Below are 576,716 nucleotides of genomic sequence, written 5' to 3' on the forward strand. Positions count from 1 at the left end.
GTAACAAAAACCAAAAAATTACAATGATCAACTGACGATTTTTATAGGATTCATTGTTTTGTACTTCAAGAAGCACTTTGTACTAAATTTCCAAGCATGAGCACATGATGAAATTAGTGGTACAAATAGTAAATTGTCATAAGTCAAATGAATTATTATACTTGTCAGTTTCAATAGTTTTTTATGGAATTGGATGACGAGATTAGAGACATTATACAGGGTATTACGAAAAGGTACGGCCAAACTTTCAGGAAACATTCCTCACACACAAAGAAAGAAAATATGTTATGTGGACATGTGTTCGGAAACGCTTACTTTCCATGTTAGAGCTCATTTTATTACTTCTCTTCAAATCACATTAATCATGGAATGGAAACACACAGCAACAGAACGTACCAGCGTGACTTCAAACACTTTGTTACAGGAAATGTTCAAAATGTCCTCCGTTAGCGAGGATACATGCATCCACCCTCCGTCGCATGGAATCCCTGATGCGCTGATGCAGCCCTGAAGAATGGCGTATTGTATCACAGCCGTCCACGAGCACGAAGAGTCTCTACATTTGATACCAGGGTTGCATAGACAAGAGCTTTCAAATGCCACCACAAATTAAAGTCAAGAGGGTTGAGGTCAGGAGAGTATGGAGGCCATGGAATCGGTCCGCCTCTACCAATCCATCGGTCACCGAATCTGTTGTTGAGAAGCGTACGAACACTTCGACTGAAATGTGCAGGAGCTCCATCGTGCATGAACCATATGTTGTGTCGTACTTGTAAAGGCACATGTTCTAGCAGCACAGGTAGAGTATCCCATATGAAATCATGATAACATGCTCTATTGAGCATAGGTGGAAGAACATGGGGCCCAATCAAGACATCACTAACAATGCCTGCCCAAATGTTCACAGAAAATCTGTGATGATGACGTGATTGCACAATTGCGTGCGGATTCTCATCAGCCCACACATGTTGATTGTGAAAATTTACAATTTGATCACGTTTGAATGAAGCCTCATCCGTAAAGAGAACATTTGCATTGAAATGAGGATTGACACATTGTTGGATGAACCATTCGCTGAAGTGTACCCGTGGAGGCCTATCAGCTGCTGATAGTGCCTGCACACTCTGTACATGGTACGGAAACAACTGGTTCTCCCATAGCACTCTCCATACAGTGACTTGGTCAACATTATCTGGTACTGTAGCAACTTCTCTGACGCTGACATTAGGGTTATTGTCAACTGCACGAAGAATTGCCTCGTCCATTGCAGGTGTCCTCGTCGTTCTAGGTCTTCCCCAGTAGTGAATCATAGGCTGGAATGTTCATTGCTCCCTAAGACGTCGATCAATTGCTTCGAACGTGTCCTCCTCGTTCTAGGTCTTCCCCAGTCGTAAGTCATAGGCTGGAATGTTCCGTGCTCCCTAAGATGCCGATCAATTGCTTCGATCATGATGCACAAATTTGAACTCTAAAAGATTTCTGTGCTGCAACACATGTTAAATATAGTTATCAACTTTTTAGGAAAGCTGATCCAGTTGCTGTAGAGACCTTTGTGAACCTTATCAAGGAACAAGACTGGCAAGATGTTTATAGTGCTGATACAGTAGACGATAAATATAATGCTTTCCTCAAGACTTTTCTCGTGCTCTTTGAAAGTTGCTTTTTGTTAGAACGTTCAAAACAGGGTACTAGCACAAACAGGCAGTCTGGGTGGCTGACTAGAGGGATAAGAATATCCTGTAGAACAAAGTATCAGAACGTTAGAAACAGTCAAAATCTAAATGCAGTGGCCCACTACAAACAGTATTGTAAGGTGCTTAAAAAAGTTATTAGGAAGGCAAAAAGTATGTGGTATGCAGATATAATAGCTAAGTCTCAGGATAACATTAAAACCATATGGTCAGTCGTAAAGGAAGTGGCTGGTCTGCAGAGACAGGTCGAGGATATAGAATCAGTGCGCAGTGGGAATGTCTGTGTTACTGATAAGTTGCATATATGTACAGTAGAAACCTAGTCCCAACAGGGAATCATATAGCGCTCTTAGAAAAAAGTTTTCCGAGACTGTTACCTGAAATGCTCCTCCATGATACTGACAAGAGGGAGATTGAGTTAATAATTAAATCACTAAAGACCAAGAACTCTCATGGATATGACGGGGTATCTAGCAGAATACTGAAGTATTGTTCTATGTATGTTAGCCCAGTACTTAGCCATATCTGTAACTTTTCCTTTAGGAGTGGTCGGTTTCCTGACCAATTAAAGTACTCGTTAGTGAAGCCACTTTATAAACAGGGAGACAGGGATAATGTTGACAATTATAGACCTATTTCTATGACATCGGTGTTTGCTAAAGTTATTGAGAGGGTTGTATATACAAGGTTACTGGAGCATTTAAATTCACATATTTTGCTGTTAAATGTACAGTTTGGTTTTAGAAATGTTTTAACAACTGAAAATGCTATATTCTCTTTTCTCTGTGAGGTTTTGGACAGATTAAATAAAATGTTGCGAATGCTAGGTGTTTTCTTTGATTTAACAAAGGCTTTTGACTGTGGTGACCACAAAATATTACTGCAGAAGTTGGACCATTATGGAGTAAGGGGAGTAGCTTACAATTGGTTCGCCTCTTACTTTAAGAACAGAAAGCAGAAGGTGATTCTCCGCAATGTTGAGAGTGGTAGTGATGTTCAGTCCCAATGGGGCACTGTTAAGTGGGGCGTTCCCCAAGGGTCGGTGCTGGGGCCACTGCTGTTTCTTATTTATATAAATGATATGCCTTCTAGTATTACAGGTGATTCAAAAATATTTCTGTTTGCTGATGACACTAGCTTGGTAGTGAAGGATCTTGTGTGTAATATTGAAACAGTATCAAATAATGTAGTTCACGAAATAAGTTCATGGCTTGTGGAAAATAATTTGATGCTAAATCACAGTAAGACTCAGTTTTCACAGTTTCTAACTCACACTTCAACAAGAACTGATATTTTGATCAGACAGAATGGGTATATTATAAGCAAGACGGAACAGTTTAAGTTCCTAGGTGTTCAAATAGATAGTAAGCTGTTGTGGAAAGCCCATGTTCAGGATCTTGTTCAGAAACCAAATGCTGCTTTATTTACCATTAGAACAGTATCTGAAATAAGTGACAGTTCAACACGAAAAGCAGTCTACTTCGCATATTTTCATACGCTTATGTCATATGGTATTATTTTTTGGGGTAATTCTTCTGATTCAAAAAGGGTATTTTTGGCTCAAAAACGGGCTGTTCGAGCTACGTGTGGTGTAAGTTCGAGAACCTCTTGTCGACCCCTATTCAATAGTCTGGGAATTCTGACATTGCCCTCACAGTATGTATTTTCTTTAATGTCATTTGTTGTTAGCAATATTAGCTTATTCCCAAGAGTTAGCAGCTTTCACTCAGTTAATACTAGGCAGAAATCAAATCTGCATGTGGAATGCACTTCCTTGACTCTTGTGCAGAAAGGAGTGCAGTATTCTGCTGCATCCATTTTCAATAAGCTACCACAAGAACTCAAAAATCTCAGCAGTAGCCCAAACACTTTTAAGTCCAAACTGAAGAGATTCCTCATGGCTCACTCCTTCTATTCTGTCGAGGAACTCCTGGAAGAGCTGAAAAATTAAGCAAATTCAAGTGTTGCATTGTTGATTTTCTTTATTTAAACTTATGAATTGTCGCCTGAATATGTTACTTATATTTCATTTTATCTGTTTCTACTATCGTGTTATAATTTCATGTATTGACTCTTTCCATGACCATGGAGACTTCTCCTTAATTTGTTCCCACGGAACAATAAATAAATAAATGTCTTCCTGTCGGGACACCTTCATTCTGGTAATCTGTCTAGATACAAACGTACCGCGCCGCGGCTATTGCCCCGTGCTAATCCATACATCAAAAGGGCATCTGCCAATTCCGCATTTGTAAACATTGCACTGACTGCAAAAACACATTCGTGATGAACACTAACCTGTTGATTCTATGTACTGATGTGCTTGATGCTAGTACTGTAGAGCAATGAGTCACATGTCAACACAAGCACCGAAGTCAACATTACCTTCCTTCAATTGGGCCAACTGGCGGTGAATCGAGGAAGTACAGTACATACTGACGAAACTAAAATGAGCTCTAACATGGAAATTAAGTGTTTTCGGACACATGTCCACATAACATCTTTTCTTTATTTGTGTGTGAGGAATGTTTCCTGAAAGTTTGGCCGTACCTTTTTGTAACACCCTGTATATTAGAGTGAAATTCATTGCAATGCCATCAATTGATGGGATGTGAAAGTTTCTGGAGACTGTCGATCAGTCAATTTGATGGGTTATGATTTTTCCCAATTTTAAATATGAAATCGCATATATTGATGGGTTTGACTGGTCTTCATTGTGTTGCAGGAGACATGTAGTCCCTAAAACAGCCATAAAAATGGCTGACATCATAAGAAATAGTAAGTTTAAGTGGCCGGCATTCTAAATGTTAAGACAGGGTTCATACCTGCAGCAGTTTTTCAGTCTAAGGCCCACTATCATTTAATTTCTGATGGAAATGGGAAAGCACGGACCAGAATTACAAAATCCAGACTTTACTGCAGACCTCACATTTTTAATTGAATTGACTTCTCACTTGAACATCCAAGTAGTGCATTGAAAGATGAGGAGCAATGTATTTCTCATTTTAGGGGTAAGTGGAAACAATTAAAAAGAAAATCTGACTTTGGAAGGGACAATTTCCCTAGGTTCTCTTCTTTAAAGGAAATGCAAATTTTGAAGAATTCATTGCAGCACACAGAAAGCATAATATGAACAGTTTTCGAAATGTTTTCAGAAGACTGCCAATCTTTCATCCATTTTTGAGTAGTTTTCAAGACTGTTTATCTTTTCAGTTGAAAGTTGCACTGTGCAGGTGCATATGGAACTGATCAATATGCAGTGTATTTCCAGTTTAAAAGACAGATTTTCTTATGTTAATACTGTCCATTAGTTCCATGAAGTTTTTCTTTGGAAGAGATTCTGTATCTCTATAATGAGACTGCAAAAGTTATATCAGTTTGTCAGTCAATATATGAATGTTATAGGCTAAAAAAACTGAACAACGGCCAAGCGGTTCTAGGCACTTCAGTCTGGAACCACGCAACTGCTACAGTCACAGGTTCAAATCCTGCCACGGGCATGGATGTGTGTGATGTCCTTAGGTTAGTTAGGTTTAAATACTTCTAGGGGACTGATGACCTCAGATGTTAAGTCCCATAGTGCTCAGAGCCATTTTTTGAACTAAACAACAAACTTACGTGGCAGCCTGAGGAAAATCTGTGAAACAGTCTGTGTTTGTCTTTGTGTCAACCATTCATGTGTCATAAAAATTTTATTTTGTGTTCAGCAAACCAAAAAAATAAATAATAGTGAAAATTTGTTTTGTTTGTGATCTCTGTTACTGAGAAATGGTGCCATTATAATGTCAGTAGAGTAGTTCCAGATAGTAAAATCTGTCTGTAACTACACGTAAAAGAAACAGTTGCTCCAACTTTTCCTTCGTGCTAGAGAGACTAGTTGTTTCTGACTCTCTTTCTATATTAAAGAAAGCTTAATTGTTTTAAGAGTCTACAGGGAACAATGTGCCACACACAATATTGCTGGTGTATTGTAGTTGCAGATACAGCTTTAAAAAAATAAAGAAAGAAAATGAATATACAGTATTCTCTTGCACCAACAGTCAGTTACAATATAATTTTGCTTTTCATTGGCAGTGGGGAGAGTGTGCGGTCAGATGGAAGAACCACATGCATGAAAGAGGTCCGCGCGTGTGCAAGAGCTCCATATGCTTACAGAAATGTTGACTATCCCTTCGGTAGACAAGTCAATGTTTTTTTCAAGTGACCTTAATGTCACAACTCTTACTGCATTATTTTGAGCTTATATATCTGTGTGTGCCTTTATGGCCATTGTAGTTTAGGTTAAAACTTGTTAGGTTATCATACTGCATCATTTTCTGTTTTTTTTTTTTTTTTTCTCAAGATTTCTGTGCCATTGGAGGATCCATTCACCAGGAGTATTCTTCAGCCCCCTCAGATTTGATGATAAGCTTTGACAGTAAACCAATGTTTGTGAATATTCCCAATCTGGAAATTTTAGAACTTTTGAGAAGTCACTGGTGTCAGATGTATGTGGCATGATTCAACTCTACCTTCAGATCAGTTATTTTTTAGGAAGTTTTTTTTGCTGCAACACATCATCCTATATCCTCACTTATTGTGGAATTTTTTATGTAACATTCTGAGCTACAAATTATGGATAAAACAGTCATATAGAAAAGGGTATCACACACTTTTCACAACACAGTAACTGATGCAAAACTATTTGCCTACAACACAAGCTGTGGTGATAGCCATAAAAACAACGAAACATAGTTCCACACAAGCAGAAGACGTCATTGGACATCAATTTCTGGTCAACCACTGTCCCCTCTTCCCAACTCCCTCCCTCCAAATACCCCAACAGCCCCTCCAGCAATGAGCAATAAACAAAAATTCTGTGTCAAGCTAGTATAAGAGAATTTATTTTTAAGTATCAGTTTTCTGTACGCATAAACACCTGAAATTATGTTAAACATAAAACATATAAACATGACTGATAGCAAAAAATACAAATAAATAGTTATTCCACAAAGTCACAATTCTCAGACATAGCCAGTATGGCCACAATTAATTAATGGATAAAGCTGCTCTGTAATTGTACAGTTGTTTGTGATACATGGGTATGTTTGTTAGCATATGTTCACGTAGGGAGGCAAACTGTATATGTTGTTGTTGTCTTCAGTCTGAAGATTGGTTTCATGCAATTCTCCATGCAACTACATACTGTAGAAGCCTCATTATCTCCAAATAATTACTGCAACCTACATCCTTCTAATTCTGCTTACTGTCCTCATATCCCTCTATGATGTTAAACCCCCACACTTCCCTCTAATACTACATTGTTGATACCTTGATGTCTCAGAATGTGTCCTATGAGCTGATCACTTCTTTTAATCAAGTTGTAGCATAAATTTTGTTGTCTCCCCAATTCTGTTCAGTGCTTCCTCATTAGTTACCATCTAATCCCCAGCATTCTACAGTAGTACCACATTTGAAAGGCTTCTATTCTCTTCTTGTCTAAACTGTTTATCATCCATGTTTCACATCCATCTTGGCTACACCCTGGACAAATACCTTCAGAAAAGACTTCATAACACTTCATCTATATTCGATGTTAACAGAGTTCTCTTCTTCAGAAATGTTTTTCTTGCAGTTGCCAGGCTACATTTTATATCCTCTCTCCTTCAACCACTGTTTATTTTGCTTCCTAAATAGCAAAACTCATTTTCTTCTTTTAGTGCCTCATTTCCTAATCAGTATATAATTCAATTTATTTCGGAACAGCATCCGGATATCTCAATATTTCCTTAACACTGAAGAAGGAGTTTACAGAGAGCTTGCAATTCAGATATGTTATGGTGTATAGCAACCCCCAATGATGTTCCAAAGTGTCAACAGTAGAGAAAATCAATGTGTACTGGCTGATTCCTCAATGCTCCATCACATGATCATCCATTTCCAAAGCAGTCAGTACTGTACATGTTGACTGAGGTGGCAAGGAACTGTAGGCACAGCAGTCAGCAATGTGAAAGAATTTATATATAATGGGTACAATGTCAAGACTAGAAAAAAAGAAATGAATGACTGGAAAGTTGTTACCATGAGGAGAATAAGTGGGGTGCTTTTCCTTTACTTAAAAATGTGACCAACCCCATAGGGAACATCCTCTGGAAAAATGGACTGACACATATTTCAACTGAAATAAAATAAAGAATTTTATAGCCAATAAATAGATTCAGAGAATGATCTGCAGACATCATGTGTCTATGCAGATGCCATAGTGTATGTGAACATGCACAGAATGAGCAGCTGTAGAATGAGTTAAAAGTCATGGAAGAACAGGGGATGCTGAAACAGGCTCTATTCAAGGCAGCGGAAGAAACACATGGAAGGACATCAACAAAAGTTAGACACAACAAAAATCCATGATAAAGTGATGGTATTTCAGAAACTGTCAAGAAGAATAAGAAGCATAATGCATGGAGAGAATGGTTAAAAAACAGAATGGAATATAATAGAGACAAATGGAAATGACTAAGCAGAGCTGCTAGGAAAATGATAGTGCTGGGAAAAATTTAAAAAAAAAAGGATGAGAATTTTTAGGATGACAAAGAGATATACCACATATTAGGTAACAGAAAGAATTAAAAAGAAAATACTTCAAAAGTCTTAAAGAAGGAAAACCTATGTGGGAGAAAGAAGTAATTTTGAAAGTAAGGAAAAAGTACTTCCAGAAACTGAGAAGAAAAGGTCTGAAACAAATACACATCATGAGACTGAGGGAGAATAAAGAAATATCACCATCATAGAGGAAGTCGAAAGAGAAGATCTGCAGATGGAGGACGTAGAGAAAGCTGTGTTTGATGCTTATGACACCGTTAGAAGGGAAGAGATATGGCAAGATCTGAATAGGCTGGAATTGTCAAAAGAAATAAAAGAGAGAATCAGAAACATATATATAAATACCAGAACTGTGTTATAATAGATGGCAAAAAATCAGAATGATTTACAATGGACAGAGGGGTTCAGCAAGGAAGCAGGCTCCCACCAGTGCTTTTTAATATAGTCTCAGACAACATTGTAAGGAAAGTTCACCAAGAATGAACAGCAGATGATATGAAAATCATAGCATATGCAGATGGTGTGATGACTTGGGAAGAAAATTAGCAGAAATTGGAAGAACCAGTAAATACCTGGCAGAGAGTAATTGGAGAAGCAGACATGGAAATAAGCTTAACAAAAAGTGAAGTAATGAAAATCAGCAGGAAAAATGAATGATGTAAGTTGCAATGGAAAAATTATTAAACGAATAGATGCTTTTTAAGTACTAGGAAGCAAATTAACCATAAAAGTAAATATCAAGCCAGGAATTTCGGAGAGAATAGAAAATTGTTTGAAATTGTATTATTGTATACTGGTCATAATTGGAAATTGGACGGTACCTCCCAAAGCAAAGATCATGATATACAAGTCATATTATCTGTCAGTTTTGATGTATAGATCAAAATTTTGGGCTTGGACAAAGAAAGATGTGAGCAGAGTACAAGCAACAGAAATGCACTTTCTACTAGTGATCCTGGGTTAGGATGAGAACAGATAGGATAAGGAATAAAACAATTTCCAAAACACCCTGCACATATAGCCCCTAAAAGAAACTATGGAGGGTAATAGGCTTAAATTGTTTGGCCCCAATAAAAGAATGGGACCAGAAAGACTTCCGGGAAGAGCTGTAGAATGGACAAAATCTTGACAAACACCAATTGGAAGACTATGAACAAGATGGAGGGATCGGGTAAAGGATGATGTGAACTAAAGGGGACAGCAATTGGAGGAGATGCTAAATGACAGACTGTGGAAGAAAAGAGAGGCTTGGAAGAGGCTCTGTGAACAACCTGCATAAGCAGAAATGATTCAGGAAGAAGAAGTAGAATAATAATCTGTAACTGAATCTCACCTAGGACTAGTGAGGCATCCTAGGCTGTTCCAAAGATAGTAGTCAAAAAACAACAGGGAAGACTGTTTCATATTCCCAGGGGTGCGAATTCCACCCCTTGATATAACAAAAATAACTCACCAATGTGTGTCATGCAAAAGCGTAGAAACTAGAGAAACATGTGGCATCAGTCAGACAGTCGGGAGCTAAGGAACACTAGACAACAAACTTGTTTGTGTCCGTAGTTACCAACACGGACACATCAAAGCAAATCAAACAGTGAGCCACTGAATCAGTAACAGCTGTCATTACTGAAAACTGCTTTCTAAGTAAATTGTGGAAAGTTCACACACTGTGGAAAGTATAGTGAAGTGAAGATCACTGAAGAAAGAGCCTTGTGGAACAGGAACAAAATATTGTGAGAGAAGGTGAAGATTAAATTTTACAATAATGCAGTAACTTTTGACCTTAACGTTTTGGGCTCATTTGAGATCCATTTTCAGTTATGTCTAAACTAAACAATGGAGAGCACATGAAGGAGCAACAACAATTTCCAAAGGATAGATTGCTACTCACCACATAGATGAGGCACTGAGTTAGAGACAGGCACAGTGAAAAAGTATGCTTGAACTGTTCAGCTATCAGACTATGTCCTTCATCAGAAAGAGAAAACAAATACACATTCTCACAAGCATCCTCACACACATGACCTCAGTCGCCTCTAGGCACTGGGTGGGTGGGTGTAGTGGGGCAGGGAGGAGGAGGAGGAGGAGGAGGAGGTGGTGGAGGTGGTGGTTCTCTTTCTGATGAAGGACATAGTCTGAAAGCTGAACCATTCTAGTGTACTTTTCCATTGTGCCTATTTGTAACGCAGAGCGTCCTCTATATGGTGAGTAGCAATCTGTCTTACCCATATTGTTGTTGTGTCCAAAACAGATAATTATTCAGTGTTCTCAGGAATGTATCCTCATTCGTCAGATGATACAGCATATAATGGAAAACATTTATTATATTAGTGTCCTTTCCATTCAGTCTTCTGCTTATGCTGTAGAAAGAGAACCACTACACAGAATGATGTCAGATTTGAACAGCATATTATAGATACAGGGGAAATGTCATGGAACAAAAAGAAAATTTGACCAATAGATGGTACTGTAAGCATCAGAATATGCACACCAACAGATGTGTGGCACATGGCTGTTCCTCTGTTTGCATCCAAGATGCCCAACTTAACTACCTCCATGAAGAATTGCTTGCTGGTGGTAAAGCTGTTTCACAAGAACAGTGATTGTACGCCAGCAGTCCTGCAGAACTTCTCGATACTCAAGGATATGAAAAAAAGGCATTGGTCTGATGTCTGCTAAGGGTCTAGAGAAAATGATTACAAAAGTAGAAAAGACAGGTTCTGCATATGTGTGTGTGTGTGTTTTTTCTACTTTAGAATACACCTTTTGGCTGAAAGCTCAAGTGCATAGTCATGTTTTTGTTGTGGCTATAAGCATCTCAGCTTCTCTTCTATATGGTGAATAAACACTCTATCCTTTTCATAATATTGTCATTATTCTATCCTGGATTGTCCATTGTTTGAAAATGATAACAGAGCATGTTGTCGTGTTTACGTGTGCCGTAACAGAGTTTGTGGGATCACGCATTGGTTTCTCTGTTGAGAAGCCTTTATGGATGCGAAACTGCACACACCTACATTTAATCCCAAACGCTTCAATATCTACACTTCACCCCAAACACGCCAGTCATGATGTCCTCTCCAGGATTGGGACTTTGTCAAAACTTTTATGTACCAGCACAGTGCCTCATGCAGTCACAGAACTATGAATTCTGCCTTCCAATTGGCATGTTGCACAACAGTGTGACAAACTGGAGACACAATGATTACCCTGGTACAATCCTAGGCTGCTAAAAGTTATTTCTACCAGCCAATTTGAGAATGGTTTTGGGATGATTCCTACATTCATCTAGTCATTTATTGGCCCTAGGTTACACTTTACATAATCAACCCAAATAATGTACCTTTCAAAACATATTCTGTTTAGCTACGTCTGTTATGATGTAAAGTCAAGCAGTGGCATGCTAGTCGGGAATGATAGAGAAGAGATGGCTGTGAGAAGACGACAAGCAATAGTACGCTGACCGACCCCTCTCCAGAACGACAACACAACAGCAGCGGCTTCAAGATTAGGCACATGGATAGAGTGTCAACACTCATTACTTCACTTGTACAGACTTGGAATTGTTTATACTGAACCGGATTCATTATTTCATATGTCACCCTTTGCTTGTGACACTTCTGTTTAATTGTCAAAGTATTGTCAGTTACTTTTTTGTAATAAAACTCTTCAATATGATGTGTTTGAATGTTGTCTGGTGATCTGAGAAAGCAGGTTTCCTAGACACCCCATATTTGATGACGAACATGAAGACATAATAACGTCAGTTGACAGTAAAAGATATAAATCAATAAAATAACACAATAAATCCATTAAAATGAACAGATGTGGAGTTTTATAAGGAAACTGTACTATAGAAGGTATCAAAGTTGAAGAAGCCTTATTTTAAATCTTATTCCCTGTTTCTCCACTTGGAGGGATATTAATGCAGCATTTTTATTGGTATCCAGCAGTATTTTCTACTTGTTCTGACTCTCGTCCATATTTCAGATTTTTAATTTTTGGTTTAACCTAATAATATGTGAGTATGAATAAATTATTTTCAAAAATGTTTTCAAGCTTTATTTTGTAAATCCTTGGACAGCCTGGATTTAACTGTATGAGGCTGAAATTTCAGGTCATTATATAAAGAATGTGACATCCATGTCCTTAGGTTAGTTAGGTTTAAGTAGTTCTAAGTTCTAGGGGACTGATGACCTCAGATGTTAAGTCCCATAGTGCTCAGAGCCATCTATATTAATAACACAAAGATATGTACTTTGCATGTATTATAGAAATACAAATATGTTTAATGTTTAGGTACCAAAGTAATCATGTTCAAAATACCAAGATAGCTATTAATATTTTGAGATACAGTAAGTTTTGTGTGCCACTCACCAGATTTAGTTTATGGGGCACTCACACTTTCAAACTTGCCTATCAGTTATATCAAAATGCAACTTTTGACACTTGCTCCCTCTTAGAAAAAATTCTGCTGACACCCATGGACATACACACACCAGAGCGTCTCCCACTCGATGAAGTTTGCTGAACTGTATACATCCCATTAACTACAACTCATGTACAAACCAGTAGAATTACTGAAGAGTGTAGTAAAGTTTCAAAACAATTCCTATGATGTGTAAGGAAACAACACTTACACATTTCAGACATTCTTGGAACAGAGGAGATGGTGATTTGATTTTCGTGAAACAGAAGCACTGTTCCAGTTATCAACACACGTCACTCCACTCACAGTCCCCTATATATCCAGCTCGTGGCTCAAAGATCCAAAAGCTTCTCACCAGATAACAGCATATGATAGATATGGAACATTAATGCCCTAATTCTCATTACTGCATATTACTTTAGAGCGTCATATGTGTTCCCTCAACAACGAACGGGTTAAATGGCTCTGTGTGTGGTAAACAGTCTAATATTGTGTTTGTGGGCCATATGGGAGTGATACACAGAAGGCAACAAAATATTTCCAGATTTTACTTAGGGTTGGGTCTTGAGCTCTGTAAAATACTTTTGTGACATAGTTGAGATCAATGTTCAAGTGCAGTTTTTTCACCATTTTTGTGACACAGTCATGGGTCAAACAGTTCTGTCATAGTCCATACCACTTTTCTTTGTATCTGTTTAATATTCACTGTTAGACCTATTTGGTATGGATCCCACACACTCAAGCAGTACTCTAAGATGGGTTGCACAAGAAGTTTGCAAGCAGTCTCCTGATATTCTGCCAACAAACCTGTCTGAAACTTGCATTATCTATGGCTTTCCAAATATTTGTTTAACTTGACATTCCAATAACAACCTACTGATGATGTAATCATAGGTCACTGTGTTTTTGTGTTTCGTGTTGTGCACATTTTTACATTTCAGAACATTTAAAGAAGTTGGCAATCTGAGTACCACTTTGAAACCATATCATGATCTCCCTGAATATATGTGAGGCTTTTTTTCAATACTACTTAATTACTGATAACAGCATCACCTGCAAAGAGTCTGAGGCTACTATTAATATTGATTACCAGGTTATCAGCATACAACATGAGTAGTACGGGCACCAACTCACATCATTACAGCACTACTTAAGTTATCTCTACATCTGTTGATGACTCTCCATTCAAAATAACACAGTTTTCTCCCCACCAAGAAATTCTCAATCTAGTCACAAATTTTGTTTGATTCCCCATATGACCATACTTCTGTTAGTAAGTATTAGTTTGGCAATCAGTCGAAAACTGTTTGGAAGCCAATAAATACTGCATCTACTGACTGCTTTGATCTGTGGCTTTCAGGATGTCTTGTGAGAAAAGTACAACTTGTATTTACATGACTGATGTTTACAGAATCCATTCTGGTTGGCATGGAGGAGGTCATTCTGTCCGAGATACCTCATTGTGCTTAAGCTCAGAATATTTCAATAAAGGAAAGTTTGTGCTGTTAGTGTATTCTTACCCGCTATCCATTTGATTCTCTAGTAAGTAGCTGAAGTGGGAAGTTCCAAAATAAGTGAAAAGTTGGTATAGTGTAGACTCAGTTCTGTGTTTACTTTTTATTTCATCACGCAAAAAATACTGGTTAAATCGTTTTTGTTTCTCCAGAACTTTTGAATTATCATCCAAACTTTAGGCCTAAACTTTCTAAGAAATTTAATATGTTAATTGAGTAGTCTAGGAAGTTATTCTTGTTTTAATTTACACTAAAGCTAAAATTTGTTTGCCATGAGTGAGGAGTGTATAACTTGCTGTAGGATTGTTAGTTCTGGGGTGTGGAGTGAGAGTTGTTGCAGCTCCTTTCATGTGGGTGACTGTAGTGGCATGGGGATTGGCGAAGTAACCAAGGCTCACTGGTTGTGTAGGATTTGATGTAGAGATAGGAAGATAGTGGAACAGGAGGAGAGATTGCTGCCCTTCAGGTGGAACTAGATAAAGCAAAACAAGGTTAAGGAGAAGGGACAAGAGAGGTGGGAAGTGACAACAGGTCGTAGAAGAAATGGGAATATGACTTTCTCAGACAGTTTTGTTGTCAATATGGAAAACAGGTTTGATCTGTTGTCACAGTTGGAAACTGATGAGTCACAAGTAGATTTAGGAGTAGACAGGGGACAACAAACTTTCAAAAAGTGTTTGAAAAGTAAAAAGTCAGAAAAAGAAGGAAGTTTTGTTGTTAGGTTGTTCACATGGTAAAGGTTTTGGCCAACTGTTGAAGGATGAACTACAATCAGGTTACCAGGTCACAAGTTTTTTTGAACCTAGTGCGAGTCAGGGTCAGGTGATAGAGGATGTAGGTTCACTTTGCAAAGACTACACAAAAGAAGACAGTATGGTAATAGTGGGTGGGGTGGGCAACAACATAGATAGGAGCCCTAATTATTCAACTGAGATTGACCTGGTAAAGATAGTTTCAGCAACAATACATACTGGTGGTGGGATTGTGTCTGTTCTGAGGCACCATGACCGGCCTCATTTAAACTCTTCTGTTAGGAGAGTTAATTTAGAGGTGGAACATCTGCTTGGATCAGGTATGGGGTCGCCGGTGTAGTTCCTGCTGACTCTATCAGCAGGTGGGACTATACTATGCATGGCCTTCACCTCAACAGGAAAGGGAATGGAAAACTGTTTGGGCTAATAGCAGATAACTTGGGGGGGAGGGGAGCGGGGAACACTGTCACAAGTGGTAAAGTACCAGTGGTTACAAGTGAAAGAACAGCAGGTTTTTTTATGGTAGGGAGGGTCGAAACAAAAGATTTTCAGAGACAAGCTAAAAATGATATTCACATTGATAAAACAGGCAGCCCAGCCAGAAAGCAAATTTTAATGTACACAATTCATGCAGACAGCCTCTGATTGAAACAAGAGACACTCAAAAACTGACAAGAAAATTAGGTTCATCCAGTTGTAATTCAGCCAGTGCACAAAATCAGTGATCCTTACTGCATCAGAATATCTGAGGACAAAGGTGTAAGCTTAATTAGTTGCTTATTTGTGTTGAAGAATTAAAGTTGAGCAAACTAGTTAATATAATCTGTTACTCTGAACATCATGTGATCACTGGTATAGATATGTTAAATGTTGCAGGATTCGTGTTTGCTTCTTAGTTCTGTAGAGAAAATATGAAGAAAAGAGGAGATGCTACATTTGTCAGAAACTTTTGATTTCAAGAATATTGATATTAATAAATTTTCCTCAGAGCAGCACTTAGAAGCTTGTGCAACAGAAGTAGTATTTCATGATAAGTCCTTTATAATAGTAAATATATACAGATCACCTTCAAGCAATTTTAATCTCTTCATAAAAAATCTGGAAGCTCTTTTGTCCCATCTCACAGTAAAAAACAAGGAAATAGTACTTGCTGGTGATTTTAAAGGGGATTTATTGAAAAGTGCTGTCAGTGAAAAGGTAACTCAAACCACACTGAAGTCAAAAAATAAATCATGGATTACACAAGGAATTAAGACATCATGTGGGACAAAAAGGAGACTGTATCTACTATCTAGGAACAGCTCTGTGTTAGCACTGTAATGCATTACAAAGAATACTGCAAAATATTGAAGCAAGTAATCCAGAAGTCAAAGCAGCTTTATTTGAGAAAAAGATAATTACATTGGGTAACAAAATAAAAACAGTATGGGATGTAGTAAACTCAGGGACAGGTGAGGCTAAAAAGGAAGAGGAACAGATAGCTCTAAAAATAAATGAGTGCATCTAGTGTTGTAAACCTCTTAAACAAATTCTTCATTTTTGTTACTGACAGCTTGGGGTTACCAGGTTCAGCGCATAGGGCAATGGAGTTTCTGAGGCCAGTCTCTAAAAATAACTTCAGTAAAATGGAAATGACTCACAAATCTCCCAAAATCAGTAGCTTCCATCATAAAAATCCTTAAAATCTTAAATTATTCTAGTGGGTATGATGACATATATGAATGAAGTTAATCAAAGAGTGCTTATGTGAGTTTTCTATATTAAGTCTCTAATCAGTGGAATATTTCCAGACTGGCTAAAATATGCTGAAGTTAAGTCTCTTAACAAGAAGGGGGATAAAGAGATACTATCGAACTATTGACCAATTTCACTTTTGCCAACTTTCTCAAAAATATTTGAAAAGGTTTTGTTCAAGCATCTGCTTAAGCATCTGACTGCAAATAATAAATTGCCCGAGGCACAGTTTGAATTTCTTAAGGGTTCTGATATAGAGAAAGCTATTAACACTTACAGTGAGAATGTACTTAATTAATTAGATAATAAATTAGAGGCTACTGGCATTTTCTCTGCCCTGTCAAAAGCCTCTGACTGTGTGAACCACACCATTCTCTTAAGTAAACTAGAATATTGCAGTGGCACTGTCAGTTCTGCGACATGGTTTTAATCTTATCTAACTAACAGTAAACAAAGGGCATTGTTGCGAAATACCTGTGCAGTAAGCAGTCAGACTTCATATGTTTTGGAATTAATTACATGCAGTGTTCCCCAAGGTTCCATCTTGGGTCCATTGCTTTTACTTGTGTACATTAATGACCTCTCATCTTTACATTGCCAGATGCTGAGTTTGTTTTGTTTGCAGATGATACAAACATTGTAATAAGTAGCGAATCAAGTACAGATTTAGAAATAGCTACTAATCAAATTTTCACTGGCATTAATTAATGGTTTAAAGCTAATTCATTGTCATTAGACTTTGAAAAGGCCCACTATATGCAGTGCAGAACCTGTAAGAGATTTCCTTCCACCATGTGTATAACATATGAAGACATGCAGATCAAAGAGGTTGACAGTGTTAAATTTCTTGTATTACAAGTTGTTAATAAATTCAGTTGGGAAGGACATACCACAGAATTGCTTAAGCACCTAAACATGTCTGTATTTGCAGTAAGAATGATGTCAGATGTACAAGATATAAATAGATAAGGACTTGTATATTTTGCTTACTTTCATTCTATTGTGTCACACGAGATCATATTCTGGGTAAATCATCAAACCGAGCAAAAGTTTTTAGCGTGCAAAAGCATTTAATAAGAATTATTTGTGGTGTAAATTTGAGAACATCATGTAGAAACATGTCCAAGGAACTTTGTATTCTATCCACTGCCTCTCAGTATATTTATTACTTAATGAAATTTTTTGTAAGTAATACATCTCTATTTTCAACCAATAGCTCAATACATAGTATCAATACTAGGAATAAGAATAATCTGTGTAAAGACCTAAAATCACTTACCTTGCTCCAAAAAGGGGTCAGTATTTAGGAACACATATTTTCAATAAATTGCCAGCAACCATTAAAAACTTGGTTTCAGATGGAGCACAGTTTAAACAGAGTTTGAAAGGCTTTTTGATAGGCAACTCCTTCCACTCTATAGATGAATATTTTAACAGAGACTGGTAGGCCAGCTTAAGTAACAATGTCTGCTAGATTTCAGTTTTGACAGCACTTTGTCACAACACTCAAGATCAGGTATTTTGTGTATGGTAAATTTATTAATACTGCATAACAATGTTTCATTTTGACAGCATATTAATTCTCTAAATATTTGCTGTTCCAGTTTACTATATTGTATTCACCTAGTTTGACAATTCCTGACAAATGATCAGAGTTGTACGTATTATATTCAAATGTTTTATGTTATACTTTCTGACATGTTCCACACCCACAAGAATCATATATTTTTTTTGGGTCTGGGTCTGTGGAATGAAAACTGAATCTAATCTTATCTATGTTCTGGATTTCAGTGGTACTGGATGATAGTTATGTGGATCACTTCTGCTACACTTCTTGTAAAGAGATGTTACCTGTGCTTTCTTTCAACTACTGGGCATAGCTTTTTATTTCATTGATCTATGGTATATTACAGTTAACAGAGGGGTTACCTCAGTCACAAATTTTGTGTGGAATCTGATGAGGATTTAACCGGGCCCTGAGGCCGTTTGAGTTTCACAGATTTCAGGCATTTCTCAGCACTGCTGATACTAGTATCTGTATCACTCATTCAGCCATGATGTGAGAATTAAACTGGAACAGTACTCCTGTATCTTTCACTGTAACTGAGAATGTGTAAACAGAGTTACTCACTTTAGCCTTTGATTTACTACCCTCAATTTCAGTTCCTTTGTAATGCAAGAGTTTCTGGACACTAATTTTGATGCCACTGACAGCCTTTACATATGACCAGAATTTCATTACAGTTAGTAAGAGATGTTTTGATATAGTTTTGCTAAGATAGTCACTGAAGGGTTCATGTATCACAATTCTGTCTCTATTGCCCTATGGTTTGTTTTACACCTACTGTTCAGTAGTTACTATTTCTTGAATTTATTTGTTGTGATCACAACATAAAGAAGCTGCCACATAACTGTTTTTAGTTGTGGAACAATCATCTTTAGATCTACCAAAAATAGAGGTAATAAGTTAATCATAGCTAACACTTGGTTCAAGAATCATAAAAGAAGGCTGTATACATGGAAGAAGCCTGGAGATACTGACAGATTTCAGATAGATTATATAATGGTAAGACAGAGATTTAGGAACCAGGTTTTAAACTGTAAGACATTTCCAGGGGCTGATGTGGTCTCTGACCACAATCTATTGGCTATGAACTGTTGATTAAAACTGAAGAAACTGCAAAAAGGTGGGAATTTAATGAGATGGGACCTGGATAAACTGACTAAACCAGAGGTTGTACAGAGTTTCAGGGAGAGCGTAAGGGAACAAATGGCAGGAATGGGGGAAAGAAATACAGTAGAAGAAGAATGGGTAGCTTTGAGGGATGAAGTAGTGAAGGCAGCAGAGGATCAAGTAGGTAAAAAGACGAGGGCTAGTAGAAATCCTTGGGTAACAGCAGAAATATTGAATTTAATTGATGAAAGGAGAAAATATAAAAATGCAGTAAATGAAGCAGGCAAAAAGGAATACCAATGTCTCAAAAATGAGATCAACAGGAAGTGCAAAATGGCTAAGTAGGGATGGCTAGAGGATAAATGTAAGGATGTAGAGGTTTATCTCACTAGGGGTAAGATAGATACTGCCTACAGGAAAATTAAAGAGACCTTTGGAGAAAGGAGAACCACTTGTATGAATATCAAGAGCTCAGATGGAAACCCAGTTCTAAGCAAAGAAGGGAAAGCAGAAAGATGGAAAGAGTATATAGAGGGTCTATACAAGGGCGATGTACTTGAGGACAATATTATGCAAATGGAAGAGGATGTAGATGAAGATGAAATGGGAGATATGATACTGCGTGAAGAGTTTGACAGAGCACTGAAAGACCTGAGTCGAAACAAGGCCCCGGGAGTAGACAACATTCCATTAGAACTACTGACGGCCTTGGGAGAGCCAGTCCTGACAAAACTCTACCATCTGGTGAGCAAGAAGTATGAGACAGGCGAAATACCCTCAGACTTCAAGAAGAATATAATAATTCCAATCCCAAAGAAGGCAGGTGTTGACAGATGTGAAAATTACCGAACTATCAGTTTAATAAGTCACGGCTGCAAAATACTAACATGAATTCTTTACAGACGAATGGAAAAACTAGTAGAAGCTGACCTTGGGGAAGATCAGTTTGGATTCTGTAGAAATGTTGGAACACGTGAGACAATACTGACCCTATGACTTATCTTAGAAGCTAGATTAAGGAAAGGCAACCCTACATTTCTAGCATTTGTACACTTAGAGAAAGCTTTTGACAATGTTGACTGGAATACTCTCTTTCAAATTCTGAAGGTGGCAGGGGTAAAATATAGGGAGTGAAAGGCTATTTACAATTTGTATAGAAACCAAATGGCAGTTATAAGAGTTGAGGGGCATGAAAGGGAAGCAGTGGTTGGGAAGGGAGTGAGACAGGGTTGTAGCCTCTCCCCAATGTTATTCAATCTGTATATTGAGCAAGCAGTGAAGAAAACAAAAGAAAAATTCAGAGTAGGTGTTAAAATTCATGGAGAAGAAATAAAAACTTTGAGGTTCGCCGATGACATTGTAATTCTGTCAGAGACAGCAAAGGACTTGGAAGAGCAGTTGAATGGAATGGATAGTGTCTTGAAAGGAGGATATAAGATGAACATCAACAAAAGCAAAACGAGGATAATGGAATGTAGTTGAATTAAGTCGGGTGATGCTGAGAGAATTAGATTAGGAAATGAGACACTTAAAGTAGTAAATGAGTTTTGCTATTTGGGGAGCAAAATAACAGATGATGGTCGAAGTAGAAAGGATACAAAATGTAGACTGGCAATGGGAAGGAAAGCGTTTCTGAAGAAGAGAAATTTGTTAACATTGAGTATAGATTTAAGTGTCAGGAAGTTGTTTCTGAAAGTATTTGTATGGAGTGTAGCCATGTATGGAAGTGAAACATGGACGACAAATAGTTTAGACAAGAAGAGAATAGAAGCTTTCGAAATGTGGTGCTACAGAAGAATGCTGAAGATTAGATGGGCAGATCACAAGAGATAAATACACCAAGCAGATTCAGAAGGATGTAGGTTGCAGTAGGTACTGGGAGATGAAGAAGCTTGCACAGGATAGAGTAGGATGGAGAGCTGCATCAAACCTGTCTCAGGACTGAAGACCACAACAACAACAACAACAACAACAAGTTATCTGTCAATTGGCGAAAGTTCAAGATATACCTTTTTTAATATATTTAAAAATTATTGCTGGATTATGTACCATAGGTCAAAATGCAACAATGCAGGTGCACTGCAAGCAGCACCTTGTCAAAGTTCTCAAAATGTGTCCAGTGCACTATCAACATGATAGCACCACAATATTATCTGTTGTGCACCACCAACAAGAATTTTCAAATTGAGGAAAAAGGGGGTGAGCGGGGGAGGGGGGGGGGGGCAGAGAGTCACGCAGTTACAATATAAGTACAGTAGGAAGAAGTATCGTTAGCTCTCCAATTAAAAGATATAGAAAAAAATAGATATAACAGAAGCTAGCAGTTTTAAAATCTTAACAATATTGGAAGGTTGCATGAAAAGTCAATCTCATAACAATGTTGTTTGAATCTCATAGCAATTCTGTAAGAAAATAAGCAAAAAGAAATATTATACAGGAGAAAGTAAAATGAAATTATAGATGCTCTGCACTTGAGGGAGTAAAAATATACAGTGACAGACACTGCTATGTATTCAAACTGACTACAGGTACCCATGTTTGCAAAGTGCATAAAGTAATCACAGTTTTATTATAATGTAAGTAATGGGGAAAATTTGAAGAGAGGAAATAAAACAAGAAAACATAAATACTCTGTAGGATAAAGCGTAAGAGTATGTAAGCAGAAGCTTTTAAAATTCAAATTTAAATTCTCCTCTGCTGCCAGAGCATCAGTTCTTCACTTCATGCAGCCAGGTTCCGCTGAGATGCAGTCACATACAGAAATTTGTGGCAATTTGGAAACTAGTGCTGATGAGTTATCCATAGTTTGCAGAATTTACAACCAAATCTTGAAGTTTAGTCTAGATAAGATTATAGTTTGTTCAGGAATTGCTCTTCCTTATAATAAATATTTTAATTTCTTCAAATTCATTGAATAAATTCCCTTTAGCTGCAGTGTGCAAAAAATTTTTTGTTGTTATATAATATACATTGAGCTTTCAACAGTGTGATTTCTCTCTTTTTTGCAGATATGAAAGTGATGGTGCAACAACTGAATCCACTTACCTACCCACTTTTTACATAAGAACACACACACACACAAACACACACACACACACGTGCATGCTCTTTCAGGCCAGGGGGGATATTAGTTGTCTAGAAAATGTCTGGTAAAAACAGACTGCATTATGAATGAAACATGCACAACACTGGTGTAATATTCTACAATATCTATTATTTGTTACATGAACCAGTTTTCGGCTGTTACACCATCATCAGACACAAAGATAAGTATGTGGTGCAGTGAAATTTTGTCAGATCAAATATTTTAAACTAGTGTATCTACAGAGTACCTCCAATTCCAGAGACAAAAATGTTAATGTTCCAAAACAAGAGGGATCATTTCAGTGTAGATGTGATGAAAGATTATTTAACTAAGACACAATATCCAACATTAACAAATGAGCTATAGACAAATTACAACAGTTGTACATAGAAGAAGATAATTGAACATTAAACTTTGGTAACATATTCCAAAGATGTGGCTGGAAAAAATGATCTTGTCTTTAATAGGTCCTAAATTCCAAGCAGATGATAAGTTATGATAGTGATATTAAGCAAGTGTGTGAAGCAGCTATGATTATAAAAAGTAATTTTTTTAACACAATGAGAGAAGTTATAGTAACTGAAATAAAGGTAAAAGGGCATGTGAGTAAGAGGGGTAATTTACAACATGGCCTGGATGTGACTGTGAGTAATATCTGGAGTTAGAAGTGGGGAGTAAGGGAACTGTGCCTGGTCATCGAGTACTAACCTAGGTGTTCATTAACTTGTTCACATTTTTAACTTCCATTATTTCAAGGTAGTTCATATTCTTTCCTTTATGGATGTGATGTAATATTAACATTTCACCTTGTAACTATGGCCTTCTTTAAGCAGGTGATCAGCAAAAGAACAGTCTTCTTTTCTAAGTTTCTAACTTCTGTGGTGGCCCTCGAAACATTTACATATTGTTCTCCCAGACTCACCTGTATACACACATAAAAAAAAAAAAAGTTTGGGATCACCTCGGTTCCAAGAGTGTTGGAACCTGCACAGAAAATTGGAATAGAGATCAACATAAACATCATTTCCGCCCTTTTTATTGCTCATGAAAACCACACATTGCATGTTGTACCACCACACAGCGAGACTTTCAGAGGTGATGGTTCAGACTGCTGATGGTACCTCTAATACCCAGTAGCATGTCCTCTTGCAATGATGCATGCCTGTATTCATTGTGGCATACTGTTCACAGGTTCATCAAGATACTGTTGGTCCAGATTGTCCCACTCCTCAATGGCGATTTGGCATAGATCCCTCAGAGTGATTGGTGAGTCACGTCATCCATAAACAGCCAGTTTCAATCCATCCCAGGCATATTAGATAGGATTCATGTCTGGAGAACATGCTGGCCACTCTAGTCAAGAGATGTCATTATCCTGAACGAAGTCATTCAAAAGATGTGCATGATGGGGGCGTGGATTGTTGTCCATGAAGACGAATGCCTCACCAATATGATGCCGATACGGTTGCACTATCAGTCAGAGGATTGCGTTCACGCATTGTACAGTTATTACAGCACCTACCATGAATACCAGTGGCATACATCGTCCCCACATAATGCCACTCCAAAACATCAGGGAACCTCCACCTCGCTGCACTCGCTGGACAGTGTGTCTAAGGTGTTCAACTTGACCAGGTTGCCTCCAAACACATCTCCGAAGTTTGTCTGGTTGAAGTTTGTCTGAGTGGTCCACTCAGCATGTTACTGGGTCCATCTGTACCACGCTGCATGGTGTTGTGGTTGCAAAGATGGACCTCGACATGGACGTCGGGAGTGAAGTTGCGCATCATGCAGCCTATTGTGGACAGTTTGAGTCATAACATGACAGCCTGTGGCTGCACAAAAAACATTGTTCAACATGGTGGCATTGCTGTCAGGGTTCCTCCGAGCCATAATCTGTATGTAGCAGTCATCCACTGCAGTAGTAGCCCTTGGGCAGCCTGAGCGAGCATGTCATTGACAGTTACTGTCTTTCTTTATCTCCTCCGTGTCCGATCAACATTGCTTCGGTTCACTCCGAGACGCCTGGACACTTCCCCTTGACAGCCCTTCCTGGCACAAAGTAACAATGCGGATGTGATCAAACTGAGGTACTGATCGTCTAGGCATGGTTGAACTACAGGCAACATGAGCCATGTACTTCCTTCCTGATGGAATGACTGGAACTGATCAGCTGTTGGATCCCCTCGGTCTAATAGGCATTTCTGATGCACCGTTGTTTACATCTTTGGGTGGGTTTAGTAACATCTCTGAACAGTCAAAGGGACTGTATCTGTGATACAACATCCACAGTCAACATCCATTTTCAGGAAACTAGGAACCGGGATGATGCAAAATTTTTTTGATGTGTGTAGAATTTGCCACAATTACAAATAATTTTATATATTCCACTCTTTTCCAAAGCCAGAATGCTGTCTTTACCATTGGGCAAAAAGTGTCCAACAGATGTTGTGCATATAGAATGATGTTTTTACATTCCTAGAGTTAGGCTTTCTGCTATTTACATTGAAACTTTTCCTAAGTATGGACTGTGCACCATTTATTGTATTTTTGAGTTTGGCAGTCAACTTATCTTTGTACCTTATGATGACATAACAGCCAAAAACCAGTTCGTGTAACAAATAATAAATATTGTAGAATATTACACTAGGGTCGTGTGTGTTCCATTCATAATGTATAAAATATTAAACCAAGAACTGACAGAATAGTCAATCAATGCAATGAACTACTTTGCTGAGGCCCTGTATCTTCCAATTAAGCTGGTATCCATCAATATTGTATTCATTTCAATGAGTGATGTGCATTACTCCAGAGTTCAAGGTGTTGTGATTGAAGCCACCAATTCCAAATTATCGCCTTCCCAATGAACTATTTATGAACAAGTGATCCCAGTAGGAGATTATTCAGCAGATGAACATTAACACACACTTAACATGACACCTGTACAAAATACGCTGCCACACAAGACTTCATATACGAAATCCCAAGATATTTAAGATACTGCTAGGTGCCATAAATAATAAGATTATCCACTACTCTTATGTATCACCCACTACATGACACCTGTACAAAATACGCTGCCACACAAGACTTCATATACGAAATCCCAAGATATTTAAGATACTGCTAGGTGCCATAAACAATAAGATTATCCACTACTCTTATGTATCACCCACTCAGTCATGACCATAAAGCCACCCATGATTATCTATCACATCACTGAGAATATGCACAGCAACGTACTGATCGTAGCCTTACTTACCAGTGCCATTCTGAGGCATGTCACAGTAATATCATCTAAGCTGAAGTCATCTGATCTAACCATGTCTGAGTCTATGGTTATTGTCACCATTCAAAATAAAACTTTTGTGGACCACTTCATATGCAGTTGTACATTGTTTTACTTTGCAACATCAGATGAACTACCAATAAAGCTTACTGTAATGCTGAGATCGAACCACCTCCAGCTACAAGTTAACTTTCAGCCAACCCCATCGCAATCTGCTCACACAAGGCATCCTGTATTGAAACTTTTCACTTGCTGTGACACCATATACGTCACTTTTTGTAACATCCATGATTAGACTACTTTTATTATTGCCTATCACTGGTAGACTATATCTTTCCTCCCACCCTACAGGGGTCTCCCTCTCTTCCCTCAAACTGTGTCTTACTTTTTTGTTTCAATGGAAGTATTCCTACAATACTCTAAAATATTTGAGACATCTCTTTCTCACCCTCTCGGACATGGCTTCCACCAGCCTGTTATAGACTCACATGGCATGCTGCTATTTCTCATCACCTTGAGTAACAATGGCCAAGCATGGCTGCTGCAAAGCTCCCTGAATTCTGCTGCTCTGATTCATTAAAAATTATATAACACACAAACCAATGCTGCATTTAGATGTGGGTTATATAAAAAAATTCAAAATTCTAGCTACATATTGTATGATGTATTCTAAAGACGTTTTGCTTTTCCTCAACTTAATGTATCACATAAAATCCTTTTTGGAAATGAGCGTGGGCAGGGAAAGAAGATGTCAATGCCACATTTTGCAGCTTCCCTATTGATTATGAAACACAGAATAAATTACAAAACCAATGTTTAATTATGAGTTGCATGTAAAAGCCTGAGATGATGATACTGTTAGTGCTACTGCTAGTGCTAGTGATAATGACAGCAAAAATAAACAGCAGTGAATGCACGGTCAAACAACATTTGAGAGTGATCAACCAGAAATATCTAAATCACATATGGTGGATCTTCACTAGTCTGCTGGATTATATCCTGCATGAAATGTTACTTTTCACAGTGCAATTTACAATACATACTCCAGTCAAAATTGCTTCATCCTACTTTGGTAGACTTATTTTTGGACATGAATTGACAGCTTCAATATATATTTAAAGAGTGACATTGTCTCCACAAGGTTGTTATTTTAAATTAGTACTTTATATTGCACTAATAGACAGTTTCAGGAGTATGCTCATTCTTAAGCGTGCAATAGATGTGAACACATCAACTTTGTGCGTGACCTCAGAGTAGGCATCCACAAACAATGCATATTAGCCACTCATGGTTAAAGTGCAACAAGCTACGTATGTCTGGTGCATGGAAACTATTCTGATGTCAAGTACAAGGATGATGTATCCACATCTACTGTCCATTCCCAGATTTTACTTTTGTCCACCATTTACATTATTTTCAGGAGATAACTGTTGTAAGCTCTGTTTTCTCAATTAATTGTTTTTCTGTCTTTGTATATGGATCAATCAAGGAAAATAAGCACAATTATAAAAGAAAATACACTCAGAGACAAAAATTCCTGTCTACAATGGTGCACTAACCGACAGCATTAAGTTTATTTATTTATTCCTTCGTGAGATATGTCATTGGTTTACACACACACACAAAGCATCCAACATTGGCTGTTGTTCTTGTAGTTGTAGAAGCTGAGAAAGTGTACCTGCCGAACACTGTTTTCACTCTTTTCAGAAATAAAACAAAAACACACTCAGATCAAATGGAGCACAGCAGCAATTACTGCTTGGTAACTACAACAGAATGTTCGTGATTTGCAATACTGCCGCCAGGGAGCAGTGATGGTAGGTAAGTGGTATAACAGAGTACAACTGAGCTGAACTTTTTGTGACATGACAAAAGTTACATCTCTCAAGTTGCACTACAAAAAACTGGGAGTTCACACATGCAACTGCATTATACCACTAGCTGTGATGACACTTTGGTTGCATGTGTGAGCCTGGGTTTATAGTCCCATGGTGCTGAAAAAGCACACACAACCTACAAAGCACATCTTTAACTACTTTGGAATATACCAACTAGATATAATGACACCCAATCAAAATGGAATGTTTGTCAGGTTGTATAAGATTCAATAAAATTAATGGAACCACCAATCTCCCTTTCTTTATTTTTCAATGTATTTTTCAGCATTGCAAATAATGACCTTTTCATCAAAGCACTTTTAACAGAGATATTTGAGTTTGAGTCACTCTTTTCTGGTAATATTTCATCACCTTAAATTTCACTGTTAAAAAAATCATTCATGTAGGAAGATCATACAGGCATACCCCTGTTTGACGACTGAATAGAATCCCTTGTAGAGAATATAGAGACAGGCATCCTACATATTGAGAAGTACCTGAAAGAGTTGAAAACAAGTAAGTAAAAACAGGTCCAGATAGAATCCCAGTTTGGTTCTACAGAGAGAACTAGGCATTGGCCCATTACCTATCTCGTATTCACCATGAATCTCTCAACTTAGTACAGAGTACCAAGCAACTAGAAAGAAGTGCAGGTGACTTCTGTATACAGGGTGTTAATTTCAACTGAGGACACTCAAATATCATGAAAACTACACATCAGATCAAAAAAAGTTATGATTCCAATTTGTTTGTCTCAGAGGGGGTCATCTAATGATACCACACTTGACACACTATTGTACCCCATGCATGAGTGGCGGGAGAAAACTTTGAAATCTTCAATGGCAATCCCCATTTTTTTATTGCAGATTATGTTTTCTTCATTTCACTGCAGATGGCACTGTACTCAGAGGAATAGAAATGGGTATACAACCATATTTTACATGCTATTGAACGGCCATTGAATATCCAATGGCATGTGGGACCCCATCTCCATGCTACGAGGTTAAGACAGGTCAGTATTTCATAAGTTCTAATTGAAAACTCCATTCACATTTTTGTATTCCTCCAGCATACCAGACAGGGGACTACCAAATGCACCTCTGTGGCTGTGGCTTAATGTGACTGCTGCTGTACTTTTCCAATTAGAATAAGCGTTCAAACATAATACTACCAACTTCAATACCCTTGGTGATCCACTTTTCAAATGATCGTACACAGGGCAGAAGCATATCTGCAGGAATGTCAGCACAGTCAACATTGTCTTCACGACCTGTTGGCACTTGCTGATACACCCTAACTTTTAAATATCCCCAAAGAAAGCAATCCAGTGATGTCAAATCTGGTGACCTAGTGGGCCAAGTAATAGGGTGACCTCTGCTGATCCACCGACCAGTGTAAACATGGTCTAGTACCTCCGTACTTCAACTGCGTAAAGTGCTGGGTAACTATCATACTGAAACCACTTATGTTGTTGACTTTCCTGCAGTAATACCAGTAGTTCATGTTCCAAAAATGTTCGATATTTGCAGCCATTCAAGGTGCCATCAATAAAATACAGACCAATGAGTTTGTTCCCCATGATGCCACACCGTTCATTAACTGACCAAGAATGTTGATGGTTGACTTGCCATAACTAGTGGGGATTGTCTACATCTAGTAATCCATGTTATGCTGTTTAACACTACCATGGTTTGTGAATGTAGACTCATCAGAAAATAGTACTTCCCCAAAGAATGTGGGGGTAATTGCATTTGTTGATGTGCCCATTCACGAAACACTGCCCAATCATGGAAATTGGTGCCATGAAGTTCTTGATGCAGTGACATGTGTTATGGATTATACTTTTGATTATGCAATATTATAACAATACTACCTACAGACATACTGGAATTGTGGTGTAATTGCCATGCACTTATCCATGGGTTGTGGTGCACTGCCACTAGTACAGTTATTTCATTAGCTTCTCCTGTAACAAGTGTGCGTTGTTTCCTTTTGCCAATCTGTACACTGCATCAGACATGAAGGTGTTCACAACCTTGTAAAAGAACGAATGAGATGAGCTTTCCTGGGAAATGCTTGGCATACGAGGCAACAGCATCCTCATTTCTCCTACTTTCAGCATAAATCAGGATCATTTCAATTTTTGCTTCTGAAGTTTCAACATTCACTGTCCACTTGCACACATGCTCTCCATATAATAGCTAGGTGTAGTAACACTGTTCACGTTTACGTAGCACTCCACTTAGCATAGATCGGGACTGTGTCCTAGGCATGCCCAATGTTGACTGACTGGGCACGGCCCGTGCTGCCTGAGTTGTTGTTGTTGTTACGCCGGCAGAGGTCGCATCTGAATTCTCGCGTGGCCTCTGGTGGACAGGACTCTACTTGCGGCAACTACCGTCCGTGATGCGCCGTGCCAATGTGTGCCTCCCGTGATCTTTCTGGTGGCTACTGCACTCCTCCTCCTTTGGGGGCTGAAGCCACTGTGATCCACGGTGTCGAAAGGTGGAGCGTCGGGCAGGAGCGATGACCTCCACATCCATTGGAAGGCCAGAGTCAAGGGGATCTGCCAGCCCTTGAGCCGGAACCTTAGAATACGGCTGGAAGTGACCCACACGAAGAGGCCCCCGTCATCCCACCACCGGAGCCCAGGACAGAACGGGCGACAAGCTGTCGAACTCCGGATCCTGTTCCACCTCGGGAGGGGCAAGACCCAGTGGCGGGGACAATGGGGAAGGGATGCCCACGGGTGAACCAGCCTCCTGAGAAACCGGACCTGCGAGGGGGGCCAGCTCTCGCTGGGGCATCTCGAACGATGGCGATGTCGGTGCTGGAGCTACTGGAGGCTGCCAAGGCTGAGAACCATCGCAGTGCAGCAGAGTCGCAGCGGGGAGAGGCGGTAACGTCCCCTGAGAAACCAACACGGGTGCCGGCAATGGGGAAGCCGGTGTCCGAGAGGTTGGAGGGTGGGTGCCCCAACGTGGTCGTAGCTGATTTTGGTGACGACGTACAACCCGGTCCCCCGCCTGCAAGGTATAGAGCCGGCGGCCATTTCGGCGCAGGACCACCACCGGTATTCAACATGGATTGCGACCAAACCCACGGGCCCAGACCGACATACCCAGTGGAAAGCCAGGTACTCCGTTTTGCGAAGACTGGCAAGGACCAGGCCGGAGGAGGTGCAGCCCATGGAGGAGCTCTGAGGGGCTGCGTTCTCCCATTGGTGTGGTCCGGTATGCCGTCAGGAAAAACGTCATTGCTTCCTCCACAGGAAATTCGTGCACATACTTTTTCATCTGCATCTTAAATGTGCACACCATGCGCTCGGCTTCCCCATTCGATTGTGGATGGAAGGGAGGAGAGCAAACGTGCCGAATACCGAAGTGCCTACAAAAATCCTGGAAGGTCTGCGAAATAAACTGCGGTCCATTGTCCGAGACCAGGGTGATTGGTAGACCTTCCACAGAAAAGATTTTTGCGAGTGCCTGGATTGCAACTTCTGAAGTGGTTGAGGAGCAGTGAATCGGGAATAAGCATCAATGACAATGAGCCAAAAGCCATTGAGAAATGGGCCCACAAAATCGATGTGAACACGTTCCCATGCTTGGGTTGCCGGCGGCCATGAAGAGAACGCTGCCCTGGGAGATGCCTGTTGGCTCGCACACTGGGAACAGGCGGCCACCAAGTGCTCAATTTCTCTGTCAATACCGGGCCAGTACACATGTCTGCGAGCCAAGGTTTTAGTACGGGAAACATCCCAGTGCCCCGCATGTAGTAACGTGACGACCTCCCTTTGTAAACTTGCAGGAACAACCACGTGAGGAGCTGTATCATCGGTAGCCAGAAGGAAAACTCCTTCCAAGACCGAGAGGCGGTCTCGTAGAATAAAATAATTACGAAGAGGGTCCGAGGCCCGGCCTGGAGGGCGGGATGACCACCCCTGCTGAATGAGGTGAACTACTTGCCGGAGAACCGGGTTAGCTGCCGTTTCCCTGGCGACTCGAGAACTAGTGATCGGGAAGCTATCAACTGCTTGGCAGGACACCACATCCAAATGAAAACACATAATCTCCTCTCAATCGAACGTAGGATCCAGGCCCACCGGAAGACGGGAAAGAGCGTCGGCATTGGCATGCTGTCCGGTAGGGTGAAAATGAATGTCATAATGGTACTTAGAGGGGAACAAGGCCCAGAGCTGTAGTCTGTGGGCCGCCCTATCCAGAATCTGAGAGGCGGGGCCAAATAACGATATTAACGGCTTATGGTCAGTGATTAACTGAAACTTCGTGCCATACAAGAAAGGGTGAAACTTGGTAACAGCGTAGACAATGGCCAAAGCCTCTTTTTCCACCTGGGAGTAATGGGCCTGCGCGGGACTAATAGTTTTAGACGCAAACGCCAGTGGTTGCTCAGAACCATCTGCGTTGCGATGGGCCAGGACTGCCCCCACCCCATACTGCGAAGCATCTGTAGCCAGGACCAACGGCTTATGGGGGTCAAAAGTAGCCAAACACAGCGCTGACATGAGGAGGCCCTTCAATGAGGTGAACGCTCGCTTGCATGCAGGCAACCAATCAAAAGGAACACCCTTGCACAGAAGGCAGTACAGGGGGCGGGCTATGGTGGAAGCTCTGGGAATGAACCGGTGGTAATAGGCTATCTTGCCTAAAAAAGCTTGTAACTCTTTCAGCGAAGCGGGCTGAGGAAGGTCGACGATACCTTGGACCAAACTTCCTAGTGGCTGGATGCCGTGCCGAGAGATGGTGTAGCCCACATACTCAATGGACGGTTGGAAGAAGTTTGACTTATGCAGGTTGCAACGCAAGCCCACAGACCTGAATTTGAGAAAGAGGGTGTGAAGGTTGTGCAAGTGTTCCTTCGTGTTGCAGCCTGTGACAATTATGTCATCCAGGTAATTAATACAATGAGGGATTGTCGACGTGACATGCTCAAGATAACGCTGGAATATCGCCGGGGCACTGGATATTCCGAAGGCCAACCGCTGGTATCGGTAAAGGCCAAACGGGGTGTTGACGACTGCCAGCCGTTTGGAGTCCTCATCAAGTGGTATCTGATTATAAGCCTCTGAAAGATCGATTTTCGAAAAATATTGGCCTCCCGCCACGGCAGAGAACAATTCATCAGCACGAGGCAAAGGATAGGTGTCCACCACCAATTGGGAATTAATGGTGGCCTTGAAATCGCCACAAAGACGTAAGTTCCCCAAGGGCTTCCTTACAATAACGAGGGGCGAAGCCCACTCGCTAGAAGAAATGGGAAGAACGACCCCTAGGGCTGTCAGCTGGTCTAGCTCTTCCTTTACCTGAGGGCGGAGAGCCAAGGGGATCTGCCTCGCGCGTAGAAAACGTGGGTGAGCTGACGCCTTCAATGTTAAGTGAGCTTCAAAATCTGAAACATGCCCCAGGCCCTCCTCAAAGATATCTGGAAAGTCTAAGATCAAAGATTCCAATGATTGATAGGAAACGTCATCGGAGACCAACTGTATGGTGTCAGCGATAGAAAAACTGAAAGCTTGAAAGGCATCCAGGCCAAAAAGGTTAGCGAAGCTCGCATCACTGACAACGATAAAAGTAATAGGCCGAGTGACTGATTTGTAAGTCACGTCGGTAGTGAATTGACCCAGTAGGGGAATGAACTGTTTATCATGACCGCATAGATGCCGGTAAACTGGCGCAAATGGGAGCGATCCAAGGTCGGAATAAGTTTGTGCATTCAACAACGAAACTGCCGCGCCCGTATCTACTTGCAGTTGTAACCGGCGCAACCAAACCGACACCTCGATAAAGAGTTTGCGTGCCGATGCATCAGGAGCCTGGCCCAATGAAACTTCCTGAATGTCAACGGCCATGTCCTCTGTACCTGCTTCCTTCGATCCTTTTGAGGCTGAACGGCAAACTTTAGCAATGTGACCTTTTTTATTACATTTACGACAAACGGCCCAACGCTGGGGGCACTCTGACTGATCATGATGTATATAGCATGACACACAGGACAGCAACAGGGGCCGGCAGCCGGAATTCTGTTTACGCGCCATGCGGGAACAGCCATAACGGCCGGATTGTACCACTCGCACGTCGTCCACCCCGGACACAGTGGATGCGGACGCACCGCCCTGAACCGCTACAACGTCACACCACGCTTCCAGCTGTTGACCTGCGGTGTGAGAGACTTCATACGATTGAGCAATGGACAGGACTTCCTCAAGGGAAGGGTCTTCTAACTGCAGGGCCTGTTGCTGGACCTCCCTATCAGGGGCCGAACGAACAATGACGTCGCATACCATAACGTGGGCATACGACTCTCGCGACTGCTCCGTGACAAAATGACACTTGCGACTAAGACCGTGCAGGGTAGCGGCCCATGCCCAGTAAGACTGATGGGGCTGTTTCTTGCATTGATAGAACTCGACCCTAGCTGCCACAACATGCGTGCGGCGGCGATAATATGAAGACCGGAATGAACACAATGCGTCAAAAGACAAGGACGAGGGTTCCTGCAACGGTGCTAGCTGCCACAAAACTTGATACAGCGAGGGAGATATCCAAGACAAAAAGAGAGCACGACATACCTCCACATCGGCAACATGAAATGCCTGGAAATGCTGCCGAAGGCGATGTTCATATGCATCCCAATCCTCCGCCGTCTCGTCATATGGGGGAAAGGGAGGAGGGAACGACGCTGGAGCAGACTGCGTGGAGAGCAACGCCGGAAGCACTTGTTTCATGGTGGCCATGAGCTCCGTCTGCTGCTCAACCAAAACCCGCACTAAATCCTCCATGCCGTGGAGAAGCTGCGAAAACGGAACAATGACGCAACACGCGAAAGAATGATCCATCCTCGTCGCCAATTGTGTAGTAACACTGTTCACGTTTACGTAGCACTTCACTTAGCATAGACCGGGACTGTGTCCTAGGAATGCCCGATGTTGACTGACTGGGCACGGCCTGTGCTGCCTGGGTTGTTGATGTTGTTACGCCGGCAGAGGTCGTGTCCGAATTCCCGCGTGCCCTCTGGTGGACAGGACCCTACTTTCGGCAACTACCGTCTGTGACGCGCCGTGCCAATGTGCGCCTTCCGCAATCTTTCTGGTGACTACTGCACTAGGTGTGCAGGCAATAAGAACTGTGCAAGTATTTTAATGTTTAGAGCCACTATCTGTTTTATGTCTGGGTGACACATGAGCTTCAGTTGCAGTGGAATGCCTGTTATGATATGTCATAGTTTGTTATATGGCCATGGTGGCATGACAACTAGTCCCCTGCTCAATATGTTGGAGGAATACAACATTGTGAATGTGGTTTCCAATTAGAAGTTATGAAGTACTAGCCTATCCTACCCTCACAACGTGGAGGTCTGGTCCCATGTGCCATTGGATATTCAAGGACCATTGAGTAGCATGTCATGAATTATGACTGTGTATCCATTTTGATTCCTCCAAGTACAGCACCATCTGTGGTGAGATGAAGAAAATGCTTCAGAGAAAATGTATGTAGATTATGCCTAGAACTGTAATCTGCAATACAAAATAGCAGTTTCCATTGAGGATTTCAAAGGAGCCCCCCACCAACCGTGTGCAGGATGGGGTGGAGGGACAAGTGTGGTATCATTGGATGTCCCCCTCTGAGACAAACAAATTAGCACTAAAACCATTTTTGATCTGATATGTAGTTCAGAAACTACAATGAAGAAAGACTACCGTGAGTGGACACAATGTTGTATACAGCTTCAATGCAGTAAGGTTGGTCGGCACTTGCATGCACCTATTGGAAACTTTCCTGAAACCACCACCTGTTTTACACACGTACATGTCGACATCATGGGACTGTTACCACCTTCAAATGGCCATTGATTTTTGCTGACAATGATCTACCAATTCATGCGTTGGCCAGAAGTGGCCCCACTGGACAATGTCTTGGCAGAAACCTTGGCATATGCTTCAAATTAAACTGGGTGTTACAATTTGGCTGTCCTTCGCACATCACCACAGATCATGGTAAACAATTTGATCTGATTTGTTTGCAAACCTAACAGTGTTCTGTGTGATGAGCCACCAAAACACAACCAGCTACCATCCGACCAGTAACAGCATGTAGAGCATTGGCACTGCACTTTGAAAGCAGCCCTGATGTGCCATGATGCCGGGTGGACGGGAGCTCTCCCAATGGGCCTGCTTGGCTTATGAAACTCTTAAAAGCCAGATCTAGACAGTTCCTCTGTACAACTAGTGTATGGAGAGTCATTACAACTGCCTGGCGAGTTTGTAGACATGACTCCACAGCCTGATATAGACCCGTCTACCTTCATCAGTCACCTTCGTAATCTTGTCAGGGAAATCCGACCTCTACAACTGTCTAGGCACAGAACTGTTGCCACCTTAGTAAACAAAGACATCAGGACACGGACTCACGTTATGTTACAAACTCATGGCGTCAAACTGTCCTCCAGGCACCGTACACCAGGCCACATCGAATCCTCAGTAGGGGAGGAGCACCCTGGATATTCTTGTGAATGGAAAATGAGCCTCTGTTACAATTGACAGGATCAAACCAGCCTACATCTTCAACAAGCCACCCCCCACTGAGACTCGGTGAACACAGCTTCACTCAGAACTTGGTCTGGCAACAGCAGCTCCGGCACCACCACCGAGCAGGATGTCAACTCCGGTGGACCAGTGCACCACCAGGTCAGGTCAGCGCATGCACTTCCTGGTGTGCTACCTGGATGGCACTCCACTCCTGCCGAGGGGGCTGTTGTAGCGACCACAATTAGCAGTGCAGTTCAGTTCACAAGTGCATCACCCTTGTGTCACACTGCAAGTATTTTATTTTGCACTGATAAATTACTTCTGTGCCATCCACCAGGAGTGCAGTGCTGTGTCCGTTACTCTGTGCTGTTTATTCTTAGTATATGAATCAGGTTTTTTTAAAGGGGTGTAACTCATCATTTCACCAATTTTTAGTTTTTTGTTGTTTCAGAAACCCAATAGATATGCCTATCGATTAGTTCTAAAAGGGCGTTTCTAATGTCTCACATTGAGTGAGAATTGCAGACCAAAGACCATAGTTTTTTTTTTTTTTTTAAATGGGCATATGTCACTGACTTCCACCTCTTAAAAAAAAATCTGTTGGCAGCATTGTAAATAGCTGTTTCAGTTTGCCACTTATTTTCGAACCTGTGATATACAGCCTTCGTTCCATTGCTGTTCAGTTGACAATTAGTTCACATCAAATGATAAAATGAGTGACATTGATAGCGTGTGTAGTGGTGATTATGTTGACAAATCATGCAAAAGGAAATGTGGTGCAAATCTGTCATTACATAAGGTAAACAAAGTAAAAGCAGCCCAACTCAAGGGTGAAGGTCATGTTAACCACAGAGGCAACATTGTTGAGGCTAAAAAACTGAGTTTTCATGCAGGTAAGCCACTTTGCTTCCGTTATTTTGCTCCGTTTTTGTGTTAATGATTTAGATATACATTATTGTTTCAAAGCTATACTTTGTGTTTATAATTAAAGCAATTAATAACAATATTACTGACAGGTAAACAAAGTTGTTTTAAATGGTAGCCTCCATCTTCTTCATAACGACCGTGTACTAGTTGTGTTTACTGCAACAATTACTCATTTGTTTCTTTCTTTTTCTTTCTTCTGTTAGAGGTACAAGAAAGTTTTTGGACAATCTGGGGAAAGACAACTGTTTGGATGTGTTTTCAAAATTTTACAGTATTCTTAGTAAGAATGCCCAGAATTTGTGTCTACAAGGCTTGATTGATGTAGGTGAAGTTAAACAGAGAAGACCAGAGGGCAGAACTAATCCGAAGGTAGTGAAAAGTGCTACTTTCTCTTACCACATTCTTGTAGGAAGTGATCAAACGAAGGTGTGCATGAAAGTTTTTCTTTCAATTTTTTCTGTGAGTGAAAAGTGAGTCAGAAGAATCAGAGATTTAAAAATGGCTGGATGTACTCCAGAAGATAAAAGAGGTAGCACCTGAAATGCATGAGGCAATTCATGAGCATATTAGATCTTTCCCATTATATGAATCACATTATTCTCAGGACAAAATATGCTACCTGAGCCCTCAGCTATCAATAAAAACAATTTTAAACTGTTCAGAATGAAATATCCTGAATTCAGAACTGTCTCATACTACACATACTGGTATTATTTTAACAAGAACTTTGGCTACAGATTTCGTAGGCCTCAAGTAGATGTATGTTGTACCAGTGAAGAACTTAACCAGAAAATTAAAGCCCCTCATCTTAATGAGGTTGCTAAAAGGACAGCTACAGCCGAACTACTAATACATAAACACAGGAGTAGGAAGTTTTATTCTGCTCTAAAGCATGAATTATCTGTAGAGGGGCAAAAAGAAAGTCATGTTTTGTCCATCGCAATTGACTACATGCAGAATACAAGCCTACCAAAGATTCCAGTTCAGGAGCTTTTCTATTTAAGACACCTTACTGTTAGTATATTTTGCATCAGTAACATTAAACAAAAGAAGAATACATTGTATGTTTACCATGAAGGGAATGGCAGAAAATTGCCAGATAAGATCTGTTCTTTTTTATCAGCTTTTATAAAAGAGGTGCCTCAAATTAAAACAGAGCTCCATTTATTTTCAGATAACTGTGCAGGCCAAAACAAAAATCAGACACTTTCTCAATATCTTCTCTCACTCACAGACACAGATCGATTTAAGAAACTACAACCATTTTTCCCTGTGAGAGGTCACACTTTTTTACCTAGTGACTGTGATTTTGGAATCATCGCAAAACATCTCAAAAAAATTGATAGAATCTATTCAGCGCACGTGGTTGCTCATCATATTATAGAGAGTTCTGTAGCTTGCGGTGAAAGAAGTGGCAACCACAGAAATTCTGGATTTCAAAAGCTGGTGGCCATTGCACTACAAAAAGTATGCTATCTCTGAAGAGACTAAAAGTAAACCCAGAAATGAAAGAATTAAGTTTTCAATTAGTACACTTTATCACTTTGTCTATTCCCATGAAAGAAAGGGTTACATTAAGGGGTTTCAACAATAAATGGTCTGGTCAGACACACTTTCTTCATAGCTCTCAGTTCAATGACACCTGCTCCACCATCATCACCATCGCACTCTTCTGGAAAACTTCCCATCAGATAATCAAAGACTGAAGACCTGAAGAAAATCGAACTCTACATTCCTCAAGAGCACAAGTATTTCTAAACAGAACTATTTTCTTGGCCAATTGAACCTGAAAATGCCACAGAATAAGAAGAATGCATTTTATGTAATCTAGCTGATGACAGTACTAGTGTTATATTTTTTTTAATAATTATTGTGATTTGTATCATAAACCATTGCTCTTAATAGTACTTTGTATACCTCTGAAAACTAATTAAACAAAATTTTAAAAAGGCAAAGCAAAGTTTGCTTAATTCTGACATGGTTTTTTTAATTTAGGATGTATTTTTTTTAAAAGGGTGTAAATCATTTAAGTTTATAGTTCAATTACACATAGCATAATTACTTAAGGTGAAAATCTTTCTCACTTAAACTCAGACATTACTTTACTAATCACATAAAATGACCAAAAAGCATCTGTTTCATAGTTTGGAGTTGACACAGTTTGTTGTGTGTCCTGAAAAATTTACTCAACAACAGATATACCCTTTTAAAAAAACTCGATTCATATAGTTTTTTACATGTTTTTGTTTTCTCCACATTAATTCTTAAGTATCTTCTTTATACTTAGTTCTTGAGGAACCAATCAACAAGTCACTCATTCATTTTCACGTGTGTCTTCCACTGACCTACACTGCATCTAAAAGACATCTTGTATTAACTGCCGAACGAACAAATAAAGATCTTGTCATCTCAGCATAGGAGATATCATTGTGCATTATTTATCACAAACTAGCAGGCTAACCAGTCAGATGGGCCAGTATCCAGCCCTACTGCCAAAGTATCACTAAAAGTATATTTGAAGGGACAATAGAAGAGAAAAATGCAAAAGACAGACCGAGACTAGAATACATCAACAAGATCATGGAGATTACCAGCTGCAGCACTGCTCTCAAGAAGGTGGCTGAAGACAGAAATTAATAGTGAACTGCTGCTAACCAATGTGATGGCTGAAGACCTAAGAAGAAGAAAAGAAATTTATCTTTACTAGGAGCAGGTGGCATGGTGGTGATGAGTACTTCACTGATAACTGCATCTTGATCCTGATATGTGCTCCATAATCATGTTGTAGCTGAATTTGGCACTGTGTGCATTATCATTGGACATAATATAAGAGTGCCTAGCACATATTTTTACAAGAGTATCATTCTTGATTATTCATGTCTAAGGAAGGTTAGTTTGTAGTGTTCTGTCAACATTAGGGTCAGTAGAGATGAATATTAGCAACGTTGAAGAAGGATGGAGCACTATCAAAAGAAACACCACTGAAAAAAAACCACAAAAGATGCAGAGAAGCCACTGGGTATTTAGCAGGTCATAAAAAAAGACCATGATGTTAAGCACCCACAAACATTCTTGCATAAGCATCTAGGATCCTTGTTCATAATCCAGTGACCACATTTTGTATTCAGCAATGTCTTGATTTGAGCTTATTAGCAGTGTCATTATATGAAGCACTGATCTAATCAGCAATTTCAACATGCTGAATATGACTGAAATCATGTACTTTGAATAACTGATTAAGATGTGCTCTTTCTTGGCAACAAGGCTGTGACAATATTGTTCCAGTACGCATTCAGGAATCTTGGGCCTCACTATACTATATTTGGCATCTCTGCAGAAGGCAGTCCATGCAGAGACAGAGAGAGAGAGAAAGAGAGAGAGAGAGAGAGAGAGAGAGAGAGTGGAGAGCATTCTGAAGTACTGTTTGAGTGGAGTGGTTGTAAAGAATGCTTGAAAACTGGGCTACTTGTTGACATGTCACCGATTACAGCAAAGATAACTAATTATATGCACTAAACTTATTACTGCTCCAAAAAGAAATATGTGCGTTATTGAATAACAGTCATTACCACTATATCATCAAATGGTTTCTTTTGGTAAATATATTTATCAGTTCTTACTACCACCAAATAACAACAAAATTCTGTAAGCAATAATACAAAAACAGCATTGTTATATTAACTGGATGACTCAGGGTAGGAAATTACAGCTAGAAAGACTAAAACAGGAACAGTGATGTGTGTGAACCGATTCACGAAGTTAGTTATTTATACCTGTACCACAATACAGCACTGGCAGACCAAGTATTGAGGCATATTCAAATCTAATCTCCATTTGAGTCCCTTACATTACTTAATGAAATACTAAGCTGTCATATGACAAAGAATTACAAACATTCCAAAAGTAAAAATTGTTATACGGACTGCAGAACATTTTAGAACAAAACTATATCCATACAGTGTCTGTACTATTGTATTACAAAGTTTACATGTCCTTGGCACAGTTGACAGTTTCTGAAAGTAAGCACCATCAGAAACTTGACGGGTATGGAGGGAGGGAACTTAAGAGTACCATAAGTCGTCGTTCTCAAATTTCATCTTCTTCGTCTGCCACCTGCTCGTCCTCGCCCTCCGGAACCTCCGTGCGGGCAGCAATCAGCTCCTCTGCAGCCATCAGCTCTTCCTCCTCCACAGCCAGCTTGTCTATCCTCTTCAGACGAGGCAGCTCGGACAACAATGACACACGGTACTCCTCCTCTGCAGCCTCGACCATCGGGTTCTCCGAGATCACAAGTGTCTCCAGCACGGGCAGGCATGCCAGCTTCTTCAGCTCACTCATATCTTCAATCTTACAGCCGCGCAGGTTGAGGTATGTCAGATGAGCCATTTTGTTACTGAAGCCCATCAGCAACCTGAGAGGATTCTGCCGCAAGTGGAGGACACGCAGACTGGTGAGCGATTGCAGGTCCTCGAGTAGTTGGATAGAGTTCTGTGCCAGGTAGAGGTTCTCAAGTGTAGGTAACTGGATGCCTGCAGTGGAGGTGAGCGCATTGGCTCGGAGGTCTAGGGTGCGCAGCCTTTTGAGGATGTCAGGCTCCAGGCTGCAGATGTCACGGATCTGGTTGTGACTAAGTTCTAGGCACTCCAGCAGAGGATGCTCGATGCCATGAGTGTGTGTGATGCGATTGCCATTGAGGATGAGCAGCTGCAAGTAGGGCATTGCTGGCATGGCAGCCGACTCCAGCAGGTTGTTCTCTGCCTTGATCATCACCAGGAATGGGATGGCCGCCAGCACATCCAGGCTTCCATCACGCAACCTGCACCATTTGAAACGCCGTACATGTACATTTCAAGCATTCCATTTCCACATCTATATGTACACTCCAAAAAACTACTACAGTATACAAACCAATATTACTGAGTTTTTGTCCTATTCCATTCATGTATTGTATAGATGAAAAATGACTATCTATGTGACTCAGTGTACACAGGAAGTAATAAAAGTGGAAGTTGAGGAAAGACAAGTCCACATTAATTCAACTGGTATGTTCCTTCAGAGAGAGGACATGGCCCACCCCTTTCCTGAATCTTTTCCAAAGAGCTAGAGTATAGGCAGTAATAATTTTGAAGCTGATGAGACTAATAAGTCTAACCACTCTTTATTAAGAGAAAGGTGCATTCTTTGTTGAATTGAAACCTCAAATTTTAGACAGAAATCTAACATGTGATCAGGATAGACAGTGTATGACAACAGTCAGTTCTTGACACAATGACAAGTTTCTGATGATGCACATAGATCTGAAACCTTTGTTCATGTAGGTAAATATTAATTGCTACTGTCTCCTGGTAGTTTCTGTTTACACCTTGCAAAGAACAATATCTGTAAACCTCTAAACATAACTGCATTAAAAGATAAAGCTTTAAATCTCTGAATTGATCATGTTTCTTAAGATAAAATACTATGCAGCCAGAACTGCTGCAATATCTCAACATTTGTTTGCTGAGCAGGGGATGTCTGGAAAATTTCCAACCACATTTAGTACACATATGACTTATTAACTAGGGAGAAAAATACTGAGTGTGGATAGTAATAAGATAGCATGTAAAAATAACCAAAAAGAACTGGCTGTGTCATATCCACAATATTCGCGATCAATAGGCTGACTAGTGACAGTTACAATGACAGCTGTCCCACATGGTTTTCAAAGCTGGTACACTTACTATCTAGAAAACTAGTTTTGAATAATATTGCTTTGTAACTCTAGCTGTCGCGATGGGAATGGAAAGACGATGACATTGGAAAATGATCAAAAATGACCAAGTGTATTCGAGTAATAAGCTAGCAATATAAAAAATAAATAAAGGAGCTATGTACAACATTAACATAGGGGCATGAAAAATCCATAGACAGAAAGCAATGTCAAGAAATTTCCTTATTCTAGCAATTTACAATGATCCGTAATCCCTCACAATACAAGCCGATCGAAGGTTTCTACCTGCAGTATGGCAGACACTGAAAATAACAGGAATCTGTAGGCACATGGAACTTTTTTATTTATCTTATTTTTTAATTATTTATTTATAAACCACCCATTTCAGCATATCATTGACATAGGACATGGCTTATTTTAACATAAACACACAATTATGAATATATGGTACATTACAGTAAAAATAATTCAGTACTATTCAATACCATAAATGATGTAATAAAGTACAGTAAAACAGAGAAATAGAATACATTACGGTAACAATACAACCTGATATACAATACACTAAATAACAAAAACAATTTTAGATACATAGAAAGAAAGAGAAAACAATTTAATTTTATGCTACCAGATATTCACTTATAGTATAATAGCACCTTTCTTGCAAATGAGCTTTTACAATCATTCTGAAATATGTGTTTCTTTTGTTGTCTTGATATAGTCATGTAGTTTACTGTAAAGCTTTTTCCCAGTTTGCAAGTGTACACTTTGTCTGAGAGTTGTGTTTGCATACTCATTGTGAAGATCCAATTTTTGTCTGGTATCATATGTATTGAGAGCTTGATCTGTAAATACTAAATTGTTTTCAGCCTCTGAAATTATCTTTATGCAGATAGCCCCTCAATAATGCACAGGGATTGCATTAGTAGTATCTGGAGTGTTTTAAATATTGTTTTGCAAGAGTTTCTGGATGCTGCATTTTCGACTGTTGTTACAATCCTCCTTTGTCCTATGAAGGAGCTTTTGCAAAAATTATCTCATACAACAGCAGTGACTCTGCTTGGACATAATGTACATTCTTCAATATCTCCTTTACTGTACATCTAGCAAGTATTTTTACTCCATATGGTATTGTGATTAGTTTATTGAGGTAGTTGATATGTGTGTGTCCCAATTCATGTTCTCCTGAACCAATATTCATAGAAATTTTGTGGAGTTTACCATTCCTAATTGTTTAATAAGGTGATTTATAGTGAGGGTTGTTCTATTTGGTCTGAAGGACCAGTGTGACAGTTTTCTCTATGCAAATGATTGTTTATAGTGAAGGTCCATTAGAGTTTCATGAAGACATATTATAAATAGTTGGACGGAACAACACATCGAGTGTTGGAATTGAATACCTTCTAAGTGACATGATTCCACACTCCATATGAGAGTATCTGATGGGTTGCTCATTTTCCTGCTATTTCCCAGTAGCTACATGCATTCCATCAGATGTGGGGGAAATATTGCTACTGAAGTGGCAGTAATTGGAAAGTTTGTAATTTCTCCTCATTAGAATACATAATTGGTACAGTTGGAGATAATGTCCCACTGATACCACTCATTATAAGATGCAGATACAGCGGAGACATTACCTACAACAGTTTCAGACATGAAGTTTGCAACCGAGGCAGTACAATTTTGCTGTTTCTCTGCATATAACAAACTGAATGGTTGGCATAGAATTGTGTCCAGTTATGAAATTCGAAAGTGGTTGGTGTTCCACTGTGACTAAAATGGTGTGGTGAATGTTGTAAAGTAGTTCTTCCATAATCATGAAGGCATAAACTGAATCCATAACAAATGGATGTAAATAGTAAAGAGGTCAAAGGTGCTAACTGAGAGACAGGAAAATACTATGATGCACACAGTGTGAAAAAATAAAATAATTACTGAAAAATCACTTCTAATTACACTCAATCAAATCAGAGTCATGTTGATTAATGTTATTGTTATTTCTCATGGTATACAGGGTGAATCATCTAAAACTTGCCCCACAAATATTGCAGAAATGGAAAGTGCTGTTGATGTGCAGTTTTCACGCAATGGATTGGTAGTCAGGGGCTGATATTGTTAGCCAATCAACAGATTTTAATAATATTTAGAAAGTGTATTTTCTATGAAAAAAACTAGAATGTCAAGGGTGTTTATTGCAGGATTCTAGTGTAAGTCCTTTATGAGAGATCATATTTTGAAAAGTTTCCACACTGACAGTTGTTTGTAGCATTCAAATTGCGTAGTTGCTAGGTACGATGTTGTTATTCCTTGACAGCACTGCAACTTACTAGTCAGTTCATGTATGACAGTCCAAGCAGTAGATTGTGAGTGGACAATGGGATTTATCAATACAGAAAAAGCTGACATGCTCATGGTGTATGGAGAGCGTAGGAAGAATGTAGTTTGTTCTCATATGGTGTATATGGCAAGATACCCCAATAGACGTCAACCATCTCAGCAATCATTTATCAGCCAGTTGCATGAAAGCGATAGTTTAACACCTAGATAATATAACAGGATCATAACATAAGAGAGGGGAATTCATGTTCTTGCTGCCATTACAGCTGATCCACACGTTAGCTTACACGCAATTGCACAAGGAAGTGGCATGAGCCAGACAAGCGTCCTATGCATTCTCCATCGACATAGGTTCTGTCCCTATCAAATCTCTCTCCATCAAGAGCGGCATAGAAACAATTATAGGAATTGCATTAACTTCTGTACATGAGCATTAAAACAAGATACTCCAGATGCATCATGTATCTTGTTTAGTGAGGAAGCCATATTTACTAACCATAGCCAGATAAACCACCAAAACATGCACTACTGGTCTGTTGACAATCCATGTTGACTTCATCATATGGAATGTCAGCATCCATGAAGTGTAAATGTGTAGTATGGAATAGTGAATCAGCAGCTCACAGATAGAACACTAAACATGCACAAGTATCCCAGCCTCAGTATCCCAGCCTCCTAATAGACCATCTTTCACAGATGCTAGAAGACATTTCTCTGCAGACTAGGAGGAATCTGTAGTATCAATATGATGGCTGTCCAACATATAATACACAAAGTATTACAGCATGTCTTCAGGAATTGTTTCCAAATTGTTGAACTGGACACAGAGAACCTGTACCTTGGCCAGCCCGTTCCCCGGATTTGATGCCTGTAGACTTTTTTCTGTGGAGAAAACTGAAAGATGGTGTCTACAAGGGTGTACCATGATACACAATGATGTATTACTGCAGCCTGCTTGGACATCTCTGCTGCAATTCTAGCACATGTGCAGTAGTAGTTCCATATTGGATTGGAAGCATGTATTGCCACTACAGGCGGTCATTTTGACACAACTTGCAATGGCCAGTTGTCTTGTTACTGTTCATAATCCACATTACTAGCATATGTACTTCTGTTGTTCTTTGGTGTGTGCTACCACAGGTGTTGTTAAGTGTTGGTGTGGGAACTTTTCAAAATATGACATCTCATAAACAACTCACACATATAATCTGCAACAAACACAACTGACATTCTAATTTAATTGGTTAATGTCAATATGCATTGTTCCACTTGAAAAGGTATATGTTTGCACATAAAATAAAATATCTAAGTATTATTACAATCTGTTGATTGTCTAACAATATGAACCTCTGACTGCCAATCCATTCTGTGAAAACTGCAGATCAATAGCACTTTCCATTTCCACAATATTTGTGGTGCAAATTGTGGGTGATTCAATCTGTACATGCTGATGTGCAAAACTTAAGGACAAAAGTAACTTTCACATGATGTGTCACTGCCAAGTACCACAGCTCAATGAAACTTGGATCATTTATAGAAAGAACTGCTACAGTATGGCACAGAAGGTAATAGTAAGAAACAAGCAACGAGACAAACAGAAATGACACTTTTATTCAAAGACAATAATTACGCTGAAGTCATTATGGTTTATGATGGCCATGAACAGTATAAACCATGGGAAACGGTTCTTAATAGACAAGTCTAATCACCACACATGGTAACTGCCATGCTGCCACTGTCCACCTAAAGGGTTTGGAAACTCCTCAGACAATGAAGCATCACAGGTTTGCGCATGTACAATGCATTGCCTCCCTGGACTGTACCGATCACAAGAAGGACAACAAATGGCAGGACAAGCACCACCAAAGGTCCTCTGTGTCAGGGATCTACATCCTCCACCATGTCATGTGCGGAACTGGATCAGCACGAATTCCTCCACACCCCATCTACGTAGGATGGCACAAACCAACATGTCGAAAGTTCACTCCACTGGCACTTTCAGCCAATTCATGCACTGGTTCTTAGCAGCCCATTCAGTCAGAGCATGGTAGGAAGCCACCACAGTGGGACCTATGACTGTACAGTAATATCCTAAGACATACCTGTGGGCCAACCATGCCGAAAGCTCAACCTACATCATTAGGGTTTATCAATGGAATAGTCTTTATGTCCGTTGACGTTTATTCACTGTGTGTTCCAGGCATATGCCTGTTACTGTCTGAGGAACTGTATTATTTTTTGCTAAGATGATATTTCCTTCATTGTTAAATATTTCCATTGTGGTTGCAATAAACCCTTGTTCTTTTTTCCTGGGTCTTGTTATTTATAATCAGGCATCTCTCTGAGGGAGATACAGCAGTAATGCATACTCTCCAACATGTTCCCATGCTGCCCACGAGGTTGTTAAGGAGTTCTTGTGGTAGGGCATTCCATTCCTCCACCAGTGTGGTTGGCACCTGCTGGCTGGTTGTTGGTCCACGTGGATGTGCTGCAATATGTCTCCCCAATGCATCCGATACATGCTTGATGGGATTTAAGAATAAAGTTGGGGAAACGAGCATTCACTGAATATCCCCTTGTTCCAAGAGCTCCTTAACCTGTGCACTTTGATGTGGTTGTTCACTGCCATCCATAAAAATGTAATCAGAGCCGAATGCACTCCTGAAAAGACACATATGGGGATGAAGTATAGTGTCACGATTAATAATGATTGGTGAGTGTACCATGTTTGAAGATTTGGAGACCAGTATGGCCATGCAACATCATGACTCCCTGCTCCATAGCACCTGGACCATCAAAACAATCATGTTTGACAATAATTGTGAGTGCACTACACACCTTCATATGGCGGGAGATGGGAACACTTAACTTTTTAAGCAGATACTTGATAACAGTTAAAGAGTTTGTACATTTGATTAGTCAGGACATGCTACAGATAAAAATTTCTCAAAGACCATCTCAAAAAAAGGGGGGAGGGTGATTCAGGGTTGTCTTACTGTCTGGTAAACACAATAAATGAATTGAAATATTGTGTGAATGGGAAGAAAGACTGATCATTATTTGAATATATTACTGACAATAACACACTGGAAACAGAAACAACTATAAAATACATGTGAGAAAGATCTAATGTGGAAAACCATGTAAAGAAACTTTTAGTGAAATAACAGACAATACTGATCACTCATGAGGAAATGTAATTCACACATAATAGACAGAGCTTAAAAAACCCTTATTAAACAGATTATTCAGTATCTCTCATCAGTTGGTGATTCTTATTACATTATCTGATCAAAAGTATCTGGATTCCCTTTGTAATGTGGAATTGATTACTAGATATGAGAGACAGACTCACCACTATAAAAGAAAACAAGGAGTATTATGTTGATAGTAGCAAAGGAGTAACAGCAGAATATGTTAATCAGGAGAGCTCAGTTACTTCCAATGTGGACTAGTCAATGGATGACACCAGAGTAACAAATCCATTAAGGATATTTCGACTCTTCTAAAGCTGCCCAAGTCAATTGTTGGTACTGCAACTGTGTGGTGGAAATGAAAAAGAACAGCTGCAGCTTAACCTAGACCAGACAGACATCATATACTGATAGAGAGTTTTGATGGAAGGAAGTAAGATTAAAGTTTAAGGTCCCATCAACAGTGAGGGCATTAGAGACAGAGCGCAAGCTCATATTACAAAGGGATGGGGTAGGAAATTAGCTATGCCCTTTTCAAGGGAACCATCTCAGCATTTGCCTGGAGTAATTTAGGGAAATCACAGAAAACCTAAATCAGCATGGACAGATGCAGATTTTAATTGTCATCCTTCCAAATGCGCATACAGTATGCTAATCACATGCCACCACACTCGGTAGGGAGTGTAGAGAATTGTGGAGGCTAGCTGTAAAAAATCAGGTGAAATCTGCAGAAGTAACTTGTGAGTTCCATAGTGCTACTGGTAGACCAGCTAGCTCGACAGCTATGTGTGGGGATTAAAAACAGTTGGGTACAATGGTCGAGCAGCTTCTCGCAAGCCACAAATTTATGTAGACAGTTTTATCTGACACTTAAGGTGGCGTAGAGGGCAACGCCAGTGAATGTGAGAAAATAGGTGATTTGGAGTGATGACTCATGCTAACCTCATGACATTCTGATGTAAGCGTTTTTTGACAAATGTCTGGAGAATATTACCTGTCATCGCATGTAGTGCCAACAGTGAAGCATGGAGGAGGAGGTTTTTTTTTGTGGTTAGGGCATGGTCCCCTTACTGCACCTAAGAAAACATTAAATGTGGAAGGATATGAACATATTTTACAGCATTACATACTGAATGAAGTAGAGGAACCATTCGCAGACTATGATTGTATCAGCATGACAATGCACACTGCTGTAAAGCAGCATCTGTCAGGCAATTATTTGTGGACAATAACATTCCTGAAATGTACTGGTCTGCCCAGGGTCCTGATCTGAACCCAGAGGAATACCTTTGGGATGAGTTAAAACATCAGCTTCACTCCAGATCCCAGTGTCCAACATCCAGGAATGGCCGGTCATTCCTCTACGGACATTCAGACACCTCACTGAAAGTGTCCTCAGTAGAGTTAAAGCTGTCATAAAGGAAAAGGGTGAATACACCAGATATTAATGTCCACCCAAAGGTTTACGGATACTATTGATTAGATAGTGAAAATATAAGTAAAAAAGTAGGTACACAGGATATAAACAAGAGTGACAAAGTCTGTCATGGATTATTTAGCAAGAATGAGAGTTATACATAGATGTTCACCAAACTACGGTGGAAGATGTTACATGAGAGGTGGTATGTTTCAGAGTTTTACTATTGAAATTCTGTGAAGTAATATACTACTTCTTCCCTTGTACATCTTGTGACATAATCTGGCACAAAAATCAAGGAAATCAGAGCTCATACCATGGTTCAGCAAAGTCATTCTTCCCAAAATGTACCACTGCAATTGGAACAGGAAAGGAAGGAAATGGTAGTGATACCCAGAAGTGTCTTCCACTAAATATTACAAGATGGTGTGCAGAATGCAGATGTACAGGGTGTAATGAACTGATGTCAACAGACTTTGAGGGTCTGTAGAGGGTGTCATGAAGAGCATGTTGAGAATAGGAATCCGTGTCAGAAACATCATCCGAAGACAGGCACTTCAACATTTTGAAGTTATAGAAGCAAACACCTGCAGCTAGGTCACCTAGTTCGGCATCAAATGTAAGTTTGAACTGTGATGGATCATAAGTGGAGCTCCTAACAACATACCTGCATTCATTATATTATATGGTGTCAAATATGGCCATGCCTGTAACATCTCCATAGAGCATACAAACTCACTTTTACTGCCAAAGGACTGGCCCTGCTGCAATTGTTGGCCTCTTATCTTCAATACTTTCTACAATACCTGGATGAAGCTTTTGGACATAAGCAGCTATCCTCAATACGCTCCTCATGACCCATCCTACAATCCCTAGAAGTTTCTTTGTATGATTTCATTACAACCAATCTGCAGATGTAGAAAACTGTGGTGCCTTGTGAACTGGATGACAAATACCTTCAAGTGACTGCTGTTTTATACTGACACAAATTTCTATAAAATAGTGATAAATTTTGTTAAGAGATGTGACTGTCAGTAAGGGTGATTCAGAAGAATTTTGCACAAAGTTTCAGGTTGGCATAACTAACAACTGTTTTGTGGAAGCTATTTTAAGTGATTGGTATCAGACTTTTGTCAAAATGAATGAAGATCACTATCATGCAATCGCCAACATTTGTAAAAGTGTCCGTGTCTCATACAAAAATTAAGTTGAATAAGTTCATGTCAACTGTGCCAAAGCTGATCAGTTTTGAATTAAAATGATTAAAGAAGCGCATCTCAAGGTCAAAAGATAGTCAGACTAATACAGCAACTCTAAACTTCATTTACTAATGCCACCAGTTGTGATTTTTCTAGATGCACCTTGTACAATCACAACAAATGAGCAATTCACTACAGATGTGTTCTTGATCTCTGCCAGGATGCCAAAGCGGTGAGCCCCTACGCAGCCTCATGGAAATTGGTATGGAGAAATATTCTGAGCAGGTGAAGGAAGTAATGCAGATTTGTGTAGATCCAAATGATCAATACATTGAAAGTGATAGCAATTGACTCAACAGATCCTATAAGAATGAGTTTTTCCTTTTTTTATATTTTTTTATAGGTGATGAAGAACAGAAACTGTTTATTGTTGTTTGCAGACAAAGAAGAAGTCTTTAATAGTGTATCTCTAACCATTCCATAGAAAAGCTTAAACATCAAGATGAATAAATCCAAAAATAATAAAAGTAATTCAAACATTATTCAACAGTAAAAATTGGCAAAATGTTGTAAACAGCATTTCGAGGAACTATGCAAGGAATATTGTGTTTCATTTACAATATATTAAATATATACAATAACTCAAAAATGTAAGAAAGTCAGTAAATGAAAATAAAGCGCCATCATTAAAATTCACAAATGGCTACCTGGTTTTCACCTAAGAATATTAGGACATAGAGAATATGAATAAAAATAGATATAATTCTGCATCATTCATAAAGTTTTATTTCATCCACTATGTGTTTCGATGGTATCTATTGTTATCAGGTGGAAGGTGTCTTTTACAAGGCTGCTCTTGTTTTAAGCACTGGAAGTATCAACGCAGCAGCATATGATGTGGCCAACAACTGCAGGATGTCTTGCTATAGTTTGTTGGAATAGCACAACATGCTATACATGCAATAGAAATCCAACAGTTGGGCACCAACAAGCTAGTAGACAACAATCCTCAATTGACTGCATCAGCTTGTTTTAAAAAAACTGTTAATGATGCCATCAATGTTAAAGCTAAGTGCGAGTGAACTTTGTGCACTACTGAACAATGCTTTAAGCAATATGCAAGCACTGATGGCATTACAAGTAGATGTGCCTTCACAAGAGCAAGACATAATTAACACCACTGCTCCTTATTAAAAGGGCTGAGCAGTCTATAACAAGAGTTTAAAAACAGTGATTTCTAACAGCTTCCTGACATTTTAAGAAAGGTGCACTTTTCTATGCTGCATGTCATATAATCAGTCTTGAGCACTGCACAAGTACTACACATTCAAACAAACCACATGACACAGCCGACTATTAATTCATAGAAAAGGTGCAATCTGCTCAGAAACAAAACACCATGTATCGGTACTAGTGGGTTCCTGTATAAGCAGTTTAATGTTGTCTGTTGAATGTTTAGTTTTGCTGAAATTAACTGACACCTTGTCTGAACATACATAAGGAGTGTTGAAATGACAAGGTACAAAGTGTTGTAATAGCCAAACTACAAGAACTTTGCATATGCTCCTTTGGGTAACATAGTGAGACATCTAGGTAAGTGAATGTAGTGTTGTCCCCTTCACCCAAAAAGATTCAAAGCTATGCCCTCAGAAGACAAGGTGATGCTGACCAACTTCTGTGGTCTGATACTCATTGAATCTCTAGAGCACAGACAAACCATTAACAGTGATGGGTATAGTGAGACACTCCATAGCCTACACAGGTCCGTCAAGAGCAAACAGCCTGGACTGCTCAGGAGGGGATGGTTCTGCTCCAAGATATTGAGCATTTGCATGTCTTCACAGTCACACAAAGTGTAACAGCCAAGTTCATGTTGGTGCTGCTTGAGCATCTGTCCTACAACCTGGACATGCTGCTCTGTGATTCCATGCAACTGGTCGACTTAAACACATCTCAATGTGAAGCGCTTCAACTCACACGACAAAGTGAAGGACACAGTGGAGCTCTGCTCCTGTCACAGCCACAGGAATTCTGGGAACAAGGAATACTTTGGCTCGTGGAACAGTGGGAAGTGGTGCTCAAGCCTCTAGTGATTCTGAATGAAGACTTCAGTTACAGCCATGGTGGTGTTTCACACCATAATTGATCCCGGTATGTGGTACTTGCAAAGTGTACAATTAACTGATCCAGAGTTTTGGTTACCTGGAAAGATTGATGTATTGCTAGGAGCAGAATCTTGTCTGCCCATTCAAAGGTCAAGAATTATCTCCATAGGAGATGATCATCCCATGCTTCAAGAGACAGAAGTAGATGGAATCATATCAGGTAGAGTACACAAATCTGTCACTGCGGCTGGTCATCTTGTGCTTTGTACAAAGTGACATGATTGCTCAAACACATTCAGTTTTGGGAGGCAGAAGAATTACAAGTTACAACGACAAAAGAACAGGACAGTATGAAGCACATTTCACTGAACACATGATGAGAGATTCCACAGGCAGATTTGTTGTCTGCCTTCCATTTCGCCAAGAGCAAGATAATTTAGGTGATTCTGTCCTCACTGCAGCAAACACTTCTCTCAGACTGAACAGAATCAAGAGAGAGAACTGAAGCTTAAGGGAAGCTACACTGACTCCATGAAGCGATACGATGACATCTGTAGGGAATCGTTTGTTAGAGATACAAGAAATCATATTAGCTGCAGTATGGAACCATATACCTACTACGGAGAATCCATTTCATCTTATATCATGAGGAGCATCTCCTGCAAATCTCCAAGAAAACAGCCTTTGCTGGGAGGAACCAGCCTGGCTTAAAGAAGACACCACTTCACAGCCTGTAACTTCTGTAACTTACCTTTAACGATTTTGCATCTCAAGAGTTGCCACAAGAAAAGGCTAAAGTCCTCTATCACATCAGTGGAGCAATCGGAGATGGTCTCATCTTTCAGTTCTCGAAATTATCATGATTGCAACGGGTAACGGCATACTGTCTCCGGTTTATTAATAATTGCAAGACTGCAGAGGAAACAACAATAATTGCTGAATGGTATCACAATGAACTGCAGGACGTCTTGCTACGATTTGTCAGAATAACACAACAAGCTTTACATGCAATGGAAATCCAACAGTCAGAGACCAACAGGCTAGTAGACAGTACCGGTAATAGAAAGCTCAAATCACTGTATTGTATCCTTAGTGACGTAAGTTACTACAGGTTGGAGGCAGGCTACGAAATCCTTGTCTGTCATGTGATGAGAAGCATCAACTCATACTGCCACTTCACCATCATCTCACGAGACTAATAGTGGAAGATGAACATCGTTGCCAGGCGGGATTAGCTGAGCGGTCTAAGGCGCTGCAGTCGTGGACTGTGCGGCTGGTCCCAGCTGAGGTTCGAGTCCTCCCTCAGGCATGGGTGTGAGTGTTTATCCTTAGGATAATTTAGGTTAAGTAATGTGTAAGCTTAGGGACTGATGACCTTAGCAGTTAAGTCCCATAAGATTTCACACACATTTGAACATTTTTTTTTAGCATCGTCATCTTTTCCGCGCTAAGCGTCAACTGTTCCCTACACATCTCAGGAAGCAACAGTGGGCACCTAACAGGCGAAGTCCAGCATAGCATGTTCTGTGTCAGTGCTTGACTTTTCTGCGATTACTGGTAAAGCCTGCACAACAGCTCATGGGAAACTTGCCACACCCTTGTGTAGAAGCTGTGAGGCCTCTGTTCCATTATGAGATTAATTACACAGGACCGTACTAAGTGAAAACTGGCTCATGGTGATCCAAATTAAAGGAAAAAAGTGCTATGTTGCCCCTATTTGTGTGCTTGGCAACATAGGTGGTGCATTTGCAGGTACCGGTAGTTGGCAATATGACTGTTGCATTCCTGTCAGCCCCTAGAAGATTTGTTATCACCACAGGTTAGGTGCCAAAACCTGTACAGTGACAACGGGGCAAACATTATCAGGGCTTGTAAGGAACTTTCAGAGTTACAAGCTACTATGAGCAGTCATTATGAGCATACACAGGTGTAGCAGGATGCAAACCTACTTCTTATGACACAATAACCATGTGCCTCTAACCGTACTACCACAACGTTCGCATACAACACTCAGGATTTGTATCGTTAATCTTAGGCTCTCCTAAAAGCTTTTTTCTACTGGCATGTTGTTAACTGACATTTAATTGTAATAAATTGTACCAAGATTGACGCTTGTGGTAAATCTTTAACACACCATTGTCTTGAAATGGCATACTGTCATAACACACAGGTTATAGCATTACGGTATGCAGACAGTATATCATAGCAATCAACTGCGACCGTAAACAAAAGAGAACTTGAACTGTCCCTGGGGTGAAGAGCTGTGCAAGGGAATGAGCCCCACCTCTATTTTGAAGAGCTGCCATCCTACGTCTGCGTTCTGTACTTCCACAAAAGCGGAACTGACGTAAAGATCATAGGGATCACTGACTTGTTATGTTGTGGTGAGAGCCGCAATCGAATCCCTTTATGCACCAGAATTAGTCTCTTCACTCATTACAAAGTAAGAAAAAGAAAACAACAATCCACAACACAAAGTAAATTTAAATACACAAAGCTAGTGACTACAGGACAATTGTTAGCTGCAATTGGCTGTGGTAGTTCAGGCCCGCTCTCTATCGGCAACCATAATTCAAAACATTTCGCACCTAAAACTGCCACAATATAGTGTCGGCATAATACAGAAGCAACATAATATGGATCAAATCTTATCTGGAGACGTCAAAGTAGCAAGCGAGGGCCCTCACATGACGTGAAAATGTTATTGGTTATTCTTGTTTCAGCTGAGCTGTCCCTAAAGATAACTGTTGTCACTTATATTTGACAGCATAGATCACTAGATGGCTTCCCTGCTCGTAAGTTGTCCTGCTCATATGTATGCCTTTATTTATCAACCTGAACTATCCAAAAGCAGCATAGAAAATAGTTAAAGCAGAAACAGGGCTAATTGCAGAAAATTTACCTGTTCCTCTAAGTGCAGTTGAACTAAATAATAGTTTCATAAATTCTGGAGAATTAGCTGTGACAGATGAAAGTGATTTAGATGATAGTGAGGACAGACATTGCAGGAAACAGAGTTGACAGGAGACTTGCCAAAATTTGAATGGAGAACCATTTATCCTCTGGATGTACTTGATGTAGTCAGATTACTAAGCAACTCCAGAACTGAGGACATCCATGGTTTTTCTAATTTTACCATAAAGAAAATAATAGACACTATATGCATTCCACTGTCTTACTTAATCAATAGGATGTTTACAGAGGGAACATTTCCAGACTGCCTTAAACTGACAATTGTATTGCCCATATACAAAAAGGGAGACAGAAATTCACCCCAAAATTACAGACCTATAGCAATAGTACCAATATTATCTAAAATTATTGAAAAATTAATGAAAGACCAATTAAACGATTTTTTTGAGCATGACAACCTTCTCAATAAGGCTCAGTATGGATTCCGAACTGGGCTATCAACAATAAAAGCAGTTCAGGAAGTTGTCTTATCAATTTTACAAGGTTTTGAAAAAAGGGGACATACCTATACAACTTTAGTTGATTTAACCAAGGCATTTGACACTGTCTCACATAGCATTTTAATTAAGAAACTAGAAAAATATGGAATAACTGAAACAGAACTATTACTGCTGAAATCATATTTGACAAACAGAAACCAAATGATCTATATAAATTGAAACAACAAATCTGACCTTCTCAAGGTAAAATATGGAGTCCCACAAGGATCTGTACTGGGACCTTCCTTATTCATTGTGTATGTGAATGACCTGCCCAACACATTACCATATAAATCTGTAATGTATGCTCATGACACAACTTTTATCTCGTCACTTAATGATATGAATGTTGTCAAACAAATTAACAAATCCATGATGGAAAAGGCAGCTCACTGGTTCCATGAAAATAGGCTGTCATTAAATAAAAATAAAACTGAACACATCCTCTTTTCCCTTAGAGATATTAATGATGGACCTAATGAACTCAGACATTCAGTAAAATTGCTAGGCTTTTATCTTGATACCAAATTGTGCTGGAATACCCACACAGAAAAGCTGTGCAGTAAGTTGGCAAGAGTTCTATATCTCCTTAAACTGAAGGATTGTGTCAGTAAGGACTGCATACTTATGGCACACCATGCCTATTTTCATACTCATCTGCATTATGGAATACTTCTTTGGGGAAACTCTGCTGGGACAAAAGATGTTTTCCTCTGGCAGAAGAAAGCCATTAGATGTATTTTTGGTGTGAGCAATTTAACTTCTTGCAGACAGTACTTCATTGAGCACAAAATTCTTACAGTTCCCAGTCTACACATACTTAAAGCACTTATGCATGCCAAAGAGAATGCCCACATGTATGAAAGCAGGTCAGATGTGCACTCATATGAAACCAGCAATAGGAACTTATTAGACATTCCTTGGACATGTTTGAGTAAAATCCAAAATAATTTTTTAAATGCTGGCAAAACATTTTATAACAATACATCACATGGAAAGAGGGAATTGCATGAGAATAGATTTAAAATGGTGGTAGAGATATGGTTGAAAGAGAAAGCATTCTATAGCATAAGTGAATTCCTACATAATGAAAAAAATATGGTTCTCTATTATCATAAATGTGATTGTGATCAAAGAAACTGTAATTTATATCATACAACCATACTGACCTTTTGTATAATCTTATACCATTTGTTAACTTTTGTGTAATCATTTGTACCACTATCTGTATAACTATGTAACTACTGACCTTATGTATAATCATTTGTATAACAATCTGATGATGCCTATACAACACAACAGCTGTCTACAGGTAAATAAATAAAATAAAGAAATAAATAAATAAATGATACTGGAGTTTCTTGCAAGTACAATGAACAGCAAATTAGCAAATGTCATTATTGCTTTAATGGATTATACCATTCTAAAAAGGAAGAAATAAGCTAAAAATCTCTCGAACCTTCATACTTGGTCAAGGGACCCAATCATCTTTGGCAAACATAAAAAGAATGTAATTTGTAAATATCATCAGCCTCTCATCCACTTTTTCTTATCTTCAACTCTCTTCACTTCCTTATGAAGCATAGTACTAAGGTTTGGATATGCTGTTTTATGTCAGCTGAAGCTTCCCTATTAGATGAACTTCTCATAAACTAAGTAGTGTGTCTGATTATTATTTGTATTTGTATTGTCCTTGTTTGTAATTTGCTAGAAATACAAAAACAATCTATTCAATTAAATTAATCTATTTATAATTTCTAAAGAAATCTTCACTGAAGTAATAAAATGCCACACACCTCATGATTTATCTGTACCAGACAAACAGCACAATTTTCTCGTTTTGTCTCAAAGTGCTACGACTCGGTCAACATCACACATATCTGGTGATTTTGGTGCATATTCGTGTTGTTACAATTCGACTGATGTCTCGTCCATGAAATTTCTCGATTAAACTACACATTAGCAAACACATATGTCTAACCCGCTGTTGCAAATAGCGCCAGACATTTTCGACCGTATTAAGATCAGGTGATTTAGTGGTCCAGTTGAGGTGCAATAGTGCATCTGAGTGTTCATCAAATGAAGAACATTTACATGCAATACCGTGAAATGGTTGTTGTCATCTTGGAAGATCAGAGTGCCCACAGCATGCTCATGGTGAAGATGTAGGAGAAAGGGCTGAACTTGGTAGCCTATTATGTATAAATAAACATCCTGGTTTATACTCACCTCGAATGTGGGCCCAAGTCATGACACGAAAAAGATCCTCAAAACACCACAAACTATCTCCAGGAGCCATCGGCATACTCAGTGTCTTGCATCCTTTGAAAATAGGAAAAATTGCAACTTGTTGGATCCAATTTGCGTGCTGTTTGGCATATTGAAAACATGCAGCTTTATGTGCCACTGTGAGAAATGGCCATTTTTGAGGTACTCGACTCCAGATGTCTATTGCATCCAGTTTCCTTCCTAATGTTCACTCGGGAACTGGTTGACATTGACTGGCATTCAGCGGCAGTGGAAATTCCTGTCTGGTTTGAATCCAATTGTCACTGAAAAGGAGGATGTAGCCACGAGAGGTACACTATTCCTTGTAGATGTGCAGTCCACATTGATACACCAACAGATCGAGCAACTTCATGCACAATGGGGTCGTGGATACGTCCAAACTCAATAGCTCCTCTCTGCCATTATGTCACGTCTCCAGGTCAATCTATCTTACAGTACTGATCCTGAGTGGCACATATACCAGATGGTGATGAAAAAATGATGAAGACAACAGAACACCCAGTCCCTGCATGGAGAAAATCCCTGACACAGCTGGGAATCGAACCTGGGCCCCTTAGAATGGCAGTCCGTCACACTACCCATTCAGCTATCGGGGCGTACACGGGGTGCAGTGAATACACAGAAATGCCATATTTAGGGTACTGTTCCTACACGTGTTGTGCATTAAGAGCCACTACACTGGCTGTATGTGACTGTATGGTGTAGATTCTCAAACACATTTATTCTCGGTCTGCTCTTCTTTGAAGAGAATATATCCAGAGGGCCTGTTGGGTGTACAGTGACATCCTCATGTCAGTGTGATGATGATGATGTTTGGTTTGTGGGGCGCTCAACTGCGTGGTTATCAGCACCCGTACAATTACCCAATCTTTGCTCAGTCCAATTTCGCCACTTTCCTGGATGATGATGAAATGATGAGGACAACACAAACACCCAGTCATCTCGAGGCAGGTGAAAATCCCTGACCCCGCCGGGAATCGAACCCGGGACCCCGTACTCGGGAAGCGAGAACGCTACCGCGAGACCACGAGCGGCGGACCCTCATGTCAGTGAAACCTCCTTGTACAGCATGTGATTCCTTCTTTCGAAGAGCACAAGTGAGTGGAAACCACTGTTTTCATGCAAAATATGGTAACACCTCACATCGCTCGTCGAGTGTAAGATCTGCTTAATGCAAGCTTCCACGAACGTGTTATGTCCAGAGGTTTTCCAGATACATGGCCTGCAAAATCCCCTGATCTGAATCCATGTGGCTTTTGGCCTTGGGGATATTTAACACAAAGCATTTACAAGGGACATGTTCGATCTCTACCTGATCTGAGGGCCAGCATATAGGAAGACATTGCTCAGATTCCACTGGAACTGCTTTGAGCAACTGCTGATCACGTAATTTTATGTAAGCAGCACCTCGGCGACATCCCCAGTCCTCATATTGAACAAACTGTGTAACTGGTGGTCAATAAAAAAATCAACATTATGCCTTACTCACTTGTATGACCTGCTCTGCCTATGTCCCATTCCTAATCCATCACATATGGAAACATTTCCACATGTTTTTTTTTGCATTCACCATGCCTCATTTGCACCTGGTGGCCAAATCTGGAACTAATTTTTTTCCAGCATAAATTGATTCCGGATTAATGCATTAGAATATCTGTCAAGTTACGCTGCCATACGAGAATTACAGCCCACACTAGACCAATTTTAACCACCTGGTCTACCATTTCACTGCCACGGCGTCAGCTGTGGAGGGTCATATGAACGCCTAGTACCACTTCTACACTAACTACAGCTCTCCAAATAACCCAGTGTCTTCTTTTAAAAAAGTGATTTTTTTTTCTAGTGTGATTATTCATCTGCCAACAGTGCGTTCAAAAGTGGAAGATACATACCACCTACAAGAATGTTAAAGAGACCTTCGCAGAAAAGAGAACCAACTGTATGAATATTAAGAACTCATATGGCAAAGAACGAACAGCTGCTAGATGGAAGTAGTATACAGAAGGGCTCTATGAGGCAAGTAAACTTGAAGACAAATGAGGCCCCTGAAACAGATGACGATGCCTCAGAATTATTGAGATCCTTGAAAGAGCCACCTATCACAAAAACATTCCACATTATATGCATGAAGTATGGGACAAGGGAAATGCCCTCTGACTTCAAGAATAATATAATAATTCCAACCCCAAAGAAAACAGGTGGTGACAGGTGTGAATATTAAAAAACTGACATTTGAATAAGTCATGCTTGCAAAATATTAACACAAATTATTAACAGAACAATGGGAAAAAAGGTAGAAGCCTATCTTGGAGAAGATCAGCTTGGATTCCAGAGAAATGGAAGAACATCCATGACAAACTGACCCTATGAATTACACTATGTGATAAAAAGTATCTGGACACCTGGCTGAAAATGACTTACAAGTTCGTGGCACCCTCCATCGGTAATGCTGGAATTCAGTGTGGTGCTGGCCCATCCTTAGCCTTGATGACAGCTTCTACTCTTGCAGGCATATGTTCAATCAGGTGCTGGAAGGTTTTTTGGGAAATGGGAGCCCGTTCTTCATGGAGTGCTGCACTGTGGAGAGGTATCGATGTCGGTCAGTGAGGCCTGGCACGAAGTCAGCGTTCCAAAACGTCCCAAAGGTGAAAGGTGTTATATAGGATTCAGGTCAGGACTCTGTGCAGGCCAGTCCATTACACGGATGTTATTGTCAAGTAACCACTCCGCCACAGGGCGTGCATTATGAACAGGTGCTCGATCGTGATGAAAGATGCAACAGCCATCCCCGAAGTGCTCTTCAACAGAGGGAAGCAAGAAGGTGCTTAAAACATCAATGTAGGCTTGTGCTGTGATAGTGCCATGCAAAACAACAAGGGGTGCAAGCCCCCTCCATGAAAAACACGAACACACCATAATACCACCGCCTCCAAATTTTACTGTTGGCACTACACACGCTGGCAGATGACATTCACCAGACATTCACCAGGCATTCGCCACAAGCATACCCTACCATCCAAAAGCCACATTGTGTACTGTGATTTGCCACTCCACACACCGTTTTTCCACTGTTCAATCGTCCAATGTTTACACTCCTTACACCAAGCGAGGCATCGTTTGGCATTTACCGGTGTGATGTGTGGCTTATGAGCAGCCGCTCGACCATGAAATCCAAGTTTTCTCACTTCCCGCCTAACTGTCATAGTACTTGCAGTGGATCCTGATGCAGTTTGGAATTCCTGTGTGATGGTCTGGATAGATGTCTGTCTATTACACATTATGACCCTTGCAACTGTCGACAGTCTCTGTCAATCAACAGATGAGATCTGCCTGTACACTTCTGTGCTGTAAGTGTCCCTTCACATTTCCACTTCACTATCACATTGGAAACAGTGGACCTAGGGATGTTTAGGAGTATGGAAATCTCGTGTACAGATGTATGACACAAGTGACACACAATCACCTGACCACATTCGAAATCCGTGAGTTCCGCTGAGCACTCCATTCTGCTCTCTCACGATGTCTAATGTCTACTGAGGTCGCTGATATGGAGTACCTGGCAGTAGGTGGCAGCATGATGCACCTAATATGAAAAACGTATGTTTTTGGGTGTGTCCTGATACATTTGATCACATATTGTATCTTATATGACAGGTTAAAGAAAGGCAAATCTATGCTTATAGCATTTGTAGACTTAGAGAAAACTTTTATCAATGTTGACTGGAATACACTCTTTGAAAATCTGAATGTAGGAGGGAGGAAAAGATTATATACAGCTCGTGCGGAAACTAGACTGGAGTTATAAGAGTCGAAGGACATGGAAGGAAACTTGTAGTTGAGAAGGGAGTGAGACGGGGTTGCAGCTTATCCTTGATGTTTTTAATCTGTATATTGAGCAACCAGTACAGGAAATAACAAAAAAATTGAGAATGGATTTAAGTTTCAGGAGGAAAAATAAAATGCATGAGGCTTGCCTGTGACATTGTATTTCTGTCGGAGATGGAAAAAGACATGAAAAAGCAGTTGAACATAATGGATAATGTCTTGGTAAAAGGTTGTAAGATGAGCATCAGTAGAAGTTAAAGAAGGGTAATGGAATGTAGTCAAATTAAATCAGCTGATGCTGAGAGAATTTGATTAGAAAATGAGATACTTAAAGTAGAAGATAAGTTTTGCTATTTGGGCATCAAAATAACCAATGATGGTTGAAGTAGAGAGGAAAGAAAATGCAGACAGACTAATAGCAAGGAAAGCATTTCTGCAAATGTGGAATTTTTTAACATCACATGTGAATTTAAGTGTTAGGAAGTCTTTTTCATAGGTATTTGTCAAGATTGTAGCCTTTTACAGAAGTGAACCATGGATAATAAGCAGTTTAGATAGGCAAAGAATAGAAGCTTTTCAAATGTGTAGATAAAGAAGAATGATGAAGATTAGATTGGTAGATCATGTAAGTAATGAAGAGGAACTGAGTCAAACAGGGGAGAAAAGAAATTTGTGACAGAAATTGAAAAGAAGATTAGAGTTTAACACCCTGCCAACAGCGTAGATATGACAGAGGGAGCATAGGCTCGGATTACAGAAGGATGGGGAAGGAAATTGACCATGTCCTTTTCAAATGAACCGTTCTGGCATTTGCCTAGAGTGATTTAGCCAAATCATGGAAAACCTAAATCTGGATAGCTGGACAGGAATTTGAGCTGTAGTCCTCCCAAATGAGAGTTCATAGTGCTAACCACTGCACTAGCTCACTCAGTAGCACAAACTAATTAAAAGAAGGGATCAGTTGATAGGATGCATCCTGAGGCATAAAAAGAATAGTCAGTTTGGTAGTGGAGAGAAGTGTGTGTGGGGGAGGGGGAGAGTAAAAATTGTACAGGGAAACCACGGCTTGAATACAGTAAGCAGGTTCAAAAGTATGTAGGCTGCAGTAATTGTGCAGGGATGAAGAGGCTTGCACAGGATGGACTAGCGTGAAGAGTTGAATCATATCAGTCTTTGGCTGGGAACTATAACAGTGATTTCACTAATTAAAAATTGGTCATACTGACTAATAAATGGCATCATGTACAGGGCTATTACAAATGATTGAAGCGATTTCATAAATTCACTGTAGCTCCATTCATTGACATATGGTCACGACACACTACAGATACGTAGAAAAACTCATAAAGTTTTGTTCGGCTGAAGCCGCACTTCAGGTTTCTACCGTCAGAGCACTCGAGACAAAATGGCGACTGGAGCCAAGAAAGTGTATGTCGTGCTTGAAATGCACCAATCAGTCAGTCATAACAGTGCAACGACACTTCAGGACGAACTTCAACAAAGATCCACCAACTGCTAACTCCATTCGGTGATGTATGCGCAGTTTAAAGCTTGTGGATGCCTCTGTAAGGGGAAATCAACGGGTCGGCCTACAGTGAGCGAAGAAACGGTTGAACACGTGTGGGCAAGTTTCACGCGTAGCCCGCGGAAGTCGACGAATAAAGCAAGCAGGGAGCTAAACGTACCACAGGCGACGGTTTGGAAAATCTTATGGAAAAGGCTAAAGCAGAAGCCTTACCGTTTTCAATTGCTACAAGCCCTGACATCTGATGACAAAGTCAAATGCTTTGAATTTTCGGCGCGGTTGCAACTGCTCATGGAAGAGGATGCCTTCAGTGCGAAACTTGTTTTCAGTGATGAAGCAACATTTTTTCTTAATGGTGAAGTGAACAGACACAATGTGCAAATCTGGGCGGTAGAGAAGCTTCAAGCATTCGTGCAGCAAATTCGCAATTCACCAAAAGTTAACGTGTTTTGTGCAATCTCACGGTTTAAAGTTTACAGCCCCTTTTTCTTCTGCGAAAAAAACGTTACAGGACATGTGTATCTGGACATGCTGGAAAATTGGCTCATGCCAAAACTGGAGACCGACAGCGCCAACTTCATCTTTCAACAGGATGGTGCTCCACCGCACTTCCATCATGATGTTCGGCATTTCTTAAACAGGAGATTGGAAAACCGATGGATCGGTCGTGATGGAGATCATGATCAGCAATTCATGTCATGGCCTCCACGCTCTCCCGACTTAACCCCATGCGATTTCTTTCTGTGGGGTTATGTGAAAGATTCACTGTTTAAACCTCCTCTACCAAGAAACGTGCCAGAACTGCGAGCTCGCATCAACGATGCTTTCGAATTCATTGATGGGGACATGCTGCGCCGAGTGTGGGAGGAACTTGATTATCGGCTTGATGTCTGTCAAATCACTAAAGGGGCACATATCGAACATTTGTGAATGCCTAAAAATACTTTTTGAGTTTTTGTATGTGTGTGCAAAGCATTGTGAAAATATCTCAAATAATAAAGTTATTGTAGAGCTGTGAAATCGCTTCAATCATTTGTAATAACCCTGTATAAGCCGCTAATGCCAGAGGAAGATGGTCACCTGTTGTTGGACACGTCGATCAAGAGAATGTTCTGAAAGGCGGCTGCAGCGGAGATGTCGCAGAGGCGGCAGCCGGGCAGCCGCATTGCCAGGTAGGCATAGCGTAGCCCGTCGGCTGCCTTGCCCAGGTGGCTGAGCGCCGCACTTGCCTGCTCACGTGTCAGCACCTCCTCTGGTTCCTCCTCAGGCACTGGCTCACCAGCTCCCACCTCTGTTGGAGTCCTGCACAGGCAAGACCAGTGAAACAGAATACCGTAGAGGGGCAATGCTGCGATGACAGCTAGGCAAACTGAACAACCCTATGCCATGTTTTATGTGATCAAAACCAAAATGGACGTGCTATAGGATAGTGGTAGATAATGTTTCAAGTAACTAAGGGATAACATCCAATAGTTGCAGTGAGAAACGAAATTACTCCTGATTATAGCGGGCGAATGGTGGACAAAAATTTGAAAACTCCAAAAACACAACACGCCACCATAACTAATACAATGTAGGAAAACCGTTGGCATTCAAAACAGTCGTTAGCTGTCTTGGAATGGATAAATCGAGATGTCGTATGGTTTTCAAAGGATTCTTATAGCATTCTTCCTGCAAAACTGAGGCAATTTCAGGTAACGGTGAGGGAGGAGGATAGCAAGCACACACCCTTCTCTCCAAAGTAAGCTATAAAGGATCAATAATATTGAGATCTAGTGACTGCATTCAGCAGGTGAGATGTGACAGTTCATCCTTGTGCTCGCAAAACCATTCCTGGACGATGCGAGTTCTGCGAAGAGAGGCCATGTCATCTCGGAACACAGCATCACCATTGGGAAACAAAATATTGTAGCATGGCATGGATCTGATCAGATAAAATGATCACATAATCCTTGGTAGGAATGCGACCTCACAGAGTAACCATGGGGCCCATGGACCTCCACAACATGGCTGCCCAAATCATCATTGAATACAGCCCATATTTCAAAATTGGGATGTAAACTCTGCCAGAAGTTGTAAACAGTGTGAAGGAAGACTTGTTTGACCATATCACTTTCTTCCATTGCTCGGTACCTCAAGTTTTATGATTTTGGCACCAAAGTTTTCCTGTTAGGGGCATTTGCATCACTGACGAGTGGTATTAGAATTTCAGTTCACCCCGCTATTCCCTACTTATGGAGCTCCTTTCATGTTCTTAAGGCATTGACAGGTTTCGCGAATGGGACATCCAATTTTGTACTGCCTTTTGTAGTGTCGTCTTATAATTTTTCGTCATAATCCTCTTCAGTGACTGTCTGTCATGAAAATTCAACACACACTTTTATGGTTGCCATATACTCCGGTTTTTCCAGATTTATCAGTTTTTTTTTTTTTAAATTTTGATACTCCAGTTTTTCTTTCTCCTAAGTTCGTAACTAGTCTTTTTTAAAGTTCATGTTCATGCAAAAACCTTCCTGAATTTCAGAAGAATTTTAAACACTATGGAACCATAAGTAGTAGAGTAAAGCTGGCATCAGACCATTTTGTTAGTGTGGGATGCCTACATCATGGGCCAGCAAACATTCAGAGGCAAACCTATTGTTCTCTTTTGAGTGTCAGGTCCTTAACCTGTTGTTCTGCTAAATGGATTATGAGTGGCTGGGAATAATCCATCCTTCCAAGAAAGCCCCCATCCATCCCCCTCCCATCCCCCTCCCACACCTCTCTGGGAACTCCCTTCGCCAATACAAGTACACTTCCTGGCCTGAATTATTCGAATAGCCACTCCCAATCTATCAGTTTGATTGACTAATTAATTAAATTGATCAATTAATTAACCCCACCTCTGTGGAAAATCCCCCAGCCCTCCCCCAATCTGGAAACTGGCAAGAAAAGGACTCTATCTGTGCTGAAGATGAAGGATATCATGACAGGAAATTCAAATCAGTGTCAATTACATAGCAAAGGATATAGTGTTTATTTATAAAATTCAGTTTGCAGAGGTTGGATCTCTCTTTTATTTCATGGGAAAAACTCACATCCAGCAACTAAATGTCCTAATTAAGTAATTACACTGCTGCAGATTGAGATCTTGTCTTGTTGGAAAAAATTTTCGTTGTGTGCTCACCATGACATGCAGTGATCGACTGAGCTAGTGCACAGTGTCACCACCAGAGGACGTTGCACATCCTTACCCCTTGCTCCCTCCCTCCCCACGTATCCCAGAAAAAAATTTGCAGGAAAAAGACTCACTCTGTGCTGCAGACAAAGGATCTCAAGCCACGTAATTCAAATCAGAGTCAGTAATATATTGATATATATTCTTTATTTAATCAGTTTGCAGGAGACAGTGCTACCCCTCTTGGGTAGAATTCACAACTGACCCCCACCACCACCACTCCCCATGACGTAGTAACTGTAATCACCTAGGAATGGAATGAATTACGGTATAGTAGTCACTGTTTGACGTGTCCCACATGTGTGTATATCGTCAAGGCGCTGCCACAAAGGTCAAAACGGCCCAATGTCCTAATTACAGATCATGTTACTAAATACCACCAAATACAGACCAGATATCATCCTCCCTTGATCCCACAGTCCCCAAACAAAGCATCAAGTGGCAGCATTCTGTTGATCGGCAAATACCAGACACGCTTCTTGTCTCTGTCTCTCTCAAGGGGTCACAACCTGTTTGTCTTTCTGAACCAACATTTCCAAACATACAGACAGAGGTTTTCATCTTTCCTCAGAACACCATATTCCTATTGGCTAATGCTGGATACAAAGGGAGAGCTGATGCAATTTCGTTATCAGAAATAGAGTGAAATAATCCTTTTGCATTATCCTATCAAATTAATTGTTTAACAGTTTACAGGAGTCAAATAGATAGCTTAAAACACTCACCACCACCTTACAGTGATCTTCTTCATAAGAAAACATATTTTCATCACATGTAAACATTAAGCAAATCAAGCAGTGAAATCTCCATCACAAATAGATCATAGCTCCAAATGTATCTGAGGTCTTCCATGCACATAAATTTGAGAACACAAATGCACTCCTCCACCACAACGTTTCCATCTAAGCATACCTGGTGAAAAAAAAAACCTATCAATCACACAAATTCGTGATCGAGAAATGTGCACCATCTGCCAAGTGCAGGGTAGTCCCATCCATGCCAGCTGCAAAGGAGGCCCAGAACAGCAACAGCTATGCCAGGAGCTGCATGCCTATCTCCTGGCATCCACACCCCTGTCATACCAAATGCTCAGAGGTTAGAGCAACTGTCACCAAGCAGTCAACCAATCAATTTACATTGGGGGGGGGGGGGGGGGGCTATAATCATCACCGCGAACATCTGTCATGTTGAATCTTCTCTTATACAACACACACGTCTGTTTCTGCCACTGGTCACCCGCTGCACTGGTCCCTTCACCAGCCCCAGCTGCCCTGGGCAAGACCACACAGGTCGGCACGTTCTTTGTAACTAACAGCCTGTCACACACTGATCTAATCCGTTACTTCTGGTTGCCGAAGCCTTTTGACCACACCTGCCACTACTCCCTGTACCCTCCAAAACAAACAGCTGCATTTGGATGTATACAGTAGCTCTAACCAATTCCACCCCAACATAGACCCCCAGTCTAAAATACATTTTACCAAATCCGAGAGAACCATGTTGTTGGTCATTCACCTCGAATTTCTCATGTGAAATATAGATTTCTCCCTTTTATACAAGTTATTTACAAGGACAAGAAATTGATGCATACACATGCTTTCACATCACTAAAGTATCGTTACTTGTTGTGAAAACTCTGTAACAGTATGGCATGGGCTATATTTCCTCTAAGTATTTTCTCATCAGTTAGAAATATATTTTCTAATCAGCTTGACATCTGTTACAGCCTGCATCACAGGACTATAATATTAAACTCATTTATGGTTCATGACAGGGTGCTAAGATCTATCTCTTCCATAGGATGCCCCCTTATTTTTGAACACCCCTTAAAACAACCAAATGCCTCATCACGTACAAAGTCTCTTAAGGTAATAGGACAGAGAAGCTGTAAATATCGGGTTTATACTACATATCACTTTATAAATTCGGCAATACATCTGATTTTATTACAATAACATTTCTCCCTGTGTAGGTGGAAGATTGAAATTTGCGTTGAAAGATATCGCCACAATGAAAAAAAATGCCTGATTACCACTCCAAGTGCCGGCCGGGGTGGCCGAGCAGTTCTAGGCGCTACAGTCTGGAACTGCACGACTGCTACGGTCGCAGGTTCTAATCCTGCCACGGGCATGGATGTGTTTGATGTTCTCAGTTTAGTCAGGTTTAAGTAGTTCTAAGTTCTAGGGGACTGATGACCTTAGCAGTTAAGTGCCATAGTGCTCAGAGCCATTTTTGAACCACTCCAAGTCAATAATCAAATTGATAGGCCAATTAATTAAACTGATCATGAGAGTCACTTCCAGTTGCAGTGCTTTTGCTCTGTTTTCAGTATGTGTGTATCTGTGTGTGTGTCACGGAAGGTTCCCATGACCCAGAATAGACCCAAGCTAGTGTTCGAGTGTGGATCAAAATGTACAAATGTGTGTGAATTCCAAAGGGACCAAACTGCTGAGGTCATCAGTCCCTAGTCTTACACACTATTTAAACTAAATATATGAAGACAGTAACTGTTCTCGAAAGAACAGAATACTGTTGATGACCGTGCAGCTTTTCCCTGGAATAAATGATGAGTAACTGAAACCCTCAGCTGCCGACAGGTGTTGTTGATATACCTCGATGTGGACAGCTGAAAATGTGTGCTATTCATCTGTGTCCTCGGTGGCTCAGATGGATAGAGCGTCTGCCATGTAAGCAGGAGATCCCTGTCGGCAGCTGAGGGTTTCAGTTATTCATCATTTATTCCACGGAAAAGCTGCACGCTCATCAACAGTATTCTGTTCTTTTGATAACAGTTACTGTCTTCATATATATAGTTAAAAGCTACCCAGCCATTGACCTTCGTCTGTGCGAATGCGCACAGGTTGCCCAAACTCTTACGGGAGTCGCCAAAGCGTGCGCGAGTAATGAGTGAATGGGCAAATGTCTATAAGGCACATTACATATGTAGAATTGTGGACAGTTGGGAATGTGAGTCTCACAGGAAGCGTGCAAGGGATAAGTCCCTGCAGTCATGCTATTCATCTGTGTCCTCGGTGGCTCAGAGGGATAGAGCGTCTGCCATGTAAGCAGGAGATCCCAGATTCGAGTCCCGGTCGGGGCACACATTTTCAGCTGTCCACATCGAGGTATATCAACAACACCTGTCGGCAGCTGAGGGTCTCAGTTACTCATCATTTAAACTAACTTAAACTAACTTATGCTAAGAGCAACACATACCCCCAATCCCCGAGGGAGGACTCGTACCTCCAGTGGAAGGGGAGTGTGGATCCACCACACATTATATCCGGAGTAATATTCAGATACAGATCCACAGTATGATATGTCTGAGGTAGGGTTTGTAGATGGATCCACCATGCATTATATCCGGAGCGATGTTGAGAGGCAGATCCACCATACGCCATGTCTGGGACAGGGCTCGAAGGTTAGTCCACCATGAGTTACATCCGGAGATGTATTCTGTGTCTGCAGGAGGAATGGGTCAGGGGAGCCATCAGCAACATGCACAGACATAGATATACCAAAAACGGAGCAAACTCAGTGTAGCTGTAGAATATTTGGGTGGAGGTGACTGGATGTATTTGAGCACAGTGCTATACTACACCATCCGACCAGGCAAATAATGCATTTGCACTAGGTGTTGACAACTGTATTACATTTACAATCAATTTTAGACTACATGGCGAGAAGTGATGTCATGATCGCTTGAGCTGAAGTGACACAAAATCGATAAAATTACGAAAAATAACCGAAAAAAAGTAAAAATTGAGGGGAAATACGCCAAATTGTGGGGAAAATTTAGGGGAAATGAGGAAGTACTTGCACGTTGCAGTAAAATTCTTGTACACGGGGACGAGTACGTGACAGCAAGTGAAATACGAGAAAAAGTTGACATGGAAGCACCAGGAACCAGGGAAATAGTCGTTTTCCGTCGACAGCGATAAGAGCGTTGAAATAGAATGTATAACGTGGATGACCACCAAATGTAGATATTTAAATTTTTGTATGTTGGATCAAGTGCTCAGGTGTGACCCCAAAGTTATCCTCAACATCTTATAAGTTTTTATAAAGTGTCCTTAGCTTAAAAAAAAAAAAAAAAAAAAAAAAAAAAAGCGTTGCATTGCCAGGTGGGATGATTGTACAGAATGGATCGCGTGTTTGACTCTGTGCAAGACTGTTTAGGAGTTTCAAACCCAATCAGTTTTCACCATTTGCTTCTCTGTACTCTCCACCAATCACAACCATATGGTGTCAGCAGCTAGCAAATACCTTACAGAACAGCTGCTGTATAGTTTTTTAACAACATTCTACTGTATGTCTATTGAGGTCATAATGATACATGCAAGTTGACTGTTGTCTTTGATGCTTTCTTGGAAAAGAGAACCATCTGTATTAAAGGATCTGCTTTAAAGGATATTAGAAAGTATATGCAGTGGTCGATTGAGAGGGGTTGTAACTAGATATGATTTAATGGAAGATTGATGATGCATTCTAGAGAAATAGACATGTTACTGCAGGTCATTTATCACGCATTTAACCATTTTTTCCGTCGTTCTCTCAGGGTGCATCAACTGTGTGGTATAACTTGCGTTCGACTTGTATACAATTGCGTTTTCTGTGTGTAATTTAGATTGCTATCTACCTGCAATCGTTAACAGCAAACGTCTCCACACCACTGTCAGCAGAGGGCTTCCAATGCATGTATGATGAATCATATTCATCGATGGGAAACCTATTTCAGCATCCTTCTGTAGACGAACGAAGCTGTATGCAAAGTACTTCATTTTTCTGTCACATCTTGGGCATAAATCGAGTCCTCAGCTTCATATTGGTACAAAGCGACTGTTACTATACTTTTCACGTTCACCCTACCCAAAATGCATGCACGTGGGTCATCATGGAGAGGGCAAGTCAGAGGATTTTTTAGTAGGTTCGTGTATAAGATATGCAAATATTTTCGTAGAAAATCAAACAGCACATGGGCATGTCAGCAATATGACCATGTACGTATTGAAAACCGTGGGAAAAATACGAGAAATGACATAAAATCGGTAAAATTCGAGGATACCTGGCATAATCACCAAAAATTGATGTGAAATACGTAAAAATGAGGGAAATATGGCGAAATGTGTAAAATCGCGAAAACATACTAAAATTGCTGAAACTGACTGAGAATACATAAAATTAGAGAACCAGCAAAAGTCTCTTCAAGTTGTTTTCACCATATAGATGCACATGACACATATCACAACTGATGTTCTCTGAACTACATAAAGACGGGAAATGTGCGGAAGCAGACACCGGACAATTTACACGGAAGGGAGAAACTGTCCAGCACATACACACGCCTATATTGAATCTTCTCAAATTTCCAGCAGTTTAGCAGGTTTCACACCAAAAAATTCAAGCTTTCCTTGACAGTAGCAGAGCTGTGTAATTGAGGAAGTGTTTTTGGCGATAGTTTCCACATTTCATGATCTGTAGACCAATATGCAGCGTTTAACAGTGAGTACAGTATGACTGCCATATTTTTTTTTTCGATCTGTACAAAATAGTTTTGCCGCTGAAATTCTCGTAATTTGTCTTACTGCAGAAAATGGCTGACAGTGCTCAGACACTGGAAGCAGCGGCTATTTGGGCAGGTAAATTCAGTAAGAGCCGATCAGAATGCTCAATTCACAAAATATCCTTTGTCAGGTCACAGAAGCCTCTACAGACTGGTTTGAACAAGACAGGGGAAAGGTATCTATAGAGAGTTCTATGACATCTGAAAGTTACGTAATGTTTTCTTTATTTCGAGTATTAAGAGGCACGTCCAAGCAGAGCATCCATCTCTGGTGGGATGCTGTCCTTCATCCACCATTATGTCTTTAGGGCATCTCCAAACCAGCAGTTAAACGACACTGAGAATTCCAAACATTTTTCTCGTCTGTAGGAGGGTGCTTCGAATCTTTCTGATTTTACCATCTACCGTATAGTTTGACACCACTGTGTGCTTCAAGATGCGACGAAAATAACGTCCCTGACTTCAGCAGCAGCAAATCTAAACTAAGCCCACTCACCATTTCAGTAAAGCGCGCAGCAGCTGTAGGACTCGGTAATTTTTCTCTCTCTGGCAGTGTCTTCAAACAAGCAGCTAAAACTCGAAAGTGGTGATAGACCTGTTTAGAGTTACAGAGATATTTATTTCAGCTTCCAAATATCATCGTTTTTGCGTGTAAAATCAGATATTGTGGCTGATATCTGTTTTTGGATCTGTTTCCCACAAACGCGCATGAAGAGTCTCAGGGAGGTTTCAAAGAGTGCCACGAAATTTCTAGACTCAGTGTGATGTGTGGCGGTATGCACTGGAAAAACTGAGTCAAACTACTGCGCAGCGATCGTTTTTGAAAGTGTACTTAGAGACACATTCATTTGGATTTAGTAACTCCTGAAGCAGATTATGCTCAAAAATAGGGGTATTTTTCACAAAATCATGCGAAGTGTCTATGGGATGATATCACAAGTTTGCCATGATCTTTCTAGAGTCTGTGTTCAAGTGTGGTGGTGGTATTCCTTGGAATAAAATGTGTCATTGTCTAAATATTTTCATGTCATCTACAAAGCGCTCTCTCTCTCTCTCTCTCTCTCTCTCTCTCTCTCTGTACAGTAGTACATGAAGTTTCTGTGACATCTTCAAATTATGTAAGTGACAATATTCCGCAACACCAGATATAATAACTCCCAAAGCAATTCATGTTCAACGACAAAGGGTATCCGTGCACCGGGGATGACGAGGGCTGCATGTATTTCCAACATGACAGGAAGTATGTGGCCTCTCCTGTGGCTACCGTGTGGCCATGTTGTAAGCCAGCATGTGGCCTCTGGGTGCAGGGACCACGTGCCCCAGAATAAACATCCTGCCTCTTGCGCCTCAGAAGAGTGACTGGACTTATTGCTGTCGACACAGTCCTCAGACGCATGATCACAGATAAGATACCCATTAAACTCCTCCTTCTCCAGCACAGACTTCTCATCCGTTGAACACAGTAAACAATTATGTCCATTAAAAATACCAAATATGCACCAACCAGTTGCAAAATCATGTTTTATTTATTCACTTTTGCAAATCGATTTCAACTGATTAACAGCCATCATCGGTGCTTTCAACCAATATGTGCCCTGAGTAGTAGTACTGTCTTAGGCAGAGGTTAAACATAAAGTTTGTGATGGATACTCTGAAACTGTATTAATATATTCACATTTTATATGTTTTTTTTAATTACGGTATATTTAAAATTGTTTTTATCCTTCTCAAGGACTACCACCTTAACATCGGTGGGGAGGTTTGTGTGTATCAGTGATCCACTGAGCTATGTTCCCCGTAGGGTCACCCATGCCAGACAGCTCAGTTGGTAAGATTTCAGACAGAGAGTAGTCCCCCCAGGGGGCTCCTGTCTTGGGAATATGTGGATGGCAACGACATGGACCCTTGGCTAAGTCTGAAATTACTTCCACTTACTTGTGTCAGGCTTCTTATGTTTTCTTTCCTATCGGCCTCCCTTGGTCAACTCTTACTCTTTTGACCACAAGTGTATTAGGTTGCGAGGCCAGAGGGTGTCTTTCATTTCTCTTTTCTATTCTCCAACAATCAAAGGTTGGCAAAGGACCCGGAGTCTGCTCAGATTGTTTACAGAAACAAAACCCTGGGAAATGTCCACTGAAATTTGAGAAATCAATCAGACGTCAAGGATTTCAATGCAGCTCTGCCAAAATCGTGAAACTCCTAGACAAAGTATTACACACAGTGGATACAAGCTACAAAGCCAATGGGAGAGGATGAAAGGCGAACTTATTTCTGACGCTTTTAAGTAATCAGAATATATTGGCTAAGGGAAATAGCCCAAAAAGAAAATCCAGGTCCTCCTAGAAGGGGGCTGAGCAGATAGCTGGTAACAAACTCTCAGAAAACACAGACTACTCCCAGTACCCAAACAAGCTTCGGAAACAGGACGATCTCAAAGGAAAATGACAAGGGGCTATGAAAAAGGACGAACGAAAATGGATAAATGGACACATTAAAGTAGCAACCTGGAATGTGAGAGGAATTTCCCAAAAGGAGGTAGAACTAGTAAATATACTAAACGACATGAAAATCCCATGCTGTAGCACTCACAGACACTAAAAAGAAATTAAGATCAAATAAATATGTAGGGGATTACACTACATTCTATAGTGGTGTTGAACAGCATAAAAGAGCAAGCAAAGGTGTAGCACTACTCCGGCATAAAAATGGGAAAAAGACATTAAGGATTGAACATAAGTAACTGAAAGAATACATACAGTCAGGTTGAAACCGATAATACGTAACGCCACCTTTATAGGCTTATATGCACTTGAAGAAGGGAAAAAAGATAAGTCTGAGAGCTTCTATGAAGAACTACAGAAGACTCTGACTAAATACAATGCTACTGATTGATTTGATTGGGTGATTTCAATACCAGAATAGGAAATATCCCAGTAACAAACGTTGCAGGTCCGTTTGGAGAACCAATATGTAATGAAAATGGAAAATTACTAAGAGGTTTTACCATGTACAACAATTTAAAAATCATAAAGTCACTTTTTAAGAAAAAGGGTATACGCAAGTATAATTGGGCCAGCAGACGTCTTAGATCAGTAATTGACTACATCTTAGTAAATGATATATTAGCGAGCCAAGTAAGGGATACAAGAGTTTATAGAGGACAAGATATAGGATCAGATCATTTCTTACTAATCTCCAGAACAGATCTTTTTACAGAATGGAAGAAAATACCTAAACACTAACGAACCCAAAAGATCAAAGCGTTTATAAGGTATACTTGCTCGAAGAGGACTGTATCAGACACCCATACCAAAGGAGATTAAATGAAGAACTGGCAAACTTACGAACTAAAGACAATATAGAAGAAGAATGGCAAACTCTGAAGAATACTGTATGCAGAGTAGCAGAAGAAGCTCTTGTAAAAATAAAATAATACAGAAAAGAAGAGACCTAAAAATTTGGAATGAAGATATAATGAAAGCTGTCAAAGAAAAACAGGATGCAACCCCACTATTGAGAACAAACAATACTACAAGAAGAAAAGAAATAATGCTAAATCCGTAGTAAGGAAAGCATATCAGGAACACTAGGATAATTTTATTTCTAATATCGAACATGATATCCACAAAAAAACGACAAATGGCATATAAGGTTTAGAAATGTTAAACACAACAGAAAAAGAGAAAATTTGTATGGTATTGAGGAAGAACTGTGGATAAATCATTACAGCGAATTGTGGTATGATCATACAGCACAAGAAACTGAATTTGAACAACTAGAAGAGATAGGATTAGATGAAATACACTCTGACAAATTAACATCTGCACTAACATCACTTGAACAGAAAAGCAACAGGAATAGATAGCATTAATGCAGTGAATTATTAAAATATGGAGGAATGATGCTACACCAACGACTGCTACATCTCTTCAATGAATATTGGAAGAAGAAGAGTGTCCCCAAAGACTTGAAAACAGCTAGAGGGATATCAATTTTTTTTAAAAAAGGAAATAAAAGCCTATACAGTAACTACAGACGAATAACTTTACTGAACTTCTACAAACTGTAAGCTAAGACTTTAAATAAAAGACTTAAAAACGTAGCAAAAGCAGTACTGCATGAGGAATAAATGGATTTTACAAAAGGACACTCCTCAATAGATGCAGTTTTTATTCTAGAGCAAATACTGGTAATAGAAAAATCAAGAGAGAATAATAAAGAAACACACACTGTTTTTATTGACTTTAAAAAAGCTTTTGACAACGTCAATAGACAGAAACTTTGGGAAATCATGACGAATTGTGGATATACAAAGCATCTAGTAAGTGCGATAAAAAATTTATATCAAGACACAAATATCACTCTAGATCTCAAAGTTAAACAACTAATGAGATACCAACTAACAAAGGGGTACGAAAAGGCTGCTGCATCTCTCCAACTTTGTTCAACATCTACACTAATGAAATAACACATATATGGAACTCAGAATTTCAGAATGGCATGTACCTAGACAGGAACATTATTTTAAATAATTTACTGTATGCTGATGATGCAGTGATCCTAGCAGATAAGGAAGATGACGTTCAGAAAGAAATCTACTTGCTAAAACAATTAAGTGCAAAATTTAACATGGAAATTCCAAAAGAAGAAACTAAGACAATGGCCTTCATGGGGAAAGAACCAATCACAACCAAAATAGTGATAGATCAGAAGATTTTAGAGCAAGTAAACCATTTCAAGTACCTCAGATGGGAAATGACATATGGTTACAGCAGACATATTGAAATTAAGCTTAGTAAATTCAGCTGGGCATGTTGAACAATTAACAGAAACCTAAAAATCAAAACCAGGAAAGACACTCAAATTAAATTTTACAAAACTGTTGCAGTTCCCACACTGCTCTATGGAAGAGAGACCTGGGTGATTACTAAAAAGCAAGAAAGCCGGATTCAGGCACAAGAAATGAAATTCCTTAGAGGTGTTAAAGGTTACACAAGAGAAGACATGCTAAGAAGAAGAACCGCAAACCTTTAGCCTCAATGATAAAATTCGAGTTTACAGAAGAAAAAAATGGTTCAAATGGTTCTAAGCACTATGGGACTTAACGTCTGAGGTCATCAGTCCCCTAGACTTAGAACTACTGGGTGATCAAAAAGTCAGTATAAATTTGAAAACTTAATAAACCACGCAATAATGTAGATTCAGAGGTAAAAACTGACACACATGCTTGGAATGACATGGGGTTTTACTAGAAACCAAAAAACAAAGAAAAAAAATATTGCTAGACGCGTGAAAGATCTCTTGTGCGCATCGTTTGGTCATGATCGTATGCTCAGCCACCACTTTCGTCCTGCTTGGCCTCCCAGGTCCCCAGACCTCAGTCCGTGCGATTATTGGCTTTGGGGTTACCTGAAGTCACAAGTGTATCGTGATCGACCGACATCTCTAGGGATGCTGAAAGACAACATCTGACACCAATGCCTCACAACTCCAGACATGCTTTACAGTGCTGTTCACAACATTATTCCTCAACTACAGCTATTGTTGAGGAATGATAGTGGACTTACTGAGCATTTCCTGTAAAGAACATCATCTTTGCTTTGTCTTACTTTGTCATGCTAATTATTGCTATTCTGATTAGATGAAGCGCCATCTGTCGGATATTTTTGAACTTTAGTATTTTTTTGGTTGTAATAAAACCCCATGTCATTCCAAGCATATGTGTCAATTTGTACCTCTCTATCTACATTATTCTGTGATTTATTTTTTTTCAAATTTATACTGACTTTTTGATCACCCAGTACTTAAACCTAACTACTCTAAAGACATCACACACAGCCATGCCCGAGGCAGAATTCGAACCTGCGACCGCAGCAGCAGCACGGTTGCGGACTGAAGCGCCTAGGACCGTTCGGCCACATCGGCCAGCACAGAAGAAAATGGAACGAACATCTACAAAGAAAGAAGAATGAGAAACTTCCCTTAAAGGCAAGAAATTATAAGTGCCATGGGAGGAGAGACAGAGGAAGATCCCAAGAGATGGGTACCGTAACAGGCAATTCCTACCCACTAGCTGAAGAGAAGATGATGATGATGATTGTTCTTATTCGGATTTTATCATTTGATATTATTTTCTTTTTAACGATTTCGAGTGATCGTAACAGATCATATGTTCAAGAAAGAGAAAGACAAAGTGGGCACAAAACATTAGGCCACCTGTTTTGTGTTATTACTATTTTTGTTGTTCAGGTCCATCCAAGTCGTGAGTCTGTGCTATGTTTGCATATGTGAAAGTCTGAACAATGCAGTGTATCAAATAGTTTCTGTTGCAAGATACACACACACACACACACACACACACACACACACACACATATATATATATATATATATATATATATATATATATATATATATATATATATATATATATATATATAGAGTATAATAAAAGGGATTTTTAACGTTGAATGTCCTAAAAAATTACTTACATGTATGAAATGTTGGTGAAGTAGAGTATAAATACGATCAGAAATTTATGGATGAAAGAATATGTCTAAGCTTGAAGCAAATAATGATAGATTTTTATCTTATTATTCACGCAGTTCCATAGGTTTTACATTACTGACAGGTTTGTATACATAAATTACGAGACAATAACTGACAACGAATGGATAGCTTTCTTTTTGCATACATTTTTATTAGTTATTTTTAACAGGGCTTAACCCCATACCGTAAATGTAATACTACCACAACAGAAAACGACGTTAACAAATTGCTCAAAGATGGTAAACCTCACAAGTTAGTATGGATTTTGCATATTTTGGTTTCAGTCGAACTGAAGTTAACCACCACGATTACACGAGTTAGAAGGAAACATACGACTCAGTTAAATATAAAACACTAATTCCTGGAACATCAGCTGCTCATCATCCAAAAGCTGAAACTTGTGACTATTCTGTTACATAGTCGAAGAGGTTTCCTGAAGCTAGGAGATACTATGTTATAAAAATGAGAGCAGAAAACGAACTTGATCCTGAGATCAGTAAAAGCTATGGAGGAGGACGCAATTTAGATAAAAGTTGTTTTCGGAAGGATTTAAAGAACTGGACAAAAGTTAAAACATCATGGCTAGCCTATAGTAAGAGTAAAATGCTTTGTATTGTATAACCCACACATTATTTTCTCAATTCAAGTTCTGAGTCAAAATCATTCATAGCTGAACAGGAAGGGATGGTTTATTCCAAAGCACTTAGTGAAAAATTAGCTGGTCATGAAATTCGCCGAACCATAAACCTTGGTTTTGCTTGTGGAAGTCAGTGGTGTCTGCTTTTGGAAATGGGGCAACTAATAGAGAGCTACAAGACCAGATAAAATAACAGGAATCTCGTTGGAGATTCCATTAAGAAGAATAACAGAAGTTGATGATTGTGGTGAGAGTGGAAAATTTCTAGATACCACTGATCTCATATCACACTATAGGGCCCCCTTTTGTCAGTATATTGAAAGCCAAAAGAAAGGGCAAATTAGTTATTTTTTCAAAAATATACAAGAGGAGTTCTTTGACATAATTGCCAACAAAATAAGACAATATATAATTAATGATATTCTACATACTAAATATTTTTCATTGATGTTTGACTGCACTCCAGAAAGGTCACAAGTAGCAGATGACTCAGGTAGTTCACTATCTTAAGTCAGATGACTCAGAAGTTGTGAAAAGTTTTGTGATTTTTTTTATAACTGGAGACGTAACAGGAGGTCTTAATCAAGAGAGGTTGTAAAAAATAAAAGAATGTGGACTGAACATGAAATACTGCAGAGGGCAGTCTGATGACAATGGGGCGAACTTGGCTAGATAGTAGAAAGGGACCAGTCAAAAACGCTTGAGAAGAATAAACTGACCTATTCCTCACTCTTTAATTTAGTAAAAACACATGCAGCCAACACATCTGCCGAAGCCCAACTATCTATCGTTTATATCTATTCCTTATGGCTTCAGCTTCAAGATGGGAAATCTTACAAAACTATGTCCCCACAAAATTAAAATCCCAAGGCAAGGATAGATGATCCGCAAGGGTAGAGGCTGTGAAAGCTGTTTACAAGCATTTTGATAAATCTGTAAACGCTCTCGAAGATTTTGCTGCTTATAACTTGTCGACTCTAGAAACAAAAACGGATGCAACATCTATTTTTAAAAATATGAGAAAACTGAAATTCATTGCTTTAACTTGTTCCTGGATGCAGTATTTAAAAAAATAGATCATATCAATCAGTTTCTGCAAAGCGAAGATCTTACCAATGATACAGGTGCTCGAAATATTCAAGGCCTTTTGAGCTTTCTTAAACTTCTCCGAAGCTATTAATAAGGCCACCGTATTAGCAGAAGTCAATGAGATATCAGTGGGATTCTAAGAGCAAGGATTAGAGGAAAGAAAAAAATGGTATATGATCTTTGTGAGGATGAATTATCCGAACATTCACAGAAAAATCTTTTGAGAATGTCCCTGTCAAAGATAATTTACAGAGTGATAATTGAGCTGAGTACCACGTTTAAGATACTGGAAAAAATCAGTGTAAAATTTAGTTTTTTGTGTGATGCCCAAATTCAAGAATTATTAGTGGAGAACTTAAAGGCCATAGCAGTGGAACTGGTAGATACCTAAAGAAGATATTAACAAGAAAGGATTTATTTTTGAAATTAAAAATTTCAAACAACTTGCACCTGTCAATATAGAGAGGCTTTGATGATGCCACTGCATTGTCCACATTAACTTTAATTTTAAGAAAATAAATTGGTAGAGGGGATCCAAATCTTGCTACATCTTAAAAATAATTCTTAGCATCCCAGTTTCTGTTTTCTCTGGAGAAACGAGCTTCAGCAAGCAGAAACTAATTATAAATTATTTGAGGAGCATGATTACTCAACAAGTTCCCAGCGATTTGTTGAAAAGTACTTCGAAAGCGAAATTTTAATTTTGTTGCTTGTACAAGGAGTAATCACGTTTTATTTTTTAAATTAATTTTTATCCGTTTTCATTTTTACCTTAATTCAGCCAAGTTAATGTTATGAGATGGTGATATTTATTTCCCAATGTGTTACCTGAATTGCTGTTATAAAACTGATGATCTTTACGGGGCGGGGGGGGGGGGGGGGGGTGGAGGATGAAAGAAGGAGGGGCAAATTTAAGCTTACCCAATAATCCTAGTTCTGGCCCTTTACGGGGCACATAAGGGATGCTCGAAAGATTGTCTGATAAATAGACAACACAGACAGCATTTGCTTATCATCATATTAAAATGGATAATAAAAGTGTCATATGGAAGCGTGCATATCTACATGCACATTCATGTCTGTGTCTGAATAATAAAACCACAATATAGTCATGACATAAAACACAAAACAGAAAGAGATTTAACTGAGAAAAGTGATAAAGCTTTTTCCCTAGTACATGGCGGCTGCCCGATCAGTAATAAAAGAAAAAACAGGGAAAGAGCCAGCCAGTATGAGAACAAGCCAAAGTTGATTAACTGTTCTACATATGCTTGAATAAAAACCTGTTCTCAGTAACAGATGTACAGGATAGGCTAAATAATGTGAACCGTGGAGTAGTAATGGGATGGCTGTGTTTGACGGTCAACAACACAGGTAAGGCACCTGTCACGCTGGACTGTCTGTGTTCAGTCCGGACTATGCATCAGTGGAGGTTGTTTACGAGTAGTCCATATTTGGTGTTTGCATTCAGAGGCCGAGGACGACGTGCAAGGGAAGACCTAATAGAGTTCCAAAGAGGGCAGATTGTGGGGGCCACATTAGTGGGAGCATCAGTAACCTGGGCAGCCAACTTATTGAATGTTTCAAGAGCAGCTGTTTCAACAATCATAACAGCCTACACAAAACATGGAAAGACATCATCGTGTAAACGCAATAGTGGGCGCAAATCATTATTAAATGACAGAGATCGTTGTACGCCAACACGGATTGTTTCAAAACGACACAAAACTGCGCCGGCTAAAGTGAGCTCAATAGCCATCTTCGAGACCCCTTATCTATGGACACTGTCCTCCGAGAACTCCATAAAGCGAATATTCATGGGCGAGCTGCTATACCTAAACCATTATTGACGACAACCAACGCAAAGAAGCGTAAAACATGGCGTCAGCAGCTTATCTCCTGGACGGTTAATCAATGGAAACACGTCATATGTTCCGACGAGTCAACGTTTCCGTTATTTCCAACATCTGGTCGGGTTTACGTCTGGAGAACGCCAAAAGGAGCCTATAATACTGAGTGCTTGATTCCAACGATTGGTTCTTTTCCAAAACGATTGCCTGTCGAAGTCGCTGGGTCGAAACGATACATATCGAACGTGCGATCGTAAATCGATCATGCGACCCCAGTGGCGGGCGTTGTGTTCAATTACTTATGATCGTCATTTTTATCTGTTTTCCGTCGTTCCCTTCTTGCTCTAAATTACATACCGCCGCGAATTATTTGTGAGTTGCTAGGGAAACCCAGGCGATTTATGTCGTTAGTGAGTGGGATGTCTGGTATAAGCATGGAGTTGGAAGTGTGATGGTGTGGGTAGCCATATCATGGTATTCTGCTGGTCCCATCATTGCTCTCAAAGGGCGAGTTACAGTCAACGGTTACGTGAACATTTTAGGTGATCAGGTGCACCCCATGATTCAAATGCTGTTCCTCAACAATGATGCCATATTTGAGCACGATAATGCACCCATTTGCACAACCAGGACAGCAAAATCGTGGTATGACTAGCATGCATCTCAACTGCAGCATCTTCCCTGGCCAGCACAGTCCCCAGACTTCAGCATTATCGAACCCTTGTTGGTTGTGTTGGAGCGCAGACTCCGGGGCAGATTTCTGCCTCGCTCGTCACTACAGGAGTTAGAAGGGGTTCTGATCGAAGAGTGGCATTACATTCCGCTGGAGACTATACAACAATCATAATATGCCAGTATTCCAAGAAGAATCGCAGTTGTATAAAGGGCAAATGAGGGTCCAACCCTTTATAAATAAACCATTCCCAAGTAAGTACAGCTGTTCACATTATTTTGCCTATCTCCTCTATATCAATAGAACAATTCCTTTGATTTTCAGACAACTTCCCATTGTTTGTCTATGCACACATGCGATTTACCTTAACAGTTTACACCATTCCCATGTACCGGCCTGTCCTATAGACCACACTAGTGCTTTGTACCTGTACCCTCAAAACCCGAGTAGCTATTTCGAATACATCGTGTTTTCTCCGCATGCCTGCTTGGGTAATCACGCCTGTGCAGATTCTCCACCCCACACTTTTTAATTTGACTGCACAGGAGTGCGCGTGCAGAAGCCCGTTAGGTCTACCTGAGCGTGCGTGGCGGCTTGTAGATATACAGTTGCACCTTTTTACAGCATTTATCGCAAACAGCTCTACCCTCTGCAATTACCCGTCATCCGGTTCAAAGGATTATCTTGGAGGGTCCATAATTCAAAATATAAAGTTTACTGTTTGATAAACGTACAAAATAATCACTTAGAGATAAAAATTAAGTGCGCAAGAGTGCGTAATCTTCCTTTAGAACAAGTATCTTTCTAAAGGGTAAGTTTTTTTCCGTTCTTAGTTTGTCGAACTACTGTCGCTTCTCGTAAGATAATAAGAGGTGTGTTTTTTAAGTAAGTACCGTTTTGAAATTAAAAAAAGACCTGCTAAGATATCTCAATAATTTTATTTTTACATGAAAGCCTGTACCTTAATTTACTTTTCAACATAATTTCCGTCAATATTGAGGCACTTGTCATAACGTTGTACCAGATTTTGAATACCCTACTCATAGAAATCTGCCGCCTGACTGCATCACCACTGTTTTGAGTTCGTCATCGTCTTGAAGACGCTAACCGCCCAGGTGTTTCTTCAAGTGCAGGAGCAGATGGTAGTCACTAGGCGCAAGGTCGGGGCTGTGCGGAGGATGATCTAGAGTTTCCCATCGAAAAGATGTGATGAGATCTTTGGTCTGATTCACCACATGCGGACGGGCATTGTCTTGCAGCAAAACGATGCCCTTGCTCAACTTCCATGGACTGTTGCTTTGATTCTGGTGTGACGTAGGCCACCCATGTTTCATCACCCGTAACAATTTGGCTTAAGAAATCATCACCGTCGTTGTGGTACCGCTCAAGGAAAGTCAATACACTGTCTAAACGTTTGGTTTTGTGCACATCTGTCGACATTTTCGGTACCCAACGTGCGCACAATTTTCGGTAATTCAAGTGCTCGGTCACAGTGCCATACAAAACATTACGAGAAACATTAGGAAAGTCATCCCGCAAGAGGAAATCGTAAAGCGTCTGTTTTCTCTCACCTTATTGTCCACTTCCTGCACCAAACTTTCATTAACGACCGTAGAACGCCCACTCCCGTTATTCATCATGCACATTGTGCGGCCATCTTTAAATGCTCTCACCCACTTTCTTACCATTCCATCACTCATAATGTTTTCTCCGTAAACTGCACAGATCTCACGATGGATATCGATCGCTTTTAGACCTTTAGCGCTGAGAAATCTTATAACAGCCCCTACTTCACAGTCGGCGGGACTCACGATTATCGGAGGCATCTTAAACACTCAGTACACAAAGTAAACAAGGAAGAATCAGACTGTAATGGTGTCAGTGCGTAGATTAAGGTACAGGCTTGCAAGTAAAAATAAAATTATTGAGATATCTTAGCATGCCTTTTTTTAATTTCAAAACGGTACTTACTTAAAAAACCCGCCTCGTACACTCTTTGACATAAAAATCGACCGGCGGCCGGCCGCTTCAGAGGCTAAGTCCGCGCCGATCGCGACATGGGACAAAGAAACTGGCCAACTCGCTAATTCTCTAAGTCCGGTTATCTGCACAATCTGGCAACACTGTAGACTGCAGCACTTCCTGGAGGAAAACTTGTCCCAAGATAGAGAGACTCTAGGCTGATTGCGCCTGTGGTCTAGCGGTAGCGTGCGTTGTTTCTGTTCATAATGTCAGTGGATCGAGAGCAGCTGGCATAAAATATTTTTATAGCCTCTTCTGTCTGAATGCTGAAGACGTGAATGTAATGCTAGCGCAGATTCAATCTATTTCGCTTTGTGACACACCGATATCAAAATTTTATCTAGTAACGATTTTGCGGCAGATTTCCTGCAGACTGTCCTCCTCTGGACGCCGTATGCGGCAAAGCTCCGGGATCCATTTGCTGGCTACTGGCAGCGGCCGTGGCAACAGCAGCGGCGCTGCACTCCCCCGTTCTCTATCGAAAGCGCCTGCTACCGCTCATCGCTTTTGATGATTTAAAACGCTTTATTATTAAATGTTGCTCCACAGAAAATTTCTACAATTTCCATTCACGCTCAAAAGGAACGGAGACAGACGCCCTTATTAGTAGGCGGGTAATCGGCAAGAGCTGAGTATGGCCCGAAATTAATTTTATAGACTGGGACGAAATTAAACCACATCACTACATTCGATGAATTTATAAATGCTTCATACCTCGTTTCTTTTCCTTTCAAACTTAATTATTTGTGCAACTTTTGGTCATATGTTTGGATGTTTTCGTCAAGCAAGAGTGAGCGTCTGTGGTGTAAAGTGTATTACAGTTCTTGTTTCATTCCTTATGGTAAGTCTATGCGATAAACTGTGTGAATACCTTGCAATGCATGCTCTGTAGCAGTGCAGGCACACTGCACATTTGGAGTTCAATGTATGGGTTCATGAAGTATTTATTGTTGATCGGAAGTGATAGTTAAGGTCATCAGATTTAAACCAGAAAAATTTGTCGTCTTGAAGGTTTCAGAGAACGGAAAGGAATTGCTAACGCCGGTGTTAGAAAACGTCTACAGTTAAATGCTATTGCAAAAATTTAGAAGATGGGAACTATATTAATGAACATATGCACTTCATAAACAACCTTCTGACATGTTAGACCTATATGACGAACAAAGCTCAAATTTATATCGTTGACAGTCGGTTTGAATCTTTTCAGGACCTATTTTACAGTGAAGCACCTTCGAATTGGCAAAGCAGAAATCCATGATATTAACTTAATTTACTAAGTCGAAATCGGACGAAGATTGATGTTTAAAGGCATTCTTCAGATTTCGCATAAGAAATTTTTACCAGCAGTTTGCAACTCCATTAAGTAAAATGGAAAATATAAGGTTGTAGTCAGCGGCTTCTACCGTGATTCGAACTTATAGTACAAGCACTGCAACGCACAAGGGAACCACTGAGCTAACGACACACTGGCGGCCAGAGGCGGACTATAGTCACTGCGATGTTGCCTGAGCCTCAAAACGCAACCTTAAACACACAAACAGAGGAGGTGGAGATTACTGTTTTAACGTCCCGTCGACAACGATGTCATTAGAGACGGAGCACAAGCTCAGATTAGGGAAGGATGGGGAAGGAAATCGGCCGTGCGCTTCCTAAGGAACCATCCCGGCATTTGCTTGAAGCGATTTAGGGAAATCATTGAAAACCTAAATCAGGATGGCCGGGCGCGGGATTGCACCGTCGTCCTCCCGAATGCACACACAAACAGGGTTTACTTATGTGAAGAACGCCGTTCTTGGAGTCCAGAAATTAAATATACTTTCTAATTGTGTCATCTTGCAGTGGATTATATCGTACGAGTCTTCGATATGGAAAACGAATGTCACGTGAATTTAGCGAGGTAACGCCGACCTACACCCGGAAGTAAATGCACTATCAGAGAGTTGACAAATACTTGCTACGACGCTGCCATTTCTCGGCTCTCTGACGAGGCAGCTCTTCAGCGAAATGCTTGCCGTGATTCTCCGATAGGATTCTTCAGAGTGGAGACGCGCGCGCACGTTTGGTTTTTATGCGGCGTTCTCCCCTGATGGTTTCTGACGTCGCCTTGTGGGCTATGTATACATATGAGACATTCAATTATCATTAATCCAGAATGATACAAGTTACAGCTTCCGGCGTGGAAGAAGGCTGTTGACGCCGACATTATATCATTTCAACGTAGGGAAAGCAAAACGGATCATTCAATGTTTCTCATTCAACATAAAGCATGTGAGATAAATTAACGTAACGTTCATAATCATCTAAAAATACAAACGAAGTAAAAATACACCGGAAGCTTATTCGAATTGAATATAATGTAAGATACCAAACGCTTTGCACCTCGATGTCGAATTTGTCCACTTGCAATCGTTTGCAGCATGCACATAGAATGTCATGATTACCACGAGAATGAAGAAATATGTTGGTAAGGATGGAAGCAAGAAGAGACACAGTCAACAAATATTCTATTCCTCATGGCATTCATTTCATTTGACACGTAAGAAGAGGTAAAGCGGGAATTTACTTTCGTTAACACGAAAGATATGCCGCACATATTGATAACGAGGAAGTCTGCGTCTTCATACGTTTCCTTCTTGAAATCTGTATGCTCTATTATATACTAAGTAGCCCGATCATTGTTTCAGTAATGTTACCCTCTTGTTTGACCCCGTAACGATGAACAGATTCCAAATGCATGTCTCTGCGTGAAAGTAGCTGTTCGAACCCTTCCTGGGTTGTTTTTTGTGTTTTATTGCTTGGAATTCCTGAAGCAGACCACTATGCCTTCCCCCCTCGTGGGTTAGGTCTCAAAACTAAACCGCTTTGTATCCAATGGCATAATTTATTCATACAGCATCAGAATAAGACTCTTGCGAGTGAGATAATGACAATAACAATCGTAACAAGAACAAGCAAATAATGAATGATGTTTATTCCAACGCAGAACGAGAATGGCTTTAAATATAAAAATCTATATCTATATCCATATCTATTGATCTTTGAGTTGGCACAATGCAAATATATTCTTAGCATTTAGTTACTGAATTTAGTTCTGGTTGTTTGCAGAGAAAAGGAAAAGTCGGTACTTCTCGCTAGTGTAATATAATGTGAACCAGCAACTACCCTTTCCTTAGAACACGACTCAAGCAGGTCCTCAAGTAGGCACTGCTGCATTCTGTTCCCTGACATTGCTCTGATGACGGTTAATGCAGATAGTTCCGATTATGAAATACAAAACGTATTGCAGGTTAGTTCCTAGGATAGTAACATTAAATTTGCGTTGTAGACGGCACATGAACGTGACGACTATCCATATTACTCATCAATATAAAAAGACAATATTTTGGGAATTTAGCAGGATTACTCAAAATGAATTCTGAAATTGGGTGACTGACCGCACAGGTGCTAAACGTCGTCAAGAGTATACGATGTCCTAATCGCATTAGGAATATGAAGATCGTCTTCGACAGCTCGCAACTTTCACATTGCTATCTCCACCCTACTCCAGACAGCTCTCGGTGGAGTTGCACTACGTTGCCGATGTTATGGAAGGCCTTCAAACCGACAACAGACCACATATTGAAAAATACAAGCGAATTCTCTTGCAGCGTAAGGTTATTGTAACTAATCTAAAAATTATTGGAGAGGAACATCGTCCTATTAAAAAAAAGTGAAATGTTACACACTGTTGACGTCAAACGGACATTATCTATGTCCTGTCTTGTGTCCTACTCATCTATAATATCAAGTGTACTATGAAAATGATTATATATAATGGATTATAAGGTAATGCATTGATACCAGATGGTGGGGGCCGGCCCTTGTGGCCGTGCGGTTCTAGGCGCTTCAGTCTGGAACCGCGTGACCGCTACGGTCGCAGGTTCGAATCCTGCCTCGGGCATGGATGTGTGTGATGTCCTTAGGTTAGTTAGGTTTAAGTAGTTCTAAGTTCTAGGGGACTGATGACCTTAGAAGTTAAGTCCCATAGTGGTCAGAGCCATTTGAACCATTTGAACTATTTAACACAAAATGACATTAAAAATTTAAGTTATTCACGAGCAGCTAGTTGAGAATATGTATGAACATTAAATGACACGACGAACCGTCTTGTTCTGCATATGGATTCAAACCCAGCTCATGCAGACTAAGCAAAGATTTCGTGACTGACGGAAACTAACAGTCATTCCTGATTAGGCATACAGAGAGTTGATATACCTCGATTTTAGACAGTATCAGTTAGCAAATATCAACTTTAAATTGCATAACGCAAACATTTTTAACAGACGCGAATTCCTACCCAGCATCTATTGTCCCTGTTAACGAACTACCTGAGATGTTGAATATTGCTTCTTCACAAGTAACTTACTTGAAATGCCGTGAGGTAAAGCTGTGTGTTGGACTCGGATTCGAACCCGGAACCTAATCGGATTGCTATCGAAGCACAGTCAAATGTGACATATCGGAATTTCGCGGCAGTAACTAGATGTTTTAACTGAAATGACGAGACGAAACATTAATTTTTTCCTTCCCAGGACTCCAACCCGGCACCTATCGCTGTTATATTCTCGAGAAAACTAACGTTAAATATGGGTTTGTTGCACCAGCAGTGACATGTGAGCATGTTTGAACTGAAATAGTATGACGAAGAGTTCAGCGCTCACTGGGAATAGAGCCCCACACATATCGTTGTTGACTACACACAAAGAGACGTCAGCTACCGAATTTTTCTCCACCAGCTGCTCAGAATAGCATCTTGAACTTACAGTCATCTCGCAAATAGTTCTGTGTCTCACTGGGAGTTAAAAACGTCGGATATCGTTAGTGTTGACAGCGAATGAAAATACATTAAAAATAAAAATTATTATCCACCAGCAGATAGGTGTTCTCATGCTAGAGCTTGATAATACATAATTAAATCTTTAGTGCCGGGCCAGGATTCGATCCCATTCACGCATAATATGTGAAGGTGTTGAGGAATCTGCAGTTTTGAACAAACAACAAATTGTAGCCGAGCTGTATTGCCACGAAGGGATCAAATTCCGCGTTAAGGGCGGTCTGAGTTGCATTTCCAGTTCAGAACCAATTTTATCGACATACAGAAGCTCAAATAAAAGATGGAATAAGTGTCCTGTGACCATACATAGCGTTTGTGTCGTCACTTGAAATAAATAACTAGTATAAGAAAGGTTACTGGTGATAGAGTTTCTACATGTCGCCACTCCAGACTTTATTGTGGTTCAACCTACGGTCTACTTGGTAAAGAAGGAATATCATCTTTAATGTGAATTTTCAGACCACGCAGCCATTATATCTCCTTCACTTGGTGTAGCCAGGAGAGAATGGAATCTGTCTCTCGCTATCTAAAATCATTGACAGAAGTGGGAATCGAACCCAGACCATAGGTATAACAACCTACCATCCGTCCAACAGACCACGAAATCCTCTTCTCTGCGAGTCATTTTTCTATCGTAACGCAGTTGCGCCACACTGGATGAGAATTCTGACACACAGGCTCCCTGTAGTAATTTGCAGCATGTTCAGTAAATTCATTTACTTGGTTGACCGAATGCCTCGGCTACCCAGTGCATACATTCGACTATTTTGTAATCACAGAAATAAAATCACGTTACTGCCACCTACACACAACTGCCAACATGGTAGGATGCAGAAGTTTAAATAGAAAGTGGTTCAAATGGCTCTGAGCACTATGGGGCTCAACATCTTAGGTCATAAGTCCCCTAGAACTTAGAACTACTTAAACCTAACTAACCTAAGGACCTCACACACACCCATGCCCGAGGCAGGATTCGAACCTGCGACCGTAGCAGTCCCGCAATAGGAAGTGTTCCTTTCCACTTGAGCTATTCTATTGCGCTATCTGTTACTAGAAACGTCGTTCAGTCCAAAAGAAAAGCTGTAACTGTCAAGACCTGGCCATATGCCTAATCTCACAGTGCTGTGGAATCCAAAAGTTCTGGAGGAATAGTTGCCGAGCTCTGGAGCTGTTGTAGCTACGTGTCAGCTTGTAGCATAGATAAGATGTCGCGAGTTCGAATACATTCAGTGCTACATTTTCTAAAACGCAATTCTGCTCTCTGCTGAAGTTATCAATCTAATGGAACTTTGAACATAATTCGCTTCACTTCTCAACCCAAGGTAGTCGCATGTGGAAAAAGGACTAACTACTGTGACATTTTGTTCTATTCAGGTTTAATAGACAGCAGGCAGCAGATGCATCTCGAAGATGTGAAGGGAGAGCGCATCGTGCCATAATATGTCAGAAAAGTATTTTCTACATTAGCTGTCGTGTGGTAGTGATATTTTATTCTTCTTCAAACTTTGATTGACAGCTTTAACTCAGAACAAATTCTCTATATGCATGTAATCAATAAACTGCATGTGCATTGTCAGACTGTCATAGGTAACATCAGAGAATTCGCATATATCGTTGATGATTAATTTCTCTCTCATGTTTACTATTGTTTTAACAACACTAAAGGAAACATTACGAAAATTGTGCACTGTATTATAAGAAATGAAATAAAACTAACCATGATAACCTTACGACGAAAGTATCTGTACACAAGCATGCCTCTATCGACACGAATTAGTAAAATACTACTAACTTAGATTTTGATTGGGTCTGTGTTTAATTGGTATGCTGTGTCATACTCAAGAGGTATGCAAATGTGGCATTTCATAAATATAGTTACGTATTCCTAGAAACCCAAAATTCGCTTGTCAGCAGCGGAAAGAGGCGTTACCTGTTGTGCAGCATTGTAAGTTTTTCAACATTGCACTATGAGCTGAAAGCATTTTCTTGCGATTTCCTTATTGATGTTTGATCTGACTGCTTGTAGCTCTTTCACAGAAGGGATAAAAACGTTTCAGTCAGTGAGACCGGAACTGCGAACCGTAACAGACGCTCTTTCACAGTTCTCAGCTTCCTATTACGACGGCAATAGTAACTAGAACTCGTAAACCGCTATTTAAAGGTCGAGATTAGTTGCGATTTCCACCTGTAACGACTTTCCTGGGCTGAAAACCGTAAATTTTCAATCTTTTGTTACCCTTCAAGCTATAATAACTCAGATTATTCAATGGAAATGACAGGTAAAATCAAGTGAACTTTGAGGCTTAATTCCGTGCACACCAGGAAGTAACTCGTCGATCACAGAGTTGCCAAACATACGTTGCCTTGTTGCCAAATCTCAGTCACAGTACCAGCAGGAAGAAGACGAACCGATGTGATCCTACAGCGGTCTGGGAAGTGACCATAGCTGGTGTCTCCAAGTCGCGGCTGCTACGGCCTGGAATACGTAATGCGTCTGATTCGCTTTCTGTAACTAGGTTTAGGGACTGGAGCATAGTTACTAATAATACTCAGAACTGACTGCAAACTGAGCATTATAAATCAGTAACTCTCATTGTTGTTTTTATATTTCTTTCGTAAGTGCACTCAAAACTAAGAAATTCATTCACAGGCGTTTACGTGCCTCGCCGATAGTCGAGCACAACATACAAATAAAAATAAAAAAGAATGTGTGTGTGTGTGTGTGTGTGTGTGAGAGAGAGAGAGAGAGAGAGAGAGAAATAAAAAGCAATGAGAGAGAGTGTAAAAAATTGTTGTAAAGAAATTGAATCATGGTATTTAAAGAAATCTTTCATTAAAATGACACGTTCCACATCATTACGAAATGTCGTCTTCATGATCTATGGAACAAGAGTTAATCTAATCTAATCTAATCACATCATATTGATGATTAGCCATGAAGAGTCATGAATTACCGAAAGTTTTGCCAATACCAGTAACCAAATCTAAACTTGAAAATAAAAGACAACAATTTTTGTAATAAACCGTGACTCCTATCAAGACCCTTTCATCCCTGTTATCTAACCACGAAAGATGTCTGATATACCTCCATTCTGAAATAACAAAGTGTGCATGCATTTGAAGATGAAGTGCATGATGTGAAGTTCTGTGACGGAGATACGAACCCAACACGTAATCCGATTGTTAACTAAGAAAAATCAAATGTTACGTATCGGTTTTTCTTACGAGCCGCTAGGTGTCTGAATCTAAAATAAGGATACAAACTTTTGTGCCTAAGCGACAATCGAACTGCACACCTACCGTGCATCCACGAATATAGCGGAAGTCATGGTAAAAAGAAATACAGTTGCCAGTAAGCTTACTTACATTAGAAAATTTTATTTTATTTGATGAACCGATAGCCATTTAAAGGGACAGGGCTCTTATTTTACTTGTACTTGATTGAACTAGAGACGTTTAAAAATTTGGTGCTGGACTGTGATTCGAATTCGTATCTCCTCTTTCGAGGATCTGAATCTCTCGGAACAGTATAGTTCAGTCATTTCGTTCCTTTTCCCAAGACTGCAATCTTCTCTAGGTCTCCTCCAAAGGTAAGTATGTGGGTCTGAAACCTGATCCAGTACAAAAATATTCATAATTTCATTTCTAGCTTTATCAAGTGCACACCCACCTGCTAGCGAAAATTAACGCGCAATTTCAATGTCTGTTCATGTGTTGCCAACAATCGCAACAGGTGTCGTTATTTCTGGTCAAACACGCACACATCTTACTGTTCATGAGTAAGCAACTGATACTTAAGCTATATTCGTGGATGCACGGTAGGTGTGCAGTTCGATTGTCGCTTAGGCACAAAAGTTTGTATCCTTATTTTAGATTCAGACACCTAGCGGCTCGTAAGAAAAACCGATACGTAACATTTGATTTTTCTTAGTTAACAATCGGATTACGTGTTGGGTTCGTATCTCCGTCACAGAACTTCACATCATGCACTTCATCTTCAAATGCATGCACACTTTGTTATTTCAGAATGGAGGTATATCAGACATCTTTCGTGGTTAGATAACAGGGATGAAAGGGTCTTGATAGGAGTCACGGTTTATTACAAAAATTGTCGTCTTTTATTTTCAAGTTTAGATTTGGTTACTGGTATTGGCAAAACTTTCGGTAATTCATGACTCTTCATGGCTAATCATCAATATGATGTGATTAGATTAGATTAGATTAACTCTTGTTCCATAGATCATGAAGACGACATTTCGTAATGATGTGGAACGTGTCATTTTAATGAAAGATTTCTTTAAATACCATGATTCAATTTCTTTACAACAATTTTTTACACTCTCTCTCATTGCTTTTTATTTCTCTCTCTCTCTCTCTCTCTCTCACACACACACACACACACACACACACATTCTTTTTTATTTTTATTTGTATGTTGTGCTCGACTATCGGCGAGGCACGTAAACGCCTGTGAATGAATTTCTTAGTTTTGAGTGCACTTACGAAAGAAATATAAAAACAACAATGAGAGTTACTGATTTATAATGCTCAGTTTGCAGTCAGTTCTGAGTATTATTAGTAACTATGCTCCAGTCCCTAAACCTAGTTACAGAAAGCGAATCAGACGCATTACGTATTCCAGGCCGTAGCAGCCGCGACTTGGAGACACCAGCTATGGTCACTTCCCAGACCGCTGTAGGATCACATCGGTTCGTCTTCTTCCTGCTGGTACTGTAACTGAGATTTGGCAACAAGGCAACGTATGTTTGGCAACTCTGTGATCGACGAGTTACTTCCTGGTGTGCACGGAATTAAGCCTCAAAGTTCACTTGATTTTACCTGTCATTTCCATTGAATAATCTGAGTTGTTATAGCTTGAAGGGTAACAAAAGATTGAAAATTTACGGTTTTCAGCCCAGGAAAGTCGTTACAGGTGGAAATCGCAACTAATCTCGACCTTTAAATAGCGGTTTACGAGTTCTAGTTACTATTGCCGTCGTAATAGGAAGCTGAGAACTGTGAAAGAGCGTCTGTTACGGTTCGCAGTTCCGGTCTCACTGACTGAAACGTTTTTATCCCTTCTGTGAAAGAGCTACAAGCAGTCAGATCAAACATCAATAAGGAAATCGCAAGAAAATGCTTTCAGCTCATAGTGCAATGTTGAAAAACTTACAATGCTGCACAACAGGTAACGCCTCTTTCCGCTGCTGACAAGCGAATTTTGGGTTTCTAGGAATACGTAACTATATTTATGAAATGCCACATTTGCATACCTCTTGAGTATGACACAGCATACCAATTAAACACAGACCCAATCAAAATCTAAGTTAGTAGTATTTTACTAATTCGTGTCGATAGAGGCATGCTTGTGTACAGATACTTTCGTCGTAAGGTTATCATGGTTAGTTTTATTTCATTTCTTATAATACAGTGCACAATTTTCGTAATGTTTCCTTTAGTGTTGTTAAAACAATAGTAAACATGAGAGAGAAATTAATCATCAACGATATATGCGAATTCTCTGATGTTACCTATGACAGTCTGACAATGCACATGCAGTTTATTGATTACATGCATATAGAGAATTTGTTCTGAGTTAAAGCTGTCAATCAAAGTTTGAAGAAGAATAAAATATCACTACCACACGACAGCTAATGTAGAAAATACTTTTCTGACATATTATGGCACGATGCGCTCTCCCTTCACATCTTCGAGATGCATCTGCTGCCTGCTGTCTATTAAACCTGAATAGAACAAAATGTCACAGTAGTTAGTCCTTTTTCCACATGCGACTACCTTGGGTTGAGAAGTGAAGCGAATTATGTTCAAAGTTCCATTAGATTGATAACTTCAGCAGAGAGCAGAATTGCGTTTTAGAAAATGTAGCACTGAATGTATTCGAACTCGCGACATCTTATCTATGCTACAAGCTGACACGTAGCTACAACAGCTCCAGAGCTCGGCAACTATTCCTCCAGAACTTTTGGATTCCACAGCACTGTGAGATTAGGCATATGGCCAGGTCTTGACAGTTACAGCTTTTCTTTTGGACTGAACGACGTTTCTAGTAACAGATAGCGCAATAGAATAGCTCAAGTGGAAAGGAACACTTCCTATTGCGGGACTGCTACGGTCGCAGGTTCGAATCCTGCCTCGGGCATGGGTGTGTGTGAGGTCCTTAGGTTAGTTAGGTTTAAGTAGTTCTAAGTTCTAGGGGACTTATGACCTAAGATGTTGAGCCCCATAGTGCTCAGAGCCATTTGAACCACTTTCTATTTAAACTTCTGCATCCTACCATGTTGGCAGTTGTGTGTAGGTGGCAGTAACGTGATTTTATTTCTGTGATTACAAAATAGTCGAATGTATGCACTGGGTAGCCGAGGCATTCGGTCAACCAAGTAAATGAATTTACTGAACATGCTGCAAATTACTACAGGGAGCCTGTGTGTCAGAATTCTCATCCAGTGTGGCGCAACTGCGTTACGATAGAAAAATGACTCGCAGAGAAGAGGATTTCGTGGTCTGTTGGACGGATGGTAGGTTGTTATACCTATGGTCTGGGTTCGATTCCCACTTCTGTCAATGATTTTAGATAGCGAGAGACAGATTCCATTCTCTCCTGGCTACACCAAGTGAAGGAGATATAATGGCTGCGTGGTCTGAAAATTCACATTAAAGATGATATTCCTTCTTTACCAAGTAGACCGTAGGTTGAACCACAATAAAGTCTGGAGTGGCGACATGTAGAAACTCTATCACCAGTAACCTTTCTTATACTAGTTATTTATTTCAAGTGACGACACAAACGCTATGTATGGTCACAGGACACTTATTCCATCTTTTATTTGAGCTTCTGTATGTCGATAAAATTGGTTCTGAACTGGAAATGCAACTCAGACCGCCCTTAACGCGGAATTTGATCCCTTCGTGGCAATACAGCTCGGCTACAATTTGTTGTTTGTTCAAAACTGCAGATTCCTCAACACCTTCACATATTATGCGTGAATGGGATCGAATCCTGGCCCGGCACTAAAGATTTAATTATGTATTATCAAGCTCTAGCATGAGAACACCTATCTGCTGGTGGATAATAATTTTTATTTTTAATGTATTTTCATTCGCTGTCAACACTAACGATATCCGACGTTTTTAACTCCCAGTGAGACACAGAACTATTTGCGAGATGACTGTAAGTTCAAGATGCTATTCTGAGCAGCTGGTGGAGAAAAATTCGGTAGCTGACGTCTCTTTGTGTGTAGTCAACAACGATATGTGTGGGGCTCTATTCCCAGTGAGCGCTGAACTCTTCGTCATACTATTTCAGTTCAAACATGCTCACATGTCACTGCTGGTGCAACAAACCCATATTTAACGTTAGTTTTCTCGAGAATATAACAGCGATAGGTGCCGGGTTGGAGTCCTGGGAAGGAAAAAATTAATGTTTCGTCTCGTCATTTCAGTTAAAACATCTAGTTACTGCCGCGAAATTCCGATATGTCACATTTGACTGTGCTTCGATAGCAATCCGATTAGGTTCCGGGTTCGAATCCGAGTCCAACACACAGCTTTACCTCACGGCATTTCAAGTAAGTTACTTGTGAAGAAGCAATATTCAACATCTCAGGTAGTTCGTTAACAGGGACAATAGATGCTGGGTAGGAATTCGCGTCTGTTAAAAATGTTTGCGTTATGCAATTTAAAGTTGATATTTGCTAACTGATACTGTCTAAAATCGAGGTATATCAACTCTCTGTATGCCTAATCAGGAATGACTGTTAGTTTCCGTCAGTCACGAAATCTTTGCTTAGTCTGCATGAGCTGGGTTTGAATCCATATGCAGAAAAAGACGGTTCGTCGTGTCATTTAATGTTCATACATATTCTCAACTAGCTGCTCGTGAATAACTTAAATTTTTAATGTCATTTTGTGTTAAATAGTTCAAATGGTTCAAATGGCTCTGACCACTATGGGACTTAACTTCTAAGGTCATCAGTCCCCTAGAACTTAGAACTACTTAAACCTAACTAACCTAAGGACATCACACACATCCATGCCCGAGGCAGGATTCGAACCTGCGACCGTAGCGGTCACGCGGTTCCAGACTGAAGCGCCTAGAACCGCACGGCCACATAGGCCGGACCCCACCATCTGGTATCAATGCATTACCTTATAATCCATTATATATAATCATTTTCATAGTACACTTGATATTATAGATGAGTAGGACACAAGACAGGACATACACTCCTGGAAATGGAAAAAAGAACACATTGACACCGGTGTGTCAGACCCACCATACTTGCTCCGGACACTGCGAGAGGACTGTACAAGCAATGATCACACGCACGGCACAGCGGACACACCAGGAACCGCGGTGTTGGCCGTCGAATGGCGCTAGCTGCGCAGCATTTGTGCACCGCCGCCGTCAGTGTCAGCCAGTTTGCCGTGGCATACGGAGCTCCATCGCAGTCTTTAACACTGGTAGCGTGCCGCGACAGCGTGGACGTGAACCGTATGTGCAGTTGACGGACTTTGAGCGAGGGCGTATAGTGGGCATGCGGGAGGCCGGGTGGACGTACCGCCGAATTGCTCAACACGTGGGGCGTGAGGTCTCCACAGTACATCGATGTTGTCGCCAGTGGTCGGCCGAAGGTGCACGTGCCCGTCGACCTGGGACCGGACCGCAGCGACGCACGGATGCACGCCAAGACCGTAGGATCCTACGCAGTGCCGTAGTGGACCGCACCGCCACTTCCCAGCAAATTAGGGACACTGTTGCTCCTGGGGTATCGGCGAGGACCATTCGCAACCGTCTCCATGAAGCTGGGCTACGGTCCCGCACACCGTTAGGCTGTCTTCCGCTCACGCCCCAACATCGTGCAGCCCGCCTCCAGTGGTGTCGCGACAGGCGTGAATGGAGGGACGAATGGAGACGTGTCGTCTTCAGCGATGAGAGTCACTTCTGCCTTGGTGCCAATGATGGTCGTATGCGTGTTTGGCGCCGTGCAGGTGAGCGCCACAATCAGGACTGCATACGACCGAGGCACACAGGGCCAACACCCGGCATCATGGTGTGGGGAGCGATCTCCTACACTGGCCGTACACCACTGGTGATCGTCGAGGGGACACTGAATAGTGCACGGTACATCCAAACCGTCATCGAACCCATCGTTCTACCATTCCTAGACCACCAAGGGAACTTGCTGTTCCAACAGGACAATGCACGTCCGCATGTATCCCGTGCCACCCAACGTGCTCTAGAAGGTGTAAGTCAACTACCCTGGCCAGCAAGATCTCCGGATCTGTCCCCCATTGAGCATGTTTGGGACTGGATGAAGCGTCGTCTCACGCGGTCTGCACTTCCAGCACGAACGCTGGTCCAACTGAGGCGCCAGGTGGAAATGGCATGGCAAGCCGTTCCACAGGACTACATCCAGCATCTCTACGATCGTCTCCATGGGAGAATACCAGCCTGCATTGCTGCGAAAGGTGGATATACATTGTACTAGTGCCGACATTGTGCATGCTCTGTTGCCTGTGTCTATGTGCCTGTGGTTCTGTCAGTGTGATCATGTGATGTATCTGACCCCAGGAATGTATCAATAAAGTTTCCCCTTCCTGGGACAATGAATTCACGGTGTTCTTATTTCAATTTCCAGGAGTGAAGATAATGTCCGTTTGACGTCAACAGTGTGTAACATTTTACTTTTTTTGAATAGGACAATGTTCCTTCCAATAATTTTTAGATTAGTTACAATAACCTTACGCTGCAAGAGAATTCGCTTGTATTTTTCAATATGTGGTCTGTTGTCGGTTTGAAGGCCTTCCATAACATCGGCAACGTAGTGCAACTCCACCGAGAGCTGTCTGGAGTAGGGTGGAGATAGCAATGTGAAAGTTGCGAGCTGTCGAAGACGATCTTCATATTCCTAATGCGATTAGGACATCGTATACTCTTGACGACGTTTAGCACCTGTGCGGTCAGTCACCCAATTTCAGAATTCATTTTGAGTAATCCTGCTAAATTCCCAAAATATTGTCTTTTTATATTGATGAGTAATATGGATAGTCGTCACGTTCATGTGCCGTCTACAACGCAAATTTAATGTTACTATCCTAGGAACTAACCTGCAATACGTTTTGTATTTCATAATCGGAACTATCTGCATCAACCGTCATCAGAGCAATGTCAGGGAACAGAATGCAGCAGTGCCTACTTGAGGACCTGCTTGAGTCGTGTTCTAAGGAAAGGGTAGTTGCTGGTTCACATTATATTACACTAGCGAGAAGTACCGACTTTTCCTTTTCTCTGCAAACAACCAGAACTAAATTCAGTAACTAAATGCTAAGAATATATTTGCATTGTGCCAACTCAAAGATCAATAGATATGGATGTAGATATAGATTTTTATATTTAAAGCCATTCTCGTTCTGCGTTGGAATAAACATCATTCATTATTTGCTTGTTCTTGTTACGATTGTTATTGTCATTATCTCACTCGCAAAAGTCTTATGCTGATGCTGTATGAATAAATTATGCCATTGGATACAAAGCGGTTTAGTTTTGAGACCTAACCCACGAGGGGGGAAGGCACAGTGGTCTGCTTCAGGAATTCCAAACAATAAAACACAAAAAACAACCCAGGAAGGGTTCGAACAGCTACTTTCACGCAGAGACATGCATTTGGAATCTGTTCATCGTTATGGGGTCAAACAAGAGGGTAACATTACTGAAACAATGATCGGGCTACTTAGTATATAATAGAGCATACAGATTTCAAGAAGGAAACGTATGAAGACGCAGACTTCCTCGTTATCAATATGTGCGGCATATCTTTCGTGTTAACGAAAGTAAATTCCCGCTTTACCTCTTCTTACGTGTCAAATGAAATGAATGCCATGAGGAATAGAATATTTGTTGACTGCGTCTCTTCTTGCTTCCATCCTTACCAACATATTTCTTCATTCTCGTGGTAATCATGACATTCTATGTGCATGCTGCAAACGATTGCAAGTGGACAAATTCGACATCGAGGTGCAAAGCGTTTGGTATCTTACATTATATTCAATTCGAATAAGCTTCCGGTGTATTTTTACTTCGTTTGTATTTTTAGGTGATTATGAACGTTACGGAAATTTATCTCACATGCTTTATGTTGAATGAGAAACATTGAATGATCCGTTTTGCTTTCCCTACGTTGAAATGATATAATGTCGGCGTCAACAGCCTTCTTCCACGCCGGAAGCTGTAACTTGTATCATTCTGGATTAATGATAATTGAATGTCTCATATGTATACATAGCCCACAAGGCGACGTCAGAAACCATCAGGGGAGAACGCCGCATAAAAACCAAACGTGCGCGCGCGTCTCCACTCTGAAGAATCCTATCGGAGAATCACGGCAAGCATTTCGCTGAAGAGCTGCCTCGTCAGAGAGCCGAGAAATGGCAGCGTCGTAGCAAGTATTTGTCAACTCTCTGATAGTGCATTTACTTCCGGGTGTAGGTCGGCGTTACCTCGCTAAATTCACGTGACATTCGTTTTCCATATCGAAGACTCGTACGATATAATCCACTGCAAGATGACACAATTAGAAAGTATATTTAATTTCTGGACTCCAAGAACGGCGTTCTTCACATAAGTAACACCTGTTTGTGTGTGCATTCGGGAGGACGACGGTGCAATCCCGCGCCCGGCCATCCTGGTTTAGGTTTTCAATGATTTCCCTAATTCGCTTCAGGCAAATGCCGGGATGGTTCCTTAGGAAGGGCACGGCCGAATTCCTTCCCCATCCTTCCCTAATCCGAGCTTGTGCTCTGTCTCTAATGACATCGTTGTCGACGGGACGTTAAAACAGTAATCTCCACCTCCTCTGTTTGTGTGTTTAAGGTTGCGTTTTGAGGCTCAGGCAACATCGCAGTGACTATAGTCCGCCTCTGGCCGCCAGTGTGTCGTTAGCTCATAGGTTCCCTTGTGCGTTGCAGTGCTTGTACTATATGTTCGAATCACGGTAGAAGCCGCTGACTACAACCTTATATTTTCCATTTTAATTAATGGAGTTGCAAACTGCTAGTAAAAATTTCTTATGCGAAATCTGAAGAATGCCTTTAAACATCAATCTTCGTCCGATTTCGACTTAGTAAATTAAGTTAATATCATGGATTTCTGCTTTGCAAATTCGAAGGTGCTTCACTGTAAAATAGGTCCTGAAAAGATTCAAACCGACTGTCAACGATATAAATTTGAGCTTTATTCGTCATATAGGTCTAACATGTCAGAAGGTTGTTTATGAAGTGCACATGTTCATTAATATAGTTCCCATCTTCTAAATTTTTGCAATAGCATTTAACTGTAGACGTTTTCTAACACCGGCGTTAGCAATTCCTTTCCGTTCTCTGAAACCTTCAAAACGACAAATTTTTCTGGTTTAAATCTGATGACCTTAACTATCACTTCCGATCAACAATAAATACTTCATGAACCCATACATGGAACTCCAAATGTGCAGTGTGCCTGCACTACTACAGAGCATGCATTGCAAGGTATTCACACAGTTTATCGCATAGACTTACCATAAGGAATGAAACAAGAACTGTAATACACTTTACACCACAGACGCTCACTCTGGCTTGACGAAAACATCCAAACATTGACCAAAAGTTGCACAAATAATTAAGTTTGAAAGGAAAAGAAACGAGGTATGAAGCATTTATAAATTCATCGAATGTAGTGAGGTGGTTTAATTTCGTCCCAGTCTATAAAATTAATTTCGGGCCATACTCAGCTCTTGCCGATTACCCGCCTACTAATAAGGGCGTCTGTCTCCGTTCCTTTTGAGCGTGAATGGAAATTGTAGAAATTTTCTGTGGAGCAACATTTAATAATAAAGCGTTTTAAATCATCAAAAGCGATGAGCGGTAGCAGGCGCTTTCGATAAAGAACGGGGGAGTGCAGCGCCGCTGCTGTCGCCACGGCCGCTGCCAGTAGCCAGCAAATGGATCCCGGAGCTTTGCCGCATACGGCGTCCAGAGGAGGACAGTCTGCAGGAAATCTGCCGCAAAATCGTTACTAGATAAAATTTTGATATCGGTGTGTCATAAAGCGAAATAGATTGAATCTGCGCTAGCATTACATTCACGTCTTCAGCATTCAGACAGAAGAGGCTATAAAAATATTTTATGCCAGCTGCTCTCGATCCACTGACATTATGAACAGAAACAACGCACGCTACCGCTAGACCACAGGCGCAATCAGCCTAGAGTCTCTCTATCTTGGGACAAGTTTTCCTCCAGGAAGTGCTGCAGTCTACAGTGTTGCCAGATTGTGCAGATAACCGGACTTAGAGAATTAGCGAGTTGGCCAGTTTCTTTGTCCCATGTCGCGATCGGCGCGGAATTAGCCTCTGAAGCGGCCGGCCGCCGGTCGAGTTTTATGTCAAAGAGTGTACATAAAATTTATCATTCACACTGCTGTCAAACATTTAAACTTTACACGTACGCTTGCTGCATTTTAATTTTCGTATTTTGAGTATTACTTGAAAGCAAAATTGCTGTTTTAGCGCAGATGACACTACCTACCACAACACGTTTCCAATGAAAAAGCGACGGAATGCGAACACAATGGTATAACTCGTTAGGAAGCTTCGCATAACACTTTGATTAGTCCGATCTTTAGTAGACAAGTTATAAATCGATTGCTTTAAAAGACTGGTTCAAATGCTATTATGATAAACAACAAATAATTTCTGTTACACAAGTAAAATTTTCTAGAAAACTGCATATGTCAATTTTATAGCGGCGAGAGTTACTCTTGTCACATAATCCTAAGAAAATGATTTACCAACCGTTTCTCCTGTTCTTCAGCAACTTCCTCGTCTTCACCCTCTTCCTCCTCCTCTTCATCTATTTCGTCTTCGTTTTCAGACATGGCGATTCACTTTCTAAAACTCAGTTAATAAACTGGCGATAGAACACTTATTTGTCCTTGGTGTACAACTTTTTCCTCAAAATAGCAGACTCTACAGTGAACCAATTACTAAAGAAATAGTAAACAGAGCCGATCTTTGGTTTGCTGCTGAAACTACACCAGAGGGTTTATTCTTAGTTGCTAGAGCATGATCATCGATGATTTCAACCACAGTCTATCTACCGTTTCATCCATTGAGTAGGAATATCTATGGAACGATGGTGGAATAGTGGATGGAGGTATAATTATACCTCCACGGGGTAATGCCAACACCACCTATTGGTACTGCTTCCTTTTTTTTGTATTCTCCATTTGCTTCCATATTCCGCAAGCTGCCGTACGGTTCGTGGCGGAGGGTATGTTGTACCACATTCTGTTCCGCTCGCAAATGAAGCGAGGGAAAAACGACTGTCTGTACGCCTCCGTATGAGCCTAATTGCCCTTTACTTATTGTCGTGGTTCTTTCGCGAAATGTATGTTGACGTCAGCAGGATCGTTCTACAGTCAGCAGCAAATGCCGGTTCTCTAATTTTTTTTCGATAGCGTTCCTCGAAAAGAGCGTCGCTTCCCTTCAGGAATTTCCATTTGAGTTCCCGAAGCATCTCCGTAATACTTGCGCGTTGATCGAGCTTTCCTGCCACAAAAGCGATACGCCTCTGAACTGCTTCGACGTCTTTCTTTAATCCGACCTGGTGGGGATCCCTAACACTCCAACAGTGCTCAGAATGGGTCGCACTAGCGTTCTAAATGCGGTCTCCTTTATAGATGAATCACACGTTTTTAATACTCTCCCAATAAACTGAAATCGACCATCCGCCTTTCTCCACCACAATTCTTACTTTTTCGTTCCATTTCATATCGCTTTGCGACGTTACGGTTAGATAATATTTATTCGTTCTGACCATGTCAAGTAGCACACTGCTAATGCGGTATTCACCAGGAACTGTTTTCCCCACTCATCTGCAGTAACTTTCATTTTTCTACATTTAGAGCTAGCTGTCACTCATCATATCAACTGTAACTTTGTTCCAAGTCGTCTTGTAATCTACTACAGTCACTCAACGACGACAAGGGCGCCTATATGATAATTTGTACGGCGAGGCCAAAGCGTGGGGAGAGGGGTGGTGGTATGGAGTACGTCTCTCGGTATGTACAGGTTAATCTCAAAACTACTGTAGGGATTTTGATAGGGTTTTCTGTAATCCAACGAGCAGCGGAAACGAGGCCATAGCCACCTGTGAAACTCCTCGGAAGTACAGCTCTATGAAGCGCCACGTAGCCCTCTCGAAACTGCCAAAGAGTGTGCGGCGACGAACACTTTCTGCCTGTTGCCGGTACATTAAAGGAAGCCGAGCGTTGGCACACATTCACTCAATGTGGAGGTGCCCTAACATATTCAGATATTTTCTTTTGGGACAGTTTGAAATTACACGTAAGAGTGTATTCGTGAATTTCCTCAAGAAGGAAAAACACATCATCCTGGCACCTTAAAAATGGATATGGAATGGGATCCAGAAATCCTGCTGATAACTACAACGATTTTAGAAGACTTCTTCATTGTCGTTGGGGACACATTTCTACAAAAAGATGACAATTATGGTCTGCCAGTTTCTCCTTCCCTCAGATCATCGCAGTTCACGTATAATTTTCATTGCAAATTCTTCGAGCAACGGACAGTGCATTACGTAACTTCGAAATACTGTAATCATCAAATTGCGATGTGGGTCAATAAGATGCGGACGAAAAAAAATATTTTTACCGAATACTTCCCCGCCATCGTTTGAGAATAATTCCATAGCGAAAAACTGTGCGAATCGAAAATCCATATTTCTTCATTTTTTATGCAAAATGTAAAACTTTTCAAAAAAAAAAAAAAAACCTTCAGCAGGGAACGCAGCTTCGCTTCGCTCACACACAGAAGGTTATTCCAGCAGTGCAGCACACGATTATTTGCGCGGCAGGGTGAAAAAGGTCTGCCAGAAAGAGTCCACGACAAATAGTTGGGGATTAGTCCCCCTTTTTAGTTGGGTGGTAAAATGCTTACCTCCCGTACAGCGGGCCCGGGTTCGATTCTCGGTAGGGTTGGAGATTTTCTCCGCTCGTGGACTGGGTGTTGTGTTGTCCTCATCATCGGCGCGCAAGTCGCTCAATGTGACGTCATCTGCAATAAGGCTTACACTTGGCCGCCGAACTTCCCCGGGTGGGGCTCCCATCCAACAATGCCATACGCGCATTTACTCATTTGCGGAACAGAGTCTGAACAATGAATCATTGTTTACTAAGCTTTGAAACTGGACTGCTGTCACGGGTTACACGTCTACGTTAGGTGCATATTTTTCTGTTTCAGCTTTATTTGTAGCCTTCAGAAATGATCCATTCAGCCATCCTCCGATATATGATACGCTACAAATTAAAAGTCCGCCCCTGGTAGCTGAGTGGTCAGCGCGACGGAATGTCATACCTAACGGCCCGGGTTCGATTCCCGACTGTGTCGGAGATTTTCTCCGCTCAGGGACTGGGTGTTGTGTTTTCCTTATCATCATTATTTCATCCCCATCGACACGCAAGTCGCCAAAGTTGCGTCAACTCGAAAGACTTGCACCAGGCGAACGGTCCACCTGACGGGAGACCCTAGCTACATGGCATTTCCATTACAAATTAAAAGACATATTCAATCACGCACACACATATACATCCATTAATCGCAAAAAAATATTTAATTGGCCCATAAACAAATTTACCGTCACACCCGACGAGTCGTCCGGTGTACATTCTACTTACAATTAGTGGCCGGTTGCGGTGGCCGAGCGGTTCTAGGCGCTTCAGTCCGGAACCGCGCGACCGCTACGGTCGTAAGTTCGAATCCTGCCTCGGGCATGGATGTGTGTGATGTTCTTAGGTTAGTTAGGATTGAGTAGTTCTAAGTTCTAGGGGACTGATGACCTCCGATGTTAAGTCCCATAGTGCTCAGAGCCATTTGAACCGTTTTACAATTAGTGCTGACTTTGCAAAGCCGGAGCGGGTTGCTAGTTTTTAATATTTTTGAAGACGAAGGGCTACTTTAATGTAGCCTTAAAAAAGTTCCACTTCCGTCCCTCTTAAAAACTTTGTCAGCATACGAAGCCACAGCACTCATACTTATAAGAAGCAATACGTTATTTTAACTATTTTATTGAAACAGTGGATGTTTTGCTACACAAATTGAGGAGAAAAGCCCTTGTACTTTAACATAGCAAGCAAACTAACAATGCACACCTCAGAAGTTTTTTCATCAGAATTGAAATAAAAAGCATAGATTACTTTATGGATTTGACACTAATATTTATCCGAAAAAGCGAACTATAAATTTCTTATCTTTTTGCCGAGCAATTCAGTCACTTTGTCCTCGAAACCATGGTTTTTCAGTCTTTTGCTGTGGACACTAAGGAGACACAAACCTAACAGACAGTCCACTCCAGTTGTACTTCCAAGCTACGCCTTCAGTCTACATAGTGTGCTGAAGTAACGTACTACGGTGCAAGCTATGCAGGGTGTAGTTTGGGAGAATATACGCAGTCTCCTTACTGCTGGTTAAAACAGTTTCTGCAAGTATACCATGGAGCATTGTTTTCTTCGAAACACTCTTTTTTGATTGAGGCTTCGTAACATAATTCTACTTCGAAGTTGTCGATTTGATAAAACGTCTGCAAACTTTTTATGTCTCTCATGAAATCTTCTTTCTTCTCCTTTTTCATTAAATGTGGATGAAGAATTCCACCTTTGAAAGGTACCGTTATGCCTTTACCTTTTTCATATCTTGCGATGAGTGACGTGATTATAGAGTCCATGTAGAGATTGTAAATTGCCACTTTGAAAGAGTCTTCGGGCATTGAGAACTTGACATTCACATTGTATCTGTGGGTCTGCCTTTCAGTCGATCTTGGGATTTTTATATCTGTATCAAATTGCTTAAAGTTTCTTTCTCGAAAATATTTTTGAATTCGTCATTGCTTTCTCTCTGCTCTTGATGCATATGTAGACTGAGTGGAAATCAGTATTACGAGTGTTGACTGAAAAGTAATGCCTCCACCTTCGTAACTCTTCAACAGTTGGCAGGATTGATATGCGGCAGGTACTGGCTTGTTCCGTAGCTTCTTTTCTAGAGAAGCTTTACGCTGTTGCTACATGGACCGTGCTGTCGAACGTCAACGTTAACGTGCTGAGTTCGACATGCTGCTGAACGCTCAGGAACGATGCGACTTGTGCATACGGTATATGGGCCCAGACGTGCTATACGCGATCACAATGCACTCCAGCGGCAATTGCGGGATGTTTCTACCTCGTAAATCACATTGTTTACGAAAGGGACCGGCGTATAATTCCTAAGTTAGCTCTATTAAAACGCACATTTCCTCCATTGTCCACACGCTAGTCACGTTGTTCTATTTATAATATACACAAATAGAAACTTCAATATCCACGTACATGTTTGAAGACGAAAAGGAAAATACCATGTCCAATAAGTAAGGACACAGACTTATAAAAGTTCTATTACAAACAGTGTGATGCAAATTCGATCACAACCCTGTCTTTCTAGAGGTCAGCATAGAAGAATGGCTCTCTACCCAAAAGTGCACTGTGATGTTCAAACATATAAATAGGGAACAATTCAGCAACATAATAGCTGCAGAAATCGCCCATTCCCCACCTCCAACAGCAGTGACTGCAGATCAGGCACTGACCAACCTCACAAGGGCAATCATACAAGCTGCTGAAGGAGCCACACTGCCTCCAGTGGGAGGGCCCTGCTCTACGCAACTCCCTCCGCTCTTGCTTGCACAAATACAGCAGAAAAAAAGGATGGCCAAAGATTGGAAGGTCACCAAAAACAAAGACACAAGGAGGTTACTCAACAAACTACAGAGGGAATCAAAAGCAGACTGTAATGAATACCGCAACCAGCAATGGTCTGCAAGGCCATCAACTCCCAAAGTATAAGATAAGTGCCTGTGGCGAGCTACAAAGCAGTTCATAAAAAGACGCGCGAAAATTCCACTTCTGCATGGTGAACATGGACTGCAGTTCAGAGCTATAGATAAAGCTAACACACTAGTAGACATGTTTGAAAAGTAATTCAAACCAGAGGCACAGGGCCAAGAACACTTTGCAACTGTCGGCCAACAACTGGTTGCCCTCCTCAAGGTGGAAGATGAAGATGACAACATGCCATTCTTCAGCCCTGAAGATGTGAGGCACAGCATCATGTCTCTGCAAGTTACTGAAACACCTCCCACCACTGGCTATCACCCATCTGGCAAACTCGTATGATCACAAAAATTCCCTTCTCAGTGGAAACACACAGAAGTAATAGTGATTGCAAAACCAGGAAAAGACCTGGTGTTCCTGCAACAGTATAGGCCAATTAGTCTACTGCCCACCCTCAGTAAACTATATGAGTGCCTACTACTGACGCCTATACAGGATTATATTAGACAGGTTGGTGTTGATGATGATGATGGATGATGATGATGATATTCGGTTTGTGGGGTACTCAACTGAATGGTTACCAGCACCCTTATAAATTCCCAATCTTTGTCACTTTACTGAATGACGACGAAATGAATAGGACAATACAAACACTCAGTCCCTGGGTGAAGAAAATCCCCAACCCGCCCGAGAATCAAACCCAGGACCCTGCAATCCAGAGGCAGCAATGCTTGCCACTGGACCACGAGTTGCAGACTTATATTAGATGAGTGCAAATATTGCCAAAATTTCAGTTAGGCTTTCAGCAAAAGCATTCTGTTGCCCAACAAATTATGGGCATCACTGAAGCAGTCACAGAAAGCTTCAGCTGAAAGGCCTATTGCGGGGTTGTCTTACTAGATGTAGCAAAAGCCTTCAACTCCGTCTGGTACACTGAGTTACCACACAAAATGTGCAACCTAGGCTTCCCCAGAAAGATTGTCAAAATAGTGACAAACTATCTCTCTGGTGGCACTTTTGCAGTTAAGATCAATAGATCCTTGTCAACCAGGAGAAGAATCAGTTCAGGCGGGCCCCAAGGTTCAGTCCTGGGGTTGTCCTGTACAATGTGTGCACTGCTGACATTCCAATGACACAGCATGTATACACTGTGCAATACACAGATGACACTGCATTCTTCTCCTGTCCAACAAATAGGAACCTGGTTACAAGAAGTATGCAAATTGCTCTAAACAAGATGAAAAACTGGGCAAAGCAATGGCACATCACCCTCAGCTCTGAGACGACACAAGCCTTGCTGCTCACCAGACATCATGGCAAATACCATCCTCCAAGAAGACCCTATCAACTGCTAAAACTGCATGGCCAAATTCTCCCTTGGAGAAACTCTGCAAGGCATTTCGGTATCACACTTGAGAAACGCCTGACTTGGAAGTGCCACATTGAGGAGCTTCACAGAATTGCTTTCACCAGGATGCACATAATGTACTCAGCCCTGAACTCCAGCAGTTCTCTCGATCCCAGCACATGGTGGTGGCGGTTAGTGTTTAACGTCCCGTCGACAACGAGGTCATTAGAGACGGAGCGCAAGCTCGGGTTAGGGAAGGATTGGGAAGGAAATCGGCCGTGCCCTTTCAAAGGAACCATCCTGGCATTTGCCTGAAACGATTTAGGGAAATCACGGGAAACCTAAATCAGGATGGCCGGAGACGGGATTGAACCGTCGTCCTCCCGAATCCCAGCACAGGTGTAGTGGTCTATCAAAGCCTAATTAGGCTGATACTAGAATATATATGCCCTGTATGGGGCTTCATAGCCAGACTGATGGTAGACCAATTACAGAAAGTACAAAACAGAGCTCTAAGGAGAGCTCTGCATGTGCCAATGCTCTTCCCCAGAGCAGCCCTACACAAAGCTGCAGGCATAGAACTATTAACCACATTTTTCTTCTCCCTGGCACAAATGTCACAAAACGAGTTAATAAACAGCTTTGGGCAATGTGACCAAACACATGACACATACAAAATACCAAAATCACTACTTGAATATCAGAATAGGCAACAAAGGAAAAACTTCTCGCCAAAATAAGAAATAATGCCAGAACAGGCAAATAACACAACACAATGTCCTAGAGAAGGAAATGTCAACCAGAGACAACAACGTTCACAAAAACAGACTCTTAGGAAAGAGGACAAAAAGGAAGTGAACACATGGTCGGCCTATTATGTAACCTGTATTAGGCTATTTACTGTTGTCCAGTCATTGTGTACAGTGTGAAACACAACTCTTACTTCATTGTATCTTAAGTGTTGCTCTGTAAAGTACTATGTTCAATAAATTGTGTTTTTCTTGCTATAGCAGATACATTTTAAGATGTGATTATTTTTTTCTATTTTACATAATTCCAGAGCATTTTAGAGTTGGTAGAAGGCATCTCTGTTTCTAGTGTTCTGTAGCTAGACTGCTTTTGCTTCATCTATTATCATTGACATGTATGCTTCTTCTTGCTCTTGTAAGCTTCATCACTGGCCTGTCCTTTATCTTCTTGTTAATTTTCATATAATTCTCTCAGTTACTTTCTAACTTTTTTTAATACCCATGAAGATCCATTTCTTGTTTGATGTACCACTAACAGTCTAACATACAGATACCTTTGGGAAGGTACGTATATGTTTTGTACCCTTGATTCTCTGCAACTGACACAAAACCCAGCAAATATCAGCTGCATAGAATTTGTTTTTGAAATTTTTCTGAGAGAGACTGGTATCATGTTTCATGCCCATGTTCAGTGGCATACTGTAGTGTTTCTTGATATCTTGTAATTTGTCATCTGACAGGTGAAAACTGCACCATTTACGTTGTATGGAAGCAGGAAAAATGTTTTTTTACGCTCAGTTCTCTGCAGCTTACACAAAATTCACCTTTCATGACTAAAATATTAACTTCAGCTGCACAGAATTTGTTTATAATTTTTTTGTGGTGGACTGGTATCTACATTTATGTTGTGGCCCAATATACAAGGTGAAACTTGCATCACAAATATTGTGGAAATGGAAAGTGCTATTGATGTATAGTTTTCGCAGAATGAACTGTCAGTCAGGAGCTTGTATTGTCAACCAGTCAACAAATTGTAACAACACTCGGAACTAGTATTTTTTGTGCAAACACACACGTTTTTTAATGGAACATTGCCTATTGACATTAATGAACTAAAAATAGGTTAAATTAGAATATCAGTGGTGTTTGTTTCAGGGTTCTGTGTGTGCGTTGTTTAAGAGATAACATATTTTGTGAAGTCCCCACACCAACACTTAATAATATATGTGGTAGCACACAATAAAAAACAACACTAGTGCAGACACTAGTTATGTGGATTCTGACGAGTCACAAGACATACCAAAGGTTGTGTTTGAAATGACCAGAGCACCAGCAGTGGCAATACACGCTTCCAGTCCAGTATTTGAACAACTGCTGCACATGTGCTAGCATTTCAGGGAGACGCCCGAGTAGGCTGCAGTAATACATCACTGCATACCAATGGGCATAGTTGGTATGTCCTTGTAGACAATGCCTTTCAGCTTTCTCCACAGAAAAAAGACTAGAGGCATCAAATCCAGGGAATGGGTTGGCCAAGGTACAGGTCCTCTGCATTCAGTCCAACGATTTGGAAACAATTCATGAAGATATGCTGTAGTACTTCATGCACTACGGCCTGGACAGCCATCATGTTGGCACCACAGGTTCCTTCTAGTCTGCAGAGGAATCTCTCCTAGCACCCATGGAAGAGGGTCTGTTATCAGGGTGTGCACGTTCAGGGTTCTTTCTATGAAAAATGGACCTATGAGTTGATGGTTCACTATTACACACTACACATTTACACTTCATGGACGCTGACATTCCACTTCACAAAGACAATGGGCGTTGTCAACAGATCAATAATGCGCATTTTGGCAGATTACCTTTCCATGATTGGTAAATGTGGCTTCATCGCTAAACAAAATACATGATACCTCTGGAGTATCTTGTCTTAATGCAGATGTACAGAAGTTAACATGATTCTCATAATCATTTCCATGCTGCTCTTGATTGTTTCCATGCAGCTCTTGATGGAGAGAGATGGAGAATTCTCAATGGAGAATGCGTAGGTCACTTGCCTTACTCATGCCACTTCCTAGTGCGATTGTGTGGGAGGTAACATGTAGATCAACTGCAACAGCAACAGGAACATTAATTTTCCCTCTTCTGTCATCACTTGTTTCCTTCTGTTATGTTGTCTAGGTGTTACTCTATCTCTTTGACATAAATGGCTGAAGAGTTGGTAAATAATTGCTGATATGGCTGACATCTGTTGGGATATCTTAGCACATATACAGTACAAGAACAAACAGGATTCTTCCTACTCTCTCCATACACCACGAGCATGCTGGCTTTCTCTGCCTTGGAAAATCCCATTATCCACTCACAACCTACTGTTTGGACTGTCACACATTAACTAACAAGCACACTGCAATGCACTTGAGGAACACACAAGCACACTGTAAGCAAACATAACCAACAGTGTACATGGAAACTACACAGGTTGAATGGCACAAACAAGTGTCAGTGTGGAAACTTCTCAAAATATGATATTTCATAAATGACTACACTAGAATCCTGCAACAAACATCACTGACATTCTAATTTACCCTGCTTTTAGTGTATTAATGTCAATAGGCACTGCTCCATTTAAAAAGTGTATGTTTGCACAAAAAATACAATTTCTGTGTATTATAACAATCTGTCAATTGGCTAACAATATGAACCCCTGACTATCAATCCATTCTGTGAACACTGCACATCAGTAGCATTTTCCATTTTCACAGTATCTGCAGTGCAAGTCTTAAGTGATTTTCCTGCTGTCTTCTCAGCTGTTCTCTACATTACCTGTTGCGTGTAACTGTCTCATGAACTTGTACTGAGACTATTATGCACTAGTTGTCAAACATGTGATATTGTTACCACAATGTTTTTTGGGACTATGTCACCGCTTATCGAGTGCTTAAAACTTCTGTGTCATTAGGAACCATCAAAAGTAAAAACCAGCAGCAAACATGCATTGTCAAACGTATAGCTGTTTCTAGAACATCTCATGTTGTTCTGTTACACTCTCAAGACTCAGTTTTTACTTTTGATGGTGTCTAATGCCACAGAAGTTTTAAGCATTTGATAATGGAAAAATATAGTCCTGAAATGTTGTGGTAACAATATTACGCATTTGACAACTGGTGTGTAACATTCTCAGTAAAGTGTCCTCCACATAATTACCACCTTTTCTATTTTTCACAAGAATGATAGCCTGCTTAAATACCCTAGTTTATACAAACTAAATTCAACTATGTTGTCTTCATTCTACACTTCATCTCCCAGTTCAATTGTTTGCCATAAATGGTCTAAGATAACAATGTACACATCCTGATTTTTTTGTCTGTCAGTGGGTGCATTTGAAGGAACATACTCTATTAATGAGCTCGATGTGTCTGCAAACCTTATCAATTTCTAGTTTGAACTTTAATGTGTATGTTGTCAAAGTTTGCAGGGTATTTGGAGTTGCAAATATTCCATCTTCTGGCAGTGGGTATGTGCAATTTTTTGAAATTGTACTTGTTGAGATGTCCTGGTTACATGTGATTCTTGTAATATCACCAGCCACAGGGAGGCCTAAAATCTATTACTTAAGGACACTGGGTTTGTGTAAAGTGTATTCAATCTGTGTGTATTTTTATTTATTTTTTATTTATAATATAGATAGCTTTATAAACTTACAAAATGTTCAGAAAAACACTGCACGATAATTCCTTGTATTTTTTGTGGCTGTAATATCCTTTTTACAATGCTTTAAGTTTTTCACAAGTGTACTTCAGTTCAGTTCAGTTCAGAACAGTGTGAGCAGTGTAAATTATAATACATAGATTCTGCGTATGAATTATTGAAACCAGTTAATAATTTATATATTTGGGAAGGAAAATGTGGTGAATTTGTAGTATATGCAGCAATTCAAGAAGGATCCCAGGGAAAAAGAAGTCACTACAGTATGAATTTCAATGACAAATATACCACCAGAGTCAAATTTGATTTGCACTTGTAGGCACACCAGTACATGTCAGTCTAAATCAGTCAATGTACATTTAACTGGAAAACTGACACCCCCACAGATACATTGGCTCCACGCCCTTACAGACATCAGTCTGCTGGACCAAAGAAGACAACAGGCTGCAATTAAAAAATGTCACAAGTTTCATGCTACCATAGTTCCACAAGTACTTCTGATCCACATTATGGTGGATAACAATCCACACTCCCACCTGAAGTCCCACAAACCTGTGTGGGAAGATGATGTCCTGTTGCAATGTAATCCTTTATCCTGGAGAAAGCTTGGAAAGAGAGATGGAAGATTTCTGTTCCAACATCTACGAGGACCTTACTATACATGTACGTATATTCTCTGCATGACACCATGCAGTGCAAGGCAGAAGGTACCCTATACCATTACTGGTCATTCCCTTTCGTATTCTATTCATAAAGGGAGTGAGAGAAAAATAACTGCCTGTGTGTCTCCATATGAGCCCTAATTTATCTTGGCTTTGTAGTCGTTATGCGAGATCCACATGGCAGTAGAATCATTCTGCAGTCAGAGTCAAATGCTAGTTCCCTAAAACTTTCTCAATAGTGATTCAGAAAAAGACTGTCATCTTCCCTCCATGGATTCTCATTTGAGTTTATGGAGCACTTCTGTAATACTCATATTTTGGTCAAACCTACTGGTAACAATCTAGCAGCGCACCTCTAATTTCTTCCTTCAACCTGACCTGTTGGGGATCCTAAACACTCAAGCAGCATTCAGTCATGGGTCACACAAATGTTATATACACAATCTCCTTTATAGATGAGCTGCACTTTCCTAGAACTGTCCCAATAAACTAAACTCTACCATTCACCTTCCCTACTACTGACTTTACATGCCCATTTTGTTTCAAATTCCTTTGTGTCATTACCATTAGGTATGTAACTGACATGAGTGTGTCAAAAAGTATATCACTAATACTATATTTGAAGATCAGAGGATTATTTTTCCTACTCATTTGCATCAACTTACATTTTTTTGCATTTAGAGGAAGCTGCCATTCATCACACCAAATAGTGTGTGTGTTTGTGGTTTATGGTTGCTCAACACCCAAGCCAAATGGAAATTCTGTCTAAGTTTTACTGAACCTTCTCATAGTCGCTCAGTACTGACACTTTCTCACACACTACAGTGTCATCAACAAACAGTCACAACTGCTGCCCACCCTATCCATCAGATCTTGCAGTTCTATCACACTTCACAGTGACACTCCCAGTGTTATCCTTATCTCTGATCAACACTTGCTGTCTACGATTTGAAAAATCGTGAAGCCACTCCCCTATCTGAAAGCCTGATGTGTATGCTCTGGCCTTTGTTAACAGTCTGCAGCAGAGCACTGTGTCACTGCAATGCAACACTCATGCCTGAAACCAAACTACCCAAGTGCAAATGTCCTGCTAAATTAGCTTCAGCATTAAACGGAGGTTAACACCTGCCAAAGGCAGAAGTCTGGTAGAGCTCCTATGTGGGCATCTTCACAGGATGTTTCTGGATCTCCTGTTTACACCCCAGAACAAGAAGCAGATGCAGCTACACTATGTGGATGTGCACTGGTGTGGGCATTCAAATTTAGATGGAGTCCCACGTAGATTCAGCGTTCCACGGCACAAAAGCAGGAATGCCAGGTGTTGTTGGGCAGCTGTGCTGATATCAAAATCTACTCTGGTTGTGGCTCACTGGACAGCAGCCTCCCTCATCAGGGGGTCTGCCACTGCAACCACACTGTAACTCTCTCTTTTCCAAGATAACAGAGGATGGTGCCCTGCCCCCCCCCCCCCCCCCCCCCCTCTTGCCGCCCTCCATTCCCGTGAGCTGATGGGCACACCCATGGACATTGATCTAGCTTCACTGATGGTTGAATCACCAGACCTACCATGTCCCACAGGGATATGTATTCTCCCAGAAATCTCTAGGCCTACGCAAGACACTTTGGATCCAACACCACTGTTGGCAGTGGCCCTGGACATCTTTGAGTAGCCCAGAGCATGGCCACTTCCACAAAATTGTCCTCCCCCTCACTGGACAGCCAGTTACAGTCTCTACATGCCAGTTCAAGGAAGGAAGGATTTATTAACCTCACCAGACATGCAAATGGAAGATATGGACACTTTAATATGTATAACTATGCCAACATCCAACACGTGCACCTGCTGATATTGCAGGGTTGTCACATAACTTCTGTTGCATATGAATTTGAGACCATCTGGTTGCAGATACTCTCTCAGTTGGTATTATTTGACTTATTTGCCTCTACATGTGAACTACAACCTCCACTGCTGTTAACCTGGACTGATTTTGACTTCTTGCATATAGTGCTTGGACTGGTGAGTATATGGCTTCTGCCAGCACCTGGCTTAATGTAACTTCAATTAATATTATAACTACTATTATGTCTGCATTGTGAAGTAGTAGTGCTCGGACATACATCAGTTTCAGTTTTACATATTAACTTGGAGCTACGGCTTATATTAATTCCCGTCCAAATTTGTTATTGTTTGGTTTTGTGAACTTAATAAACAGTTTTAATCTGTTGTTACATATGTTTATTTGTGTCCCATAAATGCTGTTAGCTTTGAAGTCAAGGTTACAACAAGAGTCTTATGACACATTGGCTAATGATCCTGAGAGGTAGGTTCAGCTGCCTTATCAGTAGGCACAATGCCTCTTTTCTCACATTGTACGACAGTTCACTTAAGTTTATCCATCAAGTGCAGGTGAATGTAATGGATGTGTTTCAGTGTAGTCACATTTGTGTTGTGATGATGATGATGAAAGAAGGGAGATGTCTAGCCCAGGTGCCACCATATAGCCTACTGCTCTCAAATAATGCTGAGGTTTCCAATGAGTTTAAGCAACTGTGTTGCATGCCCTCATTCCATGAAACACTGCAGAGAGATTTGGAATTTAACCCAGAACAGTGGCACGATATTTGGTGATCAGAAACTTTATGCCACCACCTCTGCAAATGCTCCCACACATGTAAAGGTGCTCAAAATTTCTTCAATCACATGGGACTCAAACTGACTATCTTCAAGTCAAGCCCCATGAGTATCACTTCTATCAGGACCAAAAGGCAAGATTTTAATCTACCAGGGAGTTTCATAACAGTGCACACTCTGCTGCAGAGTGAATATCTCATTCTGGAAGATTAAACTATTTGCAGCATGCAGAGAGTCACTGAAATCCTGCCCACCTTCCATGCAAAAACCCTAGTAAGTGGTACAACAGGAAACACCCTTTGTCATGCCCGTAGCAGTGTTTTGCAGAGTGTCGATGTGGAAAATAAAGGAACCGCTGTGTGCACAACATTTTTCCAGTAACAATGAGGTAGCAAAAAACTTTTTCTGAGTCACACTCAGGACTGCTACAATCATGGCATAAAGCAAGTTGTACATCATTAGCTAAAAATGTGTAAATTTGTGGGGACCTTAAGTAGAGAAAAATTAATAAATCTTCAAAGTTGAGATTTCTATCCACCCAAAGGTACAAATCTTATGTGACTTGGCCATCCCTTTATGTATGTCACACATTCAGTGGTGGCTCACCAATGTCAGCACACATGCTGGTTGGTAAAGTGCTTCCTATTTATTCATTTTAATTAAAACAGAAACATTTGACACCACATCTGTTTTTTATTTTGACCTCTGAACAGGCATAAGCCTCAATATTAAATAAAGTGAAGGGGAAAAAGAACAAAATTGTAATTCAGTAACAGCATTTAATATTTCAAAAAAAGTTATATCTGGCCATGACTGTAAACAATGAATGAAATAAATAATAACATGCTACTACGCAACATGGTGATTGTGCATACAGTTGCACAGCAAGAAATGAATTATCTACATAGACTGTACACGAAAGATTTACATATTTGACACAAACAATACACACATACACACATGCTCATATATGTATATATAACTATATTAAGTATAAATAATCTTACTTGACTAGTACTGAAGGATGATCACATTAATTACGCCTATTCACAATCTCTTCACACACATTTTCCACATTTTGTCACATTAAATCACATCTTCTCACAAGAGAACATTTCTCAAATAAATGTGGAGAAAAAATGATAGGCATTAAGAGAAGCAAAAAATTAGGAACAATGTCAAGTGATAAATGGAAGAATAATTCAGCCACCAAGTTTTGTACAAAAGAACAAAGCAGATTAAACAAGACGTAAAAAGCATCGCATTAAACACTTTTGAGTAAACTAGAATTGTTTTTAGACTGCTGATATTAGGTTTCCCTGAAAATAACCATTTGTCACACAATCATATTGCTCTGTGATTTACAAATAAACACACAAATCTTGAACAAGAATAACAACCAATGATGCAAGTAACTGTTTGAAATTTTCACATCACTTCTTTGTTTAAGCTGTAAGTTTGTAAATACTATGTCCATTCCTGCTGCTTATGAAACAGTTCTGTCAGTCTAAGACCAATATACCTGTACTTCCCCTAGGTGATTACAACACAATATTCTTGATCATACACACAGCTTGTTTTATGAAAATATCAATTTCAGAGCCTTTGAATTATAATGCGGCTTACCAGTCTAAATACTTATGAACACAAACAGCACGTCCTCAAGATAATTTTTTAAAATATTAAATTTTTGAAAATTAGACTAACTTTAAATGAATTGTCAAAAGCATACTACAAAGTTTTGCTTTCCTCTATCTGTACAACAGTAAGTGGATAATAGTGATTCTAAAAGGAAAATTTCTTTCATGTCCTAAAAGTATAAAATCAAAGACATATGTATAAATAAAATAAAAATGACAGAATGACACCACACATACCCTACAGTATATACTGAACTAGCCACATACATTTATAACAGTAACAACAACAACAATAATATTGTGAGACTGTATAATTCTTAGCATGTTGAAAAATGCTTAAAAATTCACAGTGCTGCATGCAGTTTCAGTGCATGTAATCATATAATGGACATCAAAAATGTGCTGTTATATTTTCAAAGCCTCTTTAGAGGACATAGCAACTAGTGTGTGAGTGCAGTAATACTGAAGTACATACAGCCTCAGAATTTTGCCAGGTTTGTTGAAATCATATGTTCTGACACAGAGATTCAAGTTTCAAGAATGGTTAGGTGAATAATATGGTACAATTGTATGTAGCCATAAAGATAATTTCAAAACCTCCATTCTCTAACCATAATGAAACAGAAATGTCTAACCTCTGTATGGCAAAAAGAAGTTTATTTCTACAGTTGCCAGGTGAGCTAGGAGTAAAAATAATAAAAGAACAACAAGGAGCAGCATTCAATGTAGTATCATCAAATAAAGAAACAAATAAACGTATTTATGATAAATTTATAAGATAAATATTATATTGCTTGAATACAATATTTTGCTTTGAAGCAATCATAATGTGCTGTATGAGAGTGTAATTGACTAGGAATTATAGCTGATTTAGTACTACATGCAAATACTACTGTATTTAAATTTTGAGCAATCCCAATAAAGACACTTAGAAGTGCAGCTACTAATGAATTTAGCTGCACCAAAGAAATTGGTATATTATTATATTTGTTGGAACATGATAATCTTCAGGCACAAATAATTTGTGTTATTTAATATTGTGAATTACTGCATAAACAAACAAACCTAACAAAATTCTGAAAGCATACAATATGTAAAAGATGTATTGCAAGCTTGTAAAGAGACAAACTCAGTATGTCTACATTTTGTATAAAGCTCAAGAAATTCAATAACTACAAAACTGGAATGACAAGAATTTATTGTAGTTTCTTTTAATACTAAAAACGAGTAGCATATAAAGCAGAAATCAAATGAGGTTGAAAGTAAAAATAATACCAGTTAATTCAAAAATATTTGTTTCAGATGATATTAATTACAAGTAAACATGTATTAGCATATGTGCAAAAGCTGTAACTTGAAAGAAACATGCAAAGTATTCCATCTCAAATTTGTCAAGATTGTTGGCCCCTTGTTGATGCACCTCTCTTATTTGAAATGAATACTTAAAGCTGTTCCATTTAGAAATCTGTGCTGAATAAAATATGTGGACGCAACATAAATTTAGTTTTCTAAACACTTTAATGTCATTTATTTGTTTAATTTTTAAATATATATTCAAGGCAAGCACTGGTTGGCCGGAATGCGTAGCAAAATGTCTTGCTGATTCAGCAAAGGTGACAGAGATAGCTTCAATTCTTGAGCTGTTAACATCTCTCGTCAACAACTGCAAAATTTCAGTGTACAACAAACATTGTTTGAAAGTCTCTATGTGACATATTCATTTTATATTAAATTACTCAGCACTTATGCAGTAAATCTTTATATGAAAATTCTGTGATAATGCAATCAACTACATGAAGCATTATCTAAGGAGACTAAAAAATCTGCAGTCAACTAATTTAGGTATCCTGATAAAGTTTTGTAGTTGTGTTTCTGTCTCACAGTTTCATACCACTGCTTACAGCATAAATCTTTAAATTGAGAAACATCTCAGTCTATGTTTAATATGGATATAAAAATAACTGCCGCATTATTACACTGTTTGCAGCAAAGTATTTAAATTTTTATGCTATGACAATGCAGAGAGCTGGATATTCATAATTAAAGTACTCACAACAAGAGAGAAGTATTCATTTATATGAAAGAAATGTTTAATATGAACATTTGCAATTTCTTTGCTGATCAAAAATCAATACATATAAATTTTTTGTGTGCATGCTTATAGTAAAATAGCAAGCTTTGTCCGAAACTTTGGGACCTGAGAATTGATGGGGAAGCAAGCTAATATATTTCTTATTTTTCACATTTCAAACAGAGGAAAAATTTACAATACAAAATAAATTTCTCTTGTAAAATATCTTAATGATTTTCATGTACACATTACATGGAACAGATCACTGACCATGCTGTATTTCATTTGCCACATTTCACTGGCAAAAGATTAACTATAGCCCTTGGCTAAAATCTCCCATACAAAAAGCAAAGTACCAGTCAATGCACAAGTGAATTGTAACAGGCAAGATACTTGTTTCATTTTACACAAATATTAATTATGTTGATAAAATATCACTATTAAGTCTTTTAACCTCTTCCAGCTTTGGTAACTAGCTGTAACATCGTATATCTGACCTGTAACTGTAAGTGATATAACAGGCGATTCTACAGAAAAATAAAATACTAAATGCCACAAAACTCATAAAGGGAACTCTTCCTAAACTGCACATCTTAAATTACACACAAAGATGCAAAACTCAATAGCTAATGCAGCTGATTCAATATGCCTGAGAATTTAGTTAACCATGTGACACTGTTGAATATGCTGTTTCCAGCATAACAAAACAGACTTCACAACTCATCACACATGCTGTCCTGATGAGTAGCCCTCATACGGCAGCTTTCTTTGGTCACAATTTGCTGTATTTCTATCAATGTGCTACTTTATAACATTTTGGCATTTCATTCTATACCAAATGTGTTTGTCTCTTCAACTGCCAGAAGTAACTTCTCATAAAGCACTTCTGGTGTAGGGTATGGTGGCAGGTCCAGACGGTTAAAACATGTGTGAGCCCTAAAACATAAAACAAATCTTTTATGTACAAAAGAAAATACATACAGAAAATTATTTTACAAATAATTACAGTTTCTGAAAGTGAATAAGAAGGAAGAAAGATGCTTAATAAGAGACTTGTGGCAACAGTAACCTTATACTAGAACCTCTGCCATCCCCACTATTTTTAAGTTCACTAAAATAACACTGCAGAGTTCATGGCATTTTATTGATATCATTAGTTACAGTTACAACTCCTATAATGATGGCAGGAAAAAAAGAGCTGCAATGAAACCACATTACTAGATAATGACAAATTTTATGAGCAACACAGAACACGGACTTGATAATAATGTATATTCAAATATGTATTCTTGAATAATCAACTCACACATTGCCATTTCAACATTAAATGATCACACCAGTAAGGAATATGAAGAAGATTCAAAGGCAAAGTGATAACAAAGTAGAGAAGTGACACCAACAGAACTTTCTGAGCTGTGAAGCAAAGAAATGGATGGTGAAACAGGAGTCCTACCAACAATTGACTATTACAGAATGTACAAAAAAGAGTCTCCTTATGCATCAGTCATGTAGTTCTGTTCTCCAAACACCTTTTACAGCAAACAGAGAAAAACCTTTTTGTTCTAGATCTTATGTATAACTCAGTATTTCTGCTGGCTGACTCAAACTTCAGTATGCTGAGGGTCTTGCCCCAAGGCCTTCACAGACAGCCGCTATCCCCTAGACCTGGTCCACTAACAAATCTCATGTGTCATTTCCCCTAACACCCCAAATCCTCCCACCACCCCCAAGTATCAGCCATAAAGGAATACCCTCTTTGTCACCCACTACCAACCCAGACCAAAACAACCAAACCACATCCTTTGCCAGGGTTTTGATTATCTATCATCATGCCCTAAGGGACACCCTACCCAAGATCCTTCCAAATCCTCCTAGAGTGGTGTACATAATCCACCCATCCTCCACAAAATCCTAATCCATCCCTATGCCACTCCCAATCCTAACCTCTTGCCACAAGGATCTTATCCCTGTGGAAGACCCAGATGCAAGACATGCCCAGTACACCCACCCAGCACTTCCTATTACATTCTTGTCATGGGTTTGTCTTATCCCATCAGGGACTGGGCCATCTTTGACAGCAGCAATGTCATTTACCAGCTCTGCTGCAATCATTGCACAGTTTTTTATATTGGTGTGACTACCAACCAGCTGTCCACCAGGATGAATGGCCACTGCCAAACTGTGGCCAAGAGCAAAGTAAACCACCTGGTGGCAGAACATTCAGCTGAACGTAACATGCTTCATTTCAATGGCTGCTTTGCTACCCGAGCCTCCTGGGTCCTGCGCTCCACGGGCCTTTGTGAACAGATGGAAGTTATCCTTACAATATGTTCTCCACTCTTGTAATTATCCCAGCCTCGACCTAGGTAAGATTCTGTCCCCACACCCTCCACCCGACAGTTTCCATCCCCCTCTGTCCTATCACATCCCACCCTTTTGATTGCTGCCCTTTGCCACTGCACCTGCCCATCTTTCCCCACTCCTAATTTTCCCCACAACCTCCTGATGCCTTGCCTGTTGGCATTCCAGTCCCTGCATACTCCCCCTTACCTGTACACTGCTATCAATTCCCCTCTCCTATCCCCTCCAGATTGCTGCTTCAATCCCACAAGATAGTTGCATTCTAGTCCAAACTGCCATAGTTGGGTATGTGTGCGTGAGGTGTGATTGCTTGTGTGAATGAATGGTGTGTGTGTGTCTTTTTCTGGCGAAGGCTGTGGCTGAAAGATTATTTGTATGTGTTTTAATTATGCCTGTCTGCAACTTTTATTGTACTTTTTTAAATATTGTAATAAAAGAGGAAGTAAATGAAAATAAGGTGGAAGAAGATTATTTGTATGTGTTTTAATTATGCCTGTCTGCAACTTAATGTGCCATCTTTATGGTAAGTAGCAATCTATCTTTTCCTATATAGTTGATATTCCTACCTGCAGTTTCCATTGTTTGATTCATATGTGGTGATATGACTTATGCAATGTCAAAGCCTGTGTCTCTGAAAGTTCTAGGAAGGAATATGGGAATATATTATAATTCTAAAGTGACATCTTGGTGAATTAAACAATGATTTATTGTGTAATCACTTTAAGGGAAAAATATGGATACGCTGCTCGCCAGTCTACAATGCAGACTGTGTTTTGCATCATAGTGTGACACTCTTATAACTGAATGTATCACAGGGACGCAAATTAAAATGACAACATGATGTAACCTTGGTATATGAAAATTATGACAGCTGCTTGTCTCGATCTCATGCTCTGAGATTTATAGCCAAATAGGTCTCAGCTGAGACTGTTGAGAGCATGCTTCTACTAAGGTTTACTCCGTTCATGTATCTTGCCAAAATCTTCAAGCCCTGTCAGGCTAGGATAAAGTTGCTGGTGTTGCCATGTGAAAGTTCCTGGAAATTCAGTAGTTTGACTCAGGTGAAAGACTATTGGCAGTGATGGACTGAGGATAATCAAGCTGTGGCTTCAGACCATGGGGTTTGCCCAGCTGCTTTTGCATCCAGTTTTGCTAAACAGACAATAACGTGGACCTTAGAAACCCAGCTACATCTACTACGTTTTATTTATGGACAATGACTTGCAGATAGTGTAGTGATGTTGGAGGAAAATCTTGAAAAATAAAATGATGCATAGTAGAATTGTCAGAAATTTGGGTGTATTACTCAAGAAGAACACAACACAGAGTATATTCAGGTGTAGCCTTTATTGTAGACAAGAAAATTAAAATGAATAGTACAACTGAAAGAATTTTGAACAGAATACAAAGGTTTGTCCTAAAAATAAACAAATGTTATTCCGTGGAAATCAAACCTATGCAAAAATGTTCTTGCATTAAGATAAGGAGGTAAATTTCTATGATGAATTAGAGAAATATAAACAACAGCAAATATCACTACAAGAGGATAATGAGAGATTTTAATTTGAAAAAAAGACATAAATTAAATAAAAATTCTTCTGTGGGAAACTCTGGATATGCAATCAGAAATGATAGAGATCACACATTACTAGAATTTGGAAAGAAAAATGTCATTGCCTTTACCAGTTCTTCCAGAAAAAAACCAATAGCACTACAAATGAACCCGACTATTCAGGATGTTACAGTACTAAACCACTTTTAAATTGCAAGTAATCACAAATTAGAATGAAGACAAGAAAATATAAAACTATAGGTGAGAAAAAAGGCCTCATTAGGGATGAAGAAAAAATGTAGATTATGGAAATTTATTTAAGAACAGGGTATTATATCAGACTAAATATTATGCTCATACTATATCTGTTTAACAAATGTATTTTGGATAATAACAGATGATGCTTGCGTGAAGATAGTGATAAAAAAGGAACGTCAAATGAAACAAGGCATTTAGTAAAGCAATAAAAACTATAATATGAACACAGTAGAGTAAAACCTATTCAGTGATGTATTTGAGACGGTGTGAAAAGATATAATGAAAACTTGATAAGTGAAGAAACAGAAAAAAATAAGACCATGGAAAAAAACAGAAACTTTTGTTGGGTAGACATCAAATTTCATCAGTTAACATGACTAATGGCACAGTAGGTCTAATTAGCAATAGAGACAAAGCTGTAGGAGAATTTCAAGACTTCTTTAAATGTTTGCATAATTCAAGAGATGGTTTACAAACACAGACAGTTAACAATGAAAATAGTGGCATCCAGAAGTACGGCTACATATTTTGTATACAGTCATTTGAGATATGAAAATAGGAACGACACAATAACATCATGATATTTAAATAGAAATGATTAAAGCTGCAGGAAAAAATACAAAAGGATTTTACAACATAATTTAAGAATATCTGAGGGCAAGAAAATTCACTAAAAGTGGAATAACATTGTAACAGTTTGACTTTAAAAGCAAGGAGAAGACAAGATATATAATACAGATTTCTTGGCCTCATCTCTAATGTACATGGTACTCATCAAATTATCAAAATCTTTAAGGAGAAAACATTGATTTACATCAGGCACAGGGAAGAGCAAGCGTCACAGGTGGATGTAGCACAAAGGAATACTTGCAAGTTTTGGACAATATCATAGAATAGGGTAATGAGTATGAATCACCACTTTGACTAGGATTCTCTATACATTTCAACAACATTTGTGCAAACAGCCCTTGAGAAAGTATGCATCAGATCAACCTATGTCAGTACACTGAAGAATATATATGTGTCAAAGCTGCAGCTTCCATTAGACATTGACAGGGTAATGAGATACTCATAATTGAAAGAGGCGTTAGAAAAGGAGATTCCACATTGGTAAAGTTTTTCTCAGCAACTCAAGAGAAAGTTCCAAACTGGGAAAACAGAGAAGGAATGTGAGTTAATTGAACTTTTTTTTTTCACTGAAGACATTATACTTATTGCCACTAACACAGATAACATTCAATAATGAGTGGAGAGACTTCATAGAGCTAGTTTGAAAGTAAGGTTGAAAATCAGTTACATAAAACTAAAACAGTGTACACAGTCAAGTCACATTAACATGACTACCACCTATGTGTGACAACAACTTGCAATAACCACTCACAAATGGCAGATGGCAGCACTAGCAGTGGAAGGTACGTAAAGTGTGTCGGGGGACACAGAAACAGAGCAGATGTTGTCTTAATGTAGCAACAGAGTGATTTATCTGACATCCAAAAGGATATGATCATTAGCTTTCAGACCAAGGGTGGAAGTATTCCTGAACCGGGTAAGTTTGTAAACTGTTCACGTGTTGCCATGGTTAAAATATACTGTGCATAGCTAAATGGCACTATCCCAAACAGACATCAAGGCAACTGTGCTGCACCAGGGGCCACAGATGACGGGGTGAACGACGGCTGCGGAGATGTGCATGAATGAATAAACATGCAATTGTTGAGCAGCTGACTGTCCAGATGAATTGAGGGGCTATCAACAGTGTCTTCTCAATGACCATTCGTTGTCCATATGGGCCTCTGCAACAGGCATCTGGTTCATGCATGCATGCATGCTATTCATCAGAGATGAATGCAATGGGCATCCACTGAGTGGCAACAAGTAGCCTTCTCAGATGAATTGTATATTATGATATATATCAGACATATGGCTGTTGGCACATACGGCTTGAAGCATCTGAAAATGAACACCCTGCAACAATCGCTGGAAGGGTTCAGGTCAGAGGAGGGAGTGTTATGGTCTGGGGAATGTTTTTGTGGCATTCCCTGAGTGATCTCATCACTCTGGAAGGCACAATTGATCAACAAAAGTATGCATGTATCCTTGAGGCCACGGCTACCGCTACATGTAGTTTGTTTTTCTTCAGCACAATGGCATCTACCAGCAGGACATGTAATGTGTCACACAGCTCACAGTGTATGTTCATGGTTGAAAGAGCACTAGGATGAGTTTAGCATATTACCCTGGCCACCAAACTCCCCGGATTTAAACTCAATTGAGAATCTGTGGGACCACCTGGATCAGGCTGTTTCTGCCATGCTTCCTCAGCCAAGAAATCTAACACAGCTGGCCATGGTACTGGAGTTTTCATGGCTCCATATCCCTGTCAGTACCTCCGAGAGACTCAATGACACTTTTCCTGCACATCTCGCAGCAGTTCACTTTGCAAACGGTGGTTATTCAGGCTTCTGACAAGTGGTCACATTAATGTGACTTGACAGTGTATAACCAACACACTATGCAGAAAATGGTACAAATTAACAATTAAGTCAGTAACCCAGTTGATAAGATTAGGTGAAGTGAAGTCAATGATTGAACTGACAGCAAATGAAGTAAAATCAGAAGAATAAAATGGAATGAAGTGCTTGTTGTAAGCTAAAAAGGGCCTTCAAAAACATGTTTTCCATGTGTCTGAAAGGCAATGTGCATGCTACTAGTTTTAACTTAAAAGCAGTGAAATAGGGACTTTTAATGGCAGGAGACATTCAAAACCTAAGGCATCCTTGGTAAACAATGGAGTGATGGATGTTGAGGATGGCTAGACAAGACAGAGGACAGGCTGAATTCAAAAACATAACATCAACCATAATGGAAATGAAACAGGTAAATGACACATGTAGTTTGGTGAATGGATAGTAGATGGAGAAAGATACTACTTTGCTGGATTCGAAGATGTGATATAAGACCAAGAAAATGGCCTAATGAAAGGTGAGTGGATGGCATTAGAAAACATGCAGAAGTGACATTGATGCATAAATGTAAAAGTCTGCAGAAGGCCTTTGTCCAACAGGGGATATCAAATGCCTCACTATGACGATAATGATGATGATGCAGATCAACAAAGAGTATTATTTTCAAGAATACTGACTGTCCTATTTTAGAAATATCCATTTACTAAGAACAAAATTTTATGTTTATCTAACAGCCACATGAATATCATTACTTGCTTTAAAACTATCATTAATACCAGAAAACTTCATATAACCTGTATTAACACAAAGGTGAGTGTTAAAGACTAATTGCCTCTTTTCTTTTTCTGTTAGTTATGCTTTAATTGCCTCTTTTTCTGTTATTTATGCTTTGTAGTTTGAATCTGTATCCTCATGGCTCAGTAAGCCTCCATAGCTGCAGTAATGTGAGTGAATGAGACAGACAACAAACAATAAGAGTGAACAAAGAACAACACGATTTTACAAAATGAAGAGTTTATCGTTATATTAATGGGTTCTAAGTCATGCCTGTCTGTGTACCACTGAATAAATGTGATTTTCATTTTGTGGGAAGCATTAATTTGTTGTGGCATCTTCAGTAACCAGAAATGAGAACTTGCAGTTTGAAAGCCGTAGACAAGTTGATATAAGAAGACCCCTGCCAGCAGCACTGTTGCCATCTTCCAGCTGCATAGCACTAGTAACAATGAAACATTGCCACAGAAATGTATACAAAATCGTATTTCATGATTGGTAGAGGTACACAAGTGAAGCTGTTGCACCCAGCCCATTGCAACAGTCAATGATCCTCTTTTCTGATTTGAATATAGGAATAATTTTCTCTGCTTTTAGTATGTTAATCAGTTGTCCTGGAATTTCGCTTATTGAAGGTATGCAGTGGCCACTCATTCTGTCTCTGTGTAACTTTGATGCTTGAGTTGTTTCACTTAGAATATCTACTGTAATAAAACCTAGTTTTAAAGTAAATTAACTAGATTACTGTCAGTAATCTGTGCATAAAACCTCCAGGTCAAAGGAAGAGAGAATGCAATGGCCTGGCATGGTTTAAATGATGGCGACTCAAAGAAATGGAAAATGATATCATTTCAGCCATCACTCTTCCGACAACTACTGATGTAAGGAACAACTTGGGATGTCCGAAAGAATGTGTCATAGCAAAAACTTGTGAAAAATTAAGCACTGCAAAACCTGGAGAATGTAAAAGCAGTTGCCATCATGGCTATATACTGCAGAGGTCAAGAAAGCCATGCATGTTAAAAAGCAGCTATATCAGAAGCTCCTTACTTCTGAGACAGAGCAAAATTGTAATGATTATCATGAAGCTAGGAATACATCAAAGACAGCAGTTGTGGCAGCAAAATCAGTCCTCTCCAGTCAAATCAGTGTTAAACTTGAAACACCAATTGTAGAGCAAGAAATCTATCAACTTTTAAAGCAGCATCATAGACAAAGAGTGGATATAGAAAAATTCTGTGGAATCAGTACTGAAGAAGATAAACATGTCACCAGAAGGAAGCAAGGAGCAGAGCAATGGTGGCCATATTTTAAGAAAAGTTGCAATGAGGTGTTTCCACATGTTCCAATTCCAGTGTTAACACTTGTACAGGGACCTATTGCGCCAACCACTAAGAATGATGTAGTTGGTGCATTGCATAAAATGAAAAATGGAAAGGCAATGGGACCAGGGAACATACCTGCAGATCTTTGGAAATCAAAGCACTGTTTTTCAGCTGAATGGTTAACAGATTTCTTCAACAAAATTATTGAAGGATCCCACCTTATTGTACATGTAGCACAAAAGTTCCATTTTAGAAGTAGAGCAGTAGCCGAGCTGAATGTAGCAACTGTTGCCCAATATGTCTTCTACTACACACAATCAAGGTCTTGGAACGCCTCACTGTTAAAAGTTATCAATCTCACCACCAATCGATGTGGACTCGTGAAGGGCAGTGGGATGATAGATGAGATCCATGCTGGCTGAAAAGCACTATAACATGTCAAAGCACCTACACCTTGCATTCCTCGACCTTGAAATGGCATTTCACTGAGTGCCACATGAGTAGCAAGGTGTGTCAGATTGCTCTACCATGACTCAAAGAGCCAGGTACAATCTGGCAATTTTTCTGTTTCTGTAGAAGTTCATCAGGGATCTGCTCTCTTGCCTCTCCTCTACATCACAGTCAAGGATACAGTCACAGGAAATCTTCAGAAAACCACAACCTGGACATCACTGTATGCTAATGTTGTGCTACTGGCCTCTGAAGATAAGACTGATCTGCAGTCTCAAGTCCAAACCTGGAAGAGCAACCTTGCAGAAGTCGGTCTACAACTAAACCTAAAGAAAACAACAGTATCTCACCACAAATCTAAATGACCCAGATACCATCAGAATCAATGGTATTGATTTCCCAACAACAAGGGCTTTTAAGTACCTACACTCAGCAGTTGCTGAAGATGGAAATCTCGGTGCAGAAATCTCTAACAGCCTGAACAGCACATGGCTCAAATGGCGCTCTGTGACTGGTGTACTTTGTGAGTGTAGGAGACCAAATAGGGTCAGGTTGAAAGTATGCTGGTCTGTAATCTGTTCAGTTGCACTGTACGATCCTGAACGCTGGCCTTCAACAAAAGAAGTGGAACAAGGATGCTCAGGTGGACATCTGGATTAACACTGCATGCTCACATCACAAATGATAAAGTTTATAAGTTATACAGGGTAGCATCATTAGCAGACAAGATTAAAGACAGTTATGATGGTATGGGCACATTCATAGAGCAGACACAACAACATTTGTTAAGATTGATTTTAGTTTGAGAGTAAATGGTACACAGCCTTTAAGATGACCTAGGCATTGATGGTTTGACACACTGCACAATGATCTCAAGATCTCAGGCCTGCAGCTCAATCAAGCACAAGAGTGGATAAAATGATGACAGAGAGCCAAAACAACATACCCTGCCAGAGTGTGGGACAAATGTTAAGGAGGAAGAAGAAGAGTTTCAGTAAAGATAAAGTATACTAGCTTATTCTACATATAATGTAAATCATTACCTTGGAAGTGAGTTTGGCTTTCCCCACTTCTCAATGCAAAATTTCCGTGGCCCAGTACTGCCCCTCAGTGCAGCAAATCCCTCATAGGGGATGCTAGATGTTCCTGTCACAAACTGCAATAATCTCAACCTCTGTTCATTTGTAAACCTCTCTATTGCTGCCCAGAACCACTGCATAACTGGATGGTTATCATGATATCCTGAAACATAGTGGGAAACATCATTTTAAAATCTAGTATTATTCGTGTGACACTGAAACACTTTGTAAAATATGTAAAAGAGTAATTCACAAAATATTGACTCAAGTATGAGAATATGATAAATACTCTCTGCATTTACAACTAACTTTTGTTGTATTGTTGTATACTCTTGAATGCGCAAAGGGTGAAACAAGTACAGAAAGAGCAACAGGAAGCCACTGATTTGAATGGAATCACTGCTCCCTTCATGACTCAGAAGTGCATTGTAAATCAGACATTCTTCAAGCAGACTGTTCGTGCTCAAACTTCACTTTATGAATTGTTCTGGCAACAGTTATATGAGTGACACTGTACTTGTGACTTTGTATAACACTTGTCTTTAAGGCCAGTCCAGACACTAGTGTTTGTCTGCTTACATCACACCTGCACAGACATATCACAGCATGTGGACTGGGCTTAACATCTCAATCCTCATGGTGTCTGAGTGGCCTGCACTTGCTTTTTCATCTTCCACAACCTAGCCTTCTTTCACCCTCCCCCTAACCCCCTCTGGAGGAAGGAACTAGTAGTTTCAAAAGCTAGGATAATGTTGTCACTATTATATGTGTCTCAGGGCAGTATTGAATATTTTGTCTCCTAAGGTTAAGCACTGACCAGCGATTATGTCTCAGTTTATTAGCTACATAATAAGAGCACCATAAAGAAATTCTAGAGAGTATGACACAGTAAACAGTGTTTATGTGAGCAGTCATTTACAACAACTCATTATGGCTATAAATTCAAGATACTCTCTTGACATCAAATTCCTGACAGAATAACTATTAAAATTAACAAACATACAATAATAATTTAATTAAAACTGCAGACATTTATCCACATTATTTTGGAGAATAATTCTTGAGATTTGCTGACCTGATCTGTATTCTGTGTTTTTCCTCCAGTCAACAAGATCAATTTCTGCAGTTCCAGCAATAACTAATTCCAACTCACGGGCATCAAAAACGGACACAAGGCGAGGGTCTACAACTTCGTAGAAACCTCTGACTAGTGATTCTGTTTGTTCAGCTACTCCTCTCTCCAGTCTCCAACGCACGATACGTTCGAGATATTCCTTTTAAAAGAGAAACAGGATAGTCTTTAATTTAAAAGTGCAATAAATTTGAGAATCTGTTTTAAAATTTATTGTTGTTATGACTGTTATTGGTTTTCATCTGCAATGAAACAGGTCATCAAACTGTGTGGAGATGCCGTGACAGGATCACACATGGACTGAGCCATTCAGACAAAGTCTGAGTATTTCATTTCATGGATGGTAACAGAAAAGTAAGATACAAAATTTGCTACTGAAAATGATGGATATCATTTCTAATTTTGGGAAGCTTAAGATATAGTACAGGTTGAAAATCGAGAACCTTGCTTTTACACTGTTTTGCCCCCCCCCCCCCTTTGTTTTCTGGTTACAATAATTCTATCAACAACACATATGTAGTTTTACTGTTTACCACTAAAGAAATATGAAAAACAAAAAATTCCCAAAAATTGTTTAGAAAATAGAAAATCCAGGATGAAATAATGATAATATTATCAAAATGATAGATTGCTACTCACCATATAGAAGAGGCATGGTGTGTAACTTGCACTTACGTGAATATGTGCATGTGTGTGTGTGGTGACTCAGCAATCTATCCTACTCAGACTACTCGAAGCAGGAGGACCTTATTTACAAATGTTATGGGAAAGAGAAACCAAAAATAAGAGTGTATAAATGTGACTGACATTCTGAAGGGAAGTAGGTTGCACAAATGTAGGGTTCAGAGGAAGCCAAAGGAACAGCACATAAATTGAACAGAGAAGAGTAAAAGAGTTGAGTGAGCAATGAAAGGTCCTTGTATTGGGTGGTTATAAATAAACTACAGCTTCTTACAGAGATCCAGTATTGGCCGAAATTATCATATGGCAGAGAAACTTGGCAGATATTCTAATGTGTAAATGCAGAACCAATTTACGCCAGAAAAAAAAAAGTTCTAATTTTGGTAACCAGATGCAAATTTGGCACTGCGAATGCAAGAAAGATGTATAGAAATGTTTCCATATGTAACAGATTAGGAATGGGATGTTGGCAGAAGAGGACAAACACATGATAAATGCAATTTTGTTATTAACTACCCCTTACACATTTTGTTCAACATGAGCCTCAGAGATGTCGACAAGATACTTTACAGCGCCAGATCTGCATCTGGTGGACAAAACTGGAACTATTTTTTTTCCAGTGTAAATTGGTTCAACATTAGCACATTAGCATATCTACCAAGTTTTGTTCCCATATGATACCTACAGCCCACACTGGACCTTGGTGAGTAACTGCACTTTAATTATAACCACCCGAAATGTCAAACAACAATGAACAAAGAATTTAAAGATGAGGAACAGAAACTGTTCTGAATACTTGGTTGGTAATATTTATTATAACAATCATCCGAAGTTAACAGGGAACATTCAAGCAGCAAGGTACTGTGTTATGCATCAACACATTTGCAAATATTTTTATCATATTACATTTACCATCACATAATTCTGGCTCAAACAAATTTTTGCCTTGTAGCTTGAACAGGCAATGGCCTGGAGTTTGGTCTTGAGCAGCTAATGGGAATAGTTCCTGTAGTCCACTAGCATCAAAGATTTGAATAATGGCAAGTTATACTTTTTTTACAGCAAAATAAGTGAATCAGAAATATCATCTGTCTGTCACTCAACTCAATATCTCCAATGTTTCTGAACAAGGAGGTGCTATAACTATTAAATGTTCTAAATTTTTTTCAAAGCAGAATGCAAGAATGAAGATTTTTTTAAGAGACCATAGCGTTTAATGGGCACAAAACAACTTAATGCCATGTGCTAAACTGTGAAATAAAAGGATTTTGCCAACTGTGAGTAAGGTCAAGTATCTCACAAGAAACATTCATGTTCACTTTAGCATAATTGATTCATTTAATAGGTAGCAAATTTAAAAATTACTTAAATGTTAGAATGTACAGTGGGAAGTGTTGGTCCATAGTTGCTGATGGCTTTGAGTAACAATAAACCCACACCAACACACCCAGTGTTAAAGCAGGAAGAAAGATTAGAGTTCAATGTTTTATTGATGTTGAGATCATTAGAAATGAAATATGAGTTCAGCTGCACAAATTTGATGAAGAAAAATGGCTACTGTCTTATTGAATGAATAATAGAAAATCCAGGACAGAATGTGCCAATATTATGAAAAGGTGGTTGCTGCTCACCATATATTGGAGGTGCTAAGTCACAGATAAGCACAACAACAAGGCTGTCACAAAGTCAGCTTTTGGCCAACAAGGCCTTCATTGGAAATACATAAAACACACACACACACACACACACACACACACACGCTAATGCAACTCATACACATAGACCACAGTCCCTAGCTGCTGAGCCATACTCAGCAGCCAGAGACTGTGGTCGTGTGTGTGTGAGTTGCATTTGCAAGAGTGAGTGTGCATGTGTATTGTATATTTTTACTGAAGACCTTGTTGGCTGAAGCTCACTTTCTGACCGTCTTTTTGTTGTGCCTATCTGTGACTTGGCATCTCTGCTATATGCTGAGTAACAACCATCCTTTTCATAATACTCAATTAATAATAGCTATATTCTTATGAATTGATGTTACAAATCCTTGTCAGAATCACTGGAACGTGAGTTGAACTTTGTTCCTCTCAAATGCCATATCAGGATGTTAACCACTGTGTAATTTCCTTCAAAAATGGCAGCCAGATTTAAGCTTTTATGGTTTTAAGAAGGAATTCCCATTTTTGTGTGTCTCATATATTATGATAGTCATTCTACAGTTTTTATGTACCAGTTGGTTTAAAAAAGAAAATCAGAGCCGTCTTAAAATTTTCATTGACAAAAGTTGTGATGTCAGAAACACGGCAAAATACCTTTTTTTTTTTATAGCTGCTCTTTATAACTAAAGGTGGTCATCCTCAAGATAGAAACTATTCTACGAAGAGTATAAAACATCAAATATTATTGTACCTTCTTGTTTTTTTCGGTTACAATAATATTTCGGCCACCAGGCTTTAGCTCGCGTTCTACTACTTGACCAAAAACCTCCTCTGTAACAGCAAAAGTAAGATCCAGAAAATCACCAGTGATATCATTTTCCTTGATCCACAGAAGACTCTGATGGAATTCTGCATCCAGTGATTCAAGATCACTCAAGGATACTGGCCTGCAAACACAAAGGCTTGTCTTTAATAAATTAGGGAATACAGCTTTTTGTAAATAACAAAATTGAATGTTGCCATTGTTTAGTTACTACTGTCTTAAATTCTCTCCATAGTTTTGTTATACAATGACACATATAATTTATTATTGCACAACAAGCAGTGGCCTGTTTCATGCACACAGTACTTACAGTCTCAAGAGAGCCTTGTAAAATGGCCGGGTAAAGAATGCATCCAAGAGGTACTGATGCACCAAAGCCAGCCCTAACACTCGACCACTGAAACGGAACCTGTAAAGATACAAATTTACAGTAAAATGACTTTTAACCCTATGTCGTGCAAAACCTACAATGTTTCAGTCAACATGCACATGACTGCTATATGTGCCACAAATATATGCCAAAAACATACAAAACAGTGTAACTAACACAAATACATAGTGACATGCAGAAATGAGACATAAGGCACAGAAACATGCCTTAGTCCATGGCCTAATGTTCATAATATTGATATCACCAAGAGTGATACATTTAAAGTTTGTTGCCAATGATTAACACATGTACACAAACATATAACTTAATAAATTAAAAGGAGCTGCATTCATACAAGGTTAAGTGCAGGGGATGAATCTGCCCTAAGCTGCACACAGTAATACACATGTTTTCACTAGTGTTTGATGTTTAATTTACAACATTTCAGTAAGCAAAATTACATAGTCCTTGTATAAAGAATAGAGCATATCCTGAAAATAGCACATAATTCCATGTTTCTGACTATTGCACATTCTCCAATTGTGTCTAGTGCAGCTGTAGGTGTGAACTAGTCAGAGACTGACTGGAGGAAACAGAAGACGCAGTCCTCTGACTAGAGTGTAGAACTGGCCAGCAGCCAGCAATAGTGCACTTCAAATGGTTAATTGTGATACTATCATAGGAAGCTATGGGAAAACAGAGTATGTGATCTTTTAACAAAAAAGGGCAAACAGACTTTTACATTGTGTGTTGTGGCATACTTTACACACCACATAGAGAAGCATAGAGAGTCTCGGTCCAGCACGCAGTTTTAATCTGCCAGGAAGTTTCATGTCAGGGCACACTCCGCTGCAGAGTGAAAATCTCATTATATCTTTAGTTATGTTTATATTGTGAAGCTAGGTGGCTCAGTAATAAGTGCCAAGCTATAAATTCAGAGGCCTGGGGTCCACCAATTGTTTTTCTGTTACTTATTGTGAGTCCTTCACTTCTAGAAACAATTCTGGGCTGAAGACAGCTTTACTTCTTTATGTCAAAATACAATTAAACATCAATCAATCTCAGTGAAATAGTTTCTTTTAATGTAATTAGCCAGACCAGACCCAATAAATTTTTTGTTACATAGAAAAACATGTACTTCATTAATCTTAACTTATTTTTTCTGATCTGCTAGTAGTTTCATCTTTGTAGAAAACAAAATCAATTATGTAGTGCTGATTCTGTATTCATTATTCAGAATTTGAATATTTTACTGCCATGTGCTCAAAAGAGATTTTTTTTCTTTACTGCCTTTCTAATCCTTCTGAGGTGCACATAAACAATCGTGACAATTCATGAAGATTTTTGTGTCCAAAAACATCACAACCTTCTGAGGAAAACGAAAGCTAATCAGCCACCTATTTGAATTTAGCATCCTTTCCCATTCACCTGGAGGAAGTCATAGAGTCCAACTGAAATGGCAGAATAATTCCCACTCCAAAAAATGTGCTCCTTAATGGTCAAGATTCGCCTAAAATTTTTAAAAAGAACCATGGAAAATCATCAGAATGAAGGGATTATCATTTTGAGTGCAAGCCTATCTGTTTCTATTATACTTACAGCTGACAATAACAGCTTAGTGTATACAGAAATGTATTTGTATTTATTCCTTTGACAAACAGGTGCACATCTTTTCTTTCAATTATATTGGGGACTTCACTGACAAGTTTACATTTTAAGTACAAGGAACAGTCAACAGTTTTTCATTTGAGGACATTGCTGAAGCATATATGCAACCCAGTGCAACTCTGATGTGGGGATATAAACACTCACTTACAGCCTAGGCATTAGAGGGGACTTTGAACAGAAACTTTTTGATCACCTCTTAAACATTTGTACTAACTGAAACTGTATACATACATTTCAATAGCAGCTAGGTTTCACCTATGTCACTTCTCACTATTAATTATGTTACATCCTGTATATTTTTATGTAAACTCTAATACTCATTTGCACATAATCCTTGGTTTTAAAATAAGCAGCAGCATTAATAAGGAATATTTCAACATATAGCATATTCAAAAGCACAGGTCACACCTGTCCACAAAAAAGATAGAAGAACTGATCCACAAAACTACCATCCAGTATGCCTGACATCAACTTGTGGTAGGATCTAGAACATATTCTGAGCTCAAACATAATGAGGTATCTTGAACAGAATGATCCCCTCAGTGCCAACCAGCATAGACTTCCGAAACACCAATTATGTGAAATCAAATTTGCACTTTTCTCATATGAAATACTGAAAGCTTTGGATCCAGACTATCAGGTGGATGCAGTATTTCCTGATTTCTGAAAAGCATTTGACTTAGTACCACTCCTCAAAAGTACGATTTCAAGTGAAATTTGTGACTGGATAGTAGGAAGGACACAGCATATTATCTTGGATGGAGAGTCATTGTCAGATGTAGAAGCAACTTCAGCTGTGCCCCAGGGAAGTGTGTTGGGACCTTTGCTGTTCATGTTGTATATTAATAGTAACATGAGGCTTTTTGCAGATGATGCATTTATCTATAATGAAGTACTATTTGAAAGAAGCTGCATAAATATTCAGTCAGATCTTGATAAGAATTCAAAGTAGTGCAAAAATTGGCAACAAGCTTCAAATGTTCAGAAATGTAAAGTTGTGCACTTCACAAAGTGTAAAATTTAGTATCTTATGACTAGAACATCAAAGAGTCATTGCTGGAAATGGTCAGTTCATACATATACCTGGGTGTAACACTTTGTAGGGATATGACATGGAATGACCACATACGTTCAACTGCAGCTAAAGCAGATGGCAGACTTCTGTTTATTTGTAGAATACTGGGGAAGTGCAATCAGTCTACAAAGGAGATTGCTTGCAAACCACTCATGCAACTGGTTCTAGATATTGCTCAAGTGTGAGGGATCTGTACTATATAGGAAACAGAGAAAGGGTGTGGGAGAATGTCACAGGTATACTGAAGGAACTGAACTGGAAGACTCTTGAAGATAGATGTAAACTATTCTGAGAAAGTCTATTAACAAAGTTTCAAGAAGCAGCTTTAAATGATAATTAAAAATAAACTACAATCCCTTATGTATTGCTCATGTAGGGATCATGAGGATAAGATTAGAATAATTACTGCATGCACAGAAGCATTCAAAACAATCATTATTCCTACACTCCATACATGAGTGGAACAGGAAGAAGCCATAATAACTGTTGCAATGGAACATACTCTCTGCCATGCACCTCACGGTGGTTTGCACAGTGTAGATGTAGATAACACACAATACCTTCTGATTCAGTGTGAGGATCATTTATCCATCAACCTTTTATGTACTGTGAGCAAAGGGAAGTTTGTTTTCTGTCTGAATTATGTTCAGCCTCTGCAATATTCTTTAATTTTGTGTGGTGATCATAAGATAATGATCTTTGGCAAGGTGGGCCAAGGGAGTGCTATCTCCTATCACTTAATTTATTAATATCTCATAGGCTATCACATCCAACAGAGTTGGAAGATGACACGATCTACGTTTCACAGAATATTATTGCAAACTCTGAAAAACAAAAGAGCTTCAAAGCACATAGCAGACATTGGGAATTGAACTCTGCTATAAATAGTGGTATGGGAGCAACCGTAGTTCAAAAATCTGGTTGGAGTCCAGGCAGCCAAGTACACATAATAGGAAAACTCATGGCACCAGAAGAAGATGGCTAGTTCAGGCACTGACATATTGTGCAGATAACTGAAACAAAACTCGGTAGAATGCCCAGAAGAACACTTTTAATCAATCACACTGAGAAAACCTGAGAGATCACTTCCATCTACTGGCCTCTGTCAAATGACCACCTCATCTGTTTCATCACTTCTTACAACAGCATTAGCTAGAAACTCTGATTTACTCGCCAGTTAACTGGACCACTAACTAACAACATTCCAGCTATATTACTGCCCCATCTGTCAGCTCCAACTGCACACTGATTGCTTGTTGGCTGCTATAGTAGCTCTGGATATGACTGGAGTGAGAACACTACTCAAAGTCTCAACTTATTCACCAGTTAACCCTTGATCTGCTGACCAGCTCTAATAGCATCTATTCATGGCATCAAGTAGAGTGCAAATAGGCTTTCATCCCATACAGGGATTAATAATCCTGCCAAACATTCAAAAGATAGATTATAAATGTTTTATTTGAAGCATATAACACATCGTCATTTGTCACCAACATGTGTCAGCTCCCTTGGGTGCTATCAATACTTTCACTATTTTGAAACAGTTATATACCAGTAAATAAACTATACTTCACAAATGTTGTGTTTATTCTACATCTACAAAAAACTATTCTGTATATATTTTTAAAACTCTCAAATTCACTTACCACTCATGGTGATTGTCAACAAATGCTGACATGGGTGATACTTGCACAGTGTATGTATCATTTGCAGAATATTCAAACAACCCATAATAGGGATTGAATAATTCTCGTGAAAGTAAGAAGAAGAACTCTCTTGATGGGCCCCCATAATCTAGTCCTTCCTCCCGATCAAATGTAACATATAACTTGCACTTTTGCAAATCTTTCTTGGAGGCAGCCATTATTTTGTTAAATGCGTCTTCAAGTAGATGCTCACGACGAATGTGTAGCCTATGAAAAATAAAGTTCACATTACAAATGTACAACAACCAGTTCCAACATCATACAAAGCAAATCTAAAAAAAATTAAAATATAAAGAAAACATTACAAATGGTGTCACTACTATCAGTTACAATATTGTAAAAAAGAGAAGGCATCATACAAAACGAATCTAAAAAAAAAAAAAAAATATAAAGAAAATATTACAAACTGTGTCAGTACTATCAGTTACAGTATTGTAACAAAGGGAAGGAAAAACACATAGAATTTAATCCCTTGCAATTTTTGTTTTATGGGCTTTAGGCCATAGTCCAAGGCCCACTTCAGTGCATATTTTGTCTCCTAATGCTGGAGCCATCATCAGAGGTCATAAAATCTTATAGAGCAGTTTACAACTTAAACACACTCAGCAAATGAAATTGTTTCTAAGTACTGAAACTGTTTCTAAGTATTTGCACAACAACTGAGTCATGACGTTATCATACCTTTGCTTAAGATTGCAGAGTCACACCTACATTTGTTTGGAGCTTGTAATGAGGTAGAGTAGGCACTGTATGCTTTATTTAGCACTCTGTCACACACTTGTACAATTTCAACCCTCCTCCTTTTCTATTAAAGTTGTTTCTGTGCTTTTGAATACCTATGGCCTCTGTGTACTAGGTTGTAGTCCACGGCATATTTGTGTGCTTTAACATTTAGCCCTGTGCGGCTGATCCCGGCAGAAGTTCGAGTCCTCCCTCGGGCATGGGTGTGTGTGTTTGTCCTTAGGATAATTTAGGTTAAGTAGTGTGTAAGCTTAGGGACTGCTGACCTTAGCAGTTAAGTCCTTTAAGATTTCACACACATTTGAACGGTTTTTTGAACATTTAGTCTCTTAATGCTGGAGATATCATCAGAGGAATCACATGACACAAAGTATACAGAAATTATTGCATGTGGTCTGGTCACTTATTGGATTAGATATTGAGAAATAGAGGATTCAGAGTCTAATCTTCAGTTGGTCAGAGCCCCCCTCCCCTACCTCTGTGATCTCCCTGCCTTTTACCTTTAATAGTATTCTGGTTGTAATACAAATATATGGAGGTAGTATAGGTAACCACTCAACAGGCACATAAAAACATCATTCAGTCTCATTTTATGTGGCTTTCAACTGTAGGGTCACCAACTTTTTACTGGGAAACAAGGGATCAAGAAGGAAGCCTACAAAATAAGCTTTTCAAATGCATACATGTTTTATTTTACAATATTTCTTGTACTTATCAACAGTCTTTGCTTCTTTTTGCAAAGATTCATTTGATTTTACATATGTAAAGCATTATTATGAACAGCTAAAATTAAAATTCACTGCAGCTTGTACTTCTGCTTTTATAAGCTTGGGGATACATTTGTTCCAGAATTTGGTCTATTTATGGTTCATTAGGGGAAAAATACTTTTTGCCTCAGCATTTGAACTAGGAATAATTCTTAATACAAACCCATCTACTTTTAGCAAATTCGTAACCTGAACATTTTCGGCTCTCAAGATACAGAAAGCACTGAGCCACCTTCTGTTTGCAATCACTTCCTTGCACAAGCCTTGTTTCAAAATATCTTCTGCATTACAATGTTCAGAATACAAACAACCTTCAACTACATCATCTAACCAAAATGAATCAGTTACCTCTTGAAAATGCTTAAATTTTAGCTTGGACCACAGACAAAGGAGCATCCAAGAGTGTACTGCCTTTGGCAAATGATCTTCAAATATGAAATACTTGACTAAATAGGTTTTCAGTTAAGCTAAAAAGCCCATAAAATTATCTTCGAGGTGTTTTCTGAAACAGTTAACTTATTAAAAACTTTATTTACTCCACTACCAAAATATTTCATTCTTTGCTCAGTTTTACTAAACAGAGACTTGGTCACATGGAAAATTTCCATTATACTAACATCAGAGTGTTCTAAAAAGTTAGAACATTCTAAAACAACTGCACCAGCATGGAAAAAATGTGGTTTAAATGTCTGAGGTTAACTGTCTTTCAGTGTCATCAGAACCATTTAAAAATAACTTCAAAGCTTTGGGACAACCATCACTACTTCTCAAGTAACTTTTAATGGGTTCCCAACTTGTAATGATTCTGACAACTGCTCATGTTAAAGAAAGCCATCTTCAGAGAATTTAACTTCATTCTACACCTAAAAATTCAGAAAAGGACATTAAAACTTCCCTTCACTTTGCAGAGGCGGGGAAGTGACCATACAGTTTTAGGGACTGTTTACTTGTTCACCACAGGGGTAGAAATATGGAAAGCTGTGGCACATCCCGGGAGGGATAATTGGTAACCCTATTCAACAGTTCAATGCCTCAACTATACAGTGAGCAGTTGCCTTTGCTCCCTGCCTTATCAACATTCTTCGCAAGTGAGAAACGTCGAGCTCAACCATGGTTTGGATTTCATGTTATGCTGTAGGTCTCTCATAATTGTCACAGTGATGTGCATGAAATTCAGAGGTATGGACGAATATCACCTCCAATAACAAATGCATAATGTTCAACTGGCCTTCCAATTAGTGAAACCACATACACAAAATATAGTTACTCATTGCATACCTTTACTTGGTCACTCGTGATTGGTGGAAGTCAGCTGACTTCATGCTGCTTTGGAATGTTTACATTCATGGCCAACATTGGCTATGCAACAGTATCATGCACCATAACAATAAGTAGCCATTGTGAATATAGTGCTGATCCTGTTGTGCATAGTGATTGTTGATATTATTTACAAAAATAAGTGAAGGGGCTGTACCTGGTCTTTCTACTGACATGCCATAAACTTTTGTGTCACTTCTGTGACACTTTTATCCTACGGGCCATTCACAAGCTTCCACTCCTAGCGCCCTTTGCTCAGGAGCCGGTATGATAAGTCTTTATTCGAGAGTGTGTACTTGTTAATTTTAGATGCATAGCAGAAACTTTGTCCAATTCATGATGCAGAGGACATCAAAATATTCTTCACTTATGACATTATTGTTGTGCACAAGAAATTTGTTTCAAGATTCAGCTGCAGCAAATAATATAAATATACAACAAAGCATTCTGCCCACCCGCCATTTTTCATTTGTTTACATAAAGCATATAGGCTTTTAAAACAAGGATTTGTATTAATGAAAAAGTTAAAACTGAACTTTTACTGTAAGCTGTATAGTGAAGAAAAAAAAGCTAAAACATGAAAGCACATCAGTTTGTGTCTCACAAGATCATGCAAGACAATAACTTGATAGCTCCAAAAAATAGCGTACTTGAGTTTTCCTGGTCCTTGCCCATATCCTTTGGACTCCAGTTTACGATAGAAATTACGCAGCTTCGCTTCAAAATCCCGGCGGTAAGGTGCTGGGGCACGTGCATTGGCTCTGGAAAGGCCTGGTGAGGCCTGTGGTGACAGCTGAGGAGAGCCTCGAGGTGATCTGGTTGATGCAGGCACAGCTGGGACATAGCTCATAATCTCCTGCTCGAACAGGCTGAAAAATAAAATATATCCATTTGTCAAAAGAGAGAGGCATTTGTTAGAATTACTGAAAATTTTTTAACACAAACAAGTTTCTGGGTCCTTTTTATAAGGTACCTGCCGATATAAGACATTTTCACTGTTTTCAGCTGTTTTTCTATTTGTACACTAAGAAGTCAAAAATACTAACTGCCTTGGTGTAGCTCCATATCTACATACAGAAGTCCTGAATTTTCATTTATCATGCCAAGACAAGAGTCAATGTGTTGTTGGGCCTCTGTTCTGCAGCTGTGTATGATTTTACATGCAAGAGTGTGGAAAACTGCACAAGAACCACAGTCAACCTAACAAGAACGGATCTTTATATCTTGTGGGTACAAGAGGGCTCTGACAGCCATTGGGTTTAACTGCAGTCTGTAAAGCAGTCAACTAAGCCTTTCTTTGTTAGATATCTTGTTAACTTGCAGTCATCATCGCTAATTTGTGAACAAAACAGTTAATGGAGACAAGTTTACGAATGAAATCTAAACTGCCCAGCCAACTGTTAAATGTAGTTTAAAGAACGTATGCAGGAAGATGAGATCAAGAAGATGCAAGAGTAGTAAAAACAACATATGTGGCAATTTCTTTAGCAGGGGAGTATTCGGTGGATAAGTAAACGTCCACAGACGTCAACTTCAAATTGTCCATATAGCTCAAGTAAAAGCTAAAGTGATACAGTAATCCATAAAATTCTGAACATACCAGTATACTCCAACTGTGTGCACACTGTAATTAATTTCATATTGTCTTCATGATCCCCATGAGAGTGTTACTTAGAGGGTTGTAGTACATATCTAGATTCATCATTTGATGCCGGTTCTTGAAACCTGGTAAGTAGGCTTTCTCAGTAGTTTCTATCTATTTTCGGATATCTGCTAGTTCAGTTTCTTCAGCATCTTTGTGACACTCTGGCACAAGTCAAACAAATCTGTGACCATTCATGCTGCCCTTCTCTGTAAACATTCAATATTCCTTGTAAGCCCTATATAATACAGGTCCCATACACCTGAAAAATGTTCCAGGATGGAACTTATGAGTGATTTATAGACTGATTGCATTTGTCCAATATTCTATCAATGAAATGAAGTTTGCCTCCTGCTTTACCAACAACTGAGCCTATGTGATTGTTCCACTTCATATCCCTACAAACTGTTACATCCAGATATTTGCATGAGTTGACTGATTTCAATTGTGACTCATTGATAGTGTAGTCACATAATACTATGTTTTTTGTTTTGTGAAGTGCACAATTTTACATTTCTGAATTACTAAATTCTAATTATGAGATGTGTTTATATAATGGCTGGGTACTGGAGGAAGGAACTTGCTGAGTGTGGGAAACAACACCCAAGTTGATAAGCAGCCAGTGTCCAGTCTCCACTAAATTCATGAGCAGATATGTCATGGTGTGTAATTTAAGTGTAATTCTCTGAAAAAATTGTGTGGCATGTGTAACCATGCATTAAAAGCTCCTTTAAACCCCTGGGATGATTTTGGCCAAACTTGGTACACACAGGCCTACTACTTGGTACTTACTATCTGGAAAGAAATGCTGTGGGGGTAAGAATCACAACCTTCTGTTGGGGTAGAGGTGATAACATGGAAAGAGAAGGGACTAGGAGGAGATGAACAGATTGAGAGGGGCAGGGAGGAAATGGACACAGGTAGGGGTGGAGGAGATGGACAGAAAGAGGGGGAAGGAGAAATGGAAAGAAAGCGAAGGAGGACAGAGAGAGGGGAGGTAAGGAGATGGAGAAATAGAGAAAGGAAAGAGAGGGAGGTGGAAGAGATAGGCAGAGAGGAGGGGAGGAGGAGACAGGCAGGAAAGAGGCGAGGAGGAGATGGACAGGCAGAGAGGGAAGGAGGAGATTGACAGGGGGTGGAGGAACAAATTGACAGAGGGAGAGGAGCAGATGGACAAAGAGATGGGGGAGAAGGAGATGGATAGAAGGGGGAGAGGAGGAGAAGAACAAGAGTGAGGGTGAGGAGGAGATGGACCGATAGAAGACTGAAGTAAATACATACCCACACAATGCCAGGTACTCAGCTAGCATTATATATAGCCATACATATGTCTTTCCAGAATGTATACCCTAACGGTCATCCTATTGTCCTTGTTTGGTGCAAACTGAATGTCACTGATTCTCACATTTGGCCAAGAACAACTAAGAGAGATGTGTGTCAAGTACAGTGTGTTTCTAGAGTGAAAAACACATATCATATCTGTGAACTGTCTCATGAAGACCCACAGTGCTCAATGTCATATTGCCATCTTGTATCTGGCCAACTACAGAAAACATCAATGGTGGCAACAATATTAGCATGAACCCCACAGAGCAATGATAAATGATGAGCCCTTTGGTCAGACATCTAATACGATATCCTGCCACTGTGTCAATATGGAGACTGGCAATGGTATTGTTTTTGGGGGGCATAGTTCCACTTTTGGCTGCCACTCAGCAAATACGTCACATGAGAAATGGCCGTTGACCCTCTGCACAGGAAATAAATGCTGACCTGACATGTAATTGGCCCTTCCAATCTTGTTACAGAATTGTCCGTACACCGATTCTCAAAAACAGCTGCACTCTGACTCGAATATTTTGTGATTGTGGGTTGCAGTTTAAGATTATGTCTTTGTTCATCAGCAATGACTTTAGCATACATTATTCATAGCTCTAACATTTCCTCTACTGCTTTTTAGCCACCAATTTTGCATTGATCTCTGTTTCCACATGCTACATGGTTTGCAGCAGTGACCTACCTAGTTTATCTAAGGCAACAACACAAAAAGATATGTAAAGTAAAAAAAAAAAAAAAAAACGCTTGTTCTGAGCATATGACGATGTGTGGTTACCCACTCAAAATTTGTTATGCATTGTAAAGAAACATGAAAGTCACAGGTTGTGGTAATTGTACTATTACCAGAAAGAACCAGTATCATATATTAAGACACCTGTCTCTTACTGTCATTTGCTTGTATGTCCAAATAGAGGAACAGATAAAGCATCGATATTTTTTGATATCGGGTACCTTCATCTTAATATCAATACCTTTTTCACTCAACACAATTCAAGTGATACTTTGACTCATTTCAATGCTTTTATTCTTGTAACAATTTATTTCATTTTTTTTTATTCAGCCAAAATTTTAGAAGCATGACAGATCCAAGACCTTCAACAATAGAGTGCACAAGTAGCAACAGGTCTACGATTGAATGAGTGGTGTATGTACGACTGACAGAGCAAGTGTATGAAAACACATGCGATCCTTTGCCAAGCTTCGTAACATTTCATTTTCAAGTTTGTTCACAGGGATTCCTCTTGCTTTTACTATTTGTTTTGTATTGTTATTTGCTACAGTTTACACTGAGGTGATGAAAGTCATTGGATACATCCCAATATTGTGTTGGATCTCCTTTAGCCCAGTGTAGTGCAGCAATTTGATGTGTCATTGACTCAACAAGTTGTTGGAAGTCCTTTGCAGAAATATTGAGCCATGCCGTCTCTATAGCCACCCATAATTGCAAAAGTGTTGCCAGTGCAGGATGTTGTGCATGAACTGACCTCTCAGTTATGTCCCATAAATGTTGAATGGGATTCATTTTGGGCTATCTAGGTGGCCAAATCATTTGCTCGAATTGTGCTGAATGTTCTTCAAACTAACTGCAAACAATTGTAGCCTAGTGAAATGACATTGTTGTTCGGTAACATGAAGTCCATAAATGGCTGCAAATGGTCTCCAAGTGGTTGAACGTAACCATTTAGAGTCAATGATCGATTCAGATGCACCAGAGTACCCAGTCCATTCCATGCAAACACAGCCTGCACCATTATGGAGCCACAACCAGCTTGCACAGTGCCTTGTTGACATCTTGGGGCCATGGCTTTGTGAGGTTTGTGCCACACTCAAAACACACTATCAGCTCTCACCAACTGAAATCAGGACTCATCTGATCAGGCCACGCTTTACCATTCATCTAGGGTCCAACCGATATGGTCACGAGCCCATGAGAGGCGCTGCAGGCAATGTCGTACTCGGCACTCGCGTCGGTAGTCGGCTACCGTATCCCATATCCCATAAGTACTGTCAAATCAGTAAGTTTGAAAGAGGGTGCATTATTGGCAAGAGAGAGTGCGATGCATCCATCTGTGAAATTGTTGCTCGTGTAGGGCGAAGTGTTTCGGCAGTGCAATGGGTTTGTGCTGAATGGTTCACGGAAGGTCGTAGAACACCATGAGATCGATCAAGTCGCACCACCCAGACCACACCCCGAGAAGATCGGACACATCATCCGAATGGCACTGCAGGCCAGATCTGCGTCCTCCTCGGCTCTGGCGCAACAGTGGAACACATCACAAACTATTAGGGTGACAGTCCGTCGCCGTTTACTACAAGAGTTGCGTGAGCATCGGCCACTTCTCTGCATACCTTTAACGAATGTGCAGTAATATGCTAGATAGCATTGGTGTACGGAACGACGTCGCTGTGGACAGGCGTGGCATCAGATAACGTTTTTGGATGAATCCAGGTTCTGTTTATTTCAAAATGATAGCCGATTTTGGTTTGCCACATACAGGGAGAGCGGCAACACAGTGACTGCATCTGCAGAAGACATACATCACCAGTTCAAGGACTTATGGTGTGGAGTGCTATTGGGTACAACCACAATCACAGCTGGTGCATGTCCAGGGCAGTGTGACCTACGTGAATGACATCCTGTGACCCATAGCTGTACCCTTTCTGCACAGCACCCCAGACGCCATTTTTCAGCAAGGCATAGCACAACCACATGTTGCTGCACGAGCACATACCTTTTCGGTATCACAGGATGTCAGCCTTTTGTCCTAACCCGCCAGGTCACCAGATTTGTCGCCAGTCGAAAATTTGTGGAATATGGTGAAACGACAGGTGCAGTGCTGTGATCCAATGCCAACCACCACAGATGAACTTTGGAATCAGGTGAATGCAGCTTGGATGGCTATACCACAGGACGCCATTCGTGTCTTGCACGTGGCAATGCCATAATGCATGAAACAAGTTATCTGGACCTGTGGCAGATCTGTGCTTACTAGGCAACAGGACACATGCTGAACCGAGGTGATTGATGAGCTAATCATTCCTGCAGAACATAGCAATTTAAATGTCCTGTGAATATGAATCCTCCTCAGGGGATACCACCTTAACATAGCACTGTTCGTGATGGCGAGGAGGTTTGCGTGCTCTGGATCCGGAGGACTATACCAGCGGTAGCATATCTACCAGCAGGGTCACCCAAGTCGGACAGGCCAAAGGGGAGGAGCCACACAAAGTGTGTCCCACAGCGACCTATCGCTCCCCTTTCCTATCCCAAATCTGTCCTCACCATTTCCTTTTTCCTGTCATTACCTGGTATGTGTACAAAAGGACAAAAAGAACTCTATACGCATGGAGAAGCCAATCTTTCTACAGGGGAAAACCCCGAATGAAAAATCCTGGTCCTCCAGGTTGAGGCTTGGCGACAGGCTACCAACCTGTCCTGGAGAAAATAATCACCGGTACGAGCATCACGGAAGAGTTTCAGATAGGACTGATCTCTGTCAAATGAACCAAGCAGGACAAGGATTACGAAAGGAAATATAACTAGGGACCTGGAACGTCAGAAGCCTATACCATCCTGGGCAGCAAAATACTTAGTAAAGGAAGCAGATAAGTATCAAATAGATCTACTGGCTCTGCAAGAGACAAGGTGGACAGAAACCAGAGCTACAGAAATGGAAAACTATGTCATATTCCATGGAGCCTCAGGAGCAGACCACTCACTAGGAACTGGTTTTGTAGTGAAGAAATCACTCTGTACCACTCTTATAGATTTTAAATCAATCACCGCCAGAATCTCACATATACCAATTGTCATGCCCCAACCGAAGAAAACGATGACATCAAAAAAGATATTTTCTACGAGGGATTAGAAATGCTTTTAGACAATGTACCAAATATTCCTTGGAGATTCTAATGCGAAAATATGGAAAGAAGCAGCCTTCACAGGGACCATCGGTAAGCACAGTTTACATGATGTGAGCAGTGATAACGGCACTAGGCTGGTTAGCTTTGCGACTGCAAAAGGCTTGTTTATAAGTGGTACTGATTTCAACATGAAGAGAATATATAAAGGAACCTGGGTGTCTCTGAATGGGAAGACAATGAACCACATTGACCACCTAATTGTAGAGACGAGAATAAAGAAGTGGATACAAAATGTCAAAATGGCAACAGGTGCAGAATGTGGATCAGACCAAGCTTCCAAGTTGTAACAGGATTACGCCAAGGAGATGGACTAACACCTGTCCTGTTCAATCTGGCACTTGAGAAGGTAATGCGGGATTTCAACAAAGAAAACTTCCAGGGCATTCAAACAGGCAGTGAACACATTACATATCTGACCTAGGCAGACGTTATTGCACTATTAGTATACACACAAGAAGATCTGAAAAGAAATATTCAGATCTTGGAGTTCAAATGGTTCTGAGCACTATGGGACTTAACTTCTGAGGTCATCAGTCCCCTAGAACTTAGAACTACTTAAACCTAACTAACCTAAGGACATCACACACATCCATGCCCGAGGCAGGATTCGAACCTGCGACCGTAGCGGATCTTGGAGTTATTGGCAGCAAGGATCGGTCTACAAATTAGCTCTGAAAAGACTGCATATATGACAATAGGAAGAAAGATCCAAAACTCTCAATATTTAATTGTGAACCACACCAGGTATAAACATGTGAAAGAGTTCAAATATCTTGGATCAATTTTTACAAAAGTAACATCAACTGAATCAGGGATGAAAGCACGACTGCAGGCGGGAAATAGATGCTATCACTTTCTAGACTCTATATTAAAATGTAGAATTGTCTCTCAACAACTAAAGCTACGATTGTATAATATATTAATAATGCCAGTAGTACTTCATGGTTCCCAAACCTGGAGCACTCAAAAACAAGATCTTAACCGTCTGCTTACATTTGAAAGGAAGGTCCTCAGGAAAATATTTGGACCAGTCCGAGATCAGAATACAGGAGAATGGAGAAGACGCTATAACACAGAATTAGAAGAGCTGTACAAGGAGCCTAACATCTTGGGAGTGATGAGAAGGAAAAGACTGCAATGGGCTGGACATGTACTTAGAATGGAGGCAACAAGGCGGCCCAAAATTGCAATGGACTGAATCCCTTCAGGCAGCAGACCAGTGGGAAGACCTAGAAAGAGGTGGATCGATGGAATGAGAGAAGTCTTGTTGCAGCTGGGAGTCACGAAAACTGGAGACAGACAGCAGAAGACAGAGACAGATGGAGAGCTCTAACTGCGGTGCCGTGCGGTCCACTGGGCCTGACCGCGTGAATGAATGAACACGAATATGAATGTCCTATTTCTAGTCGTCCAAGATGTTCTGTTTTTTTCTGAATATAAGTTTACTTTAACCGTTGCATACAAAGAAGCTTTATAACTGAACAATAAATTCCACGAATATGAAGTCTCAGGCACAGGTATAAATAAACAGCCGGGCAACATAGAGTTTCTCAGCTAGCACAATAATAATATAATTTTTTTTTTCTAAAATCATAAACATCTGTGGCCTGTTAAAAGTGAGGGGGACGGCAAATTATATTTGGGGGAGGTGGCAGTTACAAACTGTGATCCCACTCCCATCCCTCCCAAGCACCGAACCCTAGATTTGTGCTTGGGGAAGGGCAGAGTACGATTGAGATGATATGATATGATATGCGATACGACACGTTGTAGTAAAGGTCGCGCAACGTGATGCTAGTCTGTGCGACACACGTGTTCCCACTGGGATGGTACAACGTGCGGTGTGATACTCGATGTCATTCACCGTACGACAAGCAACACGGCAGAATGAATCATGTTTTTGTTTCAGTCGCAATCATGAGCTCTTCTGAAGAGAACGTTATTGTGGTGTATCATTATTTACAGCTCAAAAAAACTGTTCTCAGCTGACTGGGAGTACTGGGTGCAACCGTACAATGCAACAAATGTCAAACGTAGTTCAGCTGTAGTTTCTCGTGGAGTTTCTCATCACTAAAAAAAAAAAATTAACCGGCCGGGGTGGCCGAGCGGTTCTAGGCGCTACAGTCTGGAACCGCGCGACCGCTACGGTCGCAGGTTCAAATCCTGCCTCCGGCATGGATGTGTGTGATGTCCTTAGGTTAGTTAGGTTTAAGTAGTTCTACGTTCTAGGGGACTGATGACCTCAGATGTTAAGTCCCATAGTGCTCAGAGCCATTTTCGAACTAAAAATTACTGTAATTCTACAGATTGAGTACAGATAGTTTCCACGTTTTGAAGCAACTAGGACTAAAAATGGCTCAAATGGCTCTGAGCACTATAGGACTTAACACATGAGGTCATCTGTCCCCTGGAACTTAGAACTACTTAAACCTAACTAACCTAAGGACATCACACACATCCATGCCCGAGGCAGGATTCGAACCTGCGACCGTAGCGGTCGCGCGGTTCCAGACCGAAGCGCCTAGAACCGCTCAGTTACAGCGGCCGGCTAACTAATACTAGCTACTATGGCGAAGCAGGACACAAACTTTCAACTTCATGTTTCTCCCTGTGAGGAATTACTCATTAAAATAAGGTAAGTTGATGAAAGTGTGGATAACGTTAAAAATGCCAGCATGAAAAGTTTATTTTTTGTGGGACCATGTGGTATGGTACTTTATTCAGTGCGATACAATTATGAATAATGGTTGGATAGTATTTCCACAACTGTTCAACTTCGCATAGTAGTCTATGATTCAGCTTGAGGAGTAGCTGGATTTGAAGAAAAATCAGTCATCAATAGTGGTGTAACAACTCTGAACTCTGGGTAGCGGTAGTCAGTGTATCTGAAGAAATGGAAGAGGCCCATGACCATGAGAAAAATTACGACGTGTGCTTCTCGTCTTCGTCCAGCTGCTCATTCAGAGGTAACGGCAAATTAGCTATCAGATCTCTTTTATGCCTGTTACAAAGTTTTCATAAACCAGGGAGTACAGATTGAAAAAACATCCAGTCAGCGTGGTCAGCTGGTGACTCCCGGTGTCTTTTCATTTCAAAAAAAATTTACATTTCCTGTTTTACCTTGTGCCGATCGCATACGAAAAAGACAAATACGAAATAAAATGGTTTAAATGGCTCTGAGCACTATGGGACTAAAAAACATCAGTCCCCTAGAACTTAGAACTACTTAAACCTAACTAACCTAAGGACATCACACACATCCATGCCCGAGGCAGGATTCGAACCTGCGACCGTAGCAGTCACGCGGTTCCGGACTGAGCGCCTAGAACCGGTAGACCACCGCGGCCGGCCAATACGAAATAGCTCTGCACTCCACATAGCAGGCCGTTGGAGACGGCAATAACCTCGCGTGTGGCACCTAGCTGCCAACCTTATCGTGGAAAACATTCAACATATCTCACGTACTTTCTCGAGAATGGAAAGAATTACAGCTCTCCTTCCATCGTTAAGAACAATTTCGTTACGTTAGCTATGTTTCGTACGCGGCACTCTACAACCTAAAACCCATCAAACGTGTAACTGACCAGCGACTACATTCGTCACTGCAAACTTTCTTAAATATGTCTAATGGTTTACTTATTTGCAATGTATCACAATAACTGTCGACAATAACGCAAAGAAAACCTGTTCATTATCAAGCAGTGTCAGACTATAAGATGTGGAGAAATCAGGTTTTCATTTATTTTTTCTTGCCAAATAGTTTCCTCATAATCGAAACAAAAAGACCGCTTATCGAAGAACGCCCGCGAAACCCCGAACAGTGGTTTTCAATTTTTCACGCGTAAAGTAAAAATTTTACTGTGAGAATTAACTACAAAGTCAGATGTAGCTTTGCCTTAACTACATCAAAGGTTTTTTTTTAGTTACATCAGATGACTTGAAATTTCCCTCACCGTTTACCATACGACACGCGTGGAGCGACCAGCACTCCCGTATCGCACCGGACGATACGAAAGAGACAACGTCGTACCGCTGTCGTACCAGTGTGAACCAATTACGTCGCTTCGACTACATGTCTGTGCGCTCCGCCGATGCGGGTTGCTTTTTCGAGTCGCGACTCACAAAACTGAGGATCTGATAGATGACAATCAGTTTGGATTTAGGAAAGGGAGAGCCACCAGAAAGGCAGTTCTGACGTTGCCGTTGATAAGACTGAAGAAAAATTAAGACTCTTTGTGGACCTGAAAAAAAGCGTTCGACTGTGTAAAATGGCGCAAGATGTTCGACATTCTGAGAAAAGTAAGGGTAAACTATATGGAAAGACCGGTGCTATGCAGTATGTACGAGAACCAAGAGGGAGCAATAAGAGTGGAAGACCAAGATTGTGTTCGGATTAAAACGGATGTAAGACAGGGATGTAGTCTTTCATCCCTGCTGTTCAATCTGTATACCGAAGAAGCAATGATGGAAATAAAAGAAGGGTCCAAGAGCGGGATTAAAATTCAAGGTGAAAGGATATCAACGTTCAGGTTCGCTGATAACATTGCTGTTTTCAGTGAAAGTGGAGAAGAATTGCAGGACCTGCTGAGTGGAATCGACAATGTAATGAGTACAGAATGTGGACTGAGAGTGAACCGAAGAAAGACAAAAGTAATGAGAGGTATCAAAGATGAGAACAGAGAGAAACTTAGCCCGCATCTCGTGGTCGTGCGGTAGCGTTCTCGCTTCCCACGCCCGGGTTCCCGGGTTCGATTCCCGGCGGGGTCAGGGATTTTCTCTGCCTCGTGATGGCTGGGTGTTGTGTGCTGTCCTTAGGTTAGTTAGGTTTAAGTAGTTCTAAGTTCTAGGGGACTGATGACCATAGATGTTAAGTCCCATAGTGCTCAGAGCCATTAGAGAGAAACTTAACATCAGAATTGGGGTTCAGGAAGCAGTTAAAGTTCAGGAATTCTGCTACCTAGGCAGCAAAGTAACACATTGACGTTCGGAGCAAGGAGGATATAAAAAGCAGAGTAGCATAGGCAAAAGTGGCATTCCTGGCCAAAGGAAGTCTACTAGTATCAAACACAGGGCTTAATTTGAAGAAGAAATTATAGATAATGTAGGCTTGGAGCACAGCATTGTATAGTAGTGAAACATTGCCCTGTGGGAAAACCTGAATAGAAGAGAGTCGAAGCATTTGGGATGTGGTGTACTAAAAGAATTTTGAAAATTAGGTGGACTGATAAGGTAAGGAATGAGGAGGTTCAAAGCAGGATCGGCGAGGAAAGGAATATATGGAATAAAACTGAAGACAGGATCATAGGACATATGTTAAGACATTTGGGAACAACTTCCACGGTACTAGGGGGAGCTGTAATGGATGAAAACTATAGAGAAAGACAGATTAGGATACATCCAGCAAATAACTGAGTACGTAGGTTGCAAGATGAAAAGTTTGGCACAGGAGAGAAATTCGTGGCGGGTTGCATAAAACCAGTGAGAATACTGATGACTGAAAAAAAAAAAAATGTACCACATTAGTGTGGACCTCGCCAATGGTTGCCGCTTGGCGCTTACAGAGACGTGAGCGTCCCAAAGGAAGGTGCATAGCGCAGCCGGCGTCGTTATCTTCCGGTCGAGAGCAGAGCCCATGACCTCTGGCGCGGAGAAAGCGTTCCGGGCGGGAGGCAGTAGGTGCTGCGAATCCAGCGTACCGCACCTTAGGTTGCAAGTGTTCGTCCTATAAATAACTGGTTGTGCGAACACAAGCACAGAAGACTCGTGACGCAGCGGCAACAGTACGGGCACGTAGCTACAGAAATAGATACAGACGAACCTCGATAATTTCAAGTTCAAGGAATATCTGAAAAAGTTCGAATAATCGAGAGTTCGACTGATCAGGTAGAAACAAGAAAAAGTCTAAGAATAGCCGTACACTTCGAATTGTAAATATTAACATACAGTGCGTGGCAGAGGTTGCTTAGCACGGTACCACATGACTTTTTTGCCCTTCCAATGGCGCATGGAGCGCGGGAAGACTGACTACTTAAATGTCACCGTGCGTTCTGTTATTAGGCTAATCACTAATCGGTCCCTACGTGAGTGATGCACAGGAGGTTGAAAAATATCTCTAAATTCTTCACTTAATACTGGCAACGGCCTTGCCACAGTAGAAACAACGGTTCCCGTCAGATCACCGAAGTTAAGCTCTGTCGGGCGTGGCCGGCACTTGGATGGGTGACCAAACGGGCCGCCATGCGCAATTTTTCGGGGTCAACTCAGTCTCGTGATGCCAATTGAGGAGCTACTCGACCGAGTAGTAGCGGCACCGGTCACAGAAAACCACCATAACGACCGGGAGAGCGGTGTGCTGACCACATGCCCCTACTATCCGCATCCTCGGGTGAGGATGACACGGCGATCGGATGGTCCCGATGGGCCACTTGTGGCCTGAAGACGGAGTGCTTGTTTGCTTTTCACGTAATAATGTTCCTGAAATGCTGTAACTAGGCTTTCGCGGCGTAATTTTCGATTTTCTCCAGGAGTCTGCCAATTCAGGTTTCTCCAGCGTTTGCGCGACGCCTCCCGTGATTCAAACATGTCGACATTCAGCTGGTCTTCTTTGCATACCTTCAATATTCTCTGTTAGACTTATCTGATATAGGTCCCATATACTCGGGCAATATTCTAAGACGCGACGTGCAAGTCTCTTGGGAGGAAAATGGTTCAAATGGCTCTGAGCACTACTAACTAACCTAAGGACATCACACACATCCATGCCCGAGGCAGGATTCGAATCTGCGACCGTAGCGGTCGCGCGGTTCCAGTTTGAAGCGCCTAGAACCGCTCGGCCACACCGGCCGGTTCTTGGGAGGAATCCTCGTTCGTAGACTGACTGCATTTTACCAGTATCCTGCCAAATACACCGAAGTCTGCTACCTACGCCCGAGCCGCGCTGATCGTTCCGGATATGTTCGGTGAGGGTAGAAAGGACATTGTTTCTGTGGTAGTGTTGCTGCCAAGAAACTACCTGTCTCAAGAAAGATTGTGCGATAGTGCCCCATCATTACCTTGGAGGGGGGGGGGGCGGTGGAAGAAGCTTTTAGGGAACGTAGCGTTATGGTTTATGAGGTAATTCAAATGGTTCTGAGCACTATGGGACTCAATTTCTGAGGTCATTAGTCCCCTAGAACTTAGAACTAGTTAATATGAGGTAATGTTGATACTGAAATTTCGTCGGATGTGAACTGAAAGATATCGCCGAAATATAAAAGATCGTGCACGCATGAGACGCAATTTTAGTTATGCTAGAACGTGGGAATTGGCTAAGACAATTGCTAAAATAAGTTTCGAACACTGAAACGACTCTCTTCTCCGTAAACTTTTCTCGGGCAGTTTCAGTAATTTGTTTCCAAATTTCGCAACTTTTGCTCATCTCATGACACTAATTTCATTCCAAAGCTGCTCCCCTAGTTCCACCATGTTTGGCCAAATCTGTACTGCCGTCTCGCTACGTCCTATTTGACACGAAGGACGGGAGAAGCGTGCTGTTATTAGTCAAGCAAGCTTTTGCCTTTGTGAGCTTTGGGTTTGGCTCAAATGGTTCAAATGGCTCTGAGCACTATGGGACTTAACATCAGCCCCCTAGAACTTAGAACTACTTAAACCTAACTAACCTAAGGGCATCACACACATCCACGCCCGAGGCAGGATTCTAACCTGCGACCGTAGCGGTCGCGCGGTTCGAGACTGAAGCGCCTAGAACCGCTCGGCCACTCCGGCCGGCCTTGTGTTTGGCATCACGACATGGGAACGCTTATTGCCTTACTGCTTATCGAGGCGAGGAATCGTTTGTGACGATTGGATTCGGGCAAATTTCTCTCCTTACTCGTATGCCTGAACGTAACGGCCATTCCACTGCACTATACTAGTGAATCATTATAGGATGGCACAGTGGCACTCCAAGGTAGGAAGTCAAGATGGAGAACAACGTTGCCTCAAAGCAGTAATGCAGCTGAGAGAGACACATTGAACAAAGGCGTAAACACAATAAAGGTTAAGCAACGTAGCACTTCAGCCGTCAGCGTAGCCATTAATAAGATATTGCGCAGTCAGAAAAGTGTTTGTCGGCACTTCCGTCACTTTGTATATTGTTTTTTTTATATCTATCAGCAAAACAGCAACTACAAATAATAAACTGTGTATTGGAATGAATATTTTTGTTGTTATACAAAGTCGGTATTGTATATCGGAGGGAGTTAAATAATATTTGATATCAAGAGAAACAAATGCGAATTACAGGGATTAATAAAAAAGAAATTCCTTACTGATCCAACACCCTCTGCCGCAATTCGTCGGTCTTAATCACCACTACACAAAGCGTCAGTTCAATGACGGCAACAGTAAGGGCACGTAGCTACAGAAATAGATACAAGGATTTGTGGAACAACTCTTGTACAGTGAAACGACACGAGTTAAAATTCGTCAGGTGAGCGGTGCCATTTTTTTTTATGAAACAGCAGATGTTCAACGCTCATTGATGGCTTGGAAGGATAACACACGTAAAGTGGAACTACGATTGAACGCTTTCATAATATGCTGTACAAAAACAAACGCAACATGCAAATAGAGTGGCACAGGTTGTCAAGGTCTCCGTCTGAGAGTGAACGTCAATCATCTGAATAGGCGAACCTTCACGTCTTCTTCTGAAGGATAGCAAATAGGACAAATTTTTGTCTGCTGTTTAATCTCCTTTCCATAAGCAGTAATTATATCAACATTGTGCTAATTTACGCGAACAGATGGCAGCTGAAAGGTGCGAGTTCGAATTCATCGTGGGCTTCTGTGTTGTTATATTCTGTCTGGCCGTCGTCCAGGTTTAGTGCTGTCGTAATGTTGACGGCTGTGGACCACTCTGATCAGATGGCCGTACATGACTTTCATTGCGTGGCTTTGTTTACACGCCGTGGTGCCAACAAAGCTAATATTGATAAGCTTCAGTTAAGACGTTGCCGGTAATAGGACGACTGAGATGGTGCTGACACGGATTATTGTTATTATTATTATTATTATTATTACTAGTGATCCACGTATTCCGCTTTTAGTTAAGTTTTGGCGCACTTTTCAGTGAATGTTGAGAGTTTTTTCTTCTTCAAATAGACATTTAAGTATATAATTAAGAAAGCGAGTTACACCGAGCGTATGTCATATTATTAGGAGAGACAGTCTATAAACAGTTTACTTTCTGTACTGAGTAGGCTATGCTAACGCTGGCATTAAGAAGCACCGTAAAACTGGGATGAGGGAATTCGCTACCAGTGAGGAGAGTTTAATGTTAGAAAATGGAGAAGAAGGACAGGAAGTTACGGATTTGACATGTCTATGAACTTTCTTATAGGGTACAATGTATTCTCACTTGTGGGATCTGTTTAGTTCATCTTTCTGTTATTTACCGAGCACAACGAAGCAAAAGGGATGTTATTGCGGGGCGTTAGTACCTAACCAATGATCATAGCATATTAAGACACACGGGTAAGTGATATTACTAGGTTTTCTTCATGTTCACTGTAATGACGACATACATATTACGTAATCACTCAACCCAAGTGGCACATCTTCTCGCCAAGGGTCTAATTATTATGTACTAAGTTTGCAGGACCAGTCGACTACGAATCAAGAAAAGCAATACCCTGATATTCCGATCACCGTCGTATTAGATGTTGCAAGATCGTGTTTTAATTTCTTACAAACGACAATTAAATGTTGCTACTGAGCTGCGACATCACTACATATTATAAATTAAAGTCTCCCACCGCGTCTTTATATGTGTATGTGAAGGCTAATCTCAAGAACTGCTGTAGGAGTTGTGGTACGGTTTTCACTAATAAATTCACGAGGAAGATTTGTGTGCATAATTTATAAACAGTCGTGCAAAACTGACTGAACTATGATGTTCGTCGATTAAGCCGTGCATCTTGAGAACTTTCCTGGCGTACGCTGCTTAAATCGTTTTAAGTTACACCAGAATTAGGTGCTAATTTTCAGTGGCCTGTAAACAAAATTACCGCTCCGCCGCCCGCAAATACTTAATGCTGCCAGTACGAAGCGGGGCGGCTCGCTAGTAGCTGTTATTCTAAAATTTTGTCATTACCACAATGCCAGTTGTCATACAAAACGTCAGAGGATTATTTGACGGGCAAAAACATCAAATTGATATCTCATTGCCCTTGGGCATCTGATGTACCGCCAAACGACTTCTTTCTGTTCACTTACATCAGATAAAAATGACTGAACAGCAAATTTGATCACTTCAAGAAGCTGTTGTATGCTTTCAACACCATGTTTCTGAGACAGTAACAACAGGGCGAAAAATGTGTTTCTAAACTGTTACGAAAGGACAGTAGTGTATAAATCCCACATACGAATATTTTGAGAAACAAGAAAACGATCTGTACAGAAAAAAGTTTTTCCTCTATTGTTGTTGTAAACACGTTACAGGTGGCGGCAGTATTGTTGGGTTATATGCTGATACACGGCACGAGGTGGCACATGGGTTAAAATAACTGCAGCAACGCTTGCGAGGAACCTGGTTGAGACCCCCCACCCGACGAAGTTTTTCGAGATTTCCCCAAATACATTTAGGCGAATATTGGAGTGTTTCCTTAGTAGAGTCCTGATCTTCTTTTCTACCTTGATCCTGATGAGCAAGTGCTCCGTCTCCATTGGTCTCGACATGGACACGTATCACGTCTTATGGAAAATTTGTACGCTGAAACTACAGTTTACCTTTCGAAATGCACAAACTGGTTGAGCATAGGTGCAAACGTTGTCCTTGACACGTTAGGTACAAACGCTGTCCTTGAATTAAAACATAGGGATGCAGGCCTTAGGGTACAGTATATTCACATCTATGTTTTTGAGAATTACTGTGAAGTACTTTTTATTGCACCACATACTACGGATTCTTCGTGTTCCATTCACGAGAGAAGCGTGGGAAGAATCTGCGAACGAACCGCTGTTCCCAAATTTTATTTTCAAGATCTCTACGGGATGGATAAGGGGCCAAAGGACAGTTACCCCCGAAATACAGTTCACGAGATGTGAGGCGTCTTTCTTCGAGTGTCTGCGAGGTAACGTTTTTCACCATTTCTCGCCAATCAAACAAGCCTGCGACCATGCACACAGCTGTTCCCTGTATGTGATCAATGTCATGGGTCCCATGCATTAGAGCAATATGCAGTACACGTGTTTTGTATCGACCTGATGTAGTTCGCATACAGTATTCTAGTATTGGTCGTGTAAGTCTTTCGTACGAACTCTCTTTTGAAGATAAATTGCAGTTTCCTAGCGTGGCTTGCCATTTGATTTTTCTACAGCTGAGCATCAATGGGAGTTCCACATCATATTTGTAGACATAGTTACTTCCCATTATTTGTATGACAAGATTGACTTAAGTTGTAACTCTTTAATGCTGTAGTCGAAGCTCATACTACAGCCGGCTGGGGTGGCCGAGCGGTTCTAGGCGCTGCAATCTGGAACCGGGCGACAGCTACGGTCGCAGGCTCGAATCCTGCCTCGGGCATGGGTGTGTGTGATGTCCTTAGGTTAGTTAGGTTTAAGTAGTGTTAAGTTCTAGGGGACTGATGACCTCAGAAGTTTAGTCCCATAGTGCTCACAGCCATTTGAACCATTTTTTGAACATACTACTCTTCCTCACTGACACACACAATTTTTTCAGTTTCGTGTGGAACAATGTTTAGCTCCAATCCCGCAGTTCCGACCGAGGTTCTCGGAACCTGTAATACCTTTCCTTTTATTTCCAATTTGGAACCCCAGAAATAGTTCGCCTAGTAATTGGCTGAACAGAATCATATCTCTATAATGGATCGATTTCAAACAACCCGCTCTACACCTTGGAGGGAAAAAAAAACGTAGTAAAAGCATAGCATGCTTTTACTTTGAAACGCACAACTTCACTGTAGGAGATTCATCTCCAGGCTTAGCCAATTTGTGCATTTCGAAAGGTAAACTGTGGTTTCAGCGTACAAATTTTCCATAAGACGAGGCACGTGTCCACTAGAAACCGCGATTGCATGTTTGAAAAATTAAACAAGAAAGTAAAATCGTGTAACAGTTCAATAATAACGAGACACTGGTCCAGTTGTTTCAAGAACACTAGGAAAAATGACATATCGGAAGTCGGAACCAGGCGTTCCTGAATACGCCTCTGGCGTTTCACAGCTGATTTCGTATCGTTTGAAGAATTAAACAAGAAAGTAAAATAGTGTAACGTTTCAAGAATAACGAGACACTGGTCCAGTTGTTTCAAGAACACTAGGAAAAATCACACATCAGAAGTCGGAACCAGGCGTTTCTGAATACGACTCTGGCATCTCACAGCTGATTACGTATCGTTTGAAGAATTAAACAAGAAAGTAAAATAGTGTAACAGTTCAATAATAACGAGACACTGGCCCAGTTGTTTCTAGAACACTAGGAAAAATCACACATCGGAAGTGGGAACCAGGCGTTCCTGAATACGGCTCTGGCGTCTCACAGCTGATTACGTATCGTTTGAAGAATTAAACAAGAAAGTAAAATGGTGTAACAGTTCAATAATAACGAGACACTGGTCCAGTTGGTTCAAATGGCTCTGAGCACTATGGGACTCAACTGCTGTGGTCATAAGTCCCCTAGAACTTAGAACTACTTAAACCTAACTAACCTAAGGACATCACACACATCCATGCCCGAGGCAGGATTTGAACCTGCGACCGTAGCGGTCGTGCGGTTCCAGACTGTAGCGCCTTTAACCGCTCGGCCACATGGTCCAGTTGTTTCTAGAACACTAGGAAAAATCACACATCGGATGTCGGAGCCAGGTGTTCCTGAATACGGCTCTGGCGTCTCACAGCTGATTACGTATCGTTTGAAAAATTAAACAAGAAAGTAAAATGGTGTAACAGTTCAATAATAACGAGACACTGGTCCAGTTGTTTCAGGAACACTAGGAAAAATCACACATCGGAAGTTGGAACCAGGCGTTCCTGAATACGACTCTGGCGCTTCACAGCTGATTACATATCGATTGGATGATGTACGTACAGTTTCTAACCGCGAGAGTCAACACACCCACGATATAACCTAAAGAACGTAGAAGCACACACATGCAAACAAGCAACACTGTGCAAACACATTCGCCTCTGGATGTAACGAGTATCACGATTTTTTTCCCCCACACAGAAGCATCAAGTAGCAGGTGTGAACCGACCAGCCTTCTAGGGGCAAGATTTCTTGACACACGGGAGAGGGCAGGGTGGCACTGATTTGCGTCGCACACGCGTAACCGGGCAAGCGGTCGCAGGCGCACGTGTCCGCCGGCTACTCACAGGCTGAAGAGCACGCCAAGAGCCTTGGTGAACAGCCCCATGGTGGCTGCGGCACTGAGCCGTCTGCTAGGGCGCTCCGTGGGGCGGCGGAGGTGGCCGACCGCTGGAGGGGCGCCGGACAGGGAGGGGGGGGGGGGGTGGAGGGGCGGCGCAACCCACAACACAACACGGCCCAGCACGCTGGCACCAGCGCCGCCGCCGCCGCCGACGGTATTAATACGCGACAAAATACGACCAAAAAAAGCGGACCGCTGCTTCCCATTCACTCTCGGCAGCGCTCACATGTGTGCCTCGCTGTCACCGCTACGGATACAGAACATCCGGCAGACCGTAACTACTCGAGTGCCACATGATGGCTACGAGAGCTCACAGGATTTGATGCCCTCCAGGCATAGTGATGCACATGTTTTTGTTATTGTTGTGCTCTTCAGCCCGAAGACGGGTTTAATACGGCTCTCCTTCAACTGTGGTCCTACGAGAAAGGAAATAGGAGTAACCCATTGAATTACAGCAGGGCTTCCCAACCTTTCCAGCTGGTGGACCCCTTCTGCAGTCGAAAATCCATGGCGGGCTCCTAGTCAGTCAAGAGCACAGTAACTTTAAATTTCAGAGCGAAACCCATGGGAACTGAAAGCTTCTTAATGCAAGTTTCATTTTTCGAATTCCCCCCCCCCCCCCCTCTCGCCGCCCCACCCCCCACCCCCTCCCGAAGTATCAATAGTCTTTGGTTTAAAGATGAATGAAAACAACTTGAAGGACAAAAATCGACTTATGAAATTGGTAGTGCACTGACAAAGCAAGTTTAACATTTAATGATGCCTGGGGCCGCATACGTTCCAGCGAGCCCTGTGATTGGTCGACAAAGCTCGTTCCGCGCATGCGTAAAAGGTTTCAGCGCATCTACCGCCGTGAGCCGGCGCACAAACGACCCCCGTATTGTTGCGAAACAGTCGATCAGAGAAGCCGCATGCTCCGGCACTAAACTGTGTATACGTCCTCACTTAGGACCCGCAAAGGCTCCTTGCGAAAACGACCTGAAGTAAAAGTACACGTTTATCACACGAAAAAAATAGTGATGAATTTGATTTTAACATTTTTATTCAATAATTTTACTCATTATTTTACAAGATTTGGTGAAGGGTAGCCGCGGACCCCCTAGAAAGAGCCGGCGGACCCCTAAGGGGCCCGCGGACCACTCGTTGGGAAGCCCTGAATTACAGAACCATATCACTGACCCGAATTTGCAGTAAGATTTTGGAGCAGAAAGCAAGTGTTGACAGATGTGAAAATTACCGAACTATCAGTTTAATAAGTCACAGCTGCGAAATACTAACGCGAATTCTTTACAGACGAATGGAAAAACTGGTAGAAGCCGACCTCGGGGAAGATCAGTTTGGATTCCGTAGAGATGTTGAAACACGTGAGGCAATAATGACCCTACGACTTATCTTAGAAGAAAGAGTAAGGAAAGGCAAACCTACGTTTCTAGCATTTGTAGACTTTGAGAAAGCTTTTGACAATGTTGACTGGAATGCTCTCTTTCAGATTCTGATGGTGGCAGGGGTAAAATACAGGGAGCGAAAGACTATTTACAATTTGTATAGAAACCAAATGGCAGTTATAAGAGTCGAGGGGGGCACGAAAGGGAAGCAGTGGTTGGGAAGGGAGTGAGACAGGGTTGTAGCCTCTCCCCAAAGTTATTCAATCTGTATGTTGAGCAAGCAGTAAAGGAAACAAAAGAAAAATTCAGAGTAGGTATTAAAATCCATGGAGAAGAAATAAAAACTTTGAGGTTCGCCAATGACATTGTAATTCTGTCAGAGACAGCAAAGGACTTGAAAGAGCAGTTGAACGGAATGGACAGTGTCTTGAAAGGAGGGTATAAGATGAACATGACCAAAAGCAAAACGAGGATAATGGAATGTAGTCGAATTAAGTCGGGTGATGCTGAGAGAATTAGATTAGGAAATGAGACACTTAAAGTGGTAAAGGAATTTTGCTATTTGGCAAGCAAAATAACTGATGATGGTCGAAGTAGAGAGGATATAAAACGTAGACTGGCAATAGCAAGGAATGCATTTCTGAGGAAGAGAAATTTGTTAACGTCGAGTATAGATTTAAGTGTCAGGAAGTCGTTTCTGAAAGTATTTGTATGAAGTGTAGCCATGTATGGAAGTGAAACGTGGACGATAAATAGTTTAGACAAGAAAAGAATAGAAGCTTTCGAAATGTGGTGCTACAGAAGAATGATGAAGATTAGATGGGTAGATCACATAACTAATGAGGAGGTATTGAAACGAATTGGGGAGAAGAGGAGTTTGTGGCACAACTTGACCAGAAGAAGAGATCGGTTGGTAGGACATGTTCTGAGGCATCAAGGGATCACCAATTTAGTATTGGAGGGCAGCGTGGAGGGTAAAAATCTTAGAAGGAGACCAAGAGATGAATAGACTAAGCAGTTTCAGAAGGATGTAGGTTGCAGTAGGTACTGGGAGATGAAGAAGTTTGCACAGGATAGAGTAGCATGGAGAGCTGCATCAAACCAGTCTCAGGACTGACGACCACAACAACAACATACTGTACTCGAACATTATGAATCACCTTGAAGAAACAATTTCAGTCTCCACTACTTCTAAACCTAAAACTTCCACGATTACCACTTCAAAGCTGACTATTCCAAAGCCAACCCGGACAAATCTTTTGCAACAAAATATCACTTGTTCCTTCTATTGATAAACCACGAATTGTAAGAGGATAACGGCAACTGCATGCAAATGGCTAAAGTCAGCTGAAAATAATGTAACTGCCAAGAAAAAGAGGGATGAGAAAAGAAAGGAAACAGAAATAAGGCACAAAAAGATCATCAAAGGCAAATGCTAGTGAAGAGAAAAACAGACTGAAGTAGCTAAAAAGGATGAATACTGCAACTAGCTCACCGTGTTCATATGATGTATACAATGTAGAAGATTACGAAAATAACTTTGATGAATGGGATGAAAATGTATGTGTTGGGTGTTTTGAAATCTATTACTAAACTAATAGAAATGATTATTGGATGCAACGAGTTTCCCATTCACAGTGGTCACATGAATGTTGTTCAACATTTGGTAACAATTGTAACTGGTACGGTGAGAGAAAGATACGCTAATGCTTGAAAAAAAAAACTACTCATTAGAAAAGCCAATGTTCAACTTTATAATAAACTGATAACACTGTTTTAGATTAAAATATTTAATAGTATTATTCTTGATCATATTGTTTTGAATTAAAATATTTAATAGTATAATTCTGTATTCGGTTCAACATATCCCACGTAAAAATATAGAATTTTAACTGTCCCTTTTCATCACGTAAAGCCATTTTCATGAGGTCTGTCTCTCTCAGTACAATGGTCCATCTCACCCATACACATGCGTGTGAGATGGACCCCTCATGTATATTTTCATTTTATCATATCTCTTGTATTTTGAGTGGCAGTGCATCAATAATACGTTATAGTTAACTTAATATGAGGTCTACATCAACAAGCTGCTAGATCTCAAAAATGTTGAAAAACATACAGATCTTATGCTGAAGAAGAAACGAGGTACAACTCTCCCGGATTTACCGTATCCCTGAAATTACCATTACATCAGTCGATCTTATTCTTATTAGGTTCAAATGGCTCTGAGCACTATGGGGCTTAACATCTATGGCCAACAGTCCCCTTACAACTCCGTAAACCTAGCTAACACACATCCATGCCCGAGGCAGGATTCGAACCTCCGACTGTAGCAGCAGCGCAGTTCCAGACTGAAGCGCCTAGAACCGCTCGGCCACAGCGGCCGACTTCTTATTAGGAATGTCTTGCTAACTACACTCCTGGAAATGGAAAAAAGAACACATTGACACCGGTGTGTCAGACCCACCATACTTGCTCCGGACACTGCGAGAGGGCTGTACAAGCAATGATCACACGCACGGCACAGCGGACACACCAGGAACCGCGGTGTTGGCCGTCGAATGGCGCTAGCTGCGCAGCATTTGTGCACCGCCGCCGTCAGTGTCAGCCAGTTTGCCGTGGCATACGGAGCTCCATCGCAGTCTTTAACACTGGTAGCATGCCGCGACAGCGTGGACGTGAACCGTATGTGCAGTTGACGGACTTTGAGCGAGGGCGTATAGTGGGCATGCGGGAGGCCGGGTGGACGTACCGCCGAATTGCTCAACACGTGGGGCGTGAGGTCTCCACAGTACATCGATGTTGTCGCCAGTGGTCGGCGGAAGGTGCACGTGCCCGTCGACCTGGGACAGGACCGCAGCGACGCACGGATGCACGCCAAGACCGTAGGATCCTACGCAGTGCCGTAGGGGACCGCACCGCCACTTCCCAGCAAATTAGGGACACTGTTGCTCCTGGGGTATCGGCGAGGACCATTCGCAACCGTCTCCATGAAGCTGGGCTACGGTCCCGCACACCGTTAGGCCGTCTTCCGCTCACGCCCCAACATCGTGCAGCCCGCCTCCAGTGGTGTCGCGACAGGCGTGAATGGAGGGACGAATGGAGACGTGTCGTCTTCAGCGATGAGAGTCGCTTCTGCCTTGGTGCCAATGATGGTCGTATGCGTGTTTGGCGCCGTGCAGGTGAGCGCCACAATCAGGACTGCATACGACCGAGGCACACAGGGCCAACACCCGGCATCATGGTGTGGGGAGCGATCTCCTACACTGGCCGTACACCACTGGTGATCGTCGAGGGGACACTGAATAGTGCACGGTACATCCAAACCGTCATCGAACCCATCGTTCTACCATTCCTAGACCGGCAAAGGAACTTGCTGTTCCAACAGGACAATGCACGTCCGCATGTATCCCGTGCCACCCAACGTGCTCTAGAAGGTGTAAGTCAACTACCCTGGCCAGCAAGATCTCCGGATCTGTCCCCTATTGAGCATGTTTGGGACTGGATGAAGCGTCGTCTCACGCGGTCTGCACGTCCAGCACGAACGCTGGTCCAACTGAGGCGCCAGGTGGAAATGGCATGGCAAGCCGTTCCACAGGACTACATCCAGCATCTCTACGATCGTCTCCATGGGAGAATAGCAGCCTGCATTGCTGCGAAAGGTGGATATACACTGTACACTGTACACTGTACACTGTACTAGTGCCTGTGGTTCTGTCAGTGTGATCATGTGATGTATCTGACCCCAGGAATGTGTCAATAAAGTTTCCCCTTCCTGGGACAATGAATTCACGGTGTTCTTATTTCAATTTCCAGGAGTGTATATGTGCAAGAAAGTTTTGAGTCCAGTCACAAATTTCGTCCGACAATCAGGATCCTGGCTAGAACGCCGAAAAGAGGTGGCGCAGCCCTACGACGTTGTTGCTATTCTCCTACGCGTCGCCAGTAGCCGCAGTAGCGTGCGTTGTCCTCGAGTTCCCGGAACGGCCCTATCTGCGGGCCACGAGTACGACGGAGGCGTACGCGGCGCGGCTCGCGTTTCGGCATAGGTGCGCATCTTCGGGGGCGTGGCGCGCCGAAGCTTCCGGTCGCGCCAGCGCCTGCCGTCGGCGCGCGATACGGGGAAAGCGGGCACGCGATACCAGTGGGAAGCGCAGCCCGCACCACCGGGCGACCTCGGTACTCGTCTGGTCTTCCGTGGGCGCCGACCACAACCGATCGCCCACCAGCGCTATTCTCGTCTATCGCTTTAAACGATACTCTAAGGCCCCCATCAAAAGCATTACGCACTATCTACCAGATGTTAATTAAGTGCACGGAAGTGCCAAAGAAACTGGTGTAGCCATGCAAATACAGAGATACGTAACCGAGCAGAATACGGCGCTGCGGCTGGCAACGCCTGTATACACTACTGGCCATTAAAATTGCTACACCAAGAAGAAATGCAGACGATAAACAGGTATTCATTGGACAAATATATTATACTAGAACTGACATGTGATTACATTTTCACGCAATTGGGGTGCATAGATCCTGAGAAATCATTACCCAGAACAACCACCTCTGGCCGTAATAACGGCCTTGATACGCCTGGGCATTGAGTCAAACAGAGCTTGGATGGCGTGTACAGGTACAGCTGCCCATGCAGCTTCAACACGATACCACAATGCATCAAGAGTAGTGACTGACGTATTGTGACGAGCCAGTTGCTCGGCCACCATTGACTAGACGTTTTCAGGTGGTGAGAGATCTGGAGAATGTGCTGGCCAGAGCAGCAGTCGAACATTTTCTGTATCCAGAAAGGCCCGTACAGGACTTGCAACGTGCGGTCGTGCATTATGCTGCTGAAATGTAGGGTTTCGCGGGGATCGAATAGAGGGTAGAGCCACGGGTGCTAACACATCTGAAATGTAACGTCCACTGTTCAAAGTGCCGTCAATGCGAGCAAGAGGTGACGGAGACTTGTAACCAATGGCACCTCATACCATCACGCCGTGTGATACGCCAGTTTGGCGATGACGAATACACGCTTCCAATGCGTGTTCACCGCGATGTCGCCAAACACGGATGCGACCATCATGATGTTGTAAACAGAACCTGGATTCATCCGAGAAAATGACGTTTTGCCATTCGTGCACCCAGGTTCGTCGTTGAGTACACCATCACAGCCGCTCCTGCCTGTGATGCAACGTCAAGGGTAACCGCAGCCATGGTCTCTGATCTGATAGTCCATGCTGTTGCAAACGTCGTCAAACTGTTCGTGCAGATGATTGTTGTCTTGCAAACGCCCCCATCTCTTGACTCAGGGATCGAGACGTGGCTGTGCGATCCGTTACAGCCATGTGGATAAGACGCCTGTCATCTCGACTGCTACTGATACGAGGCCGTTGGGATGCAGCACGGCGTTCCGTATTACCCTCCTGAACCCACCGATTCCGTATTCTGCTAACAGTCATTGGATCTCGACCAACGCGAGCAGCAACGTCGCGATACGATAAACCGCAATCGTGATAGGCTACAATCCGACCTTTATCAAAGTCGGAAACGTGATGGCACGCATTTCTCCTCCTTGCACGAGGCATCACAACAACGTTTCAACAGGCATCGCCGGTCAACTGCTGTTTGTGTATGAGAAATCGGTTGGAAACTTTCGTCGTGTCAGCACGTTGTAGGTGTCGCCACCGTTGCCAACCTTGTGTGAATGCTCTGAAAAGCTAATAATTTGCATATCACAGCATCTTCTTCCTGTCGGTTAAATTTCGCGTCTGTAGCACGTCATCTTCGTGGTGTAGCAATTTTAATGGCCAGTAGTGTAAGACAAGTGTCTGGCGCAGTTGTTAGATCGGCTATGGCTGCTACAACGACAGGTTATCAAGACTTAAGTGAGTTTGATCGTAATGTTGTAGTCGCCACACGAGCGATGGGAAACAGCATCTCCGAAGTCGCGATGAAGTGGGGATTTTCCCGTGCGACCATTCCACGAGTGTACTGCGAATATTAGGAATCCGGTAAAACATCAAATCTCCGACATCTCTGCGGCCGGGAAAAGATCCTGCAAGAACGGGACCAACGACGACTCGGGAGAATCGTTCAACGTGACAGAAGTGCAACCCTTCCCCAAATTGCTGCAGATTTCAATGCTGGGCCATCGACAAGTGTCAATGTGCGAGCCATTCAACGAAACGTCATCGATATGGGCTTTCGGAGCCGAAGGCCCACTCGTGTATCCTTGATGACTGCACGACACAAAGCTTCACGCCTCGCCTGAGCCCGTCAACAACGACATTGGACTGTTGATGACTGGAAGCATGTTGCCTGGTCGGACGAGTCTCGTTTCAAATTGTATCGAGCGGATGGACGCGTACCGGTATGGATACAACCTCATGAGTCCATGGACAGTGCATGTCAGCAGGGGACTGTTCAAGCTGGTGGAGGCACTTTAAATGTGGGGCGTGTGCAGCTGGAGTGATATGGGACTCCTGATACGTCTAGATACGACTCTGATAGGCGACACGTACGTAAGCATCCTGTCTGATCACCTGCATCCATTCATGTCCATTGTGCATTCCGACGGACTCGGGCAGTTCCAGGAGGACAATCCGATGCCCCTCACATCCAGAACTGCTACAGACTGGCTCCAGGAACACTCTTCTGAGTTTAAACACTTCCGCTGGCTACCAGACTCTCCAGAGATGAACATTATTGAGCGTATCTGGGATGCCTTGCAAGGTGCTGTTCAGAAGAGATCTTCACCCCCTCTTAATCTTGCGGATTTATAGGCAACCCTGCAAGATTCATGGTGTCAATTCCCTCCAGCATTACTTCAGACGTTAGTCGAGTCCATGCCACGTCGTGTTGTGGCACTTCCGCGTGCTCGCGGACGTCCTACACGCTATTAGGCAGGTGCGCCAGTTTCTCTGGCTCTTTAGTGTATACAGGACCTTCTACCAGTAAATGCATAAGAAGGCACTCACTGAGATTACGGTGATGTGAAGCTACCTTGCCGCTCGAATGAAGTACAAGGTGACTGTAAGTTTTCCACTGCTGAAGGACGACGCAGCATAAAAAGACAGCTGTATTTCTGGCTCCTCATCACTGGCAGTTAAGGAAGGAGTTTTTTCCTTGCTTCCCACAGAACGTAGCATTTATCTTGACCACCCCATAAACCTTTTTCCAGAAGCAAAATAAAAGAAAGAATATGAATCAAACGCGTGTTGTTTCCTAGGAGGCAAACATTAAGCAGTGTGACTGCCTATCCTTTAACGTTATACATTACGAATGTATGAACAGCAGTACGTCTTTTTAAAATATTTTTTTGGTAAGTGGATACTCTCTCTGCAATTCTGAAGGTTGTTGTTGTTGTGGTCTTCAGTCCTGAGACTGGTTTGATGCAGCTCTCCATGCTACTCTATCCTGTGCAAGTTTCTTCATCTCCCAGTACCTACTGCAACCTACATCCTTCTGAATCTGCTTCATCTCTTGGTCTCCCCCTATGATTTTTACCCTCCACGCTGCCCTCCAATACCAAATTGGTGATCCCTTGATGCCTCAGAACATGTCCTACCAACCGATCCCTTCTTCTGGTCAAGTTGTGCCACAAACTTCTCTTCTCCCCAATCCTATTCAATACTTCCTCATTAGTTATATGATCTACCCATCTAATCTTCAGCATTCTTCTGTAGCACCACATTTCGAAAGCTTCTATTCTCTTCTTGTCCAAACTATGTACCGTCCATGTTTCACTTCCATACAAGGCTACACTCCATACAAATACTTTCAGAAATGACTTCCTGACACTTAAATCTATACTCGATGTTAACAAATTTCTCTTCTTCAGAAACGCTTTCCTTGCCATTGCCAGTCTACATTTTATATCCTCTCTACTTCGACCATCATCAGTTATTTTGCTCCACAAATAGCAAAACTCCTTTACTACTTTAAGTGTCTCATTTCCTAATCTAATACCCTCAACATCACCCGACTTAATTCAACTACATTCCATTACCCTCGTTTTGCTTTTGTTGATGTTCATCTTATATTCTCCCTTCAAGACACCATCCATTCCGTTCAACTGCTCTTCCAAGTCCTTTGCTGTCTCTGACAGAATTACAATGTCATCGGCGAACCTCAAAGTTTTTATTTCTTCTCCATGGATTTTAATACCTTCTCCAAATTTTTCTTTTGTTTCCTTTACTGCTTGCTCAATATACAGATTGAATAACATCGGGGAGAGGCTACAACCCTGTCTCACTCATTCTGAAGGTAGCGGGTGTAAAATATAGGGAGCGAAAGGCTATTCACAACTTGTACAGAAACCTGACGGCAGTAATAAGGGCCCAGGGGCATGAAAGCGAAGGGAGTGAGACAGGGTTATAGCCGATGTTATTCAATCTATTCAATGAACAAGTAGTAAAGCAAAACAAAGAAAAAACTGGAGTAGGAATTAAAATTCAGGGAGAACAAATAAAAACTTTGAGGTTTGCCAATGGCACTGTAATTCGGTCAGAGACAGCAAAGGACTGGAAGAGCCGTTGAGATGAATGGACAGTGTTTCGAAAAGAGGATATAAGAATGAACATCAACTAAAGCAAAACAAGGATAATGGAATGTAGTCGAATTAAATCAGGTGATGTTAAGGGAATCAGGTTAGGAAACGAGACAAAGTATCTACTGACTTTTGCTATTTTTCGGAGATGAAGAGGCTCGTACAGGATAGAGCACCAGCATGGAGAGATGCATCAAACCAGTCTTCGGAATGAAGACAACAACCACAACAACAACAACAATCCGTTTACTCTCCTCAACATCTGCTCGTAAACGTAACATATTGTGCCAGTCACGTAAACTTTCCTGTAATAACTGAAAGTGCAGGTATCGGAGGTAACTTACCCATTTGCTGGAATTTACAGTAAACAAATGGAAATAGAAGGAAAATGCACACCAGCCATTCTGTCAGTCACATATCCCTGTGTAATTATTTTAGCTATCCTCTTATATTACTGGTGTTTTAATTGACAGTTTTAGAGCATTTGAGGGATGTGAGGCAGTGTGATTGTGCGCGTGACCTTGAATGAAACTGGTAGGGAGTCAACGCAATTTTATGTGAGATTGGCTCTTATTTGTCTCATAACATGCTAAACTGTTTAAACATATTCATTTATACTAATTTTCGTAAGGGCGCAGATAAACTCAACGCTGAGTGCCTATAAACACACACACACACACACACACACACACACACAACACATACACACACGCGCGCGCGCGCGCACGCACATACTCACACACGCGTGTGAGCGCACTTATATATGTGGTATAAATATTCAACCGTCTTCAGTTGAATGCCTGTGTGACTGCAACACATACACACACGCGCGCGCGCACGCACATACTCACACACGCGTGTGAGCGCACTTATATATGTGGTATAAATATTCAACCGTCTTCAGTTGAATGCCTGTGTGACTGCAATATATACAGGGTGTTTCAAAAATGACCGGTATATTTGAAACGGCAATAAAAACTAAACGAGCAGCGATAGAAATACACCGTTTGTTGCAATATGCTTGGGACAACAGTACATTTTCAGGCAGACAAACTTTCGAAATTACAGTAGTTACAATTTTCAACAACAGATGGCGCTGCAAGTGATGTGAAAGATATAGAAGACAACGCAGTCTGTGGGTGCGCCATTCTGTACGTCGTCTTTCTGCTGTAAGCGTGTGCTGTTCACAACGTGCAAGTGTGCTGTAGACAACATGGTTTATTCCTTAGAACAGAGGATTTTTCTGGTGTTGGAATTCCACCGCCTAGAACACAGTGTTGTTGCAACAAGTCGAAGTTTTCAACGGAGGTTTAATGTAACCAAAGGACCGAAAAGCGATACAATAAAGTATCTGTTTGAAAAATTTCAACAGACTGGGAACGTGACGGATGAACGTGCTGGAAAGGTAGGGCGACCGCGTCCGGCAACCACAGAGGGCAACGCGCAGCTAGTGCAGCAGGTGATCCAACAGCGGCCTCGGGTTTCCGTTCGCCGTGTTGCAGCTGCGGTCCAAATGACGCCAACGTCCACGTATCGTCTCATGCGCCAGAGTTTACACCTCTATCCATACAAAATTCAAACGCGGCAACCCCTCAGCGCCGCTACCATTGCTGCACGAGAGACATTCGCTAACGATATAGTGCACAGGATTGATGACGGCGATATGCATGTGGGCAGCATTTGGTTTACTGACGAAGCTTATTTTTACCTGGACGGCTTTGTCAATAAACAGAACTGGCGCATATGGGGAACCGAAAAGCCCCATGTTGCAGTCCCATCGTCCCTGCATCCTCAAAAAGTACTGGTCTGGGCCGCCATTTCTTCCAAAGGAATCATTGGCCCATTTTTCAGATCCGAAACGATTACTGCATCACGCTATCTGGACATTCTTCGTGAATTTGTGGCGGTACAAACTGCCTTAGACGACACTGCGAACACCTCGTGGTTTATGCAAGATGGTGCCCGGCCACATCGCACGGCCGACGTCTTTAATTTCCTGAATGAATATTTCGATGATCGTGTGATTGGTTTGGGCTATCCGAAACATACAGGAGGCGGCGTGGATTGGCCTCCCTATTCGCCAGACATGAACCCCTGTGACTTCTTTCTGTGGGGACACTTGAAAGACCAGGTGTACCGCCAGAATCCAGAAACAATTGAACAGCTGAAGCAGTACATCTCATCTGCATGAGAAGCCATTCCGCAAGACACGTTGTAAAAGGTTTCGGGTAATTTCATTCAGAGACTACGCCATATTATTGCTACGCATGGTGGATATGTGGAAAATATCGTACTATAGAGTTTCCCAGACCGCAGCGCCATCTGTTGTTGAAAATTGTAACTACTGTAATTTCGAAAGTTTGTCTGCCTGAAAATGTACTGTTGTCCCAAGCATATTGCAACAAACGGTGTATTTCTATCGCTGCTCGTTTAGTTTTTATTGCCGTTTCAAATATACCGGTCATTTTTGAAACACCCTGTACCAACGAAGAAAAGATAGAGATGCTAATACTGAATGAAGCCGAAGAACATTTACTTGATACATTTTCTATTTTGTTTATGGACAAAGCGTTATTTGGGATGCCCAAGACTAAACGGGATACATTCTTTCCTTCAGTCTCTCATGTCACACGAAAGGTATCATTACCTGTTTCGGTTTATTTGGATCTTCTGTTTGAAAAGAAACAAAAACAATGGCAATAAAATTCTAGGAGATTAATTTACAAACCAAACTTCTACACAAATGTACGTTCATGAGTACGTTACCTCGTCAACCGAAGAGGCCCGGAAAGAAAAAAATGTTAACATTGTTGGAACCGAAGACTACAGTTGCGATTTAAGAGTTATATGTGTTTACTTTGAGAACGCTTCTAGGAGCCTCTTCGGCTGACGAGTTTATGTAACGTATTCATCTACATTCTTTGCAACAAGTCTGCTAACTCTTTCTTACACCCAGTCAGCTGCTCCGTGAAAATCGATCGTTCCGATTAGTCAGCAAAATTGCAGCCTCACTGTTTACAACCTTCGTAATGATTTTAACAGAGAGTGCTCAGTTTCTTTATGGACATCAGAGATCAGATTATTCAGAAAGAGATTTTTAAAAATCTCGTCATACAAAAATTCATCCGTGCGCAATTATTTTATTACACCCATCAAGGTCAAGCACGTTGTGGAAAAAACTGCACCTATTCGTAAAATATTGTATTCCTAAATTCTGGAGACTTGGAACGGCTAGCAAACTTTCGGAAATTTTTGGCAAGGTTCTATGGGACCAAACTGCTAAGGTCATCGGTCCCTACTCTTTACACACTACTTAATCTAGCTTACACTACTTTCCGCTAAGGATAACACACACACCCATGTCCGAGAGAGGACTCGAACCTCCGACGGGGCAGCCGCGCGAACCGTGACAAGGCGCCCCATACCGCGCGACTACCCCGCGCGGCACCAAACTTTTAAATGAAGGAAGAGACATTACCGTTCATGTGCAAGAAATCAGCGAATATTTTGTCCTCAGAAACTCACTGTATGCTTTTCCGTAGCTGTTCCCATCTAATAAATATAAACCATGCTTTTTTCAATTAAATAAAAGGAAATAAACAACAAATGAACATCAACAAAAGCAAAACGAGGATAATGGAATGTAGTCGAATTAAGTCGGGTATAGCTGAGTGAATTAGATTAGGAAATGAGACACTTAAAGAAGTAAAGGAGTTCTGCTATTTGGGGAGCAAAATAACTGATGATGGTCGAAGTAGAGAGGATATAAAATGTACACTGGCAATGGCAAGGAAATCATTTCTGAAGAGAAATTTGTTAACATCCAGTATAGATTTAAGTGTCAGGAAGTCGTTTCTGAAAGTGTTTGTATGGAGTGTAGCCATGTATGGAAGTGAAACATGGACGATAAATAGTTTGGACAAGAAGAGATTAGAAGCTTTCGAAATGTGGTGCTACAGAAGAATGCTGAAGATTAGATGGGTAGATCACATAACTAATGAGGAAGTGTTGAATAGGATTCGGGAGAAGAGAAGTTTGTGGCACAACTTGACTAGAAGAAGGGATCGGTTGGTAGGACATGTTCTGAGGCATCAAGGAATCACCGTTTCAGTACCGCAGGGCAGCGCGGAGGGTAAAAATCTTAGAGGGAGACCAAGAGATGAATACACTAAGCAGATTCAGAAGGATGTAGGTTGCAGTAGGTACTGGGAGATGAAGAAGCTTGCGCAGGATAGAATAGCATGGAGAGCTGCATCAAACCAGTCTCAGGACTGAAGACCACAACAACAACAACAACAAACAACTTCCTAGTCAGTTCAGTACTTTTTCTTTTCCTTTAGTCAACATTAAATCGTTTCGTCACATTAAAGACAGTTTTTTAAAGAAGCAAACAGCAACCCCACGAAACACTATTCCAATGTGGTTGAGCCTTTACGTGGGATCGTGTATCGACAGTGAGAGCAGAAACCCGGCAGCCGAAACATAATTTCTAGGATCGCTAGAAGAATGTTTACAAGTCCAACCAGAGGCGGTTTCGGGACGTCGATTGACTGAAAACGGACTTGGAAGCCAATGTAATCGCACTAAACAGTAAATTCCCACACCCGATTGTTTAAAGAATCGAACTCTCATCTCTTAAAATGATGTCTCCCAAAATAATGTCGCTCAGTGATACAAATTTATAGGTACATTCAATGGTATGTGCAGATACTGTCTTTAAACGCGTTGTGAATAGAGTTAGTAGCAAAGAAGTTATAAGTCCGAACGTCATGCCTGATACCATAGTGTTATTGCATGAACAGCGAAAAAGTAGTAAGCGATAAACTTCTTTCCTTTCATCATTCCGTGGGAGTGGCAACGAGAAAAAAATTTAGTAAATGTTTGAAATTACGCATTAAGTTTGTAGGAAGTCGCTAAGTGCTCTCACTGTCAAATACTGGATGAATATAGTCTGGGTAATTCGTGTGCCTCAAGACATGTAAAGTCAAACTGTAATAGTTAACTTACTGTGTTAGCCGCGCGGGATTAGCCGACCAGTCTCGGGCGCTGCAGACATGGACTGTGCGGCTGGTCCCGGCGGAGGTTCGAGTCCTCCATCGGGCATGGGTGTGTGTGTATGTCCTTAGGACAATTCAGGTTAAGTAGTGTGTAAGCTTAGGGACTGATGACCTTAGCAGTTAAGTCCCATATGATTTCACACACCTTTGAACATTTTGAACTTATTGTGTTACAACTTTAAAATCAAATTATGGCTCTTAACGAGTAATTGAATAATATATGACAGCATGTCTATTTTTTAAATTCGGTCAAAAACTGTATGAAATATCGAAAATCAAAGTTTTTTTGTCCCTGGAAGCCATTAGATACGCATTCTACAACTGGGACGTCCCCCCAGGTTAGCGCATTTAGTACTACAGACAGTGATTTCAGTAGGCACGGCGGAATTGCGGCGGCGTGAGACGGGCACGTGGCGGTCAACAGGTGGGAGGCGCTTATGCGCATGCGCGGGTGGGGCAGGCGCCGTGGGCGGAAGTCGGACGGAAACAGTGACGCAGCGGGAGGGCACGATGGGGCGGGGGCATGGGAGGGGAACGAGCTTTGATTTATGTTTACGTCTGCACGCGACCACACAGCAACAGCAAGCAGGTCAAGCGCACGTCTAAACACCGGCGGCGGTAGTCTCTCAGATACACTGCGACAGACAAGCCACCCTGCGTACGAAACATGATCATACACGGAATCTGCTTTTGTGTGTGTGGGGGGGGGGGGGGGGGGGCGGGGGGAGGCGGGGTCGTACGTCTATTTACGTAGGAAAATGCTGTTTTCGACGCTCTCCCTCGGCGGCCGCCGAAATAGGTATCAAATTTCGTTCCGACTACTCCATTCACAGACATCGTCTCAAAGAGGTGCAAATCTAATACACGTGCGATTGTAACGGATAACGGTAGATACCGTGTACACTCGAAGGATATAAATAGCGAAGGATCATTTTACGGCTTTTTAAACTCTTATGCCCGTGTTTTCGTAATAATAAGGTGCTTTTGTCAAGCAAAACATAGTGTTATTGTTTTTCACTTAACAAAAAAATGGCTATGAGCATTGTGGGACTTAACTTCTGAGGTCATCAGTCCCCTAGAACTTAGAACTACTTGAACCTAACTAACCTAAGGAAATCACACACATCCATGCCCAAGGCAGGATTCGAACCTGCGACCGTTGCGGTCGCGCGGTTCCAGACTGAAGCCCCCAGAACCACTCAGTCACAGCGGCCGGCTCGTCCATATTGGGGCGGGGCTCTTCACAGGTATTTTTCAGCGACAAAGTAAAAATTGCCGTTTTTCGACTTGCGTCTTTTTTCTTGTCGGTTTGCGACATGTTTCTGTAGCATCAAAAATGTAAAACAGTCCGACGACAGAACGTCGAAGTTCCTGTGCGTTTTCTCTTTGTCAACTGGAGATGAGCTCGTTCGCTTTTATCCGCTCGAATGTAAATAGTGATATATGTGAGTAAAATTGCAGCCCAAAGGTTTACAATGACGGATCAGACCATTGCGACAACTGCCAACGCTATACCTTATGCTGCCTGCATAAGGAAGCGTGTAAGTCCATTCTGGCGATTATACGGGCCACATATCGAGAAAACTTGCGGCTCTGCGCCTGGGAACGAGCATCTCGCAACGGCAAACTGGCTCGTCGGTTGTTCGCGCGCTACTGTAGTGGGCATCTATGGAGTGCGACTGTAGGACGATAAGGCGATAAGGTGTTGGACGTCCATACGTCGTCACAAGGCGGAAGTCGGGGGCTTGCCCGCTCTGTGAAGAAGGAGAGCGAGCGATCTGTAGCAAATCTGGCGACAGAGTAGGATCCTGGTGCAGTCAGAAGTGTTTCGTAGCACACCGTTTAGAGCTCGCTGAAACATGGGGTTCCAAGGCAGGCGATCCTTGTGGTCTGTCATGTTGACTAGAGTGCTGCATGACCGAGTAAGCGAGCACAAAATACGAGGTGGGGCGAGCACACCCTGACTGGATAGGCTACCCGCACTAGTTCTTGTGACCGAGCATAGAAGCCGTGACCGAATACGTAGCACATAACTTCGAACACATTACACGTGTCATTATCCGTGTGACACTGCAGCCAGTACGGGCTTCTCATTTGTGGTGTGTCTCTCTCTGTAATCATGCAGCGCGAGGAAGCCAGTGTAGTAAGACGTAAGATTGAAACCAATGTTTACACATTAAAGAAACGGGAAGGTCTAAAAAGCCAAGTATGGAGTACATTTCTGTTGGTTGTAGATGAAAACAGTGCGTCTACTGGGTACGTATCGTGCATAAATTACTCCACTTTATTGTTTTCCCAGTCGGGAACCGCTCATTTAAAGAAACACAGTTGCAAGAAAACTGACAAAAATCGTTTCTCTGGCCGTCCTTCCGTGATCTTAATATGCTTGAAATACGTGAAAAGGAGGAAATTCTTAGCAATGTGCGACAAATGTGTGCTACGTACGCAGGTACAACATGCAATCATTAACATAATCGTTTTTGCATAGTTAGTGGAAAGTGTATAATAGAGAAACGGGAATGTTGTGACTCGTATAATATTTCATTAACGTAAAACACCTCGTTTTTATGGGAACGGGGGTCGGGTTGTTTGGGGGGAGAGACCAAACAGCGAGGTCATCGGTCTCTTACGGGAACGTTTCGATGATCTCGATATCAGTTCTGTATTACTTGTCTCTTTTGTTTATTATCATACATCCTTCAAGTACTATGTCATCACCACCCACAAAGAGAGATCGTTTCAAGGAATGGAGGAACAACAGATCATCCGCAGCAGATGAAGTAGATCTGTACATTTTAATGCACCCCGGAGATGATGATGATGATGATGATGACATCTTAAAGTGGTGGAGCAGACATGAAACAGATCTGCCAGGTTTGGCTGCAGTAGCAAGACGTATTTTATGCATCCCAGCAACAAGCGCACCTAGTGAAAGCTGCTTTAGTAAAGCCGGAATGTTACTAACAAATTGCCGCAGCCAATTAAATCCGGAACGCGTTAGTGATTTACTGCTGATCAACAATAACTATAATTCTGTTTATGTTGCAAACAATTGTAAAGTACGACAAGCTACGTCTGTGAATGTTAAATGTTCTTTGTATACTTTCTTTATGAAGATGGTTGTCTTCTAGATTACAGGGAAAGCACTTATTTAATGCTTCCTATAAATGAAAGGAAAAATATATCATTTGTTTGGAAATGAGACTCGTCTTCTATCCGCGATTGTATTGAAATATCATTTTACTTTCCAGGTGCTTCATGAATTTAGCTGTGTCACGTACCCGTTCTTGGAAACGTTACTTTTTTATTAAAAGAGAGAGAGAGAGAGAGAGAGAGAGAAAGAAATACACTGTGTGTGTGAGAGAGAGAGAGAGAGAGGCGTTGGATTTGTACAGTACAGTGGAGTGCAGTGCAGCGAGACGGGGCGAGGCGAGGTGAGACGTCAGCGGTGACCGGCCGTGCTCGGTTATCCGCGTGTCCGGAATCCGGACAACAGACATGGGGCGAGTACGTGAGCGAGTCGAGTCGTGTGGGGCCGGACACGAGCGGCTCGGTCCCCCCGTCAGCGGGCGAGCTGTGACCGGTCAAACACTGGGGGTTGCAGCACTCTAATGTTGACCCAATGACATCGTCACTAATGATTGCAGTGCCCACTGGTTCATCACGTTTGACCGTCGAGCCATGGAGATGTGTTGTTTCACCGGATGAATCAAGTTTCTTGTTACACCGGGTCGTGTCAATATACGTCGACACCCACGTGAACGGAAGCTTGAAAGGTGTAGCGTGTAAAGGACGTAAGACGTTGGGGGGGAGGGGAGGCAGTATTAGGCTATCTGAAGGGGGAGGGAGGCTTCAATGGAGCCTACGGTAGTAATCTTAGGCATAACGACAGCTGTGGATTACGACAACATTATTGCTGACCACCTAGATCCCTTCATGCTTGATGTCTTCCCCCGCCATGGTGGAATCTTCCAGCAAGCTAGCTGTCCTTGTCACCAGCCCATAATTGTACTAAAGTTATTTGAGGAACACGACAGTGAATGCAGATTTATGTCTTGGCCAGAAAATTCGCCTCACCTGAACCCGATGGTTGCCAGCGCCGCGCCCACAAGAGAGAAGGGAAGAGAGGGAGAGAGGGGTTACGGAGGACATGCAAATGAAACACTGGTCGCAGCTAGCAGGGCCAAGTTCTCACACTTCGAAGTCCGTACTTACACAAAGTTTTATCTGCGCTGGCAACTATTAAAGGGTACACGCACATATGGATTGTTGCAGTCATAATTTCTTATGGTAAGTGTGGCATCGCCTGAAGATCACACCCAAAGTCAGCAACGCACGTCGATACCACAGATATTAGTGATGTCTTTCTGCAGTTCGCAACGACGAATAGAAGAGGCTAAAGAAGACATGGCCTCTCTTTTAGCATAGTAGTGCCTTCACATGGAGGTCAATATAGAGCCAAGCATATTCGAGGACGTCTTTCACAAAGTTCTTGTGGAAATACTGCACTGAGTTGGCACTTTACGTAGGTATAACATGCAACTGTTCGTTTTTTGATTAACTAGTTTTCGCGAAACTGTGGGCTCCTGAGATGGAGGTGTTACAGTAATAACTTTTTCTGGACCATGTGCAGACGGAAATAATGAAAATTTTGGCATAAGTTAAGAAAATGTTCACGAAAAAAAAATATCGCTAGGTTTCAGGATTATTACATTTCATTGCCTCGTGGTATCGATAAGGAATTCGTTCCGATGCTGTACCACGATCTTTTGTTTCGATCACATTTCTTCAGCTTATTTTCGTACGCACTACGACTCCAGCGTCTACCTGCACTTGGTCCAGAAAGTATTGTTCTTGTAACATCTCCACCTGAGGAGGAGCCTGCAGTGGCTCGAAAACTACTTAATGGTCCAAAAATTTACCAAAATCAAACAGCGAATAGTTGCATATTATATCTACATGATCCGCTAATTTAAACCACAGTTGCAGTTCGTCATCCACGAAGGATATAATGGAAATATACAGTTACTGCGTAAATCGTCAACTGTACCTCTCTTCGCTCGGTGGGTACGTGCGAGATTACAAACGCAAAGGACCTGCTTTCGACCCCCGTCAGTCCTAATATTTTTTTCTGTTACTTATCGCTTGGTTCACCTGTCGTTAATGTGAAAAATGCCAAGCGGTACCGAGGCTGGAGTCCACGATCAACTGTAGTCTCCCCTTATAAGTGGCTGGCTAGCTCAGTTGGGGGACAACAGTGGCATACCTGCTCCAATAGGATCATGGTTAGCAAACGACCATGGTGTTCACGCTATTTTTGAGATCGACGACAGGTTCACCTTTTTTCAACATGTCCATCTGTGCATTTTTCGTCTGCAAAAAGAAAATACTTAAATTAAAAGTTTATCCTTCATCTTCTTCCCGTCACCTTCGCAGGTCTTCTTTCCTTTCCATAATCCTGGCCTACTGCAACACCCTCTGACAACTGACTGCTATAGTTTACCCCAACCTGAAATCCTCCTCTTCCCATCCCTCTCATTACAAACAGAGTGCCATGGTTAAGAGGATCTGGACGTGAACACGGCAGTAAATTACTTTTGATCTGTAATACTGAGGATGATGCGGTTTTATTTCAACACAGCATAACATTACGTGAAGCAATATTAGATATTATTTTTATTTTTCTTAGGTAATTTGAATATTACATCAATTTTTCTACGTGATAAATTTTGAATGAATTTTAGTTATCGCCACCTTATCTCGGGCATCATGAGTGTAATATCAGTCAAAATATAGCAGGCTTCTTTCATCATTCATAGAAACACACTGTCTGATAAAAAAAGTGTACCACCGAAAAGGGGAGGGGGAAACGAAATGAAACTTCACGGATTGACAGTGTATGTGACGTTGTTTCAGTGATTACAATATCGAGACAGATTTACAAGGAAGTTGGCAGTACGGGGCCATTTGTCAGTATGACGTTGCACCCGTTATGGCCTGAATGCATGTACCAATTCATTTGGAAAGGGTGTCATAAAGTCGTCGTATCCTCTCCAGGGGAAAGTTGGCCCACAACTTTTGTAACTGGTTCTTGATATCGTGTATATTGGCACTGGCACTCAGTCTTCGTACCTGCTGGTCCCCCACATGTTCTATTGGGAACAGATCTGGAGATCTTGCTGGCCACGGGAAAACCTTAACATAACTCAAACAGTTCATACAGACAAGGGCCATGCGTGGATAAGCATTGTTCTGTTGAAAAATGGTACCATGGTTCTGTCGCATGTGAACTAGCACATGAGGACGCAGCATGTCCGTGAAGCACCCGTTGTAGCGTCAGAGCTTCTTCGCTCACTACCACCCGCGACCGGAAATAATACCTGATGGCTCCCTACACCATGACGTCAGGACCAACAAGAGTAACGTCGCTGTGCCTCTCCAAAACATTAGAAAACTGGGGCCCTCTCCCCTGCTCGCCGCCATAACCGCAAACGATAATCACCCGCTCTGATGTACAACCGCGATTAATCTCTGAACACAAAACGTAAGCATTCGTCACCATTACATGGTTCCCTGTCACGGCATCAGTCCCAACGCAGCCGTTTGTGTCATGGTGCTTACAGCAGCGAAGGCCGGCCGGTGTGGCCGAGCGGTTCTAGGCGCTTCAGTCTGGAACCGCGCGGTGGCAGGTTCGAATCCTGCCTCGGGCATGGATGTGTGTGATGTCCTTAGGTTAGTTATGCTTAAGGGGCTCCGGAAAGGCTCAAAATCATGAAAAGTTCAATTTTTACTTTTTTGCGTTTTCTGAATCTGCAGACTATTACCTTTTAATAGATATATAATTTATTCAATTCCGAAGACTACAACTATTTTTAAATTTTTTTTGAAATGTGTTCTACATGGGCGTGTCCCACTGTGGCGCTGTTAAACTGCTGTCAAATGGTGTTATTATTAACGTCCGTGTTCATAAGGTACATTTTAGTGATGTGAGATAAAGTATGTGTTGTGGCTAACCTATTTTCAGAGACTTAGCAGCACCTGAACTGTTGAAAAAGTGTATTCACGGAAAAACTCAAAACCCCAATGAAAGTGTAAATAGTGTTATATGGTCGAGAATCCCCAAGACTGTATTTGTTGGAATAGAAACACTGCACTTTGGTGTGTATGATGCTGTTGCGACTTTCAATGATGGCAACATTGTAAGGTGCAAGGTATTTAGAAATATGGGAATGAAGATAGGTTCTAACATGGTACGAGCGATGCTTGCTTTAGACAAGGAATGCCTTCGGGCTGCAGACAGGGCTGTAAAGAGTCTAGAAACACAAGCAAGAGTAAACAGGAGGAGGAACAAGAGGAAGCTGGAGGAGGAGTTTGCAGAGGATGAAGATAATCCATCCTATGGACCTGGAATGCACTAAAAAGTTAATCCAATCTTCGTCACTCGATTCGCAAAACTTTTATTTTCTCATACTATTACATGTTTTCTAAGGATCTTCCAAACATATTTGTTTCAAACTTTCAGTGAATGTTACACAGTACCTTCTGCATAATTTAACACAGCCTTTTTCCAAAAAACTGTATATTTTTGAATATATAAATAAAAAATTGCAAAAAAAATGTTGTGAATTTTCATTACAATTGAAAAAAAATCATCTTTAATAACTGAACTAAAATTTTATAAAATCCCTGTGTTAAGTTGTAGCCCATATTCCAATAAATAATCTGTAAAAAGTTCAACTTCCTACCTCAAATACTTTGTGAGGAAAGATGTAATTTATAAGCGTTATTTTAACATTGCAAGTATAGGGCGTTCCGGAGCCCCTTAAGTAGTTCTAAGTTCTAGGGGACTGGTGACCTCAGCAGTTAAGTCCCATAGTGCTCAGAGCCAGGCCTTTGAGCCTCCCGTCTCTAGTGACCACGTCGTCGACGGGACGTTAAATCTTCGTCCCTCCCTGCCTTCCTCCCGACGCGAGCCACGCCCTCTGTAGTTGCTCAGAGTGCACTGCGGCTTGTCCGGTGCGCTACCGCGCTCTCTGTAAACATCGCGTGGCGGCGCTCTAGATGCGCCCGCCAGATAGCGGCGCCGCCGCGGACGAGACACGAGATGAGATTCGGCGCCTCCGAGGCCCGCGAGGCGTCTCGCCGACTGCATCGGCCGGCGCGGCCTGTCTAGACGGCCACCTGAGCGGAGCAGGTCACACGGCAGTCGCGCCGCCACAAAAAACTCCTCTCACTTGCTGAAGACCGCTCCGTACTCAGCTCCCCCCCTCGTCAGACCTGCCGTCTCGCAGCGCCTGTTTAAGTCACTGTCCACTACCAGGTGTGGAACCGAGACACTCATTTCATCTGATAAGATTCACGGTGCGAGTGACACAGTTCTGCCGCTGCGCTACGTAACGGAAGGCAGACTGAAGAAAAATAAGGCTACTTCGGACCTAGATAAGGCCTTCACACATTGAAGGGTCCAATCAGATTTTTTAAAACAAGTTGTATGTCAATTTTTATTATTCAGTAGACGATTACGATTTCGGTACGTAAGCGACTGTCAGGTGTTTAAGACAGTATAAAGATGTAAACTTTCACTGCCGGATTTGTAACAATTGATAAAATACTCCGGGCTACCATGCATGACTACAGCAAAATTCCGCTTCCGCACAGTGGCGTGACGTCACATGTTTTGAATACGCAAGCGTAACTCGCCGTTGTCGACTGTCGTCATTCGCTGTTATTCTCATCCCACGGTGCAAGACTGGTACACATCTTCTTCAGCCTCAGAATCCGAATTTCATTCAGTTTCACGCCCTCCTCCCTCCTATTAAAACTCCTTGGTTATTTCACAAACGCCGGCCTGGGTGGCCGAGCGGTTCTAGGGGTTACAGTCTGCAACCGCACTGCTGCTACGGTCGCAGGTTCGAATCCTGCCTCGGGCATGGATGTGTGTGATGTCCTTAGGTTAGTTAGGTTTAAGTAGTTCTAAGTTCTAGGGGACAGATGAAAAATGGTTCAAACGGCTCTGAGCACTATGGGCCTTCACATCTGAGGTCATCAGTCCCCTAGAACTTGTTGTTGTTGTTGTTGTTGTTGTCGTCTTCAGTCCTGAGACTGGTTTGATGCAGCTCTCCATGCTACTCTATCCTGTGCAAGCTTTTCCATCTCCCAATACTTACTGCAACCTACATCCTTCTGAATCTGCTTAGTATATTCATCTCTTGGTCTCCCTCCACGATTTTTACCCTCTACGCTGCCCTCCATACTAAATTTGTGATCCCTTGATGCCTCAAAACATGTCCTACCAAGCGGTCCCTTCTTTTTGTCAAGTTGTGCCACAAACTCCTCTTCTCCACAATTCTATTCAATACCTCCTCATTAGTTATGTGATCTACCCATCTAATCTTCAGCATTCTTCTGTAGCACCACATTTCGAAAGCTTCTATTCTCTTCTTGTCCAAACTATTTATCGTCCATGTTTCACTTCCATACACGGCTACACTCCATACAAATGTTTTCAGAAACGACTTCAAATGGCTCTGAGCACTATGCGACTTAACTTCTGAGGTCATCAGTCGCCTAGAACTTAGAACTAATTAAACCTAACTAACCTAAGGACATCACACACATCCATGCCCGAGGCAGGATTCGAACCTGCGACCGTAGCGGTCACGCGGTTCCAGACTGAAGCGCCTTTAACCGCACGACCACACCGGCCGGCCAGAAACGACTTCCTGACACTTAAGTCTATACTCGATGTTAACAAATTTCTCTTCTTCAGAAACGCTTCCCTATAACTTAGAACTACTTAAACCTAACTAACCTAAGGACATCACACACATCCATGCCCGAGGCAGGATTCGAACCTGCGACCGTAGTGGTCGCGCGTTTCCAGACTGAAGGGCCTAGAACCGCTCGGCCACACCGACCGGCGGGACTGATGACCTCAGAAGTTAAGTCCCATAGTGCTCAGAGCCATTTTTTGAACAACATGCAGTCGTGTACTAAAAATAAAAGAGCTGCAATGGATTGGAAATAACAGGGAATTAATTGCAAAATACAGGTTTGTTAAACCTTGACCATGGTTTCGATAGTTTTGAAACTGTCTTCTTCAGTAGGTATCGTACGTAGAGTCACGTATTATCTATATCAAATCTGGGAGTCGTTGACTGTGTCTATCACATGTGCGTCTCATTTACCTAATCACCATTTAAAATACATGATTTAAAAGCCTTAGGTCTCTACTGTAGAGCTTTGTCTTAAAACTTTAGCAAATACCACACATTTGACAATGGATCCAACGACGTATAGAGTGCCATTTGAAAGATCTGTATTTATATGTATGACATTTATACATAAAAAGTGGCATCGGGTCCTACAGATCGTATGTATGCCACGTACAGAGCCAGTCGGCGCATTTACTCTGCATTTGAGGTATTGCCATAGATTTCTTTTGTTTTAAACATTTTCTGATAGTAAGAATATCTTCCTGAACTAAGTGTCACAGGCACAAGGTTAACTTCAGTAAAAAGAGCCGAGTAATTAAAACCACAAATGTAGTAAAGTATTATGGTGTGGGTTTAAAATTTTGTCGCGGCTGGAGCAGCAATCGTAGGATGAAATCTTCTTTGTGGAAATAACAAGCAGCCAGTCATCTGCAAAATGGGAAGTTTATTTAAACCCCTTTACTATAATTTCAATGTTTATAAAAAAGTGTCTACTTCAAAAGAAAACAGTGACAGCCTAAACAGGTTACCATTGAAAACATGTTAAGATGTATAGTGAACAAACATATTGAGAAATAGGCTGTCACTGTTTCGCTATTAACCTGTTTAGGCTGTAGCTGTTTCCTGTTGAAGAAGAGGTCTTTCGTAAACATTGAAACCATATTAAAGGGTTTAAATAAACCTTAATGAAGATAAGTGTAAATGTCGTGTGACTAGGGCCTCCCGTAGGGTAGACCGTTCGCCGAGTGCAAGTCTTTCGATTCGACGCCACTTCGGCGACTTGCGCGTCGGTGGGGATGAAATGTGATGGCTAGGACAACACAACACCCAGTCTCTGAGCGGAAAAAATCTCCGACCCAGCCGGGAATTCAACCCGGGCCCTTGGTACAAGACGATATTATGATGGGATTGCTTTAAACTAAAAGACTTTCTTTCTAATATAAAACTGGTTATCTGTAAAGAAAAACCACACTGGACGCCACACAGGTCGTAAAGGTTCATTTGAATGCGGTCGTACGACACTGGTGCTTATCAAAGCTTCGTGTCGCACCAGTATGTCACATGTAACTGCTGCCACAAGCAATAATGAAAAATAAACATAGCCCTACAATTACCCGGCTACGTAAATCATGGAACTATCGGACAGTCGCTGTTTGTCCAAGTTTGGTTCAAATGGCTCTAAGCACTATGGGACTTAACATCTGAGGTCATCAGTCCCTTAGACTTAGAACTACTTAAAGCTAACTAATTAAGGACATCACACATGTCCATGCCCGAGGCAGGATTCGAACCTGCGACCGTAACAGCAGCGCGGTTCTGGACTGAAGCGCCTAGAAACGCTCGGCCACAGCGGCCGCCTTGCCCAAGTTTGCTAAGGGCAATTCTATCAGATTACGAGACAAACGGTCGCATCTAAAGAGAAGGCCTGGCTTCCACACGGCACACCTCCAGATCTTCTATCGAAAGCTCTGGATAAAGGAGTGCGCTACGCGTGTGATCTGCTGTAGGCGTTTGTAGCGCGTGGCGTCAGGCGGCACCCACCAGGGTCGTTGGGGTGAGACAGTGAAAGGAAACTAGGAAATTCCTCAAGGTGTAAGATAGCGTACAGTTTTATTTCTTCAAGGTTTCCATCAGAGTCCGCAACAAACAAAACAAAATTATCGAACTAACGCTATTGCTCTCAACGCTCTTTTACGTGGGGCACCTCTCACCTCCTGCCTGCAAAGTTCATTGGCGTAATAAAGTGACTGACCATGTCGAACATACGTAGCTGGCCAGCAAATAATGCACTTCGTCAAACAAAAAAAATGGCTCTGAGCACTATGGGACTTAACATCTATGGTCATCAGTCCCCTAGAACTTAGAACTACTTAAACCTAACTAACCTAAGGACAGCACACAACACCCAGCCATCACGAGGCAGAGAAAATCCCTGACCCCGCCGGGAAACGAACCCGGGAACCCGGGCGTGGGAAGCGAGAACGCTACCGCACGACCACGAGATGCGTGCACTTCGTCAAACACTTGTATTTAATATATATACATACACAGAGAGATAATAAAAGTCCAGCGATCCCTCGTAATGTCGTGTCCGATCTCCTTTTGTAGTGCAGCAACTCGACTTGGCACGGACTCAACAAGTCGTTGGTAGCCCCCTGCAGAAATGTTGAGCCATGCTGCCTCTATAGCCGTCCTTAATAGTAAAAGTGCTGCCGGTACAGGATTTTGTCAGCGCGCTGGTTTCTCGATTATGTCCCATAAATATTCGATGACATTCATGTCGACCTATGTGGATGGCCAAATCATCGCTCGAATTGTCCAGAATGTTCTTCAAACCAATCGCGAAGAGTTGTGGGCCAGTGACATGGCACGTTGTCATCCTTGAAACTTCCATCGTTGTTTGGGAACATAGTGTCCATGAATGGCTGCAAATGGTCTCAGTTTGCTTCAGTTGGACCAGAGGACCCAATCCATTCCAGGTAAACACAGTCCACACCATTGTGAAGCCACCACCAGGTTGCACAGTGCCTTGTTGACAACCTAGGTCCATAGCTTCGTTGGGTCTACGCCACACTCGAACCCAACCAACAGGTCTTGGCAGCTGATATCTGGGCTCATCTGACCAGGCCACGATTTTCCAGTCATCTAGGATCCAAACAATACGGTCACGATCCCAGGAGAGTTGTTGCAGGCAATATCGTGTTGTTAACAAAGCCACTCGGGTCGGTCGGCTGCTGCCATAGCCCATTAATGACAAATTTCACAGCACCGTGCTAACTGATACGTTCGTCGTACTTCCTACATCGATTTCTGTGGTTATTTCATGCAGTGCTGCCTGTCTGTAAGCACTGCAACTCTAGGCAAATGCCGCTACTCACGGTTGTTTTTTAAGTGAAGGCCGTCGGCCACTGCGTTGTCCTTCATGAGAGGTAATGCCAGAAAATTTTGTATTCTCAGCACACTCTTGACACGATGCATCTCAGTATATTAAATTTCCGAAATGGAATATCCCATGCATCTAGCTCCAACCACCATTCCGTTCTACGACTGTCAATTTGAGATTCATTGGGAGAGTCCTTAGAAAATGTAGTCCATCAACAAAGGAGGTGGCTTACAAAACACTCGTTCGACCTATACTTGAGTATTGCGCATCAGTGTGGGATCCGTACCAGATTGGGTTGACGGAGGAGATAGAGAAGATCCAAAGAAGAGCGGCGCGTTTCGTCACAGGGTTATTTGGTAACCGTGATAGCGTTACGGAGATGTTTAGCAAACTCAAGTGGCAGACTCTGCAAGAGAGGCGCTCTGCATCGCGGTGTAGCTTGCTCGCCAGGTTTCGAGAGGGTGCGTTTCTGGATGAGGTATCGAATATATTGCTTCCCCCTACTTATACCTCCCGAGGAGATCACGAATGTAAAATTAGAGAGATTAGAGCGCGCACGGAGGCTTTCAGACAGTCGTTCTTCCCGCGAACCATATGCGACTGGAACAGGAAAGGGGGGTAATGACAATGGCACGTAAAGTGCCCTCCGCCACACACCGTTGGGCGGCTTGCGGAGTATAAATGTAGATGTAGATGTAGAATTCCCGCCATGCGGAAGACTTTTCACATGAAGCACCTGAGTACTAATGACAGCTCAGCCAGTGCACTGCCGTTTTATACTTTGTGTACGCGGTACTACCACTATCCCATGATTTTTTTACAGCTCAGTGTAAAGATTGTACAAACTTTCTGCACAGCCTTTGCATCAGAAAGGTATAACTGGCGTAAGTATGTAAATTCAATTTTAGAGTCTTTGCTGACAGTGAGTTATTAACCACTGTGTTCTTCAAGCGGTTACAATGGTATGCACTTCGAGTTCATAATATCTGCTAACGAAGAACTATCACGATCGTAGACAGCTGTGAAAACAAGGACCTTTCAATTCAGGGCAGCTGTGCATTAATATCTAAAAACGATTGCTACAGATTACATCCTTCGCCAGGGTCAATATTTGTTGACGGCTACCAACTGTTTTGTGATTAACAAGTCAACATCATCGTAACCATCATCAGGCATTTGAGGCTTCCCCTAGACTTTTTCAGTGATTTCAGTCTTCAGCAATTTAAGTCCATGATGGTTCGGCAGATTTTCTAATAACTTCTAACCATGTTCCAATAGGTCTCTCGATCTTTTCTTATCACTTGGAGTCCGACAAATAAGTTGCTTCGTCCCTCTATCCTCCGTCATAGCCGGCCGCGGTGGCCGAGCGGTTCTAGGCGCTTCAGTCTGGAACCGAGCGACCGCTACGGTCACAGGTTCGACTCCTGCCTCGGGCGTGGATGTGTGTCATGTTCTTAGGTTGGTTAGGTTTAAGTAGTTCTAAGTTCTAGGGGACTGATGACCTCAGATGTTAAGTCCCATAGTGCTCAGAGCCATTTGAACAATTTTTGAACCTCCGTCACAATTACGTCACCCACCTCACTCGGTTCCGTAATCCATTGGTTTGTTTTCTTGTGTTTCCCACGATTGCTTCCTGAGCTCCATGTCAGCAAGTTTCAGATTAAATATTAATGTATTATACAGTGTGACTGATTGTCCTTGCATGACCGATAGGTACGGCTACAAAAATTTCCAAACCCCTATGAAAATAGTCTATTTCCGTTTCTCATTTATGTAACTTAATAAAGAGTGATAAAAACCTTATTGACATTGAACCAAGTCTCTCAACGTTGGAGCTCCTTCACGCCGCGCTTCAGCTGTCATCAAATTTTCTCTCACCTACGTGTGTGACGTTCTTCCCGAGAGGACGATATGGTTTCTCAGTAGGAATAGTTGCTTGGCTGCAACATGCTCTGGTGGCTGTCATTTCCTTGACGATATGTCGCTTCAGGAGAGCCCAAAAGAACGCATTACTACAGGGCAGTGTTTTAGCTCCTCTGGTGTTTAATATTTCCACCAGCCTCTGCGTAATAACACACGAAGTTTCACGTATGCTGATGACCTCGCCCTCTCTTCCCCAAGTGAGATCTTTGAACAGGTGGAACTATATGTTAACGCTGCTTTCGAGGATTTAGACAAACACTGCTGTAAGAACCGGTTAAAACCAAATCGCAGCAAAACCCAAGTGTGAGCGTTGCTTCTGAGGAACAGACAGGCTCCCAGGAAACTTCGAGCGATTTGGAGTTGCAATACAGTTCCCAGCTCAGATATCTTGAGTGTCATTCTTCACTGTACAGTGACTTTCAAGCACGATTGCCAGAATGTATAAAAATTAAGAAGTAACATATTGCGCAAAATTACAAAAAATCAACAGCAGCAAAAAATTAAAAGCACAACTTTATGTTATGTAGCAGGTGCATATGCTAGTCCGGTTTGGTACAATTCTGCCCATGCTAAACAAGTGAACATCGTTCTTAACGAGTCCTGCAGACTCATTATTGTATGTCTGAAACCGATATTGCAGGGTAAATTCCACTGTTTAGCTGGAATTACCTCTCCATACATCAGGCATGAAGTAGCTGCTTGCAGAGAAATGTATAAGATGTCTACCTGCGATGAACACCCATTATATGGCCACCATACTTCTCCTTCAAGACTTTCCTGCAGGAAAACAAGTTTCATGAAGGCAATAGGTAACATTCGCCAACAGATGGGTTCACGTTTATGTATGTGGGAGATGAGGTCTCAACGTAATTCGGTGACACCATCGGAAAACTTAACTGCTGGTTTCACTGAAAACTGGCCCTTGTGGAAAACTCTGAACAGGCTGAGAACAGAGGTTGCATTTTCAAAAGACAATTTATAGAAGTGGGGTTATTCAATTTGAAGAAATGGGGTTATTCCACATCATTAACTCTTTGTGTCTCTGGAGTTCAACAAAAATGGTTCAAATGGCTCTGAGCACTATGGGACTTAACATCTGTGGTCATCAGTCCCCTAGAACTGAGAACTACTTAGAGCTAACTAACCTAAGGACATCACACACATCCATGCCCGAGGCAGGATTCGAACCTGCGACCGCAGCGGTCACGCGGTTCCAGACTGAAGCACCTAGAACCGCACGACCAGGAGTTCAACAGAAGTGGAGTTATTGCGCACCATAAACTTTTTGTGCCTGTGGAGTTCAACAAACTACAGAAACTTATATCCATGTACACTATGCCCTGCAAGATGCACCACTGATGACCTGGTGTTCACAAGCTCCGAAACAGTAATGATTGCCAAATACTGGGCTAAAGTTGCTTAGATTGACATCTTTGTCTTTATTTCTTTTGTTTCAGAATTCTTCAGATGCAAATTAGCATTACTTCCTAAGTGACTGTGGAGTTTAAAAAAATATACCAATGTAGACTATGTACTGCAAGAAGTAAAATTGTCCTCGGATTTTAAAGTAGCACTTAGTTTATAAGTGCTGTTATGTATATATACGTAGGTTTCGTGTATGCTGAAGCTAGATACTTTTGACACGAATAAATAAATAAAAAATAGTTTCAGCGCGTCGCTGTCCCGACTGCGCTCAACATCTAACTCAGTAGCATGGGACCTCAATAAATATGGAGTACCACATAAGTTCAAGGCCACATCTGTCCGCTGCAAAGAAGCACGGGTCGATACTCATTGTAGTCATACAAGTCAGCTTATGCATGTCTATTGTATTCTGATTCTGTGCACGACGAATAACTTTGGATAGTACAGTGTGAAATTGGTGGAGTTAGTCTTTCCGACGCCAGTGTTTAGGTCACGGGCGTTACGTTTGGTAAGAGCAGAAGGTCGCTGGGAACGAAGAACATGGGTGCATACGAGAGCTTGCGCCGTGGCCTTGCCTGTGTGGAGACTTCTCGGTACCTGGCCGGCACAACTATGTGGACACCTCGTGTTCCGGCCGATCTCGAGCATCTCTGGACTCCAGAATGACCACCACAGGTATAGCACCTACCCGTGTCGAGTGTAACTGACATGATTTCATTTAAAAAAAAGTAACTTTATTCAAAAATTTCGCTACCAGATCCAGTATTTCACGAACAACAGTCGGACAGCATGTCTCTTCCCACCTTTTTCATACAGAAGCTTCGAAATTGCTTAGTTTTTCGTTTTGTGACACTAAAAGCGGGAATGTTTCGCGTTGATTTTTGATCCTGGACACGTGTTAAAGTACTGTCTGTGAAAAATGATCGTGTAAGAAAAAGCTTCGGTATATCGGTTAAGATAATGGAAAAAAATATAAGTTGTTACAACGCCGTCGGTGACAAACGACTGTACACAATTCAGATTTCCTAAATGCTTCGCTTTCGAATAGGGTTTTTTTTCTGCTCGTCTTCGTCTTATCTTCGTGTTGTCAAGCAATGTCAGTCTTTGCACTGGTACGGTACATCATCCACTATATCTAACACAATATCGTTCTCCTTCCTTCGTTTTTTTTTTTTTTTTTTTTTTTCAGCTTTAATTCTATATCCTTAAATGCACACCGGGATGTTCGAGTTCTGACCGATTGCACACTCCGAGACTTTGCAGCTAAATACCATTTGATCTGGCGCAGGTAGTGGGGCTTAGGGAGTCCCAATTGGGACTATTTGGGAGTTTCCAGTTCTGTATTTGCCGTGCAACGAAAGAAAACCTCTTGAATACCATTACCGAGCGACGTGGCACAGCTTCTAAGTAGGCTGTTTAAGTTTTTATGTTGGTAACGCCATGTAGCGCTCTATATGAAATCACTGACTGTGCTGTGTGCAGTCTGTGGCTGGTTTGCATTGTTGGAATTTGGCCGGCCGAAGTGCCCGTGCGGTTAAAGGCGCTGCAGTCTGGAACCGCAAGACCGCAGGTTCGAATCCTGCCTCGGGCATGGATGTTTGTGATGTCCTTAGGTTAGTTAGGTTTAACTAGTTCTAAGTTCTAGGGGACTAATGACCTCAGCAGTTGAGTCCCATAGTGCTCAGAGCCATTTCCATTGTTGGAATTTGCTATTGTAGTGTTGGGCAGTTGACTGTTAACAGCGTGTAGCGTTGCGCACTTGGAGGTGAGCCGCCAGCAGTGGTGGATGTGGGGAGAGAGATGGCGGAGTTTTGAGAGCGGATGATCTGAACGTGTGTCCATCAGAGACAGTAAATTTGTAAGACTGGATGTCATGGACTGATATATATATTATGACTTTTGAACACTATTAAGGTAAATACATTGTTTGTTCTCTATCAAAATCTTTCATTTGCTAACTATGTCTATCAGTAGTTAGTGCCTTCAGTAGTTTGAATCTTTTATTTAGCTGGCACTAGTGGCGCTCGCTGTATTGCAGTAGTTCGAGTAACGAAGATTTTTGTGAGGTAAGTGATTTGTGAAAGGTATAGGTTAATGTTAGTCAGGGCCATTCTTTTGTAGCGATTATTGAAAGTCAGATTACGATGCGCTAAAAATATGTCAGTTTAGTGTTGATCAGAATAAGTCAAGAGAGAAATGTCTGTGCACGTTCGGTTCTGCTCAGCTGTTTGAAAATCAAATAACGTAAGAGGTTTATCAGCACAGTAATTCATTAATTTTTCTAAGGGGACGTTTCAAGCTGTTGACACAGTGGAGACCTTCCGGAGGACGACGGTTCAAATCCACGTCCGGTCATCATGATTTGGTTTCCCGCGATTTCTCTAGATCGCTCCAGGCAAGTACGCCCGATTTCTAACCCTTAATAAAATTCGAGCTTGTGCTCCTCCTCTAATGACATCGATATCGAGGGGACGTTAAAACCTAATCTCTAATCTCCCTTTTTCTTCAAAAACCTTGGTCAGTAAGGGGACATTGCGACTGTTTTTACTTACATTCTCAGACAAGGTCACAGACAAAAAATATGAAATCCTATTGTATGAAAAAATGTATTTGTTACTGTGTGTACAAAGTCGATGACTTGACGTTTTTGGAGAACGAAAACCTCCTCCTATAAAGATTATCTTGGGTTCCGCTAACAGGGATCCTGCGAAACGCAGCTCCACCATGAGATTCATAGGACTGTAGACAACGGCGCTCGGGTTGCTGCCGTGTTCCTTGATTCCAGGAAGGCATTTGACACCGTCCCGCACTCCTGTTTAGTGAGAAAAATACGAGCTTATCAAGTATCGGACCAGATTTGCGACTGGATTGAAGACTTCCTTGCAGACAGAACTCAACACGTCGCCCTTAATGGGACAAAATCGACAAGTTCAAAGGTAATTTCCGAAATGCCGCAAGGAAGTGTGGTACGACCATTACTGTTTACAGTGTATACACGAGGGTGAGTCAAATGATAACCTTAAATTTGTAATAACAAATCGAAATTTCGCGCCGTTATCCTGTAAGATGGTAAGCGTGCTACAAACAGCGTGCAGAATGACCTGTATGTGGCAGCACAGTGCAGATGCACACATACCGTCACAGTATCAGTATAAAGATGGCCGCCCCACTTGCGACTTGCACCAGGGAAGAATAGCGTTCTGTTATTCGGTTTTTGCGTAGTGAAGGTGTGAAACCTATTGAAATTCATCGACGAATGAAGGTTCAGTACCGTGATGCATGTTTGACAGAACATGAAGTCTACAAATGGAGTAGGAAGTTCGCAAGTGGTCTGACTTCAGTGGAAGATGCTCCTCGTCCAGGTTAGGCACAACGAGTTGTGACTCCACAGAACATTGCAGCAGTTGAAGCCATAGTGAAGGAAAACGGGCGAGTGACACTGAATGACATTGCAGCATGTTTACAGATTAGTCATGAGTCAGCACACCACATTGTGGACGATGTGCTCCAGTGTCACAAAGTGTCTGCAAGATGAGTGCCACGGCAGCTGACTCCTGAAATGAGAGAACGACGTGTTGATGCTTGTGAAGGTGATGGCTTCCTTGCAAGAATCGTTACTGGGACGAAACCTGCGTTCACTTCCACCAACCGGAAACGAAGAGAGCGAGCAAGGAATGGCGCCATTCCTCATCACCAAAAGCAAAAAAGTTTCGAACCATCAGCAGGGGAGGTTATGCTGAATCTCTTTTGGGACGAAAAAGGCGTCATTTTGGAGCATTACATGCGTAGGGGGACCACTGTCACCATTGCATCATACACAGATCTCCTAAAAAATCATCTGTGACTGCAATCAAATCAAAGTGACATGGATTGCTGTCAGCAGGTGTTCTTTTGCAACATGACAATGCGAGGCCCCACACTGCCCGTACAACCAGTTGCAACAATCACAGACCTGCATTTTGAGTGTCTTCCTCATCCACAATACTCACCAGACCTTGCCCCAAGTGATTTCCATATATTTGGAACACTCAAAGAGGAAATGGGAGGAAGGAAGTTCCTATCTGATGAAGAAGTACGCCACGCGGCGCATGAGTGGTTGTGCGGACTACCAAAAGAATTTTTTTCTAAAGGAATTTATGCACTTTGTTAGCGCTGGAGGACTTGCATTGAGGGTGGAGGAGATTATGTTGAAAAGAGATACAGCTTTGTACCACTTCTACACAATAAATAATGTTTAAAAAAATATTTAATGTTTTCATTTGACTCACCCTCGTAAATGATGCACTATAAAGCATTGGAAGCTTTTTACGACTGTTCGCAAATGGTCCGGTTGTCTACAAGAAAGTAGCAACGCCAGGAGACAGTATCGATTCGCAGAACGGCCTGCACAGGATTGATGAATGGTGCAGGCTCTGAAAATTGACTCTGGACGTGGATAAATGTAACTTATTGTTCATACGTCTGAAGTGAAATACACTACTTTGCAACTACAGTATTTAAGAAAAATTGCTGGAAACAGTATGTATTGTAAACTGTCTAGAGGTAACTATCCAGAGCGATTTTAAGTGGGACGAATAGTAGAAAAACCAGATGAGAGACAGAGATTCATAGTAAGAAAAAGGAAATGCCATTAATCCACGAAAGATGTGGCTTATAAGGCGCTTGTTGAACCGATTCTTGAGTATTGTCCATCGATCTGGGTACCAGGTAGTAGTAGACGCAACGGAGAGCGCCGCGTTTCGTCACAGGATCGTTTAGTAGGTGCGAGAGCGTTACAGAGATGCTCAACGAACTCCAGTGGCAGAGGCTACAAGAGAGGCGTTGAGAATGACGGTAAGAGCCGGAAAGCGTATTAACACATACGCATATCACGAAATGAACACGATGAGCAAATTCGAGAAATTAGAGCTAATACAGAGGATTACCGCCAGTCATTCGTCCCAAGTGTCATTTGCGACTGGAACAGGGAAAGGGGGAGGGGGGAAGGGGGAGAATTAGGTTAGTGATACCCGAAGTACCCTCTGCCACACATCGTCAGGTCGGTTGCGGAATATGACGTAGATGCCATGCATGTGCAGTGTGCCTACAGAATGCCGTACAACGTTCATCCTTCATCGCTTCTCAGTTTACATTGTTAACACCTATGAGGACGAAAAGGGTGTTGCCACTTGCTGTCCGTGAATGCTCTGGAATTCGCGGGCGTGCTGTCGTGTTTTCTACGCGCATGTCTGAGGCAGAAACGGAGTAACAGTCAAGGCTCACACGTACTGGCGCAGAAACGTGCCTCGTCAGACTACTGCGCCAACGCTCAGAGGCCGTGCGCCACCCTGTGACAAATAAGGTTGCAGTTATAACCGCCGCTACTGACGACGTTCGGAAAGCAAGCTTCTCGTAAGTGTAGCCAAGTGCCACTGAGGAAACGTGCAGCATTTGTATATAAGGGCCGTCAAAGCCTGATTGAGAACATTAAATGTATTCGCAACTGCGAATAAGGACAACCAACAGCTATAGAATGGACGATGACAATGAAAATTTGTGCCGGACCGGGACTCAAACCCGGATTTCCCGCTTTTCGCGAGCGGTCGCCTTACCATTTGGCTATCCGTGCACGACTTACTGCCAGACCAAAACCCTGTCATAAGCATTGTGAGTCAATGTTTTATGGACAATAACATTCCTCAAATGCGATGTTACATCAGCATGACAATGCCGCCAGTCAGAAAGAAGCGACTACAATGCAGCCTCTCATAAAACAGCGTCTATAAGGTTCAAATGGCTCAAATGGCTCTGAGCACTATGGGACTTAACATCTGAGGTCATCAGTACCCTAGAACTTAGAACTACATCAACCTAACTAACCTAAGGACATCACACACAACCATGCACGAGGCAGGATTCGAACGTGTGACCGTAGCGGTCGCGCGGTTCCAGACTGAAGCGCCTACAACCGCTCGGCCACTCCGGCCGGCCGACTATATGGCAATGGCCTGTGGACGACACTCTTGGACAATATCAACACGTTTGGTATGTGTTAGAATTCCCACTTCGTTCCAGACCTCAGCATTTAGCACGACTACCAACAGGCAGATCTACATGAGTGCAATTCACACTTTAAGTGACTGGCAGCGCTTTCTTCAGACTATTTCTCAACTGTTCAACTAGTAGCGCGTGGGAAAAGATTTTAATCTTCCTGGATGAGCCCTGATTTCTGTTATTTTATTATGATGATCATTCCTCCCTATTTAGACTGGCGACAGTAAAATATTTTCACAATCCGAGGGGAAAGTTGGTGGTTGAAATGCCGTGAAAAGATCTCGGCGCAACGAAAAACGCCTTTGTTTTAATGATTGGTATCCCTGTCATAACCGTGACACTCTGTCCCCATATTTTGTAATACAAAACGAGCTTTCCTTCTCCGAACTTTTTCGATGTCCTCCGTCATTCCCATCTGGTAAGGATCCTTCTCCGGTTTCGGCTCTTGAGGAATTGGCATTCCTTGAAGATTAGACACCGCATTGAAAGTGTCGCCAGCAGAGTGCAAGCTGTCATACAGGCGAAGGTCCATTAATACGTTTCCAAATACTTATCATCAGAGTGATGACACGAAGAAAGTTTTGTGAATGTGTGGTGTAAGGCCGGTATTACACTATCAAATTTCTTTGTCAAACATTTGATCAAAGATGTGATCAAATATTCCGTCAAATATATTTGACAAAGATGTTTGACGTAGCGCTAGAAGGGGTATTACACTGTCATCATATTTTTCGTCAGAGTTCAAGATGGCTGACAACAACTTGTTATTAACTGCAGCAGTTGCATGTACCACAGTTGCACTGTGTGCACATGCGGAAGAGAAGCGGGGGGGGGGGGGGGGGGAGGGGGGGCGAAGGAAACATACCTGGGTGAAGCCGATCAAATATTCCGTCAAATATGTTTGACAAAGATGTTTGACGTAGCGCTAGAAGGGGTATTACACTGTCATCATATTTTTAGTCAGAGTTCAATATGGCTGACAACAACTTGTTATTAACTGCAGCAGTTGCATGGCATGTACCACAATTGCACTGTGTGCACATGCGGAAAAGAGAAGCGGGGGGGGCGGGGGGGGGGGGGGGGCGAAGGAAACATACCTGGGTGAAGCCGTGGGTTTCACGACGACATGATAAAAGCATTCAACAAAACTTGTTACGTGAGCTTATAGTGGAGGACGTCAAATCGTATATCAATTACTTAAGAATGGATGAGCATACATTTCTGTATGTGCTCAATGAAGTGTATCCTCATATCACAAAGCACAATATTCACTTAATAACTGCTACATCTGCAGAAGACAGGCTCACCCCGATTCCTTGTTACAGGAGAGGGTTAGGTTAGGTTAGGTTAGGTCAGGTCAGGTCAGGTCTCCAATCTTCTTAATCAATTTTTGTATTCAGCGTGCCTCACGTTGTAAAGCGCCTCATCGGCTTCATACATCTCTATTAATTTTGTAGTTGTCGGCACACATTAATTGTATTTACCGGCAATGTTTATAAAAACACTAGACGACAGAATGCTGCAGCGATGCTAGCGCTCCATGTGGTAATTAGAGATGGGTAGTTCGCGAACGAACGGGTGCAAAGGAACGGCTCACCAAGATGAACGAAAGGACCGAGGAATGAATTCCAAGGAACGATCGGTTCATAGTTCACTTCGGTCGCCGCGGTCTACTTATAGTTCCCGGGAACGAGGAACGATCGGTTCGTAGTTCACTAGTTCACTTCGGACGCGGCGGTCACTTCGGCAGTTCTCGTTCCAGCCTCGGTCGCGTGCTCGTCTCAGTCTCGGTCTCCCTCGGCCGCACTCGTCGTTCTTCGCATGACCACCTGTCTCAGTTCCACTGCCGATTGCTCCTAGTTAGTTTAGTGTCCAGTTGTTCGTTTCGTTCACTGCGCTCGCCTAGTTTACATGTGTTCAAACTGTTCTTGCACGTGGTTCTGGCTATTCAGCGTCCACGACCGGCAATCAAAAAGTATTTTATAATTACGTAAATTACATAAAAATTACGTTGTATGTCTTTTCAGGTAACAAAAGGGCATATCAGCTCACTTCATTATATCGATTGACAGCAGAAGACATACTTATAACAAGGCAAGTCTTTTTTTTGTTATTCATATATTTTTTGGTTTCATCGACTTGATTTAGCAGCTAATTTTCAATAGTTTGCTTAATTTTTAGTGTAAGAAAATTCATATAAAACGATTTTTGTGTATCTTTCACATATGAAACATCACATTTAGGAAGGCTCTACTTATTTTTAAGTTTGGTTGTTTCCAATTTGCATTACCTGCTAGTTTGGTTTCTTTGAAAAAAAAAAGTGGGTTGTGGGTCATTTTGGCTCAGTAGGAAAAGCGGTGCGTCTCCATTTGTAAAGACATAGATTGCCAAAAATCGTATTTACTTATTATCTCAAAAACATTTGTTCAGAAGGAGCTTTCAAACCAAAAACTTCATTACTGCGAACTTAATAATTATTATTATTGCTAACTTAACCTTAATAATGCAATATAAAAACCTAATTTTTACTAAGCGTGTGACGCAAGTATGAGAAAACCACAATTTATTTTATGATTCCATAAAGTCTCTACTTCGCCTATGAACTCAGACAACGTGAAGTATATACAGGGTGTAAACGATTATTGTTTACAACGTAGCATAGCTATGTAGTGGAAGTCGAAACGAAGAATTTTATGCAAGACACTTGTGGTCTATTAAGTTGGGAAACAGCCACCAACAGGTTTACAAGACTACATGAGCTATAGCCCATGCGCGTCGCGTGAGATTTTCATGTTCTCTTCTCCAGCTCTCTACACATCGTCATCGATTGTTTCGCAATTGTTGCTTGTTGGTTCTTCACTGCCTAATTATTACATGTTTGTCTGTTTGTTGCATCTGCTCGTAACGGGCAACACATCGTCCGTAATTGGCGAGCAGTCTGTACTCGGGGCCGGTTTTCCGTGCGCCACCCTATATTATTTCCCTGCGATCAACACACAAGGCTACGGTTGTCTAAACGAGAGGTTCTGTAGAATCACAGGAATTACTTCTAAAAGTGTATAAGAATTCTGTAATGAATAAAAACTCTATACTCCTGGGGGGAGGCAAGTGCCCCCTCTTTGTGCCCTCCATCCTTCAGTCACCTACACTACTAGTTTTCAGTTTTTCATAAGAACCATATACCAAGCACAAATGAACGGTGAACGAGTAAAAATGAACGGTTCCCAAAAAAGAACGATCAGTAGTGAACTTGTTCCTAAGGATGAACGAGTTTGCCCGACTTCAGTGGTAATATGTCACATTGCAATGAACAGAAGACAAACGACTTCTTTGATCAAATCTGCAGCGAGGCCCTAGATTTGATCAAATATTGGACGACATTTGACAAAGTTCCCTATTACACCATCAAATATCTTTGACAAAGATATTGGACAAAGATATTTGACAAAGAAATTTGATAGTGTAATACCTGCCCAAGCAAAGGTGGCTGCTGTGTCATAAGTGAGCTAGCTGTACGATTGTCAAATCGATGCTAGGCCCCAGGCTTGTATGGGCGACGGCCAGCCGACCTGTGTCAGTGTCAGCTGCCGCGTCGCTCGGCTCCGGCCCGCCTTCCCCAATTCTATTTAGGTTGGCCCGCGAGGCTCACACCGTGGGAGAGGTGGCGGCGCAGCGCGGCGCGCCTGGGGACCAAACACGCGAAAAGAGTTGGAGCGGGCCGGCCTAGGCTGGGCTGTGCTGTGCTGGGACGCGTAGGCGGTGGCGGTGGCGCGGCATTGAGAAGCGGTGGTAACCCCATAGCGCGGTCGCAAGCGCGCATTGACAGTCCGCGAGGCGAGACGGGCAACACGAGGCGCGCCATTGTCAGCGGCCGCAGCAGGTGCAGCCGGCGAGCCGCGCAAACAACCCGACACTTTCCCAGGCACGGCTCCAGCTGGCCTGCCCACGGCGCTGCCCGCCTACCCTTCAGCGCCGTCGGCCACAGTCTGGGCTACCAGTCAAAATCCTCCAGCGACCAGCTGGACTGGCTACCAGCTGCGGAATTCAAATGGTTCAAATGGCTCTGAGCACTATGGGACTTAACTACTGAGGTCATCAGTCCCCTAGAACTACTCAAACCTAACTAACCAAAGGACGTCACACACATCCATGCCCGAGGCATGATTCGAACCTGTGACCGTAGCGGTCGCGTGGTTCTAGACTGTAGCGCCTAGAACCGTTCGGCCACAGCGGGGTCTCTGCAGCCAAACACTGGACTCATCTTCTTAGAGACGATCCCGTGAAGGCTTGCAGATTCTACGCTCATGCTCATAAATCAAGGATAATTGCAGAATCTGGTGCCTCACAACGTGGCACTACACAAAACTGGCGCTAATAGCATAGGCACGAAGGGAACACATACACGTCACAGATCTGTAATTCCGTGCTACTGGTGATAAGTTGAGAAAACCGACGCGAAACACATGTGCTACAAAATTCCATTGTTTCCTGCGCATGTACCCCGACATCAGTATGGGTATTGTTGTGGTGTCACCGCAAGACACCACACTTGCTAGGTGTTAGCCTTTAAATCGGCCGCGGTCCGTTAGTATACGTCGGACCCGCGTGTCGCCACTATCAGTCATTGCAGACCGAGCGCCGCCACACGGCAGGTCTAGTCTAGAGAGACTCCCTAGCACTCGCCCCAGTTGTACAGCCGACTTTGCTAGCGATGATTCACTGACTACATACGCTCTCATTTGCAGAGACGACAGTTTAGCATAGCCTTCACCTACGACATTTGCTACGACCTAGCAAGGCGCCATATTCAGTTACTACGAATGTATTCTGAACAGATAATATTGTGAATCATGTACCGTCAAGAGCGTCGTTCATCATTAATGGATTAAAGTTAAGTATCAAACTAATTACGTCCGCTTTCTGAATTCTAATTCCTTGTCATGTTCGAGACCTCACGTCAGTATAGTCCTTCCCTCCTCACGCCAGCCTGCGTGAGCTAAAACGCGTGCATTTCGGCCTCCACTAGTAACACGGTGTTGGCTCTTCTGCCAACACAACAATTATCACCATGCACACGTACACAGGCCGCACGACGGGTTGGCATACTCTGGATCAGGTGGTCGAGCGGCTGCTGGGGTATAGCCTCCCATTCTTCTACCAGTGCCTGTCGGAGCTCCTGAAGTGTCCTAGGGGTCTGAAGACGTGCAGCGATAAATCGACCATCCCAGACCTGCTCGATGAGGTTAAGGTCTGGAGAACAGACAGGCCACTCCATTCAAGGTACTCCTCCACGATCGCAGCTCGGTGGGGACGTGCGTTATCATCCATCAGAAGGAAGGTGGGACCCACTGCACCCCTGAAGAGGTGGACATACTGGTGCGAAATGATGTCCCGATACACCTGACCTGTTACAGTTTCTCTGTCAAAGACATGCAGGGGTGTACGTGCACCACTTATAATCCTACCCCACACCATCAAACCACGACCTCCATACAGGTCCCTTTCAAGGACATTCAGGGGGTTGGTATCTGGTTCCTGGTTCACGCCAAATGAAAACCCGGCGAGAATCACTGTTCAGACTATACCTGGACTCATCTGTGAACATAACCTGGGACCACTGTTCCAATGACCATGTACCGTGCTCTTGACACCAGGCTTTACGGGGCCAATGGAATGCACCTTGCAGGTCTCCGGGTGAATAAACCATGTCTGTTCAGTCGTCTGTCGACTGTGTGTCTGGAGACAACTGTTCCAGTGACTGCGGTAAGGTCCCGAGCAAGGCTACCTGCAGTTCTCCGTCTGCGGGCACTGATGGTGACATATCGGTCTTCTTGTGGTGTTGTACACTGTGGACGTCCCGTACTGTAGCGCCTGGACACGTTTCCTGTCTGCTGGAAGCGTTGCCATAATCTTGAGATCACACTTTGTGGCACACAGGCGGCTCGTGCTACGACCTGCTGTGTTTGATCAGCCTCCAGTCGCCCTAGTATTCTACCCCTCATAACGTCATCAGTATGTGTTCTTTGAGCCATTTTCAACACACGGTCAACAATAGTACGTCTGAAAACATCTGCACACTTACTCGCTGCACCCATACTCTGACATGCACCAACACACCTCTGCGTATGTGGACTGCTGCCAGTGCCACCGTGCGACGTCCTTGTGGCGAACATCTGCTATCTCATGTCTAGTTCGGTTAGATGTTGGCACCTGAGGTTGTAGCGGCTGCGTCAGCTGACATGCCTCCAAGCAGCCGTGAACTCTTTTGCCATTATCTGACGAAAAGCATCTGGACACCCATTAGTATACATCAAATGGGACGTGTCTCCCCAACGCCTTTATGATGGCTTGAACTCTGCTGGGGATAATTTCAACGATTTGTGCGATTATCTGTGGAGGAACGACAACCCATTCTTTCTCAAGGGCCCAAACCGGAGAAGGTATGGACGCTACCGTCTGGAGCGAAGTCGGCTTTCTAACTCATTCCAAAGATGTTACAAGGGATTCAGGTCAGGACTCTGGGCAACCATTGCCTCACAGATACTGCTTTATGACTGTGTGTATTATCATGTTGATAGAAACAATCATCATCTCCGAACCGTATGCAGTGCAGTCCTTCTGTATTTAGTGTTTTCTCAAGTCCAATAAGGGGACCACACCCAAACCACGAGCGGTTCTAGACGCTACAGTCTGGAACCGCGCGACCGCTACAGTCGCAGGTTCGAATCCTGCCTCGGGCATGGATGTGTGTGATGTCCTTAGGTTAGTTAGGTTTAAGTAGTTCTAAGTTCTAGGGGACTGATGGCCTCAGAAGTTAAGTCCCATAGTGCTCAGAGCCATTTCAACCAAACCACAAAAAACACCCCCATATCGCAACACCACATCCTCTGTATTTCACTGTTGACACTACGCATGTAGGCAGGTTACGATATCCAGGCACTCGTCAAACCCAAACCCTTCCATGGTATTTCCACAGGGTACAGAATGATGCATCACTCCAAATAATTCTTTTCCATTCATCCACTGTCCAGCTGGCATTGCTCTTTACACCACCTCAAGCATCGCTTAGGATTGACTACAGAAACGTACGGCTTATGAGGAGCTGCTCGACCATTCTATCCCATTCTTTCCGACCCCCTACGCAGTCAGCGTGCTAGCTAGCTGCTGATAGCGCTATGGAACTCGCGAGGATTGCTTCCGCTGATTTCATGCGATCTTTTACAACCATCCACCGCAATGCTCAAAGGTCCCTGTCAATCACTACTTCAGGACCGCTTGGTCTCGGTTTAGATGAGATTCGTGTTCCCACCTCATTTTTATATCACCAACAGTCGACTTAGAGAACTTTCGAAGGTCTGAAATGTCCCTGATGAATTTGTTACCCAGACGACACGCAATAACTAGCCCACGTTTGATTTCACTGAGCGCTCTTCACAGACCGATTCTGCAGTTACTGCTTCTTTAGAGATAACACAATACTCTTCTCCTCCAACTGTATTTTTATAACGCCCCTTGTGACATCTAGCAACCAATTCCGCATTACATAGGGATTTCCGGATACTTCAGACAGTGTATTAGCATCAACTGTATCACATTCGTGGTAGTGTGCGCCATTACGCGATCTATATTTATCTTTCCCACTCAGGATATTGGTGTCCTCTGGGGCGCTTGATCTGCTGATTCTTAGAGAGCCCAGAGAGTGCGTCTGCTAGATGACAGACAGTCAAAAATACGCCAGAAGCTCAGTTGGAAAATTTCTTGGATTTCACTGTAAATGTCGGGAAACATCATGGTGGCGCTCTCAGCCAATACCTGTTCAACATTGTTATGTTTTATCCGTGTAGCTCAGTGATGTCTGGAGAGCGTGGTTGCCAGGCTGTTGGACCGTTCCTTCCAATCCACCGTTCCGGACATTACTCCCCTATCCAGACATTACGCCCCTTGCCTTGTTTTTCTGGGGCTATATCAAGGACAGAGTCTTCGTCACTCCAGTTGCTGACATCGATGAACTGAAGGCTAGAAAGACAAGCTGCTGTGGGTACTGTGACAGAACACATGTTACGACACCTGGCGGAACTGGAATACCGCCTCGATATTCTCCGAGCTACCAAGGGAGCACACGTTCAGGTTTACTAACGTAAGTGGTCTTAAAAAAAAAAAAAAAAAAAAAAAAAAAAAAAAAAAAAAAAAAAAAAAAAAACCTAATCTATGTGACGGCATCAAATGTAACTTAATATGTCAAATTGTTATTCTGTTATAAATAGCCGGCCGCGGTGGCCGTGCGGTTCTGGCGCTGCAGTCCGGAACCGCGGGGCTGCTACGGTCGCAGGTTCGAATCCTGCCTCGGGCATGGGTGTGTGTGATGTCCTCAGGTTAGTTAGGTTTAAGTAGTTCTAAGTTCTAGGGGACTTATGACCTAAGATGTTGAGTCCCATAGTGCTCAGAGCCATTTGAACCATTTTTTTGTTATAAATGTTTACAATCAGGGAAAGACTTTGTGCTCACCTTGTATATAGATGGCATACAGCAACCAGCCACAAATTCGTTTTAAGTTACTTTATTCAAAAACTACCCTAACCAGTTCCGATTTTAAACAATTGATAAATCATGCATTCGTCAAACATTGGTTTACTGGTGAGATGCCCTAGCATAAACAATAATTCAGTTACAACGTGTAACAAAAATGGTTGCGCTACAGATTTGTCTTAGAAATCAACGTACGTCAAATGTCCGTCTGGTGAATTTGTTTCTGTAATTTTCTTCCAACGTAATATATTCGCAATGGTGTTCGCATTTTCATCATCACATTCGTTGGTTCGCATTACAAAACACGAAACTGAAGAGAAAGGAGAAGTCGAGGTGTTCGTTACAGAACTGGAGAATATCTTTGAAAATATATTTAGCTGGAAGAAAACTACAAAAACAAATGCACCAGACGGATATTTCTCCTAAGTTGTATTCTAACACAAATCTATAGCGCAAGCATTTTTGTTACACATTTGTAACTGTGAATTAGTGTTTATCCTAGGGCAATTCATCAGTAAATCAATGTATCATTTGGTCTGACTAAATCATGAAAGCTGTCTGATGATGAACTGTATAAAATAGAAACTACTAACAGTACTTTCTGAATAAAGTAACCTAAAACTAATTTCGGTCTGGTTGCTCTAAACCAGCAACAATTTATAAGAGCCACGGCCTCTAATCATATTTTTATTTGACAAAACTGCAATAAGAACTATCTTCTGTCATTTATCCTTTTTCTACGTTTGGCAATGATTTGTTGATGTGAAAATTTGGCAACGTGTACAGTGTTTCGAAGTGCACGTTAATCTGTTGGTTGCTCTCTGTAACTAGCTGTTCAAAGATCGATGGAAGATCTCCAGTAGCGTCATGTCCAGTAAATCATATACCCTGGAAGCTTTTGTATGCTAATGGCGAGGTACTGACATTCGAAAACGAGGAGCAAGTTGCAGTAGTAGGGAGCAGCAATACAGAGTGCTACTATGTGTATCAATAGCATTAAAATGGAGCTATCTAAATAATAATTCTTTCCCTGCTTGACTCATTTTTATTTCCTTTGGATTACTTTTGTAATTTTAGCTATACAGACCTTTTCAGGTTAAGCATTTTTATCCTATGGTCATTAGTCACGTTGCATACCATAGCGAATATTAAAAATATCACATGCAACCTAGGCTGTGTCATACTGGGGTGCTTTGAGTCATTAGACCCAACATACCGAAGTATCTAGGATCAGTGATATCACACAAAAGAGCAACAGAATCAGTCGACTGGATAACGACATCTTATAGTAAATGATGCATACTCAATCGAATCTTGACTGTTCGAACCAATGGCAACGTATAAAAAATAGCCATTAGACCTTCAACGAATTTTTGGCAGAGGAGTATATGGCTGCACTCAGCATCGATTCGCACGTCACGGTGATCATGTAGAGTGACCATTGAGGATGGGGTCTGTGATCACTATGTACCAGCCTGCACCACAGTATCCAGACTGTGTGGGCACGTCTTGCGCAAAGAACATGACTATGTCGCAATGAAATGCCTTACCATCGCTACATGTAAGAGATGTACGCCTTTGACCAACACATGCCTGACAACTGTCCAAAAGGACTTTAAGAAATTGGGACTAGTCTTACAGGGTGCATGCTGACGAAGCAAATGGAGCATCAAGTTCAGGAAACTCGATCCCATCTGGCGTGGCTGTACGAAGATGAAGCAGAAGGAGAAGTCGATATGTTCCTTAGAAGGGTACATAGAGAACAGTCTTTGTTGTGAATCAGTTATCGAAGATTCATAAGTAAGATGGCAAGCTCTGAATAACAGGTTTGGGGCGAAGTGAGGAAGACCCAATGTCTCCTACGTAGTTCAAAATGGTTCAAATGGTTCTGATCACTATTGGACTTAACATCTGAGGTCATCAGTCCTCTAGAACTTACAACTTCTTAAACCTAACCAACCTAACACATCACACACATCCATGCCCGAGACAGGATTCGAACCTGCGACCGTAGTGGTCGCGCGGTTCCAGACAGGAGCACCTAGAACCGCTTCCCCACAGCGGCCGGCTCTCCTACATGTAACATATCAAATGGACCATCTTATCTACAACTCTATATCTGCATCCATCGATATGCACCTCTTCGTACCACTGAAGAATGAATTGCACCGTCAGTCATTTCATAAAGAATGCGGACCTATGGCACTGGTTAAGCTAAATAAAGTAGGACCATTTAAAATTTGACGTAGAATATTAAGTTGGTGTTATCCGAATACAAAGAAGAGGAAGGTTGTTTTGCAGAGCCATGTAAGCGGAAATGTGCTGGACAGTGTAACGTGAAGTGTTCCTCACGGCTGCATATTAGGGCCGCTGTTTTCCTGATTGGGGATAAACTGTAGTATCTAACGTTACAGCTCACATCGTTTGACTGACACAAAATTCTAGGCACGACATTATATGTCGTCCTGAGTGATTGACGCACGAAGGAGGGACGGGAGCCAAATCTAACACAGACACCACACTATCTACCGCACACAGAAGCTTTGGGGCAACTACTGGGCGTCTGGGCAAAGTCAAATCATCTGCGAGCGCAGTGCCAAACACTCCAACCTTTGAATAGAGAGGAGAAAAAAACTCCACCTGAATAGGCCATGAAGGCCTAACGGTACCGACCGGCCGCCATGTCATCCTCAGACCACAGGCGTCACCGGATGCGCATACGGAGGGGCATGTAACCAGCACACTGCTCTCCCGGCCGTACAGAGGAATGTAGGCTAAAAACGAAGAAGAATATGTGAGTGGCGAAAGAGTCCATGCACGTCGGCACTCTTTTTTTGAAAAACATCGATGGTAAACGATGATATTGAATATTCTGACAAGGCACACGAAAGAATGTATGGAAATAATTCCAAGCGAAGGTTGCCAAGCAGTGTTTGCACTCGATGGAAGTTCTTATGAACATCTTGTCATCTCACGGTGGTACTTCTCAGAAGAATGCGGACGTCATCCTCTGCACGATGGCAAATTTTAAACACATTGTAAATCACACACTGGACAAAGTGGGTTACGGACGGAAAAGAGCCACCGTGGTTTAACAGTGCAATTCGGAGAATGCTCAGGAAACAAAGACAGTTGCACTCGCGGTACAAGAAAGATCGTGAGAATGAGGTGTTGTCGTTGAGTGACTGTAGGAGGATACAAGATGACTTGGACAGGATTTGTGATTGGTGTAAAGAATGGCAGTTAACTCTAAATATAGATAAATGTAAATTAATGCAGATGAATAGGAAAAATAATCCCGTAGTGTTTGAATACTCCATTAGTAGTGTAGCGCTTGACGCAGTCACGTCGATCAAATATTTGGGCGTAACATTGCAGAGCGATATGAAGTGGGACAAGCATGTAATGGCAGTTGTAGGGAAGGCGGATAGTCGTCTTCGGTTCATTGGTAGAATTTTGGGAAGATGTGATTCATCTGTAAAGGAGACCGCTTATAAAACACTAATATGACCTATTCTTGAGTACTGCTCGAGCGTTTGGGATCCCTATCAGGTCAGATTGAGGGAGGACATAGAAGCAATTCAGAGGCGGGCTGCTAGATTTGTTACTGGTAGGTTTGATCATCACGCGAGTGTTACGGAAATGCTTCAGGAACTCGGGTGGGAGTCTGGAGGAAAGGAGGCGTTCTTTTCGTGAATCGCTACTGAGGAAATTTAGAGAACCAGCATTTGAGGCTGACTGCAGTACAATTTTACTGCCGCCAACTTATATTTCGCGGAAAGACCACAAAGATAAGATAAGAGAGATTAGGGCTCGTACAGAGGCATATAGGCAATCATTTTTCCCTGTTCTGTTTGGGAGTGGAACAGGGAGAGAAGATGCTAGTTGTGGTACGAGGTACCCTCCGCCACGCACCGTATGGTGGATTGCGGAGTATGTATGCATGTAGATGTAGATGTAGACGATCCGACTCTAAATCATTAACATGTCGGAAATAGTAGGAGGGATTGGCACAGCGGCCTCTACGTGTTGAGGTCTTTTAACGAATGTATGAAACAGTAAATGTATGCCCTCAATATGACAGGGGCTTGGTGACCAATGTTCGGCGTAGGCTCTCTTGTCTACGAAGTATCGATCAAATTTCTTTGGCCAAATCCGACCTCTTGGGACGGATGGGTGTATGTTGTCTATGAGAACGTAAAGGTGTTCGGTAATTGCTGAAGCTGAACAGCCAAATGCATGTAACTTGTCGGTAGTTGCCGCTTGTGAGGCAGATACACGTTTGATCTCAGGTACAGATTCTTCATAATGGGACAAGAGCGCCAAAATGAGTTGCATCCAGCTGCCTGGAGCGTTATCGGGTGTACTTTTGTCCATTTGCTCTCTGCCGCCTCTCGAATCAACTGACTGTGACCCCTGCTGCACAGACACTATTGATGGAAGTTGACTCTGGCGGCGATCTTATCCGGCTCTTATTACTCACAGCTTGTCATTGACACAATGGCCCGTAAAACCTCTGCTACGTGGACAACTTTCACAGATGATTTGACTGGTCCCGGTGGCTTGACAGCTATCATACGCACCGAAATTTCGTGTTGTGTGCGTATAGTGACAATTATCGGTTAGAGGAGTTCTGTCGGAGTCACTTATGCAACACGACACCTGTTTCATTCGGTCGGGTGGCAGCGCCGCACCTCTCCCCAGGGTATTTAAAAACGCGTACTGCTGTTCAGATCTTTATAATGAAGTTATGAGGAAGGTAATCATGCTGGTTAATGTGCGACTGGCAGCTAAACAATATTTGCTTGATAATTTTTTTTTTTTTTTCTGGGCAGAAAGTTGTTAGAGGTGGTCAAGATCAATATGTATCTGCCAGTATAGACGTACAGCTAAGCAATGGCAGTCATGTTTATGACATTCCGGCCGTGAATGGCCTGGGAATGGGAGCTAGAGCGCGCGGTGTGAAGAAGACGTGAAGGGTGCACGTGTGGGGGTGCGGGGGATGGGCGCCTCCCACGCAGAGCGCAGGCACCCCCGGCAGAGGGCAACGCTCGTGGGACTCGCGCCGCACAATGGGCCGGCAGCGATGACCTTCCGCCGACAATGCGACCCGCTCAGGAGGACGAAGACGAGGCTCTGCGTCGTTTCCCCAGGCCGGGCTGTAAATCGCGCCCAGCGCCACTTCGGCCAGGGTTGCACAAACTCCAAACTTGCGCGCTCTTCCATGCAAGGAGAACCCCAGTTCGAGTACAAGTTAGATACTATGATTGTCTTTGTGACCTTGTAGGTTTGAAGATCCACTGAATTATTTTCCTGGCTTACGTCTCAGGTAGAGGATATCGAAATAAGAGGATATACAGGGTGAAACTTCCTGGCAGATTAAAACTGTGTGCCGGACCGAGACTCGAACTCGGGACCGTTGCCTTTCGCGGGCAAGTGCTCTACCATCTGAGCTACCCAAGCACGACTCACGCCCCGTCCTCACAGCTTTACTTCTGCCAGTACCTTCCAAACTTTACAGAAGCTCTCCTGTGAACCTTGCAGAACTAGCACTCCTGAAAGAAAGGATATTGTCGAGACATGGCTTAGCTACAGCCTGGGGGATGTTTCCAGAATGAGGTTATCACTCTGCAGCAGAGTGTGTGCTGATATGAAACTTCCTGGCAGGAAGTTTCATATCAGCACACACTCCGCTGCAGAGTGAAAATCTCATTCAGGATATACAGGGTGTTCGACTGTTGCAGGTACAAACGAGAGGGGCGAATAAAGGACAATGAAACAAGAAAATAATCCTGATACACACTGGTTCGAAAACCAAAGGTTTCCCCAGTACGACATGACAAGTGCAGTCATTCCAGTATTACAACACTGCTGATACCTAAAGCTAAGTTTGTTTTGAAACACCGCAAGTAAATTACTAAGTACCCTCATTTGATATACTATAATGTTTTCCCCTACGAATCGTCATACGCATTTTCACTGGTGTTTCAGCTGATACTTGAAACTTCGTTTCTGCACAGTGTAGCTGCAGTCAGTCCAAACAAATAGTGCCCTTCATCTCTTTCATGCGACGTCCAGCGACGGCGGGAAGCGTCGGTTTGAAACTTCCTGGCAGATTAAAACGTGTGCTGGACCGAGACTCGAAATCGGGACCTTTGCTTTTCACGGGCAACTGCTTTACCATCTCAGCTACCCAAGCACGACTCACGACCCGCCCTCACAGCCTCAATTCTACCAGTACTTCGTCTCCTACCTTCCAAACTTGACAGAAGCTCTTCTGCGAACCTTACAGAACAAGCACTCCTGGAAGAAAGGATTGCTTGGGTAGCTCAGATGGTAGAGCACTTGCCCGCGAAAGGCAAAGGTTCTGAGTTCTAGTCTCGGTCCGGCACACTGTTGTAATCTGCCAGGAAGTTTCATATCAGCGCACACTCCGCTACAGAGTGGAAATCTCATTCTGGAAGCGTCGGTTTGTTTATCGGTGCGAAAAAAATTATTTTTAAACCGAAATTCGACGTTTCCTTTCGAAAGAGCGCTCCCAAATTTGTGTAGCGCGATATTTGTTTTAAGGAAGAACAACCAGTACTCCAGCAGCAATAGCACTGCCCTGGCCCACACGAAGCATCACCGCTTAACAGAAATTGACTGATGGCCTTTGTTTCAACACTGAGATAGCTTTTAACGCATCCAGAAGTGATCCTGTTATGATTAGTCTCACTATCGGATCTCCTTTCCAGTTCTAGCCCCTTCATAACGGAAGAAACTCTTCTGTCCGGTTGGAACATTTTCGTAGCTAATGCGCCCTTTAGGGTGAAATAACCCCCATTTTCGCAGCAGCTATTCTCTATCCTGGCTGGTTTTAAAAGACAACGCTTTCTTCTCCGAAAAACATTCGAGATGGCACCAGAGATAGATCGTGTTCCGAGTTGTAAGCTTTCATTACAAGCTGATTGCAGGTGTCAAAATGGATACAGAAGCTACCGCGCTGTATGATGATGAAATGTCTTACGTCATCACATGTGTTTTGCTTCTTATCTCATAATCGGAGAATGGCGAGAAGAGAGTACTAAACAACACAGCAACTTTAGCAACAGAGAAGCTGCACTAGAATACTTGTACTAGGATTTCAAATACGAGGTAAGTTGCTCCTACTAGGCTGAAAGCCAATATCCCAGTCCCATATACGAAGATACGATCATGTGTTGTACTTAGTGTATTAGTTTAAGTTAAATTAAGTAGTGTGTAAGCTTAGGGACCGATGACCTCAGCAGTTTGGTCCCGTAGGACTTACAACAAATTTCCATTTTTACACCCGGTGTATGAAGATTTGCCATTAACGAGCATATAGGGCGAGATGAAACGCACAATCTCGGTCACTGATTCCGGGTGAGCACTGAAACACTACGGGAAACGAAACGAGAGAGAGGGGCGCAGGTGCGTTTGCTCGCCGAGGGAAAGGGACAGAAGGGAGTAGTGCGTGTCCTAGGGTGCGCCCGTGCGTGCCGCGCCTGCGTGACGTCCACTCTGTGTGGCCAGCATTAACCGCGCTCGGTTCCGCTTACGTCACGTTGACACGTGGACGGCGCTCCCATCTCCCTGCGAGCAAAAACTTTACGCTGCGATCATCATCTCGGCACTTCACGTGCGAGAGAATCCGTGCGCTTTATTTTCTCGCTACTGCCATGCTGTAGCAGAGGGACAACAAGAAAATGAGGGAAAAACAGTGTGGATATGAAGAACAGTAGCTTCACGTCGCTGCTCTTAACTGCAGCACATACACTGCGTTATTAGTTGGCAGATAACGTCAGTATAATTTTACTTTACTAGCTGACAAACTCGGCACTGCCCGAGTATTCTTTTTGCCAATTTTCTATCAGAAACGAATACAAAAAATTCTGTGTATATAGTGTAATATCGAAAAAATTTCGTTTCCATGTATTCGTGGAAACACCTTTGACATTATGAAACAGTCGCACAAAGAAACATGCATAATGTACAAGTAAGTATCCCAGACAGTTTCCGTACGCTGGGGGCAGCTTCTTCACGAGTCTGCAACGCCCTTTTGTAAACGTCTCCATGGCAACGACTCTTCATATCTCTACAGTCGGCTATAGGTTTCGCCTAAGCCGTCTGCATTTCACAGCTGAAAGCTGTCAAAAGCGTTGCCTGGTGGCAGGGATTTCCTTAACTTGACTCGGCTGTAGGGGTGTCTCTGTAGTAAAGAATAGATGTACACTCCTGGAAATGGAAAAAAGAACACATTGACACCGGTGTGTCAGACCCACCATACTTGCTCCGGACACTGCGAGAGGGCTGTACAAGCAATGATCACACGCACGGCACAGCGGACACACCAGGAACCGCGGTGTTGGCCGTCGAATGGCGCTAGCTGCGCAGCATTTGTGCACCGCCGCCGTCAGTGTCAGCCAGTTTGCCGTGGCATACGGAGCTCCATCGCAGTCTTTAACACTGGTAGCATGCCGCGACAGCGTGGACGTGAACCGTATGTGCAGTTGACGGACTTTGAGCGAGGGCGTATAGTGGGCATGCGGGAGGCCGGGTGGACGTACCGCCGAATTGCTCAACACGTGGGGCGTGAGGTCTCCACAGTACATCGATGTTGTCGCCAGTGGTCGGCGGAAGGTGCACGTGCCCGTCGACCTGGGACCGGACCGCAGCGACGCACGGATGCACGCCAAGACCGTAGGATCCTACGCAGTGCCGTAGGGGACCGCACCGCCACTTCCCAGCAAATTAGGGACAATGTTGCTCCTGGGGTATCGGCGAGGACCATTCGCAACCGTCTCCATGAAGCTGGGCTACGGTCCCGCACACCGTTAGGCCGTCTTCCGCTCACGCCCCAACATCGTGCAGCCCGCCTCCAGTGGTGTCGCGACAGGCGTGAATGGAGGGACGAATGGAGACGTGTCGTCTTCAGCGATGAGAGTCGCTTCTGCCTTGGTGCCAATGATGGTCGTATGCGTGTTTGGCGCCGTGCAGGTGAGCGCCACAATCAGGACTGCATACGACCGAGGCACACAGGGCCAACACCCGGCATCATGCTGTGGGGAGCGATCTCCTACACTGGCCGTACACCACTGGTGATCGTCGAGGGGACACTGAATAGTGCACGGTACATCCAAACCGTCATCGAACCCATCGTTCTACCATTCCTAGACCGGCAAGGGAACTTGCTGTTCCAACAGGACAATGCACGTCCGCATGTATCCCGTGCCACCCAACGTGCTCTAGAAGGTGTAAGTCAACTACCCTGGCCAGCAAGATCTCCGGATCTGTCCCCCATTGAGCATGTTTGGGACTGGATGAAGCGTCGTCTCACGCGGTCTGCACGTCCAGCACGAACGCTGGTCCAACTGAGGCGCCAGGTGGAAATGGCATGGCAAGCCGTTCCACAGGACTACATCCAGCATCTCTACGATCGTCTCCATGGGAGAATAGCAGCCTGCATTGCTGCGAAAGGTGGATATACACTGTATGAGTGCCGACATTGTGCATGCTCTGTTGCCTGTGTCTATGTGCCTGTGGTTCTGTCAGTGTGATGTATCTGACCCCAGGAATGTGTCAATAAAGTTTCCCCTTCCTGGGACAATGAATTCACGGTGTTCTTATTTCAATTTCCAGGAGTGTATTATAACTGCATGCATGATGCAGCATTTTTTTCACGCATCTCAGTGTTTGACACCATAAATCTCTTCAACTATGTGTAGGTACATTCAACAGCATACGTGGATGTGGTCTGCGAAATATCTTGCAAATACAGTTAGTAGCAAAGAAGTGACAAATTTAAACGTCATGCATGATGCGGTAATTTCTCACGCCATCTCAGTGTTTATGACGTCTATCTCCTGAACTATGGTTTGTATCAAGATATAATTTTGTAGTTGCATTTTGACAATCTGGTCAACAAACAACATGAATACACTGATTAATTATTCGCCATGTAAATGCATTGCAGGCATTTGAAGATGAATAAAATGTTCGAAACTTGTAATGGCAAGGAACAATAAATTATTTTAAAAATATATAATTTATTTAGTGTTTGGTTGCTTTTATAAAACGTATTTGAGTACAGTTTTTTTATCTTTCAGTTGACCATGTAGGAGCACGTAACAACTTCAACTCCCCTTCTTTCTTTATTGTACCCTATTTTTCCAAAAGACCATCTTCTTCCTACGCTGTCTTCTCCTTTCTGCTGTGCATGTCGCACCCGATTTCTTATGTCTTCTGTCTTAAGAGATAACTAAATTTAGTATTTTGTTCTTAAACAAAAAGTTTTCTTCAGTGATTTCTCCTTATTTGTTGTTGTTTCTTTATAATTCTTTTCTTATTCCTGTAATCCCTGCTGTTGTTGATTTCTTTTTTCCAGAAATGCATGGGTATTTAAGAATTTTTAACATCGTGCAGCCCCGTCAGCAACTGCGATTAGTTCCGTCGCAGCTCTCGCGTCCTACCGACCTCGTCCGTGCAGTGGGGCCTACTGTTTCCCTTCAGCTAAGTAATGTAGATTTATGACTGGGTACTACGGTGTTATAGTTTTATACATGACATGGCCAAACTTCGGCATGCAGTAGTTCAGTGTCAATAGCTTCTGAAGAAGGCCAAATTATTTTGGCTGAAACCTAGGTGAAGATTGGTTTTCTATTTGCAACTGAGGCTCATTCTGATTTATTCAGTAGAGGTGTCCATAGAAAATTAACATTCGCTTCGTCATTATTTCTGATATTTTCTTTATATTTTGGTAGTCTCTTTAAAACTTCTATTTTCCAACAATTTGTAATTTGTAACGCACCCTTCATTCAACTATTAATCCGCCTTGCCTTTCACGTATCTCTATCGTCTCCATCTTATAGTTTATCGTCATTTATTCACATGCATATAAATGTTCTGGTCTTAATGTGGTAAACTGGTTTAGTTCTGTATTTCTAGATAAATCAACGGCTGTACCGAGGTGGATGCAACAGTTCCTGTCAGGTCGTCGATGTAAAGCACCGCCGAGCGTGGCTAGTACTTGGATGGGTGACCTCCGGGTACGCCGCGCGCTGTTGACCCTTCTATCTTTGCCTTTACGGCACAAGGCGCAGGAGTGCCAGTGGCGTAAGGTTCATAATCACCATCCTGGATTACATTCCAAACCTCTCCGCAGTGTCTCATGGAGTATGGAGACGCGACACTGTAAATGAACCGTCCGTCGGATGGGGACACTGCACTACACGCACAGCCATTTCGGTCACCCACACTTTTAACAGATACTCTTAAGCACGTGCACAGCTCTTATACTTCGCGAAGGAAAGATGCCTCGAAGGATAAGGACAAATTTTCCAGTTAGGCGATTGAAGTTGCCATTCGGGATCTCCAACCATTCATGCCACACGACTTTACTTTCTATTCCCAGATATGAGCTTCTTCTTGCTGAAAGACCACTGAAGCTTGTTCTACGAATGGAAGATGTAACCCCCCCTCCCCCAAATCAGCGCTGTTGTAAAAACCAACGGATACATGCAGAAGTAGAGGGAGACCGCGTAACACCTGGAGACGGACTTTTGCAAAGGATCTTCAAAGCATGGACTCTGGGAGGAAGCTGAAAAACCTGACAGCTGGTCCGAGGTTTTGGGCAAGAAATGCGCTGGACCTTCTGGGAGATGCCAAACGGCGGGAGTGGTCGAGTCTCAGATAAAAAGAGGTCCGCGAGTTTCCAGAATGGCGGCACGCGGTGGTTGCCTAGCCAGGAGGTGGAACGGAGGCTGCAATGAAATCTGAGGCTGTGCAGCGGGAAAGCCGGTGAGTTTTGCCTGCCTAACGGAACCCGGGGAGAGCACAATACGCGATCCCAGCGGGCGGGGTGGCCGGGACTGCCCGATACAGCGTGTCTGATGGCTGCTCTCATGCGCAGGCGCCGACAGCGGCGACTGGCGACCGTGTCAGGCTGTAACATTATCAGCGGCACATTTCCTATGAGGTTCTGTGTACATTACAAAGAAATACTGCTACAGCTACATCTGTACTCTGAGAATCGCTGAGAAGCGTGCGGCAGAGGACAGTCTTCGTTATAGCGTAAATTATGGGCTCTTTTCGTTCCATTGACGAATGGAGCGTGAGAAAGAACGACTCCTTGTATTGTAAGTAATAAGCTTCTTGAAATTTTCTAAGTCGGTTCTCACGAGATGAGCGACATCTTCATCCGAGTGTCTGCCAGTTACGGATGTTTAACATTTCTACTGTACAGATAAGCATAAAGTATTTCTCTTATTACAAAAATTTATTTCTAAGGAACTATTCGAGATACAGCCATGCGCTTTGTTACGAAAGATAAATTAACTCATAATGATTGCATGAATACAATTCCACATGTCTATACCTTTGGTCGCTTGACTCATGCATTTTTGATGGATACACTTCTGGATGTACTCTGACAGCATCTGATTTCTTCCTTCTCGCTCTCTCGTTACAGGTAGCGTAATTTAGGAGATCTGCTGTCACAATGGAAGCGCAGTGTCTTTCGTGGTTCCATAAACACGGTCGCCGATTACAATTCAGCGACAGTTCCGAAGTGCCCATGTTCGATATCCGCCAGATGTGAAGAGCATCGACGGATGTTATGAAAGGTTTAAATAGACTGGCAGTGTGGCGACAAGGCAAGAAGCAGTGGGCCTGGGTTGAGCGACGATTCTGCTGCATACAGCATTTCAGTGCCGTACGGGGAACATCGACGCATAGTGTTTCTAGACAAACGAGAATACCATAAAGCACTGTAACATTGCTGGTAGAGCAGCGGTCTACTAAACCTACGGTTTTGGTACAGCACATAAATGACGTAGTAAATCGTAGGATTACCAGTATCGTTGGTAGCATTGGTAGGGAAAGAAACATAAATGAATGTGTGTGTGCCGCGCGGGATTAGCCGAGCGGTCTGGGGCGCTGCAGTCATGGGCTGTGCGGCTGGTCCTGGCGGAGGTTCGAGTCCTCCCTAGGGCATGGGTGTGTGTGTTTGTCCTTAGGATAATTTAGGTTAAGTAGTGTGTAAGCTTAGGGACTGATGACCTTAGTTGTTAAGTCCCATAAGATTTCACACATATTTTAACATTTTTTGAATGTGTGTGAGTGAAAAACTGGGAGCCGACGACTTCCTCTTGTTTTTTGTCTGTGTATTTGTTTTGCACACAATTAGAACTGCACTTCGCTGTGCATTCATATCCTTAAAACATATAAATTGGATTTTATAGATTATAAAAATTAGTGATTTTATCTGACCAAAGCAATTACTTTTGATGCAAATACAGTTTACACGAACAAACACAAAAATCTATATTATTTTTGCCGTTTTTTGAACTCAATAGAAAGTTCTTCATAATGAACAAAGGCAAGTGTTTCCCGTTATTTTTGTTAAGTATGAAAGTTGTTTTTGAATAACAGAAACATTGTTTCTATTGGGTCGACGAAGTACTGAGCCCATGTTTCATATATTTTAGTTTTGCGTTTTTTTGTTTTATTTTACCTTTTTGTTGAGGAAATGACGTTGTGTTTCGCTATATGATAAATCTGTATTGTTTTTATTTCTACTACAACATCCCTCCGTTTTACGTAACAATTTTCGAATACAAACTGAATTAAATATTGACAGTTTCAATTTTACTATAAATACTGTTTATATTTAAGCAACAGAAAGGAGGATAACTATATACGATAAAAATGTTCCGCAAGTTACACGGCCCTTTCTATACCCTCACTCACTTTCTAGACAGTTCACCGTTCCGATTTCTAGCGGAATCTAATAAGACACCGATCGCATACGCAAACAAAGGGATCGAAATGAGGTAGCACCTGATCAGTATGCAACACACCTAGCTTACAGGTAACGCGGTTACGTTCTTAACTGACCAAAGTCACCGTAGTCTAGCTTACTTGTGACAGTCTACGGTAGTTTTACAACTCTGATGGTCAAAATCGTTATACTCCACAAAATTATCTCTTCTAACTCCGACCATTGTTATTGTATCGACGGGAATAATGACAAAATCTGTTAAATTTGACGACTATTATACACTAGAATGTGACCTAATATGTGATCAAATAGTACAGGGTTATTCAGAAGTACCCTCAGATTTTCAGAAGATGATTGAGCGAAAACTACAAGCCGTACAGAAAAGTGACACATATCAGCAAATAGAGCATCTCTTCAAGTCTTGTTCGTCATACACAGCGTGGTGTAGTTGCGCTTTGGGGGATTCTTGTCCGAACATGTGCACAAATCATCGGTTCCATATTGCTGCATCGAAAGGCAACCCAATGAATAGATTTCCAAAGTTGGTTGCTGTCGCGCCTTCCCGAGCAATCGCACCAACGACTTCAGTCAATTCACATCCATATTGATGTTTGCCGCGTCTACTTCCTAGATATCTAGCAGTTTTCGCGCACTCGTCTTCACAAAATCTGGGGGTACTTATGAATCACACAGCATACAGCATGTCTCAAACCTTTTGGGTCAAATTGAAGCAGGCGATGTGAGTCCACAACCGATTATATTGCAATAGGGTACCAATGGTCGGAAATGCATATTTATTGTGTTATGGACACATGCAGCGCGGTCTGCATAACAACGACGTAGCTGTCAGTAATTGTTCCAAGTGACGACCGCCAGTCTCAATGCATGCACAGCAACGGCACATGAAGTTCTGCCGCATTCGCACAAAGATCCGTGATGTCTATTGTACTAGGAACCAAGCAGCTTCGAACGTAGCAAGCAGGTACTCATCCATTTCTACCGGGATTTCATACGCCAATGTCTTGATGTAATCCCGCAGGAAAAAGTCCACGGAGATGTGAGATTTGGCGATCGCGCTGGCCATGGATTAGGACTCCCCTTCAATCTGCCGATCAGAATATGTGTTGTTCAGGTGCTCGCTGGCGTTAACATCGAAGTAGGACGGTGCACTAAAACCACATCCTATCGCGGACAACAAGCGTTACAGTCTCCAAGAACTGTGGCAGCACATCTACATCTACATCTACATCCATACTCCGCAAGCCACCTGACGGTGTGTGGCGGAGGGTACCTTGAGTACCTCTATCGGTTCTCCCTTCTATTCCAGTCTCGTATTGTTCGTGGAAAGAAGGATTGTCGGTATGCCTCTGTGTGGGCTCTAATCTCTCTGATTTTTTCCTCATGGTCTCTTCGCGAGATATACGTAGGAGGGAGCAATATACTGCTTGACTCTTCGGTGAAGGTATGTTGTCGAAACTTTGACAAAAGCCCGTACCGAGCTACTGAGCGTCTCTCCTGCAGAGTCTTCCACTGGAGTTTATCTACCATCTCTGTAACGCTTTCGCGATTACTAAATGAACCTGTAACGAAGCGCGCTGCTCTCCGTTGGATCTTCTCTATCTCTTCTATCAACGCTTGCAGCAACATCTTGCAGCAACACCACATAACGTGGACCGGTCAAATGGGGAGGCAGCAAATGAGGTCCTATTCGGTGATCTTCGACAATGTCCGCCCATACGTTGACAGATAATCGTTGTTGATGTCCACCGACGTGGGTGGCGTGGGGATTGTCCTCACTCCAGGCATTGCTGATGCGACTGTTGAAAACAACATCACTGGTAAATGAGGCCTCACCCCTGAACAATACAAACTGGTGAGGGGTGTTTATCGCCAGCTGCCTGTTCCAGCGTATAACAGGCGCCCGGCATATTTGCGAAATTGCGGCAGAACTGCACTGAGACCTGGCGTTCGTCGCACTGAACAGTTGCTATGAGCGACATACGCTGTATGTGGCCATAACACAATAAACATGCATTTCCACCATTTGTTCCCTATCTTACGCTCATGCTCATAAGTTAAGGAAAATGCTGATACATGGTGAAACAACGCTCTGGTGGGCGGTTTGCGGGTTTAAATAACCTCGGGGTATGACCATGCGGTGCATTTGACCTGCGGTCGTCGCACGGTGGCGCTGGCAGCAGTTCACATACGCAGAGGTGTGTTGGTGCATGTCAGAGTACGGTGCAGCGAGTAAGTGTGCAGACGTTTTCAGACGTGCTAATGGTGACAGTGTGTTGAAAATGGCTCAAAGAACACATACTGATGACGTTATGACGGGTAGAATACTAGGGCGACTGGAGGCTGGTCAAACACAGCAGGTCGTAGCATGGGCGCTACGTGTGCCACCAAGTGTGATCTCAAGATTATGGCAACGCTTCCAGCAGACAGGAAACGTGTCCAGGCTCTACAGTACGGGACGTTCACAGTGTAAAACACCACAAGAAGACCGAAATCTCACCATCAGTGCCCGCAGACGGCCACGGAGTACTGCAGGTAGCCTTGGTCGGAACCTTACCGCAGCCACTGGAACAGTTGTCTCCAGACACACAGTCGACATACGACTGAACAGACATGGTTTATTCGCCCGGAGACCTGCAAAGGTGCATTCCACTGACCCCTCGTCAAAGGAGAGCCCATAAAGCCTGGTGTCAAGAACACAGTACATGGTCATTGGAATAGTGGTCCCAGGTTATGTTCATGTACGAGCCCAGGTATAGTCAGAACAGTGATTCTCGCCGGGTTTTCATCTGGGGTGAACCAGGAACCAGATACCAACCCCGTAATATCCTTGAAAGGGACCTGTATGGAGGTCGTGGTTTGATGGTGTGAGATGGGATTACTGTGGTGTGCGTACCGTAAGACCTTCGGTACACACACCATCAGATTATTTGACTTGTCAGACGATAGAAATGGCACTTGCACGCTTAGACTAGCAGATTGACGGTGACCAACTTAAAGAGAACTTGATTAATTTTCATACACATTTATTAAAATAATAACAAGCATAAACCTTACTTAACTTGATTCTGGATGCTATTTACAATTGACAGTCTGAAGTTCCTTTGGTCTTGGTACGTTAATCTTATTCTCACATATCTCTGATACTTGGCAAAGTGTCTGTTCATTTATCTTCATGGCTATTTACAGGAATATGGTAATCTTATTAGGCGCAGACTGAAACCTGACTATAGACTGGTACAGACAAATGTAGACTGGTACAGACTGGTGCAGATAAATGCAGACCGACTAATCGGAGGTCTGTACACTCGTTATAATACCTCGCGTGTTCATGTATCACTGCACGAGCGTGATCCGCGAGGAGAAAAGGTTCTACGTTAGCAGCAATCTCATTGGCTGCGTTATATATTAATACGCGGATCGGCCGAAGCAGAATTTGGTCCGTCTCTATGGCAGCGCCATCTCGTAGTGTGGAGATGGACGAGCGCTGTGCCTGCGCTGTTGTGCTTAGCGGGGCGCGCTCTAGTGGGAAAGTTGTGTACGCGCTGACTACGCCGAACTATGTACACAACAATTACGGTTGGTGCACATATACCCCTGCATGTCTTTGACAGAGGAACTGTAACAGGTCAGGTGTATCGGGGCGTCATTTTGCACCAGTACGCCTTTTCAGGGGTGCAGTGGGTCCCGCCTTCCTCCTGATAACGCACGGCCCCACCGAGCTGCCATCGTGGAGGAATACCTTGAAACAGACGATATCAAGCGAATGGAGTGGCCTGCCTGTTCTCCAGACCTAAACCCCATACATCACGTCTGGGATGCTCTCATTCGACGTATGGCTGCACGTCTTCAAACACCTGCGACACTTCAGGAGCTCCGACAGGCACTTGTGCAAGAATGGGAGGCTATACCCCAGCAGCTGCTCGACCACCTGATCTCGAGTATGCCAGCCCGTTGTGCGGCCTGTGTACATGTGCATGGTCACCATATCCCATACTGATGTCAGGGTACATGCGCAGGAAACAGTGGCGTTTTTAGCACATGTGTTTCGGGGCGGTTTTCTCAACTTATCACCAGTACCGTCGACTTACAGATCTGTATCGTGTGTGTTACCTACGTGCCTATGCTATTTGCGCCAGTTTTGTGTAGTGCCACGTTGTGTGGCACCAGATTCTGCAATTATCCTTAATTTATGAGCACGAGTGTAGTACAATCGATCACTTGTTTGAATTTGACCCAAAAGGTTTGGGACACACTATATAACAATTGCTACTTTGATGTAGCTTCTCAAACCGTGTCTTGTTATAGTTCGTAGATGACTGCGCGCAATCTGGTAAAAACACGGCGACCGCATGAGGCTTGGCCACGCTCTCTGTCTATACAGGAAAGTGTTGGGGCTCTCAGAGTGGGGGATCTGTGGCGTCATCCGCGCAGCTAACGGCCCGCAGCGCGACAAGAAGGCGGTGGCCCGCTGGGCAGGCGCTATTGGCAGCTCGGCTCAGCTCATTCTGCCGGCCCGTTCGGCATTCACGGCCTCCGCCGAGGCGAGGCGATTCGTCAGGCGGCGTGTGCAGAGCAAGCGGATCTTCTCGCGCCGAGCTACCGGGGAGGCAACGAACCCGCGGGGCGGCGTCCACCGCGGAGCGACCGCGGCGAATGCGAACGGGGGCACAGTGGCCTGGGTTTTCTGCTCCTGCGCGCCTCGTCCCGTTAGCCGCACGAAGGCGGGCAGCAGAGCCACTGGTACCAGTCCGGGCGGTGGCGCCTCGACCGTATTGACATGCTCCGCGGTCCAGTCGCGACGCGTCGCGAGCCTTATTGGGGCCCCGCCGGGCAATACTTTTCCTTTCGACGGCGTCGCGCGCTGAATGTGATCAGCGGACGACGTCGCCGCCACTTCTTTCGCCGTCGGTAACGGCTTCCTCTGCTACTGGGTGAGCAGCTATTACAAGACGAGGTCATTTACGATATAGCTATTCTAATTTGGGATTGGTAGCAGGTCCGATCTACTGAGCTCTGGCCATAAGAAACTTCGTTTTTGCTAGCCTGTAATGTTGTGGTGGTACTGTTTCGTTGACCTCCACCTCATATGGATTACTAACACAGCCCTCGTTACATACATCGCTGCCAAGTGAAACAGCTACATCTGGAAGAATAGCAAACAACGAAATTTTAATTCCTGTGCGCATATTGTATAGATGGAAAAATATGTGATTAAGTTATGTATACACGTGAGAGTTTTTCATTCTCAGAGAGATTTTAGAGTAATAAGTATCGTGTAAATAGCGCCGAGAGTCAGCTCCCCGGCACTGTCAGAAAGTGAGTCAAGATCTCTTTGCGAGTTTAGACAAGAAAACTATACCGGCATTGTTGGGAGTGCCGAGAGTATTCGGAGAGGGCCAAATCTCTGCCATAATTCACAGATTTTGCGCTAATACAGGATGTTACAAAAAGGTACGGCCAAACTTTCAGGAAACATCCCTCACACAAAAAGAAAGAAAATATGTTATGTGGACATGTGTCCGGAAACGCTTAATTTCTATCTTAGAGCTCGTTTTATTACTTCTCTTCAAATCACATTAATCATGGAATGGAAACACGCAGCAACAGAACGTACCAGTGTGACTTAAAACATTTTGTTACAGGAAATGTTCAAAATGTCCTCCGTTAGCGAGGATACATGCATCCACCCTCCGTCGCATGGGATTCCTGATGCGCTGATGCAGCCCTGGAGAATGGCGTATTGTATCACAGCCGTCCACAATACGAGCACGAAGAGTCTCTACATATGGTACCGGGGTTGCGTAGACAAGAGCTTTCAAATGTCCCCATAAATGAAAGTCAAGAGGGTTGAGGTCAGGAGAGAGTGGAGGCCATGGAATTGTTCCGCCTCTACCAATCCATCGGTCGCCGAATCTGTTGTTGAGAAGCGTACGAACACTTCGACTGAAATGTGCAGGAGCTCCGTCGTGCATGAACCACATGTTGTGTCGTACTTGTAAAGGCACGTGTTCTAGCAGCATAGGTAGGGTATCCCGTATGAAATCATGATAACGTGCTCCATTGAGCGGAGGTGGACGAAACTAAAATGAGCTCTAACATAGAAATTAAGCGTTTCCGGACCAAGTCCACATAACATCTTTTCTTTATTTGTATGTGAGGAATGTTTCATGAAAGTTTGGCCGTACCTTTTTGTAACACCCTGTATATTTTGCCGTACTCATGCACATATTAAATAAGTGTAGCCATGAAACTAAGTGTTTTGAGCAATAATACCTGCCCGTAGCGTGCTTCTTAGCGAAGAAATCGCCCGTTTACCTCTTAAAAGAACAGCACGAGCAGTTAACCTGTTTCGAAACTTCTAGACTTAAACAATACTACGCGACAAATAACATATACAAACATCATAGACATATTATGTAGAACTAACAAGCGAAAATAAAATAATTGGCACTGAGTACCAACATTGTGGGGAGAATTGAGACTACTGTCGATACGCACTGTCAGTGAATGTCAGCGATGTGTCGGCGAAAACGAAGTAACGAAGAAAGTTGCCAGCAAGTGGATTTAGAAAGAAGTTATGCATTTAATTAGTTTGCACGCGGGAAAGCCAGCGTAGTGGAATGAACAGTTACTGGACTTAAATTGTTTCCAAAGTCGACCCCTGAGTTGGTTCTACGCGTCAAAAGCGCATAATTACCACGCTTAACTCGAAAAAGAATCAGTATGTCGAAATAAGATATTCGGAATGTAACAGTGTGCACCGGGACAAGTATTTTGTGCAATAGTTTTTGTATTTACTGTGATGCGAAAGTCACAAAATTTGTTTGGCGCCATAACCTAAACTAAGCGACTTCTTCCCTTTAGGAGTGCGTGCCAAAATAAGACGCCAGAAATCAACACACGTCACTTAAGTTTCTATGATGATGATGATGAAGATGATGACTGCTACCCTGCGAAATGCGTTGTGAACAAGAAAACGTTGATTTAAGAAAAGGAGGAGTCAGTTTGCCTCACAAACCATTGTCGCAGATCATTTGAGTATTGACAAATAGATATGCAGATTAGAAGATGAAGACACAGGTGGAAGGAGACTTCAACGCATGGGTAAGCAACGAACTTGGCAAGCTATATGGACTACAATGAGGTGCAAGAAGTTCGCTGATCAAACAGCAGGTAAGTGGTAATATGTGACTCACAAAGTACCGCAGTCAGAATCCATACACACTTTTGGACCTATACGGTGCGAGTGGCAAATTATGCGACGTACTACTCCGCAGATCTACTCATAAACGTTCACGGATGGACCCGGATTAATTCTCTGCACTGCTATAACATTACAACCGGATTTTGATAAGAGCAGCCAACTTAGCTTTAATCCGCGAGACAGGGTTGAATTTTTCACTATTCCAAAATGAACCACGCTGTGCAATAATGCGCTTACTAATCTAATAACTGTCAGAAAGATTGCTACGTCCGAACACTGCACTGGAAAACCTATAACGTCAACAGTTCATACACTGCTTCCAGCTAGCTTCTAGGAACATCTGCTCTTAATATCTAGAAAGTCAGAACAGGACTACAGTTTAAAGTCATTAAGGAAAAAGTGTCACGAAAACATCTCACTCAGATATCCATGGAAAGAACTTGAATTATTGGCTTTAACATAGCCAAGTCCTTAAATATCTTCAACATTTCGCGGACCTGTCAGCAACTGTGTAAATATTAATTTTAATTTTAATAATTAAAGCCTCAGTTGCACCGTTTGCCTAGAATTTACCTAGGTTTCAGTCGGGATAACCCAACATTCTTCAGAATAACCGTAACTACCGTCTTTCCCACAGTGGACATCGTCAAGCTAAAACTACAAATCCATAAATTATCGTCAGACTATAAAACTTATCTGGAACTGCCTCGGTCGCACTTCGCAACCGCGATGCGGCAGCCACGAGTGAGATGGGGCGGGGTTACTAGTTCCTTAGACTGCAGGTAAGCTACCATCGTCAGTGACGCCACTTGAAGAGTGAAGCAATAAATTAAACTTGGGAAGGAGGAACTGAGTCAAAAGAAAAAAAAAAAAAATGCTGGACCTTTATTCGGCAGTCTTCGTACTCCAGTTAGAGCACAGTTAACTTCACACTATGCAGTAACAGGCGGGTATCTGGTCGTCGTCCGGAGGGTCCACCACGGGTGGGAGGGCGTGTCGCGCGATGGAGGAGGATACCGTTACCGTTTCTTCCGGACTCTGCGGGGACCGCAACGCGCTGGCTGCCGGCCGCTTTTTGCTCGGATTCTTCTCGCCACCGGAGCGGGCGCAAATTACCTCCCCACAGCCAGAGGCTGCCCGCATGTCGGACCGTGACGAGGTTCAGCGCTGCGCCACTGATGAGACGGGTTGCCCGCTGCGTCATAGCGCCGGCGTCGCCTGCCTCGCTCCTTTCTCCTCTCCCAGGCCGTCGTTAACGTTTCACGACTGTTTGGGGATCAGGAACAGCAAGCTACATCGACCGTGTGCTGTGGTGCTGTTAAAACGGACTATCGAGCATAGCCCCATCGATGTCGACAATGATAAGCCAAAACATTATGCCCACCTGCTTAGCAGCGATTCTATGTGATATGGATTCGAAATGTCCTTGGTAGGTTAACGGATGTCTACGCACGGGTCACGCGTTTCTCGTAAATTACGGGCCAGCTGTTTGTGGGCGCAGACCTTGTGCCCGATAGCGTTCCAGGTGTGCTCCACTGGGTTCAGATCGAAACCAAATCATCACCATGAGTTCACTATCATGCTTCTCAAAGCACTACACAATAATTCTGGCATTGTTACACGGAATGCCATCGAATCGAGGAAGACGACATAATAAATGGGTGCAGGTGATCCGCAGTAATGTTCAGGTAATTCACAGCTATGACTCCTGCTATGTTAGAACGTGCGGACACTCTTATTTGAGGTGACCGACGGATCACGATCAAACACCTCGTTGCTCAATTGGACGTCTCTATTGGTCTGCCCACCCAAGGGAGCTCACAAAACTTCTTTGCTCTGTTCTTCCTCATCCACCCTACAGGATCTCGTACCTTCCGACGTCCATCACTTTGACACTATGGAGGATGCACTCTGCGGGGAGCAGTACGTTGATGATGGGGAGGTTATTGATGCAGCAAGACGTTGACTCCCACGTCGACCAGTAGAGTGGTACAATGCGGGCATACAGGCTCTCCCAGTAATGTGGCGTAACGCCGTCGCACTGAACGAAGATTATGTTGAAAACTAGGGTTTTGTAGCCAAAAGTGCGAGGAATAATATGGTATATTGGAATCCTGAGTACCACACACCTGCTTTCGGAAAAATATGAGTCACATTACTTATTGGACGCCCCTCCTACTTTGTCGTCAGATCTGACTCAGATCGCCACCTAGTTTACAGAGATGGTAATCCTCCAAACTCCATGTTTTATGCTGAGGCGTGGACGTCCAACATCTTGTCGTCTATCCACAGTTCTTTAACCACATTCCACAGATCCTCACGACAGTAGCATGCGAAAAGCCTTTTCGAGATGCTCGTCCCAGACGCTGGGCCATAACAGTCTGTCACAGTCGCTTATGTAATTGTGTGTCACCATTTGCGGCTGCTATCTTTGCTGTAATGGTTCCCCTTTCTTCTCTGCTTCATTTATATACTTTCTTTTCCGCGTCACACACCCACAATCCTATCAGGTGGCGCTCAAACTCGTGGTGGGCAGTGGTCACATTGTTTTGGTTGACCAGTTTATGTGTGATTTTTCCTCCCATACTTATTGTACAGCGTGTCCGAGACGTCCACATACCCATAGGTCAAAATGGTTCAAATGGCTCTAAGCACTATGGGGCTTAACATCTGAGGTCATGTCCCCTAGACTTAGAACTATTGAAACCTAACTAACCTAAGCACATCACACACACCCATGCCTGAGGCAGGATTCGAACCCGCGACCGTAGCAGCAGCGCGGTTCCGGATTGAAGCGCCTAGAACCGCTCGGTCACAGCGGCCGGCACCCATAGGTCAAAACAGTACATTGAGAATTGGAGTACTTACACATAAAAAGTATCTATGAAGCACAACTATATGTTTCTTAATCGGTGACCTATGCATCCCCATGTTCTGCTTTATATCGTGCGGAGCATATCACGAATTATGCTTCGAAAGGCTTCCTAACTCTTGCGCGATGTTTCATTAATCTTGGGCCTTGGGTTTTCTTTATTCTTCATAATGAGTTCTCTGAAGCGGTAAGGCCTGGACTTCGCAGTAACCAATTCATTTAGGCTTGCGATGTCGAACCACACATAATCTAGCGGCCACGATACTGTTCATCAAAGAACTGATGCAGCTGAATAGCAAATTTTTAACCATACATGATCCCTAATTTCCTTGTTTTAGAGCTGAGGTATTACCCACGTTATTAACATGTCGCAGCCCGCTCGGTTGGCCGTGCGGTCTAACGCACGGTTTTCCGGGCGGGAAGGAGCGCCTTGTCCCCGGCACGAATCCGCCCGGCGGATTTCTGTCGAGGTCCGATGAACCGGCCTGTCTGTGGATGGTTTTTAGGCGGTTGTCCATCTGCCTCGGCGAATGCGGGCTGGTTCCCCTTCTTCCGCCTCAGCTACACTACGTCGGCTATTGCTGCGCAAACAATTTCTCCACGTACGCGTACACCACCATTACTCTACCACACGAACATAGGGGTTACACTCGTCGGGTGCGAGACGTTCCCTGGGAGGTCCACCGGGGGCCGAACCGCACAATAACGCTGGGTTCGGTGTGGGGCGGCGGAGGGGTGAAGTGGACTGCGGTAGTCGTCGTGGGGTTGTGGACCACTGCGGCTGCGGCGGGGACGACTCCTCTCCGTCGTTTCTAGGTCCTCGGTTAACATACATACAATACAATACAACATGTTGTAATAAGAATTTTCATTCGCGTGTTCGTCAAAATATATATTGCCAACAGGTATCACGAAGACATCTCGGCTTCTGCCATAACGTGAGGTGGATTCAATTGCAACTGTTGCGCGTATTGGGAATTTTCGTTATACCAGAAAACCACATTCCTACTATGTGAACTACAATGTATCGTACATTCGTCAGAAAATAACACTCTTGAGCCAGACACGGCATTTGAAAATTGTGCAAAGCATTGTAGACTACAACTGGCATCCTCATATCGTTGTCAGATAATTCATTCACAAACATCGCTCTATATCTTTTTTAATGTGATTATGCATTGTTGACCGTGGTTCTTGAATTTCAACTGCCCTTTTCATCAGCTTCAAAACAAGAATACGAATAAAACAACTATTCATTTCTCCAACTGTGCAAAGTGCAGAAGGGTACGAGGACTTTTTCATTTTCCTGTAATGGTATTCCCTTGCCCGTCATATTGAAGCTGGGATAGATGTTAGAGATACAGTTGCCGCTCTTGAGCCGAAATCATTTATAAAAAGCATATTTTGGAACATTAAAATAATAAAATATATAGACTCTTTTATAATTAATTAAGAAGGATAATTCTACACTGAAGATGTTAAACTGTTTGTTGGCTTTTAAAACACAAACGGCTCTGGCAGTCTTCACAAGAACTACCCACTTCATTCACTGCAATAGTTTGTAGGTAGAGAAGTCCGATATTATATTTGGTGTTCATACAAATACTTAAATACCGAAAGAAAAGTAGCTACATCAACAATCATTCAAGATATTGATGATCACAGATATTTAAACTTTCACTGCTCAAAAAACGACTTAAGTTCTTAGTCTTTCTAAGCTGGAGTCATTTTAGATAAAATTATTTTGGGTATTGGGCCCCGTCATTGGAGATTAATCAAAACAACTAGACTGCCTATGTTTCGGCCGACTTCCTGCGGTCCTCTTCAGGATGTTCATCCAGTGCAGCGTCCTGCATTGAACGGGACCGCAGAAAGTCGGTCGAAACGTCAGCAGTTTACTTGTTTTAGTAGTTTACAATGACGCGGCCCATTACTCACAAATTATTTTATAAAAAACATTTATAATGTAGTGCAAATAAGAAAATTATGCCATGTTTTCACGAACTACCTTTAGTGTAAAATCAAATACAAACATATGGAGTAGAGGACAAGTATTCTGACCGTAAATTAAAAATAGGCCTTGACATAAATTTTATGCTACCGACAAGCGTCATTAATATAGTGCATAATTACAAGTTGGTTTACCTAGTTACATTAAGGCGATTAACTTAAAGTGTCCGTTGAAAAAGACAGCACTGCCGGTTTCCTTCCGCAGCATCGAATTATTCTGATTCTGAGCCTCGACTGTAATGACGGTCGTGAAGAATCATGATTTTGCTTCTCCCCCTTCAGTACTTTGCTCAACCCTTCTACTGAGTCTCTCGTTCGGTGTTTTAAGAAATGGATGCTCTTGTGAGTAAAAATTGCCTAATGAATGTGTGTAGGAATTATTTTGATGTTGAGAACAGAAATTTCCCAGTTCCGTGTTTTTCTAACACTTTTGTTTGATAGTCAGTATGAAGTAGGGCCCAGTAATCAGAAAAGCTATATCGGAGACACTGTGTCATTCAATAAATATCATGAAGAAACATGTTGAGATCGGGTTTTAAAGCAATACTCGGATTAGAACATTCTTTTATAATGAACTCCCATTCCCCTAAGCATTGGCAAATTCTTTTTTTCTTTTTTGCATTCGTTTTGGTTACTTCTTACCAGAGGTTGCGTATTCCTTAGTTCAAGAGGAATCTTAAGTTTCGTTAAAGACGGGAATGGAATAGAAAACTATAAGTTGTGATGATGAAAAGATCAGAGAATCAAACACATCATCATCATCATCATCATTTAAGACTGATTATGCCTTTCAGCGTTCAGTCTGGAGCATAGCCCCCTTATAAAATTCCTCCATGATCCCCTATTCAGTGCTAACATTGGTGCCTGTTCTGATGTTAAGCCTATTACTTCAAAATCATTCTTAACCGAATCCAGATACCTTCTCCTTGGTCTGCCCCGACTCCTCCTACCCTCTACTGCTGAACCCATGAGTCTCTTGGGTAACCTTGCTTCTCCCATGCGTGTAAATGACCCCACCATCTAAGCCTGTTCGCCCTGACAGCTACATCTATAGAGTTCATTCCCAGTTTTTCTTTGATTTCCTCATTGTGGACACCCTCCTGCCATTGTTCCCATCTACTAGTACCTGCAATCATCCTAGCTACTTTCATATCCGTAACCTCAACCTTGTTGATAAGGTAACCTGAATCCACCCAGCTTTCGCTCCCATACAACAAAGTTGGTCGAAAGATTGAACGGTGCACAGATAACTTAGTCTTGGTACTGACTTCCTTCTTGCAGAAGAGAGTAGATCGTAGCTGAGCGCTCACTGCATTAGCTTTGCTACACCTCGCTTCCAGTTCTTTCACTATGTTGCCATCCTGTGAGAATATGCATCCTAAGTACTTGAAACCGTCCACCTGTTCTAACTTTGAGCAACTCTTCAAAATATTCCCTCCATCTGCCCAAGGCATCCACAGGATTCACCAGCAGTTTACCTGACCTGTCCAAAATACTTGTCATTTCCTTCTTACCTCCCTTTCGAAGACTGCTAAATACACTCCAGAATGGTTTTCCAGCAGCTTGACCCATAGTCTCCAACCTGTTTCCAAAGTCTTCCCAAGATTTCTTCTTGGATGCTGCAGTTATCTGTTTGGCTTTGTTTCTTTCTTCAACATAACTTTCTCTGTCTACCTGAGTTCTAGTATGTAGCCATTTTTGATACGCCCTCTTTTTCCTTTTACAGGCTGCCTCGACTGTGTCATTCCACCAAGCTGTTTGCCTCATCCTACTTTTACACACTACTGTTCCAAGACATTCTTTAGCCACTTCTAGTACTGTGTCCCTGTGCCTTGTCCATTCCTTTTCCAATGACTGTAATTGACTACATTCAACTAGCTGGTACCTTTCTGAGATCGCTGTTATGTACTTGTGCCTGATTTCCTTATCCTGAAGTTTCTCCACTCTTATCCTCCTACATATGGACCTGACCTCCTGCACTTTCGGCCTCACAATCCCAATTTCACTGCAGATTAAATAATGATCAGTGTCATCAAAGAATCCCCTGAATACACGTGTATCCCTCACAGCCTTCCTGAATTCCTGATCTGTTATTTTATAGTCAATGACAGATCTGGTTCCCCTGCCTTCCCAAGTATACTGGTGAATGGTCTTATGTTTAAAAAAAGAGATTGTGATTACTAAGCCCATACTGGCACAGAAATCCAAGAGTTGTTTCCCGTTCATGTTGGCCTCCATATCCTCTCCAAATTTACCCATAACCTTTTCATACCCTTCTGTTCGATTTCCAATCCTGGCATTAAAATCACCCATGAGCAGAACACTGTCCTTGTCCTTTACTCTAACAACTACATCACTGAGTGCCTCATAAAAACTATCCATCTTATCTTGATCTGTCCCTTCACAATGCGAATATATTAACACAATCCTAATTTTCTTGCTAGACACTGTCAAATCTATCCACATCAGTCGTTCGTTTACATACCTTACTGCAACTACGCCGGGTTCCATTTCTTTCCTGATGTAAAGCCCTACACCACATTGTGCTATTCCTGCTTTGACTCCTGACAGGTAGACCTTGTATTCTCCCACTTCCTCTTCTTTCTCACCCCTTACCCGAATGTCACTAACAGCTAAAACGTCCAGCCCCATCTTACTTGCAGCCTGTGCCAGCTTTACCTTCTTCCCCTAGTAGCCCCCATTGATATTAATGGCTCCCCATCTCATTACCATTTTTTTGCCAAGTCGTATCTTAGGAGTCCCTGGTTTGTCAGTTAGAGGTGGGACTCCGTCACCTCCAAAGGTCCGATGCATTTTACTCTGATTGTTGCCAGCATCATATTTAAAGTACCAGGGAAGCAGGTTGCTAGCCTTACTTGTACCGAGTCCCATTGGGTTTTACCCCTAACGGCTGAGGGACTAACCGGTGGATTTGGTAGTCTTTGCCGTATGAGCACAAAGGTGACCACGACTCAGAATATGTCCTAGATGCCCCGCCTTATTCCAAAGTAGCTGGTATCCCGACTGTCGGGACCACTTACTTGGCCACTCCCACTCCTACGTTGCCCGTGGTTCATGAACTAGGACATGACTACAGGAACCCACACCACGAATCACAATCTAACACATTAATAAACAAATGTTTTTCGTCCTTTGGAAAAGTTTTTAATGTAATCAGTTTTCTCTCATACAGTGTTCCATTTCTGTTTTGTAGAAATTCGATGGCTAGCATTTCAAAATACAAATGACTTGGTTAATATGTAAACCACTGGTGCGTATTTTGAGCGAAGAGTACAATATTTGGTGTAACGCTTCTGTGGCTTGGTGGCCACGTGACATGTGCCTGATGACAACTCCGAAGATCAGCGGATCGATCGCTGGAAGATGCTGTGAAACTTCGATTTTGACACTTGACATGAACACCATATAACGACAATATTCGTTGCATGTGAAAAATGTTACGCTGTATCAGGATACGGATTCCACTTTGAAATGCGTGTGAAGTGGACTGGGTTGTGAACAAAAACAGAAGAGCAGACGCAGAAGCTACGGACCCGTAAATGATTGTCACACAACTCGAGGTCGTTACACTGTTCTCGGTACTATTTGGTGGTTGCTAGTACGGCCATGTACATTGGTGTAGCATTATTTCGTATTTACCAACACCAACAGGATAGTGGTGGGCCTTCTGAGAGGTATTGTGTCCTGGGGCAAAGACAGAATGCATTATTATCTTGTAGAAGCAGCAACTGTCATTACGGCAATACGTGGAAAATCCTAGCTCATTAACCGAGCTGCCTCGTCGGTAGTTGCCCGGACGATTGTGGTCTCGCTGAATAGACAGTTCTTCTCCACTGTATACACAATAATATTGATTTCGTCCGTTAACTACCTTAATTTTTCCGCTGATTTTTTGGAGATACTTTTCTTGCGATTGGCAGTCTGCATTCTATTTCCTGTCTGCTTCGGCTATCATCAGTTATTTTCCTCCCAAAAAAGCACCATTCATCTACCAATTTTAGTGCCTTATTTCCTTCAGCATCGCCCGATTTAATTGAACCACACACTTTTGATGATATTCATCTTATAATTTCTTTTCTAGACACTACCCACCCGTTCAACTGTTGTTGAAAGTCCTTTGCCGCCTTTCGCAGAGTTACAGTATTATCGGCAAAATTCAAATATTTGTATTTCTTCCCTCTGAACTGCAACTCCCTTTTCAAATTTCTCCTTGGTTTCTTTCGCATCTTGCTCAATGTACAGATTGAGTAACGTCGGGAATCAGGTTTCTGTACAGGTAATAAATAACATTTCGCTCGGTTCTACTTTTATTTTATTCCTTCTATCTTGAAGGTACCTGAGTCAAAATGCACGTCGCATGTTCCCATCGCAATGTTCGCTCAGAAATTTGTTGAGATGGACTTGTATTCACCGGTAGCTGCAGTTCCTGTCGGGTTTGAAACCCTGTCGGTTATAATATTTCTACTATCACTGTCCTTTCGCCGTGTTACATAGTATTAGTGGTACACCACTCATCGCACAAACATTGGACTGTCCTCGTTGACACACCAAACTTCATTCACAATGTTGTGATTGGCGTGTCCAAATACGATAGCCCATTTCTGCCATTCGAGCACGCCCCCACGTCGATCCATCTCACAGCACTGCTTCCATACAGCAGACTGCCACATCCCACCATTTCGCTGCTGTATCTTGCGTGAGTTGTGGAGTGTCCCGTGATCGCTTAGTAACATTTACACTCTTCAGCGTTCCAGCCAGTGGGACTGTTGATATTTGTAAAAACATTGGGAGCCCGATATATCGATATTAAAAAATATCATTATTGGCTACACCATTGCCGAATGAAAGTATCGATATATCGTAGGAAGAATGTAGACCTATCTGCTTATAAAAGTAACGATTGAAAATTTAAATATACTGCCAGTTTTACAGCTGTATATTTAAGTATTGACTTATTATTAAATATTCTGTAAATCAACAGGTTAGCAGCCCGTGTATCCCCCTTACAGAAAGAATTGAAAGGAAAACGATGCACGATCATGCTTGGCGATAGCCACTTTGCTAACAATGGTAACTGCATGTAAGTGGCACAATAAGAGATGTCCGATGGGTCCGTCGTTCGGTGTCGTCACCTATCGGATTTGTCCGGAACACGTCATGTCGACTTCCCTGTCGACCTTGCAATTGCAGTGTCAAAATTGCGTTGCAGTTTCTGTTGGTAGCGGCGAGCGCTGATTACGTCAGCGTTTCCCCTCACACGTCTCCGCCCACGGCAAAGACCAATCTTGTTATTTAGATTTCAGTTCGTCACATTCAGCGACCAGGGGCGATTCTAGAAGTCGGTCAAGGGGATGGGGATGGGGGGTAATAGGGGGGAGGGGGTTTGAGGGAATGGAATACAGCTTGGTGAGTTGGGGGGTCCTCTAATGACAAATTGGTAAAATTTGGTGATGCTTAAAGTAGTTTTTAACTGTTTTGGAGTTCAGGGTAAAAATGTGTATTAATGAATAATAAAAGTGCTATTTTAAGTTGAATGATACTTATTGGTTTAGGTAGTAAGATATTTGCCGCTCTTATTCTTTTGTTGAAATGTGTTTGAAATACATTGCAACCTATATTGCTACACAATTATAGAAAAAATTATTGAGTCTGTTGGAGTAATGTATACGCTGATTTCTGAAGTCATTTTATCTAGTGTAATATGATTCTCCATGAAGGCGGGGGGGGGGGGGGGGTGCTATAGCCCCCATAGCTCCCCCCTCCCTTGCCAGCCCCACTGTCAGCGACTGTTTTTGAAGAATTCCGATGTTTTTCTCTTCACATTCATGTTATTCCATTCATACCGCCATACCCCTTCTTCTTGCGCCACATACGCTTGCTTCACATGGCCACAGAGGAAGGTTGGGGGTGATGAAAGCTCAAAAAGTAGTAAGACTCCTTCACACAGTGAAAGTAAAATTACGTTCTACTAGAATTTCTAAAGAACAACTTCAAATGTTTACCAAAGATTGTGAAAAAAAGTAATATAAAATAAAAACATCGGCAATCGGTATTGCCATTTTGATATCTTTATATCGATATATCTTTGGGAAAGGTAAAAACCAGCTATATCGATACTACAAAGGAATTCGATATATCGATAGTCTATCAGTAGCCAGAGTGATCAGTATTTCGTCCGGCGGATTTATCTCGCGCCGACCGTTGTGACCGAGCGGTTCTAGGCGCTTCAGTCCGGAACCGCGCTGCTGCTACGGTCGCAGGCTCGAATCCTGCCTCGGGCATGGATGTGTGTGATGTCCTTATGTTAGTTAGGTTTAAGTAGTTCTAAGTCTAGGGTACTGATAACCTCAGATGGTAAGTCCCGTAGTGCTCAGAGCCATTTACCCCGCACAGCGCCGTGTTTTACTCTTCTGTATCGACAGCGGTAAACAAAAGGAGGACAGAGGTTAGAGTTAAACGCGGCCATTAGAGGTGGGGCATTCTGTTTGCTGGACGAGAAGAAATGGTGCTGACTCATCTAAGGAGCTTCCTGCCATTGGCTAGTCTGAATCTGAGAAATCTCGCTAAACGTATTTCAGTATAGCCGGACGCAGGTTTGAGCCCGACCGAGTCGAGCGTCTCCACGCAGTGTACCCCCTCCCTCAGTGGAGGCAGGGCAGTATTCAGTTATATGCTAATAGATTCGCGCCACGCGCAGCTGCCTGCTGCCTCGGATTCGAACGCCACCTGCCAGTATGAAACGCAGACTGCCGGAGCGCTTTGCAGTTTTAGTGCGCCGTTACCAGCACCGGCTCCCGCCTATGGAGAAGGTCGTGCTTTACGATTCCACCGGCGTCGCGTATTGTCGCTTAGGATGGATTCCGAAACGCTTTGAACGGGTCGAACAATATGGACGTGTCATTGTAATGCAGTGCGCCGAGAGGATATGGTTACCGTCTGGCATTTCTTTTGTGTTTTCTTCTGCGTACAAACTTCTTTGTTTACACGGGTCTCGGGACTGCCGCGCCCGCCGGGGTTCCTTGCCACCGATTCTCGCGCCCTTGGGCTTAAAGCTGTCTTGAACCGGGCAGTGTGGAAGAACTGTGGCTGAAGTCCCTATTAAGCGAACGGCTGTCTTGTCTAGAGTGATTGTTAGTGTGTCTACTGCAGCGCCCCTAGCATATTATTTCTGTACCGTGACTCGCTTATGGTGATCGTTTGTGTTTACAGGTAGACGACAAAATTGCGTGTGTTCTGACTGCTCTGAAAGTTGAAAGTGAGGTTAATAAAGTCAAAAAGTCAAAATAATAAACATTAACGAAATAGCGTCCGCCTCCACAACAAAGTGGTCGCCATGTCTGGCACGTGCCGGGTACTAGCAGAGATTTTTTCCAAGGTGAGAGAACTGAAACAGGGTGCCTCAGCCTCGCAATGCCACTTGAGGAGTTACTTCGATGAGCTCAAATGGTTCAAATGGCTCTGAACACTATGCGACTTAACTTCTGAGGTCATCAGTCGCCTAGAACTGAGAACTAATTAAACCTAACTGACCTGAGGACATCACAAACATCCATGCCCGAGGCAGGATTCGAACCTGCGACAGTAGCGGTCGCCCGGCTCCAGACTGTAGCGCCTAGAACCGCACGGCCGCTCCGGCCGGCATTTGGAATCCCCTGGTAGATTAAATCAGTGTGTGCTGACAGGGACTCGAACCTGGAATCTTTACCTTACGAGGGGAATGGCTCTGCCAACTGAACTATTTAGAGACGAAACGCTCTCACAGCTTCACTTTCGCCAGTACTGTCTCCCACCTACCAGATTTCACAAAAGTTCTCCTCCATATCGAGAGGGACTAGCACGTGTGGAAGAGAGGGCATGGCGGAGAAATGAGTTAGCCTCAGCTTAGGGGTTTCTAGACTCAATTTTCACTCTGCAGTAGAGTAGGAAGATTCAGATCAGCGTAAACTCCACTGCAGAATGGAAATTCAATCCAGAAACACTCTCCTAACCTGGGGCTTTCAGATCAGCGCACATCCTCAGTTCAACCTGAGCGATAAATTTTCGTATGGAGTCACAATCGTGCGCAACTGTCTAAACTAAGATGTTTTCACGATTTTCTACTGTTTTGTTTTCTTCTGGATGCACTACTGAAGTTTCGTCTTTTGTGCCCATTTTCAATCGGCCCATTACTTTCACTTCGTACTGTGGCTGGCCTACCATGTAAATGACATTAACATGACAATCGCTATATAGCCAAATAATTAATATGATATTCTTGGCGTGTACTACGACATGCAGTGTAATTAATTTCGAAAAGAAAATAATGAATCACTTGAAAATGGCTTAAATGCCGAAACTCCATCTAGTAGATAGTAAAATAAAAGTCAAATAGTGCAAGCATTGTCGTTTAGTCGACCAATGATAAAGGCTATGTAGCAATACGACTGCTCTCTAAAGATGTTCCAAAGTCCGACGAGAATACGGGAAAACGTAAATAACGAAGTTACCTCAGCGTATCTTCCATATCTTCATATAGGGTACCACAGCCATATATTTGTTATGTGAAGGCGACATTTTTCCAATCAGGCGCTACTATTTACTAAGATTTCTTTTTAGTCACACAAACAGTTTCGGTTTCTAAGGCCATTTTCAAACGTTTACATATTCTACTGTTAACACGGGAGGCTAAGTGGTTCAAATGGCTCTGAGCACTATGGGACTTAACTTCTGAGGTCATCAGTCCCCTATAACTTAGAACTACTTAAACCTAACCTAAGGATATCACACACATCCATGCCCGAAGCAAGATTCGAACCTGCGGCCGTAGCGGTGGTGCGGTTCCAGACTGTAACGCCTAGAACCGCTCGGCCACGACGGCGGGCCGGGAGGCTAAAATCAGCTGCTATAGTACGAGTACATATTATGAAATAGCACGTAACAACGTAAACAAACCAAGGTACCGCAGGCGTGAAAGTAGCAGCGAACTCATATGAACTGCTCTCTTTCGTGCAGGCTACAAGCTGACGCTCGAGAAACCTATCGGGCTAGCACAAACGATTCACGCGTTACATTTAAACGTGGCAGCTAAAATAAGTTTCCGAAATTCGATTTTTTCCCTCCGTAAGTTAGGTCACATATAAAGTCGTGCAACATTTTGTAAACTTGGAACACACAAACTACTTTCGAATGAGTAAAGACACACCTAGTCTCGTGTACAAAATTAGCAAGTGATTTGTCGCCAACCGTTGTTTTGAGTACAAGAGCCTTTGCAACTAAAAGAGAGAGTGAGTTTACAATTTAGCCAGCTACGCTTACTTATTGCTTTGAAGTTTAATTTGCTATTGAAACAGATGTGTCATCATTCACATAAATCTTTCCGGCTATTAAAAATTAAATGCGCTTTTCTTCGTTTAAATAAAGGAAATGAGTAGCTTCCTGGTCAGTCCAGGAATTATTGTTCTCCTCCACCTTACAGGAAATCACTTTGCCCTCATTAACAGACGTTTAAAAAGAAAGCAAATAGCAGCCTGACGACCCAGTTACTACTAAAATTTCTTATAGCGAAAATTTATAGTGGGAGTTGAAACTAGCACCCAAAACCGCATTCCCGAACCTGATATTGGAGTGTCAACATGACCAACGAAAATCGATGTTGGAAAATCGGTTCACAGAAACTTGGATTTGGGAAGGAAGAAATGAAAATTACGGCTTAAAGTTACATCGACATCAAAGTCGTTAGATACGGAGCACAAGTTCGGAATAATTAAAGGTCGGTCGTGCCTTTTCAATGGAACCACCCCAGCATTTGCATGGAGCAGTTTAGGGAAATCACTGGAAACCTAAATCAGAATGGTCGAACGCGGATATGAACCGTCGTTTTCCCGAATGCAAGTCCAGTGCTCACCATTGCGCCATCTCTCTCAGTTGTATATGTGAGACCATGTAGACGTAACGATGTATATATTGCGACAGACACAAACAGAGATACGTTGGTGATACAGCAGTTTGGTGAATATTTTGGGAGACATTGCAAACATCTGTTACACAAGGGTAAGCCAACAATTAAGCTCAATGTTGACTTAACTCTTCTTACAGTGTTCATACCGACTTTTGGCCTGTTACGTTATGCTGTTGTGGTCCTGCTATGAAAGTTTGATCCTACTTCCTGTATTTGTCTTCCTTTTGCTGTAGATAGAATATGGCTGATCACTAGAAGTTTGCACCAAAGAGGAACAACGAGCAGTGACACGGTTTTTGTGGTCGGAAGATGCATCGGGGACCGCAGTTCATTAAAACACACAGGTGCTACGCATGAGGAAGGAGCCGGGCAACAATCGACGGCCACAAACGATGACAACATTGAGCGGACACGTGATGTCAGTTCTGGCAGACGGACGAATGACTGCTGATGAAGTGACACAGCGTCTGTAAATTAGTCATGGCTTTGCCTACGAAATAATCCACAACAGACTTGGGTTTCATAAAATCTGTGCAAGATGGGTCCCGAAACAACTCACGATGTTGCATAAACGAACGCGCTTGGACATCTGCCAAAAACATATCGATCGGTACGGTAACGAACGTGACGGCTTCTTAGACAGAATCATCACTGGTGAGGAACCATGAGTCCACGACGAACCGGAGAGTAAACGGTAGGGTACGGAATGGGAACATCCACAATCGCTCTACAGGAAAAAGTGTTGTGACTTGGCAAGACAGCCAAGTCACTATGCGAGGATGCCGAAATGCACGCGCTTAGCTCACGCAGGCTTGCGTGAGGTCTGGAACAGTGTAAAGTAGTTAATATAGCAAATAAAGTACGTAGTTGATGTAATACTTAACTTTAATCCACAATTGGTGAACATTGCTCTTACATTATATAATCTCAATATAACTGGTCATGGCGCCTTGCTAGGTCGTAGCAAATGACGTAGCTGAAGGTTATGCTAACTATCCTCTCGGCAAATGAGAGCGTATTTGTCAGTGTAGCTTCGCTAGCAACGTCGGCTGTACAACTGGGGCGAGTGCTAGGACGTCTCTTTAGACCTGCCGTGTGGCGGCGCTCGGTCTGCAATCACTGACAGTGGCGACACGCGGGTCCGTCGTATACTAGCGGACCGCGGCCGATTTAAACGCTACCACCTAGCAAGTGTGGTGTCTGGCGGTGACACCACAAAAAGTTCAGAACCCACCCATCAGTGAAAAAACTGTGCTTACCGTTTTCTGGGACGTACTGGAACATCATCAGCAAAGTGACACAACAATAAACAATGCTCGCTGACAGGCTAATGCCTGAAGTTCGAAGTAAACGCCGAGGACTACTGTCGAAAGGTGCTGCCGCACAACGACGCCCGTTCACATGGATTGTCCCCGCTGTTGAAACGCTCCGGTAACTCAAGTCTAAAGTAATGGCTCGTGCTCCGTCTAGTCCTACCACATGTTTGGTCCACTCTAAGAGGTTTAAGGGACTGTCAATTCACCTCGGGCCAAGAAGTGAAGGACGCGGTCCATGCGTGACTCGCTGCTTAGCTGAAAGCCCTCCTATCTCAGGGCATCAGGAATCCTATTTGTATTGCAATAAGAAATTATAGCTACATTGCGGATAATTTTTGGCTTACCCTCGCATATTTTTGTGCGGTTGGAAAGACAGCATCCGCTGTATTTATGGGTCTTTATTTGCGATCGACTTCGGTGTTACATTACACCATCTTCATAACAGTCTATGATACCTGGTGATCATGTGGGTGGCGGGAGATTATCATTACACATTTCAGGATGATGCAGAAAGATATATTCCGTTATGCTGAACCTTTTTTCCTGTTTGCGGTGTGAACGGCGACAGCACATCAAATAGACTAGTCTCGTTCAGCCTATTTTATGTGCTACCGCCATTGCCGCGCGGGATTAGCCGAGCGGTCTAGGCGCTGCAGTCATGGACTGTGCGGCTGATCCCGACGGAGGTTCGAGTCCTCCCTCGGGCATGGGCGTGTTTGTTCATCCTTAGGATAATTTAGGTTAAGTAGTGTGTAAGCTTAGGGACTGATGAACTTAGCAGTTAAGTCCCATAAGATTTCACACACATTTGAACATTTTTTGCTACCGCCATTCACATTCAAATGGTTCAAATGACTCTGAGTACTATGGGAATTAACAAATGGTTTAATGTGTGTGAAATCTTATGGGACTTAACTGCTACGGTCGTCAGTCCCTAAGCTTACACACTACTTAACCTAAATTATCCTAAGGACAAACACACACACCCATGCCCGAGGGAGGACTCGAACCTCCGCTGGGACTAGCCTCACAGTCCATGACTGCAGCGCCTAAGACCGCTCGGCTAATCCCGCGCGCTGGGACTTAACATCTGAGGTCATCAGTCCCTTAGAACTTAGAACTACTTAAACCTAACTAACCTAAGGACATCACACACATCCATGCCCGAGGCAGGATTCGAACCTGTGACCGTAGCGGTCGCGCGGTTCCAGACTGAAGCGTCTAGAAACGCTCGGCCACACCGGCCGGCGCCATTCACATTACAAGCAGGACAATAGGTTCAGCTTAATGGAATAGATCTTTTAGTACCGTCTACGAGATGTATTGTGGTGATAACCTAGTATCATAGAGGGGTCTGAAGATGGTAATGTAACACCGAAGTCGACTGCAAATAAATAATATTGGCCTGGTGCGAATAGGGCTCGCGCATGGATGGTTCCGTACAAACTTAACTACATGTATAGACAATTCATATAACTTCCATGGTACTCGAAGGAGCTGTAGAAGGTAAAAACTGTAGAGAAAGACAGAGACTGGAATGCACCCATCAAATAACTGAGGACGTAGATAACCAGTACTACCCTAAGTTGAAAGAAATGGCACAGGAAAGGACAGTTCATCCATTCTGGAGTCGAGGATACTGAAATTTTTTTCCTGTTATCGACGTTGATATTGGAAAGATATCGATCCAAGGGGTCCACAGAGTTTCAAGGATGTTTTGATTTTAAGTTTGAAGTCGGTTAACAAATGACAAAAAAAAAAATTTTTTTTTCGTGATACGTAATTACGAGTTAACGATTTACTGGTGTTTTTCCTCACTTGTACTGTAGAACGTTGCTTTTGCCAAATTTTATGATTCTAGGTCAACGGTCAGTAGGCCTACCATATAGGTTTTAACGAGTAAGTTTGCGAGTATCAAAATGTGTGACATATTTGGCCGTATCTTTTCATTGCACTAACTAAGAAGTTTCCATTTTTACAGCGGTTGGCGACTGTAGATCTTAGTATGTGACATAAATTTCAACACGTCAATCTGGTTCTGAGAAAGAGGGGTCTAACAGACGGAGGGACAGACAGATAAAAAAAAGTTTTTTTCGTGTGTTGTAATTATAAATTCACAATTTTCGGATTTTTCCTTTATTTGTATAATAGAACATTGCTTCTCGCTAGATTTCGTAATTCTAGGTCAACGAGAAGTACTCTATAGCTTCTGACGAGTGATTTTGCCAGCATCAAAATGTGTGACATAGATGACCGTATCTTTTGGCTGCTTTTACTTGGAAGCTAACGTTCATTATACCGCCAAGGAACCATATACCTCAGTAAGTGACATAATTTTCAGCTTGATACGTCTTTCCATTATTTGTGCAGGGAAATCTTGCTTCCTGCCAATTTTCACAATTCTAGGTCATCGAAAGTATTCGGTGGGTTTTCATAAGTGAGTTTGCGAATATGAAAATGACATAAATGGCAGTATCTTTTGACTTCATTGACTTAAAATCTTCACTTTCTTAAGAGACCGTATACTTGAATATGTGACACAAATTTCCATCTGATAATTGCACTCTTTGGCAACGGCCTTGCCGCAGTGGTTACACCGGTTCCCGTGAGATCACCGAAGTTAAGCGCTGTCCGGCGTGGTCGGCACTTGGATGGGTGACCATCCAGGCAGCCATGCGCTGTTGCCATTTTTCGAGGTGCGCTCAGCCTCGCGATGCCAATTGAGGAGCTACTCGACCGAATAGTAGCGGCTTCGGTCAAGAATACCATCTTACGACCGGGAGAGCGGTGTGCTGACCCCACGCCCCTCCTATCCGCATCCTCCACCGAGGATGACACGGCGGTCGGATGGTCCCGGTAGGCCACTCGTGGCCTGAAGACGGAGTGCTTGTACTCTTTACTGAGAGAAACGGTTTTGAACAGTCGGAAAGACAGACAGGCAGGCAGACACACAGAAAAATGATCCTATAAAGCCTTTCCTTTTTACCGGTTAAGGTACGGAATCCCTAAGAGACCTATAAATATGGGTGTCATCCATGCTACATAAAAATCGAAAAACAAGACTAGGCATTTCTGATGGAATGGTAGCGTCTCATCTGTAAAGGGGCGAGTAAGAAAACAACCGTGCCCCTGCAGATGGAAGCCTGACTTCAAGGCAGCTTCGATTGTTGTAAGATTTGTGGTTGGCCGGAACGGAGGTAGTGGTGGCGGCGGGAGGTACAGCATAATCCCGTTGCGGAGAGACGCCCCTCCCACGAGACCAGCGTCCGGCGCGAAGCGTCGGCCTTGGGTTCGCACGGCTCCTCTCGCCGGGATTGTAAAGCGTACTCGCGATTCCGTTAGCCGCGCCGAGACAATGGTCCGGGGAGGATGCGGCGCGCGTGCCGCGGCGCCTCTCTGGCCGGCAGCTACCGCGCATGCGCACGCGCTCTGCTTACGCAACGCGTTGCGGCGTCCGGTCGGACGTCGGTGGCGGCGGCGGCGTCGGCGGCGGCTAGGAGGACGCGACTTTCCAAACTCTTCCAGAGCGGAGGAAAGGCCGCACCCCCGCGCTGGAACAAAGCACCGCTCCTCCAGGGGGTCGCCGAAGGTCAGAGACTGAAAAGCGGCCGTTACAACCCCGGAGCAGATACAAAGCAGCGATGGGCGGGGCCCAACGACGCCGTCCATCAGACGAGGAACTACGTGCTCCGCCAAGCCAGCTCATCTTCACTCAGAGCGACGCGTGACCCTACAAAACGTCGCCTGTAGTCTCCAACAACTTACGTACTTGTTGCCTTATTGCTTTCTCTCCACGCCGTCCCAGCACCGCCACACATCCGGAAACAGAAACCAGCCGTGTTCTACACTACTGGCGATTAAAATTGCTGCACAAAGAAGAAATGCAGATGATAAACGGGTATTCATTGGACAAATATATTATACTAGAACTGACGTGTGATTACATTTTCACGCAATTTGGGTGCATAGATCCTGAGAAATCAGTACCCAGAACAACCACCTCTGGCCGTACTAAATGCCTTGATACGCCTGGGCATTGAGTCAAACAGAGCTTGGATGGCGTGTACAGGTACAGCTGCCGATGCAGCTTCAACACGATACCACAGTTCATCAAGAGTAGTGACTGGCGTATTGTGACGAGCCAGTTGCTCGGCCACCATTGATCAGACGTTTTCAATTGGTGAGAGATCTGGAGATTGTGCTGGCCAGGGCAGCGGTCGAACATTTTCTGTATCCAGAAAGGCCCGTACAAGACCTGCAACATGCGGTCGTGCATTATCCTGCTGAAATGTAGAGTTTCGCAGGAATCGAATAAAGGGTAAAGCCACGGATCGTAACACATCTGAAATGTAATGTCCACTGTTCAATGTGCTGTCAGTGCGAACAACCGAGATGTGTAACCAATGGCACCCTATACCATCACGCCGGGTGATACGCCCCAGTATGGCGATGACGAATACACGCTTCCAATGTCCGTTCACCGCGATGTCGCCAAACACGGATGCGACCATCAAGATGCTGTAAACCGAATCTGGATTGATCCGAAAAAATGACGTTTTGCCATTCGTGCACCCAGGTTCGTCGTTGAGTACACCATCGCAGGCGCTCCTGTCTGTGATGCAGTGTCAAGGGTAACCGCAGCCATGGTCTCCGAGCTGATAGTCCATGCTGCTGCAAACGTCTTCGAACTGTTCGTACAGATGGTTGTTGTCTTGCAAACGTCCCCATCTGTTAACAGTCATTGGATCTCCACCAACGCGAGCAGCAATGTCGCGATATGATAAACCGCAATCGCGATAAGCTACAATCCGACCTTTATCAAAGACGGAAACGTGATGGTGCGCATTTCTCCTCCTTACACGAGGCATCACAACAACGTTTCACCAGGCAACGCCGGTCAACTGCTGTTTGTGTATGAGAAATCGGTTGGAAACTTTCCTCATGTCAGCACGTTGTAGGTGTAGCCACCGTCACCAACCTTGTGTGAATGCTCTGAAAAGCTAATAATTTGCATATCACAGCATCTTCTTCCTGTCGGTTAAATTTCGCGTCTGTAGCACGTCATCTTCGTGGTGTAGCAATTTTAATGGCCAGTAGTGTATTTCGGCGATGGGTGTTATAAGGTGTACATCAAGTTCGAACACACTCCAGACACTTGTAGAAATGTAGTTAACCCACGACAGACGTGACTTAAAATACTCTCTGGAGTATTGCTTGACAGTCTGGGACCAATAAAGTAACTACAGTATGGCAGCTAGGGCATGTGTCCTGGTCGCCGTTTCCGGAAAGGCGCAGTTTTGCGAAAGGCTAGAAAGAATGAAGAAGGACAAAGGAAAAGGGGAAGAGGAAGGGGGAAGTAGACTAAGGAGAAGGGGAGAGAAAGATGTACTGGAGCCGGCCGGAGTGGCCGTGCGGTTCTAGGCGCTACAGTCTGGAACCGAGTGACCGCTACGGTCGTAGGTTCGAATCCTGCCTCGGGCATGGATGTGTGTGATGTCCTTAGGTTAGTTAGGTTTAAGTAGTTCTAAGTTCTAGGGGACTGATGACCACAGCAGTTAAGTCCCATAGTGCTCAGAGCCATTTGAACCATTTTTGATGTATTGGAAGGGGACAATAAGGAGATTTTGTACTGGACTGTGTTGAGCTGCAGTTCCATAAGATCTACCTTGCCCTGGACGTAGACTCGTATTTCTGTTGTCTATCCTTGCGCCAGGAGGTCTGGGGGACAACGCCCGTACACTACCTATCGCTTGCGCCTTTGTCCCGCATTGTGCGCGGGGTTGGCGTGGTTAATTCGTATTTGGCATGTTAATGTGAAGGGGTGGCCGGAAGCCCTTCCTGCCGCCACCCCGTACCCCCTGGGACGTAATTAGAGTACCCCATCTGTCTGCGTGTAGTGTAAATCATGGAAAAGTGCGGATGTGTTTCAAATGTCTGTGATTCGTGTAACTGAGGCGGGACGTGGGGACCAGCCCGCTATTCACCTAGAGGGATGTGGAAAACCGCCTAAAAACCACATCCAGGCTGGACGGCACACCGGCCCTCGTCGTTAATCCGGCGGGCGGATTCGATCCGGGGCGCGGCTATCCGAGTCCAGGAAGCAGCGCATTAGAGCTCTCGGCTAACCTGGAGGGTCGACAACGCCCGTACACTACTGTAAGATAATGAAACACCTACAGCCGTCCTTATGTTATCATTAATTGTGTAGCTGCCAGATTCGGCGCTTCAATGCACCATCTGCAGGGCTTAGTTGATGTTGAAGGAGATATCACAATCGGAGATGATGCTGTTGCCTATACCAAAGTAGCAACGCCAGAAGATAGAAAGAATTTGCAGAACGACCTGCAAAGAATTGATGAATGGTGCAGACTCTTGCAGTTGACCCTGAATGTAAATAAATGTAACATATTGCGCATACATAGGAAAAGAAATCCACTACTGTACAGCTACACTATTGATGACAAACAGCTGGAGACGGCGTCTGCCGTAAAATATCTTGGGGTAACTGTCCAGAGCGACCTTAAGTGGAATGACTACATAAAACAGATAGTGAGAAAAGCAAACACCAGACTCAGATTCATCGGAAGAATCTTAAGGAAATGTAATTTATCCACGAAAGAAGTGGCTTATTAAGGCGCTTGTTCGCCCGATTATTGAGTATTGTTCATCCATCTGAGATCCCTATCAGGTATGACTGATAGAGGAGATAGAGAAGGTCCAACGAACAGCAGCGCGTTTCGTCACGGGATCAACGCTGGTCCTTTCACACGTGTTTCGAAGCACACAACTGAGCATTCATTGGTGAACTTTGGGCTCCCCAGCAGACATACCCTAAATACGATTATTCCCATGTTGTCCAAACGATTCCAATGGGGATGGAATCATCGACGTTAGACTGTGGAAGACTGGAAACAGGTCGCCTGGGCGAATGAACCAGTTTCTTGTTCCAGCAGGTCGATGTTCGTGTTCCTAGGTTTCCATCGGACTTGCAGTAGTGATCGAAAGCACGATGTACGTGAACGTGAAGCTACCTGTGTCCCTTCATGCGTGATGTATTCCCCTAGAACGGTGGCATTTCCTAACAGAATAACCGTCTGTGTCTCACAGCCAGAATCGTGCTAGTGAGTTGAGGAGCCTGTTAGCCAACTCACGTTGATGAATGACCAAATTCGCCTGATCTTAACACGATGAAGCACATCTGGGACGCTATCGAGCGACAACTCAGCGCCCAAAAATGCGTGACCCGTGCGGAGACGTCTGATGTCATTTACCTCCAGAAATCTACCAAGGACTTGTCGAATCCATGCCACGCAGAATCGCTATTGTATTACATTCCAAAAGTAGACTATCACTCTATTAAGCAGCTGGTCATAATGTTTTGGTTCATCAGCGTACACCTTGCGAGATGACCACGACAGAGAAATCAGAGTACTTAGGATTCCCGATAGTTGTTCGTCTCCCGCACCACCTGCAGACGGAAAAAGAAAGAAGTGATCTCCACTACGCACCGTAAGGTTGCTTGTGGAGTACAGATGTAGACGTGAGGAGGGGTGGGAGCATCCATTTCCGATTCCTACACACGATCATGTTACTGGCGCCTGTAGCAGCGTAAGACCAGTTTTTGTTGGCCCCTCATTTGTAATTGGAGGCTGACCATGTATGGTATGTCGCCCGTATGGACAGTGCCAGGACACTCGACAAGTGAAGCCGGACTGGCGCCAAGCTGGCTTCGTGCGAGGAATCAATAAGCAGGTGCTACTTGCCAGTAAATGACTCATTCCAGTACGAGGCAATGGCAAGTGGAAGTGGCTTGCACACGCAAAGTGATCTGACGTCGTTAAGTTCGAACGCTGTAACAGATAACCTTACGGTCAATTCGAGTATACGAGATTTTATCCGCATTCTTTTGTTTTAATGAGGATAAGGGCGCTGATAACCTCGCCGTTGGGAGCCCATAAGATCCACCCACACACTCAGTTCACCTTATGACATCTGTTCGATACGCCATGACTGCTGAAGAATTTTAATCGTCCGTGTGGTCTGGAAAGGACACCACATTGCCTCGTGAGGACCTTGAAACCACAAGGGGCGACATTGCGACTGGAAGTGCCGTAAAAGCTTCCACTAGACTTGGGGTTCACGTGCCAGTTTTATCGTCGACCACCCGATTACTGGGCGATAACCGGTTATTTACTTACTCTAATCTTTTATTAAACTGGTAATTTCATAAAATCTATCTACTAAAAAAGTTATTTTATTTACATGTCTTATGTATTTGTTCTATTCAACTAAAAGTAGGCATCCTTTGGACTGTCGCCAATTAGCTTAATGACCTAGATAACTATCCATTCGAGTATTTTCAGATGTCACATCTTTCCCCACCTCCAAGCCCTCACATAGGGATTCTACAAATTTCATACCCCCCCCCCCCCGGGCATTTTTATCAATATATTTTTAGTTTTTCTCGTCTCTTGTAGGTTTCCAGGGTATTGGGCGCCAACTTCAATTCTTCGTATTCCGTTGTTTCTCCATCCTTTCCTCTCCTCAATTCATTTTGAACCTGTTTTCTTGTCTTTCCTGCATTGCTATATTTCTATCTGTAATATTTGTAAAACCGGCGCTATACGACTGACTGCTGCTACACGCCTTTTTTTATTATTTATTTTAGGCCTGCATTGGACCACTCTAGTCAATTATACAAAGGTTTATACAAAAAGTTGTTATTATTCAATAACACGATTCAGTTCAATAATAATTCAATAGTACAATTCAATAACACATGGGTGATACAAAGGATTATTATAATTTATTATTGTACAAAGAGTTTTTTGTTCTTCTGTCTGCCCAATATTTCTTCATTCTTCCAGAATTTTTTTTCCTTTCTCAGTTTGAGGTCATCCTGCCTTTAGTTCCTTTATTAATTTCTTCTGTAGTCTGGTTTGCGTGTCTTGTAATATTTTGGGGTTATCTGTTTTGTTTCCTACGTTACTGTAATTTGGAGTTCTCTCATATCTTCCTTAATTTCTGTAATCCATTCCCCTTTCTCTTAACTTATTTTAATATGCGATTTAATCTTTTCTTCGCAACCAGGTGAAAAACCAGGTAAATTCTTCGAAAGTCTGATGATGGAACTTTCGCTCCAAAAAACGTATACGAAATCAAATCTAAAAGGCTGAAATACAGTCAACATAAAATATCTGTCTCTTGCTGATCTGTGTGCCACTTGAAATGATTAAAAATTCGATGAAAAAGTTTATTTCCTGACACAATAATAACAGAACCAGTACGTGCACGCGTCGATCGTCCATTGCACTCAGTAGCGCTGGAAGCAGAAAAATGGAGGCTCCAAAAGAAGACCAAAGGAGTGTAGTGCCTTTTCTGACAGAGGAAGGAGTGCGTGGAACGAAAATCCATCAAAGAATTGCACAAGTGCACGAAAAGCACTGCATGTCCGTTGCAACGGTCAGCCGGCCGAAGTGGCCGTGCGGTTAAAGGCGCTGCAGTCTGGAACCGCAAGACCGCTACGGTCGCAGGTTCGAATCCTGCCTCAGGCATTGATGTTTGTGATGTCCTTAGGTTAGTTAGGTTTAACTAGTTCTAAGTTCTAGGGGACTAATGACCTCAGCAGTTGAGTCCCATAGTGCTCAGAGCCATTTGAACCATTTTTTTTTTGCAACGGTCAAGGCGTGGCGCAAGCAATTCAGGGAAGAACCAGTGTCTTTGGCCGATGACGGAAAAACTAGATCAGCACACGGCATTAACGATATTACTAACCAGCAGGTGGGTGCCCTCATTATTGAAGACCAGCGAGTGGCGAGTTACCATTGCCCCAACGAATGAGCGTCGGAACGGCAACGGACATAGAGTGTTCTCCAAACACTTGTGCCATTCCTCGACGAATTTCCTTTCCACGCACTCCTTTCGCTGTTATGAAACGCACTACGCCCATTTGCTCTTCTTTTGAAGCTTCCATTTCTCTGTTTTCATCACTACTGAGTGCAATGGACGGTCGACAAGTACACGTGATTGATCCATCGTCACGTGGATGTGCGTGTTTCCCTCTAGCGGCGAGTATGGAAGTCTCAGCGGTCTTACAGGGACCGCGCCTGCTTCCGTAGACAATGTCAGTACGATCCATTCAGCGGTTTTCATTTTACAGCCTCTGCCACGTTTCTTTTTCAATGGCGCTAATAACAGTTCAGAACACTAAATACGTTTTCTATGTCCTACGTAACGTTTTATAAAGGTTTTTATTCTTTTTTCATTTTTATCTAAAAATATTTGAAAAGATGAACGTAACTGAATCAAAATCAAAAATATGCGTGAAATCTTATGGGACTTAACTGCTAACGTCATCAGTCCCTAAGCTTACACACTACTTAACCTAAATCATCCTATGGACAAACACACACACCCATGCCCGAGGGAGGACTCGAACCTCCGCCGGGACCAGCCGCACACTCCATGACTGAAGCGCCTTAGACAGCCCGGCTAATCCCGCACGGCGTAACGGAATCAATAAATAAGTAAATAAACAAATAAAATATACTGTCTCAAAAGAAAGAAACTGTGGCGACAAGAGACCCTAAGCACCCCTAGAGGTGGGGTGGGAACTCTGGAACTCATGGAGCACATTTACTTCAGACTACTGTCTAGTACTGCAAGAAGCTACGAAACTGTGCCCTTTGATACACAACATTTCTGTGAACACGCGTAGGCCAGTAGTTCGAAGGCCGGCCGTTGTGACCGAGCTGTTCTAGGCGCTTCAGTCCGAAACCGCGCTGCTGGTACGGTCGCAGGTTCGAATCCTGCCTCGGGTATGGATGCGTGTGATGTCCTTAGGTTAGTTACGTTTAAGTAGTTCTAAGTCTAGGGGACTGATGACCTCAGATGTTAAGTCCCATAGTGCTCAGAGCCATTTGAACTAGTTCGAGTAATGCACACGGTTACTATGTCGGAGAAGTCGTCGAGTGACATTAATTTGGTGGCGAACGTCTTTTCTTCATTTATTCAAGGAGCAATAAACGCGCCGGCAGCCAAAGTTATAAAAGAGTTACTTATTACTCGCGCAAACAATGTTGACACTCGGCGCGATGGCTGATGGGTGCAACTGTAAATGGGAAATGCCTTTACGGTCGCTCCCATAAGCCACCGCGCCGAGCGTCAACTTCGCGCGTGTAATACACACCTCTTGTAACAGAACTTAAATATGTATTGTAATTTGACATAAGCGTGTAATAGCAAATATCGCTGAAATGTAAATACCTATCACTGAATGAGAGGACGCAGGTGTTACGGGTGCAGCTGGGAACAAATACCTCTTTGACAATCCAAATTTCGGCGGTTGTCTGTTGTTTCCCTCCATAAGTTAAGGCAAATTCCAGGGCGGAAATATGGTTACTTTGAAAAGACCATGCGATAGCCTTCACAGCTTCCACTGCTTCGACGTTCGACAGTCATCTTTCCGTTCTGATACCCGTTTTAGATTATATGTATTCTATTCAGAGACCATTTAGGGAGACAGTTTGAAGCCCATATCTTTGCTATGACACCCCTTTCAGCTGTTACTTTGCAACTTGGTAGCACGGTTTCCTCAGTGTTTTAATGGCCATCACCAACGACAGGACGTTTCTGTCAAAAACTTCTGTTTGTGGTTGTTTCATTACCAGCTCAGTAGAAGAGGTGAGCTGTTACATGTAATTATGGTGTTCCTAGTCTTTGTTGAAAGCTTTCAACACCTGCTTTATTATTGTTGTGGACGCTTCATTCGTACGACTTGAATAGAATATATGATCAACCTTAACATTATCTAAAGAAAGAGAGATTTTATACGTATATGAAGCGGGATTATTTATTTACGGAATGGAAGGATAGACTCCAGACATGAACAATTATCCGTCTTGTTTGCGTCTATAGAGACATGGACGTCGACAGGATATTAAACCCTGTCTTCCATTCATAATAAACATTATTTCAAACTCACTGAAAATAAAGTACAAATATACAAAATTATAAATAGAGAGGTAAATAAGCTAACAATGTAAGATTGATTCACACCATCCATGACGATCAATTTATTGCATATGGAAGTCGTCTGTCAGAAACGTGTCAATCAAACTAGTGAGAAAACGAAACTAGTTGACGGGAACCAGCGTGAGACTATTTTAGATGTTTTACTTTCTGCTACCGAACTGGGTAATATCAACGTAAGCTTGGCTAGAGATTTAATTCCACTTACGTAATCATACAATTGTACACTCCTGGAAATTGAAATAAGAACACCGTGAATTCATTGTCCCAGGAAGGGGAAACTTTATTGACACATTCCTGGGGTCAGATACATCACATGATCACACTGACAGAACCACAGGCACATAGACACAGGCAACAGAGCATGCACAATGTCGGCACTAGTACAGTGTATATCCACCTTTCGCAGCAATGCAGGCTGCTATTCTCCCATGGAGACGATCGTAGAGATGCTGGATGTAGTCCTGTGGAACGGCTTGCCATGCCATTTCCACCTGGCGCCTCAGTTGGACCAGCGTTCGTGCTGGACGTGCAGACCGCGTGAGACGACGCTTCATCCAGTCCCAAACATACTCAATGGGGGACAGATCCGGAGATCTTGCTGGCCAGGGTAGTTGACTTACACCTTCTAGAGCACGTTGGGTGGCACGGGATACATGCGGACGTGCATTGTCCTGTTGGAACAGCAAGTTCCCTTGCCGGTCTAGGAATGGTAGAACGATGGGTTCGATGACGGTTTGGATGTACCGTGCACTATTCAGTGTCCCCTCGACGATCACCAGTGGTGTACGGCCAGTGTAGGAGATCGCTCCCCACACCATGATGCCGGGTGTTGGCACTGTGTGCCTCGGTCGTATGCAGTCCTGATTGTGGCGCTCACCTGCACGGCGTCAAACACGCATACGACCATCATTGGCACCAAGGCAGAAGCGACTCTCATCGCTGAAGACGACACGTCTCCATTCGTCCCTCCATTCACGCCTGTCGCGACACCACTGGAGGCGGGCTGCACGATGTTGGGGCGTGAGCGGAAGACGGCCTAACGGTGTGCGGGACCGTAGCCCAGCTTCATGGAGACGGTTGCGAATGGTCCTCGCCGATACCCCAGGAGCAACAGTGTCCCTAATTTGCTGGGAAGTGGCGGTGCGGTCCCCTACGGCACTGCGTAGGATCCTACGGTCTTGGCGTGCATCCGTGCGTCGCTGCGGTCCGGTCCCAGGTCGACGGGCACGTGCACCTTCCGCCGACCACTGGCGACAACATCGATGTACTGTGGAGACCTCACGCCCCACGTGTTGAGCAATTCGGCGGTACGTCCACCCGGCCTCCCGCATGCCCACTATACGCCCTCGCTCAAAGTCCGTCAACTGCACATACGGTTCACGTCCACGCTGTCGCGGCATGCTACCAGTGTTAAAGACTGCGATGGAGCTCCGTATGCCACGGCAAACTGGCTGACACCGACGGCGGCGGTGCACAAATGCTGCGCAGCTAGCGCCATTCGACGGCCAACACCGCGGTTCCTGGTGTGTCCGCTGTGCCGTGCGTGTGATCATTGCTTGTACAGCCCTCTCGCAGTGTCCGGAGCAAGTATGGTGGATCTGACACAGGTGTCAATGTGTTCTTTTTTCCATTTCCAGGAGTGTATTTAACATCATCCGCGAAGTATATATGGCGCGCGAACTCAATTTCTGTTGAACGCGCACTGTGGTCATCAGCACCCTTTGAAAAACAACAAACTTCTCCAAACGACAGCTCTAGCACAAGCTTAACTTTTTTTAAAAAACAATACCAATAACTGACAGGAAATTTTTGAAACATGCATGCGCAAGAGTAATCTTCCAATTTTCCAGACAAGTCCTGTGCTGAGTTCCAGGTTCTTGCAACCTCCGGCACGAGTTTAAAGCTAGCGCGTCTGGCAGTATGCCTACCCAGACTTTTAACCTTATCAGTAGTTATTAAACACTGATGCTCATTTGGTCAGCGTGACGAGTCGGTGCGGAATTTGCCTGTGGGGACGCGAAACAACGAAAAGTTTCCCACTGTAGCTAGAAAGATTTGAAACACGTGAATTTGATATCCTTCACTTCACAATCAGAACTAACTAATATTCAAGTGAGCCTTTCGTCGATATCGTGAAGCTGAGTGAACTGCATCTCAACCTATCCCACTGTGAAAAAATCTGAAGCAATCGTCAGTAATAAAACATGAGACCTCAGTAGCCAGGACCACGTTCAATCAGAATAACGTAAAAAAAACAATGGTGCAATATTTTGTCGTGTTTTACGCCAAAAGGTGTTTAGTGCTGCAACCTGAAGTGAAATTATGCCTAAAACATCCTTGTCAAACACAGGAACTTCTGGAAAATATGTATGCAGACGACATTTCCAGCAGAAAAGCAGACAAAAGTTGGCATTAACGATGTTTTAAATGAGAAAATGAAAAAACTATGGTAAAATAGGGTATTTACGCATTTTTAGCACCTGCGAAGAGAGATTTTAAACACTTTTTATAATCAAGCTGAGATGTTTCTCAGGGTGATTAGAAACTGACATATTATTTTTATCTATTACTCAGTGTAAAATTCATTTAACGACAAGAGTTTTGGATAGTCTATGAAACTTTGACGCTGATACGTATTCATTCAAAGAAACTGTTAGTATCGGGAATTTGTGCGCGAAGAACACTGTTGTTTACTTACGTATTTACAAAAGAACTTTGTAATGACTAAATACAAATGCCAACAAATAAAAATAATAAAATAATTGTATTTCTATGCCAATATTCGGCAATTTCCAAGGAAGACGCATTTTTTAAAACAGATGATGGGTGCATAGTACTGACAGTTATTAAAATAGATAGCAAATGCTGATACCTGTTATTCGCTCCGATCAATTATTTTTCGAAACATCTGCATTGTACTAGATGAGTAACTGCTCTGTGGCATTTGTTTCTGAAGCGGGATGCTTTTACCGACATGGATATCATCTTTCTTCGAATATTAAAATCGTATACCTTGGGGTATTTATGTGAATGAGCATGGCCTACTGCGCAGTTAGTAAACTGAAATTATCACAAACGCTGTTTGTTTACTTATGACGTTATATTCACTTTAATATTACACTTATTTGTTCTGTATTTATACATCTATTTATCAGTAATAATTAGTTATAACTGTTGCTTCTACGGATGCAAATCGAAATACCTCAAAAGGCGAAAAGTCACTTTTCACAGGTATGTACCATAAAGGTATAATTATGATTGTCATGCTAGTAAGACACGCTTTATGGGTTGGAAAATATCGACGCCTACTGATTGTGAGTAAAGAGTTCATATCTTAGGGTTAACTTCTGTGGCTCTTGCCACCTGTTTATGAGACAAGTGACAGGTAAGTTAGGTAGTATGGGAGTGCGATGCCATTCAGTTCGTTCGTTGTACACAAATTTCGAGCAGTTTTCATCTGCAAATAAGATGTATATATGATAGCCTGATTCGTAGGGCCTCAGCGATCCGTCGCATGCGATATCGAACGCAATCGATCATCGTATCGACCGCGCACACATGTTCGATTTACCAGTTTCAACCAGTACTACGTGCTCCCCAGTATTCGTCTTTGGAGAAATTGTGCTACGGAAATAACTGCTATGTTTAGCTGCTGTTGCAGTTATCTTCGCATCCCCACGAGTACACACAAAAATAAATTTAAAAATGTGGGAATTGTAATTTATCAAAATTGTTTTGAAACACTTTTCTTGTGAACTGTAGGTCACTTTCACAGAATAAGTTACATTGTTTCACTGACGCCACGTAGGTTGTGTACCTCTTTCCAGTGTGCTAATAATTCATTTTTTCACTTATTAGCTCGCAATTCTTTTTTCATTATTTAGCTCCATTGTTTACTTGCTACTATTTACACCATTTGTTTGCAATCTCGACGTGTCTAACATGATGTCAGTAGCAGGACTGCCAATTACCGTAGCTGTTCATATAAATTTTACGAGGGAAAGCTGGTTTATATACAGGGAATAGGGATTTGAGTATAGCTGTGTCACTATAATAAAACTGCCCTAAACATTTAAATTAAAAGATACACTTAGTACTACTGTCTGTCGTTCTGTTTATAAGTTAAAAACTTTAATGTCGGGAGTAATTGTTTGATAAAAAAAGTCCAAAATCAGATGGAGCTCAGTATTGTGTCTGTTAATATAAACTTCCCATTAGTGATACTTCTACAGCATAAGCTTCAAAACACTGGTCACTGCAAAATCATGGGAAAGGGGTGGGGGTATTTATTTGGTAACGTTGCGTTTCTTCATTCTGCCTTTAGCTTCACTTCCCAGACGGGTTCGTGGTGTCTAAAGAACTATAAACTCCAACGTAAAGTTCTTACTCATTGTCACACATTGTTACTAACCAGGCAGCAGCCATATTGCGTGCTCGAATAACGTGTGAGGTCCATCAGATTGCCTTGGATCTCCATGGGAAATGCGACCGATCGCTGCGATTTCCTCCCACCCCTTCAAAACACACACACACGTACGATCTACGAAGCGATCCATCGCTCATGCGGCGGATCGTTGCGATCCGTCGCTCGTGTCTGGGGTATAAAGACGTATCTAGTTAACAGCTATTCACTGGCGATACTATGGAGAGCATTGGCTATTTGCTGCCTCCAAATTGATATGGATCTGTATAGCCAACATCTACAATGTACTGTGAATAAATGCAGCGTTTGGACAACACTTTGTAGTGTTCCGCCATATTAGCGGTACGTTTGAAAGATGTCTGCCTGGCTGTACTAACGATTTAACGACACTGAAAAACGGGTGAGCGTTTGTGGACGACCGTACGCCCGCATCCTAGTCATGTTACTTGGAGTCAATGTACGGTATGTTGGTGATCAAAATATATTTCTGAGTATCTCACTTCATTGATATTTCTACTTAGTGTCATGTATTCATGTTTTGATTTTTTTTTTGATTCTGCGTGACGTAAACTGTAACTCCAACCCAAACATGTGTGGTAAACCACCGCCTTATGCTTGTTTCACGAGCAAGTAACGTCAGTGGTAACCACAGTGATAGACAATATTGTTTCTTTGCTAGTAACATACTTGCAGGTGCATCATTCTGTATCAAGTCTTTTTCGTATATTTCAATTTATTTTCTAAGAAATGTCCATGTCATCTGTTTTTAACGTGAAAAACTGATTTTTCCTAAATGATGATTTCGAAAGACTGTGGTAGTGATCGAGGTGCCCGCGTCGAGAATGAATACAGATAACTTCTGACTCTAGCTTCGTCAGGAAAAGTAACCGTTAATGTCGTTAAGACTACTGACCATCAGGACAAAGGGGGAGGAGTGTGAAGCAGCAGCTGTGCCCGCATAGCCACCATCTGCCGTTGCTTCTGCACCTGCCGCACCACATAACTCCGTACTAAAGTCACACTGCCTCGTAAAATTCGTGCGGTTGATAATTGGTGCCATTTCCTTGAATCTGTACGATCGTTCGCCCCGCCTACCTGGGGAAACAACCCCTTTTTAATGTAAATAACGAGATTCTTTAATGTAACAGACCGTCGATTCCATCAAATCATACGATTTAGAATATTGTGATGCAGCCTAAGAGAACAGAGGAGATACTTTTTCCCAGCAGAGAAAGCTGCAAGGGAGAGGGGATGATTCAGTCTGATGTCAGGACAGTAATAAGTGAATGATACTTCATTCTACAAGCCCCAAGCAGAGATAGTCATATCTGTAAATAATTTGCCCAATTATTTCTCTCATTAGTTAGAAACTTACAGTATAGGCTATTCCAGTCGGACAAATTTAGCTGTCAGAACTCTGCTCGTTTCCTATTCTGTTCCACTTCTTAAACTGCTAGCGTCAATAATTTTCACGTCCAAGAAATTATTAAGTTGGTACAATTTACTTTGCTTCTCGTCACTAAATTAAAGTTATTGGTATTCTTGACTGGAGACATATTGGTATATTTCCTTTGCGAAAAACGAGTTTGTTCATGTTGAGTGTAGGTGGCTAATGAGAGCATGTGGAGTTTAAATAATGTCTTGTGTTGCTAATGAAATTGCCTGGACAGCTGTGTGTGTTAGCACACTGCTTCTGTGATTCGGGGAGGCACACCAGCCTTGATTGAATCTGCCCAGTGGATAAATGTTGGGGACTGATGTGCCATCCAGCCTGAATAAGGTTTTAGGTGTTTTCTCACACACAACTAGGTAAGTACCGTGCTGGTACCCCCATCCCACATCAGCCGCACAATTTGCAGACATTTAGAAAATGTTCGCACACATTCACTTAGGATAACATTAGATGCAGGCAGATGAAGGACACACATTGCTTCCTGGGGAAAAGGGGTGGATGTAGGAAGGATGTTGGGCCACCTTCTACCACTAACATTGTCAAATCCAAAAGTTAACATGCTGACCCCATGAAGACCCAGGATAAAGGCCAGATAAAAGTTGTAGTTTGGGTTACTAATGCTAACGAGAGAGAAGTGAGTGGGAGAATCCCATGCTGGCATGTAGCCTACTACTCTTGAATAGTACCAAAGATACCACCAAGAGCAACATCACCATCCAATGGACTGACGACCATGAACAGTGTCATGTGTCCTTATTTCGTGTGACACTGTTGAGAGATCTGGAATTTAACTCAAGGCAGTGGTGCAAAGTTTGAGGATTAAGAGCTTTAGATCACCATCTCTTCTCCCGTTCCTGACCAAATACTGGTGAAGAACATTTCTTCCATCTCTAAGATTTGAACTGCCTACCTCCTGAGTCAAGCACCACCACTCAGTGTGTGTCAGTGACCTCAGCTACGCAGCTTAAGTTCTTCTGTCGTTAATCTTACTATACAGCAGTCTGAGGTAACATGCTGCAGACAGAAAAAAAAAATTATTGGTTGCACAAAGTAAGGACGTAGGCTATATCTGGTGCCTGTCTACAATTATCATTATGTATAGCTCCAGACACCTTGATAGAGTAACAATATCTTCAAAACATATTTAACTCAAAGTATCTAGCAAGTACCACAATACAGTCTTAATGTAACACAGATGCCATCAAAACAGTAATAGGATATAAGTGGTAATGGTAGTAGTTGTAGTAGCAGCAGCTTTATGTATCCGTAGCTGTATGTATCCGTAGGTTACTTCGACAACAATATTAGGCCTATAGGTTATTTGCTTCACTGTGTCTGCCTGTCAGTTTTTGTAATCCAAGCTAGTCAGTACTGATTCTTGTCATTTACATGCCAGTGACAGTGGTAACTGACCTTAATGGTAACACCTCAAGTGGGTTGTCACAGAGGTTATGACATTAAACCTGCATTCGGAAGAATGGCAATTCAAATCCTCATTCGACAGTCCTGATTTAGGTTTTCTATGGTTTCTCTGAAAAGACACTGCCAACTTCCTTCTCAGATCTGAATTTGTAATCTGACATGACATGTTAAACCCTAATTTTCCTTCCTTCTTAGTGGTAACAGTTTCACCCGAATGTAAATCCTCATGGTCAACTACTGGCACATTGGCCTGTAGAAGACCAGTATTTATCTGGTCCATTTTCAACACACTGACATAGAGTTGAAAGCACGTTGGATAAAGACCACTTTCACACTGAAATACATCATCTAACCTCGCTGTGTTCACGCAAGCAGCCATCAGGAACATGATATCAGGTCAACAACTCCTAAAAATGCCAATGTAGATCTGCTAATGCAACACAAGAAGCTCAGAACATACAATTGCTTCCTTTTTGTTGAGCAATGTCCAGTAAGTTGGAACATTTTTAAACATATACGAGATTGCAATGGTTTTTCACCCATTTTCGTTGTGCCCTATTTAGAATGGACATGACATCAGAGTTCCAGATATTTATAATAACTTCGATGAATGCCACAGCAGATACAAAATAGTCTATTGGAACAGTTTCATAGTGCTCCACTGAATACCAGTGCAACCTCAAGTACAAAACAGCTTTTGGACCAATATGGAATCTGGTCTATGCTTCAAAATTACTGGGGCTCAATCTTCAAGGGGGGCATGGAAATAAAACTCAATAGTGGTACAGGCTACACACTCAGTAATGCATGGAAGAGAGCTCTCGATACAGATAGATTACAGTTTAATAAGAGTTATAAAACAGTGGGGCATGAATTATCATTCATGCTAATACAATTTCCGGTCACAAGAAGCACAACAACCACATTCTCACGGGATTCCCATAATCTCTATGACAATCAATTCAATTCGTGACACAGAAGATTAAGAACATTCTTGAAAGTGTGCATTTTTATTCCCTTCTAGAGTGGTAAGTTTACTGCATATTTCATGCAAGAAATCACAATGAAAGTTCTTATGGTTTAACTTTACACTTCACTTTTTGTCCACAATTAAAGTAGGAAAGATATGGAATGGTAGGGAAAAAGTATGTCTCCTATTTTCCACCTTTTACACTTTCCTCCCACCAAAAGTTTTTCAAATGAGAAAATTAAACAAGCTGTTATTATTTTTGGATCTATCTTTCAGTTCTGTTGAAGTTTCTTCTTCTCAGCAATCGTTAAGTAAATGCTTGTTTATAGTCCAACAGTTGTTAAGTATAAAGCCCCCTTGTGTCTCAAATATTACTTACATTTCACTCCCAGATTTCAGTCTTGTACTGATCACATTAGACTTTGAGTAGCGTCACAGCCTTATGAAAATGACATGAAGTGTGTTCTGACTAACTCAGATCAACGGGATGTGTTGCAACGCCAACAAACAAAAGGATTTATAAATTACACAGTACAATGTTTTGCAGGAATACAATACTCTGCTGTTGAATAATGAAAGCGTTGAGTCATTGACAGGTACATAAAAACAAATGAAAACTTTATTCCTAAATTATTATTACCGAGAAGTGAACAAGAAAGGGTTATATAATTTTGTTGAGAAAAAACTGACAATTTTTTTTATAGCTTGGAGGATAGTTAACATAAAATCAAACTCTAAACTACTTTCAAAAGTACATATTGTCTAACAGAAATCGGGCGTTGAATATAAAGTGTAAGGGTACAAACTCTTTGTGTCATTCCAGTCTACATAAGGAAAGCAAGTTGATACTTTTTCAGTTACAGAACCATGATACGTTATTATTAATATTGGTTCTATTACATTATGGATATCAAAGTTTCCTCTGAGTCGTGCAGCAACAGTGGCGCTCTATAGACAAATTTGGACAACAGGTGCAGGCTATAGGTTCCAGTTGGTCAAGTGGCTGGATCGAGGTTTTGAAAGAATATACAAAGAGAAAGTGCAATGATGACTTTGATTGAAAGTGATAGCATTGAAGAGAAGCTATTGGAAAACAGCTGAAAAAGTTGAAAACAAGTAAGTTGCCAGGCCCAGATAGAATCCTAATTAAGTTTTAGAGAAAGTGCTCTTCGGCATTGCCCCGTACTTAGCTTGCGTTTATTGTGAAAGTGTGAATCTCTCACCAAGCTGAAAGTCCCCTGTGACTGGAAAAATTCAGTCTGCCTTTTCTAACACAGTATCCTGTAAACCCCAGACGAATTTCAAAGAGGTAGATAATGTATCCTTAGATTTCTGGAAATCATTTGCCACACTTAAGACTGTTAACGAATATTCAAACAGACAGATTCTCCAATATGTGAGCGGCCCAGACTTTTTAAACATTAGAACCCAGTACATTGTCCGAGACAATGACTGTCCATCAGAAACTGGGAGTGCCCCAGGGAAATGTAATAGGACGACTCTTGTTCTCTATACATAACCAGTCTGATGGATAGTGTGGTGTCACCGCCAGACACCACACTTGCTAGGTGGTAGCCTTTAAATCGGCCGCGGTCCGCTAGTATACGTCGGACCCGCGTGTCGCCACTGTCAGTGATTGCAGACCGAGCGCCGCCACACGGCAGGTCTAGAGAGACTTCCTAGCACTCGCCCCAGTTGTACAGCCGACTTAGCGAGCAATGGTTCACTGACAAATTACGCTCTCATTTGCCGAGATGATAGTTAGCATAGCCTTCAGCTACGTCATTTGCTACGACCTAGCAAGGCGCCATTTATCCTTTGCGATGTATCTTGTGAAGCATGTACCATCAGACCGATGTACACCAATTATGGATTAAAGTTAAGTATTACATCAACTACATACTTTATTTGCTACTATAAATTCCCTTAACTGTTCCAGACCTCACGCCAGTCTGCGTGAGCTTAACGCGTGCCTTTCGGCATCTAGACCTAACACTGCAAAGCAACATGAAACGGAACAAGCACATAAGATCAGTTGTAGGAAGGGTAAATGGTCAACGTTCATTTATTGGGAGAGTTCTAGGAAAGTGTAGCTCATCTCTTAAGGAGACCACATACAGAACATTAGTGCAATACATTCTTGAGTACTGAACAAGTGTTAGGGACCCCACCAGGTCGTATTTAAGGAAGACACCAAAGCAATTCAGAGACGTGCTGCTAGATTTGTTACGGGTAGTTTCGATCAACGTGCAAGTATTATGGAAATGCTCCATGACTTCTCATCCTGTCAAAAGCTTGCATATATATTTTCTGTAGCTGATGAGAGACTGTGTAAGGAAATGCTAGTCCTTTTGTGTAAGTAATAATACATTTGCCAAGGGCCATTAAAAAAAGGCTTGAAATCTGAACAATTATGAGTTCACTAGAGCTTTTGAATGCAAACTGCTGCAATAGGAGCTACAATTGCATTCTGGTATTGCATCATATACAGAACAGAGATGTCTCCCATACTGTGTTAAAGCTATTCTTACCTGAGTAGAATGGTGAGGTCTATGTCATCACTTAAACGATCCAGTGCTTGTGTGCCATCAACACGAACAGCATTTACTTTGTCACGCAAAGCTTGTGAAGTTCCCATGGCTGGATGTCTCTCCTTCAGGATGTCAACAATGTTTGGCTGTCGTAAGAAAGCTACCACTTTCTCATTGTAAGCAGTTGGAATTTCAGGTGTTGGCATAACACGAGCGATACTTGCAGCATTTAGGCCAAGGTTTGGCCCACAGAGGCAACTCACAGGTGGTCTTGGTGGTGGAATAGGTGCCTGTAAACCATGCAGTACAATTTCAAACCAGTACAACTTTTATTCTTGTTCAGTTTTCATAAAACTGTTGATGTAATGCAAAATTATATTTGCTGCAAAACAAAGTAGTGATGTTGTATATGTTTGCTACAATATGCATGCAATCAACGAGCTGGTTATTTTGGTAAATATTAGTGAAAAAATGAACGAAAGTGAGGTTTAATTGAGGAGGATGTAATGGGCAGGAAGAAAATGCATGATATGAATTTTAACATGTTAAATGTACACTCTTTTAATTTTTAAGAATACTGTGTCCTTACGTGAAAAACAGCTGATGTTTTAAAAGGAAAATTTTAACAGCTGAATGACTCAAAAGATCTACTTGAAGCACTTATTCTCTGGTACGTCATTAGTTTCTCCATTACAATTTCTCCTCACTCCTGTTTTCATCTGGCTCAGCAACTGTTGCTCATGTCCTATTCATGATGTTGAAACTATGTTGTCCAGTTTACATCACAATTATCTTTCCTCCCATAAACATTAATTCTTACTCATTGGCAATCCTAAACCCGAGAGTTGAGAAATATCTGGCTAGACTCGTACAATTTTTCACCAAATATTTAAGCTAGAACACGGCAGCATGAAAAATGTAGTCATACTGAAAATGTGTGTGTACAGAATTAAGCTCATTTTGGCAAAGAAAAGATAGTTTTCTGCTGAATTGAGAACAAAGTGTTCAAGTGTCACCATTATGCATATTTTAATCACACGATGGCAGTGTTATTATTTTCATAAATTGAAGCAAATGGTTCTGAATGAATTACATGTTTGCTCTTTGGCAAGGCAGTAACATCACAAAGCACGGACTTGTTTGATAAACCCAAGGAAGGGCATCTGCCGTATGCTAATAAGAAATAAGTCATAATAAAAACAAAATGCACAGCCGTATACTTCTTGTATAGTATCAAAGCAACCAATACGTGGTATTAGAAAAGAAGGTTAAGCTGTCATCATCCCAAAGATTTGTTTGAGCACTACAGTGCTTTACTATGGATGGTTCTATTGGAAGTGGTAGCTATTGCCATCATCTAGCCATCTAGCCTTTGAACTGAATTACCCAGACAGTTAATTGAGGAACATGCAGTTTAATGTGTATTTTGAACCATGGTTGAAACTTAGCATTTTTCATGCTAAGAAATGTTGCTGTAGCCTGGCATTTAACCACTAAACTACCATTTTTTGCAGTATTATGATGAACAAAAAGGCTGTTCCTAACCCATGGGACAGAAACTGTTGTGTGAGCAGTGTACAGACCAGGAAATCATTTGTAGGATGTTTCACTTTCAAAACCATTAGTTCCTCTTCTGAAGGCAAAGAAAAAAATAGCAAAGGATTTAGAGAAACATAGTCAGTTTCGCAATTTATAATTCAGTATAATTAGTAATTATAACAAAGATTGTACAAAATTATTCAATTGGTTGGGATAATGGGATGATAATTAGACATTGTGTTTCAGAAGTTCTCAAATGTTTTGTTCATGCCTCCATTGCACTTTTAATAGAGACATTCAGGAATAAGGTTTTTATTTGCATATGTATGTAAACACACAGAAATTATTTTTAAACAATAGTATGATGCAAATACTTCTCCTCAAACATAGCAATAAGAGACAAAAAAAATTAAGCATTTGAACTTTTATACAGCTGTGGACCATTGACTGTGTCTGTTCTTTCAGACATGCAAGTAAAATTAAGCAGCTACACAGATTTAGGCCTACAATTTAAAAAATAACAATAAGCAGAAAGGCAACCATTCGCCTATGGCAATTGATGTATGGAGCATGGAAACATATAACATAAAACAGTATTTACAATAGCTTTCAAGCTCTTGCTCTTTTTATGATAAAAGTACACACACAAACACACACACACACACACACACACACACACACACACACACACATGTACACTCCCGCAGCTATGGAGTGTGTACTTTCATGTAAACTCCTGCAGCTGTGGAGTGTATGTTTGGGTGTCTGTGTGATTGTATGTATAAATGTCTGTACTTTTACTAGAAAAAGGGCAAGAGCAAGAAAGCTAGTGTCAATACTGCTTTCTGTTACATGTTTCTACACTCCACACCAGTTCACTATATGAAAGTGGTTGTCTTTCCCTTATTTCGCGTATTGTTCAAACCAGGAATTTCCATTACTGTTACATGTTTCTAAAAATCTAAACTGTGAAGAAAGTGTGATATGAAAAGATGTGCTGAGATAATAACTTAATAAATTTTACATTGCTCTGAATTTCTGGGAGTATCCTCTACAAATGTTAACACTAACAAGGTTGTGATTAACACGTGCATTTGGTAAATGAAGTATTACTGGCTTAAAAGTCGAAGAAAAACCATGCGTTATTCTGAAACCTCCATTTCTGGGACAACTTGAGCAAAATTTGATGTATGCCTCATATTCAAATTTTATTATTTGTAGATGAAGCCATCCTTGAGATGTATTTCTTTTCTTCTCTGCAGTGTGTGATTTTTCTGCCAACTGGTTAATTGTGAACAGAGTTAAACAAGATTTGATCATTAGACCTCTGTTTCTGAAGATTATCTTTTAATGTAAGTCAATGCAACAATGGAAACAGTAAATCATGTTTTAAGAGGGTCATTAAGCTCTTCATGTTTTAACTATGGATGAGAATTCCAACTGAAAGAATCGCTTTCTGAATCTTCTTCAGTATCTAAGCCCAGCAATTTCCTTATTTTGTGGCATGTCGCTGAGACAAATGAATTGGACACTTAAGATATTTGACTTGTGTTTCACTAATACAGGGTTATTACAAATGATTGAAGCGATTTCACAGCTATACAATAACTTTATTATTTGAGATATTTTCACAATGCTTTGCACACACATACAAAAACTCAAAAAGTTTTTTTAGCATTCACATATGTTCGATATGTGCCCCTTTAGTGATTCGGCAGACATCAAGCCGATAATCAAGTTCCTCCCACACTCGGCGCAGCATGTCCCCATCAATGAGTTCGAAAACATCGTTAATGCGAGCTCGCAGTTCTGGCACGTTTCTTGGTAGAGGAGGTTTAAACACTGAATCTTTCACATAACCCCACAGAAAGAAATCGCATGGGGTTAAGTCGGGAGAGCGTGGATGCCATGACATGAATTGCTGATCATGATCTCCACCACGACTGATCCATCGGTTTTCCAATCTCCTGTTTAAGAAATGCCGAACATCATGATGGAAGTGCAGTGGAGCACCATCCTGTTGAAAGATGAAGTCGGCGCTGTCGGTCTCCAGTTCTGGCATGAGCCAATTTTCTGCGGGCTACGCGTGAAACTTGCCCGCACGCGTTCAACCATTTCTTCGCTCACTGCAGGCCGACCCCTTGATTTCCCCTTACAGAGGCATCCAGAAGCTTTAAACTGCGCATACCATCACCGAATGGAGTTAGCAGTTGGTGGATCTTTGTTGAACTTCATCCTGAAGTGTCGTTGCACTGTTATGACTGACTGATGTGAGTGCATTTCAAGCACGACATACGCTTTCTCGGCTCCTGTTGCCATTTTGTCTCACTGTGCTCTCGAGCGCTCTGACAGCAGAAACCTGAAGTGCGGCTTCAGCCGAACAAAACTTTGAGTTTTTCTATGTATCTGTAGTGTGTCGTGACCATATGTCAATGAATGGAGCTACAGTGAATTTATGAAATCGCTTCAATCATTTGTAATAGCCCTGTATTTTATGGAGTACTATTCTGGGTTAACTCATGTATCAGAAATAATGTTCACTTTTGATTGTAGTGCACTCCAGCACAAAAACAGAAATAAAGTTTTCTTTGCATAAAAATGGGTAAAGTTTTCATTGCATAAAAATGGGTACCATAGAAATAATACATGACACATGGTCGCCTACACCAGCTTGTAGACAACTCTTTAGTAAATTAAATATTTTAGTAATGATTTGAATGTACACATAATCTGACATTTGCTCTAAATAATTCAAAACAGTTCAAACTGCATAACAGTTGTCTGTGATGGAAAAATTACCTGAAGTACTTTTGAATAATCCAGACTTTGGTTCAAACAAAAATTAATTGCACTGCAATAAACATTTTTGATTGCATGCCCAATGATTCAAAATGGATGCATTCACCAAAATTCACCTAAAAAGCAGACAAAATGTTTCTTCATGGCAGCTTTCTCCATTTTGACACTGGACTCGCATTCGGGAGGACGACGGTTCAATCCTGCGTCCGGCCATCCTGATATAGGTTTTCCGTGATTTCCCTAAATCGCTCCAGGCAAATGCCGGATGGTTCCTTTGAAAGAGCATGGCCGACTTCCTTCCCCATCCTTCCCTAATCCGATGAGACCAATGACCTCGCTGTCTGGTCTCCTTCCCCAAACAACTCAACTCAACTCAACTCTCCATTTTGTAGATGAATTTTCATTGATAGATTAGTAGCATACATAATGTAAAAGAATAGTATTTTTAATGGTGCTCATCTCAATTACTCTGTAATGAATTAAATAAGCAACCACAATATAAAGATGTAGATACCTTCTTTCCAGTCGTTATATTTCCTTAACTGGCATTACAACGCACTGTACAATATGACAGCATGGTCTTGCATTTATCTGTCTATTAGCAGAGGCAGTCATTTTATTAACTTGCATTATGCATTTCTTGCCCCCAAAATCTAATTCCATGCTATCTCCTCTTTCATAAGAGCTTATTCAAATGTTACTGAGTTTCAAAGGATATCTAGATTGTCTTAATTAAGTGTAATAGCTTTAAATGATATGAACAATTTTCAACAACATAGGAAAAGATATATTGCTACTTACGTTAAAGATAACATGCTAAGTTGCAGACAGGCACAATTAAAATATACTTACACTAAGCTTTTGGCCACAGCCTTCATTGGAAAATGAGAAACACACACCATTCATTCACACAAAAAAGCACACTTCATCCACACAATACTGCCAGCTGTGGCAGTAGCACTTTGAGGGTGTCTAGCTTCATTACAACTAAAGTTCATTGAACCTGCTTGGTTTACTAAAGTTGACTAACCGAGTATGGTGAGATACTATAATCGCAAAACACAGTGCTGAGCATTTTAAGGGTGTCTGTATTGAAACTGTTGCTAAAAGTGCCTCATGGTCACTAACAGCAGTGACTACTAAAGTACAAATAAAGAACACTACGAGTAGGATTTACATGGCCCAAGTTGCTGGAGTTGTTAGTCATGAGTGCGTGAGATGTGCTTGCTTTATTGAATGAATGGTGTGCATTTCTCTTTTTCTGATGAAGGCTGTGGCTGAAAGCTTATGTGTAAGTGTCTTTCAAGTGTATCTGTCTGCAACTTAGCGTGTTATCTTTACAGTAAGTAGCAATGTATCTTTTCCTACACTGATGATATTCCTACCTGGAGTTTCCATTGTTTGAACAGTTTTTAAGCAGTGCAAGACTACTTTTCTAAACTAGATCAAAGAAGTAAAAATTGAACAAATAAAAACAATTTATTGTAGATAACTTTTCATTATTGAGTATTTAATTGCAAGAATAAAAACTGAGGCACATGCTAGTGAAACAGGCAGTCTAAAAATGCACCTTTCATGACCTAGAACATGCTAGTGAAATGTATAAAGGAAGAAGTTGCAGCACATTGTATGTCACAAAAGAAAATTATGCTCTTTAACCATATCTTAGCCTTTGCATTGCATGAGGTATAGTCTCATGAGAACAAAGAGTTTCTTTTTTACAGAAGCATTCTTACGCCATCCCACATATTATATGCAAGCTGGATATTCACTGATTGTGCAACACTGAACTAATGCAACACAGTCAAGCTACTAATGGAATACGAAAGGTTGATCTAATGGTTTACAAGCCATGCATGAAAGACTGACAAGATGAAACATGTTAGGCACTGGATATGTTAACTTACACGGCCATGACCCAGCTCCTCCTCACCCGCACTTCGGCTACGTCGCCGAGCACCAGGCAGGAACAGTTTGTGGGGATTCAAGTAGGGGGACTCAGTTGGCAGGCGAGGGTCAATGAAAGTTGTCGTCTTGGTTGTGTGGTCGATGAAGAATTGCTACAATATGCAACACAGCATACATGCTACTATCAAACCACCAGTTCCCAAGCAGCTAAATATTCATTGACAACAGTACTTGTTCAGTTAAACATGCTTCAGCCAGCATCCCTGACACACACACAAACATACTCACTTAACACAATTTTTATTTTAGAAAGATTGTTGTAGGAGACTCTCTGTATTAGTAGTTACGGATTGCAAATAACTGACATGCAGCTGTTAGTGATTATAATTTCTTTAGTACAATATACAGAATACGTATTCATGTTGAAAAGTCACAGCAAGGCAAAGCCTTGTTTTCGTATCTAATTGACAAGTATTATTAAAAATTTATCAAACACTCTTAAAGGAACTCTCTTAAAATCTGTACCCATCTGTTAAGAAGATGCACTCATGATTCCACATCCTGATTTAGGAATGAAGCTTTCAATTAATTTGAAGAATTGCTGTATTGTAATCAACACCAAAAGAAAATGTGTTATGTGAATCACCAAGAAAAGTATGCAGATTAAAAAAAATCATGTGACAGACCATAAGAAGAAACTTTTACACACATTTTCATTGCAATATCATTATCACCATAGAGACCATAACAAACATGAAATGTATACCGAATAGGAAGATGAATAAATATCACATTAAACCAGAATATAGTATTACTGATGGCCCATAATGCAGTTCAGCATCTTGGTGTACAGTACAGTTAAAATAAGCTTCTGTAAGTTGAAGGAACCATTCTAAAGATGAAGACAGTAATGTTTGTGTGGTATACAGGAGACTTTCTCATCTTGCTCATACAGCTGGTAATTTTCAGTTGTATACACTCACATTTCCTACAAATGTTCCTATTATTGTTCTGAATTCATGGTTCATGGATTTACACATGGTTTTATATCCCTTCTTCCAAGAAGCTTGAGAAAATTATACATATAATTTTATGACCGCTATATATAAAAAATGAATCAATTTTATTGATTTCACGACATCAAAGGAATGGATGCAATGGGGATAAATTCAGTGAAGATGAAATATCATGAAATGATGTTAGTGAAGCAACATTCTTCAGCTCTGAAATCCACTGTAATGTCTGGAGGCATGCTCAGATAGCCTTATGGTTAAGGGGAGTAATCACAGAATGCAGAAAATCCAGGTCTGGTACACATTTTCCATATCATGAAATATTCGTTACATAGGAGTACAGATTTTCTGAGTGTTAATTTTCGACTATCATTTCATTTAATTGATATTGTCCCTATTACCTCCATTCATTTCATGTCAATAGAACTAATTCTATTAATATACAATGCTTGATAAAGAAAGTGAAGTATGCAGACATTATTGGATCTCAATGCAACTCTGTACACACACACACACACACACACACACACACACACACACACACACACACACACACACGCGCGGGATTGGAAGGCATGTAAATAGTTGCCATTCTCCGTGGTAGACAGAACGGCCTTGTGAATGTTTTAATATTGTCCATATTTAGTGTTGTTACCATGCCTTGCCAGGTATATAATAGGCATGAACAGTGTCAGATGTTGACTGATCACTGTGAAGGACAGGCGCTGCCACATTCTCTTATGAGATATCATTATCAGCTTCTGATAGTTTGATGGTACATCATTGTGGGGCTCCATTTGGCCGGCTGGTTGAATCGTGCAATATCCAGGTTTCTGTGGCATAGAATGTGACTGTGGCCAAATGTTGGACTTCATGGAAAGGGGAGGGCAGGCATGCTCATCGTCAAGGTTCCAGTTGACCACATCTGACCACCATAAAGAAGGATTGCCATATTCTGCACCAAGGCCAATGTAACCCCTTAACATCTACATCTACCATCTGAGAACAGGTAATGGGCTCCCACAATAATCTGTGTCAACACCCACCATGGTTGGAGACTAGCGACAGCTGGACTAGGGAATTACTATCCCATGCCTTGGCTGCCATTAACATTAAAACACAAATGGCTGCATTTGGAGGGATGCTAATACCATGAAGCATCAACTACTGATGGAAAAATGTTGCATTGTGTTCAGTGTTGAACTGCATTACTGCACTGCCTTGTATGACTATTGCTGCAAGTATGGTGGTAACCTGGGGAGAGGTCCCATTCTTCCAGTGTTCTAGCCACAGCAGTGTTATTTCTGGCATCATGGTATGGGGAGAATTGGGTATGACTTCAGGTCAGAGCTTATAGAGATCGAGGGAAGGCTGATGGCACTGCTGTATATCACCAACACGCTGCATCCTTGTGTGTTCTCTCATATGCGACAGTATCGTGGTGCCATTTTTCAATGGGAAACTGCTCTTCCACACATGGGACACATATCCATGAACTGTCTGCATGATGTTGAGGTATTCCATTGGCTTAAATCTGACCTTGATACAATATGTGTGGGACCAGGTTGGATTTCAGCTCCATCCCAGTGCCAGTACCCACAATATCAAGGACCAGTTACAACAGTTGAAGGCCAACTTGCCTCAGGAGATGATACAATGGCTTTATGACTCCCTTCTCAACTGTATCAGTGTGTGCATCCAGGCCAGAGGGGGTACAATGTCATACTGAGAAGTGGGCTCAAACAGCCAGTTCTTTGTAAATTTGATTCAGTTTTGTAATCACCACACTCCTGAAGTGTCATTTCATTTCCTCCTCCTCCTTTTGGCTCCTCCGCTCTTTTAGTCAGGCAGGGTCAATTAATAGCATAACAAATAATTGTAACTAGGGTATAGAATGGCTGCTAACTGAATGTACAAAATTGTGTTTTATGTTCACATTTGCACTGTTATATATTGTACGAAAGCAGCATGTCTGTAAAATGTATTATGTTAAATTTGAAAAACGATGAAACATATGTTGAATGTGGACAAAGCTTTTGATTGCATGGTTGATAATGCTTTAGGTAAAAAGTAAACTACTGATTTTATGAGTAAATTCTGCTGTGTACACAATAATTCAGATATTATGCTGCATGCTCCACAGGAACTTGTCTAATTGTCTGGACAGAGTTGAATCCCAGAAATGTTCGTTCTGCTACTGTTGACTAATGAGGAGAAACAATAGCACACTAAAGTTGGCAAGAAGTTCAAAAACAGATTGACAGCTCACTTATCTTCTGAATATTATTACAAAATGAAATGGAAAGGCTGACCTCTGGCTGATTTAAAAAAGCTTTGACTTTCCTCATTATAATTATTCTGATTTAATGCCTTAAGGTGACCAAGGCTGAAGGATAAAAACATATGTAATGTATGAAAAATTTCCCACATCATGATAATGCATGGAGGTAACTTTTTTTTCTCTGAGAAACAGTATCCGCTGCAAATTATTCCCATGTCATTGAGCTTTGCCTGCAACAGTTTACCAAATGAGTCATCCATGTATGACCCATGGCCTGACCTGCAGCTCCAGTATGCATGTGCTTTCTCTTTTGCCGCAAACATCTCAGGTTCATATATAAATCCAATTTTTGGTGACTATTTTTTATCTTCAAAAGTCACCAGAGTCTACTTCCTAGTTCTATATAATAATGAGAAAGTTAACAGGGTAAAAATTTGAGACTGTTCAGAAAAAAACTACCATTGATCAGAAAACTCTAGAAATAGCTTCCAGAGAGAGCCCCATTCCAGCAAAAAGCAGTGAGAATGGGTTATTTGCTCTCAAAAAAGGTAGTTTGAAAGTGATGAAAAGGGTTCAGGTGTAGTAAAACACACTATAGTGATACATTATGAGAAATTTTGGGCAGCCACAGGTCCAGACCAAAGTGAGGCAGATACTACTAGGAGCTACAGGACAATGACATTTTAGTAAGCAGACCCTGTATGCTGACACAGATACAACTCAATCAAAGAGTGGTAATTATAAAATCAGAGATACATGTTAATAACATACGTTTTTTGTAGAGTTATGAAAGTGTGTGGTACTCTATAATGATAGCCACTCTGTAATAAATGTTATCTAAGTACAGCTGTAGGAGACATTCATCAATATAAATGGAACAGGAGGGATTGCAGGGACTTGTAATCGATACCCTAGGTAATGAGTATTCCACCTTTCTCCACCTTTTGTTGTGCCTTATCTGAGAACTATGAAATGTATGTGTTAATGTGCATAGCTTTCTAGAGCCAATATCGGTACCTAAATCCTTTTGGGCACTAGGTCCACTTTACAGAATGACATGTTCTGATGCCCAAAAAGAGTTTATTGAGAATTATGTGTTGTACTTCATCATTTGTATACTATATTTTTACTCCATTCTTTGCTTTACAGCTTCTGGCTATTTAATGTTTGCTATAGCAATCAACTTGGTGCCTCACAAATTGCAGAGTTTGTTTTGTGTGAGACACAGCCCTTGGAAAAGGGCCTCAAGCATGTCAATTTTCTCTTACATGATGCACTGCCAACATATACTGCTAGGCAGGTTTTTCTTTTTCAGCTCTTATTGCAGGAATCTACTGACTGCATATTTCTGAACATTTAGGGGTAGAAAGGTCTACACTGAAGCTGAACCCTGAGTCACATTACCTTTGCCTTTCTTCCTCCTCTTGACTTGGGACCTGAATGATGTACCATGCTTGAGGTACCGTACCTCGAAAGAGTCTTCTCACCAAGAAAATTTCTTTCATTTGTAATATACCTCAAGTGCTGGTTAATAAAGATACCTATGACTACTTTGTAAGGATTAGTTCATTGTACTATGGAAATATATCTCACCTCAGGTTTTCTTATGCGGAGTAGTTCCATTATAATTTGTATTCATACTGACATGTATCAAAATGTTCTTTTTTAAATTTAAAGCTGTAAACCATATCTGCAGTTAGCTTGAATACTGCAAAAGATTCACTCACTAATTTACTCTAACACATGTCTTTGTTAGATAAATACATATAAGTGACTGGATACGTGGATTTCTTTGTAAGTCGTCAGTGCTCAGTAGTAGTCCATGAATGTTGAAGGAATACAGAAAAAAATCACACACACACACACACACTGAGGAGAGACGTAGCCAAAAAGTTCTATTTCGTATTGAGAAATTCATTTTCTTTTTAATCAGTTCAACATACCTTTCCATTCCGATCAAACTTAGTTTCCCAGCCACGTGGTAGATCCCTCACAACATCAGCAAACAGGTTGACTAAGCTCACAAGATCACGGTTGTGCTGGTATCTCTCAAATGAATGTGGATCTCTTCGAATCTTTGAAATCATGTGCTTCAGGGAACCGTTTCGATTATACATGGCCAGTGCCTCCTGCAACAATATATTTTTATTAATATAGTACTAAGGTGCATGGTACTAAAACAGACTACAATGACTAATCACTTAATGGGAACCAAGATCTTTTATCTTCTTCTTCTTCTCTTTTTTTTTTTACTTGGGATAATTGTGACTACCCTGGTGACAGCCACAGTTACAGTGTATGCTTTGTACAAATTGAAGTTAGTAAATATGGCAATTTCCATTTCTTGCCTGTTAAAAACATGACTGGCATGGCACAACCACCAATCATTGTTAATTTGTTCATTTCTGATTAATAGCCAACTAGTTTCCAAGAAGTGGAATTTTATATACCCTGGTAAGCTTCATGTGATAAGATGAAATGAGTGGCATCGAATAACTGCTGGAAATGCATAAATTTACCTGCACCTACAGTTAGCCTGTTTTTATCAACAAGAATCATTCAATGAATGAATGATGACTACATCAATAGCTATCAAAAGCATGGGATGTTATCAAGACCACCTATGCATAAGTAAGAATAGCAGAATTACTTTTTCTGATGTGTTAGATTCTAAGAGACAGTGTGGTTTCAAATCCAGTTTATTGGGAGTGAAAGCAGTTAAATATATTATTTCTTTTGTACTATCATCAGTTGAATAACAATTATTGTTAATGCCATGCCCGTTGATCTCTTGAAGGTATTTGACTCTGTCAGTCACATGAATCTGGTAAAAAACTACTGCTATGGATTTAGAGGCTCAGAACTCTTTGGTCAGGCCATACTGTGATAGTAGAAGGCAAATAGTGCAGTTTAACAATAGGAGATTAAATGTCCATAGTGTCATATGGGATGTACCACAAGGTTTTGTGTCTGGACCTTTACTATTTATAATTTATGTCACCAACTTGCCTAGTATGATGATGTGTAAACCCACACAATATCCAGATGGCAGTACTTTTGTTACAGCTGGCGAACACTTGACAGCATTAAAGCACCAAAGTAAGAATCATGCCATAGTGTCCAACACATGGTTTGGCATTGATTAACTGTGATGAGAAAACTGTAAATATTCCATTCAGTATATGTATTAAAAAACATGACACTGAATATGCTTCTACCAAACTTCTTGGGATTCATCTTGACTCAAAATTAACATGGGAAGGTAATATTACACATTTGAGTGCAACATTAGCATGTGTCAAAAATTTATTAAGTAAACTTACATTTTGTGTTAGTGATAAAACTATTGCCCAAAGCCTAGTCTGCATTTTTCTTCAATCACTTGTCATATGGAGTCATATTATGGGGGCATTTCTCTGAAATAAAACCTTATTGTGCAAGAAAAGGCAATTAGAAGCACCTATGGAGCCAAACACAAAGAGTCTTGCAGAATTTATTTAAAAAAAAACCTGAAAATACCAATTGTTACATCCCTCTATATTTTACTTTTTTTGAGAAACACAAAGGAAAACCAACAGAACTGTTAACTTAAACAGCCTCTTTGTCAATATATTTTAAAAACCAAAGATTGTCACAAACATAAGGATTTACAGTTATTTTTTTCCCCCCAGCAAAGGCATGCGGTGTGATAGTTCATTCAGAACCACCATACAAAAGTGGCTTAGGCAAAATGCACTTTATTCAATGGAAGAATTTAAAATGTGTCCCAAAGATGGTCTTGTATACTAATATTGATTAATTTATATTGTTTATGTATATATAAATATGGTAAGAAAAGTTCTGGCAACATGTAAACAGTTTAAGAGTAAAGGAGACAACTCACTGAATAGAACAAGCATTGAGCCCTCATCAGGCACATAAAAAAGAATGAATACTATGTGTGCTGTAGCTCATTAAAGGATCCATCCAAAATCTAGAAAAGTTGTTTTTTTATGCCTCTCAGAGACTTACACATTTCTGCTTTTCGAAGAGTTGTCTCCTTTACTCCTACATTGTTGTAATGGATATGTAGTGTTTGGTTTCGAAGAAATTATAATATGATAGTTATGGCCTATTGTATCTCACCATATCTTTCTCACAGTGTATATAAGTATTTGTACCTGTGTATGAATATGTAAACAAAATGGCTACATAAATTGAATTTATATGGTTAAAGATGGACAGTTAAATTATTGAATTATTCATAACAAAATTTTTGGGCTTGCTGCCTTCCAGGAAAGTTGTTGCACCCAAAATATTCTTGAAACTAGCAGCTGGCCGAAACCCAAAGTAGAAAGCTCTCTTTGTTTGTTTCTTTTGTCATTTCTGACTATGTAGGTTGATAATAATAACAAAAAAAAACATTTTTGTATTCAGAGGAGCAAGTTTGTTATTTATCATGTAACTGAACTTTAATGCATTTCTTTTTGTCCTCATGTGGATGATCACATACTTTTCCTTATAGAGAGAATTACGACACCATTCAGATATTGTGTCTGTCATTTGTCTGTGACACAGATTCCCATATGGAGGATACGGAAATAGGCATCCTTGGTGTAGAGAAGCAACTGAAAGAGTTGAAAATAAGTAAGTCACCAGGTTCAGATGGAATCCCAATTCAGTTTTACAGGGACTATTCCATGGCATTGGCATATTACTTAGCTTGTGAGTCATGCTTGGGTAGCTCAGAGTCATGCTTGGGTAGCTCAGATGGTAGAGCACTTGCCTGCGAAAGCAAAGGTCCCGAGTTCAAGTCTCAGTCTAGTACCCAGTTTTAATCTGCCAGAAAGTTACATTTCAGTGCACCAGAGTCAAAATCTCATTCTGGAAACATCCCCGGGCTGTGTCTCCGCAATTTCCTTTCTTCCAGGAGTGCTAGTTCCCAGAGATTTTGTGAAGTCTGGAAGGTAGGAGACAAGGTACTGGAAGAACTGAAGCTGTGAGAGCGGGCCGTGAGTCGTGCTTGGGTAGCTCAGGTGGTAGAGCACTTGCCCGCGAAAGGCGGAGGTCCCAAGTTTGAGTCTCGGTCCGGCACACAGTTTTAATTTGCCACGAAGTTTCATTTTTGCACACACTCCAGTGCAGAGGGAAAGCTTGCTTAGCTCTGCTAGCAATTCATTTGTAAGCTAATGAACTGCTTTCCCCCTGGAGAATTCTTTACGAAAGCCACCCAACTAACAGGCAATTAACAAGTTCTACTCAGTTAAATGAGTCAATACAAACACTTTTGAAATGACTGGAAAGAGTAAAATAAGTCTGTAATTAAACCTTGTCTGGTTATCTCTTGAACCATGCTCTAAAACACACTGATTGCAAAAAGACACTGAGTGTCATCATGGCAGCAGCATTGTATGTTTCAGTGTGTGTGTGTGTGTGTGTGTGTGTGTACTTTGTACTAGAAAAAGAGTCAGAGCTCAGAAGTCAGTGAACACTCTTTCCCATTATGTGTGTCTATGCACCACATATCAGTTTTCTATAGGTGAGTTGTTGCCTTTCCCATATTTTGTGCATTGTTCCATCCAGAAATTTCCTTTATTGGTATGGTTGATTACAAAGATAGATTAAAGATAATACGAGGGTGGTTCCAAGAGTTCTCAGAATCACCATGAGAGGTCAGCGCTAGCGCAACGAGCTGTTCACGTGATATTCATTGGACTGTTGCCTGTAAACATGTGCCACATCAGTGCTCTTGGAAGAGAGCGGTGGCGGTGATGTGGCTCTGTTGTTGTTCCCACATAGTGATTTGTGAAGATGGAAATAATCGAGATTCGAGCAATGATTAAGTACTTCGTAAAGAAAGGTATGAGAGCAAAGGACATTCAAGCCGATTTCTAGAATACACTGGGGGACTCTGCTCCTTCACATTCAACTGTTGCCAAGTGGACAAATGAATTAAATTTGATCAGGGGAGCTTAGATGATGATCCACACAGTGGTCGGTCAAAATGCGTCACTACTCCAGAAATCATTGCAAAAGTGCACAAAATGGTCATGGAGGATCGCCGATTGAAAGTGCGTGAAATTGCTCACACTTGCCAGATGTCATCTGAAAGGGTAATCACATTTTAACTGAAGAATTAGAAATGGAAAAAATTATGTGCAATATGGGTCCCGTAACTCTTGACACTGATCAAAAACACATGAGAATGGACACATCGGAAAATATTTGGCCCGTTTTATGAGAAACGAAAAAGATTTTTTGCACCGGTTTGTGACCACAGATGAAACTTGGGTACACTACTATACCTAGAGACAAAACAATAGTCAAAGCAGTGGAAACATGCTGATTCTCTGCCACCAAAGAAAGCAAAGACAATTCCTTCAGTGGGAAAGGTCATGGCATCAGTGTTCTGGGATGCGAAGGTGATTCCTGTTGTAGATAATCTCCCCACTGGGCAAACAATTATTGGAGAATATTGTACCTGGACAAACTGCAACAAAAGATATGTGAAAAAGGGCCAGGTTTAGCAAGGAAGAAAGTAATCTTCCATCAAGACGATGCGCACCCGCACACATGTGCTGTCATCATGGCAAAATTACATGAACTAAGGTGTGAATTGTTGCCACACCCGCATTATTCACCTGATATGGCTCCGTCCGACTTTCATCTCTTCCCAAAACTAAAAATTGTTCTTGGTGGATGAAGATTCACTTCAAACGAAGAATGATAGCCGGAGTTGACAACTATTTTGCAGGCCTGGAGGAAACTCATTTTTGACGTGGGATCAAGGCACTGGAACATTGTTGGACCAACTGCATTAATCTACAAGGAGACTACATTGAAAAATTAAAGTTTCAGTGATGTAAGTATTTTTTTTTCTATTCTGCTCCAAGAACTTTTCAAACCACCCCTTCTACTATCAAGTCAACATTCTGCTAGAAATGTCATCACAGCAGAAAAGTTACTATCGGTAGCTTCTAGTGACATAATTCTGTGGTCTCCTCAGATGTTGTATTTCTGTAACAAATGTGTGTTGGTGGCACATGTAGTATCTGTAAAGGTAAAGCTACCGCACTTGTATCTGGCTGTATGTTACTAGGTTTGGAGTTAGCCAACAATTCGAAAGTACCACCGTTGCTACCAGAACCTTTCCCAGGGACTCAATTTTGTTTGGACTGCTATTTTTATTTGGTCTTTAATTAATAATTTTCAAAATAATGTTGGATTTATTGTTGAAGTGTTAAATTTTTTTAGAATATTGCATGTGTTTCGCTTTTTTAATAATAGATTGGAGGAGTTTACACTACTGATAATGATAGAGTTTCAACATTGACAATGGTTCTCCTCTGAATTAGATAAGAGCTCTTTTCCTTGCACAAAATACACCGATACCTTACTATATGACTGTTCTTTGTACAGCATTTAACTATAATGGCCTTTTCACATTATGGTATTTTTTCTTATTTATGGCCCATAACGTTTCATTACACACCCAGTGGTGGCGCTCTGTTTAATTTGTTACACGTCCAGTAATGACATGAGACACTGTTTATATTCAGCTTATCTCTTCAGGTGGCTCTCCTGCATTTTGGTTATGTCGTCACTTTATTTACCTTGCTATGAGAGAGGTGGATACCAACCTGATCAAGCTTTCACTGCAGACAAGACAAGACTATTGGAAGTGAATGCCTGAAAGATCTTACATCTCAAAATGTGAAAAAAAAAAGAAAACAATTAACTTTGCTCTTTGGTGCTAATGCTGCATGTGAATTTAAACTAAAACTACTTTATTATATCTTTCCAAAAATTCAAGGTGGTTTAAAAGGACTGAGCAAGAAACATTGTCTGTCACTTGGAGACCAAACAAGAAAGATTAGTAGTAGTATGGTATTCTGCCTTCTAGCAAGTCTTGTCATGGGTTAAGCCTCTTCCACTTTTGTTTGTCCATAGCCAGTCTTTTCATGTCTGAATATTTGTCTCCTTTGATATTGTCCAGCATTTGATATCTTCCATTTTCCTCTTCCCCTTTTTCCCTCCACCATTCCTTCTATTCCTTCCTTCAATAAATAGTCCCTCATCAAACACTGTCCAATCCAGTTCTGTTTTCTCTTTCTGATGACTTCTTTTCTTTCTTCCCCAACTCTTCTTAATACTTCTTCATTCCTTACTCGGTCTTCCCATTTCACTTTTTCCATTCTTCTCCATATCCACATCTCTAGCGCCTCCAATCTTCTTCCATCTTCCTTCCTCAATGTCAAGGTCTCCGCACCATGTAGTGCAATGCTCCAGATGTAACATTTGCCAAGTCTTTTCCTCAGATCTTTGGTTAGTGGTCCACAATGTAATTTCTGTTTCCTCTTCAATCCTTCTTTTGCCATTGCAGTTCTTTTTCTAATTTCTGCGGAGCAATACATATCATTCATTATTACACTTCCCAAGTAATTGAAGTTACTCACTTGTTCTATTTCCTCTCCCCCTATTTTCATACGGCATTTTCTCCCCTTCCTCCAATTACCATGCTTTTCGTTTTCTTCTTGTTAATCTTAATTCCATATTCTTCTTATTTTGTGTTTAGACCGTCTAACATTTGTTCCATATTGGATGACTAAAATTATTTTAGGAGGCTAGTTTAAAAATTACTTTTGCCTAGAAATAAAAATTAAAAAAACTGAAGGACAATAACTTAAGCAATAAGGCATTGCTTATTTTGGATAATTCTCCAGGGCATCTGGTTAATTTTTCTGAATTATCTGATGCTGTGTAGATTATCTTCACAAAAATACAACAGCTCTACTCCAGCCAGTGGATCCGTGTGCAATAGGCACTTTTTAAGTCCTCCATGAAGAAGGCAGGGCTAAAGTACGAGGGCTATCCACAAAGTACATTACATTTTGGAATTAAAAATAAATAAAGTATTGGAAATTTTTTTAATTATATACAGATGAAAGCCACACTTAAATATTACTTTTCTACATAGTTGCCATTTAAATTAAGGCACTTATCGTAGCGATGGACGAGCTTGGAAATTCCTTCATCGTAAAATTCGGTAGCCTGTGCCGTCAACCATGTGGTTACCTCTTCTTGAAGCTGTGCGTCGTCATCAAAACGCTGCATAGCCAACCACTTCTTCATTGCTGGGAATAAGTGGAAGTCGCTCGGTGCCAGGTCGGGACTGTACGGCGGATGAGGAAACAACTCCCACTTAAAAGATTCGAGAACTTCACGAGTGGCATGTGCCGTGTGGGTCTGGGCGTTGTCGTAAATCGGCAAGATCTTTGAGCTCAACTTTCCCATGCGCTTGTTTTGTATTGCTCTTCTGAGGTTGTGCAGAGTTTGGCAATACCTTTAATAGTTTATTGTAGTGCCTCTTTCCAGGAAATCCACAAAAATCACACCTTTTCTGTCCCAAAAGATAGTCGCCACGTGGTTGAAGGCGCAGGTGGCCGAATTTTACGACGAAGGAATTTCCAAGCTCGTCCGTCGCTACGATAAGTGCCTTAATTTAAATGGCAACTATGTAGAAAAGTAGTATTTAAGTGTGGCTTTCATCTGTATATAATAAAAAAAAAATTTCCAATACTTTATTTATTTTTAATTCCAACACGCAATGTACTTTGTGGATAGCCCTCGTATCTTGAGAAGTAACTTCAGCCATTGCCTGTTACAAAATGCTGCTAAATGAGACACAAAGCAAAGTGAAGCAGGCAACTTTGCACCAAAATTTGGAACTGAGTCAGAGAGGATGGCAGAATATAATAGTTAGTGATTTTTCATATTAATGTCCATCAGTAGATTAAAACAGTTTCTAAATTTATGAGCTAAAGACCATATTATTTTATTAAAAACTTGGAAAAGATCCAATGAAATTTTTAAGAATCTGTATCAAAATTATTGATTCATTTTATAGATTTTTGCTTTATGGCCAACTTTTACGGAAATCATCTAGGCCTTAAAGCGAGGTATCGGTGTACTTTAATTTCAGAATTTATCTATCCCTTATTTTTGCTTCTTTTCAACCTTACTCCTGTTTTTTGAACAGGAATTCTCTAGGAATACGTTTAAGAAAGAGTTAAATTTACCTTCTACTTTATGAGTTTCTCGTTAGCATTCTTCCTAAATTTCTTTCTAAACACTGTGATTGAGTTGTTGTTAATGATTCTATGATACAATATTTTTCTTTTGTGTTGTGTAGCCAGTATATTTTATTATTAACATTGACCATCATGACTATTGATTTGACAGCTAAATCAGTGTAGGTTGTTGGGCCTTAAAACAAAACTCAGTGGTTGTTGCACTTCTTTCAATCCTCGTAGTGAATTTTACTGTGGAAATTAAACCACTGCTGGACATCAACTCTAGGTGCCCTTAATAGTACTATCTGACAGAGAATTGACACTAAAGACTTTATAAATAATGTTCTCCATTTAATTTTGCTTAACTCCATTCAAATGGTTTCTAGGTGCTCTCTGAAGCTTAAGATACTTCCTGTTGGTGATCTGTAAACTGCAACCTTTCTATAAAAAACAGTATCATATGCAGACAGTTCACAGAGCTCCCGATATTATCCACTAGATTTTTATAACCGTAAGTCCAATCATAAATTTTGTCTGATACTTCGCGAGCTCATATTTTGTTTGAATGCCTTCCAGAAGTCAAGAAGCATGGCATCAACCTGGATACTATTGTGAGTGGTGATTTTGGTCTATGGAAAATGGAGTGACCAGAGTTTCACAAGAGATTTATTTGTGGAATCTATGTTGATTCCTATAAAGGAGATTTTCACTTTCCATACAGATTTTAATGTGTGAGCATAAAACAAGATATTTATACATTCAATCATCAAATAGTACAAGACTTAAATAATTGTATATCACCAGTTGGTATTTCCAAGGCATTTGATTGTGTAGATCATGATACTCTCTTGGAAAAATTCCATGTTTTATGGAATTGATGGCTTTACACACAGCCCGTTTGAATCTACTTAAACAAAATGTAAAAAGTTGTGATGAACAATTCAACGATGTCGGAAAGGTTGAAAATTTTAGTGACTTGGGAAAAATCACAAATGGAGTCCCACAAGGTTAAGTTTGGAGCCCACTTCTTTCCCTATACAGAGTGAACGTTAATAAAAAGTGACAAACTGCAGGGACAAATTCCTGACTGGAAATGGAGGAAAAAATGTACTGTGAACATGGGTCCAGAAATGCATCATTGCCATGGTAGATGCTGCTGATGAATGCCATGTGTTCCTTGTGTGTTGCTGGCTGTGATATTGATGGCAGCATACTGGACCGATATTCATTTCAGGAACAAAGTGAGATGGTCTTTGTGTATGTCTAATCAGGTGGAAATGGTTGAGAGGCAGCACGGCTGTACCAAAACTAGTACCCTCACAGACACCAACCATATCACACAACATTTCAAGCCCTTTTTGAGTGTTTGTGTGATAATCAATACTTTCAGATAGATGAATAGGCAGGGGATGGGCAGACTGTGCCTACACCAGATGTGGAGGATATAGAGACACACCGTAGTACAAGCTCCAGGCAAGTGGCTTGCCAACATAAACCTATCTCTATCTGGCAACATTGGATTCAGCTGGCAGCAGCAGCACACCGATGACGAATGTGAGTTGCAGGGATTCACAAGCTTTCTACCACTGTCTGCCTCCTGCCCTGCCCTGCCATCACAAACCCAGAACAGTGTCTAGCCTATAAGGCATCACTGCAGTCTATAGTGCCAGTGAAATTAAATTGAAAGTTGTTTGTGTTATCGGTAACAGTACAATATTTTTGTTAGTAGCTAGTTTTGTAATGGAAAGAAATAAAAGGTATTCATATGATGTGAGCTATAAATTGAAAGTAGTAGTATATACAGAAAAACTTGGAAACAGAGCAGCTAAGTGGCATTTTGGCCCTCCATCAACAGAAAAAAAAAAAAAATTTTCATGATTGGCGTGCTATTAAAGAAGAACTGGAAAAAAAAAACGAGGAAGACTAAATGTGCAAATAGAGAACTGAATCCAAAATGTCCAAGCCTAGAAAATGATGTATTGAAATGGATTTAAGGACACCATCAAAGTGGCATTAGAATTAACACAAAAATGATTCAAATACATGCTCATAAGCTAGTGCTACAATGGAACTTAATGGAAATTAAGTTAGAGTTGGTTTGTGCTACAGGTCTATGAAACATCATGGACTTAGCATGCGATCCAAAACTAACATATCTCAGAAAATGCCACAAGGGTATTAAGAGAAAATATTATCTTTCCATTGCTTTACTATTCAACATTGAAAGAAAACAAGTGTGGAACTAAGCCATATAGCGAATATGGATGAAACTCCTCTGGCATTTGATGCACTGAGTAACAGAACTGTTGCCATGAAAGGTGCTAAAACTGTAACTATGAGGGCTAGAACTTAAATAGTGGCAACTATGTATTCACAACCGATACAAAAGAGTTACATGTTTGCACCTGTTACTGTCCTTCAAAGTAGTCACCAGCATTGTGTGGAACCCACTGCCAGCAATGTGGAAGGTGTAGTATACCATTAGCAGAGCCCTATCTGTTGATGGTGCGAATGGAGCGGTCTACTGCCTGTCGAATGTCTGGAACAGTTCTAAAGCGAATGCCATGAAGTGGTTCCTTCATCTTCATAGTCAAATCAAAGTCACAAGGACTTAAGTCTGGGGAGTATGGTGGATGGTACAGTACTTCTCAGTCCCATCGACTGAACAGAGCAGCCACAGCTTGCGCTGTATGTGGCTGCGCATTGTCGTGCAAAATGATGGGTGGGTTGCAGGTGATCCTCCAAAACTGCACAGTAATACTGTGCATTGACAGTCTGCCGGGAGGAATGTAATGTGTTAGGATAACACCATCACAGTGGTACATGAGAATCACCATAACTCTAAACCGCTCCATTCACACCATCAACAGAACAGGCTCTGCTAATGGTATACTACACCTTCCACATCGCTGGCAACGGGTTCTACACAATGCTGTGACTACTCTGAAGGACAGTAACAGATGCAAACATGTAACTCTTTTGTATCGGTTGTGAATAAATGGTTGCCACTATTTAAGTTCCATCCCTCGTATAAAAATAAGTGGACATGAAAAATGCACCACACTGTTGTTCTTTCATGTTGTGCTGTCAGTACTAAACTTAATCCAGTGATCATTTTCATGTTTAAAACAATGCCAAAACATCCTGAAATACTGCCAGGTATGACGTGACAAAGGTTTGATGGATGAAGCTGGTATGCAGTTATGGATTAACAGAGAGTGGGACAGAAGGAAAAGTGCTTTATTGAAGAAGAGTTCTCTTCTTGTGCTAGATCAGTTTAGTAGTCATTGAGGGGGGGACCAGTGAAAGAGAAATTGAGACAGGGAAATACAGAGCTTACTGTTATTCTGAGAGAACTTATACTTCACAATTGCAAACCATTTAAAGTGTATATGGGAGAGGAATGGAACAAATGGATGAAACCCAACATGAATTCACACCAAAGGGAGCTTTAAAATAAGCTACAATCAAACAAGTGTGTCAGTGGATAAAACAGTTGTGGTTTAGAGTGAGAGAAGACATTATTGTTAAATCTTTCAAGAAGTGTGGCATAAGTGATGCTCTCAAGGGCAGTGAAGACCATCTTATATATGAAGAGGACCACGATGACGACAAAGAGGAAGAAGAAGGAAGTTCAGGTTCACTTTTCAGCGATTTAAAAGGCCAGTTTTTGCACCAAGGAGAAATTGTATTTTTAACCAGGAGAACCGAGAAAAATCCGGGAATATTTTTTTCCTTGTCCAAGTATACACTCTGTAAAAGGAACAGTCATGATTAGTCTGTAGAAAGTCATTGTACCTCATTGACAAGAGTGTACAGAGTACTTTGGGACAAATGCATGAGGTGTAATATCAGATATCAAGTTATCATGCCACACATCTTACAAGCCTGCACAAACAGCCTCACAAACCCAATTTCCTTGAGAATCCCACTACACTATGAGCCACTATTAAACGAGACCTTGCTGAGCCTACTGAGCAGAATAAGGCGGGGCGGGTCTGTTACAATTTCACTTAAAATGGACATTTTACTAGCTCTTCCTCAGCCCACAGCAGAGAAAGAGGCATGTCCAACAATGACTTCATTACTCTTAAGTCACACACAGGTTCCTCACACAAACCACAGGCATTCACAACTTCCATTTACAAATACCTATGAATAAATGTATTTAATTGGATAGACAAAAAAATCTACTCACCAAGCAGCAACAGAACACACACATAAGACTGTTGTAATTGGCAAGCTTTCGGAGCCAGTGGCTCCTTCTTCAGGCAGAAGAGTTGAAGGGGAAGGAAGAAGGGTGGAAAAAAAAAAAAAGGACTGGAGAGGTCAACCCTTTGCTTGAAGAAGGAGCCACTGGCTCCAAAAGCTTGCTTATTACAACAGTCTTCTATGTGTCTGTTCTGCCGCCGCTTGGTGAGTAAATTTTTTACCTATCCAATTAAATAATTGTATCAATAATTGATTGTTTTTGTTGTTATATAAGAATAAATGTATATATCAGAAGAAATCGCATGCCTTTTGTCAAACTGCAGTCCTCATCGAACCATCTTCTTGCAGCTGTTTAGGGTATTCAACACACGTATATGTTGCCCATCATTACAATGGTTTATGAAGTTTGTAACAAGACAACAAAGTAAATAAAATATATGGTGGAACTATGTAAAGATCAGCCAAAGCTGTCTCGGCAGAAGAATAAACGAATTTGAACTTAGATGATGGAAAGTAAGAATGATCAGTCGTGAAACAATGACATATATTAAAATTACATATTGGCATAAAATCTGATAGTGGCACTCTGTTAAAATGCTGGAACTAACCGCATTCATGTGCAGTATTGAGAAGAAATCTGGTCGTGTGATGAATTTGACAGCAGGCATTTGATGTATTGCTTCTGCTGGTGTCACGTGTGGAGTTCCACCACTAGTGCTTGCACCAGCTTCTGCCTGAGACATGTCAGAGCTGCAACCAGCCTCATCTGTTTCTGGCCTTCGTGATGTGATGGTCCTGCGAATGCTCTGATACCTGCAACAAAACGAAATTGCATGTAGAACATGTCCACTCTTCCTCCTTCATTCTCCATAACTCTGATTTGGATGTGCTGAATGAAGAAAATTGATACTGCATTTTCTCAAGAACCAGTCATAGAGATCAGTAGTTCATAATCTTTTTCAACTCTGGCACCTATATTGCTGGATTGCAAAGTCTGCTGCCCCTTCCACTATCCATGTTATCACCAACATTCTTCCAAACTCAGTCATAGTTATGTCCTAAACAAACCTTTCTAAGTATACAACATTACCACCATCACAGCTGAAAAACTGAATAAGTTTATATACTGGATAACTTTATATTCTGATTAATCAAATTCTCTCATGTCCAAAATACATTTTGTAATGTTTTCAGTGAATTTTTTCAGTTTGCTTTTTTGAGATTGAATCACAGATTTCATAATACTGAACATGTTTTTATAAAATTTGATATTTTAAACTCCATATAGTGGAGATGCTAAGTCGCAGGCAGGCACAACAAAGTGACTGCTAAATAAGTAAGCAGCGTCTGGCTTCAGCAGCCAGAGACAGCGGTCGTGTGTGTGTGTGTGTGTGTGTGTGTGTGTTTTGCATTTGCATGAATGTGTTAATAAATGTTTTCTAATTAAGAAGAAGGCCTTTTGGCAGAAAGCTTACTTGTTTAGCAGTCTTTTTGTTGTGCATGTCTGCGACTCAGCATCTCTACTATATGGTGAGTAGCAATCTATCCTTTTCACAATATTGGCATACCATCCTGGATTTTCCATTCCAGAATATCTTATTGCTGCAGAACATTAAGTCATTTCAGGCTCTGAGACTATGTTTAATTTCATTTTAGGTGGGCTGGAATGTGGGCGGATCCCGACGGTACTGCGGTGCTGGGTCAACATGTGACAATGCTGGAGGAATCCCCTAGCACTCTGTCATGAGCCAAAAATGAGTTTAAAATTCTGGTCCTAGTGAAAATCACCAAAGATGTATTTTAATCAGGTAAGTCATGGATGGGAAAGGCATTTTTGGGGAAGGATAAATAATTCAAACATAAAATACCATCACATCAATGAAAATAATGCATTTTTGAAAATATAATATAATTTGATGGATAAAAAATCTACTCACCAAACAGCAGAGAGGGAAAACATATTTAAAAGTTAAGGAAATGTGCAAGCTTTTGGAGCCAATGGCTCCCTCTTCTGGCAGAAGGATAGAAGGTGAAGAAACAGGGATGAAGGATGCAGTCCAAAAGGCCGCGCATGCTGCAGTACTCTATATCAGCTGTAGGGGGTGCCTCAGACTTGTGTGTGTGTGTGTGTGTGTGTGTGTGAGAGAGAGAGAGAGAGAGAGAGAGAGAGAGAGAGAGAGAGAGAGAGAGAGAATCACTGTCGGAGCCTGCAACGGACCCCTGTCTACGTAAGGCTAGCTGAGCCGAGTTACACTCAGCCTCAGTTTTCTATGTGTATTGCTACAGCTCTTTGTGTATGTAATTAGTTCCTGCTAAATGTTACTTAAATACAGTGTTCAAGTTGTTAATGCTTCCATGGAATAAAGTTGTGTTCAGTCTACTGTCCTGTTGTACGTATACTTAATTACAACGTAATTTGCGATGAGTGTGGTGCTGTTCTCTGTGCAAGTTTCTACTCTGGTTGGTCTTCCATTTATTCTCATGGTGCCTGATGGTGTTACAGAGGACATTTTATGTCAGTTGGTCTAACAGCAAGAATCATTGGTGATGAGTGTGGTCCTGTTCTCTGTGCAAGTTTCTACTGTTGTTGGACCTCTGATTATTCTCACAATGGCTGATGATGTTACGGAGGAAATTTCACGTTGGTTGGTCAAACAGCAAGAATCATTCGCCATGGCATTGCATCACCAATCACAGGTGCTGGGCAATCGAATTAAGGTACTTCAATCATTGGCTTCTGTTTTGTCTATTCGGCTTGCTACTGCATCTGTGTCTCCCATTGTTTTGCTTTCTGCAACCCCCATTGTTTTTCTGCCTCCCTTTTCTACACACGATGAGTCTGTTGAGGATGGGACACATAAGAGAAATGTCTGCGAGAATGCTTTCAAGCTTTTGTGATTACTGATACTATTTTATGTCGTGCCTTGTTCCTTTCATTGATATTGCCAAGAATGTATAGATTCCTATGTCAGCTTGCCCCTTTGCAGTATCAGTCTTCTTTAACATTTGACCAAATGTATGAACTTCTTCCAGAATATTAATTTAAGTGCACCCATGTTACTGCATCTCGGATTGAGTTTTACCACTGTAGGAAGCATGGGCAGCTGAATTCCATAGGTTAAGTCATTGTCGTCATTTTATGTCCGATGTGCATAAAGATCTATATTCTGATCAAAGCATCATTCATGCTATCATTCATGTAGCTCCAGATTGTGACATGCGAAAGTGTGCCCTCCAGTGTGAAAATCCATCCCTCTCCAAAGTTTTAGGTACTGCTCAGTCGTTTGAGGTGTCGCGAGCTGCAGGTGACCAAGAGCTGCGGGAAACGAAATTGAGTCACGGTGTGAGGTATCTGCAATCCAACCCTCACCTCCACACCACACTTCACTTCAGATAGTTCGCAGGGGGAAGATTGGTCACAGTGGCCCATATACGATCACAGTGTCAAGGTGGCTGGCCTCCCTCCCAGCAGCAACTGCCCCAACAAAGTAAACAGGCCAGTAAACAGCAATGTACACATTCGATGCTCCCGTCCTGCCCTTATTGTTTCATTAAACATGAGTGCCCAGACTGCACAAAATCCTGGGCTACCTGTCGTAACTGCAACACAAAAGGTCACATTAGTTCTATTTGTAATGCAAAAACTGAGCACAATGATCCTGATGTGGATATGGATGTAAACATTGTATAGGCTATTTCTGTTGTGCCAAACAAGCTTTTCATTGATGTTATGGTTTTTTGGAAAATTCTGCACATGCAAGTGAATACAGGAGCTATGGTAACCTTGTTAAACTCACAAACTTACATGGACCTGGGCTCCCCTCCACTTCTACCTGTGTTATGAAAGTTAATAAATTACAAGAAACAGAGCATTCCTATTCTTGGCCAGTTCTCTGCCCCAGTGACCTACAAGTCAGTAATCTGGTCACTTACATTTCTTGTTGTAGATAACGCGCATACGGAACATCTTTTTGGATTAGATGCTTTTAAGTTATTTGGTTTTACCATTTCGGATGAAGCGAATTTAGTGTCTGAACAAGTGCTGTATACTCTGTTAGATACATTATGTTCTGAGTTTTCCTCTTTGTTCTCTCCTGGATTGGGGTGTGCCAAAAATTTTCACCTGTTCATGACCATAAAATCTTCTGCTTGGCCTTGTTTTTTCTGGGTCCATCTGGTTCCAGTGGCACTCGGGTAACAAATCAAAGATGAATTAGATTGCCTTGCAGAGTCCGGCATTGTTCAGCCTATTGGATCAAATGAATGATCTACCACATTAGTTATAGTAATGAAACCATTGGGCTGGTTACAACTCTGCAGTGATTTTAAAGTTGCTGTGAATGCACAGTCTATAGTGGATATGTACCCAATACTGTGCCCAGACAAATTCTTTGAAAAGTTAGCAAAGTCATCAGGTGGTCAACATTTATCAAAAATTGACTTGTCAGATGTCTATTTACAGCTCCCATTGGATACTGAGTCACGACATTTGTTAGGTGGCAATACCTCTTTCGGACTATGTCAATATTTGTGGTTGCCTTTTGCAGTCGCCAGCACTCCCGCTATTTTTCAACATTTTTTGGGGACAACTTACAGCATCTTTCCTGTGTTGTAAAAACTCTTTGGATGACATTTCTGTTGCCTCCAATGTACAACATTTAAGAAAAAGTAGCCAGGTTGAAGTGTAATTAAGAAAAAGTCAGGTTTTTCAACCGTCTGTCATTTATCTTTGGTTTGAAGTTTCTTGCAAGGGTCTCAAATCCCTACATTGACAAGTTTCTGCTATTGTGTCACTTCCATGCCCCATGTCAGTCAAAGAACTTTGGGTTTTTCTAGGCAAAGTCACCTACTACCACAAATGTCTGCCTGGGACAGCGACAATTGTGCAGCTGTTACATGTGTTGCTGCACAGAGGTCTCAGCTTCACTGGTCATCGGCTTGTGAAACCACATTTTGCACCATTAAGACAATGCTGCAGTCTGTACCCTGCTGAGTGACTTACCAACAAGGCTTTCATTTGGTTCTTCCGATGGACACTTCACAGTACAGGCTGGGGGTGATACTGTCTCATAGGTTTCCCATTGGCTCCATGCGGTGTATTGCTTATGCCTCAAAAATGCTGACTTCTGCTCAAACTAGATACTCTCACATAGAAAAGGAAGCTTTGGCCATTGAATACGCTGGGAATAAATTCCCTGTTTTTCTCTGTGGTGCCAAATTCTTCCTGGTCACCGATCACAAACCATTGGTTTCCTTATTCAGACCTTCTGCATCGTTACCAGATAAAGCAGCACATCACATTCACCGTTGGTGTCTTTTCCTTTCATGTTACAACTAAGAGATTCATTTCTGTCCTGCGAATCAACATGCAAATAAAAATGCCTTGTCCCACCTGGCAGCTGGTCCGCAACCAGGATTTGATCAGGTGGAATTGCTTTGTTTCCACATTGATGTCACCACACAGCATGTCATTGATGGTTTTCCTGTATTAGCATATGGGTTGTGAAGGCTGTAGCTTCAGATCATGTTTTGTGGGAGGTCATAACATTTGTACAACATGGTTGGCTGGATTCATCAGACACCTCTTTAATTACTACATCTTTTGACAGCAGTTGACTGTTGTGCATGGTGTTCTGCTTTTGGACATGGATCATGTGGCCCCTCGGGTAGTGATCGCCTCAGAGTTTTTCAAATAACTTCCGGGAATTCAGCCAGGTAACACTTTCAGCGACCGCCGATATTTCGGCGGGAGAACACCCCGCCATTTTCAAGGCAAACTGCAACGGACAGGCGCCGTACATGCAAATTTAATACCTCGGTTCTCGGACCGAAGCAGGAAAGATAACACACACACACACACACACACACACACACACACACACACACTGAACACTAGTGCCACCAAAGATGACCAAAGTCAGAGCTATCGATAGTGAGACTATGAATTCGCAGGTGAGGCAGCATTGACTCTGTTCCTCTGTTTTTTGACAAGGGAGAGAGCCAGATTCCAAACAGAGTTTAAACAGAAACCTCCATCCCTGTTAACGAAGTTGCTCGCTAATTTAATCTCAACTGCCTCCCGAATCACACTGTCCCAATAGCTGGACGTGCATGCCAATATCTCGGTGTTATTATATAACATGGGGTGACCAGTATCCAAGCAATGTTCGGCAATAGCAGATCTATTTGGTTGCTGTAATCATGTGTGCCATTTATGCTCAATACATCTGTCCTCCACGGTCCTGATAGTTTGACCAATATATGCCATGCCGCAGCTACAAGGGACACGATATACACCCGCCTTACGCAGTCCAAGATCGTCCTTAACGGAATTCAAAAGTGCTCTAATTTTAGATGGAGGTCGGAAAACACATTTCACATCGTATTTCCATAAAATACGACCGATCTTATTGGACGTGTTTCCTACGTAAGGCAAGAAGGCAGTAGACTTAGGTGTTGACTCAGAATTATCATCAATCACCTGATGTACAGTTGGTCGATAGCGCAACGCACGTTCAATCTGTCTATCACTGTAACCATTTTGACGAAATGTAACTTCAAGATGGGACAGCTCAGCTGGCAAAGTCTCAGCGTCAGAAACGACATGTGCCCTGTGTACCAAGGTACGAAGTACCCCTTCACGCTGAGCCGAATGGTGACAACTATTAGCTTGTAAGTACAAGTCGGTGTGAGTACGTTGCAGTTTGCCTTGAAAATGGCGGGGTGTTCTCCCGCCGAAATATCGGCGGTCGCTGAAAGTGTTACCTGGCTGAATTCCCGGAAGTTATTTGAAAGTTGTATACGCCAGGAGAAACTCAGGTCTCGCCTCAGAGTTTTGTTTGGAGGTTGTCAGTTTATTACATGCAAATCATTGGGGTGTACCATGCACAAAAGCATTGACCCGTCAACATGCGTTTTGGCCCAGCTTGTACGGTGGTGTTACCTGCCTTGTTGTCTCCTATTCACGGTGTGCAACGCATCAAGCAGTTCACCAGGCATCATTGTCTCCTTGGCCGATGCTGTCACATGCATGGGACCATGTACATGTGGATTTTGCTGGTCCCTTTCTCAACACTTATTGGCTGTTGGTTGTTGTCGCATATTCTAATTTTCTGTATGTTGTTCATTGTGTTTTCACAGCCACAACTGTCACCACCACAGCCTTGTCAATTTTTTTTCTTTTTTTTCTTTCGTTAGTGTCTAATAATGGTCCACAATTTTCAGAACAAGAGTTTGCAGCATTCGGCAATTCCCATGGTATCTGTCATATCGTCGCCCCACCATTCCATCCACAATCTAATGGTGAGGAATGCCCAGTGCGAACATTCAAAACTCAGATGAAAAAGTATGTTGCCAACTCTTCGTCTGACACTGCCTCAGATCTGTTTCTCTCCTTGTAGTGTTTCCTGTCGTTTGGCGAGAAGAGTCCAGTGGAGCTGCTTCATAGGTACCAGCTAAGGACACTACTACACCTCCTGCAACCTCCACATGTTGGACATCAAAACATGCAGCCGCTGCGCCTCTTCTAGCCGGATGCGGCTGTCTGGGTGCGCGGTTTTGGACGTCACCCTGGATGGATTCCAGCTGTCATCGCCAGATGCTGTCTGGTGCACAGTTTTTTAACGTCACCCTGGACGGATTCCATCTGTCATTGCCAGATGCTAGGGGCAGCATCTCTGTGACATCTTCATGGAGGACAGACTCTGCTTGGGGTCACCAAGTGGATGGCCAGGCACTCTCTGATGTCATACCGTTGCTTATAAGCTCGTCCATATCAGACGTCACATCAAATGCTGCTTCCGGTTCACCGCTCCTGTGCAGGTGAGGGCATCCATCCTCAGTGGCTGAACAAGCAGTTCCTCTATTGCTCTAACACCATTGTCAGAGATCCTGTGACATATTCCTGAGCAACTGCTGATACCAGTATCACCAGCACCGTGAGCACCATTACCAGAAGCAATGCCTGAGGTCGACATGGAAACAGACCTGGCGTCGCCATATGGTCTGACACGGGAAGACAGGCATGAATTTGTCCACACTGGAAGCACTTCAGAGCATACGTCACCTCAGCCAGAGCCCAGCGGGTGAGGAGCACAGCATGGATGTCTCAAGAACCCATGATCTCCCTATGAGAGGAGGTAAACAGTGACCTGTGTGCATACTTTGTCTGTGTGTGTGTGTGTGTGTGTGTGTGTGTGTGTGTGTGTGTGTGTGTGTGTGTGTGTCTAAGAGAGAGATCACCATCAGAGCCCGCCATGAGCCCCAGTCTATTAAAGGCTTGCTGAGCTACGCTTTGCCTCAGTTCTCTATGTGTATTACTACAGCTCTTTGTGTATGTAATTGGTTCCTGCTGAATGTTACTTAAATACTCCTTTCAAGTTGTTAATGGTTCTGTGCAATAAAGTTGGGTTGTTCAGTCTGCTGGTTGTGTTGTATACTTATATCTAATTAGAACAGAGGAAAAAAAAAACTGATGAAGTTTAGGAAATGGTAAGATTTACAGAAAAGTCACCCAGAACCCTGTGTTAGGGGGGACTCACAGAATGAGATGAGAAGAAAAGACTGGTTGTTGGGGGCTGCACCAAATGAGATTTGAAAAATATCATTTGGCACAGTCTTCAACAATCAGTCTTTCCTTCTCATCCCATCCAATAAGTCTCTCTTGACCTGCGTTTCTGGGTGATTTTTCCATAGCTCTCCTTACTTCCTAAACCAATGGTCCTTTTCCTTGATCCCTCTTCCTTCCCCTTCATCTCTTCTGCTACAAGAAGGAGACACTGGCTCCAAAAACTTGCACATTTCCTTAACTTTTATATGTTTTTTCTCCTGCCACCCCTTGTGAGTAGAGATTTTATCTACCCAATTATATTAAAATGCTGTCAGATATAAATGTAGAATATAAAAGAAAATTAAAGGTACATGTTAATATTTCATGATTAGAAGACTAATGTCTAATGCAAGTCCAATGAAATTCAAATAAATATAATAATAGTAGCATTTGTTAAATTAATCACACGAATCTGTCATCAGTGGTTCTCTTGTACCTGATCCTAACTTTGTGATATTTGGTTCTGTCTTCACTACTCTGAATCACTGGCCACTCATTTCACTTTGTTTATTTCATTTGATGGGAGCTACTACACTGCACAAAAGTAAGTAGATGGAAAAGTTAAAATGAGCAACTTAACTTCTTGACACAGAAGAGGATTAGGAGTTCTTTACTTTCAAACAGAAACATTTCTAGCCATGTCGTTGAAAACATGTTTGCCTTGGAATCATCTTACAAGTTAGCCAACTGCTCTTGAAAGCTTGGATGAAATCATCCTGTGTCCACTGAATCCACATTGATATTCTAAGGGCACCAAGTTTTCATGTCTTCTTGGGCTTGCCTTAAGTGTAAGCAAGAAGTATTCAAGTCAGCATCTGAAAGTGTCTCAAAGTTTGTGCTAACCTAAGTTAATAGTTTGCTTCAATTCATTACATTCCCAGACTATCAGCTGTGGGGCACCATCTTGGATTTTAAGAACACAATGTGCTTCCTCAGCCTCATCTTTGATCAGAGGTTAATATGGTTACCACACCTCCATGATTTAAAATGTAGATGTATGAATGCACTAATCACCTTAAAATATCTTAGCAGTAAGAACTGGAGATCAGATTGGTCCTGTCTGTTCACATTCTATAGAACTTTTGTCTGCACCTGACTTGACTATGGCAGCATAATGTATGGCTCAGCTAGACCCTCCTAATTAAAGATACTGTATGCTGTCTGTTGTGCAAGCATTGGACTGGTGACAGGAGCCTTCCAACCCAGTCCCATGCCTAGCCTCTGTGGAGAGATTGGTGATCTGCCTCTTACCATTTGGTGATAACTGCTCATGGTGCAACTTGTATACAAAGTGGGGTTCCTTTCAAAACATTCTGTTATTGATATTAGAGCTGAACAATCCATACAAAGTTTACCAGTCACCAGGCAACTAAGCCCTTTCTTGTCTGTGCAAAGGACTATCTCAAGCCACTTGGTGCAGTAGGCATATCAGTTCTTAAACAGGGATGGAGAAAATCTCTCACAGGATGGCTGAAGGGCCCAGTCTTTACCTGGACGTGATGGAGTAAAACAAGATCAGTTCTCTGCCGGTAGTTTTAAAAAAGGTTTTTAAAAGAATTCTTATAGAAATATTGCAAACACGTGTTGGTTTACACCAACAGATCAAAGCTAGGGGACAATGTTGGGTATTCTATTATGTTCCTCACTTTGCCTACGAAGGCACTTCTCTTTGTACCATGCAGAGCTGTGGGTCTTCAAGAAGACACTGGAGCACATAAGACTTCTTGATGGATGGACGTCTTTTGTTTGCATGTACTCTGTTAGTGCTCTGCTGGTTATTCTACAACGTTCCCAGCAAATAGGGTAGTTCAGATGGTCCAAGACTCTATCCACCTCCTCCACAGGCATAAGGGTGGCCTTCCCTGTGTCTGGGCACATGGGAACTGAGACGAACATGAAAGCTGACAAAGCAGTGAAAGCAGCCCAGCCTATCAGAAAAATACCACAGTTCACCCTAACATCCCAGTACAGGCTATTGTGTCATGGGTAACAAAGATAGTGTTTGCTGAGTGGGAAAGACAGTGGCTTGAAGCAGCCAACAACAAGTTTTGGGCAGTCAAACCAATTATTCAACCATGGTGTACTTCCTTTTGAGCTCCAAGGAGGAGTGAAGTGGTCCTCATGTGGCTCTGTATCAGACACTGCCCAATGACACAAGCTTATCTCTTTCAGCATGAAGATCCATTGGAATGCAATTGATGGTTTCAATGCAATTTTGGGTGGCTGGCTGTCCTATCATTTCTGCAATCAGCCAATCATCTTAATGCCATTAACATAATTAATACTATTAACATATGACAGTAGTATGAGTAGGTATACTGGATATTGTATCTGAAACTTTTTGTGGCAGTGGCTGTAATTGTATGACCTCTGCTTTTCATTGAGAAAGGGTGCTGATGACCAAGCTGTTCAGTGTCCAACTGTTTTAAGTCCATCCAGCCATTCAGCTTAAGTTGTTTGTGTGGAGGTTCAGTTTGGCAATGAATGAAGATAGTACACCTTCAGCCTTAACGAAATTCATTTGTCTCCCCCGAGTTCTGAGTCGACCTCAATAACTCTGTTGAATATATCTAAATTAAAGGCAATGCTAATACATCCTAATTAGTTTGCATCACGAAGGCTTGGGCCAATTTGTCAGAGAAACTTGAGTACTGTATTAAAAGGTTCATAGGAACATCACAAATAATTTCCTCTTGACAGCCATGTCACCTTTGCATTGTCCGCCCCCGGTAGCTGAGTGGTCAGCGTGGCAGAATATTAATCCTAAGGGACCGGGTTTGATTCCCAGCTGGGTCGGAGATTTTCTCCGCTCAGGGACTGGGTGTTGTGTTGTCCTAATCCTCATCATTTCATCCCCATCAATGCGCAAGCTGCCAAAGTGGCGTCAAATCGAAAGACCTGCACCTGGCAAATGGTCTACCTGACAAGAGGCCCTAGTCACATGACATTTACATTTTTTACCTTTGCATTTAGCAACAGACTTCTCATTTTTTCATTTTTCTCTTTACAGAACTTGTAGAAAAATCTGAATGCACTCTTTCCCTGTATACAGCAGTTCTCTTATCTTGTAAGCAGCATCAATGACATACTGCAGAAATTCATGCAATTTCTCACTTAAATTTTTAGTGATGAGGTGCTGCCTCTGTATTACACAATGGATTACATTAACAATGGTTGTAGTTAATTTTAAAACTGCTATAAATTTGTGATATCAAGCTGCCATGGATGCAGGTCCATCAATTGCACATGCAAGTATGTTCCCTGATTTTATTTTATTTATTTATTTTTTTTTTTTTTTTAAGATTCTTCAAATTCCTTGTATACAGAAGAACCTTTCATGCTGGTGGTCAAATTTCCAACACCCAACATGTCATTGTGATTAAATAAGCCAATTTTAAGTTAACAGCAACGTTTCATTGTCTGTTATAGCCTGCTGATCATAAATTTGCGTTCTATACCCTTCAAGACACTAAAAAGTTTTTGTCGATGTAAAAGACCATCTCATTTGTTCCATTTGAACCTGTGCCATTACCAAATGAAATGCTTTCTTTGTGGCACAAGTGTCAGGCCCCATCACTATAGGGACAATTTCTTTAACTGTGGTGACTGTATGATATTTCCTACACTTTGCTATTACTAACTAACCTTTATAGGAGGAAGACGCTTTTGCTTGTGCTGAGATTATATTTTACGAATAATTTTCCCATAGCGTTCAGTTTCTCAAACTTTTTGAAGCTTGGAAAACTGAAATTACCTTCCATAATTTGTCAAAATGCAATTTTCCAAGGTGATTACTTCCTATTAAAAGCATCTATGAAGCCTTCTTGATTTGAAAAAGTCTTTTCACAAATGGATGAATACATAATTCAAATTTCATTTGAATATTGGTGGTACTTCTTTTTCACTGCAATTGTGATAAAATATATTTACAAAATGCAATGGTTATGTCACTGCCTATATGCCACAGATTTTCACTGTGCTGTAGCTAATATAGGCATAATGTACCACAACATCCACACAGCTTCAGCAGTTGCTATACTGATACTTCACTGTTGCTGAATAGTTGATCCATGTTCAGTCACAATGAAAATGGCCCCCTGGTGGGAGCCATACTACCCAGCTAGAGAGCCACTGAACTAGATTACAATGCACCTGACAAAGAACTACACATATTTACCTCATGATATGATAAAACAGGTGAAAGAGGATGTATAAGATGAAGAAATAGCATATCAAATAAACTATGAAATATTACCTCCGGTCCAACTGTTGTCTCTGCAGCTCATTACTGACAGGCCTGCTGCGGGAAGCTGACCCCGTTGTGGGGCGTTGCCAAGTTGTTGTCCTGTTCACATGGTCAATATAGAATATCCGACCGTGACTGTCAATACGAGCTTCCCAGTCTGTAGAAACAATAATACTGAGATATATTTGCCTGAAGTACAATGAATATGGCACTCTTGCTACTACACAAGAATGAGGAGTACACAACACATTTTTGAAACAAAAAAGTTCTCTAGGCGATATAATGTAGTCTCCGAACCACCAACTTACTTCTTTTGGATCATGTTCCACTCAAATGCATACATTAAATTTATTTTAATCCAGCTGAAAATAGCTCTGTAGTCTGATTTCTGGGGTCTTGAAGCAAAAGTTAATTTCACAAAAAAGTGTTACCGAGATCTGTCAAGTTACTTTTACTGTATAAGAATTTTGTTATACCTTGCTTGTACAGGAGATTGTCTCTCATTATCAAGTGTGTGAAAAACTGAATAAACTAATGTCTATGATCAATATCTAATTATCATTCCCAATTACTTAAACTGTACTGAATTAGCGAATGGTTGGAAAGCAAAAGTTATAATTAGAAAAAATACACCCAACCCAAGTGCAGTTGCATATCTGGAAGAACAATAGTGCATTTTGCAACTAATTGTGGTGTTGTATACACTCAGTGCCTTTGTTCCTGATTATCAGAAAAATATGATATACAAAGTTATATTTGATGTTATATCTTTTATTTACCAGTAGTGATCAAATAGCTCCATCTGTTCCCTCCAAAGCATCTCACAATCACAGAGTAGCCTCATCTCATAATCAGATATGCAGTTCAGTTGGTTTGGCTGTATCTGGTGTTTCTCAGAAATAATATGTTAGTATTAATAGGAATAATTCACGCACACTTACAAGGAGGAAGAGGTTCCTCTTCTGAAGACAATTCAAGTCTCTGTGTCTTAGCAGACCTCTCAGGAATAGAAGGGAGACGAGTTGAAGACATGTGGCGTAATGGCAAAATTGTACATCCCTCTCCTAGCCTCTGATGATGCATAAACATTCCAGGCATCTCTGAAAGCTGATCACCATTCCCAGCTGATGTAGATGCTGAAGACTCTCGGGAACAACTTGGCCCTGGAATTGGTGTGGGTGAGGAAACACGTGCAGTGCCAGAACGAGCATCATCTGATGTTTGTGGATAATCCCTTGCTGTGGAGTCTTCATGCAGAGGAATCATCATAGGTTCACTGGCACGAGTTGGGCGTGCATGATGAGTTGGAGTTGGAGGGCACATGGGAATGTCTGATGCACCTGCAGCAACCACACGAGACAGAAGACGATTGTAAGGTCGAGCTGTTGCCGACATTCCAACGAACCTCTCACATCGTCTGAAGTCCTGCGATGGGTGTCCATGCAGTGTCGATGGCAGAGGTGGATGACTGACCTAGAACATGACATCATTAGGTTTCAAATTACATACTGTACTCTGACAATTTCAGATTATTATATGTAGAGAAGTGCTGACTACATGTACCACAAATACGTCAGTAAATGATCATGTAATCATATCACACTATTTTTTCTTACACTTTACATGTAATAACGTTCAACAATAAAGAAGGTAACAGTCCATAAATGTAACAGTTGTGGAAGTGACCTAACCTTCAAAAGAATGATACTGAACTTTAAAAGAGTAAAGACAGCATGCAGAGAGTTACCACTTACTGTGAGATACCAAACCAAAATTTCACGATTGACAGGAAACGGTGAGAGATAATGCAATTGCTCAGAGAAAGAGGGAGAAGATGAAAGAAGAAAAGAAGAATGACTAAGGAAGGCGGAAATAATTATAGACAAACACATGTGTTTATACATGAAAAAACAAGCTGATAAATCTCAAACTTTCTACACTCTAAATCTGTACCTTTTCATTGGTAACAAATACAGGGTGTTACAAAAAGGTACGGCCAAACTTTCAGGAAACATTCCTCACACACAAATAAAGAAAACATGTTATGTGGATGTGTGTCCGGAAACACTTAAATTTCCATGTTAGAGCTCATTTTAGTTTCGTTAGTATGTACTGTACTTCCTCGATTCACTGCCAGTTGGCCAAATTGAAGGAAGGTAATGTTGACTTCGGTGCTTGTGTTGACATGCGACTCGTTGCTCTACAGTACTAGCATCAAGCACATCAGTATGTAGCATCAACAGGTTAGTGTTCATCACGAACATGGTTTTGCAGTCAGCGCAATGTTTACAAATGCGGAGTTGGCAGATGCCCATTTGATGTATGCATTAGCACGGGGCAATAGCTGTGGCGCGGTACGTTTGTATTGAGACAGATTTACAGAATGGAGGTGTCCCGACAGGAAGACGTTCGAAGCAATTGATCGGCGTCTTAGGGAGCACGGAACATTCCAGCCTATGACTCGCGACTGGGGAAGACCTAGAACGACGAGGACACGTGCAATGGACGAGGCAATTCTTCGTGCAGTTGACGATAACCCTAATCTCAGTGTCAGAGGAGTTGTTGCTGTACAAGGTAACGTTGACCAAGTCACTGTATGGAGAGTGCTACGGGAGAACCAGTTGTTTCCGTACCATGTACAGCATGTGCAGGCACTATCAGCAGCTGATTGGCCTCCACGGGTACACTTCTGCGAATGGTTCATCCAACAATGTGTCATTCCTCATTTCAGTGCAAATGTTCTCTTTACGGATGAGGCTTCATTCCAACATGATCAAATTGTAAATTTTCACAATCAATATGTGTGGGCTGACAAGAACCTGCACGCAATTGTGCAATCACGTCATCAACACAGATTTTCTGTGAACGTTTGGGCTGGCATTGTTGGTGATGGCTTGATTGAGCCCCATGTTCTTCCACCTACGCTCAATGGAGCACGTTATCATGGTTTCATAAGGTATACTCTACCTGTGCTGCTAGAACATGTGCCTTTACAAGTACGACACAGCATGTGGTTCATGCGCGATGGAACTCCTGCACATTTCAGTCGAAGTGTTCGTACGCTTCTCAACAACAGATTCGGGGTGACCAATGGATTGGTAGAGGCGGACCAATTCCATGGCCTCCACGCTCTCCTGACCTCAACCCTCTTGACTTTCATTTATGGGGGCATTTGAAAGCTCTTGTCTACGCAACCCTGGTACCAAATGTAGAGACTCTTCGTGCTCATATTGTGGACGGCTGTGATACAATACGCCATTCTCCAGGGCTGCATCAGCGCATCAGGGATTCCATGCGACGGAGGATGGATGCATGTATCCTCGCTAACGGAGGATATTTTGAACATTTTCTGTAACAAAGTGTTTGAAGACATGCTGGTATGTTCTGTTGCTGTGTGTTTCCATTCCATGATTAATGTGATTTGAAGAGCAGTAATAAAATGAGCTCTAACATGGAAAGTAAGCGTTTCCGGACACATGTCCACATAACATATTTTCTTTCTTTGTGTGCGAGGAATGTTTCCTGAAAGTTTGGCCGTACCTTTTTGTAACACCCTGTATATTAATTAGTCCAAAAATACTAGAAGTATACATAGTAGTAGTCAGTAATATCTTACTAGTCTGTTTACAACAATACTAATCAAACTTAATTTTGTTTGTTTGTTCTCATTGAAATTATTTATTTCTTCCCACCTCACTTCACCCATCGTTTGTTATCACAGTCAGCTGTTAAGTATTCCTAGAAAGATTTCTGCACTGTATTCAATTCTCTCTCATTAGGTCTGCTGCATCTCACTTGAGCACAAATCATTGGTAACTCCTAATTAGTCTCTTAGCCTTGTTTCATCCAAACTATTCTGTGTTTGTGCCAAATGCAGTTATTTGTATTAGTTGTTTAGTGTTGAGTGCTTGACAGTGAGATAATTAGTGCCCGTGCATAAACAATTATATGGCTACAGCAAATAAATTACAAATATTACAATAATATTTTGAAGTTAATAGTATTAAAATGATGGAAAAGGTACATCAAGGCATACAAAACGCTCTAAGATTTACAAATGAAAAAAAAAAATATTTTATGGTTGACTCTGAATAAATGACTGTAGCAAGTGATCCTATATAACTTTTGGTAGGAGCTGAGAAAGCACGAAAAAAGTGAGTGTCTTTCAATACAGATCACATTATCACTCAAAATAGACCACAAACCCCAGTCAAATTATGCACTATCCTCTGGTTAGAAAACTGGGAGCAGTCTTCACAATGTGACATACAGATTTGTTCGAACAAGTACTTCACATTGGTGAATCCAGTCACCAGATGGCGAAGTCATGTCTCAGAGTGAGGAGAACTGAATCCCAACCACTTACTGAAACAAGCCACACACAATCAGCTAGCACAGCCTCAGCTTATTGTACCTAATCTCCAACCACCAATACTCTCAGTGATACATGATTCTGATTATCAATAGTGGGATCTATGTGTCAACTGAAGTAATAGTGGGATCACTGCTGGTAAAGGGATGTAACAGTGTGCCACAGTAAATTTTGCCCATACCTCTTGAGCTGCTGCAAATTCGTTGCCTGTAATCCCACATTTCTGGCACCTAGCAAAATATTACTTCTATCTCAAGATGTTTTAGGCAAAGGAGGATATCCTGTATGAACTGATCTGGTACTGAAGTCTACAGCATAACGTGCACTCTGAGAATCACTGCAGATGAAGAATTTTGTGTGTCATCTGCTCCAGTGCTCTCAAAGTCACATGTATTTTTGTTAGCAGACTGAATTCATTTAGTGATTCAAACTTTCAGAAAAAGCCAAGGCTATCTTTCTATGTCAAATTTTCAGCATTAGCTGACACAATCGTGGTGCTGGCTTCAAACAATGTAAAAACTGAACTCACAGAATATGTGTTCTGCTGTGTACTGTGACTTTCTTGAGAACAGAAGGGGGCCATCAACACCAGACCCTAATTTCATTCCTTCACAAAAGGTCAATTAGATTCTCAAGAAGCTCCAACTTATTTTTGGTATCTTGAATTACCATTACTACCTCTGCTGCTTTAGCTTCAAGAGTACAAAATTTTTGATAAGTTTGAGAAAGGAAAACTACGATGAATCCAAGAAATAAGCATATTTAAAAGAAGAGGAAAGAGGAGGAGGAGGAGGAGGAGAAGAAGAAGAAGAAGAAGAAGGAGAAGAAGAACAGAACTCTTAATATAATTCCGAAGCACTAAACTAAGCAGAGTTTATGAAAGGAAAAAATGGGAATGAACTATGAATACTTTTCAGTTAAGCCATAGTGATTCATGCAAAGATAAGTGCAGTCAGGTAAATGCTGTAATGTTCCTTACCTGCCGTGACAGAGGCCTGTGAGTGCGTGGTGGTGCCTCGTGTTCTTCTGAAAGACTTCTTCCTCCAGGATCTAAAAAGTCTTGTCTCTCCCTCTCTGCTATTAGGGGACAGATGGAACCTTCTGCTGTGCACACAGAATCCTGTGATAGTTGTTGCGGTGATAACAGCTGTTCTTCTAAATTTGCCACATTATTCACAATACCAGAAACAATGGAGTCTGTACTGGAGCTGCGGTTGCTGAGAATCATAGTACCAGTGTCTGAGCTTGAGCTGTTGCTACATTCCGTAGTAGTTGAGAGAACAGTTCCCGATTCTGATGCAGAATTGGGAGAAACTGGAGAGAGGGAGGAAGATGTGTTTGGAACTGATAAGAAGCTTGAGAGATCAGACATATTTGGATCTGAAGTATCACAGTCTTGACAATCTTGATTACTGGCACTGCAGTTTGGTGTTGCTGCTCCTTCCAACAAGAAATCAGTAAGTATTACAGGTGTAGCCCCAGTATGGTCTTGTAAAGGTGCTCCTTCACTTAAGTTATGACTGTCAGATGTGCCCTCTCTACCTGAGCTTGTTTGTTTCTTTGTAACTGACACACCACATTCATCTATTGGCAGATTTGTTTGACTAGAGACAGATGATGAAGCAGGTGTACAAATGTCATTTCTTTGGCTTTTTTGGTCATTTACTGGCCTTCCGGAACTAGCACTTTGGTATTTTGACCTGTCAACAACGCAAACTTCTGAAATGGCACCAAATGGTATTTGTGCAGAAACTGCGGAGCTACTGTCTGGAATTTGCAATGGCTCTAAAACACTACTAGCCTGTGGTAAAAAAACTGAATCTTCCTCTTCTTCTTCTGCATCTTCATCAAGCAAATTTTCAACTGAGGAACTGTCTACTAAACTGCTATCCTGCTCAGGGGTAGCCAATGGTGCAGCAACAGCTGAAGTCTGCCCTTCATTATCATTATTAGTATCTCCCACACACCCATTTACAGCCAGCTGTGTTGGCCTCTTGCTAGAAACTCCAGTTACACCTTCACTATCCAAATGAAAAGCATCATGTCTGTGAGATCTCTGTAAATCAGACTGTGCCGGACCACTGACTTCACCCTGGGCAGGTGCAGTATCACCAACTCTCGAGTTTATAGTAGGAGGAAACTTTCCTCTGCAAGCCTCACTACTATCACTTTTAGCCTCCTCTACAGGAATATCTGATTGTCTCACCGGCTGGGCTTCATCAACACTACGTACAGAAACAGCACGTTCACTGTTTGTCAATGGTCCACTAGCACTGTGTCCATTGTAACACGAAACAGGTTGTGCGTTTTTATGACTAGAACACGACGTAACAGCTGTCACTGTAGGATTAAGCTCATCTGTGTCAACAATCTCAAAAGCAAAAGTGTCTTCTGGGTTAACAATCTTCTTAGGTTTAGGAGGCAGACTAGGAGCTGTGTGTCTGGCCGTCTTAGGTTTGTTGTGACGTGGCACTTCTGGTGGATCCGACCCGGGGCCCGCTCCAGGATACGGTAAGGCGCACATTCTCTCTAGTGGACGGTGATGCTTCGAACAACCATTTTGTGGGGGAAATGCGCGAGGCGGCAGTGGTGGAGGAGGCGGTTCTGTGCGTGGGTAAAGAGTTTCATATACTGAGCCACTACCACTGACAGCAGGAACTGTAGGTTTGGTCCATATTGGATAGTATTCCACATTTGCACCACTAGGAAGTGATGGTTCACTGTGAGATGGAGGCACGACAGCAGGAGGCAGTGGCTGCGGAACAGGAGCCAGATCCAGCAGCCTTCTCGCCACAGCACCTTCATGGGAGTTCCACGTATGTAGCACATGTGAAGTAGATCGACTGCTTTCACCAGGGGGTAGCAGGGCTGCTGTGTCCGAGCTGTCGGACTCGTCATCTGGAGCAGGGTATCCATTCATCAGGTGCCGCTGAGCCAGCTGCTGCAGGTTTCAAAAAGCAAGCACTGTGTTAACACTGACGTAACATGAACTTAGTTCAGTAATATCCCTGTAAAAAAAGAATGGTTACCGGCAGTAAGGAAGTTTATATCCTCTCCATGAGACCAAAGTGTTTAGAGCAGAAATTAATTTTAAAAACTATTTGATAGACCATGGAAATATCATGTAGAAGCTAAAATCATTAAAGTGCATTGTGTTAATAAAATGAAGTAGGACAGTATGCTTAAATTAGAAGTGTAAATTCTGCACACTAAAGGAAAATTCATCAAAAGATGTTGTGATTGTGGCAGTGCAAAAGGCTGCTGCTTTGATCAGTATCTAGTACTTATAATGTTGAAAGGTGCAGGTGTCTGCATGCAGTTATTATTCAGACATGATTTTCTAAAATGTATGAAAAGCACAATGCCGTAGAGTCATTGAGGCAGTTTATTACATTCTTGGCCTTAGCAGAGAAACATTTGCTACTGTTAAAATAAAATTGGCAGTACACTTGACCATATTTATGAAAGAATGCATCACAGCCACAAAAAACATACACTTGTTCATTACAAGTTAGAGCAATGAATAAGCCTTTCTTGCTCAAAAGGTAAAACATAATCATTTAAATAACTTACTGATATGAACAAATGTCCTTACTGTTTACTTTTTTAAGTATGACACCTTACAGCATCACAAATAAGAGAAATATCAAAAAAGAGGCAGTGGCCTTGAGTTTTTGGAACCTTGGTTTCTCCCCAGCATGCTATTAAAACTACTTTTAAAGTAAAACAAAATTTCTGTTTAATGTGAAGCGAAGGTAACTGTTAGAGCCTTGAAATTTTTCTTCTCAAATGGTTTTTATTTGGCTGATTCACTTGCAGCTGAATGGAAGTCTGTAATTTCAGTAACACATACACACTTACGATAACACAGATTTCATATTGCTGGTGTAAAGGTAATAACACTAGTTTTTACTAAGAACATAGATATAAACAGGTAGTTATGTAAAATATTCCTGGTACACAGCTACCTATAGCATATCCCATAACAGGAGGTAAAATATAATGCAATGAAGGGAAAGGTAAGAGTGCGCCTATACAAGTGTCATGTCTTGAATACTGAAGGAGTAAGCTTGACAGGTGCCTTATGTACAAAAGTGACCACCAGGCTAAGATTTCTAGTGTACAGTTGCTTACTTGTTTTTCAGTAGTCAAGGCCAAGTTTGTAATAATGACTTGTATCTATGATGTCTGCATAGCTGGGCACAAGATCATTAATTGTTAATTAGTGGTGTTCGCTTTTCAAGTACTGGATTAACTGTTAAGTTAGTTTTTTAAAAATGTGAACGGATTCGTCAACTTCTGTTAACATTCTTTGAGTCCATTAAGGGGGAAACCACATTGGGAGGTTCAAAAAATCAGATTTTTTTATTGGATAAATCGTTAAATTAACTATCCAAGAATAAGCTGTCAAAATTTCAAAGCAAAATTTGCGTTCATTTAGTTTTTATCAGCATAGAACCGAGTGCACATCGGGTACAGGCTCAAGCGCAGATAGGGCGCAGCACTACCTCAGGTAGACTGGACCGGTTCAACCTCGCAGTCGCTTTGTATACTAAGGTATCCTTGAAATGGAACCCCATCTTTGTAGCTTTCTTTTCAAATAACGGTGTAGGAGGTACTAGAAGCATTAGCACAACGGATTATTTCGGTTACATTACATTAGAGCATTGCTGTACATTATTGGAGTCAGCCTTCTATGAGTCTGTTTGTAATTGAGACTGAGAAATTTCTTTACATCTGAAAGGCGGCCATGAGTGTAAAGAACGCCGTAGTAGGCAGCATAAAAGAAAGTTCCATGGGAACCAGCACAACGATAAACAGAGTGGTAACAACGGAGCTCGCAGTGTTAGTGCGAAAAAACTCTACAGTTACTATACGGTGCTGGAATCGCAGATTAATCAGTAAGCAGTTTACATTATTGTTAACTTCCTTGAATTTCTAGTTCCCGAGAATTTATTTTTCGAACATGTTTATCTCGAAATGACTTTTTTATTATTTGCGTGCAGCCTAACTCAAAAAGTATAGAACCAATCAGTATGAAAATAGGTAGTATGATTCTTTATAAAATTATGAATTATATGAACCAACTTGTGAGGTGATATGATTTTAAGGGTATTTTTCTTTGCCTAATTATGGGAAAAAAATCATGAAAATTGAAGTAAATTGTTCCAATGCCTGCAAAATTTTTAATGTTCATTATTTTCACCCGCATTGAGGTTCATATTTGTAGAAAATAAGTTATTAACTTAAAATCAAAACCTTTTTGATTTCAGATGAAAATCAGAATGGCTACACTACATGCAATTGGAGAACTATACTCACAACCTTCAGCGGACATCACAGTGTAACTTTGTTATTTTTTGCTGAAATTATTCAAAAAAATTCACAAAAACTGTTTGAAATATGAATGAAATGATGTCAAAATTTGATTAAAAATCTAATTCATTCTTCGCACCCAAAAAAATCTCAAGAAATCAGTGTCAAACAGCCTCCTAATGTGGTTTTCCGCCTTAATCATTAATTAGGTACCTACTATTTATGACAAAACTGATGCCATGCTGCCCACAAAATCATGTTCTGTCATGTAGGTGTGTGGATCTCTGGGATGTGCGCAATTGGTGTAAATAATCGAGTGCGAGCAAGAACAGCTAGATGTTGGTGGTTTATTGTTGTTTGTGTACCAAGTTAGTGTTAAGTACTACTTTTTGTTAGTGGATTGACTGTAGAAGCTGAATCATGGAGTCGGATTCTAGCTCCATAAATGATGAAAATCTGTGGTCACTTGTAAGTGATTATGTTAATTCAGTATCCAGATTGGGAGAATAAATACTTTTTGACTGTAAACGGAGCTTGCCTAAAAAATCAACAATTATGGCTAACACTTCGAGCCTTGACAATGTGAAGCAATACATAAGAACAGCACATGAATTGCGATATATACAGTTTGAAGAAAGAGTGAAGGCAGGATCTGGTTGAGGGAAGTCAAAAAGAAAAATCAGTCTTGGGCATTCAGATATTGACAGTGGAGCCAGTAGCAGTAATCTGGTTAAAAGAATATGACAGATGCGCTGGATAGTCTTTTGGCATTGCAGCAATTGACAGTGGTGTGTCTTAAGCTAGTGTGGACCAATGCATAGTAAACTTCTTAGTGATCAACACGATTCCTTTACATATCGTTGCAGCAAGGTCATTTGAGAAGCTGATAAAAACTTTAAACCCCAGCAAAGTCCAATTTTTGAGGAACCATTGGGCAGATGCATTGCTGATGAGCATCTTCAATGAACACAACATCTTATCAAGTAAGTATACTACCTTTTAACTGAAATTCAAACTAACCTACTTATGAGTATTTTACATGTACAAGTCATTACATAGCCTTTCTAGTACAGGGCCATTAAAACCAAGTGCACAGACAGACGTCTTTTTAACAGTATAGATGTTATGCTTACTAAGTGACTACATTGAATGCATAAAATGAAATAATTTTAGATTTTGTTGCAATAGTTGCATGGATTATAAAGTGTAATATTCGATTTATCCCTATGTCTCAAGTCCTTTACATCTCTCAATGATCACAAGGTGATTAAATGAATCTTAAATTATTTCAGTTTACTTGGCAAAATTAATTGGCTGGCAACCACAGATGATTGCTATTCAGCTCACAACGAAAGTTATTTGGGCATGACTGTTCACTAGTTAGATCCTGGCACAAGAGCCAGAATGCATGCAATGTTGGCATGCATATGATTAAACATTTGCCATTCACGTGATGTATAGGCATAGGCAGTGACTCATTTTCACTATAAGTTTCATATAGTTTAAAAAAAAAAGTTAAGGAGATAGGTAATTGCATTTACTTGATTATGTTAAAATATTTGTACAGAAATTTGAAGATTAATATAATAATACACATAAAAATTGAGCTATTAGTATTTTCTATTTTATAAAAAGAATATGTGAAGTCCAATTGTTTTGACTTTTCCAGTGCTGTAAACAAACATGACTGATGTTTGTAAAAAAGTAATATCTTTTGCTATCAGTTACATTACAGAAGAGAATTACTTTCTCATTTTATAGTGCAAAGCAAGTGAATGTACATGTGCTTTTTCTGTAGTAACCAAGTAATATATGAAATCGAACCAAGTAATACAAATATGGATTTATTTATAAACCTCTGAACGATAATGAAAATAAGCCTCTCGGGACTCCACATGTAAAAAGACAAAATAATCATACAGAAGGTGCAACATAAGCGATATACAGAACAACTCAAGTGAGTGGTACAAACTAAAAGAACATAGTCAGGGCGAGTCACTGCTACTCCACGTGTATATAGGCACAAGTCAGTGGCAGATGGTGCTGCGTGTACTGTGCCATATGCACCCTTCCTACAGGTGTCATCTAGTGGCCTGTCCACACTGATACAGTTGGCAGTTGATTTAAGTATATACATGTGGCAATATACACTCACACTCACATGCTCTAGTAACAGGATAACAGCATTTTCATGTTGAGATATATTTACATCTTTGAAAATTCCAAAAAAGGGCTTTACTGATTTTGTCTTGTTACTTTTATTAAACATAAAATTCAGTTGAATCATTTTTCATGAAGAACTGGTAAAGTATTGAAGTTTTCCAGTATATTGTCATCGCCTACACTGAGCTGGCAATGGTTAGGTTTTCTGCTGAAAGAAATTGTAATTCATCACCTTCAGAGGGCTGATTTAGAATGGCAGTAACTATGTAAAGGCATTTGTGCAATTTGGTACAGAGACTAACATGCTTCAGACTGCCATCACATGATATGGACCTGATGAAGCTGATGTCACCATTCTAAATCAACCCTCTGAAGGTGATGAATTAGAATTTCTTTCAGCAGAAAACCTGACCATTGCCAGCTCAGTGTAGGTGATGACAATATACTGGAAAACTTCAATACTTTACCAGTTTATATGAGGTGTGCTGCACATACATTTAACTTGATTGCAAGCGAAGATGCAAATTCTGGTTTTAAAACTCCCTATAGAAATTCTATGAACAAAGCACATGTTCTTTGGAAACAGCAGTCGCGAAGTATGGTGGCACCAGATAGCATTCACACTGAATTAGTCAGGAGACTGGTACTTCCAAATTCAACTAGGTGGAACTCTATTTAAGATGTTATTGTTCTTCTTAACACAATATTAGGAACATAAAGATCTGCTCTTCATGGACTTTGATTCAGCTATAGATCAAACTTTCAGTGATTAGGATGTGACCATAATGACAGAGCATGTGAAGGTAAATTTGATAAAATAAATGCATAACTTCTTCTTACCTATGAATTCCATTCAGGATATTATTACTATACTTGTTTGCAGATTATGGCACCAGTTGCTGGTGCCCATGGTCAAATTCAAGGAGATGCCCAAGAATGTCTAGGTTCACCCCTGCCAGCAGTTGTGGCAATTGTATGTAAATTGAAGAATGTAATGGCTAGGGGTCTTGCAAATTGCACAGCTTTAGCCAGTACCTTATTAAGTGGTGTAGATAAAAGGTTTGGACTCTACTAGATGATGAACAATGCCAGCTTGCTGTGGCTTTTCATGCAAAATTCCAGTTGATATGAGTGGAAAAATGAGACAACAGCTGAGCGGAAGTAGTGAGAAAACAAATTGAAAAAGTTGTAGAAAAGGCTTTGAGGAACAAAGCCGCTGAAAGTTCAATGGAAAGAGATACTTTGAACAGCAGTGGAAGCAGCAATAACAAAGATGAAGAAGAAGGTAAGAAATAAAGCCCAGAGTCTTGTTAAAATGTCGCTAGATATATATATATAAAAGACTCATTCAATGATGCAGTATATCTTCGGGAACACGTTTTAGTAATTTGTTTATTAAATATAATACCCTTATATCCTCAGGAGCTGCTGTTGAACAACTTCATTCTGTGGGCAAAGACATTTTGTCTCCTAAATGACCCTCACTCTTGGATGATAACTTTAGCATGTCGATGTTCGTGAAGGGAAATGTACACCTTATGTCAGATCTGATTGTTCTGTGATTTAACTTTGATAACTAAATTATTATGAAACAAAATGATTAAGCTGCTTTCTTATTTATCTTCAATGCCCTACCTTAACTTCCCCAACTAAATCGTTTTTATTGAAGGAATGGTAATATTTTTGATTCACTTGCTCATTTCACTATACCCACAACATAAAGCTACTGTTATGAGTTAACGTTTAACTTTAAATTCTGATGAATCTCCTGTAAAGTAATGATTTAATGTTTAATGAAATTACCTGTTTAGTAACAGATTAATGAACAGTGAAGTTAACGTTTTGATTAACATCGCCCAGCTATGGAATAGGCCTATTGCAGGTGATGTTCACTACATACTTTGGAACTTTGATGTGAAAGGTACTGAAAACACCTGTTGTACCAAAAGGATAATATATATAAATCAGGCTTTGAAAAGGGTTCAGATGGCACAATGTGTTGTTGTTGTTGTGGTGTTCAGTCCTGAGACTGGTTTGATGCAGCTCTCCATGCTACTCTATCCTGTGCAAGCTTCTTCATCTCCCAGTACCTACTGCAACCTACATCCCTCTGAATCTGCTTAGTGTATTCATCTCTTGGTCTCCCCCTACGATTTTTACCCTCCACGCTGCCCTCCAATATTAAATTGGTGATCCCTTGATGCCTCAGAACATGTCCTACCAACCGATCCCTTCTTCTGGTCAAGCTGTGCCACAAACTTCTCTTCTCCCCAATCCTATTCAATACTTCCTCATTAGTTATGTGATCTACCCATCTAATCTTCAGCATTCTTCTGTAGCACCACAGCACAATGTGTAGTTTAGTGTAAATGACTGAATGCTGATGTTAAATGAATAATATTGGTTTTGCTGCTTCATACACAGCTTTACAGATGAGTTATGCTTAAATAATGTTGTGGCAAATGAGAAAGTAATTCATATCACTTGCTGAAGGCATTACTATCATCAAGAAATTATAATACACTACACTGTATGTGATCAGCAATATGCAGACAAAACCCGAGAAAAGTGCTCACAAAAAGACTGCATGAGATGCCTTTATATCTTGTTAAGCTTTCTGAGATAGTCATTAACAATAACAGATTTTTGCAGATTATGCAGCTGTCTGCAACAAAATGTCTGCCAGGTTATTGATATTTGTATACAGTATGAACAGCTTCCCTGGCTCACACCTGAAGTTACTTCTACAACTATCAAAGACTCCATCTAAGATAATAAGCTGTGTCCTCCCTGCTGAGAAATCACTAATCCAGTCACAAATTTCATTTGATACCTAGTATGATCATACTTTTATTAGTACGCATTGGCATGGTACTGAGCCACATGCTTTTGAGAAGTCAAGAAATACTGCATCTAATGACGTTTTGCACCCGTGGTTTTCAGGATCACATGTGACAAAAGAGTGAGTTTGGTTTCATGTGACCTACTGTTTCAAAATCTGTGCTGTTAGGCATTGGGGTCATCAGGCTGTTCAAAGTACATTGGATTGGAATATGTTTTCAGATTCCACAACAGAAAGATGACAATGATATTGGACTGTGGCATTGTGGATAACTTCTGCTACCTTCTTTGTATATGGATGTGACCTGCACTTTCTTCCAGCTGCTGCACACAGTTTTTTGTTTGGTAGGTTTATGGAGTATTATGGATAAAAGAGGAGTAACTTAATGGCAAATTCTGTATAGAATCTGCTAGGGACTGCATCGGGTCTTGGCGTCTCACTCAGTTTTAGCTCTTTCTCAATGTTTCTGACACTAATATTTGTATCAATCATCGTTTCAGTTGTATAAAAATTAAACTGGGCCACTACCGGTTGTAGCATATCATTTTCTCACCGTGCCTTGATGTTCAGCCTATTGATATGTTTTTCCCCAGGGCCAGGGGATGAAAGCTATTTTACAGCCTGGAGATAATGAGCCAGTCTTCCATGAATGCTGCTAAATGTTTGGAGGTGTGGACAAAGTACTATTTTCAAGTAAGAGTGATTTTTATCAAGATAACTGATGTTTTTCAGTACCTGTCCAAAATAAACCCTAAGAGAAAGCATCTCTTTATTGAGTTTTGGAAATGTCCATTGTAGATGTTTGCACTGTGTTCCTTCAGCTGATTGGCCTAAAGGCCCATATGTCAAAAAAAATAATTTCGCAGCATGGTTTTTGGAGCTCAAAAAATGGGAAGTCAGTTGGCAGCCCTCATGGGTTGCAGGAGAGCGTGTTGCGGAATGTATTTTGCAAGTCAGTAAACAGTGATCAGTAAAATTGTTTGCAGAACATTTCAAAGGGGTTCACAGGACCGAATGAGGTGGCGCAGTGGTTAGCACACTGGACTCGCATTCGGGAGGACGACGGTTCAATCCCGTCTCCGGCCATCCTGATTTAGGTTTTCCGCGATTTCCCTAAATCGCTTCAGGCAAATGCCAGGATGGTTCCTTTGAAAGGGCACGGCCGCTTTCCTTCCCCATTCTTCCCTCACCCGAGCTTGCGCTCCGTCTCTAATGACCTCGTTGTCGACGGGACGTTAAACACTAATCTCCTCCTCCTCCTCCAAAGGAGTTCACAAATTTGTTTCTGTATGTGGGTGAGGGATATGGCTTGCAAATTTGGCTGTTTTCATGTCGAATGTTGCACTTCATTGGGTATCTACGAACTCTGTAGGAACAGGTTGCATAGTAGAGTTTGGTGCCATTAGTTAACTGGAAGTGTAATTTAGTGGCTGAGGTGAACTTGGCAATGTGTATTAGAAGACAATAAATTCAGTTTGTTCCTGCGGAAATTTGAAATGTGGTGTTTTTGTGTGTATTCTATTTCTTTACCTTCAACTGTTATGCTAGTTCCTTTATGGCTGAGATTATGGTCAGAAAATTCTAGTTACCAGTTGGAGATGCTGTTGTGTCTATGCTGCTCAGTTCCAATCCAGTGACTGAATCTGAGTCTTGAAAATAGTTAGGTTGCCGCATCAGTATAGGAATAGTAACAACTTTACCCTTGTGTCACGGGTGCAAGCGATATTGCTGATCCTTATTTAGACTGATAGTGTTTGCACAGTAGTGCAGTATATTAATCTGGATCTGCCAACAAACATTTCCAGTTGAATCAGTGCACCAGTATGTCATGTGAGTTGTCACACATGCTGCTCATCGCTAAAGCCTGTGTGGACAACAGTTGTGTACTTGAGTGGAAATTTGTACGATGTCACAGAAGCTCTGAGGAGTTATGGAGCATTTTATTCTGATTTTTTTAAAGGAACATTTGAAAACAGTGTTTGGCCCTTATGCTTTTGCCTTGCTACAAACCATAACATGTAGACTTGGCAGTAACAATCGGTTTCTGATATTTCATTTCTGTCTTTTGCAAGTGCAGGCAGCGTAAAGACCAGAGGCCGGTAGATACCTTAGGAATGGCGGTTATCGCCGAAACAACTGGTTTTAGGTTATTCCAGATTTTTCCATGGCAGTTTAACCTGACTGTCTAAACTGCTCAGAATAACCAATTTCTGAAATAACTGATTTTCAGTCTTTTATTCCTATTATTTTCCATAATAAACATAGAAATTGAACAGTGATTGAAAAATTTCGACCCTCTCCATTTCAATGTATATAGAATCAAAATATTAAATTAAATAGGCAAACAAAAGAAAACATAGTCCGTTCACCATTTGCTCTTTTCGTGGAAAGTGATAAGTGGTTGAATACTGCAGAACATCACCGGTATTGTCATATTGATTCTAATTTTTTGAAACTCTGCTCAAACATCAGGTTGTGTTTAGGGATTATATAAGTATTTGGGCATTATGAGCAATCAGGGGTAAAGATTGAAAACTGAGTTTGAAGAACCGTGTTTATCCTGCTAATTTGTCTGCTTTCATGGACCACAAGCAGATAAAGGCATATTATGTAGACAAAAGAAGCAGATCAGGTACTTTCTATTTTTATTGTATGCTATGAATGAACTGTTCTTAAGTTTCGAATTTATTACTTCCTATTTATTGTTTCATACAAATGGCAGACAAAGCTTTAGTATTTTAAAGCAGATGATGCATTTTACTTCATTATTGCATCACAAAAATGTTTCCAGGCTAGGGTTGGTATCATTCTGGAATACATTGAATGTCTGGAGACGAGAACGAAAAACTATTGCATAGATCAGGTGAGGTTAAGTCTTGTGCCCTGCACGTACACGCATACCTTAAGCCGCGAAACACGGCAACAGGGAGAGACATTGTGGTCTGAGCAATGCTGTATCAGTTCTTATGCCATGTGCTTGTTGCTCGTTTCTGTCGTCATTGGTAGTGAAATAGCATTGTTCGTTTTTCTCATTCTCCACGAAAACGCAATTTTCCTAACCAGTGCAAATGTTAGGAATAAAAGTTATTCGTTTTTTAAAGGTGATATTTCGGTTTTTTACTTGGTTATTAGTAAAACTTCAAGAATATAATAATTACAATCACAAAGAAAGCAGGTGTTGACAGATGTGAAAATTACCGAACTATCAGTTTAATACGCCACTGCTGCAAAATACTAACACGAATTCTTTACAGACGAATGGAAAAACTGGTAGAAGCCGACCTCGGAGATGATTAGTTTGGATTCCATAGAAATGTTGGAACACGTGAGGCAATACTGACCCTACGACTTAGGCCTATCTTAGAAAATAGATTAAGGAAAGGCAAACCTATGTTTCTAGCATTTGTAGACTTAGAGAAAGCTTTTGACAATGTTGACTGGAATACTCTCTTTCAAATTCTGAAGGTGGCAGGGGTAAAATACAGGGAGCGAAAGGCTGTTTACAATTTGTACAGAAACCAGATGGCAGTTATGAGAGACAAGGGGCATGAAAGGGAAGCAGTGGTTGGGAAGGGAGTGAGACAGGGTTGTAGCCTCTCCCCAATGTTATTCAGTCTGTATATTGAGCAAGCAGTAAGGGAAACAAAAAAAAAAAAAAAAAAAATAAACTCCACGGAGAGAAGTAAAAACTTTGAGGTTCACCGATCACATTGTAATTCTGTCAGAGACAGCAAAGGACCTGGAAGAGCAGCTGAACGGAATGGACATGGTCTTGAAAGGAGGATATAAGATGAACGTCAACAAAAGCAAAACGAGAATAATGGAATGTAGTCGAGTTAAATCGGGTGATGCTGTGGGAATTAGATTAGTAAATGAGATGCTTAAAGTAGTAAATGTGTATTGCTATTTGTGGAGCAAAATAACTGATGATGGTCGAAGTAGAGAGGATATAAAATGTAGACTGGCAATGGCAAGGAAAGCATTTCTGAAGCAGAGAAATTTGTTAACATCGAGTATAGATTTAAGTGTGAGGAAGTCGTTTCTGAAAGTATTTGTATGGAGTGTAGCCATGTATGGAAATGAAAGATTGACAATTAATAGTTTAGACAAGAAGAGAATAGAAGCTTTCGAAATGTGGTGCTACAGAAGAATGCTGAAGACTAGATGGGTAGGTCACATAACTAATGAGGTGGTATTGAATAGAATTGGAGAGATTAGATTAGAGATTAGATTAGATTAGATTAGATTAGTACTTGTTCCATAGATCATGAATACGACACTTCGTAATGATGTGGAACGTGTCAGGTTAATAAAAGCTGTCTACACAAGATATTACATTACACAAAATTTTACATGACACTTAATATTTTTAATTTTTTTTACTCACTTATTATATCCAAAAATTCATCTACTGAGTAGAAGGAGTTGCCATTAAGAAATTCTTTTAATTTCCTTTTAAATGCTATATGGCTATCTGTCAGGTTTTTGATGCTATTAGGTAAGTGACCAAAGACTTTCGTGGCAGCATAATTTACCCCCTTGTGAGGCAAAGTTAGATTTAACCTTGAGTAGTGAAGATCATCCTTTCTCCTAGTGTTGTAGCCAAGTACACTGCTATTACTTTTGAATTCGTTCGGATTGTTAATAACAAATTTCATAAGTGAATATATATATTGTGAGGCTGCAGTGAAGATGTCAAGTGTCTGCAGGATGATGTTGGATGAGCTCCAGCAATTATTCTGATTACACGCTTTTGTGCAATGAACACTCTTTTACTCAATGATGAGTTACCTCAGAATATGATGCCATACGAAAGCAGAGAATGAAAATAGGCATGGTAAGCTAATTTACTGAGATGTATATTTGCAATGACCCTAATAGCAGAAGTAGCTGAACTCAATTTGTGGCACAACTTGACTAGAAGAAGGGACCAGTTGGTAGGACATGTTCTGAGGCATCAAGGGACCACCAAATTTATTATTGGAGGGCAGCGTGGAGGGTAAAAATCGCAGAGGGAGACCAAGAGATGAATCCACTAAACAGATACAGAAGGATGTAGGTTGCAGTAGGTACTGGGAGATGAAGAAGCTTGCACAGGATAGAGTAGCATGGAGAGCTGCATCAAACCAGTCTCTGGGCTGAAGACCACAACAACAACTACAACATTAGTAAAAAATTAAAAACGCCCGTTTTAACCGAAACCAAACAATTACCGGACAAAAGCGGTTATTCAGAACTAAAATCCGGTATCGGTTTTAACTGGTCGGTTTTTACCTGCGGTGAGGCGCGTCGGTGGTGATGCGCCTTGCGCTTGGGCAGCCCGCCGGAGGTGGAGGCCGCGGCTGCGGGGGCGGCCCTGGGGTGGTGGGCGCGCAGGCGCCTCGCCGCCGCCTCCGGCTCCGAGTCGCTCTCCGAGCTGCCAGCGGGGGCGGCAGCGGCAGCGGGCGGCGGCCGGCGCAGGCTGGCCACGGCGTGCGGCCGCGGCGAGCGCTTGGCCGACAGCGGCTCCGACTGCGCCAGGCACGACAGGTTCAGCCCGCTGTAGTAGCGGAAGCACAGCAGCTTCTCGCAGTCTGCAACAGGCGCGCGGCCGTCCCACAGCGTTCACTGCATACCCGTACACCGTCTATCCTCCTCATTTTATTTGCTGGCAATGGATTTTGACCTGTCGCCTAGATACGAGGTGTGATCAAGAAGTAACGGGAATTTCTTAATTTCGCGTGCTTTATACACACACTACTGACCATTAAAATTGCTACACCCAGAAGAAACGCAGATAATAAACGGGTATTCATTGGACAAATATATTATACTAGAACTGACATGTGAATACATTTTCACGCAATTTGGGTGCATAGATCCTGAGAAATCGGTACCCAGAACAACCACTTCTGGCCATTCACTCAAACAGAGCGTGGATGCCGTGTACAGGTAAAGCTGCCCATGAAGCTTCAGCACGATACCACAGTTCATTGAGTAGTGACTGGCATATTGTGACGAACCAGTTGCTCGGCCACCATTGACCAGACGTTTTCAATTGGTGAGAGATCTGGAGACTGTGCTGGCCAGGGCAGCAGTCGAACATTTTCTGCATCCGGAAAGGCCCGTACAGGAACTGCAACATGCGGTCGTGCATTATCCTGCTGAAATGTAGGGTATCGCAGAGATCGAATGAAGGGTAGAGCCACGGGTCGTAACACATCTGAAATGTAACGTGCACTGTTCAAAGTGCCGTCAATGCGAACAAGAGGTGACCGAGACGTGTAACCAAAGGCACCCCATACCATCACGCCGGGTGATACGCCAGTATGGCGATGACGAATACACGCTTCCACCGCGATGTCGCCAAACACGGATGCGACCATCATGATGCTGTAAACAGAACCTGGATTCATCCGAAAAAATGACGTTTTGCCATTCCTGCACCCTGGTTCGTCGTTGAGTACACCATCGCAGACGCTCCTGTCTGTGATGCAGCGTCAAGGGTAACTGCAGCCATGGTCTCCGCGCTGATAGCCATGATGCTGCAAACTTCGTCGAACTGTTCGTGCAGATGGTTGTTGGCTTATGGTTCAAATGGCTCTGAGCACTATTGGACTTAACATCTGAGGTCATCAGTCCCCTAGAACTTAGAACTACTTAGACATAACTAACCCAAGAACATCACACAACACCCAGTCATCACGAGATGGTTGTTGTCTTGCAAACATCCGCATCTGTTAACTCAGGGATCGAGACGTGGCTGCACGATCCGTTACAGCCATGCGGATAAGATGCCTGTCATCTCGACTGATAGTGATACGAGGCAGTTGGGACCCAGCAAGGCGTCCCGTATTACCCTCCTGAACCCACCGATTCCATATTCTGCCAACAGTTATTGGATCTCGACCAACGCGAGCAGCAATGTCGCGATACGATAAACCGCAATCGCGTTGTAGGTGTCACCACCGGCGCCAACCTTGTGTGAATGCTCTGAAAAGCTAATCATTTTCATATCACAGCATCTTCTTCCTGTCGGTTAAATCACGTGTCTGTAGCACATCTTCCTGGTGTAGCAATTTTAATGGCCAGTAGTGTACCCTCGTTTTAGGATAATATCAAAAAACCTTAAGATCGTAGTTTATGTAGATACAAGCAGACAAGTGTTCAAAACGAGAGCGAACACCATACACACACTCACAGACGAGCGCGCGCGCGCCCACACACACACACACACACACACACACACACACACACACACACAGAGAGAGAGAGAGAGAGAGAGAGAGAGAGAGAGAGACGAGCCATTGGTTGAATCGGAACCTGAACAAGCTGGTGTCAGAAGGGGTAAATAATATTATGTTTCTTGGATTTATCAAAGTCAAGCACTAGTTACTCTCTCGATTATTCTTGGGGACCTTTTCAATGGTTCAAATGGCTCTGAGTACTATGGGACTTAACATCTGAGGTCATCAGTCCCCTAGAACTTAGAACTACTTAAACCTAACTAACCTAAGGACATCACACACATCCATGCCCGAGGCAGGATTCGAACCTGCGACCGTAGCGGTAGCGCGGTTCCAGACTGAAGCGCCTAGAACCGCTCGGCCACTCCGGCCGGCAGGGGACCTTTTCACCTAACGACTGGACAGTGGTTTGCGGCGCTGTTATCTTATTAATTTTTGATCTAGTGGAGTGAAATGAAGTAAACGCATGATGGACGAAGCAAGGAGTCTGAACAAGCAAAGAGAGAGTTCCTGGTAAATGAAGTCTACTAGAATCAAACATCGGCGTTAATTCGAGGAAGAAATGCCTGAGAATTTACTTTTGGAGCACAACATTGTGTGGAAGTGAATCACGGACTGCGAGAAAACCGGAAACGAAAAGAATCGAAGCCTTTGAGATGTGGTGCTGTAGAAGGATCTTGGATATTAGATGAACAGATAAGATAAGAAATCAGGACGTTCTTTCGCAGAATCGGCGAGGAGACGTAATACTGGAGAACATTGACAAGAAGTGAGAAGACGACAGCACATGTGGTGAGTCATCAAGGAATAACTTCCATTGTACTTGAGGAAGCCGTAGAGGTTTAAAAGGAAGGGCAGGAAGACGGGGACTGGAATATATCCAACAACTACCTGAGGACACTGTATTAAAGAGGATGGCGTGGGAGAGGAATTCGTAACGAGCGGCATCAAATGATTCAGTAAGCTGATGAAAAAGAAAGATCAAATCTGACAAATTCTTGAAGTCCTCTTCGAAGGCTTTTTCCAGTGCCACAGAAAAAAGTATGATTTCCAATACGAAGCGAAGTCGCTATCATAATTTGGCACCTTTAAATGTTACTGATTACTAGCGCGCGTCAGAAAATTCGCCACGCTGTCCGTCAACATCACCAAATTGACCTTATTTTTGCAAGATATGTATCAGCCACAGCAATCGATCCCACGAGAAAACCTGGGCCATAATTCTGATAATTTGCAGTTATGACGTTCTGAATGTGCAGCTTTTATGAATGCTAGCTTATCTGTTGTCTGGCACTTTATGTGCGAACCCGAAGTACTGTACAGCGCTTTGTCCATTGTGTCAAAGTGCGCGGTTTCTAAGTTGCAGTTAGTGCCAGAGATCTCTTTGCTTTGAAGTTTTATGTTGCGATTCACAAATGCAGCGTAAATGAATGAAACGAATGAGTGTGTCATTAAAGAAGAAACATAGTGCTATTTAATTATTAACAACGCTGTTTTCCGTCAATTTCTTTGGACTGTAAAAAGGACACTGTTCATGTGAAATTCATATGCAGGAGATGCGCTGTTCTTCAACGTGTATGGCATGATTAAATCGATATCATTAACGTAATCTCGTAATAATTCTTCACTTGCTTACGTTTATTAACTTTGATTTAATCCTTCTGAACACGTATGTGTAGTTGACGTAGTACATACTCTTCTCGCGCACAATAACGTGTTCTCTCGAACAAGATATCAAAATATGTTCGATAGACGTGACACCCTGCTTTCTCGTCATCCTTTACCTTCAACATCCCCCGAACAGGAGGGCTCTGGGTATCACTCCGTTGTGGAGCATTATAACAATTATGGTCCAAATTTTTCGCGAGATCGATTGCTGGGGCTTATATTTTGCAAGTGTGCTTTTTTGCTCCTTAAAATATGAAGTCGAGTTGGTGATACTTCCTTGCACGTGAAACAGCATCTCAATATTTAATCGTTCAGGTTATGTTTTGGTAGCTTGTTTGAACCAACTCATCCTATGTATTTCTAGAATATATTAAAGCCAAAGGGTCATTACTTCCTGGATTCAGAGCAGTCCTATGCGGCAGCAAGCAGGTGACTTTGTGTCGAGAGAGCTGCACGCACAGACACAGAGTGTGGTGTACTGACCGTGGTGCGTGAGCGCGGGCTGCGGCAGGTCCAGCAGCCACATGGCTTCTCCGGAAGGCGCGCCCACTCCCTCGCTAAGGCAGGCCAGCCACTGGGACGGTTCGTTCTCATCTGCAACAACAAACCACAGCACTTACACTCCCTGCACGCATCTCCTCTCTATATGGTACAGAATTACGCGGATGGTAGTCCACCCACGAAGGAGATAGCTTACAACACCCTCAGTCGACCAATACTTGAGTATTCGTCTCCAGTCAGTGATACGTACCTGGCAGGATAGATAGAGGAAATAAAGAGGACAAGCACTTTTCGTTACAGAGCATATATATTATTTCTCAAGTCAACATCCCTTTTTCTTGCCACATACTAGCCGCACATAGCGATGAATGAGGTATCGTTAGAAAGGTTTTTCAACTGGCTTCTGACACTGCATACTGATTTTGCGCTAAAACTTACTATGTGTGAAAATTTTTATGAAGCTAACTTATTAATCACGAATGAGAGACTACCTTTTCGTCTTATCTTATGACAAATACCATTTTATTTGTTTTAAAGTACCTATTAACTTGTATCAGCATTGTCACAGATAATAATCGTGACCACTGCGGTAGTCCATTACCTCTGTCCGTCGTACAAGCTGACTTTTCCAAACGAATATATTTTCCGAAACGACAACCATTTTTATCCTTGTCGCCTTGAATTGTTATTTATCTATTGCTACTGCGGCTTAAAGTGTTTACGTAAAGCACAATGTTTTATTAAAATGAAGAAATACCGTTAGAGGTTTTGTGGCGTTAGTCATACTCTAGATAAGAAGCGAACACTAACCTGTACATTACGAATTTATTCATTTATTTATTTGTATTTTATATTCGTGTTTCTCATTAAATTTCTCCTCAACAACCGGTAAATGTAAATATTACGATCAAAAGTTGCAAATTAAAGTAGTACTGATAGGAAATGTGTATACAGGGAGGTGCTATAAATTCATGATTATTATTTCACGTCGTTCGGTTCATTTTTAAAGATATTTTCTCTTCGCTCCAACTACCCTTATCCAAACGATTACACTTCTGCCAAATACTGTCATTATTTAAAACTACGAAAGTGCGAATATTGCGCAAGGTTCCCCTGGTCATTTACTAACCGCCGAAGCAAGAGACACGTTCTGCATCACAGTTACAATTCCGAGAGCTTACTTTACGAAAAGAATCAACTGGGTATATAAAACATGTGTCAGAAATTTTAGGGATTTATTCTTGACATCAGAACATTACAAACAGTTCATACCAACATGAGTCCAAAAATCCTTTGTTAGGGAGATGTGAAAGGATTTATTACTCATGCCACAAAAACGATATCGAAGACATTTACATTTACAAAAATTGCTCCAAGTAACCACCGTCTTCTTCTATGCATGTACGTTGTACAAACCTTCTGGTGTGTTCTGTATCTGGTCAAATGCATTTTAGATACGCTTCCTCAGAACGTGACATTGGGTACTGGAGTTGAATACAGCCAGGATTGTCCACAAAGGAAAAGAACCATCGGATTCAAATCTGGAGATCAGGCCATGCTGTGGATCCCCCTCGACCAGTCAATCTCTCGGAAACTGGTTATCAAGCTACTGGCGAACTATCCATGTAAAGTGAGGTGAAACGCCATCGTGCATAAACCACCTTGGTTGGATGACTTCGAAAGGTACTTCAGGGTAATTAAGCAACTCATGCCTGAGGAACTGGAGACAGGTTTGTCCTGTAAGACGTTGCGAGAAGAAGTAGGGGCCGATGAGATGATCATGAATGATCCCACCCCACACGTTGAGGCTGAACCTCTGTTGATGGCTATCTTGTCGCACTTAATAAGGGTTTTCGTAAGGCTAGACGTGACTGTTATATTGAAGGAACCATCACGTGAAAAGCCACCAGTTAATAAAGTGCACGCTTAGAATTGAAGAAACACAACACGCCGCTCTAAATGCGTTGACAGAATGTCTGCCTCATTTAATCCTTACCCCCCTTTAAGACGATATAGGTGCAGAAGATTCTGATGCAGAAAATTCCAGATCGTCAGATGATTAACGCCTTCCCTTCCTGCAATCCTCCTCGTACTGGTTGATGGGGTTTCATCCACAGAATTCATTCACCAAGCTCATGCGTTCGTACATCGCATGGTCTCCCGTCATCCACAACGCTCTTCTCGCATGAGCCTCTCTCACGCAAGCGTTGGTGGAGTCGTACCAACGTCCTTGCACTATGTATATGCCTCCCAAAATAAGGTTCAACACAAAGTTGATGTGCTGCATCTTCATGCACACTCACTGGGCAGTACATGTAGTATTTGTCTGCTACTTCAGACATCATTGTGATGTGTTGGGATAGAAATTATTCCTCTGACTGTTGAGTCAGAGGAAATAAAGCAAATGCCATGACCAACTGTAAGAAGAAAGTAAGTAAACACGCATATTGGCGGTAAATTTTATAACCAGGAGTCACTACAGAGAATTTCTTTCATACCTCCCTAAAGAAAGATTTTAGGACCCTTGTTCATTTGAACTCTTTGTAATGATCTGATGTCAAGAATATATCCCAAAAGTTTCTGACACGGGTTTTTATACATATTGTATATTGCTCGACCGACGTATCCCTCGCGAAAAGACCACTAAGGTAAAATTAGAGATTAGAGTTCAAAATCGTTTTTGCCACCTCCATTTCACGACTGGATCAGGAAGGATGGAATGATAGTGATATACAAGGTACCAAACACCACACATCATATCACTATAAGGTGAATTGTGGGGTATAGATGTACATGTTGATGGTATGGCCGTCAACTTACTGCAGCCTAAATTAAAGCGTTTATCCGTTTTTTTCTTTTTTGTTTTCTTTTCTTTTTTTGGGGGGGGGAGAGGGGGGGCAAGAACAGCTCTTTTGTGCACCTATATTTTTGCTTCTATTGCCATTTCAGCTTGACTTGTCTTTAAAGGCCAGTAAGAAGTGTAGGTTCACATTAATTTGTGAACATTCTGTAAAGCAGTTGAAAAATTTTAGTAAATGCGAACTATATGATAGAATTTGGACTCGTCTACATTATTTCGTATGACGTTTAATTTGCTTCATTAAATTACTATAAATTCAACATTCAATGTAACAACATACGTAGTTCGGTATTAAATGATACGGAGAATGAAAACATGAAAAAGCACCTGTAATATGCTAGAAAAATTCAAAGGTCAAGATCGCATAAATATTTCTTTATTTAAAACAACTGGTTTGACAGACTTTCATCTTCAAGTCTGTAACAAAATGTCTCATAATTTGAGTTAATACTTAATATTTGACATTAAAGTTTTGGTTTGGCATTTGGAACTGTATATTTACACAGCTTAAAAAGTCTTTTGTTATGAAACGTGTTCACGTTGGACACGTGTCATAACAAAAAGATTTTTTGAATTATGCAAATATACAGTTCCACATCCGTTTTTCGTAATGCCAAACTAAAACTTTTATCTCAAACATTATGTCTTAACTGATGTTGTGGGACATATTCCATGTGTATGATGAAGATGACAACAAAGTCTGTCGAAACCGGTTGTGTCAGATGAAGAAATATTTATGCGGTCTTGGCTTTTGATTTCTTGGCAGCTAAAACAGATCGCTCCATTTGTCTTCTCATGTTGTGGAGAGGTGATTAGGGAAAACCGAGGTACGTAATGCGACTAAATTATGCCTTTATTTTTTAAGATGCTTTTATATCACTGTTAGTAGCAGCTGGAAATTTACAACATACAGATAAAATAATTTATTCTACCTGGTATTCAACTCTGCGCGATCACGGAAACCAACAATACTTCGACCTTAATTCATCCCTGTTAGTGTAATTTTTATTCCCTTCTGCTGTTACTCAGAAACTGCACTAACCTTTGCGTTACCGCCTACCACACAGGGGGCCCGGGTTCGATTCCCGACAGGGGACTGGGTGTTGTGAGTCCTTCTTCATCATTTTCATCATCATTGACTCGCAAGTCGCCGATGTGGCGTCAACTAAAAAGGACTTACAATATGGCTGCCGAACTCTCCCGAATGGGGCCTCCCGGCCAACAGTGCCATACAATCATTTCCATTTTTTACACTAACCTATACCACTCAGTCGTACCAGGAACTAGAGGGAAGCGACGCTGTGTCATCCGTGTAGGTGCTTTTACTGCATTACTGGTAAGCGATCCGTTCTAAGAGGCCTCGGCTGGACGGTACTCGTAGAAGACCCGGAGATCTCCGGCAGGTAGCAGGAACTAAGCGCAGCAGCAGAAGGCAAATATGTGGCAGCGAAAATAAATTAACAGTCGGCGAAGCCAAAAGAAGACAGGCGTTAAAGTTCCCCGTAACCTTGAACCGCCGAGGAAACAAGCGCTCCGCGGCAGCGCGCGGCCTTCCAGAATAAGTTGTTGTGTCATTAGCGGCTGCAGGATCCGCGAAATGACGCAAATGCAATTTATGACCGGCCCGAACTGCCCCTCAGGGAAAAACGCCGCCGCATCGTGACGGGCGGCACTAAAAAGACGAAATTAGGAAGAAGTGGCGCAATCCAACGGCGGGCGGGAGACTGCTTATGATGTCAGCTCTCGGCAGTACGATCTGCGCTAAACTCACGTGAAATGCCAGTGCCAATACGCTACTGGAGAGAAACAGACAAGTATAAAAAACTACCAACGAACGAATCAGTATAATAAACGATTTTCTACCACGCATACTCAATCTTGGAATGGTCAGTGAAAAACTTCAAAAAAATGGTCCAAATGGCTCTGAGCACTATGTCCCCTCGTGCGCCGACTATAACACCACGTTTAAACACACTTAAATCTTGCTAACCTGCCGTTGTAACAACTGTAACCGATCTAACAAAAAAAAAAAAACAAAAAAAAAAGGGGGTTCAAATGGCTCTTGAGCACTATGGGACTTAACATCTGAGGTCATCAGTCCCCTAGAACTTAGAACTACTTAAACCTAAGGACATCACACACATGCATGCCCGAGGCAGAATTCGAACCTGCGACCGTAGCAGCAGCGCAGTTCCGGACTGAAGCGCCTACAACCGCTTGGCCAGAGCGGCCGGCTGCCTCCGACACTTGTCGTCTTATAGGTGTTGCCGACCGGGCGCCGTATTCTGCCTGTTTACATGTCTGTGTATTTGAAAACGCTTGCCTATACCAGTTTCTTTGGCGCTTCAGTGTATATACACTGCAAAAAATTAAAGGTCATAACGCTGCCTTCGGATACACCTGAAGTTACTTTTACGTGTGAAGGTTTCTCTCCGTTAAGAATGACCCTGTTAGGTGCCTCTTTCAGCATCTAAGGTCTTGTTTTCCTCTTGAAGTTTTTCAGCCGGCCGCGGTGGTCTAGTGGTTCTGGCGCTGCAGTCCGGAACCGCGGGACTGCTACGGTCGCAGGTTCGAATCCTGCCTCGGGCATGGGTGTGTGTGATGTCCTTAGGTTAATTAGGTTTAAGTAGTTCTAAGTTCTAGGGGACTGATGACCACAGATGTTAAGTCCCATAGTGCTCAGAGCCATTTGAATCATTTTTGAACAGCAGCAATTGCTGTCGGGTTTTGAAAGTGATTCTCATTGACAGGACGTGATACGTCTTCGGTCCCTGTCGGTTAGGTTCTTTTACGACCACTGTCCTTACGCCGTGGTACATTACCGCGTGTCGTACACCGTTCTTTGTAGACACTTAGGACAATACACCATATTCGCAACATCATTCACGGGCACATCCAAACACGATAGCTCCTTCCCTGCCATTCTCTCACGTCTCCACGTCGACCCATCTATACAACCGACCTGCACATACTTAGCACTGTCACGACTTACGTCTCCTGTGTAGGGTCACAACCACAGCGCAGAGACGCCAGGTTGCTCTTTTAACGGGATAGTAAGTATTTTGTCCAGTGAGATTACCTTAGATGTAACAAGATTCCGTTGACTAGACTATGCGTGAGATATGATCGCAAGCCGCAGGTGTGTCTGTACAGAGGACTGGAGGCACGGCTCGCGTGTCTGGAGAGAAACCGCCTGGAGCCTGGAGAGTATGACGCTGACCCACTTGCTTGTAGGTCGCCCGGACGTCCGTCTGCATACGCCACGCCTGCGCTACATCTACTTCAGTTTCGCGAACCACACCCGGCGGGTAGAGGGGAGGGGATCCGTGCGGTTTTCCCCGATGTCGAATCTCGCTGCCGCAGAAAATTCGGAACTTTCATTCGTTATGTGAAATTAGCATAGGATATATGACATTAAAAGCACCAGATAAGTTTTGCCATGCGGGTAGTAAGATAACTGACGATATGCGAACAGAGAGAATAGAAAACGCAGACTGCCGATAGCAAGAACATCATTTTTCCACGGAGTTCAAGTCTCTCCTTGGTATCAGATACACCAACGTTCTACAATCATAACGACGTCTGTTTGAAAAGTTCGACGATCTTTGTCATGAAAAAGAATGCAAACATTAGAGAATACTCTAGAATTGCTCGCACTGGTATGGTGGATGCGATTTTCCTTACAGATGCATTGCCTTTTTCCACAACCCTTCCGACAAATCTAAGTTTTCCACTTCCTTTCCCTAATACTGATTTTACGTCATCGCCCAATTTCATATCGCTTCTCAGTATTACACCTTAATATGTTCTGTACTAATCTTGTAATCGGGTACTACCCGGTTCTTTGTCTTTGTTGTGGGAAATATTTCGCATTTATCCACAGTGATAGAGAACTGCCATTTTCCTACACCAAGTGGAAATCTTGTCCAAATGTTTCTGTATTTACTTTCTGTAGCCCGCGACGATATTTTCCTGTAGACGACAGGGTCCCCACGAAACAATTTTAAGGTGCTGCCGATCCTGTCACATGAACCGTTTATGTACGTATATTGACAACATTGCTGGTCCTACAACTCCTCGTTGGGCCACATCCGATGTTATTATCTTTGCTGTTGGATATTCACCACGCCTTATAGAGTTCTGGGTTTTATTAGTCAAATATGCCTCGAGCAAATCACGTATTTCAATCATGTATTTTTAAAGGTACGTGGTATGGTCCTATCTTGGTTAGAAGTCAATGGCGTGGTACACAGGACGATGGAATCTAAGAAATGACATATTGTCAGACAGAAGTAAGCGACCTTGTAAATGTTCAAACACTAATTTATTATTGTCAAGATCGACACTAATTACTACAAACATTCATAATACCGGTTTCAGCAGATTAACTGCCATCTTCAGACATTACAATAATCCATAAATTCATTCTGGAAACAATCTGGAAATAATCTGGAAATATGTATACTGAACATCACGAAAAATGGCAATAAATATGTCAATAAAATACGTTTAAATCTTACCAGCACGTGGTAATAAATACAATGTTTATAGTAATTAGCAGCGGTTTTATCACAGTAAATTGCTGTCTGTATGGAAATCTATCTGCTCGCCTGCATGTATCGTTTGCTATACATCGTGTAGGAACACAGCAAGCTGTGTTTCGCACGAGTGGTTTTTCTAGATCTACACCTACCATACTCCGCAAGTCATTATACGGTGCGTGGCGGGGGTACCCTGTACCACTTCTAGTTATTTCCTTTCCTGTTCCACTAGCAAACAGGGCGAGGGAAAAAAGACACTATATGCCACAGTATGAGCTGTAATTTCTCGAATATTATCATCGTGGTCCTTACGCGCAATGTATGGTGGCAGAAGTAAAATCGTTCGGTAGTCAGCTTCAAATGCCGGTTCTCTAAATTTTCTCAATAGTGTTTCTCGAAAAGAACCTCGCCTCCCCTCCTGGGATTCCCATCTGAGTTCCCGAAGCATCGCCTTCTCATTTACGTGTTGTTTGAGCCAGCCTCTGAAGTGCTTCGATGTTATCCTAAACACTCGAACAGTACTCAAGAATAAGTCGCACCAGAGTCTTATATGCGGCTCCTTTACAGGTAAACAACTCTTTCCTAAAATATTCCCAATAAACCCAAGTCGACTATTTGCCTTCCCTGCCACAATTCTCTAATCTTCGTTCCATTTTGTATCGCTTTGCAAACGTTGCGCCCAGCTATTTAAACGGTACTGTGCTATTTAAACGACTTTGCTATGTCAAGCAGGACACTAGTAATACTGTAACCGAACATTACAGGTATGTTCTACCTACTTATCAGCATTTTTCCACATTTATAGCTGCAATTCATTACATCAACTAGAAATTTTGTCTAAATCGTCTACAGTCACTCTATTTTTTCACCTTACAGTACACCACAGCGGCATCATCAAACAACTGCAGATTGCGATCTACCCTGTCCGCCAAATCATTTATGCGTATAGAGAACAACATCGGTCCTATCACGCTTCCCTGGGGCACTCCTGACGATATCCTTGTCTATGATGAACATTCGCCGTCGAGGACAACATACTGGCTCCTATAACTTAACAAGTCATCGAGTCAAATGGTTCAAATGGCTCTGAGCACTATGGGACTCAACTGCTGTGGTCATAAGTCCCCTAGAACTTAGAAATACTTAAACCTAACTAACCTAAGGACAGCACACAACACCCAGCCATCACGAGGCAGAGAAAATCCCTGACCCCGCCGGGAATCGAACCCGGGAACCCGGGCGTGGGAAGCGAGAACGCTACCGCACGACCACGAGATGCGGGCAGTCATCGAGTCACTCACATATCTGTGAACTTATTCCATATGCTCGTACCTTCGTTAACAGCCTGAAATGGGGCACCGTGTCAAAAGCTTTCCAGAAATCTAGAAATATGCAATCTGCCGGCTGTCCTTCATCCATAGATCTCAGTATGTGAGAGAAGGGCAAGTTGAGATCGCACGAGCAATGCTTTCTAGAACCATGCTGATTCGTCGATATAAGTTTCTCACTCTCGAGGAAGTTTATTATATTCGGACTGAGAATATGTTCAAAGATTCTGCAGCAAACCAAAGTTCGGGATATTGGTCTGTAATTTTGCGGGTCCGTTCTTTTACCCTTCTTATATACTGGAGTCGCTTGCGCTTTTTTTCCAGTAGCTTCGAAGTTCGTGCTGGGCGAGAGATTCACGATAAATGCAAGCTATGTAAGGGGTCACTGCCTTACTCTTTGTAAAATCGAACTGGGATTCTATCTGGACCTACCAAATCTTTCAGTTGTTTCTCTACGCCAGGGATGCATATTACTATGTCGTCCATACGGAACTCTGTCTGATGGTAAAATGACGGTGTTTGTATGATTTTCCTGTGTGAACTATTTCTTGAACGAAAATTTAAAACTTCGGCTTTCGTTTTTTCGAGAATCCGTATTGATTCTCTGAGGGAATCTTGTTTTTCTCGAGGAACGTCAGAATGTTTGTGCTTACAACTTGTTCTAGGATCCCCCGACAGACGGACGTCGTTTCCCAGAGAATTGCTCAGATTTTTTTTATGTGGCGGGAAGGTCTCGAAAGGAGTCACTTACGGCCTCGTGAGGGCAAATTAGGCGCAGCCTTCATTAAGGAAGCAGCGACATTGGCACGACGGCCCGCAGCGTCCTTTGCACCGCACACCAATCTTGTTTTATTTTAGCCCGGCAGCTCCGCGCCTGGGGGGGTAGGCTGCCCGCCACGCCTCTCGGCTGGGCACGAGCCGGCTGTGAGCACCGAGAGCTGAGCCGGCCGGCCAGGCGGCGTCGGGTTGCGCAAGCGCGCAGTGTTTGGGACTGGCGATCGCCAGCCAGCATCAGCTTCCTGTTTACCGCCGCACATCCTCTCTGGTGCCGGCTGCCCACGCATCCGCGACGCCAACGGCGCACGGCCACTTGTCTCACGGGGTCGTCTCGAGACCGACACACAAGCGGGGATATTTTGCTAATACATTTTTTTTATACGCTGCCTGGCAAATAAAATTAAACACGCAGAAGGGAAAAAGGAAACGAACTAAAACTGGTTGCAGGCACTGATTCGGCTGGGAAGCGAGCCATAAGGCCGATGTATCCTCTCCTGAGGTAAGCTGACTAACAACTGTTGTAACTAGTCTTGGATATGCTGCATACTGGCACTGGGTGTAGTCGATGTCAGAGCTGGTCCCAGTCATGTTGTATTAGGGAGAAATCTGGGTATCTTGGTGGTCTCGGAAGTACCTCGCCACCTCAACATCAGGAAGACAGTTCAGAAAAACACGTGCCATGTACGGTCGAGCATTGTCATCTTGAAAAATGACACCACGATACTCACATGAGAGATAACACATGAGGACGCAGGATGTCCGTGACGTACCGTTGTGCCATCAGAGTTTTCTCAGTCACTATCAGCCGTGACGTGAAGTCATTCTCACCGGGAAGAGTAGCACCGTTGTGCCTCCCTAAACACTGGAAGAATGGATCTCTCCCTACACAATACTCGTCAACGATGGTCATCAAGAGTAATCCAGAACCGCAATCCATTGCTCATCATAATGTGACGTAATTCATCAGCTGTCCATGGTTTCCGATCCAATCGCAACCATTTGTGGTGTATTGTTAATGCGACGACGATTCTTTAGTTCATCTGCTGTTTGTCTCTGCCGGCCGGAGTAGCCGTGCGGTTCTAGGCGCTACAGTCTGGAGCCGAGCGACCGCTACGGTCGCAGATTCGAATCCTGCCTCGGGTATGGATGTGTGTGATGTCCTTAGGTTAGTTAGGTTTAATTAGTTCTAAGTTCTAGGCGACTGATGACCTCAGAAGTTAAGTCGCATAGTGCTCAGAGCCATTTGTTAGTCTCTGACTGATGCTGTGGGTTCGCACAGAATGTTGCAGGGCCTCCATCACTTGTTCTCGGATGACGAGCGCAGATCTGGAGTCACGGTGACCAACGGGCTAAATTGAAACCACAATGACGCTTCTTTCAAACTGTGTTAGTTACTGGTAACGCTGTCTCACCCAAGTATGCTGCGTCTTAGAATCCGTCGCAGTGATCACGCATCTTTATATCCTACCGGGTTTGGTGACAACACTAAACACGAACAACACTATTGCACTCTGACGGCCCTTCTACCTATCTCAGAGAATTGCTCTTCTAATCACTTACATACCCGCCGAAGGTGTGTACGTTTGCCATCCAATCGTGTCTTGTGGGTGCATTCCTTTTTTTGTTCAAATGGTTCAAATGGCTCTGAGCACTATGGGACTCAACTGCTGTGGTCATAAGTCCCCTAGAACTTAGAACTACTTAAACCTTACTAACCTAAGGACAGCACACAACACCCAGCCATCACGAGGCAGAGAAAATCCCTGACCCCGCCGGGAATCGAACCCGGGAACCCGGGCGTGGGAAGCGAGAACGCTACCGCACGACCACGAGATGCGGGCCCTTTTTTTGTCAAGCAGTGTATTTTTACATATTGATATTTGCGAAATTTCCAGTTGACTTACGGATAATACAGTATCGTATGAAAAATGGCAAGAAATTCTAAAGAAATACAACCTTCGTTCAACACCGGATACTTTTCCGTTGCGTTTATGAGGGTAAGAGCACGTGGATTTCTTTGCGGGCTGACTGACTGTAGAAAACATTCCACTAGCCAGAAAAAGTCGTCTATTAATAGGCTAACAGTACCCACTGATATCAACAAATCTGACACGTTTCGTAAGCCCACAGGTGGAACCAACAAACCGCAGGGAGTTGAAGGATAGCAAAACAGAAAAGGAAAGACGATCCATTAAGACAAAGTAACAGAATTAGTGGCTTTCCCAAAGGTAGACGGAAAGACAGAAGGATAAAGCAATCGTCTCAGTCGACTGCTCGCGTAGCCGTGATCTTGTAGACCCGTGTTCATGTAGAAAAAGGTGTTCTTCCTCCGCGCACATTGCTCCTTTCCTTGCGGGTGTATGGGGTTTGTGTCGTATGTGTTTTTGTTCTGTAGTGGTGAGTGTAATGGCTGTGTGTTCATTGTAGTGTTGTTTGTATTGCATGATGATGATGATGATAATGATCATGATGACGATGATGGGAGAAGAGAGGGTGAAACCCAGTACCGGCACATTTCCTTCTACTCTCGAATAGCACTGCGACAGCCGGCAAGCTGTACGTCCCCATCCGACTGACGGACCCGCATCAACGATGTCACATGCGCTCGCGCATGAGACCCTGCAGAGGCTTGGAGTTTAATCCAGGACTTCGGCGCAGGGACGGGTGATCAGGAACTTTACGCCACCACCTCTCCTCTCCTTGCCGGTCAAATACTAACAGTGAAAAATTCATCTACCACCAGGATTCGAACCGGCTTTCTCCGAGTCGACCGCCACCGCACAGGCTTGCGTGAGCGATCTTGGCTACACACACGTTTTAGACCATACAAATTATGAAATTGTCAAAATTGTGAAAATTTATTGATATTACAGTATTCAAAACAATTACATGATACGGGTACTTCTCAAATTTTTGGACAAATGCTTTTCGGATGATGTCTTTATCTGAGGTGCTACTTCTTGGAAGTTATGCTAAAGCGATGTACTAACAACTTATGTAAACAAATTATATACATTGCTTTAACAGAATAATACTAATATATTGTAATACTTTCAAAATGGCTGCCGGCCGCTGTGGCCGAGCAGTTCTAGGCACTTCAGTCAGGAACCGCCCTGCTTGTACGGTCGCAGGTTCGAATCCTGCCTCGGGCATGGATGTGTGTGATGTCCTTAGGTTAGTTAGGTTTAAGTAGTTCTAAGTATAGGAGACTGATGACCTCAGATGTTAAGTCCCATAGTGCTTAGAGCCATTTGAACCAAAATGTCTCGTGACTAGTGAGAATCAAGGCAAATTACTTTTTGCGGGAAGGGGGGCATAACAATTACCCCCTCCCCAGAACCGAACCCTAAAACCGCGCCTGCAGTGGCAAGTACGATGTCCAATAAATCTCTGAGTCTGATCGCCAAACTGGTATGTCCTAGGAGATTGATGGGTAAAATACTTAACTAAAGGATGTATGCAGGGCTCCGTATTTGGATCAGAGTTTTGGGATATTGCCCTAGATACTCTGTTAGAGAAAATAAGGCAACTACCCAACCGAACTGATGCATGAAATACGTCGAAGACTTCATGACAGTAACAAACTGAGGCGTCTTGCCACGGTTCGCGCGGCTGTCCCCGTCGGAGGCTCGAGTCCTTCCTCGGGTATGGGTATGTGTGTTGTCCATAGCGTAAGTTACTTTAAGTTAGATTCAGTAGTGTGTAAGCCTATGGACCGATGACCTCAGCAGTTTGATCCCATCGGAACTTACCACAAGCCTCCAAAAAACTTCCACTAGGGCAGACCTACAAGATAACAGTCGACTCGTTGTTGCAACGGCTTCACACAGTGTGTCCATACTTCCTGACACTTAAATCTATACTCGATGTTAACAAATTTCTCTTCTTCAGAAACGCTTTCCTTGCCATGGCCAGTCTACATTTTATATCCTCTCTATTTCGACCACCATCAGTTATTTTACTACCCAAACAGCAAAACTCATTTACTACTTTAAGTGTCTCATTTCCTAATTTAATACCCTCAGCATCACCTGATTTATTTGGACTACAATTCATTATCAACCTTTTGCTTTTGTTGATGTTCAACTTATATCCTCCTTTCAAGACACTGTCCATTCCGTTCAGCTGCTTTTCCAGGTCCTTTGCTGTCTCCAACAGAATTACAATGACGTCGGCAAATCTCAAAGTTTTTATTTCTTCTCCATGGATTTTAATACCTACTCCAAGTTTTTCGTCTGTTTCCTTTATTGCTTGCTCAATATACACATTGAATAACATCAGGGATAGATGCAACCCTGCGTCACTCCCTTCTCATCTACTGCTTGTCTTTCATGCCCCTCGACTCTTTATACCTGCAGTCCGCAGCTCGTGGTCTCGCGGTTGCGTTCTCGCTACCCGAGCACGGGGTGCCGGGTTCGATTGCCGGCGGGGTCAGGAATTTTCACCTGTCTCGAGATGAGTGGGTGTTTGTGTTGTCCTCATCATTTCATCATCATTCATGAAAGTAGCGAGACTGGGCTGAGCAAAGGTTGGGAATTTGTACGGGCGTTGATAACCGCGCAGTTGAGCGCCCCACAAACCAAACATCATCATCATATTATAAATGCCATCTGGTTTCTGTGCAAATTGTAAATAGCTTTTCGTTCCCTGTTTTTTATCCCTGTCTCCTTCAGAAGGTAGTTATGGACCTGAAAGTCTACAAATGTATGTAGATAGGGGACTCGTTTACTTGCCAAGAATAAACATTATGTAGGTCTCAACTTCAGTTATAAATAATAAATTCAAAGGAACAGCATGAAGCGCTGCTACTATCTCGAAATTTGGCGGTTTGAGTTCGAGTCGATGTTCCTGGGATTATGAAGTCCCATTCCTTTCACACAGGACGATGGTGAATGTGTGTATCAATTCAGAACGTTAAGCGACCAAGCTGGAATCCTTGTACCGGCGGTCTGCTGTTGCCCTCCAAATCCATTGTTTTCGGGAGAATGGAGCGTCGTACCGTGCCAAACGAGACAGTTGTGATGTTCGTGGAACGCTGGAAACTGTTATCTGTCGTTTCCGGGACACTGGTTCGCCTGCTCGGTCACCGGACCTGGCTGGCCCAGATGGTCTTCTTCTGGGAATTCCTGATAAACTATGTCTTCCGGGGCGTATCGTGAGTACTCAATAACTCAAACAAGCCGTTGTTGACGAGATGCAGTCACGCGTACGCCAACATCCGGAACGTATAGAAGATTGGCTCTGATTTAAAAGGAGCGTGTTCATGCGATGTAATATGTGAAATTTAAGATTTGGTTGAGAAGCTACATATGTGAATCAATTAACAGAAAAAAACCTTTCTTTTTTTCTCACCTGTCTGTTGTGCAGCATTTATAACAGTTTTGTTTCCTTGAGACAAGTCACAGGAACAGTAATCGTGAACAGTTTCTGTCATAGTATGGTAATCTTCAGAAACAGTTTCTCAAGTTGAACAACGCGCAGCGTTTTACCGCGATTGCATCTAATAGAAATAAAAAGAATTCCATGGTAAATGTTAGACACATTTATCGTCGACAGCAAGTCATTTTCCCCCACAGTTACAACGTTTTGAAATATGATAGCTCACCCCGTGCAGCTATGCTAGTAACGAGTACTACGTTATACTTAGTAAAAGAAAATCAGAAAATATATCGCAGTCTAGGGGAGAATAGAAACAAATGCCTGCTTTACCCCAAAAATCACCAGGAACTCACCTCAGTGAAAACGGCAGACAGAAGTGACGTTAACATTTCGTAGCTGGCGTTCACTGTAGAGTAAAAGTTTTTGAAGGACATCATGGTTGTCTCTAACTCTAAAATTATTTATTTAAAAATAACTATTCTAATTTCGGTCGTGTGGCCATTATTAAGTGGAATAGTGCTGCGAAATCGTGCTTCAGTACACGCCAACTTTAAATAACATTTATGACATATATATACTTAATCGTCACATTCTCATGTGTTGGATATTTAACGTTACCATCTTTTACATAAATCACATCAAACCTTTATGACATATATATACTTAATCGTCACATTCCCATGTGTTGGATATTTAACGTTACCATCTTTTACATAAATCACATCAAACCTCAACTCGCGTACACTTTATAAATAACAGGTGAGGTTATTGGCATGGTTGATAGTTTTTTTTTCGCCAACAGTTGTCATTTATACATGGTGTTTCGGAAGTTATGGTCAATATTCAGGAATATGATCATACGAAACAAAGAGGTCAAATAAACATGGGCTCTAAAAAGCATACATTAAGAGCTATGAGTAATTCTTGATCTTCAATACCGTGAAACAAATATCTTCTACTGCAAGCTCTTTGCTTTTCATATTTTGGGAAGTGGTAGTATGGACCAAAACAAGAAAAAAATATGTCCAGTAAACATGTGCTCTAAAGTGCGAACCTTAAAAGTTATGAGCCATTGTTTATTAGAAGAGTTGTGTTTCAAAGTGGCGAAGAGCACGTGTTCATTACAAGAGTTCTGTTTCAAAGTAGCAATGATTGCTCATATCTCTTAAGGTACGGATTTTAGACCACATGTTTACTGGGCAATTTTTTGTTTTTTTGTTTTTGTTTTGGTGCATACTACCAATTCCCTAGACATGCAAAGCAAAGAGCTTGCAGTAGAAGATATTTGTTTCACAGTATCGAAGATCAAGAACTGCTCATAGCTCTTAAGGTATGCGTTTTAAGGTCCATGTTTGCTTGACATTTTTGTTTAGAATGATCATTCCTGTCATATCCCTGAATATTGATCATCACTTCTGAAACACCCTGTATACTGCACACGAGTAGGAGTGTAATGTGATTTATGTTAACAGATGATAGCAACGTTAAATACCCGACATACTGATACATAACGATGGCATACGCACTTTCAGATATTTTTTAGGATTTGACATGTGCTGAAGGACAATTTTGCAGTATTCCACTCGATAATGATCAATTGCAAAAGCGGTTTTTAAATACATTATTATCCAATCAAAATCGACCATGAGGTCCGTTAAAGAAATGGCAGTCTTCTGCAATAACTTTACGCATGCAGTGTATACAACTATCTTTTTTTTTTTAATTTTCTTAGCAATATTTGGAAATCACAGGTGTAGACATCAGCAGCAAGGAAACTTCGTTAGGCCTGAAGGCGCGATCAGATAGCCTAATGATTGATCCAATTGCTCACAGTAATTAGACAATCTTGGGTCGAGACACGGGCAGCCACGTCTTTTCAGTTTCACTAAATATTCAATGAAAATCTGTTTAGTATTGTCTAAGATGTTTATGCAGGTTTGCGGGAGTCAGTTGAGAATAATCTCGGACTGATAGTTCTGAAAGCTGTGCATACGTAGCTGAAAAGAGGCCTTCTGAAAGTGCCGTTGATCAGTAACAAAGACGCGATTTGTGCACATTCGTACAACGATAACGGGAGGATACCGCAAAGAGAGAGGAAAAAATGGATCTTATGGCTGAGCGAAATGAAGCTGGTCACATGTCTTCGACGCTGTTTTCTAAAAGATCCCAACAGAACTCTTTCCACTCTGAATTGGACTCTAATTCGTGAGGGCGACGACACAAATCCCTGCCCGCCCATCCAGAATTAGGTTTTACGTGATTTTCGTAAATCATTTAAGCCAAATGCCAGGGTAGTTTCTTTGACAAGGAGACTCCCGAATTCTCCCCCATCCTTCCCTTTCCTGTAGATAAGAGACATCAACTTTTAAGAATCTGAAAGTTCTGCTGCCACTGTTTAATAACTCATTTTCGTTTACCGAAGACACAGGTGGTCCTATTACACTTCTTAGGGGGATACCCGATGTTGTTTTCGCTTGTGTTGATCATTCGCCGGCCAGTACAACGTCGACTCTTCTTAGTCGAAATGACAATTGACCACCACCAAGGCCGTAGATATGATGAAAAATTATTCTGTGCCACTGGCAACCAAATTTTCCAAAATTGTGAGCTCTTTTCATGTTCATGCATTTTCTGAAAATTGGCTCGAAAGAGACGGAACGGCGCCATGTTCACCACGACCGCCGGACGCTCAACTATATCATAATTGTCTCCATAGGTTGGGAAGAGAGTGAGACAGGGTTGTAGCCTCTCCCCAATGTTATTCAATCTGTATATTGAGCAAGCAATACAGGAAACAAAAGAAAAATTCGGAGTAGGTATTAAAATCCATGGAGAAGAAATAAAAACTTTGAGGTTCGCCGATGACATTGTAATTATGTCAGGGACAGCAAAGGACTTAGAAGAGCAGTTGAACAGAATGGACAATGTCTTGAAAGGAGGATATAAGATGAACATCAAGAAAAGCAAAACGAGGATAATGGAATGTAGTCGAATTAAGTAGGGTGATGCTGAGGGAATTAGATTAGGAAATGAGACACTTAAAGTAGTAAAGGAGTTTTACTATTTGGGGAGCAAAATAACTGATGATGGTCGAAGTAGAGAGGATATAAAATGTAGACTAGCAATGGCAAGGAAAGCGTTTCTGAAGAAGAGAAATTTGTTAACATCGAGTATCGATGTAAGTGTCAGGAAGTTGTTTCTGAAAGTATTTGTATGGAGTGCAGCCATGTATGGAAATGAAACATGGACGATAACTAGTTTGGACAAGAAGAGAATAGAAGCTTTCGAAATATGGTGCTACAGAAGAATGCTGAAGATTAGATGGGTAGATCACATAACTAATGAGAGGTATTGAATAGGACTGGGGAGAAGAGGAGTTTGTGCCACAACTTGACTAGAAGAAGGGATCGGTTAGTAGGACATGTTCTGAGGCATCAAGGGATCACCAATTTAGTATTGGAGGGCAGCGTGGAGGGTAAAAATCGTAGAGGGAGACCTAGAGATGAATACACTAAGCAGATTCAGAAGGATGTAGGTTGCAGTAGGTACCGGGAGATGAAGAAGCTTGCACAGGATAGAGTAGCATGGAGAGCTGCATCAAACAAGTCTCACCACAACCACAACAGGAGTTTGCTAAATCAAAAGTTTGTGGCTTTCAGTTAGCTGGTGTCAAAGAATTGCATGGCTGGATTACAGAGGCGGCGATATTGCGCACACCAGTGGTACTATGAAACGTCCAGCAGGAGGTGGAGTAATGCACAGCCACAATCCGCTCACGAGTAGCGCTCACACGCAGGTCTTATAAGCCACCAAAAGTACCCCTCACCAGGAATGTGGAGATGGTGGTAAATGGTTGTTAACATGGAGCCGTGCAGGGAAAACGTCCCACCAGGCGCGCGACAGGCAGCTAGTATGCGGACGCCGGACGCGACACCCACGCAGTGTCGGAGTCACCGGAAGGCAAGGGAGGGCAGGTCCCGCTCAGGTATGTGGCCGCTGCCGAATTGCTTCCGCGACTCATGACGTCACCCGCGCACACCTCACTCCTCACCAACCGCCAGTCATGACGGTACTCAGTGCGGAGTTTACGTTACAGTTCCGCCACACCTATAATGTGACATTTTGACAAGGCGTATTTGCTTCAGCAGTAGGCCATATATTCCGTTTCTTTTCCACACAACTTATTCTATTCTAGAAGCGAACAGAGAAAGATGATTCAGTACAGACTGCATAGACGCTATTTCGTAAGCCTACGCAACGCAAGTATGCAAGCTGCCACGTGCGTGCCACTGTTAATGGACGTAACGGTTGTCGCGGGCGCACGTTACAACTGTAGCCAAGAGAGAGAGAACTTCTGTAAAGTTTGGAAGGTAGGAAACGAGGTACTGGCGGAAGTAAAGCTGTGAGGACGGGACGCGAGTCGTGCTTGGGTATGGTAGGCCGGCACGGTAGCTCAGCGTGTTCGGTCAGAGAGCCGATTGTCAAATGGTTCAAATGGCTGAACACTATGGGACTTAACTTCTGAGGTCATCCGTCCCCTAGAACTTTGAACTACTTAAACCTAACTAACCTAAGGACATCACACACATCCATGCCCGAGGCAGGATTCGAACCTGCGACCGTAGCGGTCGCTAGGTTCCAGACTGTAGCGCCTAGAACCGCTCGGCCACCCCCCCCCCCCCCCGGCAGCCGATTGTCCTCTGTAATAAAAAACCTGAGTAAAGGAATCAATGATCAACTTGACCGGCGCCATGTGACGTCCGCTAGACCAAACGCAACGAACTATACTGGAAAAAAAAAGGATGGTAGAGCACTTGCCCGCGAAAGGCAAAGGTCCCGAGTTCGAGTCTCGGTCCGGCACACAGTTTTAATCTGCCAGGAAGTTTCATATCAGCGCACACTCCGCTGCAGAGTGAAAATCTCATTCTAGAGAGATTCAGTTGAGAGAGCGCTAACCCGTCCTCTCACCAGTTGGCTAAAATTTTGATAACGACTGGTATATGGTATCTACGAACAAATGACTCTCACCTTTCGCGATTTGGAGAAAACAGATGACGCGAAAGGAAGAAAAATCGCAAGAAAAGCTCTTCTTACTGTTCACCAACTCACCCTGCAAAACTTGCAGTATTTCTACGAAAACATAAAGTCATGAATTCTAGACACGGCGTCTATAAAATGCATTCTAAGTTGAATTATTAGTTTGTTAATTTTTTGATTGTATTTTAAAATTGTAAGCATTTTCAGTGAGACGTGTTTGTCTTTTATCTGTACTGGACAAGCCTTCTTTGATACCCTTTTCCTCTAAACGAGGCAACTTGGGCGGAGCTTAATCACGACCTTTTTCCGTCTCAGTCACAAGGTGCTTACTTAACACAAGTGACTTATAACTAGTGCCGACAACGCTAACATATCACCATGGAAATTATAAGGTTGTCATTTTAAACAGTCTTGGATAAAGGTTACGGTTCTTGCACATAACACGCCACCGTAGCTGAGGCCGCTAACGCCCGCCTATGCGAGGGGGCCCCAACTCGAAGCTAGCAGGTACGAATCGTGGTGATGATAGCAATTTTCACGGCCAGTATTTGGCTAGCAAGGGGAGTATAAATTTTTTATCGACAGACTTTGCGTAAGTGTTCTGGATTAAATTGCAATCCTCTCCGCAGTGGCCCGTGGAGTGAGGGGATGGCGATCCGCCCGTTGGTAGGAAGATTAGGGTTTAACGCCCCTTCGACGTCGAAGTCATTAGAGACGGAGAACAAGCTCACAATGTTTCAGGAATGGGGTAGGAAATCGGCCGTGCTCTTTAAAAGGACCGTCCCGGCAATTGCCTGTGGCGGTTTTGGGAAACCACGGAAAACCTAAATCTGTAACATCGAAAGCGTATTTGAACTGTCGTCCTTCCGAATGCGCAATGATGCAAATGGCTCTGAGTACTATGGCACTTAACTTATGAGGTCATCAGTCCCCTAGAACTTAGAACTACTTAAACCTAACTAACCTAAGGACATCACACACATCCACGCCCGAGGCAGTACTCGAACCTGCGACCGTAGCGGTCGCGCGATTCCAGACTGTAGCGCCTAGAACCGCTCGGCCACCCCAGCCGGCTCCGAATGCGAGTCCAGTGCGTTAACCACAGCGCGACCTCGCTCCGTGCGACCGTTGGATAGAAACGTTAAACTCGCCTTGCTGCTGTTTTTTGAGAGGAGTAGACTGTTTTTAAGCTTTTACCTTCTCTCATCATCTTACAATACAAACGTGTCACCGCAAATAACACACATCCATTACAGTCACCCACACTCAGCAGGTACACGTAAGAGATGTCTCTCCCATACCGTGAGGAAACGGGCCATAGGTGCGCGGAAGAAGAAAAACCTTTCCGATTAGTTGGCTAAATTACCTCCTGGGGTCTCCTAGCCAGTACAACACGACTTTTTATTACACCACTTCCCTAACGCAGCACCGCAATGAAGGTAAAATACTTACATCCGAACAGTATTCCCTCCACCTGGCAGTGGGCAGTGAAGCAGATGACTGATGGTATTAAGCGGAGATTACGTTCCCATCGTTTGCCCTTTTTGTAATACGACGGCTCGGACTCGACACATATAGGAAAGGAAATTGTCCGTATCTTTTTCAAGGAAATCATACCGACATTTAAACTGTTTAGGTATACCACGGAGAACTCCAATAACCCCAATCTGAATATGTGAACTCCGTTCGAAAGAGTCCAGTGCCTGCCACTGTGAATTGTCGCTCGGTTTCTCGCAATGAGCCGTCACACTTATATGCATCGAAAACATCTACATGGAGTCTATATTTATGAACCCCTGCCCATTCCACGGAATTAATTTGGACTCTTCACTAGAGTAGCTTGTTTAGTTACGTCTTTCCTCTTTGAAAGCAGTTCGCCCGTCTAGTGCGCCTATTCACCCCCTACGTCAGCTGCGTTTCATTCGGTACCTTGCCGCCTCCTCTTTCCGGGTCCGCCCATTGTTAGCGGCGCGGGCAACGGTTTCCGCTTGTATCGGGCGGAAGTAACCTCTCTACAAACTCCGCACGAAACCCTCTGTATTATTCTCAGCACCAGTGTTGCACCAACAGTTTCCGGCGTAGGCAGGCAGATAGATGGCACAATGAGCATCTCGCAATATCCTTCTTCCGACGAAAGCCTTTTCCGTCTCTGGAGAAGTGGTCGCTCCTCTATTAAAACCCGTCGAATTATTAAAACCTCTTTCATCGGATGCTCACAGGTCTTAATTGCTGACCTATATAAAATCGAGCATTTCAGTAAACATTTGCAAAGAATAAAACCGATAAGGTTCCTTGCGTTGTAGATTTTGTGGTTTTTGATTTCCAGTAATGCTCTGGAAGAGTTTGTGTTGTTTCTTCACATTGCTCCTTGCGCGTACGTCGATGGCTGCACAACGCCATTCAGTAACAGCCCACTACGTCGATACAGAAGTGGAGATCCTATTAAAAGCCCAAAAAATGCTTGATGCTGAGTCTTTAATGTGATATCGTTACTAAAAAAAATTCTCCAGCCTCCGGATTTTCTTAATTTTTGAGCCGATCTACGAGCATTGCGTGACACGAAAAAATAATCGCAAATGCCAAATATTAAATCGCTAAATGCGAAATCCACGTACCCAGAGATGTTCTACTTCCCATACCCATGTAGGTTTCATTTTCTGTCTCTAAACATCGTAAATACCTAAAGGAGCTTACTTCTTCAAGGCTCTCTTCTTTCAAAGATATTTTTCGGAGCTTCTCGTAAGCTGGTTCTCGTCACTCTGGTTTTTCCTACCTTTACCGTTATTCATACTGCTTCCCCTGTCATAAATTGCAGACCTTCCTCTGATTCAGCCAACACTGCTTGATCACTGTGTACTTAAGTGTCCTCATCCTTTCTCCTTCTACTATCACGAGTTTCGCTTCTCCTAATGCTTTACAAGGACTTTTCTTGATGCAAATCTTTTAATTGTTCCTCAAAATATTAACGTCAGAACCAATTATGCAGACATTTGTTTCTTCCCTAATGTTGTCTCAAAAACATCGTTTTACACGGATTGTTGAGGAAGAAAGGAACAAAAAAAAAATCGTTATACGATGAAACGGGTATGTACGGGCAATGAGATAGTGATTCGATATTTTTCTCCAACAAAAATCTATTTTTACATGCTGTGTTGCAGCTGGCATTATCACAATGAAGAATGATGCGATTTTTTCACATTTTTTTTTGCTGACTTCATCAATGAATTGTGACAAACAAATTGTTCTATACCGTTCATCACTAACTGTTCTCCGATCCTCCAAACCTGTGGTCGCAACATATCCAGTACAACAAAATAGAAAAAAAGAAAAACGGACAACTTCTTGGAAGTGTTTCGCGAAGGAAACAACTTTTGTGGGTTTCAGGCCGTCTTGGAATACCCAAATAGTTGTTTGCTGGTTAGTTTCAAATGGTTGAAATGACTGAGCACTATGGGACTTAACATCTGAGGTCATCAGTCCCCTACGACTTAGAATTACTTAAACCTAACTAAACTAAGGACATCACACACATCCATGCCTGAGGCAATTCGAACCTGCGACCGTAGCGGTAGCGCGGTTCCAGATTGAAGCGCCTAGAACCACTTGGCCACCACGGCCTGCGCTTGTTAGTTTGCTTCTCGGACGTTTGTATCTAAGATTCATTTCTTTGTCACTACATTTAAGACGCATTTTGCTTTCTTTCGTAGATTTTCTACGCATTTCTCCACACGAAGTGACACAAGCGTGATTTTGAGTCTCGGACAAATTGTGGAGCATTCATCGGGATCAGATGTTTTGGACGGCTAAATGTTGATGCAAAATCAAATGTACAGCTGTCTCCGATATGCCTAACGATTCCTCATTCTCACAGTAAATTACACGTTGGTGCTCTTCAGTTATGTAGCGCACAGAATCGATTTATTTAAAGTACCAATTGGTTTTGGTCGAACTGCACACGAAATTAATCGTTCACATAAGCACGGCAACTAAGAAGTTCTACCAGCCAATTGCAAAACAGCCTTTTCTGAAATTGCCTTTACGAAAATCGTAAAAAATATCCAACGAAAACGTGTAATTTACATTTTCCCATAAGCAACGCTCTTTAAACGCTCAGTGTAAAGGACCTGATGGGCCGATCTGGGGCATGTCATCGTGTTAAGAACAACTAATGATAAATTTTAAAATAACAAAGCGTCATCTAGTAGCCGTTTGTAAAAAGTTACGGCGATTCTCGTATCTCTTAGTTTGTCAGCTCGAATATTGAAAAGTGTTGGTGACAAACAACATCCTTAATCGCCGCGAAAACTTGCATTCATAAACAACATCCTTATCTGAGGGCCAATTCATACAGGAGTGGCGTGGTGTGATGTGGGCATTTGGCAGAGTCAGGGTGGGGAAGTGGCTCTGTTTAGACTCACAAATGGAACAACGCAAACAGAAGTGGCGTGGCAGCGACAATTCCCTTCGTCGTCTGCAACACTGCCGTTTACAGAATCAAGTGGAGCTCGGCTTGGAGAAGACGTCCGAGAGGCTGCAGTTATCATTCTCGGCTCATATGCTGTAACGCACAGTTTGCCGGATATGAGACTGAACTTAATGACAGGTACCAACTGAGAGAGTTTCGGACGTAGCTGAAAGCATAAAACAGGTTTATCTAATAAAACAGATTATTACCAGAATGATTTTAATTCAGCGCTTGTAATAAGGGAAGTAATCCATCATCTGGAATACTGATACATATATATAGTGAACGCAGTAGCTATTCTCAAATAAATGGGAGATTATTTTAGAATGCATGTGGAAAGATATTCTTTAATAATTCTTGGACATGATTGTTGTGGTTGTAATTAATTGTTTGTTTGATTAAGATCTTTAGAAAGTCAAAAGTAGGGATGGTGTTATGTAACATGTGAATGATAACATTAACTTTTGAAGGATTGCAACACAGATGTGTACTAATAGTCCCCAATTCATTAATGTTAACATACCAAATGCGCACTGTACTGATTTTCGTCCTCTTAAAACATTGCTATTGAGAATTATTCGTTCGTTTGTAAACAGTCCGTGAGAATGATTTCATTGCATTTGTGCAAAGATCTGTCACGGAACAGAAAGGAACCTCATACGTTTCACCGGGTTATGCAACTGTTTGTGGTAAATCAAGGTGTTCTTTTTTGCAAAGCTCGTCCAGAATTACTCCTATGAAATCCTCGTCTACTGATGATGAGCTCTTATTCACCTAACCTAACCTAACCTAACCTAACCTAACCTAACCTAACCTACACATATCTCCATTATTTATTACAAATATACAATCTTCACCTGCGAATGCTAACAACACATTTTGGAAAACTCATACATACACTACTGACCATTAAAATTGCTACACCAAGAAGAAATGCAGATGATAAACGTGTATTCATTTGACAAATATATTATACTAGAACTGACATGTGATTACATTTTCACGCAACTTGGGTGCATAGATCCTGAGAAATCAGTACCCAGAACAACCATCTCTGGCCGTAATAACGACCTTGATACACCTGGGCATTGAGTCAAACAGAGCTTGGATAGCGTGTACAGGTACAGTTGGCCATGCAGCTTCAACACAGTTTATCAACAGTAGTGACTGGCGTATTGTGACGAGCCAGTTGCTCGGCCACAATTGTCCAGACATTTTCAATTGGTGAGAGATCTGGAGAATGTGCTGGCCAGGGCAGCAGTCGAACATTTTCTGTATCCGTACAGGACCTGTAACATGCGGTCGTGCATTATCCTGCTGAAACGTAGGGTTTCGCAGGGATTGAATGAAGGGTAGATCCACCGGTCGTAACACATCTGAAATGTAACGTCCACTGTTCAAACTGCCGTCAATGCGAACAAGAGGTGACCGAGACGTGTACCCAATGGCACCCCATACCATCACGCCCGGTGATACGCCAGTATGGCGATGACGAATACACGCTTCCAATGTGCGTTCACTGCGATGTCGCCAAACACGATGCAACCATCATGATGCTGTAAACAGAACCTAGATTCATCCGAAAAACTAACGTTTTGCCATCCGTGCACCCAGGTTCAAATGGTTCAAATGGCTCTGAGCACTATGGGACTTAACTACTGTGGTCATCAGTCCCCTAGAACTTAGAACTACTTAAACCTAACTAACCTAAGGACATCACACACATCCATGCCCGAGGCAGGATTCGAACCTGCGACCGTAGCAGTCGCGCGGTTCCGGACTGCGCGCCTAGAACCGCTAGACCACCGCGGCCGGCGTGCACCCAGGTTCGTCGTTGAGTACACCATCGCAGGCGCTCCTGTCTGTGATGCAGCTTCAAGGGTAACCGCAGCAATGGTCTCCGAGCTGATAGTCCATACTGCTGCAAACGTCGTCGAACTGTTCGTGCAGATGGTTGTTGTCTTGCAAACGTCCCCATCTGTTGACTCAGGGATCGAGTCTTGGCAGCACGATCCGTTACAGCCATGCGGATAAGATGCCTGTCATCTCGAATGCTAGTGATTCGAGGCCGTTGGGATCCTGCACGGCGTTCCGTATTACCCTCCTGAACCCACCGATTCCATATTCTGCTAACAGTCATTGGATCTCGACCAACGCGAGCAGCAATGTCGCGATACGATAAACCGCAATCGCGATAGGCTACAATCCGACCTTTATCAAATTCGGAAACGTGATGGTACACATTTCTCCTCTTTACACGAGGCATCACAACAACGTTTCACCAGGCAACGCCGGTCAACTGCTGTTTGTGTATGAGAAATCGGTTGGAAACTTTCCTCATGTCAGCGCGTTGTAGATATCGCCAACGGCGCTAACCTTGTGTGAGTGCTCTGAAAAGCTAATCATTTGCATATCACAGAATCTTTTTCCTGTCGGTTAAATTTCGCGTCTGTAGCACGTCATCTTGGTGGTGTAGCAATTTTAATGGCCAATAGTGTATTTCGATACAGGCATCTCGAACATATAGAAACCAATATTTTGTACGAGTAATCGTCCAACCCACCGACATAGTTGGGTAGCTTACACAGTGGGTGGAAACGGTTAGATATTTTATCTCATTGGACCGTAGCTGGTTGCTTTTCTTTTCATGACATATCTGACTTCCTTAACTTTTCAGACATGCTGTAAAAATTCTGCAAACGGACGGAATACGGGTGTAATTTTTTCTTCTCCTTTTCGATTATAATGGGAGCATCTAGTAACTTCTTCTCCGTTGGACAACTACGAGTTGGCCGGCCGGAGTGACCGTGCGGTTCCAGGCGCTACAGTCTGGAACCGAGTGACCGCTATGGTCGCTGGTTCGAATCCTGTCTCGGGCATGGATGTGCGTGATGTCCTTAGGTTAGTTAGGTGTAATTAGTTCTAAGTTGTAGGCGACTGATGACCTCAGAAGTCAAGTCGCATAGTGCTCTGAGCCATTTTTGAACTACGAGTTGCAAAATATCGAGTTCATCACAGTGTGGGTCTAGTCTCGGCGACAAATTTCTCGTAGTTCAGTAGCACGGCGGCCACGCGCGCCTCCTGACAGCTCACTTCAGTGAGCCTTGCTGTGGCCACGCCCTGTCCGCGCCATCGCTAGACGTCCGCGCCACACCGTTTCCGTGTGCTCTGCGCCCAACATTCTCATCCATTTCCTCATCGCCAGCCCATAATACCACTTTTATCTAGTGTACAGTTCCGCCGTCAGTACTCTGTCCTAGTCTGCACCAAAATCTTTCAAGGTCTGCGGAAGCACAAAGCGTCTAATTCAATTGGTGACGAGTGTAGTGTGCAACTACGATATCCGGTAGTTGGTTCGCCGTGTATTTGGGGCGTAACGGTGGGCAGGAAACGGAAGCGGGCACGGAGCTCGGTAAATGGTGACCGGCTGTGTGGGGATGGCAGCGCCCCCCTCCCCTCTAGCGGAAGCGCTTCCGCGTGCTGGGACGGGGCCGAGGGATCACCGCGGGCCCAGAGCCACGGGCAGCCCGCGTTAACAGCCCCAGCCGGAAGAAGCCTTCAGCGGCCGTCACCGTCCCAGCGGCGCTCACCCCTCGCCACGCGACACGTCAGCGCATTGTCGCGGGGGCGGAAGCGGCGAGGCGCGTACTGTGCCCTTCCGCCGCCGGCTGCACCCGCGGTCGCACCGTGCGTGTCTGAGGTGGCGTGCGCCTCACCTATCGGACTGACTCACCACCCCGCGTGTCGCCTACACCTCAAGTGACTCACCGCGCCCCTCTCCCCTATCGAGTTCTCCTGTCAAAGGGTGCCAGGCAGGAGCGCCTCGTGCGCTACTCTGCGCCCCCGTTGCCCTCAGCTTATTGCGTTACCTCTCTCTCTACACTATATCATCCCCTCAAACATCACAGGACGCCGACTGTCTCACAATTTTGTGCCGGGTCCTTGTTGTTGGTTGGTTGTTTTGGGGAAGGAGACCAGACAGCGTGGTCATCGGTCTCATCGGATTAGGGAAGGATGGGGAAGGAAATCGGCCGTGCCCTTTCAGAGGAACCATCCCGGCATTTGCCTGGAGTGATTTAGGGAAATCATGGAAAACCTAAATCAGGATGGCCGGAGATGGGATTGAACCGTCGTCCTCCCGAATACGAGTCCAGTGTGCTAACCACTGCGCCACCTCGCTCGGTTTGTGCCGGGTCCTCTCCCCTGGCGAGTTCGTATAATGCGCAATTCGTGAAACCATATCTGTTTTATTTGGGAATAAATCTATAAATTAAAGCAAATAAACTTGCCTTCCAATTTTCTGTGTGCCTCGAGAGGAGAGTAAGACGGGAAATACTTAATATTATTCCCTCCGTACATAAGTGATTTTGGGCCAGGATATTTATAAGTCAAGGCCTTCCAAACTGTAATCATTTGTAGCCTCCAAGATGGCGGTGGCAGAGCAGTTCCTTGGTTTGAGGAACGACGCCAGTACCGTAGGGACATATCCCTGGTTAGGAACAGACAGGTAATGGCATTCTAATACAGAGTTCCCTCAGAACTCGCTGGTATAGTCTGTCGGTAAACTGAAGAGCGAGCTAGCGAGTCCCCACTCTGCCTACCCTGCTACGTCACACGGCGCTTCTACAGGCTGTTTCACAACGTAGTACCGTCCCTGCCGCGGCGCGCGCTTTAAAAAATGGTTCAAATGGCTCTGAGCACGATGGGACTTAACATCTATGGTCATCAGTCCCCTAGAACTTAGAACTACTTAAACCTAACTAACCTAAGGACAGCACACAACACCCAGCCATCACGAGGCAGAGAAAATCCCTGACCCCGCCGGGAATCGAACCCGGGAACCCGGGCGTGAGAAGCGAGAACGCTACCGCACGACCACGAGATGCGGGCACGCGCTTTAAATCTGTGGCGACGCCGTGTACAGGTACGTCCCGGCTGCGTTTATGTTTAGACAAACTCGTTAAGAGTATAAGGAAAACAAAAGACGATAGCTTCTTTCGAAACACAATGTTATTGAGCAGATAATATTAACATAAGAACGAAAGTCAGGATTGTATTACAAAGATAGAACCGAATGCCTATTCATGTGAATGTATGTTCCTCTATTCGTAAGACGAACCGGATATAGTGCAATCAGTCTGTAGAATTTAAGGCTTGTTCTTACTTTGTGTTTCTACTAGGAGGTAGAAGTTTTCTTTGAAGGGCTGCATTGAAACTTAACAATTCTTGCAACACGAAGAGTGTAACAAGAAATTTATAATTTCGTGTGTTGTATTAGTTCGATTCGCACAGCCTTCGTAAACATGTCTGAAAAGTATTTCCAGGTAAATCCCATTTCACGCAATGTCTTATGTAAAACATCTTTCTGCCAAGGAAAATGTATTTTTTGTTTCACAGCAGTAAGTAATTTCAGTAATGTGGCCACTATTTTTTGGTTTATGTAAAAGTCCTGCATCGTTTGTTGAATGACTGATTTTGTGGAACTGTCTATAACGATGGGTTCCTTCCCTAAATTATTAGTTTTCCTTCGCGGCGATTCCAGTAAACCATGCGCCTTGTTTTCGCGTTCCTTCCTTATGCGTCCGATTGTGGTGAGGCTGACTTTGCATAAACTGCAGACCTTTGATTGGGACTGGTAATATTAGCCAACAGTTCTTTTTGTGTCGCCTCCTAAACACACACTGTAATAACATTAGAGACGATCTAACGCTCGTTACTCCGCAAATACATTCTCTTCTTCGTATTCTGCACATTTTCTTGCAGTGCAGGGCCATTATCCATCACTTCCGGATACTGAAGTATATCAGTGAGTACACGAAGTCAACTGACTGACACTGGCAACTAAGATCCCACGAACAGAAACGGTGTATATCACTGCACGCCGAACTACACCGCTAGACAGATAACGTGCAACTGATTTTGGGTGGCCCTGTAGGCCGGTGGCAGAGTTCTTCCAGGAAAGGCCACTTCCTCCACCAGAAGCGCTGCTCGCTCTTGAGTTTACAGACAGACTATAAGACGGACACAGGTTTTTATAGGTGATATGGCGCGCACCTTGTTTATGTTCTGTAACACACGACAGATGATATCAACACAAGATAAAATTCAAAAATCAAATAACAATATAACATCCCGACAGCACATGATAACCACGGCGCCGTTAACTCGGGCGCTCTTGATAAGTGCCGGAAGCCAACACTCACAAATCTCAATAAACAATTCTCGCTTCTTAAAACGAAACAATAAAAGCCAAGCGCACATGAATAGTCAAACCACAGTCTTAGAAGTGCCTTAACGACACCAAACGCGACTATTCCACCAAGTTAATAATAACACAGTGATAAAAATACAGAACATACCACTAAATCCTGTTACACAACCAAATTGATGAGATCGTGTTGTTCAGGTCCCAGAAGACCACATATACCAAGCAGCACTAATTCACTATGTATATACTGTACAAAACCGCCCTTCTTCAGCAGACTTTACCTAACACATCGAATGCCAAATATACCATACATGAACGCAACTCCGGGCAAGACTCTATTTGAGCAAATAAATTAGTACCAAAAGATATCGTAACGAGCCACACACACAGCAAAAAGTTCCAACAACGCCGTCCCACATCAGAATGAAGTTCTGAAACCGCTGCTGGAGCTTCCAGTGGAAAATCTGACGAGCCAATCGAGCCCACACCCTAAACTGGCAGACGACTACAAAATTCAGCAACTAGTTGTCTCCGGGCCAGAGTATCACAGGACCCCACTGGACCTCGACATCAGACAGGCAGGAAGAACAAGTACGCCGACTCCAATTAATCACCACCGCACGGCCAGCACAGCGGCAAGTCGCCTCCGCCCCAGACCACTCTGCTCATACTGCGAGGCACAACAACCTTAGCGTTAGTCACTAGCAGGTCAGGCAGAGCGAACTTCTTGTTCGGTGCAATACCCGGAAAGCAACTACCCTCTCACTTTCCGCCGGGCACCGCAGACACGTCATAGCAAATCGCCACCGGAGCGCCACCCGCACCAGGACAGCGAACTATTATCGATTACAGTCCGTGCTCTGAACAAGATCACAGGATATCGGCTCCTGCCATATCAATAGGAACTGCCCTTTAAGGTGGGAACAGAAGACTGTGCCTGTGCTGAAAGGTTGCTGTTTTCTTCGTGGCAGCGAGCTTTTAAATGGGACCCGGCAGAGTAGCTCAGTCTCACTTTCGTCAGTGTCAGCACGTAGCTTCTGTCACAGAGCACCTGGTAGACGACTGCCAGCCGCTGTCGGCACAACACGGCGAGGTGCTGCGGCCTGTAGGCTAGGCAATGTCCACACTGGTGCTCCCCATTACCAGCACTTCTCTCTCGCTCCTGTCAGTCTTTATAGGGGCTTCATCAATTACATCTTTGTAACTTTTATTTCAATTTTCACATAATAACGTGTGAACTAGACATTAAACACTTGCCTACTCTTTCCCTCCAACATCACTGCAGTAAATAAATATATAAAATGTTAAATAATTAATTTTTAGAAATATACTGTTCATCTACGTCTGCTTCAATTTTCTCCGAAAACAATGGCAACTCTGTTCATGTTTCATGTACATTATTGGCCATTAAAATTGCTACACCACGAAGATGACGTGCTACAGACGCGAAATTTAACCGACAGGAAGAAGATGTTGTGATATGCAAATGATTAGCTTTTCAGAGCATTCACACAAGGTTGGCGCCGGTGGTGACACCTAAAACGTGCTGACATGAGGAAAGTTTCCAATCGATTTCTCATACACAGAAAGGAGTTGACCGGCGTTGCCTGGTGAAATGTTGTTGTGATGCCACGTGTAAGGAGGAGAAATGCGTACCATCACGTTTCCGACTTCGATAAAGGTCGGATTGTAGCCTATCGAGATTGCGGTTTATCGTATCGAGACATTGCTGCTCGTGTTGGTCGAGATCCAATGACTGTTAGCAGAATATGGAATCGGTGGGTTCAGGAGGGTAATACGGAACTCCCAACGGTCTCGTATCAGCAGCAGTCGAGATGACAGACATATTATGTGCATGGCTGTAATGGACCGTGCAGCCATGTCTCTATCCCTGAGTCAACAGATGGGAACGTTTGCAAGCCAACAACCATCTGGACGAACAGTTCGAGGACGTTTGCAGTAGCATTGACTATCATCTCGGAGACCATGGCTGCAGTTACCCTTGACGCTGCATCACAGACAGGAGTGCCTGCAATGGTGTACTCAACGACGAACCTGGGTGCACGAATGGAAAAACGTCATTTTTTCGGATGAATCCAGGTTCTGTTTACAGCATCATGATGGTCGCATCCGTGTTTGGCGACATCGGAGTAACGCATACTGGAAGCGTGTATTCGTCATCGCCATACTGGCGCATCACCCGGCGTGATGGTATGGGGTGCCATTGGTTACACTTCTCGGTCACCTCTTGTTCGCATTGACGTCACTTTGAACAGTGGACGTTACATTTCAAATGTGTTACGGCCCGTGGCTCTACCCTTCATTCGATCCCTGTGAAACCCTAAAATTCAGCAGGACAATGCACGACCGCATGTTGCAGGTCCTGTACGGGCGTTTCTGGATACAGAAAAATGTTCGACTGCTGCCCTGGCCAGCACATTCTTTATATCTCTCACCAACTGAAAACGTCTGGTCAATGGTGGCCGAGCAACTGGCTCGTCACAATACGCCAGTCACTACTCTCGATGAACTATGGTATCGTGTTGAAGCTGCATGGGCAGCTGTACCTTTACACGCCATCCAAGCTCTGTTTGAATCGATGCCCAGGCGTATCAATGCCGTTGTTACACCCATAGGTGGTTGTTCTGGGTCCTGATTTCTCTGGATCTATGCACCCAAATTTCGTGAAAATGTAATCATATGTCAGTTCTAGTATAATATATTTGTCCAATGAATACCCGGTTATCATCTGCATTTCTTCTTGGTGTTGGAATTTTAATGGCCAGTACTGTATAACTGAAAAAGCTGAGCTAGTATGTAAATGAAACCACTCAAACTCGGCGAGTGAGTGAAAACTATTTTGCATATCTGACGTGGCCACGGAGACTAGTTTCATTCGCTTGTCTCACTCGACTTACGAAAACGAGTGAACGCAAAATCAGCCAGTTCGCCTGCCTGCTGTCCCACGACTAGGGAACTCGGACCGCATCGCGCAGTCGCCTCCTCGCTCCCACTTGGCAGCCGGCCGCCGCCCCTGCGCAGCTGGTGTCCCGGAGGCCGAGTGGCCCTCCGTCTCGCGACCGCCACCGCCCGCTCCGCCCCCGCGAATCGCCGCGCCCTGGCCTGCCCGTCCGCCTGTCGGCGCGACATCCTGGAGCTGGAACTGGCCTTCGTGCCGCCGCGCGACCTTTGTAGGCCAGCCGCACTTTCCCCGCGACTCGCCGCTACCGCACTCTCCACCAGCTGACGGCCGACTGACTTCGCTCGCGACTCTCACCTCCTCCCCATTAAGCGTCACAGCTCCAAGGTGTCGCAAAGCGAGCTCTCCACATTACTTCTGCACACGCTGTCGCGTCTGTTTAATTTTACACCTCACCTCCCCGCCCCCTCCCCTCCTCTTGACCCTCGGTAGGCTCATTAGACATAAGAGCGCTTCACGGCAATATCGATTCGCTGCCAGATGCTTAAGTTAGCTAGGAGGCGATTTTTTAAAGTAATTACCGTTTTGAAATTAAAAAAAAAGACGTGCTAAGATATCTCAATAATTTTATTTTTCATGAAAGCCTGCACCTTAATCTACGCCCTGACGCCATTACAGTCTGATTCTTCCTTGTTTACGTTGTGCACTGAGTGTTTAAGACGCCTGCGATAATCGTGAGTCCCACCGACTGTGAAGTAGGGGCTGTTATAAGATTTCTTAGTGCTAAAGATCTAAAAGCGATCGATATCCATCGTGAGATCTGTGCAGTTTACGGAGAAAACATTATGAGTGATGGAATGGTAAGAAAGTGGGTGAGAGCATTTAAAGATGGCCGCACAATGTGCATGATGAATAACGGGAGTGGGCGTTCTACGGTCGTTAATGAAAGTTTGCTGCAGGAAGTGGACAATAAGGTGAGAGAAAACAGACGCTTTACGATTTCCTCTTGCGGGATGACTTTCCTAATGTTTCTCGTAATGTTTTGTATGGCACTGTGACCGAGCACTTGAATTACCGAAAATTGTGCGCACGTTGGGTACCGAAAATGTCGACAGATGTGCACAAAACCAAACGTTTAGACAGTGTATTAACTTTCCTTGAGCGGTACCTCAACGACGGTGATGATTTTTTACGCCAGATTGTTACGGGTGATGAAACATGGGTGGCCTACGTCACACCAGAATCAAAGCAACAGTCCATGGAAGCTGAGCAAGGGCATCGTTTTGCTGCAAGACAATGCCCGTCCGCATGTGGTGAATCAGACCAAAGATCTCATCACATCTTTTCGATGGGAAACTCTAGATCATTCTCCGCACAGCCCCGATCTTGCGCCCAGTGACTACCATCTGTTCCAGCACTTGAAGAAACACCTGGATGGTCGGCGTCTTGAAGACGATGACGAAGTCAAAACAGTGGTGATGCAGTGGTTAACAGGTCAGGCGACAGACTTCTATGAGGAGGGTATTCAAAAACTGGTACAACGTTATGACAAGTACCTCAATATTGACGGAAATTGTGTAGAAAAGTAGATTAACGTACAGGCTTTCATGTAAAAATAAAATTATTGAGATATCTTAGCATGTCTTTTTTTAATTTCAAAACGGTACTGACTTAAAAAAAACACGCCTCGTACATCTTCCGTGGGCTACTCTGCACGATACATCGTAATGAAATGGATCCAGTGAGTTAACAAAATATTTGAAACGCTCCTTTTGCAGTCGGGGCCGCAGATCGAAGTCACGCGCAGTCCCCTTTGCACCAAAGCGAACATAAGCGAACGAGAATTCTCTCTGGTGTAAACTCTAAGCGTGCGTGAGCAGACGGCATTCGGTCACATTCGGTTTCTATTCGCTTGTACTCACTCGTCTTTCACCGGTTGCTGGTCTTTTAGCGAACCAGCACAGGAAGTTCGCGTCCTCTCCGCTGCGGCGCTACCAGTACACAGAGCTTCCGTCTGCTATCTTCTCTACATTTGTTGTTGTTGCCATGAGTTGCTTGAGCGAGCCCTGAGACTCTGTCCGCTCCTCTGTCCTCAAAAATGGTTCAAATGGCTCTGACAAGGGAACCTCCCCATCGCACCCCCCTCAGATTTAGTTATAAATTGGCACAGTGGATAGGCCTTGAAAAACTGAACACAGATCATTCGAGAAAACAGGAAGAAGTTGTGTGGAACTACGAAAAAAATAAGCAAAATATACAAACTGAGTAGTCCATGTGAGCTTAGGAGCGCCGTGGTCCCGTGGTTAGCGTGAGCAGCTGCGGAGCGAGAGGTCCTTGGTTCAAATCTTCCCTCGTGTGAAAATTTTTCTTCCTTTATTTTCGCAAAGTTATGATCTGTCCGTTCGTTCATTGACGTCTCTGTTCACTGTAATAAGTGTAGTGTCTATGTTTTGCGACCGCACCGCAAACTTACAGTTCGGAAAATATTCATTGACCTTGTTATTGAAGTCGCGAGCTATATTTGCTGGATTCATATTGCCCACGGAATACATCTCACGTATTTAATGCACTCCCGTCCAAAGTAGCGAACAGTCAACTGCCAGCCAGGGAGCCTCGTTAGCAGGAATACTCCTCTTCCGTGCGCTGTTGTCGACTGACGCCGTGTGTTTCGATGTTTGTTTGGGTGTACCATCCTCATGCTACGGCGCAGTTACCTCGCATCGGACGGACAGATAATAATTGTCTGAAAATAAAAAAAATAAACTCTTCACTCGAGGGTAGACTTGAACCAAGGACCTCTTGAACCACAGCTGCTCACGCTAACCACGGGACCACGACGCTCCTGAGCTCACTTCATCCTTGATGTTGCCTATCTTGCACATGGACTACTCAGTTTGTATATTTTGCTATTTTTTTCATAGTTCCACACAACTTCTTCCTGTTTTCTCGATTGATCTGCGTTCAGTTTTTCAAGGCCTATCCACTGTGCCAACATAACTAAATCTGAGGGGGGTGCGATGGGGAGGTTCCCTTGTGGGACAATGGTCATCAGTCCCCTAGAACTTAGAACTGCTTAAACCTAACTAACCTAAGGACATCACACAACACCCAGTCATCACGAGGCAGAGAAAATCCCTGACCCCGCCGGGAATCGAACCCGGGCGCGGGAAGCGAGAACGCTACCGCACGACCACAAGCTGCGGACTCCTCAGTCCTCTCTGACAGCGTTGGTAGAATGCGGATGGCACCACCTTATGTCTTACGCCGTTGTTGCTTATTTTTATTCAGAATTTAAGCAGCAAAACGGTTGAATATGGAACGTAATATCTTCCAATTCTGAAGTATGCGTCAGAGTCCAGGGTAATGAAAGGAAGAGAAAGAAGCAAAATAAAAGTTGGTGACATGAAAGTCTTGAAACACACTATTGGAAATACTTTATGGCGATGGTATTGTGGAGCTTTAATGAATGTTAAGAATTGCATTATGCAATACACAGCTGTAATGGTATATCTTATTAGAGACGATCGATTTCGGTGTAGTGCCGGAGCATCATCGGTTCCAAAGAACGTGTCAGTTTTTCATTTGCGTGTTTGCAACAGCGGTTATCAGATGAGCACTGTTCCATCATTGATATTAGTTATATATACGCATCTTTATGTCCGTTTACCTCATAGATGTTTTTGTGTGGTATACATATGCACTGTACAGAATTCGTGGGAGTAAAGTTAAAGCGATGTAATGTTACGTATATACAGCGAATATCAACGACAGGACAATGTACATCTGATAACTATTATTGCAATTACACAAATGCATAGCTGAAATGTTTTTGGACCTGATGATAGTCTGAAAGTAGACTGAACTCGATCATCTCTCATAAAATATACCGATACAGCTGTGTGTTATACAGGGTGTTACAAAAAGGTACGGCCAAACTTTCAGGAAACATTCCTCACACACAAATGAAGAAAATATGTTATGTGGACATGTGTCCGGAAACGCTTAATTTCCATGTTAGAGCGCATTTTAGTTTCGTCAGTATGTACTGTACTTCCTCAATTCACCGCCAGTTGGCCAAATTGAAGGAAGGTAATGTTGACTTCGGTGCTTGTGTTGACATGCGACTCATTTCTCTACATTACTAGCATCAAGCACATCAGTACGTAGCATCAACAGGTTAGTGTTCATCACGAACGTGGTTCTGCAGACAGTGCAATGTTTACAAATGCGGAGTTGGCAGATGCCCATTTGATGTATGGATTAGCACGGGGCAATAGCCGTGGCGCGGTACGTTTGTATCGAGACAGATTTCCAGAACGAAGGTGTCCCGACAGGAAGACGTTCGAAGCAATTCATCGGCGTCTTAGGGAGCACGGAACATTCCAGTCTACGACTCGCGACTGGGGAAGACCTAGAACGACGAGGACACCTGCAATGGACGAGGCAATTCTTCGTGCAGTTGACGATAACCCTAATGTCAGCGTCAGTGAAGTTGCTGCTGTACAAGGTAACGTTGACCACGTCACTGTATGGAGAGTGCTACGGGAGACCATGTTCTTCCACCTACGCTCAATGGAGCACGTTATCATGATTTCATACGGGATACTCTACCTGTGCTGCTAGAACATGTGCCTTTACAACGACACAACATGTGGTTCATGCACGATGGAGCTCCTGCACATTTCAGTCGAAGTGTTGGTACGCTTCTCAACAACAGATTCGGTGACCGATGGATTGGTAGAGGCGGACCAATTCCATGGCCTCCACGCTCTCCTGACCTCAACCCTCTTGACTTTCATTTATGGGGGCATTTGAAAGCTCTTGTCTACGCAACGCCGGTACCAAATGTAGAGACTCGTATTGTGGACGGCTGTGATACAATACGCCATTCTCCAGGGCTGCATCAGCGATTCCATGCGACGGAGGGTGGATGCATGTATCCTCGCTAACGGAGGACATTTTGAAAATTTTCTGTTACAAAGTGTTTGAATTCACGCTGGTACGTTCTGTTGCTGTGTGTTTCCATTCCATGATTAATGTGATTTGAAGAGAAGTAATAAAATGAGCTCTAACATGGAAAGTAAGCGTTTCCGGACACATGTCCACATAACATATTTTCTTTCTTTGTGTGTGTGTGAGGAATGTTTCCTGAAAGTTTGGCCGTACCTTTTTGTAACACCCTGTATAATGCAGTTCTTAACAAATAGTACTTAAGCGACAAAGATGGAAAGGTTAAGGAATGTGGAACCATTACAGCAGAAGATAGGGGGATCACGGCTTAGATGCCATGGATGTGTTGAGAGAATGAAGGAGAAAAGGATACCCAGAAAGATACACGAGATGGAAGGGAAAAGAGCAGAACACAGGTGGCTGAAAGGAGTGGAGGACTGCGAGCGAAAGAGAGGAAAGGACTGAAAGATGGTGGGAAGAGAAAGCTTCACAAAAGAAGACGAATTAAATATTCGAGAATTCGAATCGAGAACAGCTGCCAACACGAGTAACATAGAAGTACATACCCTCGGAGTAGTGAAGCAACTTAAATCACTTAAAAAGCAAGTCTTTTGGTCCAGACTGTATACCAATTAGGTTCCTTTAGGAGTATGCTGATGCATTAGCTCCATACTTAACAATCATATGCAACCGTTCGCTCGACGAAAGATCCGTACCCAAAGACTGGAAAGTTGCACTGGTCACACCAATATTGAAGAAAAGTAGTAGGAGTAATGCACTAAATTACAGGCCCATATCGTTAACGTCGATATGCAGCAGGATTTTAGAACATATACTGTGTTCGAACATTATGAATTACCTCGAAGAAAACGGTCTATTGGCACACAGTCAACACGGGTTTAGAAAACACCGTTCCTGTGAAACACAACTAGCTCTTTATTCACATGAAGAGCTGAGTGCTATTGACAAGGGATTTCAGATCGATTCCGTATTTCTGGATTTCCGGAAGGCTTTTGACACTGTACCACACAAGCGGCTCGTAAAGAAATTGCGTGCTTATGGAATATCGTCTCAGTTATATGACTGGATTTGTGATTTCCTGTCAGGGAGGTCACAGTTCGTAGTAACTGACGGAAAGTCATCGAGTAAAACAGAAGTGATTTCTGGAGTTCCCCAAGGTAGTGTTATAGGCTCTTTGCTGTTCCTTATCTATATAAACGATTCTGGAGACTATCTGAGCAGCCGTCTTCGGTTGTTTGCACATCACGCTGTCGTTTATCGACTAATAAGGTCATCAGAAGATCAAAACAAACTGCAAAACGATTTAGAAAACATATCTGAATGGTGCGAAAAGAGGCAGTTGATCCTAAATAACGAAAAGTGTGAGGTCATCCACATGAGTGCTAAAAGGAACTCGTTAAACTTCGGTTACAAGATGAATCAGTCTAATCTAAAAGCCGTAAATTCAACTAAATACTTAGGTATTACAATTACGAACAACTTAAATTGGAAGGAACACATAGAAAATGTTGTGGGGAAGGCAAACCAAAGACTGCGTTTTATTGGCAAGACACTTAGAAAATGTAACAGACCTACTAAGGAGATTGCCTACACTACGCTTGTCCGTCCTCTTTTAGAATACTGCTGCGGGGTTTGGGATCCTTACCAGATAGGACCGCCGGCCGGTGTGGCCGAGCGGTTCTAGGCGCTACAGTCTGGAACCGCGCGACCGCTACGGTCGCAGGTTCGAATCCTGCCTCGGGCATGGGTGTGTGTGATGTCCTTAGGTTAGTTAGGTTAAAGTAGTTCTAAGTTCTAGGGGCTGATGACCTTAGAAGTTAAGTCCCATAGTGCTCAGAGCCATTTGAACCATTCGAACCAGATAGGACTGGCCAAGTACATCGAAAAAGTTCAAAGAAAGGCAGCACGTTTCGTATTATCGCGAAATATTGGAGAGAGCGTCACAGAAATGATACAGGATTTGGGCTGGAAATGATTAAAAGAAAGGCGTTTTTCGTTGCGACGGAATCTTCTCACGAAATCCCAATCACCAACTTTCTCCTCCGAATGCGAAAATATTTTGTTGACACCGACCTACATAGGGAGGAACGACCACTACGATAAAATAAGGGAAATCAGAGCACGGCCGGCCGGTGTGGCCGTGCGGTTAAAGACGCTACAGTCTGGAACCGCGTGACCGCTCCGGTCGCAGGTTCGAATCCTGCCTCGGGCATGGATGTGTGTGATGTCCTTAGGTTAGTTAGGTTTAAGTAGTTCTAAGTTCTAGGGGACTGATGACCACAGATGTTAAGTCCCATAGTGCTCAGAGCCATTTGAACCATTTTTGAATCAGAGCACGGAATGATACAGGTGTTCATTCCTTCCGCGCGCTTTCAGATTATAATAATAGAGAATTGTGAAGGTGGTTCGATGAACCCTCTGCCAGGCACTTGAATGTGATTTGCAGAGTATCCATGTTGCTCGTGGTCTCGCGGTAGCGTTCTCGCTTCCCGAGCACGGGGTCATGGCTTCGATTCCCGGCGGGGTCAGGGATTTCCCCTGTCTCGAGATGACTGGGTGTTGTGTCGTGTTCATCATCATTCATCCCCGTTATGGTAGCAGGAAGGCAACGGCAAACCACCTGCACTAGGACGTTGCCTAATACGGCGGTGCGTATCTCCCGCATCGTTCCCCTACGCTCTGTCACAGAGTATGGGACTTCATCATCATGTACAGTAGATGTAGACGTAGATGAGAGAAGATGATGGAGAGGCCTACGTTCCAAACAGATGCAGCCAGTGGCTGGCAATAGAACATGATGATGGTGGTGGAATAGGAGAGTCACCTGCGCTCTTCTCCAGTCCCTTGGGACTTTGCACTGGAGAGAAATTCGCGGTAAATGGAAGTAAGGGGCCAACGCCGAAGAGTACTGTCTGCAAAACCTAGCAGGCACTTCAGCCAGATCCGGCGAGCTATTCCTGGGCAGGAGCGCACAAGAAGCAGGACGTGCGTCGTGGAGCCGGAGGAGTAGTTGGAGATGGAGGCGTCCGCTAATTACGGCAGCCCTGGGTTCCCAGGCGGGCGGCCGGACGCGGCCGGGCGCGCTAATTTCCGGCTGCGAACACTGCCAGGCCACGGACGGCCCACCGCCGCCGCCGCGCACAATGGCCGTCGTTCCCAAAGCTCCTGGGAAAGGCCTTCGAGGAAGCGGGCACGCCTCCGACTTGCAGTTCCGCTACTCCCGCGCCCAAACTGCCGCGCTCTTAAGCGAGTCTGCCTGCGTCCTCACACGGGGCGAGCTACTTACAGGCGTTGACATACGTCAACGGGGACAGATGAAAATGTGTGCCCCGACCGGTACCCGAGATCCCATCTTATTATATACATCTTATTATATATATCTTATTATATATCTAGTTAAGGATCACCGGCCACTTGACCATCTTCTTCTTCTGTGCGAATGCACAAACAGTGTCCGAACTCTTACGGGAATCGGCAACGCGCCGCGAGTAATGAGTATAATGGGCGGGGGCACTACGAATGTAGTGCGGGACAATAAGTTGAGAATGTTGGTTTCGCGGGAGGCGTGCCAGAGATAAATCCCTGCAGTCGCGCTATCCTCTGTGTCCACGGTGGCTCAGATGGATAGAGCGTCTGCCATGTAAGCATTAGATCCTGGGTTCGAGTCCCGGTCGGGGCACACATTTTCAACTGCCCCAACGTGTAAGTAGCTAAAGGTGTTCATTTCATTGTAATTTCATTCTAACGAGCTGCATGGTCACCGATGGTATCTGTTATTTCGGACATGTCCGAAAAACAGATACCATCTTAGTATATATATAGCTCTATTGGATCGCACATTTCCTGCCGTGTCCACATACTAGTCATGTTGTTCTTTCTGTAGTATACACAAACAAAAACTTCGGTATCCATGAAAATGTAATAAGACAAAAAGGAAAGATACATGTCCAGTCAGTAAGGACATCAGTTCATAAAAGATCACAAAATCGAAAAACTAACCACTGACAGGGAGCGCTCTCATACACTAACGCAAAAAAATCCAGTAGCAAAAAATAAAGTAGAGTAATGAAATTTACGGGATATACTTGTCTAGGTAACATACACTACTGGCCATTAAACTGCTACATCAAGAAGAACTGCAGATGATAGACGAGTATTCATTGGACAAATATGTTATTCTTGAACTGACATGTGATTATATTTTCACGCATTTTGTGTGCATACATCCTGAGAAATCATTATCCAGAACAACCACCTCTGCCCGTAATGACGGCCTTGATACGCCTGGGCATTGAGTCAAACAGAGATTGGATGGCGTTTCCAAGTACAGCGGCCCATGCAGCTTTAACACGATACCACAGTTCATCAAGAGAAGTGACTGGCGTAGTGTGACGAGCCAGTTGCTCGGCCACCATTGAACAGATGTTTTCAGTTGTTGAGAGATCTGGAGAATGTGCTGGCCAGAGCAGCAGTCGAACATTTTCTGTATCCAGAATGGCCCGTACAGTACCTGCAACATGCGGTCGTGCATTATCCTGCTCAAATGTAGGATTTGGCAGCGATCGAATGAAGGGTAGAGTCACGGGTCGTAACACGTCTCAAATGTAACGTCCACTGTTGAAAGTGCCGTCATGGCACCCCATACCATCACGCCGGGTGATACGCTAGTATGGCGATGACGAGTACACGTTTCCAATGATGACGCCAAACACGGATGCGATCATCGTGATGCTGTAAACAGAACCTGCTTTCATCCGAAAAAAAAATGACGTTCTGCCATTCGTGCACCCAGGTTCGTCGTTGAGTACACCATCGCAGGCGCTCCTGTCTGTGATGCAGCGTCAAGGATAACCGCAGCCATGATCTCCGAGCTAATAGTCCGTGCTGCTGCAAACGTCGTCGAACTGTTCGTGCAGATGGTTGTTGTCTTGCAAACGTCCCCATCTGTTGACTCAGGGATCGAGACGTGACTGCACGATCCGTTACAGCCATGCTGATAAGATGCCTGTCATCTCGACTGCTAGTGATACGAGGCCGTTGGGGTCCAGCACGGCGTTCCGTATTACCCTCCTGAACCCACCGATTCCATATTCTGCTAACAGTAATTGGATCTCGACCAACGCGAGCAGCAATGTCGCGATACGATAAACCGCAAACGCGATAGGCTACAATCCGACCTTTATCGAAGTCGGAAACGTGATGGTACGCTTTTCTCCTCCTTACACGAGGCATCATAACAACGTTTCACCAGGCAACGCCGGTCAACTGCTGTTTGTGTATGAGAAATCGATTGGAATCTTTCCTCATTTTAGCACGTTGTAGGTGTCGCCAGTGGCGCCAACCTTGTGTGAATGCTCTGAAAAGCTAATCATTTGCATATCACAGAATCTTCTTCCTGTCGGTTAAATTTCGCGTCTGTAGCACGTCATCTTCGTGGTGTAGCAATTTTAATGGCCAGCAGTGTGTTAATAGGGTGCAAGTTTTAGTATAAAACCAACCGAATATGTGTTACAACAGAGAACGACAAATACAGCATGGCGCCTCCTAAGTTCTACTTGAGACGCAGAGTGCTCTCTTGTCTCTTAATGGTTCAACCTTTCGTAGCGCATTGCTGAAGTACGGCTGAATTACTTTGTGTTTCACGCGAGGAAATGGCTCCTCGACGTGAAATAACAGGAAGTGAGGTCACAAAACTAGTTCATTTCCAAGTCAATGTTAGCTAACTCGTCCTGTGTGAGGCCGCATTTAAGGCCTTAAAATGGACCCCACAAGTGACGGCGCTTTAGCTCGAACTCCTCGCACGAGACATGGGCACGTCTGAAAGGGCTGATTCAGTAGCGGATTCTTTTATTAAGTATAAGCATGTGCCATTTATCTTGAGCACTCCAAGTAACTTATTGTCCGGGAGCAAAGTAAAAAAAAAAAAAAAAAAAAAAAAAAAATGTAGCAGCAGAACATCAACCAGCACGATTACCTTTCTTTTATCTTTGTTTGCTACGAAGAGATGAGCACCCCGTATATTTTATTCGGTGTCCTCCAGTCTCCTTAACACTTGTTAAAAAACGCATCAAGGTGTATCATTCGCTTAAACTGGTCGTTATTCAAAACGTAACATAAAATTGACTTATACTCTCTCGTACTAGCACAGAGTGCCGGTATTCTCGATTACATTACTCGTCTATTTGCTGTAACTGCAAATTTAGAAAAAGAACAAGGAAAACGCATTCTGTCAACCATCTTCAGTCGAAGACTTGTGTGAGTACAATGAAGACCAACGAAGAGAAGACAGAAATGCTATCCATATATCTACTGATAATGTAAGTTAGCAGAACAATAAATGCAATGATTTCTAATTTACAATACGGGTGCATGTCATGCAGTACTATAGTAATTTTAAACTATATGATGTATACAATAAAGTCAGTAATTGATTAAAAACTGTATCTTTTGTCGTGGTTGAAGGACGGCTAATGCTAATCAGACTAACTCTACAGACAGCGGTATCCTGACAAGGACCCAACTTTCCGACAGTTGTTTTCTCGTCTTGTTGTGACGTTTCAGAAACAGGAAGTTTCAACCCAAAGAAACGCAGTGGACGTAGACTCCCACAGGCGAAGCTGCCAAAGTTATTGTTCTCGATACAAGAAAGACCATTATGCTGGTTGATGTTCACCTGGTAGCTAAACATCATTTGCTTGGTACATTTTTATTGACGTCTGGATAAAAGTTATATGGCGTTGTAGAGGTAAATAGGAGACCCTGTAGTGTTCAATTGCGCATGCTGCGATCCTTAGGTAAAGTCACCCTTAAGGAAAAGACCTATAAGGAATCTACATTGTTGGCCATTAAAATTGCAGCATCAGTCAGGAAAGCAAATAAAGTAATTTTAAAATGGTTCAGGTGGCTCTGAGCACTATGCGACTTAACTTCTGAGGTCATCAGTCGCCTAGAACTTAGAACTAATTAAACCTAACTAACCTAACTAACCTAACACATCCATGCCCGAGGCAGGATTCGAACCTGAGACCGTAGCGGTCGCTCGGCTCCAGACTGTAAAGCCTAGAACCGCACGGGCACTCCGGCCGTCAAAGTAATTTTACTTATTGTACATATATAGTGCAGTAAGAAGAATATATTATTAAATTTTTACGTGATTTGGTGGTACACATTGTGAAAAATAGAATGCTTTTTTATTCCAGTCTCTGATCACAATATGAATTCTTTAGACGATGACCGGTTTCAGTCTGTAATGACCATCCTCAGATCTTTTTTACACCATGTCCTAAAGTGATATGACATGGTGTAAAAAAGATCTGAGGATGGTTATTACAGACTGAATCCGGTCATCGTCTAAAGAATTCGTATTGTGATGAGAGACTGCAAAAGCATTTTACAGTATTGGATCACTGTTTGTATACGCGATTATGTCGCAGTTGGTGAAATTTAGTACATAGATCTGACATCTCAGGCACCATAGTGGCTCTAATCCGGCTGGGTGTAAACAGAACTAATCTTAGATGACCAATGCAAGATTACGTCATTCGTGGTAGCTCCCGAGTAGTGGGATGCCAGACTCTCGGGATCCGATGTTTTCAAAGGGTAAGGGATCTGGAGAATGTGCTGGCCAGTACAGCACCCACCTTCTTGGCAATTGTTGCCAGACTAACTACCTTTCAATCCATACTCAGCAACAAAAAGTCACACACAACACTACACTACAGCAACCACCACAGTCACACAGATGCACAGCAAGCTCACTAAAGGACAGTGTTTAAAAAAATGTCGTGTGACTAGGGCCTCGCGTTGGGTAGACCGTTCCCCGGGTGCAAGTCTTTCGATTTGACGCCACTTCGGCGACTTGCGCGTCGATGGGGATGAAATGATGATGATCAGGACAACACTCAGTCCCTGAGCGGAGAAAAATGTTCGACCCAGCCGGGAATCGAACCCGGACCCCTGGATTGACCTCCTCTCGCGCTAGCCACTTTTTTTTTTTAAATCTCATTTTGTTCGTATTCGTTCGTTGTATCTGCTCTGGGCGGACGTCGAAAGACACCCGTTTCAGTTCGATGTTGATCCATTAACTCAAGCTTTTTTGTTACAGAGGGCAGCTATCCCTCTGACCGAACACGCTGAGCTACCGTGCCGGCTAACCACTCAGCTACCGGGGGCGGACAGGACAGTGTTGAAGTACAGGGAATACAACACACGGTCTGGAACGGTTTGTCTTAAGGTAGTGGTGTGAGTCCCGGCTCGGTACGTGGTGAGCCGTGGCGATATTGCTATTACGGCTACACAGGAAACGGGTGGGCCGCGCGATTTACGCGCTGTCTGGTCCCCCCCCCCCCCCCAATCCCTCCGCTCCCCCCTTTTCCCTACCCTGCGACCTGGAGACGTCAGCTGGCCGGAAAGAGCATTTCCTTTGCTAATAACACTTGGCGCGGGCGGTGTTTGGGCGGTATTTTGGAACGGCGAGGAGGAGGCGGCGGTGGCCGAGGTCGGGAGGGGCGTAAATTTGCATATCCGGCGTCTTTTCCTGGCCCGCCAGACCCTGCAGCCAGTAGGCAGCGGCGCACGTGCGGCACTGCGACCTCTCCGCGGGTCTTAGCTGCTGCCTCCCCGTGGGGACACTCCCTCATCGTAAAACCGCACAGCGGGGGACCTGAAGTTAACGTCCCTGCTACGGAGCAGAAGCTGTAGCCCTCCCGAAATCCAGCCTAGCGTAAACAACGACAGGAATAGAAAATATGTCCAAAAATATTCAAAGCACCTGTAAGACCAGCGTTATACTATAGCAATCAAGTCTGGCCATCAGGCCGGCTGGGGTGGCCGAGCGGTTCTAGGCGCTACAGTCTGGAACTGCGCGACCGCTACGGTCGCAGGTTCGAATCCTGTCTCGGGTATGGATGTGTGTGATGTCCTTAGGTTAGTTAGGTTCAAGTAGTTCTACGTTCTAGGGAACTGATGACCTTAGAAGTTAAGTCCCATAGTGCTCAGAGCCATTTGAACCATTTTTGTCTGACCATCAAAAAATAAACACGAGCGACCCCCCATCCCCTCATATAATGCGCTTGTTATGGTGGTCTGGAGGAGTAACAGTGAAAGATGACGTGCGAACAAATTCATAAGTGGTAATTAAGCGAAAAGCTCCCAGGATCCAGACTGAGATGGTACGGTCGCATAACGGTGTCGTGAAAAAGTGTCTTTCCATGGATGTAGAGAGCGTAGGAAGACCTCAAATCAGCTGCTCGACCAATATGCATAGTGATATAAAGAACAAAAATTTTGTATGTCGTTTGTTTTTCAGTCTCAGTTGCACATTTTTTATTGTTTCGATCTCCATGGATCATCTTCAGATCTGTGTAGTTGCGCAAAAAACCTGTAGTGTTTGTGAAGGGACGGCCGCTGTGGCCGAGCGGTTCTAGGCGCTTCTGTCCGGAACCGCGCTGCTGCTACGGTCGCAGATTCGAATCCTGCCTCTGGCATGGATGTGTGTGATGTCCTTAGGTTAGTTAGGTTTAAGAAGTTCTACGTCTAGGGGACTGATGACCTCAGACGGTAAGTCCCGTAGTGCTTAGAACCATTTGAACCATTTTTTGTTTGTGAAGGACTTATGACATGTAGTCCCGATAGAGACATGCCGGGTTGCTTACGCAATTACATAGGTATCAAGATGATCCAGGGAGATCGAAACCAGTCATACTATAAAAAAATGAGCCTGTTTTTGCAATATGATTCCTTTCGGTCTCCCTGGATCATTTTCAGTTCTATTAGGTAAGTAACCCGTATGTGTCTGTGTAAGAACTACACCTCACTTCGACCTTGAATCTTATTGACTGGAGTGGAACTGTCTTCAGTGATGAGTTACGCTTCGAACTGAGCTCCGATGACCCAAGACGCTCCGGACAACATTGCGATACAAACCTGACAGTCACCCGACATACAGCCCAACAACCAGGAGTGATGGATGGTCTGAAGTGCCATTTCTTTTCGTAGCAGGGCCCCTTTGATTGTCATCAGCGACACCCTTACAGCACAGTGGAACGTCGACGATATTCTACGACCCGTTTTGTTGCCGTTCATGGCAAGCAATCCTGGACTTACATTTCAGCAGGATATTGCCCGCCCACACACTGCGAGAGTTTCCACAGCTTGTCTTCGTGGCTTGCCAAACCCTGTCTTGGCCAGCAAGCCCGCTGGATGTCTCCCCAATTGAGAACATTTGGAACATTATAGGCAGGGTCTTCCAACCATCTCGGGATTCCAGCTCGGGATTTTGACGATCTAACGCGCGAACTGGACAAAATTTAGCACGACGTCTCTCAGGAGGACATTCAAAAGCTCTATCAATCAGTGCCAAACCGAATAACTTCGTGCATAAGGGCCCAAGGCATTACTGACTTGCTCAATCTGTGAAGCTCTTTCTCTTGAAGTAAACGAAATTGTATCAACCGATTTCCGTCCCATTCGGATAATTCCTTTGTGGTCCGTCTTTTTTCTGTCTCTCAGAGTGTATTATGATGCGCAGTCCCGATACACGTCGCGTTGCGTACGCAACTGCATAGATATCAAGATGTTCGAAATCAGTCACATTATAAGAAGAATGTGCAACTGAGACAGGGAATTAAAAATCTGTGTCCTTCATCACTTCGCGTTTTCGCAAACCAGATGGTTGAGGTCATCCTCTCTCTCTTCTTTGTAGCCGTCAAAAAGCACTTTTCACTATACGGTCATCAGGACTTCGTCTTATGAGATCGTATCACCTCAGCCTGGATTGTGAGTTTTTCAGTTGTGGCGACTACTTTAAAACTACCTCTTACGCGCCCTTCGCCTTTTAATGTTACCCCTCCCGCCCATTAATGTTGTATGGGAGGCTACTGTTCATGAGTTTTGACCGTCATACAATAGCGCTGGTCTTACAGCCGCTTTATAAAGTTTGCGTTTGGTTTTTATGAGCATTACTGCATCGCACACTATCTCTGAAACCACATTCCATTTGTTCCAATCGAGTATTATTCTATGAGTTAGGTCTCCTTCAGCTGACGGGTCGAATGAGATTACAGTTCGCAAGTAATTAAAATTGTTAGCTTCTGCTAGTGTGAAGCTATCAAGCTTGATATCCATGGTCTGTGTACACATCCTCAAAGTTCTTTTGCATTTCCTAGATGTTATTTGATAGAGTGGGTACATCATCAGCATACAAAAGATTACACAGTGCTGGTTTCTGTATCTTTAAAGTTAGATAATCCAGTAGAACACTAACCAGTAAGGGTCGTAGGGCGCTTCCGTTATGCACAACTACATTAACATCAAAGCAGGACTTTTGACGCAAGTTTGAGCATTGTTTCTGTCAGTAATAAATCATGCATATTACTCCGAGACATGATGCGAACATAATGCTTGCCATGTTATTATTCTGGGTTCTAGGTCAAAAACCTTTTCTATTCCTGTAAAGAAAAGGGTTTCACTAAGTTAACTTCCATAAGGAATGTGGGTGCACTGCACGACTCTGATATGACTTTCAAATGATAGAGCACAGCAATCAGTCGTTCTTTTCTTTCAGGTTTTATTAGGCAAATCTAGATTTCGGCTGTTATTTAGCCATTATAGGTTGCGCCACGGATTGTAACCTTTTATACTATCGGCTGATTAGGTACTTATTGTATATTTTAGCATTGATAATGTCTAGGCACTCGCCGAAATCTAGATTTGCCTAATAAAACCTGAAAGAAAAGGACGATTGATTGCTGTGCTCTATCATTCAGAAGAAAAGAGTTTTCTTTATAGGAGTAGAACAGAAAAGTGTTGTACCTAGAGGAAAGCGTATGTACAAACACACGATGTTTTTTGTTCGGTACTTCATTCTAGTGACTGTTTTAGTATCATATGATGGAATGCGCACTAGAGACCACCATAGGAAGCTTCTGCCATTTTCCACAGTTTTTGTTGTTGTTCGATATGAGGTTGCGTTTTGCTCAGCGTTCGTAAATATTTCGCATTCTACACATTTAAGTGCTGTGTAATATAATAAAGCTATCTGGAATGTATTGTTATTTCTTCAGGTACAGAATTTTATGGCGAGTTAAAATGCTATTTATTTTTAGAATTATGTACGTAACATCTGCACAGTTAAACCATATTTCGTCGGTCATGCACCATCTTGCACCTTGAAACGGAAGATGTTCTTCTTATCACTAAATATGTAATAATGCAAGTCAAGTGAGTTTATTTCATGTCTTAACAGTTTTACCTGTCTTGAATATGGACATCTGTGTTTGTTCCCAAAAGTTTGTATTTCAAAATGTATTTAACTTGTTACTGGTTTGAAATGGACATATTTTGGCCCTCCTTTGGTATCTTTCTTTCAATATCCTAGAGGAAGCAATATAAAATTGTACACTTCTTCTTTATTTTCTTTGTTTGCAAGCAAGGTGGCTTCCAAGCACAGATGTACATGTAGAGTCTCGTTATGTATGAAAACGTAATGAAAAATTGTTATGTAAACTGATGCTGTTATTTGCGTTGTAAAATTATCTCAATTTAATTTCTATGTCTTGCCTTTGTATTTCTGGAAACTCGGGTCCGTAGGAAAAAATATAATCTGCGTACTAATTTTTTACGAGCACGAGAGAGGCAACTGATGAGCAGTTTTGTTCAAGGTGGTCTCGTAAGATTAGGGACACTCAGTCGCGGGTGTGCTAAAAATCGGGTGAAGTTTCATGAAATTGTGAAGAAAAGGACAGTTTTGTCAGTGTCGTAAGAAGAAGAAATTCAGAAGGAGCAATTACAAAGTTGAGAACGCATTATTTGCGAGGAGTGACGAAAAGTACGTGAAAGGTTTCAGAAGGAGGTTGCTGGATTCTGGTTACTACTGAAGAGGAAGATGTGCTCCATAGGTCACCACAGAAGAGTACGAGCAATAACTGAAGACATCAGGAGAAGAGAGGGGTAATCACAAGTAAAATGATCCACCGCAGAAGACGATGGAAGGAAGAATATAAGGAAGAGATGTCATTTTTTGTAAATATAAGCAGCCATCAGGTTCCAAGAGCTGTAAAACGAACAATTCACGTGCTCTTTGTGGCCATAAGAGAGACAGGAATTTTACCGTTTTTTCAAGTGGAAGTAGACTGATAGCTCTTTGTGACATGAACTGTGGACTCTTTGTTCTAAATTGTATTCCAAACGTTTAAGAGTATCCACCATGAGATTAAAGAGTGCTGCACGGTAAAACAGTGTTCATATTTCTTAAGGTGATAATTAACGGTATTCTGCTGTGCACTAATTATGTTTCCCGCCCATTAGACTTTACTCGCGGTCAGAACTTTGCATTCCGTTTATATTAAGTTTAGCAACTTACATTACATTTTATCAAGGAGGTACTATCAATGTTTATTACATCATTGTCATATATGGGAGTTTGTGCATAAGACCAAGGCGATATTAAGTTACCGGAATTCACGAATTTAAAATATAGTTGTGAAACAGAACATATCATTGCTCTCAGCCGTCAGTTACTTCAAATTAAAATTGCAACGTTTCAACAGACATTATATAGTGAGAAAGCTACGAATATACTACAGCCACCTAGATATTGCTCTCTTGCGACTGCGAAGACAAGATTAATTTCGACGCGCGTAGGAGCATTTAAGCAGTCATTCTCTCGGCGCTCCATACGCGAATGGAACGGTGACAAACCATTATACACTCTCAGATAAAAGAAAGGACGCCACGACGAAGGAGTTATACAAATTTGTCACAGGTGTCGACGGAAAATGCAAAATTGTAAACTTTGGCGGCGGGTGGATGAGTGTGTGTGACGCTCTTACGCAATTTCGCCGCGCAGCTAGGAAGGACTTGTCGATACCAGGGGACATGTCGATACCAGGGCATAAAGTCTTTGTGAATTTCATTCCGTGTGCTCAATTGGACAGTAAGTACGTCTCGCAGACAACAATATATACAAATGTCAGCATTTGAGAGAAGACGCGTAGTTGGGCTCAAAGAAGCCGGTTGGAGTAATCGAATGCCAGACATTTGCCACGCCGGACATTTGCCACACTTGCCGCTTCGCCAGGTAACTTGAGTAGCGATCCCTCAGGTAAGGGACGCCCTTTCTCGTACTTCTTCTGTCCTCTTTCAAACCGCCGTCTGCACATCTTACTCGATACAACCAGTACGTCAGGGACCTTCTTCTTCGACATCTTGGCGAAATACAGAGCTTCTTTTCCGAAATCGAAATATTTATAACTTTTGGGAAACGAAAGCAATACTGACGATTATGTCAGTATGTAATTAGTTCCACCAAGTATAAATATAGATCCCTCTGTCTGTAGGGTAGCTTCCTTTCACGCTTACTGATTGCGATAGAAACAGTCCATCGGCATGGGAGCAAGAAGAAAGGAACGATGTAAAGAGAACGCGAATGTACGCTAATCATTTCGTTTTGATCACTGCATTTGTGCCTATTTTAATTTCTACAACTACATGCCCAAAAGAGAATAAGGAAAGAAGAAATGGGAATGTGAATGTTTGAAACGAAGAACGACATACTCCATATTAATTTACTCTCTAAAATCCGATATCCCTTGCGGCGAAACATTAGTTAATAAAGTGTAGCGGGACAATGTTCAAAACATGACTGAAAATACGTTCACTAAATAGAGATAAGAACATCTATGATTGACATGTCATCTAAAGTTGACGCACAATTTTAATATGTTAGAAATAAGGAAATAGAGAATCCCATGCTTGTAACGTACATTGTTGTTCCACATTGGCTCTGGTATTACAGGGTCACAGAGAAAGCATCCTAGGTTTTGGAAGGAAAATCCGTAACTGTAATGATCTGTACTACAACAGAAACAAGAAGCACAACTTACGGAAAAATATTGTAATGTGTGTTCAGATCACAAGCGACATTGAAGCAGATAGTTCTTGTGACTTAGTATCGGCAGAGGTTAGATTCGAGAATCGGAATAAATTAATATCTGGCTCCTTTTCCCGACCCCCTGTCGGAAAGGATATTGCTGAGACATGGCTTAGCCACAGCCTAGCTTTCTTTCAGGAGTGCCAGTTCTGCAAGGTTCGCAGGAGAGCCTCTGTAAAATTTGGAAGGTAGGAGACGAGGTACTGGCAGAAGTAAAGCTGTGAGTAGCGGCCGTGAGTCGTGCTTCGGTAGCTCAGTTGGTAGAGCACTTGCCCGCGAAAGGCAAAGGTCCCGAGTTCGAGTCTCGGTCGGGCACACAATTTTAATCTGCCAGGAAGTTTCATATCAGCGCACACTCCGCTGCAAAGTGGAAATCTCATTCTGGAGTATCAACAGTACTCGAGAGACTCATACCAAATAGATTAATAAGAGACGGAACCGATCCCCGACAGAAATCTGTTGCAGGAGCACCGAAAAAGGCACGTATAATTTAGACGAACGCAAAATCCCCAAGATTGGCGAAGTTTTACTGAGTCTCGAAATTTGGTGCGGATTGCAATGCGAGATGCTTTTAATAGTTTCCACAACGAAAGTCTCTCTAGAAATGTGGCGGAAAACCCAAAGAGATTCCGGTCCTATGTTAAGTAAACCAGGCCGGCCGCGGTGGTCTAGCGGTTCTGGCGCTGCAGTCCGGCACCGCGGGACTGCTACGGTCGCAGGTTCGAATCCTGCCTCGGGCATGGGTGTGTGTGATGTCCTTAGGTTAGTTAGGTTTAAGTAGTTCTTAGTTCTAGGGGACTTATGACCTAAGATGTTGAGTCCCATAGTGCTCAGAGCCATTTGAACCATTTTTTTAAGTAAACCAGCGGAAAGGCTCAGTAAGTACCTTTACTGCGCGATAGCGATGAGGAGGAGGAGGAGGAGGAGGAGGGGGAGACAAGGGACCCAACCCTTAGGAGCAGGTAAAATCGTGGCGTATGTCCGGCGTGGCAAACGTCCGCGCACAGGAGTAATCGGCGAATCGCTCGACATTTGAATGGAAGCGGTGCTACTCTTCGACATGTTGGCAGCAATGTGTGATATCATCGAACCGACGGGCAATTGGTGCTTCAGTGACCACAGGGACCATTAACAGGCGGATCACAGAAAAAGTCGGGTTGCCGACCCTAACATGCATGAAATATTTTCCAGGATACTTTTATTTTTCCCTCCTTGTAGAAGCTTCTACCAAATCCTTGTTGACTCTCAGAGCTCTATACGAATAGTCACTAGTCTCTCAGCACCTACAGTTCTTATTTTCGCCTTTGCGGATCCAATGGTGCAACTGGAGGAATGGTATTGAGAGACTTGTTTTTCATATTGACCTGGTGGCTGCTGGTGGCTGGCAGTGCTTCTCCTTCTCGGACCCCTTTCTGCCCTTTGCTAGCAGCGACTGCGCCTTTCGTCACGAGTGTGCGTTTCCGAGTCTGAAAACCGCCCACCGGCGGCAGAGTTTAGCGCCCGAGGCAGCCAACGCGAGCAACAGGTGGAGGCCATTGTCTGCGCTCAAAGGGCTGGCACTAGCTACCCCCACCCCTCCGTCTTTGTTTGCTTCCGCGCTGCCGCGTCTACAGAAAAGCTCGCCTCCTCACGGCGAGAAATGTCAAGAAACGCCGCAGGCACGCCGGGAATGAACGGGAGGGCGGCGTACTTCTCTCGGAATGGAAATAAAGGTTGTTGCAAAAGACCGCACTCGCCAGGACGGCGTTACAGCACCGACGAAGCGTTTTTATCACACCCAGTCTCCTCCAACCTCACATTTCTGCGAAGCTGTTCAGGCACTGTGTGCAATCGAGCTGGCAGTTCTGGCCACGAAGTCTTCCGCGATAGTTTTCAATGTGAACCCGAGCCTTGACGTAGACCAGAAGCTTAGGCCAATTGCAGTTCACCGTGAGGGGATAGGGCGGTTTTGCTAAATGGGAGCAAATTGCAGGAAATCATCCCTCAGAGGATAAGGAGCAAGAAAATCCATATGCGTCTATGACCAGAAATGCTTTCCAAGGCAGCTACACCGACATGAAGGTGGAGCTAAAAGATCTATGACATTGCAGTTTTCGATGAATGTAAGCACACGTGAACACACCAGGCAAGTGGAAATGATTTGTCTGTATTATTGCTTTGGCTACACGCTCAAGAGGGCAGTGAGGTGGGGCATCATCATCTTATTACATGATCCTTCCTACCACCAAAGGCTCGTCCTCCAGCGGTGGAGGCAGCTTCACCCACAGGAAGTACAGATACACCGAAGCACGAAAAAACTGGTATAGGCATGCATATTCACATACAGAGATAGGCAGACAAGCAAAATTCGACACTGCGGTGAGCAACGCCTATATAAGACAACAAATGTCTGGCGCAGTTGTTAGATCGGTTGCTACTGCTACAATGGGATATTATGAAGATTTAAGTGCGTTTAACATTGTGTTAAAGCCGTCGCACAAGGGATGGGACACAATATCTCCGAGGCAGAGATGGGATTTTCCCGCACGACCGTTTCACGTGTGTACCATGAATATTAGGAATCCGGTAAAATATTAAACCTCCGATATCGCTGCGGCCGGAAAAAGATCCTACAAGAGCGGGACCACTGACAATTGAAGAGTATCGTTCAACGTGACGGAAGTGTGGTGTCACCGCCAGACACCACACTTGCTAGGTGGTAGCCTTTAAATCGGCCGCGGTCCGTTAGTATACGTCGGACCCGCGTGTCGCCACTATCAGTGATTGCAGACCGAGCACCGCCACACGGCAGGTCTAGAGAGACTTCCTAGCACTCGCCCAGTTGGACAACCGACTTTGCTAGCGATGGTTCACTGACAAAATATGCTCTCATTTGCCGAGACGATAGTTAGCATAGGCTTCAGTTACGTCATTTGCTACGATCTAGCAAGGCGCCACTACCAGTTACTATTGATACTGAGTCATGTACAGTCAAGAGCGATGCTCATCATTAATGGATTAAAGTTAAGTATTCCACCAGCTACGTCCGTTTTTCTGAAGTCTAATTTCCTTGTCCTGTTCCAGACCTCACGCCAGCCTGTGTGAGCTAAAACGCGTGTCTTTCGGCTTCCTCTAATAATACGGTGTTGGCTCTCCTGCCAACCCACAACAGGAAGTGCAACCCTTCCACAGACTGTTCCAAATTTAATTGCTGGGCCATCAACACGTGTCAGCGTGCGAACCATTCAACGAAACATCATCAGTATGGGCTTTCGGAGCCGAAAGCCCACTCGTGTACCCTTGCTGACTGCACGACACAAAGCTTTACGCCTCGCCTGTGCCCGTCAACATCGACATTGGACTGTCGATGACTAAATGTTGCCGGGTCGGCGCTGATGGTTATGGAGACAAACTCATGAATCCACGGACCCTGCATGTCAGCAGGGGACTGTTCATGCTGGTGGACGGTCTGTAATGGTGTGGGACGACTGCATTTGGAGTGATACGGGACCCCTGATACGTCTGCATACGACTCTGACATGTGACACGTACGTAAGCGTCCTGTCTGATCACCTGCATCCATTCATGACCATTGTGCATTCCGATGGACTTGGGCAATTCCATCAGGACAATGCGACACCTTACATGAGCAAAATTGCTACAGAATAGCTCCAGGAACACTATTTTGAGTTTAAACATTTCCGCTGGCCGACATATTCCCCAGACATGAACATTATTGAGCGTAACTGGGATGCCTTGCAACGGGCTGTGCATAAAGATCTCCACCCCTCGTACTCTTACGGACTTATAGACAGCCCTGCAGGATTCATGGTGTCAATTCCCTCCAGCACTACTTCAGACGTTAGTCGACACCATGCCACATCGTGTTGTGGCACTTCTGGGTGCCCTACACGACTGTTTGGTGTGAGTCTCGCCTTTGACGAGCTATTGGCCGGTCCCACGAGGCGGTCGCGAGTAACCACTTGCCCACACATTGAGGCTGTATCTGTGCTCATCGTCCGGTGTCACCGTACCATTGGGATTATCTGTAGCCCAAAAGCGGGCGTTGTCAAGGCTGACGGTACCATCCCTCGTAAAGATAGCCTCATCTGTAAATAGGTCGGGTGACTGAAAGCCCAGCGTTGTGGTGACTTGTGCGACTGGCCACCGGACAAAACGGTCGCCTCAGGGCCAAGTCTGTAGATAATAGGACTTGCACGTGTTGTAAGTGATACGCATAGTTACAGTCGTCGTGGAGAGTGTGCCACACGACCACACGGATTACCCCACGCTGGCGGGCCATCTATCTGATGCTGATACGGGGGTCACTGTCAAAGATCTTCTATCTCCACCTTCAAGTGGATGGACCTCTGCCTCGCTCGCAACTGACTACAGCAAAATTCCGCTTCCGCACAGTGGTGTGACGTCACATGTTTTGAATACGAGAGCGCGACTGGCCGTTGTCGACTGTCGTCGTCCGCTGTTACCATCATCCCATGGCGGAAGACTGGTGCACATATTCTTCAACACCGGAATCCAAATTTCATTCAATTTCACGCCATTCTCCTTCCTATTGAAATTCCTGGGGTGTTTCATAATTTCAATGCCCTCTCTGTATAGCTTTTCGTGCTATGCGTTTGTGGCTGCCAGTACTTGAGTAAAATAAATGTAGTGGTCTCCCGGCTGTGAAGCATGTTCCGCATCAGCTGAGCTGTCAAGTCTTACCTCTTCTACAATTGCCCTTGTGCTCTTCGAGTCGGTTTTCGACAGTTCTTTTTGTAGTACCCACGTACACCTCCCCACAACGACACGGAAGCCCATAAATTCCAGCTTTTTCCGGCGGTTGGTGAGCATCCTTCGCCGATTTTAGGAGATCTTGTATCTTTCGTATGGGTGTGTAAATTACCGGGATGTTCCGCTTTTCCAAATTGGAAATTTGTGGTAGGGTGATATGGGACCAAACTACTGAGGTCATCGGTCCCTAAGCTTACACACTACTTATTCTAAGTTACGCTAAGGACGACACACACACACCCATACGCGAGGGAGGACTAAAACGTCCGACGTGGGGAGCCGCGCGGACCGTGACAAGGCGCCTTAGACCGCGGGGCTATCCCGCGCGGCTCCGCTTTCTCAAGATTTTTCCTATGCGGTCAGACGCGTCCTTAATGAATGGCAGGAAAACTTTTGATTTCAGCGGCGCTTGAGCGTCATTATGATTTCTACGACGTGGTCTTAACGCTCTTTTCATCTCAGCGAACGAATAACCATTCTTGAGCAATGCAGTGGTGACATGTTTTAATTCTGCTTCAAACAGCTCTGGTTCACAGTATTTTTCTTGCTCTATCCACCAACGTTTTTATGACGCCTCGCTTTTGTTGTGGGTGGTGGTTCAAACCACGGTGTAGGTAACGGTCTGTGTGCGTGGGTTTTCGGTCGAAACCCCACGCGAGCCAGGGTGTGGATCGGACATTCAACAAAGCTAAGACCACCCTCGAAACCGTCCTTCGCAGATGGGGACAAAGCGTCGGGATTTAAAGTGAAATCCCTTCGACCACGCCATAATTGCCCGAAATATTTTATTACTTGAGTTGTTACGTTATTAGATTAGATTAGATTAGTACTTGTTCCATAGATCATGAATACGACACTTCGTAACGATGTGGAACGTGTCAGGTTAATAAAATGTGTCTATACAAGATATTACATTACACAAAATATTACATGACACTCAATAATTTTTTTGTGGAGGTTGGGAAATTACCCACTTACTATATCCAAAAATTCATCTAATGAGTAGAAGGAGTTGCCATTAAGAAATTCTTTTAATTTCCTTTTAAATGCTATATGGCTATCTGTCAGACTTTTGATGCTACTAGGTAAGTGACCAAAGATTTTTGTGGCAGCATAATTTACCCCCTTCTGAGCCAAAGTTAGATTTAACCTTGAGTAGTGAAGATCTTCCTTTCTCCTAGTGTTGTAGCCATGTACACTGCTATTACTTTTGAATTCGTTCGGATTGTTAATAACAAATTTCATTAGTGAATATATATATTGTGAGGCTACAGTGAAGATTTCTAGCTCTTTAAATAAGTGTCTGCAGGATGATCTTGGCTGAGCTCCAGCAATTATTCTGGTTACATGCTTTTGTGCAATGAACACTCTTTTACTCAATGATGAGTTACCCCAGAATTATGCCATACGAAAGCAGAGAATGAAAATAGGCGTGGTTAGCTAATTTACTCAGATGTATATCGCCAAAATTTGCAATGACCCTAATAGCATATGTAGCTGAACTCAAAAGTTTCAGCAGATCCTGAGTGTGGTTTTTCCAGTTCAACCTCTCATCAATGCATACATCTAGAAATTTTGAATATTCTACCTTGGCTACCGATTTCTGATCGAAGTCTATATTTATTAATGGGGTCATTCCATTTACTGTGTGGAACTGTATTTACTGTGTTTTGTCAAAGTTTAACGAGAGCCCATTTGCAGAGAACCACTTAATGATTTTCAGAAAAACATCGTTTACAATTTCACCAGTTAAATCTTCTTTAGCTCCGTGGATATTTCGCCTGTCATATACAGCAGGTAGAGCATATTTTGCTGCCTGTAACGGTATCGATTTAGATTCAGGAAAGTAGCTTGCCAGTGAACTGCTGCGATGTGAAGTTTCAGTGGCAGATCGGCGATTCCGCGTGTAATAAATCAGGCTTACAGGAGTAAGGAGGCGTACAGCAATTGGAACTCGAGCTTCGTCAGCGTCAGGGGGTGGACACACGTGCGTGGGCGGCGGCCAGGAAGGAAGCGCGTAACGAGGCCCGGGCCCGCCATTGGCGCCAGTCCGCTTCCTTCCGCAGGAAGCGCGCCGCAGCTGGCGCCACTCGCGCCGCTGGTCCGGGCCCACGTGCGGGGACCTCTGTCCACTCTGCTGCCGGCTCAACACTTCACTTCCTTTTGACTCGTCATTCTTCTGCCTAGTTCGATAGTGTCCTCCAGGGATGGCGATTACCGCTTAAACAAGCGACTGTTGGTTGTATTGGTTTTTTTTTTCAACAACGTTCCAACCGGACAGTTAAAACCGTTGAAAATAACTAGGTACTGAAATAACAGATGTTAGGTTTCTTATTCCTGGTATTTCCTGCAATAAACGTAGAAATCGAACAAAGATTGAAAAATTTTCGCTCCGTCAGTTACGAGATACAGACCTATCTATTTCTGTTATTTTCCTTTTTTTGGCCGACCCGTTTAATCTTCCCTTGCAGATAGGAAAATTCTTCCGTTGCTTCCACTATTGTGTCGTTCCCGACATCGATGTTAAGCAAATACTTATTTCCTGTGTACAGGGAGAAAATACACTCCTGGAAATGGAAAAAAGAACACACTGACACCGGTGTGTCAGACCCACCATACTTGCTCCGGACACTGCGAGAGGGCTGTACAAGCAATGATCACACGCACGGCACAGCGGACACACCAGGAACCGCGGTGTTGGCCGTCGAATGGCGCTAGCTGCGCAGCATTTGTGCACCGCCGCCATCAGTGTCAGCCAGTTTGCCGTGGCATACGGAGCTCCATCGCAGTCTTTAACACTGGTAGCATGCCGCGACAGCGTGGACGTGAACCGTATGTGCAGTTGACGGACTTTGAGCGAGGGCGTATAGTGGGCATGCGGGAGGCCGGGTGGACGTACCGCCGAATTGCTCAACACGTGGGGCGTGAGGTCTCCACAGTACATCGATGTTGTCGCCAGTGGTCGGCGGAAGGTGCACGTGCCCGTCGACCTGGGACCGGACCGCAGCGACGCACGGATGCACGCCAAGACCGTAGGATCCTACGCAGTGCCGTAGGGGACCGCACCGCCACTTCCCAGCAAATTAGGGACACTGTTGCTCCTGGGGTATCGGCGAGGACCATTCGCAACCGTCTCCATGAAGCTGGGCTACGGTCCCGCACACCGTTAGGCCGTCTTCCGCTCACGCCCCAATATCGTGCAGCCCGCCTCCAGTGGTGTCGCGACAGGCGTGAATGGAGGGACGAATGGAGACGTGTCGTCTTCAGCGATGAGAGTCGCTTCTGCCTTGGTGCCAATGATGGTCGTATGCGTGTTTGGCGCCGTGCAGGTGAGCGCCACAATCAGGACTGCATACGACCGAGGCACACAGGGCCAACACCCGGCATCATGGTGTGGGGAGCGATCTCCTACACTGGCCGTACACCACTGGTGATCGTCGAGGGGACACTGAACAGTGCACGGTACATCCAAACCGTCATCGAACCCATCGTTCTACCATTCCTAGACCGGCAAGGGAACTTGCTGTTCCAACAGGACAATGCACGTCCGCATGTATCCCGTGCCACCCAACGTGCTCTAGAAGGTGTAAGTCAACTACCCTGGCCAGCAAGATCTCCGGATCTGTCCCCAATTGAGCATGTTTGGGACTGGATGAAGCGTCGTCTCACGCGGTCTGCACGTCCAGCACGAACGCTGGTCCAACTGAGGCGCCAGGTGGAAATGGCATGGCAAGCCGTTCCACAGGACTACATCCAGCATCTCTACGATCGTCTCCATGGGAGAATAGCAGCCTGCATTGCTGCGAAAGGTGGATATACACTGTACTAGTGCCGACATTGTGCATGCTCTGTTGCCTGTGTCTATGTGCCTGTGGTTCTGTCAGTGTGATCATGTGATGTATCTGACCCGAGGAATGTGTCAATAAAGTTTCCCCTTCCTGGGACAATGAATTCACGGTGTTCTTATTTCAATTTCCAGGAGTGTATTTCATGCACTTTTAGATAGGCAACCCAGCTTACAATATCTGTCCTAGGTAAGAATGACGTAAGGTGGGCTGCAAAGAGCATGTAATATTTTCTCTGGCTTTCTTTTATTAAGGTCATTCAAAAAGAAAAAAAAAAGATAAGGAAGGAAGAGTAGGGTGTAACGTCCCGATCGATATCGAGGTCATTAGAAACGTAGCAAACGCTCGGAATGTTTCGAGGATGGGATAGGAAATCGGCCACGTCCTTCCAAAGGAATCATCCCGGCATTGACTGGAGAGCTTTAGAGAAATCGCGAAAAGCTAAATCTGAACCGTCGTCTTCCTGATTGCAAATCCAGTATGCCAACCACTGTGGCACCTCACTCGATTATTCAAAAAGAAACGAACTGGAGGCCGTAAAATGAAAACCGCTGAAGAGATCGTAATGCCATTGCCTACGGAAGAAGTTGTGGTCCTCATAAGAGCGGTGAGATCCTATATTCGCCACAAGAGGGACATAGGTGCACTGCCACTTGGCGATAGAGCGAGTACGTGCACGCGACGACTCTCCGATGCTTTCAGTCGTGCTGAAAACAGAAGAGTGGAGGCGTCAAAAGTCGAGCAAATGGGTGTAGTTCGTTCCCTTACAGCGGAGGAACTACAGGGAACGGAAATTCATCAAAGAATGGCACAAGTGTACGGAGAGAACTGTATGTCCGGTGCAAGGGTCAAGGCGTGGCACAAGCATTTCAAGGAAGGACGAATGTCGCTGGTCTATGATGCACAATCCGGATCGCCACAACGCATTACCGATACCACTGTCCAGCAACTGGATGCCATCAATATTCAAGACTGGCGAGTTACGATGGCAGCCACTGTCCCAGAAGTCGGATTGGGCGTCGAAATTGCAGCGATATTCAGTGCTCTCTACACTGTTGTGCCATTCTTCGATGAATTTCCGCGCTTCGATGAATTTCCGCTCCCCGCCCTTCTTTCATTGTAAGAAAACGAACGATTCTCTTTTCCTCTTTCTTTTGAAGTCTCATTTCTCTTTTTTCAGCATTACTAACGAGGGACATCTTTCGACCTCGAACACTCGGAACCGCACGAAACCGTGCTTAGAATAACAATGAATAGAAAAATTTCATTTAAAAAGTTGACTCAACATAATGACGAAAATCATTTCGATGAAGGTTTAAAAATAAAAAAAATCAACGTACTTGACGAGTTTCGAACCGACAATCTTTTGAATGTGAGGTTAGCACCTTACCCATTATACTATTCAACTGATCTGAAAAGTAATTCCCTTTTAAAGATATAGAGCATTACACGAAATTCCGAAATTTTTTCGTCGATTAGTCGCAAAGGCCCACCAGGGTGTATGGCTGCGGGGTGTGAATCATTGGAACTTAACCCACATCATCGTGTAGCCTGTTTCAAAAAGTCCATCCCACAGCTGGGGACCTCTTCTTGTAAGCATGCTGTCCACTTCTTTAAACGCATCTTGCAAGTCTGCTTCACACTGGGCCAGAAGTGTTATGTCGCCTGAGAGTTTTAGCATTGGTATCTTATATTCCTTTTTTCACTTTCTGCATTGTTTCTTGACACCGCATGAGTTATTGTGTTTATTAATTGGACTGGGGACTCGTCCCAGTGTCGCACTGGTAGCTCTTACTATCTACGGCCCGATGACTTGTTCACTGTAGCTGTAGTAAATTATATACACAAACCTTCCTCGTGAACCAGTCTGTCTATTAGCGAAATCCGTATAAAAATCCCCACAGTAGTTCCAGATATTAGCCTTCAGATACAGACAGAAAAATGCCGTGGGGAACTTGAATTTATAATACGTGTAGATTATCAACTATCCATCCACAAAATTTTCCCCTAAAATAGAGAAAATAACGAAAAATGTTGAAAGCTATAGCAAGGTACGGACTTGCACGTACAGTTACCTCCACTGTAATTGCTGTTGCTACATGGTTTATTTTTCAACATCGCAAAGGGACTTAATTTGTTGATGGACATCTTATGCGACAAGAAAACTACCCTTTCGTATTCTCGTCTGAATAACAACTGTTAACTGATAACGCGTTATTATGGTAGGAAGCACAAATAAACCAGAGCGGCAAGTACATACGTTTAGCCATATCGTTGCTACCGCAGACTGTATTAGCGTGGCTGCGCTCAGGCATCTGATGGGCGAAAAGGCGTTGTTTGCATGAGGCACTCGACTTTCCGTCGAGTGTTGCTGCTACAGGCAGCCGCCGGCAGAGGTGATTATTTGGCCGAGTTATTTAGGATTCTGCACTGGATAACAGTCAGTCACCACGAGCACTTTAGTCACTAGCGTTAGATAATTATTTAAACAGAGAGCAGGTAGGTGCAAAGAAAACCTACAAACTGTCACTCTCCAGTGGCCATGAGGACCTATATGACATCAGCAGCTGTGGAAGACTTTCGCAGATCCAGACCATCACATCAGAGTTTGGTCAGATCGTCTAGAGGATAACGTCCATCCTCTCCATTCTATTCAACAGTAATCAGTACATTCTGTAACTGACGAAGATGACGTTTCTTTTGTTTTCCAGCATAATCACACAGAGTTTCAATAAGAAATTACTGGTTTCAGACGTGACCAGCCGATGCCAGAGCGCATCCGCAAGATGGTCCGGGTGGAGCGAAGCAGCTTGAAGCCATCCATTTTTATACAACGATCACGGATGTCGATAAGGAAGGTTGGAGGGAAGGAAAGAAATGTAGCTTTGTGATTTCTTTAAACGAAACAGACAAATCCTTATTTTATGCTTATACAGTGGCCAAGTAAAGATCAACGTGATATGGTTATTTTTACGTCACCACTTTCCTGACATGTAAACTTGTAAAAGTTCATTTCTCCTCACTGCACTTATTCCTTCGGTACGTTTTCCATTTAACCACAATGCTGTGGTCAGAGTTGTGGAAAACTAGAATTCATTGCATTGTGTCCCAGTTTTGCCACTGATACAATTTCAGTACTTGTATGTTTTAGCTCTTCATCGATTTCACTTTCAAATGCTCTTACATAAATAGAAATACCCTGTTTTCCTGTTCACGTAGTCATCACCGATTATCATAAAGTCCGTTATTATACAGAGAAATTTAGTAATATACCGCTGTAGTACCCACTTATAACGAGTCTGGCAAGATTTCTTCATGTGGCTGGTGTACGGTTCGTTCCGAAGACGGCGTGTCAATGATGATGATGACGACGACGATGATGACGATATATTTGAAGGGGGGGGGCACGAAATCTAGGTCTTTATCGCCCATACCAGTTCGTTATTAGAAGGGCATGTTTAAAATAGACAAAACCATGAAATTATACCATCAGGAAAAGAGATCCAGTATCCATAATCGTTAAGAACATAAGTGAAACAATGAAAAATTTAAACTGGGATAGCACTAAAATGTTGCTGGTTGATCATTAGACATGAAAGGAGAGCCAAAGTGTTGGCATCAATTATCCAGTTCACCATGTAATGATGTCACATGAAATACTAATCCTAGCAATGCCCTACAAACAGTTCATACACATATCATCGTTTTATTGGAGACCACTGTCGTCGAAAAATTTCAAAATGGCTTTTGGCAATCTGATCGCAACCATGTTTATTCTGTTCACTATTTCAGTTTAGACTTTTTCATGTGCAATACATCGTCCCTCGGCATATGTCTAACACGTCACGCAAAAATTTGCACATTTTTGTCGTTCTCAAACATACTGCGTTTGATATCTTTTCCCTTACTAATGTAACAAATCAAATTGCCCTAGTACGCACGAACATGCCCAGATAGGAAATGAAATATGCTTAACGATGACACGTATATTCAGATTTCTGCCTGACTTGCGCTGGGGTATGAGGTATTCAACTTTGGTTCCAAAGCAGAAATTGCTATAGCTGACGTAACAAACATATTTGCAGATACAACGTGAAAATGTTGTCGTTTAGAAACTTCATACCCAGTTTACTGAAAGACAAATCGCGATGAACGTACCACTAACCCGCGGAGGTGGCGTTATTACAACGTAATCCGTTGGTAAACTCCATCCACTTTGGTGTCGCTCAAAGAAACGGACGAGATTAGGGGAAACTTGCCTCTGCGTGTTTGCAGCGCAAAGATACAGCCTAGATCACGGGAGGAGAGCTGAAACAGCAAGTACGCACTTCCAGGAAACGCCGGTTTGTGTTACGCACGTATCTGGGCGCAATGCGTGCTCACCACGCGATGTGTGTGTGTGTGTGTGTGTGTGTGTGTGTGTGTGCGCGCGCAAGCGCTAGCGCGCGCGTGTATGTGTTTACTGGCGAGTGGCATCCCGCTCGACTAAAGACACACAATCCGTCCGACAGCCGCTTCCTCTCGACCGAAGTAAAAATAAGCCGCACTTTCCTCTTTTACGACAGTTGCTTCCTCTGATCTGGTGTGATATTCCGGGAATCGAGTGCGAGTTGCCTCTCGGTCTTAGAAAGCTACTGGGTTCTCAGGAAACACCGGGAAGAGTTTGAGGTCGATCGCAACATTCCTGGACGGACAACAACTGCGCAGTTCAGGAAAGGTCTGCACGAATCCCGCACCTGGCCCTTCAGACAAAGGAGCGTGTATGTGTACAAGCTGTTGGGCTATTGTAGGGGAGGAGTACAGGACAATGAAGCAAACAAATAATAGGAATAACCATGGGTCCGGAAACCAACAGTTTTCCCGATACGAATATGCACAAGTGCAATCATAAATGTTATAACACTTTCAAAAAAATGGTTCAAATGGCTCTGAACACTATGGAACTTAACTTCTGAGGTCATCAGTCCCCTAGAACTTAGAACTACTTAAACCTAACTAACCTAAGGACATCACACACATCCATGCCCGAGGCAAGATTCGAACCTGTGACCTTAGCAGTCGGGCGGTTCCAGTCTGTAGCGCCTAGAACCACTCGTCCACTCTGGCCGGCTATAACACTGTCAGTATCTAAGGAAAGTAAGGCGAAAATCAGAAACGTGGTACACTGCCCTCATTTGATTTTATTGTCATATCGGATACCTAAGTACTAGTAAATAGCGTTTCGAAAACAAGTGTATCTGTTGTGCCTCGCGAACCATGGCCTCCCAGGTCTCCCGACTTTATGTTTTTTTTTTTGTTTTTTTTTTTTTTTTGGGGGGGGGGGTGGGGTGGGGGGTGGGGTGTTTAAAAGCTGCTGATAGCGTCGACGAACTCCGAGAATGCATTGTCTATGCTTATGAGTGCATTCGGAAGGCGCCTGGGATTTCTCAGCGTGTACTGGCATCGAGGAGGACGTGTTCTGAAGCCTGCCTTCAGATGAACGGCGGTCATGTGGAACAACTATTGTAACGGGTTGTCCTTAAGTGCATATCTCCAGTCTGGATCCTCGGGGAATCTATTGTAAGGTGCCGGACGGCGTGGCCGAGCAGTTCTAGGCGCTACAGTCTGGAACCGCGCGACCGCTACGGTCGCAGGTTCGAATCCTGCCTCGGGCATGGATGTGTGTTATGTCCTTAGGTTAGTTAGGTTTAAGTAGTTCTAAGTTCTAGGGGACTTATGACCTCAGCAGTTGAGTCCCATAGTGCTCAGAGCCATTTGAACCATTTTTGTTGTTGTAAGGTGTTTATGTGCCCAGTCATCATACGACGCATCGGGGAGACAACTGTTTATTAGGACTATTTGCTTGTTTCATTATCCTGCACTCGATCCTTTCGTTCGTACCTACTATGGACAAAAAGCCTGCATTTGGGTAGGCGATTCCTCTGCCCTTTGGAGAACGACATGTGTGCGAGAGATTTGAATCTCGTTTTAACTCTTGGTCTGAATTGACTCTCTCCTACATTTACATTTTTAGAAGTGACGTGAGAGGAATACAGACATACTCAAGCAATCCGCTCTGGGTCCATACCAAAAAACAGACGAGAAAATTTATTAGCCCGCATCCACAGTGGATGGTGAATACCAACTGTATCTTAAATTGGCGGTTTATGTAGGTATGATATGCAACCAGCCCGTTTTTTTTTTTTAAATCTGATGTGATTTATTGTAGCATTAACTAGTTTTCGAGCCACTGCCGGTTCATCATCATTTGGGGTTACAGGAAAATTATTTACTGAACTATGTGCAGTCGTGTTGGTTTACGTAAAACTAAGTGCACCTGAATACTGTGTGTGTACGTGTGTGTGTGTGTGTGTGTGTGTATGAGAGAGAGAGAGAGAGAGAGAGAGAGAGAGAGAGAGAGAGAGAGAAGGCTGGCAGAGATGTATATCGGAATAAATGTGTCATGGATACCAACATTTAACGCAATTACCACGACCCACATAGTTCAGAAAATAAGTCTTTTCTGATCTCCATCTGATGATAAGCCTGCAGTGGCTATGAAACTATTTAATTGCACAATAAATCTTATAAAATTAAAAAAAGCGACTGGTTGCATATCATACCTACATAAACGTCCAAACCAAAGAAAGAGAAGAATTTAACCAGAATAAAACTGTGCTGTGTTAAAATGATGAACGGGTATGACTGCACCTATTGAAGTGTGTTTCGTAGGCAATATTATCGTTGGCTTAAAAACGTCTTTTCAATAAAAGCACAAGTAATCGATGTTCGGTGTTATACGTATATTTTCTGTTCTTTAAACACTTTTTCATCGTATTTCCGTCAGTTATAGAATTCAGTGTAGTTTGTACAAAACAATCATAATAAAAATGTAACAGCAGTGTTTAGTTTAACGCTGTTACACTCCTACAATATAGCTTATAAACGCAGTGCGGGGCATGACCAAAGCATAATCAAAGGCCAAATGCTAGATGCGGAGTTCGTGTACTGGCGATTAGAGCAGTTTTGAGCACGTTGTGGAGTTCAGGTGTTGTGCACGTGAATGTTGCTTTGTTTGTGTGAGCCGAGCTCCCTCTGCCCATCTACTTTACGACACGTTTCGTAATGTGCGACAGCAAAACGACGTTTTACTTCGTCTTTTATTAGGATGGGAAGATTTAACTGCGGTTTACGAGTTCGTTCATAGGTCAAGCAGGCTCAACAGTACGTTCTCTGGGCAACAAGTTGTGAAGTAGCAGACGTTGTCAGCCCTCGTTGAAGAGCGGATTTGGTACTCGGATGGAACACGGTTCGATTCCTAACCTACCAATTGTAATTAACGTTTTCGATGCTTCTCAACTGCCTTCTAGTCGAAAGTCCTCGGGAAAGAGTGTATTTTGCACAACATTCCACATCCTTTATCAGCAAACATTACAGAGCGAATCAACAATAGCAGCCGCGCGAGATTAAACGAGCGGTCTGGGGCGCTGCAGTCATGGACTGTGCGGCTGGTCCCGGCGGAGGTTAGAGTCCTCCCTCGGGCATGGGTGTGTGTGTTTGTCCTTAGGACGATTTAGGTTAAGTAGTGTGTAAGCTTAGGGACTGATGACCTTAGCAGCCAAGTCCCATAAGATTCCACACACATCTGAACATCATCAACAACAGCACAGTATTTATCTACGAACTAGCGACATCTGGTGAAAGTACAACACAAAAATCTTGTGGCTACTGTACGGCAGCTTGTTCTGAACAGTAGTGTTACTGACAACATGACTCGTGCATATGATGTTATTTATATATATTTGGCGATGCTGGTGCTGATTTTGCATTTAACATTTGACGATCCCACTATGGCTGGAGTACATTAGGACTTCGTTTTTATAAAACAGGTATGCCTCTTCATACTTAAAGCGCACAAACGCATATATATGTCAGTAGTACTTTTCGTTATGGTCTATTTATTGTTTTTAAGCTGTAGACAATCTGCGAGTGTATTTATGTTTTTTCCCATTTTTTGCTGCAGATCTGATGATGGTCATTATAGACGGAAACTGGTAATCTGTTAACAAAAGGTTTGTGACCATAGACGTAAATTAAAGTAAACTTATCTACGAACTTTTATGTTAAAACAATATATAGCGACTTCTTCTGGTGGGTCCCACAGCCTCCATAAATTCATAGAAGGCGAACATTTCCAGCAAGTTTTATTAAATAAGTTAATTGCTTCATTTATCAGAACTGCCCTGTTCCGAAGCTTAGCTCATTTTCAAATGTACAAATGGATGTGGACACATCCTCCTATTTCTACATTTTTTTTAAATGCTCCAATTTCTAAACTGGCCAGAAGTACTAAATAAAGTACTTATTTTAACATAGTTTCCACGTGGCAATGATGACTTTGTTGTTATTTCCGCTTCTGTTTGATCTAATTTAAAAAAAATGAAAAAAGTTGCACGCACTTAACTACATCTAAAATACGAACCGACGATATTTGGTAATCAGGATGTAACGAAGCCGTATGTCGGTTACGAAAATCTAGAAAATAATTTCAATGATAGACTTTGTAAGATAAAATTATTAAAAACAAATTATTTCTTTGATACACCACGCGCCTTCGTTTCCAATTCGGTACTAAATGCAGTTTGATGTGGATTTTTCCTGGTAGTTTCTAGCAGTAGTATCTAGACAGTGTCGACCTGTCCGCCCACACTCTCTACTTCAAATGTCCGCTCACATGCGTAAAATATTTTTGCGCGTAGGTGAGTGGTCGTACTGAGCGGGTAAGCGCAGTGGCTAGCACAGTAGACTCACATTTGGGAGGACGAAGGTTCAAACCCGTGACAGGCTATCCCGATTTAGGTTTTCCGTGATTTCCTTAAAGGCAAATGCTAGGATCACTAATTTTCTAGAACATTTCTCTTGGAGTACAGCGGTTTTTGTATTACTTATAAATGAACGTGAACAGTCACAACAGCAACACACTTCGTTTTTTTTTATGAGGTCTGTTTTAGGCCATCTTCAGACGTCTCATCTTGATGATATTCGATGGCTATGAACAGAGCAGGCGTTACGACTCCACGAACGCTAATTTGCGTTTTGTGACTGTTCATGTTCATTTTTAAATGCTAGGATGGTTCCTTCGAAAGGGTACGACAGCTTTCCTTCTCCATCCTTCCACAATTCGAGCTTAAGCTCCGTCTCTAATGACCTCGTTGTCGACGGGACGTTAAACAATAATCTCTTTCACCAGAATATTGAGAAAAAGTCCCTCTAAAACCATCGGAATTTTAGTTGGTTGCGTCATTCACCAACTATCTTTAACGGCCGCCGAACTCACAAGATCCAACGTGAATAAAATAACATCGAAATTTTGTTGTAGTATTAAAGACGTTAGGAGACTCGGTATTGACACGTCTCCTTGTGGACACGGCAAGCAGTAGCAGCAGTGCTCGGCAACACGGCGAGGCCAGACCAGCCGGTATACGGAAGGCGGCGAGAGAGGTCCACGGTTTGCCCCCAGCCTGGAGGCGCGGGGCCCCCACGGGGTGGTGGTACACTATCCCCCCTCCACCAACCACAGCCACCACGACGCCACTACACCTGTCCTCCCACGCACTGCTCTGTACTGGCCGCTCAGCTGGGGCGTGTGGGCGAATCGAGGCCCTGAGCATTTCACCAGACCGGTCCGTCACCGCAGCCGCCATATATCACGCGGATCCTCAACCTTAGGCCATCTTCACATGTTTTCTCATTGCGAAACACTCCAAACCACGTGATGTCCTCCGTCATGGTTGCTGCACGCACAAAACAGTGGTTCCCAACCTTTTTCGGACCATTACCTCTGAGACATTAGCCAATACCACAGCCATTCCCTACCCCTGCCGTTTGTTCTGACCCCCCCCCCCCCCCCCATTATCACCAACTTTATCACCCAACTAAACTGTAGAATCTGTAGAATGAAACACTTTTCTTGGAACACTTTTATTTTTAAAATGATGAAAGATGAATGATGTTTAGTTCGTGTGTGGGGGTGAGGGGGAGGGGGAGGGGGGGAATTCGTGGTGCATAGCAAGTGCTACCCAAAATTCCTTCTCAGCTAAGAAGGCTAATTATTCACAGTGAAGGTAGACACTTGTTACAAAACATATTTCCCCTGCATTACTCCTCTCCATTCCGGCACTTGTTTGTCCCGCATACTGCAACCCTGTTTAAAATAAAACAAGTACCAATATGTGCACTATACCTACTGTTCGTAAATCACTTGATTGCTGCGCTCCTTACTGTTCCGCCGTAGCGACAAGCGCCAGCACGCAGATCAAGAACGATACAGCATAGAGGGCTGTGAGACGACATCAGCCAATAGCACGCTGACTAGGACGTCACCACGATAGGAGCGACCTCTACACGAAGGGAATAAACGCGACACGCCGCCTTGACTCGCCGCACTAGAAGATCCGTGACTTATGAACTTGTGTGATTAGCTTGCATGGTAATTGTATGTAACAAAGGACAATGATTATTTGCATGTCGCCAATTGCTTGCGACCCATCATGTGGAAACGAAAGTTAATTATTGTCAATTCAATTACTGTAATAAACTCCATTAATATGATTAGCAAATCGTGTATGTTGTCTAGCTATGTACAACTCTGTACGCCTTAATACAATGTGGCGTCTCCTAAGTTCTGCTTGTGACGTTAAACCTAATGCTGTTTCTGATTGGCTACATTCCTCTGCACGCTTACTTTCACGCTTCGCAATGTAGTGGAACGTGGAATTACACGCTTTGACGTCACCACATCCTCGCCCGTGAACATTTTGATGTCCCGAAGCCGTACTCATACGGCAAGCGTTTCTCACCGTGCAGCACGTAGTTTCAGTCGTGCTTAGTGATCATTCAAAAATGAATTGGTGCAGCACACGAAATGTGCTCTTCGTCATGATTTGTGACCACAGCGCTCTCCAGCACCGGTTTTCATCAGCATCTGGCTCGTAAAGCACACAGTTTGTTTACGAAAATGGAAACGTGTAAAATAGCTACACAACTCTATTACAACGCACATTTCCTGCCAAGTCCGTACGCTAGTCACGTTGTTTTGTCTTTAGTATATACAAATAACAACTTGGGTAACCTTGAATGTGATACATGGCAAAAAGGAAAGCTCCATGTCCAGCCAGTAACGAAATCTGCCTAGAAAACGTCTATCACAAATGGTGTTATACCAAAACTGAAACTTCCTGGCAGATTAAAACTGTGTGCCGGACCGAGACTCGAACTCGGGACCTAATTTAATGCCAATTTACATTATTCTTCCGCATAATTTCATCATTCTCAAGTAAGGGACCAAAACCAACAATGTATGACACTACATGCCACAACACAGTCGCAAACAACACAACAATCATAAAACAAATAAACACCGGCACTACATACTAAGACTGTAGTAATAAGGTAATGTCGTTTGGGAGGGGAAGGTTCGAAGAACTATTATTCCGAGGCTCCTCCTCCGCAATGGCATCCTGCATAGTGTTTACAGTATACTGCACACAAGCAGTAATGTATTGATCGTCTTATTGTGTGCAGACAGAAGTACATTCTCTTCTCTATTCAAAGCTATAATCAATGGATTTCATACATCAGAAATGTATTAAGTTATTTAAGGAATAATGCATTCAAGTAGTAATGAACTATATTGCCGGCCGGAGTGGCCGAGCGTTTAAAGGCGCTACAGTCTGGAACCGCACGACCGCTACGGTCGTAGGTTCGAATCCTGCCTCGGGCATAGATGTGTGTGATGTCCTTAGGTTAGTTAGGTTTAAGTAGTTCTAAGTTCTAAGGGACTTATGACCACAGCAGTTGAGTCCCATAGTGCTCAGAGCCATTTGAACCATTTTTTTTAACTATATTCTATTTCAACTCACAAGTTACAAACTTCTCATGTCAAGCTAAAATTCCTGTATTCCATGTATGACGTGCTCAAACAGCATTTAATCTGCATAATCTGTGTAAACATACATTAGCGCAAACCATTTCAGATGAGAATAGCTCGTGGTTGTAGCGAGACCTTCTCATCTGAAATAGAAATAGGCCATTACTAACCAACATGCTCTCTCTATATTACAAATTATTCTCAACCACGCTAATTGTATTACATTTTCTTCTTTTTTACTTTTCTTTGATATTTGAAATGTATAAATTATATTCTCATCAATTAGGTAGTAACAAATTATATGGAACCATTTTAACAATTGTCAGCCATTCAATTCGCAGTAACCACAGAGAAATCGTTATATATAATGCTCTTTATATTATTTTAAAAAAGCATTAACACCTGTATACCAATAAGACTGTAACAATGAGACGTCTTTGCTATTAGATTCAGAAGCATCCGACTCATCTTACATTTCAAGGCGGTGGGTTACTCTGTACTGTTCAAAAAATGGTTCAAATGGCTCTGAGCACTATGCGACTTAACTTCTGAGGTCATCAGTCGCCTAGAACTTAGAACTAATTAAACCTAACTAACCTAAGGACATCACACACATCCATGCCCGAGGCAGGATTCGAACATGCGACCGTAGCGGTCGCTCGCCTCGAGACTGTAGCGCCTAGAACCGCACGGCCACTCCGGCCGGCCTCTGTACTGTTACTGAAATAAATAAAATAAAAAATTCTCAAGTTTTAGTAAAACGCTAAGATCATTCTTATTGCCACAACTGCTGACTGCTGAACTTGTGCAGTCGTGCCCATTAAACAGTACAGAAGGTGTATTGTACAAATAAAAAAACATAGCCGTTGTATTGCGATTCGTCTGTCCTTTGTAGCCAACCCCATTTACCTTAAGCCACCAGTTAGTAAAATTTTCTTTTAATTTTCTTTTCTTTTTATCCCCTCCGTGACGTTTCCCCCTGTGGCAATAATATGCTGTTCAAATTTGACGTCATTCTGAGTGAGCAGTGGTTTCCCTTCCACAGCGTTTGGAAACCGGTACTTTAATTATGGCCACCCTGAATATGGGCCGGAATGGAGGTAGCTAGCGCCGCGCACTGCCCTCCGACCGGCCGCATGGGAGGACGAGTGAGCTTTTCCCGAATCCCTAATGGCCTCGTCGCACGTGGACAGTCCCGCTATAGAGAGAGTGTGTGAAGACAATTGCATTGGCCGGCGGCAGGAAGAGGGGAGTGGGGAATGTGGGGCTGTATACAGAGGCCAGCGGCGTGTGAATGAAAGCGGCTATTGTGGGAGCAGATAGGCGGGTTATCGCGCGGCCCAGGATGCGCCCGCCGGCACGGATCACTTGCTGGACGCGAGCGCCGGAAGTCCGCCGCGATAATGGACGCTCTAATTGTAATGGCCAGTCGGCTGCCGGCCTCTGCGCAACACAGAGCAGCCTATATATACACTGAAGCGCCAAAGAAACAGCTGTAGGCATGCGTATTCAAATACAGAGATGTGTAAACAGGCAGAATACGGCGCTGCGGTCGGCAACGCCTGTTTACAACACGTGTCTGGCGCAGTTAATAGGTCGGTTACTACTGCTACAACGGCAGGTTATCAAGATTTAAGTGAGGCTGAACGTGGTGTTATAGTAGGCACACGAGCGATGGGACACACCATCTCCGAGGTAGCGATGAAGTGGGGATTTTCCCGTACGACCATTTCATGAGTGTACCGTGAATATCAGGAATCCGGCAATCAAATCTCCGACATTGCTGCGGCCAGAAAAAAGATCCTGCAGGAGCGGGACCAACGAGGACTGTAGAGAATCGTTCAAAGTGACAGAAGTGTAACCATTCCGCAAGTTCCTGTAGATTTCAGTGCTGGGCCATCAACAAGTGTCAGCGTGCAAAACATTCAACGGAACATCGACACAAAGCCTCGCCTGGGCCCGTCAACACCGACTTTCCATTGTTGATTACTGGAAACATGTTGCCTGGTTCGCCTGCAATCGCAATAGGCTACAATCCGACGCGAGCAGCAGGGGCTCGATACGATAAACCGCAATCGCGATAGGCTACAATCCGACCTTTATCAAAGTCGGAAACGTGATGGTACGCGTTTCTCCTCCTTACACGAGGCATTACAACAACATTTCACTAGGCAACGCCGGTCAACTGCTGTTTGTGTGTAAGAAGTCGGTTGGAAACTTTCCTCATGTGAGCACGTTGTAGGTGTGGTCACCGGCGCCAACCTTGTGTGAATGTTCTGAAAAGCTAATCATTTGCATATCACAGCATCTTCTTCCTGTCGGTTAAATTTCGCGTCTGTAGCACGTCATCTTCGTGGTGTAGCAATTTTAATGACCAGTAGTGTATATTTTGTTTGAATATTAACCGCAAATGCTGTTTGAATGTTGTAATCACTCAGAATAACAACAATCCGAAACTTATTTTTAACATAGGAAAATAGCCTATTCTCTCATCGTGTAATTTAATCCGACTCCATTCCATTGCCCTAGTTTTGCTTTTGATGATTTTCATCTTATACCGTCAAGACACTGTCCATTCCGTTCAGCTGCTCTTACTACCTCTGACCGAATATCAATGCCATCTACAAGCCTCAAAGTTTTTATTTCCTCTTTCTTCACTTTAATTCCTAGTCCAAATTTTTCTTTGGTTTCCTTTATTGCTTGCTCAGTGCACAGACTGAATAACATCGAGGATACGCTACAATCGTGTCTCACTCCCTTCACAACCACTATTTCTTTTGAAACTTCGTGACAGATTAAAACTGTGTGCTGGACTGAGACGCGAACTCGGGACCTTTGCCTTTCGCGGGCAAGTGCTCTAGGGCAAAGGTCCCGAGTTCGAGGTCTCGGTCCGGCACACAGTTTTAATTTGTCAGGAAGTTTCATATCAGCGCACACTCCGCTGCAGAGTGAAAATCTCATTCTGGAAACTATTTCTTTTTCATGCCAGACTGTCGTCTGGCTTCTGTACAAGTTGTAAATAGCGTTCTGCTTCTTTTATTTTACCCCTGCTATCTTGAGAATTTCAAATATTGTATTCCAGGAAACACTGTCAAAAGGTTTGTCTACGTATGTGCATGATATAAGCGTAGTTTTGCCTTTCCTTTCGTACGGTCAGTATTGACACGGGATATAGCGGGAAAAAGGAAACTTCAGTACAATAGTTCTTGGTAATGTTAACTAAGTGCACTGTACTGCATATAAATAAAATGTAAATCTCTGACATCTTCACATCGGAGAAACCACCTCTACGTGGTATTCATGGAGAACGACAAATGTAATGTAATGCAACGAAAAAACTTTCTCTAACTGTTCGCTGGCGCGCATGCGCAGTAGAGCCGTTCGCAGACTTCCAGAGATCGTTGCTCGAAAAGCCCGGTCAGCACAGTGTGGGAGTTTTGCAGCGTCGCTATAGCAGGATGTGGGGGAGTCGTCGACCAACGCAGCGGGCTGGCCGCGCCCTCGAACTTGCCGGGCGTCGAACACGGAGCTTGCATAACCCTGGCCGGCCGGATGTGGCGACCCGTTTGTGGGTCGCATTAGCCATGCCGCAGGCGCAGCTCGCCGTACGGTTTAGGACTCTGGGCCGCCTGCTGAATGGCAGCGAGCGGGAGCACTACGGCTAGATGTCTGCGCGGATATATGAGACATCAGGGAATGACTTGCGTGGCACTAGACCTAGAGGGGGCGGTAGAGGGTAAAACCTGTAGAGGAAGATTGAGACTGGACTGTATCCAACAAATAATTGAGGACGTTTGGTGCAAGTGCCACTGCGAGGTGAAGAGGGCGCCATAGGAGAGGAATTCGTGGCGGGCCGCATCAAATCAAAACACTCATGACGAAAAAAAAAGACGCAGTAACAGTTACTTTGCGGATAAAACCCCCCGCTAATGTGGATATGCTATTCGATTAGATACGGTCAGCAGTAATAATTATTATTGTTTATGTTTTAAGCCGTAATTATTACTAATTCTGGAAGGGTGCCACTATTTTGGCTGCAATGCACTGTGCCCTGTGTAGGATAGATGCATTGCTGATATCTACAGGGGCTAAAGATTGCATAGCGTCCAGTTGGGTGACACATTACATCACGTGGACGTGGAACACTTTAATTAAGGTTTACGGCTATGGTTGCAAGAGCATGAGTGGGCAAGAGCCTCAGTCTTTTACTTTGTGTGTACCGGGTGGTGTAGTGGGACGCGAAATTGAAGCGTCACCCATCCACCAGTGTCAGCCCAGTTTGCAGGTGAATATAAATTTAATTTAGTGTTTTGTTTATGTATATTTTGTAATCTTTGTAATTGTTGTGAATTATCTAAAGTTTTGTATTTATTTTTTTTATCTTTCATGTACGGAGAGGGCGGCGCAACGACCGGAGACAGCATCTTCACTGCCGGGACCAGAGAGAAAATTGCTGGCCACTATACGTCGCGGGTCGACAGCCAAAGAGCAACGGAAGATCCTGAAACCGAGTTGTTGCGTCGTGCTTCTAAAAACTGGAAAAATAAGAATTTGTAATGTTTCTGCAACAATGATGTCATAGAAAGTTTAATCATGTTGTAAATGTTCAGTCCTATCTTGTCAAGGCTCAGGTTCACGTCTATATGTAGGAAGATAATAAACCAGTGGATACTGCTAAAGTTCAAATACGTGTTCCGAGAATTTATTTATGAAGAATTATGTGAATGAATTGATTATTAATTTTGACAATGTTCATCGCGAGTTTGAATCTGGAAAGTTTATTCAATGTGGTTCTAATATTTCTTGAATCAGATAACTTGCATTAATATAATTTCTGAGAAGAAACAAAACGACATCTAAATTGAAAAGGTTTGCACAAACAAATTGGACCGAGTGACGTAATTCTGCGCATACGACTCAAATGATGATGTTTTACAGTTTCGTTCAAGAACCATTCAGAGACGACTTAAAAGAATTTAAATAATTTTGAAGTGTGTTGTAACTGACGTAGGTGACGAAGTCTGCACATGGTAATATGTCAAAAGAAAATCATTTACACAAAACTTGCGTCGTTACACTACAGTGATACAGCGGTAAAGTGCGTGCCTGGAGCCGAGAATATCATGGGATGAAATCCAGGTCTGACCGTCGAAATTTTCAGTCTCTCTTTGACCTAGCCATTACCTCTCACCGGTGCGAGGGGTCAATAGCAACGACTCCACGTTAAAATGTAAGTTCCCTTTCATCGGTTGCCAACTCGGGTATATTAGGAAAACACTGTCGCCTAAGTGCCATCCGAGTGAAATACTTGCAGCCGGACACTGAGCTACAGACACCTTGTGTTATGGGGCAAATTGCAGTAGCAGAAATCGTCTAGGATATCATCGCCAAGGTCTGTAATGTACGAGGGTGAGCCAATAAATAATTTTAAATTTCGGGTCTATACATGTCTGGATGGTGGCAGCATATGTCACATGGAAGGTAGCCGACACACAGTATTCCGTGACCAATGGTTAATAATCTGCAGTCACACCAAGATGACACGTCCATTACGAGTACCCGACTAGAACAACGCGATTTTCGTGGGCCGGGCGACTGTCCGCAGGGCAAGTCCATAGCGTAATTCGTCACCTGTATCGTTAGAACTGTACTTCATGGAAATTTGTGTTAAATTGCATACAGGAATTCGGCAAAAGGCAAAAAAAGAGTCACAAACAACGAGCGTCCTGGCTGCCCTGGTTATGCACTGACAGCACATTGTTACCTCTCCTAGGGGTATTTCGCTACCCTCATGACACAGCGGTCTTGTAGGTTGCAGCAATTTAAGGAGCCAAATAAACTTGTTACATTGAGAGGCCACGCGTTAGATGCGGATGCTGCCACAAGAATTCTACGCCTTGTTGAAAGTTGGAACAAGTGTTAAAAGTTTACAGACGGGAGTACGTTGAAAAGGAAAATATATTTCACTTTGGTACACGCGTCCTTGACATCTCTATTCCAATTTTCGACTTATTTATTGACTCACCCTCGTATATGGGTACACGTCAAATACTGATGAAAATTCAGATCACTGGAAAAGTACGGATAGTAATGTTGATTTGTATACACCAATAGATACTTTCCGTTATTTTTCCACAAAATCGTCTCCATTATGCATCGCTGTTTGAGACCAGCAGTTTTCTCTAGCTTCGTCGTCAGAACTTGCCATCTGAGTCAGTTAGTTCACACCGCCATGATCGTGAAAGCGCTAAGTGTCGTCATCGCGAAAGCTGTATTGTCTTTAATCATCGCATCAACCGTTTTCACCAATGAGTCAGTCATGTTTGACAGTTACCCTTTTCGTTGTATATCTTGCAACTTTCACATCCTGAATCGCCCACTTACGAAACATCGACTTATTTAAGCCTCTTCCCACCCACCCAGGAAAACTCAGAGGGTCAGTGGTGAATGCCACGTTATTATTATTGTGAGTTGTGAGGAACAGAAACAGAATTATAAAAAAAAAAAAAAAGAAACACCGATGATCGAAAATTTATCGCCGAAGCTAGTCTGGGGATCCTGCAGGGCATTTTTCAAAGGAATCATGTGATGATACACTCCAAGGAGGTGGCTAACTATTATCGTCACATCAGAATTAGGGTTATTAGACATTATCAAGCCTTTGAGGCCAGCAATGATGTTAAATAAATTTTACTATAATTTTATTAGTGATTTTACGTGTGTTACGCGGGCACATGAAACAGCTCTTATACACAGTAATGACCGCCCAGTACAGACGCTTTGACCACAATTATAGTTTTGAACGTAGCCCTCTTGAATGTGAGTCTACTGTGCTAACCACTACGCCACCTCACTCGGCCCGACCAGGAAGGAACTTAAGGATAAGCTGATTGTTTCAAGAAAGACTCTGAGGAGAACGGTGAGCCGAGAAGACGCTGGGGCGATGTGACGTTGCGAGACGCGCCTCGAGGCCAGTCGTACGTAGCGCATTTGTGAGATCCGGGAGGAAGGCGAGTGCCATTAGCGAGTGTGTCCACGGAACACCGCGGCCTGCCAGATACCGGGAATCGTGACGGTCGCATCTCGAACGGCGCAACGCCCACTACTTTACGGAGCCAGGTGAGCGCGCCTCGGCGGTGATAGGGCGGCGGAAGTGTGCGTCATCCTGCTCGGTATGAGGGTACGTGGGAATCCGGGGAAACGAGGAAACTGGCGGGGTGGTACAGGTGCATCTGCGGCGTCACTTCAGGAGCAGTGATCATAAGAGAGCAGTAACAAGCTACAGCCGTGAAGCTCAACACGCCACTGTGCTACTCTGGTCTCACCCAACCACTGTCGGGGATAACCTGCACAGGACCGACGACTGGTGCAAGAAGTGGCGCTCGGACCTCAAGCAAAATAGATGTACGGTATTGCCCATAAGAAATGTGGAGGGATCGAGGTGGAAGTTGAGAAAAACACACATCTGGCATTTGCCGGCGACATTGTCCTGTTAAGATCTAATGAAAAGATTATGGGAGCCCTGTTGTCTACCTGTAAGGAAGAGATGAGCTGGGGGCCAGCACATCAATTGGAACTTGTAAGGTGCCTCTTACGTGAGGAAGACATTTTTACCAGTTTTAATAAATTATTGTCTCTTATTGATGTATTCACGATAGTTAGGAAGTGCTGTAGTCCGTAGCCGGCCATGAGTCGGAGAGCATTTCCCACACTGGCTGGCTAGGTTACGACGCGACCATATGTCGCGCGTAGTTGTGTGGGGCTTGGCGCCGGACCGTAGCAACAAGCGTCAGCCTGGGAAATATACATGACAGAAAGTACCGCCATCTTGGCGCCAAAGTCACCGATTTTGTTTATTTATATTTAATAATTAAAGTCATTAATGAGAACATGAATACTAGGGGGAGCCTCTGGATGTTTAAAACTATTTATCAAAATTTTGCCTCGTTTAAACTCACACCCGTTCATTAACAAATGCATATCTTAGTAATTACGAACTTGATCGGAAATCCACGAACTGGGACGAAACTAGTAAGAGATACGGACTGCGCGCAAAGTCGGCAGTCGGCACTAAGAGCTCTTCCTGTCTTGTTCGATGGTAGCCATGCTCCCGGTTACGATTAGTTTGTGACATGAGTGTTTCATTATTGATCAATTGGAATAAAAGTGATATTACGGCATTCTGAATGTTAATTTCGAGTAAATAGATACCCCAAAGTTGATCGACAGCAATCTCAGATAATTAGCTTCCACCGACAGAGACATCCAATGCGCCAATGAAGAAGCTGCACGGGACGACATTCCCGAGAGTTGCACCGCGCACAGGTAGGAGGAAATCCGACGACACGACCCACCAAGGCGGATCAAGGAAGGTCCGACTTAACTCGCAAACTCCGGGTGGAAATGCTGACCAGTTATACTGTAAGTCACACATACCACTCTCTACGGACTCGCGGCTAAGCTGAGTAATAACAGTATCACAGTATCAGTTTAGAAGCGAGGGGATCTTGCAAACTGTGTTCCTCGAACCACTCCATCACACTCCGGCCTTGTAACATGGCACATTATCTTTTTGAAAAATGCCAATGCTGTCGTGAAACATGATCGTCACGAAGGGGTGTACGTAGTCTGCAACCAGTGCGCGATAATCCATGACGTGAGGTGATATGACGTGACGTTCCGTTGACTTCTAGTGTGAATCGGCCGTAAGGCAGCAGTGGAGCGCGACGTTTTGGAAAGGCTATTCTCTCTTTCCCTCTTCTGGAGAACTGCCGGTGTATCACAGGCCATCTCCTCACAGCAGTTTAACAGCGACCCGAGCGAATGTTCACGCATCTGGCAGCTACCGTCCACAGCTGCTGTATGCGGTGCAGACCTCTGCCTCTCCCGTATTATTACTTCTAACCTCAGTTGCCCAGCTGCGCTGAGGCCAAAAGCTTTATCAGCAGCCGTTACGCTATCACAGAATTACAGTGATGTAATTGGTTGCGTATTTACGCACTAAGATGGCATTGTTTTCAAAGTAGTCGCTAATAAAACGAAACGTGCTGTGTGAGAAAAAACAACATGTTATTAATGTTGTGGAAGTTATCGACAGAAAAACAATAAAAAAAACCATTGACCGTGAAGAATAATCGCCGGAACTACTTGGAGGTGACAAATTCTTTGCATCAATAAGAACTCGCAAATCCTTTATTTTCTTACGTAGTAGACAACGATGTAAACCAAAAAAGATTATCAGCAACAGAAGGACATTGATACTACCAGATCACATTGCATTACAGTGAATAACATCAGAATGGAAAGGTCCATCCACGGATATTGTCGTTACGCGAAGCAGACGCATTTTAAACCAATCATTGCTGTCTTTGGCCCTAACAACAGGAACCATGAGCTTTTCATGTCAAGCACTGGTTCCCTCCCGGAGAGCTCCTTAAAGCTATTTCCTTGGCATTCTCGTCCCATTTGTTATTGATCAGCCGACCGACTGCTGGTTCATCCTCTGTCCAAAATAGTAGGTGGTCCGCCCCGCCGTTCACTGCTTGTCCACTCTTAACGTAAACCATCTCTCTCTCTGGCCGGAGTGGCCGTGCGGTTCTAGGCGCTTCAGTCTGCAACCGCGGTACCGCTACGGTCGCAGGTTCGAATCCTGCCTCTGCATGGACGTGTGTGATGTCCTTAGTTAGGTTTAAGTAGTTCTAAATTCTAGGGGACTAATGACCTCAGCTGTTGAGTCCCATAGTGCTCAGAGCCAGTCTCTCTCTCTCTCTCTCTCTCTCTTATCCTCTTTTTCACTTTTTACGCTGCCCAGCTGGCTATGGTAAATTCGCTTTAACCTGTAACACCATCGGATGCGGTGTGATGTTTGACACAATATTAGAAATGCAAATACTATTGTCACTTCCTTTTTATTTTGAGCGAAATGGGATAAAGATGCACTCGGTACCACAACTATCAGATAACAGAGAAAGCACTCTTCTTCCTTCGTTCGTGAGAAGTGAAAACGACTCAGCAGCAGAGATATACAGAGTGAACCAGACCTCTGTTAAATTTTTCAAGATGGTAGTATGGCCAAAAATAAGGCAAAAATGTCTGATAAACATGGGAACTAAAAGGCATACCTTAAGAACTTCTTATTTTTGATACCGTAAAACACATCTCTTCTTCTACATATTCTTTGCTTTCCATATTTTGGGAGAAGATAATATGGGCCAAAATAAGGGGAAAATGTCCAGAAAGTGATCTAAAACGGATATCTAAAGAGGTATGAGCACTTGTTCATTAGAACAGCTGTGTCTCATGGTAGCGAAAATGAAAAAACGCTCATAACTGTTTGCACTTCAAAGCCCATGTTTGCTGGATATTTTTGCTTTTTTGCCATACCGCCACCTCAAAAAATATGAAAAGCCATCGACCTTAAGGTATGCATTTTATAACCCATGTTTACTAGACACTTTTCTCTTGTTTTAGTCCATATTACTGACTCTGAAAGTTTGTCAAATGGTTCAAATGGCTCTGAGCACTATGCGACTTAACTTCTGAGGTCATCAGTCGCCTAGAACTTAGAACTAATTAAACCGAACTAACCTAAGGACATCACACACATCCATGCCCGAGGCAGGATTCGAACCTACGACCGTAGCGGTCGCTCAGTTCCAGACTGTAGCGCCTAGAACAGCACGGCCACTCCGGCCGGCCAAAGTTTGTCGGTGGACTTCTTGTTGACACTGTATTTTGCTCAAGCGACCGCCTAATCGATGGTAAAATAGATGGAAAAGATAATGAAGAATGACGCCACATTGGAACCACGAAAGTAGGATTGCGTTATTTTGCAGCAGCGGGACGGGTGATATTATACACTGAGCTGATCATTTTGACGGCCCAACCACGGCGTAAGGGCATAGTTGAAGGTCGAAAGTATTGATGCACAATTACGCCATGGTTTTTTTTTTTGTGAAGAGACAGTACGTTCGAATGTCGACATACCTTTTCTTACTTAATGTAAATGATAGGTGAAATGATCACTGAGCAAGGAAGCCACGTCATTAAATGGATGTGATCCAAATGGTCTCAATAAAAGCGAAACAAATGTTTGTGTTTATGTACATTTCGCATTTTAAATTTACCTGTTAACGTTATTGTCGCCATTGACACTATCGCAAAATTCCACGGCAACAGGCTGTATGTCACATACCCTTCCATATCGAAATATTCTATTAACTCTTTGGAAAAACCAAACGGCACGATGATTAGGATGTGCCAGCTATATCTTTAAATAATATACGCTGAGAATTACGATGCCTAAATTTCTTTACACACATTGCGTAAAAACGTATTTTCTCATTCGAAACAAAATATTTGTTTAAAATCTTACCTCTCATAACATGTGAGACAGTTACATAGTAGCAAAATATTCAAAAAAATTAGAAGTAATCTGAAAGAATAAAGAAGCCAATAAATCTTTCGTTCTATTTTCCACAATCTATCGGTGAAATGTGATGCAAGGAAATAAACATGGTAAAGACAAATTAACACTGCCACTTTTGATGATGCACGATGAAGGAGTGAACCTGATTTTACGAAGAAGGTTTCCGTTTGCTCATCTGCTTGCAAGAACAGATTTGCAATGAATGCGTGGAAAAACTCAGTATCGCACTAGACATTCCCGTAAGTCCAGGGTTCGCCTGAAATGCTTGCGAAGTGCGAACTGTATGGACAGAACTTAAATGGACTTTGCTGACGCGGGTGAACAAGTGTTGCCTCTGTAAGGTCATCTGCAGAACGAGTTTCCCAGCTGGGAGATAGCTCGCGCTATCTTAGGTTGAAGTTCGAAAGTCGAGGTCAGATCTAGCAAACAGGAAACAGGAAGCCGGTCAAAGTAGCAATGTCGTACGACTGCCGATGAGACTGAATCCTTAAATGACCTTAAGTTGGTCTCCAATGCTTATCTATCTTTATCTTCCGAGAGTTAAAGTGTCAATGGAGTGGTACAATTTGTTACGAGTCTCCCCCTTTACGTAATCTTGCGACAGATTTTTCCAAAGAAGCACGACGTTGCACTACGTCTTAAATCGCGAAACAATGCCACAAAATCGACCGAATCATTGGTATTGGGGGCAGTTAACTTTTTTCCCTAAAATCCTTTATGGGAGTCAGGCTATCATCGAACTGACTAACCACTTAACATAATGATATCGTCAAACCGAACGGAGGTTCGAACACCGCAGTTGTTTATTAGATATTGTCGAATCCATGGTTTGTTCTTATAATATAAAAAAATTCTCCTTTTGATTTGCGGTACTTTCCTTTGCGTAATTAGACGCAGTTGACTGGAGTGCAGGCAGTTAGTACACACAAAGGCATTACTCGCAATACCTGAAGAAGGCGAGGACATCACACGACGAAATACTGTGCATAAAATGCAAACCACAACTCAACACCCGGAAATATACTAAAAAGCTATCCATTCTGTTCAGTCGTTCTTGCAAGTCTTTTACCGTCTCTGACAGAATTACAATGTAATCGGCAAACCGAAAAGTATTTGTTTCCTCTCTCCGTAATTTAATCCCCTTGCCAAATTTCTTCCTTGGTTTCCTACACGGCTTACTCATGTAGTCGGTGGCAAAAAAGATGCATAAATTAAATATGTGGCTGTGTGGTTAATCCACACTGGTATTTAGATGAATCATTATTAGCTGCAAGGTAGCGACGTCTTTCCGAGTTTCGAAGGACGACTCATACAGACTTATACATGCAAATAGTTGCCGCCATCCTTCCCAGAAGATGAGTGTTGGTCCGCAAAACACACAGCACTGCTGACGAGAAGAATCTACGTTTAAGAAGCAAATGGGTATTCTCAAAGAGATGTACGTAAGACGCTAGAAATAAACCCTGACAGCGAACATAAAGAGTGAAGAAGAAGAAGAGACAGACAGATTTAAATTCTTTGCTTTCTGTACGTACATCCACCCCACCTTAAGGAGTGTGGCGGAGGGTACTTTGTGTATCACTCTCACTTCCCTCTTTCCTGTTCCAGTCGCTTATGGCTGAAGGGAAGCACTATTACTGGTAAGCCTCCGAGTGAGCTCGAATCTGTATGATTTTATCTTCATGGTCCCTTCAATAAATATACGTAGGAGAAAGCAATATATTGGTTGATAAAATATTTAACACTACACCATAACGTGACGCACAACGCCTCTCTTGCAGCGTCTGCCACTGGGATTGATTGAGGATCTCAGTGGCGCTTCGCGCTTACTAAATGAATCTACAACGAAATGTGCTGCTCTTCTTTGGATCTTTTCTGTTCCCTCTATCAAACCTATCTGGTCCGGGTCCCAAACTGGAGAGCAGTATTCAAGTATTAGTGGAATTAGTGTTTTATAAGCTACTCTCTTGTTGGTGGACTACATTTGCTGAGGTAATACAGATTTCTTGTCATATGTTGGACGCCTGTCGTCAAAAATAGGTTGAATCCTGACCAAACAGAGAGATAAAGTGATTTTTCAAAAATGGCTCTAAGCACTAAGGGACTTCACATCTGAGGTCATCAGTCCTCTAGACACAGAACTACTGAAACCTAAATAACCGAAGGACATCACACACATCCATACCCGAGGCAGGATTCGAACCTGCGACAGTAGCAGAAGTACGGTTCCAGACTGAAGCGCTTAGAACCGCTCGGCTACAGTGGGCGGCTAGTGAGTTTTCGCCATGCACCGAAGGCAGCAGAATGTTTTGGATTCTGTCAGAGTTGAATTGGTGGGTTGCAAGGCTGGGGTTTACAAGATCTTGCATATATCGGACAGACGACTCGTACAATCCCGAGGCAGGATTCGAACCTGCGACAGTAGCAGAAGTACGGTTCCAGACTGAAGCGCTTAGAACCGCTCGGCTACAGTGGGCGGCTAGTAAGTTTTCGCCATGCACCGAAGGCAGCAGAATGTTTTGGATTCTGTCAGAGTTGAATTGGTGGGTCGCAAGGCTGGGGTTTACAAGATCTTGCATATATCGGACAGACGACTCGTACAATCCAGCAAAGTTGCACGGAGCACTGTAGATATACCAGACTCGCACCGCCCAATAAATGGACTGCGGTAGATCACAGCATCGATGCCGGTCACTCTATAAGTGTGAAAATGTCGAATTCTAGAATCGATTTCATCTTTTTGGCATTCGATGAAGAAACAAGCACTTGAAATTAGTTCTGCGAAGAATTTAATTAACAAAGGAATCAGTTCCAACATAGACCAAATGTGAAATCCAGTGCTTTCTTTAATAAACTCGCAAAGACGTCGCTACGGCTAAGTTAACACTGACACATCGGTATCCCATCATGGATCGACCGCTTATCCGTAGATTCAATCTATGCGTACTCTTTGCCACCGATCAACGTCTCTGGCGCTTTTCTTTTGTGTCGTTTAGAAGCCACGGAACAAATTCTGTACCATACTGTAGCTTCTGTCGGCTATCTCTGAATATGACCGGAAGATATACGGCCAAAATACAGAGCGTGAACAAAAATAATAAATACCAAAACACAGCGTATTACCATGCCTAATAGGGCGCGGGAAACCGGTTGGAATTCAAAATAGTACTCATTCGTCTTGGAATTAATAAATAAAATTCCTGTACGGCTTTCAAGGGAACCCTACACCATTCTTCCCGAAAAACAGTGGAAAGTTCAGGTAACGATTACAGAGGTGCATGGCGAAAAGAGACCACGAAGGCAGTACAGAGATGTGGTGAGTGTGTGGTGACTAGGGAGATACGACAACTCATCTTCATGCTCACAAACCCACTACCGGGCGATGCAAGCTGTGTGAATAAGGGTCTTTTCGCCTTGAAAAACAGCACCACCAGTCGGGAACAAACACTGTACCACGGGATGGACCTGATCATCCGAAATGCTCACATTATTCTTGGCAACAATACCATATTGCGGAGTAACCTTGGGGATCATGGAATACCACGATATGGCAGCCTAAATTATTGTCAAAACACTGGCACATTTCGCGCTTGGGCTGTAAACATGGCCAGAAGTTGGAAACAAAACTAATACGACCAAATGACTCTTCCATTACTGCGCAGTCTAGATTTCATAACTTCGGCACCACGTTTTCCAGTTACGGGCATTTGCATCACTGATGTGTGGTTTGGAAATTCCAACTCGCCCTGCAATTCCCAGTTTATGGAGCTCTCTTCGTGTTGTTTTGGTGCTGGCAGGATTCGAGAGTGCGACATTCAGTTCTGCACTGACTTTTGCACCTTTCATCCTCTATGTCTGTCACAATCACTCAACACACAATTCGTCCGTGTTGTGACTTAGCGAATGATTTTTGAGTTTCCAGTATGCTGGGTCAATGATAGGACAGCAACTTGTGTTAACCAACCTGATGTAGAAAAAAGGGAAAGTTGAGAAATTATGTTCTCTTTATTTAATTGATGACTGGTTTAGCGTATGATTTGAGGATAGATTCTGATACCCGAAACCAGTCAAAAATTAAAATGGAACTGAATTTCGCAACTTTGGCTGTTTTCTACATCAAATTAGCGGATGACGTTTTCCCGCTTTTCCTGTACACGATACAAATCTTCGATACGGTGCCTTGGAAACATCAAATACTTCGACTCCCTTGGTTACACAAGCAGCCACCATATGAGCACCAACAATATGCGGACGTTCGAACTCACTTAGCTCCGTCATAATGCAATCGCAACTACACGGAACATTGTTCTGACCACGACTGACAGGTTCCGGCGTTTGCCCATGTTTATTAGATTTTGTTGCTTTTTTTTTTAATGCGGAGTACAGGAAGATTTTGTTACGGGAGGGTAGCGAGTAGGTAGGATCAAAATGCAAACTCATCGAACGACGCGCCAGATGGTCACATACCGTGAGAACGGCCGGGGAAGCAAGAGCTTTTGAGTACTGGAGCAGACAGTGGGGATTCAACTACCACTCTGGGCGCCAAGAAGAGGGTCTTTTATTATTTATATTTTCTGTTTAAATATTAATATACAGATCCAACAAGGCTGGTGACGTTATATCACTCAGTTCATCAAGATATAATAATTAAAAATTGTAGTCACTGTCAGTGCTTATTGATGGAAAGGATGAACCAATCACCACTGCGTCCTGAAAGGGCAGGAGCCAAAGTATTGAGATGGCTCACTAGGCAGTCTACAATTTGTTTTCGACGTGTGTGAAGTGCAACTCCGTTGTTATAAATTAGCCTCGGAAAACATATTTGTGCGACGCCACGTTGATTCTGAGATCATGTGAAGTACTTGGTATGACTTTTGCAGGGCTCTAGAACTAATGATTAATGACTGGGTCTCATAATCTTTTTCTTGATTGTTTTTTGGTTTCTATAAGTAGAAATAAAGTCCAGTGGTAACCCAAAACACCGTAATTTCAATTTTCAAAGCAATGAATTCTTTCTCGTTTGCCACTTCGTTGAGCACTATTTGCTGCATACACATCAGAGCCTGTGGCTGGCGGAAAAGAAAGCAATTTGGATGTCAGCTATGGCTTTACAAAACGAGAGGTAAGCAAGTTGCCTCGAACTGTGACAGGGACAGTGAGCGCGGACGTTATTTGCTGGAATCTACCGTGTTTGTTAATCTTGGCACATTTTTTCGTTGGTACTTGAGGGTAACAATTTGAGTCTTTTGGGAATTGTACTAGACGTACCCTCACGAATACTTTACGATTGGCGTCCCCTGTGTGGGCAAACTGTGTTTAAACGGCGGTTAATTTTAAGAGGAAGCATTAGACCCTCATTATATTTTACAACTTGCTACTTTTGAGGGTATTGCAGAGGTGCCTTTCGTGGTCAAATACGACAGCGAATCTGCACGTTTAGCTAGCATCTGCATTTATGTTCAAGCACGCATTTGTTTCCGCATTTTTTCCCTACCCTTGTATTAGAAAAACATGAAATAAAGTTTATGTGGCTGTACTCCCGAAATTTTATGATTAACAAGAGGGTTGCTTGCGAGTCGAGAAGGTTGTATGCAAAATCGAGCGACTGTCTAAAGGCATTATAGAGGGCGTCTATAGACATGTAGTTATATAGACAGTCTAGACACACTGTCTCGTGTACACACTTGAGGGCCTTGTTCCTCGATATTTGCTAAATATGGCTGACTGATGGGATCGCGCCTTGTGCCATGACAATAATGGACACTGACAGAGAACGCATTGGCGGAAACGTGAACTGTTTCAGGAGGGGGTCTGCGTTTTGGCAGATATTTACTTTCGACTTTGGAAGTAGAAGACAGCATATTTTTTCCAACGTCACTCTGATTCTTAATAATTTTTTCGCTGGCCCTTTGATAACCAACTTCTTCTTGTTGCGATTTCATTATATTCAGAATTACTAACTTCCCACAAACATGCACCACGTGAAAATTTTCAATCTGGTGCAACACTTCGCTGTATGCCACATCTTGATACGTTACGTTTAACAATAAGAAAAAAGTAACAAAAAAACCGACGAGGTGTTTCCACGACGCAAAGAGAATAATTGGAGACCGTGCCTGCCAACACGTCCAACACAACGCAATGTCGCGCAACATTGTCTCAGAAACGTCTCCTGTCTCCCATCTCAAACTGTAATCAAAAGTTCTGCGAGGTTATTGTAAAAGCGTGTCTATAGACAAGAAATTTCTCTCAGGTGTCTATAGACAAAATCGCTCGATTGTTTACAAACACTGTCCAGTACAGGGTGGCAGTTATTTTACTATATGAAAAAAACGAAATTAATTGCAAACTACGGCGTGCACACACATTCTTCAACATGTAAACGTAACTACTGAAATTCGGACTTAGGTTACGACCTGTTCGATATGCCTGCCATCATTGGCGATTTTGTGGCGCAGATGAACATTGAAATTCTGCATGACCCGCTGAAAGTGTCGAAACATCGACGCTGTCGATGACTTCCTGAACGGCTGTCTTCAGCTCAAGCAACAGTTTTGGTGTTTTGCTGAACACATTATCTTTAATACAGCCTCACACAAAGGAGTCGCATGTGCTCAGATCCGGAGAATATGGTGGCCAATCGAGGCCCATGCCAGTGGCCTCCAGAGCCAGAATGCCGTCCCCAAAGTGCTCCTCCAGGACACCACACACTCTGCTGCATCGATTGGGTCGAGCTCCGTCTTGCATGAACCATATCTTTTCGAAATCAGGATCACTTTGGATGTTGTTGTTGTTGTGGTCTTCAGTCCTGAGACTGGTTTGATGCAGCTCTCCATGCTACTCTATCCTGTGCATGCTTCTTCACCTCCCAGTACCTACTGCAACCTACATCCTTCTGAATCTGTTTAGTGTATTCATCTCTTGGTCTCCCTCTACGATTTTGTACCCTCCACGCAGCCTTCCAATACTAAATTGGTGATCCCTTGATGCCTCAGAATATGCCCCACCAACCGATCCCTTCTCCTAGTCAAGTTGTGCCACAAATTTCTCTTCTCTCGAATTCTATTCAACACCTCCTCATTAGTTATGTGATCCACCCATCTAATCTCCAGCATTCTTCAGTAGCACCTCATTTCGAAAGCTTCTATTGATTTCTTGTCTAAACTATTTATTGTCCACGTTTCATTTCCATACATGGTTACACTTCATAAAAATACTTTCAGAAACGACATCCTGACTCTTAAATCTATACTCAATGTTAACAAATTTCTCTTCTTCAGAAACGCTTTCCTTGCCATTGCCAGTCTACATTTTATATCCTCTCTACTTCGACCATCATCAGTTATTTTGCTCCCCAAATAGCAAAACTCATTTACTACTTTAAGCCTCTCGTTTTCTAATCTAATTCCCGCAGGATCACACGATTTAATTCGACTACATTCCATCATCCTCGTTTTGCTTCTGTTGATGTTCATCTTATATCCTCCTTTCAAGACACTGTCCATTCCGTTCAGCTGCTCTTCCAGGTCCTTTGCTGTCTCTGACAGAATTACAATGTCATCGGCGAACCTCAAAGTTTTTATTTCTTCTCCATGGATTTTAATACCCACTCCGAATTTTTGTTTTGTTTCCTTCAATGCTTGCTCAATATACAGACTGAATAACATCGGGGTAGGCTACAACCCTGTCTCACTTCCTTCCCAACCACTGCTTCCTTTTCATGTTCCTCGACTCTTATAACTTCCATCTGGTCTCTGTACAAATTGTAAATAGCCTTTCGCTCCCTGTATTTTACCCCTGCCGCTTTCAGAGTTTGAAAGAGAGTGTTCCAGTCAACATTGTCAAAAGCTTTCTCTACGTCTACTTTGGATAATGGAGATGAAATCATCTTCCAAAACCTTCACTTATCATTCGGTAATCACCGTGCCATCAATGAATATCGCACCGATTATTCCGTGACTGGACACTGCACATCACACAATCACCCGCTGAGGTTGAAAAGACTTCTCGACAGCGAAATGCGGGTTCTCAGTCCCCAAAATGCGCCAGTCTTGCTTATTGGTGAATCCATCCAAATGAAAGTGAGCTTCGTCGCTGACCAAACCACGCAAGCGCATACTGATTCCCATCATGCTCTGCGGCCAACCGTGCATTTTGACCGTCCTAACGCAAACCGTGTAGAAGTTATGACGATTTTATTTCATATAGTTCAATAATTGCCCACCCGTACGAAAATCATTCTACTTTGTGTATAGGCCGCAATGCCCGACTCGGCAGCTGGGCCGTGGAGGCGGCGGGCGCGACGCGGCGTGGTGTGACACGCCCCCGCAAGGCAGGCAGCCCATTCATCGCGACGACAGGGGGCGCGCCGCGGGCCGCCCTCACAGAGGCCGCACTGTCGCTGCGTGCGACGCGTTTTTGCCGCGTGACGCGTGCGCGCCGGCCGAGTGGCTCGTCTAATTATAAACCCGCGCCGCACCGCGCTTCCTCCGGCCCTCGGCTTGCTATATACCATCTGCTTCCGGCGACCGCGCGATATTAAAAATACGCGCGCGCTTCCTGCCGACTGCCGGCAGCCAACAGCGCGCCCACCTGGGCCCCGCCAACGTACTCCGCATGGCCCCGTCACCAGCCTCTCATATGTTACCTCTCTCTCTTTTGCCTTTGTTTTCTAAGGCTCTACGACTTACCTGGCCGCATTCATCACTCGCAGGACGCGCCCCAGTCCGTAGCTGACACTTAAACTGCGGTTACACGATAAATCGTATAGAAATTCTTCCAATCCATGTGGCGTACAGCAAACCAGTGCTTAACAGTATTGGTTAAAAACAGTCTGTGTTGCAATTTTTTTTTTTTTATTTTTCAACGACACGTTTCGCCTTATTTAGGCATCTTCAGGTTATCTTAATTTGGTATTTCTCGGAAGAATTTCTCGCTCCTGTGAACGGGAACGCGTTATGCAGATCTTGGTGTCACTCACGTCCATCTAGAAAAGCTTTTACTGAGTTTAACGAAGGCGATTTGGCTGATATATTCGACGATGCCCTTTGGCTACACTGACTAATGGATTATTCTAAGAAATACCAAATTAAGATAACCTGAAGATGCCTAAATAAGGCGAAACGCGTCGTTGAAAAATAAAAAAACTAAAATTGCAACCAAGACTGTTTTTAACCAATAAATCATATAAATTTAAAGCTTGTATTGAGTTGGTGCACAAGTTCGTAGCGTTTATCCATAAGTTTAATAAACACAACAGATACACATGACACGGGACTTTAGTCATCGACAATATATTCTCCTTAACTATTTACAACATTCTGCCAACGCTGGGGTAACTTTTCGATTCCACGACTGTAGATGTCACGTGGTTTTGAGCCGAAGAACTCGTCCAGCCATTTTCGGAGCGCATTTTCATCCGGAAAGGCAGTTCCTTGAAGGCTGTTCCACAGAGAGCGGAAAATGTGAAAATCTGAGAGCTGAAGATCAGTTGAGTAAGGTCGGTGCGGAATGACTTCCAACCAAAATCCCGTATAGTGTGCGCCGGGAGTTATTGTGGTGTAGCATCACTTCACGCAGTATTCCTGGTCGTCTGCAAGACATCTCAGTTGTTTGACACTAAAAGTTGGCAGTGATGGTCCCACCGCGCCGAAGCAATTCGTAGTACATTACACCGCGGCATTTCCACCAGACGCATAACATTATCTTTTGTGGAAGAGCGTTCGTAGTACATTACGCCGCGGCATTTCCACCAGACGGATAACATTATCTTTTGTGGAAGCGCGCGCAGGCTTTTGTACGCGGAGTTGCTGCTTTGTTTGGGCTCAAGCATTCATTCCTTTCTTTTATTTATGTTAGCATAAAGATCAGTTTGGATTGCGTAGAAATGTTGGAACACATGAGGCAATACGGAGCTACGACTTATCTTAGAAAACAGATTAACGAAAGGCAAACGTACGTTTCTAGTATTTGTAGACTTAGAGAAAGCTTTTGACAATGTTGACTGGAATACTCTCTTTCAAATTTTGAAGGTGGCAGGGGTAAAATGCACGGAGTGCTGTCATTCGATTTCTTCATGGTGAGGGTTCCGCCTGCCTTTATGCCGCAGACAAATAGTAAGTGTCATATGTGACAGCAAAGTGCGCCACTGGTGCAGGAACTTTGAAGTAGTTCATGATGCAACCGGCCAGTGTCAGCCGACGATTTTGTTCAGCGAGTGGATCAGCAGATTCAAGAAAATAGTCCACGAACGACAAATAGAACAAGCGAAGAGGACTCTTGGCATCAGGCATTCTCCTTCATCACGATAATTGTAGCCGCCAGGTGTGTGGCGATTAGCTTCTGTTCGGCTAATACGTCATGCCCCAGTCAGCAGAGTGGAATGTGAAAGGGAACGACGTGACGCGCTGTCGCATGACGGGCCACGTTCCACTGTCAGGGCCGGAGGCGGACTGCAGAAGGCGACGCAACGTGTGTGGGAGCCTGGAGCTGGAAGAAGCGAGGGCGCGTGCGACCTCCCCCCTCCCCAAATCCCAACAGCAGGTGCGGATCTGCGGGCGCGGCAGATGGGCAGCCCTGCGCCCAACTACCTGGGCGCGTGCCATCTGCCATCTGCCTCACACAGGGCAACAGCGAGGTGACGCCGGCCAGCTCTGCTGCAGTATCAGGAATCGCTGCTCAATGAGCAGCCTGGGAAGCACTGGCTGGTTCAAATGGCTCTCACCACTATGGGACTTAACTTCTGAGGTCACCAGTCCCCTAGAACTTAGAACTACTTAAACCTAACTAACCTAAGGACGTCACACACATCCATGCCCGAGGCAGAATTCGAACCTGCGACCGTAGCGGTCACGCGGTTCCAGGTTGTAGCGCGTAGAACCGCTCGGCCACTCCGGCCGGCCCTGGGAAGCGTCGTCATGAGAATAGGACACGCCGACTGACGCGTCCTGAGAGATTGGTCCAGGTCCGCAGCTCGTGGTCGTGCGGTAGCGTTCTCGCTTCCCGGGTTCGATTCCCGGCGGGGTCAGGGACTTTTTCTGCCTCGTGATGACTGGGTGTTGTGTGATGTCCTTAGGTTAGTTAGGGTTAAATAGTTTTAAGTTCTAGGGGACTGATGACCATAGATGTTAAGTCCCATAGTGCTCAGAGCCAATTGAACCATTTGATTTGATTGGTCCAGGTTCGAAAATTTATAGGTGGAAAGCGACGTCCCCGTGAAATGGCAATGTTACAGTCTTCCCGTGAAAGCCAGTTACTGGGTTACAAGTTTCGGCAATATCTACTGATAGTTTCAGATTCGTCCTGCTGAAACTAGTAAATCAGTAATTGTGTTAACATAGCGATCTTGGCAAATACACATACTGGCCATTAAAATTGCTACACCAAGAAGAAATGCAGATGATAAACGGGTATTCATTGGACAAATATATTATACTAGAACTGACAAGTGATTAAATTTTCACCCAATTTGGGTGCATAGATCCCGAGAAATCTTTACCCACAACAACCACCTCTGGCCGTAATAACCGCCTTGATACGCCTGGGCATTCAGTCAACAGAGCTTGGATGGCGTGTACAGGTACAGCTGCCCATGCAGCTTCAACACGATACCACAGTTCATCAAGAGTAGTGACTGGCGTATTGTGACGAGCCAGTTGCTAGGCCACCATTGACCAGATGCTTTCGATTGGTGAGAGATCTGGAGAATGTGCTGGCCAGGGCAGCAGTCGAACATTTTCTGTATCCAGAAAGGCCCGTACAGGACCTGCAACATGCAGTCGTGCATTACCCTGCTGAAATGTAAGGTTTCGCAGGGATCGAATGAAGGGTAGAGCGACGGGTCGTAACACATCTGAAATGTACCGTCCACTGTTAAAAGTGCCGTCAATGCGAACAGGAGGTGACCGTGTAACTAATGGCACCCCATACCATCACGCCGGGTGATACGCCAGTATGGCGATGACGAATACACGCTTCCAATGATGACGCCAAACACGGATGGGATCATAATGATGCTGTAAACATAACCTGGATTCATCCGAAAAACTGACGTTTTGCCATTCGTGCACCCAGGTTCGTCGTTGAGTACACCATCGCAGGCGCTCCTGTCTGTGATGTAGCGTCAAGGGCAACCGCAGCCATGGTCTCTGAGCTGATAGTCCATGCTGCTGCAAACGTCGTCGAACTGTTTGTGCGGAAGGTTGTTGTCTTGCAAACGTCCCCATCTGTTGACTCAGGGATCGAGACGTGGCTGCACGATCCGTTACAGCCATGCGGATAAGATGCCTGTCATCTCGACTGCTAGTGATACGAGGCCGTTGGGATCCAGCACGGCGTTCCGTCTTACCCTCCTGAAGCCACCTATTCCATATTGTGCCAACAGTCATGGGATCTCGACCAACGCACATATACGATAACTGCAATCACGATAGGCTACAAGCCGACCTTTATCAAAGTCGGCAACGTGATGGTACGCATTTCTCCTCCTTACACGAGGGATCACAACGACGTTTCACCAGGCAACGCCGGTCAGCTGCTGTTTGTGTATGAGGAATGGGTTGGAAACTTTCCTCATGTGAGCACGTTGTAGGTGTCGCCACCGGAGCCAACTTTGGGTGAATGCTCTGCGAAGCTAATCATTTGCATGTCACAGCATCTTCTTCCTGTCGGTTAAATTTCGCGTCTGTAGCACATCACCGAGCGAGGTGGCGCAGTGGTTAGCACACTGGACTCGCATTCGGGAGGACGACGGTTCAATCCCGTCTCCGGCCATCCTGATTTAGGTTTTCCGTGATTTCCCTAAATCGCTTCCGGCAAATGCTGGGATGGTTCCTTTGGAAGGGCACGGCCGATTTCCTTCCCCATCCTTCCCTCAGCCGGCCGCGGTGGTCTAGCGGTTCTGGCGCTGCAGTCCGGAACCGCGGGACTGCTACGGTCGCAGGTTCGAATCCTGCCTCGGGCATGGGTGTGTGTGATGTCCTTAGGTTAGTAAGGTTTAAGTAGTTCTAAGTTCTAGGGGACTTATGACCTAAGATGTTGAGTCCGATAGTGCTCAGAGCCATTTGAACCTTCCCTCACCCGCGCTTGCGCTCCGTCTCTAATGACCTCGTTGTCGACGGGACGTTAAACACTAACCTCCTCCTCCTCCTCCTCCTATAGCACATCATCTTCGTGGTGTAGCAATTTTAATGGCCAATAGTGTATAAAGAATGACGGCTCGAATATACCCACTTCAGACACTTCCCAAATTACTTTTACACCTGTCGTCTTCGTCCCGTTGAGAGCAACATATTGGGTTGTATCTACTAAAAATTTCTGAATACAGTCACAAATCAGATCCGATATTTTGTCCATTAAAAGACAGTGTGGAACTGTGTCGGATACCTCTCGGAAGTGAGTGTGGTCAGAAACTTGGAACTGTCAAGGTACGGCGCGACAGTTCTCTCACTTATCTGCCCCTGCTATCTCGGGGATTGCGTGGACGACATTCATCCGAAAGTTCCCAGTCTCCGGTAACGGCGCGTATAAAAACATCTGGAGCACAGGTGAGAGGAGAGGAGAGGACAGCAGAGCTAGCAGGAAGAGAGAGAGAGTGGGGGGGGGGGGGGGCGTGACAGAGGACGCGGACAGGATCCGCCAAGGCCCGCAGTCGCGGGTTAGGCGCCCAGCTATAACGGTACAGCGTAACGTAACGCCACCAACTGGAGCAGCCGCGCCGCGGGCCGAGGAGCCGGTGAGGCAGAGACGTGAAAAAAGGGGGAAGGGAGCAGGAGCGGGGGGCAGGTAGGCTGTGTGGCTGACAAGTGAGACACTGCCGAGCGTGGCAGGGGGCGGCAGACGTTACAACAACTAGCATCGGCCGAACTTACATTTTACTTTACTCCAGACTTGCAGAGGGTCGAGAGAGCCCCAGTTCTCCAGAAATACTAGAGTGATTCATATTAAAACTTCAGTTATTTATCATTATCCGTGACCAGGTCACCAACTACCTAACTACTAACAAGCTAGTAGACGAATACCAATCAGGTCTCCGTAAACATCGAAGCACAACATCCGCACTGATAAAGGTGACAGATGACCTGAAACTTGCCATGGACAGACAAGAAGCGACTATCATTTGCTTCTTACATTTCAGCAAAGCATTTGATACTGTCGACTTCGACATCTTACTAGCCAAACTTAGCGGTCTAAATTTCTCACCAAGTGCAGTGCAATGGTTACGCTCATACATGACGTCTCGTCAGCCACGCGTCCTGTCCGGGAATATAAAATCACAATGGCGGCAGGTAGTGTCAGGCGTTCCCCAAGGCTCCGTATTAGGTCCCATACTCTTCTCTCTGTATGTCAATAATGTGTCATCGGTTCTGACCTATTTCAAATATCATACGTATGCTGATGACCTTCAGTTGTTTCTAAGTGCGAAACCAAGCAATCTTAAGAAAGCTATTGAAAATTTCAATACTGATCTCGATGCACTATCAAAATGCGCACAGGACATAGGACTAAAACTAAACCCATCTAAAACCCAAGCGGTACTTGTTGGTCACTCTAAGCTCATTAGCCCAAAACATCGGGAATCCGTACCATCCCTCATACTAAATGGAACAAATATTAACTTCTCTCCCTCAGCAAATAGTTTGGGAGTATTAATAGATGAAAATCTGAATTGGACAGAGCACGTAACTGCAGTGTGCAAAAAAGCATCAGCATCCCTTCATGTCCTACAAAAATATAAAAAACTCTTCCCTTTCGATCTGAAAAAGAAATTAGTACAAACGCTTATATTCATTGACTACAGCGATATTATCCTACAAGGCCTCTCTCAGGAAAATTCGCGACGTCTGGAACTGGTAATGAATGCCTGCGTCCGATATATCTGTAACGTTCGACTTTTTAATCACATTTCAGCAGCATATTCCAAATTGTCTTGGCTGAGTGCAGACAAACGCAGAGATTTCCATACACTCTGTCTCATCTACTGCCTTATAAATGTACACTGTCCCTCATACCTCTCCTCGTCCTTAACGCTTATGTCGGAACAACATGACAGAAACACACGTTCCCATCATAATAAAATCCTCTCTGTTCCACTGCATCGCTCAGTCACCTTCTCCAAGTCCTTTACAGTAGCGGGAACCCGACTCTGGAATAACCTCCCTCGTTATGTTAGAGAACTTAAAAAGATGCCCGGCTTCAAAAAACAGTTAATGACGTATCTACTTAAGCAACAGTAATGCCTTCATCTGTACATGAATGCACTTCACCTCATTACTTCGCTCTTTCCCCCTCCTTAAATCTCCCTTCCCCAAAATTCGCTATACTAGTAAACATCTACTTTACACACCAAGATATTAATGTACATCTGCACAAATCTTCATTACTATTGCCAATTTTTCTCGTGTTTATCATTATTATTTGATTTTTTTTACTGTTACTGTTATTGTTTTTATCATAATTTGTATGTATAGCACCTGTTGTAAAAATACTGCCAGCACTTACTTTATTAGGTCTTAGTCATTACTCTTTATTCATATTGTCACTAGAGTAGTCTAACTTTCTTATTTAAACTATTGTCATGATGTAACTCTGATGCGTGAAATGCTGCATGTGTGAAACACTGGTCCGATGTAAGAGAGGGCCTGATGGCCCTAATCTGATCAGGGTAAATAAATAAATAAATAAAATAAATTAAGTATAAGAGGCAATAAAATAAAATTACAGACATCTGACGTGTAATATACTCATCTACTCGTTCGGGAGTTCATGCCTACCTCGTGAGAAGAATTCTTTAGCTTGTGAACGCAGCCACTGGTGCACTGCGGTTTTCACCCCTTCGACGCTTCTGAAATACTTGCTCCCAGCGATTCTTTGGGCCGTCCGAAATCTTTGGCCAGGTCTAATAGTCAGATTGGCGTCTAAAACATCAAATTTCATAACCTGCATTGTTGCTTCAGTTGTACGGGCAGCTTCGGAAGGAGCATTATCGTGTTGCAACAAAACACCTGCAGCCAGAAGTGCCTATTCTTCTATTACTCAAATTCGCGATTCGGTAACGAATCCAGACTGATTAACAGTTCTAAAGCACCGGACGAACAAGTGTCTATCAGCCACTTCTTTGGTGCACGAGTTACATTTCCTTAAGATTCCACCAATGAATTTCAACCTATCTGTTATATGTGTCATTAAAGTTTAGGCGCTCATGTTAGTTGCCGTTACCGTATAGTCGGTGAAAAGAAGAGAGATGATATCTGCAGTGGGCTCGTCTGCTTCGCCCGTCTGTCTTCACCAGTCACGTAACGCAGTTTTCAATACGTCTCTACGGCAACGTCTTAGTGTTTTCGCAGCTCTGTATATGGCTGCTGTTTACGCCCACAGCCGTTAGCGTTTCGCTGTTGGCAGGTGCCAGCAGCGATGCCAACTGTCTAGGATCTTCTTTCGGCTATTTTCGTATAGGTATGTTACGGCAGTTAATGTTTGAAGCGAATGCCACCTACGGTGCAGGTAGTCGCCTATCATTGCGCAATAAGTTACATATTTTTTCGTTCTTCTCTGTTTTCAACAGTTCCTATCTTCTATTCATAAATCGCTAATTTTAATATTTTCATTTCTTAATTACTTTTAAGTCTGTAAGTATTTAAAGCTGCAATATTATTAATCCTTATCAAAAAATAAGTAATAACAAATAAGTTTCACATTCTCTATATGTGCGATTTTGTATTGTGAAAGTACGACCTTAGTAACAAGATGACAGGTGATACTTCATGGCAGATCAAAACTGTGTGCCGATGCCGGACCGATACTCGAACTCGGGACCTTAGCCTTTCGCGGGCAAGTGCTGCACCAACTGAGCTACCCAAGCAGGACTCACGCCCCGTCCTCACAGCTTTACTTCTGCCAGTACCTCGTCTCCTACCTTCCAAACTTTAAGGAAGCTCTCCTGGGAACCTTGCAGAACTAGCACTCCTGAAAGAAAGGATATTGCGGAGACATGGCTTAGCCACAGAATGAGGGATGTTTCCAGAATGAGATATTCACTCTGCAGCGGAGTGTGCGCTGATATGAAACTTCCTGGTAGATCATATCTGTGAGGACGGGGCGTAAGTCGTGCTTGGGTTGCTCAGTTGGTAGAGCACTTGCCCGCGAAGGCAAAGATCCCGAGTTCGAGTCTAGATCCGGCACACAGTTTTGATCTTCCAGGAAGTTTCATATCAGCGCACACTCCGCTGCAGAGTGAAAATCTCATTCAAGATGACAGTTGATTTGTAAATGGCAGCAAAGAAATAAACAAATAAATAAATAATAATGTCAGTCCGCATACCAGTCATCGTTCTCCTGCAGGTCTTCCTGAATTTCTCTAGGATCTTTTAACGTTGTAGTCTCCAATAAGGAGCATCGTCCACGAATAGTGTCACGGAGACTCGAACATTATCCACTAGGTCAGTAACATAAATTGTAAGGAGGACACGGGCACGTATTCGCAGACATTATCTGTATAAATCGACAAGCATTGTCATGCAGCACCGCCAGACGGTCTGCAGCGCCCTGATCAATAAACGTCTCTTGCTTGGGGATATTATAAATCATCTGTGAAAGTGTCTGTTAGCCACTTTATAAACTGTACTGAGGGCAAAATTATTATCTTAACCGACTCCCAAGCAGCAGTTATGACCTGAAAAAACTATTTTACACAGCGACACGAAAATTCATTCGTTCATGAAATTATGCTTTTTTTTATTTTTTTTATTTTTTATTTTTTTTTTAGTAATCAGTGGGCCGCCACAAATTGCTCTCCTATGTCAACCTCTTCATCTCAGAGAGAGTAGCATTTGCAACCTACGTCCTCAATTACTTGCTGGATGTATTCTAATCTCTGCCTTGCTCTAAAGTTTTTACTCTCTAAAATTCCCTCTAGTACCATGGAAATTATTCTGCGATGCCTTAACAGATGTCCTATCATCCTGTCCCTCCTTTTTTCAGTGTTTTCCTTTGTACTCCGGTCCTCGCCGATTCAGGGGAGAACCGCCTCATTCCTTACCTTATGAGTCCAGCTAATTTTCAACATTCTTCTGTAGCACCACATCTCAAATGCTTCGATTCTCTACTGTTCTGGTTTTCTCACAGTCCATGTTTCACCACCATACAATGCAGTGCTGCAAACGTACATTCTCAGCAGCATGTTACTTCACTTCAGAATCAGCAAAAAGAAGTCACATTAATCTGTGTCAACGGCAGCAGCGGCATCCGCGCCAATGAAGAGGCCGACCGACCGGCTGTGCAAGACGCAGCTTCAGGAACGTCATGTGATGCAAAGGGACCGCAGGCAGACTTCATATACAAAGAGTTAAAAGGACGATGCGCACGATATGGGACGAAGAATGGAGAAGAAGTATCGGCGACAAAGCGAAACATAAACGGAGCGATCACCATGTGGCCTCGACAACGCATTGGTATATGAAGCAAGCGGCGTCAAGAGGATTTTATGCAGCCTTTGCGCGAAGAAAACTCAATAACGGTCGTTTTAAAAAAACACTTAAACCGTCTGGGGCTGATCGACAACCCACTGCGTACTCTTGGAGAAGAAAAATGTTCAAATGTGTGTGAAATCTTATGGGACTTAACTGCTAAGGTCACCAGTCCCTAAGCTTACACACTACTTAAACTAAATTATTCTAAGGAAAAACACACACACCCACACACCCATGCCCGAGGAAAGACTCGAACCTCCGGCGGGACCATCTTGAAGAAGAAGATGAACCACATAACATTAGGATGTCCCCGAAAGACAGACAAAAAAAAAAGAAAGTCTCTGAGCCCTATGGGACTTAACTTCTGAGGTCATCAGTCCCCTAGAACTTAGAACTACTTAAACCTAACTAACCTAAGGACATCACACACATCCATGCCCGAGGCAGGATTCGAACCTGCGACCGTAGCGGTCGCGCAGTTCCAGACTGTAGCGCTTAGAACCGTTCGGCCATCCCGGCCGACCAGGCAAGACAGATCGGACACCAAATCACGTGAGTGCTATTGGATACAAGCCCCCCCCCCCCCCCTGTTTCGCCCCACACTACGTTACCAGCCAGTCTTGTGGAAGGAACATACGTTAGAGTGCATAAACTCTCATAGACAACTGTCAAGAAATTAGGAATGTCCTTACAATCAGCTATGGTGAAATGTAGATCCTGCGAGTAGAGCAAGAGGTTTTTCTGTGGGGGTGAGGGGAATAGGGGTGGGAGGGGGGGAGGAGGCAGAAGAAAAAAATGGTTCAAATGGCTCTGAGCACTATGGGACTCAACTTCTGAGGTCCCCTAGAACTTAGAACTACTTAAACCTAACTACCCTAAGGACATCACACACATCCATGCCCGAGGCAGGATTCGAACCTGCAACCGTAGCGGTCGTGCGGTTGCAGACTGTAGGGCCTAGAACCACTCGGCCACCCCGATCGGCGAGGCAGAAGAGATCCACAGCAATAGACCATGTGCGTGACCGGTCGCACTGAGGGAGTAGAGCCGAAACAATGAATGGCATTGCATCGAAGCTGTTACCCAATACGTCAAAAGACAAAATTGGACACATAAAGTGTACTGTATTTGTAAAAGTTCGTTTTAGTTGAAAATAGTTCTGCTTTTGTTGTAACTCTGTTTAATTTAAATTTTTTGCATAGATGGTCATAGTGTATGCTTACCAACGTCATAAAAATTGTACCTCTTTTGCTGTACACGGATTTAAATGTTGTACGTAGATAACAGTGGAAACTGACAGTTGTTACTATTACGCAGTAATTATCGTTGGCTGGGGAACCATGAAACCAATACCCACTAAATAAATAATTAAATAGAGGCTTGCTCTCCGAAGATCAACTGCAATTAATTTTTTTTTTCTACTGTACTCTTAAGACCGTTCGGACGTGCGACAAACCAGTTCTCGATCTCGGCACAACCATCGGCCGTACCTCGGGCTGCAAAATTCTCTGCTGCTTCTTTCGGCGCCCCGCAACTCCTGCCTCTCGCCGGTTACGACACGCAGTCTCCCTAATGGACCCCCACCAGGACGTGGCGGTGGAGCCGGCTAGCATGGCGCTACGTCGGGGTCTGACGTCTTCTTCCCGGATGATTCCCACGATGCCGAAAATATTTTGTCGCCAGCTGTGGCATTCTGCTGCTGCGTAAACGGTGGGACAACAGGATGTCAGCTGAGTGACAGCGGAGGACAGGTGCTTCGCCCCCACCCCCAACACTCCGAAAAAAAAATCTTCGTTTACGGAACTCGTATCCTGCCCTAAAAAACAAGTCATCCACTGGCTTCACACCAGGCTTAGTGGGATTAGCTAACGGTATCTGTCTCCCGCGAAACCTACTACGGTTCTACCTCTCAAAAAATGTTACCAACGTTAGGCACATTTTTAAAAAGAAGTCTAGTAGCGAAAACTCTTTTTAATTGACTATAACTGAAAGATAAAATTAAAGGAAATAATTACTAGCGAAAACTGTGAAACGTGAAAATATAGAATAATACATGCAGAAATGTCCCATTAAACAAGTCTCAAACGAGCCGTTTACGAGATAATTTCCAGCCTTACTGACTTCAGTACGAAATATTGTCCCGGATAGTACACATGCATTTATATCCAAATGGGCTCTACTTTGACCTGTGGGCTTCGGTAGTGCTTCAGGACATTACATATTACAATTTACTGTACACTCGTACCTGTTACAGTTGGTTTTGTAAGTGTCGTCATTGCAGTTACTCACAGAGGTAAAGTGTGGGCTGTAATTAATGTATGGCAGCGAAACTTTGTGATAAGCTAAAGCGTTAATAATGTAGAACCGGTTTACGGTGGAAAAAAATTAGTTCCAATTTTGGCCACCAGGTGCAAATATGGCGCTGTGCAGAATCTCGTCGGCGTCACTGGTGCTCATACCGAACAAATGCGGCGGTTAATAATAAAATCAACATTATGCCTTTCTCACATGTTTGACCTTTTCTGCCTACATCCCGTCCCTCATACATTACACATGGAAACGTTTCTATACATCTTTCTTGCATTCACAGCGCCGGATTTGCAGCTGATAGCCAAAAACTGGAACTACTTGTTTTCTCAACGTAAATGGGTTCCACATTAATGCGTTAGCATATCTATCAAGTTTCGCACACTGGACCTCTGTCCGTAGCTGGACTTTAATTATAATCACCTGGTATTTGGGTGCAATAATGAACTCGTCTCTGCAGTGAGTTACGAATTCTAAACACTCCCGGATCGCCTCACAGATGTGAACAAGACTACACAATTAACTGCTACAATTCTTCAATCGTTTCAATAAGAGTACTGTACACTTCAGTTCTGATATTAACCCAACAGAAAATGCCATACTATTGAGAACCGACGTCTAGGATACGAGGGTAAAAGACCTGCTCGTCTTCCCATCTTTGAACCGTAATGTGCATTAGATGTCGTCTTACACCAACAGCAGAACGTCCAATTCCCCAAGACACACGTAACGCATGCCCCAATGTTGCACAGGGGCATGAGTGACATTTGTCTCATTGGATGGGAATTTGGTCAAAAATTCTAAATTTCAAATATATTTGTTCCAACTAGACATTATTTGATAAAGAAATCAGTGGCGGATCGTAAGGTAGTTCCGCAAATACCTCTCAGACGACATGTATGCGGACTCAAAATTACTGTAAAGTTTCTGATTCTATTATTGTGTACTGTCGCTCTGTCATTTTTTGCTGTTAACTACGATACGCCCTGTATATACATGAAAAGAAACGGGAAATTTCAATTAATTATATCTCGTAGTTAATACTGCCTTATGTTATATTAAAACAAACTTTTAATACGTGAAAATTTGGGTTTAAGTGAGAAAGGCCTCTTAGTCGACCAACAGTCTATCAAATTTCTATCCAGTGCTTGCTGTAGATGTTTGGATGAGAGGTGAATACAAGAGAATTGCACCGCAATAATGTACTATTGATAACAACAGACTGAAGCAGAGAGTTACGACAAAACGTTAAAAATGTTTCAGTTCTGTAACACTGGCAGAGGGCACAGTTGGGGCAAACCAGTGGAAAATACTTGCGCAGTCTCGCGCCGGTGCACCGTAACTGTATTTCTGCTACAACATCCTACTCTGCTCGCTGCAGGCCTACGCAGACCCTTGCGAGGTCATGCCCGACGAAAGTCGGCAGGAGCCGTTACTGGTTACGCGCCGTAAGCAACAGTTCCGCTACAGACATCACAGCAGTTAGGACAATGACTGGTAAACGAGAGTATAACTGCATTACCATTCGAAGTACAGTTAGGGAAGGCCTAAGATGCGACAAAAACGCGAACGCAGAAGAACACAGGATTTTCTAGACCGTATAGTCTGATTTGAAGTAGCTACAGCTCTATAATGCCCCCGCCAGCAATACGCCAATGGGAACAGCATTGGCACTGTCCCCCGGCCCACTACAAAAAACGTTTTAACCGTTCAAAGTTCTCAAGTGGAAAACATTTACTGGCGCAAAGATTTTGCCTGTTTCAAGAAACAATGTCATCCAATTTTTGACATGCTTAGAGACACTATGGAGACCTATGCCAATTATGTACTTCAGAGCCGCGCGGAGTGGCTGCGTTGGCTGCGGCGCCGTGTCACGGATTGCGCGGCTTCCCCCGTCCGAGGTTCGAGTTCTCCCTCGGGCATGGGTGTGCGTGTGTTGTCCTTAGCGTAAACTAAGTTAGATTTAGTAGTGTGTAAACCTACGGACCGATGACCTCAGCAATTTGGTCCCATAGGAACTTACCACAAATTTCCAAATACAATACTGGACATTAAAATAGCAACACCACGAAGATGACGTGCTACAGGCGCGAAATTTAACCAACAGGAAGAAAATGCTGTGATATGCAAATGATTAGCTTTTCAGAGCATTCACACAAGGTTACCGCCGGTAGCGACACCTACAACGTGCTGACATGAGGAAAGTTTCCAACCGATTTGTCATACACAAACATCAATTGACTGGCGTTGCCTGGTGAAACGTTGTTGTGATGCCTCGTGTAAGAAGGAGAAATGCGTACCATCACGTTTCCGACTTTGATAAAGGTCGGATTGTAGCCTATCGCGATTGCGGTTTATCGTATCGTGACATTGCTGCTCGCGTTGGTGGAAATCCAATGACTGTTAGCAGAATATGGAATCGGTGGGTTCAGGAGGGTAATACGGAACGCCGTGCTGGATCCCAACGGCCTCGTATCACTAGCAGTGGAGATGACAGGCATCTTATCTGCATGGCTGTAACGGATCATGCAGCCACGTCTCGATCCCTCAGTCAACAGATAGGGACGTTTGCAAGACAACAACCATCTGCACGAACACTTCGACGACGTTTGCAGCAGCATGGACTATCAGCTCGGAGACCATGGCTGTTGTTACCCTTGACGCTGCATCACAGACAGGAGCGCCTGCGATGTTGTACTCAACGACGAACCTGGGTGCACGAATGGCAAAACGTCATTTTTTCGGATGAATACACGTTCTGTTTACAGCATCATGATGGTCGCATCCGTGTTTGGCGACATCGCGGTGAGCGCACATTGGAAGCGCGTATTCGTCATCGCCATACTGGCGTATCACCTGGCGTGATGGTATGGGGTGCCATTGGTTACACGTCTCGGTCACCTCTTGTTCGTGTTGACGGCACTTTGAACAGTGGACGTTACATTTCAGATGTGTTACGACCCGTGGCTCTACCCTTCATTCGATCCCTGCAAAACCTTACATTTCAGCAGGATAATGCACGACCGCATGTTGCAGGTCCTGTACGTGTCTTTCTGGATACAGAAAATGTTCGACTGCTGCCCTGGCCAGCACATTCTCCAGATCTCTCACCAACTGAAAACGTCTGGTCAATGGTTCGTCAGAATACACCCGTCACAACTCTGGATGAACTGTGGTATCGTGTTGAAGTTGCATGAGCAGCTGTACCTATACACACCATCCAAGCTCTCTTTGACTCAATGCCCAGGCGTATCAAGGCCGGTATTACGGCCAGAGGTGGTAGTTCTGGGTACTGATTTCTCAGGATCTATGCACCCAAATTGCGTGAAAATGCAATCACATGTCAGTTCTAGTATAATATATTTGTCTAATGAATACCCGTTTATCCTCTGCATTTCTTCTTGGTGTAGCAATTTTAATGGCCAGTAGTGTAATTCCACTCCTGAACCTTCTTTTATATCCATCATTGCTTCCTCGATGTACGGATTCAACATTGGGGGCGAAAGGCTACATCCCTGCTTTACGCACTTTTTAGTCCGAGCACTTCCTTCTTGGTCGTCCACTCTTATTATTCCCTCTTGGCTTTTGTACATATTGTATATCACCTCTATCTCCTTATAGCTTACCTCTATTTTTCTCATAATTTCGAACATCTTGCACCATCTTACACTGTCGAACACTTTTTCCAGGTCGACAAATCCTACAAACGTGTCTTGATTTCTTTCTTTTTTTTTTTTTTTTTTTTTTTAGGCTTGCTTCCATTATCAACCGCAACGTCGGAATTGCCACTTTGGTGCATTTACCTTTCCTAAAGCCAAACTGATCGTCATCTAACAAATCTTCAGTTGAAACCTCCTAGCAGATTAAAACTGTGTGCCTGACCGAGACCCGAACTCGGGACCTTTGCCTTTCGCGGGCAAGTGCTCTACCATCGGAGCTACCGAAGCACGACTCACGTCCCGTCCTCACAGCTTTACTTCTGCCAGTATCTCGTCTTCTACCTTCCGAACTTCACAGAAGCTTGCAGAACTAGCACTCCTGGAAGAAAGGATATTGCGGAGACATGGCTTAGCCACAGAATGAGGGATGTTTCCAGGATGAGATTTTCGCTCTGCAGCGGAGTGTGCGCTGATATGAAACTTCCTGGCAGATTAAAACTGTGTGCCGGACCGTTTTAATCTGCCAGGAAGTTTCATATCAGCGCACACTCCGCTGCAGAGTGAAAATCTCATCCTGGAAACGTCTTCAGTTTTCTTTTCCATCCCTGTTTTCCCCCGTGCAGGGCACTGTTGCTTCTGCAGTAGGCCGTCGCCCGGACGGTGGGGAAGTGCGGGTAGCGGATGCGCCGACGAGAAGCGGGTTAGGCGCCCCCTGAGTCCGGGTTGCGCTGCCAAAAAGCGGCCAAGGCCCGACGCGGCCTGCGGCTGTGCCCGCCTATCCGCGCGACCCACATCTCCGTAGCTGGCGGCCGGGTGCCGCTGTCTCGCCGTCTGCCCGCATAGGCGGAACTCAGCCGCCATAGGGTGTCTCGTCAGCCGCCGGGCGCCGCTTCTGATCGCACATCAACACTGTGCCGTACCGTAAACCCAGTGTACTTTGACCGCCATGATTACTTTGACGACACACACATCAAAAGTTTTGTGATCTCTGCTGACTCTCACTCAAGTGTTCAGTGTATACACTACTGGCCATTAAAAATACTACACCAAGAAGAAATGCAGATGATAAACGGGTATTCATTGAACAAATATATTATACTAGAACTGACATGTGATTACATTTCCACGCAATTGGGGTGCGTAGATCCTGAGAAATCAGTACCCAGAACAGCCACCTTTGGCCGTAACAACGGCCTTGATACGCCTGGGCATTGAGTCAAACAGGGCTTGGGTGTCGTGTACAGGTACAGCTGCCCATGCAGCTTTAGTACGATACCACAGTTCATCGAGAGTAGTGACTGGCATATTGTCACGAGCCAGTTGCTCGGCCACCATTGACCAGACGTTTTCAGTTGGTGATACATCTGGAGAATGTGCTGGCCAGGGCAGCAGTCGAACATTTTCTGTATCCAGAAAGGCCCGTACAGGACCTGCAACATGCGTCCGTGCGTTATCCTGCTGAAATATAGGGTTTCGCAGGGATCGAATGAAGGGTAGAGCCACGGGTCGTAACACATGCGAAATGTAACGTCCACTGTTCAAAGAGCCGTCAATGCGAACAAGAGGTGACCGAGACGTGTAACCAATGGCACCCCATACCATCACGCCGGGTGATACGCCAGTATGGCGATGACGAATACACGCTCCCAATGTGCGTTCATCGCGATGTCGCCAAACACGGATGCGACCATCATGATGCTGTAAACAGAACCTGGATTCATCCGAGAAAATGACGTTTTGCCATTCGTGCACCCAGCTTCGTCGTTGAGTACACCATCGCAGGAGCTCCTGGTTCAAATGGTTCATATGGCTCTGAGCACTATGGGACTCAACTGCTGTGGTCATAAGTCCCCTAGAACTTAGAACTACTTAAACCTAACTAACCTAAGGACAGCACACAACACCCAGCCATCACGAGGCAGAGAAAATCCCTGACCCCGCCGGGAATCGAACCCGGGAACCCGGGCTTGGGAAGCGAGAACGCTACCGCACGACCACGAGATGCGGGCTGCAGGAGCTCCTGTCTGTGATGCAACGTCAAGGGTAACTGCAGCCATGGTCTCCGAGCTGATAGTCCATGCTCCTGCAAACGTCGTCGAACTGTTCGTGCAGATGGTTGTTGTCTTGCAAATGTCCCCATCTGTTGACCCAGGGATCGAGACGTGGCTGCACTATCCGTTACAGTCATGCGGATAAGATGCCTGTCATTTCGACTGCTAATGATACGAGGCCATTGCGATCCAGCGCGGCGTTCCGTATTACCCTCCTGAACCCACCGATTCCATATTCTGCTAACAGTCATTGGATCTCGACTAACGCGAGCAGCAATATCGCGATACGATAAACCTCAATCGCGATAGGCTACAATCCGACATTTATCATAGTCGGAAACGTGATGGTACGCATTTCTCCTCCCTACACGAGGCATTACAACGTTTCACCTGGCAGCGCCGGTCAACTGTTGTTTGTGTATGAGAAATCGGTTGGAAACTTTCCTCATGTCAGCACGTTGTAGGTGTCGCCACCGGCGCCAACCTTGTGTGAATGCTCTGAAAAGCTTATCATTTGGATATCACAGCATCTTCTTCCTGTCGGTTAAATTTCGCGTCTGTAGCACGTCATCTTCGTGTTGTAGCACTTTTAATGAGCAGTAGTGTACTTTTTGGTGGTAAAGTTCCTTTAATATATAGTAGATGGCGCAAGGTACAACCGATTTTCTTGCACAACAGTTGGCGCACCTGTTGTGGCTTATATCTGTATGCGAAGGAGTGTGTTAAAATCTGGATGTGCAAAATCCATCGATATAATTTAACTGCCAAACCAGCTGTGTTTTCAACTATATGATGTATGTTACTCGATTGATTCTCACAACAGACCAATAATTAATTTTTTTTCACATGCATATATCCACCAGTATATTACGATTTCTGAGGTCTTGTGCATGATTTCTCTGTTTCGTGGTTACGTTGAACACTGGTCAAGGTTACCCCAGAATTATAGGTACACTATTTATTAATCAGTGTTGATGCCAACGACAGTGAGGAACTAAGGAATAACATTAATCATCAGTATACAGATGAAGCATCATTTGTAATTGTTAATGTGCCTACAAATAACAAAAATAAATGTCAGTCACATACATTGTTCAAGTTGCAATCTATTTTGGTTTACGTAGTGGTTCAGGTATAATATATAATGTGAAATATTTCTGGGAACAAGGAATGAAGTTGGTTTCGTCAAAAGCGGCAGATATTGACTCGATCAATGAAGAACTGGCAACCTTAGTTCTAACTGCACCGGATGTTTTGATGGGAGGATTTAGGTCTAAGATGCATGAAACTGAAGATATTACGCTCAACTGAATTTGAAGCTACGTGTGTGATACTCCATCATAGTACCTTTCATTGTATTTATAGTTTTGATGATGGATCACACTGATTTATGCACTGTATTAGATTTTTTTGTTTTATAAGGCTTAATAAAGCACTTAAGAGGATAAAGCGCTTCTGTGAAGTTTGGAAGGTAGGAGAAGAAATACTGGCAGAATTGAAGCTGTGAGGACGCGTCGTGAGTCGTCCTTGGGTAGCTCAGTTGGTAGAGCACTTTCCCGCGAAAGGCAAAGATCCCGAGTTCGGGTCTCGGTCCGGCACACAGTTTTAATCTGTCAGGAAGTTTCATATCAGCGCACACTCCGCTGCAGAGTGAAAATCTCATTCTGCACCTTAAGAACACTTTAGATCAATATACTTGTTTCTGTGTGATCAAAATTTCATTGTGTTTTTGAAATACTGACCAGAAATGGAATGGCAGCTGACAGTTGTGGTTGTAGTATAGGCCGGTCAATGTATCCCCAAATCCATGTTACCTTTGACCAGCTACAATTTATTCCATTGCTTCCTCTGCATTTTAGAAAATGTATTGCACTAATTACCATGTAATCCTCTTATACAAGCACCTAAGTTAACGGCATACAAGTTAAAAAAGCAGTCATGATAATCACTTTTGAATCTAAAAATCGGTCAGAGTATACCCTGTTTACAGTACTTCTACATTTACATACATACACCGCAAGTCATCATACGGTGCACGGCAGGGGGGTACTTTGTATCGTTACCAGACATTCCCTTTCCTGTTTCACTCCCAGATGACTCAAGCAAAAAGCGACAAACTATATGCTTCAGCACGAGCCTGGTTCTCTTTACCTTGAGCAAGAAACGACACCTGGAAAACATGCCAGACAGACAGGCCTACATGAAGAATGGCACAACGGGTAGACTTCCGTGGATTGCGAGCAAAACTGCTGAAGTCGTTCTCCAGAGACAGTCTGAGCGTTTCCCCTCACACAACTAATCAGTGGCTTGAAACTGCTGGTGTCATCTATATCTACCTACAACATGGATACTCTGCAAATCACATTCAAATGCCTGGCAGAAGGTTCATCGAACCACCTTCACAATTCTCTATTATTCCAATCTCGAATAGCGCGCGGAAGGAATGAACACCTGTATCGTTCCGTACGAGCTCTGATTTCCCTTATTTTATCGTGGTGATCGTTCCTCCCTATGTAGGTCGGTGTCAACAAAATATTTTCGCGTTCGGAGGAGAAAGTTGGCGATTGGAATTTCGTGAGACGGAATTCGCAACGAAAAATGCCTTTCCTTTAATGATTACCAGCCCAAATCCTATATCATTTCTGTGACACTCTCTCCCATAGTTCGCGATAATACAAAGCGTACTGCCTTTCTTTGAACTTTTTCGATGTACTCCTTCAGTTCTACCTGGTAAGGATCCCACACCGCGCAGCATTATTCTAAAAGAGGACGGACAAGCGTAGTGTAGGCAGTCTCCTTAGTATGTCTGTGGCATTTTCTAAGTGTCCTGCCAATAAAACGCAGTCTTTGGTTAGCCTACCCCAAAATATTTTCTATGCGTTGCTTCCAGTTTAAGTTGTTCATAATTGTAATACCTAGGTATTTAGTTGAATTTACGGCTTTTAGATTGGACTGATTTATCGTGTAACCGAAGTTTAACGAGTTCCTTTCAGCACCCATATGGATGTCCTCACACTTTTCGTTATTTACGGTCAACTGCCTCTTTTTGCACCATTCAGAAATCTTTTCTAAATCGTTTTGCAGTTTGTTTTGATCTTCTGATGACTTTATTATTCGATAAACGACAGCGGCGTCAACTGCAAACAACCGATGACGGCTGCTCAGATTGTCACCAAAATCGTTTATATAGATAAGGAACAACAAAGGGCCTATAACACTACGTTGGGGAACGACAGAAATCACTTTTGTTGTACTCGATGACTTTCCGTCAATTACTACGAAGTGTGACTTCTCTGACAGGAAATCACAAATTCAGTCACATAACTGAGACGATATTCCATAAGCACGCAATTTCACTGCGAGCCGCTTGCGCTTCGTCGAATGTTTTGAGCTGCTGGAGCTGCAGTACCGAACTTTAGGTAAAAATTGCGCTGTTCAGTTGTAGCTCAACTGCGCCTGTTGAAACGCAGAACGCAAAACGCCAATGTTACAGTGTTATCGGCATCTGGACTAGACGCACAGTGAACGAGCGAGGCAACGAGCTAGTTGCACCGGGCGACCACTACTGGAACGCACATGAATGAGTTATTATAGCTGGCGTTACAGTTAACTTCCGCTTTTGATCAGTAAATTACAACCCACCTCAAGTTTTTTTTATCTTCATTCGAGCGTAACATTTAGTCTTGTAATATGGAACGAGTCCTTTTGAAATGCACCAGCAGTAGAAGCGATACGCCAGCAGATGTGTTGTGTGTTGAGCGCTCTGGGTTGGGTGCCGGCGTCTGCGCAGGCGCTAGGCCGGCCAGGGCAGCGCCGGGCCGGGTTCCCGTTAGGCCGCAGGCAGGCGAGCAGCTATCTGCCAGTGATGGGACACTTCCTGGTTCTCCGCTGCTGCTGCTGCCGCTGCCGCCGCCACCGACACGCGCCCTCAGCCGTGACACGTGACGTCACCACGTGTTTACCTCTGCACCGATGCGTCCAGAGGACTATGTACAGACGAGCAACTCGGTATGAGAGGAAGCGCCTGCTATTTTGTGGATTATCTTAAACTGTCCTCACGCAGACGCGGGCGGTAAATACAGCCTTACGAGACACAGCGCCAACATCACACGGGACGTGCTGATTAACTAGATTTGCGACTGCAGTGCTCTCCAGCGGCAGCTATTGGCTGTATCTGGCCCCCAAACCTCACTGTCGGCCGGCGTGGTCGAGCGGTTCTAGGCACTTCAGTCTGGAACCGCGCTGCTGCTACGGTCGCAGGTTCCAATCCTGCCTCTGGCATGGATGTGTGTGATGTCCTTAGGTTAGTTAGGTTTAAGTAGTTCTAAGTTCTAGGGGACTGATGACCTCAGATGTTAAGTCCCATAGTGCTCAGAGCCATTATGAACCCAAACCACACTGTTTGTTTACTGAAATAGACTCGCGTAAAATTCCTGACTTAGACGTATTGAAATATCCATATGCTATCCATGCTGTTTTGTCTGTTGTATACAGAAATAAAAACTTTAATATCCATGAATATCTTATAATACAAAAAGAAAAAGTAAAAAAGAGCATCCTATCATAAAACTTCACAACCTCGGACAAACTAGCTTCTGATGGAAAGAGTACTTCTATTTACTTAACGTCGAACATCACAGAAAACATTTCTTTTAATTTAGTAAGAAAAACCCACAAAGTTTTAGAAACTGCGAAGATGGGGAAAAATCGATTCAGCAAAATGCGAACCCGCTACATGTTATTCCACAAAAAAATAGTTCAAATGGCTTTGAGCACTATGATACTTTTTATTTTTAATTAATTTCTGAACCCCATTCAACTTGCCACTCATAACATTTGCACCATCGTAACTCTGAGCTATTAGTTTTGCTCGATAATCGCCAAAACATCTGAGGTTATCAGTCCCCTAGAACTTAGAACTAGTTAAACCTAACTAACCTAAGGACATCACACACATCCATGCCCGAGACACGATTGGAACCTGCGGCCGTACCGGTCGTGCGGTTCCAGACTGAAGGGCCTAGAACCGCTCGGTCACAACGGCCGGCCCATAATTGCGAAAGTGTTGCTAGCGCAGGATTTTGTGCACGAACTGACCTCTCAATTATGTCCCATGAATGTTCGATGGGGTTCATGTCGGGCGATCTGGGTGGCCAAATAATTCGCTCGAACTCTCCAGAATGTTCTTCAATCCAATCGAATAATTGTGGCCCGTTGAAACGGCGCATTATCATCCACAAACATTCCACCGTTGCAGGAAGTCCATGAGTGGCTAAAAATGGTCTTCAAGTAGTCGAACATGACCACTTCCAGTCAATGATCGGTTCAGCTGGACCAGAAGACCCAATCAATTCCATGTAAATACAGTGCAAATCATTATGGAGCCACCATCAGGTTGCACAGTGCCTTGTTGACAACCTGTGTCCGTGGCTTCGTAGGGTCTGCGCCACGCTCGAACCGTACCATCAGCTTTTACCAGCTGAAATCAGGACTCATCTCACCAGGCCACCGATATGGTCACTAGCGCATGGGAGGCATTGCTGTTAGCAAAGGTACTCGCGTAGGTCGTCTGCTGCCGCAGCCCATTAACGCCAAATTTCGCCGCACTGTCCTAGCGGAGACGTTGGTCGTGCGTCCAACACTGATTTGTAAAGTTATTCCACACAGTGTGCCTGTCTGTTAGCACTGACAACTTAATGCAGACACCCCTGCTCTCGGCCGTTAAGTGAAGACTGTCGGTCCCAGCATTGTCCGAGGTGAGGGATAACGCCTGAAATTCGGTATTTTCGGCACACTCTTGACTCTGCGAATCTCGGAATATTGCATTGCCTAACGATTTCCCAAGTGGAATGTCCCATGCGTCTATCTCCAACTACCATTACGTGCTATAAGTTTGCGGCCATAATCACGTCGGAAACCTTTTCATGTGAATCACTTGTATGAAAATGACTCCGGTAATGCACTACCCTTTTCTTCCAAGCCATATGTGGCATACAGCAAACCAGTGCTTAACAGTATTGGTTAAAAACAGTCTTGGTTGCAATTTTATTTTTTTATTTTTCAACGACGCGTTTCGCCTTATTTAGGCAACTTCAGGTTATCTTTTCTAGATGGACGCGACAGGCACCAAGATCTGCATAACGCGTCCCCGTTCACAGGAGCGAGTAGCAGAGTAAGATGGGGGCTCAGGTAGTAAGCACAAAGCGTTAAATAGATTTTGGTGCCTCTCGCGTCCATCTAGAAAAGATAACCTGAAGATGCCTAAATAAGGCGAAACTTACTACCCTTTTATACGTTGTGTGCGCGATGCTACGGCCGTTTGTATATGTATTCCACGAGTTTTGTCACGTCAGTATATACATGAAGAGCGGCAGTGGGCAGAGGGCATAGCAGCCGTCAACTGTAGCGACGCGGGCGTTATGTGAGCCGCGGGCCCCGTTATCGCTGGCGGCTCGACCTACTGCCGCGGCGGCGTGTAGGGTGCCGGCTGGAGGACCGGCACACGGCGAAATCCGGTCGCGCCCGCCGCCGGCCCCGATGCCGCCCACTGCTCGCCCGTCGGGGGCTGCGCAACTCTTCCTACGTCACTCACACGTATCGAGTTACTAAACTCGCCACAATAAGGAGGAACAGAATTTGACTCGGGAAAGCAGATCATGCGACGTTGGGTACGTCACACTCAAGATGCCACCTGAAAAACGAGAGAATACAATCTGGAAGCCGCGCAGGATTAGCCGAGCGGTCTAAGGGCGCTGCACTCATGGACTGTGGGGCTGGTCCCGGCAGAGGTTCGAGTCCTCCCTCGGGCATGGGTGTGTGTGTTTGTCCGTAGGATAATTTAGGTTAAGTATTGTGTAAGCTCCAATCCCAAAGAAAGCAGGTGTTGACAGATGTGAAAATTACCGGACTATCAGTTTAATAAGTCACAGCTGCAAAATACTAATGCCAAATCTTTACAGACGAATGGAAAAACTGGTAGAAGCCGAACTCGGCGAAGATCAGTTTGGATTCCGTAGAAATATTGGAACACGTGAGGCAATACTGACCTTACGACTTATCTTAGAAGAAAGATTAAGGAAAGGCAAACATACGTTTCTAGCATTTGTAGACATAGAGAAAGCTTTTGACAATGTTGACTGGAATACTCTGTTTCAAATTTTAAAGGTGGCAAGGGTAAAATACAGGTAGCGAAAGGCGATTTTCAATTTGTACAGAAACCAGATGGCAGTTATAAGAGTCGAGGGACATGAAAGGGAAGCAGTGGTTGGGAAGGGAGTGAGACAGGGTTGTAGCCTCTCCCCAATGTTATTCAATCTGTGTATTGAGCAAGCAGTAAAGGAAACAAAAGAAAAATTCGGAGTAGGTATTAAAATCCATGGAGAAAAAATAAAAACTTTGAGGTTCGCCGATGACATTGTAATTCTGTCAGAGAAGACAGCGAAGGACTTGGAAGAGCAGTTGAACGGAATGGACAGTGTCTTGAAAGCAGGATATAAGATGAACATCAACAAAAGCAAAACGAGGATAATGGAATGCAGTCGAATTAAGTCGAATGATGCTGAGGAAATTAGATTAGGAAATGAGACATTTAAAGTAGTAAAGAAGTTTTGCTATTTGGGGAGCAAAATAACTGATGATGGTCAAAGTAGAGAAGATATAAAATGTAGACTAGCAATGGCAAGGAAAGCGTTTCTGAAGAAGAGAAATTTGTTAACATCCAGTATAGATTTAAGTGTCAGGAAGTCGTTTCTGAAAGTATTCGTATGGAGTGTAGCCATGTATGGAAGTGAAACATGGACGATAAATAGTTTGGACAGGAAGAGAATAGAAGCTTTCGAAATGTGGTGCTACAGAATAATGCTGAAGATTAGATGGGTAGATCACATAACTAATGAGGAGGTATTGAATAGAATTGGGGAGAAGAGGAGTTTGTGGCACAACTTTACGAGAAGAAGGGACCGGTTGGTAGGACATATTCTGAGGCATCAAGGGATCACAAATTTAGCATTGGAGGGCAGCGTGGAGGGTAAAAATCATACAGGGAGACCAAGAGATGAATACACTAAGCAGATTCAGAAGGATGTAGGTTGCAGTAGGTACTGGGAGATGAAGAAACTTGCACAGGATAAGGTAGCATGGAGAGCTGCATCACACCAGTCTCAGGACTGAAAACCACAACAACAACAACATTGTGTAAGCTTAGGGACTGATGACTTTAGGAGTTAAGTCCCATAAGATTTCACACACATTTGAACATTTTCAATCTTGAAACACACTTAGCAGTTGCTGGTTTTGAGAAATATTTCTATAGCAGAAGAAATCTTTGGAAAACCATGGCAGAAAGTAATTCCTAACCACGAAAAATGCACTTCAGAAACTAGACAGCACCCTTATTGTTGCAAATAAAACTGGACAACAGGTGTCTGAATGGAAACACGTGACAGAGGAATAAGACAAGTATGTTGCCTCATAACGCTTCTGTTGAACACCGGAAGGAAGAGTCAATGCCGACCGCGGTGGCCGAGCGCTTCTAGGCACTTCAGTCCGGAACCGCTGCTTCGGTCGCAGGTTTGAATCCTGGCTCGGGCATGGATGTGTATGATGTTCTTAGGTTAGTTGGGTTTCATTAGTTCTAGGTTCTAGGGGACTGATGACCTCAGATGTTAAGTCCCATAGTGCTCAGAGCCATTTGAACCACTTGAAGGATTAGCCGAGCGGTCTGAAAAATGGTTCAAATGGCTCTGAGCACTATGGGACGTAACATATGAGGTCATCAGTCCTCTAGAACTTAGAACTACTGAAATCTAACTAACCTAAGGACATCACACACAATATTGCCCGAGGCAGGATTCAAATCTGCGACCGTAGCGGTCGCGCGGTCCCAGACTGAAGCGCCTAGAACCGCTTGGCCACACCGGCCGGCGAGCGGTCTAAGGCGCTGCAGTCAGGGACTGTGCGGCTGGTCTCGGCGGAGGTTCGAGTTCCCGAGTCCTCCCTCGGGCATGGGTGTGTGTGTTAGTCCTTAGGTTAATTTACGTCAAGTAGTGTGTAAGCTTAGGGACTGATGACCTTAGCAGTTAAGTCACATAAGATTTCACAAACATTTGAACATTTTTTTGGACCATTTGAAGAGTCAATATTCAGGGTAGGATTCTGGATATTTTCACAGATATCGGGAATCCGATATATCGACAGTTAAATAGTATCGTTATCTGACATCGATATATCAAAAAGGAGCATCCGTACAAAGAAATATCGACAGGTAAAGTACTGACGTACCGGTCAAGAAAAATATCGACCGTATATTATAAATACAGCTGTATATTTAAGTATTGATTTATTACTAGATATTTTATACAGCAACAAGCTAGCAGCCTACTTAACCCCCTTAGAGCAAGAACTGAAAAGAAAACGATCACCGGCCGGCCGGTGTGGCCGTGCGGTTAAAGTCTCTTCAGTCTGGAACCGCGTGACCGCTACGGTCGCAGGTTCGAATCCTGCCTCGGGCATGGATGTGTGTGATGTCCTTAGGTTAGATAGGTTTAATTAGTTCTAAGTTCTAGGCGATTGATGACCTCAGAAGTTAAGTCGCATAGTGCTCAGAGCCATTTGAACCATTTGAACCAAAACGATCACCTTCACGTTTGGTGACAACCACTTCGCATCTAAGTGGCACTGTAAGGGGTATGATTTGTAATGTTTCCGTAAGGTGTGGTTTAACAGCCGTAAAGAATGTGCATTTTATAAAATAAAAATACTGTAAGACAATAAAAGGTGTCCGACGTTCGGTTTCGTCACATATCGGATTTGTCCGGAACACTTTATGTCGACTGCCCTGTTTTCTCATTTCTGCAAACGCCCGCGACCTAGCAGTTGTGTCAAAATTGCGTGGTGAAGCTAAACGTTGCAGTTTCTGTAGGCGGCGTCGAGCGCCGATTACGTCAGCATTTCCCCTCACACGTCTGCGCTCACGCAAACGCCAATCCTGTCATTTAGATTTTCGTCCATCATTTTCAGCAACTGTTTTCGAAGAATGCTGATGTGAAAAAAATAGCACATTAGTTGCGTTAACAACTGATTTTTAACGCAACACATCTGAAATCTTGTTATTCGATTCACACGCCCCCCCTCCCCCCCAAGTGGAATCGGTCTTCTTTGCGCCACCTATACTTGCTCCTCGCAGTCAAAGAGAAAGACTCGACGTGATGACAGCTCAGAAAGTAGTAGGGCTCCCTCACACAGTGGTTCAAATGGCTCTGAGCACTATGGGACTTAACATCGGAAGTCATCAGTCCGCTAGAACTTAGAACTACGTAAACCTAACTAACCTAAGGACATCACACACATCCATGCCCGAGGCAGGATTCGAACCTGCGACCGTAGCGGTCGTGCGGTTCCAGACTGAAGCGCCTAGAACCGCTCGGCCACACCGGCCGGCCCTCACACAGTGAAAGTAAAATTATGTTTTACTACAATTTCAAAAGAACAATTCCAAATATCTTTCTAAAATTGCAAAAAAATATAATATAAAACATAGATATTGGCACTCGATGTTGCCATTTCGATATCCATATTTCGGGGAATATACGGCCGACATGTATCGATATCTTTTCGAAAATACAAAGATTTATCGATATTTTATCAACAGCACTAATTCAGAGATATGGCAAGAACGATAATTCGAAGCGCGAAAGTCAAACATCGGCTGCAAAAAGCACACCGTAAGACCTACGACTATTCTTTCGATACTACGAAAAATATCTTTTCTGCTGCAAGCTCGTTGCTTTCCGTATTTTGAGAGGCGATTGTATGGATCAAAACACGTAAAAAAAAGTCCAGTAAACATGGACTGAAGCGGAAATATTCTACAACGCCCCACAACAAATTCCGCACTTTTCATTCGAAATTGGCCGAGAAAAAAATATGTTGCATTACTATTGAACGCCTCTCGCCTTTCACGCCCCCAGCTAGTGTTCCCTGTGCGGCATCAGATCGACCACAGCTCGGACCACGGCATGTGGCCGACGTCAGCCGCGCCGCCCACGCACAGCACGCGCCCTTCCTGCTGCGCCACGTCGCACGGCTGTGTTCGCACGGCCGTTACAGCTGTCGCTGTCTTCAGTGGATGCCTGGCAGCGCGCTGTGTGTTTCTTGCCCCATGAATCCACTCACCCAGCCTCATCTTCCCCTCACACACTGCCGTAGGTGATTCAGTTGCCCCTCCCAATCGGTTTTATGCAACCTGCAACGCCTTCAAATACCATGCTCAAAATTTTCATATAAATCTCGCTCGTTACATGCAAACTATTAGTGCTACAGAGAAAATGAAAATGACATTTTTGTAGGAAATTTAACGCAGTTAAATTTTGTACTTGAATACGTTTTTGCTAGAGGCCCTAGGTTTCGAATAATTCAAGAAAAACATATACAAAAGTGGCCTTCAAACGCATTTATTTTTTGATAACTCGAACATCGTGGCCTGCAGCGAAAACGTGATGGAAAGTAGACGAATTAAAAGAGGCGATCCTGCGGGATTTAGATTCGGAAAGGAGACATTCGGAAAGGAGACACTCAAAGTGATAGGTGAATTTTGCTATTTGGGCAGCAAAATAACTGATGATGGCCAAAGTTTAAAGAATATAAAATGCAGACTGGCAGCAGCAAGAAATGAATTTGTGAAAAAGAGAATTCTGTTAAGGGGGGTAGGACGTCAAACGGGACGACATGGAGCAGGAGAGGCACTAGAGGACATTTTAATTTCCGCTGTATATACTTTTACGAATAAATTCATAAAACTTTGTCAAAATGACCAGAAAGCATTCAGGGTTTACACTCATAGAAGTGGAAGTTCAAAAATATAAGAATATATTTTTTTTTTTACATTTGAAATTTGACCTTTTTTCACTTACCATTGGCTGCATTTGTTGCTATAGGTACACTTTTCTTCATGAGTAACGGAGATTCTCCGATGAATTTTGCACAGCATACAAACCATACTTTCAGGTGTATGAAACTCTAGAATTTTCCAAATCTATTGAAAACTGTGGTAAAAATTGAGGTAATTAACTATAAAATTTGAGTTTTTTTCTAAAGTTTAAAATGCAACAGCACCTTCATTTTCTCATAAATTAAATAATTTCTAGAGTTTCATACACCTATAAGTATGGTTTGTATGCTGTACAAAATTCATCGCAGAATCTCTTTTACTTATGAAGAAACGTGTACCTACAGCAACAAAACGCAGCCAATAGTAAGTGAAAAAATGATGAACATTCACATGTAAAACAAAATTAATTTTGTTATGTTTTTGAACTTCCACTGCTATGAGTGTGAATCCTGAATCCTTCCTGGTCATGCTGACAAAGGTTTATGATTTTATTGGTAAAAGTATAGACAGTGGGAATTAAAAAGTCCTGTGGTGTCTCTCCTGCTCCAAGACGGCCCGTTTGATGTCCTATCCCCCTTAACGTCGGATGTATATCTAAGTATTGGGAATTTTTCTATGAAAGCATTTGTTGGAGTGTGGCCTTGCACGAAACGTGGATGACAGGCAGTTCACACAAGAGAAACTTTTGAAATGTGGTTTTACAGATGAATGTTGAAGATGGGTAGATCGAATAAGTAATAAGCAGTTCCCACTACAAAATTTAACTATATCAAATTTCGTACGAAAAGGACCTGTTCATTTTTTCTGTAGGATTAATAATTCGCACGTAGCGAGCGATAGATCCAGCAGCCATGCAAATACAGTTGAAAGGTTTTTAATGACGTTAGGAGCATTTGGTCATTGAAACGATTGAAAACCTTGGAAGGCCATAATTCGTCACAGATCCGTAAACTCCGAAGACATAGTCGTAGTACTTATTGATTAAAAAAAAATCTTTTGACTCTGTTACTAGGGAAACCTTAGGCAAAGTAACCTGTGAATTTAGAGTTTAAACGAAGTTGGCAAACTTAATCCGAGAAACTCTAAGAGAGACAGTTTCGAAAGTAAAGTACGTGGATGAGATGACTCGACCTCTCAGAATAAACAGAGCTGTCAGGCGAGGTATTGGTTTATCATTTCAACAGTGTCACGGGGAAAGTTACACGAATTTAGAATGCAGCATCATTACTCGTGCTGCATCCACGAGAAGGACAAAACGGCTTCACTAAAACTTCATTGCTGATTCGATAATGAAACAGCGACTTACGCGACAGGTATGTGCAGTATCAGTCGCGGTGAGGTAAACAGTTCAGTAGCTCCCACGCGTCTCGCAGACAGCAGTCCCTGCAATATGACTTGCGTTAAAACTCGGAAGCTTGCGATAATTTCTGCCAAAAAGATCTTTATGATCCAAAGACACTCGGCGCGTGGGTTTTGAATTTTCTTGTTTTGCTCGCTCCATTATGAAGAAACATGCAAGTACATGAATCTCATAAAAACCGTACATTTCATCCTGGAGAGATAGAGAGGCTAGATGTATTTACGACTGGCGCTTGTACACGCCATATTGTAATGTGAATAATACTCATCATGGTCAGTGAGCTAGGTAAATTAACTAACGTTCTTATAATTTCAAGGACCTGATTCAACTGAGATTAATATACACATTTCCTCTGTTTCACGGTGTTTGAAAGTACTATACAGGTGCCCGCCCGATTGGCCGTGCACGCACGGCTTTCCGGGCGGGAAGGAGCCCCTGGTCCCCAGCACGAATCCGCCTGGCGGATTTGTGTCGAGGTCCGGCGAACCGGCCAGTCTGTGGATGGTTTTTAGGCGGTTTTCCATCTGCCTCGGCGAATGCGGGCTGGTTCCCCTTATATCACCTCAGTTACATTATGTCGGCGATTGCTGCCCAAACACTGTCTCCATGTTCACGTACACTGTAATTACTCTACCACGCAAACTGTGGTGTCACCGCCAGACACCACACTTGCTAGGTGGTAGCCTTTAAATCGGCCGCAGTCCGTTAGTATACGTCGGACCCGCGTGTCGCCACTGTCAGTGATTGCAGACCGAGCGCCGCCACACGGCAGGTCTAGAGAGACTTCCTAGCACTCGCCCCAGTTGTACAGCCGACTTTGCTAGCGATGGTTCACTGACAAATTACGCTATCATTTGCCGAGAAGATAGTTAGCATAGCCTTCACCTACGTCATTTGTTACGACCTAGCAAGGCGCCATTACCAGTTACTATTGATGCTGTAAAACATGTACCGTCAAGAGCGATGTTCTCCAATTATGGATTAAAGTTAAGTATTCCAACAGCTACGACCTTTTTTGCTAAAGTCTAACTTCCTTGTCCAGTTCCAGACCTAACGCCAGCCTGCGTGAGCTTAAACGCGTGCCTTCGGCTTCCTCATAGTGGATTGGCTGTCTTGCCAATCCACTACACAAACATAGGGGTTACTCTCGTCTGGTGTGAGGCGTTCACTGGGGGTGGGGGGGGGGGGGGTGGGGGGGGGGTTCCACGGGGGCCGAACCGCACAATAAACCTGAGTTCGCTGTGGGGCGGCGGAGGGGTGAAGTGGACTGCGGTAGTTGTCGTGGGGTTGTGGACCACTGGGGCTGCGGCGGGGACGGAGCCTCTCCGTCGTTTCTAGGTCCCCGGTTCACATACAATACAATACTATACAGGTTAAATCCTTGTTTGCCTAACCCCCGGTAAAATTAGTCGCGACGTTGAATGCCCGTTCTCTGATTATTCATTTAATTATAATTACCGATCAGCATCTTCGTGAGAATCTTCAAAGGATTAATTTGATTTAAATGACAAAGAAATTATTCATATTTCATATTCATCCGCCGCTACACCTCGTAATTGTGTTATCTAAAGCATCGGCAACATGGCAAGATTTAGCCTCTAAACAAGTAGCATCGTATTGGTTCACGTATCGTAGATGGTGCTGAAATACGACACGATTTGCGCTATTTTCTTTTCCTTTTGTTTCGCGCTCGTGCTCGTTTCGCAACGTGAAATCCCAGCCGGCTGGGGTGGTCGAGCGGTTCTAGGCGCTACAGTCTGCAACCGCACGACCGGTACGGTCGGCATGCCTCGTGCATTGATGTGTGTGATGTCCTTAGGTTAGTTAGGTTTAAGTAGTCCTACGTTCTAGGGGACTGATGACCTCAGAAGTTAAGTCCCATAGTGCTCAGAGCCATTTGAACCATTTGAAATCCCACCGTGTGACGTCACAGATGTTCACGTACCAAATACCTGGAACGTCTCGCGCGAGGGGACTTTAGGATGGGAAGCGTCTCCCACGAGGCGCGGCCGGCCGCTGTGGCCGAGCGGTTCTAGGCGCTTCAGTTCGGAACCGCGCGACTGCTACGGTCGCAGGTTCGAATCCTGCCTCGGGCATGGATGTGTGTGATGTCCTTAGGTTAGTTACGTTTAAGTAGTTCTAAGTTCTAGGGGACTGATGACCTCAGAAGTTAAGTCGCATAGTGCTCAGAGCCATTTGAACCATTTTGAACCACGAGGCGCGAGTGTCCACTCCACCGCAGGGCGACGCTGGTTTGCCGGCACGGTGCGGCGGTCAGGCCGGGAACAGGTGCGGGACCAGGTAAGCCGCCGGGCGCCTTGATCTTTGCCAACGCGGCCGGCAGACAGACAGCCACAGCCACGGCCCTGCTGCGACATACTCACTTCACCTCACGCCTCAGCTCGGCGGCGCCACGACCTTCCTTTCTTTTCTCGCCCTCGCTGAGTTCTGCAGCGCGGGAGCACCGTTTTTCGTCAGCCTTCGTGAGTTGTCCGCCTATTACCACAATTTAATTAAACCTCCCTTCCCCATAGTCCCCCTCGTAACCAGTGCGCGCGGAGGCGGACACACACAAAATATATATGCACTACTGGCCATTAAAATTGCTGCACCACGAAGATGACGTGCTACAGACGCGAAATTTAATCGACAGGAAGAAGATACTGTGATATGCAAATGATTTGCCTTTCAGAGAATTCATACAAGGTTAGCGCCGGTGGCGACACCTACCACGTGCTGACACGAGGAAAGCTTCCAACCGATTTCTCATACACAAACAGCAGTTCACCGGCGTTGCCTGGTGAAACATTGTTCTTATGCCTCGTGTAAGGAGGAGAAATGCGTATCATCACGTTTCCGACTTTGATAAAGGTCGGATTGTAGCCTATCGCGATTGCGGTTCATCGAATCGCGACATTGCTGCTAGCGTTGGTCGAGATCCAAAGACTGTTAGCAGCATATGGAATCGGTGGGTTCAGGAGGATAATGCGGAACGCCGTGCTGGATCCCAACGGCCTCGTATCACTAGCAGTCGAGATGACAGGCATCTTATCCTCATGGCTGTAACGGATCGTGCAGCCACGTCTCGATCCCTGAGTCAACAGACGGGGACGTTTGCAAGACATCTACCATCTGCACGAACAGTTCGACGACGTTTGCAGCAGCATGACTATCATGCTCGGAGACCGTGGCTGCGGTTACCCTTGACGCTGCATCACAGACAGGAGCGCCTGCGATCGTGTACTCAACGACGAACCTGGCTCCACGAATGGCATAATGTCATTTTTCCGGATGAATCCAAGTTCTGTTTACAGCATCATGATGGTCGCATCCGTGTTTGACGACATCGCGGTGAACGCACATTGGAAGCAAGTATTCGTCATCGCCATACAGGCGTATCACCCGGCGTGATGGTATGGGGTGCCATTGGTTGCATGTCTCGGTCACCTCTTGTTCGCAGTGACGGCACTTTGACAGTGGACGTTACATTTCAGATGTGTTACGACCCGTGACTCCACCCTTCATTCGATCGCTGCGAAACCCTACATTTCAGCAGGATAATGCACGACCGCATGTTCCAGGTCCTGTACGGGCCTTTCTCGATACAGAAAATGTTCGACTGCTGCCCCGGCCAGCACATTCTCCAGCTCTCTCACCAATTGAAAACGTCTGGTCAATGGTGGCCGAGCAACTGGCCTGCCATAATACGCCAGTCACTACTCGAACTGTGGTATCGTGTTGAAGCTGGATGAGCAGCTGTACCTGCACACGCCATACAAGCTCTGACTCAATGCCCAGGCGTATCAAGGCCGTTATTACGGCCAGAGGTGGTTGTTCTGGGTACTGATTTCTCCGGATCTATGCAACCAAATTGCGTGAAAATGTAATCACATGTCAGTTCTAGCATAATATTAGTATAATATATTTGTCCAATGAATACCCGTTTATCATCTGCATTTCTTCTTAGTGTAGCAACTTTAATGGCATCTGTATGTGTGTGCTGATAGATGCTAGGATGAAAAAGATCTTAGGACGACAGAGAGAGACTCAGATATATTTATAAATATTGTACCTGACCGTCACGGTCAGTGCCAGTACGGCACTCTTGGCTGCCGCATCACGGTCGCGAAGTGGGGCCGAGGCAGTTCCAGATAAGTTTTATAGTCTGACGATAATTTATGGATTTGTAGTTTTAGCTTGACGATGTCCACTATGGACTAACGGTAGTTCCTGTTATTCTGAAGAAGGTTGGCTTATCCCGACTGAAACCTAGGTGAATTCCAGGTAAACGGTGCAACTGAGGCTGTTGATTATTAAAATTAAATTAATATTTATACAGTTGCTGACAGGGCCGCGAAATGTTGAAGATAATTATGATGCCCCTGTCACCACATTCTCCAGGCATGGCCCCATAGGAGTTTTCTCTGTTTTAAAAATACAGTTAACTTAAAAAGGCCTTTTGCTTTACAGGCATAGATGACATTAAAACGCACCGCTGAGGGAGCTAAAAGCTGTCCCAAAAATCGAGTTCCAGAATGTTGCGAGGATTTGAAAAAAACCCTAGCATGAGTGTATTATTAGTGGGGACTATTGTGATGGGTATAGGCAAATAAATAAAATTATTACAAAAAAACAGTTATTTTTTAACAGACTTCGTACAGATGAAACTGCTGAAGAATACGTATTATTTGATCTGTGGCTAGATTTGCTTGTGAAACACGAGTATCATCACATCTGCGGAAATTACAGTATATATACAGTAGCATCATGTAAAGTTAATCACTAAAACTCTACTTGGAACAGAGTAACATCTATTGCCGTGATGCCAACTCGTTAGAGGTCTAAAGCACCGCTCGGCACCATCGTCTACACAAAGTGACCTGAGCTGGATTCGCAATGCTTGTAACAAATTCATTGGTCGGAAGTATGATTCAAAGCACAACTGGAAAAGTTAGTACACCTCAGTGCGACAGTTAGAGACATATCGATGCACAAAGGCTGAAATTGCTACATGGTACGAACCACCTTGACATTGGAGGAAAAAAAAAAAAAAAAAGGTACAAGCTAATGCAAAAAACATCGATGACCAAAACTAAAACCGCGAGACAGAGTATAAAAGTGGAACAGAGACGGATGGGAAATAATTCTAACGACGATACGCGTCGCAAATGGGGAAGTCCACTTACATTTCCGACTACTGACAAAGGGCAGGTTGCTATGATCAGACCCTGGGGACGAGCATCTCGGAAATGGAGGGCAATTAGTCAGATGTTTGCGTGCTACTGTCATGGGTATTTCTGGAAAATGGTCGAAGGACGGTGAAATCACGAGCAGATGACAATGAGTTGGTTTCGACTCACTCTTTCTCACAAAACGTGGACATCAGAGTTGCCTGGTCTGTTAAGGAAACCATTACGTGTTCCCATGTTGCCCCAACATCGTCAATTGTGATTGCAGTGGGCATGGGATCATCGATATTGGACCAAAGATCAATGGAAACGTGTCGCCTGGTTGAACGAATAACGTTTCTTGTTACACCAGATAAATCGCCGAGTACGGAGACGATACCGTCCAAGAGAACGGCTGCTCAAGAGAACGGCTGCTCGGAACATGCACCATGCCATGGAAGCAAGGCGGTTGCAACTGTACTATGCTATGAAGGGTTTCTATGGGACCTGTGGTAGTAATAGAAGATACCATGACAGCTGTGTACAACGTGAAAATTATTGCAGACCATCTGTATTCCTACATACCCGTTGTCTCCAACGACGTTTGGCCGCACCTTCGAGCAGGATAACTGCCCATGCTACAAGGCCAGAACCGTGTACAATGGTTTGAGGATCGTGATAGTGTACTGACGTTGACGTTTCGGCTACCAAAGCCGCCTGATCTGAAACCGATAAGCGCTCCAGAAACTGCGACATTTGGTGCCACATACCTGCGGATACTTACAAGAACTTGTCGAGACCCTGTTATGCAGATTCGCTGCTAATTACATTCTGCATCTACATCTACATGGATCCTCTGCCTGGTAGAGGATTCATCGGACCAACTTCACAATAATTCTCTACTATTAGACTCTTGAATACCGCGGGGGAAAAACGAACACCTAATGATGTCCACCCCAAATCCTGTATCATGTCAGTGACGCTCTGTCACCTACTGCTCGACAATACAAACGTGATGTACTCCGTTAATCCTATCTGGTACGGATCCCACACTGCAGTACTCCAAAACAGAACGAACAAGCGTAGTGTAGGCAGTCTCTTTAGTAGATCTGTTGCATCTTCTAATTGTTCTGCCAACAAAACGCAGTCTTTGGCTTTCACCACAACATTTTTAGTGCATTCTTTCCAATTTGTGGGTTAGGTATTCAGATGACCTTACGGCTTTCAGATTTGACTGGCTCATCGTGTAACCGAATTTTAACGGATTCGTGTGGATGAATTAGCACTTCTCAGTATTTTGGATAAACTGCCAATTTTCGCACCGTATAGATACCTTTTCTGAATCTTTTGCAATTTGTTTTGGTCTTCTGATGACGTTACTGGACGGTAAACGACACAGATAAGGAACTGCAGAGGGCCCATAACACTACCTTGGGGAGCGCCAGAAATCACTTCTACACTCATGCTCATAAATTAAGGATAACGCTGATACATGGCGAAACAAAGCTCTGGTGGGCGGTTTGCGGGTTTAAATCATCTCGGGGTATGACCATGCGGTGCATTTGACCTACGGTCGTCGCACGGTGTCGCTGGCAGCAGTCCACATACGCAGAGGTGTGTGCCACAAAGTGTGATCTCAAGATTATGGCAACGATTCCAGCAGGCAGGAAACGTGTCCAGGCGCTACAGTACGGGATGTCCACAGTGTACAACACCACAAGAAGACCGATGTCTCACCATCAGGGCCCGCAGACGGCCACGGAGTACTGCAGGTAGCCTTGCTCGGGACCTTACCGCAGCCGCCGGAACAGTTGTCTCCAGACACACAGTCTACAGACGACTGAACAAACATGGTTTATTAGCCCGGAGACCTGCAAGATGCATTCCACTGCCGCCTGGTCGCAGGAGAGCCCGTAAAGCCTGGTGTCAAGAACACAGTACATGGTCATTGGAACAGTGGTCCTAGGTTATGTTCACGGACGAGTCCAGGTGTAGTCTGAACAGTGATTCTCGCCGGGTTCTCATCTGGCGTGAACCAGGAACCAGATACCAACCCGTTAATGTCCTTGAAAGGGACCTGTAAGGATGTCGTGGTTTGATGGCGTGAGGTGGGATTAAGATTGGTGCAGTACACCCCTGCATGTCTTTGACAGAGGAACTGTAACAAGTCAGATGTATCGTGACGTAATTTTGCACCAGTATGCCCGCCTTTTCAGGGTTGCAGTGGGTCCCAACTTTCTCCTGATGGATGATAACGCATGGCCCCACCGAGATGTCATCGTGGAGGAGTACCTTGAAGATATCAGGCGAATGGAGTGGCCTACTTGTTCTCCAGACCTAAACCCCATCGAGCACGTCTGGGATGCTCTCGGTCGACGTATCGCTGCACGTCTTCAAACCCCTAGGACACTTCAGGAGCTCCGACAGGCACTGGTGCAAGAATGGGAGGCTATACCCCAGCAGCTGCTCGACCACCTGACGCAGAGTATGCCAACCCGTTGTGCGGCCTGTGTACGTGTGCATGGTGATAATATCCCATATTGTTGTCGGGGTACATGTGCAGGAAACAGTGGCCTTTTGTAGCACATATGTTTCGGGACGGTTTACTCAACTCATCACCAATACCGTGGACTTACAGATCTGTGTCGTATGTGTTCCCTATGTGCCTATGCTATTAGCGCCAGCCGGCCGCGGTGGCCGTGCGGTTCTGGTTCCGGAACCGCGGGACTGCTACGGTCGCAGGTTCGAATCCTGCTTCGGGCATGGGAGTGTGTGATGTCCTTAGGTTATTCAATCTGTATATTGAGCAAGCAGTAAAGGAAACAAAAGAAAAATTCGGAGTAGGTATTAAAATTCATGGAGAAGAAGTAAAAACTTTGAGGTTCGCCGATGACATTGTAATTCTATCAGAGACAGCAAAGGACTTGGAAGAGCAGTTGAACGGAATGGACAGTGTCTTGAAAGGAGGATATAAGATGAACATCAACAAAAGCAAAACGAGGACAATGGAATGTAGTCAAATTAAGTCGGGTGATGCTGAGGGAATTAGATTAGGAAATGAGACACTTAAAGTAGTAAAGGAGTTTTGCTATTTAGGGAGTAAAATAACCGATGATGGTCGAAGTAGAGAGGATATAAAATGTAGACTGGCAATGGCAAGGAAAGCGTTTCTCAAGAAGAGAAATTTGTTAACATCGAATATAGATTTAGGTGTCAGGAAGTCGTTTCTGAAAGTATTTGTATGGAGTGTAGCCATGTATGGAAGTGAGACATGGACGATAACTAGTTTGGGCAAGAAGAGAATAGAAGCTTTCGAAATGTGGTGCTACAGAAGAATGCTGAAGATAAGGTGGGTAGATCACGTAACTAATGAGGAGGTATTGAATAGGATTGGGGAGAAGAGAAGTTTGTGGCACAACTTGACTAGAAGAAGGGATCGGTTGGTAGGACATGTTCTGAGGCATCGAGGGATCACAAATTTAGCATTGGAGGGCAGCGTGGAGGGTAAAAATCGTAGAGGGAGACCAAGAGATCAATACACTAAGCAGATTCAGAAGGATGTAGGTTGCAGTAGGTACTGGGAGATGAAGAAGCTTGCACAGGATAGAGTAGCATGGAGAGCTGCATCAAACCAGTCTCAGGACTGAAGACCACAACAACAACAACAACAAGTAGTTCTAAGTTCTAGGGGACTTATGACCTAAGATGTTGAGTCCCATAGTGCTCAGAGCCATTTGAACCATATTAGCGCCAGTTTTGTGTGGTGTCACCTTGTGTGGCACTGCATTCTGTAATTATCCTTAATTGATGACCATGAATGTATTTTACGTTCCAAATGTAGACCAACATGTTACTAAGCAGGTGATCATATATTTTGTTGGTAAGTGGGATTAATAAGAAGTTGGAATATGTTTGAGAATTGTGCAAGCTTCTCTCTCTTTTTTAACAACAGATGACGAAACAACGGCACCTCTCTATCTCGTCTTGCGGGTGTTTGTAGCAACTCGAAGGGCGCTACTGTGACGTCACGCATCCCGGCAGCGCGTCATGTAACAGTCTCCACGTAGTTTAGTACTGAGTACAGAGGTAACTGCAGAACCGGTCTATCAGCCGGCGTCAGTTACACAGGAGCTTAGCAGTGACACGTCTGCGCGCCGACACGGAAGCTGTGAGGAGACTGGCGCGGTTCAAGGCGAGGCGGAGGCGAGCGGACTGCGGCGGTGGCCGGAGTGCAGGAAGCGGACGCCATCTGGGCCACGGCCTGTTTACGCGCCGCCTGCGAAAACCTCACCCACCTCCCAACAAGGCTTCCACCACCGCTGGTGCGGGCGCGACCCGTTTCCCTAGTCGAGGTCGCTAACCCACGCCAGCGCGGCGCACAGGTAACTCTGCTTGTACAAGAAAATAACGCCGGATATTGGCTGGCAGTGATAGCCGTATGGTTCTTGACCAGAAGAATTCGCACCATTGTGCTGAGTTTAGCACCAAACATTTCGGCACTGAGATCGTAGGTTTTCATAACCGAAGTCGATTTCTTATTCTTTTTTTATTTCTTTTTATTTTATAGCTTTCCGAGCCGAAGGCCCTTACACTGAACTACGTAACATTTCATATATCTAACAGAACATGACAGCAATGGGCCAAAACATTTGCCTTGGAGCCGCGCGGGATTAGCCGAGCGGCCTCAGGCGCTGCTGTCGTATTACCGATTTATACAGTAGGAGACCATTTTTCCTGTTTAGAGAAGACCTTCTATTTATTAAGGGATATATGGCAGCTACAACACTGTGTGCTTTGTTCCCGACGTCGGTTATATTTTCTTAAAGGTAAGACGTTCATCGAGGTTAACTCCCAAGATATTTGACGGGGTCAGTCCAAGGAAAACCTTTATTGAATAGCAGCAGCGTGGTTTGTAAATCCTTCAATTTTTCTGGTATAAAACGTGTCTTCACTTTTGCCCACATTTATCTTGACCCACTATGCTGTAAACCATTTTTAAGCAGTGGTTGAGTCCGCTGGAGTTTGTCATGAATGTTTGGTACGTTGTCGTCAATGTAATATATCGTCGTATCATCAGCGAAGGAAGCTATGTTGACCGGCTGCAAGGCCCGTATGTCAGATAAACATATATTAAATGGTGTCGGTAGCAAAAGGGAATCTTGTGGCACGCTGGCGGTTATAGACTAGACATCAGAAGTAGTGTCAACAATTGTCGATTTCTATAAAACTCGTTCGAAGGAAAGAGTGCGCTAGAGCTGCAAACACGGTACGCTGATGGTGACACTGCTCTACAGGTCAATTGTAGTTCATTTTGTTTTTAGCGGCGGCCGGAGTGGCCGAGCGGTTCTAGGCACTACAGTCTGGAGCCGCGCGACCGCTACGGTCGCAGGTTCGAATCCTGCCTAGGGCATTGATGTGTGTGATGTCCTTAGGTTAGTTAGGTTTAAGTAGTTCTAAGTTCTAGGGGACTGATGACCACTGCAGTTAAGTCCCATAGTGCTCAGAGCCATTTGAACCATTTTGTTTTTAGCACTTTTTACGGTGCCTATCTCCTGTACAGGTTTCTAATATTGTTTACTGGTTTAGAAAGAGAGGTGCACCTGATGATGACCTCATAGCTCGAAACAGGCCACAGAATGAAGGGGGGAAAAAACACCTACGAGCAAAGACTGTTTACAGTTATGCAAGATAAGAAAATGATGCGATTCTAAAAATGTACAACGAGACTTCTAATCTATCGCCTTAGCCAGCACTCTCGTATAGTGTTCAGCAGGCAGTAAAACTCACAACTTCGATAACCTAGATTTTTCGAAACCACTTGCGAATAGCGTCTGTGATATTTACGCCACTTTGCGGGCTACGATATAGTATATCGCATAGGACTGCATAAGCAGTTGTAGCGAAGCAAGCCGGTAGAAAAGACGGGTCAGCCATTCGACAAATGACATATGGTCCGGACATTTGGACCAGGAGTGTGGAAATGCGATGCTAGAAGGCTAAGTTGTCCTTGAGCAACGACAGAACCTAGGAAACCCCGTATCTGATCTGGCGCCAATACGCATAACGTCCGTTATCAATGTTTAATATTTCTTATTTTGACGATGCCACTACGGCTTCAGTAAATCAGGACATATTTTCATAAAACAGATCTGAAGATGGTCATTATAGACCGAAACCGGTAGTCTGATGACAGAAAATTTGTGACCATAGACGTAGTAAAGGAAATTTATTCTATATTCGGGTCATTGTTCAATTCGCGACCATGTCGCAGCTTGTTAATATCTAATGTTTAACTGATTAAGAAACCAATCTGGCAATGCCGAAGACTGATGTCCGTATAACTACAATTTCTATTATTAAAAATTGACCTGCAGCCTCCAGACGCTTAATAACCGTAAACATGGCCCATAGTACGCTGTAATGCGATGTTCCATACTCCATCCTTTCGTAAAATGACGGAATATCGCTACTTTCTACGTATAATTGCGATTCAAAAATGACAGCAATTACAGGTGTTACAAATGTGTTTGGCAATGACTTCGTCGAAATGAGCTAATCGCACTATTAAATAAACATCGCATTACAGCCTACATTTATGTTTACGTTTATTAATTAATCGCCGGCCGGAGTGCCGTGCTGTTCTAGGCGCTACAGTCTGGAACCGAGCGACCGCTACGGTCGCAGGTTCGAATCCTGCCTCGGGCATGGATGTGTGTGATGTCCTTAGGTTGGTTAGGTTTAATTAGTTCTAAGTTCTAGGCGACTGATGACCTCAGAAGTTAAGTCGCATAGTGCTCAGAGCCATTTGAACCATTTTATTAATTAATCAAATGTTCCGAACATTGGCGGATATTGCCGACCAATCATGAATGTGCGCAGGCGGGAAGCACAGTAAGACACTGTCCGAGGCAATCTAGCAATGCCATCCATTATGGAACACGTGTTAATCACAAATGCTTCATTTTACTTAAGAAAACGATTTAAAATTTAATTACGATTAATGAAACGGTAGTCTGACCAGACAGATACTGTGCATTATTTTGTCAACATTCTGATGCTACAAGTGTTATAATCTGCGATCGTTACTGTGATTAATGGGTTTACAATGGATCTCATATAGGATTGACTGAGATAGAGAAGTTTTTCCCTCATTTTGGCTTGGATTAATAAACAAAGTGGCACTGAGGCTCTGTTGCAGTCTCCGAGTAGCATTCCTAAAAGCCACTCTAAACTTCAATATTTCAAGTCGTTTGTTAGGAACTGCGGCCTACAGAAAAGAAATTGAGAGGAGACATGGAGAGATTTTAAAAGATATAAGATAAGCAGGTCTCCACTAGGTCACCTGGAGAAGAATCGAGTGCATTCTGCTAGAATTTACCTTGGCGATTCATTTAATGTAGCACTCCACATGCAACCTTCCGCAGACACCTCGCGCCGTTAGTACGAGGTTGAGTCAAATGAAAACCTTAAAAAGATCGAAATTTCGCACCTTTATCCTGTAAGATGGTAAGCGTGCTACAAACAGCGTGCAGAATGGCCTGTAGGTGGCAGCATAGTGCAGATGCACACATACCGTCGCAGTATCAGTATAAAGATGGCCGCCCCACTTGCGACTTGCACCAGCGAAGAACAGCGTTCTGTTATTCTGTTTTTGCGTAGTGAAGGTGTGAAACCTATTGAAATTCATCGACGAATGAAGATTCAGTACGGTGATGCATGTTTGTCACAGCAGAAAGTCTACGAATGGAGTAGGAAGTTCGCAAATTGTGTGACTTCAGTGGAAGATGCTCCTCGTCCAGGTCAGGCACAACGAGTTGTGACTCCACAGAACATTGCAGCTGTTGAAGCCATAGTGAAGGAAAACCGCCGAGTGACACTGAGTGACATTGCAGCATGTTTACAGATCAGTCATGGGTCAGCGCACCACATTGTGCATGACGTGCTCCAGTTTCACAAAGTGTCTGCAAGATGGGTGCCACGGCGGCTCATTCCTGAAATGAGAGAACGACGTGTTGATGATTGTGAAGAACTTCTTCGGCGCTTTGAACGAGAAGGTGATGGCTTCCTTGCAAGAATCGTTACTGGGGACGAAACCTGGGTTCACTTCCACCAACCGGAAACGAAGAGAGCGAGCAAGGAATGGCGCCATTCCTCATCACCAAAACCAAAGTAGTTTCGAACAGGATCATCAGCAGGGAAGGTTATGCTGACTCTCTTTTGGGACGAAAATGGCGTCATTTTGGAGCATTACATGCCTAGAGGAACCACTGTCACCAGTGCAGGGTACACAGATCTACTAAAAAATCAACTGCGGCCTGCAATCAAATCAAAGCGACGTGGATTGGTGTCAGCAGGTGTCCTTTTGCAACATGACAATGCAAGGCCCCACACTGCCCGTACAACAGTTGCAGCAATCACAGACCTGCATTTTGAGTGTCTTCCTCATCCACCATACTCACCAGACCTTGCCACTCAAAGACGCAATGGGAGGAAAGAAGTTCCGTCTTGATGAAGAGGTACGCCACGCGGTGCATGAGTGGTTGCGCGGACTACCAAAAGAATTTTTTTGTAAAGGAATTTATGCACTTTGTAAGCGCTGGAGGACTTGCATTGAGCGTGGGGGAGGGGGGGGGATGGATTATGTTGAAAAGTTATACAGCTTTGTACCACTTCTGCACAATAAGTAATATTTAAAAAAATATTTAGGTTTTCATTTGACTCACCCTCGTATGTGCGACGGAGTAATGCATCACGGCAGGAACTTCTTCTGTTTTTTAATGTGCCAACTTTTTAAGAGGAGAATGCTACACGTGGTACTAGAGCACCTTGGGATATATTTATATACTACAGTCGAGCGGACTATTAGTAAACTAGGTAACTGCGTTGGATGAATGCTTCCCTCGACAGACAAGTAATGCCGACCAGAACACACACACGGCCCGCCTGCTCGTCAAGAAGCGGCTGGAACGCTGTACAGGTATCGCGCCATTAACCTTGGCTTTAATAACGAGAGCGTGAACGACTCAATACGCTGATCGGCGTGTCTCGCGAAAACAAGGCCGCCTCGTGACGCAACGACGGCGGAGGGAGGAATTCTGGGAAACGCCGAAGACGTGTGTGCGGCCGACATCAGAAACAAGCTGAGGGCGGGGGACCGGTCTCACTTTTTGCTCGCTCGCCAACCAGTCGGACGGCCACCGCAGTTAATCACCGCGGCCAGCTTACGTCAGCGCGCAGTCGCTCTCGGCGCACCTGTCTGGGGAAGTCTTCCGAACAACTGCAAACGCATCGGCGGAGGTCTAGTTCTTTTTTATCGCAGACACGCCTCGTCCGATGACGCGCGGATGCGTGGCGGGTTCTGCGACGAACGCAGGAAGGAAGAGGTTTGCGTCACTGAGAACGACGGGAAATCCCAGCGGTAAAGGATGCCGTCCGCGCTAAACCAGCGATACGAGGAAGGTAGATTATGCGGAGGAGTTATGTGAGACATGCAGGAAGGGAAAACTGAAAAGGAAATGTTATGGTACAGAAGGATGTTCAAAAAAAGTGGACTTCATGAGAAATAAGGAAATTCTTTGCTGCGAGGGAAGTGCGGAGAACGCTAACTCGACTAAGGGACAGGATGATACACTCATGCTCATAAATTAAGGATAATTGCAGAATGTGGTGCCACACAACGTAACACTACACAAAACTGGCGCTAATAGCATAGGCACGCCCGGGTTCCCGGGTTCGATTCCCGGCGGGGTCAGGGATTTTCTCTGCCTCGTGATGGCTGGGTGTTGTGTGCTGTCCTTAGGTTAGTTAGGTTTAAGTAGTTCTAAGTTCTAGGGGACTGATGACCATAGATGTTAAGTCCCATAGTGCTCAGAGCCATTTGAACCAATAGCATAGGCACATGGGGAAAACACAAGAAACAGATCTGTAAGTCCACGGTATTGGTGGTAAGTTGAGAAAAACGTCTCGAAACACATGTGCTACAAAACGCCACTGTTTCCTGCGCATGTACCCCGACATCAGTATGGGATATTATCACCATGCACACGTACACAGGCCGCACAACGGGTTGGCATACTCTGAGTCAGGTGGTCGAACAGCTGCTGGGGTGTAGCCTCCCATTCTTGCACAAGTGCTTGTCGGAGCTCCTGAAGTGTAATAGCGGTTTGAAGACGTGAAGCTATACGTCGACGGAGAGCATCCCAGACGTGCTCGATGGGGTCTAGGTCTGGGTAACAAGCAGGCCACTCCATTCGCCTGATATCTTCAAGGTACTCCTCCACGATGGCAGCTCGGTGGGGCCGTGCGTTATCATCCATCAGGAGGAAGTTGGGACCCACTGTACCCCTGAAAAGGCGGACGTACTGGTGCAAAATTACGTCCCGTTACACCTGACCTGTTACAGTTCCTTTGTCATAGACATGCAGGGGTGTATGTGCACCAAACACAATCCCACCCCACACCATCAAATCACGATCTCCATACAGGTCCCTTTCAAGAACATTAAGGGGTTGTTATCTGGTTCCTGGTTCACGCCAGATGAAAACCCGGCGAGAATCACTGATCAGACTATACCTGGACTCGTCCGTGAACATAACCTGGGACCACTGTTCCAATGACCATGTACTGTGTTCTTGACACCAGGCTTTACGGGCTCTCCTGTGACCAGGAGTCAGTGGAATGCACCTTGCGGGTCTCCGGGTGAATAAACCATGTCTGTTCAGTCGTCTGTAGACTGTGTGTCTGGAGACAACTGTTCCGGCGGCTGCGGTAAGGTCCCGAGCAAGGCTACCTGCAGTACTCCGTGGCCGTCTGCGGGCCCTGATGGTGAGATATCGGTCTTCTTGTGGTGTTGTACACTGTGGACGTCCCGTACTGTAGCGCCTGGACACGTTTCCTGTCTGCTGGAATCGTTGCCATAATCTTGAGATCACACTTTGTGGCACACGGAGGGCCTGTGCTACGACCTGCTGTTTTTGACCAGCCTCCAGTCGCCCTAGTATTCTGCCCCTCATAACGTCATCAGTATGTGTTCCTTGAGCCATTTTCAACATGCAGTCACTATTAACACGTCTGAAAAAGTCTGCACACTTACTCGCTGCACCGTACTCTGACATGCACCAACACACATCTGCGTATGTGGACTGCTGCCAGCGCCCGTGTGACGAGCGCAGGTCAAATGCACCGCACGGTCATATCCCGAGGTGATTTAAAACCGCAAACTGCCCATCAGAGCATTATCATTAATTTATGAACATGAGTGTAGAACATGTCTGAAGACACCGGGAAATAACTAAAGGCAGCCGTAACGGGAGAAAAAATGTAGAGGAAGGCAGACGCTCGAATACGTAAGGGTATAACCAGCAACTGAAGACGTTAAGTGCTGTTCTCTTGGCACAGGCCACGGAATTGTGGTGAGCTGCTTTTATAGCGAGAAGACAGATATAAAACGCAGGAAGGAATAGCGCATTGCGTCGAATGACTGATTATTAAGGATATAAAACTTTCTATAGCCAAGATCGCATAAATATTTATTTTCGACAAACGGTTTCGACAGGCTTTGCTGTCATCTTGTGGTAATCAAACATTTTTGTTACAAAACGTGATCATTATGAGTCCGAACTCATGCCAAGTTGTCATGTTATTGGGTTAAATGCTGCACTTTATGCAAAGGTTTGTCATAAATAAAACGTTTACAATCAAAAAGAATACGCTGCGCTCACAGATCATGTTATGTCTAAAAAACACAATGTAGAATAGCACAATAGTTTGACATGTTACATTAACTGATGAATCAACTTAGACGTCGTATATGGTACAACTCACTCTGTTGTACCGCAACCTCGTCTAAGGTGGTTCATAAATGAATGGAACATGCGAAGCCAACGTATTGTATATTTTAATGTTTGTTGCGTTTTTTTTTTTTGACTCAATATAATCTTAAGATCATCCGTGAGCGCTACATATTTGGACACAGACATGTGGACAAGGTGCTTTGTTATTGTAACGCTTTAGTTACGCAAACCTTTGCATAATGTGCTACATTTTATCCATTAATATGACAACTCGGTAGGCCACACTGAACACGTTTTGTAGCACACATGCTTGATGACCAGAAGATGACGGAAAAGTCTGTCGAAACCTGTTGTCGATAATAAGTATTTATGTGATCCTGGCTGTAGTGATGTCATGGCTACCCACAAAAAGATTTTCACGTCGCGGCTGAATACTAGACATTGGAGAGCGTGCATCTTAGGGTGACGGTTCTAATATTACACCGACTGACGCAACAAATCATTTATTACGTTTAGAAATAAGTCTCTTTCTTCGTCCTTCTTCTGAAAACATAAAGATAAAATCGTTGAATAGGTTATCAATTAAGGTGCGACATCGGGCAGGATGTCAGCGAAAATGATGTACAACCGAGAGCACTTCTTATGTCAGCGCTAGATGGATCACTAGAAATGAACTGGTCACTAGTTGGTCAAAAATTTTATATTGACCCGTACTTACATGTATCGCCCATCTTCAGAATGTCAACTGCTCAACTGTGCGCTGATGGAGGATGTACGCAGGTGACGCCATATTTTATATGAAAGCGTTTCTATTTGACGTTCTGAAGTTGAGCTGCGCCCGAAACGCGTCGATAAAAATTTCTGAACAACTAGCGCCAGTTCATTTCTAGCGACTCATTTAGCATTGGAATTAGAAGTGCTCTCAATTTTAATTCATATGTTCCACAACGCAGCATTTGGAAACATGCCGTTTATAGAACAAATGGCTTACAAAAAACCTCAACGGGTGGTACTCTTTGCGTCCGCTCAGTTCGACATCCACCAGAATAATACAATTTCTATCTCTGGCTGTACTTTTCATTTACTGTAAGACAACCGGCAGCAGATATAAAATTGACAAAGCAAGCGCCTAATCGATGGTAAAGGGTACCTGACGATAAAAATAAAGACGAAAACGCTACATAAAACCACGAAAATAACAGAAAGAGTTATGTCACAGTCGAGAGAGGTGCGATATATTACACATATTAGATCTATTCGGGGAAACATAGTCCATCTCCTGATATAGAGAGTGAGATTGATGTGCACACACATAGTGCACCTGTTCTCAGATGATTGTTACTTTCTGTAAGACATCATGGATGTCTTGATAAATCTTGCACACTAAGCAAGTGCATCTCTCTGCGTCAGTGCCTCTGTATAAGCTTTCAGAGTAAGAATGAAAGCAGTTTCTTGGAATATGACGAGATTCGGAAAGCCGTCTTCTTCATCAAACTTTACATACACGAAAAGGAGGTACGTCAAATAAATCGCAAGACACGGAAATATAATGAAATGTGTATATTCACTCTTGAGGTGGTTCTGAACTGACAGCTTGAATGTGGCATGTCCTTGTACCTTTGAAACTAACAATTCGTGAGGATTAACAATCGAATCGCCGGTCGATCGAGATTCAGGATTGCCGTGGTTTTCGTGAACCACTGTAGCAAATTTTGGAAATTTGTGGTAAGGTCTTATGGGACCAAACTAGCTGCGGTCATCGGTCCCTAGGCCTACACACTACTTAATTTAACTTAAACTAACTTACGCTATGGGAAACACGCACACCCATGCCCGAGGGAGGACTCGAACCTCCGACGGGGGGAGCCGCATGGACCGTCAGAAGGCGCCTCAGACCGCGCGGCTACTCCGCGCGAACCACTGTAGGCTAGGGCGCCGGATGGCTCTGATGAGTTCGCTGTTATCGTTTCCTCTCTTTGCCCAGTCAGATATTTCTACGTGTCCAATGCCCTTAGACACGAGACGTAAAACCCTCATTTCTTTTCATTCCTTCAAATACAGCTGTTCAGGAAATGTTATTACATTATTAACAGAATCTTCCGTCGGTTCTTGATAGAACATTATAATAATAAATGAAAAGCACCAGTTTGCTTTTGTTCTACAATTTTTTTTTGTCATCAGTCTACTGACTGGTTTGATGCGGCCCGCCACGAATTCCTTTCCTGTGCTAACCTCTTCATCTCAGAGTAGCACTTGCAACCTACGTCCTCAATTATTTGCTTGACGTATTCCAATCTCTACCTTCCTCTACAGTTTTTGCCCTCTACAGCTCCCTCTAGTACCATGGAAGTCATTCCCTCATGTCTTAGCAGCTGTCCTATCATCCTGTCCCTTCACCTTATCAGTGTTTTCCACATATTCCTTTCCTCTCCGATTCTGCGTATAACCTCCTCATTCCTTACCTTATCAGTCCACCTAATTTTCAACATTCGTCTATAGCACCACATCTCAAATGCTTCGATTCTCTTCTGTTCCGGTTTTCCCACAGTCCATGTTTCACTACCATACAATGCTGTACTGCAGACGTACATCCTCAGAAATTTCTTCCTCAAATAAGGGCCGGTATTTGATATTAGTAGACTTCTCTAGGCCAGAAATGCCTTTTTTGCCATAGCGAGTCTGCTTTTGATGTCCTCCTTGCTCCGTCCGTCATTGGTTATTTTACTGCCTAGGCAGCAGAATTCCTTAACTTCATTGACTTCGTGACCATGAATCCTGATGTTAAGTTTCTCGCTGTTCTCATTTCTGCTACTTCTCGTTACCTTCGTTTTTCTCCGATTTACATACTGTGTACTCATTAGACTGTTCATTCCGTTCAGCAGATCATTTAATTCTTCTTCACTTTCACTCAGGATAGCAATGTCATCAGCGAATCGTATCATTGATATCCTTCCCCTTGTATTTTAATTCCACTCCTGAAGCTTTCTTTTATTTCCATCATTGCTTCCTCGATGTACAGATTGAAGAGTAGGGGCGAAAGGCTACAGCCTTGTCTTACACCCTTCTTAATACGAGCACTTCGTTCTTGATCGTCCACTCTTATTATTCCCTCTTGGTTGTTGTACATATTGTATATGACCCGTCTCTCCCTGTAGCTTACCCCTACTTTTTTTCAGAATCTCGAACAGCTTGCACCATTTTATATTGTCGAACGATTTTTCCAGGTCGACAAATCCTATGAAAGTGTTTTGATTTTTCTTTAGCCTTGCTTCCATTACTAGCCGTAACGTCAGAATTGCCTCTCTCGTCCCTTTACTTTTCCTAAAGCCAAACTGATCGTCACCTAGCGCATTCTCAATTTTCATTTCCATTCTTCTGTATATTATTCTTGTAAGCAGCTTCGATGCATGAGCTGTTAAGCTGATTGTGCGATAATTCTCGCACTTGTCAGCTCTTGCCGTCTTCGGAATTGTGTGGATGATGCTTTTCCGAAAGTCAGATGGTATATTGCCAGACTCATATATTCTACAAAAAATGGTTCAAATGGCTCTGAGCACTATGGGACTCAACTGCTGAGGTCATTAGTCCCCTAGAACTTAGAACTAGTTAAACCTAACTAACCTAAGGACATCACAAACATCCATGCCCGAGGCAGGATTCGAACCTGCGACCGTAGCGGTCTTGCGGATCCAGACTATATTCTACACACCAACGTGAATAGTCGTTTTGTTGCCACTTCCCCCAATGACTTTCTAAATTCTGATGGAATGTTATCTATCCCTTCTGCCTTATTTGACCGTAAGTCCTCCATAGCTCTTTTAAATTCCGATTCTAATACTGGATCCCCTTTCTCTTCTAAATCGACTCCTGTTTCTTCTATCACATCAGACAAATCTTCACCTTCATAGAGGCTTTCAATGTATTCTTTCCACCTATCTGCTCTCTTCTCTGCATTTAACAGTGGAATTCCCGTTGCACTCTTAATGTTACCACCGTTGCTTTTAATGTCACCAGTGTCTACAATATTACTTTTATTGCTAACCGGTTTTCGGCTTACAAGGCCATCTTCAGACATTTAAAACTGCAAATGTCTGAAGATGGCCTTGTAAGCCGAAAACCGGTTAGCAATAAAAGTAATATTGTAGAACAAAAGCAAACTGGTGCTTTTCATTTATAATTAAAATGTTATTACTTGAATAAACAAGTTTAAGTCTGGTCTGTAGTTTGTGTATGCAATGATGACTATCCGCCTCTTTAGCTGAATGGTCAGCGTCACGCCTTCTCTCATGCATCTTGCAAAATTGCCATGACTGAATAATTAGAGAAACTTGAACTAATGAGGAGGCTCACCGACATTCTTTCTGTGGTATCGTCCAAGGAACGCGGTGCTACACCAAAAGCCGGCAACACGGATCGATACCACAGACTTTAGTGACGGGTAGCTGCAATCCGCAGCAACCAATGGGAGGCTCTCAGGAAGACCACGACTCCCTCTCAGCGTAGCGGCGCCCTCGCTCTGAGGTCAATATAGTGTCGAGCATGTAAGAGCTCAGCCCAGCTCGTGACCCCATCTGAAGGAGCCAGCACAACAGTGTAGGACCAACGAGTTATTAAAGGTTCCCATGAACGTGTGCTATAGTAATTGTACCTCAGGAGAACAGTATATTAATTATTGCACCTAGTGATACTTTGCTAGTCAATGGCATATGTCAAAGTTAAATAAATCTTTTATTCAGTGGTTTGTTGATTTGGGAGATGGAACCAAACAGCGAGGTCCTCGGACCCATCGGGTTAGGGAAGGATGGGGAAGGAGATCGGCCGTGCCCTTTCAAAGGAGGCATCGCGGCATTTGCCTGAAGCGATGTAGGGAAATCACGGAAAACCTAAATCAGGATGGTCGGACGCGGGTTTGAACCGTCGTCCTCCCGAATGCGAGTCCAGTGTGCTAACCACTGCGCCACCTCGCTCGATTTTTATTCATTAATGTAATAAAGTGTACTAATATTTCATGAGTACCACTTCGTATGTGCCGCCTCACCGAGCAATCAAATATCCCACAGTTATGGCCGGACGAAATAGTTTCGTCTGTTGTTGTTGTGGTCTTCAGTCCTGAGACTGGTTTGATGCAGCTCTCCATGCTACTCTATCCTGTGCAAGCTGCTTCATCTCCCAGCACGTACTGCAGCCTACATCCTTCTGAATCTGTTTAGTATATTCATATCTTGGTCACCCTCTACGATTTTTACTCTCCACGCTGCCCTCCAATACTAAATTGGTGATCCCTTGATGCCTCAGAACATGTCCTACCAACCGATCCCTTCTTCTAGTCAAGTTGTGCCACAAACTCCACTTCTCCTCAATTCTATTCAATATCTCCTCATTAGTTATGTCATCTGCCCATCTAATCTTCAACATTCTTCTGTAGCACCACATTTCGAAAGCTTCTATTCTCTTCTTGTCCAAACTATTTATCGTCCATGTTTCACTTCCATAGATGGCCACACAGTTTCGTCTAGTCACAACAAATTCCTTCCACAAGCAAATCACAAAAAGAAAAGGGGGGAAACGATAGCGGTATCCTTGCAGAGTATCGACGAATCGGCTCACAGTGCCAAGTTTTACAGATAAGTATGAGAATCCAAACCGCTGGGCAATTTCATATTTCTTCAGAAACAAAGAGTGCTGGCAGAGATAATAAGACGCCTTTGTGTAAGAAAAAAAATGCCAGGGCCATCTTGCAATCGAATCAATACTGTTGTTGAGAAACAACAAATAGCTCTGGACACGCATTGACGCTGTGGAAATTACAAACACACCCGCCACGGGACTCACGGTGCAGACAATATATTACGGCGTCAGTGACGCTTGGAGACGTACGACTGTCTGAGCTCGTAGAATGCAGTGTCACCTAGGTGGGAGAACAGCCGTGGCGCGCCTACGCGTTACATACCTAGAGCTAGCTGAAAAACTAGACTGTCGCGCTGTCTGCGACGCCGATACTGGCTACTGTTCTAAGAAATGTGACGTCAAAATCGCTAGGCTATCACTGCACACCGGTACATTGTCGTAACGGTTGACGAGCAAAAAAGAGGGCCGTTTACAACAGCTTCGTTGACGATCACTTCGTTCCTAAGAAGAGAGGATGTGCATGCGGGTTTGCAATTAAACAACTGTAATAGCTAAAAACTCCCGGAACTTCGACTGTCTTATAAGTTTCACAATCTAAAATCGAAGCGTACACTGCCTTTGATTAATATTTCACTTTGTATTATAATTTACGAACACAGTTTTGCAGACCATAGCTATGAGAGGGTATTTTTCAGTCGCTTCAGACCACATTCCAGAAGTAATTCTTTCTATTATGATTATTTTCTTTTCTTTTCTTCCCTTACTGCGATCGGTATAGAGTAACTTTAATATTTCATTTTATTTCTAATGTGAGGTGCAAGAGTAAAAATATGTAAAAATATTAGCTTTTAAATGAGTCTTTAGAGCATAGTAAACATCCTACAGTAGCCCTGAAAGTATACTTTCGAGAAAACGGTGTAAATATTGGAAAGACAACAGGTAATCATCAAATGTCAAATATCTAGCGTCACTTCCAGTTTCACTCGAGGGAGGACTGTATCTCTAATGTATCAGAATTTTCGTTACAGGTGAAGTCGCAGCTCTACGCGCACTCGAAATTGGCTTTTGTCGTTCGAAAGGCAATCAGGAATGGGTCTAGGTTTACGAGTGCTACGTCCATTATTAGTTTGAAGTCACTGTGTTATTCATGCTTCCAACATTTATGTTTTCTGTTATTCTTATTGGACTCTTGACTCAATTCTAATGTCATAACCAGAATGGCAACACCAATGTCGGTACGAATAATCGCAGCTGACGCTATACTGGAAAACAGTGCCACTAAATTTTTGCAGTGAGATAACACCAGCGCATGGCGCCACTGCAGAGTCATCCGTGAAGGCACTTGCTGTGGCGTCACGTTTGTTGCACATGGAAACCCAGCTTTATTTTCCAAAGGTTAGACGTGAAATCTGGGAACTGACATACGTAAATAAGAAAATATTCTCCAGCCAAGATCGCTTCATATCTTATTTCATTTCGGAATGACCGGATTTGACAGAATCTTGCTGTTATCATCGGATCTTCGGAAAAATGTTGTTAACAGCGTATGTTATCATCGGATCTTCGGAAAACTGTTGTTAACAGTGTATGTATATCCATATACATATACGCGGAGTCTGTTGTTTCGGACACGTTCGAAGTTGCGATAACCACTGTGTCTGGATGGTGCAGTGGTCAGCACATCTCACTAATAAGTAGGAGACAGGGGTTCGAATCCTGGTCGGGCACTAATTTTCAACTTTCCCTATCGATTAAATCAATGTCCGCTCGCAGCCAAAAGCGGTAATTCCTTTGAATATGTATATCTTACAACGTACCGGGTGATCAAAAAGTCAGTATACATTTGAAAACTGAATTAATCACGGAATAATGTAGATAGGGAGGTACAAATTGACACACATGCTTGGAATGACATGGGGTTTTATTAGAACCAAAAAAATAGAAAAGTTCAAAAAATGTCCGACAGATGGCGCTTCATCTGATCAGAATAGCAATAATTAGCATAACAAAGTAAGACAAAGCAAAGATGATGTTCTTTACAGGAAATGCTCAATATGCCCACCATCATTCCTCAACAATAGCTGTAGTCGAGGAATAATGTTGTGAGCAGCACTGTAAAGCATGTCCGGAGTTATGGTGAGGCATTGGCGTCGGATGTTGTCTTTCAGCATCCCTAGATATGTCGGTCGATCACGATCCACTTGCGACTTCAGGTAACTCCAAAGCCAATAATTGAACGGACTGAGGTCTGGGGACCTGGGAGGCCAAGCATGACGAAAGTGGCAGCTGAGCACACGATCATCACCAAACGACGCGCGCAAGAGATCTTTTACACATCTAACAATACTTTTTTTTTGGTTCTAATAAAAGCCCATGTCATTCCAAGCACGTGTGTCAATTTTTACCTCTCTATCTACATTATTCCGTGGTTTATTAAGTTTTCAATTTTATACTGAATTCTTGATCACCCGGTATATACATATACGTGGTGTCTGTTGTTTCAGACACGTTCGGAGTTGCGATGACCACTGTGTCTGGATGGTGCAGTGGTCAGCACATCTCACTAGTAAACAGGAGACCGGGGTCCGAATGCTGGTCCGGCACAAATTTTCTACGTTCCCCAGCCAATAGCTGTAATTCCTTAGAATATGTTCTGGTGTCACCGCCAGACACCACACTTGCTAGGTGGTAGCCTTTAAATCGGCCGCGGTCCGTTAGCATACGTCGGACCCACGTGTCGCCACTATCAGTGATTGCAGACCGAGCGCCGCCACACGGCAGGTCTAGTCTAGAGAGACTCCATAGCACTCGCCCAGTTGTACAGCCGACTTTGCTAGTGATGGTTCACTGTCTACATACGCTCTCATTTGCAGAGACGATAGTTTAGCATAGCCTTCAGCTACGTCATTTGCTACGACCTAGCAAGGCGCCATATTCAGTAATTAGAATGAATTCTGAACAGACAATATTGTGAATCATATACCGTCAAGAGCGACGTTCATCTTTAATGGATTAAAGTTAAGTATCAAACTAATTACGTCCGATTTCTGAATTCTCATTCCTTGTCATATTCCAGACCTCACGTCAGTGTAGTTCTTCCCTCCTCACGCCAGCCTGCGTGAGCTATAACACGTGCATTTCAGCCTCCTCTAGTAACACAGTGTTGGCTCTTCTGCCAACACAACATATATATATCTTACAATGTATATTTTATATGTTCTTTTTATGTATTTTTCTAAATGCAACTTGATGTCGTTTTCTGTGAGTGGAAAGCGTTCTCACTGTAGTGGTGGCATGTAAGCATGTCAATGACATATTTCCGAAGATCCGATGATGACAGCAAGACTCTGTCGAAACCGGTCGTTGTGAAATAAAACAAACACCAAGCGATCTTGGCTGTAGAAGATTTTTCCATTCATTTATGGACATGTGTAACCTATACGGTACATATAAAATTATAAATTATTCCACTATAATATCTTTTTTGTGTGTGTTTGTCGTGACCCTCTTTCGTACCTGACTGGCGGTGTGCGGATATTTGCCAAGCCGGACATTTGCCACGATTTTACCTGCTCCGAAGGATTGGGTCCCATGTCTCCCCCTCCTCATCGCCTCATGATGTTCTTTACAGGAAATGCTCAATATGTCCACCATCATTCCTCAACAATAGCTGTAGTCGAGGAATAATGTTGTGAACAGCACTGTAAAGCATGTCCGGAGTTATGGTTTAGGACAATTATGGAAGTTGTTTCCTATTTACAATAGGGTCTGAAAATGTATTTTTGTCAACATACGGACGGTAGATTGAAGTCAATGCCAACTATAATTGTATGAGTAGCGTACCTATTTGTGATGAGACTCAAGTTTTCTTTGAACTGTTCAGCAACTGTTTCATCTGAGACCGGGGGTCGGTAAAAGGAGCCAGTTATTAATTTATTCCGGTTGTCGAATATATCCTCTGCCCATACTAAGTCACAGGAACTATCTGCTTCAATGTCGCTTGTGAGCTGAAACACACATTACAATATTTTTCCTTAAGTTGTGCTTCTTGTTTCTGTTGTAGTGCAGATCATTACAATTACGGCTTTTCCCTCCAAAACATAGGATGCTTTCTCCGTGACCCTGTAAATACCAGTGCTCAACAATGTAGAACAACAACGTACGGCCGGCCGCGGTGGTCTAGCGGTTCTAGGCGCTCAGTCCGGAACCGCGCGACTGCTACGGTCGCAGGTTCGAATCCTGCCTCGGGCATGGATGTGTGTGATGTCCTTAGGTTAGTTAGGTTTAAGTAGTTCTAAGTTCTAGGGGACTGATGACCACAGATGTTAAATCCCATAGTGCTCAGAGCCATTTGAACAACGTACGTTACAAGCATAGCATTCTGTATTACTTCATTTCCTTATTTCTAACATTTTAAAATTGTACGTCGACTTTAGATGACATGACACTCATAGATGTTCTTATCTCTATTTAGTGAACGTATTTTCAGTCATGTTTTGAACATTGTCCCGCTACACTTTATTGACTAATGTTTCACCGCAAGGGATATAGGATTTTAGAGAGTAAATTAAAATGGAGTATGTCGTTATTCTTTTCAAACATTCACATTCCCATTTCTTGTTTCCTTATTGTCTTTTGGGCATGCAGTTGTAGTAATTAAAGTGGGCACAAATGCAGTGATCAAAAAGAAATGATTGGCGTACATTCGCGTTGTCTTTACATCGTTCCTTTCTTCTTGCTCCCATGCCGATGGACTGTTTCTATCGCGATCAGTAAGCTTGAAAGGAAGCTACCGTACAGAGAGAGGGATCTATATTTATACTTGGCAGAACTAATTACATACTGACATAATCGTCGGTATTGCTTTCGTTTCCCAAAAGTTATAAATATTTCGATTTCGGAAAAGAAGCTCTGTATTTCGCCAAGGTGTCGAAGAAGAAGGTCCCTTACGTACTGGTTGCATCGAGTAAGATGTGGAGACGGCGGTTTGAAAGCGGTCAGAAGAAGTACGAAGAAGGGCGTCCACTACCTGAGGGATCACTACTCAAGCTACCTGGCGAAGTGTGGCAAATGTCCGGCGTGGAAAATGTCCGGCATTCGACTGTGGCACGTTAAAAGCGAGCCTACCGCACGTAATATTTGTAGGGATGGGAGTCAGTACCAAACTGCGACACTTGCCCGTCCCTCAAGAGCCGAACCTGGACCGGCTGCTGCTCTATGACTGACGGCCCGACAAGTCGAGTGGAAGATAAGAATCGCCGGCCCGGCAGCGGAACCTTGTGCACGAGACTGTGGGCGGTACGGGCTGCGAAATCGGCCGTACCTGTGGCCACTTTCACTGGGAGCGCACAGTGGCTGCTGCAGAACCTGTTGCGCGCGCCGCGCCGCCGGGGGAGGCAGAGCAGGCCGGCCACAGGTGAGGGCGAGCGCGCTGCGGGCCCTTGAACTCGGCAACATCCGGCCGGCCGAGGAATGCGCAGCGCCACGCCGCGCGCGCACACACACACACACACACACACACACACACACAGGCCGCCGCGGCCGACCCTCCCCCGCTTCTTTGCGGTAGGTCACGCGGCCGCCGCCGCAGCCGACACTCCGCTCTGGCCGTCGCTGGCTGCGCTATACGACCATGTGTTGCCTTGCAGTCACACCATCTGGCCTTGCCGTCCAATACGGTAAGTGCGAGAGAACGCAGGGACCGAGTTACACAGCGCAATATAATGATAGGTAGGTCGTCATCGAACAACAGTTCCAGTTTCCCAAGTACTGAGTCAAGTCTCCTCCGTATCCTTCTATCAAGGTACGTCCCATTGCTCACGACATCGTCCAATACGAAGGGGGACCCAAAAGAAACCGGACTCCGAGGGCGCTGCCACTCGTAAACGTAGTGCAGGGTTCTCACGCTAGATGGTGTTAGTAGAGACCTTCACGAAACAGCTGTGCAGACGGCGTTAGTGTAGAGCTGAACGTGCAAGTGTGGTATTGTGTTTCTCTGACTGTTGGCGTGTCACCTCTGCGAAGTCCTCATGGCAACTTTAAAAGAAAAAAGAGTGTGTGTGAAATTTTGTTTCCTGCTTAAAAAAAACTGCAACGGAGACACACCAACTGCTTCAGGAAGCTTTCCAGGAGGATGCTATGAGCCGCACACAGGTTTTCGAGTGGTTTGGGCACTTTAAACGTGGTGAGATGTGTGTTGAAGTCCAAGCTCAATAAATTTTTTATGACAACAATCCGGTTTCTTTTGCCCCCCCCCCCCACCCGTATTCTTCCTCTCATAGCAATGTCGGCTGGAGCTACCCAGAATACGTAAACCCAAGTAGTTTGAGCACATATTAAGCACGGAACCAACGAGAGCAGCCAATTCAGATCTGGAGAGAGAGGTTGAAGAGGCTCAGCGGATAGAAAGACCAATAACACGCTTGATGGACATTATTATTATTAGCGAATTCTCCAAATAAATGGAAGAAGTTAAGAAAATAGCTCAGTTAATGTCTTTTTAGGTTCTTCTTGTTGTTACAGTAGGCTTTCATTCTTTCCGAGAAGGCTCGTTCTTCCAATCACTTTAGTCTGCACTGTTTTTGTTTCGGCTGCTCTAACGTAACATTGTAATTCTGTCAGAGACAGCAAAGCAGTTGAACAGAATAGACAATGTCTTTAAAGGAGGATATAAGATGCACATCAACAAAAGCAAAACGAGGATAATGGAATGTAGTCGAATTAAGTAGGGTGATGCTGAGGGAATTAGATTAGGAAATGAGACACTTAAAGTAGTAAAGGAGTTTTGCTATTTGGGGAGCAAAATAACTGATGATGGTCGAAGTAGAGAAGATATAAAATGTAGACTGGCAAAGGCACAGAAAGGGTTTCTGAAGAAGAGAAATTTGTTAACATCGAGTATTGATTTAAGTGTCAGGAAGTCGTTTCTGAAAGTATTTGTATGGGGCGTAGCCATGTATGGAAGTGAAACGTGGACGATAACTAGTTCGGACAAGAAGAGAATAGAAGCTTTCGAAATGTGGTGCTACAGAATAATGCTGAAGATTAGATGGGTAGATCATATAACTAATGAGGAGGTATTCAATAGGATTGGGGAGAAGAGAAGTTTGTGGCACAACTTGACTAGAAGAAGGGATCGGTTGGTAGGACATGTTCTGAGGCATCAAGGGATCACCAATTTAGTATTGGAGGGCAGCGTGGAGGGTAAAAAACGTAGAGGGAGACCAAGAGATGAATACACTAAACAGATTCAGAAGGATGTATGTTGCAGTAGGTACTGGGAGATGAAGAAGCTTGCACAGGATAGAGTAGCATGGAGAGCTGCATCAAACCAGTCTCAGGACTGAAGACCACAACAACAACAACAACAACAACGTAACTTCCCAATTATCTACTTTCTGTCTTTCTAAAACGCCAGTTGCTCTTATGTTACCATTGTTGAGGTCTTCCCGAATTTCTTTCAGCCAAGGTGTTGAGTTCTTAAGTGTTGTCATTTTTGTCAGTCGCGTTTCTGTGACCAGATGACCAAAGAATTTCATACGTCTTTTCTTAATACCAGCTTCGATGTATGAAAACTTTTCCGTTGTTTGATTGGTTGTAGCCTGTAATTGCCTGGGTATGTCATCCTCCCAAAATCTTCCTAATGATTTTTCTTTTGTTTTCTGACTTCTTCAAGTTTGTGTTTTCTGTTAAGCGTCAGTGTTTCGCTTGCATAGAGGACTGTGGTTTTACGACAATATTGTAGTGCCAAATTTTTGTCTGTGATGACATGGATTTTTTTTTGTAGAGGTTATGGCCTAACCCTAATGCTTTTTTGGCTTTTTGCAGACGATATTGCTGTGAGAATTTTTAAAGCCTGTCGGTATTTAAACTACGAGGCTCTGTTGATATTATCGTATTTTTTCTCAGACTCGTGATTTCTGTCTTTGAGCATAAGAATACAGTTATTTATTATTTTTCGACGGGAAATGGGTACGACTTATGTTGAAGTATCTGACAAAACTGTTCACAGAACCATTTGCTACCTAAAAACAAGTGGCCTTTGGTACTAATAAATGGTTTGGATTAGAGGCTCATCTTCGGAGCTCTGACATACTGGATATATGCCTCCGTAGCGTCTTATAATGTCTTCAATAGTAAGCTGAAGCACTAGCGATGAAGTTGTCTCTCGAAATGCACTGAAGCGGAAGTCTTGGTGAAGGAAACCACAGTGGCTCCTAAAATTAAACAGAAATGTATGTTCTTCTTGTTCTTAAGTCATGCGATAAGCAAGACTAATTTTCAACTACGACCCACGCAGCAGTCGTATATGAAAGCCTTTGTAAAAGTATTATATTACGAAACAATGTGACGTGGAATCACGTGCGAATATGCTGCACAGGCGAAAGGGCCAGTGCATCAGTGTGAGACGAAATACTCAACGATTCTCCGTTTTCTTAAGCTCATTTGTAGAATCTGTGAGAAACAGGGTTTACTTATTTTCAATACCAATGAAAAGTATATAGAAAATAGAATTTTGTAAGTCCGACACATCGGGGATGATATTTGCACAGGAATCTATCAAACTACGTATATTCGCCGATATTATGGATTTGTTGTTGTAGTCTTCAGTTCGAAGACTGGTTTCATGGAGCTCACCACACTAATTTATCCTGTATACAAATCTCTTCATCTCAGCGCAATTACTCCAGTCTACAGCCACTGGTTAAAGTAAAGCCTTGCTCTTCCTCCACACTTTTTATCCCCAGCACTTAATTCCCTGTATTAAACTAACTATTTCTCATCTGTCCGAGGATTAGCAGTTTGATGCAATCCTGTACAAGTATCATCTCTGCTGCACACATCCAACTGAACTCGCTTACAATACATGTTGTCTTTTCTTAGCAGCTTTTCTTAGCAGTTTGATGCAATCCTGTGCAAGTATCATCTCTGCTGCACACATCCAACTGAACTCGCTTACAATACATGTTGTCTTTTCTTTGTTGTTAGGCCTCGTTTGCAAAGTACACGGGGTGGGAGTGGATCTGCACAACATGAAAACTAAAATATATTCAGTGCCAATGAAGCGCAGTGTGCAAATCGAACGCATTAGGAATGATGCCGGGGGAAAAAAAATAAAAATCTCTGATAACTGAAGATGCTTTCAAATAAAGCGAAACGCTTGTTATCTGAATAACGATGTATCCGTGTCGTCTGCTTTGTTTTCCGGCCTTATGTTCTCATGATCGTTGCACAAAATTGTAAAAGAAAAACCATATTGTTACAGTGAGCAATGAAGATGCTTCAGAATAAAGACAAACGCGTCTGGTCTTAGTAAGACGACAATTAACTTACACGTCTTGACGTCGTATTACCTATACTGTATGCGTACTGTATTCAAATCTTCGTCTCCCTCCACAGTTTTTGTCTCCATTATCGAAATGAGTGTTCTTTGATGTCGCAGGATGTGTGCTGTCAATTGAATAACGTTTCGAAATGTCTTTTGGCGATTGCTCAAGAAAAACTCAGTAGTCAACAGAATTTGTCGTTTAACATTTATCTGTCTTAAGTTCGCAAAGAAATTCGCTGCGGTTGCCGTAAAGAACGAGAACCTACAATGATATAGTCTACGAGGGCTTTAGCTACTACTATTTCTATTGCACAAATGTTTCTAGAGTCTATGCAAGTAAAAGCTAAATTATGACCGTTGTGGCGAAGAAATAAGAATGTGATTAACCAGTTGCCGACTGTCATTCAGAAACAAACAAGAAGATACGACATCAAAACACACACACACACACACACACACACACACACACACACACACACACAGCCTGTGTCTGAAGGAGAGACACGGAGAGTTTTTACAACGGAAAACTGAAACATCGACAACCACGGGGGAAGCTCGAGACGCGAACACGGATGCGCTAATCGGAACGGCGTGGAAGCAACTCTCCTAATTGTTGATGTACTCACGGGCAGCCAGTGGCGCGACCGGCACGCCGTCGTGGCGAGCAGAGGAAGTTGTCAGCTTCCCTGAGGACGAGCGTCTGCGGCAGCAACGAAACAACTCCAGCGAACTGGCGCGACAAAGGCCGTGCGACAATCACCGATCCGCTCTCGTCGACTTCTCCGGTTGTACTGACAGCCGGACCGGCTCGCCTCTGCTGCGAATGGGCTGGTCTGTCGTGGAGGGGACCGGTGGGAGGAGAGTGATGGTGGGGCGAGAGGGAGGGGGGACGCCGGCCACGTGGTGGTAGGGACTCGACGCACGGCAGGGCTCCATTCATAGAGCGGCCGGGCGGCGGCGACAGGCGAGCTGCCCGCACTGTTGTGCCGCTCTGCTCACACATGGCTCAACTACTTACGCGCTCTTCTGGGAAGGCGCGTGCAGCGAAACCAGTCGACAGATGGCCTCGCCCAGCAGACACAACGGCGGGTCGCGACGCTGCTAGTTTACTCGGGACGGAAATCCCAAACAGTGCACGCCGAACACTGCTGATAGTTTTTCATTAGTGTTGTCATAGTTCCCGTAGTTGCTGTACAATTACATAAATTATTTTAACGAAAATGATACTCTTTCCATCTTCGGCACTACGCGGCTGTTTTTCAATTAAAGACTGCTAGAGAACGCAACCAGCCACAAATTCTTATAAAAACGCTTTATCGCAAGGCTATGATAGGGTACGGGCTACGTGTCCATCATCAGATGGCTGCAATTGAATAATTACCCGTTTCCAGAATGAGATTTTCATTCTGCAGCGGAGTGTGCGCTTTACTTGGAAGGTAGGAGACGAGGTACTGGCAGAAGTAACGCTGTGAGGAGGCGGCCTGAGCCGTGTTCGGGTAGCTCAGTTGGTAGAGCACTTGCCCGCGAAAGGCAAAGGTCCCGAGTTCGAGTCTCGGTCCGGCACACAGTTTTAATCTGCCAGGAAAGTTTCATATCAGCGCACACTCCGCTGCAGAGTGAAAATCTCATTCTGGAATCATCCCCCAAGTTGAGGCTAAGCCATGTCTCCGCAATATCCTTTCTTTCAGGGTTGATAGTTCTGCATGGTTCGCAGGAGAGCTTCTGTAAAGTTTGGAAGGTAGGAACGAGGTACTGGCAGAAGTAGAGCTGTGAGGACGGGGTGTGAGTCGTGTTCGGGTAGCTCAGTTGATAGAGCACTTGCCCGCGAAAGGCAAAGGTCCCGAGTTCGAGTCTCGGTCCGGCACTCAGTTTTAATCTGCCAGGAAAGTTTCAATTACAATGTTATATTCGTCACCAGCATGCGTTCGATCTTACAATTTGTTCTAGTGAACGGTGCTTCGTCTCTTTTTGGTCTTAATGCATTTTTGGGATCATGCACAAAGTATTCCAGCTTAAAAACTCTTTTGTATCCCGCCTGGAAGGCGGCGCGTGGGTCTGCTCCTGTGATCTGCAAAGTAGGTCGAATGAAGGAAGCGAGTAGGAGCAGGTGAGGTAAAGCACTTCGGTACTGCATGTAAAGTAAAAGCACATTTAATAGAGAATATTAGTCAAAGACATACACATAACTTAAGCTTGATGAGCACGTAGGTGCGATGCTGTTCATGTAACTATGGCTGTGATAGGTTACGTACCTAATTCAGGTACGAGCATATGGGATTGGTTCCCAAGTATGTGAGTGGCTCGAAGACTTCTTAAGTAATAGAACCCAGTACGTTGTCCTCGATGGTGAGTGTTCATCGGAAGTGAGGGTATCATCTGGAGTGCCCCAGGGAAGTGTGGTAGGTCCGCTGTTGTTTTCTATGTACATAAATGATCTTTTGGATAGGGTGGATAGCAATGTGCGGCTGTTAGCTGATGATGCTGTGGTGTACGGGAAGGTGTCGTTGTTGAGTGACTGTAGGAAGACTTGGACAGGATTTGTGATTGGTGAAGAGAATGAAAGTTAACTCTAAATATGGATAAATGTAAATTAATGCAGATGAATAGGAAAAAGAATCCTGTAATGTTTGAATACTCCATTAGTAGTGTAGCGCTTGACACAGTCACGTCGATTAAATATTTGGGCGTAACATTGCAGAGCGATATGAAGTGGGACAAGCATGTAATGGCAGTTGTGGGGAAGGCGGATAGTCGTCTTCGGTTCATTGGTAGAATTTTGGGAAGACGTGGTTCATCTGTAAAGGAGACCGCTTATAAAACACTAATACGACCTATTCTTGAGTACTGCTCTAGCGTTTGGGATCCTTATCAGGTCGGATTGAGGGAGGACATAGAAGCAATTCAGAGGCGGGCTGCTAGATTTGTTACTGGTAGGTTTGACCATCACGCGAGTGTTACGGAAATGCTTCAGGAACTCGGGTGGGAGACTCAAGAGGAAAGCAGGCGTTCTTTTCGTGAATCGCTACTGAGGAAATTTAGAGAACCAGCATTTGAGGCTGACTGCAGTACAATTTTACTGCCGCCAACTTACATTTGAAAGACCACAAAGATAAGATAAGAGAGATTAGGGCTCGTACAGAGGCATATAGGCAGTCATTTTTCCCTCGTTCTGTTTGGGAGTGGGGCAGGGAGAGAAGATGCTAGTTGTGGTACGAGGTACCCTCCGCCACGCACCCTATGGTGGATTGCGGAGTATGTATGTAGATGTAGATATCAAAGCTAACAGTTATTAATAGTTGGACAAACTATCACCGAAGTAACAAAGGCAAGGACTGTAATGGCTTGCCCCGTACGAAGTAGAAGCTAAGTTGCTTGGTCGTCTGCTCTTGATCAACTGGGCAGAAAGAGCGGCGGTCGTTGAGCTCCACAGCGTCGGCTAGAGGGCGCTGTGGTCGGCGTAGTTCGTCCGCTCTCGTAGTGCCGACCTAAGAGCGTGCACCTACACTGTGGTATCGTAACTATCGATACCACAAAAACAGTCTTGGTTGCGAAATTATTTAATATGTGTAAAAGTAGCTGGACATGACCCATCTGTCATCAAGCCGCACAAAATGGGAAATTGACACCACAGTAAGTGGATATCCAGTTACTGTTGCGTCAATTTCCCATTTTATATGGCTTTTATGACGGACAGGTTACATATCAAGTTACTTTTACACAATTTTACTCTGGAATAATTCAAAACTGAATGCTGTAGCACCGCTACACTGGAATGGAATATTCTTTCCAGATGCACAAAGTGTTTAAGTGTTGTTGCTGTTGTTGTGGTCTTCAGTCCTGAGACTGGTTTGATGCAGCTCTCCGTGCTACCCTATCCTGTGCAAGCTTCTTCATCTCCCAGTACTTACTGCAACCTACAGCCTTCTGAATCTGCTTAGTGTATTCATCTCTTGGTCTCCCTCTACGATTGTTACCCTCCATGCTGCCCTGCAGTGCTAAATTTGTGATCCCTTGATGCCTCAGAACATGTCCTACCAACCGGTCCCTTCTTCCTGTCAAGTTGTGCCACAAACTCCTCTTATCCCTAATTCTATTCAATACCTCCTCATTAGTTATGTGATCTACCCATCTAATCTTCAGCATTATTCTGTAGCACCACATTTCGAAAGCTTCTATTCGCTTCTTGTCCAAACTATTTATCGTCCATGTTTCACTTCCATACATGGCAACACTCCATACAAATACTTTCAGAAAAGACTTCCTGACACTTAAATCTATACTCGATGTTAACAAATTGCCCTTCTTCAGAAACGTTTTCCATGCCATTGCCAGTCTACATTTTATATCTTCTCTACTTCGACCATCATCAGTTATTTTGCTCCCCAAATAGCAAAACTCCTTTACTACCTTAAGTGTCTCATTTCCTAATCTCCGCTCCACTGCCCTTCCAAGTCCTTTGCTGTCTCTGACAGAATTACAATGTCATCGGCGAAACTCAAAGTTTTTATTTCTTCTCCATGGATTTTAATACCTACTCCGAATTTTTCTTTTGTTTCCTGTCTGCTTGCTCAATATACAGATTGAATAACATCGGGGAGAGGCTACAACCCTGTATCACTCCCTCACCAATCACTGCTTCCCTTTCATGCCCCTCGACTCTTACAGCTGCCATCTGATTTCTGTACAAATTGTAAATAGCCTTTCGCTGCCTGTATTTTACCTCTGCCACCTTTAGAATTTGAAAGAGAGTATTCCGGTCAACATTGTCAAAAGCTTTCTCTAAGTCTACAAATGCTAGAAACGTAGGTTTGCCTTTCCCTACTCTTTCTTCTTAGATATGTCGTAAGGTCAGTAGTGCGGCGCCTGGGAACGAGCATCTCGTAAATGGCGAAGGCGATCGGTTGTTGGCGTGCTTTCGCCGCGATCATGTGTGGAAAGTGGTGAAGGGCGGGCAGACCACTACTTACTAGGCGACAAGATGTTGGATTCCAAGCCTCATCACAGAAAGTGAAGGTCAGAGTCTGGCCACCTCTGTAGAGCAGGATAGGTGGCATTTCACACTACAAATTTAACGATAGAGCACAATGCTGGTGCAGACATAAGTGTTTCGGAGTACACCGTTCAATGTACAGTGTTGAACATGCGACTCATCTGTAGATAAGCCCTACGTGTTCCCGTGTTGACCCACCAACACCGTCAGTTGCGCTTGTAGGAAGCACTGGATTATTCAGGTTGGACCATGGATTAATGGAAAAGTGTCGCCTGCTCGGATGAATCACGTTTCTCGTTAAACTGGTTTGATGATCGTCTTCGGATACACCGTCATCCAGGTAAGCGGCTGCACGAAAATACTCTGCGCCACGGACGAAGGCGGTGAGGGCAGTATTAAGCTACGGCAGACATTCACCTTGGCTTCCGTGGAATCTGTGATAGTAATTAAACTCACTATGCTAGTTGCTAGCGGCCCTTGTTACAAGGCCAGGATCGTGCTACAGTTGTTTGAGGAGCACGAAAGTGAACCCACGTTCATCACCTGGCCACAACAACCGCCTGATTCTAACGCCGTGGAACGCATCTCCGCACCTACAAACAACCGGCCCGCAATTTGCGAGAATTTCGTGACCTCTGCGTTGACATCTGGTGACACACACACCTCCGGAGTCCTAACAGGGGCCGAATCCATGCACACAGAATCGCAGCTGTTCGCGTTCCAAAGGTGTGAAGCCAGTGGCCATCACATTTTGCCTCAAGAGTGTATACTTTAAAGTACTTCAATAATGGCGTTTCCAGAAAAAAAAGCGTTCCTCCGGGCTCTGTGGTGAAGATTTTCACACAAACGGTAGCATTTCCATGCATACTAAATGCAATTCGTGCCCGCCCGGTTAGCCGTGAGGTCCAACGCACGGCTTTCCGGATTGGGAAGGAGCGCCTGGTCCCCGGCACCAATCCGCCCGGCGGACTTGTGCCGAAGTCCGGTGAGCCGGCCAGTCTGTGGATGGTTTTTAGGCGGTTTTCCATCTGCCTCGGTGAATGTGGGCTGGTTCCCCTTATTCCACCTCAGCAACAATATGTCGGCGATTGCTGTGCAAACAAGTTCTCCACGTACGCGTACACCACCATTACTCTACCACGCAAACACAGGGGTTACACTCGCCTGGTGTGAGAAGTTCCCTGGGGGGGGGGGGGGGGGGGGGTCCACCGAGGGCCGAACCGCACAATAACCCTGACAGAGTGGTTCGGTGTGGGGCGGCAGAGAGCTGAAGTGGACTGCGATAGACATCGTGGGGCTGTGGACCACTGCGGCGGGGACGGAGCCTCTCCGTCGTTTCTAGGCCCCCGGTTAACATACAATACAATAAAATACAATACAAGTGCAACTCATGGAAGCCTTGCAGCTAGACGATAGGCTCAGACGTGCTGAGTTTGCTAAATATATTCTGGAACGAACTGATGCACACAAAGACACCTTAATAAAGTATAATCTTCTGATGAAGCGACTTCAGGCACAGTGCCCGCAGCCGGGGCTCAGAGAACCGGCATATCGTGGTACAGTGGGTGAGGGACAGCCCGAAAGTGAATTGCGGTATGGCTCAATGCGCAGCACAGATATTGGACACGTTGGAAGTTTACGTTGCACCTCAGTAGCAGGAATTTCAATCGTGGGTAGCATGTCAATAAGATGTTGCACCGCCAAAACTAGGCTTAGTTGTTCGCCAGTTCTTGAATAAAACCTTTGGAGAGAGGCGAATTGGTAGAAACTGTCCAACATCATGGCCACCATGTTTATCAGACATAACCACTCTTGACTGTTTTTTGTGGCATTAAATTAAGGATACAGTGTTCACTTCACCAGTTCCTGATGCGATAATTTTTAACGCACGAATACGAGTTGCTCTGGAGGCAGTGATGGAAGAGATGTTGTCAAAGACATGGAATGAAATTTCATACCATCTAGATGTTCTACGGGTGATAAACGACTCACATGCGGAAGCATATAAAAGAAAACTTTCTGACTTAAGCTACCATTTGTAACAAACCCCATGTCAGTATCTAGCATAGTTCCTTAGGAATACATTTTTATAATGAGGGAAAGAATTTGTGCTCACCCTGTAGTAACCTGCTCAGCTACTATCACTTGATCGATTTCGATGAACTTTATCATGGCGCAAGCACTCAATTCAAGGTTGAGAAACAGTCGAGCGCTAAGAAACTTCCTGCTTGACTAAAACTGTGTACCAGACCAGGACTCGAACCCAAGACCCCTGCCCTTCGCGGTCAAGTGTTTTACCACGAGGACTCGCCCTCGAAAGGCAAAGGTACTGGGCTCGCGTCCCGATCCGACATACAGTTTTACTCTGCCAGGAAGATTCATATCGGCGCACACTTCGCTGCAGAATGAAAATTCATTCTGGAGTCGCGCATTACTGTGGCACTTAAAGAGGTCCTTGGTAATGTGGGGCAGTGTTATCTCTTTTGTGACGAGATAGTAATGTTCCATGGGTTCTCGGAAAATTACTCCTTTTCGTGATAAACAACCCATTTGTTTTTGGCGTGTCACGTTCTAGTAAGTGGAACTTAACTCTAAGACCCTTGCTGTCACTGAACAAACCGGATGACGAATCACGCAGCTCTTCTTCCAGGTGTCTTTATCTCTTTCTCTCATCCTGTTTACCAAGGATCACAGACAGAGGGGCAATACTCGACAGTGGATAAGCCTTGTGAACGACCTCTCTCACAGGTAAGTTACATTTTCTAAGAATCCCTTCTTCTATTTTTCCCGACATTGTGCGTTCGATTCTGACAGTAACCGCTAAACACATGGCACGATCAATACGTTTCAGAGCTATCTCGATATAAAAAAAATAAAATGTTTATAGTATCCTACTAACAACCTTCTCTGGCGTCGCACGAGTGCGACAGTATCTACTGCCGAGCGACTTGTCTGTCACAGCGCTTATAAATTATGTACACACACTTTCATCGTGAATCAATATCTGTCAGTGGAAACCGTATCAAAATCATTACAGTAGTACCTGGGATTAGCCTTTACGTGCAGACAGAAAAATGCGGCGGGAGACTTTAATTTAGTAATATTCATATATTAGTTTTCAACGCGCATTCCTCCTCTTCCCGTACATCAGCGTCACCGATAGTAAAGGCTTTGGAACAAAGCTTCGACTGGAATGCTGATGAAAATCACCGTCACATTCCGCTGAATCGGTCCATCATCCCCCATATGATTTGATTTTCGGGAAGGACATGAAGTCTGTTGGGGTCAAATCAGGTGAACTGGGGACGGGCAAAGCATTTCGAGGACTCTTGTTCCTTTTGTGGCCCAAACTTGACGCCTTGAAGCACAAGGATGCCACTGCTTACCGAGAAATAATGGCGCTATCGGAGACAGACCTCGTGCACCATAAACCGACTCTTGGCTAGTGTTTAAAGACAAAAAGAACAAAAATTTATTAGTATATGAACTTTCTGTCTACATAGTTGCCGGCCGAAGTGGCCGTGCGGTTCTAGGCGCTACGGTCTGGAGCCGAGCGACCGCTCCGGTCGCAGGTTCGAATCCTGCCTCGGGCATGGATGTGCGTGATGTCCTTAGGTTAGTTAGGTTTAAGTAGTTCTAAGTTCTAGGCGAATGATGACCTCAGAAGTTAAGTCGCATAGTGCTCAGAGCCGTTTGAACCATTTGAATCTACATAGTTCCGTATTTGCTCGAGTAGCAGCGCCACTTGTTTCCCGTGCAGGAATCTAGTCCTGAAACTTAATTAAACGATTTTCTGTCTGTTACAACTCAATACCCTTTCAACTCTTTAAACGCGTTAAATGAAATTCGCTTTGTACAATAAGTCAAGTAGCAGTCTTTGCAACAAATCCTCATAATAAGCAAGTCATCTCGCAACACATATTACCAAGATTGGGTTTACTTTATGTCCACCCTAAAAGAAAAATTTAAAACTCAAAATTCATTAATTGTTATTTACTTACATTAACCACGTATTTTTTCAGGAGACACTGATGTGTAAGTATGGTCCAGAACCTGAAAGTAACTTTCAGCACACGTTCAGCGTCAGCCGTGTGTGGCCGAGTGGTTCTAGGCACTTCAGTCCGGAACCGCGCGACTGCTACGGTCGCAGGTTCGAATCCTGCCTCGGGCATGGATATGTGTGATGTCCTTAGGTTAGTTAGGTTGAAGTAGTTCTAAGTTCTAGGGGACTGATGACCTCAGATGTTAAGTCCCATAGTGCTCAAAGCCATTTGAACCATTTGAACACGTCCAGCAATATCAACGCACTTTCAGTAACGTATGCTATCAACGTTGGTCGGTGGGGGAGGGGGGGGGGCGGTGTTACTTTATGCCAATCCTTATATGACGAGCTTGAAAATATTGAATACCGATACGACATTCATTGGGGGAACTGACATCCACTCCAAAAAAAAGTCTCTGAACACTATGGGACTTAACATCTGAGGTCATCAGTCCCCTAGAACTTAGAACTACTTAAACTTAACTAACCTAAGGACATCCCACACATCCATGCCCGAGGCAGGATTCGAACCTGCGACCTTAGCAGCAGCGCGGTTCCGGACTGAAGCGCCTAGAACCCCTCGGCCACGACAGCCGGCTCCAGTCCCAACACTTAACATTTTTGGGTTATGTTTAACTGAAAAATTTAAACCGTTTATGGAACCTGGTAGAAGAACCCCTAAAAAACAAATACATATTTTTTGAAAATTTTGAAATATAATGTAACCTTTTGTGCTTTTGAACAAAGTGCTCGCTATTATTATCTGAAATTTATTGCGGAACTCAGTTTGTCATTCTCCTCTACAACCAAGCCTATATTCTCCTGTAACCCTTTTTTCTACTCCTTCCCCTAAAATCGCATTTCATTATCTACTAGATTTTCACGTCTCTTTAGGTGCTGAATTACCCGTTCAATATCCTCACACACTTTCTTCATCTTCTTCTTGTGACGTCGACATGTATACCTAAACAGTAGTTGTCAGCGTTGGTTTGCTACTGAATCTGAAGAGAAAAACTCTCTCATTGAACTGCTCACAGGACCTTCCTATTCATAACCAATTCTACTCCCGTTATAGCACTCTCTGCTGCTGTTTCTGACCAGATATCCTTATCTTCTTTCCGTATCACTTCACTGGCCCCGTTATATCTAGATTGAGCCTTAGCATTTCCCTTTTCATATTTTCTAGCTTCCCTAACACGTTCATACTTCAGACATTCCACGCCCCTACTCGTAGAACGTTACCCTCCCGTTAGTTTTCCATCTTTTTCTCATGGTCACCTCCTCCTTGGTAGTCTCCTCCCCTTGTGTGTCCCCTTTAACTGCGCCCAGTCAAATTTGTGAGCGGTGAAATCCGCGCCCACAAAAAGTCGAGGAAACGTCCATTAATGCCCCTGTCCGAACACAGCAATTTGCCAGACAGGTACAAGAGCCGAGGGCTCTTAACCCTTTTAGCACTAGTGGTTTCTGCCTGTAATCACCATTTGTGTAACTTTTTTTTTCATTTTTTATACCAGTGCCTTTCGCACGAAACAACCGATGCTGTTGCAAGACAGAAGCATCTAGTGTAACGTAAATTTTAGTTTACTCTACTGCTGTCATGTGTGGATTTGAAATGAAACCACTAGAGTAGTATGTACCTTTCATTAAAATTTATTTTATTTTGGGCCTATTTCCGCTTAGGACTATATTTTGTTTTAGGCAATATGAGTTCATGGAATTTTAGAGATACGGGATTGCGTCTAGGAAAAATACAAAATTGCTTTTAAATATATGTCATGAAATGACGGGTGGTTGAAAACTGTTATGTCCCAGTTGCTTCAAAATAGAAACACAACTTTAAAAAACTGATTGTTTGCTAGCCGGCCGGTGTGGCCGTGCGGTTATAGGCGCTTCAGTCTGGAACCGCGTGACCGCTACGGTCGCAGGTTCGAATCCTGCCTCGGGCATGGATGTGTGTGATGTCCTTAGGTTAGTTAGGTTTAAGTAGTTCTAAGTTCTATGGGACTGATGACCACAGATGTTAAGTCCCATAGTGCTCAGAGCCATTTGAACCATTTTTGATTGTTTGCTTTTTGCCTATTTCTTATTATATCCTTTGCTTAATATGATGATAAAGATCAATTTTGTGAAATTTTTTTTAAAATTAATTTTTCTTATTGTTGGGACTCAAAGAGCTAAGTGATCTGCTGATGACGAGAACTGGAGAAGCTCGAAGACGTACAGTAATGACAAATTTTTTGCAATTGAAAGTGATCATAATTTATTTTATTTTGTGTCGCACGCAATCGCAATATTTTTACTTACGATCGGATCTTCAGAAACTTTAACGGAAAAAACGAAGAAAATAAAATTGCAAACATAGAATTTAAAAATTGCCTCCCTTCTTCTTGACAAAGCATAGTTTCAAATAAACATAGACATACGGTCAATAATCGCAGATCAGCATAAGGAACAAGCAATCAACGTAACATGTGTTGTCACACTAACTAAAAGCCCAGGACTATGTACGTATACAGGTGACATCGTCGGCACATAGTACTGCAGGGACTGACACCATGAATCCTACAGGGCTGTCCATAAACCCGCAAGAGAACGAGGGGGTGGAGGTCTCTTCTGAACAGCACGTTGCAAGGCATCCCAGGTATGCTCGATACTCGTGGATCAGCATAAGGAACAAGCAATGAACGTAACATGCGTTTTCATACTAATTCAGGACTATTTACGTATACAGGTGACATCGTCGGTACATAGATTCTCCTCCAACTCCTAGCGCTATATGGGCACGTCCTCTACACGTGACTTCAAAACATTTTCTTTATACACTGGCGAAAAAAAGTGCAACATCCTCAAGGACAAAGTCATTTCATTAACAACTAATGTGACAGGTAGTTCATCGTTGTAGGAGTATACGATAGCAAATTCGGAACAAATGAAGCACACAAATCACAGTAGCGGGTGCCCAAACTGTGTACTCTCGTCTGGCAGCAGCGCAGGCGTGTATTCTCGCATGCAAACGATCATAACGATGCCGAATGACATCCTGCAATGGATTGTCCCAAATACCTTGCGCTTTTTGTTGCAATTCGGCAATGGTTCTTGAAGACTCTCGAGAAAGAGTAAGTTTCCATTTCAATATGGCCCATACGTGTTCTTACTAATCAGAGCATTACGAACGCGCTGAGTTGCGGCAGCCCTATATGGACGGGCATTATCCTGCTGAAAATGCACATCACCTTCCTGTTCGAACAATGGCAGTCGCACGGCGGTAACATCCTGTGCAACGTAGCGGGCACTGGTTACTTTATCCTGCAGGAGCACCATATATGCGACGCGAGTTGCAGCTGATGGCACTTCCACACCATGAAGCATGGGACGGGACCTGTGTGTCGTAGGCGAATGCGCTCTGGAACAGGCAGCTGAACAGGCCTACGTCCACCACTCGCATACAGACAGAACCTGGTCTCACCACTGGAGACAACAGAGAGCCATTCCACTCTCCAGTCGACTCTTTCACCACACCAGAGCAGTCATGCTTTGCGGTGTCATGGTGTCAGTGGCAGCCCCAGTGTAATTATAATTCGGCACATCACTGTCTTTATTCCCACGTGGATGATACATGATCATTGTAAAATTGTGTACTACGTAAGATATTCTTTAAAAGGACAGCGTATGCACTATAAAACAAATTACTCAACAACAAACAAAAGAGTTAAAGACGACGATGCATAATATGATTTTTCAAATTATGGCAGCGTATCCCATATCCTTGAAGAAACTGGTACACCTGTCTAATATCGTGTACGGCCTCTGCGAGCATGCAGAAGTGGGGCAACACGACGTGGCATGGACTCGACTAATGTTTGAAGTAACGCTGCACGGAACTGTCACCATGAATCCTGCAGGGCTGTCCGTAAATCAGTTAGAGTACGAGGGGATGGAGGTCTCTTCTGAATAGCACGTTGCAGGGCACCCCAGATGAACATATCTGAGGAGCTTGATGGCCAGCGGAAGTGTTTAAACTCAGAAGACATTCTGTAGCAATTCTGGACGTGTGGGGTGTCACAGTGGTCTGTTGGAATTGCCTAAGTCCTTCGGAATGCTCAATGGACATGAATGGATGCAGGTGATCAGACAGGATGCTTACGTACGTTTCACCTGTCAGAGTCGTATCTAGACGTATCAGGGGCCCCACGTCACTCTAATAGCACACGCCTCACACCATTACACAGCTTCCACTAGCTTGAGCAGTCCGCTGAAGACATGCAGGGTCCATGGATTCATGAGGTTGTCTCCATACCCGTACACGTACAACCGCTCGATACTATTTGAAACGAGACATGTCCGACCAGGCAACATGTTTCCAGTTATCAACAGTCCAATATCGGTGTTGACGGGTACAGGCGAGGCGTGAAACTTTGTGTCTTGCAGTCATCAAGGGTACACGAGTGTGCCTTCGGCTCTGAAAGCCCATATTGATGTTATTTCGATGAATGGTTCGCACGATGAGACTTGCTGATGGTTCATCACTGAATTATGAAGCAATCTGCAAAAGAGTTGCACTTCTGTCACGTAGAACGATTGTCTTCAGTCGTCGTTGGTCCCATTGTTGTAGGATCTTTCTCCGGCGGCCACGATGTTGGAGATTTGATGTTTTTTTCCGGACTCCTGACATTCACGGTACACCAGTGAAATGGTCGTAAGGGAAATCCCCACTTCATCGCTACCTCAGAGATAGTGTGTCCTATCGCTCGTGCGCCGACTATAACGCTACGTTCAAACTCAATTAAATCTTGACAACCTTCCATTGTAGCAGCAGTAATCGATCTAACAACTGTGCCAGGTAGTTGTCTTATATAGGCGTTGCAGACCGCAGCGCCGTATTCTGCCTGTTTACAGATCTCTGTATTTCAATATGCCTATACCAGTTTCTTTGGCGCTTCAGTGTGTACCATAAATGTAAAAGTTTGTGTGCAAGTATGTTTGTTACTCCTTCACTCTGAAACGGCTGCACGGATTTGGAAGAAATCTGGACTGGAATTAGCGTATATCCTAAATTAACACATGGGCCACTTTTAAAAGTGTGGGGTACAATATACACTCCTGGAAATTGAAATAAGAACACCGTGAATTCATTGTCCCAGGAAGGGGAAACTTTATTGACACATTCCTGGGGTCAGATACATCACATGATCACACTGACAGAACCACAGGCACATAGACACAGGCAACAGAGCATGCACAATGTCGGCACTAGTACAGTGTACATCCACCTTTCGCAGAAATGCAGGCTGCTATTCTCCCATGGAGACGATCGTAGAGATGCTGGATGTAGTCCTGTGGAACGGTTTGCCATGCCATTTCCACCTGGCGCCTCAGTTGGACCAGCGTTCGTGCTGGACGTGCAGACCGCGTGAGACGACGCTTCATCCAGTCCCAAACATGCTCAATGGGGGACAGATCCGGAGATCTTGCTGGCCAGGGTAGTTGACTTACACCTTCTAGAGCACGTTGGGTGGCACGGGATACATGTGGACGTGCATTGTCTTGTTGGAACAGCAAGTTCCCTTGCCGGTCTAGGAATGGTAGAACGATGGGTTCGATGACAGTCTGGATGTACCGTGCACTATTCAGTGTCCCCTCGACGATCACCAGTGGTGTACGGCCAGTGTAGGAGATCGCTCCCCACACCATGATGCCGGGTGTTGGCCCTGTGTGCCTCGGTCGTATGCAGTCCTGATTGTGGCGCTCACCTGCACGGCGCCAAACACGCATACGACCATCAATGGCACCAAGGCAGAAGCGACTCTCATCGCTGAAGACGACACGTCTCCATTCGTCCCTCCATTCACGCCTGTCGCGACACCACTGGAGGCGGGCTGCACGATGTTGGGGCGTGAGCGGAAGACGGCCTAACGGTGTGCGGGACCGTAGCCCAGCTTCATGGAGACGGTTGCGAATGGTCCTCGCCGATACCCCAGGAGCAACAGTGTCCCTAATTTGCTGGGAAGTGGCGGTGCGGTCCCCTACGGCACTGCGTAGGATCCTACGGTCTTGGTGTGCATCCGTGCGTCGCTGCGGTCCGGTCCCAGGTCGACGGGCATGTGCACCTTCCGCCGACCACTGGCGACAACATGTATGTACTGTGGAGACCTCACGCCCCACGTGTTGAGCAATTCGGCGGTACGTCCACCCGGCCTCCCGCATGCCCATTATACGCCCTCGCGCAAAGTGCGTCAACTGCACATACGGTTCACGTCCACGCTGTCGCGGCATGCTACCAGTGTTAAAGACTGCGATGGAGCTCCGTACGCCACGGCAAACCGGCTGACACTGACGGCGGCGGTGCACAAATGCTGCGCAGCTAGCGCCATTCGACGGCCAACACCGCGGTTCCTGGTGTGTCCGCTGTGCCGTGCGTGTGATCATTGCTTGTACAGCCCTCTCGCAGTGTCCGGAGCAAGTATGGTGGGTCTGACACACCGGTGTCAATGTGTTCTTTTTTCCATTTCCAGGAGTGTATTTATTCATTTGAAGAATATAACCCGAAATGTGGAACAATAATTCCTCTTAGAAAAAAGCTATTTACTCTTTCACTTTTGAACTATATCGTATTACGAAAATGTATTTGTTGTTTAATATACCCTACATAATACGATTCTTCGTAATGAACACAACGCTTACACAATCCTCAAAGTGTTTAATCCATACTTTCATACAATCTTGTTGCATTTTAGCCGTTGAGCGTCGGGCTTATCTTAAAGCTTCTGAGACGCTTGAAGACTCACAACGACAAGGCCATTATATGCTGTACGGTAGACGTCGTTCCATAACATGTAGAATGTGGTAGGCTTTGGTTCAAATGGTTCTGAGCACTATGGGACTTAACATATGAAGTCATCAGTCCCCTAGAACTTAGAACTACTTAAACCTAACTAATCTAAGGACCTCACACGCATCCATGCCCGAGGCAGGATTCGAACCTACGACCGCAGCGTGGTAGGCTTAAATGAGGCTGGATTTTATTATGATATGCCAGCGTATCCGTTGATAACAGGCACACACTTGAGGCTAAGCGATGTTGTCACTCGTACGAATACAAGATTTGCGCTGCACCGGAATACAAATTGCTTATTTCCTTTCTTCGTCGAGTTAGTGTGTTTGTTACTCCTTCACGGTGAAGTGGCTGGACGACTTTGGGCGAACTTCCGAATGAAGATAGCCTGTACCCTGAATTAACACATAAGTTATCTTTTATTCGGGAAAAAAGCCCCCACTGTTCTCGTAGGATGGGTAACATGACTAAAAAGTGATCCATAGAAGTTAACTATCATCCCAAAAAACTAGCTTTCCCAGCTCAAACGCTTTCAGTCCCGTTTGACAGTGGCCTACTCAATCACTGTAAATAAATGTCAAGGAAAAAGTCTGAAGTGGGAGGTATTCATCTGGGCTCGCCATGTTTTTCGCACGGATAGCCCTACGTTGGCTGCTCGCGTGTATCGACAAGCAGAAACCTCTTCATATGTGGAGAGAACAACAAGTCTGGGAACGTTGTTTACAGGCAAGTACTATAGCAGGTTTGTGGATCTGCATACACACTAGAGCAGTTATGATCTTTTCCGTGATAAGCATGTCCTAAACATTCGTGACATTATTTACTCATTTTCCTGGTACATTTTATAATTCACAACTCGGTCGCGTAAAAACTTTTTCCTTAAGTAAACGAGTGCGTTGTGAGCGACATGTATTTTGTCAGCTTCTCTCATCGTCTCATTCTTTTTCTTTTTTTTCTCCTATGTCGCACCGTTTTCTGCGTCGCAACTGTCTCCTGCCTCAGTACCTCCACGAGTAAACTTCTCTTTCCGCAGCTCGTGGTCGTGCGGTAGCGTTCTCGCTTCCCACGCCCGGGTTCCCGGGTTCGATTCCCGGCGGGGCCAGGGATTTTCTCTGCCTCGTGATGACTGGGTGTTGTGTGCCGTCCTTAGGTTAGTTAGGTTTAAGTAGTTCTAAGTTCTAGGGGACTGATGACCATAGATGTTAAGTCCCATAGTGCTCAGAGCCATTTGAACCATTTTTAGTAAACTTCTGTGATGGCGTGGATCTTGAGCTTCGGATTTAACATTTGTTTGTAAACAACTGTTGAACAGCGGGTAACACCTCGAGGCGCAGCTGCTGCATCAAAAAAGAAGGAAACATGTGGATTTAAACGTTAAAACATAGTATGTAAGACGACACATCGTAGGGCATTATGTAGACCATTGGTCGCGCTGTTCTTCCGGCAGCAGGATGTTTACACAGGTGATCATTTGCATGGCAGAGTCTACGCAGCTCGGACAGAGCGGCGCAGCACCTCCGTGTGCGGCCATAGGGAGCATTTCGAATGGACGAAGACTCCCGAGCTGCAGCTAGGCCGCGGTTTATTGAACAGGTACTTGCAACAAATAGTAAGTGCAAATTTCATACACTTTTGTATGGCCGCAAATTTCGCTGGCTGCAGTTTTAGTACAGGGCGTTTCAAAATTATATATATATATATAATCTTATGGGACTTAACTGCTAAGGTCATCAGTCCCTAACCTTGCACACTACTTAACCTAAATTATCCTAATGACAAACACACACACCCATGCCCGAGGGAGGATTCGAACCTCCGCCGGTACCAGCCGCACAGTCCATGACTGCAGCGCCCTAGACCGCACGGCTAATCCCGCGCGGCTCGATATACACTCCTGGAAATGGAAAAAAGAACACATTGATACCGGTGTGTCAGACCCACCATACTTGCTCCGGACACTGCGAGAGGGCTGTACAAGCAATGATCACACGCACGGCACAGCGGACACACCAGGAACCGCGGTGTTGGCCGTCGAATGGCGCTAGCTGCGCAGCATTTGTGCACCGCCGCCGTCAGTGTCAGCCAGTTTGCCGTGGCATACGGAGCTCCATCGCAGTCTTTAACACTGGTAGCATGCCGCGACAGCGTGGACGTGAACCGTATGTGCAGTTGACGGACTTTGCGCGAGGGCGTATAGTGGGCATGCGGGAGGCCGGGTGGACGTACCGCCGAATTGCTCAACACGTGGGGCGTGAGGTCTCCACAGTACATCGATGTTGTCGCCAGTGGTCGGCGGAAGGTGCACGTGCCCGTCGACCTGGAACCGAACCGCAGCGACGCACGGATGCACGCCAAGACCGTAGGATCCTACGCAGTGCCGTAGGGGACCGCACCGCCACTTCCCAGCAAATTAGGGACACTGTTGCTCCTGGGGTATCGGCGAGGACCATTCGCAACCGTCTCCATGAAGCTGGGCTACGGTCCCGCACACCGTTAGGCCGTCTTCCGCTCACGCCCCAACATCGTGCAGCCCGCCTCCAGTGGTGTCGCGACAGGCGTGAATGGAGGGACGAATGGAGACGTGTCGTCTTCAGCGATGAGAGTCGCTTCTGCCTTGGTGCCAATGATGGTCGTATGCGTGTTTGGCGCCGTGCAGGTGAGCGCCACAATCAGGACTGCATACGACCGAGGCACACAGGGCCAACACCCGGCATCATGGTGTGGGGAGCGATCTCCTACACTGGCCGTACACCACTGGTGATCGTCGAGGGGACACTGAATAGTGCACGGTACATCCAAACCGTCATCGAACCCATCGTTCTACCATTCCTAGACCGGCAAGGGAACTCGCTGTTCCAACAGGACAATGCACGTCCGCATGTATCCCGTGCCACCCAACGTGCTCTAGAAGGTGTAAGTCAACTACCCTGGCCAGCAAGATCTCCGGATCTGTCCCCCATTGAGCATGTTTGGGACTGTATGAAGCGTCGTCTGACGCGGTCTGCACGTCCAGCACGAACGCTGGTCCAACTGAGGCGCCAGGTGGAAATGGCATGGCAAGCCGTTCCACAGGACTACATCCAGCATCTCTACGATCGTCTCCATGGGAGAATAGCAGCCTGCATTGCTGCGAAAGGTGGATATACACTGTACTAGTGCCGACATTGTGCATGCTCTGTTGCCTGTGTCTATGTGCCTGTGGTTCTGTCAGTGTGATCATGTGATGTATCTGACCCCAGGAATGTGTCAATAAAGTTTCCCCTTCCTGGGACAATGAATTCACGGTGTTCTTATTTCAATTTCCAGGAGTGTATTTCGAAGATGAAGATGAAGAGATAGAGAAAGTATATGAGGATACTGAAAGGGGAACACGGTACATAAAGGAACATGAAAAATCTAATAATGGGGGACTGGAGTGCAGTTGTAGAGGAAGCAGTAGAAGAAAAGGTTACAGGAGAATATGGGCTTGGGAGAAGGAATGAGAGAGTAGTAAGACCAATTGCGTCGTTTAATAAATTTCAGCTAGTAATAGCGAATACTCTGTTGAAGAATCACAAGAGGAGGAGGTATACCTCCAAAAGTCGGGGCGATATGGGAAGATTTCAGTTAGATTGCATCATGGTCAGACAGAGATTCAGTAATCAGATACTGGACTGTAAGCCGTACCCAGGAGCAGATATGGATTCAGATCACAATGTAGAAGTGATGAAGAGTAGGCTGAAGTTCAAGAGATCAGTCACGAAGAATCAATACGCAAAGGAGTGGGATACAGAAGTATTAAGGTGTGGCGAGACACGCTCGAAGTTCTCTAAGGCTATAGATATAGCAGCAAGGAATAGGTCGGTAGGCACTACAGCTGAAAAAGAATGAACATCTCTAAAGAGGGAAATCACAGAAGTTGGAAAGGAAAACATAGGCACAAAGAAGGTAACTGCGAAGAAATCATGGGTAATAGAGGAAATACGTCAGTTGATCGATGAAAGATAGAAGTAAAAAAGCGTTCAGGGAAATTCAGGAATACAGAAATACAAGTCTCTGGGGAATGCAATAAATAGGAAGTGCAGAGAAACTAAGACGAAATGGCTGCATGATAAATGTAAAGATATCGAAATAGAAATGATTGTCGAAAGTACTGACTCAGCATACAGGAAAGTCGAAACAAATCAAGGGTGGTAATATTAAGTGCAACGGGAATTCCACTTTTAAATGCAGAAGAGAGAGCGGATACATGGAAAGAGTACATTGAAGGCCTCTATGAGGGGGAAGATTTGTCTGATGTGATAAAAGAAGAAACAGGAGTCGATAGGGGATCGAGTATTAGAAAGTTCAAGAGAGCTTTGGAGGCTTTAAAACAGAAGGGATACATAACATTCCACCAGAATTCCTAAAATCATTGGGGGAAATGGCAAAAAAAAAAAACGACTGTTCACTTGGTGTGTAGAACGTATGAGTCTGGCGACTTACCTCCTGACTTTCGGAAAACTATCATACACACAATTCCGAAGACTGCAAGAGCTGACAAGTTCGAACATTGTCGCATAATCAGCTTAATATCTCATGCATCCAAGTTGCTGATAAGAAAATGTAGAGAAGAACGGAAAAAACAATTGAGGATGAGATGACGATCAGTTTGGCTTTAGGAAAGGTAAAGGCACCAGAGAAGCAATTCTGACGTGGCGATTGGTAATGGAAGCAAGACTAAAGAAAAATCAAAACACTTTCATAGGATTTGTGGATATGGAGAAAAGCGTACGACGATGTAAAATGCTGAGAAACATAGGGATAAGCTATTGGGAGAGACGGGACATATACAATATGTACAAGAGCCAAGAGGGAATAATAAGAGTGGACGAACAAGAACGAAGTGCTCGGATTAAAAATGGTGTAAGACAAGGATGTAGTCTTTCGCCCCTACTATTTATATGCCGAAGAAGCAATAACGGAATTAAAAGAAAGGTCAAAGAGCGGGATTAAAATTGGAGGTGAAAGGATATCAGCGATACGATTCGCTGATGAAATTGCTATCGTGAGTGAAAGTGAAGAAGTTACATGATTTGCTGAATATAATGAACAGTCTAATTAGTAAAGAATAGGGACTGAAAGTTAATCGAAGAAAGTCGAAAGTAATTAGAAGTAGCAGAAATGGGAACAGCGAGAAATTTAATTTCAGGATTGATGGTCATGAAGTAGATGAAGTTAAGGAATTCTGCTACCCAGGCGGCATGTACCAATGACGGTCAGAGCAAGGAGGACATCAAAAACAAACTAGCAATGGCGAAAAGGGCATTCTTGGCCGAGAGAATTCTACTAGTATCAAACATAGGCCTTAATTTGAGGAAGAAATTTCTGAGAATGTTCATCTGGAGCACAGTATTATATAGTAGTGAAGCACCGCGGCAAAATCTAAACAGAAGAGAATCGAAGGATCTGGCATGTTGTGTTACAAAGGAATGTTGAAAATTAGGTAGACCGGCGTGGTAAGGAATGAGGATGTTCTGCGCAGCAACGGAGAGGAAAGGAATATGTGGAAAACACTGACAATAAGAAGGGACAAGGTGGTAGGACATCTGTTAAGATATAGGGAATGACTTTCACAGTACTAGAGGAAGCTGTAGAGAGCAAAAACTGCAGAGGAGGACGGAGACAGATCCAGCAAATAATTGAGGACGTCGGCTGCAAGTGGTACAGATCAAGAGGCTGACACAGGAGACGAATTCATGGTGGGCTGCATCAAACCAGTCAGAAGACTAATGACACCAAAAAAAAAATCTTTGAAGGGTTGTAGCATGTGTGTTGAAAAACAAGATACGGATAGAAACTCGTTTCCGGAAACAGTATCCACCTACGCTCCAGAGCGTCTAAGTTATAGGTGTCGGCGCCTGTGTATGTATGTAAACAAGCGTTAAAAACTTTCAGGGATGATGGAGAAGGATAAACGTATCAAAAATGGTTCAAATGGCTCTGAGCACTATGGGACTTAACTTCTGAGGCCATCAGTCCCCTAGAACTTAGAACTACTTAAACCTAACTAATCTAAGGACATCACACACATCCATGCCCGAGGCAGGATTCGAACCTGCGACCGTAGCGGTCGCGCGGTCCCAGACTGTGGCACCTAGAACCGCTCGGCCACTCGGGATAAACGTATCAATTTGAGATGAAGGATGCTGGTCCGGTAACGAACGGTTGGAAAGTTATAAGCGATAACCATTCTGATACGTCTGACAGTGGAAGACATGTACTGGTACAGTTGTTGCTGAGATTGTAGTGTTGGCAATTTTCAGTGGTGGTAGTATGGACCAAAAGTAGAAAAAAAGTCTAGTAAACATGGGCTCTAAAATACATTCCTGAGTAGCTATGAGCACTTGTTCATCTTCGCTACTGTCACCTCTGTTGAAATGGCTCTGAGCACTATGGGACTTAACTTCTGAGGTCATCAGTCCTCTAGAACTTAGAACTACTTAAATCTAACTAACCTAAGGACATCACACACATCCATGCCCGAGGCAGGATTCGAACCTGCGACCGTAGCGGTCGCGCGGTCCCAGACTGTGGCACCTAGAACCGCTCGGCCACTCGGGATAAACGTATCAATCTGAGATGAAGGATACTGGTCCGGTAACGAACGGTTGGAAAGTTATAAGCGATAACCATTCTGATACGTCTGACAGTGGAAGAATTGAACTGGTACAGTTGTTGCTGAGATTGTAGTGTTGGCAATTTTCAGTGGTGGTAGTATGGACCAAAAGTAGAAAAAAAGTCTAGTAAACATGGGCTCTAAAATACATTCCTGAGTAGCTATGAGCACTTGTTCAACTTCGCTACTGTCACCTCTGTTGAAATGGCTCTGAGCACTATGGGACTTAACATCTTAGGTCATCAGTCCCCTAGAACTTAGAACTACTTAAACCTAACTAACCTAAGGACATCACACACATCGATGCCCGAGGCAGGATTCGAACCTGCGACCGTAGCAGTCCCGCGGTTCCGTACTGCAGCGCCTAGAACCGCACGGCCACCGCGGCCGGCACCTCTGTTGAACAAGGGTTCATAGCTCTAATGATACGCATTTTACAGCCCAAGTTTACTATACACTTCTTTCTCTTTCTTGGATCGTAGAGTCACATCCGAGAGTTGACTATCCTGCAATCTTACGAACGCTGGTATTGATATCTGAAGTTTTGGATGAGATTATCTCGAAAACTATACATCAGGTATAAATAGAGGGTAAGACAAGTTCGTAAGCTCAAAGGGGGACATCAAAAGATACTACACGTGACCTCCAGCCTTCGCCCTCTTTGGTGGGGCGGGGGTGGGGGCAACTTTTAAATCTTAAATGGAAACACCCATTTTTTTATTGCAGATTCACCATAAAAAAGTAATCAAGTTTTCAAGTTTTGTCTGAAACTTTTTTTTAAAACAATGGCAGATGGCGTTGAAATCGAGAAAAACGTAAAATTGGGGAAGAACTCTGATTTACTTAGAATTATCCGAGAAGGACGCATCAAATCGATACAAAATGTGCACCAATTCTTTCATTACGCCAAATTAAGCTATTTTTTTTTACAAAATGTATCCTACTCGCCACAGTTTTTGAAGGAGGGAGGAGGAATGGTATTAAAATCTCGTTAGGGAAATCTTCACAATTGCATTACTCACCCGACTGTGGCGCTACCGTGACCAAACTGCGAACTATGGCTCAGTATAAAGATCGGTGCAATGCTATCAGACGTCACTTCACTTTCAGGTTGTCAACTGTAAACCTCAACTGACAAAAGTAAATTATTCTTTAGCGAAACATGGCTCACTATCCTCCTCCTAGAGAGATTGTTGATATGATGTTAATTTTAGGTGAATGCGATAACAATTACGCTTCAGCTGCGCAATTGACTGCGGATCGCTTCCCAAACAGATGACATCCAAGCGAAAACATGGTTCGAAATTGCACTCAACGAGCTCGAAATGGGACACGCACCGCCCACCTCGTCATCGATACAATGAAACCGAGCGAGGTGGCGCAGTGGTTAGCACACTGGACTCGCATTCGGGAGGACGACGGTTCAATCCCGTCTCCGGCCATCCTGATTTACGTTTTCCGTGATTTCCCTAAATCGCTTCAGGCAAATGCCAGGATGGTTCCTTTGAAAGGGCACGGCCGATTTCCTTCCCCATCCTTCCCTCACCCGAGCTTGCGCTCCGTCTCTAATGACCTCGTTGTCGACGGGACGTTAAACACTAATCTCCTCCTCCTCCTCGATACAATGAATATGATGCTCGTACCCTTACCGTTCTCGCCTGTGTTCAGCTGGATCCTGAAATGAGTAGTCGTGCGATTCAGAGACAAACTAGAACACCGAAATCAACTGTTTTGAGGATTTTGAAGGCACATAAATATGATGCGTATCATATCAGACTGACACAGCCATTAACGCCGAAAGATATGCAAATACGCGTGCATTTCTGCTAATGGGCCTTGGAAATGATAAGAGGTGACAATGATTCTTTTAGATACGTTATGTTCACCGATGAAGCCACATTGAAAAACAATGGCGAATTAAATCGTTATGATTGTCATTCATTATCGCTCCCTCGTCAATCCACAATGGCACAGACCCATTGACAATCAACACAGATGGTCCTTAATGGTCTGGTGTGGAATTTTAAACGGTTACTTGACAGGATCGTATTTTTTTGGCCGTAATGTTACTGGGGAATCATAATTACAACTTCTCCGTGATGATTTCTTGGACCTAATGGAAGATGTTGGTTTAGAAACTAGGTAACGAATGTGGTTCCAACAGGACGGAGCAGCTACCCATTATGCTAAAATGTGCGGAACGTTTTAAATTTACGGTACCCTGGTCGGTGGATAGGACGCGGCGGAACAATTCAGTGGCCTTCACGTTCACCAGACCTAACATCTCCTGATTTTTTTCTTGTCGGGTTACTTAAAAAATATTGTTTATGAGAGACAGCCCACGACCCGAAACGATATGCAGCAACTCAATCGAAGAGCGTGTGCAGCCATACAACGGGATGTGCTGCTCAAAACTGTGGACAACTTTCGCAGACTATATCTGTATGCATTGAAGCAAATGGAGATAATTTTGAACAACTTCTTCGTGGCAAATTTAATTAATTAAGCACCCCAAATTGTGAGAGGCAGGGAGACTCACACTAATGAAGCACTCCAACATGTGAGAGGCAAGGGGAATCGCACTAATGAAGTACCCCAACATGTGAGAGGCAAGGGGACTCACACTAATGAAGCACCCCATGGGAACATCATTCTACCACGTCCATGTCGTTGTTCCTGCGTAACGCTAAAAGTAGGATACAGTACATTTTGTACAAAAATAGCTTAATTTGGCGTAACGAAAGAATTGGTGCACATTTTCTATCGATTTGATGCGTCTTTCTCGGATAATTCTAAGTAAATCAGAGTTCTTCCCCAATTTTACCTTTTGGACAAAACTTGATAACTTTTTTATGGAGAAACCGAATCTGCAATAAAAAATGGGTGTATTGTAACAAATAAGCCCTCGGTCACAAATATTTAGTCAAAATTGACCTGGTTTCGACGCTGCTATGAGCGTCGTCTTCAGAATTAGACTAGCTGTACTAAAACATTAGGTATATAGTACATTAATAAAATTAAAGTTTGTACTGACTCTAAGTCACATATTAAAAAAGACCTCGGCCGGAAAGGCGACGTCATGAACACTTGTCAGATGGCGAGCCGCTAAGGGCTGCTCGTACTGTGGACAGGGGTTGCAACAAGACTGAGGTGCCCACTTTAGAAAGTGTGGGCAAGTAAAAAATGGGTGTTTTCATTTAAGATTTAAAAGTTGCCTCCCCCCCCCCCCCACCCAATGGGGCGGGGACTGGAGGTCACGTGTAGTATCATTTGATGTCCCTCTTTGAGCTTACGAACTTGTCTTATCACTATTTTTTACCCGATGTATAGTTTTCGAGATAATCTCATCCGAAACTTCAGATGGACCACCCTGTAGAGGTATCAGAACCATTTCCGCTTATAACTTCCGACTCGTTCGTTCCAGAACCGGGGTCCCTTACCTCAGATTGATACATTTTTCCTTCTCCGACATCCCTGAAATTTTGTAACATGATCACAGAATCACTATGTACAGGGTGTTTCAAAAATGACCGGTATATTTGAAACGGCAATAAAAACTAAACGAGCAGCGATAGAAATACACCGTTTGTTGCAATATGCTTGGGACAACAGTACATTTTCAGGCAGACAAACTTTCGAAATTACAGTAGTTACAATTTTCAACAACAGATGGCGCTGCGGTCTGGGAAACTCTATAGTACGATATTGTCCACATATCCACCATGCGTAGCAATAATATGGCGTAGTCTCTGATTGAAATTACCCGAAACCTTTGACAACGTGTCTGGCGGAATGGCTTCACATGCAGATGAGATGTACTGCTTCAGCTGTTCAATTGTTTCTGGATTCTGGCGGTACACCTGGTCTTTCAAGTGTCCCCACAGAAAGAAGTCACAGGGGTTCATGTCTGGCGAATAGGGAGGCCAATCCACGCCGCCTCCTGTATGTTTCGGATAGCCCACAGCAATCACACGATCATCGAAATATTCATTCAGGAAATTAAAGACGTCGGCCGTGCGATGTGGCCGGGCACCATCTTGCATAAACCACGAGGTGTTCGCAGTGTCGTCTAAGGCAGTTTGTACCGCCACAAATTCACGAAGAATGTCCAGATAGCGTGATGCAGTAATCGTTTAGGATCTGAAAAATGGGCCAATGATTCCTTTGGAAGAAATGGCGGCCCAGACCAGTACTTTTTGAGGATGCAGGGACGATGGGACTGCAACATGGGGCTTTTCGGTTCCCCATATGCGCCAGTTCTGTATATTGGCGAAGCCGTCCAGGTAAAAATAAGCTTCGTCAGTAAACCAAATGCTACCCACATGCATATCGCCGTCATCAATCCTGTGCACTATATCATTAGCAAATGTCTCTCGTGCAGCAATGGTAGCGGCGCTGAGGGGTTGCCGCGTTTGAATTTTGTATGGATAGAGGTGTAAACTCTGGCGCATGAGACGATACGTGGACGTTGGCGTCATTTGGACCGCAGCTGCAACACGGCGAACGGAAACCCGAGGCCGCTGTTGGGTCACCTGCTGCACTAGCTGCGCGTTGCCCTCTGTGGTTGCCGTACGCGGTCGCCCTACCTTTCCAGCACGTTCATCCGTCACGTTCCCAGTCCGTTGAAATTTTTCAAACACATCCTTTATTGTATCGCTTTTTGGTCCTTTGGTTACATTAAACCTCCGTTGAAAACTTCGTCTTGTTGCAACAACACTGTGTTCTAGGCGGTGGAATTCCAACACCAGAAAAATCCTCTGTTCTAAGGAATAAACCATGTTGTCTACAGCACACTTGCACGTTGTGAACAGCACACGCTTACAGCAGAAAGACGACGTACAGAATGGCGCACAGCCGGCCGAAGTGGCCGTGCGGTTAAAGGCGCTGCAGTCTGGAACCGCAAGACCGCTACGGTCGCAGGTTCGAATCCTGCCTCGGGCATGGATGTTTGTGATGTCCTTTGGTTAGTTAGGTTTAACTAGTTCTAAGTTCTAGGGGACTAATGACCTCAGCAGTTGAGTCCCATAGTGCTCAGAGCCATTTGAACCATCTTTTGAATGGCGCACCCACAGACTGCGTTGTCTTCTATATCTTTCACATCACTTGCAGCGCCATCCGTTGTTGAAAATTGTAACTACTGTAATTTCGAAAGTTTGTCCGCCTGAAAATGTACTGTTGTCCCAATCATATGGCAACAAACGGTGTATTTCTATCACTGCTCGTTTAGTTTTTATTGCCGTTTCAAATATACCGGTCATTTTCGAAACACCCTCTATATAGATATACAGCGCCTGCGCCTATAGCTTGGACGCTCTGTAGCGTCGTTGGATAACGTTTCCGGACACGGATTCATATCCTCCTGTTCCCCAAGATACCCCCCACATCTCGAAGTTTACCCATGTAACTATGAAACACCCTGTATATCTAAAGCTGCGAGGAAGGAGACGAAGGAACGCTGCGTCTCTCAAGAGCTGTCTGGCCCGCCTCGCCCCTCCCTCAGCGTAGCGATCCCCCAGGCCAGGGGTCAGTGCCTGGCAGGCATACGCCGCGGCCGGGAACCCGCGGGCAGGAACGGCGCGGCGCGCGTCCGCGTTCCCTGCTCTAGCCGCTAGCGTCTAGCCTACCGGATGACGCGCAGCCAGCCGGGCCGGCCAGACGGGCGATGTTTGTAACATGAGTGCGCGCCAAGGGCGGACGGTCACTTTCCGCCAGCCTCCCATATATCTGTGATGCTAAGTGCTGCATGTCTAATACGACCTCTTACAAATGCGGCTGGCACCAGGCTCACTCTAAATAATTCATTAACTATTTACAACTATGAGGCGTGCAAAACTTGCATAGGCAACGACGCTTGCGGAGCGGCAGACCTGCATTCGCAGACGTGCTTCGTCTCGGGGAGAACACCTAGACGTGCCTAGGGAAGCTGCTTCGATGTTCCCTTGCACACGGATGCCAGCACGAGACAGCAGAAATTTTGGAAAGACTAACTTCTTCGGTTTCAGATGCCAAGCTAACCATACCAAATAGAAAAAAAAAAGAGAACAACCACACCAGGAGACATGACGCTGGCACTGCGTAGACTCGGAAACGGCCTCACTTTGGCGTGGAAGAGTGTCTACATGTTTCTTTAATTATGCTGTATCCCTGGAATAGACTCTTCGAAAGTCCGAAGGGAGCGAAGAGTTACAATTTCGGCGGAACCTCGACAGCAGTATAAGAGTCGAAGAGCATGAAAGGGAAGTACACTACAACCACCTCTGGCCGTAATAACGGCCTTGATACGCCTGGGCATTGAGTCAAACAGAGCTTGGATGGCGTGTACAGGTACAGCTGCCCATGCAGCTTCAACACGATACCACAATTCATCAAGAGTAGTGAGTGGCGTTTTGTGACGAGCGAGTTGCTCGGCCACCACTGACCAGACGTTTTCAATTGGTGAGAGATCTGGAGAATGTGCTGGCCAGGGCAGCAGTCGAACATTTTCTGTATCCAGAAAGGCCCGTGCAGGCCCAGCAACATGCGGTCGTGCATTACCCTGCTGAAATGTAGCGTTTTGCAGGGACCGAATGAAGGGTAGAGCCACGGGTCGTAACACATCTGAAATCTAACATCCACTGTTCAAATGCGAACACGAGGTGACAGAGACGTGTAACCAATGGCACCCCATACTATCACGCCGAGTGATACGCCAGTATGGCGATGACGAATACACGCTTCCAATGTGCGTTCACCGCGATGTGGCCAAACACGGATGCGACCATGATGATGCTGTAAACAGAACCTGGACTCATCCGGAAAAATGACGTTTTGCCATTCGTGCACCCAGATTCGTCGTTGAGTACACCATCGCAGGCGCTACTGTCTGTGATGCAGCGTCAACGGTAACCGCAGCCATGGTCTCCGAGCTAATAGTCCATACTACTCCAAACGTCGTCAACTGTTCGTGCAAATGGTTGTTGTCTTGCAAACTTCCCCATCTGTTGACTCAGGGATGGAGACGTGGCTGCACGATCCGTTACAGCCATGCGGATAAGATGCCTGTCATCTCGATTGCTAGTGATACGAGGCCGTCGGGATCCAGCACGGCGTTCCGTATTACCCTCCTGAACCCACCGATTCCATATTCTGCCAACAGTTATTGGATCTCGTCCAACGCGAGCAGCAATGTCGCGATACGATAAACCGCAATCGCGATAGGCTACAATCCGACCTTTATCGAAGTCGGAAACGTGATGGTACGCATTTCTCCTCCTTACACGAGGCATCACAACAACGTTTCACCAGGCAACGCCGGTCAACTGCTGTGTGTGTATGAGAAATCGGTTGGAAACTTTCCTCGTGTCAGCACGTTGTAGGTGTCGCCACCGTCGCCTACCTTGTGTGAATGCTCTGAAAAGCTAATCATTTGCATATCACAGCATCTTCTTCTTGTCGGTTAAATTTCGCGTCTGTAGCACGTGATGTTCGTCGTATAGCAATTTTAATGGCCAGTAGTGTATATATGTGTGTGTGTGGGGAGGGGGCGGGGTGGGTAGGGGAGGAGGGGGAAAGGGTTGCGTTGTTTGGGGGAGGAGACCAAACAGCGAGGTCCTCGGTCTCATTGGATTTAAGGATGGGAAAGTAAGTCGGCTGTGCCCTTTCAAAGGAACCATCCCGGCATTTGTCTGAAGCGATTTAGGGAAATCAAGGAAAACCTAAATCATGCTGAGAGAGAATGGAAATGGCAACGAGACGGTAAATTAATAAATACTGGAAGACAGTACACAATGGTTGCATTATAGAAAGGGTGAAGAAGAGAATGGGAGTGTCAGAGAAAGAGAAGCACACAGTGACAGCGGAGCATGGTTGACACTGACAGAACAGTGCTAGGAAAACAGTGGAGGAGACAGTACTAGAGAGGGCGTTGGGGGAGGCGGGAATAAAGAGAAAATGTAAGTGGGTGAGGGCCAGTGATAATGAGAGACAAAGCATATGACAATGACAACGAGGAAGAGACAGATAGTGACAGGCACAAGATACAGCAGCAGTAGGATGGAGGGAATCAGATATTAACAGTAAGAGAGAGAGAGAGAGAGAGACAGTGAGAGGAGGCTGTAGTAGTGGTAGTACTAGGACAGAACGAAGGGAAACAGTGACAGACACAAAAAGATAATGACCAAGTGTTGGGCTGATTGAGTAAGTGAGAATGGGCAAGCAGGAGTGTACGGGTGTGAGAGCGACTTACAGTGATGGACTATTGGGTGCGAGGAAGGTACAGTTAGGGAGCATGTGTGGGTTTGATTGAGATGTATGTTAAAAGAAAGCGTAAATATGTTCCCATGCCAAATATTTTGGTAAAATTTTTAAAGGTGCTGAGGAAGGTAGAATGAGGCGGCTGGTACCCTGCTTTTCAGTCAGATTCTTTGAAATGAACAGGAACATAGTCGCATTTGCTGTGCTTCGATAGGGACATTTTTCCGAGGCTAATCTATTTGTCCTAGTATTTTTCGCAGGCTGCAAATATCCCTCATCTCTGGAGGTACTTCGTGTGTGTGTGTGTGTGTGTGTGTGTGTGTGTGTGTGTGTGTGAAAAGTGCCAAAGTGTAATCATAGTACAGATTCCAGCTCAAGCTGTAGGTTATGAAACCAAGCACTTCGTTGATGACTGCGTCAAGAATCCAGGGGTCTACTGTCACTCGCACCCTTGGTAGCTGATACGATATGGCCGAACACAAATGCCCAATAGTTACAGGTTACTGAAGATTGTTAACCATAAATTCTAGAACAACCAGCTGTAATTAATCTGAAGTTGCTCCTGCGTGACCCATTTAAGAGTCAATCATACTGAAAACAATGACTTAGCTTATATTCAGAAAGTATTAAAAAACCACCAGCAAGACTTTGTATTTTCTGCAGGATGGAAACCAATAAATCCCGTCTGGTAAAGCACAGGGAGTGGGCCACGTGGGGCGTCGAAGTGTGAGAACGATGTCATCAAAGTTTTTCTGATCGTGTTTGGAGTCATAATTAGCTATGCAACAAATTAGCCATCAGTATAATTTGGCTGTGCGGACTTCACCTAACAATCTTCCTATGCGCCTGCTTCATCTTTCCACAGTCCTTTGTTCTCATTATAAATGGGTAGTTGGGTTGTATATTACTGCAGTAGCGTTGTTGACAGCTTTACGACTTTTACTTAGGAACCAAAACATTATGACCACCGCTCATCGGGAGACTGAGTGTTGCTTGCCGGCGTTGCGAGGTCGTAAGTTGGTAAGGAAAGTATAAGAGCGGAGTAAACATGAATGGAGAGCCGTGGTGGCCGTGCGGTTCCAGGCGCTGCAGTCCGGAACCGCGGGACTGCTACGGTCGCAGGTTCGAATCCTGCCTCAGGCATGGATGTTTGTGATGTTCTTAGGCTAGTTAGGTTTAAGTAGTTCTAAGTTCTAGGGGATTGATGACCTAAGATGTTAAGTCCCATAGTGCTCAGAGTAAACACGAATGGAGAGTCGTTCTAACGACAGTGTGGACCAGAAATGGGGAAATCTACTGACAGAAGAGACTTTGACAGGGGACGGATTGTCACCGGAGAACGAAATTCTGGGTAACACCGAAGTTAGTCGGTCGTTCACAACAATATCAGAAATTGAGTCCGCCTTGATGCAAGACACCTTGTTATTCGTTTATTCCTTTATTTTCCTAAACTAGTTTCGGGGACAAATGCCACCATCATCAGTGGTTTTTTTTAATCTACAACATGCAGAAAAAGCATTGTTATACAAACACAGTGGCACATTACTACATTTTTACTGTTGGTTTTTTGAAATATAGTTTTCTATGGATACTTTCATACTACCTATATTTCAAAAAACGAAAGGTGAAGATGTAATAATGTGTCACTGTGTTTGTATATCCATGCTATTTTCTGCATGTTGTAGATTAAAAAACCCACTGATGATGGCGATATTTGTCGCCGAAACTAGTTTGGGAAAATAAAGAAATAAACGAATAACAAGGTGTTTTGCATCAAGGCGGACTCAATTTCTGATATTGTTGTTTTTCTATGCAAACACGGACCAAATGGAAGAGTTCCAAGACAAAATTATAGTTGGTTGTTCGTGTGTCACTGTCGTGAGCATCCATGGAAGGTGGTTGAAGCACGTTGAAACTATGAGTAGACGACAAGGTGTTAGATCTCCACCTATCGTCACAGGACGTGGAGGTGGGATGCTTGCCCGCTCTGTAAAGTAGAATAGGCGGGGATCTACGGCACATTCTGTGACAGTGCAATGCTGGTGCAGACACAAGTGTTTGGGACCACACCGTTCCGTGCACATTTTTGAACATGGGTCGCCATAACAGACTACCCTACGTGTTCTTCCCATGTTGACTCACCGACATCGTCAATTACGATTGCATGGACACGAGATCGTCGGGTCGGTCGTTGTGACCGAGCGGTTCTAGGCGCTTCAGTCCGGAACCTCGCGACCGCTGCGGTCGTAGGTTCGAATCCTACCTCGGGCATGGATGTGTGTGATGTCCTTAGGTTAGCTACGTTTAAGTTGTTCTAAGTTCTAGGGGACTGACGACCATAGCTGTTAAGTCCCGTAGTGCTCAGAGTCATTGGACCCATTTTTTTGAGATCAGCCCGCATCTCGTGGTCGTGCGGTACCGTTCTCGCTTCCCACGCCCGGGTTCCCGGGTTCGATTCCCGGCGGGGTCAGGGATTTTCTCTGCCTCGTGATGGCTGGGTGTTGTGTGCTGTCCTTAGGTTAGTTAGGTTTAAGTAGTTCTAAGTTCTAGGGGACTGATGACCATAGATGTTAAGTCCCATAGTGCTCAGAGCCATTTGAACCATTTTGAGATCATTGGGACTGGCCCGTGCATTAATGGAAACGTGTCATCTGGTCTGACGAATCACGTTTGTTTTTACATCAGGTCGATTACTACACTCTTGTCTTACACCCAGTTACTGTTACTTGAAACGTCAGTATTAAATAAGATTTAATGTTGAATAATCTACAACTGAGAAGGTATTATGCAAAACCTCCGACAGAGAAACTGGACCGGAGTTCCATACTGCAGTGCTGCTGTTTAAAGGCTGGTTTCAAAACTGGACCGAACTATCTGCCATTTTTTCTTATTTTGCTCTACCAGTTCTCTCCGGTAGACTGTGTGCGAGTTTCAGAAGCAGATTTTGTCACGTAAATGCATACGAAATAACATGAAGCAAACATGAGCAGAAAAAAAATACGTACAGTAGTCGTTAGTAGTTGACAATCGTCAACTTTGTACCACAGTGTTTCATATCGGACTGATGCTAATACGCTCAACACTTTCTTTTCGCGTATAATAAGTAAATTAATTCTTACTGCAGTTTTTGAAAACAATATAATTAATGCTAAAGAATAGGGAATGACAAAATATAATAACAGAATTAATCATTTCTTAAAATTAATTACACATTAACATTACAAATTACTGAAAGAAAATCCCCCTGTGGATCACTACAGATGGTAATTGATTTAGGGTTGATTTACAGATCATATTCAGATCTAAAATTACGGAAGAAGAAAAAGCGGATGCGGTTGAAGAGGCTTACAAAATAAAAAAAAAAATTAGGTAAAGTACTAGGACACAACACAAAAAAAGACATGAACTTATTCATACTTAGTATTGCAAGAAGCAGTTTGTCCAAACAAGAAGTACAGTCATATGCAACGAACGTTAAATTTAGTTGAACGTACAACTGATATCGTAAAGAAAATTACATAGCCAACCACGCGACAGCCTATGCCCATTTATGTGTGCCTTGTATTAAGACTTTTCATTTATACTCATAACTGTAGCATAAACAGTTAATTACAAAGTTATAAAGGAACCACCAAATGAAAGTACATTATGGAGACTGCTTTTACATATTTACATACAGCACCTGTAGCTAGTTGTGTCCCAAACTATGTCTTCTATTCAGTCCCTGAGAGCCCTAGAATATTTCCGCAGAGAGAAGGGAAGGAGATAATTGTTTTACGTCCCTGGAGACAGAACAGAAGCTGGCACTGCGTAGCTAAATCGGCTGTATTCTTTTGATGAGAACTACGTCGGCATGTGCGATTAACGATATAGAGAAACTACCGAAAACCTGTACCTGAATACCCGGAAGCCATTTAAACCGTCCTCCTCTGGAATACGACCATCAACATTCTTCCCTGATGTTAAAATTATTCTTCCTACCTTGTAGTACGAGTACACTTGAATCCTTGTCTTAAGCCGGTTTGGAGCAATGTCGTCTCGGACTTCGCGAATACGGAGGCTCCGCCTTTGGTTGCAGTGACGTAACATGCTCAGGTCTCGTAATGATACTTTTCACCGCGTCAACTGCGGTATTATGTGGTATACAGGTATCGTCTTCCTGTAATAATTTACAGGCGATGATGAAGGTTGACGTCAGCCTTGTCAGAACTGCTGCTGCGGTTGATAGACTGGGATACAAGGTCCAGCAACACGTACACCTGGGTGAAAGCTCTGGTCGCGGAGTATGTGTGTGGAGCTTATGCACGTTTAATCTTAATTTTGTTAATTATTTCGTATTCCACGAATAACTACTTGACTTCTGAGAGGGCGCTAACACGCGCATATGTTGTCAAGTCTTTGGCTTAATTACTCTTTCATTGTGTGTACGAGCACTTTTGGTTATGGCTCAAAAATGGCTCTGAGCACTATGGGACTCAACATCTTAGGTCGTAAGTCCCCTAGAACTTAGAACTACTTAAACCTAACTAACCTAAGGACATCACACACACCCATGCCCGATGCAGGACTCGAACCTGCGACTGTAGCAGTCCCGCGGTTCCGGACTGCAGCGCCAGAACCGCACGGCCACCGCGGCCGGCTTTTGGTTATGTGTTACTATTTAATTTATGTAACAATTTGTTCTAATGCTCCATCCTTATCTTTCTCAATTTTAGACCTGAAAGTGACCTGTGTGTCACACTGAAAAGTAAATACTGTAGTCAACCAGACAGTGAGTCAATACGGGTCACGATTTCTTACTGCATCGTGTCTCTAATTACGTTAGACTACAAGCGCCAATATACTCGGTTCTGCACAGTAGATGAGATGTGAAATATGGAACTAACGACGGTATATCTGGCAGTATCATAGTGTACACTATTGTTTGAGCTGCTTTCGTAGTTGGTGATAAGTGATTTCGTAAGGAAGTGGAAATAACTGTGATATGACGTTGAGCGGGGTCATGAGAGATGAAGCTCTTGAACTGTGATAGTACTCAACAGAAGTACGGCCATGTTTTTTTTTTTTTTTTTAAAAAAAGACAGTGGCACCTTTACTTCTTGCATAACGTTCAATGTTTTCAGCAGACAGGTTATGTGGGACAGGTTATGCTTCGTAACATCTGGGTAATTAGAGATTGCAGTTAAGGGACACAAGTACATGTAGTGTCATTTATTGGGAAATACAGAAGCTGTGTTGTTCGCTTTAGGTAACAGAGTACGTAAAATGGAAGTTCCAGCCTCTTGACCGGTGGAGGATTCGCCGAGGTTAAACAGTTCATAGTGGGGAAGAGGCGTACGACCTGTTTATGTTTTACAAATTCACTTTCAGACCCAGGAGAAAATAGTTTGATGGATCATTGTTATTTTGTGGAAATAAGACAATTATACTTTACTCCCACCCGTACACGGCTTCGAAGCAGACTATGTTCTTCCACCGATGTTCCTCTCCACAAATGACGTTTCTTTGGTCGTATTTATCTCCCCGCCTTTAATGTCTCCGTTGTTTACTACGGTCTATAGATGAAGTTTCTGTTTCCACACCTTATACATGTCATACTACATTCAGAGTTACGAAGGCTACTCGGAAAGTAAGACCCGATCGGTTGAGAAATGGAAACCATAGTGAAAATGAAAAATGTTTTATTTACAAAAATTTGCTACATCTTCTAGCTACTTCTCTACATAGTAGCCGCTCTGACTTAGACGTTTGTCTTAGCGTTGTATTAACTTTCCAATAGCCTCGTCATGGAAGGCAGCCGCCTGTGCTTTCCGCCACTTCCCTGCGCTGGTCTTCAGGTCGCTGTCTGTGTTTTAAAATGTTGTCTTCGTAACCAGTGGTTCATGTGAGCAGAGAAAAACATCAGAGGGAGGCATGTCCGGGCTGTACGATTGGCTGATAAACACTTCCTTCGAAAACGATATAGGCGGACCTTCACTGCCCCTGCAGTGTGCGGCCGAGAATTGTTGTGAAGAAGGAAATGAGTGACAGGTACGTTATGTGGGGTGGCGTGAAACCAGGAGAAACCTGTTAGTAGGCATCCTTACTTGGCGGGGGATACTATTGTTCTAGGCATCTTTACGTGCTCACTGTGCGCTCAGAACTGGAAAGTGCAATATGACACGGTCTGTAGGCATACTAGAGACACTGCCCAAAACATCTCTGCAAAACTTCATCGGATTTTCACCTGTCGCACCTTGCTTTCCGAATAGCCCTCGTGTATCTAACTTCTTGTGTATTTTGGAGCTACGTTTTGGAGATTGCTTCTCATTTTGCAACGCCACATCTAGAATTCAGTGTACGAGATGCATTCAAGTTCTAAGGCCTCCGATTTTTTTTCTCCGGACTCGAAAGAGATAGAAACATGCGCATTGTTTTAAAATGAGGCCGCGTTCATTGTCATTACGTCCCAGAGATGGCAGCACCGTAGGGCAGATGGAATTTTACCGCCAGCGGCGAGAATGAGAACTGTTTTAAATACTTAAAATGGCGACGTTTTCCTTACTTGAACAGCGTGCAATCATTCGTTTTCTGAATTTGCGTGGTGTGAAACCAATTTAAATTCATCGACAGTTGAAGGAGACATGTGGTGATGGAGTTATGGATGTGTCGAAAGTGCGTTCATGGGTGCGACAGTTTAATGAAGGCAGAACATCGTGTGACAACAAACCGAAACAACCTCGGGATCGCACAAGCCGGTCTGACGACATGATCGAGAAAGTGGAGAGAATAGTTTTGGGGGATCGCCGAATGACTGTTGAACAGATCGCCTCCAGAGTTGGCATTTCTGTGGGTTCTGTGCACACAATCCTGCATGACGACTTGAAAATGCGAAAAGTGTCATCCAGGTGGGTGCCACGAACGCTGACAGACGACCACATGGCTGCCCGTGTGGCATGTTGCCAAGCAGTGTTGACGGGCAACTGAATGGGACTTTCTTTTCGTCGGTTGTGACAGTGGATGAGGTGTGGATGCCATTTTTCAATCCAGAAACAAAGCGCCAGTCAGCTCAATGGAAGCACACAGATTCACCGCCACCAAAAAAATTTCGAGTAACCGCCAATGCTGAAAAAATGATGGTGTCCATGTTCTGGGACAGCGAGGGCGTAATCCTTACCCATTGCATTCCAAAGGGCACTACGGTAACAGGTGCATCCTACGAAAATGTTTTGAAGAACAAATTCCTTCTTGCACTGCAACAAAAACGTCCGGGAAGGGCTGCGCGTGTGCTGTTTCACCAAGACAACGCACCCGCACATCGAGCTAACGTTACGCAACAGTTTCTTCCTGATAACAACTTTGAAGTGATTCCTCATGCTCCCTACTCACCTGACCTGGCTTCTAGTGACTTTTGGCTTTTTCAAACAATGAAAGACACTCTCCGTGGCCGCACATTCACCAGCCGTGCTGCTATTCCCTCAGCGATTTTCCAGTGGTCAAAACAGACTCCTAAAGAAGCCTTCGCCGCTGCCATGGAATCATGGCGTCAGCGTTGTGAAAAATGTGTACGTCTGCAGGGTGATTACGTAGAGAGGTAACGCCAGTTTCATCGATTTCGGGTGAGTAGTTAATTAGAAAAAAAATCGGAGGCCTTAGAACTTGAATGCACCTCGTACTTACAGAGGCTGATACAACGCATGTGTAGATCAGTTCTGCCATGCTTCGTCGGAGGCATTCATCTTCCTATTCAAACGCGGTAGCACCATGGCCAATCATGTTACAGTTTCGTGATCATCAGTGACATGCAGTATACAGTCTAGGGTCGTGTTTCACCTCCAGGAATCTGACTGTCATGACATGGTCGCCGTGATCAAAAGTATCCGTACACCCCAAAAACATACGTTTTTCATATTAGTTGCACTGTGCCGCCACCTACGGCCAGGTACTCCATAGCAACGACCTCAGTAGTCATTAGACGTCGTAAGAGAGCAGAATGGAGCGCTCCGCGGAATTCACGGACTTCGAACGTTGTCAGGTGGTTGGGTGTCACTTGTGTCATACGTCTGTACGCAAGATTTCCACACTCCTGAACATCCCTCGGTTCACTGTTTCCGATGTGATAGTGAAGTGGAAACGTGAAGGGACACGTACAGCACAACAGCGTGCAGGTCGACCTCGTCTGTTAACTGACAGAGACCGCCGACAGTTGAAGAGGGTCGTAATGTTTAATAGGCAGACATCTACCAAGATCATCACACAGGAATTCTAAACTGCATCAGGATCCACTGCAAGTATTATGACACGCGGGAGGTGAGAAAACCTGGATTTCATGTTCGAGCTGCTGCTCGAAAGCCACACATCAGCCGGTAAATGCCAAACGACGCCTCGCTTGGTGTAAGGAGCGTAAACATTGGACGATTGAACAGTGGAAAAACGTTGTGTGGAGTGACGAATCACGGTACACAATGTGGCGATCCGATGGCAGGGCGTGGGTATGGCGAATGCCTGGTGAACGTCATCTGCCAGAGTGTGTAGTGCCAACAGTAAAATTCGGGAGCGGTGGTGTTATGGTTTGATCATGTTTTTCGTGGATGGGGCTTGCACCCCTTGTTGTTCTGCGTGTCACTATCACAACAAAGGCCTACACCGATGTTTTAAACATCTTCTTGCTTCTCACTGTTGAAGAGCAATTCGGGGATGGCGACTGCATCTTTCAACACGATGGAGCACCTGCTAATAATGCATGGCCTGTGGCAGAGTGGTTACACGACAATAATGTCACTGTATTGGACTGGCCTGCGCAGAGTCCTGACCTGAATCCTACAGAACACCTTTGTAATGTTTTGGAACGCCGACTTCGTGACAGGCCTCACCGACCGACATCGATACCTCTTCTCAGTGCAGCACTCCGTGAAGAATGGGCTGCCATTCCCCAAGAAACCTTCCAGCACCTGATTGAACGTATGCCTGCGAGATTGGACGCTGTCATCAAGGCTAAGGGTGGGCCAACACCATGTTGAATTCCAGCATTACCGATGGAAGGTGCCACGAACTTGTAAGTCATTTTCAGTCAGGTGTACGGATACTTTTGATCACATAGCGTATGTCTTCTCCGTGGGTAAGTCTTCTCGCGCGAGATACATGTCTTGCATCTCCGTTTTGGTCCTGCTTTCTTTGCTGTCTCTGCTCCGGTGTTAATGGTTACGATTGAGACCAATGGTGTTGTAAAAGAGCCAGGGATTTAATGAGTGAGTAGGAGAGGGGAAAGTTAGGGGAGGGGAAAGGAAAGCACAGACGAGTCTTGAGTTTCTTGGTGGATGCAGCGTCTTTCGCGCTCTGTTTACTTCGTCGGCTACTCTCCTTTGTTGTTTTCACCTCGATCTCAACCAAGTTCTTATGTAGTAGTAATTAGTGATGAAGTGAAAGATTAGTTAGGACTTTCTTGTCTGCCGGCTCGTGCGTGTATATTATTTCACTCAGCTTTGGTCTAGTACTTTCTGATCTTCTACATATATTCACATATATCGACAGGAGTGGGTGATCCAGCTTTTGAGATTACTACTGATTTTGAAACTCCCCAAAATGACAGGTATGCGAATCGTAATATCAGGAATATATTTTCCAGTCGAGCGATTCAGTTGTGGGCCTTTAATTTTTTTATTAAAAAAAAGGAGCATAAGATTCTAGGGGACGTCCGTTCAATTGAGGGTCCGTTGTGTTCTCCGATCAGGGCAGTCAGTATGTCCTACTTTGAAGAAATTTTCGCCGTCAGATTTTTGACGTGAATCTGGGGAGACATGATAGAGTGCGGATTCCGATTACCAGGAACTGTGAAAACTCGACAAACATAGTACGAAACCTGTCTTATAAAATGATCGGCGACGATTCAGCCACAGCGCGAGATTTTAACATTGGCGACTGCTTTATGCTCTTTGAGGGGAATGGCTTATTTGATGCCTCGCCACCAGGTTTCAAGTCTGCAAGTTCATCCATAAAAGAAGCAAACATTTTCCTTACAGGCATTAGCCACCTGTTGTTGTTGTTGTTGTTGTTGTCTTCAGTCTGAAGACTGGTTTGATGGAGCTCTCCACGCTAGTCTAGCTTGAGCAAGCCGCTTTGACTTTCTATAACTACCGCACTTTACATCCATTGGGTCCAAACCTTGGTCTCCCTCTGAAATTTTAACCCCCCCCCCTCCCCCCACAGTTCCATCCGTTACCAAGCTCATCATTCCTTGATACCTCATGACGTGGCCTACCAACAGATATCTTTTTTCTCAGTCACGTTGTGCCATAAATTTCTTTTTTCCCCAATTCAGTTCAGTACATTCTCGTTCGTTATTCGATCTACCAATCTAATCTTCAGCATTCTTCTTTTAGCACCACATTTCAAAAGGTTCTGTTCTCTTCCTGTCTGGATTGCTTATAATCAGCTTTCACTTTTATACAAGGCTACAGTGCAGACAAACAGCTTCAAAAAAGACTTTCTAACACCTAAATTATATTCTTCTTAAGAAACATTTTTCTTGCATTTTGTATCCTCCCTAATTTGACCTTCATTAATTATTTTACTACCCAAGCAATTCCATGAGTATCGTCTGATGTAATCGGATTACATTCTGTTACCATTGCTTAAATTTTGTTGACGTTCATCTTGTAGTCTCTTGCTCAGTAAGTGTAACATTTTTGTCACGGCTGGCTCTCCGAAGTATATGCCGGCCGTAGGTGGCCGAGCGGTTCTAGGCGCTTCAGTCTGGAACCGCGCGACCGCTACGGTCGGAGGTTCGAATCCTGCCTCGGGCATGAATGTGTGTGATGTACTTAGGTTAGTTAGGTTTAAGTAGTTCTAAGTTCTAGGGACTGATGACCTGAGATGTTAAGTCCCATAGTGCTCAGAGCCATTTGAACCATTTTTTTTCTCCGAAGGATATCAGTAATTCTGAGAGAATGTCATCTACTCCAGTGGCCTTGTTTCGACTCAGGTTTTTTTACTGTTCCGTCAGATTCCTCTCGCAGTATCGTATCTCCCATGTCGTCTTCTTCCTGCTTCCTCTTCTCTAACTTTGTCGTCGAGTTACCTTTTATAAACCCTCTTTATATTCTTTCATCCTTTCAGCTTCCCATTCTTTGCTTAGTAATGGCTTGCCATCTGAGCTCTTCCTAGTCAGACAGCTGCTTTTCTTTTCTCCAAACGTCTCTTTAAATTCCTTACACGCAACATGTAATCTTTCCTCTAGCTGTACGTGCATATACAGCATTGCATTTATCCTTTCGCCATTGTTCTTTCTATGTCTCATTTTTAGACCTCTTTATTTCATTTCGTCTGCTTTATTTGCTGCATTTTTATATTTTCTGCGTTATACGTCATGTTTTTAGTCACCTACACTACGCATATAGGCAAGTGAAACATACGATCATTACATAGTTCCTAAAACCTAACGCCTCGGGTAGGTACACTACTCTGCGGAACTCATAGACCTTACTATGTTACACTTCATCACGCACCCAAACATGCACTAGGACTTCTTTTTTTCTGGTCGTATTACCCTAGAAAATGAACGAAAAATAGCTCCAAGCTCGTATCACGGTCCGTCATACTGTTTTAATCCGTCAAGAAGTTTCAAAACAGCGCATACTCCACTGCAGAATGACAGTTCATTGTGGACATGCAGTATTAATTTTAAAAAGTTTTATTGCCTGTACCTAAGCTTCTGTTACATCAACGATACATACAGTGTGTCTCTCCTAAGAGTCGTCAGGCGAATTTTCTCTGGTGTTTCAGCAGGTATTTGCAATCTCGCTTTAGCATTGTGTAGCAGGAGTCAGCCCAAGCAAATAGTGCTGGTCAAGCCTTTCATACGACATCCATTGCCGACGGAAAGCGTCGCTTTGCTTCCCGTTACAAACAGAATGATATTTAAAGCGGAATTTTACAGGCCTATGCGATCTGTTCGAAAGCGCGGTCCCAGATTAGTCTAGCTCGATACTTATTTTATCGATATGAATTAAGTGCGATAGCGGCAACAGCGCCGCCCAGGGCCGCGCTTATTGCTGGCGCCCAGCATGCAGCGCGACTGAGTCGCTGCTGGATAGCTGTTTATTCTTCGTGTTTTACCGTCCCTGTTAATAAATATCGATAAAATGAATATCAAACTAGACAAACAGGGGAGCGCTCTGTCGAATAGGGGCGTAAATTTTCGATTTTAAAAATATTTTTAGTTGTAATGAGAAACAAATTGACGCATTCTTCGTATGAGACGTGACAAGCAGTAATTCTTTGGGCTACACGTTACATTATGCAAGAAATAAATTGCAGATAGCTACCGATATATTACGAAAGGGTGAAAGGGGACACGTTTGACTGACTGCTTCATTTATTTCAGCCATATTGCGGCTGCTGTCCGCTATTTTTATTTGTATTGTAATCATCTATAGCCCCTATGCAGTGCTTACAAGATGAGATGGGATGCCTCAGTTTCTTAAAATTCCTCACAGTTTGTTTCGATTTATTTTATCGAAGAACTTTTCGTACACAATGAAAGTGAGAAAATACACTACTGGCCATTAAAATTGCTACGCCAAGAAGAAATGCAAATGATAAACGGGTATTCACTGGACAAATATATTATATTAGAACTGACATGTGATTACATTTTCACGCAGTTTGGGTGCATAGATCCTGAGAAATCAGTACCCAGAATAACCACCTCTGGCCGTAATAACGGCCTTGATACGCCTGGGCATTGAGTCAAACAGAGCTTGGATGGCGTGTACAGGTACAGCTGCCCATGCAGCTTCAACACGGTACCATAGTTCATCAAGAGTAGTGACTGGCGTATTGTGACGAGCCAGTTGCTCGGCCACCATTGACCAGGCGTTTTCAGTTGGTAAGAGATCTGGAGAATGTGCTGGCCAGGGCAGCAGTCGAACATTTTCTGCATCCAGAAAGACCCGTACAGGACCTGCAACATGTGGTCGTGCATTATCCTGCTGAAATGTAGGGTTTTGCAGGGATCGAATGAAGGGTAGAGCCACGGGTCGTAACACATCTGAAAAGTAACGTCCACTGTTCAAAGTGCCGTCAATGAGGAATAAGAGGTGACCGAGACGTGTAACCAATGGCACCCCATACCAGCACGCCGGGTGATACGCCAGTATGTCGATGAGGAATACACGCTTCCAATGTGCGTTCAGCGCGATGTTGCCAAACACGGATGCGACCATCATGATGCTGTAAACAGAACCTGGATTCATCCGAAATATGACGTTTTGCCATTCGTGCACCCAGGTTCGTCGTTGAGTACACCATCGCAGGCGCTCCTGTCTGTGATGCAGCGTCAAGGGTAACCGCAGCCATGGTCTCCGAGCTGATAGTCCATGCTGCTGCAAACGTCGTCGAACTGTTCGTGCAGATGGTTGTTGTCTTCCAAACGTCCCCATCTGTTGACTCAGGGATCGCCGGTCTGGATGGCCGAGCGGTTCTAGGCGCTGCAGTCTGGATCCGCGCGACCGCTACGGTCGCAGGTTCGAATCCTGCCTCGGGCATGGATGTGTGTGTTGTCTTTAGGTTAGTTAGGTTTAAGTAGTTCTAAGTTCTAGGGGACTGATGACCTTAGAAGTTCAGTCCCATAGTGCTCAGAGCCATTTGAACCATTTTTTTGACTCAGGGATCGAGACGTGGCTGCACGATCCGTTACAGCCACGCGGATAACATGCCTGTCATCTCGACTCCTAGTGATACGAGGCCTTTGGGATCCAGCACGGCGTTCCGGATTACCCTCCTGAACCGACCGATTCCGTATTCTGCTAACAGTCATTGGATCTCGACCAACGCGAGCAGCAATGACGCGATACGATAAACCGCAATCGCTATAGGCTACAATCCGACCTTTATCAAAGTCGGAAACGTGATGGTACGCATTTCTCCTCCTTATACGAGGCATCACAACAACGTTTCACCAGGCAACGCCGGTCAACTGCTGTTTGTGTATAAGAAATCGATTGGAAACTTTCCTCATGTCAGCACGTTGAAGATGTCGCCACCGGCGCCAGCCTCGGGTGAATGCTCTGAATAGCTAATCATTTGCATATCACAGCATCTGCTTCCTGTCGGTTAAATTTCGCGTCTGTAGCACGTCATCTTCGTGGTGTAGCAATTTTAATGGCCAATTGTGTATGATAAGTTGGTTTCACGGTGCTTTTCTGTTTGTTGCGACAGTTAAGCGTACTGGTGAAGAGTAATGCGACGAAAAGTCTAGATGAATTCTCTATGCAGCAGAGCATGTCAGACGACTTGTGATGAAGATCAAGCGCGCGACGGAACGTCGTTAAGTGCGACCCTAGGCACTTTGGTGACTGTGGCGTCAGTCTGCTGCACAGAGGGCAAAAAACAAGCAGTGAGTGCGGTCCAGCAGGAGCAAACAGGTAGGAGAGGGGAGAGAGGGGGGCGAGGTGAGGTGAGGGCCGGCCAGTGTTTGGCAGCGCGGTGCGGAGTCGCGATTAGCGAGCAGGTGGGCGGCAAGGCGCATCCCAGCCAAGGCCGCGTGAGCAGCGCGCAAGTCTCTCGCGCTCGTCTTTTTGCTGGAGGCAGGAGGAGGAGCAGGAGAAGGAGAAGTATAAGGAGGAGGAGGGTCCACTCAGAATCGCCGGCTCTCGCGGCCGGTTTACAGCACTGCTGAGTCCTGTGGGCTCGCAAGCTGCACTCTTTACCATTTCAACGCCGTTCACAGTCTGTCGCCGATTCTTGAAAATATGCAGTGTTTTTCCATATTACGAAGGTCACTCGAAAGGAAATGCACACTATTTTTTTTAATCCATCTTTTATTCTACATGTTTGAAAGTTTTACAGTGTATAGATACATCCTTTAGGAACAATATTTTCATTTCTCCTCATAATTTCCATCCCTCTCAACTGCCTTACGCCATCTTGGAAGCAGCGCCTGTATACCCGCACGGTAAAATTCTGGACCAACCTGTTGGAGCCACTGTTTAGCACCGTGCACAAGGGAGTCATCATCTTCAAACCTTCTTCCATGAAGAGAGTCTTTTAGTTTCCCAAAGAGATGAGCTAGGTCAGGACTGTAAGGCGTGTGTTTCAGTGTTGTCCATCCGAGTTTTGTGATCGCTTCCACGGTTTTTTGACTGACATGTGGCCGTGCATTGTCGTGCAACAGCAAAACATCTTGCTTTTGCCGATGTGGTCGATCACCACCCAGTCGAGCTTGAAGTTTCTGCAGTGTCGTCACATATGCGTGAGAATTTATGGTGTTTCCACTTGGCATGATGTCCACAAGCAAGAGTCCTTCGGAATCGAAAATCACCGTAGCCATAACTGTTCCAGCAGAAGTTGTGGTTTTGAATTTGTTTTTCTTGGGTGAATTTGCACGATGCCACTCCATTGATTGCCTCTTCGTCTCTGGTGAAAAATGATGGAGTCATGTTTCAAAAAAATGTTCAAATGTGTGTGAAATCTTATGGGACTTAACTGTTAAGGTCATCAGTCCCTAAGCTTACACACTACTTAATCTAAATTATCCTAAGGACGACAAACACACACACCCAAGCCCGAGGGAGGACTCGAACCTCCGCCGGGACCAGCCGCACAGTCCATGACTGCAGCGCCGTAGACCGCTCGGCAAATCCCGCGCGGCCCATGTCTCATCACTTGTCTCAATTATTCCAAGAAATTCATCTCCACCATTCTCGTACTGTGCCAAAAGTTCGCTGCATACCGTTTTCCTTGTTTCTTCGTGAGCCTCTGTCAACATCCTGGGAACCCGCCCGGCACAAACCTTTTTTAACGCCAACACTTTCGGTATTCTACAAACACTTCCTTCCCCTATCCCAACGTAGCGTGACAATTCGTTCACTGTGATGCGTCTGTCAGCAGTCACCAGTTCGGTTAATTCTCTGCACATTGTCTGGAGTGTGTGCAGTACGAAGCCTGCCGCTGCGAACAACCCTCAATATTGCCGTGCCCGCTTTCATCACGTAACCTGCTTGCCCACCGACTAAATGTACTGCGATCGACAGCAGCATCTCCATACACCTTTTTCAATCTCTTGTGGATGTTTCCCACTGTCTCTTTATCACTGAACAGGAATTCTATGACAGCACGTTGCTTATGACAAACGTCCAATGTAGCAGCCATCTTGAAGACATGTTGTGACGGCGCGACTCACGGGAACAGGTTGAACTAAGTTTGAAAACAAGCGGGAAGGATGTATTTACACACTGTAAAACTTTCACACATGCGGAATGAAAATTGTATTTTTACAAAAATAATGTGCATTTCTTGGCAGCGACCGTCGTATTACGTTGGTGCGAAAGTTTGTAGCGATTTTGTTTTGCATTTTGGTTGTTGTTGTTGTGGTCTTCAGTACAGAGACTGATCTGATGCAGCTTTCCATGCTACTCTAATCTGTGCAAGCTTCTTCATCTCCGAGTAACTACTGCAACCTACATCCTTCTGAATCTGCTTAATGTATTCATTTCTTGGTCTCCCTCTACGATTTTTACCCTTAACGCTTGCCTCCAATACTAAATTGGTGATCACTTGATGCCTCAGAACGTGTCCTACCCACCGATCCCTTCTTCTAGTGAAGTTGTGCCACAAATTCCTCTTCCCGCAATTATTTTCAGTACCTCCTCATTAGTCACGTGATCTACCCATCTAACCTTCAGCATTCTTCAGTAGAATATTAGTACGTAATTGATAAAGTAAAGATACTATACCAAAAGTGTTACAGAACCTCGTAGAAAGAAGATCACGGGGAAGACCAACAAAACGCTGGATAGAGTCTGTAAGATCAGACATGGAGGAGAAAGGACACAAATGGGAAGCTGTCCTGGAACAGAAGATCTATGAAGACAGAAGGAGATGGCGTGCGGTCATCCGGGAAACTGGAGCTAGAAAACAATGACGATGATTGGTATTCCGGTTGCTAAGGGTTTACTTATCGATTGTCGTTTTTTATTTGTAGTTCCCTGTTGCTATTTGAGTTTAAATATTGCCATTTTGTCAATTGGAGGTAGTGAGTGAAGTTGTGGACGCCAGAAAATGGAGTGCCAAGTCGAGAAATCGGAACATTTCCGACGTACTCTTCTGTCTGAGTCCTGTAAAGGGGTGACAGCAACGCAGGCAGCCAGAAACATATGCGCAGTCATGAGGATAATACCACGGGACAGAGCACCGCAAGAAAGTGGTTTCCTCGTTTTCAAGATGATCCTTTTGACTCTCCACGTTCAGGAAGACCTTCGGGGTTTGATGAAGATCGTTTAAGCGCGTTGACCCACAGTTATCCAGGTCAGTGTACTCGACAGCTTGCAGATATGGTAATTCCACCATCGTGCGACATTTGCATGCAATGGGGAACACTCAAAAATCGGGTGTATAGGTACTGCATGCTCTAAGCCAAAATCACAAAAAATCAGCGCGTGGCCATGTGTGTATCTCTGCTTGCTCGTCATCAGTTGGCTCATGAACAACACCGACCATTCCTATCCCATATCGTCACTGGAGACGATAAGTGTTGTCTTTTACATAAGGAAAAGAACGAATGGTTGAGGCCAGACAAAGCAGCAGTTCCCCGTAGAAAGTCCTGCGCACATCCGCTAACTATAATATTAAGCATCTGAGGGAGCAGCGACGGTCTGGTGTATTACGAATTGGTTCCCCGAGATGCAACCATCAATGCTGTCAGTTATTGTCAACAACTGAGGCGTCTTGCAGACTCAGTACAAGAAAAACGATCAGGGAGACTGCGTGAACTGATGCTACTCCGCCATAACGCCTGCCCGCAATATGCTAGACTGACAAAAAACACCATACATGATAGAAATTAAGTTGGAAAGTCATTTCGAACCCATTTTATACGAGGTGCATTCAAGTTCTAAGGCCACCGATTTTTTTTCTCCGGACTGGAAAGAGATAGAAACATGCGCATTGTTTTAAAATGAGGCTGCGTTCGTTGTCAATACGTCCCAGAGATGGCAGTACCGTACGGCAGATGGAATTTTACCGCCAGCGGCGAGAATGAGAACTGTTTTAAATACTTAAAATGGCGACGTTTTCCTTACTTGAACAGCGTGCAATCATTCGTTTTCTGAATTTGCGTGGTGTGAAACCAATTGAAATTCATCGACAGTTGAAGGAGACATGTGGTGATGGAGTTACGGATGTGTCGAAAGTGCGTTCGTGGGTGCGACAGTTTAATGAAGGCAGAACATCGTGTGACAACAAACCGAAACAACCTCGGGCTCGCACAAGCCGGTCTGACGACATGATCGAGAAAGTGGAGAGAATTGTTTTGGGGGGATCGCCGAATGACTGTTGAACAGATCGTCTCCAGAGTTCGCAATTCTGTGGGTTCTGTGCACACAATCCTGCATGACGACCTGAAAATTCGAAAAGTGTCATCCAGGTGGGTGCCACGAATGCTGACGGACGACCACACGGCTGCCCGTGTGGCATGTTGCCGAGCAATGCTGACGCGCAACGACAGCACGAATGGGGCTTTCTTTTCGTCGGTTGTGACGATGGATGAGACGTGGATGCCATTTTTCAATCCAGAAACAAAGCGCCAGTCAGCTCAATGGAAGCACACAGATTCACCGCCACCAAAAAAGTGTCGGGTAACAGCCAGTGCTGAAAAAATGATGGTGTCCGTGTTCTGGGACAGCGGGGGCGTAATCCTTACCCATTGCGTTCCAAAGGGCACTACGGTAACAGGTGCATCCTACGGAAATGTTTTGAAGAACAAATTCCTTCCTTCACTGCAACAAAAACTTCCGGGAAGGGCTGCGTGTGTGCTGTTTCACCAAGACAACGCACCCGCACATCGAGCTAACGTTACGCAACAGTTTCTTCGTGATAACAACTTTGAAGTGATTCCTCATGTTCCCTACTCACCTGACCTGGTTCCTAGTGACTTTTGGCTTTTTCCAACAATGAAAGACACTCTCCGTGGCCGCACATTCACCAGCCGTACTGCTATTGCCTCAGCGATTTTCCAGTGGTCAAAACAGACTCCTAAAGAAGACTTCGCCGCTGCCATGGAATCATGGCGTCAGCGTTGTGAAAAATGTGTACGTCTGCAGGGCGACTACGTCGAGAAGTAACGCCAGTTTCATCGATTTCGGGTGAGTAGTTAATTAGAAAAAAAATCGGAGGCCTTAGAACTTGAATGCACCTCGTACATCTGATCTTGCGCCCTCAGATATTCACCTTTTCCGCTCTCTACCGAGCAACTCTCTAGGAACTTTCTTTCCGGCTGAAAATGTTCTCCGAAAATGGTTCGACGAATTCTTCGACTCAGAACCACGTGATTTCTACAACCGCAGAATCGAAAAATTACCCCGCGTTGGCAGACTGTTTTAAATAGTGAAGGAGAATATACGACTGATGACCAAATCTCTGTTATGTATATCTGCCGTGTTTATTAAACTTACAGAAAAACGCTTCGAACTTATGTGTCAACCCAATACGAGCAAATATGGTTTACAGCAAACAAAAGTCAGTCTGATAATAATAAGTTACAAAAGATGTTCAAATAACTTACGGGTTTGCTGCCGGATGACGTCGTCGACCACCGCCGATATTTCGACAGGAGCAAACCCTGCCATTCTCAAGGCACAAATGCAAGGAGGAATCAATGTGCAAGGGAATTTAATACCTCGGTTCACAGAGCAGAAACAAGGAAGATACCACACACAGAACAAGTGTCAACACAAACAAAGATAACCAACATCAGAAATATCGATAGTGACTATTAATCAACAGGTGAGGTAGCACTAATTCTGTCCCTCTGTTTTTTGATGAGAGACATAGCCGGATTCCAAGCAGTATTTAAAGAAAATCCACCATCTCTGTTTGTAAGGTTGCTTGATAGTTTGATTTCAACAGCTTCCTTAATAACACTATCCCAATAGCTGGACGTGCAAGCCAGAGTCTCCGTGTTGTTGTATTCCATAGGATGACCGGTGTCAAGGCAATGTTCTGCAATAGTGGATTTGCTCGGCTGTTGTAAGCGTGTTGACGCTTATGTTCAATACACCGGTCTTCCACAGTCCTGATTGTCTGACCAATATATGACGCGCCACAACTGCAAGGAATACGATAGACACCAGCCTCACGCAAACCCAGATCACCTTTTACGGACGCCAACAGGGCCTTAATCTTAGAAGGTGGTCGAAAAACACATTTCACGTCGTATTTCCGCAAAATACAGCCAATCCTGTTGGAAATGCTTCCTGCGTAAGGCAAAAAGGCCGTACACTTAGGTACCACTTCGTTGCTATCGTCACTCACACGTTGCACAGAAGGCTGATAGCGCAACGTACATTTGATCTGCCTCTCACTATAACCAATCTGACGAAAGGTGACTTCGAGATGTGATGGCTCAGCTGGCAAACTTTCAGGGTCTGAGATAACGTGGACCCTGTGAACCAAGGTACGAAGTACTCCTTCACGCTGAGCTGGATGGTGACAACTATCAGCTCGCAAATACAGGGTTATTACAAATGATTGAAGCGATTTCACAGCTCTACAATAACTTTATTATTTGAGATATTTTCACAATGCTTTGCACACACTTACAAAAACTCAAAAAGTTTTTTTTAAGCATTCACAAATGTTCGATATGTGCCCCTTTAGTGATTCGGCAGACATCAAGCCGATAATCAAGTTCCTCCCACACTTGGCGCAGCATGTCCCCATCAATGAGTTCGAAAGCATCGTTGATGCGAGCTCGCAGTTCTGGCACGTTTCTTGTTAGAGGAGGTTTAAACACTGAATCTTTCACATAACCCCACAGAAAGAAATCGCATGGGGTTAAGTCGAGAGAGCGTGGAAGCCATGACGTGAATTGCTGATCATGATCTCCACCACGAACGATCCATCGGTTTTCCAATCTCCTGTTTAAGAAATGCCGAACATCATGATGGAAGTGCGGTGGAGCACCATCCTGTTGAAAGATGAAGTCGGCGCTGTCGGTCTCCAGTTGTGGTATGAGCCAATTTTCCAGCATGTCCACATACACGTGTCCTGTAACGTTTTTTTCGCAGAAGAAAAAGGGGCCGTAAACTTTAAACCGTGAGATTGCACAAAATTTTGGTGAATTGCGAATTTGCTGCACGAATGCGTGAGGATTCTCTACCGTCCAGATTCGCACATTGTGTCTGTTCACTTCACCATTAAGAAAAAATGTTGCCTCATCACTGAAAACAAGTTTCGCACTGAACGCATCCTCTTCCATGAGCTGTTGCAACCGCGCCGAAAATTCAAAGCGTTTGACTTTGTCATCGGGTGTCAGGGCTTGTAGCAATTGTAAACGGTAAGGCTTCTGCTTTAGCCTTTTCCGTAAGATTTTCCAAACCGTCGGCTGTGGTACGTTTAGCTCCCTGCTTGCTGTATTCGTCGACTTCCGCGGGCTACGCGTGAAACTTGCCCGCACGTGTTCAACCGTTTCTTTGCTCACTGCAGGCCGACCCTATGATTTCCCCTTACAGAGGCATCCAGAAGCTTTAAACTGCGCATACCATCGCCGAATGGAGTTAGCAGTTGGTGGATCTTTGTGGAACTTCGTCCTGAAGTGTCGTTGCACTGTTATGACTGACTGATGTGAGTGCATTTCAAGCACGACATACGCTTTATCGGCTCCTGTCGCCATTTTGTCTCAGGGCGCTCTCGAGCGCTCTGGCGGCAGAAACCTGAAGTGCGGCTTCAGCCGAACAAAACTTTATGAGTTTTTCTACGTATCTGTAGTGTGTCGTGACCATATGTCAATGAATGGAGCTACAGTGAATTAATGAAATCGCTTCAATCATTTGTAATAGCCCTGTACAAGTCAGTGTGAGTAGGCTTCCTATAAACGACGTCACCCGGCAGCAAACCCGTAAGTTATTTGAATATACAATTCGCCGGGAAAAGTTAAGGTCTCACAGTTAAAGGAAATTAAACAAAATACAAAGAGCAAATTAGTTAAAGGAACCCGAGGGTCTTAATTTTAGAAGATGACAACTGAAGGATAGAAAAGGATGGCCAAGATGGTTGCCCGCCATCGTCAGTGATCGGAAGGGGAAGCCTCGGTACTGCATCGAGCCTTTTCGTTGCGATTTGAGAGGCTGCAGTATGGACCAAAACAAGAAAAAAAAGTCCAGTAAACGTGGGCTGTAAAATGCATACGCTAAGAGCTGTAAGCACTTGTTAATCTTCGCTGCTGTGAAACTCATCTCTTCTACTGCAAGTTCCTTGGTATCACGTACGACCTACAGATCTCTATTCCTCGCGGTTCTCGAGACCTCGATTCCTTGTAGTTTGAAATTACGTCTATCACTATAGGATTGACATTTCAGCAGGTTGCCAAGTCCTGCGCAGAATACACGAGTAATGAAACATTTCATTCAGCTCGCTCAGACTCGCAAAGTACTCCATGTACAAAAATGGAACTGGTATCAAGGTCTTCTGAAAGAGTTATTTTTAAGACGAAATACGAAAAGTTTACGAAAATGCATATCCTTTCTCGACATGCAGGAAACTTATTTGCTATTGAATTTGGGTGAATACTTTAAGCAGAAGAAATCATAAGAATACGTCATGATTTCATTTGCTTCAGACTGGAATCTATCGATCTTCGCCCATTTGGTTTCACTGCAAGGTACAGATCGCTCGCTTGTAATTGACCCATGATTATGTTTTCTGATAAAACTTTATACTTATTTATAGCATAAGACAAAATGCGCTCTGAATCGAGGTGAGAAAACTTGTCGCCTTGGAAAAAAAGTATAGTGATACAAAAGACGCGATCACAGTACTGCAATAACTATAATGCTGGAAGTGAGAGGGATTTCTTTTGTGCGATTAAGACTTAGTTCCTGAGATAAACTTCATTCGGGCTCACCTTCTGACAAAAAGAATTCTTATTAATAATCAAAACTTCCGAAAATATAAATTTTGTCCTGCAGGTACAAAAAAAAAGAAAAAAAGAACTACGAGCACCAAGCACTTTATTGAATTCGCCTGCGCATCTTTTTGGCGATGACAATGAGGTAAAAACCTCTAGTGACATATCCATCGTTGCTATCGATAATGTTTGAGGTGAGAATGCCCCTACCGTTATTTAATGACACTATGTCTCTTCTATTATATAGAGGTGACTTCCTTAAAAGCTTCGTTGCTGAGTGCCCCAACTGCTAAACGCGAATTTTTCTTATTATTTCTGGCAACGAACCTCTAATTTGAGTCTCTGTCAATTCTGTTGAGTTGAGACTACAGTGACAATGTGGCATAGACAAAAACTGTATTCCCGTACGATACTGTCAGCTCGACGATTCCATATTTGACCAACTGTGGTTTGCGGAGAGATGTTAGATCCATTAAAATCTACCTTTTCAAATGTATCACTTACTTCGCTCCTTTCGCGGCGGCATGTTACGCGTCTTGTCAATAACAACAATGTGGTTGATACCGTTATCAAGAATAAATGAAGAATGGAAATTTTAAATGTTCTGGCAAATTTCACATTTGTCAGGAGAATCAAAACCAACGTATCTAATTTTGTACAAAACTTACTTATATCCAAAAAAAAGAGAAGATATTCTGATATCTGCTCACCTCATCGCTGCAAAAAAAAAAAAAAAAAAAATTATTAAGAACTTTCTAAGTGGCATAGAAGGGAACTCACTGGTTCTAAGTGCCAACATGGAAGTTTTTGTTTCCAGTGCGTTAATATTTAGGCAGTACGGATTATTTGCGATTGTTTTAACTAGTTGAACTGTCGTAGACAAAAAACTATCTCTCATATGTTTCAAATTTTTTACAGCGAAATAACAAAACTACATTCAAGAAAAACTCTCTCAATCTGTAGAACTCCCTGTGCCATCCACTGAGAAACAGCAACGCTGTCAGTGGATATTCCTGTTTTACAACTGATAAACACGCCTGGTTCAAAATGGTTCAAATGGCTCTGAGCATTATGGGACTTAACAGCTGTGGTCATCAGTTCCCTAGAACTTAGAACTACTTAAACCTAACCAACCTAAGGACATCACACACATCCATGCCCGAGGCAGGATTCGAACCTGCGACCGTTGCAGACGCGCGGTTCTGGACTGCGCGCCTAGAACCGCGAGACCACCGCGGCCGGCAACACGCCTGGTCAGATGAACTGCGGCATGTCATACAACAACCACAATATTTCGTCTTTTTAGTATATTTACATTTCTCCATTCTTCTGTTTGAGAGTAAGAATTTTTTAATTGCCATTTTAGATGGATGACATGAGATACTTCGATCATAGTGCTTTTGGAGAACTACAGGGCCTGTATTGACAATAATGTTTCAGCAGTATCTTTAAAATCAAAGAAATCAGTTGTATGAGATGAAAAAAGTCAGTTGAATGCATGGGAACTACATGGAACGGGTTCATAGTTTCAGCTGGCTCAGCCCTGATGCAGGGCACATGCGACTCCAGAGGGTAGCACTGTTTCTCACCAAGACCATGCACCATCTGTTAGTGCATGTTTAAAACATTTGCTCCATGATTTGGAACTTGGAACAAGTCTAAAGACGTGCAACAGAGTGTCGAGAACACAGTGGCACAGAAAAAAATGGCTCTTGGAACGTCTGACGTTTCCAGTCTTCAACTGTTGGGCTGTAGGCGCCCGGCGGGGAGACCATTTCTCTCAGATGTCTAGATACACAATCTCCTTGACAAGGCAGAGACCTCAAACATCTCCCCTGATTAATATTTGACGAACTTCCTTCTGACATTATTTGCTCAGCAACACACAACACACTATTAACAACAAATAAAATATTAACACTGCAACAGATACGGAAATAAGTGACCAAGTGATAGAGAAGCAACTGAAATCGCTCAACAGAGAAAGGGCACTGGACATGCCGGGATACCGGTTCGATCCTAGCCAGGGCATGCGAAAGAACTTGCCCCATTCTAGTGGCAGTGCACCACAAGTCTCTAGAGAAGCTACATGTTCATAATGATTCAAAACAAGTACAGGTTATTCCCGAAGAAGGGTCGTCGAACAGACGTCCAAAATCATAAATGCCTGTAACTCTTGACGTTGGTCTTTTTTACAATTTCTAAAAATGTTTTATGCTTGCGTATTATGACATTTCTGCAGACCGAAAATGTCTTCTTTGTGGGAATCAAAATGGGTTCCGACAACAACAATCGTGTGAAACCCAGGTCACTCTGTTCGTAGACGAGACCCAGAAAGCAATATATACAGGCGCTCAGATACACCATGTGATCAAAAGTATCCGGATGCCTGGCTGAAAATGACACAAGTTCGTAGCATCCTCCATCGGTAAAGCTGGAATTCAGTGTGGTGTTGGCCCACCCTTAGCCTTGATGATAGCTTCCACTCTCGCAGGCATACGTTCAATCAGGTTTCTTGGGGAATGGCAGCCCATTCATCACGGTGTGCTGCACTGAGGAGAAATATCGATGTCGGTCGGTGAGGCGCGGCACGAAGCATGCGTTCCAAAACATCCCAAAGGTGTTCTTTAGGATTCTGGTCAGGATTCTGCGCAGTCCAGTCCATGACGAGGATGTTATTGTCATTTAACCACTCCACCACAGGCCGTGCATTATGAACAGGTGCTCGATCGTGTTGAAAGATGCAATCGCCATCCCTTAATTGCTCTTCAACAGCAGGAAGCCAGAAGGTGCTTAAAACATCAGTGTAGGCCTGTGCTGTGATAGTGCCACGCAAAACAACAATGGGTGCATCCCCATCCATGAAAAACACGACCACACCATAACACCACCGCCTCCGAATTTTACTGTTGGCACTACACAAGCTGGTAGATGACGTTGGCTCAAATGGTTCAAATGGCTCTGAGCACTATGCGACTTATCTTCTGAGGTCATCAGTCGCCTAGAACTTAGAACTAATTAAACCTAAGGACATCACACACATCCATGCCCGAGGCAGAATTCGAATCTGCGATCGTAACGGCCGCTCGGCTCCAGACTGTAGCGCCTAGAACCGCACGGCCACTCCGGCCGGCAGATGGCGTTCACCGGGCATTCGCCATACCAACATCCTGCCATCGGATCGCCACATTGCGTACCGTGATGCGTCACTCCACGCAACGTTTTTCCATTGTTCGATCGTCCAATGTTTACGCTTCTTACACCAAGCGAGGCGTCATTTGGCGTCTACCGGCGTGATGTGTGGCTTATGAGCAGCCGCTCGACCATGAAATCCATGTTTTCTCACCTCCCGCGTAAATGTCGTAGTACTGGCAGTGGATCCTGATGCAGTTTAGAATTCCTGTGTGATGATCTTGGTAGATGTCTGCCTATTACACATTACGACCCTCTTCAGCTGTCTGTGGTCTCTGCCAGTCAACAGACGAGATCGACCTGTATGCTTTTGTGCTGTACGTGTCCCTTCACGTTTCCACTTCCATGTCACATTGAAAACAGTGGACCTAGGGATGTTAAGGAGTGTGGAAATCTCGCGTACAGGCGTGTGACACAAGTGACACCAAATCACCTGACCACGTTCGAAGTCCGTGAGTTCCGCGGAGCGCCCCATTCTGCTCTCTCACGATGTCTAACGACTACTGAGGTCGCTGATATGGAGTACCTGGCAGTAGGTGGCAGCACAATGCACCTGATATGAAAAACGTATGTTTGGGGAGTGTCCGGATACTTTTGATCCCACTGTGTAGATGCCGTGTTCCCCGACCTCCGCACTGCCGCCGAATGAACAAAATAAGTACGCACGCACTATCAGAGCAACTGTGTGATTGTATTGAGGAATTTCCAGAAAGAAGAACACAGCATGTCATTCTGAACGGAGAGAAGTCTTCAGATATAAAAGTAACTTCGGATGTTCCCAAGCGGTTCTTAAGGGACCATTAATTTTTGCAATGTTTATAAAAGACCAAGTAGATAACGTCGGAAGTTTCATGAGGATTTTCGCGGTTGATGCTGCAGATACAGAGAAGTCGAAACGCTGGAAAATTATAGCGAAATGCTGCTAAGAATCGACGCTTGGTGCAGGGGGTAGCAACTGACTCTCAATTTAAACAAATGTAACATGTTGCGAATACCTAGTCAAAAGAAACCTATATTGTATGATGCGTAAGGAGCGATTTGAAGTGGACCGACCATTTAAAATTAATCACGGTTAAGGCAGATACCAGACTAAGATCCTCAGGAAATGTAATCCATCAACAGAGGAAGTACCTTGAAAAATACTCGTTCGTCCAAATTCGAATATTGCTCATCATTCTGGGATCCGTACCATATAGAATTAATAGAGAAAATAGAGCAGATCCAAAAAAGATGAGCTTGTTGTATTACAGGTTCATTTAGTTAGCAAGAAAGCGTTACGGAATGCTTATTGAACTCCTGTGGCAAACGCTGCAAGAAAGGCGTTCCGTATGACGATATTGTCTGCTGTCCCTAGAAGAGTCGACCAATACATTGCTCCGTCTACGTATGTCTAACGAAAAGATCATGAAGGGTGTGGCGGTTGGCACGAGTTTGCTTATCGATAGTGAGTATAAATCGGTTAGCTTTGAGAGTAGATTGCGAGAGGGACTGAGACGGCATGCGGCACTAGCAGTTGGATGGGGGACCACCTAGTGACAAAACAGCAAAAGAGATATGGTCTGCAACGGTAGACAGGGGTGTCCGCTGCTTTCGTGAAAAGCTTGTAGTGTTCGGTGTGTTTGGAACTACTTGAGGTATAATTCGTCCATTGATTTATACGACGAAGCGAAGGGAAAGTAGCGTCGACTTGGGTGATATGTGGACCTTTAATGAAACTGTTATGTGAAAGTGAACTTGTATTCTGAGTTAGTACTGCAAGGCCGATATGAAAGTGTACCGAATGTGTGTACCCTAGCATTTCGCCATTGTTGTTACGCTTGAGCAGTCTTTCCCGGGTTATAAGGTGCTTTAGTGGAGGGGACTTTCACACTGCCTTGGGTCGGCATTCATAAAATTCATTTGAGAGAAGCAGAGATATGCTCTGAATTATTCATGTGTCAGAGAACGATTTTGTCATTTCCTGAAACATCCTGGCACATTAAAACCGTGTGCCGGACCAGGACACGAACCTGGGACCTTTACCTTTTGCGGTCAAGTGCTCTACCATCTGAGCTACCCAAGCACGACTCACGATCCGTCCTCACAGCTTCAATTCTGCCAGTACCTATACCTTCTAAACTTCACAGAAGCTCTCCTGCGGACATTACAGAACTGTAAGTTTCGCAGGAGAGCTTCTGTGAAGTTTGGAAGGTAGGAGACGAGGTACTGGCACAAGGTTGGCGCCGGTGGCGACACCTACAACGTGCTGATATGAGGAAAGTTTCCAACCGACTTATCATGCACAAACAGCAGTTGACCGGCGTTGCCCGGTGAAACGTTGTTGTGATGCCTCGTGTAAGGAGGAGAAATGCGTACCATCACGTTTCCGACTTTGATAAAGGTCGGATTGTAGCCTATAGCGATTGCGGTTTATCGTATCGCGTCATTGCTGCTCGCGTTGGTCGAGATCCAATGACTGTTAGCAGAATACGGAATCAGTGGGTTCAAGAGGGTAATACGGAACGCCGTGCTGAATCCCAACGGCCTCGTATCACTAGGAGTCGAGATGACAGGCATGTTATCCGCGTGGCTGTAACGGATCGTGCAGCCACGTCTCGATCCCTGAGTCAACAGATGGGGACGTTTGCAAGACAACAACCATCTGCACAAACAGTTCGACGACGTTTGCAGCAGCATGGACTATTAGCTCGGACACCATGGCTGCGGTTACCCTTGACGCTGCATCACAGACAGGAGCGCCTGCGATGGTGTACTCAACGACGAACCTGGGTGCACGAATGGCAAAGCGTCATATTTCGGATGAATCCAGTTTCTGTTTACAGCATCATCATGGTCGCATCCGTGTTTGGCGACATCGCGGTGAACGCACATTGGAAGCGTGTATTCCTCATCGACATACTGGCGTATCACCCGGCGTGATGGTATGGGGTGCTATTGGTTACAGGTCTCGGTCACCTCTTGATCGCATTGACGGCACTTTGAACAGTGGACATTACATTTGAGATGTGATACGACCCGTGGCTCTACCCTTCATTCGATCCCTGCGAAACCCTACATTTCAGCAGGATAATGCACGTCCGCATGTTGCAGGTCCTGTACGGGCCTTTCTGGATACAGAAAATGTTCGACTGCTGCCCTGGCCAGCACATTCTCCAGATCTCTCACCAATTGAAAACGTCTGGTCAATGGTGGCCGAGCAACTGGCTGGTCACAATACGCCAGTCACTGATGAACTGTGGTATCGTGTTGAAGCTGAATGGGCAGCTGTACCTGTACACGTCGTCCATCCTCGTTTGACTCAATGCCCAGGCGTATCAAGGCCGTTATTACGGCCAGAAGTGGTTGTTCTGGGTACTAATTTCTCAGGATCTATGCACCCAAATTTCATGAAAATGTAATTACATGTTAGTCCTAGTATAATATATTTGTCCAATGAACACCCGTTTATCATCTGCATTTATTCTTGGCGTAGCAATTTTAATGGCTAGTACTGTAGCTCCATCGAAGTAGTTTGGTCAATGAAGTTTGACGACATCTTTGACAAAGCATTCGTTGGTGTCGGCCGCCTGTTAACATTACATTGCTGACGTCACACAAACTTGCACTCAAGCCTTTATTCATCGTAGGCCACAGGGTACGTCATAGTGACGTCACGGAGAAGTGTTACCAAGGAGAATCTAGGGTGTCCCCTACTTGCTTCGTAGCTGCCAGTCCTTAAGTAGGACAGACTGCAGACCAGGAAGATACGGTGGTGCGCAGGCGGGCCGCAGAGGTGGCCCCGGGCGCTGGTCCCGGGACGGGAGTCGCGGCTGGCGATGCGCCGCCGCCGCCGCCGCCGCCGCCGCTGGGTCGCGCCCAGCCGGCTTCGCCTCTCGGAGCCGGATGTGCCGCCTTGCGTAACGGCGACCTTCGGGCCGAGCCAGCCGCGGCTCGCCGCACCGCCAGCATCAGCAGCCACATCCACTGTGCGCCCGCGACCCTGCCAGGTGGGCCAGCGGGGGGCCAACACGTGCTGCCAGTGCGCGGACATTTGCCACGCCGGACGTCTGCCACGCCGGACGTTTGCCACGATTTTACCTGCTCCGAAGGGTTGGGTCCCTTGTCTCCCCCTCCTCCTCCTCATCGCTGTCGCGCAGTAAAGGTACTTACTGAGCGTTTCTTCTGGTTTACTTAACATGGGGGTGTGCGGACATTTGCCACGCCGTACATTTGCGACGCCGGACATTTGCCACGCCGGACGTTTGCCACGATTTTACCTGCTCCGAAGGGTTGGGTCCCTTGTCTCCCCCTCCTCCTCCTCATCGCTGTCGCGCAGTAAAGGTACTTACTGAGCGTTTCCTCTGGTTTACTTAACATGGGGGTGTGCGGACATTTGCCACGCCGTACATTTGCGACGCCGGACATTTGCCACGCCGGACGTTTGCCACGATTTTACCTGCTCCGAAGGGTTGGGTCCCTTGTCTCCCACTCCTCCTCCTCATCTCTGTCGCGTAGTAAAGGTACTTACTGAGCCTTTCCTCTGGTTTACTTAACATAGGGGTGTGCGGACATTTGCCACGCCGTACATTTGCCACGCCGGACGTTTGCCACGCCGGACATTTGCCACGATTTTACCTGCTCCGAAGGGTTGGGTCCCTTGTCTCCCCCTCCTCCTCCTCCTCCTCCTCCTCACCCGCAGTTAGTAACTCCACTTTAGTGGCACTGTCATCATGTCATCAGTAACATTATCGTCGCTGTCGCGCAATAAAGTAAAGGTACTTACTGAGCCTTTCCGCTGGTTTACTTAACATAGGACCAGAATCTCTTTGGATTTTCCGCCACATTTCTAGAGAGACTTTCGTTGTGGAAACTATTAAGGGGGTTACGACGTCAAACGGGCCGACTTGGAGAAGGAGAGGCACCACAGGACATTTTAATTTCCACTGTCTATACTTTTGCAAATAAATTCATAAAACTTTGTCAGCATGACCAGGAAGGATTCAGGATTCACACTCATAGCAGTGGAAGTTCAAAAACACGAAAAAATAATATTTTTTAAATGTGAAATTTCATTATTTTTTTCACTCACTGTCGGCTACATTTGTTGCTATAGGTACACTTTTCTTCATAAGTAAGAGAGATTCTTCCACGAATTTTGCACAGCTTACAAACCATACCTACAGGTGTATGAAACTCTAGGATTTATTTAATCTATGGAAAAATGAATGGGCTGTTACGTTTTAAACTTCTTGTTTAGAGAAAACTCGAATTTTGTAGTTAATTATCTCAATTATTACCACAGTTTTTAACAGATCTGGGAAATAAAAAATGGTTCAAATGGCTCTGAGCACTATGGGACTTAACATCTGTGGTCATCAGTCCCCTATAACTTAGAACTACTTAAACGTAACTAACCTAAGGACATCACACACATCCATGCCCGAGGCAGGATTCGAACCTGCGACTGTAGCAGTCTGCGGTTCCGGACTGAGCGCCTACAACCGCTAGACCACCGCTCTGGGAAATACTAGAGTTTCATACACCTGTTAATATGGTTTGTATGCTGTGCAAAATTCATTGAAGAATCTCTCTTACTTATGAAGAAAAGTGTACCTACAGCAACAAATGCAGCCAATACCAAGTGAAAAAATGATGAAATTTCACACTTAAAAAAATTTTATTTTGTTATGTTTTTGAACTTTTACTGCTATGAGTGTGAATTCTGAATCCTTCCTGGTCATGCTGACAAAGTTTTATGAATTTATTCGTAAAAGTATAGACAGGGAAATTAAAATGTCCTGTGGTGTCTCTCCTGCTCCAAGACGGCCCGTTTGATGTCCTACCCTCCTTAAATGCATCTCACATTGAAATCCGCACCAAATTTCGAGTCTCAGTAAAACTTCTCCAATCTTGGAGATTTTGCGTTCGTCTGAATTATACGTGCCTTTTTCGGTGCTCCTGCAGCAGCTTTCTGTCGTGTTTTGTGTACCATGGGAGATCAGTTCCGTCTCTTATTATTTGGTATGAATCTCTCGAGTGCTGTTGATACTATTTCGTTCAACTTAAGCCACATATGGTCTTCATTTACATAGTTTGGAAGGATTGGAGACTCTCTCTTAGAAAGACGTCAACCGAATTTTTAGCTGTTTTTAGAAATAGATATATTTGGTGTTTAGTTTTGGAGAATTTCTTTGTTACGGAATTGAGCCTCGCTCGACTGTGTATTCACTAATCCCTGTATCCGTCATGATGCTCAGGATTATTTGTGGCTAAGAGGTCAAGTGTGTTTTCGTAACCGTTTATAATTTGAGTGGCATTGTGAACTAATTGTTCAGAATAATTTTAAAAAAGCATTTAGAACAATTACGGAAGTTGTTTTCTATCTACAATAGAGTCTGAAAATGTATTTTTGACAACATACAGAAGGTAGATTGAAGTCTCTGCCAACTATAATTGTATGCGTAGCGAACCTATTTGTGATGAGATTCAAGTTTTGTTTTAACTGTTCAGCAACTGTTTCATGTGAGACTGGGGGTCGGTAAAAGGATCCAGTTATTAATTTGTTCCTGTTGTCGAATATAACCTCTGCCCATACTAAGTCACACGAAGTATCTGCTTCAATGTCGCTTGTGAGCTGAATCACATATTACATTATTTTACTTAAGTTGTGCTTCTTGTTTCTGATGTAGTGCAGATCATTACAATTACGGCTTTTCCCTCCAAAACCGAGGATGCTTTCTCTGTGTCCCTGTAAATACCAGACCTAAACAATGTAGAACAACAACGTACGTTACAAGCATGGGATTCTGTATTACTTCATTTCCTTATTTCTAACATTTTAAAATTGTACGTTGACTTTAGATGAAATGTCAATCATAGATGATCTTATCTCTATTTAGTGAACGTATTTTCAGTCATGTTTTGAACATTGTCCCGCTACACTTTATTAACTAATGTTTCGCCGCAAGGGATATCGGATTTTAGGGAGTAAATTAATATGGAGTATGTCGTTATTCTTTTCAAACATTCACATTCCCATTTCTTCTTTTCTTATTGTCTTTTCGGCATGCAGTTCTAGTAATTAAAGTAGGCACAAATGCAGTGATTAAAAAGAAATGATTAGTGTACATTCACATTCTCTTTACATCGTTCCTTTCTTGTTGCTCCCATGCCGATGGACTGTTTCTATCGCAATCAGTAAGCGTGAAAGGAAGCTACCCTGCAAAGAGAGGCATCTATATTTATACTTGGCAGAACTAATTACATACTGACACAATCGTAGGTATTGCTTTCGTTTCCCAAAAGTTATACTTATTTTGATTTCGGAAAAGAAGCTCTGTATTTCGCCAAGATGTCGAAGAAGAAGGTCCCTTAAATGCTGGTTGTATCGAGTAAGATGTGGAGACGACAGTTTGAAAGCGGCCAGAAGTAGTACGAGGAAGGGCGTCCCTTACCTGAGGGATCGCTACTCAAGCTACCTGGCGAAGGGGTAGGTGTGGCAATGTCCGGCGTGGCAAATGTCCGGCATTCCATGCTGCCTGGAGCTATCAGCCACCCTCACCGACTACTGAGATATCCGCACTTCGCATACAGTGGGCAGCGTCTCCGTCCTCATCTGCCACTGTGACGTGCCACACACAGTCACTGCACTGTCCACACTATACCTGCGTCTATGTTCTGCAAATCCCTGCAAGTGCGTGCAGAGGGTACTTCGCGTTTACCCTCTTCATGCTAACCAGCAACAAGTCAGGATTCATAGGTCATGCGAAACCCAATTAACACTCTTCTCATACGACAAGGATCACAGCAAATACAATACTGGCCATTAAAATTGCTACACTACGAAGATGACGTGCTAAGAAGCGAAAGGCCGGCCGTTGTGGCCGTGCGGTTCTAGGCGCTTCAGTCTGGAAACGCGTGACTGCTACGGTCGCAGGTTCGAATACTGCCTCGGGCATGGATGTGTGTGATGTCCTTACGTTAGTTAGGTTTAAGTAGTTCTAAGTTATAGGGGACTGATGACAACAGATGTTTGTTGTGTACATAGTTCCGCGTAGTCAGTGCGTACACAACTTTCCCACAAGAGCGCGCCCCGCTAAGCACAACAGCGCAGGCGCAGCGCTCGTCCGTCTCCGCACTACGAGATGGCGCTGTCTTAGAGACGGATCAAATTCTGCTTCCGCCGATCCGCGTATTAATATGTAACGCAGCCAATGAGATTGCTGCTAACGTAGAACCTTTTCTCCTCGCGGATCACACTCGCGCAGTGATACCTGAACGCGCGAGGTATTATAACGAGTGTACAGAGCTCCGATTAGTCTGCATTAGTCTGTAGTCAAGTTTCAGTCTGCGCCTAATAAGATTACCATATTCCTGTGCATAGCGGTGAAGATACATGAATAGACACTTTGTCAAGTATCAGAGATATGTGAGAATAAGATTAACGTACCAAGACCAAAGGAACTTCAGATTGTCAGTTGTAAACAGTATCCAGAATCAAGTTACGTAATGTCTATATTTTTTATTATTTTAATAAATGTGTGTGAAAATTAATCAAGTTCTGTTTAAAGTTGGTCACCGGCAATCTGCTAGTCTAAGCGTGCAAGTGGCATTTCTATCGTCTGACCTAACGGCAGACGATATACACGCCACGATAAGACCACGAGACATATTGCTGACACTCGCATAGAGCGACAAGTCAAATAATCTGATGGTGTGTGTACCGAAGGTGTTACAGTACGCACACCACAATGTTAAGTCCCATAGTGCTCAGAGCCATTTGAACCATTTAAGAAACGAAATTTAACCGACAGGAAGAAGATGCTGAGATATGAAAATGATTAGCTTTTCAGAGCATTCACCCAAGGCTGGCGCCGGTGGCGACACCTACAACGTGCTGACATGAGGAAAGTTTCCAACCGATTTCTCATACACAAACAGCAGTTGACCGGCGTTGCCTGGTGAAACGTCGTTGTGATGCCTCGTGTAAGGAGGAGAAATGCGTACCATCACGTTTCCGACTTTGATAAAGGTTGGAGTGTAGCCTATCGCGACTGCGGTTGATCGTATCGCGACATTGCTGCTCGCGTTGGTCGAGATCCAATGACTGTTAGCAGAATATGGGATCAGTGGGTTCAGGAGGGTAATACGGAACGCCGTACTGGATCCGAACGGCCTCGTATCACGGCAGTCGAGATGACAGGCATCTTATCCGCATGGCTGCAACGCATCGTGCAGCCACGATGGGGACGTTTGCAAGACAACAACCATCTGCACGAACAGTTCGACGACGTTTGCAGCAGCATGGACAATCAGATCGGAGACCATGGCTGCGGTTAACCTTGACGCTGCATCACAGACAGGGGCGCCTGCGATGGTGTACTCAACGACGAACCTGGGTGCACGAACGGCAAAACGTCATTTTTTCGGATGAATCCAGGTTCTGTTTACAGCATCATGATTGTCGCATCCGTGCTTGGTGACATCGCGGTGAACGCACATTGGAAGCGTGTATTCGTCATCACCATACTGGCGTATCACCTGGCGTGATGGTATGGGGTGCCATTGGTTACACGTCTCGGTCATCTCTTGTTCGCATTGACGGCACTTTGAACAGTGGACGTTACATTTCAGATGTGTTACGACCCGTGGCTCTGCCCTTCATTCGATCCCTGCGAAACCCTACATTTCAGCAGGATAATGCACGACCGCATGTTGCAAGTCTTGTAGGGGCCTTTCTGGATACAGAAAATGTTCGACCGCTGCCCTGGCCTGCACATTCTCCAGATCTCTCACCAATTGAAAACGTCTGGTCAATGGTGGCCGAGCAACTGGCTCGTCACAATACGCCAGTCACTATTCTTGATGAACTGTGGTATCGTGATGGAGCTGCATGGGCAGCTGTACGTGTACGCGCCATCCAAGCTCTCTTTGACTCAATGCCCAGGCGTATCAAGGCCGTTATTACGGCCAGAGGTGGTTGTTCTGGGAACTAATTTCTCAGGATCTAAGCAGCCAAACTACGGGAAAATGTAATCACACGTCAGTTCTAGTATAATAAATTTGTCCAATGAATACCCGTTTATCATCTGCATTTCTTCTTGGTATAGCAACTTTAATGGCCAGCATCAGGATGCCAGTGTGGGACGTGACGCGTTCTTAACTGACTGCTCTACACTGTGGTTCCTCTCTCGCTCCCCTGAAGTCCTTTGTTAAGCTGCTTTCGCTAGTAATACGTGGTCTTCCAGATCAGCGAACCTCCCAGCCATATTTGGCCGCCTCAGCGCACGAAACTCGGCTGGTGCCTGGGATTAGCCGGCAGTCGTAACTCACTTGCCCGAGTTCCCCACAAGGGAAGTCGACTCCCACACCATTGCAAGCTGGATCGGCGCTCCTTTTCGGTCTGCCGGGGCGAACAAAAGCCGCCGGCCCAGCGCCCGTTCATCCTCACGAAAAAATTCGCAGCTCATAACGGTCGAGTCACTGAGGGTGCAAAAGCACATGGCTGGCAATATTGGAAGGCTATTTCTGCGCCTGGCGCGATTTTAGACCCCTTCCCTTCCTCTTTCTCTAATGTATTGTAGTCTTCAGTCCGAAGGTTGGCTTGACGCAGCTGTCCACCCTGTTCTAGTCATTACAAGCGTCTTAATCAGTGCACAACTACTGCAATCTGCATCCACCTTAACTTGCTTACTATATTCAGCCCTTGGTCTCCCTTCACAATTTTTGCCCCATACACTTCCGTCCATTATCAAATTGTCGATTCCTCGCTACTTTAAGATGTATCCTATCAATCTTCTTGTAAATCTTTGCATATTAACAAATTTCTCTTTTTTAGTTTCGTAGCTATGGTTAAGACACTTGAAAAAAATGCAGCAACCAGCTACTCTTTGTATAGCTCTCTTACATCAAAGTTTAGGGCTCTTATCCTTCTTCGACGAGAGTAATACATTTATATCTTCATCAACGCAACGTTTTTGTCCACTGCATTTTGGACGCTGCAGCTTCCCTGTGTGGAATAGTAATTCTGTAGCTACTACAATTCCTGAGTCGTATATTTTCGTTTGATTAATAGTTGGCCGCCTCCGGCCATCCTGATTTAGGTTTTCCGTGATTTCCCTACATCGTTTGAGGCAAATACCGGGATGGTTCCTTTCACCTGGCACGGCCGATTTTCTTCCCCAACCTTCCCTAATCCGATGGGACCTTAGTTTCATGACTTCTGACTACTTGTTTTGCATTTATGCGAATAACACACACAGATTTAGCTTCCCGGATACAGCGCAGCATCCGCCAAGTGGCCGACTTACGCGTTTGTTTACATCGTAAATTACATCTAAAGTTAAGTTAAATTAACTTATGCATTCACAAACCACTTCTGAAGTCATTTCTGTTTACAGACTTAATAATACCGACTTTAAAATTTGATACCTGGCTCTGGAGGACTTAAAAATGCGTACTGTCATAGTTTTCAATAGGCACGCAAATTGCAACTAGCGCTAAATTATTTTACAGTTAAACTTTTTTACTACAGGTGATTCGTATAAAAATATTTACATTAGCAATTAACAGAAATGGTTCCAGAATGAGATTTTCACTTTGCAGCGGAGTGTGCGCTGATATGAAACTTCCTGGCAGATTAAAACTGTGTGCCGGACCGAGACTAGAACTCGGGACCTTTGCCTTTCGCGGGCAAGTGCTCTACCATTTTTTTAAATTATTTTTATTTTATTTTATTTATTTATTTATTTTTTGTTCGTTGCGTTTGGTCTGGGCGGACGTCACAAGACATCCGTTCTAGTTGATCCCTTTTACTCAGTTTTTCACGCTGACCTACCGTGCCGGCTTAAATGATGATGAGGACAACACAACACCCAGTCCCTGAGCGGAAAAAATCTCCTGCCCCAGCCGGGAATCGAACCTGGGCCCCTTGGCGTGGCATTCCGCCGCACCATCTGAGCTACCCAAGCACGATTCACGCCCCGTCCTCACAGCTTTACTTCTGCCAGTACCTCGTCTCCTACCTCCCAAACTTTACAGAAGCTCTTCTGCGAAACTTGAAGAACTAGCACTGCTGAAAGAAAGGATATTGCGTAGACATGGCTTAGCCACAGCCTGGGGGTGTTTCCAGAATTAGATTTTCACTCTGCAGCGGAGTGTGCGCTGATATGAAACTTCCTGGCAGATTAAAACTGTGTGCCGGACCGAGACTCGAACTCGGGACCTTTACCTTTCGCGGGAAAGTGCTCTACCATCTGAGCTGTGAGGACGGGGCGTGAGTCGTGCTTGGGTAGCTCAGATGGTAGAGCACTTTCCCGCGAAAGGCAAAGGTCCCGAGTTCGAGTCTCGGTCCGGCACACAGTTTTAATCTGCCAGTAAGTTTCAACAGCAATGGTTGTCAACTTAATGGAGTAGTAACTGGCTAGTGGTAACAGAATGGTAATTAAACTACCGTGAATATTCTAGAAGTGACAAATAATACAGCGTTCCAGCCAGGTGCTCACCCCGCCCTGCCGTGCCCTCAACAACTCATCCCGCCTCTTGATGGTAAATTCTAAACCTAAACAATCTAATAAGTCCATCACCACATAAATTTGCTTTCCAGTAGCATTTCATCGTCTCTTGGCTTGTAACGATGTCCTCCTAAAAGGACAACAACAACTGCAATGCAAGTGTTTCAAAAATTCATGTAAATATTTATCTTACTCTTTATATTTCGTTGATCTGAAAATGTCACAAAACTGAGGGTATTTTGGTATCGTTAAGAAAAGATAAGTTGTGCTCTCACTAAGTGAAATGGAGCTATTTGTCATTTCAAAGTGTTACATCAGGTTTAACCAGGCCCTTTAAAAAGAGGAATCTCTTCTTACTACGCATAAGTCCTTTCATGAACAGGGAGGCTAAATATGGGAATCTTGATGAATTTGGATGATGTTCTTCTATGGATAAGCTCCACCAACAGTTGCACTAACTGTTGTCTACCGTTTCTATCCACATAATACGACTCGATTATCACACTTGCTTAGGAAAGTTCGTGAAATGTATGACCAAATCTGAGGCTTTAACAGACAACAAATATGAACACATCATTGTTAACTGGCAAACAAAACGCAAAAATGATTATGTAAGATAAATAAATAAAATATATCTTCCTGCGACATGGACGTGTCCCGTTCTCAATTATTTTGCAAGTTATACGTAAAAAAAGTTGACAATGAAGTACGTGTATCAACTTTTAGTGAGAGTAAATGTGAGAAATTAGTAGCATACATGTAAAAACAATAATGTTGATAGATATATCGATGTTCTGAAGTTCCACAGTGGTTCAGCAAATAGCTTGTTACTGTCTGGGTATTATGCTCCCACTACTGTTTCTAAATTAGTAACAAACCAGTTTTGTGCCACGATAAAAGAGACAGTTTAACAATGAAATATGTTCGTCGTGAGAAACTTTAAGAGATAGCCACAATACACAAGAGATATGTATCAGACGTCCACGAGAGCTTCTCATGGCAGTTAACGTATTACTGGCATCGCTGCTACAGAAAAAAAAACAATCGAAAAAACACGAATATCCTGAGCACAAACTTTAAAATTACAGGAACTTGTTTCTGCGAAGTCACCAGTGTTCGTAGTCACTCACCATCAACGATCACGCCTTGAAGGCAGAATGCTGAACAATGATTCCAATGCTCTTAAGAATCCACGAGTGCGATTTCGAAGGCAAATAAGACCCCTCTCATTTCCTCGCTGATGTCATGTCACTAACTACAACAGAAGAACTGGTAACATAAATGCTAAAAACCATCTTCTATTAGAGAAAGAGATTTTCACTCTGCAGCGGAGCATGCGCTGATATGAAACTTCCTGGCAGATTAAAACCGTGTGCCGGGCCGAGACTCGAACTCGGGACCTTTGCCTTTCGCGGGCAAGTGCTCTACCAACTGAGCTACCCAAGCACGACTCACGCCCCGTCCTCACAGCTTTACTTCTGCTCCGCTGCAGAGTGAAAATCTCTTTCTGGAAACATCCCCCAGGCTGTGGCTAAGCCATGTCTCCGCAATATCCTTTCTTTCAGGAGTGCTAGTTCTGCTGGGTTCGCAGGAGAGCTTCTGTAAAGTTTGGAAGGTAGGAGACGAGATACTGGCAGAAGTAAAGCTGTGAGGACGGGGCGTGAGTCGTGCTTGGGTAGCTCAGTTGGTAGAGCACTTGCCCGCGAAAGGCAAAGGTCCCGAGTTCGAGTCTCGGTGCAGCACACGGTTTTAATCTGCCAGGAAGTTTCCTCCTCTATTAGAATCGGAAAAGGGAGGAGGGGGTTAGCGTGGAGAGGGCGTTTAATTACACACTCTCTCTCCTCCCTTCCGCCGTCTTTATCTGCTACGTTGGGATGCACCGCCTATAAAAAATCACAATTTACATGATTTTCATTAATAACTGAATATTTTAGGCAAGAGTCATTTTACATTTCTCTTTGGTTACCCATAGTTTGCAATTCCAAACTCCAAACCAGCCAAACTGTCAAAACTGCCAAGTTGTTAAGGAAATGCCATGAGCCGCGGCTTAAATAATTAGAAATATTTAAATAAATGGTACAATTTCAGTAATTCTTTTTTGTGTGATGAATTCAAAACTTAAAACAACAGACAGTCCAAAGGCCTATTGCTTTCACCAGTAACATGATTCCTTTTTCAATGATCAATGCACAGCTGTAGCAAAGAAAACAACTCAAAATAGACTCCTTACAGTTACGTTACGATGAGTTATATGGTGTAACAAACGTGGCATCATATATCAGCAAACACAAGGAACAAACGTCACCTTGACAAGGAGAGGTAGGGCTTGAGTAACATATCACGTCCTTATGATTCTCCTTTATGTCCTCCAATCCTTTCCTTTTTCCTTCTTTTTCTTTTCTTTTATATTTTCTTTCTCTGTTTTCCCCGTTCTCAGTTTGTCGCACATTATAAAACTGTCCTCTCACGACAATGGCGCCACTTCATGCAATCTGGCTACCATACGCTACAACCGCTATTTGGGTAGGGAAGGGTGGGGAGGGGAGGAGATACCAGTATTGCACGTCACTACATACCAGCCGCCTCAAACAGCACGGTGCCTTGGGTAGCCAGGGCTGACCTGTGGGAAGGGCCGGAAGTTTTCCATTTTATTTTTCAATTCGTCTCACTCTGTCACATTATTCTGTACGAAATTCTAGATCGTTCTGGAGACTGGGGGGAATAGTTTGTTCCTGTTTTACCTGATAATAGCCGAAATAAAGAGAATACTGGAACACTTGTGTCTCTGAGAGGCGGAGTACTTGATGCAACCTCCATTCCAGAGTAAAATTTCACGTTAAAGACGAGTTTCTGAGCAGCTACACAGCTTGAAATGTTGTTCAACTTAGGGGGCGTTGCGGCACGTGGTGGAAGGAAAAACAGAGGCGGGGTAGATAAACGCGTTCGCCATTTTAGCCACGCGTTCCTCTACTACGAAGGCCAAGTACACACGGCGGCACTGTCAATTAACAGTACCGCTATGTTTGAAAGTTGCCCCGTCAGACAGCCCGAGTAAACCTTGGTAGCTCTCTTCCTCCAAACACGAACGAAAATAAATCACGCATTACGAGTGGGGCTCGTTCCGATGTCCGCTATTCACGGCGTGGGCAGTCTATGCATGCTCGGCGCTGCGCGGCACGGAAAGTCGCACGCCAGCGCACCTTTGTACGTAGCGCAGACTGCGCAGTGCACAAAGTTCTGGAAATAGGTTTCAGATTCCAAATCGACCAAGGTTCATCTTTTGAGTTTGCAGCTCTTATATTTTTTTCTTGTTTGCAGTTAAGGTTACTCGATATAGGTACCGCCTTTTATGCAAAACACTTTTTTTTCCCTTGATACCCAAACATGTTTCAGCACCTCTTCGCCATCACCAGTGGATTTTGTTTACTGAAAAACTATAAAAAGCGAACATAGCTTAGGTGTAACTTGTGGTGTCACCGCCAGACACCACACTTGCTAGGTGGTAGCCTTTAAATCGGCCGCGGTCCGTTAGTATACGTCGGACCCGCGTGTCGCCACTATCAGTGATTGCAGACCGAGCGCCACCACACGGCAGGTCTAGAGAGACTTCCTAGCACTCGCCCCAGTTGTACAGCCGACTTTGCTAGCGATGGTTCACTGACAAATTACGCTCTCATTTGCCGAGACGATAGTTAGCATAGCCTTCAGCTACGTCTTTTGCTACGACCTAGCAAGGCGCCATTACCAGTTACTATTGATGCTGTAAAAATGTACCGTCAAGAGCGATGTTCACCAATTATGGATTAAAGTTAAGTATTCCAACAGCTACGACCTTTTTTGCTAAAGTCTAACTTCCTTGTCCAGTTCCAGACCTCAAGCCAGCCTGCGTGAGCTAAAACGCGTGCTTTTCGGCTTCCTGTCATAGTGGGTTGGCTGTCTTGCCAATCCACAACATAACTGCTCTAATAGAATGAGGCCTAAAGACAATTTTTGTTCATTTTCATACTTACCCGGATTTTACATTATAGGTTTTGCACGACCATCTGTATTGTGTCCTGTGTCCTGTGTCATCTGCAAAACAAATGTTGTTAAAATTCAAGGGATATGTTAGAGCGCTGATAAAATTCACATTTACGTCGTTTGTTTACAGACGACAAGCTATCAGAGCTGGAGACAGCACAGATGATCCTGCAAAATCATATAATGTGAATTTCAGGTAAGAACAAAAACGAACAAAAATTGTCTTTAGGCCTCATTTTGTTCGAGGAGTTACAATCTAAAATAAGTTCAAATGGTTCAAATGGCTGTGAGCACTACGGAACTTAACATCTGAGGTCATCACTTCCCTAGAACTTAGAACTATTTAAACCTAACTAACCTAAGAACATCACACACATCCATGCCTGAGGCAGGATTTGAACCTGCGACCGTACGGTCACGAGGTTCCAGACTGAAGCGCCTAGAACCGAACGGCCCTTACGGCCGGCAAAAGAAGTTCACTTTTTACAGTTTTTCAATAAACAGAACTCACGGATGATGGCACAGGAGCGCTGAAACTTGTTTGGGTAACAAGAAAAAAAACAGTATTTTGCATAAAGGGTCGAACCTGTATCCAGTAATTCGGCCAAGTTTGTTGGTGTGGCCACCTTCCACAGCAAGTATGCAAATATTTCTTTTATAAATTAAAACACCTTTCTCTTTGGTGCAATGTAATATTTACTTCCCAGATGCTTTCCGTCTTACTATATTAAATTCATAGGAAGTGGAATATTGTTTGGAATAATAAAATTTCATTTTTAGGAAACTTATTGTTTCGAAATTGTTCATACCGCATTTTTTACGTTAAAATCTTACCTGCAGTTTTCTTGTCTGTCCTGCCAAAATATGCGACCCCTCTCATCTGGTCGCAGATTTAAGGGCGCAATACTGCTTCACTTACGAAAATTCGGCAAATATTCGCATCGATGTCTTTTGGTTTACGTGTCTTCACATGCTGTTATTCGTTAACTAAACGATGTGAAACATCACTAAATGATGTGAGACATCTGGTAAGATCTTCGCATTTGTGGTAAGAGACAATTATAGACTGTATCAATTTTTGCGCTAATAGTTGTTTGTTTGTTTGGTTTAGAAGAAGATAATAGGAATGGCACAGTGGTAAGCAAAGCAGTGCAGAAGTCAAAATATTTCTCGTACTGGGAACAATTTTACATTTTGCATGTGATTAAAAACAGTTTTCTAGTAACAGTGCACCATAGGTCGTTGCAGGAGAGAGCTGTTCTTTGTGATCCGATAAAGCTACCAGCCGCTCCTGTTTTTATGACGTGTCGTCGAACAGAGGCACAGGGCTACCTGCCTATATTTCTGATGTCGGTCTGTTGCAGGGTTTATGCTCACATATTAGGACATTTCTGAAGATGGAAAATATCCTATGTAGGAATCAACACAGGTTACGAGAATAAGATCATGTGAAACGAGGCTCATCTCGTTCCTTGATAAGGCGCAGAAACTAGCAGAGATCGGCGTCCGAGATGATGTCGTGTTCCTTGACTTCCGGAAGGCGTTCGCCTAAGTAACAAAATACGAGCGTGAGGAATATGAGACCATCTGTGTGATTAGTTCCCAGCAAACAGAACACAGCGCGTCGTTCTGAACGGATGGAAGTCTTCAGACGTAAAAGTAACTTCGGGCGTGCCCCAAGAGAATGTTACAGGACCTTTACTTTTCTAAATATTTATAAACGACCTAGAAGATAACGTCGGAAGTTCGCAGTTGATGATGTTGTGTACTGAGAAATCGCGACGCTAGAAAATTGTAGTGAAATCTAGGAAGACCTGCAAAGGATCGACGCTTGGTTCAGGGAGTACAAACACACAGACGGAAATACCTTTGCGCAGTTACACAACTGCAGAACAATCGTGGGAAAGAGTTACTTCCAATATCTAGGACTATGCTTACGGAGCGATTTGAAGTGGAACGACCGCACAAAATTAATCGCGAGTAAGACAGACGCCACACTGAGATTCGTTGGAAGAATCCTCAGGAAATCTAGTCCATCAACATGGCGAGTCGCTTACAAAACCCTCGATCGACCAATACTTGAATATTGCCGTCAGTACGGGGTCCGTACCAGATGGGATTGCTACAGGAAATAGAGAACATCCGAAGAAAAGAAGTGCGTTTCGTTGCAAGTTCATTTAGTAAGCACGAAAGCATAACAGAGATGATCAATCAGTTTCAGTGGAAGATGCTGCTGCAAGAGGGGCATCCTGCATCACGGTGGTTGGTTGTTAAATTTTGGAGAACGTATGTTCCTAGAAGAGTAAACAAATATATTGCTTCCTTCTACATATACGAGGGCTGTTCAAAAAGTAAGGTGACTTTTCAAAATTGCGCGGGCAACATACATTCGATTATCGATCTACTTTTTGATATGTTGATACACATGTCCCGAACATATGTTCAAATGGTTCAAATGACTCTGAGCACTATGGGACTCAACATATTAGGTCATAAGTCCCCTAGAACGTAGAACTACTTAAACCTAACTAACCTAATGACATCACACACACCCATGCCCGAGGCAGGATTCGAACCTGCGACCGTAGCAGTCCCGCGGTTCCAGACTGCAGCGCCAGAACCGCACGGTCACCGCGGGCGGCGAACATATGTTCTCAATATCAAGTGTAGAGCATACTTCGCTTGTTTTTCACAGATAGAAATGTTAGGCGTGTTTTAGTGTGCTCGGCGATTTTCGATTATTGTAAAAAATGCAGCAAAGAATTTGCATCAAATTTTGTGTCAAAAATAGAATCAAGTGCTCTAAAACACTTGAAATGTTGACAGTGGCATACCGTAAGTCCGCTCTAAGTAAAAAAAAAAAATGTTTACGAGTTGTGCTAGCTCTTCAAAGATGGCCGAGAAAATGCCAATGACGAACCTCGCTCCGGACGCCGCAGCACACAACGGATGATAACATCGATGCTGTGAAGAAAATTGTTTTGGAAAATCGTCAAATTACCGTAAGAGAAGTTTCTGAGGATGTTGGCATATCGGTCGGCTCGTGTCATGCAATTTTTTCGGGCATGAGACGTGTGTTAGCGAAGTTTGCTCCAAAACTTCTCAATTTTGAACAGAAAAACCGTCGCATAACCATCGCTCGGGAACTCTTGCATGACGTCAATGATGATTCTGATTTGCTCAAAAGAATAATAATTGGTGACGAAACATGGGTTTACGGTTGTGACGTCGAAACCGAAGCCCAATCGTCCCAATGAAAGCATCTCCGAGAGCCAAGACTTAAAAAAGCACGCCAAGTTCGATCACATGTCAAAGTTTGCTCACTTTTTTTTCAGTTACCGTAGCGTAATGAATTTTTTCATCAAGGTCTTACGGTCAATAAGGAGTATTACCTTGACGTTATGCGTCGTTTGCGAGAAGCAATAGCAAAAAACCTCGGAATTGTGGAAAAATAATTCATGGCTTTTGCATCACGACAATGCACCTGCTCATTCATAGCTGATTGTGAGAGATTTTTGGCCAGAAACGATACGACAGTCATGCCTCAGCCAGCATATTCACCGTTATTTGGCCCCCTGCGACTTTTTTCTGTTCCCAAAATTGACGAGACATACGAAAGGACGAAGATTTTCAACGATTGAGAAAATAAAAACTGAATCGCTGGAAGTACTCGAGGCTGTACCAAAACGTGCTTACGAGGATTGGAAAAAGCGTTGGAACAAGTGTATTGTACCTAAGGGGGATTACTTTGAAGGGGACAACATGAATATTGATGAATAAATAAATATTTTTTTCATAAAAATATAATTTCACCTTACTTTCTGAACACAACTCGTATCTCACGAAAAGGCCATGAAGGTAAAACTAGAGACCTTCGAGCCCATGCGGGATGTGGCAGTGGTACACAAACTACCCTCCGCTTCACATTATAAATTCGCTTTTGGAGTCTAAGATGTAGATATATTGGGTCTAATGACCGAGTTGCTGTGGGCATAAACACTCACTCATCGTCCTCCATTTGTGGAAAAAAGGTCTGATGTGAATAAAACATGAGGCGTTAGATGATACAAGGAACAAGACAGCATCCTGAAGTCATTTCTGTTCCAGTCGCTTCTTCATAGCACATAGCTTAATACATCTGTGACCTAGGGGCAGTGTCATTCATCAGTAATCTAAAAGTACTGAGGCCCCGATTCGAACCTAGATACTGCTTAAATTTTGAACAGAAATCACGAGCAGTGGCAGCCGAAGACCTCCGGCACGAGAAGTCACCCTAATTCTGCCAACGGCCTTGACAAAGAGGGTGGAGGAGCGTACAGAGGTTGCTCCCGGGATGGGAAACGCCCCTAAAGGGCGGAAGAAACATCAATGATCAACGGCTTGAGGATGCAGAAGGCAATGGAAACCACTGCGTTAAACACACACGAAGTGTATCCACAGGACACCATGCCTTTACTGAAAAAAAAGTCATGATGATCTCTCGATTGGCAAAATATTCCAGACCAGTCTCCCATTCGGATGCCCGCGAGGATTTCTGGTCAGACTAGTTTGAGGTAATACCAGCAGCAGCAGAAAATGGTTTAACGGGTGTAGGATTCGTTGAAATAGGAAGGTAAGACAGAAAATGAGTTACTGTGAATATTTCAGTGATAGGTTCGTCCTCATCAAAATCAAAAATCGACAGCAACAATTCAGGTATACATGCCAACGTCGTAAGCAGGAGATGAAGAGATACAGAAAGTATATGAGAATATTGAACGGGTAATTCACTGTGTAAAGGGATTTTTTTTTTAAATCTAAGACTCATGAGGGACTGAAATGTGGTAGTACGGGAAAGAACACAGGAAAGAATTACGGGCGAATATGGTCTTGGTACTAGGAAATTTGGAAATTTGTGGTAAGTTCCTATGAGACCAAACTGCTGAGGTCATCGGTCCCTAGGCTACACACTACTTAATGTATCTGAAACTAACTTAAGCTAAGGACAAAACACACACACACACACACACACACACACAAACATATACACAAACCCGTGCCCGACGGAGGATTCGAACCTCCGACGGGGGCAGCCACGCGGACTGTGGCAAGGCGCCTCAGACCGCGCGGCTACCCCGCGCGGCTTTGGTTATTGGTTGGTTGATTGGGTAGTGGGGGTTGAAGGGACCAGTCTACAAAGGCCATCGGTGGCTTTGGTATTAGGAACGAGAAAGGAGAAAGTCTAATTGAAATCAGCAATAAATTTCAGCTAGTAATAACGAAAACTCTGCTCAAGAATCACAAGGGTGGGTGGGGGGAGGCATATGTGGGAAAGACCTGTAGACACTGGAAGATTCCAGCTGGGTTACATCATGGGTAGACACAGATTCCAGAATCAGATATTGGATGGTAAAGTGTACCCAGGAGCAGATATAGACTCAGATCACAATTTAGTAATGTTGAAGAGCAGACTTAAGTTTGAGAGAATCGTGCGGAAGAATCACTGAGGATGAGCGGCGTTTGAAATTCCTTAAAGATGTGGATACAGGAATACCACAGTAGGCAATTCAGTTGAAGAGGAGTGAACATACCTAAAAAAAAAGCAATCACGGATGTTGGGAAGTCAGACATAGGTACTAGGAAGGCAACTGCGAAGAAACATTGGCTAACAGAAGAAATACTTCAATAGAGCGCGAAAGAAAGAAGTTCAAAGATATTCGGCGAAAGACTGGAATACAGCAAGGTAAAAATAACTTAGGAATGTTTAAACACGGAGAGCAGAGAAGCCAAGCGAAATCGCCGCAGGAAAAATGTCATGAAATCGAAAAAGAATTGATCTTCGGAAAGAATGACTCTCGGCACATAGAAAAGTCAGAACAGCCATCGATGAAATTAAAAGCAAGGGTGGTAACATTAACAGTGCAATGGGATTTCACTGTTAGATGAGAGAGCAGGTAGGTGGAAAAAGCACAATGAGTGTCTCTTTGAGGGAAAGGCATTGACTGATGACGTGATAGAAGAAGAAATTGGAGTCGATATGGAGGAGACAGGGGATTCATATTATAGTCCGAATTCAAAAGAGCTTTGGAAGAATTGAAAGATCAAATAAGGCAGAAGGAAATCATCATTCAATCGGAATTTCTAAAACCATTGAGAGAAGTGACAATCAAACTACCATTCACGTTGTTGTGTGATATACCATTAGTCTCCCGGAAAAGCCTCATCCACATAACTCCGATTATAATGGTTCAAATGGCTCTGAGCACTGTGGGACTTAACATCTGAGGTCATCAGTCCCGTAGACTTAGAACTACTTAAACCTATCCTAAGGACATCACACACATCCATGCCCGAGGCAAGATTCGAACCTGCGACCGCAGCAGCCGCATGGTTCCGAGCTGAAGCGCCTAGAACCGCTCGGTCACAACGGCCAGCAACTCCGAATAGAGAAAGAGATGGTAAATGCGAAAATTACCGCACAATCAGCTTAACAGATAATTGGATCATGATTGCTGACAAGAACAATATACAGACGAACGGAAAAGAAAATTGTGGATCTGTTAGATGACGATCAGTTTTCCTTGAGTAAAGGTTAATCCTCCAAAGCGGTGGTCCTGACGTTGAATTTGATGATGGGCGCAAGACTGATGAAAAATCGAGACACGTTCGTAGGATCTGTCGACCTGCAAAAACCGTTCGACAAAGTAAAATGCTGCATTATGTTCTAAATTCTCACAAAACTAGGAGTAAGCTACAGGGAAAGATGGATAATGTACAATATGTAGGAGAACCAATGGGGAAAACAATAAGATCACGAGACTAAGAGTGGCGTGCTCGGACTAAAAAGGCTGTAAGACAGGGATGCAGTTATCGCCCCTAGTGTTAAATCTATACATAAAAGAAGCACTGATGCAAGTATTATAAAGGTTCAAGAGTGGGATTAAAATCCAGAGTGAAAGGATATCTGTGATAAGTCACTGATGTGACTGCTATCCTCAGTGAAGGTGACGAAGAATTACAGGATCTGCTAAATGGAATGAACTGTCTAATGATTACAAAATATGGACTGAGAGTAGACCGAAGAAAGACGAAAGTAAAGAGCAGTAGAGAAAATAAGAATAGCGAGAAACTTAACATGAAAGTTAGTGATCATGAAGTAAAGGGTGCGACAGAACCGACTAAGCAGTTTCTGTCGATTACCACTGGGGCTGTGCTGGGGTAGGCAGTTACACGTGGTCTGCCTTTGTTCAGTCGTTGACCCCATTTCAGTAGACAACATGGTCTGTACCGGTGGACATCGTGGTTTTGCCGTTCGCACTTATTATGAAAACGACAGATCTGTGATCGCTACACAACGAGCTTTTAGGCGAAGTTCAACATTCCACGCAACAATGCCGTTCCTAATGCAAACACAATTCGGTCCTGGTTTCGGCAGTGGGAGGAAACTGGTAGCACATTAAGAATAGATACACATGGCCGACGCAGATCCATCTGAACGCCAGAAAATGTGCAGCGGTTGAGAACAGCAGTTCAACAATTGCCGCAACGATCTACTAGACATGCTGTAGAATTGGGGATTTCAGACCGCAGTTTGAGAAGGATTATGCAATGCGATTTGAAGTTCCATCCTTTCAAAATAATGACTGCTCAAGAATTGCACCCAGCAGACTACACCAACCGTCAAAATCTGTCTGAGCAAATGCTTGCTCAGATCCCTCCGAACGCAGCTTTTTTCAGTAGTGATGAGGCACGTTTTCATCTTAGTGGGTGCGTGAATAAGCAAAGCTTTCGCTACTGGGCTAAAAATATCCCCAGAATTATTCATGAAAGACAGCAACATTCTCCTGAAGTGACAGTGTGGTGTGCCATGTCACAATCTGGCGTGGTAGGCTCTTACTTTTTTGAGGAGGAAGGAGTGACCGTGACAGTGAATTCCACACGTTATGTTTCAATGTTGCGAAATTTCTTGCAACCCAGAATGGACGAAACTGTTGAAGAACATGGACTGGGCGACTTGTGGTTCCAACAGGATGGAAATACTGCTCACACAGTCTGAATTTCACTTGATGTTTTGAGAGAAATGTTTCCGGGACGCCTCGTCTCTTTGAGGGGTGAAGCTGGGTGGACTGCGCGGTCACCAGATTTGAGCATTTGTGACTGCTTTCTCTGGGGATATCTGAAGGAAAGGTTTTCAAAAGCCGCCCTCACACCCTACCAGAATTAAAAGAGCGGATTATTGACGAAGTGAATTCCATACCCCGCGATATGTGTGCAAGAGTTGCTAGAAACTTCAGGGATCGTCTACAACAATGTGTTGATGCTAACGGCCGCCATCTTGAGGACATTGTTTTCAAAACCAAATGAATGTAAAACTGTATATTGTACTAATTTAGAAAATAAAAACATTTCTTCTCTATACATCCAGATTTACTTTTTATTGCTCCTTAAAACTGCTTAGTCGGTTCCGCCGCACCCTGTAGATGAAGTTAAGTGTTTCCGCTACCTTGAAAGCAAATGAAACCATGACGGACGAAACAAGGAGGACATATAAAAAGCAGACTAGCACAGGCAAAAAGCGCATTACTGGCCTAGAGAACTCTACTAGTGTCAAACATGGGCCTTAATTTGAATAACAGTTTTCTCGGAGTATTGAGGAAAAACCGGAACAGAGCAGAATCGAATCATTTTGTGGTGTTACAGAAGAATGGTGAAAATCAGGTGGAATGATAAAGTTAGGAGGTTCTCTGCAGAATCGGCGAAGGAAGGAACGTATGAAAAACACCGAAAAGAAGAAGCGACAGTATGATAGGATATGTGTTAAGACGTCGGAAAATAACTTTCATGACACTAGAGGAACTGCTGTGGGTAAAAACTGATGAGAAAGGCAGAGATCGGAACACATTCAGAAAATAAATGAGGGCACTGGGTGCAAGAGCTCGTATGAGATGAAAAGACTGGCACATGAGAGGAAATCATTGCGGGCCGCATCAAACCAGGACAGAGTAGTCAGAACAGACCTCTGCTTAAGACGAATCAGTAAGCAAACCCACGGGCTGGTGACACGCAGCTGAAATACCATTAAAATATCTTTGAAAAATTTAGTTAGAGTGGTTAATCTACTGAATTCTGCCATGTATCATGTCTAAGTTTATACTGAGATTGATTTGCATCCCAGGAAGACACTTGTTCCATCACTGTTCAACGAGTATGGGCGACGCAGTAGAATTCTGTGCATATCCCTGCGAAAGGCGTTATGAGACTGCCCTTTACCAGATGGGAGGAAAAACAAGCTAAATGCTTCATATGTGTGGGAAGCTTTGAAAGTAGTCACGTTTTGCCTGTCCATACACAGAAGGTGCCTCGGATTTCAGTGACGCAGCCAAACCTGCTACCGAGGCGTTAATTAATTCACTTCGCGAGCTATCGACATTCACGCAATGAGTGGGACGAACAGTTATCTGGAGAAACTTGCCGGCAGGAAGGACGTTCTAACACTCCGAGGTACTGATCAAACACGTCGATAGCGCTCTTGTATTGCCTTAACGCTAGGGATCTCTCCGAGGACGACTGATCGATACACGGTGGTCGTCGCTACAGGAAGAGACAGCTTCCGACACTCTCTCTCAGAGAGAGAGAGAGATAGAGAGAGAGAGAAAGAGGGGTAGAAGGATGTCAAGAACGCTTTAAGCGTATATTTATCTGTGCGGATGTAACTGATGAAGTAGAAAGTAAAGTGGTAGGACGCTGCCGTTTGAGAAACAACGGTCTTGCCTTCAGTTACAATGGTGTTCTCAAGATATTTATAAGGGCCGACAACAGGGGGCCAGGAGGAGGTCCCCCCCCCCCTCCCCCCTCCCGTAAGTGCACACACTTTATCAACAAGGAGAACAGCTCGCAGGCTGAATTTGTAGGTTGAGAACATCAGCCTGCCGTTGGTCTCGACCACGATGACCACGGCACCACTGCAAGCACGCATGGCTGTAAGTAAATGGAATTCACCATACTGGCGCACTAAACATGCTGTGCTGCCATCAGCAAATGGTTTTGGCGAGAACGTGGTTTTCTGAAACAGTAGCAAGTCTAGAAACAACTCACGCATGGGTAGTGGAGGTAGTGGAGATGTTCCTATTCGGCAGCTGGTCCATCTACCGACCTTCTTGCTGCAAAATTTCTGCTTATCTTCTTCGGATCATAGACATATCCTAAGACCAAAATATGAGAATGGAATTTGGATGAAGAAGAAATGAAAGGAAATAAATGAACTGACAAAAAAAGTACACTCCGGAAATGATCATTACAATTTCACTGTCATATGTGCAGAATGAACGACAGCAGGTTCACAAAGGAATTCTGCACGTATCTCTATTCAAGAAGAACCGAAACAATACGTTAGACTATCACGAAAACCTAAAGGAAACTGGTTTAATGAGGAATTGTTTGAATGTCGAACAAAACTCCTAACACGAACTTCCATATTTACGGGCTGCAGTCATACAACAATGTTTGAATGATATTTCCGCTATTTGACTGTACAATTCTTATATAAGCTATTATCAAGTACAACAATGTTGAGTATAATTGAACTTCATTATGTGATGCCATCGCCTAGGGCTATTCAACGGGGTGTCCCAGCGTGTAGACAAATACAAAATCGTTCAAATGTATGGCAGACAGGTAACTAACATGTTTTCCAGCCATAAAACAACTGAGCCACAGAATGAACATCAATACAGTAGTTACACGTACAGTGAAGTTTGTTACCTGTGTGCCATACACTTCAACGATTTTGTACTTATCTACAAGGTGGGATATCCAGTTCAGTACACCTTAACGATGCCTTCGCTTAACAAAGTGTAATCTTACCCAATATCATTGTAACTGATAATGGCTTAAGGCCGAAATCATCATAGTAATATAAAATAAAATAAACTGTACATTCGAATGCCGGAAATATCATTCAAATAAAATTCCTAATCTTAAATAATAACCATATATTTACTGAGAATCTTTCTCAGCGATGTATTTGATGGGCAGAAGAAACATTGCGTGGAAAAGAAGAATAGATGGTCCTCGTAAGTCCTTATGCGCACCCAATCTGGGCGCAACAAATTAAAACAGATACATCTTGCAAATACGCTTCTCGGGTTTGCCGCAGGATCGTATTGTGTAAATCGTACAATATTTCTTCGATGCAACTGCTCGACATCATCAGGTGGCGGTAGCTGCTGCTGTCACTGCTGCAAGGCGCGACTGATGATAATCGCGCGGCGGCGTCGGAATTTATCATGACGGGAGCAGGCAATACGCGTGCGCGAGAAGACGCTCATAGTTGGAGAAAGCGGCGCTCCTGGTGCCCCCAACTGGGAGCTGCAGAAAGGCCATCCGCGCGTGCGCTTTGGGCAATAACTGTGCTGCCGGACGCTCCTGCGGATAAAGTTTGAACTAAATCTCAGCTACGCGTTGCGTCACTTGAGGAAACGGAAGTTCTTATTTTCCCTGTTTTTGATTTAATGGCAGCCAGTGCTGGATTCCAGGCGGCGCTCAGTTGAAAACCTGCATCCCTGTTGATTAGATTGTCCGCCGTGCGAATATATATGGCCTCCTTAATAACACAGTCCCAGAAAGATGACGCTGAGGATAAAATTTCCGTCTGTTCGTAAAGCATACGATGTCCCGTGTCCAGGCAATGTTCCGCTACCGCTGATTTATCAGGTTGCCCCAGGCGTATATGACGATGATGTTCGACGCAGCGTTCTTGCACGGTTCGGCATGTCTGTCCAATATAAGATTTTCCACATTGGCATGGGATTTTGTACAGGCCACGTTTTCTGAGGCCAAGGTCGTCTTTGACAGAGCACAATAAATTCCTCAATTTTGCTGGTGGCCGAAAAACACACTTGACGTCGTGCTTTTTTTAGGATTCTTCCTATTCTCGAAGACATGCCGCCAAAATAGATACATCTTGCTCCCGCCACCGCAGTCACAATGATTCTTTCCCCTCAGAGGCAGCGTACGATCAAGCCACCCAAAACAACTAAATCGTGAAATACTAGGTAAATGAGAAAGAACTGTTTGGAAAGAAGGGTGTACGAGGGTGACGATTGCATGCAAGGACAAAGCAGTCATTATTGTTGCTTTATTTAACAGATACGTCATCAGCTGTCTTCTGACACTGGAGATGTTATTCAGTTCTTTAATATAATGCGGGAGGTTATTCCAGAGTCGGGTTCCTGCTACTGAAAATGTCTTGAAGAAAGTGGTTGAGTGATGGAGTGGAACTGAAAGGATTTTGCTCTGATGGGAACGGATGTTTCTGGACGCGTTGTTCAGACAAGAGCGTTCAGGACGAGGAGAGATATGAGGGGCAGTGTACGTTGATAAGACGTTGGAGAAGACAGAGGGTACAGAAATCTCTGCACTTGTCTGTAAACAGTCAAGATAGCAGTGCATATCATGGTGAAATATGATAAAAGAGTCGAACATCACAGACATAACGAACACTGCCACTCATGGCCAGTTCAAGTAGCTGTCAGCTTTCCTGTGAAACGCCTTGCAGAGTAATAATGCTGCAACCACTGTAATCAAGAGGGAAGGCCTTTTTATATTTTTGTAGGGCATGGAGAGATGCTGATGTCTTCTTCCACATTACAATTACGTGCTCAGTCCAGAGCAGATTTTCACCTGTTACTCCTAGACTCTTTGCTGAAGGAGAGAAGTTGATATGTGTTATATTTAGGGTTAAAGATGGTAGAGATTTCAGATATTTCGGGCTAATGAGCCTACAATGACCGACCAGTACCGCTTGAGTTTCGTATGGATTGAGCTTTAACGGTATGTCGTGCGCCCATTTTGATAGTGCACACAGGTCGGTACTGAGATTCTCGATAGCTGTCTTCAGGTTTATTGGTTTTGTACTTAGGTACAACTGGAAGTCGTCAGCGTACGTGTGGTAGGACAAAACTGAAGACGCGTCACGGACATACAATGAAAAGAGTACTGAACCTAATACTGACTCTTGGGGGACGCCTGATATTGCCTGCTTCCACTGTGATTTTATGGTGCCGGACATGAAGCATTGCTGGGCTGACGTCAGGTATGAGCGAAACCACTCCACCTGGCGAGAAATTTAGGCTGCTAAGTCTGGAAAGCAAAATGGCGAAGTCGACAGCCTCAGAGGCTTTGCTGGAGTATAAGAAGCACACGATAGTCGCCTCTTGTGGATCCATGGCAAGTTTCAGGCCACCTCCATTAAGATAGACGCTGTGCTTCGACGTTTAAAGAAACCTGATTGGTATCCGTCGAGTAGCTTGTATGTAGTTAGGTAGTTTGATAGCCGGACGTGAACTATATAGTCTAAGACCTTGGACAGTATACACTGGAAGATACTGAAAATGAAACCTACAAAACAGTGGATAAACTCACCGGGAAAATATTATTCCCTCCCTTAACAGAACACACTGGGTGCTTTGGAGCGCCGTGGACAGTGTAGAACTGGTGCCACGCAGTCATGACACCCTCCAATGCTGACAAGAGTCACAGCAGCGAAGTGGTGTCTATATGTCAATAGAATTACCGTAGTAACACGGGTCGAAATGGGCTCGTGACAGAAAGGAAAAACGGAGCTACCGCGTTTGGATCAGAGGTGTATAAAGTCTCCTTCCAGGCTGCCTGCCCCTTTCTCCGCCGCAACCATTACAGCAGCTCAACCTGTCCCACCAGACACGCACGTGTGCACGTGTATCGAAACACAGTGGTTAAAGAAGGCTAACTTGAGTTTCCGCAACCCTGGCAAGCTTCATGGGACCCGTTCAGCCTGCTGCACCCGCCAACGGGTTCAAATGGTTCAAATGGCTCTGAGCACTATGGGACTTAACATCTATGGTCATCAGTCCCCTAGAACTTAGAACTACTTAAAAAACCTAACTAACATAAGGACATCACACACATCCATGCCCGAGGCAGGATTCGAACCTGCGACCGTAGCAGTCGCGCGGCTCCGGACTGAGTGCCTAGAACCGCTAGACCACCGCGGCCGGCCCAGCCAACGGGCTGCGCTATCAGTTCAACATGACTAGACAGGTATATGTGAGGGTAGATTGTTTCACTGCAGCTTATTTATCATAATAATAGCAGCCACAAAATGAACAAACCAAACTTAAAGGAGATTCAGGAGAAATTTAGAATCGGAGCATACAGACCAGTTACGAAACAGAGCCAAATTCCTAAAGGCAAAAAGTTTCCGGGTGTTTATGAGGCAGCTTCAAATAAATCGGTAGTTGCCTAGCAATGCAAATTGTGCAAAAAGTTACTAAACACTCTTGTTTGTAAATCTGGCCAGAAGTTTATTCACTCCACAAACATTTTGAACGAGGACAAAGACTTAGTGGCTGCCGACAGTGTGAAAGTATTTGCTAAGGACTTGTCATGTACAGGGTGGTCCATTGATCGTGACCGGGCCAAATATCTCACGAAATAAGCGTCAAACGAAAAAACTACAAGGAACGAAACTTGTCTAGCTTGAAGGGGGAAACCAGATGGCGCTATGGTTGGCCTGCTAGATGGCGCTGCCATAGGTCAAACGGATATCAACTACATTTCTTTAAATAGGAACTCCCATTTTTATTACATACTCGTGTAGTACGTAAAGAAATATGAATATTTTAGTTGTACCACTTTTTTCGCTTTGTGATAGATGGCGCTGTAATAGTCACAAACATATGGCTCACAATTTTAGACGAACATTTGGTAACAGGTAGTTTCTTTAAATTAAAATACAGAACGTAGGT

General features: G+C 43.2%; 3 protein-coding genes, 2 non-coding genes and 1 pseudogene across 5 annotated transcripts; 2 read left to right on the top strand and 4 right to left on the bottom strand.

Annotated features, from left to right (window-relative positions):
* Positions 1–41,182: 41,182 nt before the first annotated feature.
* LOC126176536 (leucine-rich repeat-containing protein 23-like) lies at positions 41,183–117,410 on the bottom strand. Its single transcript, XM_049923693.1, has 3 exons — positions 117,391–117,410; positions 65,230–65,451; positions 41,183–41,912 (listed from the first exon to the last, which is right to left on the bottom strand). The coding sequence occupies exons 1-3, from the start codon at positions 117,408–117,410 to the stop codon at positions 41,183–41,185; spliced, it is 972 nt and encodes a 323-aa protein (XP_049779650.1).
* Positions 117,411–121,073: 3,663 nt separating this feature from the next.
* LOC126175740 (E3 ubiquitin-protein ligase HECW2-like) lies at positions 121,074–313,724 on the bottom strand. The gene is made up of 14 exons (XM_049922692.1): positions 312,887–313,724; positions 308,471–309,008; positions 307,545–307,692; positions 295,290–295,494; positions 282,361–282,546; positions 277,123–277,275; positions 270,878–271,167; positions 145,213–145,431; positions 141,678–141,944; positions 137,229–137,327; positions 136,847–137,042; positions 133,703–133,901; positions 132,592–132,790; positions 121,074–123,299 (listed from the first exon to the last, which is right to left on the bottom strand). The coding sequence occupies exons 1-14, from the start codon at positions 313,277–313,279 to the stop codon at positions 123,188–123,190; spliced, it is 3,204 nt and encodes a 1,067-aa protein (XP_049778649.1). The 5' UTR covers positions 313,280–313,724; the 3' UTR covers positions 121,074–123,187.
* LOC126177768 (5S ribosomal RNA) lies at positions 250,615–250,732 on the top strand (annotated as a pseudogene).
* Positions 313,587–314,827, bottom strand: LOC126176537 (uncharacterized). The gene is made up of 2 exons (XM_049923694.1): positions 313,709–314,827; positions 313,587–313,607 (listed from the first exon to the last, which is right to left on the bottom strand). Exons 1-2 carry the CDS (start codon positions 314,825–314,827, stop codon positions 313,587–313,589), a joined length of 1,140 nt encoding a protein of 379 aa, XP_049779651.1.
* A 175,299-nt stretch (positions 314,828–490,126) lies between these two features.
* Positions 490,127–490,201, top strand: Trnas-cga (transfer RNA serine (anticodon CGA)). Its single transcript has one exon. It is a non-coding gene; the product is annotated as a tRNA-Ser (tRNA).
* A 69,102-nt stretch (positions 490,202–559,303) lies between these two features.
* Trnas-cga (transfer RNA serine (anticodon CGA)) lies at positions 559,304–559,378 on the bottom strand. The gene has a single exon. It is a non-coding gene; the product is annotated as a tRNA-Ser (tRNA).
* Positions 559,379–576,716: the final 17,338 nt, after the last annotated feature.

This window comes from Schistocerca cancellata, chromosome 3, assembly GCF_023864275.1.
Source record: "Schistocerca cancellata isolate TAMUIC-IGC-003103 chromosome 3, iqSchCanc2.1, whole genome shotgun sequence".
NCBI lineage: Eukaryota > Metazoa > Arthropoda > Insecta > Orthoptera > Acrididae > Schistocerca > Schistocerca cancellata.

Coding starts and splice junctions, on each gene's coding strand:
- LOC126176537 (XM_049923694.1), bottom strand. CDS start 314,827: ATGAATGGATACCCTGCTCCAGATGACGAGTCCGACAGCTCGGACACA. Junction 313,608..313,708: donor ATTCAGTTTTTTTACCACAG/GCTAGTAGTGTT, acceptor CGTTGTTGACAG/GTCAAAATACCAAAGTGCTA.
- LOC126176536 (XM_049923693.1), bottom strand. CDS start 117,410: ATGAGGGAGGCTGCTGTCCA. Junction 65,452..117,390: donor ATGAGGGAGGCTGCTGTCCA/GTGAGCCACAAC, acceptor TTGCCTGTGCAG/GACTCCAACAGAGGTGGGAG. Junction 41,913..65,229: donor ATCGACGTGTCCAACAACAG/GTGACCATCTTC, acceptor CAAATGGTGCAG/GTTGCGTGATGGAAGCCTGG.
- LOC126175740 (XM_049922692.1), bottom strand. CDS start 313,279: ATGTCTGATCTCTCAAGCTTCTTATCAGTTCCAAACACATCTTCCTCC. Junction 277,276..282,360: donor AGTTTGATCGGAATGGAAAG/GTATGTTGAACT, acceptor TGCATATTGTAG/CAATTCTTCATCGACCACAC. Junction 137,043..137,228: donor TACAAGGCTCTCTTGAGACT/GTAAGTACTGTG, acceptor TTGTGTTTGCAG/GCCAGTATCCTTGAGTGATC.